General features: G+C 32.4%; 6 protein-coding genes across 19 annotated transcripts; 2 read left to right on the top strand and 4 right to left on the bottom strand.

Moving 5' to 3' along the window:
- Nucleotides 1-25798: 25798 nt before the first annotated feature.
- On the bottom strand, nt 25799-26938 carry LOC146997681 (THAP domain-containing protein 1-like). Its single transcript, XM_085814270.1, has 2 exons — nt 26695-26938; nt 25799-26074 (listed from the first exon to the last, which is right to left on the bottom strand). The coding sequence occupies exons 1-2, from the start codon at nt 26763-26765 to the stop codon at nt 25858-25860; spliced, it is 288 nt and encodes a 95-aa protein (XP_085670396.1). The 5' UTR covers nt 26766-26938; the 3' UTR covers nt 25799-25857.
- A 65685-nt stretch (nt 26939-92623) lies between these two features.
- Nucleotides 92624-290600, top strand: LOC118198248 (filamin-A-like). 6 transcript variants are annotated; one of them, XM_085815434.1, is made up of 16 exons: nt 92624-92807; nt 187207-187347; nt 188082-188213; nt 189914-190087; nt 196854-197012; nt 198461-198664; nt 200242-200394; nt 204441-204569; nt 207187-207453; nt 210321-210458; nt 212215-212463; nt 214971-215141; nt 223135-223350; nt 224223-224420; nt 224739-224911; nt 290340-290600. In XM_085815434.1, exons 1-16 carry the CDS (start codon nt 92753-92755, stop codon nt 290349-290351), a joined length of 2571 nt encoding a protein of 856 aa, XP_085671560.1. In that variant the 5' UTR covers nt 92624-92752; the 3' UTR covers nt 290352-290600. The 6 variants fall into 6 exon arrangements, with proteins under 6 accessions (XP_085671560.1, XP_035225768.1, XP_035225771.1 ...); XM_085815435.1 differs by lacking the exons at nt 92624-92807; nt 290340-290600 and adding exons at nt 126775-126902; nt 180270-180425 and having other exon boundaries at nt 224739-226611; XM_035369877.2 differs by lacking the exon at nt 290340-290600 and having other exon boundaries at nt 92625-92807; nt 224739-226611.
- Nucleotides 290601-298086: 7486 nt separating this feature from the next.
- On the bottom strand, nt 298087-363215 carry LOC118179560 (uncharacterized). 8 transcript variants are annotated; one of them, XM_085815439.1, is made up of 5 exons: nt 362881-363215; nt 331886-332018; nt 330036-330137; nt 320001-320308; nt 298087-311015 (listed from the first exon to the last, which is right to left on the bottom strand). In XM_085815439.1, exons 4-5 carry the CDS (start codon nt 320008-320010, stop codon nt 309847-309849), a joined length of 1179 nt encoding a protein of 392 aa, XP_085671565.1. In that variant the 5' UTR covers nt 320011-320308; nt 330036-330137; nt 331886-332018; nt 362881-363215; the 3' UTR covers nt 298087-309846. The 8 variants fall into 8 exon arrangements, with proteins under 8 accessions (XP_085671565.1, XP_085671566.1, XP_085671564.1 ...); XM_085815440.1 differs by lacking the exon at nt 331886-332018; XM_085815438.1 differs by lacking the exon at nt 320001-320308.
- Nucleotides 363216-420003: 56788 nt separating this feature from the next.
- On the top strand, nt 420004-477033 carry LOC118190268 (lateral eye opsin-like). The gene is made up of 4 exons (XM_085815444.1): nt 420004-420162; nt 448009-448580; nt 471957-472218; nt 476647-477033. Exons 1-4 carry the CDS (start codon nt 420154-420156, stop codon nt 476938-476940), a joined length of 1137 nt encoding a protein of 378 aa, XP_085671570.1. The 5' UTR covers nt 420004-420153; the 3' UTR covers nt 476941-477033.
- On the bottom strand, nt 465122-466329 carry LOC146997682 (uncharacterized). Its single transcript, XM_085814271.1, has one exon. It carries the CDS (start codon nt 466210-466212, stop codon nt 465289-465291), a length of 924 nt encoding a protein of 307 aa, XP_085670397.1. The 5' UTR covers nt 466213-466329; the 3' UTR covers nt 465122-465288.
- Nucleotides 477034-488346: 11313 nt separating the features above from the next.
- On the bottom strand, nt 488347-536325 carry P58IPK (dnaJ homolog subfamily C member P58IPK). 2 transcript variants are annotated; one of them, XM_085815445.1, is made up of 11 exons: nt 535815-536306; nt 532370-532480; nt 521403-521527; nt 521230-521304; nt 520320-520463; nt 519416-519597; nt 515660-515885; nt 515054-515174; nt 514634-514766; nt 502357-502502; nt 488347-496864 (listed from the first exon to the last, which is right to left on the bottom strand). In XM_085815445.1, exons 1-11 carry the CDS (start codon nt 535879-535881, stop codon nt 496731-496733), a joined length of 1464 nt encoding a protein of 487 aa, XP_085671571.1. In that variant the 5' UTR covers nt 535882-536306; the 3' UTR covers nt 488347-496730. The 2 variants fall into 2 exon arrangements, with proteins under 2 accessions (XP_085671571.1, XP_035216854.1); XM_035360963.2 differs by lacking the exons at nt 488347-496864; nt 502357-502502 and adding an exon at nt 511457-514471 and having other exon boundaries at nt 535815-536325.
- Between the last annotated feature and the right edge of the window lie 505 nt (nt 536326-536830).

A 536830-nucleotide genomic window follows, 5' to 3' on the forward strand; every position in this document is an offset into this window, starting at 1 on the left:
CAACCCGGGGATTCCATGAAATCGCTCGCAGCATATGGGGATTCCCCGAAATATTATGCAGCGATAGGTTTCAAATACATATCCGAAAGAGTGTACTTGTATTTCTTGTTTGGTGCGGTATTGTACAGACATATTTTGAAGGGGTAAATGTGGAAGATATTGAAGAAATAATTCAAGAAGCAGCGGCTAGTCTTTCTAATGATGAGCTCAAGGAATTAACTGAACAAGAAGAAAACAAAAATGTTGACAGCAGTGATTCAGAAGAAGAGCAAAAAGAACTTTCGATGGCGTTTGTAAAAAGGAGTTTGTCTATCATAACTGAAATAATGGATCAATTCATTTAAAATGATCCGAATTTTGACAGGAGCTCAAAAGTAAGGCGTGGTGTTAGAGATGTTCTATCCGTTTATGAAGAACTTTTAAGAGAACAACGCAAAAGAAAAAGACAAACAACATTAGATGCTTTTGTCACAAAAAGGCAGAACACGGAAAACGCGGAAGGCTAACTAAATATGACTGACTTAGAAATTTATTTGTTTTTTTTAAGAATATTCGTTTTGTTATTTATATTTTGTTTTTATTTTTGCAAGAAATAATAATGTGGTATTAATTTGGGCTTTAAGAAATAAATGTTTGGTTTTATTTTTATTAAAAAAACATACTTTTTAAATTTAATACCTAGCCATCTTCCCCTAACCCCAATATTTACATGTAAAGAAAGATAGCCTCGTTTAGTGCTGTTTCGCATTACGCTCTACTTTGGGGTCTTACTGTATTGAATGTCCCGTTATTTTATTAATTTATTTTTTTTTTTTATTGACTCTTTCTTCAAAGTATTCGAATACTTATATGAGTTCATTTTGAAAACATTTTGAATATCTTTTTTTAACCAAAAACGCTTAGACTAATTTTTTTTTTTTTTTTCAAAATAATGAACAATAGTCATGTGAAAGAAAAGTCATTCTACTGATTATTATTAACTGATATTTGGCAATAAAATCAAAGAATGCAAGTGTTACAAAATTAATTTCATAGGTTTTATAATTTCATGAGTTAAAACTGATATTTTAAATTTAAAAATACAAAAACATGAATATTTGTCTTATTCAAAACATGTTTGTAAGTGCAAGTATATATGTTTAAATGGCTGGCAGTTACATAAGGCATAAGAACTTTTAAAGACATACGATATGTTAGACTTCATATCTTAAAATAATTTACATTAATGTCATAGTAGAAAGACAATTTGACTGCACTATATGTGATTTCTTTATGGTAATTAAAGAAAATTACACCACATGTGCTCTTTCCCACCTTTCCACCTTATTTTACAAATAAATTGAGCAGAACGTAATTTTTTTGGCAATATGAAACCTTCGGCTCTATCTAGTAATGCTGAAGTGGCACTTGTAGTAGTTCATTCAGGAGAAGGAAAATCTCGTAGAAGATTGAAGGGGGAAAATTGATCGCAATCAGGCATACTGGTGGTCCTGGTACGTACAATGAGACAACAGTTCAGTGATTCTTAACACAAGTTGATTTTTATGTTATAATGTAACCTGCTTGTAAACAAGATTTTGCTGGAGCACAAAATAAATATAACAGCACAGAAGGGCTATTAAGTCCCAGAAGTATGTTTTTCATTCAATCTTAGCCATTTGGTTAGGTGAACGGATCAACAGATTATCATGGAGAGAGAGGAGGCTTTCAGAAGAACCGAGGAATGGTGTTTAAATCATACTATAGAATTACGTCCATCTAATCTTATGCTTATGCAAAAACTAGAGGAAGAATATTACTCACTTAGAGATGTTTCCAATCAGTCCGAGGAATAATTAGCTTATCTTAATGATCTCAAAAATCAAATTGCAGCACTAAGCCAGTACGTTATTGAACTCAAACTGAGGATGAACCCACTAATTACTCCCAGCTACCATGGAAACTAATAAATCTACCGAATTTACTAACGCTAAAATTAAGTGTAAGAATAATGGATAAAGAAGGTTTTACTACACCTCGCATAACACATAAACGCACTCTTTCAAACGCAGAGGTTAATGAGCCAGCACAGAAAAACAAATTCCAGGAATTAAATCTCGAAGACAATATGGATTCTACTAACGAGCAGGGTGATTTTATCCCCCTCCCACTGTCCTAGCCGACTTTGCAGGCGACTGGGACAAATTAAAAGATGCTATTGAAGAAAAATTACAAATCAAAAAATTCCGCGGAAATTTATCCGGTGGAACTCTTACCATCAGAGTTTATGACTCTGAACATTACAGAATGCTCACTGATTTTTTAGATAAACTTGAACTTCCCTACCATACTTTTAAAATGAACATCGAGAAACTGCCAAAGACTGCTGATATTGAACGTATCAAATCTGAAATAAAAGAAATGGAAATACCCATCCAAAAAAAAAACGTTAAATCACTCATGTTATTGAGGGGAAAATTATCCATTTACCTGTATACTTAGCTGAATGCACCCGCAATAAAGAAGGTAAAGCTATATATGACATAAAGAAATTAAGAGGACTCGACGTGTTCGTGGAAACCTTACAAATCTCGCCCTGGCCCCATGCAATGCCATAAGTGCCAGCGGTACAGGCATACACAGGATCGCCGCAAATACAAAGCATGCTGTTTAAAATGTGCAAAACCTCACGAGACCTATACTTGCTCCCAAACAAAAAATGATAAAGATAAACCTCCAGTCTGTGCCCTCTGCGGAGCAGATCACATTTCTTCTTTTAAAGGTTGCCCTGAGCACCCATTTAATATACAGAAACAGATTGAAGAAATTAAAGCCAAAATAGAAGCGACAAAGAATCTATTCCATTACGACAAAAACGAATTCCAGGCGCTCAATCCGAAGGAGATCCCTAAACGTAGTCCTGCCTGGCAACAATCATCCAGAGATGAAAATCAACCGAAAGGATCAAACATGACATTGATGTCATGTTAGTCAATGAAACACATCTTCGAGCTTGTGACAGATTCAGAATTCATGGCTATCAGAGAGGATAGACCCCACAACAGAGGAGGCGAAAATGTTATCATAATTAAAAGCCATAATAAAGCCTAAAATTATCAAAAAACGTAAAGCCAAGGCTTTGATAATATCTCAAATGAAGGGCTACAAGCACTGCCTAAGAGATGTATAGTACTTATCACCAATATTTTCAACGCATGCATTCGTCACTGCTATTTTCCCTCTCAGTGGAAGCATTCAATAATTATTAACATCTTGAAACCTGGAAAAGACCTTAAATATGCCAAAAATGATAGACCCATCAGCCTGGTACCGGCTCTCTGCAAAGTTTTTGAACGTGTCATCAGTACAAGACTTACCAAATTGGCATTGATAGGAACCAATTTGGTTTCCGAAAAGGACACTGTACTACTCATCAGATACTCCACCTGGTAGAATTTATTGCCCAAGAATTTAGAAAAAAGAATGGTGTAGCAGCATGCTTTCTCGATTTTGAGAAGGCATTTGACCGAATCTGGCATGCTTGGCTTACTCCACAAATTGTCAAATTTCCTTCTGCCTAATAGCTTCATTAAACTTACTTACTCTTATCTCTACTGTCGCACGTTTCAAGTAAAGATGTGGAGAAATTCTCTCATCAAGAAAGAGATTTTCCGAGGCGTCCCTCAAGGGTCTGTTTTAGGACCGAAATATTTTAATATTTGTATAAATGACATGCCTGTCCCACTACACTCAAGTATTTATAAATATGCGGACAATACAGTTATCTTAACCAGCTCTAGAAATCCACAAAATGGTCTTGACAAACTCCAAATGCAAGCTAATCTAATCAACAAATACTGTGAAATTTGGAAAATTAAACTTAACGCAGATAAATGTTGGGTTGTTTTATATTGCAGATACAGAAAAAATTTTCCAGTTAATTCCAATATTAAAATAGATAATTCACCTGTTCCAGTAGCAAGCTCATATAAATACCTAGGAGTGTACGTCGACAAAGCTTTAAATTTCAAAGACCATATCCAGTATACCATCAATAAAGCTAATGCAGCATTTATGTCTCTTTACTCCCTGCTTGGAAGGAAATCTAAATTAAATCTGAATACTAAGAGAAATCTTTATATCACCCTCATCAGACCAATTCTACTCTATGCAGTTCCTGCATGGGCAACTGCCGGATAAACTGAACGCTAGAAAAGAAACGTCTTACCTAATAAGATTCTCCGTAGCATAACAAATGCCCCTTGGTTTGTGCGGAACGCACAAATCCATAAGAATTTAAATATTCTCCCGATTCATGATCAAATACTAACTACAGCACACAACTTCTTTCAGAAAAACTCACAATACCTAGCCATTAAAGAACCCACAGATAAAAGACCGCGAACTATACATCATAATGCATTATGGTGGTAGTGTACAGTGTATATCTTTTATTTCTACTTATTTTACGTATCTTATTACTCTTTATTACTCAAGATCAGTTTACGTTATGCACAAAGCTTATGGACTTTGATTGCAACTTATATTTCTTACTTATTATTTTCATTTAACAAAGAATTTATTTAGTACTGTGTAGTGTTTTAAAGCAAAGACTTTGCTTTCAGTGAAAATTTTAGTTCGCGGTCTTATGACTCCTTCACTCGCTATTGGCCACCTCGCATCACGTGGTGTTTAAGAAATTAATTTTCTAACATGATTATTTAATTTTACTGTACCCAAATTGTGTTTCTGAAGAATAAGGACATTATTAAATCTTCAAATTCACCATTTTTTTGGAACTCTACAGACTTATTTGGGCTACAATGAACCTCTGGTTGAGGCGATACCCCCATTTTAATGGATAATAAAGAGCGAAGTAATGATATATTTCATTGGGGACTTGCATGCCATGGCAGCGGTATTATAAATATAACAAACTTGCTAATACTTCACGGACATAATTGATGTTTTCTAAAATCAAAGTTTTTTAGAGTACTTGAAAAGAATCTTTATTTAACATGTGGGTGTGTAATCTTTATTTACCACAGTGCCACAGCAAAATCTGGTAAAATAGTCTGTAGGATCATTTTTTTTTAAAATTCTAGTGGTTTCGTGTCTCCTTTATCCTAAAAATCAGTTCAGTACCTGTTGCGCCTGCGCGCGCATTTCATTAACATCGGCACATGCGTCTTGAGCTCTTGGAGTTTGTGACATGAGATTGTGAGCTAGTGAGATATAATACAGTCCATTGTTCCTGAGTTTATTGAATTATAGTGTAGTGCCTGTGCAAAACAGTACCTAATCTGAATATATTTTTATGAATATTTAATAAATAGATAAACAAATAACAGGTTTTAAACAATAAATTTATTACATTTCAGTTCATTGTAAATTAACACAAGAGTTCTATGTCTCAATAGGAAAAATTTGTAAAATTAGACAAATGCTGTATTACAATACAAATAATAAAACATAATACATAATCAAAAATAAATAACTTAGTGAATGTGTAAACATCTTAAAAAATATCGCTAGTCTTGTATTCTTTCAATAAACAACACAATCCCATTTAATTATAACTTCTTTGTTTTACTTCATAAATAATAATTACTTATTGCAGCAAAATCTGTATTAAAATCAGATAATAATCTATGAAAAAAAGCTTCCAGAAGCCGAAACCAAGAATACGAACAACTTTCTGAATGTAGAAATAATTTTAACCATATAAATTGATCCATTTGTGAAGCACCGATGACTCGCACAGCTTTAAACAATACAAAATTTGAGTCACACTCGATGAGCATGGCTCCGAAAAGTAAGGCCGCTATGAATCATCGATGATGTACATGGCAGTCAATGTGTTAAAGTGCATGTAAAAACTCAATTACTAAAATAAAATAATTTTTTAGCTAATCGTGCATAGTTTAATATCTGTACAGCTTAAAAAGAACTGTGTAAACTGTTTTATTTGACTTATGAATAATTTAGTGGGCAGTTTTTTTATTACGCACATCGGTGCTACATAAACTGCCATACAAAATCAGCTAGAATAAGCTAATGTTTGGTCTTCATGACAGCTGGACGTGCTAGTCATGAGAACAGGCAAAGGCCAAATGCGATAATTCTTTATATCATGACCTGCATTCTCAAATATAATTTTTTAAAACTGTTTTCGATAATTCGAATAATGTTATATACCAAGTTCGCAATGCCAAAAATGAAAAAGTGGCAAGCATATTAAAAAAATGTATTTAAATTATAGCGATTTAAAAATATGGTTAACTGATAAATTATTTAAAATTATAAAAAGTATTTAACCATATTTTTTAAATTTATAAAAAGTATTGTCAGTCTGTTATTGAACAGTTACATTATTTATTATATTTGTGAGACGAAAATGCATAGTTTCTAGAGATTCTTAGATTCAATAACGGTAACTGTTAAAAGTTAGCTTTAAAAAAAAAAATGTAGATATTGTCTTTAAATATGATTAAAAAAATGGCATAACATTTGCATCATATTCAAATATCACACGAAATAATTTTAAAGAAGTTTCCCTTTATTTAATTAACAGGGCATAACAAGGATCACCTCAAAAACAGGTAAGACCCTGAATACTGTTAATTTTTAAAAAAGTTGAAATAACTTAATTTTTTAGAACTATCCTGAAACTGAAAGCGAAACTAACGATATATTATTTCAGTTAGGTGTTGCGTTGTTTAGAATAAAGACATAAATATATGAGAACTTCATTAATGTTTCTTAAACTTTTTATTTACACAGGAGTTCATCTGTCAAATTTATTGTAAATCACTTAAAATTGTTGTATATGAATTATTTTAAAATTACGCTATTGAATATACATTTATAACAGAGAAAGGAATGTGACATTCCAAGTCATTTTATGTCTCATGATTATCAATAAAGCTCTAAATAAACATTGGTAAAATAAATTAACATCTCTCTAAGATCTAATATGAGGTATGGTTTTTTCTACAGCCAGACAGTTCGTGTATCGTGACGGCATACTAGACAGGACGCAGATGAAGAGCCCCTATGGCAATCGGTCTCATTCCTGCAACAAGACAGTTTTCAACTCCAGGATGGTTCTTGGAGGGGGGGAAATTGCCCTCTTAAGAGCGTCCCAGACATGCTTTATATGGATATATTATTTCAGTTAGGTGTTGCGTTGTTTAGCCAGATGGCAAATATCCTCACTTTCCAGGTTACTGTTGACCAGCTGAGCCCTATGTGGACGAGCTTTGTCATCCATTAACAGGAACACTGGACCAACTGCGCTCCTGAAACATACGATCTAAGATTGCCTCTCTATACCTCATAGAAATCAGAAAGCCTTTGTCAAACACATGAAGGGGGTGTGGGGCCGTTTAGCATAATACCTACCCATCTATTACACCTCCACCACCGTAATGATCCTTTCCCATGATGAGGGGAGGGATGGTATCGTGTTCCAGGCTCTTTCCAGATGCAGACACAATAAGAATCAGTGGCCAGGCATATCTCGGCTCATGTAAAAAGCACGCACTGAAGTCTGTGTATTGAAGTGAGCAGAACGCAAATAGCAGGTCTTTTGGCATACAGCCCTATCTCATGAAGCCTTCAGACAACTGTAAACCGTGAAACTCGGATTTCAGCGGCAGCATATAGCTCAGGTGAGAGTTGTGAATCTGTAGCAGTTCTGTGTCGCAGCGCTGAAAGAGGCAAATAGTGAGCTTCAATCGTCGTTGTGGATTTTGGTCGGCTTTGGACCTTGGTTGTGGATCTTGGTTGAACTTTTCAAAGTCCTGAAACTGTTTCCATAAATTGCTGACGACACTGGGTGTCACATTGAGCTCTTTAACTACCTCCGCTTCTGATTGATCTGGCGACAATCTACCGTTAATCGCCGAGCGTGGCTTTGAAACAGGCATGTAACTAACTGGTTTTTACCCGAATCTGGGAGAACTCTTCTAGGCCATTGGCTTTATACATACACACCGTAATCGGTGGAACTCTATAACAAATTACTGTGGCTACCATTGCATTTAACTCTTTGATTCCATCGCAGAAGTGGACGCTAGTCCGAACTGGTGATAAAAAATTTTCCAACATGTAGATAGGTGATTTACTGTAAAATGGTGCCAACTAGTGGTTATAACTAGTGGTAGAACACATGAAATGGAGGGATGAAAAAATCCTCGAAGTCTCTGATATACACAGCAAAGGGGCAATGAAATAAGAATACAAATGAAGTGTAATATAATTTAGATATTAAAAAAGGAGATATCAAATATACACCAATATATACAGGTGCAATCACAATGCAGATTAATATCCAGTATTGTAATGAATTGTTGAAAACCCCTCATGCGCTGACATTCTTTTCATGATCATAGCTCCGCAGATACGCACATGTATGATTACGTATTCGACTCTGAATATTTGCATAATTCTTTCGCGGCATAATTAGTACCTTAGATTCAAAACTTTTCTTAAAAATAAACATAATTTGCAAATTCTCTTAATTTTGCCCACGAGTGACTTAATGAAAAGTTCATTGAATTAAATTCAGTAATTTTTTTTAATTCCTTGTGCTATAGTCATTAAGTTTGTCAATTAAGGATGGAAAAATATCATTTCAAACAATTAATAGTAATCAAAGTGTGATATAATTCATGAAATTTTTCATTAAATCAGGATATTGTCAAGTCGAGGTTATTTTTACTTAATCATATTTTAGGAAAATGCTGAAACTTTAGTGTATGTTTGCAAACTGCCCAGGTCTTCTATGCATGCAAATAAAAATATTGTTTTTCTTTTTTTATTTTAATATAAGATAAATTTTCCCGATTTCATACACTTCAGATCAAATTAATAAAATAAATTGTTAATTCAAAGTTGAAAACAGCATTCAAAGTCTGGAGCTTAATGAAATGACAATTATCTTTCAGTATTGTCAGTGTATGGTGTCTAAAACACATGACTAGTCACCTGGTGAAGTACAGGTAACATAATTTTTAGAATTCAGGAAGTTACTTGATGGCAAAATCTTGAAGATATATAGATTACATTGGGAAGCCAGTCAGAACGTTCTCTTCCTTTTTTAAACCTCTTGCTACTGAACAAGGACAAAAATTCTTATGCATATATGACATGTTCTTGTATTGCCTTCTTTATAGAACTTAATAAATTTTAAAACAAATTGCAGTTATATTCCTTTGAAGAATTCTATCTCTTAATTATTATAAAAATCAAAATTAAAGAAAGATATAAAAAAGGATGCTCATTATTTTTGAAGTTTTAATGTGAAAGATAAAATAAATATTACACTACACTGAATTATAACTTCTGAAAACTGGCAATTACAGTCAAAAGTCGTTAATTCGGACACCCATAATCCGGACCTCAAAGCTAAAAACTTTCTGCGCATGCGTCGCGTTCACGCATGCGCGTTTAATGTATAAAGGACGGTATAAGCTAAAATTATCTAATTATCTATTTCAGTTAATGTTGCAGATTGTGTTGTTCTTTAATCTTCGAATTGGATCCGGCTTATGATTTTTTGCAGACTGTTAGAGCAATTTTATAAAAGTAAGCTTGAACTTCCGATTATGTCAAATAGAATTTCCGATATATATTTACTAATATGTAAAGGATCTACAAAGCGAAAGTATGTTTCGAAGAAAGTGAAATTGCTGCGAAAAATGGATAAAGACATATCCTTTGATTATCTAATCATTCCGAAATATGTTTATCAATTTCACGCTGCTCTGCGGGGGAAGGGAAACGACACGGCGCGCAATGAATTGGAAGTTGATCTGTCAGCACTATCCTTATCTTCAGAGCAGATGTTTTTATTTTATTTGGCTTATAAATCTTTACTAAATACAGTATTTCATCTCGATGTACTCGGTCTTTGATATGATTTAAATCAAGTTCCTAGTCATTATAATTCGCTTCCGATAGTGAAGAAAGTGACTCAGAGGTTATTGAAAACGAAAAAATTTCGATTGACAAATTAGTCGGTATTCTTGACATAGCAATTGTAGGACTTGAACAGCGGAACTTTGTAACTAAACAAGAAATTATGTCTGTTTAATAGAATTAAAGAGAAAGTATTATCATATGAAACGAAGCAAATTAAACAACTTACATTGAAAGAAATATTTAATAAAATAAACAAATAAATATTTGGCTTTTTCTTTTTTTAAATTTTGATACCCTTTAGATCATAATTGCTCTTTATTTCATAAATTACGGTTTCATATTTTTAATTTTATAATTTCTGCATGCCATCTTACAAGTTTAAACTGATGATCTATAATCCGGAAAAATCAATAACCCGGAATCGCCGAAGTCCCGACGAGTCCGGATTAACGATTTTTGACTGTATTATGCAGCAAGGATGATAAATACTTCAATAGAATAACAAAATATAGCCCAATGAAGATTCAAGAAAAAGATTAAGAAATGCTCATGTTTTTTATTACATTGCTCCTTAAGCTAAAAAAAATTTAGAACCACCGCAAGTGATTTGTTTTCTCATAAGCTCAAGATTTGATTATCTCTGAAAACAATCATCTTGCAGAGGTAAAATGGCAGTATCGAATAAAAATTCTAGTGAATCTAAAGTAAAATGAAATAAGTTTTGTACACACACTGCAGTTAAAAAAAAAAAGTTGTGGTTGGATAAAAATGCACTTGGTTACATATGCGGCATTAAACTGACATTTCAAGTTTAATAATTAAACACAAAAACAAATTTAGATGGAAAAATCAGAATTTTATGCATGCACACACACACACACAGGGGGGAGGGTAAAGATGAAACTTATTTGTTTATTTTTATTAACAACAATTTATCCTTGCACTGTAATACATAAGAATTATAACTATCTCTGCCATATTCACTAAATGGAAAAAATGAATAAAAGTTTATATTAGGATATTTGAATACAGCAAAGAATATGACCTAAGGAAAAATGGCTCACATTTACGTTACACACAGGAAAAACCATACAGCCAGTACTTTCACCTATGATCAAACTTCCAGCATTCAGCAGTCTTAGCTACTCAGCTATGTGTGGGACTAAGTCAATAATCAGAATTAATATTTAGATATTCTATGACTTGAACCTAAGTATAATATATAGTGTTTATTAAAATGTTTTAGGTAAATCTAATATAAAAAAAAAAAAACTTAAATGTTTCATTTACTGATATTTTATGTATGAAATATATGTCTTCTAGAAAAATTTTAATTGCTTAGATAAGGAGAAGTCTTTTGAGTAAAAAAAATCGGTATGTTGGGGTTCTCCATCCACACATTAATAGTTCAAAGCACATTGAAATCATTAGAAATGGGCTAGCCGTAAAGGTGGTTTTGTGGTTTTTCTGGATCCTAAATAGAATACCAGCCATAAAGGTAATTTTTATCTTTAGATAGTTAAGTCATTGTGTGCTTTTTCATAATCATTAAATGCTATGTTACAGAAATTTAGGTCAGTTATCTAATTTGTGATTATATTGCTCAAATGTGTAAAGCTTAGATAAAATTTTGATGTAAGCACAATATCAAGATACCACACTATCTTGAACTTTTAATTATATCAGTGTTTGGAAGTCTTAAGGTATTTAATTTTTAAATGTGTGAGTAGTATACTAATACATATCCATGTCATAATACATTTTAAGCTAATAATGAAATGCAAGATCATCACAAAGAAATTGGATTATTTTTATAATTTAACTCAGAAACATTAAATCATTATTTAGCATTTTAATGTACATTTTTGAATAAGAAACTTGATTATACACAGATCTAATGCTTTTTTAGAATGAATTATAAATAATTAAGGACATCAGCATCTCCTCAGCTGGAAATGTAACCAAAATTAACGAAACCACAGCACTAACAATTCTGTTATTAAATCAGCTATTAAATAACAAATATAATTACTAATTTTTCAATAATTTAAAGTGATTATAAAAATATTTCACATTATAATATAAATGTTTCTCCCTACAAAATGATAAAAGCATTAAAATTACTGACTAGCTTTTGAACAATTAAGTACTATGTGACGTCATTAGATTATTTTGAAGCAGGAGGTGTGAAAAATATGCAATGTTCTCACAGGAACCCTGGAACTCTCGAATATGTATCAAGTCTGTTTTCAGTTACACCATGAAGACATGTGGAAGGGCAGGAGAAAATACTTTTTAACTATCTTACAAGTAAATGATCAACAAACATTTTGAAAGGAACAGAATACATCTACAAAGACAAACTATCAGCACAAACTGATAATATTTGATTTGATCTTCATTACTAAAATAACCTTAAAATACAAGTTCTAGTAACCCAGTACTAACATTAAATCATTATTTACCATCTTAAATGTACATTTTTTAAAAAGAAAATTAACTATATAGAGATCTAATGCTTCCTTAGAATGAATTATAAATAGCTAAGGATGTCAGCATTTTCTCGCCTAGCACAGGAACCCATAAATTCAAGAAATCAGTGTTACCTACTCTGCTATTAAATCAGTTGCAGGTTAAAGTTTTAATCTTTAATTTGCACAGATTTAATCAATATATATACTAATTTTTCAATAACTGGAATAAAATCTTTAAATCTGTTTAATTTTATGGAGTCAATAAACAGTTTATTTTTGTATTTCTTATATCAAGTGCCCAGAAAATATCCAGTATGATCATTATGTACTGATAAGTATCAACTGATAAGTTAATATAGTATAGTTTCTATACTATATTAACTTATCAGTTGTATTTTGCTGTTTAACTTGAAGCGAAAAATTAAAATCAATGATACTTAGCTTTTAGTTGCCTTTCATTTTTTAATTAATCTCAAATCAAACATAGCTCAGTTTGCTTTATAAATGAAACTAGCTATTCAACAGAAAATTCTTCAGCAAAGCATGTGAGTGCTATTTGTCAAAAGGGAGGAGTGCTTTTGTGGAGGACTTTCTAGAGGAAACTGGTTGGTATCCAAGTTACACATTGGAAATTTGCAAAAATGCTCATGTAGCCAACCCTTTCGATTGGAATCCAACTCAGGTCAAACTATTAGTATTCAGTAACTTTACTGCTTGGCCACTGATGGGATCCAAATCAAACATATGTTTAATTATTAAAATGAGCTTTTGAACAGAAAATTCTAAAAGAAACGATAATTACTTATCCAAAACAAAAGTAACATAAATTTATCCAAACCATTTTAATTTGCTAATTAAAGGATATTTAAACAGTTTATTTATAATTTGAAACCATGCAATATGATTTCTTAATTTTTTACAAGGTTTAACCATATACAACATGATACACCATTTACTTATTATTAACTAATTGTATGAGGTGCATAGAAATTTGATGAAAATCTCAATTATAAAGTATAATTTACATATCACAATGACAAGTTTACATAAGTAAGTTGAATCAAGGATATTTTGTTGTTGCATATCTGTTACAATATAAAAACAGGTTCAAATTAAATTAAGATAAATTAAAATTATTAAACATTTATTATTATACTTGTTTTGTGTTATAAAGACCTGCTGAAATCGGTGTAGAGTAATAGCTATTCTGATCATTCACAATTTACGAATTTTATTTGAGAAAAGATAACGTAAGTTCAAAATTATAAAAGAACAATCTAACTATGAGATGATAGAAAATAAAATTAGGACTAATATTTTGAAACTACATTTGTTCAAAGATTAATAAACCATGCTTCATATCCAAAGACATTTGATGATCCTGATAAAAACTTAATTCAGGAAATACTGAAAAATTATTTCAGTGATAAGAATTATTGTTATAGTATTAAGTGATTAAAAAATATTTCAGAGTATACTGTAAATGCTTCTCCTTATAAAATAGCGTTTAATACGTTAAAGCATTAAAATTAGTGATTAGCTTATGGAAAATTTCTGTCTGCATACGAACAACAAAGAACAAAGAAAATGCGCGAAGATCCCAAAATCACGACAAATTGGCGACATTTCAGTTGCTCTTCATTACTATGACAAACATAAAGTTCTTCTTCTAGTAACCCGGAGACAAAACTCTTCATCTGAACGTCATGCGTGATTGACATTCATTATAACCAATGAGAGGGTGCCATTTAGTGGGAGGAGCGAGAAGAGGTCCGGTTAATAACGTGTCCCCACTCCGAATAGCCATAAAAATATTGGTGCACATTAATATTAAGTCTTTTAGTAGGGAGAGTTTTATGGTCGGAAAAGAGATATTCAAAATCTTCATGTAGAAACATCTTTTTACCATAGATATAGTAATACTATAGATCGCGCATCTCACAGCGAAACTTGATTCCAAGCGAGAGAGTTGGCAACAGCCATGAGAGTGGCAAAAAGAAACGTAAACACAAGGGCGAGTTGTTGGAGGTTTTAAATTGAACTATATGTCTCAGAATAATGAAAATTTTAATTATTGAAATACCGTCTTAAATCAATGGTGTCAGTACTTATTCTATTTGAAAATAACGCTTATTGATATCAGAATTACGTGAAATACAGCAGTTGTGATATTTGCCGTAATGTACCAGCTATGAACAGAATTCAGAAGAGATGCATTAATGTAATCAGTAAACAACGGATAGAATAAATTTCAGACATTTCTTAAATATCTTGTTTATTATAAGGAATATATTTGTAAGACTTAGTTTAAAATGTATTACTTAAGTATTGTGTATTACAGCAAACTTATATTTCAGACTTAGTGTTTTTTCGTGCTATATTGTCATACAAATGAAATCTGGAGATAAATATAATTTGAACTCATTAATATCACCTAATAATTAATGCAGAATAATAAAAATAGCTGATTTTAATTATACCCTAAAATGTTCCTAAGTAAACTACCAAAAATGTATTGTAAATAAATGTGATATTTATCCTATAGCTAGAGATATGATTTGCTTTTAATGCTATTATTTCCGGATATGTTATTTTATGCCTATTATTGTGAAATTTTTTCTGAATGATGTCATATAAAGATTTTTTTAATGAAAAATAGGTAAGTTATGAATTGCAGTTTCACAGTGGATCATTAATATAAATAAGCTTCTAGTTAGTTGAAAAAAATAGCATGTCAACAACAAAATAATTTTGAATATTTGCAGTCGCAAAAAAAAAAAGAAGAAGAAGAAGAAGAAAAAAAGAAAAATCTGAAATCTTTCAGATTTTATATTACTCCTAAAGTTTTTTTTTTAAACATTTTGTGTGTTACTTTATTTATTATTAAATATCATGTTCTTCGCACTTAAACCACATAAAATTAAATTCAAAAGCAATATCACAGAATATTTAAAAATAGCATATCTTAAGAATTTCCGACAGATAGTCTCGTAATGCGCTGGAGATAAAAATGTTTTTCTTTTGCTATAGTATTGCGGTTGCTCACTTTGAAATTGTTGAGTTTGTTCCAAAATTCAGGCTACCAGGAGGTTCGAGTTGAAGATTATGTTATTCAAAATTTGATGGGTCTAAGTACAATTGCTTTTTCACAGTGTGAGAAATATACATACATACATGCAAATTCTTCATTATTTTATTTTTTTTTAAATATAATACAGGGCGATAATATTAGGTGACAACAACAATTTAAAAAGGTGATAACCCATTTATAGTGAAACTGACGCAACATGCCATTTCAATATGCTTTTTCATACAGGTGACAAAAGTCCATGTGTATGATACAATATACACCACATCCATGTAAAATACCTCATACGGTACTTCGTATCCATGATATATAAGGCTAACCTAAATTACTATGGGCCCACTCGATTGAATTGCCATAAACAGGTTACTTCTTGTTTTTTATCATAGATGCTAGTGACTGTTTTACGTGAGACATTTCTTTCAAATATAAAAAATCAAGAGAAATTCATTTTAAAAATATTTTTTTATCAAAAGACTGAAAACTAACAAAATGCTGTGCTAAAAACACCACATATCTATACATGAACCTATTTGGATTTTTAGTGGTCGGGTGTGCTTAATGCATGATATAATTAAAGAAAATAAGAATAGACAATCTCCTATAACAAAAGAATATATTAAGTACTAAATTACAATTTAAATTACATTGAAGAGATCAACACAGAGCTCGGAACACAGTTCGTGCTAGCGTCGCGTACACTTGTCCGACGAGAAGTCTGAGTGAGTAAAGATGTCGCTTTGCTGCTCCGATTAAGAACTGGATTTTACACGTGGCGCCATCTCATGAATAGAAGTTGAAGTATCTGTCGGAACGCCACAGTACTCCCCCCCCCCAAGTACCATCGGTACGTTATAAGTACTTTGGGTTAAATTTAACCTTTCTTCCAGATCTGGTAGTTTTAGGTTGCTCTTTAACGGGATCTAAGCTTTCTTCCGGGAGTGATGTTGATGAGGAAGTTGTTGGATCTTGCATTAGAAATGCTGGTTTGAGACGATCGATTCCAATCACTGATTGTTTGCCATTGCAGATGATGGTGAAATGTTTCGGTGTTCCTTTGACAACTTTGAATGGACCATCATATGAAGGTGTTAAAGTTGGCTTAATTGCATCGTTGCGCACGAATACGTGCGAAGATGTCTCAAGCGCAGGATGTACAAAATAGCTTGGCTGGTTATACGAAGATGCTGGGGTTGGCGAGATATTGCTCATGGTCTCAGGTAAACGTTGAAGGAATGTTGGAGGGTCGATAACTGGAGTAGATTCTGGGTGAAAGAATTCACCTGGCAGACGGAGAGTCGCACCATATAACATTTCAGCACAAGTGCTACCAATGTCTTCTTTGAATGCTTAGCGAAGACCAAGCAAGACTAGGGGTAAGGCTTCTGTCCAGTGTGTGCTACTGTGGCACTTCAGACCTTGTTTGAGAGATCGGTGAAAGCGTTCCACCATCCCATTTCCAGATGGATGGTATGGTGTTGTGCGAATATGGCGAATGCCAAGAAGAGAGGTGAGGGATGCGAACAAGTGACATTGAAATTGTCGGCCTTGGTCAGTAGTGATGGTGGTAGGCATGCCAAATCTTGAAAGCCACTGGGAGATGAATGCTCGAGCTACAGTTTCAGCGGATATATTTTCAATAGGAATGGCTTCAGGCCATCTTGTGTACCGATCAATACAAGTGAGGAGGTAAGTGTAACCATTTGAAGGAGGCAATGGGCCAACCAAGTCTAAGTGTACATGATCAAAACGTCTTGCTGGAAGGTTAAATTGTTGAATGGGACTGTGAGTGTGACGGGATACTTTACACCGTTGACATCTAATACATGAACGAGTCCATTCTGTGATGTCTTGATTCATTGCTGGCCAGACAAATCTGTCTGCGATCAGCTTTTTGGTGGCACGGATTCCAGGATGTGCCAAATTGTGCAAGGCATTAAACACTTACGTCTAAAATTGACAGGAATATAGGGACGTATTCTATTGTTCTCTATGTCACAGTAAATTTTAAGCGTTGGATCAATGTGCAGCGGTTGTAACTGAAGGGAGGTTTGTGGATTTGAGATTAGGTTCTTGAGTTCATCATGCAATCGAGCTTTTGCAATTTCAGAGAAATCTGGGGTAGTGAGGTTGATATTGTTTACCCGAGACAAGGCATCAGCGACACAATTATCAGTACCAGAGACATATCTGATATCTGTACTAAACTGGGCGATGAAATCCAGATGTCGAAGCTGACGAGGAGAACATGAGTCAGAGTTTTTTCTAAAAGCGAAGGTTAATGGTCGATGATCGGTGAAAATGATGAAGTCGTGTCCTTCCAAGTTGTGCCGGAAGTATTTAACAGCACAGTACACAGCAAGTAGCTCTCTGTCATATGTGCTGTATTTCCTTTCTGCAGTAGTGTGTTTTCTGGGAAAGAATGCCATTGGGGAAAGTCCTTTAGTGGTATGGGCTTGAAGCACTGCTCCTATGGCCGTGTCAGATGCATCTACCATTATAGAGAGCTGATCACTAGGTGAGTGATAAGAAAGTGTGGCTGCATTTGCCAGATCGTGTTTGCATTGCACGAATGCTGCAGATGCAGATTCAGTCCAAGGGACAGCTCGTTGATCATTTTTTTTTTTTTTTTGCTATTCTTCAGAAACTCATGTAGGCAGGCTTGTGTTTTTGCGGCATTTGGCAGAAAGCGTCGGTAGAAATTTAACATTGCTAGAAAACGCTTCAGTTCAGAGATGGTTTTGGGCTGAGGTAGGTCGTTAATTGCTTTGACTCTTTCCGGTAAAGGTTTAACTCCGTTCTGGGTGATAAGACATCCAAGAAAGGAAACTGAGGGTTGACCAAGTACACATTTGGATGGATTTAGTTTTAATCCATGATCTTTAAGGCGATTGAAAATCTGACGCAGATGTTGAAAATGTTCTTCCGCATCTGTAGATGCAACCAGAATATCATCAAAATATGGAATGCAGAAATCGAGACCAGACAGTACTTGGTGTATGAAACGCTGAAATGTTTGGCCAGCATTGCGAAGGCCAAATGGCATATATAAGTACTCAAAGAGACCAAATGGTGTAGTCACTGCGGTCTTGGGCACATCTTCAGTATGCACTGGGATCTGATGATATGCTCTGGCAAGATCGAGGGTAGAAAATATGTTTGTTCCATGAAAAAGATGGGTACAGTCTTGGATATGTGGGACTGGATATCTGTCAGGGACTGTGATGGCATTAAGTCGACCATAATCTCCACAAGGCCGCCAGTCACCATTAGACTTTTTAACTATGTGAAGTGGACTGGCCCATGGACTTTTAGATGGGCGAATGGTTCCCTGTGCTAGCATGAATTCAAATTCTTTGCGAGCAGCTTTTAACATCTCTGGAGAAAGACGACGAGGCTTGGAAAATACAGGTGGGCCATGTGTTTCAATGTGATGATACACTTCTGGCTGATGAGTATGCTGCCCTGATTTGGATGGGTTTAAAATGTCAGGGAATTCTGCTAATAACCGATGAAACCGTGTGCTGCCCGATAAAACACTTATGTTGGTAGGTACGTTTGATATGTGAGAAGCTTGGCCCTGTGATGTCAGCTGAGTTGTAGCATCAATTAAGCAATTATTCTTGACATCCACTAGAAGGTGGAAATGTGTCAAGAAGTCGACACCAATAATTGCTTGAGTTACATCCGCAATAATAAAAGGCCAGTTGAAAGTCCGGCGCAAGTTTAAATCAAGTGTCAATAGTTTGGTGCCGTAGGTTGCAATTTGGGTACCATTGGCTGCATACAGTACAAGTTTATTAAGTTGGTGAGCATTTGTTTTAGTTCTCGGGAGCACTGATATGTCAGCGCCAGTATCTACTAGAAAACATAACTGAGTTGAACGATCAGCCAGTACTATTCTGTCGATGTGGCGGACATTCTGTTGGCCAGCAGAAGACCGCCCATTTAGTTTCCCGCTTGTACAAAAGTGCATGGAGGGGCACACTTGCGAGCTTGAGAGCCGAAATTCATATGATAAAAACATATGCCACTTGTGGGTTCTTTGTACTGCGTTCGAGTATTGTGACGAGATCGATTCCTGCTTCGAGCACGAAATTTATTACGTGGGCCCTGATTTGATCGATTATATCTCCGTGAAGCATGAAGAATTGTAGAGAGTTCAGATACTTTTTTGGTCAATTCAGCCACTTGTTGTTCGAGGGATGAACTGGAAGGTGCAGCATTAGCAGCACTGACATAAGCTGGAGTAACAAGTTCATTAATTTTGTCAGCCATTGCTGCTAAACGGGTTAGATCTTCATTGGAAGCAGCAAGAATTATTCGTATGTTATTAGGGAGACGCGAAAGCCATAGTGACTTCAACAAGTCGTCACTAAAATGGCTTCCTGCCAGATCACGCATTCGTGACAGCAAGTATGAAGGTCGCTGATCTCCAAGTTCAAGTCCTTGTAGTAAAGTACGTATTTTTGAAGATTCACTTTCCGAATAGATTTCAATGAGCCGCTGTTTCAGTTTGGAGTATTTATCACAATCAGGTGGTTTGAGAATTAAGTCATGCACTGAATTCAGAATATCAGACTCAATTGCTGCAACTACATGGTTGAATTTTGTAGAATTCTCACTAATGCGAGGGATAGAAAATTGTGCTTCGATCTGAGCGAACCACAATGAAGGATTATTTTTCCAGAAAGGCGGTGGCTTCACCGCAACGCGTGTGATTTGTGGCTCTGGTGGAATATCGTCGGGCATACTGATAGATTATTTTCACTTTAAATAATAAACACTTAACAGCACAAATATTGTAGCGTGAAGATAACTATTGATATTTTACCATGATAACAATAAATATTTTAACCATGCAGAAAAAATTTACGTAACGATACACACACAAATAAGACAGGGTCAGCAATTACACACACAAATAATATTTTACCGAAATGCATTTGAAAAGAAACCCTTATTTGAGAAAAAAAATGATGCGTTCATTTTGTATTGCGCACACACAAAATCACCACTTCACAATGAAAGGCACTTTCGAAGGAAAAATGAAATCACTCCTATAGCACATGGGAAAAAAAATTCACTACTTTCGAACACTGAGGGAAGAATTTTGCCGTAGCACGTTGCAGAAAAATTACTGATGTAGCACATTTAGCGAAAATCACTGTTGTAGCACATTTGTCACAAAAGTTGAATGATCAAAGAATTATTGCACGACGGCGAAGTTAGCGGAACGGAACAGATCACATTGATGATTTGCTGAAGCTCCTTGCGATGATATGCACGACTTTGAAAAAAGAAACACAAGCAATATATATCAATACTTCTAGAAATAATTGAAGTGGTACGTTGTAGCATACGTTTAATGTCCATATTCGTTGTTATTTTTAGTCAGTTCTTCAGAATGCCTTGGATGCACGTGGCTTAGGGTCGTTGAAAATCCATTCTCAGTAGCGTGCTCAGTCAAAAGGTCACCACTTTTAGTGGTCGGGTGTGCTTAATGCATGATATAATTAAAGGAAATAAGAATAGACAATCTCCTATAACAAAAGAATATATTAAGTACTAAATTACAATTTAAATTACATTGAAGAGATCAACACAGAGCTCGGAACACAGTTCGTGCTAGCGTCGCGTACACTTGTCCGACGAGAAGTCTGAGTGACTAAAGATATCGCTTTGCTGCTCCGATTAAGAACTGGATTTTACACGTGGCGCCATCTCATGAATAGAAGTTGAAGTATCTGTCGGAACGCCACAGATTCCTAAGGAAATTTATGTAGTGACATAAAATGGCACAATAACACCACCACACAGCAACACTCAAAGCCACCTGGATTTCTATGTAAGTTAATTTATGAGGTGATCTATTCACCAAGTTAATGACTATTTAATGCCTTTAAGAAGTTTTGGCTTAAAGAATTAACCGCCTTAAAATATAATGAATTTGTTTGCCAGATATAATCTCAAACTTTAAGCACATATTAGTTTAAATTTCTGTATGCTACATTTGTAGTATATGGTGAGTACTGAAAACACATATTCTTTCAAACTTTCTCTAAAACGACTGCTACAAATATGGTGGGATCATAACCAAATTACAACATAAAATAATATTGAAGCAAAATAAGTCATTTCTTTTATTTAGTCTGATAGACTTCTCAGCACAAAATATGAAAACTTAAAACACTTTTTAATCATAAATATGTAATAGACCATTTAATGGAACATTGCACAAATATTATTAATTTGTTCAAAATACACCTTTAATTAATTTAATTTACATGTTGAAAAAATGCTTTGTTCAAAAGATATTTTAAAGCCAAAATTAAAATTTTAATGTAGTTCTGACAGCATTTAAAAAAATATGATATATTAAAAAAAAATCATTAGCATGGAATGAATCTCAGCAAGTACCATATGTTATATAAAATTTTAGTACTTTTCCATTATACGGGTGCCACAAAAAATATAAGATACTTTGTATTATAACAGTATTAATGAATCTTAGATTCATTAACTGCCTTCTACTCATCTTTAGGTATCTTGCAGATTGTGAAATCCATTTTTTTTCTATAAAAATATGATTTAAGTCAAATAATGTTTATATAATCTATGTAATATAAATAATGTTAAAGTCATCTATCAAATTATGTTTTGCACAGTTCTAAAAATGGTTGCGTATCATAACGTGAATATTTGGCTGTTTCACTCGTAAAATCGAGATAGTTCATCCGATCACATTGTTGTCGTCTTCGGCATGTTATCACATATTTTAGCAATGTTTTTTTATTAGTACCCATATAACAGTAAAGTACCAAAGGAAGAAATATGTTCTGTATTTATTTAATAACAGGGAGGAGTAAAACATATATGCAACATTTAGAAATGCAAAGTCCTGCAAATCATTACAATGTTTATAGACACTAACTAGTAAGGCAATCATAGATAACATTTGTTCACACTTTAATATTAGCAATAACTTTTACATTCTAATTTTTCAAGCATTCAGCCAAAACAGATTTATTATTGGTGCCTTTAATACAAGGTCACGCAAAAATAAACTTGATTTAGCATCTTGATCTGTGACTTATTCCATGTTCTTTCTGCGGTCTCTGCCTCCAGCAGCTCATAAAGAAATTAACCTTTAAATTTAGCGAAATTAAAAGTTCAAAAAAGCTCTTTCCTTCCTGCAAAGAATTTTGAGGGACTAATTGCTATTGTTAAATCTGATTAACTGGAGTAATATGAAATGTTTACATACATACATAATTCATTTATTTTTAAACAGCACTAACTTGGTACATTTTTGACGAATATTTCTACCCTTTAATTTGATATTGGCAATTTTTGTGAGATGGTGGAAACGAATATTTAAAAATTCATTTACTATAGCTTTCGTAAGTGAAACAATATGATTTTCAGGAAATGAACTTTCTAACACATGGACTGAAAGAGTCTCAAAAAATGATTTACCTAAACTAAACTTTAACACTTTTAAACTTAATTTTGCTTTAATGTTACCAGATGGTAATTTTCCCTGATTCATGTTTAGTTCTTGTCTAATCAATTTCTCTACAAAATTGCAAATTGTCACCACATCTTGTGACGGCTTTATTAAACCACCTTTATCTTTATGTTGCAAAAAAGTGTCATTCCTCAAGCTCTCATTTTGAAGATAAAGAGCTTCTGAACAATCAGGACATTTAATCTTTTTTACAAGTTTTCTTACGATATAAACAATAATACTATTTGTATATTCAGAAAGTTGTGAGTAGCTATCAAGAAATTCATCGTCTGCACTGTCAAAATTCTCATCATCATCTACAAAATTATATAATCTCTCAGCTGTTATATTTTTAAATACTGTTTCAGTTACTGATGGTAAAACAGTTAGACAAGGTAAAAGCTTTGTATTGTCCTGAGATGTAACATTGGCAGACTTGCTTGATTTTATGTCATTCTGCACTAATAACTGTTTATATGCAGCACGAAACTGTACTGCAGATGGATTATTGTTCCAACCACCTCGTTGGCGAATACGGGAAAAAAACATCTCCAGGTGATCTTGGCTCATTTTGTAAGTAGCTATATATTTCAATTTATCACTTAAAACCAAGTCTTCAAAAATACCTTTTAAGCTTTTTGAGAGGCATAAAAATCCAATAACAGGAGTTTTACGTTGTGTTTCATATAAATACTTACCAGTTTTTAGGTCTTTCAGTTTAAGTAAATAATTTTCAGTCTTCTAATAAGGGTTCCCAAAAAGTCTGATTGGAGATTTTTAAAGCTGCTTTTGAGCCTTTTGATAATGGATTTTTTGAGTTACATATATCAAACAAATTATTTATTTTTAAGAGAAACTCTACAGTTGACTCACAACCTTGAAACTGCGGAAATTTTAAGAAATTGTTAACATACTCAAGTGCTTCTGCAACTGATCTACTAAATACCTGAGCGGCTAAAGAAACTTTTATTTTATTACTATAAAAATTCAAATGGGAACTATTCAATTTATTTCCTAAATGTAATCCTTCAGCATTCTGAAGAGAATTTAAATCCTGAATATACTTCCACTGAATTAAATTCCCATTTTCAGCCATTAACAAGCGTTCCGCAAAAACATTACGCATCAATTTTAGCATATGACATGCATCAGGTATCACATATACATTTTTAGAAGGATTAGCTGGATTAGCAAAATATGGTTTGATACTTAAAGCATTTTGTAATTTTGCGCCTAATAATTCAGCTGCTGAAAAGTTCGTAGATATGCCATCAAATGTTATGGATATTACATTCACATTAACATCATTCAGAATATGAATAGCTTGTCTAATCAAGTTTGCTTTTTCATCAGCATTTATGCTATCAATCAAAAAATAAGCAATTGGAATTGACCATGGTACATTGATACCCACAATAAAAAATACTAGAGCTTCTTTAGCTTCAATAAGCTGACTGTTACAGATATTTTTACCAAATGTGGCATACCCAAAAAATTCTTTACCATCCCAATCTACATGCTTTCTTATTGACATTTCATCAAATATAAGAGCTACATAAACTTCATAATTTATTTTATCAACTCTTTCTCTTATAGCAGATAGAGCTTCTTCAGTGAAACCAGGACATCCATTGATGACATTATACCATCTTCTAATTGTGGTAGGATGTGGTAGTGATGGCATCAAAGTGTGCCTACAATATTCATAGGCTTTTGGAGAATAAAAAAAGAGAGAGAGAGCAAAAGATTTTAATTCATTGCCAAACGACTTGGTCTTCTTTTTCAAAACCTGAAGACTAAGTTCACTGAAGTTTTGTTCTAGCAGTTCTGCAGTTTGACAATTAACTAAATTTTTCTCTTTTAAGTCTTCGATAACATTAATCAAATTATTAATCTTTTCAGCTTTCCTTGGTACTCGCAAATTACAAACTTTAATTCTTCAATTTCCTCATTCTTTTTATCTATTATATTCTCATATTTTCTTTTCAGCTTCCTTGGGCTCTCAGAAATAAAATATGAATGATCAGAAGTTTGATTACTGAAATGATTTTCTTCAGATGTACTTACTTCATGACTTAATTCTAAATTACGCTGTGTGGGTGGTTTTCTGGATGCTACCACCTAATAGAAATGAGGAAAATGCAAAATTATGCTTGAAAACATTGTAAAATATACATGCTATAACTGTTTGCCTTTAAAAAACTATATATAGATGACTCTAAACTATGGCAGCATTAGGAATGTTAGCATACCACACATCGCTGCAAATCCATATATACTTGCCTTTCCATAAATATTATTATTAACAGACTGCTGCTGAGCAGCTTACAATATTATAAATTACCTGCCATATTCATTATAAAAAATAAGTTAAATTTTTATTTAAGAGTACAAATATTTACTCATTAATAACAAAGCACTAAAAATATAATTACTTTATAACAACTAGTTAAATGAAATCAACACTGTTTCATGACAACTCAGTATTAAAAGATCCATTACAATTAGAATAAAAATGTCATATTCATGCAAAGAAATAAGCTAAATTTTTATTTAGGAGTATAAAGATGTATTCATTAATAACAAAACAATGATAATACAACTACTTTATAATAACCAGTCAAATGTAATCAACACTATTTCATGAAAACTCAGCATTAAATGAATCATTACAATTAACATAAAAATTTTAAGGCTAGGCAGAGGTGGCAAACTTCTGTAGGTAAGAGAGCCAATTTAAAATGCATGCTGGTTCTGTGAATTCAGTTACTGAAAATATTCATTTAAAAATCATAAATAATAAAAATGCACTGCAAAAACTATGTATCACATCTGCTATATACTTCTGTAGTACAATATAATCCCTGTTTAATGGAAAAAGGTCAAAAGTTTTCATGTACCTTTTTAAGATGCTCTGGAAAATCAAAAATGGTTGGAACTGCATTCTCTTTTAGGATTTTTCTGGACATGTGGTTTTCATAAAAACAATCAGGTGTGAAATGCTTGGAGCAAATAAAAGAATGCATGGTTGGCACAAAATCTTTCCTGTGTAATGACGAAACCCACTTATTTAATCTTTCCCTGTTAGAAAATGGAAACCTATAAAATAATAAGTAACTTTAAATATTATGAAAAAACACAATAAACTAAATAAAATACGATACTACTAATAACAAATACAATACAATTTGAATATAAAAATCCTACATTCAGCAGTATAATTTTTTTTAAACAAAAATTAACTAATGTTAACATTTTTGACCCAATGTTTCAGAAAACCATTTCTACTTCCTATATTTTAGATTTTGCAATAGATATATAAAATTTACTGAATAAGAAAACTTATGTCATTTCTAATATGTGAGTCATCTTATTTCATGTAGTATATATTAATAAATTTTCCCAATATATACTTAGAGCTTACTCACGATAATGAAACTTATATTATTTCTAAATATGAGAGTTACGTCTTTTCATACAATATATTTTAATAAGTAAAATGAATTCAGGCAAAATTTCAGCTCAAAAGTACAAAAATTTAAATAACTAGCACATAGTTTTTTTTTATTTATTAATTTTACCCGTCCATATCTACTTTAATACATTATTTACAATATTTAATACTTGATTAAGAATGAAGAAAATGGTTTAAAATTTCGCAAACAATTTTCATGTATTACAAAAATATTACAAATGGAAAATTTGTTCCTGATGCTTACTTATGAAAACTTATTCCATTTCCTTTCACAAATCGATTAGTACAATTATAAGCAACGCAAGACTTCGGCATGGCTAAACCTATGGAAATTTAAGGAAACGGAAAAAACAAAAAAAATTCACCATATCAAAGACAAAAATTAAAAACAAGGATGTCGAAAGGTAATGTTTACTACTATAGATAACTCATACAAGAACCATGCTTCTTGCCACTATCATGGCTGATGCCACAAACTTCATTTGGAATCAAAATTACATGTTTGAAAGAGTAGGCGTGCTCCATCTATTAGTATTACTATATCTATGCTTTTTACTCGACTTCTGATAAAGATCTGGTAGGGGGAGAAAGAGAATGGTGAAAGGAGTGTGGGAGGCGGATGAAAGAGAGTGAGGTCCGCACTATGGAGGTAGGAAAGGAAGGAGGAGCCAACCGGCGCTAGAAGTGAAGCACTGCTTTGAAGCTTGGGTGACCAGATGGGGTGTTCTTTGTTTACATTCAGAAGCTCGCTTGACAGGGTTCTGATAGTATTTCGACACACGACAGTTCCATAGGAATCGAAATAAGGACACTTTCGCATGAAAGAAACGTTCATAGTGTTGATGGATAATAGCAATTTGTATAGTTTAGTGACATTTACGCAAAAATCACATCTTGGCTACTTTTCGATAATTAACCACAGCGATTTTGATTATGAATTTGTTTTATAAAATTCTAAGCTGTTGAACTACAGAAATATAGATTTTAAGAAAAATCTTATGCTTAAAGAATGAAAAATACCTTATGGTACCTTTAAAATTGTATACGTCTTTCGATACCCTTTATAGAGTATTCGCTACTCTTATATTATTTTCCAAACGCCAAAATGTTTTAAATAAAACAAATTTTTTTCACATCCATATATTATTTAACATGTACCTTTTAAAATTTTTTAGAGGAGAGGCTTTACTGCTGCCCATTTTAAACTCATCGTTTTAATTTTATATATCTGAAAAATAATCACTTTGCGCTTACACGTTTTACTTATTTGGATTAATTAAAAATAAAATTACCATCAAATGCTGCAATCCTCGTCAAAATTAATAAATATACACACAGATATTCCAATAAGTTAGCTTTCCCTTGATTTGGAACCACACATTTGTGTACAATTATGTACAGTTTTACACAAATGTGTGGAACAGAAGAGGGATACATTTGCGAATTTGGCGGAAGTACCATGTGCGGTCAAGATGATGTGACAATGAGAATGTGCTACATCATCAAGATAGCGTATTAAGAATTTGAAAATAGGGTAATCGACGAAGGTGAAAACATTTGTATATCCTGCTAAGGTCCGATCATGAATGGTCCTCTTATTAATTCCAGATTGTTAAATGTTTCCCACGCAAGTCTTTTTTTCTCGGAAATTCGAGTTTTATGCTGGCTTCTTAACGTACGCAGGTCATTAAATTATTTATAAATGTATTTGAAATGAAGAATTTATTCACTTATAAACAACTCTGAAAGTACTGTGAAGAAATCTAATTATTAAATGTATCTAATTTATAATGATTATAAATGTTATCTAAATATATAATAACATTAATATTGAATTGTAAACATAAATTGAAATCCTGTTGACAAATACGTTATAAAACTATTTAAGCAAGAATTGTTCGTATTGGAAAGCAATCTGTTAAAAGGTATTGTAAGGCAAATGCTATGAGATGCGCACTTAAGAACGTAATAAAGAGCTGTGACGTTCCGACAGATACTTCAACTTCTATTCATGAGATGGCGCCACGTGTAAAATCCAGTTCTTAATCGGAGCAGCAAAACGACGTCATTACTCCCTCAGACTTCTCGTCAGACAACTGTACGCGACGGTAGCATGAACTGTGTTCCGAGCGTTGATCGAGAAACTCTGCTTTGATCTCTGCAATGTAATTTAAATTGTAATTTAGTATTTAATATATTCTTTTGTTATAGGAGATTGTCTACTCTTATTTTCTTTAATTATATCATGCATTAAGCACTCGACAACCAAAAGTGGTGACCTTTTGACTAAGCACGCTACTGACAATGGATTTTCAACGACACTAAGCCACGTGCATCCAAGGCATTCTGAAGAACTGACTAAAAATAACAACGAATATGGACATTAAACGTATGCTACAACGTACCCCTTCAATTATTTCTAGAAGTATTGATATATATTGCTTGTGTTTTTTTTTTCAAAGTCGTGCATATCATCGCAAGGAGCTTCAGCAAATCATCAATGTGATCTGTTCCGTTCCGCTGACTTCGCTAGTCGTGCAATAATTCTTCGATCATTCAACTTTTGTGACAAATGTGATACAATAGTGATTTTCGCTAAATGTGCTACATCAGTAATTTTTCTGCAACGTGCTACGGCAAAAATTCTTCCCTCAGTGTTCGAAAGTAGTGAATTTTTTTCCCATGTGCTACAGGAGTGATTTCCATTTTCCTTTGATAATGTGCCTCAGCAGTGTGAAGTGGTGATTTTGTGTGTGCGCAATACAAAATGAACGCATCATTTTTTCTCAAATAGGGGTTTCTTTTCAAATGCATTTCGGTAAAATATTATTTGTGTGTGTAATTGCTGACCCTGTATTATTTGTGTGTGTATCGTAACGTAAATTTTTTCTACATGGTTAAAATATTTATTGTTATCATGGCAAAATATCAATAGTGTATCCTCTTGCTACAATATTTGTGCTGTTAAGTGTTTATTAGTTAAAGTGAAAATTATCTATCAGTATGCCCGACGATATTCCACCAGAGCCACAAATCACACGCGTTGCGGTGAATCCACCGCCTTTCTGGAAAAATAATCCTTCATTGTGGTTCGCTCAGATCGAAGCACAATTTTCTATCCCTCGCATTAGTGAGAATTCTACAAAATTCAACCATGTAGTTGCAGCAATTGAGTCTGATATTCTGAATTCAGTGCATGACTTAATTCTCAAACCACCTGATTGTGATAAATACTCCAAACTGAAACAGCGGCTCATTGAAATCTATTCGGAAAGTGAATCTTCAAAAATACGTACTTTACTACAAGGACTTGAACTTGGAGATCAGCGACCTTCATACTTGCTGTCACGAATGCGTGATCTGGCAGGAAGCCATTTTAGTGACGACTTGTTGAAGTCACTATGGCTTTCGCGTCTCCCTAATAACATACAAATAATTCTTGCTGCTTCCAATGAAGATCTAACCCGTTTAGCAGCAATGGCTGACAAAATTAATGAACTTGTTACTCCAGCTTATGCCAGTGCTGCTAATGCTGCACCTTCCAGTTCATCCCTCGAACAACAAGTGGCTAAATTGACCAAAAAAGTATCTGAACTCTCTACAAGTCTTCATGCTTCACGGAGATACAATCGATCAAATCAGGGCCCACGTAATAAATTTCGTACCCGAAGCAGGAGTCGATCTCTTCACAATACTCGAACGCAGTACAAAGAACCCACAAGTGGCATATGTTTTTATCATATGAATTTTGGCGCTCAAGCTCGCAAGTGTGCCCCTCCATGCACTTTTGAACAAGCGGTAAACTAAATGGGCCGTCTTCTGCTGGCCAACAGAATGTCCGCCACATCGACAGAATAGTACTGGCTCATCGTTCAACTCAGTTATGTTTTCTAGTAGATACTGGAGCTGACATATCAGTGCTCCCGAGAACTAAAACAAATGCTCACCAACTTAATAAACTTGTACTGTATGCAGCCAATGGTACCCAAATTGCAACCTACGGCACCAAACTATTGACAGTTGATTTAAACTTGCGCGGGACTTTCAACTGGCCTTTTATTATTGCGGATGTAACTCAAGAAATTATTGGTGTCGACTTCTTGACACATTTCCACCTTCTAGTGGATGTCAAGAATAATTGCTTAATTGATGCTACAACTCAGCTGATATCACAGGGACAAGCTTCTCACATATCGAACGTGAACCAACATAAGTGTTGTATCGGGCAGCACACGGTTTCATCGCTTCGGTTTCATCGTGAAGAATTCCCTGACATTTTAAACCCATCCAAATCAGGGCAGCAGACTCATCAGCCAGAATTGTATCATCACATTGAAACACATGGCCCACCTGTATTTTCCAAGCCTCGTCGTCTTTCTCCAGAGATGCTCAAAGCTGCTCGCAAAGAATTTGAATTCATGCTAGCACAGAGAACCATTCGCCCATCTAAAAGTCCATGGGCCAGTCCACTTCACATGGTTAAAAAGTCTAATGGTGACTGGCGGCCTTGTGGAGATTACCGTCGACTTAATGCCGTTTCAGTCCCTGACAGATATCCAGTCCCACATATCCAAGACTTTACCCATCTTTTTCATGGAACAAACATAATTTCTACCCTCGATCTTGCCAGAGCATATCATCAGATCCCAGTGCATGCTGAAGATGTGTCCAAGACCGCAGTGACTACATCATTTGGTCTCTTTCAGTACTTATATATGCCATTTGGCCTTCGCAATGCTGCCCAAACATTTCAGCGTTTCATACACCAAATACTGTCTGGCCTCGATTTCTGCATCCCATATTTTGATGATATCCTGGTTGCATTTACAGATGCGGAAGAACATTTTCAACATCTGCGTCAGATTTTCACTCGCCTTAAAGATCATGGATTAAAACTAAATCCATCCAAATGTGTACTCGGTCAACCCTCAGTTTCCTTTCTTGGATGTCTTATCACCCAGAATGGAGTCAAACCTTTACCGGAAAGAGTCAAAGCAATTAACGACCTACCTCAGCCCAAAACCATCTCTGAACTGAAGCGTTTTCTAGCAATGTTAAATTTCTACCGACGCTTTCTGCCAAATGCCGCAAAAACACAAGCCTGCCTACATGAGTTTCTGAAGAATAGCAAAAAAAAAACGATCAACGAGCTGTCCCTTGGACTGAATCTGCATCTGCAGCATTCGTGCAATGCAAACACGATCTGGCAAATGCAGCGACACTTTCTTATCACTCACCTAGTGATCAGCTCTCTATAATGGTAGATGCATCTGACACAGCCATAGGAGCAGTGCTTCAAGCCCATACCACTAAAGGACTTTCCCCAATGGCATTCTTCTCCAGAAAACTTACTACTGCAGAAGGAAATACAACACATATGACAGGAAGCTACTTGCTGTGTACTGTGCTGTTAAATACTTCCGGCACAACTTGGAAGGACACGACTTCATCATTTTCACATATCATCGACCATTAACCTTCGCTTTTAGAAAAAACTCTGACTCATGTTCTCCTCGTCAGTTTCGACATCTGGATTTCATCGCCCAGTTTAGTACAGATATCAGATATGTCTCTGGTACTGATAATTGTGTCGCTGATGCCTTGTCTCGGGTAAACAATATGAACCTCACTACACCATATTTCTCTGAAATTGCAAAAGCTCAATTGCGTGATGAGGAACTCACGAACCTAATCTCAAATCCACAAACCTCCCTTCAGTTACAACCGCTGCACATTAATCCAACGCTTAAAATTTACTGTGACATAGAGAACAATAGAATACGCCCCTATATTCCTGTCAATTTTAGACGTGAAGTGTTTAATGCCTTGCACAATTTGGCACCAAAAATCCTGGAATCCGTGCCACCAAAAAGCTGATCGCAGACAGATTTGTCTGGCCAGCAATGAATTAAGACATCACAGAATGGACTCGTTCATGTATTAGATGTCAACGGTGTAAAGTATCCCGTCACACTCACAGCCCCATTCAACAATTTAACCTTCCAGCAAGACGCTCTGATCATGTGCACTTAGACTTGGTTGGCCCATTGCCTCCTTTAAATGGTTACACTTACCTCCTCACTTGTATTGATCGGTACACAAGATGGCCTGAAGCCATTTCTATTGAAAATATATCCGCTGAAACTGTAGCTCGAGCATTCATCTCCCAGTGGCTTTCAAGATTTGGCATGCCTACCACCATCACTACTGACCAAGGCCGACAATTTCAATGTCACTTGTTCGCATCCCTCACCCCCCTTCTTGGCATTCGCCATATTCGCACAACACCATACCATCCATCTGGAAATGGGATGGTGGAACGCTTTCACCGATCTCTCAAACAAGGTCTGAAGTGCCACAGTAGCACACACTGGACAGAAGCCTTACCTCTAGTCTTGCTTGGTCTTCGCACAGCATTCAAAGAAGACATTGGTAGCACTTGTGCTGAAATGTTATATGGTGCAACCCTCCGCCTGCCAGGTGAATTCTTTCACCCAGAATCTACTCCAGTTATCGACGTTGACATTCATTGACAGACAACATTCCTTCAACGTTGACAGACAACATTCCTTCAACGTTTACTTGAGACCATGAGCAATATCTCGCCAACCCCAGCATCTTCGCATAACCAGCCAAGCTATTTTGTACATCCTGCGCCTGAGACATCTTCGCACGTATTCGTGCGCAACGATGCAATTAAGCCAACTTTAACACCTTCATATGATGGTCCATTCAAAGTTGTCAAACGAACACCGAAACATTTCACCATCATCTGCAATGGCAAACAATCAGTGATTGGAATCGATCGTCTCAAACCAGCATTTCTAATGCAAGATCCAACAACTTCCTCATCAACATCACTCCCGGAAGAAAGCTTAAATCCCGTTAAAGAGCAACCTAAAACTACCAGATCTGGAAGAAAGGTTAAATTTAACCCAAAGTACTTATGGTACTTTGAGTAGTCGCTGATGCCTGATGTCAGTAGTGATGGTAACGTACCGATGGTACTTGGGGGGGGAGTACTGTGGCGTTCCGACAGATACTTCAACTTCTATTCATGAAATGGCGCCACGTGTAAAATCCAGTTCTTAATCGGAGCAGCAAAGCGACGTCATTACTCACTCAGACTTCTCGTCAGACAACTGTACGCGACGGTAGCATGAACTGTGTTCCGAGCTCTGCGTTGATCTCTGCAATGTAATTTAAATTGTAATTTAGTACTTAATATATTCTTTTGTTATAGGAGATTGTCTACTCTTATTTTCTTTAATTATATCATGCATTAAGCACTCGACCACCAAAGAGCTTTGGAATATGTATTGTTGAAATGAAGGGTAAAAAAAATCTAATAAGTATAATTAAAAGAATTATTCCCCTTACATTTTATAATAACTCAGTTACAAGTTTTAAATAATACTTTAAAAAAACTTATTTTATTCCCTTTCAGAAATGTTCAGAGGAAGTCAAGTACTATTTAAAGTATTTCACTAATTCCTAATAATTCTCTAATTTAAAATGAACCGAATAGAGCATTAATTATAAATTGACTTACATTTTTCGATTTAAAAGATGCCTCAGAAGACAAAAAATCATGTCATATTTAAGAAAGTATTTTAGAAGAAGCTCTATAAATAGAAAAGAAATAATACATAATTTTAATATTAATAATACAATAAACTTTGATCTTAATTTTTGTACCTTAACCGAATAAAATCGAATTATCTTAATTTTTGTACCTTAACGGAATAAAATCGAATTACCTTAATTTTTTTTTCTAATGTAATTAACGAAAACTTGTCAAAATATTTCATTCAAATTAAACCATTCTGAGAAAACTGTCCTGTGAAAAGTATAGCATTTAATTCCGTTCAGAATGAAATGTTGTTTAAAAATATGTTGTTTTCATATACTTAGGACTCTGAAGTGTTGTAGAAAAAGAAAATATATACATTTATATGTATATTTACGACGCAATTACAAAATATTTACATCCGAACGCGTCAAATCCCATTGAATTCAATGGTAATTGACCCAATGTTTTGGTCACCACGTAGGGATCGCTGGTGCTTCAGAGCAGGGTACGGGATAAACTTGTTTAGGGCGACTTCATCTTACTTCCTACCTCCATGGTCCGCATTAGCGGCGGCGAAAAAAGGGGGGGTGTCAAGTTCAGTGTCGTTATAAGATGTAGCCGCGGGTGGTAAAACCGCAGTCAGTTTTGCGTGAATGAGTCAATTAAGGTTGGGATTCTTATGTGGGGAGGATGTCACAAGGGTAACGATATTTTTCTCTGGGACGCGGGGAGTGTCTGAGAGTGCTAATAAGGCTATTACTGTGGGTTTGTACTGAATAAAAGAAATTTACCGATAATCGTTTAATATACTCTTGAATAAGTTCGATTCGAAGGTCTCTGTGAATATAGATGTTGGGAATATACCAAGGAGCATTGATAATTTCTCGTAGAATTTTATTTTGTAGAATTTGTAATTGTTTAATATTGGTTTTAGCTGCATGTCCCCAAATCGGTGCTGCATAAAGAAGAGTTGGGCGCAGTATAGAGCGATATAGAATTAATTTGTTTGTAGTAGATAAGTTGCTTTTTCTACCAAGAAGAGGTCGCATAGTAGCTGTGGTGATTTTAAATTTTTGTACTACGGAGCGAAAGTGGGTTCTGAAGGTAAGTTTTTGATCAAGTGTGACTCCAAGGTATTTGGTTTCATTAATCCAGTCTATTTCTTCGTCAAATATTTCAGGGGGTGGAGGATAGTATTCCATGTTTCCTTTACGGAAAATTATTGCCTTAGTTCTATCAGTGTTAATTTTAATCCTCCAAAGGGTAAGCCATTTTTCCAGTTTTATGAGATAGCTTTGGAGTTGGTTTCTTACGGCGATAACTGTGCAGGCTTTAGTAAGTATGGCGGTGTCATCGGCAAAGAGTGCAAGATGAACAGAAGGGTCTTTAGTGTATAAATATTAAAAAGGTACGGCGAAAGTGCCGAACCCTGTGGGACACCAGCATTGATTACTCTGGTGGTAGAGTAAGCAGTACCGATTTTGATTCTGAATGTTCTGTTGCTGAGAAAAGTGGCTATTAAGCGAATAAAATGATCTGGAAAATTGAGAGTGATTAGTTTGTAAATAAGGCCTCGATGCCATACCCTGTCAAAAGCTTTCGCGATATCGAGAAATATAGCACCGGTCGGAAGCTTGCAATTGTAGCCTTCAATGATAATGTTGATAACTCTAAGAAGTTGGTGGCAAGTGCTATGATGATTACGAAAACCGAATTGTTCTTCTGGGAGAAAATTCATGGAAGGGTGAATTTTTTGGATGTGGAAAAGTAGAAGTTTCTCAGTAACTTTAAACAGGTGGCTAAGTAAACTGATAGGGCGATAGTTCTGTGGGAGAGTTGGATTTTGTTGCGGTTTAGCAAAAACAATTATTATAGCTTGCTTCCATGAGTTAGGAAAAGAGCGAATTTGATAATGTTGTTGATTATCTTAGTTAGGCAGGTAAGAGCGTTGATCGGAAGATGCTTCAGTGCTTTGGTCGAGATGCCATCGTGCCCTGGGGCTTTCTTCGTTTGTAAGGCGCTGATGGTGTTGGCAACGATTCTTGGGGAAATCTTTTAGAAACCATGATACAACAAATCACAAAATTTCAGCAAGCTGAAACTCCCCTGGAAAAATTAAGAGCTGCATTCCAAGTATCAAGATACTCATAGAATTCCCCGAAAGCACGAACTAGTTTCATGAAGCCTTCACTTACCAGCGAAAATCAACGCAGATTTCTCAGCTCAGCGGTACGGAGAACAGTGTTGGTACGGGGCACGAAAGAAATTCTCGAAGCACTAGACCGCGGATTCTGTCCACGCTCGTGACTTTGACAAGTTCTACACTGCAAGGAGTTACTTTACTTTATTGAATGACTCTGCCATTATTGGACTTTCCGACTTGGAGTGCGGCCTTAAAATCTTAACACCTTTACTTTCTCTATTTTTTTAATGCTAATTTTTCTTATTTTTATTTACTGGTGGTTCCAATAGCAAGATTATGATCCAAGAAAAAGAAAGCAGAATGTCAGAAGCTCTACGACTACTAGTAAGAGCATATAATGAATTAAAGTTTCAATCAGCATTGCTTTCTTTTATTATGCATCTCGTGTAGGCCATCAGTAAAAATAGATGAGTAGTATGTACAAAATAAGACGGAAGTGTTAAGTCAAGCAGCCGCCATCAGTCGACGAAAAAGTGTGTTTCTGGTGAAAGATCCAAATCAATGAATTGAAGAGTCTAATATGAGTAAAAAAGCGTTAAGCATGGCGAATGTCAGATGCAGGGCTGATCCTAACAGATGTGCAGCGCGTACACCGTACGCAGGTGGTCAAAACTAAGGGCGGCCCTAGACCGTCTATAGTTCTATCAATCAAGCAAAGATTTTTTACGGATTTCTCAAAATTAAACTTTTAATAAGTCAAATAATTTAATGCTGAATTTAAAATAGTTATTGAAAATTCAAAATAAATCTGGATTTCCTGGTAGCGTAACATAGTTTAAGAAAAATAGAATGTTATTGCCAAATGTGTTGGTCCATTGTCCATTAATGTCTACTCTTTCCATGCATTCTCCATTTGAAAGCAAAATTCGTGGTAGAGCCGGCAATACCACAATAGAAAAGTTTTTTTTTTTTTTGCTTATCAGCGGCAATGGCGGCACACTGTGGATCGATGCTTAACAAAGGCGTCTCCTCAAAAATGATTTTTCGGAAAGTCTCTTTAAGAAAATATGTAATATGGTGTAACATATTTTGGAGTATTTAACAAAATAATCGATGATCTTCTTAGTAAAACATAAATTTTATTTTTACGGAGAGAGATAATTTGAATACAGTCTTTTAGTTACAAATTTTTCATACATCTACTAGCTGGCAAAACTTCAGAATTAACAATTTTAAACAACTTCTTACGTTGCTGAGCAACAGTTACATCATACAAATAATATCATCATACAAAATAATAATACATAATACATTTGTTAAATAATAAAATATTACAACCTCTTCCCCCTCCAGATAAACTTTAATTAAAATATTTTTCTTAAAACCACAGAATATCAATGCAATGCATAATTGAAATACTACATATAACGTAATAATATACAGTAAGAAAGAGAAGAAAGAACAAATATTTTTTTTATCTATACAGGGGGGGAAATTCTTTAATTAGGCCAGGCATTATGACTTAATGCGTCTACATTTTTATGGTTTTTGCCACTTCGATGGACGACCGTGTAATTGTATGGTTGTGATACTAGTTCCCCTCTCATAAATCGTGGATTTAGACTCACATTATTTTTGAGCCAAACTACGGGATTATGATCGGTCATGATGGGGAATTTAGCATGTCCGTCTAAATAACATTGCAGTTTCATTACAACGAATATTATGGCGGAGCATTCCTTTTCTGTCGTAGAGTACTTTTTTTCAGTTTCTCTAAATTTCTTACTGAGGTATAATACTGGATCTTCATTGTCTGGTTCATCTTTTTGAGCTAAAATGACACCCATACCAGATTTTGAAGCATCAGATTACAAAATAAAATCCTTATTTAAATCAGGTGCATGAAGTATAGGCATTTGAGACAGTTTTTCCTTTAGCTGTTCAAATGCTTTTGTGCACTCTTCTGTCCAATTTATTTTCCCTTTCTTTAAGTTTCCTTTCGATTTCGGTTAAAGGTGCTGCAATAGATGAGAACATGGGAATATAATGATTATAATATCTCGCTAATCCTAAAAATGCTCTGACTTGACTTTTTGTGGATGGCGCGGGAAAATCAAGAACAGCTTTGACTTCATTTGGCATTCTTATACCACGACCTACAATATGTCCTAAATATTTTACTCTATCTTGAGGAAATTTACATTTTATAGGTTTAATGGTCAAACCAGCGTCCTTTATTTTTGTCAAAACGGCTTTCAGGTGACTTAACGGTTTACATGCAACGATCTTTCACACAGCTACCGTTTAGATTACGGAGAAAGGGGGATATGAAGCAGTTTCGCCTTCAGGATGTGTTCAGATGCACATCGGGGTCTAGGGCCGTATCCTCCTAGCGTGCGACGAGATCTCAATACACATGGACCTTGTTTCTTATAAGGTCCATGTCGATACGAGAGTGACGTCACATATGTCGCGTTTTTCGTGCAGAGCGACAATTTGCAATCCTCGAGCACCGATCGAAACCATTTCGTGCGAAGTAGTGATCGTCTGGTTTTCAGCTGCTTATGTGCAACTACTTAAAAATCTTGCGATTGAAAAGTAATACTGTTGGATGAATGTTTAGCGATGTATCTTTTAAACTGAATACATCATCGTAATTCAATTCACAGAAGAGTGTTCCGAAGCAGACTGGATGCGTTTGCATTATCTGTTAAGCAGTTTATAAAGTTATTTAGAGGAGATAGACAGTTGTATTCTGTTCTGCACTAACAGCTAATGTCAGAAGATTCTTACCTTTTGCTGGATTGCGACCTGAGCTAAGAGTAAGTTACTTATTTGAATTGTCGGAATTTTAAGCTAAAATTGTAAATAACTTAATCAATTATTTATGTTTATATATTCTGTAATTTATTATATATCTGTAATTTATGTTTATATATTCTACATGTGTCGTAATTTCTATTTTTCTGATCAATTTCAGTTGCAGAAACATTTTTTATGAATTCGTCTATACTTTTCGAATAATTTTCTTCTTGATATTTTTTATGTATCACCTGAAACATTCGAAAAATTTAATTGGAATTAAGTTCCCAATTGTATAATAGTAAACAGAGAAGAATATATTCGTTAAAATTTTCTCTGGTTTTCATAATAAATTACATCCTTGGTGCAAAACATTCTCATTTGTGTTTTGTTATCAAAAATCAGAATCTGAAAAAGATAACTAGTTGAATTCATTTGCAGTATTATTTAGAAATGAATTACAATGTTTTTTGGGATTTTTAGCTTTTGATATTATTCTTGAAGTCATCTGTTAATAGTATGTTGATATTTTATCTAATTATAGTGCTTAAAAATTCATGTGAAAAGGGATTGCAATTTTTTTACCTATTGATGTAAAATACCCTGTTTCTTCTTATGAAGGATATGTTGTTTTGAAATTGTTTGAAAATAGAGTATTCTTTTCTCCATTTTACGTACCGGCAACGAGTCGCGTCGCGACGCGGGTTCGTGTATATTACACTGGTTATCATAAATTAAGGAAAAATCACAAAAATAACGATACATCAAAAATAAGCCAAACCGTGCAAAATTTGAATATGTTGCCAAGTAAGAGTAGCTGAGTAAAACTCCAATATGCAAATTAGTGGCGCTGCGCTCGGAATACGTCATCTGCGAGGAGCATAAAAGTCCATGTTTGAGAGCAAGCCAACATATTTCACTGTAATAGTGACATCAGAAATCTGAGATAGTCAATTCGTAACAATGATCTCCAGGCATCATTTGCCTGCAGAACTACGATAGAAATCCATTGGGAGACTAGAGGTTGGACAAAATCAAACAGAAGTGGCCAGATGGCTAAATGTGAGTCCTTCTGTGGTTCATAGACTTTGGAGGAAATTTCAAATCACAGATTCGGCAGCTAGGAGGTTCAGCCAAGGACGGTCAACTGCTACGACGGAGCGCCGATGACCCATATTTGACATTATGTGCACTCAGGAATAGAACCGCTACTCCGACTCTTCTTAGATCCTCCCTTGCTGCAGCCACAGGAAGGTTGGTGTCAACGTCAACTGTGCGTAGAAGGCTTCACGAAGGTGGTCTGTATGCGAGGCGAACAACTATTTGCGTGCCGCTCAAGTCACGCCATAGCAGGGACCGTTTGCAGTGAGCACGACAACATGTCCACTGGACACCTGAGCAATGGAGAGCTATTCTCTTTATGGATGAGTCCAGATTTAGCCTCCAAAGCGATAGTAGGCGTTATTCGATTTGAAGAAAACCTGGAACCGGTTATCATCCATCAAATATCCATGAAGAATATTCATACGGTGGAGGCAGTGTCCCGTGTTTGGGGTGGTATCTGTCTGGGTGGACGCACAGACCTTCATGTCTTTCCTTGTGGAACCTTGAATGCTCAGGGTGACGACATCCTTGATTCTTATGTGTGCCCTTGTGCAGGGGCAATAGGTGATGCTTTCCTGTTACAAGAAGACAATGCAAGACCACACATGGCTCGCCTCGTATATGATTATTTTTAACAGGAAACAATTATGCGCATGGAGTGACCAGATCGATCCCCAGACTTGAATCCTATCGAGCACGTTTGGGATGCTTTAGGGAGACATCTAGCTGCTCTCAATCCGCCCCTTAGACCCTTGCCGCGCTTGCAACTGGTTTGCAAGAGCAATGGCTCTCGCTTCCTATGGAACTGATAGACCGCATAATTGAAAGCGTCACACATCGCTGAATGTGCTGTATTGTTTCTAGAGGCGATTATATTCCATATTGAAGGTACTTTTACTATAGAAAACTGACATCTTCGATTTGTTCATTTTATACATGTGCTAATTTCTATACTACCATAATTGCCTCGTAATTTCTTTTTATGTTATTTGATACCTTACTATGTATTGTATATTGTGGGTAAGTTTCATAAAATTCTACATGTAACTTTTTCAGTAATCGTGATTTTTGTGACTTTTCCTTAATTTGTGATAACCAGTGTATTATGCCATTTTAGAAGCTTCATGTGAAAATATTGTAAGTTTCTCACGTGATAGATTAATACAGTTTATAAAAACAATCAGTAGGTGTTACATTTTAAGCTCTTTCGGATCTTGATTTTTGACACCACAAATGAGAAGGTTATGTTAATATATTTTTATGAGTTTGTACTCATAACTGTTACATATAACTATAAAACTGTCTATTGAGAATTTTCTGAAGTAGGATTAGTTTTGAATAATAACTCAGCTTTCATAATGTTATAAAAATGTATCTTTCCTTAAATTTGAAATGAGATTTGTATAATGCTTATGTCTTTTATTTTCTTAGTAAACCAAAGGATTTTAATTAACACTCCTCAATTATTTTATATTTTTTATATTGTAGAATATTATTTCATATTAAGTAGATTATTATCATTTAGCTAATAAGTTTCAAAACACATTTAAAAGTTATCAAACATGTGTATTTCTAAAATCCTTATCAAACATATCATTATATTTGCTGTTATTGATAGCATATATTTCCTTTATTCTTGTTTAAGCCTTTAGATAAGATTCATATCTTGTTTAAGCCTTTATGTACAACAGTAATATTTTGCAGGTTTCTGATCGTAATATGAAGATCTTGGCAATAAATACAAAATGTTCTCGTTGTGTTCATGACACGTTCATATGGAGACAGAGTGCAGTTCATAACTTCTTGGCATTGCAGGGAGGGACAAACTATTGGCTTATAGGTATGCCCACAAAATTATATAATAAACTTATTTGAGGAAAGAAATAAGCACATTTTGTTAAACATATTTATATTCTTATAAATTAAATGAAGCACAAATAAGCATTTTTCAGGGACAGGGGAAAAAACTAAATGTCAGTTATCAATACTTCCTCAATTCTTGTAATACTGAAATAAGATTTTTCGGTACTCTTCTGTTATCGGAACCAGATTCAGAAATGAGTGTATATGTATATATATGTACATACGTTATGTACACATGCATGCATATATACATTCCTTAATCCAGCCCCGACAGCATATTTCACAAGTGCACATCTGTGTAGCCACCGAGGGAGTGGTTTCTAGGATGTACCAATGGGCATCCAGTAATATTTCTGTCATGTCACATGACCTTTCGCGTGTTTTAGGATTTAAACAAGATGGTTGAAAATATTCTGCCACGCAATTTTCTGTACAACATAATTAAAGCATCGTCGATTTCTTCTGAAACTTTTCATTGTGAAATTGGATCAAAATAAGCAATTGTGAAGATTTCACTACCTGGATGGTTGAAGGAATTTTAAATAAATACAAACAAATGCTGGATACTCCACAAAAATATCCATGTGAAATATTACTTAATAAGTGGTAAATACGATGAAGAAAGAAATATGTGATAACATCTGAGTCCAAATGATATCTTTATATAAGCTATGCATATGAGAAAAATATTTATACCAGTTATATCTATGTAAATAGAAGTCAGTAATTTTTATTGCAGTCTATATGAAAAAGATGTTATAATAACCAATGCAGAATTTTATTCAAAGTGAACTTTACTAGTTTGGATTCGTATGTATTTCGTGTGTTAAATTTCACATTTAATAACTGCTCACTCTTACATGTACTGTCTACACAAGAAATACTCATCAAACTGAACGAATTTATCTTATTCACAACGAATATATTCAATTTACTCACGTATTAACTTTTAATGTTAACAATGGATATAATCAGATCATACGCAATATTACTCTGAATCTTACACTTTAAAAAGCAAAAGAATGCATGCACTGAAATAAGAAACACTAGATTCATTATAACACTTCCCAGTCCTTCTCAGCAGAATTTAAAAAAAAAAAAATTATTCACTTGAATTCTCTTAATCCACAGGTGTTAGTAAATGCATAATATTCGAGGCTAATTGTAGCTTGAGTCATTTTCTCGATGTAAAGAGCGATAATATGCCGTGAACATCAATCCAAATATTAATGCGTGATAAAAATCGCGTAAGTGAAATGTCAGAGAGTAATTAAACTCATAAAACGAAAGCACTACGAGATTGTCTACTATTATTACGCGATACATTTATAACTGCGAAATAAATACAAATTAAAACGTAAACAACATACGCTCACAAGCTTGAAGATTTAGCGCTACAAGAGCAATAGAAGCTCATTGGTCCATTTTCGAAACCCCTCCCTCAGTGGCTACGCTGATGTGCACTTGTGAAATATTCGTCCCGACAACCGAGTACTAATTTTTCAGTCTATAGCAAGTTTTGATTAATTTTGTCTGCATTTAGAATATATTTGATATTATTATTATAATATTATTCTTTCAGATTACAGATGCATTATTTATATCTTGTTATAGAAATAATAAATAAATACAATTTTTTATGTGCTAGTATTTTTATACAGTATATTGTACTAAGTCTCAGATTATCAGTATCAACATGTGAGTGAATTATGTTAATAGTTAAAGTATGATTTCAATTTTAATTCTATAGTAGTACTTACCCATACCCTTTCTTTCAGTAAGTAGTAATTAAAATATTCGTGCAATGCGAAAGAAATAGATTACTAAATTTTGTTAAATATGAAATGTGCCTAATTTATATGCATTTAGATACACATGCAAGTCAAGAAATTGTGTGTTCTCAATAAATGCAGATAAAAGACAATTATTTTGTAGACTTCCATTACAGACTTCTATCTTCCATGTATCAAATTGTTGTACTTAAAAATTATGCATTTTTTCTTTCGGATTTATGAGTTAAAAATGATTTTGCAATGTAATGAGTGACAATTTTTTTTCTTCATGAAATCTGATATTAGATTTCCCCACCTGTACAAGGAATTTTTATTTCCATATATTTATTTTTTAGTATTTCAAGTGATAAAGGTTATCCATTGGAACTTTGGTATTTGACACCATACACAAATCCCTCTTCATATGTAGAAGAAAATTATAACCAAAAGCATGCAGTAGCAAGGAACTGTGTGAAAAGATACAGTGGTGTACATAAATCAAGGTTTCGTTACTACATCATCACAATTTTTTTCTTCATGAAATCTGATATTAGATTTTCCCACCTGTATAAGGAATTTTTATTTCCATATATTTATTTTTTAGTATTTCAAGTGATAAAGGTTATCCATTGGAACTTTGGTATTTGACACCATACATAAATCCCTCTTCATATGTAGAAGAAAATTATAACCAAAAGCATGCAGTAGCAAGGAACTGTGTGAAAAGATACAGTGGTGTACATAAATCAAGGTTTCGTTACCTACATCATTCGTTACCAACATCATCAGAGTGTTGACGTACAGCCCAGCACTGAGGCTTCTATAAAGGGGAGCTGACTCATAGTCCATTTTGTTGCCAATGAAGCACACTTGTTGCTATCCGCCATTGGATCAGTATTGTTATGTTGATATGTTTGTTGATTGATTCCGACCTAATTTTGAGAAACCTGGGTGGATGTGCTGTACCAAATTGTTATAATCATTCTAAAAATAACGTAAGGATATTTCGTTTTCCGAGAAATGAAGAAAGACTAAAAATAATATTTCTTTCTCTTATGTAGATTTTTGGTCTTGGAAAGACCCTTACTTAAATTCTCTGTTTTATTATTATTATTTTTAATTTAAATTTAATTTTTGGTACTTTTACAAAGTCTATATGCTAGTAGTGTATAGACTTTAATCCATAAAATCTTGTATATTTTGACTAATAGCAAAGCGCTGTTTATTTTATTTTATACATCGGCATTATCAATCCATTATCTATAATTTTTAATACACCTTAATGTGTTTCTTCAAGCGAACGTGTCAAGAAATTGGAACAGAGAATTGAGAGTAAAGATTTTGGCAAAGTTTTTTTCAATTAATTTATAAAAAGTGTTTCGCGTACAGTTTCAGTTGTCTGTTTCGGCGAAACGCGATATGGAGTTAGCTTGATTCGAAAATCATTAAAAATAATTTCCCCTGAAGAGCCATAATGAGATTCGAATTAGGCTAATCTACCATTTACCGCTTCTTTGTTTTTATATTTTTGCTTAAATCATTTGTCGCACTTTAATTCTAATGTTTAAAATATGCCTTACTTTGATTAGCATATTGCTTACAATTAGTATTGAATTTTATTTGTAAATATTCAAGTGTTTGTATAGTTTTTTTATCTTTATTACACATTTCATTGCACCTTATTTTACTTATGTTAATATTTTCACGGAACCACAGTATCTAAGCAACTTTTTAGCGTACAAACTAGGAATTTTCTTTTAACTATATATATAGTTAAAGGAAAATTATATATATATATATATATATAACTGTATTATAAATACATTATTAACATATGCAGTGAAAGAAATTCCAGTAAATATACCCTTTTTAAATCAATCCCACCAGCAGCCAAGCGGTAAAATCTCTGAACACTGGTAGTTCGTTCCGAGGTTCGAGTCCCGCGAAAGGGCTGGCTGTATGAGCGTTTTCGTGGTTTTCTCCATGTGTACGAGCTAATTTCCCTCAGAAAGTCCTTCACGAAAGCAACCCACACAGTAGGCGGATATCCCTCGAGGCTTTGCCGTAATCGTATAAAACTAAAACCAAACACTTTTTAAATCTTAAAAAATACACAAAATTGATATAATATCTAAAAGCGGACCACATAAGAAATCTGATCACTAATTATAAATCATGCATTAAAATATTTACAAGAATTTAATTTAACTGACAATTATACAGGAATTTAACTTGGAACATAGGAGATTCTGGTGCTACTTTGGTAGACGGTTGCACGGATTTTTGGCGATTTACATTGGCGCAACTGTTGGCGCGGTTTTTACAGTCAGCCATCTTGGAAAATGCTTTTTTTACGTATTTCACGCATAGTAAAGTATTCGAAACTTTAAAAAAAAATAAATATCGTTAAAAATAATGGATTAATTTTTTGTTGAAAACGTTCTTTTTTAAGATGGCTGGCAATTGTAAATAAATACATTTACTAAGAGTATAAAATGCTAAAGTAAGGTTAAATTATTACTTTCATATAATAGAATAAAAACACCGCTATAAAAACATTGCGCCAACATTTAATTGGATTAAAATATTACTTAAATTGAATATCGAACTAAAAACATCATACCACCGTTTAAAAGAATTAAAATTTTTCAATTACTTAAATTCAAATCCTTTAAAATAAGTTTTATAGGATATAATTATTTAACATTAAAACAGTGGCAATAAATATCTCAGGAATTTTTTAAAACAGTGTATTATTTTTTAATAAAAATTGAAATATACAATTATAATGTAAAAGAAAAATATGTACTGACATTTTTATTTAAGTATTTTACCTGTCGTATATTAATAAGTACCAGAAAAAAAAAGATCTTCACCTGTGATCCACATCTCTCGCACTTCATTAAAGAAGCAATTAGCGAGGTTTCCTCCAAAAGTATAAAATAAATTTCCTCTGATCCTTATAACAATAAATAAATGTTTGATTAGGAAAGTCAGGTTGGCTAAAATAAGGTCTCAAACGGCAATTTTTTTATTCCGATACCAATCATTCTTGGTAATTACTAATAACAACATACATCTTCAAGACGGACACATCCATTCGCTTTGAAATCTAAGGAATTCGAAGAGATGAATAATAAAATTTTAAAATGGTGCGGTAATGCACAAATATTCACTAACCAACCAGGGAGCTGATGACAGCTCGTTAATGCACAAATATTCTGTAATCAATCAGGGAGCTGATTACATCACGCATAGAATTAAAATTATTTAAATAATCATACATAACAACATCATTTTTTAAAAAAATTCAAAATTAAATTGTATTTTAATATTTAACAGCCATAAATAATGTTTAAAACATTAGATTAAATTTATAGATATTAAAACCAATTACTTTTAAATTAATATGACGTCATTCATTACATCATTCACAACATAAAATTCCATAAAATATCATAAACAATAAAATTTTTATTTCAAATAAAAATTTATTAAATTCATTAATTTTTCATTATTAAATTCAAGCAAAATTAAATTCATTTTTATTATTAAGAAGTTATAAATAATATTTAAAACACGAAATTTATGCATAATAAAACGCATTATTTTTAAAATAAAATGACAACAAAGTATCGGTTACCATAAATATTTTGTCCAGCAATGGGTTTACCATAAGTCGTATCGCTCGCCAGAAAAAAATCGCCAAAAATTCGCCAAAATCCGTGCAAACGTCTACCAAAGTAGCACCGAGATTCTAAACACCACTGGAAATTGGCACTCATACCGGTACAATTAAAACTAATAAAATAAATTTTGTATCTCAAAACCATTTAATATGAATGTTGAATTTAGAATGTGCATAATTTGAATATATACTGCATATTCTTCAATGCATTTGTTAATGTATTACATTTTTATACACTACAAATTAGAATAAAAGGAGAGGGAAATACATTATAATTTAAAACATAAAATCTCGAAATTTATAAATTACTCATCAAACCATGAAATTAAGTACATTAATACAGATATTAGTTTAAAAGTTAGAATTTTAAATTAAAAATATGCACTCCTCCTTTATATGTGAAATAGGAGAACGGCAAATATATTATTTTCACTAAGGAATTGCATTATATGATAGATCAATAGCCAAAAGCCTATATTATACAGATATGAAAACAAGCGAATTAATCTTTACTTTTAAGACAGGAGTTATTGCTGTGTTTGGTGTGGATGCTCCGGTAAACTATGGTCTTAATTTATTGATAAGTGTCCATGCTATAGGTATGGTAAGTCGAAATAATTCAATAGAGGTAGAATCGTCAGCATTAAAATGCGTTATTTCTATCCCGAAGCACTCTAGGTTTTCGCAAATCTTAAGAAAAAATTAAAATATCCATTACGTAAATTTCCAAAAACTATCCGTTACCTCCGCCGTCTTCAGTTTAGCTCTAAAACGACAGTCACAAAGTTAAACGGCAGCTGCTCAGCTAACGGAAAATTTTCCGACGCATCGATCTCTGTAATGATAGAGACGATGATACGAGACTCGCTGTTTGTCGAGTAGATCGCAAAAACTACTCTTTCTTCCATCTGGACGGTGTCCAGACTAGGGCCCATCGTCTTCCATCCTTTAACGCATAAGCCCCTGTGAGCAATGAAAGATGTCACAATCGCGAAGCAAGTAGGAGGATTTCTAATGTATGCTTGTATCTTTCTTGATATTGTTTATTATTGCTATATAACGCCATCGGAGTTTAACACTTTAATTAATGAAAATGCCCCTAAATAACTTAAAATGCAATTTATGTACAAAATCAAATGGTTAAAAGAAGAAAAGAAATCACGTATGCTGCTGAACGGTATTAAATAAATGTTTTGTGGCTGTCCAAATTTGAAATTCTCCTTTTTGAAAAAATGAATGAAACAACAAATTAATATACATTATAAATGTTTTAATATTGATTATAAATGTTTTAGAAAATATATCATAATTAATTCATATATTAAAATTGTTTTGAACGTGTTTTACAAAGATTTTAAATAAAAGCTTGTAATTTATGTTTATATCAATCAATTCAATAGCACTAGCTTTTATTATATATATATGGATACTAGAAAGCCCGGCGGTCATACGAAATGACCGCTGTTCTCGATATTATAATTTGTGATTAAAAGGATTTGTGCAAAGGTGTCTGCTAATTTAAACTGAATTACCCAGGGCAGGCGGCGAGGACGTCCCTTTGCTTACTGCCCCACAGGGTTTCCCCCTTCTATTTGCTTAATTGCTTAAAGTACAGTGCAATGAAGGAAACCACTGGAGGTACATTTCTTAAGAGCCGCCGCTAGCTCAATAAAGAAAGGTGATTTAAATAATGAAATGTTAATTCACATATCAAATATCTCTTTGTACACAACATTTCTTGTGTAGATCTTTCCATCATTTTTAAGCTCGCCTTGCAGAGGACCATCCATTATTTTTAATTTTACGTCCGTTCTTTCACGAACTCTTGAACAGGCAACATAAAGTTGACCTTGTCCAAATGCAGGCTCAGGTAAAATAATGCCAACACGTTTAAGCGTTTGGCGCTGAGACTTATTGATGGTCATAGCAAAGGCAAGTTTTACAGGAAACTGTCTACATCTCAATTGAAACGGCAACCCTGTGCTGTGGCAACTTCACCCCACTGGTTAGTACAGTTAAGCAACCATTAAAATATCGGCGGCAGAAGTAGAGCAATATAATAGTATAACATAAGTAGAGACATAAGTACAGCAATATAATAGTATAACATAAGTAGAGACATAAGTACAGCAATATAATAGTATAACATAAGTAGAGACATAAGTACAGCAATATAATAGTATAACATAAGTAGAGACATAAGCAATATAATAGTATAACATAAGTAGAGCAATATAACAGTATACAAGTAGTAAATACACTGGTGTGCAAAAATTAAGGACGAAGTCGAAAAATTAGCATATCAGCTGAACGAAGAGGCAGAGCGGACAGAAAGACCAATCAGGAGATTAAGTAAGGTGATGTACGGTAGCACATGCGCAGATATGCAGGTAGACGTAACGGGAAAGTGTCTGAGTAGTATAAAGCATGTTGTCGGTGTAAGATCAGTATTTCTGGCAAAGAGATTGCACTCCGTATAGCAGTTAAAATCACACCGAGTTGTTGCCTAAGCGAGAAATGGCGAATAATCAATCTGTTAGACGACATCTGGATGCTTTTACCCAAGGTCGAATCATTGGGAAGTTGGAGGAAGGCCGCAGTGTGACAAGTGTGGCTGCAAAGTTCGGAATTGCTCACAGCATCGTTTCGCGACTTTGGAGACAATTTCAAACTACAGGAACAGCTAGCCGGGGGGTTTAGTAGTGGTCGTCCACGAGGAACCACACCCGCAGATGACCGGTATATTGCCTTACAGGCCAGAAGAAACAGGCGGCAGACAGCGGGAGAAAACGCTAGACACACGACACAGGCGACTGGACGACCGATATCGCGTTTTACCGTGGCCAGAAGACAGCACGGTGGTGATCTGTTTCCACGACGCCCTGTACGGTGTGTACCTCTAACGCCTGCCCATCGGAGAAGGCGTTCTCTGTGGTGCCGGGAACACCGGAATTGGAGAGACAATGAATGGGGACGAGTACTCTTTACAGATGAGAGCAGATTCAGTCTGAGTAGCGATTCTCATCGCATACTCATCTGGAGAGAGCGGGGAACCCGCAATCATCCCTCGAACATCATTGAAAGGGACAGGTATGGAGGTGGCGGTGTTCTCGTTTGGGAAGGCATCATGCTTCGTAGTCGTACAGACCTTCACATCTTCGACGCAGGTTCAGTCAATGGGACCCGTTATTGTAACAAGATTCTTCTTCCATATGTGCGTCTTTTTAGAGGCGCTATGGGTCCGCAGTTCCTTTTCATGGACGACAATGCACCATGTCATCGCACAGTAGCTGCCGAACAGCTCTTAGAGAGTGAGGATATTGAACGTATGAATTGGCCGGCGCGATCTCCGGATCTCAATCCCATCGAGCATGTATGGGATTTTCTAGGCAGACGCTTTGCAGCTCGTACCTTACCACCAGTAACGATTCCGGAGCTTCGATTGGCGCTGCAAGACGAATGGGCAGCAATGCCTCAACAACTCATTGACACCCTCATTCTCAGCATGGGCAGACGCTGTGAAACCTGCCTAACAGTCAGGGAAGATCATATCCGCTATTAAAGACCGGATGTTTCTTGCTGGACACCCATCACAGGGATGTTTCGGCCTTCAGTCGCATTGCGCTCCATGCTACTTTTTCAATAAAGCTTCTTTTTATCCCTCTGATTTCTCTTTTATTAAGTGTTGCTTACATTACTCATGTCCTTACGTATTGGGGATCTTACGGTATTAAATGTGTTGATTTGGAAAGCTTTTGTACAAAGTTATATTGAAAAAACCGTCTCGTCCTTAATTTTTGCACACCAGTGTAAATGCGTAGTTCAGTGAAAAAGTAGTATACTATTAAATAAGTTGTGCAATGAAAAAGTAATACAGCATAAAGGTACATTTAGTAGACAGGTTTTAGTATCTTTCTTTTTTAGCTATCATGCAAAGACATGATCTTAGTACTAAGAGGCGTGAAGAAATAGCACACAGGAAAAGGGCTTAAATCGCTCTTTTAGTTGATTAAACTCGTTAACAAAAATGCACGCACTTCGCGCTCACAATAACACCGATTACTTGCGGTGGGAACTTAAGAATAATTTAACTATGACTTTAAATGGCAAAGATTAGTGCTGGACTACTTGAGACTAACAAGCTGACTCAACAACCTACCCGGGCGATAGACTTTAATAAGCGGGCGAAAAGCGTAGCGGAAACTAAAATTTAACAGCAGGAAGGACAAAATAGCAAGGTGAGTTATACTAACAAAATTGCGCTCTGTCTAACTTTCTCTTTTGCCCGGTTGAATATTCTTTTACATTTTAACCTTATTTGCATCCTGGCAAGAAAATATGAGGGCAATTGAGGAGTACAGAAAAGATAACAAAAATTAGACAACGAGAAAAACAAAAATTAGACCTATAAGGTATTTCTCCCACTTTCCTAGCACGCTGGGCCGGTATTCCAGAGGTCCGTGGTTCGATTCCCGGCGAAGGCGTTGTTAATTTTTCATCTCTCCGGCCTCCAAAAAAATTCTAATGACTCTACAAGTGGCGCCCGAACTAAAAGGGTTGTGGATGATGATTCTCTGCACCCAGGATTTGGCGACTAGGTCCCCTAAAACCCTAGTAGACCTTTAGAAAGGGGAATATATAAGGTATTTCTCCCACTTCCCTAGCGTGTCTTCGTGGTGTAACGGTAGCACGCTGGGCCGGTATTCCAGAGATCCGTGGTTCGATTCCCGGCGAAGGCGTTGTTAGTAGTTAGGATTTGAGTATCCCTGCACCCCGGAAGTGCCGTCGACCTTCAAAAGTACTTGGATGTAGTAGTAGGCGGTAATGTAGGCGAGACTGTTTGTCATATACCATGTTTTTCTAAAATAGTGCGTTTAATGTAGTGAGGGAAGAAAGAGGTTAAATGAAGGATAAGAGGCTTGTAAAAAAAAAAAAAAAAAAAAAAAAAAAGGGGAAATGATTTAATTAAAATTCACGAGTCGAATGTAATATGCGCATTTGAAAGGGTTGATTTCAGTTGAGTGGGCTGGAATAATATTCTGCATTGCTAAATTAGGAAGGAAATGGTCGCTTTTCCTTGAGAAAGGTTAGATCAAGGTTAAGATTTTGAGGGGGAGGTGAAAGTAGTATTTGATGAAATACGTGGTTTGAAAGCGTAAACATCCTGTAAGCGCACAAGGCGAGACTTGTGAAACTTTCACTTGATCATTACATTTCGAAGCGGTGAGGTTGGTGCTATCATCCTCCATAAGGATTACAATGGAAGCTCGTAATGGTGAGTGAAACGTAAGGTTTTTTTTTTTTTTTTTTTTTTTTTTGTGTGTGTGTGTGTGTTATTGTTCTTTTATTGTTAAATACTTTCTGCGATAAATGTTAAGCATAAAATTATAATTAAAATTAGTTTATTTTAGAACGCAAACGTAGATGTGTTGACACGTTGGGGGATGTGCAGCCGTCGGAAGATCTTATTTTAAACCTTGCTCCCGAGGAAGGCGAAACCTCCTGCAAAAAACTCAAAAAAATTAAAATATACATTGGAAAAAATGTTTCAATAGAAACTTGTGACTTCAAAAATGTCAATTATGTTTCATTTGTAAGGGTGTATCCCGAAACCGCCGCCACCCCCAAAAGTTTTAATATAAATATGAATTGTATTGATCGTATAATCGAAGCTTTGTGGGTGATTAAGAGTCACTGTATGTAAAATTAAAAAAAAAAAAAAAGATATCAAAATGCTAATTTTGCTGGAAAGCGGTAGTGGAAGTTAGTAAATTAATATGAATTTTATATAATATTGTAAACAAAAAAGTTCCATTATTTTTTTTTTTTTTCAAATGATGAATTTTATTCAGTTAGCGCAAGCCCACCGAGGCTATTTGCGCACTTTAAGAACAACATTCGATGCTTCTCAGAAAGATCCGTATGAGATATTCAGAACGGCACGCCCTGCCATATACAACATTTTAAATACTAGATCGAGTTTAAGACTCAGGATTTTAATATGTTTGAAAATATGTTTTGAGAAACTGGGGAAAGATGAAAAAGAAATTAATCAGTGTTTTTATTTTTGTTCTCATTGCGAAAGGATTTTATCCTCTAACCAAATCTACGAAAGCATTGACAGATGCTTTAAAAAGATTTTAAATTTGATAGATAATTTTGTGCGTAATGGAAGCGGGTGGAAAATAAAAAAGTTAGAGTACCTTGACTTACACGTTGGAAACTATCGGGAAAATCGCGGTGGTTGTAAAAACATCGCTTTACCGACGGGATTAAAAAATAGAAAAGCGTTGTTAAATATCAAATGTGGTGACGACAATTGTTTTTTATATTCTGTTGCCGCAAGTGTTTTTCCGAAATCCACTAGAAATCCTCAGAAGGCTTACTTGTATAAAAAGGATATATCTCGTTTTAAATTAGGATCCCTCAAATTTCCCTTAGCGTTAGGCGATGTAAAAATGTTTGAAAACTTGAACGATGTATCCATAAACGTGTATGGATATGAGGAAAATGAAATATTACCTTTGCAATTAAGTGAAAAGCGAAATGCGACAAAAACAGTAGATTTGCTATATTTTCAAAAACATTTCTTTTGTATTCGAAATTTTAATCGTCTATTACACGCAAACGAAAAACGAGTAAATTTTTTTTGTAAAACTTGTTTAAGTGGGTTTCAGAGAAGGGAAACGTTAGAGTATCACAAAACTCTTTGCAATGAAAACAAACCGCAGAAAGTTAGCATTCCTAAAAACACACTTCTTAAATTTACAAATTTAATGAAAATGCATTATCATCCTTTTTGTGTCTTTACCGATTTTGAATGCCTCACGCGCAAGATTCAAACTGCGTTTCCTTCTCCGCAACAGAGTCATACTACCCCAATTGAACAGCATATTCCTATTAGTTATACCCTAATAGTTACTGACGTGGAAGACAAGATTATTTTTCATGAATATTTTTGCGGAGAGAATGTAATGGAACATTTTTTCACAACGTTGAGCGAAATCAAATCTAAAATTTTGCAAAAGATGAAAGAGTGTTTACCGATGCAGGAGACGTCGGAAAAAAGTTACGATTCAAATATATGTCATATATGTTTGAATCCTTTCTTAGAAGGCGATGTTCGGGTCAGAGATCACTGCCACTGGAGTGATGGGCATGTGAGAGGTCTTGCACATCGCTCCTGTAATTTGAATTTTAAAGTGTCAAACTACATTCCGGTGGTAATTCATAATTTCAGGAATTATCATAGTCACCTGTTACTAAAACACATGCCGAAAATGTATGCAAATAAAGTTAACATTATTCCGGTGAATTTGGAAAAATTCACCATGTTTACACTAGATGAAATGAAATTTATTGATTCGTTTCAATTTTTAGATGCGTCTTTGGACACTTTGGTGTCGAATTTGAAAACGTCACAACACGAATTTAAATTGTTTAATGCATTTTTTGAGAAAAATCCCCAACGAGAATTGTTATTGCGGAAAGGCGTATTTCCTTACTCATATTTCGCGTCAACATCGGTGTTGGATGAAACTTCGCTTCCACCGCAGAGCGCGTTTAATAATGTATTACAAGGAGAAGCAGTTTCCGACGAAGATTATGCACATGCCACACACGTGTTTCATTCGTTTGGATGTAACACTTTTGCCGATTACTTAGAGTTATATCAAAATACAGATGTTATTTTGCTAGCCGAAGTATTTTTATCCTTCAGACGCACCGCTCTAAAATATTACCAGTTGGATCCTGTACATTTTATAACGGCTGCCGAATTAAGGTGGAATGCCGGACTGAAAGCGTCTAAAATTGAATTAGAGCTTCTAGGAGATGTGAATCAATACATTTGGTTTGAAAACCAAATGCGAGGAGGTATTTGTTTTCTGGGTAGACGTTATGCTCTTGCAAATAATCCTTATATCCCCGAGAGTTATAAACCCGATTTACCACACAGCTATATCTTAGCCTTAGACGCAAATAATCTATACGGGTGTGTAATGAGCCAGCACCTGCCATTGGGGGGTTTTTACTGGTTAAAGGAAAATGAGGTGGAGGCGTTTGATATTTTGTCTTGTGTTGAAGACGGTGATGTGGGGTATATTATCGAATCCGATCTGTTATATCCCTCCCATCTGCATGACCAACACAATGATTTACCGCTAGCACCGGAACATTTTGAACTCACTTTTGACATGCTATCGCCTTACGCCAAAACCCTGAGCAAAAAATTTCAGTTAGAGACGACACTTCCATGCAAAAAATTATTACCCAATTTTTTTAAAAAAAAACTACATCGCTCATTATTTAAATCTAAAGTTTTACGTAGAACAGGGTTTAATAATTAAAAAAATTCATAGAATTTTAGCTTTCAAACAACGAGCGTGGCTTAAAGAATACATTGCTTTCAATAATATGAAAAGACAAAATGCGTCTAGCGAATTTGAAAAATCTTTCTTTAAAAAGATGAATAACGCTTTCTATGGAAAAACCTGTCAAAATGTTAGGAAACGTATTCGCGTACAGGGCGTTTTTAGTGAGGAACAATGCCAAAAAAAATTAAACAGTCCTCTGCTGGAATATTTTGAAATAATTAATGAACATTTTTCAGTTTTCAAAATGAAAAATCCAAATTTGTGTCTAGATAAACCGATTTATATAGGTTTCAGCGTTTTAGAATTAGCGAAGTTGCACATGTATAAATTATTCTATTCGCATTTTAAACACTTTTACAAAGAAAAATGCGAGTTGTTATACACAGATACAGATTCTTTGTATCTCTATATAACAACTGAAGATGTATATAGTGATTTAAAAACGAATTTTTTAAATATTTTGGATTGCAATAATTTCGAACCCAATCATATAATGTTTAATGAAGAGAACCGTGGAAAACTGGGATTTCTAAAAAGTGAGACACTCACCCCCATATCGGAATTTGTGGGTTTGAAATGCAAAATGTACGCATTTCGTTTCGGTGATACTGTTAAAAAGACCGCGAAAGGAATCAAAAGGAGCGCGCTCAAAAACATTGGATTTGAAACGTATAAAAACGTTTTCGAAAATGCTTCCCTGATTAGGAATTCTCAATATTCAATCATTTCAAAAAAGCACGAACTGCAAACGATTTTTCAAAATAAAGCTAGCCTCTCGGGATATTATGACAAAAAATATTTGTTAGATGATGGAATTCAATCATTGTCTTATGGTCACTATAACACGCGTGAAGAAGACATGAATTAAAAAAAAATGATGGAACTTTTTTGTAACATTTTATTGTAGAGTGTGACATTGTATTTTTGCAACTTATATTTTTTTATGCTAATGATCGACAAAAAACAAAAATGTGTTTCCCTCCCATAGAATACCCAGAAGATATGGCTTTATTTCAACCAATTTCTTTGCAAGATATGTGTATTCAAACTATTTTATCTTCGATATTATGTATAGCTGAACTGTATAATGTAGAACTGAATATTCCTCGTATGATTTTAAGAGATATAATAGAGAAAGGTCGATTCTGGATTGATTTTGAAAGTAGTTTCTCCTTAGAGAACAGAGATGTATTTTGGGATGAAAGTTTAACTCTCTATGAAAGAATTCGATTTAATAAGTGGTTTTCTAAACAATTTATTGCCTGGTTTTTCTTTGATGCTGATGTTATATTTCTTTTACACCTAAAGATTGCGCATATCACATTTGTAAAACATGTAATTGTTCAAAATAATGAGTCTAATATTTATTTGAAAAGCTGCAACAAATGTTTAGAATTGTGGTTACGATGTCAAACAGACACTACCAGAACGAAATGTAAAATTTTCAGAAAATTCAATCATTTCTTATGTTATAATGAAAGGGATACCTTTTCTTATATGCGAAATGAAGATAACTGGTGTGAGATATGTAAGCAAAGTCCTCTGTATTTCATTTGCGACGAGAATTCATGTTGCATTTCTTTTGGAAACTTGATACACGAATGCCCCCGAATTAACCATGATCACTGTTATAATAATTGCTATGGAGGTTATGTAGAAAATTTTTCTTTTAACTGTCGAATATGAACAAAAATACTGATACATTATGGCAATATTCTGATTAATCATTTTTATTTTATAAACACCCCGAAATTTTTGTTGATATGTAATGATTCCATTTTTGTTTGTAACAATGTGAAATGTACTTTTTGTTTTATTTGATTACTTATTGTATTATCAATAAAACATCTCACATGGTGTAATGAAGATAATGGGTTAGTTTCTATATAAATTTACAACGAAAAATCGTTTTGATGTCTTTAAATGTTCATTTTAATTTCTGATACTTATATGCGAAATGAAGATAATTGGTGTGAGATATGTAAGCAAAGTTCTCTGTATTTCATTTGCGACAGGAATTTATGTTGCATTTCTTTTGTAAACTTGATACACGAATGTCTCGCGAATTAACCATGATGACTGTTATAATAATTGTTATGGAGGTTATGTAGAAAACTTTTCTTTTAACTGTCGAATATGAATAAAAATACTGACACATTAAGGCAATATTCTGATTAATCATTTTTATTTTATAAACACCCCCTCCATGTATGTTTCGACGAAAAAGAGGGGGGGAGGGAAAGAAATTTTTGTTGATATTTAATGATTCCATTTATGTTTGTAATAATGTGAAATGTACTTTTTGTTTCATTTGATTACTTATTGTATTATCAATATAACATCTCACATGGTGTAATGAAAATAATGGGTTAGTTCCCATATTGGATTTACATCGAAAAATCGTTTTGATTTTTTTTAAATGTTCATTTTAATTTTTGATACCTTTATATATTTTACAACAGTAATATGTTTTTTGTTTCATTTGATTTTTTCATTGTATCATGCATACAAGAATGATTATTTTGTATTAAGCTTCTGTAATCCTTTAGAAAAAAAATAAAAAAATGGACCTTATCCAAGAGGTCCGGTTTTAGTATCTTCTTGGAGGAATTTACATTTTATTAATTTCTTCAAGGCAGATGCTTTTACCGGAAAACAAAACAGTGGAATAGAAAAAGGCAGCTCATAAATAAGTGTAAAAATGTATTATTTATCTAAATATGATATTTTTTTTTTCAGAGACAAAAAAAAAAAAAAAAAAATTGCATTTGAAAGAAAAAAAATCCTTTTTATTGATCAAATTGTTTGTGTCACACACAAGTGCGATGTAATTTTCGCACAATAGCATCATCATTCAGAATAACAAAGTAAGCAATTTTAATTACATAGCTTTCATTTCTTATACATTCACTTTCATATTCAGTTTTTTTCGAAGAAACACAATCCAACATGCTATTATATAATTTACTACATGCCGAAAGAAGAGCTATTTGTTCATTTTGAATGTATAAGTAGCAATATCCATATTGTTGTTGTGGTTGATGGTCAGCTTTATGAATATGCTTGACCACGTCGGCATTCTTCAAAATTTTCAGGTAAAGAGCATTACGAATGCAGTCGCTTAGGTTTTTAAAGAAAAAATGATTAATTTTTTCAACGTGTACTTCTTCAACAGGACTGTTTTCGGAGTTTCCAGTGTGCAAATAGCCGTAACGTTCCATCGTCGACTTCTGAAGCGTTAGTGATGTTTTGCAGGAATAACACGCATATTTATCAAAGACACACAATTTTGTTTCTTGGCATGAAAAGCATGACAACAGCGGCGACGTTTGAATTTTTTTTAAAAAAATTCCCTAATAAAAATTTCATTTTTTTTCTTATCTTTCGTGCTGAGGTCCTTCAAAGAGTACCCTCTTACCATACAAAATAAAAAATAAAGAGCAAATTTTCCGCAGGATGTACTGGTATCATCTTGAAAGCATATTTTATTATAAAATGTTTTGTTAGCGTTGGTCATTAAAAAGTTTAAAATATTTTTGTTAGATGGAGCAAGACCATAACTGTCGAAGTAATATGCCGTGCTGTTTTTCTTAAAATATATCGAAATCCAGTGGCTCCCAGGTAAAGTATGCGGATCCGAATTCACTATAAATGAGGAGTAATGTCTCTTTCGTAAGGGTATGAAATCGGAAGGATATACACCTCCAAATTTTTTTTGATTCGACTGTCGCCACAGGCATATTGACACAGAGTTAAAGTATCCATTACCGCCTTTGTTCGAAATGAATATTTCTGTATATGCTTTTACACACTTCTTCGTACACTTGATGTTTTTTTGATGGGAAAATTTCAATAATTTTTTCGGCAAAAGCGAGAAAGAATGCAATGCGCAGGTTCGCTATTTTATTGGAAAACATCATATCGCCTATACTTCGAATTACCTCCTCGCCTGCACCCGCCTCCTTAGCTAGTTCGCTAATTTCATTTCCGTATATTTGCAAAACTTCGTCCATGATTTTTAATAATCTGTCGTGACTCCGCGTGACTTGTCTATTTCAATTATGTTCCTGTATTCAGCATAGACTATCAGGGTAACTGTTTCTGGCAAGGCCGCTGCAAATTTGATATCAATGGCTATGTTTTCGCTCTTATTTATGCTTACGTGGCTTTCATTAGATGCCATATCTGGAGTCAAATCAACGGCATATAATGTATACCCATCTTTGTATTCATCAAAGGAGATTTTGATGTTGGGGCTTGAATGATATCGATTTAAATCTGTAAAGATGCTTAAATAACTTCGCCCATAAAATGTTTTTTCGAAATTGGGCTGATAGGGTTTGGAAGGTATCATCTGTCCCCCATTTAATATGCATAGGTAGTTTAGGTTATAGTGATGAAATTTAAAAGGATTTCTGTTGATGCTTCCATTATAGGCGGCATTAGATACAAAACCTAGAATGAGATGTGTGGGTAGCTGACCAATAAAAGCGTTTGCTATAGTTGTCGATTGCAAACCGCTCGATATTGCAAAACTTTTTATGTCAATCCTACGAATGGGCATCTTAATAACTCCTTTTTCTAAAGCCTTTTCGTTTGCTATTAGGATGGAGGGAGCCACGCTGACTTTTCTCACGTATAGTTTTGCTAGCTGAATTCTAATTTTATAATTGTCGTTTGCCGACATCAAAGTGAAAATATCTTTATGCCTTTCCAGTTTAATGCGTACATTAACCCCGTTGACTAACAATTTCGGTTGAGTGGCCAAATCGAAGTGCAATGGTCCCACGAGGTCGAGGCTTTGGCTAAGCTTGCAACGATTTGCACGGGTTGTATAACCTTCGTTTTCGTCTCCCACAACATCATGCTTAGATGCAGTATCTTTTGCAAATAAGTCAGCACTCAGTAGATTATCTTGACCTGATTTGGAATAGAACAACAAACTTTCCAAATGGGCTCTATAAGAATAATTCACTTGTGACGAAACCTGTTTATCATTTAAAAATATTGAACAGTCGGAAAACAATGTGTTTAAAATATAATTAACAGGTGCCACCCCGTCGGCGTCGGTGAGATTGGTATCGTTTTTTTTTCGTTATTTTAAGTCGTGTGTGTAGTATCGTATGCGCCAAATCCAAATAATGTTCACCATTACCGCTAATGTAAAATTCTATGGGCGTCTTATCAGACAATGAAGATACGGGGTGGATTTCCACGAAGGAAGAGGAATCGATGCCCAGTTGTACGGCGACACCATTAAAGAGATCCAATTCGCTCTTAAGGCATATAACCCCCTGAGTTTCCATTACTATTAATCTTTATGTAAAAATATCTGCTTTTGTCTTACAACGCTTGCTCTTTGATTGACGATTTTTCCTCTTGCGCTTTCTTTTTATACCTTCTCCCCTCTGTAATTTTTCAAAAATATCACTTTTTATTTTATTAGAGGTCTCACGTAACCTGCTCCGAGCAGAGTCCTTAAATGACAATCCCGCTGCAACATCTGACAAGACGTTCTTTCCTGTTTGCATCAACTGTTTGCCCAAATAACGACCGGCTCTAAGTGCCAACGGCGTAATGTATCGGCGCAAATCTCCAAAAAACCCATAACCTCGTTGGTGAGGTATACCTTGAAAGTAAACACCACCGCCGCCACCAACTTGAGCACAATAATAGGATTCGCACTCTTTCTGATTTAAGTGCATTTATCTAAGGATGTTTTAAGAAAGTGAGAGGAAAGCTTGAAAAATCTTCAATTTATATAGTTTTCTTACGGCGAAAAGACAGGACTACAAATGTTTTTCCTCCCGTAAAGGTAATTTTTTTCCCGCTACTCGTTCTATTTCTATCGTTTCCACGTAGTGCTTTCGCAAAGGAAAATATATAGTTTTTTCATAATGCTTCACAATTTGATCATTTTTTTCATTCACGCAGGGAATAACCCTTAGCAGCGGAACATGCACATCTCCAACGTGATGTGATTCGATTAAATCGCCGTACACAAAAATTTCTGTAATGCCCCCGTCCAGTTCTAAAGGATAGTCGCTTATATATTTTCCGCTCTTGAAATGGGTGTTGACGAATCCCAGCATGTCTGCCAGCCCTTTCCCAAATGCCAGCTCCGATTCTGGAGGAACTTCTAAATACACTTTTGAATTCGCTAATTGTCTTAAATGTACGTGTTGAAATTCGCGAAATAAAGTTTCCGGTGATTTATATACGCCTGCGCTGACATGCAAATGTAAAGTTTCTTTTTCAGTCATAGTTACTTCGGGATATCCTTTAATTATAAGTTCCACAGCTTCCCCCTCCTCCACAGTTAGGGGCAAAAGCACAGGAAACTTTCGCGTTTGCGAAATTATAAGGTTTTCGCAGACGCCGAGTATCCTTAAAAGGGAGGATGCTCTTTCTTGAGTAATATGCAGCTCCGTGTTTTCTGACACCTTTATTTCTAGTTGGGACTTCGTCTGATCGTAGGTGAAAGTGACAAAATTTTCCAATTTAAGATCTTGGATATTTTTTGCTACGTCGCCTAAGAGACCCCTAGATACATCTGCTTTTATTAAGGTTAACGGAATCAAATGCAGTTTCGTGCTAGAAGGGCTCCTATTTATGATTGAAAATAACTGATCTTTATTTTCAGCTATTGATCTGAATCTCATCACTTGAGAGTTTTTAATAATAGTATCTTCATCTGGTAAGTAAAACATCTGTAACATTTTAGGAGCTTTTCTTTTAGAAATGTGTACTTCGAAACCATTTGCAAGAACCCAGCGAATACACCTCCCTTCATGTTCTAGAACGAATTTCACAGCGTCCTCTCTACCGAGAATGGTACTAATTTTATCATTCAGTTTTGATAAAAATTCCTCTAGAGAAACATCTGCGTTTACCGAAACTAAAACGCCATAATTAAATGATAAAGTACGGCGTGAAAATTTAATAGGAATGCTTTTCTCCACATTCCTAGTTATTACATAGTCATTGTTATACTCTCCCACATTATACCAATTTCGTGGAATAAAAATTTCAGTTAGACCTACTTCCCAAGAATCGTTCAATAACAGAGGAGAGGCGAGTTTTGTTCGATAAGATGATTGATTGTTTTGAGGGAAATACTGCATGCTCGCATTGCTGAGTAGAGTAACGTAGAATTCGTCTGTCATTTCATCCATGACGCTTTCACCCACGAATTAAACCGTCGATCAAAGCCTTTCCACTTGACGAAATATTCTTTCTTAGCACCGACATCTCTCGTTTGCAGAATTTTTTCCACTCTCCAGAAATCGTGAGAACTCTTTAATACTTTTTGTAACTCTTGTTCGTAAAACCTTCCTTTCAGAACTGTTCCTTTTAAATCTTTAAGCAGATATGTCGGAGGACTCGAAGGATATCTCTTATATATGACAAAAACCTCATCCGTCCAACTGGGCAAATAAACTTTGCGAAATGCTCGCCTTGTTTTAGAAATCCTCACCTGGTCATTTACCTCAAATTTGTATCTCGGTTTTATGCTATAGCCATACAGTTTTTCAAAAATTTCACTTTCTAGTTCCGGCTTCACGTCGGCAGGTGCATAACCAGTACTACGATGAATACTCAAATTATAGCTTTTCAAAACTGATTTCAAGACATGCACATACCTGTAGGAATTAGTGTAAGTAAATATTCGATAGAGTTTAGATTTTAGCGTTCGATTAAATCGCTCTACAACACTCGCCTTGTATTCGCTGTTAGAGGCATAATGATGTATTCCATGTCTTCTAAAATAGTCACGAACTTTTTTATTAAAAAATTCTTTTCCCTCATCTGTTTGTAAATTCACCACAAAATTTGTCTCCTTAAATAGCTTCTTAAATCCTTCGAGTACAGAATCTGCACTCTTCGATTTTAAAGGAATGGCATACCCGCGTTTAGAAAACACATCAATTGCTGTTAATAAATATTTTACACCATCGTTATATTTAGAGAGCTTAGACAAATCAATCAAATCGCATTGCATTAATTCTCCAATGCCGAAAGACAACACCTTCCGTCGTTTGAAATTAAAGCGAACTGGTTTATGTAACGTATAAGCATCCTGTTTCATTAACCATCGACGCGTCGTTTTTAACGGAAGTTGTGCGGCACGAGCCAATCTTACCACTCCGCCATACGAAGCGGGGTTTTCTACATCGTAATAAATATTTTCTAAAATTGCGTCGGCATCGTTTAAAGCTCCTCCCATTCCTCTTTATAAGGTGCTTGACTTTGGGATCTCCCTCTTCTTTCCCGCTGTACTTTATATCTCTGCTGTTTTCTTTTTGTTTGATGATCGAAGTCTTTCACATTTGACGGGGGCCATCGAAAGACATTTTCCTCGCCGCTCGAGGATTTATTTTCCGTGAGGGGGTAGTGCGATGAGGTATCTCTCATGCGAGACAACACATTCTGATTCCCTATCCATGAGCGCGGTATATTAATTTCTTCGATAGCCTTTAGAAATACATCGAAATGCCTTGGCTCTTGAGCATTTTTTATATTTCTCATTAGGTAATTAAAGAAATCCACCATACTGGATCCCTGAATCGTTTTACCGTCAAGAATCATTTCTCCGCGATTGTTCCATGAATAAAGCCTCGATTTTAATTTTTCGGCGACCAGAGGCACCAATCTAGAAAATTTCTGGGGTGTTGATAGAATAATATCCCTAATAACAGGATCTTTCACTTGCTGGAATCCCTTCTCTTCTTTAGTTTCTTTCGCTTCATTCGCAAGGCTCACACGTATAGGTTCTGGTGGTGCGTGCACTGTTCTGTGATACCGCGTGATTAGTTGCCCCAACAACTTTGCTTTCATGTCGTCGGGTAATTTTGCTCTTTCTAATAACGTGTCTATGTCATCTTCCAATCTCAATTCTGGCTTCTGAAGATGATAAGACGATACCAATTCTTCGGGTATGAGAGCCACTCTTTTGGCCATTGTAGCCCAAAATTGGGATTAAGAATTTTTTTTTACAGTCGTTTGCTAATAACTGGTCCTAAAATACCACCCAAGGCAGATATTATTGCCGGAGCAATCAATGGTTAAAAGCCTCCCGATTAGTTGACTAAATTTTTTTTTCTTTTGTATGCTTTCGTGTTTTTTAGATAGCAACCTTAAGAGATTCTTATATTTTTTCAGCTTACGTACATTAACGGGGATATTTCCATTCAAAATATTTAAACAAACTTCGCAGAGAGATAAAATTTGATCCTTATTTGCAGTCTGTAACAAAGCACGTTTCTGCGATGGGTGGGAATGAGCTAATATTCGCAAGAAATGATACTGCTTTTTCAAATTCTTCTTCGTCATTTCGGACGAAATAACCACAGTATTCCGTCTTTATCTGGAAACAGATTTTCGCGCATCCGATACTCCTCCGATGTTTGAGGGTGTAAGTCAATAACTAAATAACCAAAGGGTTTCGTTGTTGCTTTTATATAAGCATCCGTCAAAAAATGCCAGTTCTGAGGATATAACTGTCGTCCTAAGCAACTAACTTGGGAGACATCTCTTGCATTTTTAAACAAAATGATATAATGCGCATTAAGACTAATGTCGCGCATAACCTTTAAACGAGGGAATAAGTTTTGTAATATCACTATAACGCTGACTTCACAATGGTGTGAGGCGGCAGTAAAAAGATCGGCAATTTTCTCATTTAGTCGATGCATCAGGTCATCGACCACTATCAAATCCCCTTTTTCGTATCTATCCGGAAGACCTTGAATGAATTCAATGTCTGGTTCTTCCCAAAACCAAGGTGCGGAATACGAATAACACCATTTTACTTTTCTGATAGGGGCTTCATATATTCGATTTCGTATCATTTCGCGTACCAACGAAGTTTTACCTGATTGACTCGGGCCAATAACCAAACAGGAACTTGGATGTTTGAATTTTAACATCGCTGATAAATTCCTTTTTTTTTTTTTCTTTAACAAAAATATATTTACATTCATCCAACCGTTTCCGATATCCGAGGACTCAAATTTCTATACATTTTGTCTGCAAAAACTGCATAGTTTCATAAATTCCCCCTCATCATTTGTACGCCAATTATATCGGCTTTCAACATATCGATATCTTTCCAAAAATAACGTATATCATAAACTGTTTTATTCTCTTTTACACATACATGCAAAAACAATTTTCGACCAATATAAACCGATTCCTTACAAGTAGAATTTCTTAAATCCACTTTCCCTTCACCCCATTCACAATTCCTCATTAATTCTCCGAAAAATATTCCTACGACGACTATTGTTATTGCCAACAATAAAACAAAATTTATAATAAAAATACTCCATTTTGTTGCACTCATCTTGCATCTACTACTCTTAATTCTCACTTTCAACCCCCTTTTTATACTAAATATTTCCAAAAAGAAAAAGAAAAAAAAAAAAAAAAGAAAAAAGAAAAACGAAAATGCACAAGCGAACTCAAGACAACGAACCCAATGAATGACCTGACGTTTTATGGGTTACTGCTGGTCGTCTCCGACCCCCGCCGTCTAAAGAAGGTTAAAAAAACTACCAAAAAGAAAAGAAGAAGATACTACTTTTAAGAAAATCGAAGGCGTTTTATGAATGGTGTTGGTGGTGGGCATGCACTCACAATGTCGCTGCTGTCCATCTCCAACCCCATCCAAAGAACGTTCAAAAAACTACAAAAAAGGAAGAAGATACTATTTCTAACCAAGGAAAAATCGAATGCGTTTTATGAATGGTGTACGAGGGGGACAAGCATTCACAACGTCGCTGCTGTCCTTCACTTACACCATCCAAAAAAACGTTAAAAATACTACAAAAAAGCACTCACAGCTGGTGGCTATCAAACAAAAGAAACCTACCGAACGACAACCAACATGTTCCAAAAGTCAACAACCGAGAGGTCAGTCTCTAACTAAAGCAATCCCATTTTAGAAAAACATAGTATATGACAAACAGTCTCGCCTACATTACCGCCTACTACTACATCCAAGTACTTTTGAAGGTCGACGGTACTTCCGGGGTGCAGGGATACTCAAATCCTAATTACTGTTGTTAATTTTTCAACTCTCCGGCCTCCAAAAAAATCCTAATGACTCTACAGACCTTAGTTTGAATTTCGTTACAAAAATTAGACCTTAGTTTGAATTTGTTTATTCAAACTAAGGGTAACCTTACAATGTAATAGAGGGTTCTAACAGAGGAAAGCAGGTATACATCCTAACGTCCTCCTAGGGTTGGAAGCAAAACCTTCCTGGACAATGGGAGCACCATTCGAGGGTTTAGGCGAATAGGAATGCAATGAGTATGTTTAAGTTCAGGCTTCGCCGTAAATTGCGATTCGCATGATCATACTACATTCCGCTAAGTGTTCAGACTGCGCATGGAATGTGCTGCAGCTCCTAATTGCAGAAAATATGCTATTATGTTGATTAAATACGGGCAGCTCAGCGAGAGAATGTCTTATATGAGTTTCCAGATATCCAATTCCAGGGCTACAAACATTTCAGGAGCTCAGTAGCAAAACGAGAAGGGTATCGAAGCAACAGAAGAAACCCTAAGAGACCAGAATGGTATCTGGTTGACTGAGGCGCCGTAAGAACTCAAACCCCTATGTGAGCGGGTGTAGCCTAACATGAGTATCTGGAAAGAATAGTAACTTTTACAGGAACAGCAATAAGTAAGTTATAGGATATCTCTGAGCTATCAGATTACTTAACATCACTACTAGAGGAGTCTAGGTCACACACACGTGCCCTGCTGTGAAACCGTCATCCAGCTACGCGCACGAAGTTTAATTAAAACGAGACATAAGTTTAAAATAAAGAAATTTTTAAAGCAAACTTAAAAGCAATTCTTCATCTCAAATATAGGGAAAACTGCCTGTCTAGCTGCAATGCCTACGTTGAAGGCATTTTCAAGGAAAGTCATGTTGACGCCAGTTTTCCTGTTATGTTAAATAAGACAAAACCGTGAAATTTCATAGTATCAGTTACTTTATGATGAATTGAGTTCGGGACAAATTAATATGTTACTTTGTCTGATATGACGAGACTGCAAAAAGCGCAGCTATGTGTCACTCATAAGTTCACTAAATGCTTCCCATCCCGCCTGGTTTATATGTTAAAGCTACATTTAGCACTGAACTCTCTAAACAATGGCAGAACTATTGGAACATGGCAATTACAGGCAAAAGATTGCACAAGATGTTTCTAATGGTGGATCAGAACTTAATAGAGGTTCACCACAATTTACACAATACCTGACAGGACTTGAGCCATATATTTTCTCCTCGCATCGTTTTGGAATCAGAAATAATGACCTTTGCATCTGCGGTAGTGTCAGTGATGCTGATCACTGTTTGTTCGAGTGCACCTAAACCAAAAAATATATCATTTGAAAAGATCCTTCCAAGACCCAGGGACGAGCATAGGTCAGAAACACTAGGAAAAAAAAATGGCCTCCTCACTCGCATAAGACATTGTGCGACCATTGCTAACAGTATAGCTGAGAGCCTGGAATAATTTTTTGTTATTTGCTGCTATGTATATTTGAATTTTATTACTTATAGTTTTTTTTTTTTTTTTTTTTTTTTTTTTTTTTTTTTTGTATGGAGTTTTTATTATTTTGTGTTTTATATCCCTGTAATATTTACTGTAGATAATTTTAAGATTTCCACAGCTACCCAATAATGTATATCTTTGTTGTATGATTTATCTAAATATGCTTCTCATGCTAATGTTATAATACATTGTTCTATTACACTAATACTTTAATTTATAGCTAATTTAATGCCCTGTTTCTAAATGTATTCATATGAAAATGTTTATATAAATATTATCATGTCCACATTTCATCACTGTGTATTCCTACTACAATTTGTGTCTTTAAACAGTTATACAATTTTCATTTTTATAATAGTTTTACTCCATTTAAAATAGCATATTTGTGTGTGTGGATTAAGCACGTTTTTCTTTTTGTACATGCAAATAAAGTAATGCACAAAACTGTGTTGCCTGAACACATGCCTGATCTTCTTTACTGCTAGACCTCTTACCATTAATTGACAGGAAAGTTTCCATCTTTAGATTCACATATTCGGTTGGCATCCCAAGAAAATACATAGCGGTTATAACACATGCGTAAAGTTATTAAACAGTTTCGATAATAGGGTCTTTGTAAGAAAATATAACTAAACCCTGTGAATGGCTACTCCATTATCAGTGGAAAAGAAAAAGTGCGTTGAAAAACGAATTCTTACCATTAGTAATCATGACTAGGGATAATTTTAGGTCTTCCATAGAATAACTGAAATTTTTACCAGTTGAAGAATTTCGTACCAATACAGTAAAAAAAAGAAACACTCAAGCACAATATTATTTTATTGAACAGGTCAGACTGTATCCCCGTCGGTGGTCAGTGTACACTAATTGCCGGACTGAATTGCTGCGGCTTTAGAAACTGGTGCAATTACAATGATGAATACGTTCCAGCTGACGAGTACAATCCTTCAAGCTACATAAACAGGTGTCGGGAAGGCAGTATGACAGCATATGCTGAAGATATGTGGAATGAATATATCGGCTGAAGTTCTTGACTTAAAAAGAATTTTCATATTGCTTTTATTTTTGATTAAAATAATTTAATTTAGCGACATAGTTTATTTTTTAATTTCTGCTCTCAGTTTTTGATAATGTTTTGTCTTTAACAAACAGTATTTGTTGAAACGAACATATGAAATGTTTATACATAGACTGCAGATTTTTATTACAAGATTTTTACATCCCAGTAAAAACATTAAAATAAAGCAAAGTTAAAATAAGCATTAAATTAGTAAAATTGATAAGATGATTGAAAATATTTAAAGATAAAGATAATTGAATACTATCTACCACACGCCTGGACGGCGAGAACTAAGAAAAGACTTTTGCTAATTTGGCAGTATAATCAAATCACACTACGTCAGTTTGACGTTACTACTTATTTTCCATGTGCCTTCTTGGGAACAAATTCAAAAACACAGCTAGCAGTTCTTTTTTTTTTATATAAATGCCGGGATGGCTTACACATATCAATTATCAATATACAAATTTAATACAAATAACAGTAAAGCCTAAATAATAATTTTAAAATACTTTTTTACCACAAATCTCAAACATAATTTACGCCTACAATTTTTAGTATCAGTTATTTTACACAAAAACTTACACTATTTAAATATAATTCTGAAATGAAATACTTAAATTCTGTTCGATGTTATGCAAATTGTATTTCTTTCTTTGTATCGAGGAGCGGCGCAGACGCAAGTTTGTTAGGTTTTTAAAGCTCGCGTTTAGAGCTTTGAGGTTGCTGTGAATTACTGGAGTTTCAACTAAGCAGACGTTCTTCTGAGTTTACTTGGTAAGCCGCTACTGAAGTCTGAAGTTTGAATGTCGTCTTCGCCGTTCCTCAACTAACTTAATGTTTGAAAGCCAATAAAGAAGTTTCGGTCAACTTTATGACTCTGAGGTTTCTTGTGTTCTACACTGAGGTAATAATATCAAGTCAATTTACTGTCCGCTATTTTTAAACGACGGAAGGTACATGTTTTTGGTTCGTCGGCTACGGAGTTGCAGTGAAATTAGTGAGTCAGTGTATTTTTATATCTTTCTTATTAGATAATGGAATTTACAACCCTTAAGACTAAAAAACGTGTAGCTAAAGCTAAGTTGAATAAACTAAAGGAGAAAATTACAGTGACTTACGATTCTGCTGATGTTGATCAGTTAGAACTTTTTAAATCTAGATTAAATAATGTAATGACCGAACTTTCGGATATTTTAGTAACATATTTGTAGTGTGTGAAAAAAAAGATATTAATGTCTTTATAGAAGAGCAGCAGGTCATATAAGATACTGTTGATGAGCTAATTTTAATGCTAACCAGAGTTAAGAATGCTAAAGATATTAGTGTGGAAATTAAATCTTGTGAAATAGCGAGTATACGCTTACCTAGGCTAACTCTTCCTGTATTTAGTGGCAATGCTGAAGAATGGTTATCATTTTTAGATTTATTTAAAATGGAGATAGTGGATAATGACCGTTTATCAGGTGCACAAAACCTACAATATTTAAAGTGTTCTTTAGAGGGAGATGCTTTGCGGATTGTTCAAGCTTTAACTATTTGTGACTAGAATTTCGAAATAGCGTGGCATTTATTGTGTCAAAGATTTTCACATAAGAGAGAATTACTTTCATCGTTATTAAAGAAAATCTTGTATTTATCAAATTTACAAGCTGAAATTCCAAGTCAGTTATTAGCGTTAGTAGGCACTGTAAGAGAATGTGTATGATTGTTTGAAAATCTAGGATTCAAAGTGGAGCAGTTTTCGGATACTATTCTGATGTTAATAGTACAACTTAAATTAGATTCTTCGACGAGAGGATGGTGGGAAAGAACATTAAAGAGTGAGGAACTACCAACACTTAATGATCTGTTAGAGTTTTTGAAATCTCATGCCAGAACCTTGCAAGCAGGTAAAACGCAAGGTGTTAAAAAACACGTATCAAGAGAAAAATTAACTTCATTGGCTTCAAAGATTCGCGCGCAGTGTACGTATTGTAAAGCCGAGCATTCAGTTTTTAAATATAATAAGTTTTTAAATCTGAATGTTCAGGAACGTGTTAATTTTGTCAAGAAAAATAATGTTTGTTTTAATTGTTTGTTTTGAAATCATAAACCTTTTGAGTGTAGAAGTATGCATAAATGTAAAAAGTGCTTTAAAAATCATCACACACTACTAGGTTTCGAAAGAGTTCAAAATGAATCAAAAGCACGTAAAGGAGTTACAAGCAGTCCGAAAGAATTATCAATGATGGCTAAGCCATTTTTTCCCGAGCCAGAACCTCGTACTTAATCGGCTGGGTCAGGGGAGAATATCACAAGTTCTAATCCAGTAATTAAATCTTGTTTTTCAGACTTTAATTTTCAGCGTGAAGTTTTATTATGTACGGCTGTTATTAAAGTGTTAGATTCATCGGGTGAATACCAATTGTGTAGATCCCTCCCTGACTCTGGCAGTCAAGCAAGCCTGATTTCAGAAGATTGTGTATAGAGACTAGGGCTAGAAAGAAGAAATGCCAAAGATTTTATTTCATGTTTAGGGTCTTTGGATACGAAAACTAATGGAATTACGGAAATAAACTTCGTCCCGCATTTTCCGGCGAAAGTGTCATTTAAAACACCAGTATTTATCATCAATAGAATTATTGGAACCTTGCTGCATTTTTCATTAGATAAGAAGTGCATTGAGGAAGGAATATAATGATTTAATGTCAGCAGATCCAACATTTTACAAGAGTGGGCCTGTTGATATACTTTTAGGCGTAGATATTGATTTACCTCTTTTGAAGGGGGAAATAATTAAATGCGAAGAAGGTAAACCAGTAGCTTCTCGTTCTGAACTAGGATGGATTAATTCAGGTAGTGTGAATAATTCAACAGAAATTAATCCTACTATCTATATGAATAATATACAAGTGGAAACTGATCAGATGCTGTCTGACCTTTGGAAGTTGGATGCTGTACCTACATTTGAAATGCTTACCAAATCGGAGAGAGCATGTGAAGATTACTTTAAATCTACATTTAGGAGAGAGGAAAGTGGGGTGTATACTGTGAAATTACCGTTTCATTCTCCGCCTTTTCAGCTTGGAGATTCGAGACAATTAGCTATGCGTAGATTCCAATCTTTAGAAAATTCACTTTTAAATGAGGGAATACTTTGAGCTGAGACATATGGAGGGAGTGCCTGAGACAGAGATATTTATTGACTCTACGTATTACATGCCTCATCATGCCGTGTTAAAGCAATCAAGTACTACGACTTAACTGGGAGTTGTTTTCGATGCTTCAGCTAAAACGACATCGGGTCTTTCATTAAATGATATTTTGATGGTTGGACCAAGAGTTCAGCAAGAACTGTTTCCAATTCTTCTACGGTTCAGAACATACAAAATTGCAGTATGTGCCGATGCAGAGAAGATGTTCAGACAAATTCGTGTCCACCCAGAAGATACAAATTGGCAACGAATGCTTTGGAGGGATAGTCCTAGTGAGCCCTTGAGTACATGTAGATTAGTAACAGTTACATATGGGACTGCCTGTGCACTATATTTGTCTACAAGAGTAATGACACAACTTGCATTAGATGAACCCTTTAGAATCAAAAATTGCCCTTCATGATTTATATGTTGATGATTTGCTTTCAGGGGCACAAAGAGGAAGCGAATGTTCTAGTTCAGCAGTTAAATGAAATGATGGAAAGGGGTGGATTCCGCTTAAGGAAGTGGATTTCGAATATTTCAGCTATTTTAGAGAATATTACCGAGTGCTTACGAGAATCCAGTATTTCTCTGGAAATAACCAGTGACAAGAAAGTAAAGGTATTGGAAATTAATTGGAACACCTCTAGTGATACATTTAATTTTTCGGAATGCATAAGTGATAAAGAGTTTACCAAGAGGACTATTTTATCAGAGGTAGCCAAAATCTTTGATCCAATGGGATGGTTAGCGCCAACAATGATATACGTGAAAATAATATTACAAGAAATGTCGAGTTTACAGCTGGGTTGGGATGAAATCGTTGACAAGAGAATAAATAGAAAATGGAAGCTTTTCTACCGAGAACTGCCCTTGCGACGCTTCAGAAAAGGCTTATTGTGCAGTCATTTATATCAGAACAATCAGCCTTGATTCGTCAGTCAAGGCCAGCCTTCTGAGATCAAAAACCAGAGTAGCGCCTTTAAAAACCCAGTCTCTTCCGAGACTAGAGTTGTGTGCTGCGTTACTTTTAACCAACCTCTTACATGCAATATTATCATGCGCAGAATTACCTATTAGCAATATTTACGCATGGACCGACTCGCGGATTACATTGGCATGGGTTTCGTCCGAACCTCGCCGTTGGCTACCTTTTGTGGCAAACTGAGTTGCAAAGATCCAGGAAGTTGTTCCAGGTATTCAATGGAATTATGTTGCTGGGAAACAAAGTCCTGCAGACTGTGTGACCAGAGGTTTTATTCCATCAGAATTCTTATAATGTGAGTTATGGATGAAGGGACCGCAGTGGTTAAACGAATCCCTAATTCATGTACAGCAAGATTCAAGTGTAGAATTAGAAAATGAGGTTATGTTGAAGGAATTGAAAAAGAGTTTCAGTTCAAATGTTTCCAAATTTGAAGAGTCTAGTGTGTTTTCAAAGTTTTTCATCACGGTTAAAGTTATGTCGAGTGTTAGCGTGGTGTTTAGATTTAGAAACAATTGTAGTAAGTTACCTACAGAGCGTAAAGGGTTATTTACCTACTAAAGAATTTTTTGAAGTTACTTCTATGATTGTTAGGATTGTATAAAGAGCCGAGAGTAAATTACTGTCTTTAAGTCCTTTCTTGGATTCCGTAGGAATTATGCGTGTAGGCGGAAGGCTCAGAAACTCCACAGTTTCAAATAATCAGAAACATCCTATGACTTTACCTAAGAATCACAATATTACGCGTTTAATTATTAAGCATTATCACGACACGTACCTTCACTCAGGTACCCAGCTACTCACTTCTGTCATACGATATAGATTTTGGATTGTGAATGCTAGAGATATTATAAGAAAGTGTATAAACCAATGTGTTATCTGCTGTAGATTTAGAGCGCAAACTGCAACTCAGCTAATGGCAGATTTACCCGCTTCAAGAGTTACTCATGGTAGAGCTTTTTTTCGTGTAGGGATTGATTTAGCAGGGCCATTTAACGTCAAATATCGTTCTGGTAGAGGAGTTAAAATCTTTAAGTGTTACACATGTATATTTATTTGTTTTGCTACAAGAGCAATACATTTAGAATTAGTTGGAGATCTTTCAACAAAATCATTCCTTGCGACACTTAAGCGGTTTATAGCTCGTAGAGGCAAACCGTGTGAAATTCACAGCGATTGTGCAACGAACTTTATAGGAGCTAATAAAGAATTAAAGAAAGCATTTTCTACTGTTCAACGTGATGAACAGCTACAGGGTTATATTTCTTCAGAAAATATTAAATGGTTATTTAATACTCCCTCTGCCCCTCATTTTGGAACGCTTTGGGAAACGGGTATTAAGTCCATGAACCATCACTTAAAAAGATGTTTAAGAACACTTATTTTAACATACGAGGAAGTTTTGACATTAATAACCCAAATTGAATCCTGTCTTAATTCTAGGCCTTTGGTGCCGGCTTCAAGTGATTGTAGCGACTTGGAGGAACTAACGACTAACACCAGAACACTTTTTAACCGGAGCGGCTTTAAGCGCTATTCCAGAATCTAACCAAATTCAAGAAACCATAAGCTGCAGTGATCGTTGGAGGAACGTGCAAAGGTTATTTCAACATTTCTGGAAGTGATGGAGCAGTGAGTATTTATCTAGGTTGCAGCAGAAACCCAAGTGGTGCAAGTTGCAGCAAGATCTGAAGGTTGGTGATATGGTTCTTATTAAGAACGAAAATCTACCTCAGCTACGTTGGAAATTATGTAGAATTATTAAGATGCATCCTCGTCTTGATCAGAAAGTTCGAGTAGTGCGTTTACACACTTCCAATGGTGAAATAAAACGACCTATAACAAAGCTATGCGCTTTGCCATTTAATTCCTGATTTAGAAACTTTAATTTTTATTTTAAGGTTTATTCAGTTCAAGTTAAATTTATTGTTTGAACCCCCTTGGGACTTCAAGGCTGTGGGTATGTTCGATGTTATGCAAATTGTATTTCTTTCTTTGTATCGAGGAGCGGCGCAGACGCAAATTTGTTAGGTTTTTAAAGCTCGCGTTTAGAGCTTTGAGGTTGCTGTGAATTACTGGTGTTTCAACTAAGCAGACGTTCTTCTGAGTTTGCTTGGTAAGCCGCTACTGAAGTCTGAAGTTTGAATGTCGTCTTCGCCGTTCCTCAACCAACTTAATGTTTGAAAGCCAATAAAGAAGTTTCGGTCAACTTTATGACTCTGAGGTTTCTTGGGTTCTACACTGAGGTAATAATATCAAGTCAATTTACAGTCCACTATTTTTAAACAACGGAACGTACAAATTCAATAAAAAATTTTATGAAACCAAAAGTTAATGTTATCTTCAGAGATCAGCAATATCCTGTTTTGACAATTCTTTGCTCGGACACAAGTTATAGAAACACAGAAGATAACTTTTGAATGATCCGCTTCAAAATCTGGCTTTAGAACGGCATACTTCTGACATCCATTTCACTTTGAAATAAACAAACTCCAATTGGTACTAGCAAACTTGTTCTAAAAAATTCAGCAGCTTTCTGGGATCAGCACCATCGAAATTGATAATTGAACTCCTAATTTCCAGGATCTCGGTGGAACCTCCAATTTTATAAGACTAACGTATTTTGCAGTATTGAACAAAATAAAAGATGATCTTCTTAGTAAAACGTAAATTTTATATTTAGTTTACGGAGACAGATAATTCGAATACAGTCTTTTAGTTACAAATTTTTCATAGCTGGTAAAATTAAACAACTTCTTACGTTGCTGAGTAACGGTTACATCATACAAAAATGGCGTTGCCACTCCAATAACAAATGTAGTTATTTGTTAAATATTAAAATATAACCTTCTATAAGGTGGTTTTAAATTCAATATTCATTTGGGGAAATTAAAGTTTTCACTTTAATAATAGTCTTACAATTAAGAAAAACAAAATAGAGGGAAGAAGTAATTTTTGTGTCTATGGTTTTAACAACGCTTATAAACAATGCTCGTTTTCCTTTTTAGTGTAAGTGTTGTATTTCTATCAAAAGTAGTTTCTTGTAGTTTTATTTCGTAATCAAGGTTTTGGTATTTGATATTATCTGGTGTCTTGCAGCTTCTTTTGATTAAATCATTTTCAAGCCTGTTTGAAAACACTTCAGTATCCACATAGTATTATTATTGTTAGAAAAGTTTGCCAAAGTTCTAAATTTTATTTATGTTATAGGTACTTAACGGTACTTTACTACTATATTAAAAAGTTTGCGGGTTTTGTGCTTTTTTTAAAAGCTCTAAATGTAACAAGATGCCATATAATCAAATAGGCGAATCAAGAGATTCACAGCGTAGCACTAAACAGAAATAAAAGAAAACATATATTAAAAGTTAATTATGATCTATAGATGTCTACCTGCCCGCTTACATGTATACTCCACATCCTAGTTGAAGAGTAATTTCCTATCATCTATAATCCCCTTACAAGCTATTTAGCCCTTAGCGTGTCACCATGTTTACTATTTTTTCTACGTTAGCAGGATTTATCTGTCTGACAGTTTTTTATAACACCTCCTGTATGCATCACGTTTAAGACTGAACTGATGAAGCCATGTGGAATTGTCACCAAGTATTTGGCCTGATACATTGATTTATAAATTAAGTAATAAAATTGACTATTATTGTCTGTTTTGGTATACGGTCAGATCATTCTTTTATTTTATTCGTTACACTAAGAATTTCAGATATATATATTCATACAGCAGATTTAAATACATTTAAAAATAATTAAAAAAATTTGCATTTAGAAATTAGTTATAGATATACGGGAAATAATAAGGTGACCAGATTTCTAAGTTCGAAATTCGGGACGCTGTATATATAATGTTTTAAATAATTTTTTACAGATAACCAGATAAATTATTTTATTATTATTGTAATTGTGGTGGTATGTAGGTCAATACACACACACACACACACATATATATATATATATATATATATATATATATAAATCAAAATAAATAATTTTTTAATACGAATATATAATATTTTTAATAACATGTAAGGTTAAATCAAAACGCAGTATTCATTATTAAACAAAATAATAAATTTGTCCTTCTAAATTATTCTTATGAAGTAGATTATATTCCTCTGAAGCATCGAATATTTCTTAGAACATCTTTTTCTTTTTTGATCTTCTTTTTTGAAGTCCATGCAATTTTCATCAAAATTTATTTTGGTGATTAAAATATCCTTCAAAGTGTCCATTTTAAGCTATGTTTTATCTCTAGTCCCGAAACTTCATAATGATAAACACTCGCTCAGTTGCTGTATTAATGCCAGGAAGACAAAAGAAAAACTCCGGCAAATTTAAAACATTTGAATAAGGAATCATATGATTTAGTATCATTTTATTAATTAACAAAAAGGCTGTTTCAACTTGACTCCAAGAAAGAATTTCATTTAATGTGATCCAGCGTTTAAAATTTCCGTGAATGGATCTTGCTGTTATGACATGCCGTTTTCATCTCCTGAAATACTTTTACTTTCGTCCATTTCTCCAAATAAGTAAGAGCATTCTGATATGAAAACAACAGCTTCTCGAAATTCAGTAACTTCGTATTGTGAAACGCCTCCATTCTCTTCACGTTTTTCTAGCGTTTTCTTTAACATTTATTGGAACAAAGTTACTCTGTATCTTACTCAATACTGAAGTTTTCAGAGCATACGCCGAAGCAATTACATCAAATAAAGCCGCAGTTTGATTTTTAGTTCTTGTGATAATTGTATGAAAAGTTGAAGCTCGAGTGTTAACAAAATGTAGCCAAGCTTCTGCCACTGGACTTTCAAATAATTTTGAAATAAGCCTGGGACACATTTTTTGAGACTAAAAATAAGCCTCTAAAATCCAATCAACCAATGCTGAACATCTTTTTTGATCAAGATGTTGGTAAATGATGGTTCAAGATGATGATGATCAAGCTGAAGATGATGGTTCGGTAAAACCATCGAAACTAGTCCTGTGAAAATTTTGTAAATTAACGCTGATTTTTGTTGTTTGACTTCTGAATTAGTATCTTTTTTGATATTTGACCAAATAAATTTTGAAGAGAGTAATTTTACTGTTGATTTGATTCCAGGATGGGATAATCCGTGAAACTGATTAAATATTTCCATACGATAACTCTTGGGTATATAGGGTTCAACATTGCTGTGTTGAAGTATCACACCATATTTTTTTTTTTTTTTTTTTTTTTCAGATGGAAGGGAAAACTGTTTAAAAGCCAAATTTACAGATTTCTGCAGTACCTTAAATTCATCAACTCGCTCTTGTTTTTCGTCAATTTCGTCATAATTAATTAAAGCGATTTCTTCAATTCTGGATCTTGTATCCGTTACGACTTCTCTCCTGTAATGTACACTGCGCAAAAAAAAAGGACAGTTTTATATTTCCCGTTCTATTGAGCCGATTGACAAAATTCAAATTGCGTTTTCATGTCTCGAAAGCGCGACTTAGGATATATATTAGATTTATATATAGTACTATTCTAACATAGGTATTTTGACACAAAATCGGACTTTTTCTGACATAACATACCAATTGTTTTACATATTTCGATTCTACGACTCAAATTATGCCAGACTGCCAAGTTTTGTAAAAATCGTACGAGTAGTTTTAAAAAAATTAGCTCTTAAAATTTTAGCTCCTCAATGTTAATTGAATTTGGCATATATTTATTAATAACTCTTTTTTTACTAAACGTTTTTAATTTTTCCTTTCACAATTCGAAATTTAGGTTCATTCAAAAAAAAAAATCACCTTTTTTTGTGTTTTATTTTTTAAATTTCTATTTTTATAAATTTTTTGAAAACAATTTTGAATTATAGCCTATAAAATTTTTACCATCATCTTAAAGTAGGTGTAGTTCTTAGCATACCTGCAAAAAATTAGAGTTTTTTTATTCAAAATTTTCTAAGATATACAGGAAGTTACATATTTTTGCGTTTTGAAATTTAGCATTTTTTTGAGCGATAATAACGCCAAATGTGGTTTATCGATTTTTATTACAGTGAATTGCCACAGTTATTTTTAACCTTAAACTTCAAATACATTTTTAAGGAGAATTAATTATATGAAATCTTTTCCCTCAGTGATGCGTAACATTATTAATACTATACGAAAAGCTTTTTTTTTCAATTATAGATGATACTCAAATTTTTAACTTTTTTTTTAAAAATTTCTTTCTTTCTTTTGTTTTAAATATTTGTAAGAGTAAATTTTTACCTTCGCCGTGTTATTGTCTGCTACTTTACTGTGACTGCATTTAAATTGAATTGTCTAAAACTGAGAAAGTTCGTTTGATGTTTATTTTCACAATGGTTTTAAGCAAACAGGACATTGACAGTTTGGGTCATGTCCCAGCTTTAAAAATTATATAAGCATAAATTTTTACATTAATCCTCTTCGAAAGAATGTTTTAAGTAGCTAATTTTCTCTCGTATTATAGATTGTATAAAAAACATGATCTTTAATACATGATTTAAATTGTTTGTAGCCGATATAATAATCGAGTTACTCAGTGGTACAGAATAAACATTGCTGGAGTGTTTTATTTCTTTGTAATTTAGCAAAAAATCTTTTAATTAAAATATTTATACTTTGCACTTTGCTTTAAACTTTATTATAGTTAAAATGTTTAGAAAATGAAAAGCTGTTTTCAACTGAAACGCAGTTCATGTAATTGATATTAATTGATGAATATAAATATATAAAGAATGCAAAATTTATGGAAGTGTAACAAAATCTTAATTTTCTTGCTGTGAGCATTTAAAATAAATGTAGAAGGAAAGAAGAAAATTAAGGAGAAAAGTAAGCAAAAATTTGAAGGGGAATTTGGCTAGAAATACCAAGGTGTTTCGAAAAAGTTGGATGCTTTTGCATATACTTTCAGAATACTTCAAGGAATTTGGGTGCTCAAAGCGAAAACACTTGAAGGTGTATACCAGAAAATACCAAAAAGGAAATTAGGGGGAAAAAAGCAAAACGTTAAAGGGGAATCTACTTCAAGCAAGTTGGATGTTCAGTGAGGAAACACTTGGACGTATACACCAACAAAGAGCAGCAATTGAACTTGTGCTAACGGAAAAAACAAAAACGATATCATTGCAGATGAAAGTGAAGAGCGACTAGTTCTCGACTATACGTTTGCATAAATTTAAATTACGTTATAGAACATCATATCATCATAAACGGAGAATCCCATGGTTTCTTAGTCGAATTATTTGAATACTCAGGAATTTATCCAGTGATGTATGTGGATATCACCTAAAGACGTTTTCCCTCTTGATGAAACCAGTCTTTCCATTCATCTCATGCCTTCAAACTTGTGTGCTTTGCCATAATTAAATAATCCAATCCAATCCAATCCATGCCTTCAAAATGCCTAGTCTCTAAAGACTGATCAAGGCTGTGGTCAAATACTGGTAAAATGGATTGAATTGAATTATAAAGTTACGGCAAAGCAGGGCTATCTGCCTAAAAGGAGGGATGCCTTCGTGAAGAACTTTCTAAGGGAAACCAACTCGTATATACATTACACATGAGAAAAACTACGAAACTGCCCATGCAACTAGCCCGTTAGGGCTGGCATTCGAACCCTGGAGCGAACTACCATTGTTTAGTGACTTTACCGCTCTGCCATTTGTGGACCCTTTTGAAATGGAAGGAGATAACTTTATTTAAAATTATTGTCAGAAATACCAAGATGTTTCAAAAAGTTGGATGCTTTTTAATATACTTGCAGAATGCCTGAAGAAAAAAAGCAAGCCATTAAGAAGGAAAAAGAAAAACTTTTTTTTTCACAAAATTTAGTATTTTTTTAATTAAATTTTTTAAAATCTTATGATGTTTGATTCTTGCGATTTCAAAAATAAAATATTTGACTAAAATATGAATAACATTTTAAGAAACTAAATGTAGTATGATAAAATTGTGTAAAGCAATGAGCGCAATGTTAAAGCTATTTAAAGCAATATATGTTGTAAGTCATCCTAAGTTAAAATGTCGGTTATACATCTTTCTCCTTTATATATCTTTTCTGAACAGAACATTGAAAGGCGTGTTAACTGTGCTTTACTGTATTTTCTCTTTTAATATATTCAGTTTTCAGATGCACCGTAGTCTGGAACACAAAGTATTCTTCCGAAAAAACTGCAATTCAAATAAATAAAATAAAATCCTGGAAAATTTATATTAATTAATATATTTAAAATGCTCAGTTCGAATTAATAAGTAGAAAATTTTAAAACAATTATCTGAAGAGACAATGCGACACAAATAAAAAAAGTCTAAACATTTAAAATGAGACAACACGACGCAAACAAAAAAGTCTAAACTTTTAAAAATTACTTAAATTAATAACTATGACCAAAAAAATAAATTATAAAGAAAACTATTTGAAAAAAAAATAAACGATGCATCTTTTATTTAAACTACGCAGTTAGTTTTGGTTTATTAGATTACGGCAAAGCACTCGAGGGCTATCTGCCTTAAGGAAGGGATGCCTTCATGTAGGACTTTCTAAGGGAAGCTGGCTCGTATACACGTTACACATGGGGAAAACCACGAAAACACCCATGCAGCTGGCCCGTTCGCGGAATTCGAACCTAGGACCGAACTACCAGTGTTTAGCGACATTACCACTCGGCCGTTGGTGGGCTCAGTACGCAGTTCGAATAGGTAAATAGAAATTTTTAAAACAGTTATTTCGAAAGAAACCATGCAACTTAAATAATTAAAATGAAATTCTAAAAACAAAAAATTACTTAAAATAATAACAATTATAATTAAAAATATAATATAAGGAACATTATTTGAAAAAAAGGAACGATATTGACTTTTTTCCGCTCACATACGATGTAAAAATAGAAAGGAAAATAGGTTGCCATATATTAAGAAGTTCGCCAAGTGAACTATTCTTGGCACAAATTGAAAAAAAAAAGCTCCAACATAAATTTGTTAATTTCTCGGTAAATTGCGCACTAAATTTTACAAAATTTCATATTTAGGCATAATTTGAGTCGTAGAATCGAAATATGGGAAAAAAATTGGTATGTGATTTCAGAAAACGTCCGATTTCGTGTCAAAATAGCTATGTTAGAACAGAGCTATATATAAATCTAATATATATTCTAAGTCGCGCTTTCGAGACATGAAGAACGCAATTTGAATTTCGTCAATCGGCCCAGTAGAACGGGAAATACAGAAATGTGCTCCCTTTTTTTTTGTGCAGTGTACCTAATATCTGCTGTAAATTCCGAAATGTATTGGAGTTTCCTAATTTATCTTAGAGATGCTTTATCTATTTTAAAGGAAAATGTGTAGATTAAGGGTTTGTGGTCGGTATACATTATGAATTTTCGTCCTTCTAACAAATTTTTGAAATATTTTATGGAAAGATAAATTGCGAGAAATTCACGATCATATGTACTGTAATTTTGCTGTGTAACATTAAGTTTCTTGGAAACAAATTCGATTGGTTTCCAACTACCATTTTCAAATTGTTGTAAAACTGAACCAACTGCCGAATCCGAAGCATCTGTGCACAACGAAAAAGGTAAGTCAGGATAGGGGTGAGAGAGAAGAGCAACATTTGCTATAGCTTGTTTACATTCTTCAAATTTCTCAATGGCCTCATCCGTCCAAGTTATTGTCCGATTATCTCTTTTCTTTGCGCCTTTTAGGTAGTTGTGTAAAACAGCTTGAGTGCTAGCGGCTTTTTCAAAAAAAAAAAAAAAAAAAAAAAAAACGACGGTAGAAATTAATCATTCCGAGAAAGGTTCGCTTTGCACAAAACGAAAAGTACAATGATTAGGCGCTTGTTCTCGGATGTCCTTAACCACATTCACTGCAGTAGTTAGATATTGTTTCAAATGCTTTGATAAATTTTTCGATGCAAGTGTGTGGCGATGCATGCAGTGCGTTATTGTAACCTGCGGAGTTTCTCTCTTCATATATGAAATAAATCTAGAATTTTTACCGTACATTACTGAGGCAACATCAGTGAAAATTGAGCCTATAGTGCTCCACGGGTGTTTGGTGTTTTTTAAAAATACATTAATCTGATTTAAAACCTCATTGTCATTTGTCGTCGAATCAAGCGGTTCACACAATAGAAAAATTTTCTAATATTTATTTTTCTTTAAGGTTTCGTGAAAATACTAATAACTGATTGCAGTTATCAACATCGGTTGACTCGTCCAGTTGGATGCTTATTTTTTGAGCGCTGGTTTTGATATCTTCTGCTATTTTCAGTAAAATATCATCACTAAGATCTTCAATGTGCGATCGATTCACATCATTCGATAGCGGAATTTGTTGAATTATCTTTTGTGCTTCAGAACCGAAAATATTTTTTTTTTTTTTTTTTTTTTTTTTTTTGCTGTTTTAAGTGCACATGGTTTTACTAGTTCTTCAGGTAGTGTACGGCTCTTTTTTATCTTAGCACACAGATACGTTACTTGATAAGAAGCTTCTACCTAATGCTTTTCAACTGCTGCAATTGAATTAATACTCTACAGGGAATTACTATTTTAATTAATTTTTTAATAGTACCTCTGGCATCAAATCGTGCTTTCTTAGATTTTAAGATGTTAGGACTATGTCCTGCAGATTCAGCACCATGCTGATTATTGAATGAATTTGGCAGATTATAAGTTAGATGTTTTCATTTTCTGTAGTCATTTGGAGCTGACATTTTGAAGTGAAAATCGAAGTATCGCATTTGTTTGTAATTCGCATTTGTTTGAGTTTAACAGTGTTTCTTTTAACAGTAAATATGGCTCCCACGAAAAGAAATGAACACAGATGCGAAGCCATTCATTTTGCGAAAGAAAATGGAAATTACGCTACAGCAGGGATGGTTGGTGTTGGTGAAAGCTAGAACGGATGATGATTATTATTTATTTATGGATCAGAGTATCAATGATGGTGAAGATAAAACAGAATTCGATGACGTGTCTGAAGATATAACGGAAGATGAAGATGACGAACATTTCTTGTTATCCGATAAGGAAAATTTTTAAGTATACAAGCTATAATTTCTTTTAAGTAAACAGCCTTTGGGTACGTATAGAAATCTAATTTTTTTATCCTCATCCATTATACCCGGCGTATAAAGTGCACCAGTAAATTTCGATCTTTTTTTTTTTTTTTTTTTTTTTTTTTTTTTTGTGCATTGGAAGCGCGCGTTATAACCCCGGAAAATACGATATACAAAAGTTTTAATAGGTATAAGATTTCTATTTCAAATGATTGTAAACTAAGAAAACTTAAAAAAATATTAAGAGGTTTTATTTTGCGCATTGCATTACTTCAGTTTTTAAATTTTAGAAGAAAGTAGTATACCTTAATTTAAGCCATTCCTTTGTCGGTTTTAATAGAATGCTAAGTTAAAATATATTATTATAGACTTTCACAGATATGATTATACAGTTCTTAATAATATACAAAATCTAAAGATGACACATAAAAAAATACCTAAATTTATGTTGTTGTTACTGCATTATGGATTATTTTAAATTTCATAAAAATACTAATAAAATATTGCAGTTAAGGTAAGGGTTCAACAGAGCTAAATATTTGTAATAAATGCTGAAAACCAGGGAGACTGGAATTTTGCAATAATTAATCTCAAATTACACCAGAATTAATTTTAACTATTAAGATTAAAAAAAGAACTAACTCACATTTCTGATAGCAAATGATTTATAAAGATGTATCTTGGCGAAAGTATTCAAGTGATAAAATGTTATTAACTTATAAGTATCCTTGGATTCATACTGCAGAAATAAAATTCATAAAGGAAAGATAGTAAAAAATAATATAAAAGAAAACGTTAAATAGAGGCTTGAAATATTTAGACATTGTTTTCAGAGGTCAGTGCAGCAAAAGAAATCTTAGCATACAGCTAAAAATATAAATAGATTTTAATAATATCTTCAAAATTGTTTCAGTAATATAAATTCTTTTCAGGGAATACAAATGTGATATCTACAGTAGTTGTACCCAATGGCGTATTCCGTTTTTAGTAGTCAGTTCACTTACTCGAACTTAATTCTGAGTAAAGAGATTTCGCTCATGCTTTTTTCAAGTATTGATTCGAGTTGTTTTTTAAAGACATAATTTTAAGGCTTTGTAATAAGAATGAGATGATAGAAAGGGGTGCGATTTCGAAGAAAAAGTAATCACAGGTTCTTTAGATATGCATAAGCTCTCTGATGGCTGCTAGCAACCAAAGATGGAGGGCAGGTGAGAGCTGTTAAATGTTGTTATTCAGTAGATATTCTTGTGGCGTAAAATGTAATGGGAAAAGACGGCCTGAACTCAAAATAGAAAGCTGCCGCGATATTTACACAACGATACTGGAAATGTATTTATGAAATCTGGAAACAGGAAACCACTTTCATCTCATCTCAGAGGAGAGAAACCGCTCAAGGTCGTATGTTTATGTTACTTGAAAAAGGGTGCCCGTCTATGCTGACCTAGTTTCTTTATCAATGTTTTAATTTGTTGAGTTCGCAATGTATCATAGTAAAGACTCATAAAATATTTCTAAGGGGATACAAATGTTTTTATTTTAAAAGTTGTCTTTCAAGGAATTTAATTCGAAACTTGAAGATTTAAAAGAAGTTTGACACATAATATCAACACTACTTTTTTCCAAAGTCATACGATTTGAAAAGTTGCGTTAAGTTCTTCTTCACGACACATGTTTCATCAAGTCTTTGTGGAATGTAGGCTCAAAAAGAAAGCTTACGGAACGTATACTCTGAATGTATACATATGTACTTATTTATAATTATTTAAAGGTAACGTGCGAAACGAATGTTGCGCTGATACAGATGCTCTCCACCTTACGAGAGAGGTTACGTTTCGAACGACCGTTTATTTGTACTGAAGAAACATTAGATTATTTTGGAGAGGGAGACATGAAAAGTGAGCAATGCCCTCGCCGGGGCTCGAATATGCGCTGAGTGTGCTACCGCTACACCACAAAGGCATGTAGAAAGGAGGGAGAAAATACCTTATTATCGTGTCGTTATCCTGAATTTGTTCGTAAAATATTTCTAGATTCGCATATCTCTAGATAACAGCAATAAATATTATAAAAAAAAACAGTTTAAAATACTGAAACAAACGTATAATACCTTTAAAAATTTAAATACAATAATAATAAATAAAAATTAGAAATAAATAAAAGATTTACTTTTACGGTATATACTTCTTAACTCACGCTACGATGACTCATCAACAAGTAATGGGGACAAACACGATGAAGAAGCTGCATGAGAGGTGGAAGAAGTTGGCATGTTAGATGGGGCAGTAACACCGATATCTGAGGAGAGTTTATTATCGAAATAAGTGTCTAAACCCGTCTGAATGTTTTTTTCTTTCGTTGTAAATAAGACACTAACACTGTATGACACCATGGACACAAGATTTTATTTTAGCAAAAACTTCTCAGAATTTGAGTCTTTGTTTCCTAAGAAAATGTAACTCTTGGAAAAAGCTGGTGCCCTTAACTTAGTGCCGAATTTTTTTTTTTTTTTTTCGGGACAAACACTTCCTCCTTTTTCTCCTGCTCTCTATTGCTCTCCAATATGCCTGACGTCTTTGCTGGTCAGTTCTTCTCCATGTCAGTCTAATAGGTCTCCGAAATCTTCCTCCTGCAGGTTTATCTCACGTTGGGTAAATAATATCAACGAGAAGAAACACAAGAACTCACAAGGACTACTTCCTTTTCATCATCTTGAATAAAACTAGGTTAGCAATGAATAAGTTACGGCTACATATGTTTCCAAACGCTATTCATATTCACATCTATTACATCTTCCCATGCATTTTGTATGTACTGTACATAATTATAAATATTGTGTAGGTTTTCGAAAAGCGCCGTAAAATGGTTTCAAGTGATAAACTCAAGTTTTATCAACGTCTTTAAATGCTTGGGAGTATATACAACGTGGGTAATATATTTTTTTAAAATTTACAATCATATCCTGGGCCATTGGCTGTAAGATCGATGTTGAGTTAGATGGTAAAAATTCAGCTTAACTTTGGGAGACAGAAATCATCTATATATTGTGGATGTCCAGGTGCATTATCTGGGATCAGGAGAATCTTGGAAGGTATCATTTCCTTCTAATAGTAAAATTTTGCCTTTGGGATAACTGCTCCTTAAATATTGCCAGTATCATCCGAGCCTTCCCATTATTCATCCATATAACAGGAAGATAAGTTTTATTTATGATCTTCCGTACCCTAGGTTTAGCGACACGATAAGCGAATGAGGGCTTCAGTTAACAAATTCTACAGCAACATTCCCTCCCAGCAATAATGTCAGTCTATCCTTTGATACTTGATTTTATTTATATTGTTCATGTGTCTTTTAATTTCATAACCATTTTTTTATTATTTTTATGAATCCTATTTTTAACTATTTATAGAATTTTATCGTGAATACTCATAACTATATTATCAAAATTCGATAACTTCTGATTATGAGTGAGAGTTACAAAGTTCTTACTTTTATTATTTGTTTGATTTTTAATGAAATGATTTTTATGATTTATAATCACAATATTGTTACGTTCAAAGGGTTCTTGGATTTGGAGTGATTGACAAAGAATCAAAACACAATTCATTCGTCATTATTTCACAGAACAGTTCCAAAGAAGTAGTCGAAAAACTGCGATAAACATGCTGAAACAATCAGCAACACAGCCTTCAACTATCAGGCTATAACGATGAAGATAGTTTCACGGCAAAGCACTAAAGTACAGCTCCCGACTCTGTCGATCGTCCTCAAGCTAATCTCAAAGAACTGCTACTGAACTCAACACACTCAAGATACTCTTCACGATAAAAACTGCTACTCCGCGTGCAGGCAGGGTTTATATAACTTTTGACCTCCCTTCGAGAACATTCTGGGTCAAACAGGTAAGAATTTGTTTTAGAATGTTCGCGCTCCGTCTATGGCGTATTGCCAGTTTTGTCGCCAGAGGTCGCCAAATGAGCGATTTAGGGCCAAATCTGGTAAACCTAAACCCGTTGTACGGGGAAGCTATCTTACCGCAGCTAGGCATTTCGTAACAATATGTTTAAGGCATTAAAATCTTAATAATCTCGTAATAGTTTACTCCAAAATCTTCATTGCTACCACTCTTTGTCTACATTAGCTCATTATGCATTAAGTTAAATGAAATGAAATAGTAGTTGCTACAAGATAGCCCAAAATTGATCAAAACAAAGGATGTGGATGTATGAATTTGTGTTTAGTGTCATATAAGGGCATTTTTGAGCAAATTTTTCTTAGCTAATAAATTATAACGGGAATATTCTTATCTATTTTAAACACAGATTTGTTGCATGAAAAGTTTAGCAACTAATTGATGCTTGAAGATTCCCAATTGGAAACCGATTTTCAAACCTGAAGAATGAGCATTTCTACAGCAAGAACAATTAATAAATTTATGAAAAAATGAGTAATTAAAATAGATATAAATTAATGTTTTTAGAAATTATTTTTAAAACTTAGGTTATAACAGTAAATGCCACCAGTATATCTTGTAGCCAAAACAGGTGACATGGGAACAGACCCCGGATAGTCAAGAGAGGAAATTTACCAATGAAGCTGACAAAATTTGGAGCGAATTAGAAAAAAATTATTAACCAAGTTAGATTTTTCATTAATGATTGGTTTTTAATAATATATCATTTGATTCTGCGTAATTCCATATGTATTGTTTTACTTTGTAGAGTTTTCATTATTTTAAGTAACCAGTTACTTATAATTTCATATTTACTATCACTTCTCGTCACAAATATATTTAAGGGTGCCCCTTGGCGAAAATTGGCAATTTTTGGCTATTGGCCAGCAAGGCACAATTTCAAGATGGGTACTACGTAAATAACAAGTCAAAGAACTGCACAAACACGGTGTCCATGTACATATCGATCTATTTTCACTTAAAAAAAAAAATCAGAGAATTGCACAAACTCGGCATTGCGCACTCCCTTTGTCCATACACACATCGATCTATTTTGACTTAAAAAAATAGGAGAATAATGACGTCATATAATGTTAAAACAAAGTTACTCATCACCAAAATTGAACAAAATTTGTAGTTAATCGAATCTCAATAAACTGCTTTTTAAATCACACAATGAAATAACATAAAAAGGGAAATACACATTATCGCATATACGCAAAAAAAAAAAAAAAAAAAAATATCGACACTAATGTTTGGTCAAAAACTCAATTTTTTGTCACCTTTCAGTCAAAATTAAAATTTTTGTGGCTCTTGCTTCATATTTATTACAATTTGATGTTCCTTGTTTAAACACTGAATCTTATTTCATTTAATATCAGTCTTTGAACTTGGGAAGAAGGAGAGGAAGAAAATCCGTGTTTCTTGAATAAGACAGTTTTTTTCTGCAAAATATTTCACTCTCATCAATTCAGGCCAAGACTGGATTAGACTCGCCGTTTTATTCATTTAAATAATAGTATTAAATTTCGTGAGATTCTTTCCCATACTTTTTTAGTTACTAAGGGAAATCTATCAATATTCATTGCATATACTTATACATACCTAATGGCGACTTTGACAGAAAATAAATGAAGTAGATCCACAACAGAAGTTTGCCTAAGCTGAATATTTAACAAAAAGCAAGTTAAAAAAATCGTTTTTGCGCATTTTTGTCGAATACTTTCTAAAAACCTTATTAAAATATTAAGAAAAATTCTAACAAACTTATAGCAGAAAGAAATCTGAAGTTTAGTTTTTATTAAAACTAGGAAAAAATAACATATTGTAACTAATTGCGGCCAGATTCACAAATAACAGTTTTTAAAGCTTTTCTTGTTATTAGATGCAATGTAAAACGTCATTATGCAATAAAACATTTATAAACACTATGATACGACATTTATAAACACTCGTACATGAGATAATGAAAATTCATTTTAAGCTTTAAGGACAAGTCAGTAAAGCGCAGTCTATTTTAACAAATCATTCATTTAGTATTTGAAAGTTTTTAAACAAAAGTATACAAACCTCTGTAAATATATTATATAAGGTTACGTAAGATGGATGCAAATTTGAGAAAGATGTATTTATCGCAAAACATCCTACTTACATATGACTGTAATGTTTTCCAAATTATGCCATATACTATGTTTAAGTGACTAATAAAATTAAAAACATTTAAAAAATTACAATGGAATAATTTATAACAGTTTTTAAGCTAATAAATTTAAGAAAATGTGCTTTTAAAATTAGCTTTAAAAGAAGAACATGCTTTTATTAGAATCTTATTATCTTCTTATGTGATTAACTTCTTCATCGTCTGGTTCATGGAAAACGCACTAACCGCAGCAGTAGTTTGAGACCTGACAAAAGCTTTTGATCGAGTCTGGATTAAGAAGCTGATCATAAAGCTCTTTGATACCTTTAAATTTGTTGAGAAAGCACTTGCCTGAGTTTAAGACTTTCTGAGAGGTAGATTTTTCTTTGTCGTCTTTAATGAATCCTTTTCTAGAGACTAAAGACAAAGTAAGGGTCTGCCTTAAGGCTCTGCGATGAGTCCCATATTATATTATTATCATTATGTGTGGATTTGGAAGGGCTTGAGGCAACTTTAGAAAAGTATCATTGTATTAAAGTATCAGCATTTTTGTTGAGCACTTCATTAAAACTTCAATAAAAATTTAAACTAATGATAATATTTAAATATTACAAACAAACCATTTAAGCCCTGAAGATGAAGTAACAAACATTTTCTATCATAAGTGATTAATTAGTGATGCTCCTTTCGGATAAAAGAGGCTACATTCCTAGGGTAATTAGAATGTCAGCAGTCCCTTCAGTGTTGGTATGCACAATATATTACCTAATCCACACAGAAAATGGAAATCCAGTAGAAAGAGAAAATTAAGTTTTCCCGAAATAATAGGAACGATAACGGAAATAAAAATAATCACTTAGCTATACTTGGCATTTTTGTTAAATTCACAATTTCCGAAATTTTCATATTACACCAGAAATAATTTAAAGAATTATTTGCTTATGATATGTGTGTAGAAGTCAGGAGAGATCATATTTCATATTAAATTCCTAAGACTTAATTCTTTTTCTGAATCATTCCTTTTTTTCTTAACTCTCTTTGTCACACTTTATTATTATTTTTATTGTTTCATGCTACAATTTTATATCATATGAGGTGATCTTCAATTTTTTCTTTTGCATTTATGTGTCATCATGTTATGTATGATTCCACGAAAATTCATTAAATTATAAGTCATAGTCTCTGAGAAATCCGTGAATTTATGCATGTAAACATAATTTTGGACATGAGTGTAATTTAAAGAATTATTTGCTTATGACAATACTGACGAGATCCTTTTTGTCAAACTGTTAGCGAATTTGCTGAGGCCAACCGAACCGTAAGATAAACTGCATGTCTTCTTGACACGACTAAGAGATTCCTTCTATAACGCGTCGACAGAAAATAATGTTTCATTCAAGATAAGGATCTACAGAAGGATGTGTGCGTGTGTGTGTGCGTTGGAGAAGAGTTTACATTGAATGACGTACATAGTAAAAATGCTAGGGGGGGAACACTTAGTTTCAATTTTTGATGCTGCACGAACATGAAAGAAGAGGTTTCCAGTATTTACATATCAGGTGCCTCAGCACACTGTATCCACGAGAAAAATAAACTATCTAACATATATCAAAGTGGTGGGCTACGCTAAAGAGCATTTTAATGATCTTAATAAATTCGTCAACGCTTAAGTAGAAAACCTAAAAAACACTAATAAACGCGAACTGCAAAGAAAATTTTGACACCAACCCTCTGTTTCCCGGTCGGAACCAAAAACGTCTTTTAGCGTCAACCTCCTAATCCAGAAAACGGTTTTTTTTTAAAAAAAGTTCTTTAAAAGTGCGAAGCTCAGTTAAATAAATTAACTCTAATGACGTAAAAAGTCGAAGGTGGATTCTAAATCGCGAAATGGCGTGTGACCGCTGAGAAGGAGAAACCGGAGTCTTTCGCTTCTCGTTCGGGGATACTGTTGACGGCCTTTTGGCGAGACGGTGGCAGATAAGTTCCTTGTTTTAGTTTCATGCTGTGCAACTATTATGGCACTTCACTGCAATACTGAAAGCATCTTCGCTAGTGAACCTCTGGATTTCGGTAGGAAAAGTTATTTATTCATTCTTTCGCAAACCTCCGCAAATTACATCACAGTTTTTAAAAATACCTAGCAGCAATCAATCTAGAACAAAACTGTAGGTTTTTAATCTAAATTTGACATCTTGCAAAATTTTAAAAGAAAAGACAATTTTTTAGGCAGCTTAACAAAGTTATTTTGGAAACAAAGTAGAAACAAAGCAGAATTTGCAGAAAATGTTTTAATAGTTCGTAATTAACTTTGGCCAATATTCCACAATCTTTTGACACGACTGGTATTATTCGACATGAAACTAAAGAAGTTAATTAATAAACTTTTCGGATTGTTTCAAAATACCTTTTTTAAAAAAAATAAATGCTTTTAAATCCCTGCGAGCACTTGAAGGAATTAGTAAGAATTTTATATATATATATGTTCAGTATGAAGTACTTTCAGAAGCTCCATGTCAGATAAATTTTTTTATCTGTATTGATAATCTGTTAAGAATATTGTTGACAGTCTAAATTTAATAATTTAGATTGGTAACAATCTAAATTTAAAAAAAAACCTAATAATAGTACCTTTATATTTCCTCATTAATTTAGGCGTGCAAAAATTGACTGAAAGGAATTACAAATCATTTACAACTACCGGAGTAAAAATTGATAAAGGAATCGGTTATTTCTTAACTCTGATTTAATTTTTTATCAGTAATTACAAACATAAGAAATTTTTTTAATTGTAATTTTCCTGATGTATTTGGAAGTTTAATGACAGTTGCTGAAAATACTGTTTATTTTCCTAATTATTATTATTTTCATTATGTCAGTTCAATAATATTCCTGTTATGCATCCCAAATGACGCGTTCGTAGAAGTGAAATTTATATATTTTAAAAGAATCGTGATTTTAACTACCGTTTAAGTTAAGACACAATAACACGCCGAACAAATACTAATTCAGAAGTCAAACAACAACGCTGATTTTTGTTGTTTGACTTCTAAATTAGTACCGTTTAAGTATTTAGAGAGGAATAAATATTTTAATAATGCTAAAAAATTTAAAAATGTAAAGCGAAAATAATTCTTCACGGAAACTACATACCTGCGAGAAAGTATACTGAATTTCTTGAAAATGTTGATGCAGTAATAAACACAGTCCTGTTTATTTCTGTTATATGTTTTCTAACCTTCTAATTATCTTCTGAGACAGAAATGAATCCCAAACGGTAACTATAAACAAAAATATTTACTGCATCTTTTACCACTCATCCTGCAACAGCTAAGATATACAGCTAATCAACTTCTTACTTGAATGAATACTGTGAAATTTCTTAAGACAGCTTCTCTAAAATGGCCACCTTTGTAAGTGACCAATACTACATTTGTACTGATAGTTGTAATATTACAGTAAACTTCCAATTAATTGGGGTAATGCCGATGACAGCGTCCATTGTTAAAAGTCATGGTTAATCCAATAATACATATTAGACTTTACAATTAAAGCACAGGAAATGTCAGTTAAAAAAATAGGAAAAAGAAATAGCCTATATTATAATTAACAGGAATTACTATTAACATTTTACCTCATTTCTGAGCAGTTTAATTTTGAGAATAATTTTAGTTATTCAGATTTAATCATCATTCAAAGCAAGAACAATATACTTCAGAACACTGTTTTCTTTTATATTACGACTGGAGACAATGGAAGTCAGAAGCTGAACACTTAATTTACCTTTACATACTGCCGTGGATAAAAATCATTCCTAAATACTGTTACGTCTCACACCCTTTCTTCTCATTTAAAAATTTCTCTTAGAATGTTTGATTTGTTCTGATAGTTTGTGATAATAATTTTTACATCGTTAGCAGCAAACAGATTTGACACTTTTTTAATACAAGGGCCAATTAATTTGCAACCCGCTAATCGGCACCCTGTTTATCTTGAATGTACTGTAATTTCTTAGATGATCATTCTCTAACCTGAGGGAGATCAAATATTTATAAAAACGATCATTAAAATTTCCATTTGCGATAAATTATTCATTCATTTTGAAAAGGGTATATTTTCAAAAGTATTATGCGTACACATATGAAAAATGTATGAAAAGAACCACAAACTCAGCAAGTTTTTTTCACTATTTCAACAAGCTCCTCCGATAAGTGGAGGGTTGCTTCGTGGCTGAATGTCATCTTGATTCCTGCATGTTGACGCAAAAATCTAGTCGGTGGGCGTAATCCTCTGGTTTTAATTGTTGCAATAGCTACACATGGTATGGTTTGAAATGCAACCTTTGACGCAAAATCTTCCAAGCAGTTTTTTGTGGTATTTCGAACATCTGGTCAATTGACATCGTCTGGACGTGTGTCTTGTCACCAAAGTGGAACATACTGAATATTTGTAGAGAGTGTATAAACTTGGTGAGTTTGTGGTCCTTTTCATATATCTTTCATGTGTTTACGTGAAATACTTTTGAAAATACAGCCTTTTAAAAACGAATGAATCATTTATGCTACCTATTGTACACGAAAAATGGGGAAAATGGTAAAGATTTAAATTTCTAATTTTTACTGTAACAGCAGAATTCTTTTTATGGGGAACAATTGCTAATTAGCATGTATTCGTAATTAATTTTACAGTTTTACGTCGGGGGTAATTTATTATATACGACAGAGCAGGTATCTATGATACAATATTCTATCAAAGACTCATCACAATCTTTAATAAGGTTTTTTTACTACTAATTTTATCCTTTCCTGTTTTATTGGTCCTACACAAACAATATTAGTGCTTCAGCGTTTTCAAAAACAATGTAATTCTCAAATGAAAGAAACATATCAATGTAAAATTTAAAATTAGTCATGAAAAGTAATTTATTGGTTTCAAAATCTTCGCCAAACCTTAATTTGACAAAGATTTTGAAGGAACCTTTGTCAATTTTGAAGGCGATCAGACACAGGTGCCTCTTTTAGAAGAATAAAAAAAGACTCCCCCCCCCCAAATGTTTTTGTTCAAATGTTGTATAGTTTTCAACGTGACTTCTTCTCGTTAGAATCTTCCTAAATCTCTGTTGCATATTGCCGTTTTACTTTCAGAGTAATAGTCTCTTCTTCTAAGGCTCCTACTGACAATAGATTCTTATTATCAGATTTATCTATTAATATACACGTATATCATTTTTAAATAATATTAAGGTAAATTATACAGGTTATTGTTTGAGATAATTACTGTATGATAAAACTAGTATCTGATATTTATATTAGATAAACGTCCAAAGATATTTGATTGTTCCCAAAGCCTTATTAATTTTCCGATTTACAAAAAGTTTCCATTTTTCTTTGATATTAGCACTGTCACAGAAAAAATAGTAATTCAGTCCTTAATGCACTTTGCAAGTATATTTGTGTCTCTAAAAGTTTCCTCCATCTTCTTAGAATGCTTTTCTCTGAACATAAAGAAGAACAAGATTTCCTAGTAATGCTTTGAAAATTTCCCTTGCGTAGGGCCAAACTTTATTGAGACATATGATCGTAGTTTCACAATTCCCTAATTAAGAATATCCTCAGATCTTCTCATAATAGTAATCTCTCGCTGTTATATTATATTATAACAAGACTTAAGTACGCAATTCTCCAATCTTCGGTGCAAACGAACTTCATGGTGATTCATACTTTTGCAAGGTATTCAACAGATCTAGTCATGACGAAGAGCAATTCAATGACACATTATTTGTTTTCACATTTTTTAACGTTTCAGCAGAATCACTCAATTATAAATTTTTCTTGTGTTTTCAAATTCCTTTCAACTACAGAATTCAACAAATAAAGTTTTCAAAACTCATCAGGTTTATTACATACTTCTCAATCTGTTTTATAGCACCAGTTTCATTTCCTATACTTAAAATTTTTCTTTTCTTTGTCCTTCCTCCATGCTCTTGTAGTCTAAGATTACAACCGACTATTTTTTCACTTATTGGTATGCCAAGAAAAGTAGTGCTATTTAGATTTACCCGTGTCATTGTTAATAGTGGTCAGGGCAGCTGTGTTTTTCCTTAGGATTAGTTCTCTTCACTAATATTCCTTGAACTGTACTTAGTCTGTATTTATTATTGGTGCATGTAACAAAATAAAACATTTGTAGTTTTTATATATGGTATGTTTAACATACGTATGCTATGTTATGTTTAACATAATGTATGTTATGTTATGTTCAAAAAAGTGAACCGGACGGCCTTTCATTGAAACTGAATTTAGTAATGAGATTAATGGGATCGGATAGAATAGCAAAGTTACATAGGGAGTTCTTTACTGTGGAGTTTGCTTATCGAATTATATAAAGAATACATTAGTTCGGAAATCTTCATTAGGCCAACATTTCAAAACTTAAAGCGACAATTCAAAGAGATACTAACATTCTTCTGTCTTGCGTGGAGCATTTCTTTAAGACTGGATATGTTACGGTAAAAGTAATAAACTGGTGGTTATATGTAATAACCAGTAATTATGCATAATTACCACTAAATTTGGTAAATATGATAAATTTTTGAAAATTTATCAAAGTAACCGGTTTGTTTGCATAATTCCCAACTCGTAATGGTAAATGTGATAAATATCATGACTGATTGGTTCAGTAGAATAGAGTGCAGTTTTTTTTTTTTTTTTTTTTTTTTTTTTTTTTTTTTTTTGTGCTTTTTCTTGAGTAGTTACTACTCAGAAAGATATATTTTCGTTGGACACTATAGAATAGGAGATCAAGAATTACAATATTTTATATTTTACAATTAAAAAGTCAATAAATGCTTATATTAAGTCACATACATTTATTAAACCTGAACGAAATTTGAATAAGGGACTGACAGATGTTGTGAAATGAAAAAAATACAATTTACATGAACTTGTAAAAAACAGTTGCCCATAAAAAACAAACTGCATTTACATATGAAAGACAAACTAGGCCCATATTCTAGAGAAAAAGAAACTTTTTTTCAAATGACTTAAATGCTATTACTACAAATTACTAAATATTTTAAGTTTTGTCCCTTATAAACACATCGCTGATATCCCTGACTTCCAGAAAGAAATGTCTTTCTAAACGCATTCTCGAAGTGATATTGCTAGATCTGGAACATCGTCAAGCAAAATAAATTTTTCTTCACAATGATTTCTGGTATACAACTGTGAACATCTTCCTTGTTTCTTTCCCAACCGATAAAACTCTTCATTTTGAACTTCTAATATCACCGCTAATAAATTTCGGGGATCTCTTCTTGCTCGGTAAACGTCTAATATTCGTAGTTTCACTGTGTCACCAACTTTACCAGCAGGAAATTTAAGATTTGAAACCTTCAACATTTTCTTTGGTTGTAATTCTAAACCTTCTTTAGCACTCATTCTATATTTTCTTACTTGCTCTTGCCTGCGTAAAATATCTGTCTGGATTAGAGCGACTGCTGCTTCATTCTCTTTCTGAGTCTTAAAATTAACTTTAGATGGAGGGGCATTTTGAGAAAGATCGTTAGTGTCCGTATTAGAAACACTTTATATGTCGCTATTGGTGTTTTCGGAAGCATTATTAACTGTCTTGATTAATGCCTGAAGCTCTTCTTTAGTTCTAAGATATTCGATAGTGTCATTCGGAAAAGAAGACGCTTTCAAGCCACATTTTGCAGGCGTCCCAAACATTGCTTCATAAGAAGAACACTTGATGCTTTCCTGAAATGCTCTATTTTTCATATGTTGCACGAAACGTAACCACTTCGGACCATTTACTGGTGCGATTACTTTCCAACCAATAACTTAGCATATTTTCAATATCCTGGTTTGCATGTTCAACCGAACCTTGAGTCTGGCTGTGCCTAGGTTTTTCGTGCACAATTTTCAGATCCGGCTACATTGCACAAGCTTCTTCTACGATTTTGTTACTAAACTTCCGGCCATTGTCACTTTGCAGTACACTGGGGGTTCCAAATATAGTAAAAATATCAAATAAGTGATATGCAGCCTCTTCTGCACGTTTGCGTTTCAGGGCAGGCAACTGTACGAACTTCGTCAAGTGGTCTTAATTGACAAATATAAACTTAAAGTCATTATCTGGTTGCGACTGCATGTCAATTAGGTCCACTTGGCATCTTGAATTCATCTATTGAAAGAAAATTGGCCTAACAACAAGTCCTTTCTTAGGTAACTTTTTTTTTTTTTTGACAACTTCCACAAAAATGTAAGTAAATTATGACTTCATCGGTAGTAATGTTTTTGTACTTTTTTTTTTTTTGAAGTTCTTTTAACATCCTCTTTCTACCACCATGGCCTAGTGATAAGTGTTACCTCATGAATTATGGTAAAAAGTCAGGTTCAATGTTTCTTCTAACCTTCTTCGGAAACATACAATGACCTGACTAGGAACAGAGAGCTTACTAAAGCTATGTTCACTAATTGTAGTAAGTAGACAGGATACAGACGAAGGGTATACAAGACCCTTTATTTTTTTTTATATACAATGACTTCCGTACTTCGGAATACAATGACCCTCCACTCGGGGTCTAACGTAAAAGGTATAAAAATAAAACTAAACTCTAATTTAACTTTAGAATAAGATTGGCCTTATAATAACAGGAAGCGTATGTAGCACAGAGACTGTGAACACTACAATACGTTTAATTTATCAAGAGGATTAAAACCTCTGGCCTGGAAGGCAAATAGCAACTGCGTAACTTCTAAGGTAAGCGGCCTGCTTCGAACTCACTGCTTCCTCTCTCCTGCTTGGCAAAAAGGCCACACTTAAATACTTGGCGTTCGCCAGACAACTTTGCATGAACTCCTTCACGCTTATAATTCTGGCCGGAAGTAGAAAATAAGAAGTGATAGTAAAGATTTAAAATAAAATAAACGTTAGTAAAACTTAAGATCCTTACAAGTTCTTCAAAGTACACGTAAAATCTAACATCGGAGCTGTCTTTTCAACACTGCCTACTTTTATTACATCGTATCTTTTTAGTCTTTGATAATCTTCTTGTTTTTCCCCACTGCCTTTGTTTTTACTATTATTCCCTTTTTTTTAACAAATCATCATAAAGTTCGTTCGTCAGAAAATCACTGTTTGCTTTTTTAGTATCCATAATATTAACTAATTTGGAATTAAAACGCTCAAGCATACCAGACATTATTCAATATTTTATAAAATACGAGAGGGAAGCGAAAAAAAGTCTAGATGCAACGGAATGAGAACTACTACTGAAATCACGTGATTGTCACGTGTTGATAGAAGTTGCGTAATCTGAACGAATTTTCGTAAAGTTAGGGACTTTTATCACATTTACCATTACGAGATTTAGAGATGGTTATGCATAATTACCGGTTATTACATATAATCACCGGATTAATCACATTTACCCTAACAGATATATATGCTGCTGTTGTAACTTGGAGAAATTCATCAAATAAAGTAATTTGGGATAATACATTTTGTTTTCATCATCACTCCAAAGCAAGAAATCCGCCAAAGTTTCACATGTCAGTTTAGAAGGAGTTTTATGCCATTATCATTCTTTTATAACTTTAACATTTCTAATTGTAAAGCCTTTATGCTTTACTCACTTACACTTTAATTAAGTTAATTCAACTGTTTATTTCATGCACCATTTCGAACTCACTACAATTAGATCTTTTTTTTAGCGCAATCATATTTAAATACTCTGAACAGCGCTATGTGTTGGTACACTTGATAAATGAATACTTCATTACTATATATAACCTTACTGACGATATAGAGTAAGTTAATCGCCAGGTATGATTGCCAAATCTACGTATTGACTCGGACTGCTCGATTTTAAATTCACTTCCTTCAAGTTAAAATTTACTTAAATATAAATTTGCTCATATTTTATTTCAATTATTGCCGTGATTTATTATAAATATCTTTATATCGCAATATGTATAGTATGTGCAATCCTTTAATTGTATCGCCAAAGTTATCACAAGAAAAAAGAAGACCGATTAAAGAAATCAATATTATAACTCTTTTTAAATAAGGTAGATAGTAATAAATATATAGAATGAATTAGTTTAAGATATAAAACAAAATTAAAATTATTAAAAAAAATCTGAGCTTTCAGATTTTATATTACGCTCAAAGGGACTTTTAACGTTTTCTGTGTTAACTTTACTTATTAAATATCATATTCTTCGCACTTAAACCATAAAATTTAATTTAACAGCAGTATCACAAAATGTTTAAAAGAACATATCTTTAGAATTTCTGATATACAGTCTCGCGCTCTGGAGGAAAAAAAAATTTTTTTTTTCGTACAATTTGTCATTGCCCCCTTTGAAATCGTTGAGTTCTTTAATAAAAAAAATCATAAATGCTTTACAAAATATGAAACAGATACTAATTCAACAGATACTAATTCAAGTCAAACAACAAAAATCAGCGTTATATTTTCAAATTTTCACAGGACTATTTTTCATGGTTTTACCGAACCACCATCCTCAGCTGCAAAAGCGCAAATGGTAGTATTTGTTCGGCGTGTTATTGCGTCTTAATTATGAAACAAATAATAAAACAAATTCCAAATTTGGGCTTCCGGATGGCCATATTCGGGTGGATACGTACGTTATTCAAAATTTGAGGGCTCTAGGTAGGCTCTAATATTTGGTGGCAACAATTTAAAAAGTGAGTCTCCGTTTATAGTGAATCAACGCAAATTGCCAAAACGAAATTAATAGCCCTTCTGGGAAAATCACCCCTTTGGGCTAATAAAAAAAAAACAGTTAAAATCCAAAATTAGCAGTATAATACGTGTAGTAATTTTTGCTTTCTTATAAAGATCCTTCTTTTCTGTTTAATGTTTTCTAGAACAATTAGTGTCCCTAGATTGTAAGGATTTTAATTCTCACCCAAATTTCTGAATTCCGAAACAATTTTTTTGTGGTGTTTCATTCAATTGCATCTGTTATTTTTGTGAAACTCCGATTTCGCTTAGAATATTTATACCATCTTCTGTATGTAAACTAGCTCCGTTTGTGGATGCATTTAAATAAAGAGTATCCCAACAGTAATGCAAGGTATAATCCGAGCATCATTTTCACTCGCATTGGTCTGGCGATATTTGTAACTTTTAAGTCGGTAGTTGTAGGCACATTACGATTAAAAATCATAAAATGCTACAAAAGGTAATAAGGCGTTATTATTATAAAATGCATTATAAATATGGAGAGAATTATGTGGAAACAGTTCTCGAAGTGAATAATATTTTTGTTCAGAAGTAATGCGTCACATTAACAGGCTGGTCTCCCGAAATCATTTTTGCCATGGGTGAAAGTATTCACTAGTAAGACTATGGCGAAGATCTTCCCCATTATTTACAATAACTGGGCATTCCAAGAAGCAAAATACAGAGTATCTTCATGAAAGATTTTATCTTCAGTCTTGGAATATTTAAGAGATGTTTCAACTCCAGACAACATGTCATTTTTATCTTTGAGATTATGCCTGGTAGTTGAAATATCAAGGAGCGGACGTCATATTTTTGAGTAAAGTCGTATTAAGCGATGAGTTACATTTTCAACATAACGGTAGAATTAACAAAAGAAGTTGTAAGATTTGGAGCCCTTATAATCCTTGAGTAATTTAATTTGAAAGCGTGCAAAACAAAGCAATGTTTGTGCGGATTTAAAGCTGACAGTGAACTTGAACGAACTTTTTCAAGAACTAATTTCTAGCAAAGTCGCAGGGAACATGTGGGCTATCAGATTTGTCGAGTATTGTATTGCCCACTCGCATTGCAAAGCGCATATTTGAGATGAAATAAAATTTTAGATAAAAGAAACGTTTTATTAATAATTAGAACTTACATTTCGCTTAGGACCACTTTTGTATTTTTTGTTCCGAAATAGATATTTTTGTATATATTTTTCGAATTTTTCATCAATTTTCGTATTATTTTTTTACGAAAACGTTAGATCTATTTCGAAAAGGAATCCTTTCTCATATTCCATAGGACTTAATTCCATTTATAATCAATATCCGCCTGTTTTTATGAAAAAGTTACAGTTAACACGCCAATGGTTATGGACGTAAAATTCTGCGTAAAAGGATGGTTTTCTAATTGGTTACACACGAAACATTCTGCCAACTTCGGATTGGATGCATATTGGAAGAAAAGGAGTCAATGAACAAAGTGAGTGGACCAGTTTGGAATTAAATTAATAAAATACCATTTATTTATGGCAAAGTAGCGAACTTTAGGATTTCTGTGTCGAACCCTTGCCGCTTAATGACGTTTACAGTTTATTCTATAATCGGGTTTGACTAAAGGAATGGGTGTACAAACTTCCTTTATGCCGTTCCGAATTCATTTCTTCGCTTTTTAAGATTTCGTTGCTCAGATTCCGTTACTTTAAAAATATGTATAACATTACAGTTTCCACTCATCATTAATAGTATGACCTAATTAAATCTACTCTAATTATCAGATTTCATCCAAGAAATGGTACATGTGGGCTATCAGATGAAGAATTTGTATGACATGATTAATTTGTCGATCGGATTTTGGATAGTATAATTGCGTTTGCAAATTTTTGGAATTTTGTGAAGTGAGCTGAGAACCAGTATCATTTTATTAACACATCTAGCACTGTTCCGTTTAAGCAAAAAATTTAAATGAATTGGTATTGCTTAATCAGTAGGTTTCTTAACACATTCTGAAAATGAATAAACATGTGAGATATATATGTTTCCTCATAATATATACTTTGCCATGAGCGACAGACTCTGATTTTATTACTAGACATAAGAAATACTTATAGAGAGATTTTCTTAATTCTGGTTTATTTTAAGAATTTTGTTTTTATTTCTAATATCCAATTTTTTACTGACTAGCGTTCATATAACTTGCCGTACATATAGCTGAAAAGTTTATTTTTACTAAACTTCGTGTTCTTCATATGATTTATCCACAGTTGCTTTCCTGTATTTCTTAAATATTATTTCTCTCTTTTCCTAGCGTAAGCAATCATTTGCTACATTAACTTCACGACTTTTGTTAAAATACGGCTTTAATACAATCTAAACCCTTTTAGAATTTATATTCCAAGACTTTTTATTATATGACAAAAACTTTTGACATTTGCTGTTCCGAATTCTATCATTCTGTATATATAATTTTTTTCCCCAATGGCGAGCCTAAACCGCTCACAGAAGCGTCCACAGGTCAAAAGCGGTGGTCATTTTATCATGGAAGCACCTAATAGGTGGGCCACCTTTGCTTCTATGAGGGGAATCTCAAATACACCCATACCTTCTCCGCGATTCGTACCCAGGCCCTTTGGTATCGCAGCCGGCTATTCTACTCTAATCATTATACCGTCTGGGGGCCTCATTCTGTATACTGAAATAATAGATTCAGTTTGGTTTAAATTAACAAAATTCTAGTAATTTAAACTTTTCATTTAATTTCTGTTGTAACAACCCTAGATACAATGACATCTAGGACAAATACTGCAGCTAATATTTGGATCTTTACAGAACATATGTATTTTATGTTTATTTAAAGCGACACATATTTAGTAATAAATTCATTTAAATTCAAACTACGAATTTTTCATTTATTGTGGCTTTCAGCAAAGATCATCTGTGATCATGTTCCATTCCGAATTTCTATATTGATAAATATATTGATTTCTAAATTACTCATTGTGTAGGTCATTTATAGCTGATTTTTATATTGATGGATATAGGTAAATACTAATAAAAATGCGATTATGTCAACTCCTTTATTGCTCACTTATGCAGCAATGATAACTTTCTCATGAAATTTGGAAAAAACTAGCATCTGATGAATAACAAACGTAAAATTGCAATTAAAAAGATTTTAGTTAATTTAAATTAATTTCTTCTTTTGTGAGTCACTACCATCATTTGTTAATTACTAAAAGTTCAATTAATGTATGAAATATACTAGAAATTTAAAACATTATTTCAGTAATAATCCAAAAGGCTTGTATCTAGTCTCGTATTTTTAGGTAACATAATCCTCAGGTCTTAAGAAAACAGAAAAAGTCAGAAGAAAGGTGTAAAGGAACCTTTATTCAATCACATGTAGTTGAACAGATGGCCTCACTTGGGGCTTATATAAAGCTAGCACTTCTGGCTTAACTCAAAAAAGAAAATAAAAAATTACTCTAATTTTCTTCTGCATTAGTTTAAACAAAAAATTTTTTTTTCTACGTTTTGAAGTTCCGTAGTCATACGTAACATACTTTTACTTCGTTATATGAAATAAAATAAAGCGAAAAATTTCGGGTATCATATTTCATCGGAAATATCCATTTTGACCGTTCCCGAATCCATTTGGGCGATTCGGGGGTTTTGTGTGACGTCTGCACGTACGGACAGAATAACGGACTCTTTTTACTTCCATGTATAAAGTAAAGGAAATGTCGCAATCGCGAAAAATTTCGAATATTTCAACAAAAATATCCATTTTGACCGCTCTCAAATCCATCTGAGCGATGGTCTTGCGTGACATCTGTATGTACGGACAGAGTAAAAGTCTCCTTTCCCCAAAACGTATTAAAATGGATTTAAAAGGGATTCAGATGAGTTTTTTTCCTAACGTTTCTACGTACGTACATACACATGTATGTATGTTATGTAGCTCGCATAACTCAAAATATGAATAGCCTCAGAATTTTGAAATTTTGGTATGGGACTGCTATAACATGTAGTTGTGCATCTCCCTTTTTGGTTGCAGTCGGCGGATATAAAAAAGTATATACAATATATCTAAAAGTATATATATATATATATATATATATATATATGGCTTGGTGATCACAGTATTTTTTATTACTATATGTTGGGAAATTGGGCATTTTTTGCTTTAAAAGTGATTGAACTATGATGCTTCTGGTTAAGGTTTTTGCGTAGAAACTCTAATTTTAATTGTACATTTTTTTAACTGTTTTAACTGTATTTGGTGTTTTAAGTTTTTCTATGTTTTTCTACATATTTTTAATGAAGCTATTTTGAATTTTTATGTATTTTACCCTAAAATCTTAAGAGAATTGATATCTCTTCTCGACTGTGAAATACTGTCATTCATCCGGTTCTTAATAGCGAGAAACATAAAAGGTTCGGATCTTCATAGCCAGATATGTGAAGTATATGTAATAATGCAATGAGAAGCAGCAAAATGCAAAAATTTGTGATATTGTTCAAGGAACGTCATGAACTGACGGAGAAATAAAAATGACCATCAAGGCCGGCGCTAGGCATTTTGCCACCCAGTGCAATCATTGTAGTTCCTAAATTCATAACCCAGAGTCTCCTTAAATTTTAAAAATTTTGTCGCCTTTAATTTCTGCTCCCTATTGCGGAAGCACCGACTCAGGCGTCGGGCCTAGTGACCAAGAACAACTGGCTATCATCCCAGGAAGCAGAGTTCTTTGAGGACGATATGTAAAAACTCGTTTTTTATTAAGATAACGTACTACGAAATTATGTAAATTATGTAGAAAAATAGAGAATTCTATGTAAATTCAACAAATAACTTTTTTGACGAAAAATGTACTTATTTTGCTTTCAGTGCCAGATGACCTTGCTAAACAATTAACCTTGTATTGCTACATAATTTTTAATTATTTGCATTGCCAATCAATTTACCTTTCAGAAACCAGTCTAGAACAGACTTCTATGCATGCCTTAGTATCTTAAGAATTTAGAAATAACAATAGTGAAAGTTTTCAATTTCATCATTAAAGAAATTTTAGTTTGCCTACAAAGAAAATAGGGGATGATCAAAATAAACTAGGCACGCTGGACCAACAATGTGTGCAGGGTGTTCGCAACGTGTTAAAAAATAAGATGAATGATAATATCCAAGGAACAATATTTACAATGAAACCTAGAACCGCATTACACTCAAGTACATGTGCAGGTACAAGTGGGCGAGATACCAGAATTTCATCGCCATTCATCGCAGAAATATTTTTGCGGTGGTGGACAAAATATCGTCCACCGCACTAACTGCGCAACTCCATCCCAATTTCGAAAGAGATCACTGAACATCGTAAAAAATTTTTTTGATCATTGAAAGTTGCAGTGGAAACACAGAACCTGTGGGTCTCGTGGTAAAACACTGGTGTCTTCTAAAGTCAAGTCTCCAGTTGTCCAGAAATATTATTAAAAGATTTCCTACCTCCCTTCCTCTACCACCAAGCCCCTCGAGAGAACTTTTGGCTCCCAGCAATTTAAGTGCCCCCATAACGAACAGCCGCTTACAAACACCCCTGTCTTCTCCAGGATTCGAATCTAGTCTCCTCGGTACGGTTGTCAGAGTCGCTAATCGATCCCGCACCTATATGCGGAATCTCTCTATAAACACTCTGAACAAAATGCGGGATCGATCTCGCATTTTATTCAGAGAGTCAGAAAAGAGCAGCTTCGAAATACATCCAACAAGAAAAAGTCTTTTCTTTTCTGACGTCATTTCTCTCCTAAGGGGAAGTAGCGTATCTCTAATACCTCACCGTAAAGCTACAATATGCAAATTTTCTGTGAATAACAGCAGCATGAGCAGTTGCAGTTGTTGGACTCATCAAGGATCATCATCTGTGAGTATTCTTGAATTCAAGACAAATATAAAGAAATATTTTTTTTTCTTATCCCATAGTTCAAAATATCTCATGGGTCAAAAATGTGAATTTTTTTATTTTACATGTCTGCTTCTCACTATGTAAGTAATTACAATGCACTTTATTTTTGCCGAACCATTTTGTGAGCTTATTTATATGTATTCTAGAATTTTTTTGTTCACAAATAAAACTAAAAAAAGCATTTAAAGACGCATTCTCCATTTATTTTCAAAGAACACTTTATAAAAGATCTATGAAGCGATCACACCCTTTCTACAAGCATCAAAATCCTTTCAGCTACCCTAATGTCAAAGATTTAAAAGAAACCAGTGAAAGAAAAAAGTCGCAAACTCAGCAGAACCGAGTTGGAACGGGAAAGAATTTATCACTGTAGTTGCTGTTTTGCGGCTATAATAATCTTGAATAATCCCCAGAGAAAACTTCCGACTGAGCACCGTTCTAAGATACCTATTTTATATACATGACACGAAGGAAGAGCACTATCTTTTAGCGGTTCATAATTTTCTGTTTTAAGTTTAGGAACAGAACTCAGTTTCTGTTCGCACAGATAGATATCATCCAGTAAATTTATATTCCTTAAATGCGTAATTGTGCTATAAAGCGTCGATAAATAAATATCTTCTTTATCACAGCCCATTAAATAAAACATGTCATGTAATGGAATAAGTTCCATAACGAAAGAAAAAATTCAATCACTGTTTATCACTATAAACTCTAACGACTTTTGTTCTCTATTACATTTTGTTCCGTGCAATCTCATTTTGAAAAAAGTATGTATAATATATATATATATATATGTAGTCGCATTCCAGGTTCGAATACCGTAAAGGTATGCATATTTACTGCAAAGGTCTATCGAACAAACACCGTTTTGAATGTGGGGCGCTTAACAGAACTGCTGATCTCAAACTCCTTTTGTACAGTTGGTGATATGAGAAGATGGGGAACATCCTTATTCTATCGCCTAGGATATAAACAATAAAAGTTTGGATGGAGTTGGATGAAAGTTCTTATGACGTTTAGTTCTCGTGGCATTCGCGCCACCAGTGACGGAATCGTTAAGATGGAATATTAATATTTCGACTCGAATTTGAATTCAGGCAAACGGGCTTTGTTGTTTTCATGTTTTTCCCCGTGAATAACCCGAATGAGCTAATTTCTTTTAGAAATTCCTCCAAGAATGTACCTTTATTCTTGAGCAGACTCGAGAGCTTTGGCTTACTCAAATAACGTAACTAACATTTTGGCATTAATGATTTAATAATTTATGAACATTCAAGATATTTGGCATGATTTACATGAAAAGGCAATTTTTGTGTGCTAAGAAAAATCCTTTCTCTTAACATGAAATGATTTTTTTTAAATGTACTTTTACGGATTCTAATTTCCTTTTGCTTAATTTTTTCATTTTCTTTTGCTGATCTTTCTCTAGCATCAGTGTATTAGGAAAAATTCTAAAATACTTAATGTCATATATTGTAGCTTATTACAATCCATTTGAACCAAATTTGGGTTCAAATCAAAAAAATGTGAAATTATATTTTTAAAGAGAAAGGTAAACCTGATATACTCTCATCAGAGAACAATACAAAGTATTTTTTATTAAGTCATAGTGGAATGGAATTCTTCATTACTCAAAGAAAATTTCAATAAGGACCATGAATTTCCTCATCAAAAAATGATTGATGAATTCATTTTACGAAAATAAAAAATGTAAATTCTGTGACCTTTAGCTGAATATCAAAAGTGTAGGTTGTATAGTGCATGAATAAGAAAACAAGTAAAGAAACTGTTTCTCGTCTTAAATACCTTCAGGTTTTTAAACTTTAACACTGATTTTAAAGCACTGATTTTAAATAATGTTTAACATAATAGACATTTAACCTTTTGATTATGTTACTTAGTTGCAGAAAATTGGTGAAACTATCTGGCTATCTGATTTATAGCCTTCCTGTATTCAGTAAAGAATTCATTGAACATTAGGAATAGAAATTATAATTTCTAACATAGCAGGAAGAATATAAAATATTGTTGAAAAACAGATAAAGAACTATCTTAACAAATAAAGAAATTTCTCTATGAAGCTGCATATTACATTTACTTACATACTTATTTAGATTTCAGATAAAATTAATATAAATATTATAAAACATGTGTTGTATTTTAAGTGTCAAATATGAGAAGAATATGAAACAAATGACAAAATCTATTATTTTGGAATAACCGGGGCAGAAATTAGGAACCATATCACATTAGAAAGTCATATTTCAACAAATTAAAATATTATGAAGCTGCATAAAGGAAGTTTAATATAGCTGGAAAGCTCTATTTTTTGTAGGTAATAGAATTCAATATAAGAACAAAATAATATACGTAAAAAGACGTAGAAAATTTGAATTAAGTTACTTAGAGTTTGATGCTATGCATAAAATAAAAGAAAATCGAATTACACAAAAGACCACTCTTCCTCTACCTTAGAATAATATATGAAAAGTTATACACTTTTCTGGGAAAAATTATGAAAACAATTATAAGTTAGAGGAAATTAATGCAATGGAAGTTTAACGAGAAAATGCGGCCTTTTTTTGCAAGTGCAGTTATGATTATATTATGATAATATCTTAAATAAGATATGCAACCTTGGCCAAAATTATTAGGCAATAATAAAACATTCATTTATGATAGCATAAGACATGTAACACCCGTTCTATGTTCCAACTACTTGGCTAAGAAAATTACAATCTCAATAAGGTGCTACTTATGTTCTGTTAGGTGACTTATTACCACCAGAATATATAACCATTAAATAAATAGATACAGAGTTAATATTTTAAGTTTATTCTATCTCCCCACTTTATGATACTTGCACTACTTACAACTACCTCACCACTTAAATTAAAATATACAAATATAAAATTACCAATAGGCAAGGATCTGGTTTCATCACAAAGCTTCCTTTCACAATTGGACATAAATTCACCAGTTTCAATATAGTTTGACTGAAGACTACATGATTTCCTAGACCGTGACAGAAAGTGGCTCGAATTCTAGTGACGGTACAGTTGATTTTTCATGTTTCTCCCTTTGAAAAATTTAATAACATATTAGTAAGGTTATCTAATTGTTAATAACGTTAGGCATTTAAAGGCTGCTACAATAAAAAAAAGAAATACGATTTTGAATATGAAATAAAAAATTTATTAAAAATAGAAAAAAAAAAGAAAACGAATAAATACTTTCCTAGTTTTCCTTTTTTCTATTTTTAATAAAAGCTCTTTCAAATAAAAATGAGTTAAAATATAAGTATGAAATAAGAGTGAGCGTATAATAAACCATATTGAAAGAAAATAACTAATATCTTTAATATTGTGAGCATTTTTTACGAGAGGTTTGTTTATAAAATTTCAGTTCATATTATTGGGTAATTTTAAGGTTGGTAACTATTAGGTTAGAAATTTTACCAGTTGCGAAGTTTTATTTTCCTTTCATAGGCCTTATTTTTTCACGTACTGTTGTAATGTAGCAAAAATATAATTGTTCTCGTTGTTAATTACTAAGATGTTTAAATTAATAATAAGTTGATCGAAAATTTTAGCTTAAGACAGGTCTGAAAGAAAGATAAGATATGGAGTGTCATTTTCAGGTCCGTTGCAAATTTCTTACTGTCAAGGTTGTTTACTGCGTTTCGTCAACATAATCATCAAGAGAGTCTTCAACTATTACCGTGAGAGAAATATCAGGTAGAAAGTTGTTTTGCTTTCCTTTGCTGTTGAAGCTGCTTTTGCTGTTTGTTTCACTTGCGTGAAAGAAAAGGAAGACTTCAATTTTCCACACATGAAACGTAGGCGTGAGAGAAATTCATCAGTACTTGAAGCAGAAAACTTCAAAATTTTTCTCGGGGGAGATTCGATATCTTTTCTCAGGTGATTTCGCAAACTAGTGCTCTGTTTACATTGGTTCAGGGAGGCTTAATAAAAAAAAAAATATTGTCAAGTTTTTTTTTTTTTTTTTTTTTTTTTTTTTTTTTTTTTTTTTTGTGAATCAATAGTAAAAATTGGGTGCAATTGGAGGTTGCAAAGGAAGAGAGCGTCAAAATTTGTTCCTGTGGCTTTTTTTCTTATTTTATTACGATTTAAAAGGCAAAATACTGATCTGCAGGAAGAGGATAGTTCAATTAGTACATGTCGTTTTTGTCGGAATGTCATCAATTATTACGTTCTGCGATGTAGATGTTGTTAAACTTGTGCTATCTCCATTTAGGGGTACTGAAGAGCATAACTGGTAAAAGAGAAATTTATACGTAGAAGACTGTATAGTGCTACGCGGCTACTACTACTACTATAACCAGCTTTGATATAAATCGCCAACTGCAAGAATCAGATTAAAACTAATCTAGCACGTATTCACTAGAGTCTGTTCACTTTTATAATTTCTAAAACATAACACTTTACTAAGCATGAGGTATATTTTCACAAGCATATCATATCAAAGTGCATTCATTATCTTTACATTAAATATTACTAAAATTTCAGTTTTAGGTAGCAATGCTAACTGAAATTCGGATAACATTTTATTGGTAACGCAGATTTTCTTTTATTTTAACCATGCAATGGAGAAATCTGAGTACTAGTGTCTTTGTAGATACTTGAATTTGAAGTTTCTTATTGTTTTATTGAATTAGTTCTTTATGACTGTTTACAAGTTACTAAAAATATTTTTCTTACTAAAGTAAGAAGAAACTTCCGCATTAAAAATAATTACAATTCGTTTTATTTGAAATGGATCTCTACGATTTTCCATATTGCATTTTTATTCAGAATTCGCTTCAGTTCAAGGAAGCTTAGTTTATATCTATGTATCTATACTTACAAAATATATATATGGAAAATGAAATGAAGAGGAATATTTATTTAAACAGAAATATGTACAATTTTCTAATTGGTTTGCTACAAATTACTATAAGAATAAATTAAAAATTTATATTTAGCGGCATTTTATATAAATTTAATTTTATTATCCTATTATAAAACTAAGAAGTAAAACATAATTTACCACTATATAATAACTTAATTCAGATATTCAGCATGCCTGCTATCAAGATGAAACACGACTAATATTCACCCTAAAGGTCCTTCTGATAAACAACATTTCTGAAATGAGAATGTAAATTCCTTTTATATTTATTCATTTCATCGGTTATGTTTTTTTCGTACGAAGAACTATAGCAAAATGTTAAACAGCATTATGCACATTCCAGATCCTTTTTTTTTTTGTCAATTAGGTTGTTGGTTCATATGAAAAATGTGCTTAACAGATAACTAAGCTCACCTGAGAATTCTATTTAATTTTCCCTTAAGAAAAGAATACGTCATAAAGGGATGTCACAGTTTACAACGTCTTGTTGCCATATGGTAAATTTGCTATTTTTTCAGTTATTGCTATTGGTTCGGGAGAGAGTTGTACAAAGGTAAAAGATATAGAGATGCCTATGTATATTATCAATGAAATGCAGATGTTTAAAACAACTGTGCAATTATAATTCTAAATTAGATTCTGCTTTTACAAATACAGAGAAAAATTCTGAAGAGACCAGGAAATATCTTGAAAATAACGCTTATAGGACACATTTTTGATACCCAGCAAAACGAACCTAAATGTTTAAAAAATATATTTGCATTAGTTATATATCAGTTGATATTTTCTTATGCTTAAATTAGGATGATAAAAAATTAGAATTTAGCGATGTGTAAAATTATTGTAAAATAAATAAATAGCATAAAATTTTATTTGCTAGAGATAGATGTTTCGTTATTGAAAAATTGTTATTTTTATCACTTCCTGAAATCTAGCGAATTTAGAGAAATTTATGAAATTTGAATAAATAAAATAAAATTTACGAAACTTTAACTAAAATTTCACTGTTACACCTAGAGCTAGTGTGTGAACTAAGAAGAAAGTTCTATTTTTTAAATTGCAAGAGCAAGCGGGACTCAAGTCAGTTTATGAAATCGTATTCGAATGAGATAATATTTCAGAATGCGATGATGTCACTTAATTTGAGCTTTGCTTTCAGACTCCTCTTTAATATGCGTAAATTTTATACTAACTCGAGATCGTTTATGATTTTGTAATTTTAGAATTACCATTAACCATCTTAAATATACATTTTTCATAGCTTATGTAAAACAAAATTTCACTCATGTTAAACAATAAGAAGCTAGAAATTTAAAATATCTCTTTGAATAGAAAATAATTCAAATATTACACTTGTTATATTGCTGTACACATAAATTTTGGAATGGAAGAAAATAAATGAAACGTCAACCGTAACGCTTGAAAAATGAAGAAGTACAAGTTGCTTTTAAGTCACTCAAAAAGTTAAGATTAGCTTGAGACAAAAAGCGAACATTGGTTTTTTCTTTTATGCAGCTAAATATAAACAACTTTTACAGAATTTTGCCAAAAATTATCTTATCCAACTATGCGCTCATGTAAACAATAATTTTTTTCGCTCTGAAAACTACATGGATGAGTTCCAAATTAAGTTCTCAAGTGTCCTTGAAATTATTTTAGAAATGCAACTGGGATTAATTTATCACTAAAAATGCTCTTCTGTTAGGAAAACCAGTCATTGCAAAGTGAGAATGATGCTTAAACGCGTAATGAAAATCACTTTTCGCGCCTTGCTGATGCATAATACCACATCATTATAATTTAAAAAGAAAGCAAGGAAATCCGCAAATATTTTAGGTTTGTATAAAGTAATTGCTACTTTTTACGCCCTGACAACCTACTATATGCATTGGTAACGGAGGTAATGTTTTCGCTCCAAATATTCGAGTTTTTCAGGGAATAAGCACGAATTAGGGTTTTTACAGCACGTTTTTACAGTTTTCACAATGCTGTTTGTCTGTTTGTGCGTCTGTATATGTATGACAAATTTTGCGTCCACGATAACTCTTACATGAAACTTCCAAAATTTTTTAATTAAGCTTTCTACCATCTTGAAACGCAACTCTCTTCTAAGAGACGAAAATATTGTTGTAGCATCGTTGTAAAAAATTTGTTAAAATATTAGTAAAAATTCATCTATTATAAGGAAGTATTTATATTAAAAATTTAAACAATAATATGTAAGTATATTTAAGTAAGTAATCTAAAAAGCATATTTAAATAAGTAATCTAATAAGCATATTTAAAAGAGATATCAAACAATTAAAAATTTATTAACTTCAGAATTCGTTCTTAGGAATTTCTGCATTTAACCAATAAAAAATTAGAATAAATAAAGCATTTTATTTATTCTTATTTTGTTTTCAATTTCTACTGACATTAACATAAATCATCCTTTCTAAATAAAATAACTCATATTAAGTTGTTTGAGGTGATATCACGAATGCTGGTTAAATCTATTTTCAAAAATATTAGCATGCATTCTCTTCTCTTGGAAAAACTAATTATGATTTTCTTCTCCATTGAAAAATTACGCAATACTTCAGCTGCACTTGCTGCATCTTTTATCGATATATATATATATTTACATTTCTGTATGATAAACTGACAGTATGGGAATTTTAATGTTTTTACAATATGCCACACGAATACGAAGGCAAAGGCAATTTTACCTAAAAATTTCTCTTGTTCCTTTCCTTTTACGGCAGATAGCTCTCGAGTGCTTTCTCATGCGCTTTGTGTTCGGTGTCTCGAATCAAGCTATGGTTTATATCAGCGATGTACTAAACAGAAGATTTTATTAGTCACAAATGTGCAGACAAATATTTTAATTGCCACAAAAATATTATTAAAGGAGAAACAAATGAAATGGATATTTATTATTTTGCATAGGTAATGTAATGCATCTGTACACTAGATATATACAGGTAAACTTGGTCAAAACCTCAAGCCCCAAATTCAATTTTTGACCAATTTAGATTTTATTTTATGCTTGAATTTTTGTCTAACTTAACTTTTATTTGTCTAATTTAATTTTTATTAATTGTAACATAATCCTCAGTCCTAACAATCGTAACATAATTCTCAATTATCAGTCTTAACATACTATGGGAAATTTAAGAAAATTAGCATATTTTTTTCCAGTTTTGAGAAAACTTTTTCACATTCTTCATTTGCATCGGTGGAAGACGGACTACATTCCTCATAAGTACATTTTTTAATAGATGCTTTTTCATTGATAATTAGAATTCCTCGTCCACGAGAATTCTTTCTTAAAATTATTGAGAAAAAGTTTTCATATTTTTGAAATTTTACAATTTCTCAAGAAATGAAACATTATCCGAAAACTGTGCCATAAAATTAATAAAAATTAATTTCAGTATTTATTTTTAAATAAATAATAAAACTTGAATTCTGGGATAGCTATTTAAAATTTAATCAGATAACTATTCGACATTATTAACTGTGAAAGCAGAGCTGAAAATTTCAAAGATCTTAAAACTCATTGAGTGTAGATTAATAGAAAAAAAAATCTAACAAAAAAACATTTTTTAAGTAAGATAAACAAGCAACATCAATGATTAAGAATTGTTTGAGTGTTAATTGAGTATTTGCAAATACCTAAATTTGATTTATTATATTATATTCAAAAGCAAATTTCTTTTAGAAACCACCTAAATTTCTTTTAGAAACATTAATTTTAGTTTATGGGTGGTGGATTTCCAAAACGTCTTACCAGAACTCCGTTCTCTATTATTTCTGCATAAGGTTTAAACTCTACGATCTACGACTTACCGTATAAAGGTATGATGAAGCAGATTTTATAGTCGAGAGTTCAAAGAAACAGCTGTGTGATTCATCGAAACATATTATAAAGTATTTTTTCTCTCCTTCCAACATGTCATAACGGTAGCCCATTCGACGCGTATTCGAGAGATCCAGGTTCGAGTCTCGGCGACGGCATTGCACATTTATCACGTCTCCACCACTAAAAAAATTAATAAATCTACAGTGGCGCACGAGCTAAAAGGTGGTGGCGAATAATTCGTCACCACCAGGATTTGGCGATTGGGTCACATAATCCTTATTCGTCCTTTAAAAGAGAGAGTATATAAGATATTTTCTTCCTCCTACCAGCATGTCTTTGTGGTGTAATGATAGTACGCTCTGAGTGTATCCGAGTTCCGGCGAGGGCATTGCACGTTTTTCACGTCTCCAGCATCCTAAAAGAAACTTAATGACTCTATAACATGTGTTTTATGTTCTATTGATTTTAACCTCTTTCTTCTTGTTTTAATACTTATGCAAACGTTTGAGTACTTTCTTACATTAATTCTACAAAATATAGAATTAATAAATAGTTATAATTAAAATGGACAGAAAGAAAGCAAACACGAAAGAGCAAGTAATGATTAATCAAAATATAACTATCATTAGCATTAATATATTTTTCACAAATTGTTGCAAGGCCGCTCATGGCAATTTGGAAAAAATGGGGGAAAAAACTGAACGATCAGTGCGGAGTTCTATACTGTTTGCTCATCAAGTATGACAGCCGAAAAAATTGATCGATTACCTATAAATTTTTAACTTGTAGCGTTGCGCGCCTCCAACTTGCACGCAACCAAGAGGTGACTGTGAAAACTGGATAAAAGACAGAGTCTTGTTAAGGGTTTAAGTCTCTTTTTATTCAACGTAATAAATTACAAGTGCGTGCTCTTGACGCTCACAAACTGCGCCAACTCGGCGGTCAAATAAAAATAATAACCTGAAAAGAAACTAAAGACAAGACTCTAACTACGAGGCTCTCTAAAAGTAACTAACTCACCGCGTTTTACAATACCGCTGCTAATTCAGCAAACTTGAAGATCACTTGAACGATTAACACTACTTCCAGGCAAGCACACAGGCCGAAACGCGGGGTTCTTCAATTTCTGGCCAACTACCTCCGCGCTCGTGAAGTAAGAATATCACACCTCGAACTCGTTTCCTTTCTATTTAAATCAGAATACTTCCGCTGATAATTTGAATCCTTGCGCGTTCTACTAAAATTTACATACTCTGGCATTGGCAGTTCCAGGGAAAAAGTAAGGCTTGTCAGGAAAGGTAGTTTAAACTTAAAATAAATGTTAGTTAAAATAAATATAAACCCTACAAACTTAATGAATTTATTGTTGAAATCTGTGATTAATTAATAAATCTTTGAGGTATACGTTCAAATAAAATATAGGTATACGTTCAAATATTAAATTAACTTTGTTTAGATTTTGATTACACTTAATTAGATGTTATTATAACGGAGCAGGTGTATTTGGTTTACACGAACATACAATTAATTTTAATAATTAATATAATAATTAATGTAACCTAGTATAATTAATAAATACTAGATTCCCTTAATATTCATGAATAATTTGTGAAATTAAAAAATGCAAACTCATGAAATAGCCTAAACGTTAGGCATTTGTCCAAACATAATGAATTTTTTAAAACAACTGTTTTCTTCAAGACATAGAAGTGCTAACCATAAAAATGCTAATACTCGTGATAACGCTTAAGCGTATTTGTAGAGAACTTAAGTTATTTTCTCGAAATCAAAGATAATATCAATAGACTTTAATCCTATTTTGTATGCTAAAATTTTTAATTGTAGAATTAAGCTATTCTTTTTATAAAGGATGATTTTAAATTGTTTTTATAAATTAAGAGGGTTGATAATACCCATACAGACGAGCAATAATTACCATAGAACATAGGGTCGCATTCCACTTTGAGAGGCAGAAATGAGGAAAGTAGAAACGCATCGAGGAAGAACAAGGAGACTATCTCCTAAGGAGTATCTAGAATTAACCGTTTACAAATTTGCATTGTGAAGAAGCAGCATTTTGCTCTTAATTGGTACCGGAGAGAGCCAATCAGAGCAAACGGTGTCCTTGAAAACGGCACAACACGATCGCTTCAAGTATTACCTTAAGTCAGGGGTTCTCAACCGGTGGTACGCAAGAGAAAAATAGATGGTACGCAAAGAAGCAAAGTATTTTTAACAATTAAATTCGAAAATTAAAACCCCAACATCTTGATTGATTTTTTTCCTTAGCACTCGTAAATGTATGCGATCTGAGCTTTGTTCAAGAGTGGTGGTGGTAGTCATACTTTTTAGTGGTGGTACTAAAGGTTTTCACTTTTTGTTTAGCTGGCACGCGTTAGTCAAAAGGTTGAGAACCGCTGCCTTAAGTAAAATCGCCCGAAACGTTTCGTGAATGCTATGGCGGAGTACACGTTAGAGGAATTGGCAGATATTCACCTCACATGATGCAAAAGAAAATGGACGTGAAGCACGAAGTTTGTACCAATAGTGGTTTCCACTCTTCGGATTCCAAGTCATCCGACCTTTTCCAGTGTTGATCGAAGAATGCGAGAAACCAGTTCTTTTGCCATCTCAAAAAGCAATGCAGGATGTTCGCGAAATGTACGAACGTCAAAAATGGAAGAGAGAGTTGTCGGCATTTTAAGCACTTTCTGTGACTTTTTCACTAAGCAATAAATCTGACTGCGCAGCTTTTGGTCTCGTTCATTCGCTTTCCCAACACTGTTGCAAGTTCAGTATGAAATTCTAATAATCCTCTTTTCTGCCTCTCAGAGTGGAATGCGACCCTATGGTCTATGGTAATTATTGCTCGTCTGGTTGGGTACTATCACGCCTTTTAATTTAGGCCCACCAGCGGCCGAGCGGTAAAGTCGCTGAACACTGGTAGTTCGGTCCGAGGTTCGAATCCCGCGAACGGGCTGGCTGCATGGGTGTTTTCGTGGTTTTCCCCATGTGTAACGTGTATACGAGCCAGTTTCCCTTAGAAAGTCCTCCACGAAGGCATCCCTCCCCTTAGGCAGATAGCCATAATGTGCTTTGCCGTAATTAAATACACCACCACCACAACACCACACCTTTTAATTTGTAAAAATAATTTACAATCACCCTGTAGAATACACGAACTTGCTTTTGCATATATCTTTTACGAATCCTTTATTAAGTAATTAAAATTGTTACATTTATTAAAGTAGATAAAACAAAAGATCGCAAACTCATTGTATAGATGACCATATGATCTTACAATTATTTAAATTATATTACTAATATTTTTCATTTTGAAGCTTGCATTTTCTTCTCTGTCTTGTGAATGTTTTTAATTTCTTATGTATATCTTTTACCATGTTTATAGCCTGCTATATTATAAATATCTGATTATGCCAGGTACAATTTGAAACAGATCTACTACATATTTTATAGATTTAAATAATGTAATTATATAAGGTATTTTCTCACTCTTTTACGTATGCTTTCGTGATGTAATTAGAAGCATACTCGACGCGTATCGGAGAGGTCCGAGTTCCGTGATCCGTTTCCGTGATTCCGTCCTACTTAAAAAAACGCTTTTCTAAAATGCGTGTATAAATAATGTATTAATGCTGCTATTCACTAGAGCAGTAGACGAGTGGTTCTCAACCATTTTTTGTCCCATGCACCACTTTTACCATTACTGAATTATCATCCCCAATCTCCACTCCTTTTTCAAACTCGAAAAATGCGCATACATTTATTTACATTTAGATTACGTTAGTTAGTACGTTTTATAAATTAAACAGGAAAAAGTACAGAAAATGTTGATAAATACTAAAACTTGAATAAAAGTGGTTTTTTATAGTCATAAACTAAAAGTAAGTAATTAACAAGTAAATAAAATGTTGACCGCATTCCCTCTTTGAAACTATAAAATTCCGCTTTATTTGAGAACCTCTGTAGAAAACCATTTTTAATCAAACGTAGCAGTTTCTGTTAGTATGGGAAGTATTTAAGAATGGAGCATTTTCGCAGACAAACTTAACTATGTCAGCAATGAAAAGACAACTTGACTTTTTATGAAACGACAGGTGACAGTTTTGAATGAAAGTAATCGACATTTATATTCGCATGCGGTTATTTGGACAGACGCCAACGAGATGATAGCTACTGAGTACTAAAGTCTTCCAACCTTCTTCATATCCCTGAAGAATTCCATTCATAGTTTTGCTTTGATCTTTATCCAAGAACTAATGCATCGCAGTTCTGCATATTTCACAGTTTCGCACAAGAATTGTGAAATTAGTATTTTTCATTTATTTCAATATAGTATTTTTAATTAAATACATACGGTGTTTTTGTTACATCAAGAAACTGAAAATTGAAAGTTTTCAAATGTTTTCTTATATTTTCATATTTGAGTCATATTCTGTATATAAAATGATTTTTAAGTATATAATACGATTTTAAAAGAAGATAAAAATTGTTAGTAATTATTTAGGAAGATTTATAATTTTATTAAGGTATTTAAATTTAATTCTTTAAATAATTTAAGAATTTTTAAAGAATTTAGTTTAGTCCTGTTTTAAGAATTAAGAGCTTGATTAAAATGTCAAAGAAAAACAAAATTCGGTGTTGACGCCCCCTTTTTTTCATCTAATGTCAAACGACTATTAAAATTTAACGAGAAATTGCTTTCACTCCGCATGCACAAAACGCTGATATAATATTCTTGGGTTAAAACTACAAGTAAGGAAAGTTATGTACAATAAAAGTGTTATATATAGCGAGAAGATTAATGTAACATTTTTTGAAAAAAACTGAGAAAGCTATGTCACATGCGATTACTCATATTTTACTACAAATAACATGACGTCTTAAAAATAACAATATTGCAATATTCAAACATTACTTATTAGTCCAAAGGGATTTGAATCCCGAAGGACTATTAGTTTCGTTTTGGCATTTTGCGTCGGACGGATATAAATGTCGGTTCACTTTTCAAACTGTTGCCATAAAATGTTAGAGTCCTGCATTATATTTGAAGAAATTAAATAATGAAAATCTGCGTAAATGTATGTATATTTCTCACATTGTCATAAAATAACGGTACATAGAGTCATCGAATTTTGAATAACGTAATCCTCCAACGAATATGAGCATGTGGAAGACCAAATTTGAAATTTGAAATTTGTTTTATGATCGATTTCCTATTTTTTAAAACTTTGACGAATTTTTGATTAACAAACTCAAGGATTTCAAAGCGAGCAATGGCAACGTTGTGCAGAAAAAACATTTTTATCTCCAGCGCGTGAGTCTCTGTATCGGAAATTCTAAAGATATGCTCGTTTTAAAACTATTTTGCGATATTGCTGTTGCACTGGATCTTATGGTTTAAGTGCGAGGAACATGATATTTAATAAAGAAAGGTAACACACAAAATGTTAAAAAACGCCCCTTTGGACGTAATTTAAAATCTGAAACATTTCAGATTTTTTTTTATTTAAAATTTCGTGTGTGTTTAGATGACTGAATTAGATTTGATTTAACTTCCCTTCACAAAAGATCACATCTGTTATTTTAGAGTATAATTCACTTGTTTTTGAAGAGTTGCTTCAGCTACTCTTAGCGTAACTATTCTATTCAATTTAATGCAGCCATCCTATTTTATTCAATTATTCATGAACTTCGAAAGCTTGCTCTAGAAGCTGAGTTTCTATTTGTGCTACTGAGCTGTTCCCTTTATCTAAACTGAGAACGCTTAAAGAATTGTTATCTGTGCTTAGATAACCACGTGTTGACATAATAATAGCATTTCATTTTGAAGACAGTCATGTATATATATGGTTTAGTCAATGAAAATTGATGGAGATAACTAAAATATTCTTGTATGAAGATACAGAATAATCACACAATTCTTAATGTTATCAGCCTTGAGTGTTGCTGGCCATGAAAAGATTCGTGATACCTTAAAGCTAGAAGCAACCACGCGCTATAACACGATATGTAGGTTTTGGTTCGCTGCAAGTGGAATGAAAGAGCGTTTAATAATGTGCTGCTTAAAATGGTGTTTCAACTCCAAAAATTCTTCAATAAGTGAAAAACGGTATGGGGTTATATCCTCTTCATCAGCCAAACACGAAACGAAATCGATATTTACAGAATAATAATCACTATACATGAAGAAAATTGCGTTTCGCAAACATGTGCCTTTCAAAGTTGAGAAAAATCTATTGAAGAATAAAAGACCGACCAGTCGAATATTATAGTTGCATATGAACTCATGGAACACTGGATAAATGAATATTAAAATGAATTTTGTAGTTCAAATTCCATTTTCAGGCAGCAACTGTATCTGTCATTTGACTAGAGGCAGGCCATTGATACGGATCACACCAATACATTTTGCACATGACGTCGCACTATTGAGTTTTATTTATACTCAGTTCAAAATGTCAAGAATCTATTTCTCTCCTAAAACATTCGGCCATATTTTAAAATCAATAGCTATTCCATATCCTTAGCGAAGCCATCATTATTCTCGATTGAACAAAAAGTAGTCATATAATCGTATTTATTTTAATTTATACATAATCAACTAATTATTTCATAACAATTAATATCTTTCGTTAGATGCAAGACAGAAATCATAGATATACGCATCGCATTAAAATTAACCTTCTCGTATTTCTCATGTGAATATTAAAAATTAAAAATTCTGAGCTTGATGTTGTTAGTCATGAGAATTAGTCATGTGCTGTCATTATTTATAAATATTAGTCATGAGATTTTTTTAATCATGAGAATACATGAAACTAAATGATGCACAAGAAAATGACTTCGTATTAGAATAAAATCGAAAAATGTTTAATTCTTCTTTGCAGTGATTGCACGGATGATAGTACGGTGGTGTGGTGTGGTGTAGTGGTGTATTTAATTATGGCAAAGCACACTAGGGCTATCTGCCTAAGGGGAGGGATGCCTTCGTGGAGGACTTTCTAAGCGGATGATAGTACGAATTGCAAAGCTAATATGCGTTTCAATAAAATTGCAGTAAACATGAAATTTTAGCATATTATAATACTATATGTTACCCTTATTTCTTATTCTTATTTTATTAAAAATAATGAAGTTACCACCTCTACATAAATTGATTTCCTTAACAACATTTAGCTAAATTTCTACTTGTTAAGCTTTCCAAAAATGCTTTAATATTCTATCTCATTCATTAGCATTGTTATGTTAAACATTCTAAAGAAACTATAGTTTTATACCTCAAGCATTCTTTTATGTGAAATGATTTTTGAAGAGTTTTTAAATTATCCTTACCAATATCAAACGAAAAAATGAATGCTTCATAGTTTTATAATTTCAATCAAACATTAAAGTACAGCAATATGACCCTTAACAACTGTCTTTGTCCTTGTCAAATTGAAGTATAAAATAATAAATAATTATATGTTCTGGAAAACGTATGGAAATATATAGAAATGGTACTGTTTGATGTACCCAAACTTTATTTACGTTAAGTTTATCACTAGTTCGGTAGCCCATTTAGCTTTTTCAGTTGGCTTTTTTAAGTGTCTGGAACTAAAATCTTTGTACGCTCTATTTCTTCCACTCATTACCTACTAAGCTAGTTATAACAAAGGAGGTTATGTATATATGTGCATATTAATTTTAATTTTACTTAAATTATTTCTACTGTACTCATTCGAAACTGCTTACTCAATTCGATGAGGGGTGGGATCCTCGACCCAGGCACCCTAGTGTTACACCACTCGCGTACAAGCGCTGTCTTTTATATTTAAGGGAAACAAATTAACAAAAGTTGGCGAAAGAAATTTAATTCAAATTTGCTTCTATTTTAATTGCTTGGGGAAAATTTTAATCTTCAGCCTGCAATGTAACATATTTTCAAAATAACGAGATTTTAACTAAAAATATATTGTTATTAGGCTTAAAAAATTCCATTCACCTTTATTAGAATTATTAATTATTGTGATCAAAATGACTGTAACGAATCATAAATATCATACCATTGTTTCATTATGCCAATAAACTTGAACTGCTAGAAACCCTTGAACAGCTGAATGCTATTACGAAGTTTAAGTCTTAAATAAGACGTTACACAATAGGCACCTGTAACAACACATTTGTCAATCATTCTTCGGCTAAGTTCCAAGTTCTTGTTTCCTTAAACGTGCCTCACACAATCGCGTTTAAGAGCTACAAACTTCTCCTCATCACGAGTAGCTATTATGTCAGTCATTTTTCACCCCGTAATGCTATCAAGACAAGATGAAAGGGGTACTACATTGTATTTTTTTTTTCTTTTACTTTGCAGAACAAAACACGGCTCTGGAAGCTATTGTGATGAACACAATTATAAAGAGAAACTAAATTACAGGAAAACACAAGATAAAATAAATAATAATTTTTACTCGTCCTTTTAATATTTGTATAGACTTGCTATACTCAATACGAAGAAAAATATTTAAATTAGCTGACAACTAAAATTTTGTAAGAAAGCAAATGGTTTTAATTTCCTATTCCTCTCTCACACATGCAGTTTTCATACATAATTTAAAAAAGGTGAAATTCAAAATCACAAATGAAGACAAATAATTCAATTACAGAAACTTCGGAGGTATTTAAAAATGTTTTATTCGAACATAAAATATTAAGTTAATATTACCGATTTAAATAATTTATTCCATTCATGTGTTTTCGTTCTCGAAGTTTGCATAACTGTTTTATAATAATAAATTATTCTATTATTATTATTAAATTCTGATTATTAAACTTTTTATTTTATATATTATTTTCAAAACTTTCGTATAGTACTTTCGTAAAACAACAACAATAGTAATAATACTCTCCAGAAAGGTTTACCTAGTTTTCCATTGGTCGTTTTCATCTATTCTGCCATTCGTCAAATATTATACGTAAATTGATATTTTGTGTATTATACTTTATATGGAATCCCTTATAGTAGATATTTCATTTCATACATGTCCCCGTCTCTTACGTAGCTATATGAAGTGACTGCTTTTGAATTTTCTTGCAATCTAATTTTAACAGCATTCAATCAGCTTAGAAATATCTATCAAGAGAATCATAGCTGTAGCCATCTAGCTTTTGAATATTCTTATATAATACCGATGTATTATGTATAAGAGTAAAAATTTTGTAACGAAGTTTAGTAGATACATGATTTTTCTATATATATTTTTTATGTAATATAACAGTAGTTATATTCTTAATCTTTATAAATGAATGTATGAGAGATAAAATCTCTGAAAAAAATAATTTAAAGGATTGTAGATAATTAATTAAAATGTTAAGTTACATATATAAATACAAAGTATTGGCATAATATCAAATTTTAAAGTCAACTGAAGTACATTTTAAAGTCAATTGAAGCTTTTGGATGCGTAGATCACAACATTTATGACACTGATCTACATAATGTTTTCCTTTTTTATTGCTAGCTAATCTTTGTAGGAAGGTATGTTTTATATTGTACATTTCCATTTAAATTTGTGATGAAGTTTGTGCCACCTCATTTTCAGAAGAGATAACGGGTAAGCAGGAGAAAGAAGGTTAATCGTCACAAGCTTCTTCTTTACGGGCCATCACTCTAAATATATTAGTTTCAATAACACATCGAACTAAAATTTCTAGATCTGCAAATCAGTGCTGCGATTACTTGCTATCAAAATTGCTGACTATTGTTTCTTATTTAGTGATTATATTTTGTGAACAGAGTGCAATCGAGTCTCTGTGACATCAGCTCTCAGTATATGAATATAAATTACTACTTAGTTTTTAGATGTGTAAATTAAGCATTATATCAGTGAAATAAGAGAAAAGTTCTAAGGTGGTTAACTTCTTGAATCGCAATTCTAGAATTAAAAATACCCTGTGTAAACTGTTTGAAACAAAAGAGAAAGAAATATTTAAATTGTTAAAGTCACGTAAATTGCCCAATTTGACGCAAGACAACGAATTAATTTTCATGAAACTTATAAATATTTCCTTTTTTAGTAATTCGAAGTTTGTACTTCTCGATGTTTGTATTAAATCTCAAGAATATTACGAAATGCACTGAGAGTATTGAGAAATTTTTCGATTTTAAACTCATACAGATATCAAAAGAGATTAATTACTTTCGAAAATATTATTATGCGTATCACATATTCTTATTCTACGCTAACAAAATTTATCTCTGTTTTCATTTTACTTTCAAAGAGTGTAGTTTGCAGGCAAGTTAGCAACATTCTGTCCTAAAGGATGTCGTACGAACTTAATTCTCAAAATAAGTCAAGAATTTCGGAACCATTTGTTAATTTCACTTCAGTTAAGAAGACAGATAACGTATATTAGAACTTGTAAAGAAAGGGTTTGAAACTGTCAGACTCTTCTGGCTTCTTAGCATAGTCTTTCTGGCCCGATTTCCCTCCTTTTTGGGACGGAGGCAACGTCTCTCCCCCGTCTCTGCGTCCAATAAGAGGCATCCTTGCGGCTTTCGTGCACCCCCATCTCATCGCAGCAAGTATCAGTTGTCATAGGCACATTCCCTTGATCCCCTCCGGTTTGGCCATTTGCCGGAAGCTGTTCCGTACCATACGCCGCGGATTCAACTGGGAGAGACCCCTCCCTTACAAGACCGAGGTCAGTGAAAAATTCATTCTATAATCATTCCTCAATGGTCATTTCAGAGTAATCTCTAAGTAGTAGTAAGTATTGTGGATTATTCTTGCTCAAATTCAGGGGTAAGCAAATATATTATTTTTCTTCATTATGTTTCTCTAATTTTTAAATTAAAATTAATGCACATTTAACTTGATTTGGAAGAAAATTCCAGATTTAAATACACTGAGGAACAACACACTCATTTAAGTTAAATTATCATAATAAACCTTCACATTTACTATTATTATACAATCCATATTCAGGAGAGAAAGTTTTCTTAAGTTTTAAAAGTGTTTGCTTTAAAATATATGTATAATTTTCAACAATTTAAAAAATTTCCTTCGTATCTAATTGATACTTGCATTTATTGTAAAACAGTAGAAGAATTTTTCAATTGCCTGACAAAATCAAAAAGGATAATTTTTTAATTCATGTAAGGCACACAATTATTAAAAGACAATCGAGTCCATGGATTTCCTAACTGAATTAAATATAAATATATTTTTGTTAAATTTTAGAGTCTCGAAATTCAATTTGCATTATATTGTAACCAATATTATTTAAGCATTTCAAACAAAGTACATTTTTACCAGTTTTTTTCAATACTAAATTTTAGATTAAAGAAACATTTCTTTCTGTTTCATTTTCTCAGTCTCACATAATTAGAAAAGTTAACAATAACAATTTAAAAAACGTATTGTCATAGTTTAAATTAATTTTCTATTAGCTACAAGTCTTTTACCGGTATATTTATATACATACACATATTGACATTAACATTAAAAATGAAGGACAAGAGCTCTAAGAAAAATTCAACCTCCCAAATATATAAGAATAATTTTTTCGAGTACTGTTAAAGTTTAAATTAAAATGAATGACATTATAGGGATTTCTGGCATTTTTGATTATTCAAGACGAAAATTATTTGTAAAATGGGTTGAAACTTTTATTTTTGTGAATTAAGGAGCGATTTTCGAATAATTAAAAACATGAAATACTCAGGGGAAAAGTTGGTAGAAAAGGATACAAAAATAATCAGCGCTAGATTTTGTTTCTTAATATAAGAAGAAGTAATATTGAGTTAAAGAATGCAAATTCTTAGCTTTTACAAAAATGAATTAATTAGCTTTCGTGTTATTTATAAATTTACGACGATGTTAAATCAGTTAATGAAACAAAAAAGAATATTATAATAAATAAAACTAGCATAAAGCTCAACATCACCTAAATTTTGAATCAGCATTGAAACAGAAAAATAATATTTTGATTGGTGATTACAATTGCTAAATAAATAAGCTTTATTTTGTAAGTAAATGCAAGTCTTATGCAATGAAATGCGTAGATTTCGAAAAAAACTTAAAAACTGCAGTAATTGGTTAGATGGTATTTTTAAGAATTTGCGTTAGTCATAATTTAGAAAACGAATGATTCATTCTGACTCATTTCTTACGTCATACAACGTCTAGACTATGCTCAAACTTTCACATGTCCCTGATTCAGCCATTACCCCGTCCAATGAAACGATAAGAGCACTAATATTGTGTTGAGAAAGTATTCTGTTTTAAGATAAATTATAATCTTATTCTATTCCAAAGAAAATTAGGAAAAGATCAATAAAATTAGAGAAAATGCTTAATTAACTTGTTTGTTGCTTTCAATGGTTACTCTTTGGATACTAAAAACAAAATATGCATGTAGAAGAAAATTCAATTCCTCTGCCTTTCATTCTATGGAATTCTATATAATCTCTCTACAATTAGTTACGTCCACTTTAATTAGATATTTGAGAAAAAGATTAAGATGGCTGAAAGAAGACGAGTGAAAGTTCTTTGATACATGAATTAATTATAGCAGGATTATTTTACAGAATTAATTGGAGTAGGTCTTTGAGTGAATCATAACAAATACACTAAGAAATTAAGTGGAATTAAAATATAGTTCTTATACTATTTGAAGATTACAGATGAATCTCTCTCTCTCAGTATATATAGTATCATAATTCTACTACGGTATCATATTAAGGTTTCGTTGAGGAGACGTTTTTTCATATCACAATCAATTGTAATGCAAATAGATAAGCTTCGCATCATTGGTATCAACTGCACATGTAATAATATGTATGTGTTCTTGAATGACTCGATCGGAGTTATATTTATATATTGTGAAGCAAGTTCAAGAAAACAATTTTATTGTCTGAACTTCATGCTTGTTTATTTACAATTAAGAACGTGAAATTAAATAGGTTGAAAATAAACGCAGGAGCTATTTCTTAAAAGCTTAAAACAATTTGTCGATTCATTTAAAATCAAAGGAAAAAGAGAAAAGTGACATTAAAGGTAGTTCGTAGTAAAGCTTGAAAATCATATGAAAGCCCTTTTGTTCATTTTCGAGCTGTTTTGGTATTTTTCGCCAGATAGAACCGGCATAGCTTTGATATTATTTCTCATTTAAAAGTCCCACTTTTAACAGTTTAATTAATTTTAAAAATTCAATTTTTGCTTTTACGTACCTATGCTGTTCAACTTTATATGAGTATTTAGCTACCAGGACTCTCTGTTTCATATCATTACGAATATTATTGGTAGGATATTTGGGATTTTTTGAAAACATTATGTGACTAAGCTAGTAACAGAATTTAAGAAAAAGGAAATAAATGAGAGCAATTAACCGAAGTCTGGTAAATGAAGCAAATATATCAAAAAAGCGTCTGTTTCTAAATTTTTGCTTTTTAAAAAACTTAAAGATTTTAAGAATTAATTGAAATTAAAATTACGTATTACATACCGATACATTTATCAGCGTATTTTGCAAGAAACATAAGATTAAAATAAACACTATTTTGATAAACAGAATAATTATTAAAGCAATATTATACTTGTCGTTAGATTACATGATAAAAACAATTATGTTTCATGTTAAGACATAAAACAATTATGTTTTTATGTCTTAACATGAAATTTAAATTCCAGGTATGACAATTGCATAGCAAACGAAATTTGCAGCAAATGAACTTGAATGAACGTTTCAACAAATGGATTTAACAACTTACCTTTACTTTGCAGGAAATTGACTAAATATCTCGGTACTGAAAAATGGCCACACAAGTAATACTTTAATTTATAAGACAGAAACTACTTTTATGGCTTATTATTAAAATATCTAACTGAAATAAACAAGGGCTGGATTTCAGTGACATGCTGTAGTCTATGAATATTTCATAGATAAAAAGTCTCCATTGAAAATGAAATTAACGAAAGAAAATAACTGAAAAGGAAATTCCCGAAAGAACAGCTTTGTTGTGCTTTCTCATAATTCAATAGCAAAACAATAGGCGATAAAGCAATTTGCTGTCATGTATATTTTAAGGGAAACAAGAAAAAATTTGATTCTGAGTATGGTTGGTTGGTTAATGTGATTACGGCAAAACCTCAAGGGCTGTCTGCCTAAGGGAAGAGATCCCTTCGTGGAGGACCTTTCTAAGGAAAACTGGCTCGTATACACGTTACGCATGGGGAAAACCATGAAAACGCCCATGCAGCCAGTCCTATCGTGGCATTCGAACCTCGGCGGAACTACCAGTGTTTAGCGACTTAACTGCTCGGCCGCTGGTGGGCCCATTTTGATCATGAAAGCTAAGAAAAAACATGCATCTGCATAGAACTGCATATAATTAATAATAGAATAATGCATATATGTTTTTAAGAAATTATACCGAGACGGGATATTATGTTAGAAAAATTTCCTTCCTCATAATAAATAGTACTGTATCAAATTTTATAGTAAATCATATTTATGTATTACAACATAAGATTTTGATTAAGTTTAAGTACATAATATTATGTGTATAAAAGTTTCTTATTTATTTCATAGCATTAACATAACCTTAGTTTTATTAAGAATAGTAAAGCTAAGCATGTTAAACTGAAGAGATACATGGGCAGGCTTTCAAAAACTCAAAATTACTTAACAAGGATATAAAACATTCGAAAACAAACATAACTTAATATTTTATGTAAAAGGAAATTAAAAAGAATTGTAATGGATCTCAGAATTCAACCGCAGAGCTTACGTGCATTTAGTGAAATAATTTATGCACTTAAATTTTAAATTCTAAAATTAAAAACTCTTTTAAGTGCTAAAGTCTTCATATGGAGTTTGACATATCTTAGTGCAGCATATCTTAGTAATATAAAACAACATGAGATGCAGAACTGAAAGTTTTCAACAAAATGGAAAGTTTAAAATATACCTAAAATCTGTTTCATTACCTTAATGATAATGATTTTAGATATTTAGAAATTTTAGTTCTTTATGCACTTTTGAAAGCATTCTTATCATATCTAAATTTAATCTTTTTATACAATGATTTAGTTAATTTGTGGGTATTATTAATATATCATTGTAATGAGTACTCAGAAGGAAATCGGCAAGAGAAAAATTTGTATCTGATTTTACTTTTCTGAAACACAGTTGCCATAAACACTCTGCTTGCTATGATAATTTACAGGATTGCGCTGATTGCATACATTTAAATATCGAAATTGTCTAAGCAGTTTGAGTCAAAATATTCGTACTTTAAAATTTATAATAAAAATTATTTATTGTTTTCAACGTTTTTTATTAATTTGATTAAGTGTTAATTTTTTCGTTCTTTTTAAATGTTTTATATAGCGGGTATAGTTGTTAAACTTCATGAAATTAATTTAACAAACGAGTCCTACAATAAACTAGTTTTTTAAAACTATATTTTTAAAACATTTCAAAAAAATTTTAACGAGGCTTGTTAATGCCTAATTTTAAATTAAATAATGTAAGCAATTTTTTAAATTTTTTTCGAGAAATGCTGTGTAAAAAACTCGTCAGTAAAGGTTTTAAGAAGAAAATCATGTTCAAAGCACTTCATTTCTTCTGTAGCTCAGGACAGATTTAAAAGATAGAAATAAAACTGCTACAGTTGCGGCAGAAGTCAAATTTCAGCGCCGCAGAAAATGTCAAAGCCGTGTTGCTGTCTTACTTACATTTCCGGTATGACGCGTTAGAGGAAAGTGCTATTTCTGAACTGCAGAATTCTTGAGTGTTTCATCGTCAAGGATTATTTATGAAACAAAATTCGCCATTGGAAAAGCGCTCTAGATATATATATGGTTGCGGTTGATTCTTGCGCTTCTTTATTTATATTTTCCTTTTATTTTTATATTTATTTAATTGCTATCTGCTTTTTATTTAAAAGAGTACATTTACAATTAATAACCAACAAAATTATATATTTTAAGAAAGATTTTTGGCATCAAAGAAATAATCTTGTTAGCCAAAAGTTTGCTACTTTATTTTTAAGAAACTGTAAAGCTACGTTGCATATGTAATACATATTTCATTAAATTGAAAGCAAGTATAATTCTTTCAAATGAACACGAGATAGTAAGTTATGATTTGTGGTGAATAAGAGGAAAAAGCGACAACATGCTTAGGAGAGCGCATTCTTCTGCAGATGGAAATTACTATTGAACATTTGAAATAGGAATTTTCAGTGTTTTATAGCGAGCGTAATAAATCTTAAAACAGGAATTATGTCTCCTGCCTCTGTGTCCATGTATTTAAATAATATGCTACCTTGAGTTATGAAGGTTGAAAAATGTAAATCTGTGTAAGAATGCGAAAGAACTAAAGGACAATGTTTAAATAATTCGTTTTTTGAAATATTTGTTTTTAGTCTAATTTTCGACTGTGCAAAACTTTATCTAGAAGTGGCACCAATGGAAAAGAAATATGTGCAGAAGCAGATCAAAACTCATCTTGCCGTTCTCGAGAAAAATTAGTATGGATATAATAATATGACTAATTAATTAGAACCTGTGAAGACACAGAACCATTAGATGGAGAAAGCTGGGCTAAATTTAGAAGGAGAAGGGGGAACTTTTATGTGCTCAGAGATAATAGACGTGTCCGAAGTTCTATTATAAATGTATTTATTTTGTAAAAAATGCATGTATCAGAGACTTTCGTTTATGAAACTCTTAGATTGTAATTATTCGGTCTTTACTGAATTAATAACATTTACAAGTTTATCAAATTTATATAAATCCATTTTTGTAATTCGTTTACCAGCCTTGCAGTTTTAAGTGATGGGAAGGGCTAAAGGAATATTTTGGAAGAAATGGAGATAAATTATTTATTGAAACTGAGGAGTATGTCTTAAGATTCCAAAATTTTAAAACGGCTTAACCTTTATTAACCAGAACAAAACAATCAATGAAATTCACTTGATTAACATTAGCGCTTTTTTCCTGCTTCACAATCGCCCACCAGCGGCCGAGCGGTAAAGACGCTGAACACTGGTAGTTCGGTCTGAGGTTCGAATCCCGCGAACGGGCTGGCTGCATGGGCGTTTTCGTGGTTTTGCCCATGTGTAACGTGTATACGAGCCAGTTTCCCTTAGAAAGTCCTCCACGAAAGGCATCCCTCCCCTTAGGCAGATAGCCCTCGTGTGCTTTGCCATAACTGAATAATCCAATCCAATCCTGCTTCACAATCTTAAACGGATTACATTTCGTATCATATGTATTAAACTGATTTTTAAAAAATTATTTAAATTCTTAATAATTCTTCTTCCGTGCAAAGTAATGAAAGAGAAAGAATCATTTAGATACCAACAGAATTTTAACTGTTAATTAGTACTAGAAAAAATATTAAATCTAAAATCAAATATTAATACATTTCATACTATAGATTATTATTATACTACAGTCATATAACTAATGTTATTACGAAGAAGAAACGAAAGCCACAACTTAAGTTATTTCCTTTTATGTTGATAAAGAATTAATTAAGAAGGTAAATATATCATGTTCGCATTTCTTCAATAAAATAAATTTACTTAATGGTTTATTTATTCTTTGTTAAAATTCCCAATTATATTCCAATCTATTTTTTTCATTCCGTACAATCACGCTATTTGCAAATATGTTAAGATGAAGATCATCAGAGTTTTAATGAGCATATTGTAATTTTCCCCGAATTTGATTGAATTTAACGTTTTTAAAGTTTACTTAATGAGAAGGATCTGTAATTTAAGTCAACTGTGATGCACATGTGATATAAGACAACGGGGGGTAATAACTTCTTTAACTTCTGTGTGTATGTGCATTCTTAAAATAGATTTTCTGGGAAACTGCTAAGGCTTAAGAGCAGCAGCTTTAATAGCTGTTATGAATTTCTCCCTCGGTATCGCACTTGAAGTTGCAAATATTTATTTAAACTGATATTTGTAAGAACAATAATCTATAGAATTGCTCAACTGATACACAATTTGAGAATTAAGAGAAAACTTTGTTTTCTACTAGTTTTCTGTGAGTTATAACAGTATAAAATGATTCACATGAAAACCACTTTCAGCTTTTTTCTGTCAAATGGTTTTTCTGCATTCATTCCTAATTTATCTAGCTAATTTTAAAATTATGGTAACAGTTCGGTATTGGTTAAAATTTCCTGTTTTTTTGTCAGTGATTTGTTTTTAGTCTAGTAGGAAAAGGTATTTTTTTTGAGCTAATAGTTTATTCCAGTAAGAAGTAAATACACTCTTTTGCAAAAAAAAAAAAAAAAAAAAAAAAAAAAAAAATCGAAGCACCATGAAGGAAGTGGTTGTTTTTGATGAAATTGATTATGTGTATAGCTCATACACAGATAATAAAGCGATTAAATAATCAAGGTCATAGTACCTGTTCACGGTTTACAATCACCCGATTGTGTGTTCAAATTAGTAGTTGGTCGAACAGCCCCTGGCGGCAATGCATGCTTGAATTCGTCGAGGCAAGGAGTGATAAAGATTCCTAATGTCATCCTGCGACACATTCTGACAGGCATTCATCAGTTGTCGCTCCAGATCTGCGATATTTTGTGGTGCCCGAATCTGGTGGCCTACCATGCCCCAGATATGCTCGATTGGGAAAATATATGGAGACCTTGCTTGCCAAGGAAGAGTATCAACCGCACGGAGACAGTCCAGAAATAAGCCAGCGGTATGTGGCCTGGCATTATCTTGTTGGAAAATGGTCCCAGGATAATGTGCCATAAAGGGTAATGCAACCGGCCGCAGGATGGTAGCAACACGTCGTTGAGCTGTTAAAGATGTACGGAGGATGACTAAAGATGACTGGTTAACATAAGAAATAGCGTCCCACACCATCACACCAGGGATTATGGCTTTATGCCTTTGTAAAAGAACGGCTTCTTGGAACCACTGGCCCCGTCCTCTCCAGACACGAAGACGGTGGTCATCTGCTTCAAGAGTGAAGCGGGAAGGTGGCAGAAATACCTTATAACCTAAAAAGCAAAACAGTGAAGCAGACTTCTTAGCATAATAATGCATAAATGCTTCGGGCGCCGTATTGCCACACTGTCTAAATTAAGAACTGCTTCTCCAGTATTTTTGTTCGAACTACCCATGAACAAGATTTTGGGCGATTAACCCTAATCTTTTCAATAATTTCGAATAAAAGACAACTTCTAGCTCGAGAGCACTAAGGCATTTTAGTTCACTTATGTTTCAAAAGAAACTTTTAGTAATGCTTATATATATGTTGAAAAAATAATTTGAGATAGAAAATTTTGCAATTAAAAGACAATCACAAGCATTTAACTATTTTTTTATTCTAAGGATAACATAATTAAATAACTCATTAGACAAATACATTAAATTGTCAAAAGAGGCATGCGCTCTTCAGTTTTAAAAAGTGCAAAATTAATGCTAAATACTTTAAATCGAAACGTAAAAAAGACATTTAGTTTCTAAAACGTTTTTGAGAGTTTTCTCTCTTTTTTTTAAATTATAAAAACATTCTTATATCACAGCATTTTTGCTCCCTTTTATCAACGGCTATAAAAATGTACTTTTGCGTTTTATTGTTACACATAAAGCTATGCATTAGCAAATATTTTTACAAGTAATGGATTCAAAACCATTAATTAACTAATTTCACTCTAGAAAAATTAAATGTAAACATTTGCATCAGTTTTAGGAAAGAAAAGAGAAAATTTCCAAATTGAGGTTGTTTTAAAATCTAGACTTAAAATTTCTGTACATAATATACACACATGCGCACATGTGGGAGAGAAATGTGTCGATTTAAAATGTAAAATTAGGCCCAAATAAATGCTTTACAATGGCAAACATTTTAGATAAAATTTCAAACTCCATTTGAACTCTGTACCAATCTATACTTGTTTCCCTACTTAAATGTGAACACACACACACACACATGAGATAAAATGCATGTATAGGTACTAGGATTATTTGTCTTTAAAGGAACTTTAATTGATAGTGTATTTTCTCCCTCTTTTCTGCATGTCTTCGTGGTGTAACGGTTAGCTCACTTAGTGCATATTCGAGAGGTCCAGGTTCGAGAGGGCATTGCTCATTTTTCAGGTACCCAGCATTAAAGTAAATAAATAAAAACTTGGAGATTCAGCTGAAGATGTTTCTAAAGTCAAAAATCCGTAACAAATTAATCCGAACTATTTTTCTGCTCTCCTTGCTTTAAAACATCAGTAAAATAAATTTTTCTAGAAGTTGTATCGAATAAAAATTAAATATTGTTTCTCAAAATGAACCAAATGTAAATATTTGTATATAGATTGCATTAACATCAAAATAAAAGATCTGAAAGCTTTCAGATTTTATTATTACGCCCGAAGGTGCGTCTTTTTAACGTTTTGTGTGTTACCTTTATTTATTAAATTTCATGTTCTTCGCACTTAAACTATAAAATTCAGTTCAACAACAATATCACAAAATATTTAAAAGAGCATATCTATAGAATTTCTGATACACAGTCTCGCGAGGAGATAAAAATGTTTTTTTTTTTTTTTTTTTTTTTTTTTTTTTTTTTTTTTTTCTGTACAGTGTTGCCATTGCTCGCTTTGAAAACATTGAAATTGTTAATCAAAAATTCGTTAAAGTGTTACAAAATATGAAATCGATAATAAAACAAATTCCACAGTAGGGCTTCCAGATGCCGATATTCGGTGGAGGATTACGTTATTCAAAATTCGATGTCTCGAGGTACCGTTGTTTTATCACAATGCGAGAAACATACATACATTTATGCAGATTCTTCAGTATTTGATTTATTTAAATATAACACAGGGCAATAATATTTGTGGCAACAATTTGAAAAGTGAAACGGACATTAAAAAATTTTCGATGCAAAATGCCAAAGCGAAATTAATAGCCCTTCTGGGCTAGTGCTCTTTGGGCTAAAAAACTAATTATTCAACAGTATTTTTACCTATTTTAATGTGGGGAATTAAGTTTTAAATTTGATTTTTTAAATGATTTTACTTACTTATTAAGAATAGAAAAAGTCCTAATGAGATGCAATAACGAATAGTCAAAAATATAACTCTGAAATTCAGTTATATTTTGACTTTCAGCAAGCTGCATGATAGGATTTCTTGCAATCATTCCGAGTACCAGATTGCGTAAAATAGTATTTTTTAAGAAGAATCAAATTAATGCTAACAGAACTTACAAAACTTTGTTCATTTTTGTTTGAGATTTTAATAAATTTCATACTAAATCTACTATCTACATAAAATTGGTTTCTATCCCTTCAGGAGCTAATGTTTCTATACCACTTATGTTTGTGAGAAAAAGCGTAACCTGGATGTAATCTTTAATCGGTTTGTTATCTGAAATAAAATTACTTAAAAGAGATCAATTTTCATATAAATAAAGGTGAAATCAAAACGCTATGAGTCATTAAATTGCATTTTATTCTTTACAAAACCTCCAGATGATCCTAAAAAAATCTTCCTCCAACTAGAATGGCAAATTTCCAAATGAACGCTCTCTCCCACAGAATATGAAGGCCTGTTTTATTATCCTTTGTGATGAGGAGTAACACTTTATTTTCAAGAGAGTTGATGCATTATCACCGTTACTTGAGTTTCTGCACAAGCCAGATAGATCCCCTGTAGGGTCATTATAGCGTTCAGTACAAAAAGTAAACTGAGTTAAATTAAGAAACGAAAAGCTGCATTAGAACGAAGAAAAAGTTTGTTATGGCTAAGAGAGACGGTGTTTAACCTTAATTTTTAACCAGACATAAATGCTGAAGTAGTCTAACATATAGAGTTTCTCTTCCGTGTTGAGATAAAGGCATTTAACTGTTCGGTGCGTACGCGTATGCAGCGATTCTTAGCCTTTTGACTAACGCGTACCATCTAAACAAAAATTGAAAACCTTTAGTACCACCACTACAAAGTACTACTACCACCACCACTCTCGAACAAATCTCAAATCTCATACATTTACGAGTGTTAAAAAAAACTCAATCAGGATGTTTGGGTATTTAATTTTTTAATTAATATTTAAAAATACTTTGATTTTTTTGCGTACCAGCTATTTTTCTCTTGCCTACAACCGGTTGAGAACCCCTGGTATAGAGCTAAAATTACCATTACCTTAAAAAATCTAAAAACTAAACTACACTTTAGCATAAGTGTAATCTATATCATTTTCCCTGTAAATAAATTCAGTGACTTTTGGATTTCTTAATAATTTTATTCACATTCGGAAAGTACTCAAATGCATTTTTATTCTGAAGGTAATTTTGTTCTGTAGTTTTATTTCAAAATCTACTTATTTTACATTAAATACTGTCATTCACGTTCTTGCCTGATTATAAGAATTAGGGTTATTTTATAGTCTGTTGAGTTTAAGAATCAAAATTATGCATCTGAAGAAATTCCATAGCCTATTTACGAATTTTTTTTATTTACTCATAGAAGATTTATCACTTGATCCATAAATTCATTCTTGCTTATGTATATGCAAGAATGTATATACATATATATATTCCTTATGTATTGCTTATATATATGTCGTGATAGGTTTGAATCCCGTAAATATAGCTTATACGCACTGCACCCCAATATATTGTTTTGAACTATGTTTTACAGTATAGCATTTAAACTCTCCAAAATGCGTAATATGCTAATTCACGTGTTTTATTCGGTTTTTTCATAAAGTATCATTTGCATGAATAGATATTTCAATCTCCAGCAGTTTCATCAAATTATAAAAAGATTCCTTTCTTTATTAAACATAAAAAATTCTTCCACTCAAGTTTCAGAAACATAAATGTTTAACAACATTACGACATTTTTAACAGCATTAATGTTATACAAATATTGGTTTCCTATCGTCATTACTAAGAAAAGCAATATATTGGTCCGACTGTAACACTTTTTCCTGAAAACTAGTGTTAGAAATGCGAAATGTGTCACTAATGCCAAAATTAATACAAATTTACCAGCACATTTTACATGCGTTAGAGTATTAATTATTTTTAGAAATTATTAAATAAAATTATTTATATTCAGTGTAGTTATACAAATAGTGAATGAATATTGATCGATTAAAAATTTCTAGTTACTTAACAGGATGACGGATGACTCATGATGAAGTGTCATATTTATCTGATCCACCAAATCTGGATAACGTTAATAATAGTAAGTGATGAATTCAATACCGGTAAATGACAAAGTAAGAAGAGAGACGAGTAAATTAAAAATGTTTTCTTTTTTTCACTAATGTCGGTTGATTTATGTTTTTATCTCAACGCGCTAAAAGCTTGCAAGTTGATGAAAAACCATATTTCACTCTCCTTTTCATTTTCTAAATGTTGTATCATGGACATAATTTTAAAACTGAGCTTCGCCATTCAGAAACGAAAAGCTTCTTCCATTTATACTGGAAAAATACCGTTACTGAAAAAAAAAAAGGTTTTGAAAGAAGCTACTCTGTCTGTACGTTTTACACACCAAAACTATATATAAATATTCTTCATTAAAGTAATGATTAAAAGCTATACAGAGCCTTTCTCTCAAATTTAGACACAAGTCTTATATGAGGAATTTTTTAAAGGAATAAATAACAATTTATGCTTAGACAAGCAAGTAATTTCGCACATGAATAAAAGAAATTTTCGATTTGTGCGAGTACAGTCGGGTGATCGGCGTTTTCCAAACACTTAATAAAAGGTTTTAAACAAAGACTTCTAGTCTGATTATTATCCTGAAACTCATGCTGGAGCCATTATCGGCGTTTTATGATAAGAATTTAAGTAAAAATGAAAAATTGGTAAATGTTCACTATTTTATTATGTGTCAGAAGTATTGTCATACTTCAGAAGTCAACAGAAAATTATTAAGTTTTGAGGATAATTTTATATAGAGAAAATAATTTAACTTTACAATAGTTGATATTAAAATGTTCTCCAGTTTGTTTGAATATCAGATATTTTTAACATTCTCTTTCAAAACTATGATTTTTGTCACGATATTGTAATTTTACTATGTTTTATGCACTGAAATAAATTATACGTTTCGTTGTCTTTTTTGTTAACCAGACAATCAAATCTTCTACTTTTGCAATAGATGTAAATCTGTACAAAAATATAAAATATTTACTTTTTAGTGATGTAGATTTAAATCTAATGCAAAATTTTTGAATTATAAATAGCAATTTATAATTCAAAAAATGAAAATTGATTTTATGTATAAATACGTTACATAAGAAGTCATAATTCGTATACCTTATAAGCTGTTATGCAGTTAGTTATTATACGTGTCAAAAACGAATTTATTTCACCTACAGAAAGGCTCATACATTGTTCTACGTGAACCAAACGAAATCCATTTACCTATTCCTTCGGCTACCGTCTTTCAATATCCAGAAGGAGATACCTTAAAAGATCGTCATCATCAAAATGGAATAAAGATTCAGGTTCTTATAAGCTAATGAAATTTTTTAATCTCCACTAAGAGATAGTTATATGATAAATACCCAGACCACTAACTTCTATTTACTGATACTGTAACTGCTTCACATATACTTTCTAAATGCTTCTAAATATAAATTGGGAGATCTAAGCTTGGTTACTAATTTATTATATTTAGCAAATTCGGACGAATGTTGTGTAATTTTTTAGGAATGCCTTCCTGAAGAACACACGACGGAGAATTGATTATAATCTGATTGTACATAGGAACAAGAGTTACAATACAAACAGCCAGCTTGTTCGGTTGCTGGGAACCGAGAAAGGGCTGAACTGGCAGTCTGCAGTAGACTTTCTCATTCGGCCACTGTTGGGTTAAATAGACATTTCTAACTTCTCTGGTTGAAAGAAATTCATGTTTCTACAGCTATTAAATCAAAAATAGGCATAATATTAAATATTAAATATTTATAAAATTAAATTATATCATTTCCTCTTCCTGATTTATACTGGTACTTTTGGGTCCACTGGCTAGGAGATAAGTAACCCTTCTTTAAAACAAACCCAATAAAATGCAACAGCATTAAATTATCATAAGTGCCTAAAATTCTGGTACTAATAAAGTTACTGATTTTAAAGCATTATCTAATAAAAAATACTGTGTTGATCTATCAAAAACATAAGCACTATTATTTTATAAGGTATTTCTCCCACCTTCTTGGCGTGCCTTGGTGGTGTAGAGGTTCTGCACGCTGGGCCGATATTCCAGAGGTCCGTAGTTCTATTCCCGGCGAAGGCGATTGCTCATTTTTAATCTTGCCTGCCTCCAAAAAGTACCTAATGTCTCTACAGTGGCGCCCGAGCTAAAAAGGGTGTTGGATAATGATTCTCCACACCCAGGATTTGGCGATTGGGTTCCCTAAAAGGATCGCCCTTTAAAAGGGGGAATATATAAGGTATTTCTCCCACCTTCTTGGCGTGCCTTCGTGGTGTAGTGGCTCTGCACGCTAGGCCAGAGGTATTCCAGAGGTTTGTGGTTCGATTCGCGGCGAAGGCGTTTGCTATTTTTCATCTTTCTTGCTTCCAAAAATATACCTAATGTCTCTACAATTTAAAATAAATAAAGATTTATTGAGACTAATATGTTATATAAGTTAGGTTTTACAAGCTAATTAAAGTAATTTTAAAATGCGGAGAATATTACAACAATGACCATGCTTGTTGTAAGATATTTAACTTAATATAGCTAAACGAAACGCAATGGAGAAATTTATAACAACTTTTTGATCGAAAAGTGGAGGCTATTTGAATAGGCTTGAAATATTTGTTGGTTTCTGAGGATAGAGTTGCCAGAGTAGTAATTATTTTCTGACTCCGGGGCGGCAAAACAGATCATTAGTTCTTTGAACTTGCTCTCATCGGAGGGAATTACACAATATCGGCATTATTTACGAAAGCTGACTTTAATAATGAAGCATGTGGTGATGAACAAAAGATGCATTCGATAATAAGACAAATTTCAAATTTGGGTTTCCGGATGCCCATATTCGCAGTAGGATTACGTCATTCAAAATTCGATGGCTCTAGGTACTGTTGTTTTATAGCAATGCGAGAAACATACATGCATTTATGCAGATTCTTCATTATATAATTTCTTTAAATATAATACTGGGCGATAATATTTGGTGGCAACAGTTTGAAAAGTGAAACAGACATTCACAGTGATTCGACGCAGAATCGCAAAATGAAAATAAATGTCCCTTAGGGATAAAGCCTCTGTAGACTCTGTAGACTCTGTAGAAAAAAATAATAATAATAATAATATTTCAATGCGAATATCATATTCCGATTGAAATTCATCTCTGACAAACATTTGTAGGTGCGGTACTAATTACAAATAAAAATAGTACTTACTACTTCATAAAACTTAAATTAAGTAATAAGCTAACTACTAACTTTAAACAATTTAATAAGTACTGAATAAAAATTTATTAGGAAGTTAAGATAACCATAATAATATTTCTGACAACAAATTTTTGTTTGATTGTATAATAATATTTCTGCAATAATGTAAATGATACTAAACTGTCCGTAGCAAATTCTTCATTTTTTCTTGTTACATTTTCTAATCCCAGTTTCTTGCTAAAACTGTAAAGCTGTTTTCAGTGTACGTATTAAAAGTATGCACGTAAAACAAGTTACATTTTTAGATGGTTTTTACTTGCCGAAGGGGGGATCTAAAGAAAACAAGATATATTTTTATTTGGTTTTTGATATCAACAAACTCCTGAAGTAAGAAAATCTTATATTTATCCTTTCATGCTTAAATATAAAAGTAAATTGTAAGAGATAAAAATATAAAAGTAAGAGAAGAAAGATATATCGTATTTATTCTCTGTGCATAAAATGAAAAGGAGAAGAATTATAATACATTTATAAGTTTTTGGGCAAATGTTTAAAGAAGCAAAGTTATAGTAAGTAAACGGTGATTCCTACTTTAAATTTGTACTGCACTGCAATTATTTCAATAAGTCGAGCGTTTATAAAGTGTAAATAATAGTAAATAGCATGAGATGAATCTTTATGAAACTGAAATGGTTTTTATTTAGTGAATGAATTTTTATGATAGCGGGTGTAACAAAAGACTTTTAAAGTATCGTTAACCCATTTTTTTATTTAACAAGGAAAGCGTATAATCTAAGTCTTATTAGTTTTACCCAGATTCTGCTCAATTGCAGAAGACCTAAATGTGAGATAAATGATGTAAGTAATATCATATTATTCAAATTCTTCTGCTGTCAGCAAGCGTTCATAACTCAAGACTATTGCTGAAGCTGTGGGTGAGAAGTTTCCATTTCGAATTCAGCTGTCTCTGGAGTAGTTTTTAACTGTTATTATTGACGCTTCTAAAGTTATTTACTTTTGAGAGAGCACTTTTCAAAAAAGTACTTTTAAGAGAAACAGAAAAATAATAATAATAATAATAATAATAATATAAATAAACACAAGTAACAAAACCAACACAAAGCAGGTTTCCTCTTATTTTGAAATTTTCAACAAATTTATTTATTGTTAGTTTATCCCAAAGCATTTAAATATAAAGTACTGGCTTTGGTGCTTTATCACAAGTTAAACTTTTTTTACCATAACATGCTCTTTTTTATACTATTAACTTTTTTGTTTTTAAAAAAATTGATTTATGAAAGTTTTTACAAGGATTAACAAAACAAAATTACATATACTTCTTACAAAAAAAGCATAATTCATTTTTTGTTTTTGCTATAATATTTTCCAGCAAATTTAATTGCAGTAACTTGGCAAAAATTCTCATATATATGGTACTGGCACCGTATACTTTGAATAAACTGTATTTCATTACATGTGAACTCTTATTCATGATATGTAATTATGAAAAACAAAAACCTGCAACAGGAAAAAATTCTACTACGTTATATGTTGCAGGCAAGAAATCGAGCAGAATCTTATGAATCGTTCTTGCATTTGCTGAGAAGAAATATCCCAGGAAAGTTCAAATCACTCTAAATTCGAAAGAGTCCTATCCGACTCCAAAGGAGTGACATCCCACCTCCCTCTAATGCCAAAATGGCACCAACCTCGAAGGAGCGGCTTTTCGCTCTAGTAAAAAGCGGTCCCTTTTCACCCAAAAACAGGAGTGACACTTTCTTCGTTCGCTCGTCTTCGATAGCCAGATATCTCCCGATATTCGGGTGAAACCACACACATTACAAGGAGGTATAATAATAGTCTGCTCACTCCTTGATGGTGCAATTTTTATATAATTATTTTATAGGCAAACTGAAAATTGGTATTTGCTGTGTAAACTTTATAGCTGAGGTATTGTTTTAGATATCTGGTTAATATTATCTCTTAAAAAATATTTTACACTACTTTACAAAAACATTTATTGGTGATGAAGACGATTATGAATCAAAGTATACTATCACTGAAATAAAAAGCACAGTTTAAAGACAATCATATCTTCATTGTTTGGACATATAGTTTTTCTTTCCAAATCTAACGAAATATACATATCAAAAAATTACATCCATATTAAAATATTGGAAATTCGGTGTAGTTAACATTCTGAAATACTTAACACTATCACTTTCTCACAGTATTTCTGATGTGAAATTACTTTGAATACATAGAATATATTTTATTTTACAGAAACATGGCTTAATAGTGATTAATCACCATTTATTAAATGAACATGTTATATTTTGAATGTTAAATGATAAATACCATCTATCAGTCCTGTAGAAATTTATGTAAAAAACATTTCAAACTAAAATGACATCCAGAAAATCACAAGACCTAAAAAGAACAGGCTTGATGGCGGCTGAATCAGAACGGATGGCTTCCTGTTTCTGACTTCAGGATTTGTGTCAAGGCTGTAGGAGTTGGCGAAAAGCATAAAAATTTAAATAACATGAATGATATTTAGAGTTTTAGCCTCGATTTTTTCGTTATTTTTGAAAGGTACAAGCTTTCTGCTTCCACTTATATTTATTTTGTGGTCTTCTAGGATTATTCAGAATTTGGGCGAAATCGAAGGCAACGGCCATACGCACGCGCCTTTATTACTTAAAACATGTGATAATATAAAACAAATTAAACATTTTGACTTTAGTTTTAACTGTTATTATTTTTAACATAATTTCTTTGTCAAAATACAAAATAATTTGTGTTAAAATGTAATATAAAGTTCATAACATAAACTGCGTTTCAGTACCAGATAATAGTAGTTACATTTGCTGTTACATAATGCTAAAACATGTTTAGGCTCATTCTAGCAAAATATTAGAATAACTTTGAAAATCAGAAAGACTGTGTATTTTTTTTATTGTATGGGAAAAAGATTATGCAAGCCTTCGCTGATGAGCATTGTATCAACTTTACGTAATCCTTCTGTGATTTAGATACATCAAAAATAGTTGTAACTATTAAAATCAAACTAAAGCTAACACTAGTTAAATATCTCTCATTGTAAATTTTTACAGTAAATATTAGTTAAATCTACACATGACATACAAAAGAATCAGAAAATCCTCCACAAAGGCACCCATTCCCTCAGACAGATTAGCTTTCGTGTGCTTTTCCATAATCAAAAAAACAAATTAAACAAAATTTTATTAATTTCTGTTGGTATCGAATTTGGAAAAGCGAAATTTCTGCAGTGAATGGTTTGATTAATACACCTTTTGAGAAAGGGATGGAAAACATTTTTAAGAACAGATTTCGAATAGTAATCTTATGTGGCTATCTCTTTCTTAAATGCTTTCAAAAATATGTTACTTAAAAGACAAAAGATTTTGTGATAAGAAATAAATTACATTGCTATTCGTATGCGTAAATATTTTTCGTGATATAAAATAGTATAAATATTTCCATGTATCTGTGCGATATTTGATTTAATTGCTACTAACAATTAGCTTACGTTGGTTCTTTCTTGTCATGCATTCAATCAGGCTACATGTTTATGCAGATTTTAATGGCAACTCGGGTTTTTTAAAATGAGGAAGAACTCGTAATCATTATGATTGAGTAGAATTTTGCCAGCAATTAGTGTTGCTTGCCTAACCGCTGAAGTTTGATTTGGTTTCGATTCTAGGAGAACGAGCTGGCTGCATTTTGGCCTTCTACGTTTTCTCGAAGTATTACATGAATAGGAGCCAGTCTCACGTAAAATTCCTCCATGCAGACGGTTTTCTCTTTAAGCAAACAACTTTCATGTGGTTTGCCATTTTCGATAAAACCCAACCTGATCAGATAGATGAAAATGCCTGACATGGTCACGTTTAGTAGGTATTGAAAGTTAGTTGCGCTTTTTCTCTCGGAACTAGTTAGCACTGTAGATTTACGCAGAGTTACTTGAGTTGTACTGTAGAGTTCCAACAAAACGCTCTTCAAAGAAGTGAGTATTTGCTTTGTATTTTTAAGTCCCCATATGATGTAAGGAACAACGTATTCTGTTAATGTTTACCTTTTGAGTTGTTCTTAGGTCCACAGTAAGAATTAAGGAAAGGTAGAAATATTTTCTAACGGTGAGCAGTTAGATACAAGTAGTTAATTAAGTAGTTAGACGCCTTAAGTTGTTATACCCTTATTAGATTATATGAGTTTGTGAATATCTGTCTTGTATTTTCTATTACAAACCTATGTAAATGGTTTATCTTATTTTTAATGCGTAGATATTTACTTTGGGCTTCCAAATTTGTCTGCGTATATTGTTAATTTACAGGCATAACTTTCTTATTAACATCTGAAAGATTTTATCAGGTGTTACTCTTTTCATCTCTCTCAGATCATGTTTGTGCATAAAAGAATCCACTCGGAAATAAAATATCAGATTCCTGACAGAAACATATCCTCTACGCATTTCGTTTCCTTTTCCTTTTAATTTGATTTAAATGTTATGTTTAGTAATATTTTGATAATTCTTGAGTTGATAAAATTATTCCCTTCGAAAGACACATATATAAAGCAAGCCTTCGAACTTTTAAAAGTGAAATGAGGTTAAATGCGTTTACTGTTAATTCTATTTATTTGATAACAACAGTCGTATTATGGTTATTCAAAAATTATATACTTTATATACAGAATATTATATTCAAAAATTATATACAGAATATTATATTCTGAAAGTCGTTTGTTTCAGAAAAGCTCACTCTACAAAATTTGGAACCACTTATGCACATGAATGACAAGAATTGTTACTGTAAGAAACTCGACTTCAGTTTTCAAATTTTGCTTATAATAGGAAATCGTGAATAAGCATTTCTCATTAAAAAAAAATCCAAATTTTTTAATTGGTTCACACGTTTCAATCTGAAAATATGCTAATATACAAACACTTTTTTAATTCTTTTGAAAATTTTAGAATTTGAGGAATTGGTATGCAATCCTTTTATATTTTAGTTAAAATATTTTGCGTATGACATTTTGTAAATAGCCTCTGTAGAAATTTATATACGGTATCTCGAAATTGCTGATACTTTTGTCACTTTAGAAATATCTAAACTTTGATTTGGTTGATATACAGTTAATAAAAGAGATGTGTTGAATACAGAAGACTGAGAGTGCGATTTGGAGAAAATTCTGTATGATTTTAGCGCAAATTTTCACAATCGATATTTTCTAATTTAAATATATATTTTGGATCGATTTTCCTTCGATACTCTAGTATTTACTGTAGAAAGATAGCGACTTCCATTGACTGCGCTTAGTGTAATGTGTCAATAAAAACTATATTTTCTACACCTTGGGACGCACTACTAAGCAGACCTAGATACGCGACAGTTTAGGGTCAAAAGTAGAAATCTTCGAATGCCAGTTTACTAGAAATTTAAAGTTATTAAGTTTGATCGTTTTGCAATGATATGTTTTGCAGTCAATGAGATAATGTCTAGACTCTTGGTAGATGTTAAGCGATTTATCGCTAAGTCTAAAATAGCAACTGAAATTTAAAAAAGGGACTAAAAGGCCCTTTTATTTAAAACGAAAAAGAACAGAAGGCACTCCTTGTGCTTACAAGCTGAACCAGTACGGCGCTATAACTTAAAGGTACCCCTCATATAACTCTCGCCATAAGTGCGGACTCAATTTATAAGCTCAGCCAGCACTTATGGCGAGATAACTTAAAATAACATTAAGTTTAAATGCAAAGTTGAATTTAAATACGCTAGTAGCCAAATGCTACACAGATTGATTTAACACGAAGTTGGCTCACTTATCTAACCGTCGAGTTCTTCAACGCCATTATATCATTCCAAAATTTATATAATTGAAATGTAATCTTAAGTCATCTGTTCGCGTATTTATATTATGTATAAACTCAAATTGTCAATCCTTTATCACGCATAGGGATATAATTATAAGAAATATACATATTATAAGAAATATACATAAATATTTATCCAAAATAAGTACAAATTATGTCATCTTCATTTGGAAATTGCCAATTCTAATTTTGTTGCCTGTCGATCATAATCTTAGTCTAGAATCGAAACTGCTTGTCTGTAACAAAAAAGTCGTTCGTTCTTGTTTCAAATCTTCAAAAGCTTGATAATCTTCCTACTGTTAAAACAAATTTTATAGTTAAAATCTCTAACGTTAATCTTTAAGAGGAGCAGGTGAAAGTATTGAAATATAACTTCAACGTTTTATAAGCAGCATGTAAGCCTTCAGTTTCCCGAATCATTGCTCTTATCGGAAAGGTTTTAAATTCAGTAAGTTTACAGAAACCTGGAAAAATACCATCCGCCACATAACTACTCACAAGGTTTAATTTAATTGTAAAGTTATAATTGAACTGTACTTGAAATTTGAATCCTACAGGCCTATCAGACGACTAGCGAGTTATCGTTACGCCTGAAAATAGTGTGGCAGAGATTTCCGAAGGTTTAAACAATATTTTTATTAAACTAAAAACCGACACACTTATTAACAGAATTAACCAATATTAGATTCTTAAATTTAAACGATGATAGATGTAGTCAAAGATTAAACAGTCAATATAAATAAGCTATAAGCTAGCTCAACGAACTTTACCGCTGCGTAAGTTTAAAGCAATTATTTGCAAGAGAATGCAAAACCGAAATCATATCTTTCAAAAAAAGCTGACAGAATGTAACAGCGCGGCGCGAGTGCCAGAAAACTCTCACTCTGCCTAAGATTTAAAACTCTCAGCTTAAATACACTTAAAGCTAATTTGTATTCGGTGAGAAATACGAAAAGAAGAGGTTAAAGTTAAGATCAAAATCATAATAACTTGATAATTAACAAAAATCTTTACATAATAATAATTTGTTTGTTTAGAATCTTAATCAAAAGGAAGACACCTTACGTAGATCGTTACCATGGTAGTACACGTGCATTGATTGACTCACAATATCAGTATGTGCAGACACATTGTTCGACCCATAATGATCTATAAACCTGTGATCTCTCAGAAGTTAAATCTCTCAGTTATTAAACCTTCACTATTAAATTTTCTCATATGTCCACAATTCAATTTAAAAATCGCTCATTGAATTTGTTTGATATTGAATTTGCTCATTGATTTGCTCATTGAATTGATAACCGTATTGGGTTTTATACTCTGGACAAGAGCTTACAAAACTGGAATTTCTTTTTGTCCAATAGTTCCTAACTTAGAGACACCATGAGACCTTTTAACCAAATATTATTTTCTATATTAATATTACTTTCTAAAATATTTGCACTGTAATAAAGCCTTTTGAAATCGTTTGATAAGCTTAAAGATATTTCTACCCAAAGTTAAATTACAATGTCTTTGAATATTAAATTAATAGCTAGCGATCCATTTGAGGGAGTATTAAAATATTTTGAACCAGACTACACATTACCTGCACTGTCCATGTTATGAGAATTTTTAAAATGTTCCCCAAACTTTGCTTCGGATTTCCAGAGAACACTTTCTTTAGAGACTGCCTCGAGAGTCCAAAATCTTTTAATTGAATCCTCAGCATTTAACTCTAAATTACTTAACGATACGTAAGAGTTCGCATAAGAATTAAATAATGCTATTTAAGAAATGATCCGACCTAATTTCGAACGAACAGCTATTGGAAGTTTGCTTTCGTTTCATTGGTTCATCCAAAACAAGTGACATGAAAACATGGACGCCTAGAAGAATATTTATTGGAGTAGATTCATAAAATGTAGGATCCTCCAAAACTAGATCAAGTAAAGAGTTCACAGTACTTGATGGTAATGATACGTGAGGTAGGTTTCCGCAAATCTTGTCTATAACAAAAACAGAAGTTGTAAAAGAAGATTCTGAAACAAAATGGTATAAGAAAGTGATCTACTGTTCTCCATTCATTTCAGATAAGGCTGATCCTAGGCGAGATATCTGAAGCCTTGCTTTTTTCTCTCCAGACGAAGTTTTGAAAGACAGCTCTCAGTAATAAAGTTTGCCCATGAACGACAGTCCAATAATGCTCGACATTGTACGAAGTTACATTCTGTGTCACGAACTCTGATTACAGCAGTGCATAAGAAAACCTGTTTATTTATAGTTCCGCAATTCACAAATTTAGAGTTTATTTAATTTAAATTATTAGAAACATTATCTGGGATAGTATTTTCTGCCTTATTTCTAGGAGTAAACACATTTTCATGAACAGAAAATGTATTTTTGTTATTATTATTAGCAGGTAAAACAGCGTCTTGAGATTTCGTAAAATGCAATAATGAATGATGATTATTATGACATGTTTCACATCTACTCGTGCGTTTAGAAGTCCTAACATTATACACATTAGATAAACATCTAAAACATCTGCTTTACTTTCGTTCCGAAACTTGCTTGCATGTTTGCATTGCATCCTACGGCAGAAAATGCAGCAATTAAGTTTAATATGTCTAAGTAACTCTCGAAAGAGTGTAAATCGACTTTTCGTGTAAAGGATAGCTTTTATATTGTTAATAGATCTCTTATCGCTATTTGGGCTTTGAAGTTGTAATGAACAATCTCTGAACAAACCTTTAAAAGAATTGCACGCCAAAATATAAGCAATAGGTCTGAACGATAAGTGTAAGCCATAATTCAAGTTTAAGAAATGATAAAATAAAATACATAATTATATCATGAATTCTTACAGCAAAATGCGCTTAAAGTTAAAAAATAATTTTTTGATCTATCATAACATTCCTTGTTATAGTATATAACTAAAAATAAAATCGAGATATTAAAAACCATGGATTTTTAAATCAAAATTCTTAAAGAAAAATCTTAATTAATTGAGGGTAATCCTTCCCATTTTTCTAGAAAATAATTCTCAGAATCATTTGATTTACACTGTATATTCAACCGATTGTGGGGCCGTTTAAAATTAAATTTCCTTAGATAAGTGTTTAAACAGATTTAAGTGTTTTTACGAATCAAATTTAAAGTTTACGCCTGCATATTAATCTTGTTATGGCATAAATGATAGCGTTTTAAAATCTGCATTCCAAAATTTAGCATGACTTGCTATCATTAGAAATATTTGTAAATTAATTATCCAAATGTTTTGTTAATGATATCTCGGGGAATTTATATTGCATATGGGTTGACTATTTTTTAACTCACGCCCCCATAGCATAGAACATCCTCAGGATGTCCTATTTAAGTCGCAATATCCCGGGACATACTTAGGATGTCTTGAGTATGTTGATTCTCAGATGTCCTGAGGATATCATAATTTAACATCCTGAGGATGTCTTATTTAAGTCACTATGTCCCGGGATATGAGAGGATGTCCTGAAGATATTGATTCTCAGATATTCTGAGGACTTCACCAATTTCACATCCTGAGGATATTCATACTGCATTGTCCGGAGGACTTCACTTGCCAAACATTTTGAGGATATTTGTTCTCAAATTTACCAGTTTTAGTTTTTTGACATTTCACATCTGAAACATGCATATTATTTAATTTTCATATGTATTTTACTAAGTTGTTTCTAAATGCTGTACATTAAAAATATTGATATTGATGAATATTGATATGATCGATGATTTGTTCTTGTTATTTTGTTATTAATTTAGGGTCCGTGACACTTAGCTGACAACCACTTAGTCGACGGGACACTTAACCGACACCAGTTAGCCGACAGGACATTTAACCGACACGGACACTTAGTCGACAGGTCATTTAGCCGACATGGACAGTTAGCCGACAAGACATTTAGCCGACAAGGACACTTAGCCGACAGGACACTTAGCCGACACGGACAGTTAGCCGACAGGACATTTAGCCGACACGGACAGTTAGCCGACAGGACATTTATCCGACAAGAACACTTAGCCGACAGGACATTTAGCCGACACGGACAGTTAGACACACTTTTTACTGCATCCGACAAGACATTTGGCCGACACAGACAGTTAGCCGTCAAGACATTTAGCTACGGGACACTTACCTGTCAAGACGTTTAATCAACAGGTTACTAAGCCGACAGTGATGTTTAACACACACGTACCCAAAAATTATTTAAACTATCAATTACAAAATTTCTCGACTACTCCATAAGTTCAATATTTAAGTCATTTTTTTCACCTATTAGTAAAATTCATTTTTCGATTCTTAAAGATCTCATATGTGCTATTAATTATTGTGTTAATTTAGCATTGTTTGATATGTATCGTGCTGTTTGGTGTACATTGGCCAAATTGAAAAAGCGCTGAAATTTCTCGAAAATGAATAAAACAAAACCTTAAAGAATATTTTACTTCTAAATTAAGCATTATGCACTAGTTTAGGGCCATAAACATTAACCTAAGTAAGTATTTTAAGCGAGAGGCGTGGTCAATAAAATGTTACAGAATTTTTATCTCAAGAATGGTGGCATGAACTGCAAATTATAGAGGTCACAAATAACTTATACCTTTGCTTGTCTTAAAAATTCACTTTTTTAAATTGTTTTTAATAACAAAATAAAATATATTTGCTAAACTAACCCTCACCACCATATGTTTCCATAAAAAGTATAATTCAATAATAACAATAATTTTTATTGCATTATTCAGATTTCTCATGATAGGGAAAGGAAATTTCCTTAGTGGGAAGAGCCAAACGATTTTGTAAGGGAAAAAATGTAACATGATGTGATGTGTAAAATAGTAATGAAACGTAAAGGTATTAAAAATTTGAAAGCATTTGGAAGAGCGAGATTGGAAAATTAATATCATTAAGTAAACAAGAAAAATTATTAATGAAGTGTTCAAAAGAACTCAATTGATTAAATGAAGAAGCTTTATGGATAATTTTTGAAGATCTCACGTTAAAATATAATTAAGTGACCGCCGTACTTAGCTAGAAAATTCTTTTTTCCTTTCGAAATTTCATTCATATTCCCCGACGAGATATTTCAGCGCTTTATAAAGGGATGCCTTCGTGGAGGACTTTTTAAGGGAAACTGGCTCGTATACACGTTACACATGGGGAAAACCACGAAAACACCCATGCAGCCAGCCCGTTCGCGGGACTCGAACCGAACTACAGGTGTTCAGCGACGTTACCGCTCGGCCGCTGGTTGGCCCGTAAGAAAGAGTAGGGACGATCTGGCTTACTTTAACACGGAAACCGCTGGCGTTTGTATCACATAACTGTTTTTAATTATTAAATGTGATACGTTGTATAAGTAATGAGATTATGAAAGTCCCAATTTTTGAAAACAAGATTTAACATATCTCATAAAAGCACTTTTTACTGCATTTACTTTTTTCAAGCGTAATTCTTGCATAAATTTCTTTACTTTAGTAAAAAGGTAAAAATTCGAAACGCAAAACTTATGAACTTACTTTTGTATACAAATAAAGTAAAATTAAATAATACTGATAGCATATGATGCTTTGAAACAAATAAGGTAAAATTAAACAAGATCTGATAATTTTCTTTGATTTTAAAATTAGTTTTTAAAATTATTATAACATAACAAGACTATCATTTATTTGATTATATGATCGTTAATTATTAACAGTGCAAGATGATTATTTATTTTAGTAATTCATAAAATTCGGAGCATAAACTTTTTTGAGCGTAATGAGGGGGAAAAAAGGATAAACTCTGGAAGCACTCAGCAATATAATTTTATATATTAATTAAGGAGCGTTTTTGTAACGTTTTGCGTGTTACCTTTATTTATTAAACATCCTGTTCTTCGCAAGTAAACCACATAAAATTGAATTCAAGAACAATATACAAAATATTTGAAAATGACATATCTTTAGAATTTCCGCACTGGAGATTGTTATTTTCTGTACAGGGTTGCCATTGCTTGCTTTGAACTCGTTGAGTTTCCTAATAAAAACTTCGTTAAAGTTACAAAATATCAAATGGATTAAAACAAATTCGAAATTAGGCCGCCCATGTGCCCATGTTCGGGTGGAGGATTACGTTATTCAAAATTTTATGATTCTAAATTCTATTGTTTTTTTCACAGTGCGAGAGAAACATACACGCATTCATGCAGATTCTTCATTATTTAATTTCTTTACATTTAATACAGGGCGATAATATTTGGTGGCAACAGTTTGCAAAGTGAAACGGACATTTATAGTGAAACAAAGCAAAATGCCGTTTCGAAACTAATAGCTTTTCTGAGCTGCCGCCCCTTTGGGTTAATAAAATAAATTAGCAATAAATAAGAAAACTTATGCAGAACTAGACATAAATTAAAAAAATAATCACTATAAAATACTAGCACAATTAATTATTTCGGTTAAATACAATTTTTAACATTAGAATAAATGCATAAAAATTATTAAAGTGTTAAAAGTGTTAATCACTATGATGTATTATGAAATATTATTGAAATAAAACTTCTTTGTAGAATATTATGCTATAATATTCAGATATACTTTAAAAAAAGCAGTACAAATAAGAATTTTAAGCAAAAACTTTCAAAAATCCATTTTTTTTCGATTTTAGTATTTTTTACTTATTTACGCCAATAAAAAGCATAAAAATTGTAAGAGAAAATTGTTTGTTTGAATTTTTCTATTAGTTCAGATTTAAAATATTATTTTTTAAAATAAGGAGATACAAATTTTCTTACAGCATACTAAAATCTAAATATATCCAGATCTGAAAGCATGTAACAGCTTTATAATTATTTAGAACATTAATTACGCTTGATAAACATGCTAAATTTTTAAAAATCAATTTCAGTTTCAAAAATAAAAATATCTAAAAATTCTAATTTGTGAAATGAGGTGCTATCACCAGCTTTTTATTGAAAATTATACGCGCTGCAATAGCCAACTATTGTTAAGTTTCTGCAAGTCGTCCCTACTCCTCCAGATGTGCTCAAGGTGACAGCCGGCAATACGCCAAGGCAAGTGAGAAAACCCATTTGGGTTGGTCTATTTCTTATAAGGTCCATGGATATATATCAAACAATGCTAAATTAACACAATAATTAAAAGTATATATGAGATCTCTAAGAATCGAAAAATGAATTTTACTGATAGTGAAAAAATAACTTAAATATTGAACTTACGGAGAAGTCGAGAAATTTGTAATTGATAGTACGTTTGAACAATTATTGGGTACGTGCTAGCTGAAAGTTAGTGTCAGCTTTGTGTCCTATCGAATAAATGTGTTGATAGTTAAGTGTCCCGTAGTTAAATGTCTTGACGGCTAAATCTGCGTCAGCAAAATGTCCTGTCGGCTAACTGTCCGTGTCGGCTAAATGTCCTGTCGGCTAAGTGTCCTTTTCGGCTAAGTGTCTTGTCGGCTAAATGTCCGTGTCGGCTAAATGACCTGTCGGTTAAGTGTCCGTGTCGGCCAAATGTCCTGTCGGCTAAGTGTCCGTGTCGGTTAAATGTCCTGTCGGCTAAATGTCCTGTCGGCTAAGTGTCCTTGTCGGCTAAGTGTCCCTGTCGGCTAAATGTCCTGTCGGCTAAATGTCCATGTCGGCTATGTGTCCCTGTCGGCTAAATGTCTTGTCGGCTAACTGGTGTCGGTTAAGTGTCCCGTCGGCTAAGTGGCTGTTGGCTAAGTGTCCGCGACCGATTAATTTAACTGCTATTTTTCTGTAGTTTTTTAAAGATAATTTAGGCATGGGAAAGATTTTTTTCAATGGAATTACATTTTCTAGAATATTTTTTAATTCTAAATAAGATATATTTTTTTATAAAAAAATGTTTCAATTACATAATTAATTGTATATTTACTTGCAGATTACAAACGCTACTATGAATATAGCAAGTTTAGAAAAAAAAAAAGAAAAACTTTTTTTCCATCTCTAATTACAGGATGGAAAATGCCTTTCAATCGCTCATACTGTCGTTGATATTGAATTACAGTCGAGCAAAAATGGTTTCCCATAATCACTCTACATGTAGTGTGATTATGGGAAAACCATTTTCGTCACTGACATTTTTTTGTACGGTCTCGTATAAAGAGTGGAGTGCGTTCTTATTAAAACGTGTCACTTTGCCAAAAGTATCGCAGTGAGTTATTTGATTTATTTTTTAAACTGTATCTACGAAGCAAATAGGTTCAGTCTTCAAATATATATTTATTCAAGTAATCCTTCAGAAACTCCCTGCATAGAATATATTAATAATTATAATGACATCTCTTAATTCACTAATTTCATTTCTACATAAAACTACTGCACATAGGTTTCTGAAAAAAACTTTAAAATTTTGTCTATTCGCTGTTCAGATAATGAAAAGGTCTAAATTATTAACTGCATATGTCTATTTAGCGCGTAATAAAATATACAATTTCTTTTTCAGCTAAGGCTTGAGGGAAAAAACGATTCAGGAATTCATACCTTGCTGAAATACATTGCTATGCCTTAAGTTTTCGGAATTCAAGAAAATCTAATTATAACAGCAAATTCTGTAAAAATGTGTTCTGGTATAAAATTAGGTTGCATGCGTCAGTTTTGGACTGATATCAAAAATGTTTCTGAATTCCCATGGAAGAGTTCAGATTGTAAGATCTTTTTCTAAAAATGTTGCTTTTTATGAAGTAAATTTGATGGTTTATAATCAGATATTATTTAAGAGAAAATTTAGAGTGAAAGTGAGATACTTTCTAGTGAAAGGGTAAATCACATGTTAATAAGCATAAATACGATGTTATGCTTAAAAGCATAAATACAATGATATAAGCATAAATACCATGCTACGATTAAAAGCATAAATACGATTATATAAGCATAAATACGGTGCGGCTGAGAAACATACGATGCTATCTTTCTTAGCCGATTGACTGAACAGCATTATAAACAATTAACTGTTAATTCAACAGCAACAAAGAAAACTATTTTAAGCAGTGTTTCTGTTATTTTGGTCAGTCTGTAGATGGCTTCAAGAAAGAATAAATTCAAGATTAATTAGAAAAACTGGAAAAATGAAATTAAAGTTCGAAATTCATGGATTTAAAAGGATGAGAAATACCTTAAAAAACAAGAAGTGCAGCAAAACTCTTAACGGGAATTTTGCAGCTATTGATGGTTTCAGAGAAAAGGTAAGACACGTTTTGAAAGGTTTAACTCAAGAGTACATCTATACGTAAACCTTATCTGGATTGGAGAACATAATTAGAAAATACTCAGGGTGCTAGGTATGTAGATGTGGAAAGATTTGTATTATGTATTATTAATACAATAATACATTTATATGAATCTCAGAAACGACCATTCAGTATTTTTTTCAAAAGTTAAACGTGTAGTAAAAGATGGATATATTAGAATGTAATGAGTGTAAATGAGAATGGAATGGAGTCGGAAATAATATTAAAGCAAAATAATTTCTGCAGATATTCTGAGCTTTGAGATACTAAAGTATGTAAGTGAATGAAGGAAAATTTGTAGGACAACACAGCTGGGACTTAAGATGACTGGAAAGTCTTTTTTCCTAGAAAAATGGCTTATGCCGCTTCTCGAAATGCAATAACAATTTTTTCTCTAACGAGAAAAAAATTTTTATTGCATATCTTTTGAAATTTATGATTGTTTTAAAACATAGGAAATAAAGGGAACAATAAAATGTATCGGCATATTTGAGTGATTTTGCGAGAATATGCCTTACATTATACGACGCACAGCTCATGTGTGAATGTATCACCATATCATGAACATTTAGTTTAACTACACAAATTAATAACAAAGAAATTCATTCTAGTGTAATCCATCAGAAGATTATAAGTTTGTTCAGTCCATATATCTGATCAAGTTATGATCAAGGCGATCCTTTTCATAGTAAATTTAACAACTTGGACTTTTCTATGAGTTACATATTTTTCTTTTGTCTGCCTACTTATAAAAATAAACGTGTAACTTGCAAAACAACATGGGGTACAAATTGTGAAATTTTGCAACTTAGTTTTATGTTAGTCCGGAATGATAAGGTTCGTCTGCGTCGCTATATTGTAAGAAATGAATAGAACAGGCTAGAACAATGGTATTTAAAGTTATGGCAGTTCTACCCAATAAAAATGCAAATGACCCCAGTCAGAGTGTAGACACTTATAATCACTTAAAGCTTTTTAGGATTTTTATCCACCCTACTATTCGCGACCCATAGTTTGAATATCAATGATCTGGAATACGTGCCATTTTATTTCGCGAAATAATGAAATAATATACGAGTTATTGTTTGAAGGCGAAACAATTAAATAACTCCTTGTATTGCACAAATTCTATCATAATTTGGTTTACGAACACCCCTCTGAATTTTACTCTGAATTATGAATACACCTCTAAATTTTACAATTAGTACAAAGCAGTCGGAAGAAAAATAAACTATTATGTTGAGGGATTTCACTTCTCCAATAAACCTTAACCCCAAATTTTAACGATCTACGAGCGATAAGCTGGACATCACAACATTCATCTAATGCCATTGTATTAAAAATATTAGGACTTCGGAACAGCAAATGAGCCACAGTATCAGATGTTAGAGATTTCACTTCGAGTTTACAATACTGATAATAGTCAAATAGTCTTATAGTTTGGCATGCCTCTGAAGGTATAACTGATGCAGATGAATATTGATTCATCATTAAGTGCTTCTCATTATAATCTGTCAGTCAACTATCAGAAATTTTGCTCCATTCGTTTCTCCAGCCTTGCCTTCGAATGATAGTACCAAAGCTAGTTATGGTACATCGAAAAGAGCAGAAATGTTTAAGATCAGCGTTGCATGCAAATACAGGTTCGCATGAAATTAAACATATTAGACGATTATGCTGGCTTATGCACACTGTACATAAGTTTCAAATAAGTACGATCATATTTTAACATACTAATATGTTGACTACGGTATACCGCTCGTGCAACATTTTTAATTTCGTCAAGAATGTTACCTAGTGTAAACTGTTTTTGCAAATATAAGAATATGCTTAAACAAATTTTGTAAAATTTCAAAGGAGCAATAGAACATTAATACTCTTTTAAAATTTTAATAATGATTATGATAATATTTTCATATATAAAAAATCGTAGCAACGTAGTAAACCGCAGACTGTATTGGAACAATCTTTGAAATTAATTTTATCGAGTGTATGACAAATTGCCTTAAACTTTTCTATCATTAACAGGAAAATAAGATACTGTTTCATGGAAGCAACTGCATGGAAATTTAATTAACAACTAAAATGTTGTGTATTTAAATCCAGCATTTTACATTACGAAATAAGAATTAGGAATAAAATGAAATAGCTCTACACGTGCAATGCAAAAGTTTTAGCTCTTTTTAAAGTTGTTTAAAAAAAGAATAATGGTGAAACAAATTTTAACAATACTAGTATTTTAAGATTATCAATTTCGTTTTCAAATAACTTATAAAAGACATATATATTCGTTAAACTTTGTATAAGGATAAACCTGTACTTTATTGCTTGCCTAAAGTAAGTAATCATCTCTTTAACAATCCGTTTCATGTTATCTGAAAATTTACATCATTAAATATACTAACAATTAAATAACCTTTTATTCACCAGACAATCACAACTTTCGTGCCCACAAATGTTTTTTTAAAAACGAAAGTTAAGATTAATTTTTATTATTTAAAAAAGAATTACCAAACAGACAGATTCACATGCACCAACGAACAATTTAATACGGAAGTTAAAGAACTAATATGAAAATCTTTAAAGACCAATTAACCTCTAAATATGATTCTATATCCCAAAAACATTTCATCGAACTAACTTTCTTAAAAATTGAAACATAAACAAATAGCTATTATAATTATTAAACAAAAATGACAATGACGTTTCAAGAAGATAATGATATTAAAACAAAAGGAAATATCTATTTTACCATTTGATATCGATTTGGCAACCTATGAGACATTTATTCACAGTATATCATAATCTAGAAATTAACCATAGTATTCGCTTATTAAATAATATTATTTAGAACTGATAAATTTGTAGCAATTTAGCAGTAAATTAAAACACCGGTAAACTGAAAATCCCTATGCCGGATAATCTGTTTCTTCGACTTCATGGAAAGTAAATTATAATATAATTTGCTAAATCACAAAATCGACATTTCATTTTCCATGCGCTAAAACGACATAAAATCACAGAAGCACTTATTAAATACGAATAACGTGCAACCGATTGGCACTTAACCAAAAAACTTTTGGAACTCCTTCAGTAGGGGTGTCAAGCACGTTCTAAATGACTAAAATGTGGATGATTATTTAACTCAATTGTTATCTGATGTCTAATTTCTTAAATGTAATTTCTTCTTCTCTTGAATGAAATTTGGAAGTTTGTCTCAAAATTGGAATGGATATAAATGAATTTGGATATGAATTGATTTATACATACTGTTTGTTCAAAATTTTATTTTCAGCAGATGTATTAAATATTTTGTCATATCTGCGCTATCGCAGATCAAACGATAAGTAAAACAGTAGAAAAAAGCATATGTGTACACCACATGACTTACTTGTACGGAATATTTAATTATACGCATTTTTTGCTGCATTTCATTTAAACTTATTTACTCAAATTTCATTAGAGATATATTTCTTATTCAATTAATTGAGTTCTCACTTCGCGGCAAGGCAAAAATACATGAAACCCTCAAAATATCTTTATTAAAAATTGAAAAATATAAAACAACAAGTACAGTTAAAACAATTACAAAAAAAAATTTGCTATTAAAATTAGAGTTTCTACGCAAAAACAAGCAGTTCGACAAGCGGGCAAGAAGGCAGAATTTTGGGTGCACAAAACTGAAAGTTTACCTATGGTCCCATTCGGCAAAAAAATACTGAAGCTGCAGAAACTGACTTCATTCACTATTCTGCTAAGTTTCAAAAGTAAATAAATATGTCTGCTATGGAAAAAAATTAGGCTTAGCCGCACTTAGACAAATTTTAAATTGTTGATAATTCTACAACTATTGCATACAGATTAATTAAAGGCGTAAAAACCTTAACCGGAAGATAAACATAATTCAATCATTTTTAAAGCAAAAAATGCACAATTTACTAACATGTAAGAATAAAAATAACTGAGCTCACGGAGCCGAGTAACACAGTTGGTGTATATATATTTATATACTTATGGTGAGGCGGAATGGAACCAAAAAGGAAGATACACAATTACATGTTATGACAGTCTTATATACTATTTATATCCTCTGAAATTTTTGTGTTAATTATTCATATCACGAAATTGTCTTCACATGATTTGCCATAATCAAACAGAAGTTAATCATAGTAAAGAACAACTTACAACCAATTTAAAGCATCATAATTTTTTTTTCAGATTTATGTAATATTAAATTCAACATCATGCATTAAATATTTCAAGAGCAAGAAATAGTAAAAAGAAGAAAACAAAAAGTTTATAGTTTTATTTATTTTTTTTTTTACTATATATTCAGTTTTATTCTTGAGTTTACTTTGCAGACTATGTTTTGTTAATAATTGTAATGCTCTTTGAGAACGCAAAATAAAAGAGTTACAAAATGATTTTATAGCATCTTAAGCCGCATGTAATGCGGAAGTAGAAGTTAAATAAATTCGAAACCCGCATATAATAATGCTTTATGCTCTACAAATTTCATGTCATTCTCATAAACAATGAGATCGTGTAGCAATGAGTTCTTCTTCTGCGCACCATTCAAGGACATTTTGCGTAACTTTACTTTTCTCAAATTCAAATTAGCTCTCCTACTGAATTTCAATTTGTTCATGCAACTGAATGTTACAGCGAAATGGACAATGTTTTACTTTTATGAAATGCTTACATTGAGATTATGTTAAGATTAAGAAACAAAGTTACTGGGGAATTTTATGCGCAAAGGGTACTTATAACTGCAGAATCCGAAAAATCTTTCTAGGTTAGTTTTATCCAATGCCCCACCTGTACCGAATAATTAAGACTGTAAGAAATTTTATCTGCAAATCTATTTTAATCGCCTATAGATGGCGTAAATGCTTCATAATGCATGTTTTTGTTTTTGGATCTGGCAACGCTAGGTGTTGTGGAATCGAATAAATCTTGGTGACTAAAATTTAATGTGGACGTTCATTGCCTATTAATTATGGACTAGTTTGAATTTAGAATATTTCAACCCTGAATTACATGATCATTTAGTTTTATCATTTCATGGCGCCTAACATTTGCGCATGAACAGCTTTAGAGATTTGAGAATACTAGACTAGAAGAGAAACACGCTAATGTGACAATCAAAATCGTAAAAAACAACCTTATAATACCTACGCTAAATATAAGGTTGTTTTTTACGATTTTGATTTGAGAATACATTTTAAAAATAGAAGTTAACCCTAAATGACGCAATAATGCATCTATGTTGCTCGAAAATAATTCTTCGAAATTAACAGGAATGGATGATTTAGATAAACAAGCACATGCATTCAGAATGCTTACAATTGCTTTGTACTTGGCAAGTGAGTTAATAAATAAGGATTAAATTATTAAAGATTGTAAAAAGAAAATTAATTTTTTTTTTCTTTTGTTTGTTTGTTGTTTTTCTAGAGGCTTTCAATTTAACAGGATATCGTGAAATTGAAAGCCTCTAGAAAAACTGTGAAACAAGCTTTTTCTAAAATAATGAATATTTTAGAACTTCAAATTAAAAAAAAAAAACACTTATTGGATAAAAATATGGCACAACAAAATTCGTGTTTACTTTAAAACAATCTGAGTTAAAAGAAATTAATAACAAAATATTGTGTTGTAAAGGTGACGAGTGCAAAATTGAAAAGAAATGTTATACTGGTTAGATTATGATGAAAAAATAATTTCAGTATTTTTAGGGCTAAAAAAGAAACTTAATTTAAACTCTCAGATGGTAAACATAGAAACTCCATACGCTGGGGGATGACCATGCTGCTGCAGTTATCGAAAACAAAACTAACATTCGTTTACCTTATATTTCGATACCTAAGTGTTATGGTGATCCCAATTTATTTTTTGAATTTTATAATTCTTTTGAAAATGCTATTGGAAACAATAATGAGTAAACAAAGGTTAAGTCATTGAGAAATTTGAAAACGAATTGCATTTCACTATGTAGCTCGTTTGTTACGTAAATCACATCATGACAAGTGGAGTAATAATTTAGAAAATGCCAAATGACGTCTAGTAATTTTAGTTAATAAAATAAAAAAATTTTGAATGGCTTAGGGAGAATTATGATAGCACAATATATGATTAGTTCAAAAATGAAATAATTGAGGAGTGCAAAACAGAAGGTCTTGACAGTAACAAAATATATTACATGCCACATTCTCCAGTGGTAATAAAAAATGCGTCAGAAACTAAGGCCCATATCGTGTTTCACGCATCTTTTAAATGTAACAATAAGGTACCGTACCTCTAAAACATTGGTTGATGCCTGGTCCAAACTTGAATCTTTCCGTTTTTGGATGAAATATTGCATTTCAAACAACTCAAAGATGCATTTTCAGCCGGTATTCAAATAGTAGTACTATACTTCGAGTTATAATAATACTTCGAGTAGCTTTCGCCAACTCGGAATTTCAGAAACTGATAAAGATATTTTATGGTTTTTATAATTTGAATTATTTGAAATATTATAGAATTGTTTTGAAATATTATAGAACTATTTGAAATATTATAGAATTGTTTTGAAATATTATAGAACTATTTGAAATATTATAGAATTGTTTTGGAATATTATAGAACTATTTGAAATATTATAGAATTGTTTTGAAATATTATAGAACTATTTGAAATATTATAGAACTAATTGCGTTCCTTTATGTGTGTCATACAGCCCTTTCATTCTGACATGTACTATTAAAAAAACACGTAAAAATATAACGATAGAAAAACCAGATATTTTCGAGATGTTAAAAGGTGGGTGATGTTTTCTGTGGAGCAGATTCCATAGAAGAGGCTTAAGTTAAGTACTGTAGCCTATAGCGTACTGAAAGATACCGAAACGAATATGCGTCAGTTTGGTACAAATTCTGAAGAACTAAAGTGGGATGATAGTGGAATATTTGAGTGAGGAAATGAATAAAATAACTCCTTAAAAGTATTAGGATTTAAATTAATTAAAACCTCTTAGGAATTAATTAGGACTTAATCCTTAGAAATTATTAGAACTCTACTAGTATACAAGTACCAGTAGAGATGTAATTTCCTTGAAAGTAGAAAACTTGTGCGAAGCAGTAAATAATTGTAAAAGCATCTTCAAAAGAATTATATTGAGTAAGTAATAACTACTATTTTCGATCCAGTAGGTTTCTTGACACCATTTGTATTACGCACAAAATTGATGATGCAAAATTTTGGCGGTTAGGTTTAGAATTTGACGTACGATGTTCCAACTGAGTGTAAACAGTTGTGGTCCGAGTGGTGGGGGAAAAGTTAAAAAAATCTGAAATTTCTTGCGAATTTTTTTGCAGTAAATTTAACCAAAATAAAGGTACTTAATTGCATTTATTTTTTGATGCATTTATTAAAGAGTGACATATTTTAGATCGGCTGAGGATGGGAAGGTGGGGTTCGGTATGGCAAAATCTAGAATCGCAGTAATGAAACAAAGATTCACACAGCCACGGGTAGAACTTTTCTTAGAAGCATTAACATAACCAAGAATTGCTAAACATTTTAAGGAATTGTTTTCACTTCCTCAAAAAATATCTATTTATGGACTGAGAGTATGATAAAGATTCACTGAATCCTAGTGCTCCTGAACGTTAGAAAAAGTTTGTAAAAAATCGAGTATCAGGAATACAATGATTAACTTGCTTAAGTAACTGGAGACATTGTAGAGAAAAGTCCAATTCAGTGGACATTTTATTTAGAGGATGTTGAGCTGAATATTTGTTTTCTTCCAAAAATTATGGCGCTCTGGACTAGACTGGTTTTCTGAACCGATGAATGCTTGATCTAGAAAATTTGCTCCTATCCTGGAATTTTATGTTGTTGAATTAAAACAGAAAAAGTGCACAAATGATACTAGTGTACAGCCTCCAGTGCAGAAACTTCTAATTCTCTTTTGCATCTTGGAAAGTATAATAAATTAATCAGTTATTAGAGTGACTAAATGGATATTTAGCTATATTCACAATTTGAGAAATAAAACTGACAAAAAAAGAAGACCTTTGACTGCAAAAGAACTTTGCATTTGATAAAAAAGTTCAATATGAATATTTTCCTGACGAAATTAATAGTTTATAATTTTAACAGTTTACTTCCAAACTATTTACCATTTATGAACTGAATCCTTTTCTAAGTGAAGAAAAAGTTTTGTTAGGAGGAAGATTACAAACGTCATCTTCAAGTTCTTATGAACAGCACCCCATAATTATTCCTTCAGAAACTCAATATACAGAACGTTTGGTACGTGATGCACATAAGAATTCTTCATAAAGGTGTAGCTAAAATTCTCATGCTCCTTAGTAAAAAAATCAGATAATTAGATCCAGACAAAATATGAAACGTGTTATAAGAAATTGTGTTCTATGTCTGCGTTTACAACTCCAGGCCGATGCAAAAGTAATGGCACTATTACCTTCATCTAGAAATGAAAAAAACGAATAAATCCCTTTGATGTAATAGGATTGGACTATACAGGTCTCCTTTACATTAAAAATGAAGATCCGAATTATTATAGCCTATTATTCACCCTCTCAGTGACTTGAGGTATTCATTTTAAGCTAACGAAAGATCTCGCAACTAAATCTTTTCTTAAGAAAAAATAACATGCCGAATAAATATTAATTTATAAGTCAAACAACATAAATCAGCTTTGTATTTTCAAATTTTCACAGGACTACTTTTGATGATTTTACCGAACCAGCCTCCTCAACTGCCAAAGTGCAAATGAATTGGAATTAGGGTCGTTAAATAGAACAGAAAGGTTAACGACCCTAATTTCAATCTATCTTTAAGGAAATTATATTTTATTTTCTTGCTTCATCAATAGATGGCGCCAGTAGCTTAACTCTTTCCAGCCATTCTTATCTTATCTTATCACTATATCTTACCTCGTTTATTTGCCCTTTGGCAGCTGAAGTTAATGGTTTGGTAAAACCTGTGAAAAAGTCCTGTGAAAATTTGCAAATATAACGCTGATTTTGTTGTTTGACTTCTAAATTAATAAATCTTTCCTACTTCATTTTCGTCGATTTATTTCAAGAAGAGACTTGTGCTCTGTTATATGCTTACATATATGCTCGTAAATGAAAAGCAGCTGATACGGAATTCAGAAGGTATTAAATCATCCTGATGTAAAAAATTATTCTGCCACAAAGGGCATTTAGTTAAGTTACATCATTGAAAGAAACGTGTGGTGGGGTGAATTATATGAAAGACTCGTGCGGTCCTTCAAAGCAGTATTAATATTTCGGTCGAACATCAGTGCTACCCGAGGAATCCGAACTGTACTGACTAAAACTGAAGAAGTGTAAATCGTCGACATTTTACTTACATCCAAGTTCCAGTGAGCCACAAGTTCTGTCAACTGTTCATTTCCTTCTAGGACAGAAAATTTTCCTCCTGTCAAATACTCTAATAACATGTGGAGCACTAAGGAAATTTTCTTAAAAAGGTATTAATATCGCGAAAGACTGTTAAATAATTTTTGGAAAATCTTGTATGAGGATTATCCGCTTAATCTGAAATTTGCGAATTGTGTGAAAACCACCGTGAACAAGAGACCTTGAACATGAATGAACACTTACCGCGTAACATGTAGAGACTGGGAATTAAAACGTTTATTGCTAGAGATGAATAAATTCGCAGTTATGAAATAAAGATCACGCTTGTTTTATGAATTGCCTCAGACACCCCTGCCTCACAAAACGAATTTGAATAAGCTGCCGAAGATTAAAGGGAATTTTTTTTAAAAAAGCCAAAATAATATTATCCAGAACGAAGTTATAAGAAAATAGAGCATTTTGAATTAACCAGTAAGGAAAAAGCCGGGTGAGTTGTTGCCATAACACTGAAATTTGAGATAAATTAACGCTAGCTACATCTGGCATTTTAATCATTGAGATTTTTGACTCATGGAGCACCTTGTCTTGGAATAACTCCAAACAGACTGAATTATGTATACCTTAAGATGAAAGTTTAAAAACCTATAACTAAGCCATTATTAGCAAGATGGAAATCATGTTTCAAAAATTTACATGTTCGGAAGTTGTTATCGATATTTTCCGAACCCAAATATTCATCGATTGTTCGAATTGATTCAAATCATTCGGTACTTCTAATGTATCGTAATTTACGTTTTTAAGGATTACGTAAGCATATAATTAAACAAAATTTTTAAAAAATCTCTGAAAAATGTGGCTTCTGTAGTCTGTTTCTTGGATAATGTGTCAACAAATTCGTAAGTAAATGATTAAAAGCATATATCAATTTATTAAGTGAAGCTCTTATTGTGATATATTTGAATGGGAAAACAGAAAAATGTTCTTAAGAGGTCTAAGTGGTTTAGTTAATTAAGGCAGAAAATGTGTCCTAGAAAATAACTAAACCTTAAAGATGAGCATAAATGACACAGAAGTAGAGGTTTCAGCTGTAAAATATGAAAGAAACATAAACCCTTACGAAGAAACTTCCGCATCGTAACTTTCCGTATATAAGAGAAATGAGGCTGTTGCTATTTATGCCGCTTTGAAATTTTTCGTTCTAACGTTTTCAAGATAAACATTAGGAGAAACGTAAAGCAGAGGAGTGCGAAATTAAAAAGCGGGGGAGGAAAATAATAAAGAAGAAAAAAGAGATAAGACAGTAAAAAAGAGAGAACGAAAATTCCCCGTTCCCCATTTGTCATTTTGCTCTTCCTGTCTGATATATTTAAAGCTCAAGCATATGAAATGACGCCATTTACTTTCGAGTGCGAATGCTCTCATTTCTGTGCATTCTAAATAATCACCGCATGGCATTCATTTATGTTAAGTTGAAAGGTATTCTTCAAGTGACACAAACGTAAAGAGAGAAGATATTCATGGAAAAATGCTTGCAATGAAATTATGTTTGAATGACAGTGTATTTACATTTGTCTTAATATACTGTATATTTTAAGTTTCATGGGTCAAAATTTGATTACTATAAAATTTCATAAAACTCTACATCATAATTCGAATTCATGACTTAAATTATGCATAAATGGTTGTAACGTTCTTAATATAATTAATAATGATTGTTGTGAATTATTAAATTCCTGGAATTCTCACGTATGAAACAGAACACGAAATGCAAAATACAATTATTAAATTTCAGATTTCAAGGCAATATTTATTAACAGACAAGTATTCACCACAAATATAAAGAAAACTTGTAAAATAATGAAAAAGAAACTTAAATTTTCATGCTAATTCAAATTATTAGAAAAAACTAAAATTAATCTGATTGCAATAAACGCTTTAAATATTGGGTAGAAACAAATTCAAGATTTAATAACAGTTTTTGTTCTTATAGTCAAATATATAAAGTGACATTGTTATTCTTTATGTGGTAAATGTAATATGGAGAAAGGGTTATGATGTATTTCTTAGCATATAAGTGCACATTAACGAGCATGCTTTTTTATTTTTGAAATCATTTCGTCATTATTCAAAAATGAAATTTCGATATTTAAGAATCAGCTAATATTATTCTATAAAATCAAAGTTGAAATGAATATGCATCTTAATTTCAGTTTTTTAAATTCCCATCAAATTAATTACCGCATTATTTATTGTCTAGAAATTACAGCTTGAGAAGAAAGAGCATTGGGTAATTTCCCACTATTTGTATAAAATTATAATATAATGCGGGATTGTCATAAACCACTGAACGCATTTCAATTATGAATAGCGAATGATTTATACGGGATACATTATACAGGTGTTGCGTTGCAAAATTTTAATTCTGCTTATGTTACTTATTTAATCACTATTTAGGTATTTATATAATTGAAATTGTTGTAAAGAGATAGTGGATATTTATTATTTTAGCAGTTAAGATCTTTAGTTGTATTTAGTCTTTATTATATTTCTAACAAAGACAAGGAGCAGTTTTTTTTCGGAACATCTGGGCAGAAGCAGAGATCTTAGTGTTCCCCAACTGATTGTGAATAGCATTTACGATAACAGAGAGCTGTATAGTTGTATTTTTCCGCGCTGCAAGGGATTTTGTTTACTGGGTTGTAAAGGAAGATTTAATTGGCGTCTTTGCTTCGCTTTTCTATGTGAATGCTGGAATGTGAATGTTGAATAAATGGGTTCTTTCGAATAGAGGGGCGACTGTAATTTCTTATTTTAAAGGCAGCAGTAACTTTATCTCTTGTTCTTCTAGGTTTGTTAGCTGGGTTCAAATTTTTTTTTCTCACGAGTTTGGGGTGATTTACTGTCCAGCTCGCGTCTTTGTACTGCGGCTTTGTTTCTATTTGTTGAAGGGTGGAATGAAAAAGAAAGAAAATGTATTACTGTTGGTCAAACTTCATTTTATATGTAATTTTTCGGCCTATAAAATTTGGTGGGTGGAGAAACCCAGCTTTGTTTGAGTTTCTAAAGCTTTGCACATTTTAAAATTATTTTTCGATGTTGCTGTTGAATTGAATTTTATGGTTTAAGTGCAAAGAACATGATATTTAATAAATAAAGGTAACACACAAAACGTTAAAAAAACGCCCCTTTGGGCGTAATATAAAATCAGAAAGCTTTCAAATTTTTTAAATATTTTTTTTTTCTTTGCGGGACACGTGAAAAATGAGCAATGCCGAACGTTAACCTCTCGAATGCGCACCGCATGTGCTACCGTTGCACCACGAAGGCATACCAGAAGGAGAGAAACAATACCTTATAACCTTATATTTTCAAATAGCTCTTCGAGATGCTTATTGTTTTTTTTTCCCTGATTTTGTGTTTGATGCTGTAAAAAATACTATCACTCGAGGAATATACGTATTGCAAGCTTTGTGTACAGGCAATCCACTGGAAAAAGCGGAAGTCTACTTCTTGAATAATTAGTTCTTAACTTAGTAGGTGTACTGTAATTGCGGAGCTTAAAATTGTTTTCGATATGAATAAACTAAAATCTTCATATTGCGAAGAAATTGCAATTGTGTTTTAAACTTAGATTTTTGCATTTTAAAGTTATAAAACTTTGTTGAAACTATAATAGTACATTATTTGGTGCATGCGTCTATAATCTGAAGTTTTCAGATTGAAAATTCTGTTATTAAAATATTTTGATTTACTCTAAAAGACTAAACATTATTACGCCTGCTTGATTCGAAACTCTAGACGTATTCACCATCTTTTTCTTGTGAATTGCTTGAAGAACATACGTTTAAATTTTGAAATTTCTGATCACTATGCCATTTCTTTATTAAATTATATTATTAGAATATTAGAATTTCAAATAGGAGAACCATTTAAGGAACGTATCTGGTTGTCATGTAAAAAAAAATTCAGTTACTCATTATGCATTAACATACAAAAACTTTCTGAATGCATTTAGGTAACAAATTAAAATAACTATTTCAATGAGTTAAAGTATCAAGTTTGAACGCATCTGGTTGAAAGTAAGAGTGGAAACACCAACTGAAAGCTTGAATTTTATATAATGCATTATAGATTAATCTTTATGTATTAAAAAATAAAACCACAAATTTTCTTTGAAAAAACTACATTACATAACCAAAATTTGATTAAAAATATCGCTAAAATTTTTATTATTACTTTGGTTTAAATTTATTTCGCATAGTTTCTGGTGAACGATAGGCTCTTATAGAAGACAGTTAACATTCGAGAATGCTTATAGCTTCCACACGAGGAAATGGAAGGTTTTTCGTTATATAGAGCACCTTATTTAAATTAGTTGTTGATTCTTACAGTAACCGTATTCATAATGAAGCCTAAGTCCATTAGCCGTTTTGAAAGGAGTTCCATAACTTTCCTCAAATTTTGTACGGTTTTGTTGATGTACAACTAGAGCACCGTCATCTGTTATCTGTATGCATCTGATAGCTTCTTCAAAAGCAGATCTCCGTCGGCAGGTAATATCAAACATGCAGTGGGATTTACAAAAATAGGTAAGGGCCTCTAATGAGACCGTAGGTGCACACATGGCATTCTTTCAGCGTAAGTACTTTAAATACGTCAGATACAACCTGCCCTGTCTTTCTAACAAGTAGCGTGGATACAAAAGATTGTTGAAAATTTCAGGATAAAAATTTACAAGCTCGTATGCCTCAGAATGGTTAATGCATATATCTCAAGCCAAATACTTTGCGTCACTTGCCGTATTAACATAACCTACGAAATGATTCATTTTAAGATTTCAAGAAAATCGATAAATTTAATTTCTAAAAAGTGTATAAGAATAAAGGTTTGAGGAATTTATTGATTACTTTGAATATTCATTTCACAAGACTGGATCACAGAAATAGTTTTATGCTTAATTGTGTGAAGTTACATAATTATAGATACAATATTAAAATTTTCAACACTGAAACAAATGCAGTATCGTATAATTTTTATGATAATTTATAACAGCTATGCTTACTATATTCTAGCTCTTAATTCACAATTCGTAGATTCACAGAAGAATTTTACTTTTTAATTATTTTTTCAACGTATAATTTGAAAAACGCTAAGCTGATACTCCCTTGTATCCGTTGCTGTTAACATTTATAATTTAATACTTAGTACAATATAGATATATTGCAGTATATTTCTTTATAAAGGTATAATTGTTGCTATGAATTGCTAATTAAATGAGCAAAACAGGAAACTGAACTAGACAATGAAATGGAACTGAATATAATAGAACTGCTATGCGTGTATTACTATGCTATAAATCATCAAACTAAGGAATCGCTAATTTATCTTTCATTTAAGCAGGATTCGAAGAAAAATGACTTAAAAAATTAAATCCTAAATAATTTTTCTTTGAATAAAGGTTCTAAAAATAATTATGATATATGTTGTAGTTGAAAATATAAAATACTGTAAACACGCGAGTAAACTATATATTCTATAGTCTTGCTTCAGGACATAGCGTAACGAAAGGAAAAAGTAAAATTTCCCTCGTCTCAGATCAGTTGGGAAGAAGCAGTCAGTCTGATAGATGTCACCGCCTGTCTGTAAATATAAGAAACTGTATACTTTCATTAACTTTGCTTGCCAATCAAAGGCTTGATATCTAGACTATTCTGAGGGGAATAAAGTGTGCAATCCTTCATCTTGCCCAACATCCTTATTTCTCCATCAAGTGCCAGTTTTAATAGTTCATCTTCTCTTTCCTTTTTGTGGTTTGTTTTTCTAGACATTTCACTCTTTAGAGAATCCGTTAAGAAAACATTTTCTCCTCAACAGACATCCAGGCGATTTCTGAATTTTAATCAAGTTAGTCATATAAAGTATTTTATATACATGCGCTATCAATGAGTTTTAAAAAAGTAGCTTAGGAAAATTTCGAGAGTAAATAGACTCTGTGGTTTTTTCCATAAAGATTTCATTTCCTTCGTCTTATCTTTGATGTGGCATAGCAATCTTATTAAATTTTCGAATTTGATCATTTAAATGAAGTATATTCGTTATTACCACAGAATACATATCAATGGTAAATGCTAAATTTTAGGATCCTATAATTTCACAATAATTTTCTATCACATATAAAAAGAATTTAACTGATGTACATATAGCAGAAAGATTTTCCTTTCATGTGTGCTTCGCGTAAATAGATATTTTAGCTTTAGAGAATAGCATACGTAACAATATTATGAATTATTTCTTAGAAAATCCTTCAAGCGTCACTTTTCAATTTTCTTTATCTTTGTTCAAACTTAAAAGTTTTAAATTGTTTTCTTTGCTCTAAAAATAAAACAAAGAACCAGAGTTTATTTCATATTGTTTTAAATATTTATTTCATCGATTTTTTACTTACGTCATTTAACTCTGTAAAACTATTCTTTCTACACTTTTATAAAAACGTTTATGCAAATTAATCACTAATATATTTTTTCTACACTTTTAATATACATGTGATAATATAAATTTAAGTCACGTTGTCGTGAGCGAGATTCATAAATGTGTTATTTTAAAACTTTTTCATTTTTAACTAATAAGTTGTTATTTTAATCTTTTCTGTTTCTTTTAATTTTTGCAAGCATTTCATATTTTTGTTAATTTAAAGAATCAACAGTTTAATTTTGTGCATTAGAAAGTTCAAAGCTGGCAAAGTAATTCTCATTCTTATAATGTACGCTTATGACATAATATAGAGGTATGCTAATAATTATCACATTTACGTAAGATTAGATGCGCCTTATATATAAACTTGCAGTAAATTGCAATAGTTTCATTGTAGTCAAGAATAGTTTGATAGACCCTCTCTTACATATAATGCATTAAAAAAAATTTCAGTAAATTCAGCTACCTGTTTGAGATTTCCATCAGAAGGTATCAAGGAATCAACAAATTTTAATTAAAAAGCAATATACTATGCCACTGTTATGATTGTTCTGTGTAAAAGGAAACATTGTTAAACAAAAGTTTAACAATAAGTGAAAAGCTTAGTATTTGCAGGTATCCAAGCTTACTGGAAACGCTTGTGAGTACGTTGCAAATGCTTGTTTCTAAGTCAAAATAGGTGGTGTGGTGGTGGTGTATTTAATTATGGCAAAGCACGGTAGGGCTATCTGCCTAAGGGGAGGGATGCCTTTGTGGAGGACTTTCTAAGGGAAACTGGCTCGTATACACATTACACATGGGGAAAACCATGAAAACAACCATGCAGCCAGCCCGTTCGCGGGATTCGAACCTCGGACCGAACTACCAGTGTTCAGCGACTTTACCGCACGGCCGCTGTAAGTCAAAATAGGAAACATAGATTGAGGAAATCACATATATTCCACTATGGCCAAGGGGCAGATCTGTTGCAACTTTTCGCCTCGCTACTGGCAATGATTGCCTCTCCAAGCATCTATATCATATAAAAATACGTCCAAGTCCTCTTTGCCAACTGTGCAACATTCGTGAGGAAATGGACGCGAAACATTTGAATCACTGCCCTGCAATAGGTTCGGGATACTTGTGGTAGAAAATACTGGAGAGCTCAGCCCAAGATGAACGATTTTATAGAAGTTACTGTAGTTCTAGTTTATTACTTGTTTCTTCCGTTAGTATTTCTGACTGCAGTTGTCTTCTTGTCTGCCATTGGAAATAAAAAAGTCAAAAATAGTGTAAAACAAATTAGGGCAATATAAATGAAATGCGGGGAAGCTATTAAAAATGCTCGAACTTAAAGAAAGTTTTATATAATAAAGAATGTTGATTTAATTTGATTTAGTGCACAGTGCTCTTGACATATGATAGGTAGACTTGTGATTTTATTTATTTTCTATTTATCAAAAGCTATACTCTTTTAGTGTAAACTACATTTTGAATTTTTTTGGATTAAGAACACATGGCAGGATGTGTGAATACAGTAGTGAATGTATGCAGAAAAAAATCTCTGATTGACATACATAGATGGCTTTCGATTTCTAGAGAAAGAAACGAATGACACATCCAATCTTTGAATTCTTCCTGAAAACCTTTTTACATTTAAATTTCATATATCCTCACCTCTTTTCAGCAGGCATTTCAAGTTTCATCAAGAGAAAGGAAACTAATGTTTTTCTAACAATAAAATTTGAAGTCGAATATTCTTCAGGCTTGACTTAGTTGTATATGTCAGTGATGTCCACAAATATATTTTCTCACTTTCAGTGAAACATTTAGTGTGTTCCACAAGATAATCAACTTTTATTCTAAAATAAGTTTAATTATTTTGCTCTATTTTAGGTTAATATATATCTTCGAGAATATTTAGAGTACGCTAAATTAAGTTATGGGCTGTTGCGAATGCAATCACAGATTTTGAAAACGATTTAAAACCAAAGAGATTGAAAACATCTTTTGACCAAACCATTCTCCAACAAGCATCGATGAATTGTTACCAATATGTTCCAAGTCCATTTATACTACGTTTCTAAAAATCGTTGTTCCTTGAATAGATGGAATCCTCCAATACTAGATCAGTTGATGTACGGTTTGTAAAACATCTAAGATAAATATTCCAAGTATTAGGAAAAAAATGGTAATCTGTTGGGAAAATGTCAGGACAGAATGGAGAATGAAGCACAATCTCATAGCACAAATATTTTTCTTTCCTGCATGGTGGACATTGCGATGTGTGGTGGAGCGTTATCATGAAGACTCCATGTTTGTTCACAAATGCCGGTTGCTTAAAGAATAATTTTTCAGTGATTTGCCACATACATGTAGTCTATCAAGCTAGATTTATCGTTTCTCCTCTTGGAACGAGTGAATAGTGATCTTCCCAAGAAAAAAGGACACACTTCCAAACGGCGTACTTTATTTTCATCAGCGAGTTGATGCATCTATTCATTGAGCTTCCTTACGTTTCCAATTATAGTCAAGTGCTCTGAAAATCTTAAAAAGTGTACAATTAGTGCATGAGCGATTTCTAATACAGTTTGTCATAGAATAGTTCAACCAAATCCTTTAATTCATTCGAACCAATGGAGTAAGGAAAATGGCCACGGGTTTAGTTTTGCAACCAAAAACCACTTGAGCAAAAGGACGCGTGCATCTCTCATTAGTTCTCCACCAAATATTTTATTGATGTTTTTCACTAGAGCCGTTGCAAAATTTCAAAGTTATAGCAGCCTTAATTGACTGGTTTCCATTATTGACTTGATATCGGGAGCATTTCGTATTTAATGCTACTGCATCAAACCATGTATGACGGTGACAATATTACATAAAAGATTTATAGTATAAACGTTTATTTTCTTTTTATTTCAACGTTATAATAAAAAGGCACGTACTGCGTGCTCACAATAATACCAAAATTAAAATAATTGGTTATTCAAACTAAGGGAAATCCTACATTGTTACAAATATTTCACTTCTGAGTCTTTGTTATGAAATGAGCATAGCCATTTTTTGGAAAAAAGAAACTCTACGTCTATAATGTAAAAAAAAAAAAAAAAAAAAAATCTGAAATTTTTTAGATTTTAAATTACGTCCAAAGGGGCGTTTTTTAACGTTTTGTGTGTTACATTTATTTATTAAATATCATGTTCTTTGCACTTAAACCATAAAATTCAGTTCAAGAGCAATATCGCAAAATAATGTTAAATTAAGCATATCTTTAGAATTTCCGATATACACAGTCTCGCGAGCTGGAGATAAAAGTATTTTTTTTTATATATAACGTTGCCATTTCTCGCTTTTAAAGCATTGAGTTTGTAAATCAAAAATTCGTTAAAGTTTTACAAAATATAAAATCTATAATAAAACAAATTCCAAATTTGGGATTTCAGATGCCCATATTCGCAGTAGGATTTCGTCATTCAAAATTCGATGGCTCTATGTACCATTGTTTTATCACAATGCGAGAAATAGACAATCATTTATGCAGATTTTTCATTATTTAATTTCTTCAAATATAATGCAGGACTCTAACATTTTGTGGCAACAGTTTGAAAAGTGAACCGACGTTTATGAGTCCGACGCAAAATGCCAAAACGAAAGCAATAGTCCTTCGGGACTGAAATCCCTTTAGACTAAAAAAAAAAAAAAAAAAAAAAAAAAAAAGAAGAAGTAGATTTTTGGTTTAGATTAATTCATTAGTTTAAACGAACTATCAAGATCAGTTTCAGAATTCAGTATTCAAAGAAAAATAGACTTATCAGATATTTCAAATGTCAATTTTCTGCAAATGAAGTTTTCCAAAATAATTGCATTTTTCTTCCTCAGAAACAGAAACTTAATGTACGTTCTTGGAATGAATGCTGTTTTTTAAATTATAGGCCCCCCAGACGGGGAAGTGGTTAGTAACTCTGTCTGCCATACCGAAGGGTCCAGGTTCGAATTCCGGAGAAACCATCGATGTAATTTGTCCGTCCTCTCATAGGAGGCAACGGTGGTCCACCTATTAGGTGCCTCCATAATAAAAGTGACCACCGCTTTCGGCCTTAGTAATTAATGGCCAACGTCTTTTCACGGCTTGGGCCTGCCATTGGTAAAAACATCAATTATAGTTACAAGGATTGCAATTAGGTAATAAGAAATTTCAAATTGAAATTCCAGACTCCAGTTCCTTTCTATACAAAAATTGCTTTTATAATTTTCAGCAGAATATATTAGTGTGTACTATTAGTATATAATCTTTTTCTCTATCACGGAAAAGTCCTTTTGAACACACAGTAAACATAGCTTTTTTAGATTCGAATTATTTTTTGAAAGCCTTTATATTCTAAACAATATATCCAAATTAGCATGTACTAAGATATAATTTGTTACTTATAATACTTCAAGAGATAAATAAAAAGTAATTTTGCCCTCCGCTGAAAGTTATAATTAACTCGTGACAAATTAGATTTTAGATCCAAGAGCTGTTTGAATCTTTTCGTCCACTGCTGTGACAGCACTGCTTTTGTTTCTGCATATTTGTCACTTTTTTTTTTTTTTTTTTTTGGCTTCTTCAGAAGTATCATTGAGGAGTCTCAGTGTGATGAAACTCATGCCAGGCGTCATGGCAATACTTCTGAATTTCTCATCCTGAAGAAAGATTAATTGCGTGCTCGCGGTCTCGAGTCTGGATCATTCTCATTACCAGTTTTTCTTTTATGTTTAGCTAAAGGATGGATAACATTTGTTCCAAGATCCGGCATGGCATCAACACATGAAGTTTGATAAATCGCTATTAAATAATGCTTGTATTTATCTTTTAAATATGACTTTAAATGATAAGCTTAAAATTCCAAATGTTCTTACATTTTTTGTTCAAAAATAAAAAAAAGGGCGCCCTTCATGCTTTACAGATATTTGCAGTAACATATAAAGTATAACACCAAAAAGAATTATTTTGCCTCTTTAAGTTAACGAGTTTTCCTATAAAATGATAGAGATTTACTTGTTTGTTGAAAATTTGGGTCGTCCACTATAAAACAGCGTTTCACTTTTCAAATTGTTGCCATCAAATATTGGAGCCCTGCATTATATTTAAAGAAATTAAATAATGAAGAATCTGTATGAATGTATGTACTATATTTCTCGTATTGTGAAAAAACAACGGCACCTAGACATCTAATTTTGAATAACGTAGTCCTCCACTCGAATATGTGCACCTGAAAACCCAAATTTGGAATTTGTTTTACTATCTATTTCATACATAGTATAGAATCGAAACACGCTAAACGGAAACAAAGTGGAGAAGAAAATTAAGTGAGTTAAACTTTTTTCTGCTTTTCAGCTCTTGTTTCCATTTTTAGGCTGTTTAGGCCTGTTTCATAAGCCTAAAGGTGCATTATGACGCAATCATATTTTAAATGATTGAGTAAACTTTCCTTTCTTTATTCTTCCGAACCGTCAGCAAACATATGAGTGTTTCGTCATATGAATATATCCGAAAAAGGATGTTTCTGACTTGAAAATTTTAAAAGTATGTCCTAACTGCTTCAAAATCTTATCCCATTTAAGAAATGAGTCAACAACTTTTCTGTGTGAACATCGGGCCACTTATGGAAATTGCACCGTTCATTGTCATAATATATCTAAACCATGTTAAGACAGCTGTTTCTACTTAGAGTAAGTAAATCTCGTCCAGTTTGTGGACCGAATAAATTTTTCCGTCAGTTTATCAACAATCGGAACAATCAGTTAATCCTTCAATAAAGTCTTCAATAAATAATAGTTTACATTTTAGCCTTTTAATGAGTAACTTCGTAAGCCATAAAATACATTAACATTAACACCAAATTTAATGCGAAATCAGAAAGTTCACTCATTGTGTGATACGCGACGAATCTGAAGAATGCAAACGGCTTCTGCAAGTTTAAACCAGATTTTTCGAGATTAATCAATCACTTGCAATCTTTTTAATCATTTTTTCTGTCAGAATACGCGAAAGAGTGGACTATTATCAGAAATGTTCTTACAAGATGAAAAAAGGAAATTAACCTCGAATAATATCAGGAGGAATCAGTATCTCAAAAAAAATTTCAATTTAAAAATATATATGCGGCTTACAAGAAATCAAAAACCTATTTTCACAAGACTCACAGCTCAAAACCGCCAAGGGCCTACGTGTTTCATGATTCGTTCCTGATCTATTATATATTCTTTTATTGTAAAAGCCCGTTCTTAAAAATTCAGGAGGTTATTTCATAACCTTAATTGTTTTTATAACATAAATCTTGTTATAATATGAATGATACCAATGCTGATTTTATTTTTCAAGAAAAGAATGTTTGCTATTTTCAGCTCAGCTGATATCATTTTATGATATAAGTCACAATGGAAAAGCCAAGCATACGTTCAGTTACTTTTAATAAAATCAATCATAAATTCATAATTTATGTGCAGGACAGACGTTCCGAAATCCTACTTTCTCAAATGTTCTGTTTTCCAGGCGCATATGTCAGATCATAAAGGTCATTTTTATATTCTCAGTCTAAGAAAATGGCTTTAAAAAATAGTGGCAATGTTTTTATACGTTTGGATTATGTCCAAGTTAGTCTTCTTTTGCTTCTTTAGAAATGACACCAGGTGCCTGAGTTCTGCTGTCGATGTCTTTGCGAGCAAGCAAAAAGGCATCGAAAAACAATTTTGAAGCCTTGACAAAAGTAACTCTTTCTCGGATTTCCTAGATGGGACAATATCCAGATCTCTTTTGGCAGTCTAGCAGAGCAGGTGAAGTACTTTTAATATAACACAGTAGAAACTTTACGCCTGACAGAGTTTCTTGAAAGAAATCATTTGTAATTACGTAGCTATTTTGAAGATACGAGTATATTAAATATCCATTAATAAACAAACTGTCACCAACAACTTTAATCTGGCAATGGAATCTGCTATAAATATAACTTTTCAAGCAATACATAAAGACTTACCATCTTTAAAAAACATAAACCATGAAAACAAAAAATAGTCATCAAATGTGGATGTAATATGTGTTTTAAAACAAATAAATAAATATTTATTAAAATGACTTGTTTTTAAAATATATTTTATTAACTTGTTAAAATCTTAAATCATTGTATAATACACCTGAAAAATATTAGACATTATCTACGAAAAGTTTGGAAATAAGTTATTTAAAAATCTTTCACAAACTTTTAATACAACCCTTGAGAATAAAGTACGTACAAATTTAAGAAAAACGTATTGTTATGTTATTTTTCTCCCTTCACGTTCGTACGGGGTTCGTGAGGATTTGGAGTGAATAATGACAATAGTACTTGATGAAGTATCGAAACACACTTTATTGGCGGGTATTAATCAGGACAGCTCCAAAATCTCGTTTACAGTCGTCGAACTGTTATAAACACCCTGACACGATCAGCGACACAGCTTTCAGGTTATCAAGCTATGACGGTGAAGACAGCTTCACTGCAAAGCACCAGAGTACGCTTCCCGACTCTGCTCGGTCGTTCTCGGAACTCCACGTACTCTCGAGACTCTCCACGCTACAACTCACGATGTACTCGACGACACACAAAGCACAGCTCCCGACTCTTCGGTTCAATCGTTCCCGGAGCTCAACACACTCGATGCATTAATAGACTCCTTCGGTGCACTCGACGACCCACTCGGCACTCGCTGGCCGGCTGTCTACTCGATCGTTCTCCGCACGGACTAACTAGATGAGACACTCGCACTCTGGACGAGACAAACTCACTCGTCCTCTCGACGAGGCACTCTCTCGATACTAACTCACTCTCCGCGTACCAGCAGGGTTTATATAGCTTTTGGCTGGTGTTCGAGAACATTTTGGGCTAAACCGGTAAGAATTTGTTCCAGAAGGTTCTCCATCCGTCCATGGCATATCACCAATTTTGTCGCCAAATGTCTCAATGGACAATTTCTCGCCAAATGTGGCATTCCTGCCTTTCCTTGCCATTTTATGGCAACCCTAAACCTGCTTTGCGGGGAAGCTACCTTACCGCGCCTGTACATTTCGTAACAGTAATTCATGTAACGCAATGTGTCTCAGTTTAAAATTAAAATACCTTCGTTTTCTTGATACGTTTTATTCTCAGCGATAAAATTACACTGAGCAGCATAAAAATTAATTTATTAACTACATGTAGGCCAATTATTTCTCTTATTTTAAAAGCTGTATTTTTATACAGATAATACAGTTTACTATATTTCCATAATATTTACTTTAAAAATTAGCAAAGAAACGTTTAAAGTTCCCATTTTCTGTCTCTATATTTCTTATTTCTATCCTGCATTACTATCACACCTTATTCGAATATTTGTCGTCTCATAATCAAAACTCATTTTAAAATACAGCTCCACTTTTTTCCGTATATTTACAAATATTACCAATAGGAATATAATTTTTTTACTTTTTCTTAATTACTTTTTCTCCTTTTACTTTTTATTGATACATTAGTTTTAAGGATTTATGTTTACATTTTTCATACTAAAATTTGCTTATTATCATGAAGACTTTTATAACCGTTTATAACCGTTTTTATAATCGTTTTATTTATATATAATGAAAAAAAAAATACTTTATTTCTGAGCAAAAATATTTAAACTTAAATAATGCATAATTGCTTATTGTTTTGGTAATGCTTGCTAGAACTATTAAGAATTGCATACTATTACTGCTGCTTAAGGAGAAAAATGTTTTCATGGAATAGGAATTATTTATATCTAAAAAAAGGTATTTTTTAGCTTTCAAATATCTTGTTTCAACCGACAAAAATTTAAGCTTTTTTTAAAAAAATTAATATTTGTTCTAAGCTAAAGGACAAGTAAAGAGAGGTATGTTATTTAAAGCCAAGAAATAAAAAGTGCGCCGTCCAACCAGGATAATGGTTAGCGACGCTGACTGCCGTATCGAAGGGCCAGGGTTCGAATCCTTAAGAATTCATGGATGTTTGTTAATGTATAGTGTCTGTGTGGCATGCGGCATTCTAAATATGCAGAGAGCCGGAAGTCCTCTCAAGAGGTTGATAGTAGGTGAAGAAGCGTGGAAGATCCTGGGACCTGTTCCCCTAGGTTGCTCTCCTTCAGAATTGGAGGCGAGACTGTACAAGTCGTACTGTCACTTATATGGTGCTCAATGCTTTTGCCAACGACAGGCGCAATCTTTAGCCCTTGCCGCGGTGAACTTCGTGGGCTTGCTCTGGTATCAGAGAACTAATCTGATGTTACTGTCGATCGGGTGGGATAAGCCCCAAACAACAAAACAGAACAACAACAACAACAACAAATAAATAAATAAATAAAACGTGCAGAATTTGTGCTTTAAAACTATTCTGATCTTTGCAGGCATAGGAATTTTATTCAAAATCAGAAAAATTATTTTTATTCCCCTTTGATTTTGCTTTTCCTCATTTTTTGACTTGAAATAATAAGACCATTCCTGTTTGGAATCAGAATCCGAAAAACAGGCCTTTTAAAATAAGAGTAAGGAAAAAAAGTGAGTTTCATTAATAATAAATAAACGGAATTGACCTACGTGAAAAAACGTAACATAGAATCATTCGAAAGAAAATAACATTATCTGCTACTTAACGCAGTCCCCGCAAAGTAATGTAAAACGCTCGTTAAAACTTAATTAATTAAAAGTGTAAAGCTCCATAAATTTACTCTCAAAACTCGTTGAAGTATTCGAGATCGAAATTTTTGTCACAAATCATTGTTTCATTCCTATAATTAATTTAAGACTTTTTAGAGAGCATAGGGCAAATGCAAAAAAAAGCCTTCAGCTTTGACCAACGACGTGTTCCCTTCTAGAAATTAAAGAATAAATAGTTTTTTAGATAGTTTTTAGACCATAACTAATAAGACAAACAAGATGTGACTATATAAATTGTAGAGTCATTAGACGTGAAAAATGAGTAGTGCCTTACCAGGTATTCGAAATCCGGACCTCCCGAATACGCGCCGAATGTGATTCCAGTTACAGCATAAAGGCATGCGGAAGGATGGGAGTAAATATCTTGTAAAATACATAAAAATTTAACATACTGGATGGAAATAATACTATAATTAACTGCATCTTGTAGCGCTTATATTCTATACATTTCCGGGGGAAAATGTTAGGTACTTTGTTTAACAAGCATCACATGAGAGAGGAAAGATGATAAAAGCTTTTTTTAAAGTAACTGAACAAAAAAGAACTGTAATGCAGAATATGTCCCCACTTCTTGGCACGAATGCAAATTTCACATTTTCTTTTGATTAAATGCAAGCTTAATGATGTCCTTTTTCATATTTTTATGGCATAAAATTCCAAAGAGCTGTCCAATTCATTCACTGAACTATGTGAAATTCATGATGAAAGTTGATTACAGCCGTTTATCAGCCACTAAAAATTGAATCAACTACAACAGATTGCCCTTGCTAACAAAGACTTTATCTCGATATCTCAGAGCAATAAGAGATCGCCAGAGCATATGTGGATATCTGAAATGAGTTTGCCAAAAGCCTAGAGATACTCTTTCGTGAGACTAATATTTTGCTCCCTCTGCAAATGTTCCTCTCCAAATTTTGACGAGAGAAACGATAAACATTATCGAGTTCAACTATCGTGTGATATCACAGCTGAATTATCCTATGTAGTCGATATAAAGAATCCTGCTTTTCACATTTGAAGACTTTTCGCACTTGAAATGCCTGTCCATTTTTCTAAATTTACAAAATGATTCATACAAAAACTGGCGCTTTCGAAAGAAGCGCATATTAATATCTTTCTAAAGAATATCTCAGGTTTCCAGTTTATATTTTTAACTTTTCGATATATATTTTGGAACATTCCTGTCAAATCTTATACTAGGTTATTTAATTCAACTTGAGCTAATAGAAAAGGTTTAAAGAAAGAGATACCTGTAAAAACAAGATTAGCTTGCTGCTTGAATTTTGATAATTGTCTCACGTCACAATTAGATGCATAGGCAGATACTGCTCGAGTAAGTCCGTAATATCAGTTTTTTTTTTCGTTTAATCGAGTAAAACAAAATACACTAGGGATTTCTGCTTAAGAAGAGACATGCATTTAAGGAGAATTAGCTAAATTCCGTTGCGCATGTGAAACATCGTGAAAACTCAATGCAGCCAATTCATCACCAGGAATTTGAATCTAGTTCAAAATACCAATGTTATATTATCTTATCTACTTGATACTGGGCTTCTAAATTTTCTTCAAGTTTCTTTTAACACGGAAATAACAACAGTTCAATAAGTTGTCTTATAGCCCACACGCATCATGAGCCTAGATTAGTTCAGATTATCAGCTATTTCACGCAGCTCAAATATATATTTTTTACATACATGTTAGCTTTCTTTTTTCAAATTCTTTACTTTATTCACATTCCATAGACACATCTTTGTTCTTAAATAAATATCATATTTTAATCTGTATTTTCATTTGCAATCTGTATTTTTGTCTTGCATTTTGATCACTAAAATTTATCCATTTAAGTTATAATAAAACAATTTAATATATTAATATATCTTAAATTGATTAATTTATTAATAAATAGATAGATATATAAAATAATTCATGGTCTTAATTGAATTTCTGTTCCTTGGAGATGGTATATGGAAAAATGTTCTAATAATATATATATATATATAAATCTATATATGGATCAATCTGTTAAGAAAGACTTAATTATTTAAAATGCTGTTTCACATGCATTAGTTATCATTCAAATGTACCCCAAATTCCCCCTCCCACTCAAAAAAAACAATGTTTAAAATGTATTCTCTGGAATCTGTGGAAGATAGAAACATTCTGAGGTTTAAATTCTCTTAAAGTTATAATATTTAAGGAGACTACCATTAAATCAGATATATGTTGTATAGTTAAAGACGATATTCTTGTCTCTTTCATTTTCAAACCTAAACAACGAGACTTCATCCTATCACCTTGATGTTAAACAATTTGATACCTGACAATAAAGTTATTGAAAATAAACGGCATTTTCCAATGTCCATTTAAATTTTAGGCCAACTAAAATGCATTTAAGAGAACTTTAAAAGAAACCAGACGAGACATTCCTTCTTAGGAAGAGAAATACTAATGTATGATACGCAAAACACGTGATTTTCTTGGAATATATAAGCAAGCAAACAAAAAGAACAAAGGGATCGCAGTTTTGGAGACAAATTTTAGAAATATGCTCGGGCGAGTCTCCTGCAGCCTACTACCGTATATATATGTTTTAAGGACTAACAAAAACATTTATGTTTTTGGTTATTATGCTGTGTGTTTTAAATGATAGTACGTTTCGACATTTTTTATCACTGCGTCCTTTAAACTAAAGTAAATAAACCTATTTATTACCTTTATCCTGCTTTACTGTACATAAAAATTTGAGCTCTCACTTCAGTAATAATGAATATGGATTTTTTTTCGCAAAAATATTTTTACGAATTGTTTTTAACTTTCCTGCGCTTTTGGTGATCATGGAAATCATATTTTCATGTTAATGTCAGAATAATGATTACCCATCTTTGAAACACGTCCAGATTATATCCAAATTTTCTAAATTTCTTACTGTCATACTTTACAATTATTTGTGATAATTTACTGTATTGTTTAACGTATGATAGTCTTTTAAGTAATTAACTTTCATCATTATATGTTTACGCATTCAATTTCCTTTCCTTTCCTTAATTTAGAAATAGGAAGAAAATGCTAGTATTTTGCTTCCAAGATGAAGTTCTGTAAAGGCTTATTTACTTGAACTTAAAAAGTCTATAAGGTATTTTCCCTTCCTTTCCGCATGCTTTCATGTGTAACTGGAAGCCCACTCGACGAGTATTCGAGAGGTCCAGGGTTTGAGTCTCGGCGAGAGCAGTGCACATTTTTCATGTCCCCTGCTTTAAAAAAATAATAATGACTCTACAAGTGACACCAAAACTAAAAAAGGTGGTATAGATGGTAATTCGTGGCCACCGGGATTTGGCGACTGGGTCTCCTAATCGTCAGTCGCCCTTTAAAGGGGGTATATAAGGCATTTTCTCCTTCCTTCCAGCATGCCTTCGTCGTATAACTGGAAGCACACTCAACGCATATTCGAGAGACGAAGGGTTCGAGTTCCGGCGAGGGCACTGCACATTCTTCCCGTCAAAGGGGAAAAAACTTATTATCTCTACAAGTCAATTAAATTTTCTTTATTTATGCTATGCATACATTTCTTGTTAACCAAATTAAGGGAAATGATACATTTCAGGCTTCTGCTTTGTAAAATTAATTTTACGTTACTCAGTAACAAGATGAGTAAAACCCGTTTCGACATATTTTCTACAAGTATTACGTTAGGCTGCACGAAGAAAGAAAGAAGCTAATGGTAATGCATCGAAATATGAAAAATTACAAGAAACTTATATCCTGTTGTTCAAATGCATATTTCTATTTTGAAAACATGATGCACTAAAATTATACAATAATAAAAACACTGACTATATTTAACTAGTTAATGACTTGAATTTATTTTTTCAGGCGAGCTCAAGATGCCATCCGGGAAGTACGACAAGCCAGTAATAATTGACAATCATGATGGAACTGTCACATTTAAATATGATCCAAAAGAAGTAGGAACTCATGAATTGCATATCAAACATAACCTCGAACATGTACAAGGTAAGTATTTTCCCAAAATATGAACATAGAATTGGGAATTACAGGAGCATTTAGTTATCATTCTTCTTCGTCATAAAATATAGCATCTTATCGAAATTTTACGTACAAAAATATGGCTTTAAAAATATAACCGAATTTTAACTTTTACATATAATAAGAAAGAAAATTTACTAATCAAATAATTATGCGAATGGAATTTTTATCTCTAAGTTTAATTACATACAGATTTTTATAATAGGTGGCTGACTTGAATTGACTTGAGGTTTACCAAGTAAAGGTAATTAAAAAAAATATTGAACATTATTTAATATTTTGATCCAGTGTAAGAAAGCAGCAATACCAAAGTTTAAATGAGAGTTTGTATAACATTAACAGTGCTTTTTGCATGTCATTTCAATTTCAACTTGGATATGCTAAGCAAAGGCAGTCCTGCAGCAATAGTTATACTATATGTCGTGTAGTTAGCGATATACCTTAAAAATTATAATGCCAATGTTATAAATCATTGTAGCGTCATGCTTAGTGTTAAGTCATGCTGTAGTGAAAAAGTAAGAGACTAAAAAGAGAAGACGGCATCATTATAATAAATGCCATTGTAAATCCTCTTCTTTTCGTAGAATAAATAACCATTGAAGCTGCATTTTATTGTACTTACTTTAATATTAGAATAGTCAGATGATTGTTATTTTCGAAATTAAAAATCGAAATTTAAAAATAAATATCTTTTTGAACAGACAGCCCATTTAAATTCCATGTAGACAATGTTGGCAATGGCACACTCACAGCATATGGACCAGGTCTCGTACATGGAGTAGCAGGAGAGCCTTGCTCTGTAACGGTATCGAATAGCAAAAGTAATGCCATTGGTAAGTATTCAATAACATATTTGCTGCTTCGATTTTATCGTTTGTTGATTATATGTCTTTTATATAGCCAAAATGTCAGTTTTGTATTATGGAATTATAATACTTTTAAATTATTCCTTAAAATATGTAAAATGACGTACGAAATGTCATACCCTTTTTTTATTAGTGCATTTATCATTGAAATATCACAAAATGAATGCATAGTTGTTGTTTGAGCATAAAAAATAAGTTTAGAGCAAAATGTGTACAATTTATCCTCCACTTTGTTGCAAGAAGAAACTCTTGCAAGTAAATTTATTACAACACTCAGGCACACGTCTTCCAGAACTGCACGGCACAACTGTACAATAAGAGCCTTGAGTTGCTCTACATTTGCAAATACAACGTGATGTAACATTACAATTAGATTAATCATGTCGTGCAGGAAAACAAAAACATCATTTGCAGTGTGTGGGTGGCCTTCCTCTTTCATGAACCATTGGGCCTATAAAGACAGACCTGCTACCATTCTTGAGATGTGCAGACACTTGATGGGCGCCGTCAGTCCTTTTCTGATACAATAATAAAAGCCAGTGGCTTCTAGTTATTGACACAATCTGCGAATTAGTTCTTTATGAAATGCTCATCTTATACTAAAGTGAGCACAAAAACGTCTTTGTGTTGTCCCAAACTCATCGTTTCTTCTTCTATTCAACACTCATCTGTTCTTTATCCTCGATTTTCCAAATTACTGTTTCGTGAGATATTAAGAGACCGATTTTGACTGCTCCTGATATCTACCGGATATTTCTTGAATAAAAGCACCAGAATAAAAGTTTCTAACATTTAATACACAATGCTAAAATTTTTGTTAGGTGATTGAATAGTATGATATTTCGTGTCCCACATTTTAGTTCATTATGTTCGTGAAATAATGGCATTTTCATAAAAGCTGGAAAATTTGAACTTAAAGTTTTAATATTAATGCCACTGCAGCTAACGCTTTGTCATAGGTGCTGATATTTAATTTTAATTTTGCCATAACTTAATGAAATATCTAAAACTTAAACATCATTTCAAATACTTATACATATCATTTCCCTTAAAATATGTAGCGCAGTTTTGCATGAAGGAAGTTTAAAAAATCTATTCTTCCATATGATAATTTTGTGTTATATTTAAATAAAAACACTAAAATTTCTTATAATATTAATAAATATTCGCTTTGAAGCGAATCGGACTTAATATTTTATGTCACGAGAGAAAAAAAATAAATTCATATCATGGTTCATATGAACGAAAGTGGTAATTAAACTTATATTTGAAATCTATAGCATGAAGAAAAAGTAAAATAGCTTAACTGGTAAATAATTATTATTGAGAAATTTCTTTCATATCATTGGTATATTAGTAAAGATCACTTGATGAAAGCTTTGATACCTTTTTAGTAAAGGTACAATACTTCAAAGAATATTAGTAAAAACATATTTCTTTTTATTATATAAATCTAGTATAGTACATATTCAACTGTCAACATATATATAACTTTTGAGAAAAATTCTGCATTATAGTTACTATTAATAATACTTTCTATTATTAACTAAAAATTACAAATTGAACTCTAAAAATCTCATAAATATTATGGTGGAGTTACCTGCTACCTACATACCTGCTCCTGAATCTTGAAAAATAATCTAATGAAAAGTGTAAATTTATTTTAGGTAAAATTAGTGTATCAGTAGATGGGCCGTCAAAAGCTGAGGTAAACTGCCATGATAACAAGGATGGTACGATGAGCGTCACATACGTGCCTCCATCTCCTGGGGAATATAAAGTATCTATCAAAGCGGGAGATAAGCACATCAGGGGAAGTCCATTTACAACCAAAATCACAGGTAAGGAAAATAGTATAAGAAAAGGCTGTCATTTTATGTAAGAACTAAGACGAAATTTTTAGAAAAATGTTAATGAATGAATTGTAAAAACGTATCTTATAAACGTGTAACTTTTGTGAACAATATTTTATCAAAATTTACATACATGTAATAAAGAATATTTTCGGTGCCAGATGACGTAGATACATGATTACAGAAGCTGTAAAGACGTAGCAGCAATCGTGGTAGACAACAACCATTCATGAATATCTATATGAATCGGGCCAATCGGCGCGCTTTTTCTTTAACAATTAAGTTTGAGTTTTTCTTATATTTATAATAATATATTTGAGGTAATAAAGATAAACAATTACATATTAGCAGGCACAGAGAAGTAGAGAATAAATGAGTATATTCCAGTAAGGATATTAGCAAAATTGCAGTTCTGCTTTGCTTCTATCGGTTAATTAGACTTTTTGTAGAGTTTTCATATTATTATTGGCTGAAACATTATGTAAGTACATGCATCTTGGGCGTTATATAAGAATGATACGATAAGAACTCATTTTGAAATTTAAATAAACATCCATTTTGAAGGTATAACGGTCATTTGTGTTTTTTGCAGTTTGTGCAGATAATTATTTGCGATTATAAATATAGAAGTACAGACAACAGACAAGAAATATTTGAAATTATAAAATACTAGTATACCATGTGTTGTCTATTTACCAGGAGAACTACCATCGCTTCATAGCAGTCACAAATGACTGACGGTCTCGAAACTACAGAGAACAGTTACGATTCAAACGTTAAGGTTTCGTATTCAAGGAAACTTCTTACTGGACGTAAAACAGAGCCACGGCATTCAATTTGGCACCGAATTAGCCTGTTGAAAGTATGTCTGGAGAAAAATAATTCTGAACACCTCAAATGTACAACGTGCTATCTTAACATAACTAACTTGACAAAACAAGTCCAAGAACTAAGTGTTAAAACTTTTCAACCAAAAACAATCAAAAAGTAGAACAAAATCAAATGGTGGATTAAGGAACTTCGAGCTGCCAGGCAAACGATAAAAGAACTTCGAAGGCGCATGAAAACAGGAAAAAATGTAGAGAAGAGAAAACAAGCCTGGATAGACTATAACAGACAAAGATCTCTTTATCGAACAAAAATCATTGAGGCAAAAGTCATTTATCAACAACTAAGACAATCCTATACAATATAGCCAATATGGCCACATCAAAGGTTTTCAAGAACACAGTTCTACACCTCAAGAAATCTGCAAAGTCCTGACATATGATACAAATGATGCTTCCAGATTCAGAGATTTCCAATCTAGAACCTGACATGACCTTGCAATTCCAGCAACATCAGACGACGCGCCCTTCACTAATAAGGAATTAAGGACCACCTTCCAACATCTCCCCCAAGAAACGAACTTCAATACCAAGCGGTCTTGAGTACAGTATTATCAAGATAGTATTTCTCTTTTCATCTGGTTTTCTTCTTAGCATACTTTAACGAGCTTATGGCATTTTATCACTTTCTAAAAGCTTTAAAAATCGGATAAATTGTCGTTTTCGCTAAGGAAAATAAAAAATTAACAGTCATCTTCTCTTTACGAGCCATCTGTTTACTTTCTCTCGCTGTGAGAGACTTATGAGCGACTGTTCGTCAATGCATTAAAACACCGTGTAGAAAAAGCAAATTATCCAAGTCCATACTAGTTTAGATTTAGAGCAGGGAAATCCACCACCATGCTACAGCGGCTTCAAAGAGCAATACAGAGCAGAAACAACACTGAAAACAAAACTCCCTAGATTTAAATAGAACTCTCCAGATATAAAAGGAACTGCAGAAAACAGAAACACAAAACTCCCTAGATCTAAAAGGAGCCTTCGATTCCCTATCGTGGGTTGCTATCAAGCAGGCACCAAGGTATGTCCAATTAATCTACACAAGACCTTTTGCAATTACCTTGCAAGCAGAAAACCTCTCATCTCTACCATTAATGGCATCATAAGACAACCACAAGTCAGAAGCTGCCCAGAAGATTCATGTGCAGGCTCAGATCTCTAGAACTCCACATTAAACAACTGAGAAGTTACCCGTCGTATGCAAAACTAGTAGTATATGCAGATGACGCCACCTTTTTCATTAGTGGGATTACTCTAGATGACATTGAACAACGTGGTACAGAAGTGTGCTACAGCTTTGCAAATGTATGCCACAGTATTAAATTAACAGTCTCCGACACTAAATTCATAGCGCTGCTCATTCCTAAAAAGGGAAATAATTCAGTCAGGACGCCATGAGTTCTTATCAACGGGAAAAGCATAAATTTTTGCAATGAAATCAAATCCCTAGGACTTGATGGGATAAAGAACTTATCTCACATAGCATACTTTAAAAATTCAAGTCATTATAAACAAAAGAAGTCAACTGCAATGCACCACTTGGGGAAAGAACCCCCACCAAACGATTACTGTGCAATGTAGTAATTTAAATAAATGATTCCGTACGCCGCTGCCATCTGGGCTGTGCCAATGGGAGAACACAAAGTTAAATAGCTAATCTCAATACAATGGCCATTTTCCCTCATTATAACCAGAGCCTTCCGAACAGCATCCGCAGATGCACTTAAAATTTTAGCCGGCCTGTTTTCTCTCCACAACTGTGTTGAGCAAGACTCAGTAGTGACGAAGTTACTCCATCTGCAACAGGAAATTACTATAGTTCCACATTTGTACTGATACAGTTTGCCCTACAACTTACTGCAGCTTGCAACTATTCAGCAGACAGAATAAAAAGCGTCAGAGTCATACTGGCACAGCACACCGACTATGAGCCAACCTCAGCCATCTTCTCAGACGGTTTAAAATCTGATGCAGGTGTAGCTACCCTAGTCCACCTCACAAAATCTGTATAGACATATCACTGGAAAGGGCACCTCGCGGCAAAGACCTTAGCCTTGAAGCAAGTAGTCTGCTGTTCCAGTACACAGGATCTCCGAATTATACAAATAATCTCAGGCAGCCAATCTGCGCTACAAGCGATCCGCAATACTTCACATTCCTCTCAACCAGTAAGGTCCATACAACAATTACTTCGCAACAGCACGCATCTGAACATCACGCTCTATTTGAAGTAGTCAAGTGTTAAATTATAACATGTAAGAAATTAATGCATTCAGGAATTATTTTATTTGTATATTCAACGTAAACTATGGTACACAGATATTTTGTCTAGCCACGAATTAATGTATATAAGTATTAACAACCCTAGTCAAGTACTCATAAAATCAATGTATGTACGTTAATATATTCAAGTTCTCAAGTGTTTTTATTGGAAACAAGTATTCAAGTATATAACTATTATTCAAGTATATAAACAGCATTCATGTAACATAATCATGTATCTATTGTATCAATGCATTTATATACTCAGATAGCACAAGCTTCCAAATAATGAATGTAAATAGGTTTAATGCATTCAAGTGTCTTACTGTAATTTAGTGTAATTAAGCACTCAAGTACATAGCTAATATAACCATGTAGGTTAATCACGTATCCAATGTATTAAAAAGTTTAACTGATGGATAATATTTAATGTAGTATTGTAAGTATTTAATGTATTTAAGAATTAATGCAACGTGCACCCAGGAACATTACCATCATTCTAACAACTAATGTTTATTTATTCATGTAGCTAATATATTCATGTAATATCATCTAGGCTCCTGTTTTTTCGTGTAACTTCATAGAGAAGCAAATAAATTCTCGAGGCAAGTCTTCTGGAAATCGTGGGAGCTTCTGGTTCTCGATAGTGGAGGGGGGTCATATACCTGTTTAACCTTTGTTAGACACCAGCGTCCTCATCCTCCATCACCTGTCACCTGTCCTGCGCTGTTCTACAAAAACTAAAAGAAATCATCATTAATTCATAGGAGAAAGTCGATTATCTATGTCATTCGAAAGTCATTCCGATCGAAATGAACTTTGTTTCTGCACCTGACCCCAGAAAAAAAAGAGTTCCTGCAACTTTAAGTGGTAGAATTTACCTCCTGTCTACCTTCGCGCAGATGTTAACGTGGCAAGAGCTAGAAGCTCTCTTCAGTCGCAGCAGTACTGATGATTTCTGCACCACTCCTCATGTAAGAGCTTGCTCCTACTCGATCGTATCGGACGTAAACCTCCGTAGACATACGGTCTTGTATTCGTTTGGCCGAGAAGCGTATCACGTAAGAGGTCGCTCGAGAGCGGGTGAGACAATGCTAAAGAAGAGAGCGCGGTAAGGAGAGCCGTAACCTCAGAATACTAATACAATCAGAATAACGTTCTCCTCAAACGCTATGCGTAAGAGGGATCTAAGCTGATAAAAGCAGATGTAAAATTCATCCTCTCAGGGAAAAAGCCAAATTATCCCATGAGTGTTTGTCAAGGACTGTCTGTTCGTACTGACATCAATAAAATTCGTGAGAAAGTTCGTTTTACGGGTTTCTCTGTCAAAACGATTGCCTAGTCTTCGAGGAAAACTGGAGATGAAACAGTACTGCTTCTGGTACTTTCGCTGCGCGACACTGTACTGAACCGGGAAGACAAATTAACTAACTCAGAAAGCTTGCCGGTCAGACCATCAGCATCAAAAATCATTCGGAGAAATCTCCTACGGATGTGTTTCAGAAACCAGCATTTTGATCACTGCTAGTTCGAATGTTACAGTAACCCAATGTATTGCAAGTCAGGACAAGAACACATCACCTATACTTGCAAACTACCTAAGGAGAAAAACAACCAACATGTATCAGCTGCAAATCTGAACTTTTACCATTATACACACGTTACCCTTAGCACCCTAAATTTCGACGCTATTCTGCGTCGAAACATATGAGTTCCGCGTATTTGAAAAAAAGAATCTACACTTAACTACAGGAATATAATATAATGCGGGATCAATTGCAGTAGATAGAAAGCGTTAATTGCTGATTAATGAACACCTGTTAAAACTCAAGTATTTCACAGAACATTACTTTTGAAATGGCGCAGCTGAGAGCGATTTATTATAAGCCTGCTACTGGTTTTTGGATAGAAAGAAAAAGTAGCCAAATTAAAAAGAAAGCTTAAAAAATTGGAAAGGGGAAGAGCTGACACCTGGATTAATATCCTAGATTGCTTGTTATGATGATTTCAATTTATTTCAATGTTTTGTGCAATTTTCCTTTATTAGACTGCCATCCACTGTCAATAGACTGCTACTCTCTCTTATTTTCATAGCATTAGATTCTTATTTATAAAACATGTGGCAAATTTTCGAGTTTTTTTTTAGCATACTAAAAGTCATCATGTTTCCCCAGAAATAAAATACAGCATTTTCAATTTAGCTTGAGAGCAGTTTGCACATTTCATAAATACTACTTAAATTCTTTGGAATTTTTAATACTTTTCATCTATTAAATTAAATTTAACATTTTCAAATTTGCGCCGTAACAAAATTGCGCCGTTAGATATTCCACATATAGCCAGAGTCGCATTAGCACTTTCTGCTTTACATTATATCAAGTTACAAAGATTATTTATAAGCATGCTTTGCAGATTTTGCTAATTTTCATATCCAGAATATTTTCTTACAATATTAAACGCTGTCATCCTGCTCAGAGTTTGTTCTGAGAAATATGTTCTGTCATAAAAATAACAAGTCGGGTATACTAGTTATTTTATAACAACAGCAGTACCCATACATGTTTTTAATTTGGTTTTCTTTCATTCTTAAGTGTTCATAAAATACTTTATCAAGATTTATAAAACTTCCGAAATAAAGCAACCAGGCTGTTATTTTGTTTTTAAACATGACTACCACATTTGTTATCTTTAAAGTTAATGCAAGGTCTTTTAAAGTTTTCTGAAATTTATATTTATTTGAATCTTTTATAAAATTAACAGCTATTAAAATTAAGTATGAATCCAAACCTAGAAGTTAAATTTAGAATTAAAGATATTTATGCCAAGTTTTGCTCTTATTTTCTAGTCGAATTCATAAATAAACAAGCTTCCAAAGTTTCGTGTTAATGTTGCTAAAAAACAAAAATGGTACTTTTCCGTTATCTAACCTGCCACATGTTTTGGTGGGATTTTTACTTGTAAATACAAAGTTAAATGTCTTACATTAAACACACGTGCGCACACACAAAGAGTTTTGTTCCCAGATTGCGCTGTCATTGGCTCTTGTTGCGTGTGATGATGTGGAGCAAAAGGCCTAGCCTAGCGAACTCCGTAAATTAAACTTCCTTGATCTCTGATCTCTTTCATTGACTCTAAAAGCGTGGTAGGTTCATAGAGGGAAAGTACTAAAATAGTTGTTGTCTTTTAAAAATGTCATGCTACTCTAGAGTAGAAAAAAAGTGTACTTTCAAACATATTTTAAATGAAGAAATAAAAATAAATGAGTAGTTTGTCTTTCACTTTTTTAAAATATTTTCTATAAAATATCGAAATTTAGAATTAATCACGTTTCAAAGTTTATATGATGGGCGATATAATTATTTGATTGAAGAAATTTTCCCGGAAATGTTCAGCATTGTATCAATACAAAGTAATGCGTTAACTTGCAACAAATTATAGTATCGGTGAACTCGATTCCCAGCAACGGTATGGTTGAGTTTTTGTTTCTCACCTTCGAAAATTTGATAAGTTTTCAAAATATGCATTGTTAATGTTTAATGCATCACAACAAAAATCATATCAAGTAATAATTGCTGTATTTACTTACTAATAGTTGTGTTATTTAGCCGAAGGTCGCAAGCGCAGCCAAATCACCTTCGGTCATTCCAGTGAGGTATCATTGAACGTTCAAGAGAAGGAGGTGAAATGTCTCAATGCCAGCATCGTAGCACCATCAGGATTAGAAGAACCATGTTTCGTTAAAAAACGTCAAGATGGATCTTTAGGTAAAAATCTTTTCTTAATAATTTTTAAAATGTTGTAGAAAATAATAAAATATCACTATAATATCAAGGTCAAAAGTCATAAGATACATATTGCCATATTTAAAGAGTGAAATATTGTTTTCCAGTAAATTATGAGTTACCTTTCATTAAAATCAAGTAATTTAGTATCAAAATTCTCTTTAGTCTTTAGTACACAAAGTAACATTGATAAGGTACTATTATAACTTTTATGATTAATAACGTATCTTACGTATTCTTGCTTAAGAGAGCAAAGATGAAATTGTTTTATTCTGCCTATAAAACATTTTGCCATTTCTCTTTCATTAATGAATTTTAACAAAACATTATGTTGCTTTTTTGATATAAATTTATGTGTGGGGTTAAATTCGTTTAAATGATTTTACGGAGATTCATTACAGGCATTCAATGTACAATGTATTCTGTTCGAATTGCTGTCTTTTGAATAAATTAAGGAATATTTAAATAACTCCTTAAAACGGATTGCTTTTAATAAAAGAACCTACAATTAAAATGTTTTGTCAATTCTAAATAAAATCATAAATTATAGCATTTCTTATTATTAGGGAACATAAACATATACGAAACGTTCGAAGACTATAAGTGAAAAATTTCCACATAGACAGAGAAAATGGTGTAAAGGATCTTTGGTTCAAATAAATGTTAGCAGAAGACGCCACTCGTGCTTAAAAAATGTAACCTATAGTTGTGGCTTAAATAAAAGATAATGAATTTACTTAACTAAGTAAAAATAAGTTAGTCTAATGGCTACACAACTTAAAGTAACGTGCAAGTTGGCCCTGACCTTATGGTCGGAATGGCAAGCCTAATGGCGAGAATAACACAACGCCGCAGAATACTACTTTCAGGAGAATCGGAATCAGCATCGGGGCCTTCAGCAGGCAGAACACTCTCAGATTCTACTCTCTGAAAACTTCCTTTCTATCTCATTTGAATATCAAGCGAGCTAGAAATATACATTCTGTCAGGAAAATGGAAATGAGGAGGATAGAAAAGCGGTTTAACATAAAACAGCTGATTAAAGAACTAAGTCTTTAATGAATTGAAAGAAAGCTGAATAAATAAATAACAAGAAAAATATTCTATTATAGCTTTCACGGCGAAATTTACGGTTATATTATAAGCTCTAAATTATTAAAGAAACTTTTGACTACAGTAGGGGAACAAAAATGTATTTCTCGAGAAGGATATAAAGTTTTCTTCGATATAATACATTTCCGACATTAAATGAAATTTAAATGATTCAAATAAAATCTATTTATGCTTTTTTAGACAAACTTTTAACAAGATTAAAATTGCTATTTTAAATTTAAAAGGAAGTTTAATGCAAAATATGCCATTTTATAGGTAATTTATTACTATTATTTTTTAATTTAAGAATTAATAATTTTTATTTTTTATTTTTCTAGGTATATCATTTACACCAAGAGAAGAAGGCGAGCATCTAGTAAATGTAAAGAAATTAGGAAATCATCTACCTGGAAGCCCTTTTAAAATTAATGTACTGGTTAAAGATATCGGTAATGCTTCCAAGGTTAAAATAACTGGAAATGGCTTGAAGGAAGGAAAAACGCACACTGAGAATCAATTTGTTCTTCACACTTCAGATGCGGGTAAGTTTTGCATCATATTTAGATGCTAATTAATATTCGAGAATAGTTTCCCCCCTTGTTTTCTTATATTAAAACGTTCTGATATTCTCATTGATTTTCTGTCCAATAATTCCAGTTTGTTGCGTCTTTTAAAAATGCGATACGCACAAATAAAAGCACTTAATCCAAAAGTTCTATTCAATGATTCTTACGTAGAAGAGACACGCTGTAAATCAAAATATAAACTTTGATTTAAGAAAAAGCAAGAAAATAACAAATTAGTGTAGATTTTTATAAAAGTCTATCGATTTCCAGAGCGACTGATATAGGTCCCTCTATTTAAAGAGCATAGTAATTCTTCCTGCCTTAAAAAAAAAGGTCTGTACTAGTGACCTACGAAACTAATACAGCACTATAAGAAATCCGTGGCAATTTAATATTTTAGGGGGAAAGGGGGGAATTCAAATTTACATAGGTAATTAGGAAAATTTTTAAATATTCTTTCAATAATAAAAATTGTCTCATCTTTAAATAATGTAACAAAACAAGCATAATCTAACATGTACAAATATTAAAGACTTCAAGTATTATAATGCCTTTATAAAAGATAACCTAAACATCTTTTTCATTTATCTTTTTAAAAAAATTATTTAAATTTTTAATAAAGATGTTTGTACATTATTTCCCGAAATGAGAAATTCACATGAAATGTTTACTATATTTTCTTATAATACTACGGATGTCATAAAATTTAATTAATTAATCATTAACACTCAGTTTCCTTTTCTGTTAATATATTGAATACTTTTGAAATTATGGATTCGGTAAAACATTAATATAAATGTTTTAATATAACTGAAGATTAAGCGTAAAATACCTAAAAATTATGTTAAATTAAAATTAAAAAATATTATTATAACATTTTTAGCGAAATTCAAATACTCTATAAGATAAAAAGCGACGCACAAGTATGAGTTATCCGAATGGGATAGAACTCCGTATACCCATACCTTACGATAGAATATACGAATGATTAACTTTTGGCCGCCAGTGACAGACTATAGCTAAAGCTGCATAACATTGCAACAGAACATTCGGATGGTGGGTAAAACTGAAGATTTTTGCTCTTTTAGCTGTGTTTTATGAATAAAATGTTCAGTTTCTATGACAGTGTTAGCGTTTCGTTTTCAATACATGTGCATCACATCTACTAATTTTTGTCACATTCGCATTAATCATTCTTGATCCATTACTTTTTGTGTTATAGAGTATGTTTCATATCTTCACGTTGACTAAAAAAATCGCATCATTAATAAAAATAAATTTGCAGTTTTTTAACATTGGGTAAAAATTAAAATCTTCCATTGAAAACGTTTTAAATTAAATCATTAAATACGTCACTTGTATTTTTATGTCCACGGTTCCTTAGATGTAAAAAAAAAGCATTAAATATCACATAGACTTTAAATACTGTTCACCTTCCTTAAACAAAACTAGGTTCTTTACATTTTTCTGGTATTAGTTCATTTAAAAAGTACATATGCACTAATATTTTGTAAATGAGGTAATCAAGTGTTAATAAACAAATACTTTTATAGGTTTTGGTGGTATTAATTTTTCTGTGGAAGGCAGAAGTGCAGCGGAACTGAAATGCGAAGATAAAGGGGATGGGGTAATTGTATGTTCTTACAAGCCAACTGAACCTGGATATTATGTCATTAATTTAAAATTCGCTGATCATCATGTACCAGGTAAGTTGATGACACTTAATTTCACACTTATAATGAAAACCATTTTAATTTTAATGTTATGCTTACTTATAAGCCGTAAATGAAGTATGATTTTTAGCAGATTTGTTCTGCGCAAAAAGTATGTTCGTGAATTCTGAAAGCGCGATTATCTTGCCTTTAAAACATTAATTTAAATTGCTTAGTGATTAGCTGCTTTTTCATGATGAATCTATTCTTTCAGATATATGTTGTTTATTATACATTAATGTCAAAACTATTATACATTAATGTTCGAATTTAAAAAAATAATCTAGAAGATAATATTAGTCACTGCAATCGTTAACTGTAAATTCCTTCTTTATCGCAATAATAATCTCTGCATGTAATAAAAGAAAGTGTCTGTGTGTCTTTCATTCGCGCTGCGCGTAAGCTAATAGATCCACGGCTACGAAATTTGGTACATACGTGCATCTAGACAAGAGCCAGTGCACCTCAAAGCGAGTTTTTCGAAATTTGAATTAGAATTTTTTTATCTCATATTTTGTCACGAAATCGCGTCATTTTGAGACATAATGGGCTATAGGAAAGCAAGATTTTACTCTACACACTCCATTTTCACATCGTCATGAAACGTAGGCACTTAGCTATTTTACGAACATAAAATAAATTTCGTGTTTCAATAAATTGATTAAATACGAATTCATTTAACAAAGGGAGCTTAATACCTTTTCAATGGGATTTTTTCTAAAAAAGTTTATTTTTAAAAATGTACAGTTTATTTTTCTTTGATTTTTGGACACGTTAAAATTTTATCCTTGCGACTGCTTTTACAAAAAGAATTTTGGAAAAATGATAATATTTTGTATTTTGTATTTTTTTTTTAATTTTAAATGAAGCTTCCGAGTACACTTCTCACATCTCACATCTTTAAAAATGTGATTTTGGCAACAATTTTCCTGTCTTATTGTTGTTGATAGATTTTTGATGAAATTGCATCATTTTGAATAGTTTCATTCTCTTAGAAATATGGGTTTGGCAACAATGCTTCATCGTATTTCTTATGTCACTGTTTTTAAGAGACTGGCATATTTCATTGTCATTTTATATATTTATAATACATTTTTATTGATTTTTTTGATAAAGTTGTTCTGCAGAGTAAAATTCTGCGCGGAATTTTATGTTTCTTGAGTTGCTTTCATGTTATTTTTTGCTTATTTCGCTGTTTGTAAGATATTGAAAGGTTTTGCGTGATTTTTTGTCTTCTACGGAAAGTTGGTTAATTTTTTATTAGGATAATTAATATTTGTATTAAGGGATATAGCTTATTTCATTGTAATTTTTTTCTCTTGAAAATATAAGATAAAATATCATTAATTATACTTTGCTTTTCAGAATTTTTTGTTTTTTGTATCCTTTTATGTTATTTATTGCTCATTTCACTGTTTTTAAGATATTGAAAAGTTTTAAGTGATTTTTTTAGGAAACAAAGTTCTTAACCTCCTTTATACCATTTGAGTTCTTAAGATTTTGCATAGGGAAGTTGGTTAATTTACTTATTAGGATAATTAATATTTGTATTAAGGGATATTGCTTATTTCATTGTAATTTTGTTATACGTAATAACTTTTTTTATGAAGTTGTTCTGCAGAGTAAAATTCTATGCAGTTTTTAAATTTAACGTTTGGTGTTCCCTTCAGCCATTTTTCTAGTACATTTAAAAGCCAGACGAAGGCTGGCAGCGAAGCTGCTAGTAAGAAATAAAGGAAACAATAATTGAAATTATTTTTATCAGCAGTTAACCATCAACAATTTTGAGAATGCTGCTGATATTTCAAATTCGTGTTTCGATAGAATTCTGTTTTACTTACAGGATGTTTTTTAAGTTATAAATTTCGATTTTAATAGTGAAGTATCTAATGAACTTGCTTAAATATCATTTTAACTCCTCAAAGATTTCAAGATCATTTTCTCAAAACTCTTGCTTTTTCCGAAAATGATTTTGAAATAAAAGAGGCTTAGATGAATTATTTGTATTCGTATAACGCATACTATTTATTTTAAAACTACAACTTGGTTTTTGATCAAAACGCACACACACACACACACACACAAAAAAAAAAAAAAAAATAGATTTTAAAAGAAATTTGTTCTAAGCTTATTATAATTACCTCTAACACTGAGAAAATGATGACAGATTGTTATGAAAGGGAATGCATGTACTATATAAAGGAGCATTAACCCATTAGAACTCATAACTGCTTGATTGCCCCAAATCAATCATCTTCTGATCTCTTATGAATAGTAAAATAGATAAATGAGAACATATTCGTCCCGAACAACTGTCAAAATCACTCCTTTCAGCTTTCTAACCGCGCTGCATCATAAATCCTTTTCAAAATGTACAAAAGTGTGCTTCTATTATCTCCACCATTTCCAATTTAACAGCTTTCGAACAGCTGCTAAATACTATGTATTCTCCATAGATTGCAACGTAACTTTCAATTTAAGAAATTTGCATCGTTTTGTTTTCTCAAACTGAAAATCGTATCTCCTAACAGCTTAAAGTTGCTTTTTTATAATGTTAAAATCTTTATTTTAGAATGTTCTGATGAGAGTTTGAGAATTGTAATGGTTTCTCTATTACAAGTAACCGGAAAAAAACGATATAGCTTAAAACGTATTTTCGATATATGTCATCATGCTAATATTAAATACATTGCGTCATTCGAATTGCCTGTAATATATTCAGATTCAGCTTCACGATACGTATTACATTTTTTTCTCTTTGTCTTTTTTCATGTGCTTTTCTAATTTTAATCTTCAGTTCTTTGAGCTCACAAGGTTTCTCACAAATTCTTATTTATCTTATTTAGAAACTCCATTATTTAAGATTTGCTTTACTGACATACCCCTGAAGAAAGTTTTTCTGGCTTGTAATAAGAAATTCTGGTTTCCCACTTCTAAGCGACACTAATAACATTAACTTCTCCCTCCTTTCTCCAGATTCTAACTTAATTGTTCATAATTTGAAAACCCAACTTCTAACATATATATATATATATATTTTTTTTTTTTTTTTTTTTTTTTTTTTTGTTCAAGTAACATTTATAGTTAGGGCCTTAAAATTTCTATCTCCTAGAAAATTTTACTGAGAATTTTTAACATTTTAAAAGGTAAGGTTTATCGATAAAACAAAATGAGCTTTAAAGAATCGCCTTTAGGGAGAATGAAACTAATGTTCGAGAAAAATATATTATTAAATTAGCCATTGCTCAGAATTATTGGAATTATTACCACAAATTTATAATTTTCTTGCAAAATCGATTGAAAGTCAGCATTTACAAAATTGGATTAAGACTTTCCATAGCCATAAAAAAACCTTCGCTATTTGATTCCAGATTTTAATTTCCATCCTTTTACCCGTCGGTCTTCAAATGGTTTACTCTCAGATTAATTTATTTTTCACTCAGTAGACGGAGTTAGTTAATAAAATCATTTTCATTCTTTAAAGAGTATTTTCGCAGTTTGCGTTTATAATTTTTCTGCCAATTATTGAGTGTGTATGATTTAAACACGCAAAATTGATCCTACTCTATGCTATATGAACATTTTAAAACGGCCTGTGTCATTGATTGTTTTACAGTTGCAGCGTGAATCATTTGCTTTTGTTTTAAGCTATGTTTAAAAATTTCTCAATCTTATGTAAAAAAGCACAAATTCGTGAAATATTCTATCTCTAACATCGTTGGTCCTTTAGCTACATATAATTTATTTAGTTATTTTTATTTCATCTATTTAAATGTCAAAATTGTGTAGAATAGTCTAAACTGATCTGTGCCACTTTTCCAGAAAAATTAAATGTTTTACCAAATTAACGTGAATACTAAAATTAAAATTTGCCTAGAATGGTACCTCTTGTGGAACTGAGCGATACTGGCCAATGTTTTCAAAACATTGTTAAATTTCGTTTTCTAAATACTTGTCTCTGCGGCAAAAATTTGTATATTTATTATAGTAGTATTTCTTAAATGATCTACAAATAAATTGATTTCTAACTTTTCACATAGGCAGTCCATTCACTGTTAAAGTTACTGGTCCTGGGTCCAATATCATCAGAGAAACAATTAAAAAGAAAATAGAGCAAGTACCACCAGCCGATATAGGTCAAGAATGCAAACTTGTTTTCCGATTGCCAGGTAATAAGTTTTTTTAATTTTCTCTATTCTTTAATTATGTATATGGCATGAATACTAAACGCTGTATGTTATGAATGTATGTATTTTGTATATGGTAACAACGTATGTGTATGGTTAAAGGGAAGATTAATTTCATTTCATGAGCACAACAGGTTGGCAAAATTAAAAGGTCTCTAGGTAAATCTTACACGGCTAATTATGATTACAAATTCTACGAAATGAAGAGTATATATTAATGTGAAATAAATGAGTTTGAAAATGTTCCTGTCCTTCTTTTAATGCAGAACGTAATAATAAGTTTAACACACGTGATTGGGATCGAAATGTGCATTAACATTCACGAGTATAGTTACTAAGTAAGTTTATGAGTTAGTAAGTATTATGAAATACTAGTAATCTCACAATTCTCTAACGAATCGAATAATGCTTTAAATTAAAATGGCCATCCAATGTGCCTGTGCTCTGTCCAACGTTCAGCTTTTGTTTACAATAAATGCTTCATCTCTAATATTTGTTGATGTATTAAATTTCATGTTGACTCATCCAACTCTCGAAAAGAACTTAACATTTTTAGCTGCTCAGTGTTGATGTTAACTCGTAGAGGGTTCAGAGAAGTAAACTTTTTTGACTGCTCTCAATGATCTCTACTAAACTGTTTTTGATTAATTTCATTTTCATAAACATTATTTATAAATAAATGTCCACACTGATCAGCTGAGTGCGTCTGCAGTGGTTTAAAATCGAAATGTCAATTTATTTTTATTTTCTTATCCACATATGCCTATTTTTAAACATAATCTTTCTTCGTTTTAATGATTTTGTAATATTAGCTGGTGCCTAGGTTGTAGTCATTTTTAGTAGCTCAGAATAAGAACAAGAATAGTGGATATATTATTTTAAATTTTTCAAAAGATTTTTGTTTTGTTTTTCAAGTGTTTCTTTTTATTAAATAAAGAAAGTACGTTATTACTGTTTCTGAAATACCCCCAGCTGCAGCTACACGTCCATGCCTGCATATTTTTTTCTATTCGCCCTTCTTTCTGAATTATATTGACGAGGTTGCCGATGTCACTGTTAATGCTAAAATTAATAACTAAACTAACAATAAGTAATAACTAAAGTAAACAATAAATAAAACTCGTCACCTGGAAGTCAAGGATGCCTTATCTTCTAATCACCTGCCTGTTCTATTTACTTTCCACGACGTGTATTCGCCCAGTGCAACGCAGAAGAATTAACAAGGATGAAGTTCGAAGATCTTTTCTCTCATATTAATGCAACTACTACCCTTCATAATTTCGCAAATAATTAATATGCAATTACCTTACGCAATCATAAAATTCAAAACGCAGTTATTCAATCACTGATCTGTCGACATCTTATACCTCACTGCTTAATCATATTTTGAAAGCAATTAAAGAAACAAATAGCTTTCTCAAGCGCTGGAATGCTTCAAGAGAATCAGCTACTAAACACTGACTTAATGTTAAGTGACACGAAATTTCCTTTTCAATTACGGAATATCTTTCTGATCGCTGGAATAAATTATTAAACGTTATGGAATTATACTGTTTGGAAAGTATCCAGTTTTTCTCACTCTGATAAAATTAATTTCACCGGACCGATACTATATAATATTTGCTTGCCCAGTCAGAATCCCGAGGTTGCTAAAATTTTTGCGGAAGTACTTGGAAGTTTGTTTATTCTTAACATGAGTGTCAATAAAGAGGAACAATTTTGAGATTTTGTTCTCCACTCAAGCACTTCTTGCCAGAAATATCAACCAATATATTCTCCCAACTTCTTCAGTGGAAATATCTAACTTATCAAAAAATTGCATATTCGCCAGGCTACGATTTAATTTCCAGAAGAGCCCTAAAGGAATTCCTCTAAAACCTGCGTTCTATTGCTTACAAATACCTTTAACTCTTGTTTCCGCCTGCTTTATTTTCAACAGCAAGGGAAACATGCTATTATTCTATTTCTTAACCATCGTAAAGACCCAAAATGGCCTTTCCACAATCTATCCAAAAGCCTTTTGCCTTGTATTAACAAAGTATTTGAAAGAGTTACACAAAAAGGAACCACAAAAGATCTAGTAAAATATGACATTAGGGCACAGTGCTTGCCATCAAATTTTGAATCTCACTGAATTTATCGCAGCATCATTTTTCAAAAATGAGTCAGTTGCGGTATGCTTTCTTGGCTTTGAGAAGGTATTTGACCACGTTTGTCTCATTTACAAGCTTGCAAAATTTAATTTACCAACATATTTAATAAAGGTGATTCATAATTATTTAAAAGGTCGTATTGGCGATGCCCATTCCACTAAAAAATGTCATTGGGTTGGGTCAAATGGGTTAATAAATCATGTGAAAAACATGTGATGATTTAAGAAAAGAAAGCGTGAGTAAATTATTGAAACAGATGATTCTCTGAATCTCAAAGTAATTTCTAAATTTGGCAAAATGTTGGTATATGTAAGATAAATATATGCAGTTTATATATATACAATGTTATATGTAAGATGAATGAATATATACAATTTATATATATACAATATATACAATATTTAAACTATAAAATGCAACGCAATTGTTCATGTATCTGCTTTTAGGAACCAATGCTTTTGACATGGCTGCCAAGGTGACTAATCCCACTGGAGTGACGGATGATGCCATGATCATTGATATGGAAGATTGCCAGTATGGAGTCTTCTTTACCCCTAAAGAACCAGGAATACATACCATCAGCGTACGATGTAAAGATATTCACATCCCAGGTTCTCCTTTCCAATTTACTGTAGGAGGTATTCAGAGTTTTGGTGCCCACAAAATACATGCTGGAGGCCTTGGTTTGGAAAGAGGGGGCGCCAATGAGCCATGTAAGTATTTCGTTAAGCTCATCAAATGATTTCTTAGCTTGTGAAGAATTTATACTTCATTCTGTTAACATTTTTATTTGTGTAGTAATAATAAAAATAAAATGCAATATAATATTAAAATATTATGTAATAATGTAACAGTATAACACAATATAATGTAATAATAATACAATATAAAATTTATGTAATAATAATAAGCACTTGGGTGAATTGTATACAATAGAGTTAAAATTATATTAAAGAATAAGTGAACAGACTACAAACGTTTATAAGTTTGTAGAGACATTAGGTATTTTTTGAAAATAACAGGCAAGATGAAAAATGAGCAATCGCCTTCGCCAGGAATCGAACCACCGACCTCTGGAATACTGGCTCAGCGTGCAGAACCACTTACACCACGAAGGCACGCTAGGAAAGCGGGAGAAATACCTTATAAGTTATTTATTTGAAAAATGGAGGAACTGGATTTTCACAGTTTACTCTAATAATCAGGAGCACCATGATTAAGCCAATAGAAGTCTTTTAAACAGAAGTGTTGTCGATTATTAAACAAACAGCTAATGTAAATTAGATATTTTGTCATATAGTATTTATAACCTGTTTTAAAGTTTAAAACAATATATAATTCCTATCGAATTCTTCTTCAGTTTTCAACATTCGTTTAGAAATTACACTTTGTTTTCAGGCAAGACAGCAGGATTTGGTCTAGAAATTCAGAATTTTACTGTGATAAAATTTTTAGGGTATCTTGATGAGATGAAGGATCTTATAATCTAACCAGTAGAACTCAAGAATTTGTTGGAAATACTTTGACGTTTTTGATTTTTTCCAACTAAGCAGATCATATAACTATAATATAAATTTTAACCACGTTTAGTTTATAAGTAACTTTTCTTAACTGATATTCATCACAGAAACAGGTCACATGTCACTCAGAAGTGAAGAACACACATGTTAGTTTATAGTTAACCGACGGAAAGTAAATAAAGACTTCGTTTCTCATTCAGAATTAAAAAAATCATCTTATAGCATCATTGAATTAAAGCTCTTGAGACCATTTCTTTTTTATCCGCAGGTTAATTTATACTATTTTTAAAATACTAATCTTAGTCTGTTGCTATCAAAATTTAACCAACTGAATTCTATATGCTGAACGAGTATGGATTCTTTTAATGGACGATTTTTAATCATCTGAAGATTACAAAAAGTTTATGAATATATACACATTATCTTTTTGCACTTATCTGGGTATGTATACCTAAATAATAATAAGATATAATCGAAATAAAGTCTTGTATACCTTTGAAATTTCATTAAACGGAAGCTTAAGTTTCCATTCAGGTGATGCACATGATGATTAAAATTAAATTTAACATTTTAAAATTGTCTAAAATGAGAACCGTTCATTAAAAAATTGGAATTTAATCCGAATACTCTTAAAAAATAGAATTTTTTTGTCGAATGAATAAAAGGTATATTTAAGAAATTTTCCTTTAGAGAGATAATTGCTGCTTTATTACAGTAAAAAGCAACATAAATGTAACAAGCAATTATAAGTGAAATAAAAATTTTGAATATGCTCTCCTTAAATATTATGTAATATTCTTCAGATATCCCTGATGCCAAATTTTATATAAATGAGTGTACTGATTAAGATATAGTGAAAAAGCAACTAATTGTTATTCCATTGTCAAAATGACTGCAAAGAAGTTATTTTGGTTATTACGTTTTTATAATATGCGGTGGAGCATCATCTTGTATGAAAGTAGTGGAAGAAATCTAATATTGCTTTAGTGTTGGTATAATGCAGTTTTTCAAAAGAGAGCGTGACAGAAGTGACAGTATTATCAGGACCAGCTTCTTCAAAATCAAAAGAGCCAACAATGAATATTGCTCTAAATCTGCACTACAGAGTGTTTTTTGAAGAATGAAAAGTCAACTGACGTAAGCATCTTACTTGCATTTCTTTGCCCAGATTCTGTGAATTTTCTCGGTTAGCTTAGGTTATTCGAATATGGCAAAGCACACAAAGTACTCCTGAAAACGAAATTAAATTGTAAACACCTCTTACGCACTCTTTTCTGAAGACAACAACCTTTTACACATGAGTAATTTTGTAAGGGTAAGATTTCAAGATGTTTTAAAACATTTTGCCCCATACTTAACGTGGGCTAGTAACCAGTCAATGCTACATACAGTGGTAAATCTATGAATATAATTATCTTTCTGTAATATTAAATCTATTTTTCTATTACCTGATTATCGAATAGGAGGTTGCATCCGAAGATCTAGTCTTTTTAAATTTTAAAATCATTTTTACACTAGTCATTTATAGATACTGGAACAGGTTCTGTAATTTTCTAAACTTCCTAAGAGCTTTTAAATATGAAATCTCAGTCTATACTGATGAAACAATTGTTCAAAAAGAAAGCAATCTTTTAATAACAGTGTCACTGGGGTAGACCAATCCACATATTTTCCAAGTAATGAGCTGCATATTCCGGGCTTCTTTTTTATCATAAATGTTTGTGATGTGTCCATGATGAGTAACTTTTATTTCTAAATATAGACATTATGGACGCAGTTCTTTCCAAAGGAAATTACTTAACAATTCTCTTCTTGCACCAAAACACATTCCATTGCTTCATAAATATTCCTGAGAAATTTCCAACCATTCTGACCAGTGGTTCTTGTTTGAGATCATTCTGAAGTATGAATTTTAATTATAATCTCCCTGCATTTTAATATTACTAATTTTATTTTGAAAAATGCGACGGCTGGTGTTTTTCCCCTCTTAGCTTAGAAAACAAATGCCAGTTCAGCTAATTCTTCAATTATTGTTGTATGATAATGCATCTCTATTACAGGTGAATTTAATTTATACACGAGAGAAGCAGGTGCTGGAGTTTTACATATATCAGTCGAAGGGCCATCTCGTGCAGAAATCAACATACAAGAAATAAGTGCAGGAACTTTCTGTGTGACATATAAGGTTTCAGAGCCTGGTAAGCAATAATTAATTGACCTTTAACGTAGCATTCACTTTGAAATTCATTTGTAAAATGAAGCTTGAGACAATTTTGTCTTTGATGGCGATAAAGTAAGCCACTAGATTATTTTGCTTAGCAAAAGAAAAATTATCCATATAAAAATGGTTTCCTACTGAGTTTTGCAAATATCTCTTGTTTTAATTTAAGACATTAGAATGAAGCTATTATTTTAGTTATTAATTGTACTATTTTTCTAATGTACGGCTTATAAATATTTATATTTTAAAATAAAAAATCATTTTAATAATAATAATATAAGTTAAGAAAACTATATATTATATAAATAAAATATTTAAGTATTAAAGACATATAAACATAATAAGTATGGTTGCAGTTAAAATTTATAATAAATATCGCTAGGTAAATGTATTCCCTGCAATCATCACAGTTATATGATTGTCATCACTTATTTCTTAGAAATGTTTTATATGAGTTTTACCTAGTTGAATGATTTACACGCTATAGTTTTTTTAACTCTATAGATAAATCACAAATTTTTTTATTAACTTAGGTTTCTGATATCAAAGTATAAGAATTAACACTTTGACTGTCGGAGAACTAAGGCTAAACTCTCGAAAATCCAAAAAAGAAATTTAATATTTTCTAACATTATAACAATGATTTTCTTGTGCCTTTTATCAAAAAATTTTCAGAACTTACGTATTTTCCCGTCGACTGGGAATGTTGTTCTTATGGACTGCAAAATATTGGGGACACTCCCCAAACCATGCTCCAAAATTCGGCGGAAATTTAGAGAAACAGCATGTTCTCCATACAATTAAGTAGTATATAGGCAAAAATTACGGATATAATATATATAAAATTTAAATAAACAAAAGTTCAATATCTGAGATTATATAATAAACAAACTCATTTAAACTAGCGCCAGTCATTCCGGAAGCTAAACCTCAATAGCGTTTAAAATAGCATAAAATAATCAGCTTCTGTGTGAGTTCAGTGCCATTTAAATTCGCTTAAATACGCATCTAAATTGTGTAGCGGTGTTTTGTTACTGCACCGTTTTGTGGAGCCCGAAAGTCGTTCAGTATCTGAGCATGTGCATGATTATCAGAATCACCAAAATTACAATGGTGGTTAACTTTAAAAATGTTCAAATCCTGAACTCGTAATATGTTCCAAGAAACCGAAACCGTTTAGATGAAAAACGACTCTTTTCCGGCTTTCTTGTCCAGAATTAATCACAGTTACAAAATCCAAAACGCCCACCAGCGGCCGAGCGGTAAAATCGCTGAACACTGGTAGTTCGGTCCGAGGTTGGAATCCCGCGAACGGGCTGGCTGCATGGGCGTTTTCGTGGTTTTCCCCATGTGTAACGTGTATACGCGCCAGTTTCCCTTAGAAAGACCTCCCCGAAGTCATCCCTCCTCTTAGGCAGATAGCCCTAGTGTGCTTTGCCGTATTCTCAATACACCATACACCAAAACTCAAAGCGCAGTTCTTATGAGTGCGTTTCGAAGTCAGTTTTTATCAATTAGTATCTCTAAATCGCACTGTTTTGGCGAAAATTTCTGTGTATCCAAATAGGTAACGGGAAAATGTGTAAGTACACAATTTTCCTGATTGTGAGCACATTCTTATAGTTAGTGCAATCCTGCAAGATTTTAAATTAGCGTCTTTTATTATTTTTAATATTTTCATTATTTCGTAACATGTTCTGAAATGCATATCTTAAATTATGGCTTTTAAATAGGAGACTACAGAGTAGGTATCAAATTCAACGATGAGCCCATCCCAGACAGTCCATTTAAAGTATTCATCCTACCCGATGTAGGCGAAGCTAGGAAAATTGAATTGGGGCACATCCCAGATGCCGGACTGCAAGTAAACAAACCAATAGCATTCACAATTCAAATGAATGGAGCCAAAGGTTTGATCGATGGCAAAGTAATTTCACCCTCTGGAGGAGAAGACGACTGCTTCGTGTCACCAATTGATGAAGGTTCGTAAAGAAACAATTTTTCTGTCCAAAAACCAAATCTTCCTCCTCAGTTTAATTTAACAAATTTAACTTTCACTGTTTTAAATATGAAGAAAAGGTCATTTAAAATGTAAAGATTTTAATTTTTAAAAAAATGCATTTTGTATATCATTAAACTACTTCAAATTTACTGTGCTGACTTAATAATATTGAAGATTTTGATTTCATTTTATATTTATGTTTAACCAGTCTTTTAGATGTAGATCCGCAAACTTTATTTCTGGCTTAGTTATTTTCAATGCAAGAAACAAAATTTTGAAAAGAACTGGACAAGCAGTTTTCGAAACACACTGCCTGACAGAACAAATGTTACAGCATAAAGGAGTGATTAGAAAAAATAAAATTTTCTTCATAAATATAGAATCGAGATCTTAACAAATGGTTTTTAGTTTTCAAACATGTGTAACGGTAAGACATTTAAATATACAGGGGCATTATTGCTTCGATACTTTTGTGTTGTTCTGGTACTCTGCGAATATATTATTCGCTTTTTCCAGATACTTAGATTAGTCCTATTAAGGGCCTGACAGCATGAAAGTCCTAAAATTGATTTCTCCGCTGAGAAGAAAACTTAGTTGGAGACAAGAAACGAAGCAGTTTATCCCTACAATAAACGCTGGGCAGTCTAAGGTGAGTGAAAACTTATGAAGGAGGAGATTTTCGTCCTGCGGCAGGAATGATGTTCATTATGAGATATCTCATGGTGAATCAGCCATTGCAAATTAGCAAATTTCAATTAAATTGAAAAAAATACAATTAACATATTTAAAAATGGAAAAATAAGCTGAAATATATAAATGCTAAGAGCACTTGACAAACAAAGTAAGTTGTAAAATAAATGAAATAAAGAACTCAATTAAAGTTAAGTATGATTAGAATGATGCAACTCACAAATTCAAAATCCAATATACCAAGTGCTGCTGAATCACTAATTAAGATAGAAAAGTTCAAATTCCTTGCTATGAGTAGAATTTTGTGAGTCTGTATCTTCGGCCTTTTGATCTGGCATATACTCCAATGGAGTGAGGAAACGGAGCCTTGGTTGGAATCTATTTTCAGATTGGCTTTCAAACTGATATTACAGATGTTATTTTTTCTAGGACTCTTCGCGAGAAAACATATCGTTTTCCCTAGAATCTAAGAGGAAAAGCATTATTCCCATTAAGAGCGTAGCTTTCCTCATTTCTTTGAATCTGAAATATTTGTAAAACATCTACTTGGCGAACGCCATACTCGTTATCAAGTAAAGATAAATATATTCAAACCGGCTAGAAAAATTTCGACCAAGTTGGTGAGAAGGAAATTGTAAAGCACGTAACGCCGTTTTGTGGTACTCTAAATACTAAAATACGAGTACTTTATACCTAAATACGAGTACTTTATACGCGAGACATAAAATTAGAACCCTGAAAATGAAGAAAACGAGAAATGGCAATGCTGTGGCGCGAGAGAAAAAAAAAAACACCTTCACACTCAGAGTCTCAGCAGCCAGGGCATTAGTAAGATGGTAAGATTTTAGGTAATAACACTTTCCGGGACACTACCTTTTACATTTGGAATTTCGACAAAAAAAAAAAAAAAAAAAAAAAGGCAAGCAGTCTAATCAGGCCTGAAAGAGTACACAAGTAAAATTTTGTGAAGATAGCACTTATCGTTTTAATTCTGTGGCTGTGCCCGAACACTGAATGAGAAGAACTTCGAAAAGAGTGCTGAAACAAGCATTGCTGGGAAGCGCTTAAAAGAGTAAGAGATTATGCCTACGATTAAAAAACACTAGATTCTGAATACCGTAGCAGATTTAGCATTACCGAGGGTGTGCCACGGAGAGGTCCACTACTCTACACCCCCTATAAAACCTCTTCTTGGTTATAATTGGTATAAATGAAAAAAAAAAGTAACTTAGGTATATGATAGTTACGTTATTTACATTTCGGTATAAATGAAAAATCGGTATAAATGAAAAAAAAAGTAACTTAGGTATATGATAGTTACGTTATTTACATTTCATATTTACACTTTCGTCTATTTTTTCGTGGTGGTACTTTTCGAAGAAAGTGATACCACCTTTGAAAAAGCACAACCCAGCATTGCATGTTTTGCATATGTACCGGGATCCGTATCAGATTCACTATCTGAAGGCAATTCGCGTAGCACTTTCAGTGCTTCAGAAATTGTTAGCCCTCTCCGATCCATTTGGAAAATAATTAAAAATTCAAAGAACATAATCTAATATTATATCTACTATTAGAAATTATAAATTATAAAATAAAATTAAATAAACGTCTACAACTCAAAACTTATTAAACGTAGTGCTAACAAAACTCTGTAACCATAATTTTCGATTTGGGGTCAAGTTACAATTCTGATCATTGCCAGCAGCATTTGTACAAAACTAGTGACTGCGTTAAAATGCATCTCTATAGCATTAGCAATTAAAGTTACTATTCTTTTTCCTTTCTGTATTTCAGATTCTTGGGCGTTGCGTTTTATTCCAAAAGAAAACGGTATTCATCAAATACATCTGAGGCATAACGGAACTCATATTCCACAGAGCCCCTTCAGGATAGTCATTGGACATGATGATTCTGACCCCGCCGCTGTACAAGCTTCAGGAAATGGTCTCAAAGAATGCAAATCAGGTTATTTTTTTATCTATGTTTATAATTAAATAATAAATGAAAAGTGTTCTAAAATTTAACAGGAAAATGTAAATTTTTCTAACATATTTCATAAGACGAACAGTATTCCTGTTGGTAAAACTAACTGCTTCTATCATATTTTATAAAATATACTGATATTCAAAATTAACAAATTGCTACATCATAACTTGCATATAAGGAACTTCTAAAAATTGCAGCCGAATGTTGAAAACCAATGTATTGTGAGCACACTAAATGTTACACAGAACAATGATGTAAGTAGAAATTGAACTATCGTGGCTTTTCCTATAAATTTCAAATTTTAGGAAGTCAGGAGTGGAGAATGAATGAATAATGCTTACCAAAATAACCAAATCGACAGTCACGTCATTGTGAAACTTTTCCGCTCTGATAAAAAATATGGCACAGTTCTCTCAAGGTCATTTCACGTTTAACCCTTAATCTCTAAAAACATTCCTCTCTTTTTCTAAGCAAGGATCATCAAGTCCTACTTTCTTTTTAAATTAGAGTTTTTAGCACAGTGAATATTTACGTTGTATATTTAACACAGTTGAAATTTGGAAAACCTGTTGATTAGTGTTAGCAATTAATTATTTCCTTTATTAAAAACACATTCCGTCAAACATTAATTGTTAAATACTTGCTTTATTCAGAAACATTACCGTCAACATTACTGCTCAAAAAAACTTACAGTTCAAAATAATATCGTTCTGAAAGAAACTGTTGTTGCCAATCGGGAAAATACATTTTAAATAAAATTAATACGTTGCGTTTACATTCGGGCATCCTGACTTAGTTACGACCTCGGAACTTTAAGAACTTATATTTAAAAAATTAAATCTCTAATATTAATGTTTATAGTTCGAAAGTCTTTAGCTGTCATATAGATTCACCGTCGTTTTCTATTCTTTTTCCGTGTCCTAGTTTTAGTAATATGCGGCGTGTTGTTATCGTTATCCCCAGTAACACTAATGTCATCACCATCATCATCGTCTTCTTCTGATTCAGCTTGACACTGCCATGACTTTAATTGGCTCACATGAGCTGTCGTACTAAAGAAATGTCCTTTCACCTTCTCTTCTAATTGAGTCACTCTATAGGTATCACTTGGTAAAACTTCTGTAACTACTAAAGGTCCTCGATACTTTTGTTGTGTTTTGGTTGATTCTCCAGTTGATTTAGGTACTCTTCTCATAACTACTATTTCTCCTCGTTCGAATGTTAAAGAATTGCTTTTCTTCTTGTCATAATTTGCTTTCATTTTCATCTGCATATCTTCAATTCTCTTTCTAGCTTCATTCTGTAAGATTATTGGAGTCTCCCATTCATCTGCGTCTTCATCTGTAATCATCCTCATCAATCCGTCGTTAAATTTTGGTGAATAACCGTGAAGCATTTCGAAAGGAGTTTTATTTGTAGTCTTATTTACCATATTGTTTAGATTTCTTTCGCATTCCTTAATCTTTTTGTCCCAGTCTCTCTGATTCGGATTTTCCATACTCGTTTTAATCGTAGCCAAAATTGTTCGATTTGCTCTTTCCACCATTCCATTACCACTTGGATGCTGAGTTGAATTGAGTGTATGACTGATTCCATTATTTTGACAGTACTCTCAAAATTCCTTCGCTGTGAAACATGTTCCTCTATCGCTGATAATTTTTTCTGGTAACCCAAAATCATCTACAAAACTCTTCAATGCAACTAAAACATACTTGGTTGCAGTACTTTTCATAGGATATAAGCGTGTAAATCTCGTAAAATTATCAATTATTACAAATAATTCTGTATTTCCTCTTGAACTTTTTACGAATGGTCCTAAATGATCTATATGTATAATTGCAAAAGGTCTTCTACCAGGTCTAATTGGATGCAGTACTCCTTGTTTCTTACCAATAGGCATTTTATTTACTAGGCATTCGAAACACATCGAAATGTGACGCATAACATATCGTTTCATTCCTTTACACCAGTATGATTCCTTGATTTTGGCAACAGTTCTATCTGCTGAAAAATGTCCCAAAAGATCGTGAAATTTTACTACAATACCTTTTCTCATCGATTTAGGTATGACATATAACAATTTCTCCTTTTTCTGATCTTTCACTTTACGAAACAATCGATTATTATTCAAGACGTAATTTTCAGTTACATATTTCTCTGCATTCGTTCTATCATTTATCTTTTTCCTTAAAATGTCTATTAATTTGCGTAATTCTGGATCTGAATGCTGAATCATAAGAATTTGTTCATCTATCGTTAGCGTTAAACAAACTTCCAAGTTGTTTTCAATTATAGAGTCTAAAGTTTCTTCTGGCTGATCAACTGGCGATCGGCTCAATGCATCTATGTGACTCATTCTTTTGCCTTGCCTGTGCGTTATTTCAAGATTGTATCCCTGGATCAGATTACTCCACCTTGCTATCTGAGGATTTGAAGTTTTCTTCGCGTTTAAATAAACTAAAGCTTGGCAGTCTGTAATTACCGTAAATCGGATCGCAATTAAAAATTGTCGAAGTCGTGTCAAAGTCCAAATTATAGCCATTAATTCTAATTTGCTTGAATGATAATTCTTTTCTGTTTCTGTTGTTCCTTTACTTACACAACTAAATGCCACTTTCTATCTTCACCTTTTTGCAACAGCATTCCTGCCAGTCCTTTGTTGCTCGCGTCTGTGTGCACTTCAGTCTCTGCTTCGGGATTATATAATGCTAGTATTGGTTCATTAGTTAAATGATCCTTTAAAGTACTGAATGCTTCTTGCTGATCTTCGTTCCAACGAAATGTTTCATCCTTCCTCGTCAGTCTCGTTAGCGGCTCAGCTTTCTCTGCGTATTTCGATACAAACCTTCTAAAGAAACTTGTAAGACCTAAAAATTGTTTAACTTCATGTTCATTGGTTGGTTTAGGAAAGTTTAATATGGCTCGTACTTTTCTTGGTCCAGGTTGCATACCATTTGATTTTATTAGAAATCCCAAATACTCAACTTAATCTTTTCCAAATTCGCATTTTGTCAGTTTCAATGTCAGCATTGCTTCTCTCAATCTATCAAACACTTTCCTAAGTTTTTCTATCATTTCTTCCCGAGATTTAGCCGGAATTAATATGTCGTCCAAATAGCACAATACTTCTTTATTAAGCAATGGACCTAAAACTTGATCCATAAGCCTCTGAAATTCTGCAGGTGCATTAGCTAACCCAAAGATCATACGTTCAAATTGACCGGTATCATCTGGAGTGATGAAAGCTGTTTTCAGTTTCGCTTCTTCAGTTAAAGGAATCTGCAAATATCCATGAGCTAAGTCCAATGTAGTGAAAACTTTACACTCACTAAGACATTCAAGAAGATCATCTATCCTAGGGAGTGGAAATTTATCTTTAACAGTTTGCGAATTCAACTTTCTATAATCTATCACTAATCGTAATTCACCTGTTTTTTTTTTTTTTTTTTTTTTCTTTGCGAGTAAAACTGGACTAGCATACGGAGATCTTGGTTCAGTAACAATTCCATATTTCTTCCATTCATTTATTATCTTCTTTATAGAAGCACGCTCTTCGGCATTGGTTTTATACGACTTCATGCAAATAGGCTTACTCCCTTCAATTTCTTTAATATCCATTTTTGTTTGTACACCCTAATTCCTCCATATTTAATGCAAAACAATCTCGATACTCATTTATCAAATGTAAAACTTCCTGTTTTCTTTCTGGCGTAGTATTGTTATTAACTTTAATTTCTTCTAAAGTAATCGGTCTCCTAAACTTCTTAATTTCATTTATTATCAGTATTTCCTTTTGACTTGAATTTTCAGTTTTCTGATCTGAACTTGGTTCAACTAATTCTGCTACTTCCGCTCTACCGATACATTGATTCTCTTTCAAAATTAGTTTTCGATCGCTGTAGTTAGTGACTGGTATCACTGTTTCTCCCTGTATTACTTCCAATAATGAGCCTAACTCATCTTCCGATCCACTTATTAAAACATAACCGTTATTTATTTCATAGGTTTTAACTTTCACGAAATTAACGGTATTACTTTCGATTTGAGTTTCTTGGGAAGCCTTCAGTTTAATTCGCAGAGTGTTGCTATCATTTTGCAACTGTGAAAATGGGCAGTCATTAGCATAGCGTATGTGCAAGGTATTTCCTATCTTGGCGTATGCAATATGCGGTAAATCAATCCATGTTCGACCAACTAATAAGTCGCATGGTTGCGTTTCATCTCCTACAATTAGAACTGTAATGTCCTTTCTTTCCACATTATCAATCTCTAAGTTAACAGTTACTTTTCCCAATGTTCTAGCGGTTGGTTTATTCTGGTTCCTAAAGCCAAACAATTCCTCCACATCAGGTTTTATAATAAGATTCAGTCTCTTAGCCGCAGACTGTTTCAATAAACACGAACTAGAACCCGTATCTATGATTGCAGTAATTTCTTCTCCATTATTGATGCGAGCATACTTTAAATATACAGCTGGTGAAACACCTGAATTCTGGTTCACGGATAAATTATTTTTGACATTTGTCAAGTCTGGATTCTTAGACGTACACTTTTTTAAAGTATGACCCTTTTCATTTCATTTCCTGCAAATAATTTCTTTTTTAGGTTGAGGACAATCCGTCGTTATATGTCCATAATCGTTACAATTGAAGCATTTCGGCTCACCCTTTTCATTGCGGATGCCAGAATTATATTCCCTTTTCCTTTCGTCTGTTTTATAAAATTTATCTCTCAGATTGTATTTATTTTCAAACCTGTTTTTAAAACCCACTTTGAAATTACCATCTGTCTGCATGGAATCGTTAACATTTCTTTGTCTTGAATACTGATTATAGGATCCTTCATAAAATTTAGAACCAGATTTGGGCTTAGAATAATGCCTAAAAGTTTTATTTTCTACTTGAAGTACTTTTATCCCTGCCCGAATATTTTCATATTCATCTAGTTTTTCAGCCAACTCTTCAGGATTAATGAATTTAGACCAATCATCAATGAAATGGTCTCGGATAGCAGCGGGGACCCTCTTCTTTAATTGATCAGTAATAATAAGTTGTTTTAAAGAGTCAAAATCTGTTACATTTAATCCAGCAAGCCACTCTTCAAAATAATGTTTTAATTCAAACGTGAAGTCCTTCCACGTATTACGCAAAGTTTTAATATGATCAACGAACTTTTGCCGAAACTGTTCAGGGCTTAAATTTTCTCAGTAGCAGTTGCTTAACGTGCTTATAGTCGTTAGCTTTCTCTTCTGATTCACGGGCAATTAATTGAGTTATTTCATAAGGCAATAGACCCAACAGCTGAGAAACCCAGTTTTGTTCTTCTAACCCAATACGTCGTGCCTGTCTCTCAAATAAAACTAGATAAAAACTTATATCACCTTCATTCAAATCATACTTATGCATTAATTTACTCATATCACAAATATTACTTCTACTAACATTAGAAGGAACAGAATCATTTACATTACTACTTCTGATTTCCGCTTCTATTTTCAATTTTTCAAGTTCAAATGTTCTTTGTTTATCTTTTTCTTCCATTTCAAATGCTCTTTGCTTATCTTTTTCTATAATTTCCATTTCAAATGCTCTTTGCTTATCTTTTTCTTTTTCTAAAATTTCTAACTTTTCCCTGTCTAAACGATCATTTATAATTCTATCTAGCATTTGTTTAGTAAAGTCTTCGTTATAATTCTTACTATTCAAAAATCATATCTCTTAAGCCTACAATTTTAATATCAGAAGGGACATCTACATCAAGTTCCAAAGCAAGTTCTTTTAAATCACATTTTTTGCCTCTTGCCAAATAAGCCATCTTAGACTTCAATTTTCAAATACTAATACAATAATTATACTTAAGTTCTTTCCGTTTAATACTTAGACTTAACATAAACAGTTTATAAATTCACGTACCTTTCTACTTTCAGTTTTGGCGAGCTTCCGCATTCAGTTTAGGCTTAGCGTACGTTAAGGCAATACGTTGTTAAATCTAGATAATAATTCTAGTTTATCCCACTTCTGAAATGTTAGCAATTAATTATTTCCTTTATTAAAAACACATTCCGTCAAACATTAATTGTTAAATACTTGCTTTATTCAGAAACATTACCGTCAACATTACTGCTCAAAAAACTTACAGTTCAAAATATTATCGTTCTGAAAAAAACTGTTGTTGCCAATCGGGAAAATACATTTTAAATAAAATTAATACGTTGCGTTTACATTAGTTTATGCTATCAGTATCCTTGTTCTCCGGAGTGAGTGCCTTATTCTTAAACGACAGAGTATGAAAAAAATTACGTTTAATGCAGAGAAACAATTGACCATGCTGTTAAGGAATTTCATGCAAATGTAATTCGCCAGCCATATTTTCACATTTTTGCCAATCGTAGATATTTATTAAACTATTATTGAAAATATACTGTGGAAAAGATTCATAACAGATGGACACAACCAGAGCAATAGCTCCGCAAGCTCTATCCTTTGTCTACACATTTTCATAAAATAAATTTTATTATTTTCATTCCAGATTAGCTGTATCTAGAATGAAAAGACAGTGAATTGCCTCAGCTCATATTTATCAAGCTCACACATAGCTCATATTCGTACTTAACATTGCTGAGTTGCTCTTTTTAATTAGATGAAACAGCAACTTTAGACTAATACCAGTATCGCTTTTGCTAGTCTCGTGTCAGCCGAAATAGAATCAGATCATAGTAGTCAGATCTTCTTATTAATTATGTTGTCAAAAGAAGGATAATGCACACAATGCTGAGGGAAAATTAGGTTTATATGAATGATGAATGAAATGAAATGAAAATAAATGCAAGCTTCTTGTGTCCCCCCCCCAAAAAAAGTCGCGGTAGATTAAAAAAAAAATTCATGCATTCGTACCATCATCAAACGTAGGAAAAACAAGGCCCGAACCCGCGATACAAGTCCCCAGTAAAAGCTGCATTTTCCACTTGAGCGTGTTACCTCCGCGATAAGGTATCTTACGGATACGCATGCTTTTCACACTTCTCCTTCAGGAAACTGAAGAAGCATCTGGGCTATTCTGAAACTAGCGATAATATTTTCTGTAAATATTCTTTTAAAAATACCAACTCCATTACAACACCACTCCTGGTGACGCTTGAATCCAAAATCTATAACTCAAGAAGCCAACGTTTTATCCAGTAGGCAATAAGAGCAACCTTAAATTGATGTAGATATATTTTAAGAAAAATTCAAAATCTGGGATTTCGAAATCCATCATTATTATCTCGCAGCTATCTATTGCTTTAGATTATGCTGTAAAAATTATCAACCATATTTTTCATTTCTGGTTGATTATTAAGGTTTATTACTGCTAATAAAGTTGAGAATTTTCTTTTAAATAATTTATGAAGCTATTTAATCTATTAGCATATGCATTTTTCATTATTATATGAAATTTTTATTAAGATTTGACCCATTTGACCCTTTTTTTTTTTATCAAGAAGAATTTTTGTAAGGGCAATCATTTAAAAACCATGGTATAAACTGGACTTTTGAAACGAGATGCCTGAAACTGACGCGTCAAGCGTCAAAAAGTTAAAGTTAACTCAACTCACGCGGTCTCCGGCCATCCGGTAAATGCCGCCTCTGAACTCACTCCTGATAGGTTAACGTTTTACGCGCGAACGCGTGACTGCGTTGGTGTGAACGCAGCTTTACGTATGAAGCTACGATGTAATTCGACCTGTTTGGGACTGTTTAAGGATTGTCCCAGAGTTACTGTAGTTTAGCAAAAAGTTCTTTTCGTCGAATCGAATTCCATAACCCAACTATTGTCGCCTTCGTTCGAAAACTGAATAAGGAATGACTTTAAGAAATAGTTTTGAAATAAAGTCAGTTATCACTCTTCGAATTAGAAGTTGAATAAATAGACATATATTTCCTTCTATTTAAATATTTGCAATTCATTTCTGATTTTTAATTTTGTATTTTAGGAGTTAAAACAGACTTCTTAATAAACACCTGCAATGCTGGTACAGGTCAGCTAGCAGTGACTATTGAAGGACCATCCAAGGTATCCATGGACTGTACTGAAGTAGCTGATGGGTATAAAGTACGGTATACCCCTCTGGCACCCGGAGATTATTTTGTAACCATCAAGTACAATGGTTATCATATTGTAGGAAGTCCATTTAAAGTGCATTGTACAGGTACGTTGTGAAGTCAGGCACTTTGAGATAATTATCTAAATCGACTATATCCTAGTCTGCTAGATAACTATGTTTTTTTTTTTTTTTGCTAGAAAATCATTATTCATTTTTTTGTTTTCAAAAAGTTTTGCTTTCAAAATTGTTTCACAAAATTATTACTATATTAAGTTCTTTTTTCTCGCAAAGCTTCTCTCTAGAAAGATGAGGCAGGTAAAATTTAGCACTTTTTTTAATATGAAACAGAATTAACTATTATAGTATAAACAGGTGAACTTAACATTTGCTTCAGATAGTTAACATTAAAAATTATGAATGTTCAAAAATAATAAAATTTTTAATTCGGAAATAAATTTCTATTTAAATTAAATCAAATTTAACCTGAATCGCTGTATTTGTAAAATTACTGAACATAAATTATTCGACTTCGCATTTAAAAATAAAAAATAAATTATTTTCTCAGTTAACATTTTGGTATCTCAGTTAGCATTTGGTAACAAGAAACCATTGATAACTTCTAATTCAAAATTATTTTTATTTTTATCCAAAATTTCATATTAAAAGAGTAAAAAGTTGAAATAAGTTCTGGAATTAATCTTGTAAGCGTGTTCTAATTATTTCCTAACCGAAATTATCTGAACTGAGTAAAAATTTTCTTTTTTTTTAACAATTAAGCGATACATATGAATAATGTTTAAATTTTGTTTATTACATTTTATGCAAAAATTACTAATCTAATAATATGATCAAACAGTCATTTAAATTCTCAAGAAATCTGTTTTAAATTTCATTTTGCGAGATAAAAGGAAACATTCGTTTTAAATGCATAAATTTTAACAGTTTATGTTTAAAACTATTTTATTATTTTCACCTAGGTACCGCAGTTGCAGAGCCTGGGTCTCATGAAGTATCTTCTGTAATGGTAGAAACTGTGGCAAAACAATCGAAGCACAAAGGCGATCAACTTCCTAAGTTCAGATCAGACCCTTCAAAAATCACAAGCAAAGGACCTGGTCTCAAAAAAGCTATCACTCATAAAATGAATTCATTTCAAGTCAATTGCCAAGAAGCAGGTTTGTTATCAAATTTATAGTCATAAATTAGTTTAGCCTTCATTTAAAGCAATTTCAAGTTTCAGCTTTTAAAGTTAACTTGATAATTCCTGTGGAAAGTACTCCTTTCAATTTGCTAAAGGATAAAAGATATTAAATTCTAATAAATGAAGAATCTCATGACGCTAGAAAATTGCCTTTTGCTTAACAAAAAATATTAAAAAAATCTTGATTTTACTAAACTATTGTTATTTTAAATACTGTTAAGAACTATTCTTTGTTTCTTCAATAAAGTGAGTTGTTCTCATAATAATTTTGTTTTGTTTTCTACATTTATAGGAAATAATATCCTTTTTGTGTCATTATATGGACCCAAAGGCCCTTGCGATGAGATCCATGTGAAGCATGCTGGCCGTAACATCTACAATATTACCTATATGGTGAAAGACAGAGGAGAACATATTCTCATAGTAAAATATGGCAACGATCACATCCCTGGTAGCCCTTTCAAGGTCGATTGCACATAAATTCTGTTAAAAGAAAAGTATCTTACAGATCTTTATATATTACCTTCCCATCCATGCATCTTAAGACAGAGACTCTGTATACTACTCTGCTTTTTTCTTTCTTTTAAAGTTTGAAAAAAAAATTTTTTTTTTAATTTTTTGCGTTACTTCGGCTTTTTTTCAATCTAAACAGGAAAGGAAAATATGCTTTGTTTTTTGCTCACTTAACATATCATCAAGCGATCATTTATTTGCTCATCTAAAATACTGCTTTCTTTCTGACTTAGGATAGTTTGGATGGAAGGCATCCTTCTAAAGTTAATGTTAAGTGTTCTTAAAGTGAAACTCGATCATGTGTAAATGTATTCTTCTACAAATAACAGCTAAGCAAATCGGTACGGTCGAAAATATAAACAATATTTTGAGTACTTTAAGGGTTTCACAATTAAAATAATAGCTATTTTTAAGAACGTCCAAAATCTCTTCTTTTCTCATAATTTTAGATTAGTAAAAACGCGGATGAACTGTGGGGTTAATTTCTTATCAATTCTCTGAATGCTTCTTCTGATGCTCTCTTATTTCAGATATGGTTGCACTGAGTAATATATATTTTTTATCTACTAATCTCGTAGCCCAAATAAATTGTTGAACAGATTTCGACCATGCCTATTTAAAATAAACATAATTTTTCCCATTTTCGTAATTTAAACACTTTAATTCAAATAAAGTATTGTTGAAGTAAATTTATAATAATCATTAAGGAATATATTCCTTTTGAATAAACTAAATCAGTCTTTTTTCCCATTTTTGTCTTGTGATGAAATGTTCTAGCTGTTTTTTTAATAACTGACAAAATGTATGAATTCATGTCAATCATGTTATGGGTATCTCTTGTGTTAGGTGATAAGGTGACTTGTTGCACGTCCTAGAATTAATTTATCATAATTATGGAGAAATAAATATTTATACTTTTGAAAAATATAACCCGGAATAATATACAGAAAGTACGCTTTGATAAGCAAGCTATGTTTCTATGTGATGGCAAAAAAGCAATGCACTTCGTTCCTTTTATAATAATCGAAAAGAAATATTTTTTGTCGTTAAATATAATAGATCATGAAATTTAACAACTTTGAAAAAGTAATATTGCCTACCACTGTACCGATAAATTAAAGCATTTCCTTAGTAAATATTTTAAACTTGAGCAAACTATTGTAATCATTATTAAATTATCAAGTAAATGTTATTAATATAATGTTTAGATCTGATTTTGATTTTATATTGTTTTCTGTTTGCATATTTTATTGAGAAACTGTGTAAGTATAAAATGATGATATAACTTCATTGTTTCATCGCCAAAAGACGCAGATATCTCCAATTATTACCGTTTGATGAAAAAGGTTTCGCTGGAGACTATACTGCGAAAAAAGTAATTATTTTATTATACTCTGCCTAGCCAATGTTTAAAACCTCATTCACCTGAGTTATTAAATCAGCTACTGTTTTATGCAAACATTAATTTTGGAGACCTCGATCAAATTCTAGAGGAATAATTCTCGATTGACTTCTACATAAGTTTTTAAAATAATTAGCGACGAATTTTATCAGAAATAAGAAGCTCACATCATACCAAGAGATACCTGTGTCAAATAAAAACTGCAAATAAAAAGCAATTTTTTTTTTTTTTTTTTTTTTTTTTTTTTTTTGTTGAAAAATAACAAAAATAGTGAAATTTCACGTGTTTTGAAGCGAATATGATACAGGGCAAACATTTGAGCTATATTTAAATCTGGAAGAGATAAGATGCATGTAGAAGACAGTATTCTTTGTATTTCAGAATAAATGTTGTCAATTTTACTGTGCTTTGTTTTCTTTTGAATACTATGGCTAACTCACCTGCTTGTTTATACATCCACTGAAGTTTATGTGCGACACCTTTCCTACCAGAGAGATAACATTTTAAGTGTCATCAGTGTGGAATATATCTTCTTAACAATTTAGTGTAACAAAACCTGTATAAACATTATACTTCTTGCTTTTTATACTGCAAAATTCACATAAAATTTTATATTGTTTCTTTTAAAATTTAAGTCTTAAGTCAGGGATTTGATTTTAAAAGCCAAAAAAAAATATTTTAACGTTCAGAAATTAAATAGCACTTTTTATACATATTCATGATTTACAGTGGAAATATTATACATGACAGCATAAACAAATTGTATTTAAAATGGATGATTCCATGCAGTTCATCCTGTTTTTCTTAAGACTAATTATTGCAGCAATACAGAAAATTAAATTTTCAAAATTCAAATATTTTTATTATTATAGATCAACATTAAAAATCTTTATTATCAATGAAGATATCTGACAAATATGTAAATCAGAGTGACAGGCTTCTCTCATATTACAGCTAAGTCTAGTACAATTTTTTAGTCTAAAGCTGAAAGTATTGTAATGCTTTTCAGTGAACTTATGCAAGCAAGGAGAAACGTACATTTTATAAAGCTAGGTCTCAGTAATACATAATTAATCCTGAAAGTGTAATTATAGAAAAATTGTAATAAAGTAACAGGTTTCAACAATTACTTGATAAATCATTTTTCACATAAAATGTCTCTCTGTTTCTGTGTTCAGCTGTATTCGTTTTCTGACTAACATCATTCCCTTCCTTCTGTGTTGTTATTTGTGGCTTTTTCAGTGTATATGATAAAATATAAAGCAACCACAAAGTCACTTATTTTTAAATTAAAAGAAATACAATTTAAGATGTCCAAACATTCGTAGAAGTTAAATTCATATTGTCGCAGTTAAGATTTATACTATTACAGTATATTTAAGCCTCGGATTTTTATATTCTATGAGTTAGCATCGTAATAGGTAATAATTATAACTTAGCATCATAATAAGTAACATGTTTCGTCGGTTATTAATAATTTGATATTTTCAGAATAATAAATTTAAAAATGAGATTTCTACTACTTAAAATCAACAACAAATGAAGATAATTACAATATAAATTTGCAAGTAGTGATTCTGGAAGAAAGTTATGAAAAAAAGAGAAGAAAAACTGAAATACTTCCCTCACCTCAGTTGTACCTTTTATACTAAAATTAAGCGAATTATTTCCTAAAATGCTCGTGAATGTAAAATACCATGTTCTCATTGCGAAACTAATCAAAAGAATCAAGCCTGCTTTTTTATTTATCTAACTTTTAATTTACATGCTTTAGTATTCTATCGTGTCGTCATGTATTAAATTTGATCATAACTTACTCTGATCGAATTGGTCCAGTACAGTTATAGAAAATGAAATACCTAACAGTGAGCTCCATTTTAAAACAAATATCAATAAAGAAATAACTTTAAATATGTACTATGTTCAAGGTTACATTATTTGAATACAGCAAAGCAAATCAAGGCTATCTGCATAAGGGGAGGGATGCCTTCGTGGGTGACTTTCTAAAGGAAACTGGCCTGCATTCCCGTTACACCAACCACACAATCAGTTCGTTCGCCTAAGCTCGAATCAATGTTGAACTACTAGTATTCAGCAGTCTTAACTTCTCGGTCACTGGTGCAGGTAGAACGAAAACTTTATGCCCAGTAGATTACGGATGATTTTGGGCAATCCTGAAGAGATTCTATTGTAATAATTTCTTTTAAATCGTTCATTGATCTGCTTTATATAACTATTAGATATTCTATAATAATTACCATATGTTTATTTTTCAAACAAGGGGTTAAATAATTTTTCCATCTTTAAGTTTATTGCAATAGTAATATAGTGTTAAATTTTTGCCTTGTGAAGATAAAAAGACATCATCGTAGCCATGCCAGATTCATTACCTTATAGATATTTTAGCTTCAATTAGTTTTTGATCTATTCATTAGTCCGTTATAAATAAAATTCTGGAATAAATTGCTCAAATTTTTATTAAGTCATACTGAGAGATACGCCGACACTTATTTCATAATCGCAAACTAATTCACAAAACCTTTTCGAAATATTTCCTGCCAATGACGGACTGCTTTCCATAATCTTTAATATTCATTTTATTTCAAAATTTTGTAGTTGCCTAGAATTTTTGCATGAGATGTTCACACAAACACACAAAAGGAATAATTTTCCTTTCTAACACAGTTATTTGGGTACATCTATAAAATAGCCGTTCTGTAGGTTATTTAGTACACACATATTTAATGACTGTATTTATGACTATTGCAGGACTCAGCATCTGCGTTGCTACTTTTAGGCGCAAGCAGAAGGCTTTCCATTCTTTGTGATCTGAGTCTCGTTTCATGATCTTCCTATTTTTTGATTAAAGAGAATGTTGAGTCAAGAATTTCGCAAATTTTTAATGATAATATATTTCTGCAAAATGTTCTTACTTTTTCTTTTTGCTCTATCGAAATACTCCTGCACCAGTGCTCTTCAATAATCTGGCTTTTATATGATTCAGGTTGGCTACCGAGGGAAAAAAAATATCTTTAAGAATTCTAATGAAAAGAATTAAATACAGTATAAAAATACTTCAGCCATAAACAAGAGAGAAAGATCATGCTTAAATTCAAAGTTTAGTCAACATTATTCTTTAAAACTCTTTCAGATTTCTTTCATAAAATATATTAATACATTTTTGTGCATTTTATATTTTTCCCGTCAAAATTTATAATATATGATATATATGATAACTGATATATGATATATATAATATGGAGAATATGATAACTACATATTTCAACCTGCATATAAAAGTTTGCTTCTTAAGGTACAATGACATCATATTCATTGGATTATTTAAGTTGTTTATAATCAACTATTTTAGTTTGTCGCTTACTTATCTGAAGTAACAGTTACATATATCACACTGCATTCAGAAAAGTAAATAGTAAGTATTAAAAATGTTATAAATGCACAGTAAATGCATAAAATGTTTCAGATTTGATTAGACAAGCTTAACGATAAATAGCATTTTGAGTGAAGAAATTATTTTGTCGAAACAAATGACACTAAAATTCTTTTTTATTAAAAAATAAACTCAATTTTTTTAATTTGAAAGCAAAATTGAAACATTTTAATTATAAAATTCATTTTTCTAAAAAAATAAAAGAAATAATTACGGAATGTATTCATGAAAAAATGAAAACTTTTCGCTCAAAACATGTTTAATTTTTCGTCTTAAAATTTACTGACAACTAAATCCACTTATGCACAAATACAGTTAAACCTTTGGAAAATTTTAGGGTAATATATCCTGAGGTTCACTGAAATTAGGGTTAAATTCGGTCTTTGAAAAAACATTAAATTTTTTAACGCAGAGACTTAAATATTGCTTTGACTAGCAACAGTAGCATTTTCTCCATCAGGGTAAAAATTCTCGTCTCATCCTATAAGGACCAGTTCATGAAAACTAATTTTATAAAAATATCACCCAACCACAATTAAATAACATTTTTGCACGTTTTGCTACTCAATTCTAAATGTAAAATTGTAATTGACTTTTGTTAATGGAAATGTTTCTTTTATCAGTTGAAGCCAACCAGCGGTTGAAAGGTAAACGATTGAACACTGCTACTTCGGTATGGGGTTCGAATCCCAGCGAACGGGCTGGCTGCATGGTCGTTTTCGTGGTTTTCCCCATGTATAACATGTATACGAGCCAGGTTCCCTTAAAAAGTCCTCCACAAAGGCATCCCTTCTCTTAGGCGGATAAACCAAACCAAATCTTTACCAACTGTGCTGTTTAGCTCAGCCCATCTTGTTCATGATAATCTTATAACATTATCCGCATTCTAGATGTAGATTATAGTTTAACAATAGCATCTGTGTTTTAATGTAAAGCGAATAGCTGTGTTTCTTCATATACTGTGTGTCTTCCCTATGTTATCTTCAGTGGATACTTTTTGCTTTTGTGGCTTTTTATTTATAAAAAGCATTACCTCCTATGTTCTTAAGAATTATATTGTACCATCTAAAGTTTTCAAATTTTAAAAAAATGACGCTTTTCTAAACATAAGGGAGAGCACTCACTCCCTTTTAAGTTTAACTCACTTGTATAAGATATATGTCTGAAATTACTTTCTCAGTACCCCCTCCCCCAAATTTAGTGCATTTATCATATCGATTAGTTAGCGTATTATTACAGCCGCGGTTAAAAAAAAAAAAAAAAAAAAAAAGAGAGAGAGAGAGAGAGAGAGATGGGGAAGGGGGAGAAAACTTTTATTAGAGCTCTTGAACTATTCCTAAATCATTGCAATCTCCAAATACAAGTTTTAAAAAAAATCACTAAAGTGAATGTAATAAAAGTTAAAAAAATCTGCTGAATAGCAGGCTGAGAAGTCTGAGCCTTGTGAGCTGGAGTCATTAATTTGCATAATAAACAATTATTACAACGTCAGTCATTGTGTGGCATATACTTAATAGAGTGTTGCCTCTCATCATCCCGAAATAAAAGTTGCTGGGCATTTTCTAGGTACTTGGGCAGATTATAGACCAGAACTGGTGGAGTTGAAAAGATACCCTGTGCTTCTGGGCCTTGTTTCGTTTCTGGCTAATATTGTGGATACCAATTTTCATTTCTTGCCACTGACCGTTATTACTTAGATTATCGCAAAGTACATAAGGGCTGTCTGCCTGAGAGTAGATTGGAGAACTTTGTAAGAAAAACTGTCTGATATTTACCTTACATATTAAATGGACAACCACAAAAACTGTTATGCAGCCAATCATTTGCCAGGATTTGAAACCAGGTTCAACTACGAGTTTTCAGCAATTTTACCGCTGTACCGCTTTCAAGTTAATCATTAATAGTGACTAAATTACTTAATAGGAATTTATTACAGAGAGCAATCACAAAGAGCATTCTCCCGTGTTTTATCATTTCTGGCATCAGCATTCTGGAAACCCATCTTATGCAGACTTTCGATACCTCTAGCATTTTGTGAGATTTTTTTTTCCACTGATCCAATACTGATTCCTATTTCCAAAACGATCTGAGAAACTGTCGTTCGTCTATTTTTTAACATCACATTATTCTTCGATGTTACTATACATTTTTTCAGTGCTCACAACCATACTGTGAGTCTGTGATGATTTTCGAGTGACGCTGCGCCCTGTCTAAGTGTGCCAGGTCACCTTTTTTACAGTGATACAAAAAGGAACTATATCACCAAAGACTGCAACCATGCGATCATGAATATTGATACATATTATGCCTATTTTTGAGAGGAAATCAGTCACTGAGCAATATTTGAAATTTTCAATACCAAACAAGCAACGCTGGCTGATAGTATTTACAAGTCAGGATGCAATTATTTTGCTATGTTCCGTCATCCCACAAGTATTGCATCACAACTCCGCTTACAACTTCTTGAACGCTCCTCATAATTCAAATATAATCATTTTATCAATAAATTGCACAAAGTTTTTTTGGGCTTCAGGCCTTAACATTTACGTAATTAAAAATATTTAATGAAACAAAATTCTAAAAAGTAAAACAGTTAAAAGATTTTTAAATTTTCTTAGATTTTCCAAAGGGAAATAACCATTATTATTCTTTTTGTTAGACGTGTTCTATGACACGAAAATGTTCATGCATTACCATTGATAGAAAATTTTGTTATCGTTAAATTATTTGGCTACAAAAACGCTAACTGATAGAAATTAAAAATTGCGCCATTTTTGTGTTGAGGTATTCCCCTTCATTTATAAAATTCAAATTAAATCAAAAAATTTAATTTCATAAAATGAATAATTTAGCAATTTTAATTTTATAGAAAATAATCATTGTCATCCATGGCTCGATTCCCGTCAAAGGCCTTGCTCATTTTTCATCTTTCCTGCTTCAAAATTACCTAATGTCTCTACAGCGGCGCCCGAACTAAAAAGATGATGATTCTCCACACCCAGGATTTGGCGACTGGGTTCCCTAAAAACCCCAGTCGCCTTTTAAAAGGGGAAGTATATAAGGTATTTCTCCCGCCTTCTTGGCGTGCCTTCGTGGTGTGGTGATCTGCATGCTGGGCGAGGAGAGGTCTGTAGTTCGATTCCTGGCGAAAGCGTTGCTCATTTTTCATCTTGCCTGCTCAAAAAAAATACCTAATGTCTCTACACTGTATCATCTAAATACATATACAGAGAGTGTTTACGCATTTTTAAAATGATTTCGGGGTTGTTAAAAGTTTAAAATTAAAAAAAAAATTCTTTTTTTATGTTCGATCTGATAGCCTTTTTTCTAGACTTTAAGTCTGCATCGTAATTTTTTTATAGAATGATTTTTCATAAAATTTTCATTATTTTCCAGAGCCCATGAATTACGGTGGGTTTGCTCTTAGAAAGGGCTCTTTTCAGGAAACCAGAGGCACAATAGTCCATAAGTGAAACATCAGATGACTTTCAACAGGAACACGTTGAAAAGGTATATATGCAGTGCCTTTATTAGTCTTCTTTTTTTCAAGAAACGCAGTGGTACTTTTCGATGTGTGACTTGTTGGCTTGATGAAGTTTCAATCTTTGAAAGCACTTGGAATAAAGAAATGGCATTTCTTTTGAAATATTGGACACAAAACTTTCTCTTGATAGTACGTTGAATAGATTTTAACATTTGTTTCGCTTTTCTTATTTTTAACTTCCCATTGTAAGAGAATTCTGCGATAATCATGTACAGCTCACTAAAATTTTCTTTTCATTGATGGAACAAAGTTCGTACATTTTTTCTCTTCATTTTCGATAATAAATAGATCTGCTTTTTTATTTCAGTCAAGTAAGCCCATGCTTCATCAAGGGTTTCTATTTAAATAGTTTTTATATAGAGTTCTATACATTGTTCTACGTTGAGCCACATGCTTCTGCAAATGCTGGTGAACATTATGTATTATGGCGTTTTTAAATTGCAAACCATAGTTTTTTATATTATTGTTGCTATAGATGTATATAAAGACTTTCAATTGATTTCCTCGCGTCAGATTTTTTTTCTTGTTACTAACAATTTAATTTTAGAAACAGAAACAGTTTTTCAGTTATTCTTTTATACCTGTAGACGTCTTTACATGTAGAACTAATGATTGACTCTTTTTTTTTTCTTTTCCGATTAATAATGCTTCTTATATTTCACTTAGAAGCTTTAATACTATGCATTTTACAACGTTTTTGAATAGGAATTTTTCTCTTTGGAAAGCGCAAAAATATATCCTTCAGCTCACAACTTGTTTACATGCGACATTTTAAAATAAGAAAAAAATTGAAAGTAACAACGATTTTCTTATTTTAAATAATGAGCTGTTGAAAGAAATTTTATTTCCACACTTTTGCCTTTTTTTAATTCTTTATCTAAAATGTTCTAAAAATGTGTAAACACTCTCTGTCCATTGTAGATTGTAAAATGTCAGATCATAGTTTACCAAATTTATTTTTTCCTATTTTTAATTGCAAAATTAAGTAAACCCACACGAAAGAAATGAAAGAAAAAGAAAAAAAATGTATAACATTTGAAAAAATTCTGAAAACTAACTTTCACAATGATAAAAGCTAAAAATGTAAAGTACCATGAACTTAATCAAACGACCAAAAAAATCAGGTTTGTCCAAAATCAAATTTAAAACTGAATAAAAAATGAAAAAAAAAAAACAAAAGCTCAAAGAAGTAGACATGGAAAACGGCATGTTAATTTAAAACTTTATTGCATTTCTTTCATCTTTCATAACAACATATAAATATTTCGAATGTTATGTATATACTCCCACGTAAACATACTCACTCTCCGTTAATTTCTTTCAAGGCTAGAAATAAATTAGCTTTGTCTTATCCATGTTCATGTTTCACTCATTTTTCATTCTTATTCATTCATTCTTTCTTACTCATACTATATTTTCATTTTTCTTTATTCTATATTTTCATTCTTATTCATTCTATATTTTCACTCTTATTCATCCTTTGTTTTATTCTATTTGCCTTGTTAATTTTTGTCTTATGTTTGTCTACTCGGTGAGTTTTTGAAGATATTACTTCGAAATTTCTCACAAAATCTCACTGGTATTTAAATATGTTCGAGGGCATAGAATTTCGTTAATATTTAAATATAGTGATTTGAGCTGCTAAATGTGTGATAAGTAGCTAAATCCTGCACCCCCCTCCCGTCCAAAACAGTGAAAGAAAGAAATTATTCTCACAAGTGCTCAAAAGTTAAATTTTACTGAAAAAGAAAAAAAAATAATTTATCACGCAAACTTTCTAATGCTAGTAGCATAAAATTGTCAAGAATAATTGTGGTACATTTCAGAATTAATCAGTTTCTTGGTACTCTTTAGAACTCGTGAATTTCTTGGAGCACATAAGAATTGTGAAGAATTCCTTAGTACATTTTAGAATTGATTGTTTTATTGGAAGTGTAATATGTTCCCTGTAAACATATGCAACACTTGGACCCTTTGTTTATAAACCTTACCGTAGACGCCGAAAATTTGGCTGAACTCTTGCAACCCTTGACTACTGTGCGACACATAAAAAAGAGTTAAATATATTTTTTCCATTTAAACTACAATAGTGGATTCAAAATTAGGCAAGAAAGCAACCTTATAGATCTGCAAACATTTTGAATGACTTTCTATGAATTTCAAAGGTGCTCTGTCATAGTCCCTTTAATTCAGGGCTCACCAGTTGTCCAGAGGTAAAGTCGCTGAGCACTGACAATTTGACAGAATTCAAATCTTGACGAATGGGCCGGCTGCATGGACGTTTTTTGTGGTTTCTCTTATGCGCAATGTGGGTATGTAACAGTTTTTGTTACGCAGATAGCCCTAACTTGACAAAATTTTATCCAAAATCTACGCCAATCTAAAGCTACTTTTCTGCTAATTTTAAATTGTATTGCTAATTACTATTGCCGTGTTTCTCGTTCAATTCTATTACAGCAGACTTATTATATCATTACAGTTTAGCAGCATTTTTCTTGGCAGTTAAAATTGGCTTCAGCTTATGCATGCCATTAGTCAAATCATTAAAACCGCGAGCAGTAGTATTTCGTTCGGTGAATGAATTGGGTGCATTTGGTTTTTCGTCATTTTCCTTACGTGTAATTTGTCATATCTCATCGGTCTGACAATAATATCAGAATAAATCCGCAAATTGTTTTCGTACCAAGAAGCGCAGGATTATTTCTGTTGCTAGTATGCGCCTAAGGCACTTATTAGGTGACAGGTACAGGTATAAGTGAGTGGGACAAAGGAATTTCACCGCACGTGCAGGTATAGTACCACATGGGTGAGAGAAGGGCTTTGCCCACTTTGCCTTATTTGGAAGAAGAATTCCTCGAGATACGGATTCAAGGGTATTCCATCCCTCTTCCCTTACCACCAAACAACTCGACTTTCGGCTTGCCACACATTTTAAGTGCTCCCATACCGTAAAGACCTATACTGTGCAAACAAACCTGCACTTTGTATTTTGCGTATCGTTTTCTTAATCGTCATCGAATCAGGCCAACCCTTGAAAGAACTTTCCCAATCGGTTTTGTCCCTCTTTTGCGTTTGGAGTTCGGGGGCGAAGGACGGGATTTAGCCTGTTCCTTCACCTGCCACAGGTCCACTTTATTTTAACATATATATATATACTTTATTTTAATCTTCTCCGGAATCCGAAACCAGCACAGTGGTACGAGTCGTCTCAGTATCGTCAATTATACATCACAGGCACTTCTTCCCATCTGTTCAGTTACGGTATGGAACGAATTTTATCTATCATATTTTTCAATCTTTTTTTTTTTTTTTTTTTTTTTTTTTAAGGTGCTAACGTTCCCATTCTATTAGAAAACTCTTTTCCATCGATTATTATAATACTGCATCGATGCTATACTCGATACTTAAGAAAATACGATGCTTAAGAAAATTTCAAGCCTCTAGCAATATAGTGTGGAGTTTAGCATTTTTTACGTTTATCCATGAGAACTTTTAGATTTCGATATAGCACTCATTAGGTCAGTTTAATTAGTAATTTCCTGATATCCGAGCACAAATGAATTTTTAAATATACCACCAGCCTCACAGGCACCGATATGCTATGTTGTTCTTAAAAGAAACGTCTTGGAGTGTTCTAATACTTTAGCTATTTAAAAAAATTTACCTTATTTTACAATAATTCAAACAATTTTTAAAGTATAATGTATAAGCTAGAAATCATAACGAAACAACTATATTATATTATTAAATTTTTGTAGGATGCTGATTTAAAAATAATCCTCTCAAATACAGCCTGGAAACCAATCAGTTTTATGATACTAAACACACTGATTTTTTAAAAGTTGATATTAGATATCTACGAAAATTTCTGAAATAATTTCATGTACGCAATGTTTTGTAATCTTTGCATTCACTTGTGGATCCCACCAGTGACTGTGCGGTTAAAGACTGCTGTATGTTGTCCTGGATTCGAACCCAGATAGCTGCATTGTTGATTTTCGTGGTTTTTCCCATATGTAACGTGAATATGAGACATTTCCCTTAGAAAGTCTTCCACGAAGACATCCCCTAAACAAATAGTCCCGAGTGCTTTGTCATATTAAATAACCAAACCATTAAATTCTTTCACGACACAATAGTACATTTATTTCCAACTTTACAAGAAGAAAATTATTTGTTTTAAAACTGGACTCTTAACATACTAGAATTTAAAAAAAATTTAACCTTTTTGAGAAGATATCAGCCTTTTTAAGTATAAATTGAAAACAAATTCTATAGCGTTTTTTTTTATGAATTTAAAAGTCATTCACACTTAAAAAATACCTTAATAAAAAACTGCTTGTTTGCATGAATAAAAGTTTAAAATGTATGTGAGTAAAAATTAACTGAAGTGGCAGATATATTTACCAAACAAATACTATTGAACATACTCGTGTTAAACTTACATCAAGAAAGATTTTGTATACTTATGAATGAATTTTTGTCCCATAGAAATTAATTGGTAGCGTTCAAGTCTTTTTTTAGAAAAAAGAACTATGAAATTCGTCATGCAGATCAACCACATTCGTGATGAAGATGGCGTCTAACATTTAAACCATGGATACATATTATAAGGCCATAAAATTTGTGGAATGCAAAGACCATTGCATAATTTTGTCTCTGCATCCGCCAGGAAATTAGATGGTCAAAAGAGGCCTAACAACATGATGGAAATTCAAGTTGTTCTATCCTACTGAAAGACCAGCATTTGGTCTGTTACATAGAAGTTCACCAATCAATCAGGATTCTAATCCCAGAGAAGGCATGGATGTTCGTAAGCATAGTGTTTGTGCGGCGAGCGACATTCAAAATGTTTGGTGAGCCGAATATCCTGTCAAGAAGGGAAGACTCTCGGACCGCTTACTCCTCCAGGTATTCTCTCTCAAAATTGTGTTGGAAGCTTAACAGTCAGCTAGGTTCAGCAATTCCTGTATCACCTGTGGTACTACAAAGGTGTTGAGTTAGCTTCTACCCGTACCTGCTGTTTAGAAACTGTGGATATAGCCATATTTGCACCATTTCACTATATGTGGTTTCAGCCACAGATTTCTAAGCAACCATGTAAAATACATAAACATAATCCTTCCTTTGAACCATGCATTTTTTTACCTAATATTTAAAACTGCATGTTGCATTCTTCTGTCAATAGTAAAGCTACTCAGAAATAACTCATACAACTTTGACTCCTTCTGTATTATTTAGTAGACTAGAAATGATGATACATTGCTCTTAAACTTTCTGGAGAAGATATATTCAATGTGTAACACAATTCAGATTCATAAAAGTGTATGTGCACAATCTTTTGTAATATTTTAAAGCAATTAGAAACAAGAACTAAAAAATAAATACAATAATTCAGTTTTTAAACTTCAGATTACACTCTAACACCCACCTTCAGGGTCGTTTATTGTACTGCCTGAGATCTGTACTCTAACAGTCTCGGCTGTGGGGATATAAAATACAGGAACATAAAGTTCCTTTAGCCTATGGGAGTGGGGTAAAGTCCACAACCTCGATATTTCGGGGGCCTATAGAGAAGAGAGTTGTCGCGAGCTCTGTCTGAAAGGGAGCAAATCTGACTATTAGGTAACGGAAGACGGGAACAATACTACTTTGCTATCATTTTGCAAGTTAGTCTGTATCCTCAAGCTGCCCGCTGTGTTAGAATACGCTTCACACTGGTTTGGCAAGTAATGCGAAGAAGTAGTATTTGGGGTAAAGACAACGTGGTTTCGATGATCAGGCAATTTTTATCTTTACAAGTTCCAAGCACTTCGCGGTATGTTAGAGAAAATATTTTTAATCCGCCGCCCTGAGGTATGGAAGTCCGGTGTGTGCGGTGCTCATGGAAGCTTAATGACCTCTGAGCTTTGCAAATTCTCAACTCGGCCACAAACTTCGTGCTTCAGTGGATGAACCGCGTAGAATACTTGTCAAAGAGTTTGGAACACGTAATCATATGATTACACTCTAACGCCTCAAAGAGCTTATCATTAATTTTTTTTTAAATTTTCAGAAGTTAAAATCAAAAATAGAGAACTAAAAAGAAAATGAAGTCCTCAACTCCAGCCTTGGTACTCAAATTTATGTTTAAAAGCAATTTTGAGTTAAACAACCACTAGTTTAAAAATGAATTTCCCAGGAATTAAAAATATAGAATAAAAAATCTAATGTTTAAAATGGCCTGGTCAAAAAACCAAATGAGAGAAGAACAAATTCTATCATATCATTTCATTCTAAATTAAGGGACCCTGGGACAGACTCTGGGCAACATCAGAGGAACACTCTGGGCAATATAATTTTGTTTTTGATAATTTTTTCACAAGTATTGCTCTGCTTGATAAACTCGGTTCAATGGGTCATCAGGCAACAGGCACAGTTAGAAAAGGTCGTATTGATAAACCACCATTGGTATCGGATGTTGTCCTAAAGAAAATGGAAAGAGGCTCATTCGATTATCGAGTTGATGGCAAAGGCAATATTGTCTGTAGATGGCATGACAACAGTGTTGTGACTGTTGCATCATCTGGTGCTGGTGTAAATCCACTGTGTCTTGTAAATCGTTATTCACAAGAACAAAAAAAGAAAATCCAAGTTCAGCAGCCAAACATGATAAAAGTATATAACCAATTTATGGGAAGTGTGGATACAGCAGACGAAAACATTGACAAATATAGAGCATCAATTCGTGGAAAGAAATGGTATTCAAGTCCACTGTTGTTCTGTTTTGAATTGGCCTTACAAAATGCTTGGCAATTGCACAAAACTTATGATGCAAAACCAATGGAACTTTTAGAATTCCGTCGTCGTGTAGCATGCCATTATCTTGAGACTCATGGTCATCCTGCAGAACTGGCAGGAAAGGAAAACCCTCTCAGAAGCGAAACATTGATTCACGCTATGATGGCATAAATCATAGGATCGTAAAGCAAGGAAAGCAAACTCGCTGTGCTCAATGTCATAAAAATACCACTTTTCGATATGGAAAATGTAATGTGTCTTTACATGTTAAGTGTTCTTCCAATTACCATACCGAATAATGGGAATAACGACATTTTTAGAGGAAACCCACGATTTTATACATTGTAACATTATAGCAATGGTTTTGCCTAGTGTTCCATTTTTGGAACACCATATAACTTGTAAACTAATTTTTAAAAAAATTTCTTCTTCAAATCATTGTTTATTATATTTTTTTTACCTAACATATAGAAATGTCATGCAAAAATTCCGATTTTTTAACCTTCGGCATTTTAAAAGGCGGAAAGGGGAAAATTTTTTTTAAAAGGCGGAAAAGGGCCATGTTTTCATACCGAAGTGGACTGCCTGCATTTTTTTTTATGATTATTATTGATTCCTTTTTTTCACGTTCCTTTTTTTACTTGTGAACCGAGTCAATTAAGGTTGTAATTCTTATGTGGGTATGATGTCACAGGGTAACGATATTTTTCTCTGGGACGCGGGGAGTGTCTGAGCGTGCTAATAAGGCTATTACTGTGGGTTTGTACTGAATAAAAGAAGTTGACCGCTAATCGTTTAATATACTCTTGAATAAGTTCGATTTGAAGGTCTCTGTGAATGTAGCACTGATAATTTCTCGTAGAATTTTATTTTGCAGAATTTGTAATTGTTTAATATTGGTTTTAGCTGCATGCCCCCAGATCGCAGCTGCATAAAGGAGGGCTGGACGAAGTATGGAGCGATATAAAATTAATTTGTTTGTAGTAGATAAGTTGCTTTTTCTACCAAGAAGAGGTCGCATAGTAGCTGTGGTGATTTTAAATATTTGTACTGCGGAGCAGAAGTGGGTTCTGAAGGTAAGTTTTTGATCAAGTGTGACTCCAAGGTATTTGGTTTCATTAATCCAGTCTATTTCTTCGTCAAATATTTCAGGGGGTGGAGGATAGTATTTCATGTTTCCCTTAAGGAAAATTATTGCCTTGGTTTTATCAGTCTTAATTTTACTCCTCCAAAAGGTGAGCCATTTTTCCAGTTTTATGGGATAGTTTTGGAGTTGGTTTCTTACGGCGGTAACTGTGCAGGCTTTAGTAAGTTTGGCAGTGTCATCAGCAAAGAGTGCAAGATGAACAGAAGGGTCTTTAGGGATGTCTTGTGTATAAATATTAAAACGGTATGGTGAAAGTGCCAAAACCTGTGGGACACCAGCATTCATTACTCTGGTGGTAGAGTAAGCAGTACCGATTTTGATTCTGAATGTTCTGTTGCTGAGAAAAGAGGCTATTAAGCGAATAAAATGATCTGGGAAATTGAGAGTGATTAGTTTGTAAATAAGGCCTCGATGCCATACCCTGTCAAAAACTTTCGCCATATCGAGGAATGTAGCACCGGTCGGAAGCTTGCAGTTGTAGCCTTCAGTGATAATGTTGATAACTCTAAGAAGTTGGTGACAAGCGCTATGATGGTTATGAAAACCGAATTGTTCTTCTGGGAGAAAATTCATGGAAGGGTAAATTTTTTGGATGTGGAAAAGTAGGTATTTCTCGGTAACTTTAGACAAATAGCTAAGTAAACTGATAGGGCGATAGTTCTGTGGGAAGGTTGGATTTTGTTGCGGTTTAGCAAAAACAATTATTATAGCTTGCTTCCATGAGTTAGGAAAAATGAGCGAATTTGATAATATTGTTGATTATCTTCTTTAGGCAGATAAGAGCTTTGATCGGAAGATGTTGCCATCGTGCCCTGGGGCTTTCTTCGTTTGTAAGGAGCTGATGGTGTTGGCAACGATTGTTGGGGTAGTCAGGAAAGTGAAGTTGTACGGAGCAAGGGTATTAAGGAAGTTATTGACCACCAGGTTGACCCGTTGAATATGGTTATTGTCGTACGGAGTGGGATTAAGAGTGAATGTATCTTCCATATAGTCTTCAAAAGATTTAGCTTTATCTTCTTCTGTATATGAAATTCCACTAGGTCCATGGATAGGTGAGATAGGTTTATAAGGTTTCTTGAATTTGCGGGAAATGTCAAATAGGGAATTGTCCTCTATCGCTAGGTTATTTAGGAAATTGGTCCATTTTTGGTTTTTGAAGTTCTTGATTCTTCTATTAATTTCTTTTTGCATTCTGTTGTTCGCGTTTGAGTTGTGGATCACTGGTGGTTTGCCATCTTTTACGGATCCGGTTTTTCTCTTTAATACTGTTTCTTATATCGGCAGGCAGGGAGAGGAAAGGCTTGTTCACATAAAAAGCGTTGGTGGCTTCCTTTAAAGCAGAATTGATGCAGTTGGTTTTGAGACTTCGTGTTCTAAATCTTCTTTATTGTTGATGGAGGATGATATAATCAATAATGAGGATGGTTTCCTTGTATGGAGTTATTCAGAATTTCAGAGTATTTGATCCAATTTGTAACTCCTATACTACTCCTTAATTCTAATGCTTCTACCATTGTCGATCCACCTTCTTAATTCTTATACTTCTACCATTGTCCGAGGGGACTTCAACGCCAAACACCCCTGCTGGAACCGAGGACCTGCTAACAGAAAAGGAAATGACATATTTAAACTCATTCAATCAAATAATTATAACATTCATGCCCCAGACGAGCCCACCCATTACGGGTACAATAGCGCCACCACAACTGACTTCAAGTGAGGAGAGGTATTTATTAATGGGGGATTTCAAATACAATGGGGTTGTGGTCGGAAGAGAGGGCTGGAATTAAAGAGATGTTGCATCTGTTAGTAATGTTATTTGAGATGAAGAAATCAATTGTGGTGGCGCTATTGTACCCGTAATGGGTAGGCTCGTCTGGGGCATGAATGTTATAATTATTTGATTAAATGAGTTTAAATATGTCATTTCCTTTTTTGTTAGCAGGTCCTCGGTTCCAGCAGGGGTGTTTGGCGTTGAAGTCCCCTCCGACAATGGTAGAAGTATTAGAATTAAGGAGGTGAATCAATTCTTGTGCGCTGGGATTATTATTTGGTGGGATGTATATAATAGAAATTTTGAATTTTTTGTGTTCTATTGCAATTTCTATTGTGTTACTTTCGAAAGTGGTGCTGGGATTTGGAATCTGAGAGTGTTTTATGCTCCTCTTAACAAATGTGATGATGCCACCGCCTGTTCCTGTCTCACGATCTGTACGGAAGGTGTTATAATTAGCATAAAGTACTTTGAGTGCTGGTCTGAGGTGAGTCTCTTGTATGAGTATTACATCAGGTTCAATTTCAATAATGAGGTTGGATAATTCTTCTTTTTTATGGTAAAGACCGTTTGCGCTCCAAAAGAGGATTTTTATGGTGCACCTATTCTTGAATCTATTAGAATCAAAGATGATTTTCTATTTTTTCAATGATTTCGACTACTGCGATTACTTTATCAAGATGTTTTAATGTTTATGAGTCCTTGTATCACTATTGTCTAGATTGTTTTTAGCGAAGAGAAGTCAAAGAGGTCTGACAGGGAGAATTCTGCGGTGCTGGTAGTTTCTGCTGTTGGATTTTCGTTTTGAATGGATATTTGAGCGAGATTTTCGTTACTGTTTGATGTCAGCGGAGGAAAGTCTTGTCTTCTGTTAGTCCAGGGATTGATTGCTGGTGGAGGATTGGGTTGGAATTGAACTTGCTTGTTTTTGGTCTAGCTGGACAATTTGAGAAGTTGGCTGGGTGAGGACCTTCGCAGTGATAACATATGGCTGGCTGGTCGCGGCTATGGGTGCATTCTATAGGTTTATGATTGCCTACGCAACGGACGCATACCCAGTCTCTGGTGCAGAGCAGGGAAATGTGAAAAAATCTCTGGCATCTATAGCATTGTCGAGGGCCAGGTTTCTTGTGTAATGATTCTACTGATACGTTCATATAACCTATGCGTTTGATTTTGAATACATCCTTATTTTCTTCTGATTTGGGTATATGTACTAAGAAAAGCGGCATTGGTTTATTTTCTCTTCTGTTTCTTAATAGTGTAATAAAGTTAACCTTGAATCCTTTGTCAAGTAATTCTTCAGTGATGGTTTGGGAATCTGTGGTGATAGGTAAGCGTCTTATTATGACTTTTAAAACTTTATCTTCGGGCAATAAGTAGCTGTGGGCCTTAAGCTTTGTTTCTTCAATTATTTTGCTAATCAGTCGATGTGAGTCAGAGTCTGCAGGCTGTATTTCAAGGCGGCGTCCTTTTAAGGTACCAGTTATCTCTTTTTCGGTTTGCTTGTTTAAGTTTTTTAAGAATTCATCAGCTTTTGGTACGTCATCTACGACAATAATGGGCACTTTATCAATTATGTTTGTTTGGGGGCTGGAGTTTGGTTTTCTATTTGCGGGAATGGTGTCACTTTTGTTTGTTTGGTCTTTTGGGGTGGTAGGGAGCTGAGTGGCTAATTCATATTCGTTGTTCAAATGCATGTCGTCATTTGGTTGTCTAATTGTTTATATCGATTGCTGGTTTTGAGGGAAGGCTCCTCATCGGAGTCAGAATCCGTTTGTCTATGGCGCAATTTTCTTTTTCTTTGAAACCACTGGTGGATTGAAGTATGTCGCAGAAGATTTTAATCTCTTCAAACTGTTTAGCGAGCTTGTCGTTAGAGGTTTGTAATTCGTTTATTTTTGCATTGGCCATCTCGTTTTCCTGCATACGCAGTTGATTAATTGCTTTTCCAAGGAGAAAATTTAGTTCTTTTTGATCACTAACGGACATAATCACATTTGGGTCGTTACGGATATCTTGGATATCTTCCACCAAGGATCTGGTAGTTTCGCCGTCATTGGATAAAGTAATCATTGAGATGTCTCGTGTGATGATTTTCTGAGTTTGGAGGTGAATTTTCCATGTTTGTGTTATTATTAGTTACATTTGTGTTTGTTGTGTCATATTGATTAATCATGTGAGGCAAAAAGGTTGGAAAAAAGGCCTAACTAGAACCCGTACCCGAAGGTACCCTTATCAGCACGATGAATAAAGAGAATTAGAAGAAATAAAAAAATACGATCTGTTTTATCCAGCGAAGGATGCATCAGTGGAGGTAAGGCGACGCTTCTGCGAGGCAAAAGTCAAAGAAGAAAACAACCCAGAGTCCGTGAGGCGAGGTCGATAAACTCGGTTCAGTAGCGAGGTGGCAGCAATGCAAAGAAACGGAAAGCGAAGCGATAAGACGTCTATTTCGAACGCTGTCCCACCTCGGAATCTCAGAGAAAAGAAAAATTAAGTCTGGAATCAGCAATGTCCCTTTGCTGCCGGTTATTTGTTCTAAACTATGAATAAGGTTACGCACTTTCTGTCGACGATCCGGTATAAATAGCTGCAGCAGAAAGGAATGTTTTTTAACTGAAATTGATTTTAAAAAATTATATCTGAGTTAGTATTTTAAGTGCAGGAAAACTGGATATCCTTTAATTTTTTGTCCAACTTGACCTTACGAAAAGCACGTACAGTTCATTTATGATAGACTGCAAACTTTCAGAATAATCCGTTTTTGATTACTTACATAAATGCACGTTTTGACTGGGAGTATTCATATTGTTACGTTATTTTTTCCTTCTTTTACGTTCGTATGAACAGGGTTCGTGCAGATTTGGAGTGAATAACGATGAGACTACTTGATGAAGTATAAAAACACACTTTATTGGCCAATATTATTCAAAACAGCTCCGATAACACGTTTAACATAGTCGTCGAAGAACAGCAATAAACACACTGACACGATCAGCGACACAGCCTTCACACTATCAGGCTATAACGGTGGAGACAGCTTCACGGCAAAGCAGCAGAGTACAACTCCCGACTCTGCTCGGTCGTTCTCTGAACTCCACGTACTCTCGAGACTCTTCACGCTACAACTCGCGATGCACTCGACGATACACAAGAGTACAGCTTCCGACTCCTTGATTCAGTCGTTCTCGGATCTTAACACACTCTCTCGACGATGCACTAACAGACTCTTTCGGTGCACTCGACGACCAACTCGGCACTTGCTGACTGACTATCAACTTGATGGACTCTGTAACTCCGCACAGACTGACTGACTAACTACTCTCCGCGTACCAGCAGGATTTATATAGCTTTTGGCTTGTGTTCGAGAACATTCTGGGCTAAACCGGTAAGTATTCGTTCTAGAAGTTTCTCCATCCGTCCATGGTATATCGCCGGTCTTTGTTGCCAAATGTGGCAACCCTAAACCTGCTTTGCGGGGAAGCTATCTTACCGCACCTGGACATTTCGTAACAATATGTTTATGCTGAAAGTATTGATATGCCTCGTTCACCTAAAGTACCGAAAAAGCTAGAACGGGCCGTGATTTTTATAATCCTGTTTTGTTTTAAGCCCCCCCCACAAAATATATCTTTCAAGATTTCATTTTGAAATATGGTTAAGATCATTGCACTTGGAAAGTGGAATCACTTTTAAACGTTACAGTTCCTCAAGGCATTCTTTGCTTGACGGGTCCTAACTTTGGCAAAATAATGCCCTGCCTATATTCGCCGTCTGGTGGCAGATAACAATAATTAAATTTCATCTTCCTTCTAACGTTTCTAAACTCCACAGAGTCTTTTTCTCGTAAGTTTGTCTTAAGTTGTTTTTAGTGCTGTAGAAGTAACGAGAAATTGTGTACCCGTATGTATTCGTTACTCGGTGAACCAGTACTCGTTACTATCGTATCGTTACTCGCTATTTTCGGTAAAATCGATCGGTATTCGTATCCTGAGCCTATTTTATCGGTATACGGCCCTATGCGATAGGAAGTTTTGCGTCGTATTTTTGGATACAAACAATTCACCTCCTTTTGTGGTGTCTCAGAAATCAGAAGCGCCTACAGAAGGAAAATAGGAAAAAATAAAATAAATAATAAATAACGAAATAAAATAAATATTACAATAATAACATTAATTAGTAATTAAAATAATAAAAAATTACTTATTAAAATACTTAATAATTAAAATAATAAAAAATAGTGATTAAAATAATGAAAAATTAAAGTAACATAATAATTAGCAACTGAAATATAAAATACATATAAGTAAAATTTAACAAAAATGTAAAGACAAATAAAATTAAAATAATTCTTAAATTTATGATGAATAGTTAAATTATAAAGTAAAATACCAGACCTTGTCTTAATGCCTTAGTACCTTTTTGTCCTTTCTCATTTCATCCCAGCTCCAAAAAGTGTCATTTCGTTCGCTGCCTTCCCCCGCCAATTCCCTCTTTTCCGTTTTATCCGCTGTTTGAAAAATAGATGTTTACTTTACGATAAGACGAGCGTCTGTTTACTTCAATTAAAATAGTTTAGAAGAGATGACTGTTTCTACTTCGACTTAGCTTTTGATTTCTAATACTAATATTTATTACTTTATGCAGACGAATTATGCTGAGCAGAAGAATGAATTTCAGACGAGTTCAGAAGATGTTGTATCTGAATATAACAACATTTTTTGTTATATAGTAACCATTTTTTTAATTTCACACATTTCTAAAGCAACAGAACGAAGGTATCACTATTTTGGCACACACACACACACCAAAAACATGTATCATTAACATTAATGTTACATTCTATATTAAAAGTAATGGGTCCTCTTTAAATGCAACCATTCATGCTTTTTAGAGTATTTTTTATGTCGTGGACTTAAAAAGGTGATGTTCACAACCAATGTTTGTTTATGTTCTCAAAAATACACATCTATTAGAAAGTGACCTCTTAGAGATGTCGTAATTAGATGATTTGTTATAATTATTTTCTAATAGATAACGGAATTAATGTTATTTAATGTTAATAACTCGAAGAAGCAAGTTTAAATACGGTGCAACAAAAATACAGAAGTATTTTAAATGACGAAAATATTCATATTTTGTCAATGTCAAATTTTAAAAAGAATTAATTTTGGACAAATTATGAAATCTAACTTTTAATGTTGTCTTCTGATTCCTATATTTATAGCTGGCAAAGTTTTATACTCGTTATGAAAAAATAAAAATATAAGATGTTTGAGTCCCGTAGACAGAGATTGACCGGGAAATTTAATTTCAAAATTTGCAGTGTTTGATGCCATTTGTAACTTGCCTTCGTGTATCGCTTAATTAAGTTAGAATAATTAGAGGAAATAAGTTTAAATGAAGTGCAGCAAAAATAAGCATAATTTAAAAAGTTATGTGGTATCCATATCAAATTTCACTTTTCATAATGACAATAAAACTTTCCCAAATACAAATAAAGAAACTGGGTTGGTGTTGGTGTATTTAATTATGGCAAAGCACACTAGGGCTATCTACCTAAAGGGAGGGATGCCTTCGTGGAGGACTTTCTAAGGGAAACTGCCTCGTGTAACGTTACACACGGGGAAAACCACGCGAACACCCATGCAGCCAGCCAGTTCGCGGGATTCGAACCTCAGACCGAATTACCAGTGTTCAACGACGTTACCGCTCGGCCGCTGGTGGGCTGAAGAAACTGGGAGACCGCATTAAAGATTAGATTTCGTTATTTGTCCGTTATTCGTTATTTCGTTTGCTGCTGCTCCCCATTCCTTTCACCAGAACCACTAAAAACGAAAGGGTGAATTTCTAGTAAAGCATGTATATTAATGTTCATTATACATTTGTCACATTTTTGCTTTCTTTCAAAACAGCGATACTGTGGTTCTACTGCTTTAGAAATTAATAAAATGGGCCCTATGTTATAAAAACCTAATTATATTCAGACACACACCTTTTGCACATGTTTGAAATCCTGTATTCTAATCATAATGTCTACAGAAAATATTGAATCAATATTAGAAATCAAAAGCTAAGTGAGAATGAAGTAGTAAGAGTCATATCGTCTAATTTGTTTTAATTGAAGAAAACAGGTGCTTGCTTTATCGTAAAGTGAACACCTGTTTTTCAAAAAGCGAAGAGCCCACCAGCGCTCGAGCGGTAAAGTCGCTGAAGACTAATAGTTCGGTCCGGGGTTCAATTCCCGGCAAACGGCTGACTGCACGGGCGTTTTCGCGGTTTTCCCCATGTGTAACTTGCATATGAGCCAGTTTCCTTTAAAAAGTCCTCCACGAAGGCATCCCTTCCCTTAGGCAATAGCCCTAGTGTGCATTGCCGTAACCAAATAATCCAAAACCGAAAAAAAGGGAATTGGTTGGGGAAGGCAACGACGAAACGTCGTTTTAGAAGAATAGGCTACATAACCAAATTTCTATCTATACTCTGGTAAACAGTACATTATTTGCTCTTCAAGGGCCTAAATTTAGCTAATGCTTGGCTTATTTCTTAAATTGCAATTTCAGCCACAGCCCCGAAACCAGACGATGTCTGGTATTTTATTTCATTACTTAGTTGTTCATCATTAATTGAAGAATTAATTAAATTTTATTTGTTTTTACATTTTTATTGAATTATAATAATAATCATTTAATATTCTAGTTGTTAATTATTTTATTATTGCATTAGTTAATTATAATAATAATCATTTAATATTCTAGTTGTTAATTATTTTATTATTGCATTAGTTATTTTATTTATTTTTATTTTTATTTATTTATTTATTTATTCATCTTTCCTGATGGCCTTCCATAGAGATCCAGCACTTCTAATTTTAAAAATTAAGTCCTGACTACAACCAACGTTTGCGAAAATAAAAGCCAAGTAACTTAGTTAGTGGTAAATAAATAAAATAAAAACCAAAGCTTTTATTTTCGCCTTACTTGGGTTTTATTTTATATTTATATACATATGTGTGTACTTTACATTTAATTATAAGGATATATATATATGTGTGTGTACTATGTACTTTACATTTAATTATAATTTATTTAAAATATACATATTTAAGTTTTGTAGTATTACCGATTGCAATAAAAAGGGAGGTGCACATCTAGATGTTATAACGGGACCATATACAAAATTTCACCGTTCTAGAACTAATCGTTTTTGAGTTATGCGAAATGCATATATACATACTTACACATCACGAAAAAAATCCCTTTCAAGTATCAACTTAGAGTCATAATCATTAGTTATAAGTATCAGCTTAGAGTAAATGGGATTACATTTAACAATCCGTTTCCGGAAAAAAAAATTGTGTTTGTACGTACAGACGTCACCCAAAAAAATAATTCACATGGATTCTGTAATCGTGAAAAATGGATATTTCCGTTGAAATATGATACCCAAAAATTTTTCTCTATTACAATACTTACTTCCTTTTTATTTCGTACAAGGAAGTAAAGAACTTATATTAACCTACATATTCTTATATAAACAATACCTAAGTGCAGTATATTTCAAATCAATAAAATCTCCCAATGGCACGCTCAAGAAAAAAATCGATAATCATCTAAATTTTCAAATTACAAACATAATATGCACTATAAATCTAAATGTAAAAAGCAAATACAAAATAACGCTTCACGCTATCAAAATTGATCATTTTCTTAAATATCAACAACTAAACAATATTTCAACTAAAACACATAATGTAAACAAGAGTTTGCCCGATGAGTTAACCAAAAAAATTCGAAATCATCAATGAAAAATGTGGCACACGGGTATTGTTAGCAAATATATCATTCGTATTCGAACAGCAACCGCATTATTCGTATTCGCATAGAAACCGCATCATTTGTATTCGCATAGCAACCGCGTCATACGTATTCGAATAGCAACCGCATCATTCTTCAGGACTTAGAAGAGAAGGGCTAGCTCATAGAGCTTTTCCCCCTGAAGCAGAAAGTGAAAAGTGATGACGTAGCCATGATGACACTGAGCGCGCCAATATAATTCACAGCTTGGAAGTTAGCGTTTTTGAACCAGCGTTTAAAATGAGCTGTGTGTGAAAGATAGCTATAATTTGGAAGAGGCAATGTTACTGCTTTATGCATTTTAGACTGAACCATTAAAAAATTTAATAATGCTTGCTCAATTTTAAAATAATAGATAAAATGAGCTACTCTTTTAACATAAAGTTCCGTGCTTTTTATTTTATTTTTTTTTTATTTGCAGGTTTTTTTTTTATTTAATGCACGTTTATTTCTAATCATTTCTTTATTTTGCATGCTAACTGAGAGAATTTTTATACTGCTTCTAAGATAACTATAATAGTAGCTATTTAAATTTACTCAAAAACCAACTTTACATTGACATAGGTTTAAACATATATGACATATATGGTAACATTTCTGCTAACCTACGTTTGATTTTTTTGCCTAATTGTAAATTTTACATTGTTATAATTCTCTTCCGATTCAATATAATAGATATTTTTAAAATAATTTTGGAATATATACTTATATTTCAATTAAATAAATGTATATAAGATTGTTACCTTAATTTTGACAAAATAGCTTTATTCAGAGTACCTAAAACAGTTATTTAATTTTTCAAAAGTGTGAGTAAAGGAAGCAGGTCTTTTTATGCCAATTACTTTGATGTTTGATACTATTATATTTTATCTGGAATGCTAATCTAGCACAAAATCTAATCAATAATTAGTTACAAAGGATACAATAAGAATAACTTTAACAAGTACTTAACAGAATTAGTTTGTTAAATACTTGTTATTTTTGTTGGTACTATTTTGGTACTATTCATAATACCGAAGATTTTATCGATTAACTCATATAAGTCAGATGCTTTCTAATTTCCTGTGGGGTAGAGTATACATTTTGGGGTACTTTTTGAAAATAATGTTTTCTCTGGAGCGACTTTGTCTCTCGTTTCCCTTGACCATTCAGGATGATCTACATTTTCATTTGTGAGTTTTATTTCAAAATCATTAAAATTTGATTTATTATTGTCATCATCAATTTCGATTTATTATTGTCATTATAATTTACTTTCGGCACAGCATTCCATTTCAACAGTTTCTTTTTGTGGCTATCCAAACAAGCGATTTTTCATATCATCTTCATAAACACTGCATAGAAAATGTTCGCTGCAGATTTTTCCGCTCTTCACATTAATAGAATCTTCTCTTTGACATTTGTGTATCCATTCTTTCGTCAAAAGCAAACTCTCATTTGGATCCTTTGGTCCCATGAAATAAAATATCTCATCCTTTCATACTTCTGTAAGTGCTACGGCACGTTACTGCAGCGCAAAAAGCCATATTACGTAAACGATACTTTACAATATAAGAATTTAAAATAAAAACTGACTAAAATTACATATAGTATATAAATTATTTTAAATATATACATTATTAGAAAACAGATATATATATTATTAAAATTAATTTGGGATATGTAACCCCTAGAAAATCGTCTCGCAGTTCAATGAAACTACTGTTTTAAACGCGGGAAATCAGGACAGGTGGCATCACAGTGACGTCAGATTATTGCCTGTTACGTCCCCCATTAGACTCGCGTCGGCGAGGAGTCGAACAAAGAAATGAGCTAGCCCTTCTATTTATCCCTGATCATTCTTACTCGCGTCGTACGACAGATTCCTAACCTCATCGTAAGACAGATTTTTAACCGCATCGTACGACAGATGCGAGTAACGAAATGAATTTGTGAGTACCGAATCGGTACTTCGAGTCAACGGATGTACCCGTTACTCGGTAACGAACACATGCGGTTTGCTCCAGCTCTAGTAACGAATACATGCGGTTTGCTCCAGCTCTAGTAACGAATACATGCGGTTTGCTCCAGCTCTAGTTGCTTTTGATGTTTTACAGCTTTATACCTACAGCTTTTTACTAAAGCTGTTTCATTTCAAGATAGATATACAGCTTTGCTTTTTAAGCCAAGAACTGTCTAATATTTTTGCCCGGAAACCTGAAATGTATGGATTTTCCTAATTTTTCCGATTGTAATAGCGTAATTAAATGTAGGTAAAATATAAGTGTTTATGACGAATTGTTTTAGAGGATAATGTAAATGCCGTTATCAGAGAAAATTATTTAATGTATGTATAAACGTTTTACCAGTAATGTATTGAATCATTGCTTATTAGCAATTAGACTGCAATTGATTTTATGAAAGAAAAATGCAGCTGTCTATCGTAGTCTCACAGTACTCGGGTATAATAGCAGTTTTAATTTTGGCGTAATTTAACTGCGCAATAAACTATTTTGGAATAATTTTTTTATGAAAAAGAATTTGATAAAAATTCAAAACTGAATTTACCTACCTTTTTGGTTAAATACATAAATGTTTGTGTATTTATTTTTGAATGTAACTTTATGTAATAAGCAAAATCTGTGCGTGCAGAAATATCATATGCAAGGAAACATGTCGTGATATTTGTCAGAAACAGGCTAATGTAATTTCTTTATGCACAGTCAAGGAAAATAGAACTTATTTCACAGAATCGTCAATAGACACTCAATATATTGCTTCAAAAAATTATCTAATTATTTTTTGACTTTCATCTGAATTCTAATGTTTTGTATTTTGTTTGGTTGAATCTTTGTCAATGGCTGAATACTTAAAATCTAAATGCTTATATTTTAAATAGAGAGGCAAAGAGGTTGGCTGCACAGTTTGTTTTCGTGGTTTTCCTTGTGTGTAATGAGAGTAGAAGCCTCTTCCTCTTCGAAAATCCTCTACAGAGGCATCCTTTCCTTAGGCAGATAGATAGTTCATGTTTGTTTTGCCTGGTCTGATAAGAGTTAAGTACCGGTTAGTCAAACAGCCTGACCGGTACTTTACTCTTATCAGACCAGTATTCAGAAATGTGTATGTATGTTTGTGTATACTCATATATAAATGACATGCACACATTTCTGACCTGATAACAGAAACAATAACTGTTTGAAGTGCATCTGACCCAAGATCATTCACGAAAATTGCATCTTTTTATAGATGACACTGCAATCGTTCTAAGGTGTGATCATGTATCTGTTTTACATTAATATCTTTACGGAATTTATGCTAGAATTGAATTTACCTACCTTTTTGAAATTCTTGTAGCAGTAAATAACATGAAATTCAGGAGTGTCATGTTAGATGATTAAATTAGATGATCAGGGAGCAGCGCAATCTGCTATATTAATTGAAAATTAAATTATCTTTACTGATTCTAAGGCAATGTAGCAGACTGCTATATTGCCTTCTAATCAGTAAAGATAATTTTAGCCTAGCTTAATAGCGTCCGTTATACATTATTGGCTGGGTATTGCAAGATTGGCGACGAAAGCCAATTTGTTTCGCTAAATTTTGTCCTGCTCCTATTGCGTACTGAATTAAGCCTGAATTGTATTAGTTTAGTTATTTACTATACCTATGTTTATTTCTTGCACATGCTTCAACGTAATCCAAGTTCTGAATAAATAAACTCTCACATATACTTAAAGCTTTATCTAGGGTCGCCGCTCGATATTGCCTGGTGCAGTCTCTATGGGTCCTAAATTCTGCTACAAAGTGCGGTTGATCTTTACAATATGGTAACTGGTAATTTGGAGGCGATAAAGGTTACTACCTGGCACTTTGGTAATAATGTGAGCAGTACTCAGTTCCAATTACGCATTATTTTGTGTGAGGGAAATGAGAGATCATGGGATATGTCATGTGATATTAATGGACGAATTACGGTTCTTTAATCGGAAAAGGGGGGAAATCGGGAAAAAATCTGGAAATTTTGTATTTGGCTTTATTCTGTGTTGTGTGAAACAGTGTTCGTGAATTTTTGGATCCCATGGCCGTAACTAAAGTGAATTCGAAATGGGTATTTATGTATGTATTAATTTAATGTATGTGCTCATTTATATTTTAAGTAGTGTTTTTGAATTTAATTATATTTTAATTAAATGATAGTTATTTTGTGAATTTTATGTTTGTAGGAATTTGGTATATGTTTTAGTTGAAGTAAACGTGCATGGAAATAATTTAAATATCTGACACAAAGTATTTGTAATGGTTGCGGTATGAATTCGTTGGTGACGTGTATAATGTAATAGATGATTTAGAGGTAAAAGTTTTTGGATATTTTATTTATTTTATATGTGAAAATGTTCATATTTGGAAAGGGTAAATACTTTTTCGCGATCAGGTAATTTCATATATGTTCTTTTTACCGGGTTTAAAGATTGAGAAAATTGTCATGTATTTTCGTGAAATTTTTCTAATTTATGAGAAAAAAGCAGTGTACATGGATATAGTGAAGAGTGTGCGCAATGCCATTTTTGTGCAATTGTCGGATGTTAAGTAAAAATAAGTCGGCGTGTGCATGGTTTATGTGTATGTGTTATTTTGAAAAACGCGTAAGGAGTATGGTATTGTGCACTTTTTCCCAATTTTGCAATGAATATTTGTCATGATTAAGCAGTTTTGTTAGATAAAATTTCTAGCATAAGTGTAATTCGGCTAGTAGATTGTTGGAAGAAGTGTTCGGTAGATAAAAAGAAAAGAAACATGTCTTTACTTCGTGAAGACAAAATGGCGGCGGGAAAAAAAAATAGAGGGTTGCTGTAGGAGAGTTGGTCGCCAAATTTTCGCCAAAAAAATGCCAAGTTACCATGATGTAAAGATCAACCCATTTTTCTTCTAACATGCTGACACTTTTTAACCTACCATCAAGTAAAAAATAAGCAGTAATTCCTTCGTGATACCCTTTTTTCATATCTTTCAGTTATTTTTCTCCTTGGGAGATATAAACCATATTTAAGTTAACATCAGCTGAAAAGAAGTTATTTTTCCCCTTAAAAGCATGGAATTTTGCATACTGAGCGAAAATGTAAAAATGGACACCAAATGAAATTATTTATTGGGAATGCAATGTGAAAAACTGCAGAAGAGAAAAAGTCTTCATGCCAATTAATTTATTTCATGGCTGTAGAATTCCTTCTGTTATTCTTTTATTCTTTACATACTGTCAAACTGCTTCCATCAGTGCAACATATGATCAAATTTGGGTAAAAACATAGTACAGTACAAAGTTCGTAATCCGGACTTGTCGGGACTTCGGCAATTCCGGATTAGGGTTTTTTCCGTATTATAGATAATCAATTTAAATCTGGTAAGATGGCATGCAGAAATTATAAAATTAATGATATGAAACCTTAATTTATGAAATAAAAAGCAATTATGATCTAAAGGGTATCAAAATTTACAAAAAATAAAAAGCTTAATATTTATTTGTTTACCTTTTTAAACATTTCTTTCAATGTAAGTTGTTTAAGTTGCTTCATTTTTTGTGCTAATACTCTCTCTTTATTTCTATAAAAACAGAAATAATTTCTTGTACAGTTACAAAGTTCCACTGTTCAAGTCCTGTAATTGCTGTGTCGAGAATTCCGACTAACTTGACAATCGAAATTTTTTTTGTTTTCAATAACATCTCTGTCACTTTCTATCGGAAGCGCGCATGCGTAGCAGACTCGCGCATTAAACGCACATGCGTAAGTTTGTGGGTCCGGATTTGACGTGGTTTGATAAGTTTGTGGGTCTTTGAGGTCCGGATTATAGGTCATTCCGGATAATGGACGTCCAGATTACGGACTTTGTACTGTAATGGATTAGAATATTGTTGCTTTATATTGTAAACACTCAAAAGATAAAAAATGGTCCACTTGAAAAAAATTGACGGAATTCTTGAAAATGTATTCACCGAGCAAAAGGACAATATGGGTAGAATTTTGAAAAAACAATTTCATTTTAGAGGAATCTATGAGAAATAAATAATTATTTGCTTGTGCAAATACTGAACACAGGAACACAACACTCTAACAGAGATCATATATTATACATAAGGAAGTATAATTTATTGGGATTGCTGGCATACTTATCAGAGGAAAGAATTGATTGATTTTCAGAATTTTACAGTGTAGATCCAACATTTGGGCACTCACACACAGAAAATTCTGTAGTGCAGTAGAAATTAAACTTATATATGGATTTTTGCACTGTTTTGTATGCAAACACAAAAAAAAGTGGAACTGTTCTGTATCTCTCATTCTACTGGGCCAATATACAAAATTCAAATTGCATTTTTCATGTCTCGAAAGCGCGACTTAAGATATGTATTAGATTTATATATAGCATTGTTTTAATATAGGTATTTTGACACAAAATCAGACTTTTTCTGAAATGACATGCCAATTTTTTTCCATACCTCGATTCTGCGACTCCAATTATGCGCGTAATGCGTAATAATGTGCGCAATGCATGTGCATTTAATGTATAACAGATGGTATAAACTAGGCTAAAATTATCTTTACTGATTCTAAGGCATTTCAGTTAATTTTGGAGATTGCGCTGTTTCTTAATCTTGTAATTGGATCTGGCTTATTATTTTTTGCAGACTGTTAGAGCAATTTTATAAAAATTAAACTTGAACTTTCGATTATGTCAAAAAGAGTTTCCAATTCTGGAGCTGCCAAAGGATCTACAAAGCGAAAGCATGTTTCAATGTCCATCAAACAAAAAATGGTTTAGCTGTAAAAAATGGATAAAGGTATATTTGTCTCAAAATTATGTGAGTAGTATGACATTGGAAAGTCAACCGTATATGACATCAACGAAAAAAAAAAAAAAAGGAACTTTTTGAATTTTTTGTGGACTTCGACTCTCTATTTGCAATGAATAACAGAAAAAGGGTTCGTTATGCGAAAAGTGACGATCATGACAAAGTGATGATTGAATGGGTTGGACAGTGTCGCAGCGAAGGAATGCCATTGATGGGTCCAATGCTAATGGCTCAAGCCAAAATATTTCATGAAGAAATGAACTTAAACACTGAGTGCACATATTCGACAGGTTGGTTAACCAAATTTAAAAATCGCTATAGTATAAGACAATAAAAAATTTCAGGTGAAAAAGCTTCAGCTGATACTGAAGCTGCTGAACAATTTGCAGATGAATTCATTGAACTCATTACTAATGAACAAGTATCTCCAGAACAAATTTACAACGCTGATGAAACTGGTCTTTTCTGACAATATGTACTGCCGAATACCTTGGCAACCTCTACAGAAAAAGCTCCAACTAGTGTCAAAGATTCCAACGTGAAGCTAACAATTTTAGCGTGCACAAATGCTGCAGAAACGCACAATTGCAAACTTTTCATAATCAGCGACATTTGAATTCGGTTGGTTTACGTGATGATTAAAAAATAGTCCTGATTGTTGACAACTGTTTGGCGCACACTTTATTTAAAGTTTTAATAAAAGATAATACAGTCAAAAGTCATTAATCTGGACACCCATAATCCGGAATGATCTATAATCCGGACCTCAAAGCTACAAACTTTCTGTGCATGCGTGAATGCATAATGCGTTTACGCATGCGCGTAATATTTTTACACATGTGCATATGCGTGTGCGCATGCGCATAATTCGTTTACGGATGTGCGTTTTATGTATAACGGATGGTATAAGCTAAGCTAAAATTATCTATTTCTGTTAATGTTGCAGATTGCGTAGTTCCTTAATCTTCGAATTGGATCCGGCTTATTATTTTTTGCAGACTGTTAGAGCAATTTTATAAAAGTAAGCTTGAACTTTCGATTATGTCAAATAGAATTTCCGATGCTGGAGCTGCCAAAGGAGATCTACAAAGCGAAAGTATGTTTCGATGTCCATCAAACAAAAAGTGGAATTGCTGCAAAAAATGGATAAAGGCATATCCTTTGTTTCTCTAACCATTCAGAAATCTGTTTATCAATTTCATTCTACTCTGCGGGAGGGGGGGGAAGAACATCGTGGCGTGATGAATTGGAAGTTGATCTGTCAGCACTACTTCAAGGCAGATGTTTTTTATTTTATTTGGCTTATAATTCCTTACCAAATATAGTATTTTATCTTAATGTACTTCGTCTTTGATATGATTTAAATCAAATTCCTCGTCATTATAATTCGCTTTCGATAGTGAAGAAATTGACATGGTGGTTATTGAAAACGAAAAATTTTCGATTGACAAATTAGTCGGTATTCTCGACACAGCAATTATAGGACTTGAACAGCGGAACTTTGTAAATGAACAAGAAATTATGTCTGTTTATAGAATTAAAGAGAATGTATTATCACATAAAAAATGAAGCAACTTAAACAACTTACATTGAAAGAAATGTTTAATAAAGTAAACAAATAAATATTAAGCTTTTTTTTTTTTGTAAATTTTGAGACCCTTAAATCATAATTGTTCTTTATTTCATAAATTACGGTTTCATATTTTTAATTTTATAATTTCTGCATGCCATGTTACCAGATTTAAACTGAAGATCTATAATCTGGAATCGCCGAAGTCCTGACGAGTCCGGATTAAAGACTTTTGACTGTATATCCGTATTATTCTTCCCTCCAAATTGTACGTCTATCATTCAGCTTATCGATAAGCAAATAGTGCACATGCTGAAATGCAAATATAAAGTAGCATTTTAAAAATCTATGTTAAATTTCTTAAACAATGGCAATTAAAAATATAGACAATTACTATAAGACAATTAAAAATTTCATGTGAAAAAGGCTTCAGCTGATAATGAAGCTGCTGAATAATTTGCAGATGAGTTTATTGAACTCATTACTAGTGAATAATTATCTCCAGAACAAATTTACAACACTGATGAAACTGATCTTTTCTGGCAATATGTACCACGAAATACCTTGGCAACTTCTACAGAACTGGTGTCAAAGTTTCCAAAGCAAGACTAACAATTTTAGCGTGCGGAAATGCTGCAGGAATGCACAAGTGCAAACTTTTTGTAAACAGAAAACATGCACGACCTCGAGCATTTAAAGGAATAACGATTTTCCCCGTTATATATCGCCCAAATAAAAGAGCATGGATTACACAAGGGTTGATGAATGATTGGTTTGAAAATCATTTTATACCCAAGGCTTGACGACATTTGAATTCGGTTGGATTGCCTGATGACTCAAAAATAGTCTTGATTGTTGACAACTGTTCAGCGCATACTTCACTTAAAGTTTTAGTGAAAGAATATATCCGTATTATTCTTCCCTCCAAATTGTATGTCTATCATTCAGCCTATGGATATGGGAATAGTGCACACGCTGAAATGCAAATATAAAGTAGCATTTTTAAAATCTGTGTTAAATTTCTGGAACAATGGCAAAACTATTCAAGACTTTTTGAAATTTTTTAGCATAAAATCTGCTGTGTGGAGCATAGCACGATCGTGGGAGGATGTGTCTCCAGATATGTTAAAAAATGCTTGGCATAATTTATGGCCAGCTACCATATTTCATGCTGAGGACGATGAAGGTGATAGCTGCGAATTTGAAGGTTTTCGGACATCACAAACTAAAGGTGAAATTTTACAGTTATTGGATTTTGTAAAGAAATGTGGAGAAGCGGTAATAAATGAAGATGACATAACAGATGTTTTTCATTGTGACGACAATGCCCCAATCATCAATCAATTAACGGATGGTGAAATCTGTAGTATGGTTCTAGATCCAGAAAATACCGCTTCTGATAGTGATGAAAGTGACAGAGAGGTTATTGAAAATGAAAAAATTTCGATTGACAAGGTTAGTCGGTATTCTTGGCACAGCAATTACAGGACTTGAACAGTGGAACTTTGTAACTGAACAAGAAATTATATCTGTTTGTAGAATGAAAGAGAAAGTATTAGCACAAAAAATGAAGCAACTTAAACAACTTACATTGAAAGAAATGTCTAATAAAATAAACAAATAAATATTAAGCTCTTTTTTTTTTTTTTTTTTTTTTGTAAATTTTGATACCTTTTAGATCATAATAGCTCTTTATTTCATAAATTATGGTTTCATATTTTTAATTGTATAATTTCTGCATCTTACCAGATTTAAATTGATGATCTATAATTTGGAATCGCTGAAGTCCTGACGAGTCTGGATTACGGACTTTGTACTGTATCTCTTTTTTTATTACACTTACTTGATTTCTTCTTTCATAGTTTGAAATTTAGGCTCATTCCAAATAAAATTCATCCATTCTTTTATGATTTCTTTTTAAAATTTGTATTTTTAAATAATTTTTATAAATTTTTACAAAAAAAATTTGGAATATTAATCTAAAAAATTTTTACAATCATCTTAAAGTAGATGTATTTCAAAGCATACCTGGAAAAAATTAGAGTTTTATTCAAAATTTTTGAAGATATGCATTTGCACGTTTTGAAATTTCACATTGGAAACGTTTGAAATTGGCATTGTTGAAAGTGATAACAACACGTAAAAATACAAAATATCAAATTAATAAATCGAATTTACTTTGTACTTACGTTCAATCTGACTGCCAGGTAGATCTTCACAAATCCAATAATGTGAAGCTATTAGAACAAACTTTATTACAGTCTATAATATATACATCATTAATAATTTTGTTACAGTTCTGCATTTTGTTTTTATATGGGATCATTTTTTCCGTAATCAGTTCTCAACTTTTTTTTTTTTTTTTTTTTTTTTTTTGTCGTTTCAAAAACATCTGCATTGCTTGAGCGCTGTTAGTCAGCGCCCTCTGTCGATCAGCTTGTGGTTTCGTAACGATCTCCCCACCTTGAGTACGATGGAATTGTACTCAACATCACAGAACAAGTCTCTTTGGCTAATGTATTATTCGCCCACTGCTGGAAATAAGTGGTGGAGATTTCTCATCTGCTTTGAATCTTCTATCCAGAATAGACTGCAAAACTGTCATTTCATTTGCTTCTTCACCCATTTCTAAAGAATAAATATTCTGCACGGGTCTTACTATGTCACCATTCCTTGTTTCTACTTGAACAACATGAACATGTCCATCCTTCCCTGGATACAGCTTAATTATTATTCCTAGCTTCCAATCAATTCGTTTACTCTTTTCATTCCCAACCAAAACTATTTCTCCTAATTTTTTCACTTGTTCCTTGATTTTACCGGCTTTCTTAGAATTTTTAAGTTATCCTAAGTATTCAGCTCTGAATCTTTCTTAAATCTTCTCTAAGTTTTTGATGATACTGCCAATGCTTATTCAGCTCTGTTCCATTTATGTGATCAAATTCAATCGTAGAACCTTCTACATTGTCCCTTAAAAACATATTTGGATTTAAAGGCATTAAATCTTGAATGTCTTCCGATATGTATGTCAAAGGACGGGAATTGACGTCATTTTCAACTTCATGTAACACAGTAATTCTTCGTAATCTAGGCTTGCCCTGCCTAAAATACTCTTCAACATATCCTTTATAATTCTATCGGTCTTTCCCACCATACCGAAGTAGGAAGATTAAATTTCCATTTAATTTTTTTAATCATGGCTTTTCCCTCCACTTCCTTCCATTTAATTTTCTGGAAAAGGTTATTATAGTTCCCATAAAGTTAGTACCATTGTCTGAATGTATAATACTTGGTCTTTCTCTACGAGTTATGAATTTTCTCAGGCTTTGCATAAATGCTTCTGTGGATAGAGTAGTAACAATTTCAATGTGTATTGCCTGATAAGCAGCATATGTAAATATCACTATCCATGTCTTCTTCTGACCTCGAAGGTATAAAGGTCCAGCCAAATGGATACCCGTAATCTGGAAAACTGCAGAGTCTGTTACTCTCTCCTCTGGTAATGGTATGGTGTTTACGTCAAAATTGGTTACTTTAAATCCTCTACAGTGACCACAGATTTTTATTACATGACAAACTGTACGCCAGCATTTGACAATCCAAAATTGTTCTCTCAGAATTGCCATTAAGGCTTGAATACCTTCATGGGAATTTTCCTTGCATTTTTCCTTGATTAACAGGTTGGTAATAACATGGTTGGGAGGAAGAATTATCGGAAATCGAAAATTTCTACTGTCGTTTCTCTGAGAGATCTTTATCATAGTTTGTATCAGTCCTTTCTCATCCACAAAAAGTTGCAATGATACGATTATTTTGTCTTCATGAGATTCAAAACTTTCTTCTTGGATTAATTTTAAAAGAATACTTTCTGCTTCTTCATATTCTGCAAAAGTAATGTTACCGAAGATACGATCTTTAGGTAAATTTCTGGCATTTTTGCTGAATCGTTTTATCCAAGCTAGCATCCTTACTACCTTTTTATATGAAGAATATCTGTTTTAGAATAAACCCCTTGTATTTAAAACATTGGTAGCTGTTATGGCACATTTTCTTATCTCCGAATTTATGACAGATTCGTCAGGTTGCACTACTTCATAATAAGTGACAATCCTTAAGTTTTCCTTCAGCCATTCTGGCCCATACCACCACTGAGCCTTCACCAATTGTCGTACTGTACATCCTCTTGAAGCTATATCTGCTGGGTTCTGTGAACCTGGAATGTAATACCAATCATTTATGCTACTTAGTTTTCTAATTTCGTTTACTCTATTGGCCACGAATGTAGTCCAAACACCTTCTCGTTTAATCCAACAGAGAGCATTGCTGGAATCTGTCCAGTAAAAAGTTTGGTACAACTCTGATATACGCCCTAATTTCACCAAATGTGGCGATATATGTTCTGCACTGGTTTTTGGCACGATTGCATATTCTATGGCAACCCTGTTGACGTTGAAAAATCTTTCGCTGCAGCTCGTTGATTCGTGTCTGTGTCTGAGAAGATGGGAGGGGAAGATAAAATGGTAGTTGTTGAGTTGAAGTTCGGCAAAAGGAAATATCATTGTGGCCATCCTGTTGAGGGGTAGTGGGTATTTGGAGGTGTGGAAAGAGGGTCTGGGAGATTATTTTTAATGGCTGTGGATGATAGAAGTAGGGATTTGTGATTTTGGGGAGATTATTTTTAATGTCTGTGGATGATAGAAGTAGGGATTTGTGATTTTATTTATTTGTGAACCATAGTGTGAATTTTCTGGAGTGTGTCTGGCTGTCATGTAAATACGATAATGATTATGTGGCGGCATGTTAAAGGCAGTATGAAATTGGTATTTCTGCTGTTTGAAAAAGCATTAATTCATGGTAAGTGCATTTTATTTTATTCTTGTTCTTATTTTGAAGAATGTTATGTTCATTTGTTCTTTATTATGAATTTCTGTCACTATTGTTGTTTTTGAAACAGAATGCTGTGTACATGGTATTATTTGAAATTTATTTTTGTTATATTATTTTATTAAAGCAAGGTGTGCGTAGATCATGGATTCGTTCCTTGCCTAAATTGTGCAATTTGTAGATGTTTTTTTAAGTTTAAACAGGATGCTGTGTACATGGTGTTCTTTGAAATTTATTGTTATGTTAATTTAGTAAAGCGAGGTGTGCATAGTTCGTAGATTCGTTCGTTGCCTACATTGTGCCATTCGTAGATTTTTTTTAAGTTAAAACATGTCGTTGTGTACATGGATTCTTGTCAAATATTTTTGGTTAGAAACTTTACATTTTTGCTATCTAAAGTTTTCGTCTTTGTTTCGGATTTTTAGCTTAAATCGTGTGTTCAAAATGTAGTTTTTGCATGTGCGAAAACCGCGTTAAAGTTCAAAATGTAGACAACAAATTTAGGTAGTAATATGGCAGCGTGAGTTTGGCGACTTGAGGGCACATATCAGAGTTGTTGCAAAAGTTTTAATATCTATTAGATGTAAGTCTCTTCTTACCACTGCAGTCGAGCACCAATTAAGCAAGCTAATAATTCTAAACGAGGTATTGTTGTCACTCTCATTGGAGCTATTCTGGACTTAGCTTGCACTAATTGACAATGTACGCCTTCATTATTTTCTATTTTAATAAATGTGCATGTAGCATAGGCCATTTTGCTGGCATCACAGAATACGTGCAGACTCCATTTATCAGGTTCATAAATTTGAGAGCGTTTTGCAATCCACTGAGGAATTTTAATATCTTTCAATTCAAAAATTTGACTATGCCATAAATTAAACTTCTTCGAAATCTTCTCTGAAACTTCTTGATCTTGCAACAGTTTTAATCTGCAACATTCTTGTAATAATAATTTCGGCAGCAGTGTCAAAGGACAAGAGAATCCAATTGGGTCGAAAATCGCTTATGCTAAGGATAAAATTTTCCTTTTCGTTACTAATGGTACTTCTTGAGCAGAAAATTTTTTTGTGTCACAACTGAGGGTATCTTCCTTTACGTCCCATACAAGGCCCAATACAGAAATACAATTTGTTGTATTTTCGCTTGCCTTCAAAAAAGGTTCAGTTTCTGAGAATAATCCAGGATCGTCATTTTTTTCAGGTGTATTGTACTGCCAGTCCCGAAGCTCATTTAGCATCTGACATTATCCGTTTTGCCAAATGAATAAATTTTTCAACTTCCTCAAATCTGTCGAAACTGCTCACGCAATTATCGACGTAAAATGATTCTTTCAATTTCCTGGCCGTTTCTTGAGTTTCCTCCTCCACATTATCCAAGTGATATGCTATAGTAGAACCTAATAAAAAAGGACTTGAAGTTACTCCAAATGGTACTCTGCAATGTCTATAGATCACTAAGTTATTTGGATTGCCATCTTCATACCACTAGAACCTCAAATAATCTTGTGGATTCAAATTTATCTGCAAAAAGGCTTGACATATATTAGCTGTTACTCTATATCTTTTCAATCGAAATTGTAAAAGTATAGAAGGTATCAGTTCTAACAGATTGGGACCCTTTTCTAAGCAAGAATTGAGAGAAACAAAATTCTTTTCATGTGCTGAAGCATCGAATACTGGTCTGATTTTAGTAGTGGAAGAATGCTTTATTACTGGATGCTGCGGTAATTAGAGTTCGACTTGATCTTGCAATGGAACTTCTTCTATAATACCTTGTAGAATCCAGTCCTTAAAAACTTGATAATCATTCAAGTGACTGTTAGCAACAAGTTTATGAACAGTAGTCACAAGTCTTTTATTCAGAGAGTTCTCGACAATTAGAAATTGGCGGATGTGTCTCCAACCACGGCAGCAATACTATATATCTACCATCTTCATCTCGTTTTATGGTTTTGCGAAATTTATACAAAGTAGCCGCTTGCAAGTTTTGTTTTAGAAGGCTTTCTGGAGGATCGGTGATACCAATAGCTTCAAGCTTCCAAAGATCGGCAACTGCACTTTCATTAATGAACAAGGATAAAACAGAAACAGTATCTTCATGTGTATACATACACCTTTGGTAATTTTCCTATTACTGTCCGCCCTAAATAAGTTTCAATTGCAGTTAATCTGCATTTCAATTTCCTCGCTCTGCCAGTCATCAGCTTCCCAGCAATATCTGCTCAAATAAGAAGTTGTATTTTTGTAGGTTACAGTAGAGGATCTTCCTCCTTATTGTAATCACTCAGCCATATTCCTTGTCGTCTAAGCTCTTTCATCCACATTCCCTTTGTCACACTCTTTACAGGAGCACATATTTCCTTTTGGTCATTAACTTCAAAATTACATTTATAAGTACTTTCTATATTACTTATTATCATGCGATATTTTTTATGTTTCTGCACTAATTTTGTACCTCCAAAAAGACTATGTTTAATTTTTTCTTCACCCACTAGTTTATACCTCATATCTGATGCCAGTTCTTTCGTAATATATGATCTTTGAGACCCAGTGTCAACGAGGGCTCTAATAAGCTGTGGATTCTGATTTCCATGAATTCGGACCTTCAGAGTTTGCATCAGTACTTCAGGTATACTTGTCTGATTCGTCAGAGTATGCCCTGTAATTTCGGTCTTTTGATCCTTTTTGGTTTCCCTGCACTCACTTATGTTGGGACACATGAGCAAATAATGTTTGCTAAAGCACTTTGTATACTTAACAAATTTTCTACAATTTTTAGATAAATGACCTGGAGTTAAACAAGTAAAACACATACCTTTCTTTAACAAGATCTGTTTTCTTTGATCTAAAGACATACATCTAGCGAATTCACATTCTACACAGTCGTGGTTCTCAGCACAAAAAATAAAATTTCCCTTTTCTGTAGGTTTTGCTTTTGTCGATTCGCTGTTTAAAAGTCCCACAGCTGTCGGTACTTCATTCCTCCCTCCATGTTTATGTTTCGGAAATGCTTTCATTTGTGATCGACATTCTACATTAAACCCTTGTCTGACCATTGTTATTCTCTCTTCACCTTCAACTTCTTTTTTCAGAAATGTCATCAAAAGTTCTAGTTTGTTTGTTGAAATACCTTTGTCAGCTGAGGCTAAATTTCTTTTCCATATTCTCAGAATATGATCCGGTAAACAGGCTTCAACAAGAGGATACAACATAGTGGCATATTTCTCGGTTGTAACCTTTAAGCTTTCTAACGCAAGTAAATGTGTTTCTTTTTTATCATACAGTTTAAACATAGAAATTTTATTCGCAGAATTACTACTATTTTTCATCACTAAACAGAGTAGTTCCCTCACATAAACTTCAACCAAAAGATTGTCTCGGTTCATCTCTTCCAAACCTATCTTTCAAATATTCGATAGCTTTATTATAATTTTCAAAAGTAGGTGGAAAACTCCCTACAAGATCTCTAGCTTTAGATCCAGGTTCCGTACATTGTAGTAAATACTGATATTTATCTTCAGGGTCTATTTCCTGATCTTCATGAATTTTTCTAAACTGGCCCCAAAATCCCAACCATTCTTTTGCCTCGCCATTAAACTTTCTTAATTCAATTTTAGGAAGTTTAAATTTCCGTTTAACAGCTTCATTTTTATTTTTAGGTAAAATATTTTTTCTTTCACTAAAGTTCTGTTCGAGTCTAGTTACTTTCGTTTTAAAATGTATAAATTTATCATTGTATGATTTAGTGGTTTCGATTTCCTTTTAAAATTCTTCATTAGAACACTTGTATCTTTACTATTCAATAACTCTAACACCTGTTTATCCAAAGTATTTAGCTTTTGCTAATACATTTATCTTCAAGTTGAGCGAAAAGAACTGCAATCTTATCTAAATCTAATGTATGGACCTTTAAAAGTTCATCTAAATTATTCGCAGTCTTCGTAAAATTTGTTCTTAAACAACCTCTAAATTGTTTAAGTTTTTCCATAATTGAAATCAAAAGTAGTGAGTGTTATTACTGTCCATAAATCAATTTCTTATTAAATAATCCAAAGTTCAACAAATATTCATTATTGAATCAATCATTCAAATTTTAACAGTAATACTCTCTATTTAAAATAAAAACTCGAAAGTCTGCATTTCACTGTAATAAATTTTGAATTAAAGCTACACGGTGTGCTGTCTTGGGCGCCATTATGTTACGTTATGTAAAAATACAAAATATCAAATTTACTTTGTACTTACGTTCAATCTGACTGCCAGGTAGATCTTCACAAATCCAATAATGTGAAGCTATTAGAACAAACTTTTATTACAGTCTATTTACAATATATACATCATTAATAATTTAGTTACAGTTCTGCGTTTTGTTTTTACATGGGATCATTTTTTCCGTAATCAGTTCTCAACTGTTTATTTTTATCTCAAAAACATCTGCATTGCTCGAGCGCTGTTAATCAGCGCCAGCTCGTGGTTTCGTAACAGATGTATTTCAAAGCATATCTGCAAAAAATTACAGCGTTTTATTCAAAATTTTTGAAGATATGTATTCGCGCGTTTTGAAATTTTACATTGGAAACATTTGAAATTGGCATTGTTGAAAGTGATAACAACATCTAATGTGGTTTGCACACTTTTGTTAAACTTATACAATAAATAAGTCATTATTCATTATTTCCCTGCTCATTTACAATGAAAAAAAAGGAAAGGAAAATAGGTTGCTGTAAATTAAGAAGTTTGCCAAGTGAACTATTCTTGGTGCAAAGTGAAAAAATATGGCAAGATAAATTTTTTGAATTTCTCCGTAAATTTCGCACCAAATTTTACAAAATTTAATATGTACGCATAATTTGAGTCGTGGAATGGAAATATGGAAAAAAATTAGCATGTTATTCCAGAAAATGCCCGATTTTTTGTCAAATTACTTATATTAGAAGAATGCTATATATAAATCTCAAGTTGTGTTTTCGAGACATGAAAAACACAATTTGAATTTCGTCAAACAGGCCAGTAGAACGGAAGATATAGAACTGTCCCCCCTTTTTTTTTTTTGCACAGTGTACCACATAACATGAGCAGTAAATCATCATGCTACATTCATTTCCTCTCTGCTGCACTATTGCTTTCCATATAAAATCATATCATCCCTCCCACTGTTAAAATTTTCTTTCCCCCTCCTGAAATAGAAAGTCCTGTGTGTGATCTTTAAAAAAAATTATTTTAGAGAAACTTTTCATTCATTTTTGAATTTTTGCTAAATTTTCAAATGTTCAATTTTTCGTATATTTCAGGTGCATGATTTGAAAATTTCAACTTCTAAAACCATACCAGTTAGAAAGTTGAAACTTTTCACACATTATAAAACAGACTCATAATATTTTTTCAACAAGAATGAGATTTTTTATATATACAGTACAAAGTCCGTAATCCGAATGTCCATTGTCCGGAATTATCTATAATTCGGACCTCAAAGCCACAAACTTTTTTTGTATGCTTTACACATACGCGTAATGTATGCTTTACACGCAAGCGCGCATTGAAAGAAATGTTTAATAAAAGTAAACAAATAAATATGAAGCTTTTATTTTGGAAAATTTGATACCCTTTAGATCATAATTGCTCTTTATTTCATAAATTAGTTTCATATTTTTAATTGTATAATTTCTGCATGCTATCTTACCAGATTTAAATTGATGATCTATAATCTGGAATCGCCAAAGTCCCTACGAGTCCGGATTATGGACTTTGTACTATATATATGGTACAGTAAGAAATAGGGGCGGAAATTGGGTTCATTGCCATTGCTTTGAAATATAGTCCAAGGTTATGATGCCTACTTTTCTCCTCACCTTTATACAGTCAAAAGTCGTTAATTCAGACACCCATTATCCGGACTTCAAAGCTACAAACTTTCTGCGCATGCGTTGCGTTGACGCATGCGCATAGGCGTTTACGTGCACGCGTAAGACCTTTATGTCTGTGAATATGCTTGTGCGCATGCTCATGAAACGTTAACGCATGCGTGTTTAATGTATAACAGACGGTGTAAGCTAAGCTAAAATTATCTAATTCAGTTAATGTTGCAGATTGCGTTGTGCCTTAATCTTCGAATTGGATCCGGCTTATTATTTTTTGCAGACTGTTAGAGCAATTTTATAAAAGTAAGCTTAAACTTTCGATTATATCAAATAGAATTTCCGATATATATTTGTTAATATGTAAAGGATCTAAAGCGAAAGTATGTTTCGAAATCCGAAATCTGTTTATCAATTTCACGCTGCTCAGTGGGGGGAACGGCGCGGCGCGCAGTGAATTGGAAGTTGATCTGTCAGCACTATCCTTATCTTCAAGGCAGATGTTTTTATTTTATTTGGCTTATAATTCCTTACCAAATGTAGTATTTCATCTCGATGTACTCCGTCTTTGATATGATTTAAAACAAGTTCCTCGTTATTATAATTCGCTTCCGATAGTGAAGAAAGTAACAGAGGTAATTGAAAACAAAAAAATTTCGATTGACAAATTAGTCGGTATTCTCGACACAGCAATTATAGGACTTGAACAGCGGAACTTTGTAACTAAACAAGAAATTATGTCTGTTTAATAGAATTAAAGAGAAAGTATTATCACGTGAAATGAAGCAACTTAAACAACTTACATTGAAAGGAATGTTTAATAAAGTAAACAAATAAATATTAAGCTTTTTCTTTTTGTAAATTTTGATACCCTTTAGATCATAATTGTTCTTTATTTCATAAATTACGGTTTCATATTTTTAATTTTGTAATTTCTGCATGCCATCTTTACAGTCAAAAGTCGTTAATTCGGACTCGTCGGGACTTCGGTGATTCCAGATTATCGATCTTTCCGGATTATAGATCATCAGTTTAAATCTGGTAAGATGACATGCAGAAATTACAAAATTAAAAATATGAAATCGTAATTTATGAAATAAAGAACAATTATGATCTAAAGGGTATCAAAATTTACTAAAAGAAAAAGCTTAATATTTATTTGTTTACTTTATTAAACATTTCTTTCAATGTAAGTTGTTTAAGTTACTTCGTTTCATGTGATACTTTCTCTTTAATTCAATTAAACAGACATAATTTCTTGTGTAGTTACAAAGTTCCGCTGTTCAAGTCCTATAATTGGTGTGTCGAGAATACCGACTAATTTGCCAATCGAAATTTTTTCGTTTTCAATAACCTCTGTCACTTTCTTCACTATCCGAAGCGAATTGTAATGACAAGGAACTTGTTTTAAATCATATCAAAGATGGAGTACATCCAGATGAAATACTACATTTGGTAAGGAATTATAAGCCAAATAAAATAAAAACATCTGCCCTGAAGATAAGGATAGTGCTGACAGATCAACTTCTAATTCATTGCGCGCAGTGGCGTTCCCCCCGCCGAGCAGCGTGAAATTGATAAACAGATTTCGGGTTTTGAAACATACTTTCGCTTTAGATCCTTTACATATTAACAAATATATATCGGAAATTCTATTTGATATAATTGAAAGTTTAAGCTTACTTTTATAAAATTGCTCTAACAGTCTGCAAAAAATAATAAGCCGGATCCAATTCGAAGATTAAGGAACAACGCAATCTGCAACATTAACTGAATTAGATAATTTTAGCTTAGCTTACACCGTCCGTTATACATTAAACGCGCATGCGTAAAGGTCTTATGCGCGCACGTAAACGTGATGCTAAAGCAAAGTTTAAAGTTTAAAGAAATTAAACATTTAGCATTAGTAGCAATGAAAGCTCCCTGAGATATGTTGTGCAGACATGGAAGACAATAAAAGATTTTGAACTTAACCAATTTATTAACAATATAATAAAAAATAAAAACACATAAAATAAATGTCAACAATATTAGAGTATTAGGAAAAACACAACATAATCATCATTCATCAAATATTTTTACCTGTACTCCAAAACACTGGCATTCTATGCAAACAAAAACAAAAAAAATGAAGATGTCCTAAATAGTGACTATGCAGCCTAAAAATAAAGCTGGCTACCCATTCAATAAGTCCACAATCAATGGTCAAGAAAACACCTGAAAAATTTAAATGTGAAACCATTTAAAACCGGCCTAACTTCGTTTGCACAAGGAGTCGTCGCCGCTCACGTATTTTTAATTCTGCCCTCATTGAAGAAATATGGACGCTGCCCACAGCAGTCACTCACAGGATAGCCCCCGGAACCGAAGAACTTCAATCTGGAACCATCATCTCGCAAACTGGAATCAAGGCATCCTTTGGAAGGGGCTGGAAACCGCTCACTTACCAGCCGGGAAACCAGGAACTAGAAGGGTTGAGCCAGAGCGACGCGAGATACTTATAGCAGAAGTAGGAATGACGTCATCTCACGGCAACTAATCAGCTATCGGCACGAATCGGCTTTTCAGATGGCGTAAATCATGTTTCGTTTTTGCATCTCAATTAGGTTGAAACAGTCCGTTTTCAATGCAAACAGTGGCAGCAAGAAAAGAAGTAGAAGTAACTACTATATTACATTAAAATAAGGACTAAACTAAATAAACATTTCAAGGAGGAGAGATGATGCATTAAAAAGGTTTAAAAATAAGCTATATTTTCTATTAAATGCCCCCCACATCATCATCTCCGACCTGAAATAAAAACCGAATGCCAGTATCTTTACAAAATTCAAAACAAGAATAAATAAATATCACAATTTCATTCAGAAATTTTTAAGAAAATTTTTCTTTGGGAAAACCTTATCCCATTATTCAAAATTTTTACCGTAGCAAGAAAGTCCAACATGTTACAGAACAATACAAAGACATATATAATCACACGCTCAATACTTTTACCCAGGGCTCTGGTCACTCATACATCATTCTACACTATACAATTTTACATTTACCTAATATCCATCATATATGACTTATAACATATTTTCAAATAAACAAAACTCTTAATTTAAATACACACAAAAACAAATTTCATAGGAAAATTGTTCCACAAAATCTTATCAGATTATGCTTAGTCAGCAGTTTTGTCATGGGATCAGCCAGATTATCTTTACTTGGGACATATTTTAAATCAAAAATTTCCCTGTTCAATAGATCACGAATGAAAAATAGTTTCACATCTATATGTTTTGTCCTTGAGTTTTCAATGGGTGATTTTGTAAAACATATAGCAGCCATGTTATCAGCAAACAATATTGGCCTCGAAACATAGTTACTTGCAATTTTAAACTGAATGCATTCATCCAAAATGTTTTTAAACCAAACTAATTCTTTTGCTGATTCAGTCATGGAGATAAATTCAGCCTCCATAGTAGATAAACTCACTCCCCTTTCTTTAAATGTACGCCAAGATACAGGTGATTCTCCCAACAAAGCTATTTGTCCACCAATAGACACCATATCATCCCTGCTTGAAGCAAAATCCGAATCTGAATATATATTGAGCTTCAGTTTCTTGCATACCAGTTTGAGTTTGTGCTGTCTGGTATTGGAAACGTACCCTAACAGTTTAAGTAATCCTTCCCAGTGAAACTTACCAGGATTGCTTTGGAACTGAGAAAATATATTAACAGCATAAGCTATATCCGGACGAATACGATTGCAAAGAAACGAGAGACATCCCAAAACATTTCTATAAGGATAATTCATCATTTCAGTCATTTCTTCTTGTGTACTGGGACTTTGAGACTTTGAATATTTCACACCTTTAACTATTGAAAGGTAAGTAATTTGTATTTTAAAAGACTTAAATCGATCAACTATGTCTTCTATATATAATTGCTGATGAATTAAAACACTATTGTTCTCATATTCAAACTCCACACCCAGAAGCTTTCTTGTTTTACCTAAAATTTTCAAATCAAAATGTGAACTCAGGACTTTTAATATCCTTTTGGCCTGAACTTCACTTTTCCCAAACACAACTATATCATCAACATAAACTAACAGAATGACAAAATCTTTAAAACGATAGACACAATTACACCACCCAAACTTGATAAACCCTAGGTTACATAGTGTTCTATCCAACTCGTAGTACCATAATCGGCCACTCTGATGCAAACCATACAAGGCTCTATCTAAACGACACACAAAAGTTTCTTTATCTCGCTCCACAAAACCCTGAGGTTGGGACATGTAAATTTCCTCTGATAAAGGAGCGTAGAGATAGGCACTTTTCACATCACATTGTATATTTGCCCATCCAAGGTGTGCAACTAAAAGGGAGAAAAAGAGCCTTATTACTGAAAAGTTGACTACAGGAGAGTAGGTTTCATCATAGGTATCGTATTTAATTTGCCGATAACCCTGAGCCACTAAACGAGCTTTAAAACGAACAATGTTTCCAAATTCGTCCCGTTTAATGTTGAAAATCCACCTGCAACCTAGTGGAGTCTTGTCTTTAGGAAGTGGAACAAGATGCCATACCTTATGCTTTCGCATGTTGGCCATTTCCTCTTCCATTGCCTCTATCCATTTAAGCTTTTCTGCAGATTTCATTGCCTGGTTATAAGTGTTTGGAATTGAAACATCTAGTCAGCTATCTCTTGTATACGACGTTGAAGGAGTACCAGTTGGGTCGATTTCACCACTATAAGTATTGCTTCCCTTGAAATCAAACAAGGTAGGATCATACTGAATATTATGTTCAGTGCAATACCTTTCTACATCATTTGGTGATCGTAGTCTTTGATTAGACCCCCTCTCAAAATAATACACATCCGTACGAGTGCCGTCTGGCCTTGGAACAGGTTTACGAAGCCAAGTTACTTGTCTCAATGTAGATTGAGTATCAGTGCCAATTGTAAAAGAAGGTACATTGGTATCGGTTCTTTCCTCTATTTCAGGAAAATAGCCAACTGGAGTGTCAGTAGATTGGAACTCTACCCTTTCTTCAGATTCCAAATCAGGTAGGGTGCCCAGTGCAGCTCCACTGCCACTTTTCTGCATTCCAATCGACTCTTTAAAAGTAGCATTTAGGGTTTCTACTACCTTTTGCTCATTTTCCAACCAAATCTTGTACCCTTTTGTTCGTACGCTGTACCCAATCAATCGGCCCTTTGTTGCCTTTGGATCAAGTTTAGAATTTCTTTTAGCCTTTGGAATTCCTACATAGGCAATTGTTCCAAATGCCTTAAGATGACGTACTGATGGTTTCCGCTTAGTGTATAATTCAAATGGGGTCCTATCTTGGCCCTTATGACAGATTCTATTAAATGAATATGCAAAATGCATTACTGCATCTGACCAAAATTCGGAACTTATTCCACTATCGTGTAAGATTGCACGTACATTATTTAGAGCTGTCTGATTAAATCTCTCACAAACTCCATTCTGTTCTGGAGTGTAGACATCTGTAAATTCGTGCTTTACACCATTTTTATTACAATATGACCTGAATTGATCATTATCATATTCTCGCCCATTGTCAGTCCTAAAGTATTTCAACTTAAGGTTCAAGGATCTTTCCGCACGTGCTATATGCCTTTCAAATACTTCAAACACCTGACTTTTCTCCACAATGGGGTATACTACCACATAACGAGAATATTCGTCAATAAAGGAAACTAAATAACGTTCACCATTCCTACCTGGAATGTTAATAGGTCCCCATACATCAGAGAAAACCCTTTCAAGCTCTCTTTACTTGAATACCTTCTAAAGGTCTATAGGAGATTCGTCTTTGCTTATTGATTTGGCAATGTTTACAAAACAAATTAGGTGAGTGCTTTAACACAGGAAGACCTCGAACTGAATGTCTCTTACTAGTCTTGACAATAGTATCATAATTTATATGACCAAACCGACCATGCCATAATTCACTATTATTATGCTGAACTGTGGATGCCTCAAATTTTACAGATTTGCCCCCCTTTTTGATTATTTTCGGGAACACATGATAGTTACTTCCTATCAACTTAGCCTTGTACAAAGTTGAATTCTCATCATCAGTAACTTTAATTTGCCCATTTTTACCATAAAATCTTGCTCCATTGATATCCACCCTAGGCCCAGATATTAAATTTCGTCTCAGTTCAGGTGAATATAACACATCTTTAAGCAAAATAACCGTATCCCCAAATTTCATTTTAACAGTACCCTTCCCATGAATTGGAAAAGTTACTCCATCAATAGCTACTAGCATATTCTCATTTTTCACAGGAGAAAAAGTATCAAACAATTCACGATTTTTACAAAAATGATGAGATGCAGCCGTATCAAAGATCCAACTATCAACATTTTCTTCCAAATTGTTAACATTGGCTTGAGCTATAAAATGGGACTGTGCATGGGAATTATTTTTACTCTTACTCAACTTGGGTTTATTCTTACACTTAGAAGATGTTTTATTACTACTAGATACAGCTGAGGAAACAGAAGAAGCAGGTGAGGGTGATCTGGAAAAGTTACCTCTCATTCTACAGTATTTTTGAATATGACCTGGATGGCCACATTTATAACACTTGAGCCCTTTAATCTGCTTAAATTTGGGTTTACAGTGAGTACTTTGAACTTCTATAGTCTTATTGGAGTTTTCCCTATCTATCTCTCTTAAATTAAGACGCGTTTCCTCTGCTAGAATTTCAAGTTCAACATTTTTAAAAATGAACTTTTCATCTGGCCACCTCAAAATATTCTGAACTACTTGATCAAATTTATCTGGAAGGAACCTAAGAAACTGGAAACATATATATACGTTTCTTACAGCCTGATTAATATCAGCTAACTGTTCAGTTACACGTTTTAATCTAGAAGAAAAGAAACTAATACTTTCATTTGGCTTGATTTTGCAATTTAAGAACTCTGAAAACAAGGACATATGTCTTGACCGATAATCTGGCTGGAAATATTTGGCAAGCGTATTCCATGCCACTACCGGGTCATCAATTTCACATATCAAATTTCTATATTCAGGGCTTACATTCATATAAATTAACGATAATGCCAATCGACTTCTACTTTGATAGTCGGCAATAATTTCTTTTGTAATACCCTTAACATCATCTAAATCAGGACATTTTTCAATACCTTTGACCAAAAGCCATGCATTTTTTTCATTCAAGACAAACTTCATATCTTTGGACCATGTAAAATAATTACATGCATCAAGTTTAGCAATATTATGCATGACACTAACAGTAGCCATATTTGAATTTCAACAAAAACCGCCCCCCAATCTCTTAAGTCCTAAATTAACTTTAAACTTCAAAAGTCTGCACTAAAAATAACTAAGGAGCTGGTGGCCCATAACCAAAATGATGCTAAAGCAAAGTTTAAAGAAATTAAACATTTAGCAGTAGTAGCAATGAAAGCTCCCTGAGATATGTTGTGCAGACATTGAAGACAATAAAAGATTTTGAACTTAACCAATTTATTAACAATATAATAAAAAATAAAAACACATAAAATAAATGTCAACAATATTAGAGTATTAGGAAAAACACAACATAATCATCATTCATCAAATATTTTTACCTGTACTCCAAAACACTGGCATTCTATACAAACAAAAACAAAAAAAATGAAGATGTCCTAAATAGTGACTATGCCAACGACTTCATATAACAGGTAGACGGCTCACCCACAGAGAATTCGTCTGCTAGGGTGTCTCCAACATACACCACGTGACTAATGCTGTTGGCACTCTTGGGGAGTGATAGCTTAGGCTGTTCATCGCCAGTTTGGCCCGCTTTTGATATGGCAGGTAGTACTTTTTATTTCCGTCTGCTAGCAGTCAGCAGACAACGGCCTCGAATTAGGTTGTTCGATTTTTTACAAGTATATTTAGATATAACTTAACCCCTTTTTTCCTGAATATTTTATCTATATTTTTAATAACTGCTTTAAATTATTTGCACCATTGTTTAAGATGTTTATGTTAAATAATTTTAGGAAGAAAATCTAAAATAAATAATAAAAAATTGAGATGGAAACTTTAATTTTGAATAACGTTAAAAAATTAATTGCACTACTGTTATAATATTTGAGAAGGTAAAAAAAATCTCGTTTAGTTTAGTCATTGCATCCTAAAGAGAAAAAGAAAATCACATTGTATTATATGTATTTATGCCATTGATTGCCTTTCTTTTCTTCAGATTATATTACTGGAACAAAATAATGCAATCTTAATTACTGATTTCCACACTCATGTGTATGTCATGGGGTGGGATCAATACATCTTATTAACTATAAAAATTATTTTATATCCAATATGTATCAAACGGTAACAAACTTCAACTCAGTATTTATTATTAGGATCAAAACGATATTACAGTTAAAAATTCTCTCTCTCTCCTTTTTTTTTTTTTTAAATACTATTTAAAATATGGTAAGTTTTTCACATCGCATTTTTTTAATTACAATAAATTTCTAACAGCATCGTAGATGAGACAGAATTATAATCCAGATTATTTTTATTTTAATTGATTTTATAGAAAATAATGATAAAGCATTGAGCTTTATAAAAATCAGATTACTTTTATAAAGCTCAATGCTTTATCATTATTTTAGAAAATAATGATAAAGCATTGAGCTTTATAAAAGTACTGATTTTTAAAATAATGCTGTTTAACTGTTTATGTTCAATGTTGCATGAATCAAGATGCTTTTTTTTTTTTTTTTTAACAAAGTAAACATATCGCACAATCTTTTCTCAATAATTTAATGCTAATAATAGCGTTTTTCTTTTTTTTATCGCAGGCAGTAATTGTTTATGAAATCAAAACGCGTACGACTTGGCGAAAAAAGGTTAACGCCAATTGGCACAGCTTTCTATTTCAACGGAATACACGGAAAAAACATATAAAATTCAATTATTTGTAAAGGGTGATTCCAGTAAATAGTGTCACAGTATTTAATATATTTTGATGCTAATAATACATGCTGAAAATGTCATATACGGCGGCAACTTTCTTATACAGTATGGCTGAAACTTTCCAACCAATTCAACAGAGATAGTAAAATGACAAAAATACTGAAAATAAAATAATAAATCATGCAGTTTTAACTTACCTATGAAAGGTTACAAGTCCTCCTTTCACGAAACTTTCTTTACATCCGTAGGCGCTGCAGCGAATAACCATTTTTACTTAAATTTTATGTGACCAAGCAGAGCAGCAGTCTTTCGTCCCATAGAAAGCAATGTAAAGTATTTCCGGACTTTCGGAATTCGCGCAGCAGTCACATGACACTAATGTTGGAACCGGTTGAAGGTTGCAATACGCTCTCTACCAGTATATTATCTCGTTGGACTATGCAGCCTAAAAATAAAGCTGGCTACCCATTCAATAAGTCCACAATCAATGGTCAAGAAAACACCTGAAAAATTTAAATGTGAAACCACTTAAAACCGGCCTAACTTCGTTTGCACAAGGAGTCGTCGCCGCTCACGTATTTTTAATTCTGCCCTTATTGAAGAAATATGGACGCCGCCCACGGCAGTCACTCACAGGATAGCCCCCAGAACCGAAGAACTTCAATCTGGAACCATCATCTCGCAAACTGGAATCAAGGCATCCTTTCACCGGACTGCAGGCATCCTTTGGAAGGGGCTGGAAACCGCTCACTTACCAGCCGGGAAACCAGGAACTAGAAGGGTTGAGCCAGAACGACGCGAGATACTTATAGCAGAAGTAGGAATGACGTCATCTCACGGCAACTAATCAGCTATCGGCACGAATCGGCTTTTCAGATGGCGTAAATCATGTTTCGTTTTTGCATCTCAATTAGGTTGAAACAGTCCGTTTTCAATGCAAACAGTGGCAGCAAGAAAAGAAGTAGAAGTAACTACTATATTACATTAAAATTAGGACTAAACTAAATAAACATTTCAAGGAGGAGAGATGATGCATTAAAAAGGTTTAAAAATAAGCTATATTTTCCAACAAAACGCCTATGCGCATGCGCAGAAAGTTTGTAGCTTTGAGGTCCGGATTATAGATCATTCCGGATTATGGGTGTCCAAATTAACGACTTTTGACTGTACACTGCTAAAAAAAAAAAAAAAAAAATGGGACAGTCCTATATCTTCCGATCTACTGGGCCAATTGACAAAATTCAAATTGCGTTCTTCATGTCTCGAAAGCGCGACTTAGGATATATATTAGTTTTATATATAGCACTAATCTAACATAGGTATTTTGACACAAAATCGAACGTTTTCTGAAATAACATACCAATTTTTTTACATATTTCGATTCTACGACTCAAATTACGCGTAAATATGAAATTTTGTAAAATTTGGAGCGAAATTTACGGAGAAATTCACAAATTTATGTTGGCACCTTTTTTGTCAGTTTGCGCCAAGAATACTTCACTTGGCAAACTTCTTAATATATGGCAATCTAGTTTCCTTACCCGTGAGAGGAAAAAAACTCACCATTGTTCCTTTTTTCCAAATAATATTCTTTATATTATATTTTTAATTATAACTTATTATTTTAAGTAATTTTTTCTTTTTCGAATTTCATTTTAATTGTTTAAGTTGCATGGTTCTTTTTCGAATAACTGTTTTAAAATTTCTACTCACCTATTCGAACTGCGTAAATAAAGGTGCAGCATTTATTTTTTTCAAATAGTTTTCTTTATATATATTTTTTGTCATAGTTATTATTTTAGGTAATTTTTAAATTCTTAACTTTTATTTTAATTGTTTGTGTTGCATTGTCTCTTCAGATAATTGTTTTAAAATTTTCTATTTATTCCTTCGAACTGAGCATTTTAAATATATTTATTAATATCAATTTTCTACAATTTGATTTTATTTATTTGAACTGCGTTTCTTTCGGAAGAATACTTTGTAACCCAGACTACGATGAGTTTGAAAACTGCATACTATATTAAAAGAGAAAATACAGTAAAGCACAGTTTTACACGCCTTTCAATGTTCCGTTCAGAAAAGATATATATAAATAAGAGAGATGTATAACCGACATTTTAACTTAGGATGACTTGCATACACTGCTTTAAACAGTTTTATCATTGTGCCCATTGCTTTACACAATTTTATCCTATATTTGGTTCCTTAAAATGTTATTCATATTTTAGTCAAATATTTTATTTTTGAAATCGCAAGAATCAAACATCATAACATTGAAAAGTTTTAAATTAAAAAAAATACAAATACTAAATTTTACAAAAAAATTTATTTTTCTTCTGTTTTTCTTTAAGCATTCTGAAAGTATATTAAAAAGTATCCAACTTTTGAAACATTTTGGTATTTCTGACAATCATTTTAAATAAAGTTATCGCCTTCCATTTCATAAAGGCCCACAAACGGCCGAGCGGTAAAGATGCTGATCACTGGTAGTTCGGTCCGACGTTCGAATCCCGCGAACGGGCTGGTTGCATGGGTGTTTTTGTGGTTTTCCCGATGTGTAACGTGTATACGAGCCAGTTTCCCTTAGAATGTCCTCCACGAAGGCATCCCTCCCTTTAGGCAGATAGCACTCGTGTGCTTTGCCATAATTAAATAATCCAATCCAATCCTTAATTAAATATAATTGATTTGTAACTTCTACTAGAACTGACATTAAGGATTGAAGTGCAAATAAATAATATCGTGTGCAATCTTGATTAATATAAAATTAAAAATATTTGCATTCAGACAGAAAGTTTTTTGAAATATTTGCAATTACTTTATAAGAAGGATTTATTAATAACCGTAATAATTACTTATTATATTACTGATGATTAGGAATCAGTTCTTGACAATTACATTCTAAATTAGAATTTTAAGAATTATTAGAATTTTAAATTAGAATAATGAAAATACACTACGCACAAAAATACATTTTAGGATAAAAAATGAGTTGATTTTTTATGTTTTAAAACTTCTTGAATTCATTTAATAAACATCGTATCCTCGTCGTTAATTGAATTCAGAATGTTGGGTGTCGTTTATATAATTATTCTTACTTGTACACGAAATCTGCTGACTTATCCAGCGATAAAGTAGCTGCAGATCATTTCTACATAACTGTTGAACTTCCATTAATTCAGTCTCTAGAGGGTTGTATATTTATATCATAATTTGACTTTTATAAAAATGATTATTCTAAATCTTATGTTTCTATAAAAATATACTGTGCTTTAAAAATATGGATGATAGTACCAGCCGCTCTTTCAGCCACTTCAAAAGCATCAGTTTGTTTAGAAATAAATTGTGCAGTTAATGTCATAAAATTCAAATAAACATCAAACGAAAATTCTCAGTTTTAGACAATTCGATTTAAACGAAGTAAAGTAGCAGGCGATAAAACGCCGAAGGTAAAAATTTACTCTTATTTAAAAAAAAAAAAAAAAGATAGAGAGGAATTTAAAAAAATAGCTTTTCATATAGTATTAATAAATATTTATTACGCATCATTGAGGGAAAAAATGTCATATAATTAATTCTCCGTAAAATTTTACTTGAAATTTAAGGTTAAAAATAGCTGTGGCAATACAGTGTAACAAAAATCCATAGACCACATTTGGCATTATTATCGCTCAAAAAAAAAGATGCCAAATTTCAAAATGCGAAAATATGTAAATTTGTGTATATCTTAGAAAATTTTGAATAAAAAAAGTCTAACTTTTTGCAGATATGCTTAAAAATATACCTACTTTAAGATGATGTTAAAAATTTTATAGGTTATAATTCAAAATTGTTTTCGAAAAATTTATAAAAATTATTTAAAAATAGAAATTTAAAAAAATAAAACACAAAAAATGGGTAAATTTTATTTGGTATGAACCTAAATTTCGAAATGTGAGAGAAAAAATCAAAAAAATTTAATAAAAAAAGAGATATAAATAAATATTTGCCAAATTCAATTAACATTGAGGAGCTAAAATTTTGAGAGCTAATATTTCAAAAACTACTCGTACGATTTTTACAAAACTTGGTATTCTGGCATAATTTGAGTCGTAGAATCGAAATATGTAAAAAAATTGGTATGTTATTTCAGAAAAAAGTCCGATTTTGTGTCAAAATACCTATGTTAGAATATTGCTATATATAAATCTAATATATATCCTAAGTCGCGCTTTCGAGACATGAAGAACGCAATTTGAATTTCGTGAATCACCCCAGTAGAACGGGAGATATAGCACTGTCCCATTTTTTTTTTTTTTTTTTTTGAGCAGTGTACATAGATTTTTTATTTACAGTTCATTTCATTAACGTAAAAGAACAGAAGTTTAAAAATTTATTAGTGTTTAAAATTGTATGCAATGGAATCTTACATTTGCCAAAGATATTAAAGCAGTTCTCAGCCTCGATCACAACAAATTTTCCTACTTCCAAGAGCCAACATTCCTTCCAGCCTAAACTCTAAAATAGTACTCAACCTATTAGAGCCATGAAATGAAAAGGAATTGATTGATATCATTAAAGTGAAAGAGATCAGGACCCTTGAACAGTATTCAAAAGAGAACTTTTTACACGCTTATACAGGTGGTTCATCAGATAAGACAATTAGTAATGGAGGTTCTGGAGTTTCGCGTGCGAGCTTCTGGCAATAGCGAAGGCACTTGACATGTAGAAACAGAGTTGCCATGCTACCTGGAAAAGTCAGATAATTCGAAAATTGACAAAAAAAGTCAGGAAATTTAAATATTTTTGTCGAAATTGGGAAAAGTCGGGGAATTTCATACGCCAATCCCCAAAAAAGCAATCACTTTCCTGGTGAATTATGTAGCGCCTGAGCATCATTCGGACAGCTGGGATAGTGCCAATCAGATTGTCTTTTAGAAATACAAAGCAAGTTTCCAGCGTCTTTGGTTTCCAGTAACCTCAAGAATCCAGAGACGAGCGTGTGCAGTGCATGTTGACTGAAAAACAATTGCTTCCATTTTCGTGTTAAACAAAATCTTTTAAACTTTTTTCTTTTTTATAAATGCCTTATTTGTCATTTTGCAGTGAAGTTAAAGAAAAAAAAAATCTGTTATTTAGGCTAATTAGGTTAATATATCTATATTCATCAAAATACCATTGATTATTGTAATTCAGTTCTTAATCTTTAAGTAATTAACTTTAATGATATTATTTAATATGGATTCTTCCTTCTAAATTTATTTATTATTAGTTAATAATATTTTCAAATTTTTGGCAATTTTCTCTGCCATACTCTTGAAACTAATTCTAGCAGCATGCTGATATACCATCACGAAATTTAGTGCACATATTTTCTACTTATGTATGCTGCTAAGTACATAATAAAATACACGAATGTATTTAAAAATATCATTAAGTGGATTTCTTTCTTTCCTTTAGCTACAAAATATCTGCAAAAAAAGACATTTTTAAATCAGATTAGGCAGATTCTAATCTCTGTCCTCAGTAGACGAAACAACTCCTATTATAGTTATAATAGTAATGCTTTGGGGGTTATATATATGTAATGAAAACATAATTTAGAAGTACTGAAGTGAGAATACTGAGACGTAGAAACGCAGAAATACTAATGGTGTAGATACTTGATACTTAGAATGTAGAATTCATAATGACTAAGAAACTTGGCAGCCAAGGTTGTTTTAATTCCATTTTTATTTAACTTTACATTTATAGCAACAATTCACTTGTCACTCTAATTGTGCCTATTTTCAGAATATTTACATTTTTGAATACTATTGTGATAGGAAGAGAACACAGCGAAGTGAAATGGCATCCAAGCAAAAACGGGGAAACAAGTACACCTTTATCCAATGTGGCAACTCACCAAAGAAGGAAAGTTTTGGTTTATGTTAAAAAGGTTTCAGTTCTCAGAGTGTATTTTCACAATTAACTATGTCATCAGTGTTGTGCAAGCTTTGTGGCATAGATCAATGCAGAAATGTAATTATTATTTTTAAAATAAAGAGGAAATAAAAGTAAAAAACAATTAAAAGGCTATTAACTAATATATTTTTTTTATCTTACACACACATATATATATATATATATTCATTCAAGTCATCTAATTGGCAAATTTTTGTGCTTTCAAGTGGTACCATTATTAATTTGTGCTCAACACAGCCAACGCACACTACATGGATAAACTGGATAGAATTTTCTTTAAACATACCTGGAAAATTCAGGGAATTCCATTATCCTGTTTGAGTGGCAACCCCGTATAGATCCCTTCCTGTTTTTGAGCAAGCAAAAGGAATCACAGTCTTCTGTGACTCAAAGGCAGCTTTATAAGCAATCCTGGATGGAAACTCCCAAATTACCAACAGGATCTGCTTTCGCATAAATGAGCTTCAAAAGTTAAATAAGGTCTGCATTGCATTCCTCAGTGGTTGACAGCACATGTCAACATTACAGATAACGAACACAGATAAACTGGCAAAAAAAGGTTGAAATCTCAACAATAATAATAATATAAATGTCACCCTTTTAGATGCAAATGCTATGGCCAAATACAGACTGAGGGAACTTTCAATTCCAATAAAGCACCAGATTGACTTATAACTAAAACCATTGTCAGACTTGGACATGGCCATCACAGAGGATTGAAAATTGACAAAGAGTTTAGGAAAACGTACAGTAACTGTGATAACTGCCCAGACACAGAACTAACAACTGCACACATTTTTTATTGTATGACCATCCTTGCTGAATTGCTAAAAATTAGGGTCTTGTTTCAGAGACTGAACCTCAATGATGATAACATTTTGCAGATTGCCAGGGCTGTCATCTTTGCCCATGGCATTATTTGAACAGGCTTTATCATAGATATAACAACATGGAATCTTGCATGCAATTTTAATTTTTTCCATTTCATAACTTTATATATTTTTTCTCAGCATTCCATTTTAAAAGTTGATTTCCTTAAATTTTAATATGGCACAAATATTATATTCTTTTATGCAACTTTAAAATTCTAACTTCCAAAAATTATAAAATATTATAAAGATTTATATATATATAATATTTTAGATATAAAAATTATAAATATTTGAAATTTTCACAGGTTATAAAATCAATTCTTCACTCTCTTTTAAAACAAGAAATATTAATTATGAGACTTTCTAGAATTTTTTTTTAACTAGCTGCATCTTTAAGCTTTTATCAAACATCTTTGTGATGTTTGTCACTATAGTCAAAATGTTGCTGTCAGTTTTAAAATTATTTTCTAATGAGCTGTGAAGGCCTAATTTTGCACACGCACTCATTGTGACAGGCAATATGTGCATTGTAGTGAAATGATTTCTTCAAAATTTGATTTAGAGGTTTCTGAAATTTAATGTTAAATTGATTTTTTGCATTATCTTCATTTAATGAACAAACTAAAACTCTCATATTTTATTTCTTGCACCATCGAATATTGTGAAAAAAAACTTTTTAACGAATTTCACACAATTCATTTATAAAGTAATTTGCGACCTTTGGGCAAATTCAATGTTGTTTTAGACTATTTCACATTACAGAATGGCTGGAACAAAAGAGTGATTACTCATTGTCAAAAAGTGGATTTTTGATTTGAGTAATTTGATTGATAACATGTCAGAGACTAAAGAGGTAAAAATAAAAAATATTTAATTTTAAAAAAAAATCAGCTTTTATTTAAAATTGATAAAATAATGAACTAATAGGAGAAAAATAATTTATTATATACTTTAATGGGAACAATAGATTAAAAATTTCTCTACAGAATTCATGTACAATTTTATATCATAATTAATCATAGTGTAAGCATCTAAATATAGAAATCCATTAATCTAATTGCATTATCAAACTAAAAGCCATTATCTAGCCTTTATGAATTTGTATAGGTGCTTCACACTTTTATTATTTGTAATGTAAAATCATAGAAGGAATTTTTTTAATCTGTTGTTCTCATTAACCCATTTTAATCTATTGTTCCCGTAGCTCCTAAGCCACATGTTGCTCATGAATTACAGGTTAGGCATCCCTATGCTAGAGTGATCAAAAAGTAGAAAAAGAACAACATTTAATTAGTTTAGCTTTTAGTAATGTGAAATGCTTGTAATGACAGATGGTTGAAAAAAGGAAAGATAAAAAATAAGTGCTTTGCTAACAGTTCACACTTCAAATAGTCACCAAGTTTTTTCAATTCTATGGGGGGGGGGGAAACCTCTCTTCAGTTTTCTTATATTGAAAGTTAACTATTTGAATTTGGTGATTAAACGAACTTCATGTAATTAGTTTTTAAGTATTCTTTTGGTTCTAGTGTTCTATGATTTATCTTGCAAGGGGGGGGTAAGCCATTGGCAATATTAAAAAACTTCATGTACAGTTTGAGGAAGTTAATGTTTCTACCTTTTCATAAAGTAAGAAATAATGAAATGCAAAATGGTTGCTATTAAAATAATAACCGTACTACATCTGAAAATATAATTTTTATATAATATTTCATTTATTATTCTTGCAATTTTTATGATAGAATTAGTTTTATTAATTTATTTTGTTGTGCATGCATAGTTCATGCATTATTCATAATATATTCATGCATATTCAGGCTTTGTACTTTTAAATTATAAATCTTTCCTATTGTGGATTTGTTTTCTAAATTTCTCGAAAATTCCTTAAATATGAAATTTCTTATTTTAACATATCACTACTTTTGGTTTTGTGTATTTCTTTACCTATACCTGTATAGGTGATGAAACGTGAATTGGTGCTACTTTGGTAGCCGGTTGCACAGATTTCGGCAAGTAATACCACTTATGGTAAACCCATTGCTGGATAAGTTATTTATGGTATCCGATACTTTGTTGTCATTTTATTTTTAAAATAATGCATTTTATTATGCATAAATTCCGTTTTTTAAATATTATTTATGGCTTCTAAATATTAAAAACAATTTAATTTTGCATTTTTATTTGAAATAAAATTTTTATTGTTTATGAAATTTTATGTTGTGGATCATGTAATCAATGACGTCACCTTACTTTAAAAGTAATTAGTTTTAATATCTCTAAATTTAATCTAATGTTTTAAACATTATATATGGCTGTTAAATATTAAAATACAATTTAATTTTGCCTTTTTTTTTAAATGATTTATTATGAATGATTATTTAAATAATTTTAATTTTATGTGTGATGTAATCAGCTCCCTGATTGGTTACTGAATATTTGTGCATTACCATGCCATTTTAAAATTTTATTATTCATCTCTTCAAATTCCCCATATTTCAAAGCGAATGGATATGTCCGTTTCGAAGATGAATGTTGTTATTGGTAATTACCAAGAATTATTGGTATCGGAATAAAAAAATTGCCCTTTGAGACCTTATTTTGGGCAACCTGGCTTTTCTATTCAAAGATTTATTTATAAATTGTTACAAGGATCAGAGTAAATTTATTTTAAATTTTTGGAGGAAACCTCGCTAATTGCTTCTTCAATGAAGTGCGAGAGATGTGAATCACAGATGAAGATCTTTTTTTTTTTTTTTTTTTTTTATTCCTTTTTTTTTTTTTTTCCCCTGGTACTTACCTACTGGTACTGGTTTTTTCTGGTACTGGTATACGACAGGTAAAATTCTTAAAAAAAAAAGTAAGTACATATTTTTATTTTACTTTAGAATTGTATATTTCAATTTTTATTAAAAAATAATACACTGTTTTAAAAAATTCCTGAGATATTTATTGCCACTGTTTTAATGTTAAATAATTATATCCTATAAAACTTATTTTAAAGTATTTGAATTTAACTAATATTTTATTTCTTTTAATCATTGGTATGATGTTTTTAATTTGATATTCAATTTAAGTAATATTTTAATCCAATTAAATGTTGGCACAATGTTTTTATAGCGGTGTTTTTATTCTATTATATGAAAGCAATAATTTAACCTTAATTTAGCATTTTATACTCTCAGTAAATGTATTTATTTACATTTGCCAGCCATCTTAAAAAACAACGTTTTCAACAAAAAATTAATCCATTATTTTTAACGATATTTATTTTTTTAAAGTTTCGAATACTTTACTATGCATAAAATACGTAAAAACAGCTTTTTTCAAGATGGCTGACGACTATAAAAACTGCGTAAATGTAAATCGCCAAAAATCCGTACAACCGCCTACCAAAGTAGCACCCATGAATTGGGGAATTGTTAAGTAACCCAAGTATTATTGGGCCATCAAAGTGCCCTGAATATGAACTAGAGGTGACCTGAAATAGTACCCAGTTGAACCCCAAATCATGATGTGACACTGTGGGGCATTCCACAATTGCTGACAAATTGGACCTGATGTCACACTCGTATGCAGTGACTCATTGGAGAAACAGAAGTGTGACTCCTCTGAGAACACGACTCTGCCATTCCGTTGCCCACATCGCTTGGGCCCAGCACCATTGCAGGCATTGGCATCTATGATGTGGGGTCAGGTGGCAGTCTCCTTAAAGAATGCCACAAGTGCAGGGCACTAGCCATCAGTCAAAGGCAAATGGTTCTGGTTGATATGGGAACATCCAGGGTGCTGGACATGCTGCAGAATAAAGGTTGGAGTGGCTTTCTTGTGCACCACTGCTTGTCAGCGGATGCGTCAATTCACACATGGTGACATCACTCTGGTTGCATCAGCACTCACCACATTTCCTTGTTCCAACCATCGTCACCACAGCTGGTGCATTGTGAGCATGTCCAAGTGTGAGATATGCTGTATGGACCAGCCTGCTCTTCTCAGTCCAATCACCAATCACAAAATCGTCTTTCTGTTAGAATTGCCTCCGTTGACGATGTTCCTGGTATTCTCTCCTGTTACACACGTCCTGTAAGACGAGAAAAATTTTTCTGTGACGATTTCCCTAGCACTAAAACTGAACATTCTGCAGGTTCCTTCTTCAACATGCTCTGGAGAGCTGCGCATTTCACATCATTCGCATAACTTGGTGACGTGCATCTACCCTGAAATTTGAAGGCCACTCCTTTTTCGTATTGCATTTTCAATGTCGGGTAGTGTACATATACGTATATATTCAGAAATTAATAAAACAGCATGCTGAATTCCTTAGCTAATCTCATATATTTCTTTTATGATTACGATACCAAACTCTGAATGAAACTAATGCTTAAATTATATGTTAATATTTTCTTTGCTTTTAAAATAATGAAAAATGAACTAATATTTCAATATTACTTTTATTATTATTATTATCATTACTGTCTTATGATTATCTCGTGTTTTTATTTTCAGGTAAGGACTTGAAACTAATACATGTCAACTAGTGCAAAAATTACCCTGGGAGCAGCTGTGGGAATTGCAAGTTTAATGATTGCTTATGTACACTTGAAACAAGAATGGGAACGAGAAAAGCTTCATGAAGGTGTGCTAAAAGATATTGAAAGACAGAAAATATATAAAATTAAAAAAGAATATGAAGCCGAGTCAAATGATAAGAAAACAGATGTTTTGTAATTTAAATTTTAGTATTAAAATTATTTTGACAGGTGAAAATGTGCTATAAATATGCTAAAAATACCTTTCTGTACCACAAAAAAAAAAAAAAAAAAAAAAAAACTTAAATTTTGGAAAAATGGAGAGCAATTTCTCATTGTTGTGGAATGTTTAAGTATGAATAAAGATTTTGGGTAATAATTATTGGCTTAAATGCTTTATTTGCATTTTTAATACTGATTTAAAATTCATTTAATTTTGGTGTTCATCTTCAAAATCAAAATACAACAGTACATCAGTGCCTTTTCTTATGACTTTTTTAAGCCAGCGAATTTTATGGAACAGCATTCAAGACCGTTATTCATGTTGGAAATCATTTCATAATTTTCCTTTTAATAATTCCTAATGAGCTGGATTTCAAAAATATCCCCAACTATGACATGTACACTGCTCAAAAAAAAAAAAAAAAAAAGTTCTATATCTCCCGTTCTACTGGGCCGATTGACAAAATTCAAATTGCGTTCTTCATGCTCGAAAGCACGACTTAGGGATATATATTAGATTTATATATAGTACAATTCTAACAAAGGTATTTTGACACAAAATCGAACTTTTTCTGAAATAACATACCAATTTTTTTACATATTTCGATTCTACAGCTCAAATTACGCCTAAATATGAAATTTCGTAAAATTTGGAGCAAAATTTATGGATAAATTCACAAATTTATGTTGGCACTTTTTTTTCAGTTTACGCCAAGAATAGTTCACTTGGTGAACTTCTTAATATATGGCAATCTAGTTTCCTTTCCCGTAGAGGGGAAAAAGTCACCATCATTCCTTTTTTCCAAATATTCTTTATATTATATTTTTTATTATAACTTATTATTTTAAGTAATTTTTTCTTTTTCGAATTTATTTTAATTGTTTAAGTTGCATAGTTTCTTTCGGATAACTGTTTTAAAAATTTCTATTTACTCATTCGAACTGCGTAGTTTAAATTTGATTTTATTTATTTGAATTGCGTTTCTTTCGGAAGAATACTTTGTAACCCTGACTACGATGCATTTGAAAACTGCATATATTAAAAGAGAAAATACAGTAAAGCACAGTTACCATGCCTTTCAATGTTCCGTTCAGAAAAGAAATATATAAATAAGAGAGATGTATAACCGACATTTTAACTTAGGATGACTTGCATACACTGCTTTAAACAGTTTTATCATTGTGCCCATTGCTTTACACAATTTTACCCTACATTTGATTCCTTAATGTTATTCATATTTTACTCAAATATTTTATTATTTTTGAAATCGCAAGAATCAAATGTCATAAGATTAAAAAGTTTTTAATTAAAAAATGTACAAAAATACTAAATTTTACGCAAAAATTTATTTTTTCTTCAGGCATTCTACTTTATTCTTGCTCTTTTTCTTTAGGCATTACGCAAATATATTAAAAGGGATCCAACTTTTCGAAATATCTTGGTATTTCTGACAATCATTTTAAATAAAGTTATCGCCTTCCATTTCATAAAGGCCCAGAAACGGCCGAGCGGTAGAAAATCGTTGAACACTGGTAGTTTACACCGGGGTTCGAATCCCGGTAAATGGGCTGGTTGCATGGGTGTTTTCGTGGATTCTCTTATGTGTACCGTGTATGCCAGCTGGTTTCCCTTACAAAGTTCTTCACGAAGTATTTGGTCAGAGCCTTTATCAGTCTTTAGAGGCTAAACATTTTGAAGGTATGACATAAAAGGAAAGACTTGTTTCATCAAGAGGTTTTGGTTTATTTAGTTATGACAAAGCACAATAGAGCTATCTGCTTAAGGGGAGGGATGCCTTCATGGAAGACTTTCTGAGGGAAACTGGCTCGCATACAAGTTAGTTACACATGAGGAAAACCACAAAAACGTCATGCAGCCAGCCCGTTCGCGGGATTTGAACCTCGGACCGAACTACCAGTGTTCAGCGACTTTACCGCTCGGCCGCTGTTTCATCAGGAGGAAAAAAAAACATCTTTAGGTGACATCCACGTACATCACTGGATAGACTCCTGAATCTTCAAATAATTCGACTGAGAAAATCATGGGATTCTCCATTTATGATACGATATGATGTCCTATAACGTAATTTAAATTTATACAACCATATAGTCTAAAACCAGTCGCTCTTCACTTTAATCTGCAATGATATCGTTTTTGTCTTTTCTGTTAACACAAGCTAAACTGATGGTATTTGCTGGTGTACACGTCCAAGTGTTTTCTCTTTGAAAACCTAAATTTTTTGAAGTATCCTGAAAGTAGCTTCAAATGCATCCAACTTCTTGAAACATCTTGGTATGTCTGACAGCCAAATTTCCCTGCAAAATTTTGCTTACTTTCCTCCCTAATTTCCTTCTACAGTTATTTTCAGTGCTCACACAAGAAAATTAAGATTTTTTGATTGCTAGACTTCCATAAATTATGCATTCTTGTCAGTTTTTTAAAATATCAATTACATGAATTGCGTTTCAGCTGAAGACAGCTTTTCATTTTCTAGTCATTTTAACTATAAATAAAGTTTAAAGCGAAGCCCAAACGATAAATATTTTAATTAATTAAACCCGTGTAACAAAAGGTTAAGTTAGATTCCGACCCATATTTCGTTTAACAATATTGCATACAGCGCCATTTTCCCCCTAGTGGTGAGGTTTCGAACTTCCTTTTTTTCGTGTAAAATAAATTCCCATGACCTCCTTTACACGATTACCAAGTTTGATAACATTTGATCCAGTAGTTTTCCTTTTATGACCGTTTCAATGTGGAACTTTAATTATAACCACTCTGTATATTATTAAATTTTAATCTGAAGCTATGCGTTATATGTATACCATTCATAAATTTTTCGCTTTTATGGAAAAATAAAGAACCGAAGCAAATATACTTAGGAAAATGGACCAAAACTGAAAAAATTTCTCCTCGCTCCGAAAATCAAATATTGAAACTTCGATCTTGAATTTATTGGGTTATTGAAATATTTAATTTGTCTTTACTTCTAAGTCCTAGTTCCGACAAAAATTCTGAATTACTTAAGCTGAAGTAAAAGATTTAGTATATATTCACTGTATGTAAATAAAGTAATCAGAGTGCAATAAAAATAGATTACAGAATTTACACTGATGCAACTTTTTGTCTGACTGCACATGTAATGGAAGAGAAGGCTTGTAGAGATCTGTTTTTGACATGCCTCTAAAAGTACATGTCATACTCCTTTTGTCTCTTCAATGTCAAAAAACTTTCTTTTGAGAGGCAACTTTAGTTTTTGGGAAAGAAAAAATCACAAATTTGAAGACAAATTTGAAGAACATGCAGGATGATTGAGTACACATACTTATTGTAAAAAACTTAAAAGCGAGTGTTGCGTTCTTAAATTCATTTAATAAACATTGTATCCTCGTTGTTAATTGAATTCAGAATGTTGGGTGTCGTTTATATAATTATTCTTACTTGTACACGAAATCTGCTGACTTATCCAGCGATAAAGTAGCTGCAGATCATTTCTACATAACTGTTGAACTTCCATTAATTCAGTCTCTAGAGGGTTGTATATTTATATCATAATTTGACTTTTATAAAAATGATTATTCTAAATCTTATGTTTCTATAAAAGTATACTGTGCTTTAAGAATACGGGTGACAGTATCAGCCGCTCTTTCAGCCACTTCATAAGCAACAATTTGCTTAGAAATAAATTATGCAGTTAATGTCAAAATATTTTCATAAAATTCAAATAAACATCAAACGAAAATTCTCAGTTTTAGACAATACGATTTAAACAAAGTTAAAGTAAAGTAGCAGACGATAAAACGCCGAAGGTAAAAATTTACTCTTATTTTTTTTTTAAAGGAAGAAAAAGAGAAATTAAAAAAAAAAAAAAAGTTAAAAATATGAATATCTATAATTTAAAGAAATAGCTTTTCATATAGTATTAATAAATATTTATTACACATCATTGAGGGAAAAAATTTCATATAATTAATTCTCTGTAAAATTTTACTTGAAATTTAAGGTTAAAAATAGCTGTGGCAATTCACTGTAACAAAAATCCATAGACCACATTTGGCGTTATTATCGCTCAAAAAAAAGATGTCAACTTTCAAAATGCGAAAATATGTAAATTCGTGTATATCTTAGAAAATTTTAAATGCAAAAGTCTAATTTTTTGCAGATATGCGTAAAAATACACCTACTTTAAGATGATGGTAAAAATGTTATAGGTTATAATTCAAAATTTTTTTCGAAAAATTTATAAAAATTATTTAAAAATAGAAATTTAAAAAATAAAACACACAAAATGGGTAAATTTTATTTGGAATGAACCTAAATTTCAAAATGTGAAAGGAAAAATAATAAAAGTTTAATAAAAAAAAAAAAGAGATACTGATAAATATTTACCAAATTCAATTAACATTGAGGAGCTAAAATTTTGAAAGCTAATATTTTAAAAACTACTCTTACGATTTTTACAAAACTTGGTATTCTGGCATAATTTGAGTCGTAGAATTGAAATATGGAAAAATATTGATATGTTATTCCAGAAAAAGTCCTATTTTGTGTCAAAATACCTATGTTAGAATAGTGCTATATATAAATCTAATATATATATTAAGTCGCGCTTTCGAGACATGAAAAACGCAGTTTGAATTTTTTCAATCGGCCCAGTAGAACAGGAGATATAGCACTGTCCGATTATTATTTTTTTTTTTGAGCAGTGTACATACTTTAAATATTATGATTGCCGTTGAATTAGATCCAGAAAAATTCAAGCAGAAAATATTTATAACTAGCAGGCAAGCCTGCCAGATGAGAGGGCTGCATAGTTAAAGCCCCTGAAAAGCACATGTATGAAAACATCTCAATATGAAATAAATTAGCATTTTCTTTCCAAGCAAAAACAATTCATAAATATTTTTTTTAATTGTCGAACCAGGAAACAAGAACAATTGCCATTTAAGGTTAATATAACATCATTATTTAATGTAATATAACATTTTCTCAATATCAATAAGTGAATTAACACGGCATTAATACATCATGTTAGTTATACTATCCTGAAACAAAAAAGTTGCCAACAGTAGCTATTTATTTAAAATACTGACATTAATGAAATATTTTCAACATAGAATGATTGTCGCATGTAATCGCATACTTTTTTCAACGTCAGAATATGACCTTATATAATAATGTGTTTAAAGTTTGGCAATGCTATTTTTATTTCATATTTTGTAAAACTTGTAAATTTTGTACAAACGAAGTCTATGATTTGAAAGCAGATTTTATCTCAAACACACAAGACTGTTGCCACATGAAAAAGTGGCATTAATAGTAGAGAAGATTCCCAGTTAATTGTAAAATTAGGAGCATATAAAAGCATTTCTGAAATTAAGCTATTCTTAAGACCCCCTTTTAGAATTTCAAACATTTTTACAAGATTTTTAAAAAATTTATGCATTGTACTTTTTTTTTTCACTTGCTCTTTAAAATTTGAACAAAAAACTTAGATAACATATTAGTGAGGCAAAAATGCTATGTCACAGGAATAATATATTTAGATAAAATAGTTAAATTGCACTAATAAAACATAATGTGCTCTTTCTTAACAATAAAACGTCTTTGCTTTAAACCAGGTTTGTCTAACATGTGGTCTGTGGAACATAATCTGACCAACAGTTGAAAAAGACTATTACTCTAAATTTTACCAAATGACCAATTAACACATTTTCACCAGTATTGAACTAGTATTTGTAAAGTGCCTAAATGCAGAAATTCAAGCTTCATTCACTTATGCGAGAAAAAGTGTTACGATTTTTTCTTTTTAATATGTATCTTGCAGACTTGTGAAATTGCAAGGAAAGGCAATTTTGCTACATGAGCATAATCAAATATAAATGCAGAAATATAACTGTTTTAAAAGCATTTTATTGTGAATCAAGTTGCCCATATGACTATACTATTAACAAGACTGAAACAGGCAGCAAACTATGTAAAGTACTTCCAATTGATTGATAAACTCTATACTGAATTTTAATATTTTTTTCTGGACTGCATCATTTCTAGATTAATCCATATCATGACTTTTACACAACATCAACATGTTATGTAAATCAAACAGCCAATAATTTTAGAGCTTTATTAATTATTCTATCAAAATGTATTGAATCTGAAACTAAACCACTCATGATTTCATTCTGAACACATTTTGCTATTGCTTTTCGGCTTAACTAGACTGCTGCTTGCAAATATGGTGTACGTGCATACGTACAGATTTAAATATATGAAAGAATAAATATTATTTTCAGTCCTATTTGGAAATGATGTCACTGCTGTATGCGATGCAATGCAGATGAAATTAAGAACGATCCAAAGTGATATTGCAAAACAGCTTTCATAAAGGATGATAAATTAAAATTTTATTTATTCTCTGACAAATTATCTTCTGGAATTCTACACACAGACGCTTGACTATTTGTTTCAGAAAAAGCAGTGCAATGCCTACCATAAAGGAAAATAAAAGTTAAATTCTTAACAAAATCTATTTATCATATTATTTTAGAGCATTATTATCAGTGTCCATATGTATAACTCTACATCCTATTTTCTCTCTTTCTTTACATTGTGAAAAATACGTAATAAATTTGGAATGTCTTTTCTTCCCATTGTTTTTCTGTTATACTACTATACTGAACATTGGCAACTTGCATCTCGAAAGCTGCATACAGAATTACTATACTTTGCTGTAGCCTTTTACATAAAACAGTTGGACAACTCTGTAAATATTACTTTGATAAGTAGTTATGTCCCTACAATAATGATTTTTGCTCACAGAAATTTCATTTAAAAACTTTTTGTGTTGCTTTAATCCCCTGAACAGCAGTTTTTTTGGATCTCCTCACACAGATTTATTAGTTAAATGTTCATAATAACTTGTTTTCATAATATTCCATTCATTGATATCTAAATCACTACTGAAAATAATATTTATAACATTTTTAATAAGTTATCTCATGAATAATTATGTCACTCAGTTACCGAAGTAAACAATAATTGTTTGCAGCTGCGAATAGGCACAATATTATAGTGAGAGTAATCGTAATTATTACTGTTATGACTGATCCATACACCCTACTGATGCAGTAGAATTAATTATTCAATATGTCATACAATGAAAATTTTATGGTGAAAGAATGACTGACTTGAGAAGATACACTTACTTTTTAAGATTTATGTTCAATTTGGCTTTAAATATTAAAAAAGGGGGTTATTAATTTCATTTTGATATTAATGTTTAATATTCTAATATGATTTTTCCAGAGGTAATATGTTCATGTTCCAAATCTATAACATGTCATGTCCACTTTCTAAAATTTTTCTTAAGAAGAATATCATAAGCTTCCCAAAAGGAAATTATGCTTTATTAAGGTACTTAATTAAGGTACTTTATAAAATGTTAGAAAAATTTTTAAGATTGTAATGATTTTTTTTAATTTATTGACACAAACACAATGAGTTACATCAAAAACTATCACAAATATTTATTGTCATAAAAGGACTGAATAATTAAATAAAATCCTTTCAATCAAAAAGGTTTCTCTTCTGGAATTTGCAAAGTAAAAAACATAATGTCTGCAACTGCTGTGTGACAATTATACTTCACCCATAGCAACTGTATATAAAGCAAACTTATTTTACATTATTGCATAATAGAATATCATAATTCAGAACAGCCATTGACATTTAAGAATATGACTTATTTATGTACACTTGCACTTTTTTAAGAAGGCAAAACATTTCGTTGCATTTCTGTAAGAAAGTTTAACATGTTATACAGTTTTTTTACACCAGATTATAAAGGCAATTCGGTAGTAAATTATTCAGTGCTAATCTAAAATTAAAATAAAGGGTGATTCAAAACCAGTGCCTATTTCCAATAATTTTATTTCTGAAATTTATAAACACAGCCATTAACTGTACACAATGACCAACTGCCTTCATGCAAGACTTTTTAAAAGAAACTGGCTTGTTTTCAGATTACACATGAAGAAAACCTCATGCACCCAGCCCAACTGCCAAGATTTGAACAACTTAGATGGTGTTATCCATTTGGTACTGGGGGGGGCACTTAAAAATACATAAAAGGCAAACAGTCCAAGCTTTATATGACTTCCTTTTAGTTACATAAACAAAACAGGTGGTAATCGTATTTGCTCCAGTACAATGGCATGTTATGATTTTTACTCAAGAGAACTATGTATGAAGAAAAATTATAATCCTTTTTAAGATAATTGTGCACACACTGTGGGGGTGCTGAACATCTTAAAGAGGTTCAATTCAACGCTAGTGTTATGTTCTTGGAAATACTGATCACTTTTGTCACCGTAAGAGTTTATTGCGTTTTGAATACGTAGGCTAATGGATACAATAATGGTTAACACTTTGAGAGTTATTAAATGAGCTCAGCTTACATTCCAGTTGTGCTCCACAGTGGATGCAATGAACACAACTCGTATTGAGTTAACGACTAGCAGACATCACATCTATTTGGGAAGAAAGAATTGCTTAATTTTGCAGCCACCAAAGGGTTAATATGCTCTGATACATTTATGAAAATAAGACCAAAAGGGAAAGTCAAAATGATCATACCATAAGAAATAAATAATTTAAAACATTTTATCTCAAAAAGATCACAAGGTCTGCAAAACGTACTATTGCTTAATTTTATTATTAATCATTTTGAAATTATATGATATTCCACCTTGGAATCACGAGGTTTAATGTGTCAGACTTTGACAAATGAGAACAAGCACAGTAGATCTACTTTTTATAGTTATTTCTGCCTCTTTTGAAAATATATTATTCCAAAGAACATGATACACAAGCAATCAAGACTATAAGGTTGTGACACTGGCAGTTGTTAAGCAAGTTATCATAAAACAGCTTCACAGGTTGCTTGTGTATGCTCCGTAATGATTTTTTGCATGAGAATTAGCTTTTTGTACCACCATCCCCATTTAAACTTGGAATTATTCCATCAATAAATTTTACTTTGAATTCTTTCATAAAAGTGAACTAAAATATGGTGCTGGATGTTAAAATTAATTTCACTTATAAGAATCACGAGAATTGTCTTACCACCTACCCTCAGTAGTTAACAATACGTCTACAACAGCTACGGGAACAGATGAAAGGGAGCTAGTCCTTTCTGGCCTAAGGCAATGCAATGATATCCCTTTCTCTATGCAAAAACACAACTATAATAAAATGGCATGCCAGGTAAAATGATGTTCTTTTTAATATTAGGTATATATATGTCTGAAAGTGTTTAATGCATAAAAAATGTTACAGAAAAACCATTTATTAGCATTGAAGCATCCCTCTAATTCATTGAAGACACACCACTGCTCCATTATACTGTTTTATACTAGCATCAATGGTAGTTTTGAGACTATCCTATCAACAAAGACATCCAACAACAGTTCTGATACTAAGCTTGCAAACAATTTTAGCAAAGAACAGAACATTTAAAACATATCCTTTAAAGGAAAACTTCCCATGAGGTTTATATCTTAGGAAGTCACTTGTGAAAACAAATCATTGAGTTTGTCATGACTGATTCAATGCATCAGGCACACTCTCAAAAACATCTTGATGACATTTTAAAACTCTTGAGATTACATTTTTTCATTTGAAGTGTATCAAATTAATTCACAGTTAACAGATACAGAATTATTTATGATCATCTGAAAATGGATTAATCTGATTGAATCACCCTATTTAATGAAAAAATATTTCCTACATAATAATATGTGCAAATATTTCAACACAAAATTATATTAATGCCAAATTATACTTTATTCGAAATAATGTGAATAAAAGTAATTACTTGTGAGTATATGTTCATTGAATATGAACCTGAGAATAATATTTCATCATTTATCACCACACACATAACTAAAAAAGTAGCAAACTTTTACTTTTTAGGCAGTTAGTTGTCAATCTAGCAGTTAGAAGGAAAACTATGTAACATGGCCACTAATTAGAAATTTATGCTATATTTACTCACATTTTTCCCTTCTTCGTTTTCGCTTTGGCTTTTCTGATGAATGATTTAGAAATTTTTAATTTACTGGTGTAATTTTCTCCTTCATAAAAATTATCAGTTTTTGGAACTTCTCAGGTAGGTTTTCTTTGCACATGCATTTCAAAAGCCACCATTTACATCTCAGAGTCCTACCTAGGACCATTTTCTTTTCCTCCCATAAAAAAAAAAAAAAAAAAAAAGGAACTACAGCTTCAAGCAACAGCATATCACGAAATAAGCACCTAGGGAAAGTTAGTCCCTATCTCGTGGTACATAGAGCAGGTGGGAGAAACAAAGTGAACACAAAAAATAAGGACATTAAAAAAACTCAAAAATATACATGCAAGATGATATCTTTCCTTCCAGCAAATGCAACGGTAAAATACTATTCCACTGCCATTTTTCCTGAGCTCCATCTACAGCCATTAGTTGCAATAAGATATGGGTACTGAGAATACACTCTATGATTAACATAAAATTTATGCAACACAAAGTCCAAGATTCGTAATGATCTAAAATCCAGACCTCAAAGCCACCAACAATTTTTTTTAGCATTTCGGGGGTTATTTTTTACGCGTGCGCATTTGATTTAACCCTATAAGAAAATATATGGAGAAACCCGACTCTTAATTTCTCTTCAGCACTAAATAAAATACCTCATTATTGAAGAAACAATCATTTTAGCATAAATTTGTGTGACCAATAATTTGACTCCGTATCTGCTTGGCATACATCTCAAACTGAAATATTCTACATAGAAATATTGTTGATTTTACACCAACTAATATTTTATATCCTCGATGCCAACCTAGCGGATCTATTTAGCTTTCATCGCCGCATGGTTATCAGCAAGACAACGTGTGTAATGACTCATGCAGCGATGCCTAAATAATTTTTTATATTAGTAATTGAATAACAAAGAGTATGGTAAACTTTTCTGTTGACTTGGCGGTGATTGAAGATTTATGTTAAATGCGCTAAGAAATGTTGACAAGGAGAGATTTAACAAAAATTTCTTTCCATGTGCTATTAATAGATTTTGTTAATGATACTAATAGGCAAAAAGATTACATTTAGTACTCTTTGTACTAAAATCAATGGATTTGTTATTCACATAAACCCAGAACCAGCGCCAAAGCTTGTGTGGCCGCATTGAGTGGCGAAGTGGCGAAATTTAGAGAAGCACCCAGCAACAAAATTTTTAGAATTTAGAGAAAGCGCAGGGACCGAAAATTTAAGGACGGCAAAAATTTAGAACTTACGGGAGGCACTTGTTAGCAGAATTAAGACCTGCAGAGACAACATCAGGTGGTAAGATATCTAGCGCCCACTCTTGATAAGCCTTAAGTATATGAGAGAATTTATTTATTCAGAACTCAGATAAGCCTTAAGCATGTACAAGAAATATATGTAAGCATAATAAATAACTAAAATAATACAAATCAGGCTTATTTGTCTCAGTGTGCGATAAAAGCAAGACAATATTTAGCAAAACAACTTGTCTTTCATCTCCAATGTCATTATAGCTGATTACGAAACTGCTGAACTATTTGCAGCTGAATTTATTGAACTCACTAATAGTGAAAAGTTATCTCAACAAATTTACAGGGCTGATGAAACTGGTCTTTTCTGGTAATATGTACCATGAAATACCTTAGCAAACTGTATAGAAAAGGCTCCAACTGGTGCCAAAGATTCTAAGAACGAACAATTTCAGCATGTGCGAATGCTGCAGGAATGCACAAGTGTAAACTTTTCATAATCGGAAAAAATACACGACCTCGAGCATATAAATTAAAGATTTCCCCCGTTCTGTGAAAAGAGTATAATACAAGTATTAATGAAAGATTGGTTTGAAAATCATTTCATACCCGAGGTTTGACAACATTTAAATTCGGTTAGTTTACCTGCTGACACAAAAATTATCCTGACTGCAAACAACTCTACAGCTCATACTTCACTTAAAAGTTTTAATGAAAAATAATGTATTCGTATTATTCATTTCTCCAAACTGAGCGTCCAACATTCAGCCTATACATATCGGAATAGTGCGAGAGCTGAAATACAAACATAAAGTAGCATTTTTAATCCATGTTAAATTTCTTGAATAATGGTAAGACTATTCAAGAATTTTTTTAATATTTAGCATAAAATCTGCTGTGTGCAGCATTGCAAGATTGTCGGAGGATGTGAGGTGTATTGAGAATATAGCAAAGCACACTAGGGCTATCTGCCTAAGGGGAGGGATGCCTTCGTGGAGGACTTTCTAAGGGAAACTGGCTCGTATACACGTTACACATGCAGAAAACCACGAAAACGCCCATGCAGCCAGGCCATTCTACTAGTGTTCAGCGATTTTACCGCTTGGCCGCTGGTGGGCTGTGGGAGGATGTGTGTCTAGATACTTTAAAAAATGCTTGCCATAATTTATGGCCAAGCTACCATATATCATAGTGAGGATAATGAAGATGATACTCATGAATTTGAAGGTTTTCGTATACCACAAACCAAAGGTGAAATTTTCCAATCAATGGATTTTGTAAAGAAATGTCAAGAATCGGTAATAAATGAAGATGATGTGACAGAAGTTTTTCATAGTGATGACAAGGCCCCAATCACAAATCAATTAACGGATGGTGAAATTTGTAGCATGGTTCTAGATCTGGATAATACCACTACCAATATTGAGGAAAATGATAGAGAGGTTATTGAAAACGAAAACATTTCTATTCACAAGATAGTCGGAATTCTCGACACAGCTATTACAGACTTGAACAATGGAACTTTGTAAATGAGCAAGAAATTAGATGTATCTATACAATCAGAGATAAAGTATTAGCACAAAAAATGAAGCAACTGAAGAAAACTTGCATTGAAAGAAATGTTTAATTAAGTAAACAAATTAATATTAAGCTTTTTTTTGTAAATTCCGATACTTTTAGATCATAAATACTTCATTATTTCATAAATCATAACTTCATATTTTTAATGTTATAACTTCTACATGCCATCTTAGTAGATTTAAACTGATGATAAATAACGGGGAAAATCCCAAATCCGGGATCGCTGAAGTCCTGATGAGTCCAGATCTTGGACTTTGCACTGTATCTGATTTCCATGACCTAGCTGAAGTTCAGATGTGAAATTTTTGTCAAAATGCCAATATCGGTTCAACTAAACAGTACAATTTCTAATTATTTTTAGAGCATTAATACATGATGCTAATTGAAGTTAATTGTAAGCTTTAAAATGTGCCAAAAAGAATGCTATTAAACCCATGACAAGTTTATTTCATATAGTTTATATGAAATATGAACAGATATTGGAGGAAATGGAACAATTAATTAGAAAGGATAAAATGAATGGTTTTAACAGATGACTACTCAGAATATATCTATAGACTTTTTATGAAATATTAAAGAATGTATTACGATATACATAGATATATATATATATAGCAAGAGAGAATAATAATATAAAAATAGTAGTTAGAATAACTAACAAAAATATATGTCTACCTATACATATATTCATGCAAGTTCTTCCTTTCCCTCATTTCAAAACTATATATATTATGTTATTTCCCGCCTTTAGTTTTCAAGCAGTGATTATTAAAAATGATGAAATTATGCATATAAAAAATCCATTTTTAACCCGGGAGAAGTCGCGCAGGGCACAGAGTCCCCCCATGCATCAAAAATCAACAATCCTAACCGGAAATATTTCATTTTAATGAATCATCCTTTTAGTATCCTCCTGTTCGACACTCCCCTTAGAATGTGTATTGTTATTTTTGCTTGTTTTTCTTTTCTGCGAGAGAAGCAATCGTTTCTTGGAATCCATGAGGGAATGGGGTGACTGAGTCACCCCGTGCGACCATTACTGCTTCGAAATTTTTCATTAGTAGAAGTTTAGCTTCGTGCTCTCGAGTGTTGCCATTGTGGTTCTGTTGGGTTATTTGATAGATAATGGTTTACAAATGTAAATTTACCGAACATGAAAAAGAGATGGAACGTTTGAGAATTGTATTAGATGAAGTTGAGTCTTCTGAAGGAGAAATTGATCAAGATAGTAAAAATGAATCTGATAAAGAAATATACAGTTCTCACAACAGCGAAAGAGAATTTGAGCAGAATAATGAAGACGACGGAAATCCTGATTTAGTAAAAAGTATTTTTATTAGCAAAAATAAGAGTATTGTCGGAATGAAAAACCAAATCAAAAAGTGAAAAAGGTCTTCTCAAATTATAATAACTCATTTAGCAGGAGTAAAAGAAACTGCACGCAATATAAAGGAGCTTCTAGAAAGTTGAGAATTGTTTTTCAATGCTAAAATGATACAATCCATTGTAGAGTGTACAAATATTTATATTGGAAAAATATTACGACAAATGATGTGGAAATTAGAGCACATTTTGGGCTTTTACATCTGTACGGCTTGCATAAATCGTCACATAAAAATACGCAAGATTTGTGGGCTACTGAAAATTGAAACAGGCATTGCAATTTTATGGAACACAATGTCATATAAAAGATTTAAATTTCTTCTCGGGTGTCTACGGTTAGACAATGTGACCAATCGTGAAGCTCGGAAAAAATTGTACAAACTGGCGGCTGCGAGAGAATTTTTTACCGATTTCAATGAATATTGCCAAAAGATATACCTTATTGGTAAATATGTTACTATCAAAGAGAAATTTCGAGGGTGGTGTTCCTTTTGTCAATATATACCCAGCAACCCATCGAAGTATGGAATCAAAATATTTGCCTTGGTAGATTCAAGAACTTTCTGCAGCTATAACATGGAGATATATGCAAGACAACAGTCGGAAGGTCCCTTTAGATTTGAAAATTCTTCATTTGAAATTACAGAACGCCTGTGCACCCCTTTGTTTGGGCAGAAATGTAACAATGGATAATTGGTATACGAGTTATCCTCTAGCAAAAGAACTTTTGTCAAAGAAGTTAACTATTGTAGGAACCCTGAACAGAAACAAGGCTGAAATTCCCACCAAGTTCATCCAAACAAAAACTAGGAACGGTTATTTATCTATATTTGGGTTCTAAAAGAACGCGACAATAGTATCGTATGTGCCTAAAAAATCAAAATGTGTAGTTTTGTTATCTACAATGCATTGCGATGATGCCATTTATAAAAGTGATGATACGAAGAAACCAGAAATAATTTACTTTCATAATGCAACAAAAGGTGGTGTAGATAAAGTTGATGAAATGTTATCGTTATATTCGACATCTCGAAAAACCAACAGATGGCCGATGGTCGTCTTTTACTGTGTTGAACGTTACTGCAATAAATACCAGAGTTGCTTTATTCCCAACAAAGACCCCTCCCTTACAATATGGAAATAGTAGAAAATTATTAAAAAATTTGGCTATATCTCTTATACAGTGCCTTACATAGAGATTACGAAAAATATGTCAATGTTTCCTAAAGTGGTTCATGAAAGCATCGATAATGCGACTTCTAGTGTATCAAAAGAACGCCCATCAAAGAAACCAAAACTCGACAAAGGCCGACGTGCTATGTGTCCAAGATCCAAAGACAATAAAACTACAATTTTTTGCAAAATATGTGATAATTTTTCATGTAAAATTCATTCTTCCTATGTTTGCCAGAAGTGTATGTTAGCTTCTGACTCCTGATTAGGTATATACTTATTTTGAATGGATTTTTTTCTTAAATATTGAAATAAGTTTTATAAGTAAAGAAGTATAGTTTCTAAATGAAGTATTGCAATTATTGTTTATAATCAAATGATTTCTATAAAATATATAACACATTTTCCTAATGAAACTGATTGGGGTGACGCTGTCACCCCGTGTGATCTCCAACGTCAGTGTTGGGTGCGCGCCTTCCGCCGGGTTAAATAAACTTATAAAATTTTGTATCAGATTACAATATTCTCCTCCCATACATTTAAACTTTCAAGACCTAATTACAGATCAAATAATTTTTGGGGAACTTTTAAAATGAACTGAGTAGAATACTTATTCAGAACACATGTTCATAGGATTGCCAACTGACTGCTATTTATCGTATATTTAGAGGAAATTCAGATTTCACACCAAATTACATGCATTAATGGCTAACATATATAAATCATACGTTTGTAATTTGCAGTTTTTGTTATATCCTATTTCTCTCATGCAGACAAGTTCATACTGCAGTTTGTGGAAATCAAAGATATTTTCAAAGTTGTTACATTATAATAAGCTTAAATAATATGAAGTTTATATTCATTTATACAGGGTTATTACAAAAGAAGTATACAATAATTTATGATGAAAGAAATAAAGCACAAAGAAAGATATCACAAAATTATTAGAATATGTGCACGCAGGTACGTTTTTATTTCAGCATTCCACATGGTCCCTTCTTTTCAGAGCTGACCTTCACTGCAGGTTTTCTTGATATGGTAAGTCTTTGGTTGATGCTAGAACAGTGACTTCTGTTCTTCAATTAGACCCCCACACAAAACTTGCAAGTCAAAGTAAAGATTACCTTTGTGAAAAATTTTCTTAAAGATGGATAAAAAATGATGCCATTGATATAAGGCTAACATAACATAACCTTTTTTACTTTAATTTAGGGATACATGAAAGAAAATATGTTATCTTTCTATTCCTTCATCATTTAGATAAACTGTAACAAGAGTCATAGCCACTTTACACTATGACTCAAATGGCTTACATCCCATTTGGCAGAAACTGGACAACTAAGCAGGTATGTGCAAAGCCAGCGATAGGCACTTTTGCTGTCCTGTACAATCTTTTGTGGTCCTGCTGCCATGCACCCTTCCTAAATTCTAGAATTTTGCTAACTAGTGCCTAATTTCTAAAAATTTTGCTGCCTGTGCAACTGCACCGTCTTTACCGTCAGCCCTGGACATAAACCATGCGACTAAAAGAGTGTGCACACATGATATTTCTAATTACTGCAATAAGCTTACAGACTTTCTACAAAACTTGATAAAAGATAATAATGCACTTTTATAAATAATACTCTATTACTTTTACAATAACTCAGTATATTTAATCCAAATTTCTCATTTATAAGAAGGCTATAAGCTGCCATAATAAATTACTTGAGAATTATTACCTCAGAATAACAGCCATTATGAATTTAATACCTGATGTATAACTAATTTTCCTGCAACAGGAGAAATTTTAAATAATTATGCTCTTATGGAAAAAGTGATTAATACAACAATCCCTTAACATTAATTTATGCAATACTTCAACTACTGCATATAACAATTTACAGTTTTTAGAAAAATGAATTTACTTAATATCTGACAGTTGTAATTTAATTAAAGAAGTTCAACATACTACCTTATTCGCATGCTGACAATTAATATTACCAGAAAGTTTTAACACTGTTATTCTCAACTTCTTTATTTCACCTCCTTCTCATATTATGTCAGAATGCTATCCTCCAGGTCACTTCATAAATTTTATTATATGCAGAAATTTTATTTTAGTATGATATAAAGATTAGCATAAAATTGATGTTTTTTGTATTTAATGAATGCAATTAACCCTTTCCAGAGGGACATCCCATATATGCATTCCCTACGAACATCTTTCACTGGCAGGCAGCCCACCCACACATCATTGGAGAATGCGCTGACGTGTGATGCATATATGCATTTTAAGCTGACCCATTTTTTAAAGAACACTAGATGGTGTAGTATGTCCATTACTTTCAAAGATATCCCTTCAAATCCCCCCCCTTTTTTTTTTTTTTAAATCTTCCTACTATGTAAGGTCATTTTTGGTTACTATGCGGGGTTCTAGTATGCTTTGCCTTGCTTTTATTGCTTAATTTCATGTACTTTCTTGTTTATTTTGGAAAGCCTTGACATCAGTTTATTATGGTGACCAAGCATTATTTATCAGAAGGAGGATGTAAATCTATGGTAAAAAAGCCAACTAGTGACATGGATGAAAAGTGATTCATTTTCTTAAGAGTTAAAGTGCAATATTTCTAACAATTCTGATATGGACATTTTATCAGAGACTGAGTACCTGCCTTCCATTTCCCGTGAAAGATTTTGCTATTTCTTCTTGTAAATACTCTTTTTTGTATCTTCTTTATTAATTTTAAAGTTATTTCATGTATTTTGTCAATTAAAACTTTGGAATAATTTGAATAGTGCTTCTGGAAATTATTTTTCAAATAAAGCAAAATTTTTTAATATTTTCATGTAAACTAGAGAAAAAACATTATTTTAACATTATTAAATTATTAAATTATAATAATGACAATTTTAACATATATGATAGCTTAAGTTATAATTTAAAATACCAAAAATTATGATGTTAGGAATTAAAATTCCCCCCCCTCTAAAGTTAAGGCTTAGCAAAGCAAAACTCATCCTATGAGATGATTCCTTTCGATTCCCATCCATCCTGAGGAATGTCTTAAACAAAGGTGTACCATCACAAAAGGGTTAAAAATTTTTCTACCGGTGTCTTTTCATTAAACATCTAAATTTAAATCTTTCAGCCCTTGTGATATCATGTGATTTCAAACATACCTTAGTTATTCTTTGCACAGTTTTTGTTCTACAGTAATATGTGGTTGAACTATTTCCTCTGAGTGGCGGAAATTCTATACCAGAGAACTCTTTGATGTTCTTTAAAAAAATTTTAATATTTTGATTTCTAAAATAAGAATGTGCTTCCCCACCCACTTAATATTAATTAAAAGTCAGTTTTTATAGCAATTAATATTTGGAAGACTTTCCATATTTTTGTAAAAAACTTATTTTTAAAATGAAAAAAAATTATGTTCAATTTCCACACTTTATGAAAATGCATTTAAGATCAAATCTGAAAACCCAGCAGACACAACTGCTGACTTTGCATGCAGTTGCTTCTATTATAATCTCAGAATATTGATTAAAATCTTTTTACATTCATAGAAAAAATATTCACAAGCAAATAAACAAGAAAGCCTTACTACGTATTATGTAAAAATAATTCTGTTTTAACAAATTAACAATGGAAAAACTAGATAATTAAATTTTAAATATCTAATATTTAATTTACTTAAAAGCAGTTAATTTATTGCAGCTGCAATTACATACAGTTGTGGTATTATCAGCTAACTGTTAGCAGCAAATGAAGACAGCATGTTGTTCTTTGTTGATATCTAGATCTAAATTAGTATGTTAAATATAATGGAGTTTCTTCATTTGGATTAAATGTATCAATGTACATATTTTCTCTTTTATGCATTCTACGGACATGAGATCGTAGATTATCTCTACGAGCAGATCGATAACTACAGTGAGGACACAGATGAGGTTTTTCACCTGTGTGCATTCTACGATGCTGAATAATCTTTTTTAATTGGACACTAGAAAAATTGCATAGATCGCAAAGGAAATGTTCATCATTCCGATGTTTTTTCATGTGTTTTTGCATCTCACCTTCAGTAGCACGATCTTTACCACAAATCTTACAACTTAACTTGAGAGTGAAAGTTTCATTTCCTGAAACATGGACCTTCTGGTGTTTTTTCAGAGCTTTGTAAACAGTACAAGAATAAGGACACAATGAACACCTATATTCTTCAGCATTATGTCTATGGCGCTGAGGAAGAGCTTCAGGTTTATGCCGTCTTTTCCCACAAGGGTGCACACCATCAAGTAATACATGCTTTTCCATATGCTTATCTAGTTTATCTCTCCTCTGAGATGAGTATGTACATGAAGGGCAATTATAACGCTTATTAGTTACATATTTTTCTTTTGAACTAGTTTTCTTCGATTTATTTTTCTGAAATTTGGCATGCTGGCTTTTAATATGTTTTTTCAGAGATGCTCTATTTTTTAATACAATTCCACATTCACCACAGTCATAAGCAATACAAGGATCTTCTAAACCATACTGTGCTGTATCTATGATAAGTTTTGTATCTTCAAAACTAGTATCATCCATTTGATCAGAACATATATCTATTGAAGAGCCTATTACAAAATGATCTACATCTAACTGAGAATCTATATGATCATCAATCACTACTTCATTCTCTACATTAGAACCTACTACAACTTCTCCTCCTTCAATTATATCTTCCTGCTTTATCATTGTGTTAGGTACAAGTATTATTTCTGCATGTGGATCTTCATTACCAGTTTCAACATTTTGTTCCACTATTAATTCATTTGAAACTCCTACTGCATCGTGAAAAAATAATTGATTCACATGATTGGAATCAAGAACAACTTCTTCTATTTCCTGAGTTTTCATGGTTATATATCCAGAATGATCCACATGATTATCAGATATGATAAGTGAATGATCACTCATCATTTTTGAAGGATTACCTATAATGAGAAAAAATATATAGCATCATTTTTTTAAAGATTACAAAAGTTCTCAGATACAAACTCATGGAGGAAAAAATATTCAATAAGCCAACAAATTTACTGTCAATTGGCAAAACACTATTAATCCAAAGAAACCAAAACAGAAAAGGCTAATGATAAAAAGCCACATGATATAATTGCATTATTTACATACTTTAACTTTTTTTTCATATCAATTAAAATCAAATAATAGAAAAAAAGTTTGTATAATATATGATCTTTGTCTCTTCTTTGCAGTATTTATTATTTTTTTATTATTATTTTACATGCTTCATAAAAATATGAAGTTGGGGAGGGGGGTGACCTGAAATACCTTACACGAAAACTAATAATATGCAAGAATGTTGCTGAATAAAAGATTCTGCAATCTCCAATAATACAAAAACAATTTGTTTTTTCTGTTAAATCTTAATAATTAATTAAGCTAGATTCTTAGATGTAAACAACTCCCAATCTGATCTTTTCAAACAAACTGTGTGATTTTTTTGTATTTTAACATTATACAGTAAAAACAATATAAAGCAAAACATTAAAACATACATAAATCACAGAATTCATACGAAAATTCATGAAGTATGATATTGTATGTAACTGGCAGACTTTTAAACTACATTTCACTAATATTTTTAATACATTATTTTATTTGAAATAATTAAACTTCAATAGCAATGCAGAATCAAGCAACTGAATCTTGATCTACATATCTGTATGAGATGCCTTTAGACTTGGTATTTATTAAAATGTAACAAATAAATATAATAAAAATGAAACCAAATAGCTTTTATTTCATGTGCTACTTAAAAAACAATGAAACATTCACTTACATTGCTCATTATATTCACATTTCATGCACTATTTAAAATCTCTGAAATAGATTCAATCACACTGCTTATATTTTGTTTACTTATATAAGTAATTTATATATATAATGCAACTGAAAGGCCACATGAGGACATATATTCCTTTTCCAGCAAATAAAAAATTAAAAAAAAAAAAAAAAAAACCTATTAGCCTGAGAATTTCATGATACAGTCAGAAGTTGTTAATCCGGACTCGTCGGGGCTTCGGCGATTCCGGATTATCGATTTTTCCGGATTATAGATCATCAGTTTAAATCTGGTAAGATGGCATGCAGAAATTATAAAATTAAAAATATGAAACCGTAATTTATGAAATAAAGAAAACACTTATGATTTAAGGGTCTCAAAATTTACAAAAAAAAAAAAAAAAAACTTAATATTTATTTGTTTACTTTATTAAACATTTCTTTCAATGTAAGTTGTTTAAGTTGCTTCGTTTTTTATGTGATAATACATTCTCTTTAATTCTATAAACAGACATAATTTCTTGTTCATTTACAAAGTTCCGCTGTTCAAGTCCTATAATTGCTGTGTCGAGAATACCGACTAATTTGCCAATCGAAATTTTTTCGTTTTCAATAACCTCTGTCACTTTCTTCACTATCGGAAGCGAATTATAATGACGAGGAATTTGATTTAAACCATATCAAAGACGGAGTACATCGAGATGAAATACTACATCTAGTAAGGAATTATAAGCCAAATAAAATAAAAACATCTGCCCTGAAGATAAGGATAGTGCTGACAGATCAACTTCCAATTCATTGCGCGCCGCCGCGTTAAAGATAAACAAAGGATATGCCTTTATCCATTTTTTGCAGCAATTCCACTTTTTGTTTAATGGACATACTTTCGCTTTGTAGATCCTTTACATATTAGTAAATATATATCAGAAATTCTATTTGACATAATAGAAAGTTCAAGCTTACTTTTATAAAATTGCTCTAACAGTCTGCAAAAAATAATAAGCCGAATTCAATTCGAAGATTAAGGAACAACGCAATCTGCAACATCAACTGAATTAGATAATTTTAGCTTAGCTTATACCGTCCATTATACATTAAACGCACATTCGCAAACGTATTCTGCGCACGCGTACACACATATTCGCAGCCGTAAAGGTCTTACGCGCATGCGTCAAGAGGATGCACGCGCAGAAAGTTTGTAGCTTTGAGGTCCGGATTATGGGTGTCCGAATTAACGACTTTTGACTGTACATATAAACTTGCATGCTTTTTTTCAGTAACACATACAACACATGTGGCAGACAGATGCATAATGCACATGCATATTTCTGATACTGTATAACTGAAAAATGGATTTGCATCAAATTGTTTCTCAATATTTTTATTAATTCATATTGCATTTAAGCAGAAAGTATATTCAGAACTACATTTTGAACTTTTTGCATGACTGACCTTACATGCAGTATTAGTATTGTTCAACATGTAAAACTATTTATAGAGCACACTAGCAGTAAATATAATATGTTGAAATAAAGTAATTGTTTTTTGTTTTTCCACAAAAATATATCTTAACAACAGATGAACAAAATCTTACTGCATGACTGATAATGAATAAATACTGTTATAATTTTGAAGTCAAATTTAAGCCTTCTTGGGAAAAGTTTTGGAAACAATTTCTGTATCTCATATGAAATTACTACTCCAGAGAATTATCATTTTGGCAAAAGTTAATCATTAACTGAAAAGATTATGAAGAACTCTGTTAGTGAAGTCTTAGGTAGAATACTTAGTCACTGTGCGATGGAAAAAAATCGGGAATGAATTTTAAATAATTTTAAGAGCCCAAAATTGTAGGAACTGAGCAGCAACTATTCTAGCATGGATATAAGACATAGTACCCATACTGCAGTTATATATCTATATAAATTGATTAAAAAATTTGAATCAGATGAAAGTATTATTTTGTCTTTTATATGATCAGCAGTATATATCAGTAGTAGCCATAGCACGCTGCACAAAAATCACACTACTGAAAGTTACTGTTGCAAACCTTGAGGCATGAATAATAATTAAATAATAATTAAATAAGAATTTAATATTACATATGTCTGTGGTCCTATGCTTGCTGGGTTTTCAAACTGACCCTCTTTCCAATGACATGCGTCTAACAGGAATGGAAATTAAAATTTTAAGTGCTTATTGATTTCATAAACAAATCAAATGAAACTTGCAAAGAATCCTCTAAAGGGCATTTCATTGATAAATGGGAAATAGTCATAAAAATGTGATGCATGCGAAAATATTTGAATATTACAACGGCCAAGAATTGGCACTTTGGGGGGTGGGGATTCCACTTTGAAGAAACTTTCTCCAACAACTCATAACAGGAAACTTTGTCAAAGATACCCATTCCTCACAGATGCAAGGATAGACATATCTGAAATTTGCTTCCTATACAGGATGAAACATTCTGACCTGGCTCTGTATAGAGAAAGAAGTTTTCCGATACAGCCAAAAAGAAGTTAGGTCCCTGACTCCAACTTAGAGCTTCTTCAAATATTCAACTGCCACAAAATAGCAAGAGATGGTGAAAAGTAAAAAAGAGATAATAGATAATAATGTATTCATGCAATGGAATGGATGTTGCACTATTCACTAAAATAAGCAGTTCAAGAATCAATTAAAATCAGCAGGAAAAACAATTAGAAATGCAACTGTCAACATTAAATAGACGACATTACTAGTAGAGATATTACACTGGTTATAGTAAATGATTGCATATAGACAACAGATTTAATGATAGACAGAACAATTAACCAATGGACTTGCCCAGACTGCTATATTAAAATAGGGAAAAAATTATACACAAAATATGCAGGTGAAAATTCCTTAGAAATAAGCTCTAATATTTCTAAGGAGTTTTCACCAACAAATTGATAATAAAAAAATTGAATACCGATCAATGGCAAAAATATTCATGCTAATTCAGTACATTGTATAAAGGCTAAAATCAAAGACTCAGATAATGAATCACTCGCAGCTGAAGATTTGGAAGATAATTTATATCACTGGCAGAAATAAGAAAAGGAGAAACAAAAGTGCCATTCACAAATTTTTTAAATATGAAAAATTAACTACGAAGACAAATCAAAGCAATGGTACAACAGATGCTGGATAAGTAACTAGGAAATTAAATCAGGATATGAAAATGAAAAAAATTCCACAAAATAAGAGAGATTACAAATGATAATAATATTAATTCAGAGATAATATAATGATCTTAAGATTTACAGAAGGAATTAGAGATTGTTTTGCATTAAATATGAAAGAATTTAGCTGCACCAATGATGCATTTTATGAAAATCTGACTACAGTAAACTAATATAAATGAAGCATTAAAAAAAATAATGCAGAAGAATGTTCTGATATAAAGAGGATTGCAACTGAATGGATGAGACAAACATGTACATAAGACAAATGAGATCTCTGCATATCTAGTACAAAGAAGGAAGGACAGGAGACTTTTAATTGGTTGTAGACTACAGAAAACTAAATTCCTAGACAGTTTCCTCACCCATAAACAGATGATCGATTTGAAGGCTTGAATAGGTGCAAATTGTTGACTACATTGGATTTAATGCATTGATATTTTCAGATTCCTTTGGCTGAAAAGGCAAACTTGAAACAGCTTCCATTATTCTGAAAGACACAGCTCTATCTGAGAGGATGCTATTCAGACTAGAATAATGCCTGGCAGAATTCTGGAGTCTGATAAATCAAGTTTTAGACTTTTACTTACAACAGAAGTTCTATGTTAGTCAGATGATATATCAGCAAGATTGCACAGGGAAATGATGAATAAACTGAGGAAAGGTTTTGAACATCTGATAGAAACAAAACTTGCATTAAAATAAGCACATAAATTTGGGAAAACACGTATGAAAGCAGGCAAATCGACAACCTTTTATTTGGCGTAGATTTTGTAAAATCCTAATCAATTTTGAGGGCAAAACGGGTCCTCTTTCATCAGGAGCAAAAAATTCAGCAAAAGCGAGAAAGTGAATGTCGATCAAATTTATACCCTGCAGGCGACCAGTAGAAGAGACGATAGCGCCAACTGTCGGCAGAAATAGTAACGAAAAATAAAGGGTTAAGTTAGTAGAATTTTAAAGGCATTAGGCAAGACTAGAATGGAATTAAGATGTGTTAATTTCGTCTTTTCTGACGTAAGATTCATGTTCCTTTATGCGAAACTTTAATGCTCTTTTTGTTTGGACAACATAATTTAAGCCACACTGACACGATATGCTACAAATTCCCCAAGAGAGGCAAGAAAACAACTTGAAAATTAAACTTGTGTAAAATCCATGCAATTTTGGAACTGATAGAAAGATGAAATAGAAGCACAACAAGGTAATTCATGTTATTTCTAACCTCAGAATGTGTTCTTAGATGGCCCGATGAGAACTTTCGAACAGCTTTATCAATGGCTATAGGAGAAAATCCTCGGTCTAAGGCAACAGATCTTAAATAATTGAGTTCATTAGCAAGAAGAGATTCTGAGGAACAAAGACATTTGAAAAACTATCTCGAAATACTTTGAGAACTCGAAATACATAATAGTAAAAAGAAGCTATTTTTTGCTTAGCCGAGTGGATTTATCATGGGGAAGTAAACAAACAGAAAAGGGTTCACAGTAAACAGCTGTGATGAAATTAGATCCATTGCGGATTATAAAAATATCAAGGAATCCTCGAAATCTAGTTTCAAGACATTTTAGTGCACTTTCGACCATAAACAGCAAATTAACATCAAACAAAACCATAATCAAGTACAAGGGAAAAATATGCTTAAGTTTATCAATGACTTAGAAAGAATTTTTTTATTGTGTCAATATTGTTGGAAAGTAAAGCAGAAAATACAGAAACTAAATATTTGGCCAATGGGTACGATGCCGTTCCTAAATTGGAAACTATAGGCCGAAGAGGAATTCCAATTTTGTGAACTTTGGGGAGAGCATAAAATCTAGCACAGTTAGCAATAGGTGGAATGAGTGGTCTCTTAAGCTGAGTCGAAAGTATATGAGAAGATTTAACAGCTGTTTTAACTTTTGTGAGGTCAGAAGTTGAGGGATCTTTAGGGATCGAACAATATGGGCCTTGACTTATCAGTTTCGTTACCCCACTAATATATGTGTGTTTGTCCACCCTTATCAGCCTTTGAAATTAGAAACATTACAATGAATGTCACGTAAAGTTTTCTTTTCTTTTTGGTTGAGATTCGAAACAGATGAATTGTTGTTAAAATTCACATTATAAGTAATTAAGTGGCGAATTGTCTTTCTGTGTGTTTGAAATTTTAGAGAATTTATAAGCTTTTTCAACAGGGGCGATGATTTGAGGAATTGAAAGTTTTGATGACTTAGAAAAGTAAAAGTAGCCCTCGAAATTGGTTAGGATTTCACAAAATCTACGCCGAATACAAGGTGCCTGCTTTATTTTCCACGTCAGCATGTCTCTTTTGTGTCTAGATATGGAATAGTTGGCGTTTTTAATAAAGCTGAGTATTATGCAAGCTTCACTGGACTGAGGAAAATTTTTCTTAAATTCTTTTCTACATTATCTTAAAAAAAATAATGAGCTATATGTTCAGTGATCTCTATGGGTTAACAAATTTGTTTAAACAATTCATTGCAGGAAAAGTTGAACATCAGTACCTCCCTTCCACACACACATACAAAAAAGAAAGAGCTTTCAGATTTTACACGGGACGGGTGTTTTTTAATGTATTGTGCATTACCTTTTATTTATTAAATATCATGTTCTTCGCACTTAAACCATAAAATCCAGTTCAGCAGCAATATCGCAAAATAATTACAAATTTTGCTAGCATATCTTTAGAATTTCCGATACACAGTCTCGTACGCTGGAGATAAAAATGGTTTTTTTTTTCCCTCGTACAGTTTTGCCATTGCTCGCTTTTAGATTGTTGAGTTTGTTAATCAAAAATTTGTTTGTTAATCAAAAAAAGTTTTACAAAATATGAAATAGATAATGAAACAAATTCCAAGTTTGGGCTTCCAGATGCCCATACTCGGGAGGAAACGCACGTTATTCAAAAAAAAAGGCTTTACGTACCATTGTTTTATCATAATGCGCAAAACATACATACATTTGTGCAGATTCTTCATTATTTAATTTCTTTAAACATAATACAGGGCGATAATATTTGGTGGCAACAATTTGAAAAGTGAACTGACATTTATAATGAACCAATGCAAAATACCAAAACGTAATTAATAGTCCTGCTGGGCAAATTGCCCCTTTGGACTAAAAAGAAAAGAATTTTTAACTGGATTTTTTGGGGGATATTTAATTTATGGCAAAAGCACACAAAAGCTATCTGCCTAGAATTTTTAAATGAAGTTCAGCAACAAGTATATGATATGTTAAAAGAACGTCTAACCAGACAGCCTATACAGAAATATAAGAGCCTGTAGCAGAAATGAAAAAACATAAACATATGGATGTAAGCAGAAGAGAATTAATTATCAAGAATGTTATACCAAAAGGGATGCTAAAAAGTGACATTTAGCGTACTAATAAATAACAGGATGACAGCAAAATGAAATTATCACTAGAGCAATTTAGGAATTCTATGAAAATAATTTGGAATGTGATATGACTCAAACAATTCTTAATCAGAACCAAACTGATAGTTATGGCTTGCTAAGAATTAGACGAATGATGAACCATAATCTATACAGCAATGATGAATGGATGTTACAAAAAAAAATCTGATACTTTACAACTAGGGAAGAATATACTTTTTTCTTTCCAAATCATAAGAGGATACTGTCAATCAGGATAAATTCCACATTCTCTTATAAAAAGACAATGAACAAAAATATTCACATATTAAATTAATACTATAAGAAATTTTAAATTCTTAAATTAATGTTATGTAAAAACTATATAAATCTCATATAAATGTTACCGGCAATATATGAAAGACTGCTATTCTGTAGAATGTCTGGTATTTTTAGGTAAAGTATTAAATATGAGAATTATTACATACTGATACTTTTTTCCACATTTAATTTTTTTGGGGGGGGGGAAAGAGGGTCTTCCAGACATATTTTAGAATTCTTTTACCTTTCACAGCATTTTCAGCATACACGAAACAAAACAGTACATAAAATATCCAATTCATCATCTTTACTTGCATGGCCACAATACTGTAATTTCCGGAAGAAACGCCGCGGCGTTTACGTGTTTAAAACTTAAATTTTCTGCTGGTGCGGCGTTTCTACCCATGCGGCATTTAGGTGCACTAAAAATAAAATATTTCCTACGATGGTCATTGTACATAGTTTGGATGGCCTTGTCATTGTGCATAGACTGGTGCTATTCCCACACAAAAGACCACTCAGTTGCTTTTTGCGAACGTTATTTTGTTTACATTATTTCCTTTGAATGGACCTACATGCCTTATTCACCCTAAACGAGACCTCAGAACAATAACATTTTTCCCCCTTTCAAATCAACATTCTCATCAGTTTGAATAGTCTCTCTTCTCTGCTATTCGATGAATCTTCCAGGACACATCCTCTCCCCACCCCTGCCTTTTCTGCAATTTTTTTCAAAGGCGGACACGATTACCTGCCTCGCAATAACGAACTCTGACGTATTTTCCCTTCAGCATGAATGGATTTTTCTTGGCATTCTGCCAAATATAGATCCCATCAGTTTGGGTACAAGTACTTGTTGGATAGTTTTTAAGTAAGAAGGGAGCAGAAAATTTTTGAAAATGTCTCTAAACGGCACAGAAGCTATACATTTCTTACCTTTAATTTATTTTTGAGTTATGGTTTCATTTCATGCATTTTTCTTAACTGGTATGTCATATATCAGGACTTAGGTTGAGTTTTTGCATCTATACGCCCCACGACGATGTCACAAGCAATTTAATCTATTGCGGCGTTTCTGTGTAATTTTAATTTTTTTCCCGACATTTTTCTGGAGTGCGGCGCTTACGCTGATGCGGCCTTTCTTCCGGAAATTACGGTATTATGATTTTTTACGACATTTTGAGCATGCATGTGCACCACTGGTTACCTTTAAACATACACAATAGGTAGCAAGAATAGTAATCTCTGTGATAAGCATGTCACCATCAGGTTGGCTTAACCTTTTGGAAAAATGGCCATTACAATGGCCTTGGTAATCTATATTTGAAAGGTCAGAGATGTCCACTTTAGTGGTCATGTATCCCCCTTTTTCCAAGCTGAAAAAGTGGGGTGAACTGTCAAGTTTGATGTCCCTGGAGTCTTAATCACTTATCTCTTTCAAAGGTCTTATTGTTAAAGCATCCAGGTTTTTGCCAGGACTGAGAAGAGAAGAGCCAGTTCATACAGTTTTTTCCCCTGAAGCAGAAAGTGAGAAGTGATGATGTAGTCATGATGACACTAAGCATGGAGATGCAATTAACAGCTTAGAAATTAGCATTTTTGAACCAGCGTTTAAAATGAGATTTGTGTGAAAGATAGCTATAATTTGAAAGACACGATGTTACTGCTGTATGCGTGTTACACTGAACCATTAAAAAAATTAATAATACTTACTCAATTTTAAAATAATAGATAAAATGTGCTACTCTTTTAACTGAAAGTTCTGTGTATTTTTTTATTTTTGCAGGTTTTTTATTTAATGCACATTTATTTATAACCATTTCTTTATCTGCACGCATTCTAGCATATGAAAGAATTTTTATCCTGCTTCTAAGATAACTATAACAGCAGCTACTTAAATTTACTCAAAAAACAACTTTACATTGACAGTTTTAAACATATATGACATATATGGCAAAATTTCTGCTAATCTACGTTTGATTTTTTGCCTAATTGTAAATTTTACATTAGCATATTTCTTTTCCAATTCAATATAACAATATATATTTTTAAAATAATTTTGTAATTTATACTTACATCTATATTACAATTAAATAAATGTATGTAAGATTGCTACCTTAATTTTGACAAAACAGCTTTACTCACAGTACCTAAAAACAGTTATTAAATTTTTCAAAAGTGTGAGTAAAGGAGGCAGGTCTTTTTATGCCAACTACTTGTTACGATGTTTTATACTATTATATTTTATATAGAATGATAATCTAGCACAAAATCGAATCAATAATTAGTTACAAAGGATACAATAAGAATAACTTTAACAAGTACTTAACAAAATTAGTTTGTTAAGTACATGTTATTCTTGTTAGTACTATTTTGGTAATATTCATAATACTGAAGATATTATCGATTAACTCATAGAAGTCAGACGCTTTTTGATTTCCTTTTGCGGTAGTTCTTGAAAATAATGTTTTCGCTGCACCGACTTTTTGTCTCTCGTTTCCCTTGACCATTAAATAATTCGGTTTTAGTTTGTGACACATTTTGATTTCTTCTGAATCTCTATTTAAAATCTCTTTAATAATATCAAAATTTAAAACAGTTGTATCTTCTTAAACAAATTTATCTAAAACGTGGTTTCTCAGTAATTTCAGGCAGACCGCGAAATGAGACCTCTGATTAAAACAAACTGCACACTTTGAAAAGAACCGAGAACTTGGTCGAGTTTAGAGTCATAGCAGAGTTTTCAATCTACATGCATTTTGTCGAAACTGAGAATGCATTTTTTTCTACAGAATTCAAATATTCGTCTCTTTCCTTCTTTAGAGTAAGAACATTACTTTGAATTCTTGGACTAGCACACCATTTCTTTAATTTGCTAATGCTAGGTAAAAAGGAATTCCAATTTTTTTTCTTTTCAAAAATCATAGCTTTAAGATGACAGAGCTCTTATGACAATGCAACGTGAAATATCTTCACTAGTCCACCTGATTTTTTCCTTCTTTTTGAGCAATGCATTAATCTGCGTCTTTATGAAAATAGGCTTTAGACATTTTTCTAAATTCTCCGATTTGTGCTTCACCCCCCTGAAATTTCGCTATTTGAGATTTTAATTTCTGATACCAATTTCTTTCTAGATGCTGTCTACCTTCTTTGTCGCTGAACAAACATTCTAAAATTTTTCTTTTCTCTATTTTTCAATACTTTAACACAATTTCGAAGGATATTATTTTGTTCTTTAAATTATCAATGCATTCTTGTTTATCCTTAAACTTAGGCCAGTGAGTGAATATCTACATTTTAATTTGTTAGTTTTATTTCAAAATCATTAACATTTGATTTATTGTCATCATAATTTACTTTTGGCACAGCACAGCATTTCAAAAGTTTCTTTTTGAGGCTATCCAAACAAGCAATTTTTCATATCATCTTCATAAACACTGCATTGAAAATGTTCGCTGAAAATTTTTTCACTCTTCATATTAATAGAATATTGTCTGACATTTGTGTATCCATTTTTTCGTCAAAATCAAATTCTCATTTGAGTCCTTTGGTACCATGAAATAAAATATCTCATTATTTCTGTAAGTACTACGACACGTTACTACAGCGCAAAAAGCCATATTACATAAACAATACTTTGCAATATAGAATTTAAAATAAAAACTGACTAAAATTATATATAAATTACTTTAAATGTTTACATTATTAGAAAACAAATATATATGATTAAAATTAATTTGAGATATGCAACCTCTAGAAAATCGTCTCGCGGCTGAATGAAACTACAGTTTTAAACGTGGGAAATCAGAACAGGTGCATCACAGTCACGTCAGATTACTGCCGGTTAAGTCCCCCCATTAGGCTCGCGTCGGCGAGGAGTCGAACAAAGGGATAAACTATACTACAGGTCAACATAAGTTGAGAACACTGGATATACTAAAACGTGTATGCATCCGTTGAAGAATATACTTCTACCGTTTCAAGAAGTAATATTGTAAAAATTACGCTGTGAAATATGAATACTGCTGAACAAGGAAAAAGTAAGGGAAAAAATGTGTAAAACGATAGATTACTTTGCGTCCAGCTTTTTAATTAAAAATTTGCAAAATCATGTCAATCATTCAATGACCAGCAGGAAGACAGCCCCTTTTTTTTTTTGGCATTATTGGTGAAATTGCAAATTCCAGCAACCCTGAGTTCACCCGACTCTCAATGAGAAAATTAAAGCATTCATTCATTCACTGACCGGGAGGAGAAAAAAAGCAATTGTCATGGCGTCTGCATCATCTTCGACATATGTGTTTAATTTTTAGCCTCATAAAGCTGGAAAACCATTGCACAGTGCCGCTAAGATTATCATTATGAATGTTTTTGTCAAATTACGGAGCATTTTCCTAATAAATCCGAAAACGATATTGTTACATTTGCTGCTGATCTGACTGGCATTTCTGTAACAAGCATAAATCGCATGAAATTCGAATTGAAAGAAAATGGAGGATTTTCGACTCCAGGTAAGAAACGACCTCTGAAAGTCGGTATGCAAACCAGAATCAAACGATATGATGAATTAACTTTAGCAACAATACGAAGGAAAGTTCATGGTTTCTTTTTACAGAATGAAATTCCTACTGTGCAAAAAGTGCCTAAAGTTATAAATGATGAAGCTGATTTGTCAAATATGTCCATTCACACAGTAGGACGAACTATGAATGATTTAGGATTTGCGACAGAAAATGAAAGCGCCAGTCAATTTTGATTGAACATGACAATATTCAATGCTGGAGGTATACATATCTAAGAGATATAAAAAAATATCGTTCACTGGGTAGGACAATTTATTACATTGATGAAACTTGGGTAAATTTTGGGGCATTCTAAAACCAAAATTCGGGAGGATACAACAATAAAAAGTGCTAATAGAGTCTGTCTGAGCGGTCTTTCAACAGGTTTAACTCCTCCCTCAGGAAAAGGCTCACAGTGTATAGTTTGTTCACGCTGGTAATGAAAACAGATTTATTCCTGAAGCATGCGATATATTCGAAGCTAAGAAAAAGAAAGGAGATTACCATGGGGAAATGAATTCAGAACATTATGAAAACTGGTTTGAAAGAAAATTACTACCTAACTTGCTACCGAACAGTGTAACTGTGTTGTATAATGCATCTTATCACAGCGTTTTGTCTGAAAACATTCCTTCTTCAAGTACAAGGAAAGGCGACATTCAGCTCTAGTTGACAGAAAAAATATTCCTTGAGAAGCTGATATGTTAAAAGCAGAACTTTTAGTTCTTGTTTCTAAGTTTCGAAAACAATTTGAATTCCATCGTATAGATGTTGTAGCTGCTGAAGGCGGACATACTGTTTTGCGTTTACCACCATATCATTGCGAATTGAACCCAAATGAACTCATATGGAGTAGTGTGAAAGGGTATGTAGCATGTGAAAACAGATCTTTTAAAAAGGACTAAGTCCATAAATTGATTGTTGAAGGAATTGATTTGGTGACTCCTATGCAATGGGTTAAATGCATGAGGCATGTAATAGAATCTAACAAGAGAAAATGTGGAAATTAGATTGTCTGGTGGAGAACACCGTTGAGTGCGTGCAATTTAATATTGATGAGTCGGATAGCTCAGATTCTTCAAACGATAATCTTAGAGGGATTGAATACCTCAGTTAAAAAAAGGCCCTTTTCAGGGCCACAAATTAAAAATACAAAGGCCGTTTCCCATGCCACAAATTTAAAAAAAGGCAGAACTATAAAGAACATTATAAATACATTATAACATTATAAATATAATACATTATAACATTATAAATATAAGCATTAGAAAATATAATATGAAAGTGTCCCACCAGTAGCCGAATGTTTAAGATCGCTGAATACTGTTAGTTTGACATTGTTTGAACCCAAGCGAACGGGCTGGATTCATGGTCAGTTTTCGTCGTTTTTTCCAAGTATAACGTGAATACGAGCCCATTTCCTTTAGAAAGTTCTCCACAAATATACCCCTTAATCAGATAGCTCTTGTGTGCTTTACCATATTCAAATCACCTAACCTAACCAATACGGAAGTACTGATCAATTAAGTTAACTATGGTAGAAGGAATTTTCTAATGTTATATGTTTAACTGATTGGTACAAACTAATAGGTATAAGATCATTTACGTCTTAATTTTTATGTTCGTTTTACAATTTTAAAGTTTTTAATATTTTTCTAATATCTTGAAATTTTTAATGGTTAACTCTTTAGTCATTAGATTGTAATCTGAAGATCTCAGTTTCCAGTACTTTTATTTATTTTATTTTTGATTTTAAACAGTAATAAAAAAGATAGGATAAGATGTACTGTAGGAGAGTGATTGTCTGGACACGATTGGAAGAGTATGTGTCTTAGGAGACAATACCGGATATAATTTTTATTGATGTCTGTTACAAAATATAATCAGAGTTTTTAAATAATCGGAAATTAAAATCAAATTAACATTTTTAGAAAATAAAAATCAGCATTTTTCTCTGGTTCACGTTTAAAAATTAAAAGAAAATACTTCCTACCAGATTTTCTTAATTTATATATTTTACTTTTAACTAAGCGAACGGTCTTGGGGGGGGGGGTGAAATTTAACCCAAACTACAAGGAGTACATTGTTAACTCTTCCGTTTCAAGTTTTAAGTAATGATTCTTTAAATGACATCAAATTCATATGCATCATAGTTAAGATTATAGTGAAAATTTTCATATAAATTAAGAAACTAACGTGCCCTACATTTTACACTACAATGAACTAACAAATTCAACTGCAGCTTTATCACATAAAAAGATTGTTACTTAAATATACGCTGGATTTGGCAAGAAGTCGCCAAATGTGTAGCGAATTGGAGGAATTGAATTTCCGCGGGGGGTTTGGTGCGTATGGATAACTTGAAGAACAGGGTTAAAAGGTCGTTCTAGCCTTGTATGTGTTCTCAGTTTAGCTTGTCATGAAGTATAGCTCTTTCTATTTATCCCTGGTTTTCCTATCATTCCCTTTTCATTCTTGCAGCTTCAAAATTCAAAGATAACCTCACTTATCTTGTAAATTCCTCCCATTCTTTAAAAAACTATATACACAGCACAAATTTCTCGTTCTATACGAAACATTTTTTGCTATAAAAAAAATTACAATACGAAATATATACAAATAGAAGTAAACACTGCATATTTGAAATTGTCAGTTTTCGCTCTTAAGCATTACGTTTTCATGCAAATTTTCAATACTTATTTAGACTTCAAATTTTAATTTTTCTGCAATTTAAAAAGTTTTTAATGATTTATGCAGTGATGATTTTTTTAACTATTCCTTCCAAGGGGAAAATTTTAAAGAATTTGGACAATTTCAATAAAATATACAGGAAAACAAATTAACACTACAAGGAAATATGACAAAAATAATATGTGTGTTTACTGCAACATTTGTTGATGAAGCCATGAATGTTTGTAGATTAAGGAAATATGTTCATGAAATTTATGAAAAAAATTTTAGATGCATTAAAAAATTAAATGGAAACCTAATAAAATTTTAAAAAATAATAAAAATATCTATAAAATAACAGATATGGAGGAATTTTATAACATAACTTCAAAATATAATAGAAATAATTTTTGTTATCACTTTATAAAGGCATTTAATTTGGTAAGGCATTACATAAAACCTCCTTTCTTTTTAAAGAATGGTATGTATATGTGGAGAAATAGAATGATGTTTTCTATATATATAAAATCATATATGTACACATATGCATATACATTTCCCTTCTGTATCTCACTGAGTAGTCTGATCTGGAATCAGTTGCACCTTCAAATTTTCCCTTCATAAGGAAAACAGTTTAGACAATAATCCATATATTTCCCTTCCTTTTGTAAAGGAAAGCCTCTTTTTCTCTGTGTGAACTATAAGTTCATGTGTTTGGGCACCTGGATAAGAGACTCTATCCCAGTCTAGCAATTGGACCTGCTTCTGAATGTTGGCGATCATGGTGTTTGGGTTGCAGAGCAACAATATTAAGCATATGTTGAGGTATGGCAGATTATTATTATTATTATTATTATTATTATTTTGTAGAGAGTTCTGAGGTAAATAGCAATTTTAGAGAGTGATGATAGCAATTAAAATGTAGAAGCGGTGTTGAGAGATAATACTTCCAGAGAGTGATGAGCAGAGTAGCATGCAGGCAGCAGTGATGACGATCTGAGGCTGAATGAAGTTGGAGTGAGGAAAGCGTCGAGTGTGGCTATGAGGAGGAGGTTGATTGGAAGTGCGATGGTCATGTATGCTAGGGGGAAAAAGGGCTAAGGCTCTTTTCAGTCCATACAAATTTTCAGGGAAGGCCGAAAAGTAATGAGAGGGAGCGGGTTATTTTAAAATTAAGCCTGTTGGACTTAGAAAATTTAGGCAATTGTAAATCTAAATTCTTTTTCTTTTGAGAAGGTGCTTTAAGCATTAATTTAATAGATGCATAAGGACGAAAATAGTTAAGCAATTATACATACACAATTCAGTTAAATAAAAGATAATATTTTTATTATTTATTCTCCCCCCTCCATCTTTTTCAGGATGAGTCAAACTATGTAAAAGTGCCATTGTTGAAACAGCAAGGGACTTCTTAAAAGGGAGGAAGCATCAGGTATGAAAAAAACCCTCTTTTTAAGAATCTTATAGGAGTGAAATTCCCGACCTAAAAAGGTTACCATTCATGTACTTTTTCTTCTGCCAGTAGCACCTTTTATGCACTTGGATTTTCATTAGCGTAGATCTAAAAATTATGTTAAGTATAATGAAAAATGCGCTTTACATGTAAACAACACATTTCACGTAATTGCATGTTTTGGGTAAATCAAAGAAAAAGTTTTAAAATGTTTTAACAAAAAGCTTATTGTAAAGTCATTTCAAATGATAGAAATGTCAAACTGCATTTTTTTTATTTATTTACATGTATAAAAAATTACGAATTTCAGGAAATAACCAATTAAATCTGATTCTTTTGCCAAAGAATGAACAAAAGGCAATTCTAGTTATCATTATCAAATGCAGTTTCATCACTCTGTTCCTGACATTCAAATAATTGCATGGCACTAAAGACAAGGCCTTGCACTCTGAATAAAGTAATTTTTTGTTCAAACTTCTGAAAGTTATGGCTTAATTTTAATGACTATAAAGCTAAATGAATTTTTCATGCTGCAAATATTTCAAAGAATTTTTTAAACGAAGAACTGTCTGTTGCTTGGAAACAAAGCCACAAAAAAAAAAAAAAAAAAAAAAAATGGCAGGTCTATTGACTATTTTTAGGCAGACTCTGCCCTCTAGAAAGAATTTAAAGCTGCTAGAAATTATTGTTACAATGCAAAAATCAGATCTCAAAGGAAAATTATTTTTCGAGATTGATTTCTGATTATAACCCTTGGAATAGGAACATAATTAGGCAGATGAGTTTAAAGCTAGCCACCACTGGAAGTTTTGTATCGCAGTAAAACTGCGAGAAATATCTTTAGGCCAGAAAACAAGGATTTATATCTCGCTGATCTTATTACAAAAAGACTAACTGGTGCAAATATCAGAGACGAAATCTATAACAGTGGGTTTGCATAATCTTCAATGATCAAAAATCCAAGTTTAAAATCTAGTTCTAAATGCATCTGAATCTAGAGACATAAAATACACTTGCCAGCACAAAAAAAAAAAAAAAAAAAAAAGTCACCACCACAGCAGACTTGAGAGAATTAGAAGGTAAAATTATCAGAAATGTTATTCTCAAGTAAGAGTTCAACAGATCTGACACTATCAGGGAACAGAAGTGAAATCTAGTAACCCACATAATGCTTTAGAGATGCACCTATCCCCTCCCCGGAATAATAATGCAGCATAAAGTCTCTATAAGATTTTTTTAAAGGGCACTGCAACTAAATTTTATTTCAACATATTTATGTTCAAAAATTCTTAAATCCTTAAAATAATTTTTAACAGATCCTCATTACTTTGCTTTCCCCCCCCCAGATTTGTAATGTCCTCTAGCGAAAGCCAATGACTGACATTATGGCTGCTTAATAGATTTCTTGAAACCAAAAGCATCACATAAGTAATCTGGCCAGCAAACCTCTTGGTTTGAAAGAGAACTTATATTTTTTAAGAGTTGCTGTACTGCAAAAATTACATATTGGAGGTCTTGATGCCTTCAAGACTACATTTTCAGACAAATGAAGTTTACTTCCCAAATTCTAATAAATTAGTTTCTAAAAGCATGAAATCACATTAATACATTTTGGAGGAATCGAAGAAAAGATCCTATTAATACCAAAAGTCTGAATTTGTTTTGCCACTACTGTTTCCCTCTCCAACTTTTGTTGTCACAAATAATTATAAGTTATTGTAAGTTACACTCCATGTAATCGTCAATATACAATACTCCAGGTAAATTCCTTCTGTTTTATTCAACAGTTTCAAGGTACCTTTTTTTTAATGCAAAGTCAAGGATATCTGTGTGTATGCAAGCACACAGCAAGCACACAGAATTAAATTTTTAATAACATGCACATATAATTCTTTTAATTAACAAGTTAATAATCATATCCTGTAAAAAATAACAGATAAATTTTCAAATAACTTTTTCATTGATACGCCACTAAATAAACAAACACATTAACAACACATAAATCTATGATTAAGCTAACAAGCTAAAGATTACAAAGAACTCAACAATTTGTTTATCTAGATATCAAATTTTTATAAATATATGAGAATGTATTTCAAAATCAATAAAACTCTTGTTAACAACATGCCCCAAATAAAGAATAGTTACATATATATTTCAATTTTTTGAAATAGTAAGACGTACTGTTCTTTGCATGCAAGAGAGAGAACTATGAGGTGCACATTCATGCATCAAGCTTTGAATGAAAATTAAATATAGTTTATTATAAATGAAAACTTATATTTTGTAATTAAAAAATTGGATTAATAAATTATCATGCACAAAAAATGTTCATTAAAAATATATATAGAAAAATGCTTTAAGAGATGAAAAAAAATTCTCCCACAATTTTTTATGTAATTTGATAGAAAAGGATATATTTCCGAGCCAAAATACTACATGGTATTTAAATAATTTCAAAAAGCAATAACTTGTAATGTAAAATAAATAATGCCTAAATATGACTACAATTGTTTTCCAAGAAAAGCAATTGCCTGAATACAGAGTCAAAACTTACATGTGAAATCCTCCGGTGCCAAAATGTTCCAAGTCTCTCCTGTCATTGGGGAGGAGAATTGTTCTAAAACAGGGTTTTCCACGTGATGGTACATATGTACCCCTGTATCAGGGTGTTCAATTATTAAATAGGAACAAAAAATAAAAAAGTAAAATTAATCAATCTATGACAGACAACCATGCATAAACATATCAAAATAAGTTATGTATCAAAAAAGTATCAAGCAGCAAACATTCCTATTAAAACTTTACCTCTATAACACATTTGCATGCAAATTTCTAAACATACACATAGATAAACACACTAAGTAATAAAAAAGTTTAAAAAATAAAAATTCAAAGAAACTGGTGGTTTACATTAATCCAAATAATGAATTTAAAGTTAAAAAAATAATAAAATCACACATAAATCCTAGCGCCATGCATACAGAAGCATAAGTGTAACGCTTAAGTGAGAAAGTGAAAATCTCACTCCTGTTAGAAGCATAATATTTGAGTACCTATTATACATATATTCCAAAAATCCAAAATATATGAGAATTTCTAATAATGAAAGCAAATTTTTAACATAACATTACATTTGTATTTATCTTAAGCAATAAGAGAATGCAGTGACATCTTCCCATGACAGCCACTTATGGTTCCACACAATTTTAATCTTATATGGAAGTAGCTGAATTAGAGAACATGGCAATCAGAGATGGCAGATATTGGTTTTCATATTAGCATTTGCCAACTCAAAAGATATGAACATCAGGTTTAAAAAAATACTGAGGTGCAGTGTAAAATATCAAGTTAAAATTCTAAATCAATAGAACTAAAAACAATAGGATAATGATATAAAAGAATACTTTTTGATTAACTACACACCTGTCGAAAAATGACCAAAAAGTAATTTTGTGGCAATCCAAGTATGTGCATAGCATGCTCCTGTTTCAGCTGTTGTGCAATTGAATATTGCACACCAGCTTGATTAAAGAAAAGTCACAGAATTGTAATTCCCTGATGTTTCTTTAAACAAAAACAGATCGTTGTATACATAGGAAGAACAGCATTAAAAAATATATATATATATATTCCTCTGAAAAGGTGTTTCTTTACCCATTTTCTTGCTTTTTTTAACCTATTTTCTTATTTGATTAATTGGAATTTTTATTATGCCAACATTTTGAAAATGGCTGTTGCTTTAACAAAAAATTATTACCTACCATGTTTGCGATTTTTCAGTGAATATTAGAAATACCAATAAATAATTTTATTACTTAAAATATTTGAAATATAATTATTTGAATATTAGATATCTAATATTAGAATATTACAATCTAATATTCAAGTAGATACTTGATTTCTGTTATATTTAAAATCAGAATACACTGATTTCTGATACAACTTATAATCAGAAAGTACCAATAAAAATTTCAGAATATGTAAGTCAATTTTTTAGAATAGTAGAACCAAACAAAATTTTAAAATATAGGGTAAGCAGTTCCTGTGAAGGAAGAAAAAAAATTACATGTTTTTTCCTTTTTTGGCGGTGGGTAATTTTAAAAATACCTTCCAATCAAATCTGTTATTTGATTTTTTATCTGGGTTAATCACTTTCCTAAAACAATTTGAACTTTGTACAAAAATAAAATTTCTCAATATTTCCCAGATTACAATTTTTTTTCCCAATTTAAAGTTTCATTTCAAGTTTCTTTGCTTACTTCATTTAGCAGCTTTTAAGCTTTCATTCACATTTCATAAGTAGGTAAATCTTATATATATATATGTGTGTGTGATGATAAAATTTAGTTTGGCAGTTGGAAACTTTTGAAGAATCACAAAAATCACTTCATATTCCAAATATACCTTTATTACTTGTGGCACTTCACAATGGGGGAGACAACTTTGATGATGGCACACTACATTTTAAACAAAAGCAGCAAAGCAAGAGATGTCTTTCAGCCAGCAAGCACAAGCAGAAAAAGAGGTTGGGGTAGCACTGCAACAATATTTATAGTAAAATTTTTCGTTAATCTGATTGGCTGAAACTTATAGGCAATGCAGAAGTTTCAAGATGACATAATGCGGAATACATTTCCAGATAAGATGCAATTTAGAGGAAGTTATTACTAAAGACAAAGTACCCAAATTAAAAATGAGCAATTAAAGAGGCATTTTAAATTATAATTTTGATTTGCATTTTTTTTACCTTACATATATATATTTTAAAAAAGCGTCATTATACAATGAGTGTATATATATGTCTTAAATAAATTAAAATATGTCTAATATCTATATTTAATATTATGTATTTAAAATACATTTTTCTGCCAATTACTTTCACTTAATGCTCTGTATCTGGTTTAATGTCTAATCTGATACTAATATATAACTGTCATAATATATTTACAATTTCATTTCTTATCTGCTCAGCTACTTCTTCATTCATCACAACTCAAAAAATTAATATAATACATCTAAAACTATTCACATAACCCTACTTTTATACACACTATTTCATGCTTTTTTCATATTTTAAACTACATCTATTAAAAAAAAACTTTAATCAGTTCTTTAACATTTTCCACTAAAACAAAAAAATATTTCAGAATAGTGAAGATGTTGATTTTGAAGTTTAAACAATGAGATTTTTTCGAGACCCAAAAGCTGTAATTTACTAAAGCAGATAAATCATTACTTAATTTCAGATGGCATGTGAAATTTCCCAGAACTTTACTCATTTTTTATTTTGAAATTAAGTTTTTAATCTAGTCTATTAAAAACGCATGTGTCAGCTAAGACTTAACCAGCCTAACTATTCCCTTTCCAGCTCAGACTGATTGATATTTCAATTGCAAGTATTTATTTATTGTTAATTTATGATACAAGCTTAATATCCTTTTTTTCTCTAAAGCACTGAAATACTGCATCACTACATTACACTTTATACAGTACTATGCATACTGAAACTTTAGAATGTCAGTTCTTATGTTCATAATCACTATTAAAAAGGTTATTAAATGAGTCTATCGTAAATGACAACCACTGCAACAAGTCTGCAAATTTTCAATGAGGATTTCATTTTTAGGCAGATTTTTAAAAGCAATGTTGTTTCTCAGCTGAATTTGCACTTTAATAACAGCTGCCAAAAGTGGATTCTTCAAATTGATGTTCCTGTGTTCATAGATCCAGTTTTTAACTAAAAGAATTTTATCACTGATTAGCACTTTTACATTTAGCCAAGAAAATCTTTATCGTTTTGATACTTGAACATTAACTTTTGACAGGATATATGACAAGCTGTGGAAACAGGAAATGATATGGTTTTGAGCAAAGTATAAATGATTTAGATTATGCTATGTTGGATCATAAATTATGCCAGACAGTAAAGTAATAAAATTAATGATTCAGAAAATTATAATTAGACATTATTTCTGACCAAAAAAGTTTTGCTCTTGTATGAAAAATCAGAAATTTAACTCATCTACCCTGCCTTCCTTTGCCATTTTATGGCAAACCTAAACTAAAAGACGGAGTACATTGAGATGAAATACTACATTTAGTAAAGAATTATAAGCCGAATAAAATAAAAACATCTGCCCTGAAGATATGGATAGTGCTGATAGATCAACTTCCAGTTCATTGCACCCCGCGACGTCTCCCCCACACACACAGAACAGCGTGAAATTGATAAACAGATTTCGGAATGGTTAGATAAACAAAGCATATGCATTTTTCCATTTTTTGCAGCAATTCCACTTTTCGTTTGATGGACATCGAAACACGTTTCCCCAGATTTGTATACCATCAGATCCTTTGGCAGCTCTAGAATCGAAAACTCTTTTTGACATAATCGAAAGTTCAAGCTTACTTTTATAAAATTGCTCTAACAGTCTGCAAAAAATAATAAGCCGGATCCAATTAGAAGATTAAGGAACAATGCAATCTGCAACATTAACTGAAATAGATAATTTTAGCTTAGCTTATACCGTCATTATACGAGGGCTATCCAGAAAGTAGATTACGTTTTGGAATAAAAAAAATAAACAAAGTATAGGAAACAAATTTTATTATATACAGATGAAAGCCACACTCAAATACTACTTTTCTACATAGTCACCATACAAATTAAGGCATTTATCGTAGCGATGTACGAGCTTGGAAATTCCTTCGTCGAAAAATTCGGCCGCCTGCGCCTTCAACCACTTCGTTACCTCTTCTTGCCTTCCATCTTGCACAAAACTTGTGGTAACCAAGCTTTTCACTGATGATTTCGTGCAACAAACTTCGCGAAATTTGTGGAAAACTCAAAGAAAGTTCCGTTATTGTGAAATTTCGATTTTCACGGACTTTTGCATCGACTTTTTCGAGAAGTTCGGCGGTCACTATGCTGGGTCTCCCACTTCGATCTTCGTCGTGAACATTGGTTCGGCCATTTTGAAATCTTATGACCCACTGACGCACTCCACCTTCAGTGATAATGTTGTCCCCATACACTTCACGAAGCTGCCGATAGATTTCTATCGGTTTACAGTTTTTTGCAGTCAGAAACCTTATTACTGAGCGCACCTCGCAGCTCGTGGGATTTTCAATTAACGCAGACATTTCAAACCGTCACAGTATCTGAACGGAGCACAGCACGAACCTCTCACTAGCACGGCTAGATGCAGACTGAGCTGCGCAACGCTCTGACCCCAAGATGGCCGCGCTAGCCCCGCCCCTAGCGGACACAGACGGAAACGTAATCTACTTCCTGGATGGCCCTCATACATTAAGCGTGCACACGTAAAGGTATTATGCGCATGCGTAACTGCAATATGCGTTTACGCATGTGCAGAAAGTTCGTAGCTTTGAGGTCTGGATTATAGATCATTCCGAATTATGGACGTCCGGATTAAAGACTTTTGACTGTATTAGATTTATATATATCATTGTCCTAACATAAGTATTTTGACACAAAATCGGACTTTTTCTGAAATGACATGCCAATGTTTTTCATATTTCGATTCTACTACTCAAATTATACCTAAATATTAAATTTGGTGCGAAATTTACAGAGAAATTTAAAATTTTTTTTGGCCCATTTTTTTCAGTTTCCACCAAGGATAATTCACATGGTACAAACTTCTTAATTAATAGCAACCTATTTCTCTTTTTTCATTGTAGACGAGCCGGAACAAGTCACTGTTCCTACTTTCAAATAATTTTAACAAATTGAGTAAATCGCATTTGGCGTTATTATCGCTTATAACAAATGTGCCAAATTTCAAAATGTATCAACATGTAAATTCATGTATAACCTAGGAAATTTTAAATAAAAACTCACATTTTCTGCAGATATGTTTAGAAATACATCTGATTTAAGATGATGGTAAAATTTTTATAGGTTATGATTCAAAATTTTTTTCAGAAAATTTATAATTATTTAAAAACATAAATTTTAAAAATAAATCATAAAAAACGGCACATTTTATTTGGAATGAACCTAAATTTTTAAATGTGAAAAGTAGAATCAAATAAATTTAATAAAAAAGTGTTAATAAATGTATACAAGATTCCATATTAACATGGAGGAGCTAAAATTTTGAGAGCTAATTTTTTAAACTACTCTTTCAATTTTTACAAACACTTGGCAGTTTGGCATAATTTGAGTCACAGAATCGAAATATGGAAAAAATTTATATGCTATTTCAGAAAAAGTTAAATCTTGTGTCAAAATACCTATATTAGAACAATGCCTTAATATAAATCTAATACATTCTTAAGAGTTGCTTTCGAGACATGAAAAACGCAAGTTAAATTTCGTCGAATGGCCCAGTAGAACGGGAAATACAGAACTGTCTTCCCCCCCCCCTGCAATGCACGTCATGTTTAAAACAGCCACCTCAGTCAATAGCCAAAGTCAAAGATTACTCACCAAGCTTGGTAAATATAATCCCCAGATTTGTATACCATTAGAGATTTTAATTTCAGATTGTTTTGATCACAAGGCTACCTGCGAGATATCACAGATTCAATATTTCATTTCCCTCAAAAGTGTTTAGCATTTTAACTTATTATCAATTAGAAAAAAAGCAGTAATTTTTTGCAAGATTTATAATATGCCACATTTTTTATTTTCATGCTCATTTCTGATCATGTGACATCATTCCAACATTGATTATTTCCTTTTATTTGGCAACTTTTAACTCTCCATGGATTTCAAAATAAGTATTAGGTTCTTGTCATATTGTTCATTCTTCTGGTTCCTTCATTGTTATTTTTCTTCTAAAATATTAACCTAACCATATTTAACTTATCATCAAATGGAAATCAAATAGTGATTTTCTTCCAAGAGCATGGAATTTTGCGCACTGTGTTTAGATATACTTTGACATTAAAATAATATTGCACATATAATTCAAATAAAAAGGTAGTTTCTTTCCAAATTCTTTACTACCCCTCCTCCCCCAAAAAAAAGAAACCGTGATGAGTTTTTTTTAATTTATCAGTCAAAAAGTGATTTATTTTCAGTTTAAGTGTTAACAAGTGGCAGGAATTATTCTACAACTTGTCAGACTCTGAGTTCAACTTAAATGCATAAATATATGCCACTGCTGCTTTACATTATCTGTAAATCATTGCACTTGCTTACGTGAGCAAATATGAACCGATTCTCAAAAATAGTCTTTATAGAGAACTTTCTAGAATTTAAAAATCAAATGCATAGTTTTAGATATTAAAAAATGCAGTATATAGGACTGAGTAATGAAATACGCCGGGCTGTCCCATATATATACAAGATGTATGTCATATAACATACAAAATTCTCTAATCCAATAATACCCTTGGTACTAAGGAATGCAGATTATCAGATTTTCAGTACATAAAAATTACTGCAACATGCACATGGGAATGCATTATCTATATCAGGTGTTCTCAACCAGAGTGTATTTCATAATTTTAGAAAATGCGGTCAGCCTCTTATTTAGCTGTTAAGCATTTAGTTTTAGTTATGAATATAAAAAAAACTATTATTCCAGTTTTGGTATTCATCAGCATGTTCTATACTTCCTGTTGTTTCATTTATTTAACACCTTTAAAATATTCGGTCTACCGGAAAGTTATGTCCGTTTTATGACAACACTTTTCGACACGTAAGCACATGCTTATTTGCCGTATGTTCGGCTCTATTTTTTTCTCTTAATGTATACATACTGAAGTAGCAAGTTAACTAAAACAAAGTTGATTCATGTTAGTCTTAAGCATGAAGCGATTGTGTACCCATGGCCACTGATAAAGTACATTTACACCACTATATTTTATACGAATTTCAACAAGGAAGAAGTGCTAAAGAAGCATGTAGAAATTTATTTAAGTGTTTGGTGGAGGTACAGTTTCCGATAAGGCATGCAGAAGATGGTTCAAAAAATTTGAAACATGTGATTTCAAACTTTCTGATAAGCCATGTTCTGGTCGATCATCTTTGATCAGGGACGGTGTTGTTATGACCAGGATGGAGCAAGATCCAATATCGGAGTTCGCAGAAAGGCTTAATTCAGCTTAGCAAACCATTTCGAACCATATTCGGAAGATAGGATTGGTGTGAAAATATTCAAGATGGGTGCCAATTGAATTAAGTCGGAAGAATTTGGATGATCGAGTCGTCATATGCACATCTCTGCTTGCTCCGAACAAAATGAAGCCCTTCTTGAATCGGATGATAACTGGAAATGAAAAGTGGATCATCCATGGAAACATCGTAAGAGAAAGGGCATATTGTGAACCCAGAAAACCTAATTCTCCCATCTCTAAACCAAATTTGACGCTGAATAAGGAGAATGTTGTGTATATGGTGGGGCATTCAAGGACCAGTACATTATGAGCTTTTAAAACCAAACAAAAAGCTCAATTCGGAAAAGTACTCTCAGCAATTAGACAATTTAAAGACAACTGTCCAAGAAAAGAGGTCGGCGATTTTAAACAGGAAGCACATTGTACTACATCATGATCATGCCAGACCACATGCTGCTTTGGGGACTCGCTAAAAAAATTGCAGACCTAAGCTGGGAAATTCTGTCACATACACCATATTCCCCGGACTTAGCACCCTCTGACTATCACTTGTTTTTGTCCTTACAAAATTTTTTGAAAGGCAAAAAATTCAAAAACGAAGTAGATATCAAACAAGCACCAGCTCAATTTTTCAAAAATGTGATATACAAATTGCCCTCATGTTGGCAAGAAGTTATTAATAATAATGGCAATTATTTTAATAAAGTTTATTGATGGTTAGAAAAATTAGCATTTTGTTTTATTCCAAAAACAGACAGAACTTTCCAGTAGGCCGTATATAATCTCAATTTAAATAAATGTACATGTGTATTCTTTTAGTTTTGTAAAGGAGTAAGGATGATCTAGTGACGGTGAAAGGGGTATATGGGCAAAGCAAGTTAAACAAAATGAAAGGTAGTATAAACAAATATTCCTCAATGCTGGTTTAAATAAGCATTTTTTAATAGCAACCACACTGCTGGCTATTAAAACTGCAACACCATGAAGAAAAGCAAATACAAAAAAGATATTTATTGTATATAAATAGCATGGCATGAAGACAAAATGATTAAATTTGTAAGCAGTTCGGGGGTTTACAGGAGTGAGAAATTAGTAGAAACAGCTACCCCTCCTGGCAGCTAAAATGGGCCTTACCCAGTAAGGCAAGGAGTTGAACTGGGCTTGGATGACAGAAACGGGCATCTCAATCCATGCTGCTTCATGTATATACTACACTTCGACCATATTAATTGGAGAGGGGTGGCGAGCCAGTCTCTCGGCAACCCATGCAGCCAGGGCAGCGGTCGAATGCCCTGTGTATCGAGGAAGGTCAGAACACAGCTTGCAACATGCGGTCTTGCATTATCTTGTTGAAGACGGCAATTGGCAGCCTCGAAGCTAGGGCACAACAACTGGATGTAACATGTGAGAAACATACTGATCTGTGTTCAAATTACAGTCAATTCAAACTAGAGATGTGTGTGTCATGTGCCCAGTGACTGCCAAAGTCATCACACCAGGTGAAAAGCCCCTATGCCAACACTGAATGCAAGCAGGTGACATGCGAGAGTCGCCACAAGATATGGACACAAGGTCCATTTGGTTTTGTTCTAATAAGCGTGCTTGTCCCTAGAGGATTGGAGCTCTGCTGATGTATTAGTTCTAGAATTCCCACAGTTATCATCCCAGTAGTAAGATAAGTGCACCAGAGTCTTTGTCTCTCTCCATGCTGCCTTGTCAAGGGAAGTCGAAGTAATGGTTGCCGGGCCGATAGTCCACACTGCTGCAAATGTAGACACTCTGTACGAGTGGATACTGGGCGTGCTGCAAACATGCCCATTTCCTGACTAATGGTCCGTGATATAATTATTCAGGGCTGACCTCACAATATCTCTGTCCTCTCAGGCATTAGTCATGGGAGGGTGTTGAGATCCTGCATGCCATTCAGTATGACCCTCAGCAACCCACTGGTTCCATATTCACACGACTGCGTTTGGATGTCGACCAACACTATGGGCAATATCACGGAACGATAATCCACATTCTCGATAGGCAATGGTCCTGCCTCTATCGAATTCCGACACTTGCTGATAAGTATTTCTTCTTATTCAAGGCATAACACGATATTCTGATCAAACTCCGACCTTACAAAGCGCTTTCCGACATAGAAATCCACTACACAGCTTTTCTTTTATGCAGTGCTTCAGATGTTGTTTGTCCCTCGTGTCATCTAAATGCACTGAAATACTAATCATTTGCATATCCCAACCTCTTCTTCCTTTCATGTGATTTTGACTTTCGTCAGATCATCCCTTTCTGGTGTCATAATTTTAATAGCTAGCAGTGCTTAATAAGCAAACTCCTGATATCAACCACCTTCTTAAGACCACTATATCTCTGAAATTAGCTAGCAGTGCTTAATAAGCAAACTTCTAATATCAACCACCTTCTTAACCCTTTCGTGGGACGTGGAAAGGTTACTTCCCACCTACATGTTCCTGGGAAATACACCTGTGGGAAGCGCAAAACTCACTATAATATATTGACTTTGCTATTATAACGTTGGGAACTCTAATTCCCACTTCAGTATCGTCCTGCCATCTGTGTTCAATCGATTGAAAACAGAATTACCACATTTGTTTTGAAAGTTCGAACGCGTTGTGCGAGATCTGTTCCACTGAGACACCTGTTTTGATTTGTCATTTGCATTGCTATACGATTCTGCCACAAATGTAAGTAAAACATTGTTTTTATTATAATAACGTTTTCTTATTTTGTATATTTCTGGAGTAACTATCTAATATTGAATAATAAATAATGGGTAAAAAGTGAAAATGCTATTGCATCATGTATAAAAGCCACGTGCAATAGATACGTTGGAAAAATTAGAATATTTTTGAAAATACATTTGAAAATATCATTCAATTCTACTGAGGAAAAAAAAGGATTATTTTGACATGATTTTTACCGAGGAAATTTTACAGAATATTGTTGACGAAACAAACTCATATGCAAAGCAGCCTAAGAAAAGGAAGAGATTGGGTCATACCACAAAAGACTAATCCTGAACTGGAAAGAAATCACATCAGAAGAATTGAAAGCATGGGTAGGTATGCATATACTCATGGGTATACATCAATTGCCTGAACTGAAAAACTGCTGGAGCACAGACCCTATTCTCAATGTTCAATCAGTAGCAAGAATAATAGCAAGGAGGTTCAAAAAATAACTGAGACTTTACATGTAAACGACAACAGCACAAATTCATGTGGGCAATTTGCATATGATAAACTCCTAAAGTCAGGCACCCTCTCACAGCTCGATGATTCCATACCTTAAGTCTACGAACCTTCGTCAACATTATGAATAGATGAATGTATGATAGCTTTCAAAGGGAGAACTTCATTGAAGCAGTATATGCCAATGAAGCCTATAAAAAGAGGTTACAAGGTGTGTTGTTTAGCAGACTCTAAGACTGGATACATTCAAAAATTTGAAATTTATTGTGGATAAAAAACTTCTGATAATAAGGATAAAATATTGAGCTTAGGGGAAACAGTAATAACTAAACTAATGGAAGATGTGAAACAGACAGGTCATCTTATAGCCTATGATAACTATTTGACATCTTTTAGTCTTGCAAAAAAATTCTACTTATAAGTGGACTATTTTCTGTGGGGACTGTGAGGCCGCAAAGGAAGGCTAATAACAAACTACAAAGAGGGAAATCAGCGTTCCTAACTAAGGAAGGTGTTGCTGCAATAAAGTGGATGGACAAAAAGGCTGCTACATTGTTGACTACTGCACATAATTCAGCGATTATTACATCTGTAAATCGTACAAAAAAGGGTGTTACTAAAACAGAAGTACCTTTCCCTAAAGCTGTTGCCGTATATAACAATATCATGGTAGGGGTTGATTGCTTCGATCAAAGAAAAGAAAGGTACCAAATATGAAGAAGATCTGTAGAATGGTGGCATTGTATTTTTTATTTTCTTATTGATCTTGGCATCGTAAATAGTTTTATACTGTGGCAAGGAAACAAGAGAAACGGAAGTTTAGACCAGCTAACATTCTGTAAGACAGATATTCCTCGAAAAAATAAAGGCCTTTCTGCTAGCTTCCAAGCAAAAAGGTGTTCAGTTCCGGATGATGTACGCTTAGTCAGTGTGGGAAATCATATGCCAAAGATGGTTTCCATCTATAGACGATGTAAGAAATGTAGCACAAAGGCACAAGAAAAGAGGACCCGATATATGTGTGCAGTATCTGAAGTACACTTGTGCATTGCAACATGTTTCTCATCTTTTCACGGCAAATAATCGCCTTTAAATTGAATTTTCTCTATGACCATAAAAGGTCCCGTGGGAAGTATACTTCCCACCCCTAGAATTTAAATGTAAACAAAAAATTTGGCAAAATAAAATATATTTCCTTAAATGCTATTGTTTAATTGATAATAAAACATAAAAAAAACGGGAGAAATTCAAAAGAGAAATAAACAGCCCACGAAAGAGTTAAGACCACTATATCTCTGAAATTAATCAGTTTTTCTAATAATATAACATAGGCCAAAATAAAGCTAACAGAAACACGAAATTCAGATATAACTGAGCTAGCCCATTAACAATCAGGTCTTGATATCCAATATGGAGATCATGTAGTTCTTTTTGCTTACATTTCAGATGATATATATATATATATATATATTTTTTTTTTTTTTTTCCATAAAATGAGAGGTACATTCTGCTGTCTCATGGAAAAATTATACAGAAAACAAAACCATAACAAACTACAGGGGTGTTTGTGGGACCCCAAAAAATCCTCTGAAACTTTTACGGACTTACTACCAACATTTTGGAGTTTCGAGAAGGGGGGGGATCGAAATGAAAAATTACCATTATGAAGTATTTATAATAATGACCTAATTATAAAAGTTTAATGAATTACTTTTTTTTGCTAAATTAATAACCATAAATTTTTAAACATATAAACTACTACATTTTATGTAAATATTTTAAATTACCTGAATTAATTCTTTAAAACAAAATTATTTAATTTCTGCTGCTTTTTTTTATTTTCTGATGTTTGTGGGCTTGTCTTTTTTTTTGTGGTGAACTTCATAATTGCAGGAAGGTTGACTTTTATTTTCCTCATTTACAGTTGAAGAAATTTCCTCGAGAACTGCACATGCAGAGGTAGAAGCAGTTTGCATTTCTGCTAATGTAGAAGGTTTTTCAGAGACTTTTATCTTCATCTGAAATACATGTTTTTAAGTCCTCTTGATATGTTTTCCAACTTCTGTTCATACTCAGTAAGAGATCTTTGTGAATTGGATCAGTCATTGGATTTTTTGAGCCATATTTTTCACATGAGGTTTCTTTAGAAGCCAATTAATCATATTTAATAGTCTGCACTGCATCTAGGGAATCAATCTTAAGAGAGGTTCAATAGTCAGTGACAAGTGTATCCATTAAGTTGAATGCACTTTCCACTAATGGGCCATGGAAGCAGCTAAGGCAGGCTTTGACCAATTTAGCCAATGTAGGATACTTATAATCATTTGTGAAATCATCTTTTAAATTAAAAACTTTAGACCAATATTTATCAATTGTACACTTGACTTGATTTCCACTTTCATCAGATGTGTAGAGCATTTCTTTGGTGATATAAATATCACCCTGGTATAACCTTATTTCAGCTTCTACTTTTGACTTTTCATTATCACTAAAAATATGGGACATGAAAGATGATAATTTTTCAAAAGCTAATATTGTACTGGTTTTACCTCTTAGCTCTGCATCTAATGCTGTAAAACTAATTAGATATGAATTTTTAAGAGGTAATTTCTGTTTCATATGACGTGCTGTATTAGTATAAGCTTTCATCAGAGAAATTTGGAATTCTTTTGCTATTGGATGATTTTTTGATAATTTCTTCAGGAGAGTGGAACCTTCTGCACCAGTAAATATTTGCTAGGTAGATGGAATTCTGGATTTGTGACATCAACCTTTAATAAATCATTATAAGATGTGCACTCTATATTTTCTGGCTTCATAAAAAAAGAAAAAAATTTTGCCATCAATTTATAAATACTGGAATGTATTAAATGAAGCATTGGTTTTTTTGTTTCAAATAATTTAATATATGTGTTGAACTCTGGTAATACTGCTGAATATAATGCCATGTGCAATAAAGTTTTGTTTTGCATAACAAATAACCCATTTAGTATTCTTTTTTTCCGAGCTAAAGCATCCTTTGTGAGTTGTTGGGAATGCAAGCAAGAATACACCCCTTCAACAACTTTTTTCTGAGCTGCAGAAATATTTCTTTTATTGTATACAGTTTCAACATAAGAAAAATAATCCCCTTTATCAGTTTTATCCAAGTAGTGAAAATAAAATGCAATAAGAGCATCCCACAGATCTTTGATTCTTTCTAAAACACATAAAATATACACCCACCTATGGTCTGGTCTCTTCAAGGGCTTAAGTTTTTTAATGGCAAGGGATTCACAGATTTTGAAGAAATTTTCTTTTTTACTGCAGCTTTTCATATCAAAATAGATGTCATCAAACAAATCTTCTAAGTATCTATCAAAACATGAAGCAAATTTTTTTGCACAGTTATTAGCTGTGTGACATGTGTCACCATCAATATCTAATAAGTGGGGTGCTTTGTCTGATCGAAGTCTGGTTTCAACACCATTTTTTTTTCCACGCATGGTGTTACATAAGTCCATTAATACACTAATTAAGTTTGCCCATGGAATATTATTATCTTCAATAGTATTAACAACTGCTTTAAAAACAGCTTTTGAATTGCAAGATTCCATCTTTAGAGATGCAAAATGATGAACTACAACTTCATTTTGATTAGACTAGAAGAGAAACACGCTAATGTGACAATCAAAATTGTAAAAAACAACCTTATATTTAGCGTAGGTATAATGAAGCACTCAATCGATTTCGAGGGCAGCTAAAGGTCCCTCCTCATCAGGAGAAAGAAATACATAGAAAGAAGAAAATAGTAATCACAGAAACACGTGGTGCTTATCAGCACTGCACGTGGTTATAACTAGATTTTTAATCAGAGTTGCACTGGCCGCCTACTTTTACTGAGCCAGGCTGTCTGATCAAGCATAAAGAAATATTAGCGAAGTTAAAATAGGGAGCGAGGGGCAAATGCACATTACACTCAAAATCTGAACTTCAAATAATGGAAAGCAACCACTGAACGGATTTTTATACCCTCTGGTAGTACCAAGTGCGAGGAGGTAACGCCATCTATCGGCAAAAATAATTGAATTAAGACAGTAGAATTTTAAAGGCATTAGGAAGGACTGGATTGGACTTCAAATCATTAACTAAACTTTCTAAATCTTTGTGAATGTGAAAAGCCTCAAGAAAATCCAATTCGCCTATGGAAGAAGCCTTTTGGATGATTTTTGCAGACCCAAAATCAAAATTATGATTAAAAGTCCAGCTATGATACGCTATTGAAGACTTGTTAATTTCCCCTTTTTTGACATAAGATTCATGTTCCTTGATACGAAACTTCAACGCTTTTTTTGTTTGGCCAATATATCTTAAACCACACTGACATGATATACTATAAATTCCCCAAGAATTCAAGACAGAAACGCAATCTTTTAGAATCGAAGGGTGAATTTTATTAATAGGGGAGAAACCGACTTGAAAATTGAATTTCTGGAGAATCCGTGCAATTTTATAGCTAACAGAAGGATAAAATGGAAGCACGACAAGGTCATTGATATTATTTCTAACAATGGAATGTCTTCTTAGATGGGAATCTGAAAATTTTTTGACGGCTTTATCAATAATCACGGGAGAAAATCCACGGTCAATCGCAACTGCTCTCAAATAATTAAGTTCATTGGTAAGCAAAGATTCAGAGGAACAAACTTTTAGCGCGCGGAAAACATAATAGTAAAAAGAAGCCATTTTTTGCTTAACAGGGTGGCATGACTTGGCATGGGGTGGTAAACAAACTGCAAAGGGTTTACGGTACACAGTGGTGCTAAAATCGGTTTCATTGCGGATTATAAGAATATCGAGGAAGGGGAGGGAATTGTTGGATTCAATTTCAAGAGTGAATTGGATGGCTGGATCAATTGAATTCATAATAGATAGAATCTCGGATAAATCCTCTTTATAACCGTCAAAAAGTGCGAAAGTGTCGTCAACATACCGAATCCAAAGACGAAAAGATAATTTATCAAATAATTTCATCTCAAAATAGTGCATATAAATGTCAGCAAGTACCGGACTGAGAGGATTACCCATAGCCAATCCTTCAACTTGACGAAAATGTGCATTTTGGAAAACAAAGTGGGTTTGACTTAGAGAAACTTTAGTAAGCGAAACCAACTCATTAATTTCAGTATGTGTGAAGTGAAATTCCCGAAGCCTAGTTTCAAGACAATTTAGTGCTCCTTCGACCGGAACATTAGTAAACAATGATTTGACATCAAATGAAAACATAATGGAACGAAGTGGGGAAATATTTTTAAGTTTATCAATGACTTCAACAGAATTTTTTACAGTGTGAATATTGTTATCAAGTAGAGGAGAAAATCTGGAAACTAAATATTTGGCCAAAGGATATGAAGCAGTACCTATGTTGGAAACAATTGGTCGAAAAGGAATACCGGTTTTGTGGACTTTTGGAAGAGCATAAAGTCTAGCGCAATTAGTAATAGGCGGAATAAGTGATTTCTTCAACTGAGTTGGCAGAATGTGGGAAGATTTAATAGCACCTTTTACTTTCATGAGGTCCGAAGTTGAAGGATCTTTAGGGATCGAGCAGTATGGGCCTTCATTTATCAATTTAGAGACTCCAGTAATATATGTGTGTTTGTCCATAACAACGATCTGTCCGTCCTTATCAGCTTTAGAGATAATGATATTAGTATCAGAATGAATTTCACGTAAGATCTCATTTTCCTTTTTGCTAAGATTAGAACCCAAAGATTTATTGTTAAAATTAACGTTATGAGTAATTAGGTGGCGGATTGTATCCTTCTGCGTTTCCGAAATTTTGGAGAATTTAAAGGCTTTCTCTATAGGGGCGATGATTTGAGGAATTGAAGGTTTAGATGTCTTTGAAAAGTTGAAATTATATTTTAATACTTTTAACTGATCCTCCGAAAGATTCCTATTGGAGATATTAACGATGGAGTTAACGTTTACAGTGGGAAGATCAGCTAGATAATTGGGACTATCCGACTGATGTGCGAGTTTTTGGAATTTAGAAATGAGCACATTTTTATGCCGTTGACAAACGGTATCGGTTCTAGACCAGGATGTATGTTCAAATGAGGAAAAATTTTCCCCCTCGCTCCCTATTTTAACTTCGCTAATATTTCTTTATGCTTGATCAGACAGCCTGGCTCAGTAAAAGTAGGCGGCCAGTGCAACTCTGATTAAAAATCTAGTTATAACCACGTGCAGTGCTGATAAGCACCACGTGTTTCTGCGATTCCTATTTTCTTCTTTCTATGTATTTCTTTCTCCTGATGAGGAGGGACCTTTAGCTGCCCTCGAAATCGATTGAGTGCTTCATTATACCTACGCTAAATATAAGGTTGTTTTTTACGATTTTGATTCATTTTGATTGTTGTCATAAAACTGCACCAATATTGCCAGTATACTTTCTTGAGCATTGCTAGTACTTTCATCCAAATTTAGAGAAAATGGAGTCTCCTTTAAAGTTTTAATGATATTTTCCTTAATAGTTTTTGCGAGTCCATATTTCATCTTATAACATGCAGTAGTCCTGGACATTTCCAACGAGTTTAGTGTCATCTGATCGCGGCTTAACTGTTTGCAGAGTTCAATTAAATTGGGAGCTACATTGAAAGAAAGAGAATTCTCGGCGATAAAAGAAGTTATTAATACCTCTTGGCGTGCTTTTCTTGTCACTATATCCAATGGCCGAGCATCAATCTCCAGTAAGTCATCAGTATTTTTTGAATTAGCATAATTACTTAAAGTCATTGAATGTCTAATGAATGCACTTTGAGTATTTTATGTGCGTCACAGTTTTAGAATGATTTGTGAAAGCCTTGAATCCTTCCCCACCATACTTCAGCAGTGAGTTACAAAAAACACAATATGCTTGTACAGTAACATTTATTTTCTTGCACCATGTGCCGATGGTATCCCCATTACCATCTCTCCGTTCAATCCAATTCCACCTAAATGCATTCAGGACACCTTCTTCTAATTGTGTGTAATATCACTATTTATATCGAGAAATTTCATAGTGAAATTCTCTTGCGTACATAAATAAAAAAATATTTCAATAAACGAAAGGTTTACACGTGCATCAATAAATGAAACGAAAATTTTACACAGCGGAAAAAAAAAAAGTTGAGAAGCGATCAATGACAAATAGCTAATACGGCGAAAAATCCCCCTTCTCTACTTATTGGTGCCACGCCAGGAGAGATACGACCTTTGAACCCAGATCACGTGATCGCACATCTGGTCGAACGAAGTCTCTCCCTTTTTTTTATGCCGCGCCTACTTGCCGAAAAGAATCCAGAAGAGAATGTCCGAGAACCGGGAGGAATGAGTCATAACTCGCAATAAGGAATGAACAAAAAAGAAGTTTTTTCCCCCTTTTCACGCATTATCACTGCCTTTGGAGAAAGAAAGGAAAAGTTTCCACCACACACACTGACCTTGCGTTTTCTGCTTTCAAAGCAAACAAAATTACCCAGATCAAAATAAATAATTCATTATTATTCCTACTTCCTTTTGAACGACGATCCCCGGAATTTCCGGGTATGGAAGTTCTAAATCCCCGGAATTCGGGGGTTTTCTCGGAGCACAAACACCCCTGAAACTATGAATGGACTGAATATCAGTGTTCTTATCCTTTAAAATTAGCTCAAGATCTACTGTTTGCAGCTCTACTCTTATATACGCCCTAAGATTGCCAAATGTGGTGATATGTGTTCTGCGCTGGTTGTTAGGTGCGATTGCGTGTTGTGCAATGGTTTTGGGGACACCGTTGTTCGTATGGCAATCCTTTTGACATTGAAACTTACTCTTTCGCTGCAGTGGTTTTATTTGGTCGTTGGTTCGTGTTTTTAAATGGCCTATGTTGCAATGACAGACATGGTGGCAAGATTTCAGTCGCAACATAAAAAATTAGAAGATTTCTTCCCCAAATTCAAAAGATTTCTCCAAAATTCAGAAGAACGCGAAGAATTAATATCATGCTTTGATATTAAAAAAATAACAATTTATACAAATAGAAAAAAGAAAATTGTACTTACATTAGTAAATCTCAATTAAGTAGTAACAAAAAAATTCATTAGGAAACAAAACAAGAACTTAATGTTACACAAAAAAATTATTGCAATGAATTTAGAGTGCATTTTTTGGCTTTAGCCAAAAATTCTTTGGAAAATTTCCTGTCATAACAATTAGTTTCCTCATAACATTTAGCAATTAAAATGTTTTCTAGAGTTTTTGGTGAAATTGAAGAACGAAACTTTTTAAAGAACGAAACATAGTTTTGTTTTTCTTCACAACACTGAAGACTCTCTAGCTCTCAGCATTACTGTGTGGAATTACGAGAATAGCACATAAAACTCTTGCTAGTCTATCATATTTTGGTGTTCCATCATCTCTTTTTATTCTTTTTAAGGTACCAACGAGGACATCAAGTCTATCTTCTCCAGAACTGGCAAAGTCTTCAAACTGTGCAGCAGAAAATTGGTTCTGTAGTTCATCTAAAGCATCATTATGGCATTCATTTTCTTTAATTGTTAACAAAAATGGAAATTTATCAATAAAAAAACGAATCTTTTCAAAAGATGAATTTTCAAATTGTTTCAAATTTGCCACTTCAGCATTTAAAAGAACTTCATTTTGCAAAGGAAACTTCCTTACAATGTAATCACAGGCTGAGGAAAAGTACTTTCTAACACATTGAAAAAATTCTTTTTTCTCATGATCTTTCAAAGAATTTACGAGTTCCCTGGTTTGATTTCCAATTATAAGATCACTGTCATCCTTTTGATTTGCCAAACTATTATAGGCAACATGAATCAACACACTGTTTTTCACAACGGATGGTTTTACAAACTTAGTATAAAGTTCTTTCAAAAGATCATTAAGAATTTGGATAAGCAGGGTAGATTTTGGCGAAGCTGATTGTCGAAGGGTATTTACACTTTCAAAAATCTTAATGGTACTTAACACAAAACTACAATATGCTTTGTTCAAATCCGAAGAAAGAGGATACAAAATCCTTTCCTCCCGGCTAATAGAAGAGTGTTTCTTCTTCTCTTCAACTTCTTTAACAAAGTTGACCTTTGAGGAGTCTCCTAAGCATTTTCTTTTTAAAGGGTTTGATTCTGTGTGTTGGCTTTTCCCTTTTAAAGCATTTTGATTAGAAGCAAAGTTGGTTTTCGGAATCTTACATGCCGACAAATTTGATGGGATCTGTGGTTTCATTTTGGTCTCTTCGTGGAAATATTTTAGCAATGCATCCCACTGTTCAATAAACCTTCCTAGCACTCTGCCTAAGGATAACTATCTCGTGCATACATATTTCAGAATTTTTCTCGTTTCACCAGAGCACAGTTCTTGGAAATTCTTTAGGTTTTCTTTCCTTTTTACACTTTTTTCCAGATAGAAACACATCAATCAGAAGCTGGTCAATATTTAATGGTAAAGCAGCTGCAGCTTTTTCTGCTGCCAAATTAATTAAGTGGCATGGGCATCCAATAACAATTAATTCATTTTGTTCTTTTTCGAGGAAAGAGGCTACACCCTTTTTGTCACCCACCATGACATGAGCATTATCTGCACCAAATGAAATGCAGTTTGATATTGGGATGTTGTTTCAACTCATTAATTACCAAGGAGGCAATATTTTCCCCGGTAGCGTCTCCATTTAACAATGGAAGACGCAAAAGATGAGTTTTCATTTCATTAGAAACATCACAGAAATATGTGACAACGATGGAGTAAAGCTTCCAATCGCTGTCGTTGCTGCCATCGATTTACACTGAAAATGCTGAATTCTGGAGTGCAGCTATCGTTTTACTTTGTGCATCGCAAGCAATTTCGTTCACAATAGAAGATGTTTTCGTGCGAGCACAAGCATATTTCTGAGCAATCTTGGAGTCGGGAAACATCCGTCTGAAAAGTTGACCGGCGTGATCGGCAGCGCTTAGCGGCACATTGTGCTCGATGAGGAATGCAGTAAACAAACACTCTGCCAAAATGACATCGGCGTCCAAATTCGTAGCCGAATTTTAAAAAAAATCATCCACTTTCTTTGATGTTGTCAAAGCCGAAGCATTAACTTAAATCACAATGTCGCTTCTTCCACCGTGGCTTATTATGAAGTCACACACGCTCACGTTGCAAAATGCATAGTTATTTCCTTTGAAGGATTCTTTAATTGTTGGAAATTCTGCTTTGTAGGCAGGCCGAAAATATTGAGAATACGGTTTTTTTGTACTCATTTCGTAACAACGACGTATTAAGAAAATTCGTAGCATGTGCAAACAAAAAACAAAACAGAATGCGACAATCCACGCTCGCTGAGTAATTCTCTTGCTGCTGAAGCGAAGGCAAAAAAAATAATCTGGCGCCCACAAAGAAAAGAGTGGGAGAAACAAGTTCAGCGCATTGGATTGGCTGGTTAAGCGGCGAGTTGGGAGAAACCGCAGGTTACTGGATTCGAAGTAGTCGGTAGTTGGCGGTAAAACACAATGCAATTGGCGAAAATCGCTGAATTGGCGAAAAATTCTAAAATTTCGACAAAAATCACTACAAACACTTGAAAAAGGAAAAAAAATCGTAAAAAATGGATTACAATCGTAAAATCGTAAAGACAAACACATTTTCATAAAAATTACGAAAAATTCGTAAAAGTTGGCAGGTATGCAGTCGCGTATTTTAACTGTGTGCAAAGTAAAATCTAAAACCTAGAAGAATTTAGGAAAAGAAAGTTTTGAACATTTATTTGTGAATTATAGTATCAATTTTGTGGATAGCAAGTCTGGCTGTTATATAAATACCATAGAGAGTACGTGGTGGCATCTTAAAGCCACGTTTTACTGTCCGAAGAAGCATTCATTATGGTAAGTGCATTTTATTTTATTGTTTTTATTTTGTAAAATGTAATGTTCATTGTTTTTTTACCATGAATTTCTGTTGTTTTTTGAATTGTTTGTAATTTCTTTTAGTTTATTTTGTTGATATGCGCGCAATGACTAGATTGTGCAATTCGTAGGTGTTTTTTTTTAATTAAAACATATTGCTGTGTACATGGATTCTTGTCAAGTATTTTTGGTTAGAAACTTCATGTTTTTGCTATCTAAATTTTTTATTTTTGCTTTGGATTTTTAGCTTAAATTGTGTGTTCAAAACGTGGTTTTTGCATATGCGAAAACCATATTTTTGGAGATATTTTAGGCTTAAAGTTCAAAAATGTAGGCAAACAAATTTAGATAGTAATATGGCAGCGTGGAGTTTCTCGCCAAAAATATTTGGCAATAAATTTTGAATCATGGAATGTTTTGTAAGTGCTTTTGTGGTGTGTGTGTGTGTGTGGTTAGGAAATACATTGCTTGTTTCATTGTTTAGACGATAGAATGGCTGAATGTAGTAAGATTAATTTGAAGTTTCTGTATGATTTGGAACGAAAGGGGAAAAGTGCATTAATTGACTGGTGTGTACATGAAGATTTACTTAGTAGCCATTTTCGGGACAGTTCAGAATACATAGGATATTTTTTACTCTTATTTTTGTGAATTTATGTGGCAACACCGATATATGGATTTTAGTCCAGATAATTTTAGGAAGTTTTTGGGTGCTGTTAAGGAATTTTGTGTGCCACAGAGGTAAGTGGATATTTGCTTTGTATAATGCTTAAATTCATAACCCTTTTTTATGTTATTTTATTGTTTGGTTTAAAATGTAGTTTATTGAGATCATGTATTTTTTGTTTGCCTCTAATGTAGAACAAGGTGATCTTTTGACCTTTTCAAGTGAAAATACAACGTTGTATACATGGACAAACTCAAGGGAGTGCGCAAAGCCTAGTTTGTGCAATTCTCTGATTTTTTTTTTTTTTTTAAGTGAAAATAGGTCGATGTGTACATGAATAAAGGGAGATCGCAATGCCATTTTTGTAATATTCTTTTTTTTTTTTTTTTGAAGTGAAAATAGGTCGATGTGAACATGGATACCGAGTTTGTGCAATTGTTTGTCTTGTTATTTTGGCTTTGCGTAGCGGTGATTTTTTGCGCCAAAAATTAATAACGAGTTAAAGAATTGCACAAATCGGTATCCATGTACCGCCAAAAATTGCCAAGTTTCGCCAAGGGGTACCCTAAACTATACTTTTACCAAATCTTTAACACGCTAGCTCTCACTAAATTAAAACTAATTTAGATCTCCAATCTGAAAACACATAAATTTCACTACAAAATCTAGAGATAGCCTTAAACCCTTAACATTTCAAATACCACACAGATTTCTTCAAAACACCAGGGAAAGATACAATCTCACAATTAAGAAGTATACTCATCAAATCAAAATAAATTCAGTAAACAGATCGTGTAGTCACCAACACTTAAAACCGATTTTTTTTTCCTACTATCGCAATATAAATTTGTGTAGCGGCGAAGCCAAATTAACAAATGAGACTTGCAAAAATTTGGAATCCATGCACCACCAAAAATCGCCAAGGGATAACCTACAATATACTCTTACCCTATTTTTTTCCATACTTTAATTCTTTGACTCAAACCATGTCAAATTTTTGCAAAAATTGCACAAGTATTTTTTTTTTTTAATGGTTCTCAAAATTTTAGTTCCTCAATGATTGAATATTGTATATATTTATTCAAAGAGTCAAATACCGAAAATCCGCCGACCTGAAATCTGCGTTGCCTCTCAAAATATAAGCATTCAGTTTATAGGTTCCGGAAACCGCAACATCGAGTACGAAATATCGAAGAAAAAATACTTACCGAATAATGATGAGTCATTACGAAATACTAAATTATTAACATAAAAAAAAGTTTTCTCCCCCTAATCTCTGCATTGAGGTAAAAAAGCAGACGATTCACTCTTCATTCAAGTTCACGATTCACGTTGTATTTTCTAAACTTTGTTATTTCACAAGATTGTTTAGTGCTGCCTTTTTTTTATCCTGATATTTTGTGGATAAAATAAGAATATTTTAAATTTCAGCCCTTTTTAATACAATGACAGATAAGAAACGCACTCATGATTTTACTGCTTGCAACGTTCAAAAACGTAAACACGCTGCATTGACAGTAACGTAAAAAAGTGCAAATTCTGCAAAAGATGAAAGCAGGTGCTACTCCTCGATTTATAACAGAATGGTATGGAATTGCGACACAATTGTATATGATATACAGAAAGATAAAGAAAAGCTGTTGAAATTTTACAGCAACAGCGATTCTAACGGCGGAATTCAAAACCGGAAATCTCTGCATGAAGCGAAATCAGCAAACTTCAATGCTGTGTACATATAATACAATTAATAACATAGTCAATTTATATATGTAATAATAATTTAACTCATATAATAAATTATTGCAATAATGTATATAATAATTTAAATGTACCTAATATGCCTTATTTATTTTGCACTTTTAGTTCGAATATCTTTTCTGTCCTGAAATTTGCAAAATCCGTACAACCCCTGGTTCCTAGCTTTGGGGATTTCTGGACTTCTACTGTACATCTTTTTTACCAAATATACTTTATTCCTTCTTTCATATTTTAAAATCTAGATCCAATCCAAACAAAATTGGCAGATATTTTCTGATTTATTTTTAAAATTTGCATTTTTTAGTAATTTTGATACATTTAAATTATAATCTATAAAATTTGTACCATCACTTTAAAGTAGATACATTTCTAAACATATATGCAAAAAATTAAAAGTTTTTAATTTAAAATTTCTAAAGATAGATAGATATATATGGATTTATATACTTGCCCATTTTGAAATTTCGTATATTGATTATAACTGATAATAATGCCAAATGTGCTTTACAGACCTAAAAATAACAACTACGACTATTCTTGCTTTTCAAATGTTAATGATCGATTGTTATTATATGGAATTCTTAGAGTACAACCTTTCTGAAAATCACTGTTGCGTTTTGTGCATTAGCAGGGCAAAATAAATTAATCACTAATGAGTTTGCAAATGTATTCCTTTGTCACAAACTTTCCGATACGGATGCAGATAATCAGAAAGTACCTGAAGTTACATGATGCAAAGTAAATGTACATTTTCAAGAATATAAATATGAACAATTAGTTTGATCATGTAAATATGGCTGCTCACATTTATTTTCAGACACTTTTATTTTTTACATGTATCTTGTACTAATTATTGAAATAGATTCAATTTTCTTTTTTCTAATATAGTACTATTTCTACGTTTCAAGATTTCCTTGTTGCAAAATAAATGTGATCAAAATATTCCTAGTACTAAAATAATTTATTCAAAAAGCATTAATTAATATTTTGCATAATATGAATTCTAAAATTTTGCCAAGATATTTTTGCTAGATGATGTTTCTCATAATAATTTTTAGGGTACTATTCGGTTTCAAGGGCCGTAAAAAATCGCCAAACTATTGTTGATGCCAATGCTGCCAAAAATAATTGCGGCAACCCTAATAACTGTGGCAAGAAAGGAAGTATAATAGTAAATAACTATCTAAGATTGATGTTTTAATTTAGATGAAAGGTTAATTTCATATTATATAATACTTTTTTATTATAATTTATATGAAAAAGGCTAAACATGACTGAATGGAAGCATAAGAGTAAATAACTATTTCAAATCATTATTATAATTTATATAAAAATTGCTAAACATAACTGAATGGATGCCTGCATCGCTATTTCGCTACCGACTTATCGCTAAAGCATAATATTTCATCTTGTTGGTTGTTCAAATGTAATTTTCTATAATGAATGATGCCTTTTCTTTGAAAATATTCTCGGTAAAAGTGCAGAATCGCTCACGTATTTGCTTGCCGCTTTTTACAAGGGTAAAAACAATTGAATTTTTGTCAATTTTCTTTTATTTTTTAAGTGAAAATAGGTCGATATGTACATAGATAAAGTCAAGGGTGTGCGCAGTGACATTTTTGTGCAATTCTAGGATTTTTTTTTAAAGTGAAAATAGGTCGATGTGCACATGGATACCGAGTATCTGCAATTCTTAGAAACGCGTCAAGCAGTGAGTGATTCTGCACTTTACCCAAAATTCTATTGCCGACTTTTTGTCATGGGCAATTCCCAAATTGTTAAATCCATAGAATATCAAAAAAGGATTTAAAAATTAAACTAGTATGTCAATGACGTCTTAAGAAACATTAAACTATATAAACTTACGCAATCTGAAATTAACGTGAATGCTATATTTGGCATGCAGTTAAATGGGCGCATTTGCTAGATTTGGCGCTGTTGTGCATACATTTTCGCTGCAATTTTTTTACGGCCCTCAAAACCGAATAGTACCATTTTTAGTTTTAAATGAAAATGCAAATTACTGTCTGAAAATTATTTCTTGCAATAAAAGTTAACCCTGAATCTGCAAGAATCGTTAACCTCTTCATCGTCCGTAACGCATCTAGCTCGTTCAAGTGAAACTTCTGCAGGGTGGCCGTAACGTGCTTCAAGCATTCTTCTGCATTTTAAACATTTACTTGTTTAAGTTTTTATTTTTGTTTGTTCTAATATTTCCTAGAGGGCAGCACTGATCAGGCATTCTATTTCTAATTGAATTTGCCCCAGGTTTTATGAATATTCGTGCCATTTTACATAAGATACAAGACAGTGAGAGATAGCTTCAACGTCTACTCGGCAGAAAAAGAGAAAAAATGAGATTGTGAATTGGAAAGACAAGAAGGATATACGTTTGATGAGTACAGCCCATAGTAACTCGATGATTGATGTTGAAAGACGGAAAAGAACTGTAAATAAAACCAATAATTGTAAAAGATTATAACAACAGGTAAATGTTAGTTTAGCGTACCCTTTGGCGTAACTTGGTGATTTTTGTAAGTACATGGATACCGATTTTGTGCAATTCTTTGACTCGTTATTTTGGCTTGCAAAGCAGCGATTACACAAAGCCAAAATAACAAGACAAACAATTGCACAAACTCAGTATCCCTGTACACATCAACTTATTTTCACTTAAAAAAAAAACCTCGAATTGCACAAAAATGGCATTGAGCACTCCTTCGACTTTATCCATGTACACGTCAACCTATTTTCACTTTAAAAAAAAAAAAAAACGAATTCCACAAAAATGGCATTGCGCACTTTTTTAATTTTATCCATGTACACGTCGACCTATTTTCACTTAAAAAAAATCCCAGAATTGCACAAACTTGCATTGCGCACTCCCTTTACTTTGTCCATGTACACATCGATATATTTTCACTTAAAAAGTCACAGGAGCACCAAAGTCTACAACATAGCATACCTGCCAACCTCTAAAGATAAAAATTCAGAAGATTTCTCCCCCAAATTCAGAAGATTTCTCAAAAATTCAGAAGAACACGAAGAATTAATATCATGCTTTGATATTAAAAAAATAACAATTTATACAAATAGAAAAAAGAAAATTGTACTTGCATTAGTAAATCTCAATTAAGTAGTAACTAAAAAATTTATTAGGAAACATAAAACAAGAACTTAATGTTACACAAAAAAAAAAAATTATTGTAATGAATTTAGAGTGCATTTTTTGGCTTTAGCCAAAAATTCTTTGGAAAATTTCCTGTCATAACATTTAGCAATTAAAATGTTTTCTAGAGTTTTTGGTGAAATTGATGAACGAAACATAGTTTTGTTTTTCTTCACAACACTGAAGACTCTCTCGCACTCAGCATTACTGTGTGGAATTACAGCTGCAGCTTTTTCTGCTGCCAAATTAATTAAGTGGCATGGGCATCCAATAACAATTAATTCATTTTGTTCTTTTTTGAGGAAAGAAGCTACACCCTTTTTGTCACCCACCATGACATGAGCATTATCTGCACCAAATGAAATGCAGTTTGATATTGGGATGTTGTTTCAACTCATTAATTACCAAGGAGGCAATATTTTCCCCTGTAGCGTCTCCATTTAATCAGTTTTCATTTCATTAGAAACATCACAGAAATATGTGACAACGATGGGGTAAAGCTTCCAATCGCTGTCGTTGCTGCCATCGATTGACACCGAAAATGCTGAATTCTGGTGTGCAGCTATCGTTTTACTTTGTGCATCGCAAGCAATTTCGTTCACAATAGAAGATGTTTTCTTGCGAGCACAAGCATATATCTGAGCAATCTTGAAGTCGGGAAACATCCGTTTGAAAAGTTGACCGGCGTGATCGGCAGCGCTTAGCGGCACGTTGTGTTCGATGAGGAATGCAGTAAACAAACACTCTGCCAAAATGACATCGGCATCCGAATTCGTAGCCGAATTTGAAAAAAAAAATCATCCACTTTCTTTGACGTTGTCGAAGCCGAAGTATTAACTTAAATCACAATGTCGCTTCTTCCACCGTGACTTATTATGAAGTCACACACGCTCACGTAGCAAAATGCATAGTTATTTCCTTTGAAGGATTCTTTAATTGTTGGAAATTCGGCTTTGTAGGCAGGCCGAAAATATTGAGAATACGGTTTTTTTTAACTCATTTCGTAACAACGACATATTAAGAAAATTCGTAGCACGTGCAAACAAAAAACAAAACAGATTGCGACAATCCACGCTCGCTGAGTAATTCTCTTGCTGCTGAAGCGAAGGTGAAAAAAATAATCTGGCGCCCACAAAGAAAAGAGTGGTAGAAACAAGTTCAGCACATTGGATTGGCTGGTTAAGCGGCGAGTTGGGAGAAACTGCAGGTTACTGGATTCGAAGTAGTCGGTAGTTGGCGGTAAAACACAATGCAATTGGCGAAAAATTCTAAAATTTCGACAAAAATCACTAAAAACACTTGAAAAAGGAAAAAAAATCGTAAAAAATGGATTACGATCGTAAAATCGTAAAGACAAACGCATTTTCGTAAAAATTACGAAAAATTCGTAAAAGTTGGCAGGTATGCAACATAGGCAAACAAAAAATACATAATTTCAATAAAATACATTTTAAACCAAACAATAAAATAACATAAAAAAGGAAAAACATGTTATACATTTAAGCACTACCAAAAGCAAATATTCACTTACCATGATTTTCAAGTTCGCTTCGTACACCCAGAGCCATGTAAAAATCAAAATATCAATCATACTCAAATGACTTTTTTCAAACCAGGTACTCTTTCTGATCGAATGCTTCACATAGTGACTATCTGAGCCTTTCTTCCTACAAACCCACTCAAATCCAACTAAACAGTTTTAACACACACCACAAAAACGCTTACAAAACATTCCATGATTCAAAATTTCCAAGAAAAATGCACCCGATTATGTCACAATAGGGTTTCCATAACATTCAAATACTCAGGCTACCATAAATGAAACAACAACTTGGCGATAAATCAAACAACAACTTCGCCATAATACAAGGGGTACCTTAAAGTGTACTCTACCCTAACAACAAAATGGGAGGAGTGAACTGCCTGGATCAGATGTTATCAAATTATCCTGCTGTTAGAAATAAGCAGAGATGTTATTATTTCTCCATTATGCTTTATTTTCTTATAATTTCACTTTCTTATAATTGAGATTCATCCACTACGACAGTTATGTATGGAAAGTGATGATGTACAGAGAAAACAACATTACATGATACGAAAAACAGATGGCCACTGGGGGGAAATTTTCACGGACAGGAGGGGATGGTGAAAGGGTTAAGGCACATGGAATAGGATTGGCAGTCAGTAAGAAGGAATATTCTTTGCAAGGAAACAAGGAAAATACTCTTGGCATTTCCAAATCCCATAGTAAGCAAAGATGTAACATATTAGAATATTACATTTGCAGAGTTGAAATTTACTATGTCTGGGTTTGATGAACAAATTATTTGTGCCTTAAGCAGAATAAAAAAACTGAAAGCACAGGGGTACAATATAAGATTATTCTTTAATGAAAACGGGTTTTCATCGGCAGAGACCCTTTGGCAGCATTGCATTTTTACTCACCAAGCTTGATGAGCGAAGCCATAAACGTGATTTTTAGTGCATGTAAATTCAAGTTAGCAGACAAAACAATGTTTTAATAAGCATATGGCAGTAAAAATTCACAGATAATAAGCATGTAGATGTAAAACTAACCGGTTAAACGTGATATGCAAAAATAAATTTGTATTAAATTCAAGTTAGCACAGAAAAGAATACACTAAGCATAAGACAATATATAAGCATTTATAACGGAAATAAAAATTCATTTTAAAAATACAATTTAGTATTAATATACTGAAATTAACCGGTTAAACGTGATATATGAAAAAAATTCGTTTTAAATTCCAGTTAGCACAGAAAACAATATATTCCTTACACCAGAAGTGGTTTGCTAATTTTGGTGACCATGGGGATGCATCAAACTATTCTGTTATCTTAGATAATCAATATTTTTTATTTCGATTTAATCATCTATTTATGTCACACCTGCCATCCTCTGAAAAGTTATTGTTAGACAAGCATTAACAATATATTATCTTGTTAAAATTTTAAGCCATAAAAATTGATTTATTCTCATAATTTCAGATGACAATAACCAATAATAAAAATAAAAGAATTACTTATTATTTAAAATGCACATTTTTGTGGTCTATGAAAATAAATTATTTTAGGGGCTGAAAACCTCATGGTTCTGCATGCTTACAGCTGTTAATAATTAAGAACACAATTTTATACGTGAACAGCCATGTTACAAATTAGCATTCACCCCTCCCGCCATATTTACTTCCTTTCATCCTGAACCGAGAACCTGCATCTATCTACGTAATTATACGAAAATATGGCTGAAAATATTTCTATCTATTCATTGTTAAAAAATTCAGAAAAAAATAACAATAATAAGAGAATATTATAAATCTGCAAATGCGAACAATGACAGTGATAATTCAACAAAATGAACGCAAGAGGAATGGTTGCAATCTTCGAGTGAGGGAATAGGATGAATCTGCTGGGTTACCAGGTTTGAACTATTATCGCCAAAGTTGGCGATGTTTACATTTACCGGGTTCTCTGCAGAAGTGCTTCCATGAAAACATTACGAAATCTAAATGGAAACTTAGAATGCTAAACTGACAAAAGTTCTATTAGAATAATGAGGGAAAGTGCAGAATCGCCCACTGCTTGGCGCATTTTTAAGAATTGCACATACTCGTTATCCATGTACACATCGACCTATTTTCACTTAAAAAGTGAAAGAAAATTGACAAAAATCCAATTCTTCTTACTCTTGTAAAAAGCACCAAACAAACGGCAATGAAACAAGTGGGCGATTCTGCACTTTAGCCGAATAATGATTCTAAGCACGCATTCCTAAATGTTTGATTGTGGTTATTTACAATCATCTTGAAATTAGCAAAATTCATCCATATTCTCCAGAAGCACTAGGGAATTATCTGCCTAAGGGGGATGCCTTTGTAGTGAGTGGTCTTGCTAAGAGAAATTTGTTCATATCCACATCATTACACAAAGAGAAATCTACAAAAATGGCAATACAACCAGCCCTTTCGCCAAGAATATTAAATGAGTATTAACTTAGAAGTCAAACAACAAAAATCAGCGTTATATTTTCAAATTTTCACAGGACTAGTTTCAATGGTTTTACTGAAACATCAACCTCAGCTGCAAAAGTGCAAATATAAATGAGATCGAACTACCAGTAATCAGCAAATTTACCATTCAGCTGCTGGTATACTGCAAACGTGCATGGTGCAAGTTGCAGAAAAGGAAACATTTCTTTCAAATCTCTATAAAAACAACTGTGGAGGAATGGAACAAGATGAAACATTTCTACATGAAAAAATTTGTTGAATCTAAAGTTCAAGAAAAGTACAATATTAACTAAAGGATATCTAGTTGAATATTGAATATTTTGTTATTTTCATGTCTTTAATAAATATAAACTGTTTACAATGGTCAAATACTTCCATGGGTTCATTTCTAGAACTTTCTGGATCAATTAATGTTTTAAACAATAATATCTTAACATTTTTCAAAACAAGCAGGTTTTAAAAACGATGATACAGATTTATGAAAGAAAGTTATTTCAATAATGTAACTGATACTGGTGAATAAATTTGGTAAGCAGAAATGTCCAAAGACAAATGTGAGCCACTATAATATTTAGTAACTGATATCGGTGAATAAATTTGAAAAGCAGAAATGTCCAAAAAGAAATGAGAGCTACTATATATTACTGAAACATGAGACGGATTTTTTTAGTTCAACTTTTATTAAATACCTTGAACATGCAATTGTGATTATTAAAACTAATTTTTTTCAGAAATTTATAAATCAAAATATGAAAACTTTCCTAAAAAATAAATTACTCAAAAAAGTGTTAAATCATGCTTATTCTTTTCTTATTACAATTAATCTACGAAATATTAAGTGATCACAAACATAGCTTTCATGATTCGTTTTAAACTTGGATATTCCAGAATAAAAACACAAGAAATAAATACTTATATGATTGTACTCATATTTAATTGTTCATATACCCCAAAAAAATCTGGCCTTTGTGCTGCTATATATATTATTTACAACTTTTTACTAAAAGTAATAATTTATATGCGATGTAAAATAAACCAGAATCATGAAACGTATCGCATATCTAGTAACAACATTATGTCTGTAACAAAGCAAAAAGCATGTGCATCTGGACGAAACAAAAAAAAATCTTTTTTTTTAATTTATGTATTTCAGATCACTACTTTATGTACAATTTCTTTATTATCATAATCGTTTCATTGTTACTGTTTTTAACTTGAAATTAATTTCAAGGGTAAACGAATACGAAAATAAGCTGCATCACGAGATCCCATTATCTCCATTGCTACACGCTAAACATTAAAGGACAATGGCGTCAGCATATACAGATATAACAAAACGACTAGTAAACTAAAAATCACTTTTCTTAAAGAGATCTAACTTTTTTCATAAAACCCATTAAAAATAAGTGTAACTCCTTTATTAACGCTAAGCACAGTAACACGGCATACAAAATGTACACGTTTTGGTACGATGCACATATGAAATGCAAACTGATTTAGGCATAATTGTTAAGCCTACTCATATTCAGTAACAAAGTGCTAACTCACCTTTTGGATCCAACAGATTTATTCAAAAAAACTTCATAAATTTACACATATGATGAATATGAAAATTATTTACGAGTATAACAACGAAATTAAATTGATTCATCGAACGCAACTTTTGGAACAATCTAGTAATCTGCCATTGAGGCATGACGTCACAACGCGGGAAGCGGGAAATTTAATGGCTTCAAATATGTTTAGTAAAAATAAATGCAACCTTTTACTATCATTAAGATTTGATTGAATATAGCTACATGAATGTATCGGTAAACGTTATATTTACTAAAAATAAACATATATTTAGTATTTATGTTTTAGTTACAAATAAAGGAATTCATCACTTCACTTCGCTTTATGATTCTCCACAACATTGCCGTTCGAATTGATTAGTAAAAATATTTTTCTTAAATTCTCTTTACTTGTAAAAGTTGAGTAGTATTAAATTTTACCAAACATAACTGCCCTATAATCTGCACCTCGCCTAAATCGAATTTGTTTGCTCGAGATATATACTTCCATCAAGAGTCTCGATTAAATAGATGCGTTGGAAATTATTTCGACTAATATCTGTCAACTGATTTACGCTTTCGATGTTAAATTCATTCAGATGGACATAGTAATGAAGGCTTTTCTGGAAATGAATTTAAATGAACATGTAGATGATCTCCAACACTTCAGAAGAAACGGAGTGACGATGGCCAACATTTAATAACATCTTTAGAGGCTGGACGTAATTCTTCCGATCATTCCATTTTTATGAGATTATTTCTGTTTATGAAGCACATACTACTGCCCATTTTTGATGAAGCAACGTCGCATTTAGCTGGAATATATGCGTTAAAGAGAGTAGCAATTCTAAAAATGAAAGCTAAGGAATAACATGATTTTCAAAAGTCTTACTTTAGTAAACTTTTTGCTTTCTTCATTGTCAGATAAAGAATTGTATCATGTAATTTTCTGAAAATAATTTATTTCTGACATCCCCTATTCGGTGCCTAAAGTCAGTTCATATATATTTGATAAATTTATGGAATCATTCGTAGTACCGTAGATGTATTCGCTTTTAACTAAACTTTTATCTCTTTATTGTTTTGATCAGAGCTTAAATTGCGCTGGAGCACGGCTTCGGTACTTCTCAGTTTTCGAGATAAATTATAATTTCAGCCATAGTGGTAAACTACAATTTTAGCAGATACATTTTGTTTTAATATTAAACATGCTTTAAAAACCAATTCTAACTTCTGAATACAGGCCCGTCTTTCCCACGAACTTAAAGCCTTGCAGATAGGTTGAGACTTTTAAGGAAAGAAAAACTCGTCACTTAAATGCGAAAGGCTTAGTCTCCAGGATGTGCAATGAATTTATGGCAGAAGGCAAATTTTGTGTTCCTCAAAGTACTAAAAATAACAACTTGGTCGTGCACGTGCACGTTCCACGCTAGTGACTTCCAATTGCAGAACTCCTGTAGACTTTCTGAATGATATTACCAAACGGGAGGACCACTGCTGTCACCTTGTACAGAGAAGTCGTTTATTCTCACTTTGTTACCGAATCGTATTCAGGGAAAATTTCTGCTTGATGGCTAGAATTAACCCATTCACAAGCTGATCCTTCAGAACAAAATGTTTCGAAAACGGCTGTGTTTTTGTCTAACGACTCCTTCCAAAAAGGTCTGTTTCGCTTTCACAACACGCAGTTAAGATAGGCCACTGCTTAGCGCGGTATGTTCGCTTCTCCTCAGAGTGGTGGATAAGCCATAAAAGACCTCCCCGGTAATGAATAGCAGCAATTACTTGTTCCGTTAGTTTCAAATCCCAAAAACTTCCTGATGCATTTTAGCTTGCATTCTTGTAAATTCTCGATTATCCGACATGTTTTACATGTTTACTTTTTTCTTTATTTTATTTCCAAGTAGCACGGCAACGTCGTAACAACGTTGCAAACTGGTCGCGGAGGTCGTTGCAATATGTCGTCTTTAAGACGCCCAAATGTCCGCAAAACTCCACCGTTTTGCAACCGTTGCAAAGACGTGTTTATTATGTCTTTGCAGATAAGGTGTCGCGCCACTATCGAACTCCATGAGAGGTAAGTTTCTCTGTTACGGAATGGCAACGAGAGAGATTGTTGTTCAAAAGATGGATGATCGAACTGCATTGTAACGATCATTTTTGAGGATGTTGCGTACTGTAAAATGAACTTATTACACTGTGCTAAATAGTATTAAAATACTATATATTAAAAGATCTTTCATCTGATCTAAATTTTAACAAACCGCTCATTATTTTCTCTTAAACTCAGAATGTTCACGACATTTCTGGCGCCCCCGGGTGGGCGTGTTTGTTGGAAACATGTTGGATGAAAGAATAGATAGGATAAGTTGATTACCTTATACTTCCGTTTTCGAATTAAAAAGTTAAAGTAAATCAAAGTTATTGATTATTGTTTTACTGAAGTTTAAAATACTTTTCTTGCCTAATTTTTATCTGAATATTTTAAACTTTTATGACAAAATGGAAGTGATGAAAAGAAACAAAACTGCGCAACGTTCAGCTTTTACTAAAGCATATAAAAGACTAGATGAACTTTTAAATGATGATAATGTTGATTATGAAGAAGCAGAAATGTGTTTTTATTTGTTCAAGAAAAAGGCAGAAACATTAGAATTGACGCACAGTGCTTATTTAGATACTATAACTGATGATAAAGAATTCGAAACAGAATTTGAAATAACAGAGGACTATCGAGAGAAGGCTGTTATGATACAGTTAAAATCGGAACGATTTCTCGATAATATTAAGAGTAAATTAAACGAAATCCAAAATACATCGTCAGAGAGTAGTCAGAAATTAGTTACTGATGAAAATACATGTAAAACTTTGTGCCAACGCCTACCGGAAGTAGAACTTTATAAGTTCGCAGGTGATTTAAAAAATTGGCTTACGTTTTGGAATCAGTTTAAAAACATACATGAAAATAATAACTTAACGAATGCAGACAAATTCCATTATTTGATACAGTCAACAAAAATTAAATCAGAAGCTAGAGATATTGTAGAATCTTTTCCGGTAACGAACGAAAATTATCCTTTGGCTATAGAAAGCCTTACTGAGAGATATGGCCGTAAAGAACTTTTAATTGATTTTTATGTTCGAGAGTTAATAAAACTTGTTTTGGATAACGCAGCGGAAAAGAAGCAGGATTCTTTGAGTAGTTTGTATAACAAACTTTCAACACAACTTAGAGCCCTGAGCAGTCTTGGTGTAACGACTGATCAGTGTGGAACAATTTTATATCCTCTTGTGGAAAGTGCTATTCCTATTCACGTATTGCGATCGTTTGAAAGACAACGAAAAATTACTGAATCTGAACGAAACATTTCGAATCTTGATGCAATAATTGAATTTCTGAAAAGCGAAGTTCAGTCAGAAGAAAAAATAAAATTAAGCAGAGCGGATATTTTTTCTAAGTCTGATCGTAAGCACTTGAAAACTAGCCAAAATATTCCTTCCGCGTCGGATTTGATGAATCATGAAGCAATACCTTCTTGTTCGTTTTGTTTAAAAGATCATGAAACGCGTAATTGTAAAAAGGCGTTTTATATTCCGTTAGATGAAAAATGTCTGCGGTAAAAAAAAAAAGTTTATGCAGAATATGCTTGGTTAAAGGTCACCTCAGTAACCAGTGTCGATCAAGTGTTAAGTGTCAGATTTGTTCAAAAAGGCATTTGAAATTTTTTTGTCCTAGTCTTGAATGTAATAAGTCTAGTGAAATGCATAACCAGGAAAATGATGAGAAAAAAGAGAAAAGAATCGATTCTTTGCATTCGCTTGCTACGAATGAAGTTTTCCTTCAGATCCTAGTTGTGAACATAGAGGGTAAGAATAAAAGGCGTAAAGTTAGATTAATGATTGATACGGGTAGCTCAAAAAGTTATGGTTTAAAGTCTACTGCAGAAGAAATGGGTTTTGACTTGCAATGGGAGGAAGAATTTAGTCACTCTTTATTTGGTGGAAAGAAAACTGAAATTTATAAACATCAATGTTACAAGATTTATTTGAGTAGCCTTGATGGTAAATATTCGTGTAAATTAGATGCTGTAGACAATGATGTTATTTGTAATGATATTTCAAACATAAGATACGGTTCTTGGATTCGCGAATTAGGAAATAAGGGAATACGCTTAACCGATACCCAAGGGAATCCAGGCCCTATTGAAGTACTGTTAGGGGCAGACGTTGCAGGGAAGTTATTTACTGGCAAACGAGAAGAATTAAGAACAGGTTTAGTGGCTATAGAAACAAAATTGGGTTGGACTTTGATGGGTAAAGTACCTCAATCCGAACATCAGCACAATGTAAATATGACTATAGTTTCTATGTTATCTCAAGAAGACCTGCCTATTTCATCGTTGTGGGACTTAGAATTATTGGGTATCCGAGATCCTGTTGAACAAAAAACTAAAGAAGAGTCAAGAAGAGCTATTATGGTTCATTTCCAAGAAACAGTTCGTCAATTAGAAAATGGTAGATACGAGGTTGATATGCCTTGGAAGATTGAGCATGCAGTCTTACCTGACAATTATGACCTATCTTTGAAAAGACTCGAATCTACTACGAAGAAGTTGGAAAAAATCGGATATCGTGAAAGGTATCATGAAGTCTTTAATGAATGGCTGCAGGAAGGAGTGATTGAAGAAGTTCCCCAAAAGGAGTTGTCTTTACCCGTTGTTCATTACCTCCCACACCGTCCAGTCATTAAGGAAACGTCCTCACTATCTTCCATGAAAATTAGACCCGTTTTTGATGCTTCGGCAAAGCTTTCTAATCAGCCATCTCTAAATGATTGCTTAGAGACTGGAATTAATTTGATTGAAACTATTCCGTCTATTCTAGCAAGATTTCGCTTACATGAAATTGGTGTGATTTCAGACATCAGACGAGCTTTTTTACAGATATCTCTAAATGAAAGAGATCGAGATTTTTTACGATTTCTTTGGTATGATGATGATGGTAGAGTGAAGACATTTCGTCACACCCGTGTGGTATTTGGCATTACTTGTAGTCCATTTTTGCTGATGGCGGTTATTGACCATCATTTATCCAAAGAAACGTGGAAAGAAAAATATTCTGAAGAATTTCTTAAAAAATTACAAGATAGTTTTTATGTCGATAATTGCGTAACTAGTGTACAAAATAATGACGAACTAGAAATATTCATCGAATCTGCAACTAATGTAATGAAAGAAGGAATGTTTGATCTCAGAGGATGGGAAAGTTCTATCATTCCTGCATTTTCAGAAAGTAAAACATCACCAGTATTAGGACTGGTTTGGGACAAAGATTTAGATACCTTGGAAATAGACACCGAATTTTTGAAATTTGATGAAAGAGAAAAAGTAACTAAAAGGAAAATGCTTTCACTAGTTAGTCGAGTATTTGATCCCATAGGTTTCCTTGCACCTGTTATGATTCAGCCTAAGATTTTGCTGCAGGTCGCTTGGAAGAGCAAAGAATCATGGGATGATGAAGTGAATGATGAAATAAAGAAGAATTTTTTAAAATGGGGAAAACAACTGAAATACCTCAAAAATATAAAAATTCCAAGATGGTTAGGTGTGATGAAGGAATCCAATTTAAGTATCCATACTTTTGTCGATGCCAGCAAGACAGCTTATGCGGCATGCATTTTCTTAAGAAGTGAATCCAGTGTGGGTTCAGTGACTGTTCAATTACTTCAAGCCAAATCACGAATAACTCCAACGAAGACTATTACTATACCACGACTTGAACTAATGGCTGCTATCATAGGTGCTAGGCTGTTTAGTTCTGTGAAGCAAGCTCTAAAACTTCCCAACATCAAGACTTACTTTTGGACAGATTCTTCCACAGTTCTTGTGTGGATAACTCGTCGAGAACAGTGGTCGGTATTCGTTACAAACAGAATAAGTGAAATTAGAAAATTGACAGTTTCGGAAAATTGGTTCCATATTTCAACTGACCAGAATACAGCAGACATTTTGTCAAGAGGTTGTGGACCTAGGCAACTTCAGAAACGCAAGTGGTGGCAAGGGCCAGCCTGGTTGGAGAATCCGAAGGAGCAGTGGCCAAAGTCAGCTGTAAATATTAACGAAAAAGAAATAGAGATAGAGAAACGAAAGTCAGTCATCACTGCTAGTAACACAGAGCTAGAGTCAATTCCATTACAGTTAGCCAGAAGATTCTCTAGATTTTCAAAGATGATTAGGGTTGTGGCTTGGATACTGCGTTTTCACCCAAAGGCCAAGGACTTAAGAAAATGTAAGGAACTTCAAAATGAAGAATTGTTAAATGCACAAAGGACTATTTTCCGTGTAATACAAAAGGAATATTACTCTAATGAAGAAACACGAAAAAATTTGAAAGGTCTTCTAATATTTGAAGATGAAGAAGGAATTTTACGATTGAAGTCCAGATTGATAAATGAGGAAGAATCGAAAGATTTTATTTCTCCAATAATTCTACCATCGAAACACCTGGCAATGAGAAGATTTATAGCCCAAGAACATATTGCTAACAAGCATGCTGGGACATTAACTCTACTGACTATTTTACGGGAAAGATTTTGGATAGTGAAAGGGAAAAGAACTGTCCGGAGTGTTATCAAAGAATGCTTAACATGTAAAAGGCAAAAGGTAAAACATCTTGAGGTACCTTTTCCGCCTCTTCCAAAAGACCGAACAGAAGTAGCAGCAGTTTTTCAAGTATCAGGTGTAGATATAGCTGGACCTCTGTTGACTAAATGTAAACAAAAGGTGTGGATAGTACTTTTTACTTGCGCCGTATTTAGAGCTGTCCATCTTGAGCTAATACCTTCACTGAGTACCAATGACTTCATCCAAGCTATGCGTAGGTTTATATCCAGAAGAGGACGAATTTCTGTGATGTATTCAGACAATGGTACTAATTTTACAGGACTAAATAATGCTCTGAAACAATTAGATTGGACTACAATTGAAAGTGAATTTAGAGTCAACGAATTTCGTTGGAAGTTTAACCCACCCTCCTCTCCATGGTGGGGAGGCTTCTAGGAACGCTTGATTGGGATTTTGAAAGATCTTTTGAGAAAAAATCTTGGACGCTCCTGTTTGTCTTACGAGGAATTGCAGACTCTCGTCTGTGAATGCGAATCTATCATGAACAGCAGACCGTTAACTTACATATCCGAGGAACAAGATCTGAAGACCTTGACCCCCTCAATGTTTCTTCAGGACATTCCATTAAATGATGTTCCTGATTTGGATCAAATTGAAAAGACTAATATTGTTTTGAGATGGAGACATATTCAAAAGGTTCGTGAAAATCTAAAACGAAGGTTTAAAAGGGAGTATCTGGGTTTCCTTCGTTCTTCAGTTAACAAAAGAGAAGATAAAATAAATGTAGGTGACATAGTGTTAATTGGTACAGATGATAAAAAAAGGCTCCATTGGCTGCTAGGGAGAGTACTGGAACTCTTTCCAGGAAAAGATGGAATCATCAGACTTGTGAAACTACGAACTGAAAAGGGAAACATATTAAGACCAATCCAACGACTGTATCCTTTGGAATTGACTCCAAATTACGAGCAAGTCGTATCGGAACCTCAGAAGGTTCCGGAAGTGGTAGCTGAAAATCCTGAGCTTAATACTGACTCTAATGAAACTGTTCGCGTGTCTCGCTCAGGACGAAAAATAAAACCAGTTAAAAGACTGGATTTATAAACTTCTAAACAAACTTTTGAACTTTCTGTGTTTGAACTCTAAAATATTGATTTCTATTTGCATTCTAATATTTTGAAATATTTCTATTATTATTACGTACTTTATTATTATTTCAAAATTGTATGTATGTATTATCATTATATTACTGTTTTGAGTTTGTATCCCCAAACTCAAGGTGGGGAGAATGTCGCGCCACTATCGAACTCCATGAGAGGTAAGTTTCTCTGTTACGGAATGGCAATGAGAGAGATTGTTGTTCAAAAGATGGATGATCGAACTACGTTGTAACGATCATTTTTGAGGATGTTGCGTACTGTAAAATGAACTTATTACACTGTGCTAAATAGTATTAAAATACTATATATTAAAAGATCTTTCATCTGATCTAAATTTTAACAAACCGCTCATTATTTTCTCTTAAACTCAGAATGTTCACGACATAAGGTTTATGTTAAATAGACGTCGTTATTGCGTCTTTTTCACGTTATGTTTTTGTTTTGAAAGCATCGTATCACGACGTCTTAACGACACCTAAGTGTTCGCAGAAGTCAACATTTTTGCAACAGTTGTGAAAACGTCGTTATGAGGTCTTTGTGTTACATATGGATTTATGCAGAAAAATAAGCTTAATAATTAATGCAGTTTTCTTCTTTTTTAAAAATTTTGTATTCCTTGTATTTTTCTAAAGTTTAAATATTTTATTATTACCTGAAAACCAGAAGATAATACAATTTTTCCTCTTTAGAATAAATATGCATAATTAATAATAGCTTTAATTATTTTTAGTACCTTAAACTATATTTTGAAATAACTTAAATTCCAAGTTACGATTATTTAAGATTTCATCATTTTTTTCCTTAATCCTTTAGTATGTAAGTGAGAGTAATTATGAGAGTACGTTAAAGTAAGCTCTTCGTTAAATAGCACACGATGAAACTTTGTTTTATTATGAATTTCTCTATCATCACATGCACATAAAATGTAAGCAAAGCAAATAGAATATACTTAAATTTAATAAAGAATAAAACCTAATTTCCAACATTTATTTATTGAGATAATCTAATAGACATACATAATAGCAATATTTAAAAAAAAAAAAAAAAAACAACTCGAATTACACAGCGTTTGGGAGAATAGCTACCAAACGACAAGTAATGAAACCGGAATTTGCAATCAACAAAAAAATATTTTGTGTTTTTAATATTACACACTTAAATATCGCATAATTATAGATTACAATATTTCATAGTAATCCTAATGTTTTCTTAACACTATTTTTTCTATCATATGCGGAAAGTCTGAGCACCAACCTGTTCGTTTAATATGAGTGATATACGATATAGTACTTATGACGTTATAACCGAATCCGTGTATCCATATATTGCACCGCTGGATCACTGAAGATTGGAGAACACACCATGTAAGTTTAATCACCAGAAACATAAACACCAAAACAGAACACTATCTTAATGTATGGACTATTTTAGCACGTTGCATTGTAGAGTAGATATTCATAAACAAAACAAACAGAAATTCGGCATTACCACCATGATTTCTCCTCAATTCAAAATAAACTGCCATTATTATATTCTTTTCCATCGTTCTTTTGCTGTATCGAAGCTCTCAAGTATTTAATTCCGACGGTGAATTACAAAACCACGAAGAAAAAATTCTGAAAATAAGATGGAGTCTGAAATTATTGCGCCGTTAACTAACTCGTTTGAATTTTGCAGCTAGCCAAAGCTCGCAAGCCTGGACCTCAGATGTTCGTTTATATAATCACCTAGTAAATAATATGTACATGGAATGTCAATCTATCGAACAGTAGTTCAGTCTAAACTTTTCAGCGGTTTATACGATGGCATTAAACCTTCCGACGGTTCTTCTGATAATTTAATAAAATCTTTTTTAAATGGCATAGAAGAAGTCTTTGAACTGGATAGAATTACGAACAATGTTCACAAGATTATATTTACAAAAAAATTACAAAAAAAAAAAAAAAATATTTATCGGACTCGCTAAAACATTTCTAATGTCAATATCGCCAAATTCCAAATGTACCGTATACTAGGATTAAACCAAGCATTTTTAAATGCATGGAGATGGACAAAAACGTAACAAACAGTTCATCAGAACTTTTATAGGTAATGAATTTCATATTTTTGTTCACAGTTTCTCTAATTTTGATGTCAATATTTGTTAGTAATTTATCCAAGCCATTAATTTTGTCGTTTTCCATTAAAAGTGTTAATATTTCTTTCTCCTTTTCCATTAATTTTTCCGTTCTGCTTCTCCTAACCGTGATATCCTGACTGCTTCTCCTGACAGTGATGACGGTGAGTTTTTAGTCAGATATATATTGCACAGCCGTTAAATATGCATGGATATGCAACATTTATTTCTTTATCTTTTTTTTTATTTCAAAACTTATTTTCTGTTTATATCTTTTAACACTGGACGTTTCCTCGGAACTCTTAAAATCGCACCATTTATAACCGTGAATACATCTTCACGCACAATCATATCTTCGCGAAAATTGTACTTTTTGCTCTGTATGCGGTAGAAATGTTTCATATTATGTCAGCATATTAATTCAATTAAATTCGTCCTTACTTTAAAAATAATAAATAAAGTCATATTTCAGCAGTGAAATAAATGCTACATGTGATTTGCATTGATTTCGGAAATATGATTTTTAAAATGTATAAAATGCATAACTTAATAACATACTTTATAGATTAGTTTCATTTTTAAATATTTTGCTATAATATTTATAAAAAATATTTTAAGTATTCATTATTTTAACAAAATTTTAACAATAATTTAGCTCGTATTTTTAATACTAATTAAACTTCATAATCCAAGTATTTATATTAAATTTACATTTCATTAGATGAATCTACCTTAGATTAATATATTCATAATAAATAAAGTAATGAAACATTGAAAAATAAATCTTATGCGGACTTCAGATTCCTGAAAGGGTAAATTTAGTCTCTTTTCATTCTAAAAGTAATGCTGATGAACTATGAAAAAGATGCTAAAACGATCCCGTCTAAGAGCGGTCATATCATGACGTTTTAGCGACGTCGACAAATTGCCAAGATGCAACGGCAAATATTTTGCGTCTTCGCGACGTTGTAAAGACGTCGTAAAAGTTACCACGACCACTTTGCAACCTCTCGGACCAACGACGTTGCCGTGCTACTTGGATTTAGTTTTATTTCTGTATTTTTTATTTGGGAGACCATTTTATTTTGAGAAATTAAATTTTAACCGCTTTTTTTACAAGACCCAGTTTTCTTAAAATTATAAGTTCATATGTATTTGGAATAATAGTACGATATGCCTCAGGAATTTTTCAAAATTTGGTATACATATTTATATTTAGCTCTGAATTTTTTTTCGCAAATTGTTCGCTAATAGTCAAACTAATCCTCGTAAATGCCTGATCTTTTGATAATGGAACTGATCAAATAATAATTTTTCTAGCTTAAATTTTTCTGAATTTTAAAGCAATTTCTAGAATTTTGGTGGTTTTCCAAAAATATATCAATAATTTCAGCTACTGTGCATTTGCTAACAATATGGAATTTAAATTAATATTTGAGTTGATTTGAGGGCCTACATTTCTAAATCAAACGGAAATTTGGTGCAAGCTTATGCCAGACTAGAAAGAACTATTTATCTGTGTTCAAAGCCCGGATTTTCTTCCTTTTCCGCACTTTACAGATTAAATGTATAAAATAAACATGAAAATCCTTTTTAATTCTCACAGTTAAATGAATTATATCTGCTCGTATATGACTCAGTTTGAAATTATGGAACTCACAATTTATATTACGGCATTACAGTATCTCAAGGAACACTTGAAACTAGTACACTCAAATGACATAGAGTGTAAGAATGATTAGAGACAATTTAAACAAATTTCTGTTTGCAAATTTTCATTTAAAATTTTAGCTACTTTATGTTCCATACGGGGAAAAATAATCTCAAATTCGTTATACTTTCAGAGAGACGCGTTAGAAAAAAGAATTATTCATGAAACGGTAAGAATATTTTTTTAGGTAAGGTAACTCTTATCCAAGTCAATTTAAATAAATTTTCTATGCTTTGCGTTGTAAAGATAATAAGTATTTTTTTGGAAGCAAACAAAAGGAAAAATGAGCAAACGCCTTGGCAGGGAATCGAACCGCGGACCTCTGGAATACGCGCCCAGCGTGCAGACCACCACGCCACGAAGGCATGCCAAGGAGGCGGGAGAAATACCTTATAGCGTAATTGATTGCAACTCTGTAACATTTCATATCCAAGTTTTCAGATATGTATGACCTCAACTGAGAATGGGTGAGCAATGCGTTCTTAACAGCATTTATTCTTGAATCTTTTTATATACTGGCAAACTTTCTCACTTAAGCCGCCTAGACCAGGGGTTCCCAACCGATGGTACGCGTACCACTGGTGGTACGCAAAGAATCAAAGTATTTTTAACTATTAAATTCAAAAATTAAAACCCAGCATCCTGATTTTTTCTCTAACACTCGTAAATGTATATGATCTGAGCTTTGTTCAAGAGTAATGGTGGTAGTGGTACTTTGTAGTGATGGTACTAAAGTTTTTCAATTTTCGTTTAGATGGTACAGTAGTTAGGGAAGCCTACTGCGGTACGGGTGGGTCCGGATTCAAATCTCGGAGAAGGCATGTCTGTTTGTAAATGTATAGTGTGCGTCTTAATATGCAGCGAGCTGAAAGTCCTCTCGAGAGGTTAGTGGTAGGGGAAGAGGGGTGGGAGGCACTCGAATCCGTCTTCCAGTACTAACATCGCTTTTAAGCTATTGCAAGTTTAGAATTATCCATTCAATATACATTTTAATAGCAGCGAATTATCAAATTCCTCCTTGGGTGCTCTAGTAACAGTAATGGTTTCAACCGCCAATCAGAAGTTTGAGTCGCATGGAGTTTTATATTTCCTACTCCAAAAAACCTTAGATGTTTACAATGAACTCGAGCTAAAGCATGGTAGTCGATAATTCCCGTTAACTAAGTCACCTGGGTATCATGCCTTTCTCAATCGCCCTCAAACTGGAAGAAAATAAAAGGAATTATGATACTCCCCCATATGTGTTCTACTGGAATAAATGGAAGACTATCCATCTAACATTTGGGCGATCCAGTGGTTCGAATCACAGTGAGGGTATCGCTGAATTTTCACATTTTTTTGCGTCCGGTGGAGAGGGGACCTAATGTTTTTGCATGGTATCTTCTTGTTTATGCAGTTTTCAAAATTATTCCTATTCTCGCAAATTTTTAAATCTTACTTTTTCTGACATTGCTTTTTCATTACTGCATGATGACGGATAAAATAATATGCATATATCTGTCTACCTTCTTAAGCTTAGGAATTAGCAGGAGAAAGTAATGTTACATTTAAAATTTGCTTTTATACTGACCTTTTCTCTAATTTATTAACTAATTTTATTCTTTTCTCTTACTTTCTTAAATATTTTATTTTTATTCCATTTATTTATTTAGTTATTGCCTTGTAATCTAATAATTTTTCAAATACAGGTGACAGGTGACAGGTGACGGAGGACGGGGACGCCTGGTGTTTAACAGAGGTAAACAGGCATATGTCCCGCGCCCTCCCCTATCTACCGGGGGTTTATTGATATCTTAAAAGATTTATTACATTGCCATACAGGGGCAGATGAGAGATACATTGGCTATTTATATTGTATTACAGATTTTAGGTTTGCAAGGTATACGTTACATAACATACTGGTTACACATTTAAGAAAAAGGAAAAAAAAAAGAGAAAAAGAAAAAAAAATTATTAACATAACACATACATGACATGACACATAAATACTATTACTAAAGAAGGTACATGCGCTTATCAGAAGGAAGATACTGTATTTCCTTAGATGCAGAGGAGTACTTACATTCACTTAAGACCCTGAATTAGTGGGGTTGGCATAGGTCTTGCCCCAGGGCGGTTATCTGGCTGATTATTCTGCAGATGGTATTCACTGTGCCTTTGTTATTAACTATGAATCGTTTAAAGGCTATGTGGTTGTCTGCTGGCAAGTGGAGGTGATTATCCTCCGTGAGCGGGCATTCAAAGATGTAATGGTCTGGAGTTCCGAGCGATCCACAGACGCACAAGCCTGTATTAGAGATACCAAATCGCTCAAAATAGGTGGGAAAGGGCCCGTGCCCCGAGATGTAATTAGTGATGGGAGGTATGGAGTAGTGGCGCTCCATTTTCACTCTAGGCAGAAATAAATTGGTTCTGCGACCCGTATCACAGGTCTCCCATTCAGCTTGCCACTTCTGCAGACCTTTTTCCTTAAGAGTTCTCTTGAGATACGAGGGTGGCGCTGGAATAGTTACCATCTGTGCAGCTATGTTGCTTGCTGCCTCCTTTGCCAGTTGGTCAGCTGTCTCGTTACCCTCGTTGTTAACGTGTGCCTTAGTCCATATTAAATTTACAATTAGTTGAGGATGTGATTGTAGAATATTCTGGAGGTCCGCTACCAATGGGGAGGTGTGGTTATGGTTGACTAGGGCGAATAGCGTTGACATGCTATCTGTAAACAGCATTGCATCGGTGATCCCGCTGTCAATTGCATGCTGAATCGCAGTGGTAATGGCTATGACTTCAGCCTGGAATGTACTGTTTATTGGTTGAAGATGCCCCTTCCACTCGATTTCCTTGCATCCTCCGTGGTACAGGACGAAGGCACTACCTGTACCCTCGTCGAGCTTGGATCCATCTGTATAGTACTGCATTGGGTACCGCGGATCCTGTATTGTAATTTGCTCGCCACTTCTGCTGACGTGAATCCTTATATTTCTTCCCTTGTGCGCAGGGTGCGTCTCCAGGGTATTCCTTGGATGCTCATACTGAACTGGACTATAAGTGTTTCCGCAGAAGGTAGCTTCCTTCTTTAAATGGATAACAGTAGCGTAAGCAGCTTCAGTTTCTGCGCGTATGTGCAGTGGCATTAGACCAGATAATACCACTGCTGCACTAGTGGCCGTTGTTCTGTAGGCCTTACACAAGAGTAAGGCGTAAGGTCGTTGTATAATTCCCAGATGTTTGACTTTTCTACCACTCATCGGATTGGCCCATATTGCTGAAGCGTAAAGGGCTATTTTCTCTGAGACTGTGAGATAAAGAATTTTCTGTATGTGGGGATTTTGACCCCAGTTTCGCCCCTGAAATAGGCGGGCTTTTCTTGCTATTTCGGAAGTTCGCTGTTTAATACTTTGGAGGTGGGGATCCATGTTAATTTGTTGTCCCACAGAAGGCCAAGGTACTTCAAGGTGTTATTGATTTTAATGTTCCTCTGCATTAACTTGATGCATGGTTTGCGTCTCAGGTTGGCTCTTTGCTTCGGTATGATCAGGGCACAGGACTTTTCAGCAGATAGTTGAAGTTTAAGTTTGCCGCAGAGTTCTGCAAATAGTGCACAAGACTCGGTGCCATTCTTCTCAAGCTCGTCGCGGGTTCTTCCTTGTACTAACAATGCGGCATCGTCAGCGTAGGCGACGATGGACGTATGTCTTGGCCATGTGGCCTCCAGGATGGCGTTGAAAGTAATCGTCCAAAGAATCGGTCCCGCACACGAGCCTTGCGGACAGCCCCTTTCTTGGTGTTTAGTAGTAACTCCGTTGTTATGAGTTATTAGTAGACTTCTGTCCTGCAGGTAGTGGCAGAGGACGCTGTAGAGATTGATGGGGCATTGCGCTTTCCTGAGTGCCTGCTTGATTGCTGCCACCAGAGTGTATCAAAGGCACTCTGGAGGTCCAGCGAGATGAAGGCGGTGTGCAGGTTGCCTGATCTATTCCTTTGTATTTCCTCCAAGATAGCATGCAGAGCATGAGTGGTGGATTGTCCAACTCTAAAGCCGAATTGTCTATTACTGAGATAGCGGCTGCGATGAAGGTGAAATCTGAGTCTATTGGCTATTAACTTCTCATATATCTTCCCTAGGGAGGATAGAAGGCATATTGGCCTGAAGGAGCGCGGATTTTCTGCATCTTTATTCTTTTTTAAGAAGAGGATGACTTGTCCCTCTTTAAAGACGGAGGGAAAACTCGATGGTGCAAGAGCTGATTGAAGAATTTAGTAAAGAAGGATGGTCTTGCCTTGTAGGCTATTCTAAGGATGTTATAATCGATGCCATCGGGTCCCGGTGCCTTTTTGAGAGGGAGATGGCGGTAGATCTGTCTGATTTCTGAGTCACTGAAGGGCTCGTCGGCTGCAGTTGCTGGAGGTGTTGAGTATGCATGTATCTCCCTTTGCTCTGTTGTGTCCTGTGTTGGATCATCATTCGGGAACAGTGCGTCTAAGTAGGTGGCAGCTGTGGCTCCTGCGATGTCTGTTGTAAGAGAGGGGTGGGCGAAGATCTGTGATGGCTGGTAGATTTTATTAGTCGACAATTTATGGAGGATGCTGTATGGATTGTTATTCTGCGTGCAAAAAGTTCTCCAACTTGTTATCTTTGCTGCGAGGATGTTCTTTTTGTATGATGCCCTTTCCTTACGGAAAATTGAAAGGTAGTGCATTTTTGTGTCCTCGTCGGTTGCTGTTCTTATTCTGCGCCTTAGAGCACGACATTTCTGACGCTGTTGCCTGAGTTCTTTACTCCACCATGAAATGCTGTGCCGTTTCTTGGCAGCTCGCGTTGGAAGCAAATTTGAGCAGATGGTCTTAATATTATCCAGAAGATGTTCTGTAAATTCTTCCATCTCGTCTTTGCCGTTGTAGGCTTCTAGTGTCTCCTGTTCTGCTGTTAATAAAGTAGAGAAGGCTGCTGTCAGAGGACGGATTTTGGCTTTTGGTAACTTAAAGCGCTTTAAAATACAGATGTTGGTGTCACAGTTGATTGTGAAGGTTATGTAACGGTGATCCGAGCAGCTTAGTTCGTCGCTAACTTTCCAGTCCTGTGCTTGCGATAGAGCCGTTCCTGTTGCCAGGGTGACATCTGGCCAACCTTTGCAGTAAGTATTATCAAAGGTAGGGGGTGCGCCGCTGGTATTGACCAAATGTAGGTCGTTTGCTGTTAAGTAGTCCTCTAGCGCTTGTCCCTTGGGAGTGATATCTTGGTATCCCCAGTTTACATGATGCGCATTAAGATCACCCCCATAGACTTGTGGCGTTGAATGGCATTTAGATACCATTCAACGCCGGACGTACGTTGCGTTTGCTACGAAATTGTCGATGGAGTCTGTTGGGGAGGAGTACGCAGATATAAGAATCAGTTGTGCATTTTTGAGCACAATTAAAACGGCAACAAAGTCTCTGTCCTGTTTAATTAGCAGCGGATTCCAGGCTGAGTTACAACATATTAGACCCGCTCTTGGTGCTTGATCTTGATTCCTTGCTTTTGACTGGAAGAGCTGCCATGCTATAGGGAAACCTGCAATGCGTCCTTCCTGGCAGTACGGCTCCTGGATCATCAGGAAGTCTACAGAATGCTCCGTTGCATGTTGTATCGCCTGTGCTGTAGCAACTTCTGCTCTTTGCAGGTTTATTTGTGTGCAGCGGATTATCTGTGCTGTCGTAGGGTTATTTGATTCTGTGGGTATCTGTTGATTATTACTTGTTGCTATTAGTTGGTTGTTAGTACGCTGTGCTGCGTTGTTGCCGTTCAATATATCGTGCGTATGTCGGGCATGAGGCTGTGTATGCTGCATGCGCGGTATTGATTTTACCACGTGTTCTGAAATTAAAATCGGCTCAGTTGATGCAGGTTGGTCTGCTGGCTCTGCATTCCTTAACGCTGTGACTTCCTGAGCAGAAGGCGCAATGTTGCTGGAATTTACATTCACTTTGTAGGTGTGCGAATGCCTGACATCTATAGCACCGTCGCGTATTAAAATATTCTGAGATTCTGTAGACTCTCCATCCGAAGCTGATCTTTTTGAGTTGCGTAAGCTTGTCGTATGCCACAGGTTCGCATTGGATAATCCACTTTGTTCCATTTCGTCCTTCTTTTAGTCTGTACAGAACCTTTGCTGTGGACTTTGTAAGAGCAAATTCTGAAGCTAGAGTCCTTTCGACCTCCTCCTTCTGTACTTCTGGCGGTACAGCGTGAATTGCAACCCTATGATGCCTTTTTTCCGGGAGTTTCGTCTGTACAAGTTTTTGACCTTCTTCACTGCCCAATGTATTGGCTAGTTTAGAGAGGTCTTCTTTTGTGTGGCAATCTACTGCCAGTCCTCCTTTTTGGATTTTCCTTATTGCATTAACTCTAACTCCTAAGGTAGCAAGGGGGAATTTTTCACTCAAGGTGGCTTTTAGATCTTTGCCTGTTCCTTTGGTGTCTTGGGCCGGATAGATCAGCAGAGTATGCGTTCTGGGCGACGTATCCCTATGTGTAATATGAAATAGAAATGAAAGAAGGGTGTAAAAGACCCATTTATTCAAAACTAAAAAAAAGTAAGTTAAACAGAATGCAGACTAAGTGCTTACAACTCGGACAGTAGTCATGGCGAGAGCTCAAAATAAAATTTTAAATTTAAAACTAAATCTCCATTACCTAAAGACTACGCAGAGAAAATTAAACGCTGAATTTGACTCTTATGTGTAGTGTAACTTGTCACTTAATTTAATTAATTTTTTTAACTGCTTAGCTTTAAAATGGTTATTAAAAGTTTTGATTTGAGCTATAAATGATTTACTCAGTTTTGGTAATGATTAATTTTATTAACTTTTAAGGAGAAACTTAGATTTAATTTCTATTTGAAAATTTAATTTAACTTTAAGTTTGGTTTTCTTCTTTTGATTTAATTGCTGTTTGTTTGGTATGACCCTTAAGGTTTATTAATTTTAAATTTTGATTTTATGTTACACTGAATAGTGCTTAAACTCAATTATTTTGTTAATTTGTGTTTTAAATTTTCCCCTTTCTTCCTGTAAAATTATTGAATCTTTATTTTTTAGCTCAGGTGGTATCTTTTCCATGATTTGTAATTTAGTAAAACTTTTATGTAATTTGGTACTTAGAATTGTTCAAAAGTATTTTTTAAAACCTAAGCAGCATCTGAATTCCAGAATTTTTCTGGAGGGTGTCTGCCATGTATATGAAGGAGTGTTTTTTTGCTTCAAGGTGACTTTGTTTAGCTAAAAGATTTGAAATATATATTGTTTAGTAGAAATGGGATTTCGTGGAGAGGCTAGAAATTTGTATGCTTTTATTTTGCAACGCGTCCTCCGCTGGAGGCCAAATAAAGCGTGTGCCCCTGGTAATTGAGGGCTGGTGGCAAGGCTAATAAATGGAATGTGGTGTTTTCAAAAAAGCGTGGAAATTTGGACCTCCTAAGTGAGGAGAAGAGAGGATTATTGATCTTGTCTGGAGTCCTTGGAGTGAGGAGGATGAAGAAGGAGGGATTTTTTGCCAACTTCTGGTAGACTCTGTCAACGCTTCCCTAAGAGGCACCACTAATGCTGTTCGTAGTTGGCCACCCTCTTGGCTTTGCTGGATGGAAAAATTTGGAGTTCCTCACTGAGAAAATAAAATCGTCGCCGAGCAGAAGAACATTGGCGGAGCATTTGAGGCTGAGAAATGAGAAGAGAAGGCTCTATCCTTTACACGGTGAGGAATAAGGAAGGCACAAAATGACGATGGAAGCGACCATTGTAAAAAGACTGGACAAGAGAAACACGACATCCGAAGATCTACCAGAAGGAAATACAAAATTCATCTAATTTCGTATTAAGTACTTTTTTTTTTTTTTTTTTTTTTTTTTTTTTACAGATTTGGTCAACTGATATATCAATAGATGCCTTGAATGGGGTTTCAGGAAAATGTTCCACACCTCCGAACTAGTAAAACTTACATTAGTACCTATTTGGTAAGATCAAGATTTTAAGTAATTTAGATTTAAAATGGTGAATAGTTAAATGAATATTGAAGTTTCTTAATCGTTATTTGGTATAACCGGTTTCAGAATGAAAATTTATATTTGGCCACTTCATGCATTTCTGTTGTAGCATGTGATGACTAACATATGTAATTCCTAAAATATTATTTGATTGAAGAAGCGTATGCCCCATAAAATCTTCATCTTATTTAAATAATTCCGATGCCTTCCGGTTTTAAAATTTTACAGCGATGAATCACTACTTACTCTTGCAAGTAAAAATATAAGGTATTTCTCCCGCCTTCCTAGCGGGCCTTCGTGGTGTGATGGTTTGCACGACGGTATTCCAGAGGTCCGTAGTTCGATTCCCGGCGAATGCATTGCTAATTTTTCATCTCTCCGGCTTTTCCAATGTCTCTACAGTGCGAACTAAAAGGGTGTTTGAAGAGGATTCTCCACCCCCAGGATTTGGCGATTGGGTCCCCTTAAAACCCCTAAAAACCTTTAAAATACACTTTGATTTCTCAATAAATAAAGAAACGAATGATTTTACTTAACTGAAGAAGCCTGTTCATTTAGTTGTTTTAATCGCCCTTTAAAAGGGGGAACATATAAGGTATTTCTCCCGCCTTAATAGCGTGCCTTCGTGGTGTGGGGGGTCTGTACGCTGGGCCGGTATTCCAGAGCTCCGTGGTTCGATACCCGGAAAAGACGTTGCTAATTTTACATCCCTCAGGCCTTTCCAATTAACCTAATGTCTCTACCAAAATTTTGAAAATATGGTTTGACGAAATTTTCTTATTATTTTTGTCCCTGATGTCAACTGATTTTTATAGATTTCGCTAGATATTAATTGAATATCTAGTATTTTTCAGGGTTGCATGTAATATTTTTGTGTATGCAAAATTATCTTTGAAGGGACGCTCACTTTCATATATGTAAAAAAAATATATGTGATCTGCTTTCTATTACTAAATGAGTCGTGCCACCTTCAAAAGCTTGTAATCAAATTCTTTAAAATACACTTTGTTTTCTCAATAAATAAAGAAACGAATGATTTTACTTAACTGAACAAGGCTGTTCATTTAGTTGTTTTAGTTTACTCAAACCTATACACCTATACTGCACTATTTCCTCGGTTACAGCCTAAAAGATATTCTTTTATGCAACGCATGGTTGTTTATACATTATGGACACTTTTATTCTTTGGTTTACCTTAATATATATGTATGTATATGTACATATATGTGTATAAATACGGAAAGAAACATAATAAGAGGCTGAAATTAAATGCAAGTTTTTATACCCGTCCTGCGCTATAGCTGCAGAACTGAAGTGTAATATATATAAAGAATCTAAAGTAAATTGGAGTCAAAGCAAGGTTATTCCTCAACAATATCAATAACAGCAGTCGTGTATAAGAGTTTTAACACAATATCCAGACATATCAAAATAAATAAGAGTTCATAGTAGTTCAACTCTTAAAAATAAAAATGAAAATGCAAAATGGGAAAAAATGCAAGATAATAAAAATATAAAAATGAAAATTAATCTCCTTTTACTGAAAACCCAATTCAGAACTCATCAGAGGAAAATGAATTAAAGCTTCATAAAAGTCGATTAATATGTTTCGGAAACGTGTTTCGTTCACCTGGTTTATTTGAGATCAAAACCCAGAAAACGAATCTATTAAATTTTCATTTAAGGCACTAAAATTCATACATTTTTCCATTTCTTCAACTTTGAGCCTGTATTACTTTCGCGTTTCAAAATTTTACAGAAGACAGCATCTTTTAAAAGTTTCTTACGCCGCCATTTTGGAGTCGACGATCCTCCTCCTCGGGGGTAATAATTTTTATAGACCGCATCCAACATTTAACACCCACGCACACGAAGTTTAACAGGATACGACATTTTGAACACATGTTTAAATACTTAGTTCTGTACTTGGAAATTTTGAACCTTATTGCATTCTTTTTTCCAAAAACTACAAATTTTTGCATCTACAGAGCAACTTTGAGTTCTACAAAGAACACAGTTTTGTCGTCTAAGGAATTAAGTATATTTTTGTTTAGAAGGTCGTCCTAAGATTTCAGTAAGTTTTTTTTTTTTTTGTTTTTTGTTTTTTTTTTTTTGTTTTTTTTGTTTGTTTGTTTGTTTCCAATTGGTTTTCAGTTTTTAGCTAATAAAGCTCAGTTTCAATTTCATTATGTAAAGAACCTTTGTGAAAAGGTTTTCATTTTCTTGGCATTAAAAGTTTAGTTTGGCATAATTGGGGACCAGCCAATTTTTGGGCGTTGTTTAAATGACAATTTAGATAAAAATATATTTGTTTTACTCTATATATTTTTTTTGCTTTTGAATTTCGGATTTGCGTATAATGATTTTAGACCAGTTTCATTTTTTTAATGGTCTTTTACATAATGTAACTTTTTTTGTGTGTGTGAGTAGTCAATTTAGCACAATGCTATGTTTTATTCGTTTTACCAAGTGTTTCGAAAGCCTGTATGGAAAATTCTGGAGAACAAAACACGTTTTCTAAAAATATTTTTTTTTTTTTAATTTTTTAATTGAAAATTTTAAATCCTTGTGCACCACATAGTATTACACAAGGCTTACAGAGGTAAGTAGAAAAACAAACAAACACAACAACACAACACAACACAAAATAAAATAAACTTACAAATTCGCAGATGACACGTAAAAGATAAATTTACAGTAGAAAGAAAAAGCCGTTTTATGTAAGACAAATACGTGAAGAGGGGGAAGAAATGTAGTATTCACAGAGTTTAACCTAGAAATGAGTTCCTTTCGTCCTTCCTTGAGCTTTGAACAATAGAACAACAAATGTTCGACATTTTGCACTCCCCCGAAACTGCATGAACACAAGTGTGTACTAGATAATCTAAAACCCTTCAGAAATGAATTGAATTTACCATGTCCAGTTAGAAATTGAGTAACTTCAAAATTGCAGAAAAAGTGTTTATTATTCAGTCTGTGAGGAATGGAAGGAAAATATAGTTTAGTCAAAGAGGCAGTAGTAGAATTCCTGTATAGTTCATTCCACTTGAGTATTGTATCATCCCTACTTTTGTTCTTGTAAAATGACTTGGGAAGTATCATTGGAGTAATTACTTGAAGATGTGTAGCTTGTTTTGCTAAGCAATCAGCCCTTTCATTTCCTAGATTGCCAGTGTGGCCACGTACATGAGAAAAGATAACATCAACACCTTTATTATTAAGGTCTTTAAGAAGGGAACTGACAATTAATTTATTATATGAGAAGATATTCCTAAGAAAATACAAGGATGAAAGAGAATCAGTGCGAATAAGAAATTTAGCACTTAGCGAACAGTTGTTAGATATCCACTTAATTGACTCACTAATGCACAGTAATTCGGCTTGGAAAACGCTGCATTCATTGGGAATTCTAAAAAGTTTGTATTCCAGTTGAGAACCATGATGAAAAACGACATAAGCTAATCCAACTCGATTATTAATTTTACTGCCATCTGTATAACACACAACAGGGAAATTATCATCAACAGAATTGTCATAAATGAAACATATTAATCTACTTTTATGAAGTTTTAATTCATTTTCCCCTGAGGAGTTCTGAACTGTAGTTTCAGTAAAAGGAGATTAATTTTTATTTTTTTTATCTTATTTTTCTGATATGACTGGATGAATTCTCTAGATTTTAGAGTACTGTATAGTGCGTTTTTAGCATAACATTACACCGGTGTGATAGCACTGTCGGCAAGAATAAAGCAACGTCGAAGAAAGGAACGCTTATTTTAGAATAACAAATAGTAAAGTGGCCTTCAGCAGGTAGAACACCCTCTTTCTAAACAATCTCAAACCCTCACTTAAATACACGCGACCTAACTTGCATTCTGGCAGGAAAACGGAAAGAGGAAAGTTAAGTACAGATTCAGAACATAAAATAACTGGTCAATTAACATAAATAAACCCTGCAAATTTCTTACTATAATGACTATTAATAAGAACAAAAATTTAACTTGTTTTATAATTTACTGAACGTAAGCGTATTTTATTAGAATGAAGAACGGATGCTTTCTGAATTATATGCTTGAAATCGAAGGAAAAAAATAATAATGATTGTAATAGATAAAGAACTGAAGCTTACAATGAGAATTCGGCAAAACCGTAGGACATGACAGTTTCATTACAAATATACGAAGAAGCCGCCCAAATCCTGTACATGAATTCAGAACTAACATATTTTATGTGCTTTTGGATACTGTGCGTACTTTGAAAAATTGAAATCTTTACACAAAATTTCGTAATGATGATGTTCGTATTTTTGCCAGGAAGTCAAACTGAAAGCGTACTGAAAGATAGTATCTAAGAAAGCACTCACAGGGGCATCTTTGTCGACAACAAAGGTAAATTTAAAAGCTCGGTATCTTAGTAATAATTTAAATTTCCTAAACTAACGATTTAATTAAAAATACTTTTTATTTCACTTGATAAACGGAAAATGATTATTTTAAAACCAATTTTAATATTATAAATTAAATCATGCTTACTACAGTGTCAAAAGAAAAATTTGAAAAGCTACATGATTGGGAAATAATATATATATATATATATATATGTTGAACTAGACATTTAAAACAAATCCCACAAAAGTGAAAATAGCATATTGTTATTAAAATTTAATTTTATTTCTTGAGCCTTCAATCTCTTATAATACACAAAGAAGGTTAACATTAGAAATTTGTGAAAGACTCATTTTCTCCGTTCTCAAGCGGGAACCAGAACCTCTAGCGCTGGCCCTGATGGGAGGCCATATGTGAAATAAATTTCATTCATCTCTAATGACTCTTTCATATTGCAATATTGCATACAGGAGCGTATTTAATAAACGTCAACAACTGATAATCGGATGTAGAATCGAATATTTTTAAAGAGTCTTTGACAAGAGGAAAATGTATAAGTGATATTTTAAATATTGCAGTCGTTTCTAATCCTCTTGATTTGTAAAGATCTCTCAATTAGGTCCATAAATTCAGTGTATCCGATAGATAGTGAATGATTGCCGTTGGCTACGGTCTTTCGAACCTCGCTGATGAGTTCAAGACCTTTGTCTCAGTTTTGAAACTTTTTTGGGGGGGCCTTATTCAAAAGCCAGTTACTCCTCTTTCTCTCTGCCAGCCTCTCGAGGAGATTTAACAGTATTTTGAATACCCCCAAGCCGCGAAAACAGTGTATACTTTCAAACAGCTAAGCTTTGTCTAGGATTCGTAGTCGAAGGAAAGACTATGGCAGCTGGTTTCCCTATCACCATACCAACAGGACGGTACTTTAAAATTCTAGGGAACTGCCTTAACCTGGAAATTTCATTCAAAAGTAAACAAATTGAAAAGTAAACTTTCCGTACTGAACGCTTTCTGACCAACGTTTTCATACATTCGTAATCCTTATTATTCTTTAATTATATCATTTTACATAGAAAGGAAATAAAATACCAAATACAGCAAAACAAAGTTCATCTGTTATAAGCACTACAGAGTATTACAGGAATCACCCAGCTTGAATAGAGCAGGGCCATCAGAGAGTTTGTTGAGTCGGCGTCTAAGTCATAAGGCCACCAGAGAAAAAAAAAACAATTTCAGAAACTTAAAAGAAAAGAAAAGGCCCTGGTTGGGTGACGCATCTAAAAGAAAGGCTATAGAGGATGAGGGGCCTAAAAGAAAGAAAAAAAAGGAAAATGCCAAAGGTTCAAGGAAACGTTCTATGATCCCTGAAATATCGTGACCACCCGAGTAAGAAAGAGCGGCAGGGTAAAGGATAAGGAAAAGAAAAAAAAATCCCGGTGAAGAAGATGAACAGGGAGCTTGCACTGATGAGGTAATGACTGATCAGTTAAGGCCAAATCTAAGCTAAAAACGACCTTTGGAAGAGGAACGAATGCGATAGAAAGTAAAACAAAAACAGCAAGCAAAATGCATGGATGAACGGCAAACTGCATAGCAGGAAGAAACAGTTAGGAAAAGCGACCAACTTCACTTTAAAATTTCGGAAAGCAAAAGAAGTCGACGAGTATAAAGGACTGAAACGAGAAACGAAAGAGGCCAGGTGATGACCAGGATAACTACCATCCATCGACGAATCCCTGTGAATAGATTCATGACGTATTCCACATAAAGCGAATTTGTAGGAAAAGGACAGCAAAAGCAAAAAGTAAGTGAAAAATATACTTTTTTTTTATTTAAGTAGAAGTTTATTTTATACGTGTTATAATATGTGCCCGAGGTTGTTAATATACTTTTGTTTTACCTCAAGCGAAGATATCTAAGTCCAGTTACGAAACTTTTTTTTTGTTGATGTATTCATTTACTTTTAGGAATATTATGTTTGTGAGTTAATTACAGTTATGTTACGTATATTAAAAGACTGCAAGTAGTAGAAAGTTTCGGAATGATTTCAAGACAAATAATAGACATTGGTGTACCCGTTTATGCATTTTTTAGATAAAGCTGTCTATAATTTCTGTTTCTCATTCATCTCCTTTTAAGAATATTATGTTTGTGAGTTAATCACGATTATGTTACTTTGCAAGTAGTAGGAAACGGACAGTTCAGCAACAGGAGGAGGTGCGAGGTGCAAATTCAGAGGCGGTGCAAATTCAGATTGCGAAGGCGGATTGCGGATGAGCCAGCACCCGGAGGCGCAGTAGATAAGGAGTGTGTCAAGATTCTTCATTTAACTGATAAGATGACGTCACACTTTGATAAGAGATTATCTTTTATTGATTTTACGGAGGTTCTTTGTTAATAAATGTTTAGACTTTATATTTTCCTTTGTATTCCAGCTATTTTACTAAGTATATGATGGTTATTTTCTAGGTACCTTTAACGACGATTATTTTCGAATTTAATGATTAATTCAGAAGGCCTTAATTTTAGATGTAAATTTTTTTAAGACTTCCCTGTATACTCAGAATTTTACCTTATTTCCTAAATCTTCTGTTCATAATACCAGATTTACTTTCCGTAATCTTAATTACATTACCAGTTTTTAGCATTAAATTTATTCTACCCAGAATTCCTTTTAATCAATACTTTGAAATTATCTGTTATATTTTACAAGTGTAATTACTAAAACAAGCGTTTTTATGTGTTATTTTATTCAATCTTAGATGCAATTTGTAACTTTTTTTGCTCTTTTAAAAGTTAGCGATCTTCAACATATTCTGTATTTTAACTTATTTCATGCATTTTGATCATATAGATGACCTTTACTTTATTTTAGATGTTACATTTTTAGCTTGTTTTATACATTTTAACCTTCATATTTTCAAATATACTTTTAATTGTAGTTTAATTCCTATATTTTCTGACCATATATATTAGTTTTATTTCATTTTAGATGTAATTTTTAGCTTGTTTCGTACATTTTAAACCTTCGTAAATTTTTAAAGTACTCTAATTTTGAACTTGCTTATTACATTTTCCTACCATATACCTGACTTATTTAATTTCTAGATGTAAGTTTTAACCCCTTTTTCTATTTTTTATCATTTTTAATTTCCAACATACTAAGAATTTTAACTAATTTGTTACATTTTCACATGACTTTCATTTAATTTGTAACGACTTTCGTACGTTTTAACCTTCCTAATTTCAAACAGGCTTTTAATTTTATCTTAATTCCTCTATTTTCTTACCATGTATATGAGCTTTATTTAATTTTAACTTGTTTACATTTTATACCTTCGTAAATTTTACAGTACTCTAATTTTGAACTTGTTTATTACATTTTCCTACTATACGCATGAACTTTAGTTAATTTTAGATGTAATTTTTATACTTTTCTGGCACTGGTTTTCTTTCTAGTTTCCAACATACTTTAAATTTAAACTCGGTTTTATAATTTTTGTTTGTAATTACGCTTTTGATTTTACTATTTCAGCTAAGTTAACATGCTTAAATTTCTTAAACATAGAGATAGATTTCAATTAAGCATTTTATTTTACAGCCTTTAACTGTTCTTCATATCCCATTCGTTGAATAGCCCTTACTTAGTCAATATTTTATATTACTATTTTAATTTAGCAATTCTACAATTTATCATTCTGTAGTACGTTTACCATTACTTATCCTACTATTTTATTTCATTATTAACTTCATTCGCATTTTCAAACTTTAACATTTCCTACGTATTCTGGTATTTCCTTTTAATTCTTAATACCCTTTATATCTGAATACATGTTTTTGAACTCTTCAATGTTACCAGTGTTCAGTTTTCAATCTTGATTCTCATTAAGCTAGTTTGATAGATTCCGAATTTTTAGAATAAAATCTCAACTTTCATCCATAATTTTATAACCATATTCATTCTTTCATGTACGCATATTCATTCTTTCATGTACGCATTTCATATAACCATATTCATTCTTTCATGTACGCATACAAAATTCTTATTATTTTGAACGCTCAGTACCTTTTAATTCAGTAATTTGTACTAATTGAATACATTCTACGTCACTTTAAATGTCTCGACTATGCAAATTTTCACTTTATTACCTTTTTCCTACACTTACGGATATTTCTGCCTTCATGAACGGCTTTCATGTGAAATTGATAAAATTTGACGTTACATGTATAAAAGAAATTTCTAAGATAAACATTTCCACTATCGAATAAGAGATGAATGACAATCGATTTTACCCATATGTTACAATTTCATCTCTTGGAAGTTTGTTTTATTGATAGGAATTTATTTCTAACACATAAGATTAACACATTTTTTTAGCTTCCAACTTAATTCATTAGACAATTTCATACATACTCTATTTTTTAATTTCTTAGACTAAAATATTCTTTTCGCAAATGTCACTTTGCATTAATTTATTTACCAATTAATTTTCTTATGAACGAAATCTTGTGAAGTATTTTACACAACATATATCATTACCAATATACCTATACTTACAGAAGGAACCAAAGAGAGAAAGAGTAAGAGACATTTTACCCAAATCTCAACTATAAATTCGAATATTTTAACTTTCTTCATCACAAATACAGAAATTTCTTCGTATAATACTCATCATAGTAGTTAAATATACCTTACTAATACACATTTAATAAGGAATAACTCATTTTCAATAAAAAATTACAACCAAATAAGTGTTACGTTTTCTTATAATTTTACATATATGTTTGCATTACAGGAAATTTCTATGCATTTTTGAGAACTGTAATTTGCTAAATATTACCTTTTTCTGAGAGAAAAACTCCAAAGACCATCTAAATCATATAACATCTCCTGCAGTATTTCCAACGTATAGAACAACTATCTTAGAACTATTTTCTTAGTATTAACAACTAAATATGAAATAAGCATTTTTCACTGTAGAATATTTAAGGTATTTTCTTAGTATTAACAACTAAATATGAAATAAGCATTTTTCACTGTAGAATATTTAAGGTTTTATCCAAATGAGGATATAACCTTTACGGAATTCAAGTTATTTACCCAGAATTCCCAACAAATGTTTAGAAAATGTGCGATAGAAGGCAATTTATTTACCTAAAAATGAGTCTTAACAGATTCTTGTCCGCTCCAGATTTACTATCAGTGGGAAAACCTGAAGTTCACTTTATCTACTTTTGTTAGTATACACAGAAACGTCATGAATCATTCTGTAGTACAATTAGCACTTTACATACAATTACTGCTAAATAATTTTAATTAACTTTCAATTACGGTTTTTTTTTTAAAAAAGCATGTTTATGCGACATATTATTAAATTACTCCCAAGCGTTGTTGAGGAAAATGCAATTAAATATCCACATACACATTAAGAAAATCTTACTCATTAGGAACAGTAAAACTTTACCAATACTTAAATGAAATGTAAAACCTTGTAATGCATTAATATAAAACCTGAGTAACAAATCATTCACTGTAAGCAGTATACGGTTAAAAAGAGTTTTCTTATAATTTATCAACTTTTAAAAAGTAAGAGTAAGGTAATGAAACAACGTTTTTAGAAATTTTCCTTTATTTTCTAAATCTACCCTTTTGTAGTGACGAGAAAATTCAGTGACACTTCTATTTTATTTTTATGTAAGCATGCGCATTTCTCCTAACAGACGAAAATCCGAATATCTCAATTTTCCAAAGATTTAGCTTTAGACTTAACTTTCATTGGAAAAGGCAAATAATTTTACTTAAAAAACAGGATATCTTCTACTCAAGGAACTTGAAACTATCACGATCACATTCTATATGTAGCACTCAGTGATTTAGTTTCAAACCAAATTTTGATATTGTTTAATCATGCAAGCAACAATTTTCATCTTCGAGTTAAATTTTATACGACTGCAACAGATTTTTCAATGACTTCATGCTCACATTGTGTAAAAGACTTATAATTTTGACTGTTTTAATTTCTAATATTGAGATATACATTGATTAGTTTCAGAAAATGACATTTCAGAATCATATTTTACCACTGAAACTTTTGAATAACACTTTCTACCATAACGACAACCAGATAATACATTAGATTTATAAAACCAAATGCAATTTTTTTTCTAATTCCTCTTCTAGAAATACTAATAAATTCTGCTGTAGAAAGAAGATTCAATTCCTATTATAACTCTATATACTATTTGCAAAGAGAAAAGACATTCTAGATGATAACATATCACCCATATATTTTTAAAAATTTAGAACAATTTCAGTAAGGCAAATTATCTACAGAGTTTTCAAATAGGGATATATTTCTGAAAGAAACTGCCTAACATACCATTCATTTACTTCTAAATCAATTCATAAAATATTTGAATTTTCGATAAGGTTTAGTACATCTATACACTTATTTAATTCATGAAGTGATAGCCTGTTAAACTAGGATATGTACACTGCTCAAAAAAAAAAAAAAAAAAAAAAAAAGGACAGTCCTGTATCTCCCGATCTACTGAGCCGATTGACAAAATTCAAATTGCGTTCTTCATGTCTCGGAAGCGCAACTTAGGATATATATTAGATTTATATATAGCACTATTCTAACATAGGTATTTTGACACAAAATCGGACTTTTTCTGAAATAATACACCAATTTTTTTTCATATTTCGATTCTATGACTCAAATTACGCCTAATTATGAAATTTTGTAAAATTTGGAGCAAAATTTACGGAGAAATTCACAAATTTATGTTGGCACTTTTTTGTCAGTTTGCGCCAAGAATACTTCACTTGGCGAACTTTTTAATATATGGCAACCTAGTTTCCTTTCCCGTGAGAGGAAAAAAAGTCACCATCCTTCCTTTTTTCCAAATAATATTCTTTATATTCTATTTTTTATTATAACTTATTATTTTAAGTAATTTTTCTTTTTCGAATTTCATTTTAATTGATTAAGTTGCACGATTTTTTTTTTTTTTTTTTTTTTTTTTTTTTTTTTTTTTTTTTTCGAATAACTGTTTTAAAAATTTCTATTTACCTATTCGAACTGCGTAAATAAAGGTGCAGCGTTTATTTTTTTTCAAATAGTTTTCTTTATATATATTTTTCGTCATAGTTATTATTTTAGGTAATTTTCAAATTTTTATACTTTTATTTTAATTGTTTGTGTTGCATTCTCTCTTCAGATAATTGTTTTAAAATTTTCTATTTATTCCTTCGAACTGAGCATTTTAAATATATTTATTAATATCAATTTTTCAGAATTTGATTTTATTTATTTGAACTGCGTTTCTTTCGGAAGAATACTTTGTAACCCAGACTACGATGAGTTTGAAAACTGCATACTATATTAAAAGAGAAAATACAGTAAAGCACGGTTTTATACGCCTTTCAATGTTCCGTTCAGAAAAGATATATATAAATAAGAGAGATGTATAACCGACATTTTAACTTAGGATGATTTGCATACACTGCTTTAAACAGTTTTATCATTGTGCCCATTGCTTTACACAATTTTATCCTACATTTGGTTTCTTAAAATGTTATTCATATTTTAGTCAAATATTTTATTTTTGAAATCGCAAGAATCAAACATCATAACATTGAAAAGTTTTAAATTTAAAAAAAATACAAATACTAAATTTTACGAAAAAATTTATTTTTCTCTTTTTCTTTAAGCATTCTGAAAGTATATTAAAAAGTATCCAACTTTTCGAAACATTTTGGTATTTCTGACAATCATTTTAAATAAAGTTATCGCCTTCCATTTCATAAAGGCCCACAAACAGCCGAGCGGTAAAAACGCTGATCACTGGTAGTTCGGTTCGAGGTTCGAATCCCGGGCTGTTTGCATGGGTGTTTTCGTGGTTTTCCCGATGTGTAACGTGTATACGAGCCAGTTTCCCTTAGAAAGTCCTCCACGAAGGCATCCCTCGCTTTAGGCAGAAAGCCCTCGTGTGCTTAGCCATAATTAAATAATCCAATCCAATCCTTAATTAAATATAATTGATTAACTTCTACTAGAACTGACGTTAAGAATTGAAGTGCAAATAAATAATATCGTGTGCAATCTTGATTAATATAAAATTAAAAATATTTGCACAGAAAAATATTTGCATTCAGACAGAAAGTTTTTTGAAATATTTGCAATTACTTTATAAGAAGGATTTATTAATAACCGTAATAATTACTTATTATATTACTGATGATTAGAAATCAGTTCTTGACAATTACATTCTAAATTAGAATTTTAAGAATTATTAGAATTTTAAATTAGAATAATGAAAATAGGCTACGCACAAAAATACATTTTAGGATAAAAAATGAGTTGATTTTTTATGTTTTAAAACTTCTTGAATTCGTTTAATAAACATCGTATCCTCGTCGTTAATTGAATTCAGAATGTTGGGTGTCGTTTATATAATTATTCTTACTTGTCCACGAAATCTGCTGACTTATCCAGCGATTAAGTAGCTGCAGATCATTTCTACGTAACCGTTGAACTTCCATTAATTCAGTCTCTAGAGGGTTGTATATTTATATCATAATTTGACTTTTATAAAAATGATTATTCTAAATCTTATGTTTCTATAAAAATATACTGTGCTTTAAAAATATGGATGATAGTACCAGCCGCTCTTTCAGCCATTTCAAAAGCATCAGTTTGTTTAGAAATAAATTGTGCAGTTAATGTCATAAAATTCAAATAAACATCAAACGAAAATTCTCAGTTTTAGACAATTTGATTTAAACGAAGTAAAGTAGCAGACGATAAAACGCCGAAGGTAAAAATTTACTCTTATTAAAAAAAAAAAAAAAAAAAAAAAAAAAAGATAGAGAGAAATTAAAAAAAAATATTAAACAATTTATTTAAAAAAATAGCTTTTCATATAGTATTAATAAATATTTATTACGCATCATATGAGGGAAAAAATGTCATATATTCTCCGTAAATTTTTACTTGAAATTTAAGGTTAAAAATAGCTGTGGCAATACAGTGTAACAAAAATCCATAGACCACATTTGGCGTTATTATCGCTCAAAAAAAAGATGCCAAATTTCAAAATGCGAAAATATGTAAATTTGTGTATATCTTAGAAAATTTTGAATAAAAAAGTCTAATTTTTTGCAGTTATGCTTAAAAATATACCTACTTTAAGATGATGGTAAAAATTTTATAGGTTATAATTCAAAATTGTTTTCGAAAAATTTATAAAAATTATTTAAAAATAGAAATTTAAAAAATAAAACACAAAAAATGGGTAAATTTTATTTGGTATGAACCTAAATTTCGAAATGTGAGAGAAAAAAATCAAAAAAATTTAATAAAAAAAGTGATATAAATAAATATTTGCCAAATTCAATTAACATTGAGGAGCTAAAATTTTGAGAGCTAATATTTCAAAAACTACTCGTACGATTTTTACAAAACTTGGTATTCTGGCATAATTTGAGTCGTAGAATCGAAATATGTAAAAACATTGGTATGTTATTTCAGAAAAAGTCCGATTTTGTGTCAATATACCTATGTTAGAATAGTGCTATATATAAATCTAATATATATCCTAAGTCGCGCTTTCGAGACATGAAGAACACAATTTGAATTTCGTGAATCACCCCAGTAGAACGGGAGATATAGCACTGTCCCATTTTTTTTTTTTTTTTTTTTTTTTTTTTTTTTTTAGCAGTGTACATATTGTTGTTTAACAAGACCTTACTTCCCTAATCGGTTGCTTACCAGTTGAAGATAATAAAACTATCCCATCTTACCTTCGATGACTCATTTTCATAAAGTTGGATATAATGGCCATCGTCTTGGAAAACGTGATTCCACATTTCTAAAAACGTGAAATGTTCTTAATAGTACATGAAATATGCATAGAATTATATAAAATTTTGAACAGTTTAATGTATTCTTTAAGTAGATCCTTGAGTATTGTAGTCTATGTTCTGAATGTAATATAGATTATGCAGCTTTTCATCTAGTTTGCATTGTGTAACTATAGCATTATGTGAAATTTATGGATGGTAAGCTTCAAATATGGAACTTAAATTAGTTTTGTGCAGTAAAAAACGGTAAATAATATGGTTTTAAATTGTCATTAATTCGTTGTAATAGTTTGCGTATGAAAATTATAAAATTCTATTTTCGGAAAAAATACCAGAAATGTATCGAATCATATAATAAATCTGCTTGATAGTACATGAAATATGCATAGAATTATATAAAATTTTGAACAGTTTAATGTATTCTTTAAGTAGATCCTTGAGTATTGTAGTCTATGTTCTGAATGTAATATAGATTATGCAGCTTTTCATCTAGTTTGCATTGTGTAACTATAGCATTATGTGAAATTTATGGATGGTAAGCTTCAAATATGGAACTTAAATTAGTTTTGTGCAGTAAAAAACGGTAAATAATATGGTTTTAAATTGTCATTAATTCGTTGTAATAGTTTGCGTATGAAAATTATAAAATTCTATTTTCGGAAAAAATACCAGAAATGTATCGAATCATATAATAAATCTGCTTGGTCTCCAAGTTCGACTGAAGTAATATAACTTCGGATATAACTTTACATAAGAATGTCTAAAATGATCAATGGGAATTAAGATTTTTAAAATAGTTTTCTATTTTTGATACTGTTTCATTGCACTAAGTCTTCTAGCTCTTATGAGATATAATTGTTATTCACAAATTTTCATGAAAGATGAAAAATGCTTGATTTTTTCCATTAAATGTTTAGTGTCATTCAGTAATCATCTGCAATTAAATTCGTATGGCACTCTCTAATTAATGTGAAACGATATATATTCTTTGAAAAACATTGGGCTATACTCTTATAATCTACGAAATAGTGAAATGTTTGGTATGAAACGATAAAAATCTTGCATGGAGTTCGGTATATGGTCACTCTCATTATTGAAGATCTCTTCCTAAATTCTGAAATAGCGATGTTTTGACTCTTATTATTTTCAAAATTCAGTACTTCATGAATTAAATAACTGTATAGATGTACTAAACCTTATCGAAAATTCAAATATTTTATGAATTGATTTAGAAGTAAATGAGTGGTATGTTAGGCAGTTTCTTTCAGAAATATATCCCTATTTGAAAACTCTGTAGATAATTTGCCTTACTGAAATTGTTCTAAATTTTTAAAAATATATGGGTGATATGTTATCATCTAGAATGTCTTTTCTCTTTGCAAATAGTATATAGAGTTATAATAGGAATTGAATCTTCTTTCTACAGCAGAATTTATTAGTATTTCTAGAAGAGGAATTAGAAAAAAAATTGCATTTGGTTTTATAAATCTAATGTATTATCTGGTTGTCGTTATGGTAAGAAGTGTTATTCAAAAGTTTCAGTGGTAAAATATGATTCTGAAATGTCATTTTCTGAAACTAATCAATGTATATCTCAATATTAGAAATTAAAACAGTCAAAATTATAAGTCTTTTACACAATGTGAGCATGAAGTCATTGAAAAATCTGTTGCAGTCGTATAAAATTTAACTCGAAGATGAAAATTGTTGCTTGCATGATTAAACAATATCAAAATTTGGTTTGAAACTAAATCACTGAGTGCTACATATAGAATGTGATCGTGATAGTTCCAAGTTCTTTGAGTAGAAGATATCCTGTTTTTTAAGTAAAATTGTTTGCCTTTTCCAATGAAAGTTAAGTCTAAAGCTAAATCTTTGGAAAATTGAGATCTTCGAATTTTCGTCTGTTAGGAGAAATGCGCATGCTTACATAAAAATAAAATAGAAGTGTCACTGAATTTTCTCGTCACTACAAAAGGGTAGATTTAGAAAATAAAGGAAAATTTCTAAAAACGTTGGTTCATTACCTTACTCTTACTTTTTAAAAGTTGATAAATTATAAGAAAACTCTTTTTAACCGTATACTGCTTACAGTGAATGATTTGTTACTCAGGTTTTATATTAATGCATTACAAGGTTTTACATTTCATTTAAGTATTGGTAAAGTTTTACTGTTCCTAATGAGTAGGATTTTCTTAATGTGTATGTGGATATTTAATTGCATTTTCCTCAACAACGCTTGGGAGTAATTTAATAATATGTCGCATAAATATGCTTTTTTTAAAAAAAACCCTAATTGAAAGTTAATTAAAATTATTTAGCAGTAATTGTATGTAAAGTGCTAATTGTACTACAGAATGATTCATGACGTTTCTGTGTATACTAACAAAAGTAGATAAAGTGAACTTCAGGTTTTCCCACTGATAGTAAATCTGGAGCGGACAAGAATCTGTTAAGACTCATTTTTAGGTAAATAAATTGCCTTCTATCGCACATTTTCTAAACATTTGTTGGGAATTCTGGGTAAATAACTTCAATTCCGTAAAGGTTATATCCTCATTTGGATAAAACCTTAAATATTCTACAGTGAAAATGCTTATTTCATATTTAGTTGTTAATACTAAGAAAATACCTTAAATATTCTACAGTGAAAAATGCTTATTTCATATTTAGTTGTTAATACTAAGAAAATAGTTCTAAGATAGTTATTCTATACGTTGGAAATACTGCAGGAGATGTTATATGATTTAGATGGTCTTTGGAGTTTTTCTCTCAGAAAAAGGTAATATTTAGCAAATTACAGTTCTCAAAAATGCATAGAAATTTCCTCTTTGGTTCCTTCTGTAAGTATAGGTATATTGGTAATGATATATGTTGTGTAAAATACTTCACAAGATTTCGTTCATAAGAAAATTAATTGGTAAATAAATTAATGCAAAGTGACATTTGCGAAAAGAATATTTTAGTCTAAGAAATTAAAAAATAGAGTATGTATGAAATTGTCTAGTGAATTAAGTTGGAACTGGACTAAGCTAAAAAAATGTGTTAATCTTATGTGTTAGAAATAAATTCCTATCAATAAAACAAACTTCCAAGAGATGAAATTGTAACATATGGGTAAAATCGATTGTCATTCATCTCTTATTCGATAGTGGAAATGTTTATCTTAGAAATTTCTTTTATACATGTAACGTCAAATTTTATCAATTTCACATGAAAGCCGTTCATGAAGGCAGAAATATCCGTAAGTGTAGGAAAAAGGTAATAAAGTGAAAATTTGCATAGTCGAGACATTTAAAGTGACGTAGAATGTATTCAATTAGTACAAATTACTGAATTAAAAGGTACTGAGCGTTCAAAATAATAAGAATTTTGTATGCGTACATGAAAGAATGAATATGGTTATATGAAATGCGTACATGAAAGAATGAATATGCGTACATGAAAGAATGAATATGGTTATAAAATTATGGATGAAAGTTGAGATTTTATTCTAAAAATTCGGAATCTATCAAACTAGCTTAATGAGAATCAAGATTGAAAACTGAACACTGGTAACATTGAAGAGTTCAAAAACATGTATTCAGATATAAAGGGTATTAAGAATTAAAAGGAAATACCAGAATACGTAGGAAATGTTAAAGTTTGAAAATGCGAATGAAGTTAATAATGAAATAAAATAGTAGGATAAGTAATGGTAAACGTACTACAGAATGATAAATTGTAGAATTGCTAAATTAAAATAGTAATATAAAATATTGACTAAGTAAGGGCTATTCAACGAATGGGATATGAAGAACAGTTAAAGGCTGTAAAATAAAATGCTTAATTGAAATCTATCTCTATGTTTAAGAAATTTAAGCATGTTAACTTAGCTGAAATAGTAAAATCAAAAGCGTAATTACAAACAAAAATTATAAAACCGAGTTTAAATTTAAAGTATGTTGGAAACTAGAAAGAAAACCAGTGCCAGAAAAGTATAAAAATTACATCTAAAATTAACTAAAGTTCATGCGTATAGTAGGAAAATGTAATAAACAAGTTCAAAATTAGAGTACTGTAAAATTTACGAAGGTATAAAATGTAAACAAGTTAAAATTAAATAAAGTTCATATACATGGTAAGAAAATAGAGGAATTAAGATAAAATTAAAAGCCTGTTTGAAATTAGGAAGGTTAAAACGTACGAAAGTCGTTACAAATTAAATGAAAGTCATGTGAAAATGTAACAAATTAGTTAAAATTCTTAGTATGTTGGAAATTAAAAATGATAAAAAATAGAAAAAGGGGTTAAAACTTACATCTAGAAATTAAATAAGTCAGGTATATGGTAGGAAAATGTAATAAGCAAGTTCAAAATTAGAGTACTTTAAAAATTTACGAAGGTTTAAAATGTACGAAACAAGCTAAAAATTACATCTAAAATGAAATAAAACTAATATATATGGTCAGAAAATATAGGAATTAAACTACAATTAAAAGTATATTTGAAAATATGAAGGTTAAAATGTATAAAACAAGCTAAAAATGTAACATCTAAAATAAAGTAAAGGTCATCTATATGATCAAAATGCATGAAATAAGTTAAAATACAGAATATGTTGAAGATCGCTAACTTTTAAAAGAGCAAAAAAAGTTACAAATTGCATCTAAGATTGAATAAAATAACACATAAAAAACGCTTGTTTTAGTAATTAAACTTGTAAAATATAACAGATAATTTCAAAGTATTGATTAAAAGAAATTCTGGGTAGAATAAATTTAATGCTAAAAATGGGTAATGTAATTAAGATTACGGAAAGTAAACCTGGTATTATGAACAGAAGATTTAGGAAATAAGGTAAAATTCTGAGTATACAGGGAAGTCTTAAAAAAATTTACATCTAAAATTAAGGCCTTCTGAATTAATCATTAAATTCGAAAATAATCGTCGTTAAAGGTACCTAGAAAATAACCATCATATACTTAGTAAAATAGCTGGAATACAAAGGAAAATATAAAGTCTAAACATGGATTAACAAAGAACCTCCGTAAAATCAATAAAAGATAATCTCTTATCAAAGTGTGACGTCATCTTATCAGTTAAATGAAGAATCTTGACACACTCCTTATCTACTGCGCCTCCGGGTGCTGGCTCATCCACAATCCGCCTTCGCAATCTGAATTTGCACCGCCTCTGAATTTGCACCTCGCACCTCCTCCTGTTGCTGAACTGTCCGTTTCCTACTAATTTTGCATCAAAAGACTATAAGTACCAGATACTTTTGGCGTGAATTCAAAACAAATAATAGTCACTGGTGTACCCCTTTATGCATTGTTGTAAAGTTAAAACTGAGTAAAGATGCAGGTATATTGAATGAAGTTTCATATCTTGCATGCATGAATAAGGTATGGTAAGAACTAAAAATTGCAAACCAAAATGTGTTGTTGATATTCTGTATTGTAAATGAAAATTAAATGTGTGCTAACAGATTGTAAACGAATCTATTTTAACGGTTAGGTTTGACAATGCAGTTTAAAAGTTCATCCTCCAATAATTTCTTTTTCTCATTCATATGAAAGCTTTTATAATTTTGGAATATATATAATCAAACATTCTTTTTTCTCATTCATGTGAAAGCTTTTATAAGCTTGGAATATGTACAATTAAATATTCATCCCCAAGTGCAACCAGCTTCCTTGGCAAGTGCGTTAGTTCTATCATTGCCATAAAAATCCAACATGAGCTTATAAGGTAATTTCTCCCTCCGTAACGACGCCTTCGCTGTGTAACTGGAAGCATACTCGGCACGTATTCGAGAGTCTAAGATTTAAGTCCCGGTGAGGGAACTGCACATTTTTTCCTGTCTCCTGCCTAAGGAAAAAAATCCTAATGACTCTGTAGTGGCGTTCAAACAAAAGATGGCGGACGATAATTCGTCAACACCAGGATTTGGTGACTAAGTCCTCTAATCTCCAATCGCTCTTTAAAAGGGAAAGTACATAAGGTACTTTTTTCTACCTTTCCGCATGCCTTCGTGGTTTAATTGGAAGTGGTACTCGTCGAGGGTTCGAGTCCCGGGAAAAGCACTGCACATTTTTCATGTCCCCTGCTTCAAAAATAACCTAATGACTCTACAAACTTTAACTCAAAGCAATTTTAATTTATGTCTTTTGCTTAATTCCTTTTTGTTCAACTTTATAAAGTAATTTATTTCAATAGCTTGGGCAACATTTAGCCTATTGGTATTCTTCTTTGGGTAACAGCGTAATCTGACATATATGACAGAGTTATTTGTAGAGGAGTTAAGTGCCTTTCAGAAAAGCATAGACTGGGTTTCTTTACATTCGAAGTTTCGTTGTCCATATTATTATCGAAATATTCTATGATTACACCAAAATTTCTTGTTCATTTTAAGTGCTCCAGGATGAGTTTAACATTTTTCTTTCAAACAAATGAGTTATAATTTTCTTTTTCTTCTTGTCTCCAACCATATCTTACTTTCAATAAAGCGGGAGTGATTTCTATCTATTTTTTTTTCTTTTCCCTATCATTGTTCTCTAACTATCTTTCCGAAGTCCTACACTTATGTAGTCAGATTGTCAGCAATCAGTAAAAATATATTCTTTCTTGTTTTAGCCTGTTTGAAGAGTTTTGCGATAGTTACGATAATGGAAGCAAATGAGAAAAGGAGACAATTTCAAATGACAATATAATACCTCAAAAAAGGTTTATCATTAAAATTTTCAAAAACTTTAAAATTAAAAATGTAAAACTTTATATAAATTTAAACAAATGATTCTCTAAAAGTCACTAAACATATAATATTATAAACATCTGTTCTTAATTAGAACAAAACTTCAAAGATTCCTAAAATTATGTTCAATATGCTATAAATTAAATATATTTTAATTTATAACAATTAAATATATTATTAAAACACGTAAAATAAATATTTAAATTATTAAGAAGTGCATTTATTACTTTTAAACGAATTAGTTTATTATTGAAAAAACATATTAATTAAATCTGAGAGATAATTCAGGGAACATTTGCTTTGATGAGTATTAATGCTCTTCAGATCATCTAGACAAGAGGGCTCGCGGAAGATAAATTAAAAGTCTAATGATTTGCATAGTGGCAGCGATTGCCAAGGATTGCTCCTAAATTCTAGAAAAAGAAGTATTTTTATGAGTAACTACTATTTATTAGTGCACAGCATAACTTGGATCCCACTGTGTAATTAATTTTTACAGAACGTCAGGATATGCAAACAATCAGTTATTAAATACATTTTATATTTCACAATGAGATATAAGCAAGGCTGTTGAAGGATATGAGAAGAAAAAAGCAGGCAGAGCACTAACACTTTAAAATTTGCCAAGCAGATCTATTCCTACCTCCATAGTCCTGCAGTGCTATAGATCTATAGCAGCAGCATCCCCACAGGGACAAGACAGAAAGCATGAGGCTCAGCATACAACATTGCAGTTTCTAATTTCCTCTCACAGCGACTACCTGCCCATTTAACCGAGACAAACTAGGGAACCCGCTATGCCGTCTGAACTGCAGCGTACGTTCAAAGTCGAATTATTAGTTCATTAGCCAATGATTGCATCAATGTTACATCATTGATTAACTAAAAGGTGTAGTTGGAAGTTCAAACGCGTTAATAGTCGTCAAAGATTTGTGGTTCCTCTTAGGGTAAAAAAGTAATTGTGAATTATTCGATATCATAATCCCGAACAGAGTCCCCCACAGAGTCTCGCATAGAATAAATCCCGCACAGAGTTATCGTGATAGGAGTGAATGTTCATGCAGACAAGAACACTGAATAAAAATTAAATTAGATTTGAATAAGTTTAACATAAAATGTAGTACAAATAATACCGTCTACTTGATTATGTTTTTAACAATAAACTTATGATCATAATGATAATGATCATAAGTTATTGTTAACATAAGTTTATTGTTTAAGTTATGTAACATAAGTTTAAGTTTATTCATGATAAATTTATTGTGTTAATGATAATGATCATAACTTTAATTGTTGAAACATAGTCAAGTAGGCGGTATTATTTGTACTACATTTTTATCTTATTAAAATCTAATTTAATTTTCATTCAGCGGTCTTGTCTGCATGAACATTCACTCCTATCACGATAACTCTGTACGCGATTTATTTGCACCTAACTAGAATCCGCAGAGCTAGCTGTAAGGTTAAAACCTAATTATTTTGGAATCTAATAAATATAGGAGTCTTATGTTCATTAATTATTTTCATAAATTTTTTTTAATTTGAAATTTATTCGTTAATTGTTATTTTTAAAGTTCTTACATAATTCATGTTCCTAATTGTTCATGATCTGACGAAATGATTTAATTTCGCAGTAAGGGTAGCATTTCGTGTACACGATTTTGCAAATTTTTAAATTTATACTTTTCAATCTTTACACATCCTATACTTTATGCCCGCGTTCGCCAACCGGTGGTCCACGGACCACATGTGGACCACTGGTGGCCCGTGAAAAAGTTTTAATGTCCGCAGAAAAATTAGGACATAATTTATGCATTTTTATAGACATTTTTCAATCATTAATAACTTTCTTTAATTTCTTTTTATGATTTTCAGATTCAAATAAAATAGATAACAAACGCATAATGAGTGAGAAAAAGCAAGCGAATATTTTGCATTTCTTTAGTAAAACCAAAGATAGAATAACTAATGAAAATAGTGTTATTTCATTTAACAGAGAAGTGATCAATGAATCAAAGCATCCACATTTCTCGTCGCGATCAGACAGCATTAGAAAGAGCGTTCAGACTGAAGGAAAGAATCCCAAACTAGCAAGAAAATGTGATCCAGACTAATTGAAATTTGGATTTATTCCGAAACTCTGTAGTTAGCTGAATCCACGGCCTTTTGGTATTATCTGTTCTCAGAGTATATCTAATGAAACATTCAAAACTCGAAAGACACTTTGTTCCGTCTTTTTGGTAGATAGGTGGCGCTCTTGATGCGCGCCGATGAAAAATATCCCACTTGACGCTTGAACATGAAGAATGACGCATGTCATATTTATTTGATGCTTGATTATGTTTCATGGCCGCTATAAGCGGAAGTAATATAAGTTTATCGTTAATAAATGTTATTTCTATGTTCTGTGAAATCTTGAAATTTTGATTTGAAATTCTAATGCTCTCCCAACCTTGACTCCTGAAACGAAACGATCTTTGAATTTATGACTTATGAAGAGAGACACCATACACATTTTTTGGGGTCTGAAACCCGCGAAAAGGGGAATTACCTTTTGAAAGGTAAGACTTTTGATTCATTTGTTCTTAGTATCGATCTTTGAAAACGAAACATAATGGATGATTTAGCAAAAGAGAAAAAGAAACGTGCTATTGTACGTAGTAAAGTTACTACACTTCTAAATAAACTTGAGAAATTATTATCGGAAGAATTAAGTAAAGAACATCTAGAAGATTTAAATTCATCATATGAATTGTTAATTGAATACCATGAGAAACTTAAAACTCTTGACTCAAAGATCGATGCTCTCATAATTGATGAAAAAGAATATGATAACGAACTACTTGTATGTGAAGAGTATGATGAAAAAATTATAACGTTTAAAGCTAAGATTGTTAGTAAAGTAAAGAAAATTAACAGTAATGAAGTTGTTGAAAGAAGTATAATTACAACTAGTAATGGTAGTAGTAGTACTCTGAATGGTAATAATGTTGTTACAAGTAGTGCTTCAGTAAAGTTACCTAAATTAAATATTGAAACATTTGCTGGTGATCCCAGTAAATGGCTCGAATTCTTTAATTCGTATGATAATGCTATTCATTCTAATCCAAGTTTATCTAAAATAGATAAGTTTACATATTTGAAAAGTTTATTATCTGGTTCAGCATATAATTGTGTCTCTGGTTATGCTTTATCTGAATAAAATTATGACATATGCATTAAAAGTTTAGAAGAGAGGTTTGGTCGTAAAGATGTTATTATATCAAAATTCATGCAGATGTTGTTACAGTTAGAACCAGTTAAAAGTTCTTCAAATGTTTTTGAGTTAAGAAAGCTCTATGATCAGTTACAAATCTGCGTTAGAAATTTAAGTAGTTTAGATGTTACTAGCGGTTCATACGGACAGTTATTGAAACCAATAATTCTTAAATTGTTACCTGAAGATTTAGCTCTTGAATTCCATAGAAAAAGAACATCTAACCAAAATACAGAAGTAAGTGAATTAATAGAATTCTTTAAAATCGAAACTGAATGCCGAGAAGCAAGTATTTTGATTAATAGCTCAAAAGGTAATAAATACACAGGGGTTAATCCTAAACAAGGGTTAAAAAATTATAAAGTCAAATCACAAGCTTCTGCTTTTAACACATCGGTAAAAATGTTTTGCATATTCTGCAAATCAAACGAACATACATCTGCCGGATGTTTGAAATTTTCCGACGAACAAAAACGAAACAAACTGAAACATGAAGGTCGCTGTTACAAATGCTTTCTGAGATCACATTTGTCGTCGTTTTGTCGGTCAAAAATACAACCATGCGAAAATTGTAACGAGAAAAATCATAATAAACTTTTCTGCCGTTTGAAATCGAAAGAAATGGAAGATGTTAACTCCGCAGATACGCAAAATAAAACTTTAGTATCTACTTCCCACTGTAACACTCTAAAACCTGAAAATAGTGTGCTTTTACAGACATGTTCTCTCATTGCTCAAAGCAAAAATAAATCGAGAATCGTAAGATTATTAATTGATTCAGGTAGTGAACGAAACTTCATCACCCACAAGTTAGCGCGAGATTTAGAATTGCAAGTCATTAGAAAAGAATTTCTAACAATTTATTCGTTTGGAAATCAGCGCGGTAACTCGCAAGAATTTGATGTATATAGTCTGAAAATAAAAAATAAAAACGATGATCGCTGCCTTGTTGTAGAAGCTATAAGGATAGAATTAATATCATCAATAGAATTCCAGGTGCCATCAACATGTCAAAACATGAAAGAATTTATGACTAAAAACGGTTTGGAACTTTCGGATACAAGTCCCGTTAATGAGAACCTAAATATTCTGCTTGGCGCGGAGCATTTCTGGTATATACAAACAGGAAGTAATTCAATGATAAATGATGGTTTGTTTATAGTACCGACGATATTTGGATACACAGTGATGGGTAAAGTAAAAAATAATAATACTCGAATTAATGCGTTGTTTTTATCTGCCGTTGAAGGAAACACATTTGATTTACAGTCATTTTGGAAATTGGATTCGATAGGAATTGAAAATGAAAACAAAACATTTTCGGAAACTGATTTGGATACTATTAAGCATTTTAACGACAGTTTAAAATTTAATAACGGCAGGTACGAAACAAAACTCTTTTGGAAGGACAATAAATCACAACTCGCTGATAATTTTTTCGTTCCTAAACAACGATTTCTAGGACTAAAGCATAAATTAAAGGGAAATGATTTCCTATATAATGAATATGATAATATAATTAGAGAACAAGTTGAAAGGGGGATTGTTGAACAATGTAAGTTTGTTGAAAATGAACCTAACTGTTATTATATGCCTCATAGGCCCGTTATACGTGAAGGAAAAGTAACAAGAAGAATAAGAATAGTTTATGATGCCTCTTCTAAGTCTGAAGGAGCTAAATCGTTAAATGAATGTCTGATATCAGGCCCTAATTTAAATCCTAACTTGTTAGATATAATTTTAAAATTTCGCGTACATAAAGTTGCATTTTGTGCAGACATAGAGAAGGCTTTTCACCAAATTCAAATTGATAGTGAAGATAGAAATTTTTTAAGGTTCTTGTGGTTTGATCGTTCTTACGACAATAGTGACAATAATTTAGGCTTTAAGGTTTTCCGAATGTGCCGAGTGCCGTTTGGAATGACAACAAGTCCGTTTATTTTGTCCGCCACTATCAAACATCATATTAAGGGTTATGAAAAGAAATATAGCAAAGCTGTTGACATGTTAAATAAGTCCCTATATGTTGATGACCTTATCCATGGAGCAGACTCCGTTGAAGAAGTTTTCTCATTATCAACTGATGCAGTTAAAATTCTTCAAGACGCTGGTATGAACTTAAGAAAATTTGAATCAAATTCCGTATCTTTAAAAAATCATTGGCAAGATATTGGTTTAATTAATAAGGAAGATAAGTTGGATAAGAAAACGTTAAAGGTGCTGGGAATAATTTGGGATTTGGATGAGGACACATTGAAATTAGATGTACAAGAACTTTTACAACCAGTTGACTGGAAACACGTTACAAAGCGAAAGGTATTACAGATTGTGGCAAAAATTTATGACCCAGTTGGATTCATTGCATCCTTTGTTATCAGAATAAAATTCTTATTACAAGAGTTATGGGAATTGGGTATTGATTGGGAGGACACAATTTTGCCCAGTTATTTGAGTGAAAAATTTAAAACTTGGTACTTTGAAATTGAAGTTATTCTCAACTTGTGTATTCCTAGAAAATACATATTAAATGATGAATGTGTAAATTTCGATAAAATAGAGCTTTTTGTCTTTTGTAACGCCAGCCTCAAGGTATATGGAGCTGTTGCATATTTTCGTGATCCTGATTCTTGCTGTACGTCTTTTGTTCTTTCAAAGAGCCGTGTATCCCCACTTAAAAAATAAACCTTGCCTCGTTTAGAACTTATGGGAGCCATTATTGCCCCAAGAATAGTTAAATATTTAAGTAAATTATTTAATATCCAAGAAGATAATGTATTTTGTTTTAGTGACTCTAAAATTGTTCTTCACTGGATCAGGGGTACCGCTGATAAATGGAAACCCTTTGTTGCTAATCTTGTACGTGAAATACAAGATGTTGTATCACCTTCGCAATGGAAATACTGTAAGGGAAATGACAATCCGGCTGACATAGTTTCACGTGGATTAAGAGCTTCTGATCTAGTGGAAAATAAACTTTGGTTCAATGGACCAGTGTGGTTAAAAGAGAAAAATGTACCTTCATCATCTTTTGATCCTTTGATTGAGCCTATGGTAGAAGAGGTACAGGTAGAACAGCGTCAAACTACTGTATATTCTGTTATTGGCCAAGAGGTTGAATTTGAATTGATATCCAGGTTTTCATCCTGGAAAAAATTGAAACGCGTAACTGCATGGTGTTTAAGATTCTGCCACAATATTAAACCTACATCTTTAAAACTCAAGGGTTTTTTAACAGTTCAAGAATTGGATAAGGCGAGCAATTTGATTTTTAAAATCATGCAAAATTCCGAATTTAGAGAAGAAATTAGACTTTTGAAAGCAGGGAAGAAATTGAATCTCAGCAGTAAAATCCTGAAATTAAATCCTTTTCTTGATAGAGAAGAAATCCTTAGAGTCGGTGGTAGACTCTGTAACTCGAATCTTTCAGAAAACACAAAGTATCCAATCATTCTTCCCAAAAGTCACCAAGTTACTGAATTGATAGTCAAACACTTTCACGAAGTGAACCTTCACGGAGGAGCCACATTAACATTATCTGCTTTGCGACAGAAATATTGGATCGCTAATGGCCGAGAAATTGTAAGAAAACTAATTTGGAAATGTATAAAATGTTTTAAAAATCGAACAAGCACATCCAGTCAGATAATGGGCGACCTACCTGCTTCTCGCGTATTGCCGGATAGAACATTCTCGAATACAGGACTAGATTTTGCAGGCCCCTTTTTAATTAAAGCTAGGAAAGGAAGAGGAGGAACGAGATATAAATGTTACGTTTGCCTTTACATATGCTTCACCACAAAGGCCATTCACCTAGAAGTAGTCAGTGATCTAACAACTGAAGCATTCCTAGCATCTCTGAAAAGATTTGTGTCACGCAGAGGAAAACCCAAGAAAATCTTTTCCGATAGAGGAACCAACTTTGTTGGGGCTGATCGAGAATTAAGAAGATACAAAGCTACACTTTCCTCTGAAGAAGCATTTCAAAACTACCTGAGCGGTGAAAATATTCAATGGATCTTCAATCCTCCTGCTGCCCCTCACTTTGGAGGCCTTTGGGAGGATGGAGTGAAACAAATGAAGATTCACTTAAAGCGGACTATTGGGACCCAGGTTCTGACATACGAAGAATTTCACACCTTAATTACACAAATCGAGGCGTGTTTGAATTCCAGGCCAATAGTTTCCATCTCATCTGACCCTGAAGATTTTAATCCTTTAACACCTGGACATTTCCTAATTGGGAATACATTAACAGCAATTCCTGAACCTGTTCTTACAAATAATAAGCTAACCCCTGCTGAAAGATGGAAATTGACACAGCAAATTTTCCAGAGCTTTTGGAAACGTTGGTCTAGAGATTATCTTTCACAATTACAAGAGCGTACCAAATGGTTGAGGGATAAACCAAATTTAGCCCTCAATGACTTAGTCTTGATAAAGGACGAAAATTTGCCTCCATTAAAGTGGCGACTTGGACGAGTAATTGAACTATATCCTGGTGCTGATGGAAAAGTTCGTGTTGTGAAACTAAAAACTTTATTGGGCGAAATGAAGCGTCCTATACATAAACTTTCCTGCTTACTAATGAGTGAATTAGACTCTAAAAAAAACCATTAACTGTATATTCATAATTTGTGTCTTTACTGTTATTAATTCAATTATGTTTCAGATTCAGAGAATGGACCACAATTGTGGATTATGGTCATTATTTTGTTTTCCTTCTAGAGATTGTAAGTATGCTTTATTTGTAAAATTTTGTGCTAAATTTAATGTTGTTATTCAATTTAAATTTGTCATTATGCATTTTTATTTTATATGATATACTGTTGAACTTTTGGAAAACTTGTTTAAATCTAAAATTGAAGATCTTTATAATAATGTTGTAATGAACCAATGTTCATCGGGGCGGAGTATGTTCCGTCTTTTTGGTAGATAGGTGGCGCTCTTGATGCGCGCCGATGAAAAATATCCCACTTGACGCTTGAACATGAAAAATGACGCATGTCATATTTATTTGATGCTTGATTATGTTTCATGGCCGCTATAAGCGGAAGTAATATAAGTTTATCGTTAATAAATGTTATTTCTATGTTCTGTGAAATCTTGAAATTTTGATTTGAAATTCTAATGCTCTCCCAACCTTGACTCCTGAAAAGAAACGATCTTTGAATTTATGACTCATGAAGAGAGACACCATACACACACTTGAAATCAAAACATCCAGATTTAGTTAAGAAACTACTTGAATATTTTCCAAAAATATGTGAAAATATGAAAAAACAAGTAGATACTTTAAAAATATGGTTGCTTAAGATAAGTCCTTATCAAAGGATTTCTATCTGATACCAGTTCAAATACAGAAAAACAAAAGGCCATATACGATCTGAGAAGAATGATTCTAGCCTTGCGTATTGTAAGCCTGTGAAAAGGTTTTGGGAGAAAAAGCTGTACAGGAACTGAAAGTAGTTTTTAACCGAAAGTAATAAGTGCGCTAACATTGTGCAAACTTGAAGAAATGACTAAATATGACTGGACATTGCTCAGGAGTGTTGCAAAGATGAAAAATGTTAGTCACCCAGACTCTCTGTCTACGCACTGCATTACACATAATGAGCATCTTGTGGTGAAAAAAAATGTACCCAGAACTACGCCAAGTATTACCAGATGTTATTAAGATCACAAACGAAATTCAACTCAAAGTGCTTAATTCTCGACTATTTGAAACTCTTTGTGAAGAAAAAGGTTCCCAGTAAACTCACCTTTTTCTTCACACTGAGGTGAGATGGCTTTCGAAGGGCAAAATACTGACATGACTATGCGTCCTGCGCGAAGAAATCAAATTTTTTTTCAGCAGCGCAAAATAATCCGGAATTTCAAGAACTCTTGTCCTATGATTTGAGTGGATAGCCAAGCTTGCATACCTGGCAGATGGTTTTCCTCTGTTAACCGAACTAAACGTATGCAAGGACAACTTAAGCACGTTTTTATAGTACCAGTAAAATAGATGCTTTTCAAAAAATATCACTGTGGCAAACGCTGTAGAAGGAACTATACAAATGCTTATAAATTTTAATGAAAATATGGAGAGAACAATTTCAACCAGCAAGTGGTATCCATTATTCAACAGCACTTCCAGTCACTGACAGAATGGTTTGGTTTTGGTTACCTAAAGCTAGAAGATCCTAGGCATGGAAATATGTGGATAATAGAGATTCATTTTCTGATTATTATTATTATACAAATATATTTACCATATTTTTAAACTCATATTAGTATGGTCCGCCAAATACGAAATCATACATTCGTTTTGGGCCACATAACACAGACAGTTGCATTTGTGGCTTACCAGGTACATTAGACCGCTGCTTGTTTTAGTGTCAAATAACCAAAGATCTACATATTTGGACCTGCACAACAAACAATGCTCGTCAATTGCTTCAGCAGATTCTCAGGAATAAATCTCAGAAGCTTCGGACTCTAATGAACTATATTATTATAAACAGCGACAATCTCAAAGCAGTATAATTCTCATTTTTATTTATAATGTTTAACCTTTTAATGTTATTAACTTAAATAACAGTCACGAAAGTGTCTTATAATCTTAATGATAATAGATTTATTTACTTTTGTAATATTATTCTATTACTTTTTTTAAATAAAAGCCTCTAAAGGAGCAGAAAAAGGTGAAAGGCTTTCAGGCGGAACAGCTGCTCATTCTGTGGTTTCCTGTATATGTTCTATTTCAGAATGATAAAGGTAAAATTACTTTTGAATTTAACATGAATCATAAAAATATTTATTGCGCATTTATCAAAACTATTTTCAGTTGTCGAGTCTCACTCTTTTTGGTAACATAAACTAGATGAGAACACTGGAAGACGTAAGTAACTTCTGTCTTGGAAATTACAACAGAGACTTAGAGAGAATGTAAAACTCTCTTTTATTAAAATAAATAGATTAAAAGATGGCCCTGTTCATGCTTACAGAACCAGCCAGCATTTATGCTGTAACTCAAAAGTAAAGAGTTTAATTTAGCTATGCAAATCGTATGATAGCCCAAAGGCTACACAGAAATAATGCGCGCAAGTTGGCTCAGGCCTAATATGGGCGGGACAAGCATAATGGCAAGAATAACGGTAACGGCGCAGATAAACTCTTCTCAAGAGAGTAAACTATAAACGTGGCCTTCAGCAGGAAGAAAACGCTCTGATTATACAATCTAAAACCTTCCTTTAAATACTAAATTGTCTACTTCTTTTGAATACGCGCGAACTAGAGATTAGCATTCTTGCAAGAAAACGGAAAGCGAGAAAGGCAGTAAAGATAATTAATATAAAATAACTGGGTAATAAAACTAAACAAATCCTTATACAATATTTTCACGTGCCTTATGTACTTGTACAGTAAATAAAGGAAGAAAAATAGAATTTTCGTTTGTAACACCAAAAACTGCAGAAAATAATACCTTGTGAAAAAATAACGAAGAAATATAGTGTTTTTATATAAAAATTTCACACACACACATGAAAGTTATTACTATTTGCTATTCAACTTACGTATTTATCAACTATACATCTTATGCTTCCATATGAAGTAACATATAGTAGTTTTACATTAGTTTATTTATATTACTGGTGTAACAGCTTTACATATTATTAAAATCTTGTAGTTTAAATAATTTAATTAAATGAACATTAAGGTATTTGTGAATGGCAATATTTGAAACCAGACTCGAGTGCCACGTGCGACTCTCGCACGAAGAATGTAAATTATTTTTAAATGTTAGAATATGTTTTATCTTCTTGTTTGTATGTCGCCATTTTGGAGTGTTAAATAAAAGTTATTGCTGTGTTCCATCATTGGAGTAGCTTCATATCGCCAAAGGAGCATTACACTGGTAACTAATATGTTCATGCTATTATTTTATTAGTGCTTAAAAAAGAGAAAAAAATATATGAATGTATTGTCTTTCATCAAAATTATAAACAATTTAATTTTTATAATTAGAACTGGTTAGGACACTAGATTGGATTAGATTAGATTGTATTAGAGCAAAACACTCAAAGGCTATCTATTGATTTTATGGTATTCCCTATTCGAATTTGAATAAAATAATTTATCATATTTTACGCCCAAACTTGAGCAAATTTATTTCATATTTTATTGTGTAATTGCAAGAAGCGTAAACCAACTAATTCTTTCTGCATAGGTATTGTCAGATGCTACTCCATTTCACTTCGAAAACTAGATTCACACGAAACTAGTGTTTGATAAGTGTACCCTTCTTTAATTTAAATCATGATTTTCGTCTAAAGTTTTGTTAGGTATTTATAATGCTTTCTCTGATCACTTTATAATGCATTTTTATTATTTGTTTTATTATTTTATTCTATATTCCAACAATGTGTATCCTATTTACTACATGTTTGGCGCATTATCCTCTTAAGGTTATGCCCCACTAAATACACTATCATTCTGCCTATCTTAGCAACAAAAAAGGGAGTAAAATACTATAACAACGGTGCTTCTTGCCATTCTTTCTCTGTTCGTCTGACGATGCATCTCTAACCCAGCCGGGAAATATCCCTCTTCATCACAATACACTGAAGCATCAAACCTTCGTTTTTCACTTGTTTACGACTTTCCTAACAGTTTTGGTGACGCATTAAAATGTCTCGTACACCAAGCTGCATCGTTACTTGTTAAAAATTGCTGATTTTTGTGTTTCTGCATTAATTTTTATAAGCTATTTTCTCCCTTCTTTCCGCATGCCTTTGTGGCGTAACGGAAGCACACTCGGTGTGTATTCGAGATGTGCGGGTTTGAGTCCCGGCGAGGGCATTGCGCATTTTTTACGTCTCCAGCATCAAAATAATCTAATAACTCAACAGTGGCGCCCAAACTAAAAAGTGGTAGATAAATAATTCACCATCGTCAGGATTTGGTCATTGGGTTCCCTAATCCCCAGCCGCTCTTTAAATGGAGAAATAATTTAAGGTATTTTCTTCCTCCTTCCAGCGTTACTTCATGATGTAACCGGTAGCACACTCGATTCCATGTTCCAGTCCCAGAGAGGGCAATGTACATTTTTCTCTTTCGTGCTTTGGAAAACAAAAACAAAAAAAAACAAAAAAAAAACCCTTCATGACTCTACATGTTTTCATTTGTGCTTTGTAAGCTGATAGTCGGAAAAATTTTAGACTTCTCCTGTTTAAAATTAGAATGAATCAGATCCAAAAATTCATAGAATGCTTTCTCATTCTTATTTTTGTAGTATTTTCAAGTAACTATGAGAAATGTCGCCTGTTAGCTTACTAGCTGTATTTCAGCTGTTTTTAATCTTTCTTATGTGATAGAGGTTAGTTGTCTCTCTTACATAGCACATATTGTACATCATGGAAAACTGACTTCGAACCGGATCTTTGAAAAGAAAGGAATGCGACTATGCCCTCCATTTAGGCAGTGCTAATAGTGCAGAACCTGTGTGTGATTATGCTATAATTATCATTGACGATAATGCAATTAAAAAACCATCTAGTGGTACTTGTTAACTGTTAAAAGAAAAATGTTTTTGTAACTATGAAAGAGTTGTTTGGAACTTAGGTTTATTTGGTGCGGCAACGAGAAGAAACGAAAACCTCTCTGGATTGTATATGTTATGAAGTGCTTGCAAATGAGTCTATGAAACCCGCGAATTTGTAGTGGTACTTAGAGACGAAACACGCAAGTGCAAAAAGTAAACCTTTAGAATTTTTCTAACGATGTATTGAAGAACTGAATGAAGAAGTCACATTTCTTTTAATATAGATTCCGTAGCTAAACGTTCTTAGAAATTTCCTATATTGCAAGTCTTCAGATCGCGAAGAGCGGGAAACTCCATTTACAGAACTGAGATTTTAGTACTTTCAGTTACAAAAGATATAGTTTAAACAATACTAAAGAAAAATTATCAAAGAACATTGATTTAATGCCACGCTTAAACGATACCGGTGCACACGCCAAATTAATGGTATAGCTAATAATGTAGAATCTAAACTTATCAGGAGAGTAAAACAAATTCTATTCACCTCAAATAGACGAGGTGAAAGAGACGTTTTAAATAATAATTTGTATTCGTGGTGTAACCGGAAGGACGTCCGACCAGCATCAAGAGATCCGAAGTTCAAATCCCGGTGAGAGGGCTCTGCACAATTATCTCATTTCCTGTTTTAAAAAGTTCTAGTTGATTCTACAATGGCGTCGGAACTAAAAATTGATGTGTAATAATTCGTCACCTTTGGTTCCTTCCTAGCAGTTACCCTTTAAGTGGGGTAACTGCTAGGAAGTTAAATAATAATGTATTAAACCTTGCCCAGAAATATTATTATTTAACTTTATTCGGAAGTTAAATAATAATAATATTCATCTTATGCTCTCGAGACATCCTCGTGCATATTAATCTTCAGTTTCTTCTTCCTTTATGCGACCTTATTACAACGCCTCCCCTCATAAAAGAATTTTCCTTCCATAGTCTACATACTTTTCCATAGTCTAATTACTTTATTTGATAGCATTTGATTTGTTGAAAGTTACTTATTGCAATTATTGTTTATTTTATTATTGTAATGTAATGTTTTTATTGCATTTAGGCCTCAGTTGTAAGTTTGGCTTCCTGCCCAGGAATTGCACTGCCCGGAACGTGCAGTTCTTGGTTAGGAGGCAGTGTTACGGTTTTTGGTATTTATTTAGCTATTTTTATTAGAATATTTAATTAAAATTGTTTTATATTCCCGTGCAGTGCAGAACGAGACTTATCTGAAGAGAAAGCTACCCCGGAAAAATTAAAATACAGCAGCACGCACATTTAACATTTTAATAAATAGATATCTCATAATTGTATTTTTTTGCTATCCAGAAAAATCAAGAAAATACCAGAATATTCTCGTGCACGATTAAAAAGCTTATAAAAACTGGAGGAAAACATCTCAATTCAGTTGTTTACCGTAGCAAATCCGCGGTGAAATCGCATTAACTTTTTTTTTTTTTTTTTTTTTTTGGAATTGAGTTCTATTGAACTTTATAGTAGTTTAAAATATAACTACTGTGAGATATTGTGATATTGTACGAATATCTCTGAGGAAATTTAAGCATTTTGTATTTATTCGTGAGATAAGAATAAATTTCATTGAATTTTTATCAACTTGTGCATTCAATGCATATTTCTTTTCCTATTTCTCAGCATAAGAGAGGTCCACACATCTAACCGGAGAGTCTTGTTCATGGCAGTGAGATCAGGGCAAATTAACGCATCCAATATCTTTATTTTGCTTGCTTCAGACAGATTCCGAAGCACTGGGGAATAATAGCACGTTAGGTAATAAGGTGAGCACACTTCGTTTGAGTCCGCTTCTACAGTCTGTCTTAGAAGATTGTCTGAACAAAACTATGTTCAAACTTCGTGTGGTGTCTCTTCCAATAACATGTCGCCGGCATGAATGCTTTCAAACCATTGACGAATGGGAAATTTACTTGTTGTGTTAGATGTGGTCCAAAAGCTGTAGTAATACTATCTGCTGCCCAAGGCCGCCTTATCGGTACTATGATTAATGATGCTGACTGCTGTACCGACGGCTCCGTGTTCGAATCTCTGAGAAGGTTTAAATATTTGTAAGTATATAGGGCAGAGGTTTTTCACTCTGTTTTTGCACTATACATCCCTTTCACCATTGTTTCAATATCTTCCCTCTTCTCTCCTTCTCAAAACTCGAAAAATGCATATGCCTTCATTTAGATTTTGATTATTTTTAAGCGTTTTTATAAATTACACAACAAAATGAATGGAAAATATTGATAAATAACGAAATTTAAATAAAAGTGGTTTTTTATATTTATAAACTAAAATTAAATACTTGACAGCTAGATGAAAGCTGGCCGCATTTTCCCTTGAAGTTACGAAATTTCACCCAGATCAAATATCTTCCTTGGTTGAGAGCTACGTGCTAATGTGTCTCTGAGGTATGAGAACACTTAAAATAATGGCAAGTAGAATGTCCTCTCAAGTGGTTTGGTGGTAGGGGAAAGGAGGTGGAAGACCCTCATACAGTTTACATGGATGATCTCTATTAAAATTAAAGTAGATCCGCGCAGTTTATGCAGCGGGAATGCACCTATACGACCAACAGTGAAATTCATGTATTCGACTCACTTCATTTGCATGTGTCTGCTGCAGAACATGCAGAATGACATAGTTTGAACTCGAATAGAAAACTCGCCTTCATTTGCAGAGAATCAACCAAATGACCAAAGCTGCTTATCAAACATACGTATATCTGCCAAACATATAATACCATCTCTGATATATATCAATGGTTAGTTGTGTGCTCTCAGCTTTCCAAACTTTTTTTTAATTTCAAATGAAACGACTCAATGCATATCTTTTATTATAAACACTTAGATAAATTTACGTTTTCTAACAATTATAATACATTTTAATACTTGTCTCCGTCTGAATGATTTTGATAAAAACTTGTAGGAGATGTTAAGCTTTCAGCTAAATACTTTGATAAAAGATGAATCACATTATTCGTTTTAGCTTTAAAAATGAGAGACTTATTTTTGAAGCAGTTGCATAAATAAATAATTCTTCCAAATACTTGTTTATTGCTGTTCTCTTTACCATGTAAAAACAATGCTTTTGGTTTTTATCATTATAGCATGGATAATGTTATCTATGTTTCATTCAGAAAAGTTATTTGCTGAATTTTCACAGTATATTTGTATCGTAAAATAAGAATATTTTCCTTTGAAATCGCAAAAACTTAGGTTCAAAATTTTTTCATATGTTAAAAGCAGAAGCAGATGCTATCGAACTACATCAGACAATAATTAAAAGTCAAAATAGAATGTTGATACCAAATACGTTTTTTGAAGCGTTTTAGTTTCAAAAGAATTGTAGAGATTTCATCAAAATCGCTCTAAAAATAGCCCTCTGTATTGTTTTCAAACCATTTTTAACTCTAAGAGCGGTATCCGAAAACAGTTTTAACGGTACATGTAAATTATTTGAGGTCATGTGCTGATCTCATCGATTTTCAAGATTTGGTACAAAGAAATAAACAAAAAACAAATTCATAACAAGAAAGATGCATTGTTTCTAAGTTTTTATATTTTATCTTAATCCCTTCACGCTGTCATCTGCTCATCACTGAATCAGTAGAAAAGAAATTAATGGCAGCCAATCACAGAAAAGTTTCTTCTCAGTTCAGTTAGGGCCCACAGCATTCCTGAATGCAGTTTGAGAAGAAACTAGTAAGATCAAGTTAGGTAGTGATAAAGTTCTAAGAGAAAAACTCCTAAGATTTTATTAAGAATTTATGATTTATATAAAGTTATCCACTAAAAAGAACTAATTTTGTCATCATGGAAACGGTGAGTGCAAGATTTTCTTTAATAATTAAAATAAATATTAATTTAATTTTATAATAAATGAAATATTAATTCACTTTTAAAATTTAATACAGTTCTGTTTTAATACCTTTCAACAGATTTGTTTCACTTTTGGGCATTTTGATAATTCTTTTCACCATCAACTAATTTATATGTCTCTCTTACTTTCCCAAAGAAAATGTTAGGTATTCTATCAGTGAATGTTTTAATTCTCGAAAGAGTTAATAATTAATTTACTGCAACATAAAGTTCTAAATATTCTTCATCTAAATGTTCCCAGAAGTCATAAATAAACAATAATATTCGATGACAAGAAATTCAACTTTGCAATCCATATCCTGCAATCATTTTAATTAAAACTGAAGGTAAAAATTTTTTTAAAAATCTTAATTCGTACATTAGTGTGGCCAGTTTGATTGGTGTTTTAAATATCTTCCTATATTAATATTTTGGTTTAATATTATCTCTTAAATCATCAAAGAATGCAAATTCTTTATTTCACATCGACATGAGCACGCATGTATGCAAGTTATGTTATCTACAATACTCAGGGTAGCTTATGGCAGGGCCAATGGAAGTTAATTAGCATAAACAAAATCAAAACATACTAAAAGAGCTCTACTATTTTCTTATTGAAAATTCATCAGTACCTTAAATTTAAACAGTTTTCTAGCATCATAAACATTTTTTGGTAGCTAACTACTTCCGGATTCAAACACTTGTAGCGATAAAATAAATGTTAATAATGAAATATATCTCAATATTATTAAAAATATTAGTTTTATTTTGTTACATAAATATTGCTATTATTTAAATATTATTTATGTTTCTAATTATTATGTTTGCCTTGTTCCACGTAAATAAAACAAACAAGCCATGTTTGCTGCCATTATTAAAAAAATACTTGGATATTTTCAGAAGCAGTGCTATTGTACTTTGGAAACAAGAATGAAATTAAAAATGTTTGTTTTCATGTTACTTAAATGAACACAATTTTTACCAACATGAAATTCTGAATCGTTCTGAAGCTAGTACCACTTTCTCAAAAAATGAGAAACAAAAGTTCAGAAAAGGTTTCATTTTTATTAGTACTTGAAAAAAGGAGTATTTTTCCGGCTTGTGATAATAATATCTGTTGTAAATAAATATTGTTACCAATCCGACAATGTAGTAACATTTTTCGTTTATCTTCGGTATTATAAAAGTGGTCATTGGTGAAATAATGTCAATCACATAAAAAGTCATTTTATATGGACTTCTCAACAAGAGCTATTTTATTATGTTAAAATAATAAATCAAAATTTCTGGCTTTGTTTACGCGCGCCTAGAACAAAATTTAACAGTTATGAAGTGGTTTTGTACTAACATGCAGACTGCTAAACCTGATATTATTTTCTTTTACTTTGTTCAAAGAATAACATACATTTCAACTATTTTGATATTTCCTGTATTTACACTATGTTACATTCTAAAATGAAATCAAAAAAGAAAGGTGAGGGTTTTTAAAATTGAAATTTTTTTCTAGAGTTAATTCTATTTGTTAATAGAGATTAATGTTTATCAGCTGCAGCAGTAAATGTTGTTTCTCGAAACATTTTTATAGTTTTAGTGTTATGTATATGATGTGACTGTGTAGACTGACTTCTGCTGTAAAATCTTCTAAAATGTACTCGCAAATTTTAAGAAGCAAAACTAACTGAATCATATTAACACTCCTTTGTTTCTGATTAACTTCACAATATGTATAAATTTCACAAATGAAACATATTTATTCATAGAACTTAATTTTGTGTCATGGTTTTTATATCGAATACTTTATAAAGGCACTTTACAAATTTTACTATATTCCTAAAGAATTGTACGCGTATAGAAGTCTATTTAGGCTGTAAATTATGAACAGTGAACAATCTACCAATTGAATAATTCTGCAAATTCTTAATGGTAACATGTGGCAAGGTATTAGACTACAATCTAAATGTTTCAGATTTTAATTCGTAAATCTTATTATTGATATAGTATTAGAATTAATAAGTGTCTCTTAAATCAAATTAAAATATTATTTTATATTTTTAACATTGAGCTTACATCAACATCTTCTCTTTGATAATTAAGTAATGTCAATCAATGTTATAAGAATAAAGCAATATAAGTAAGAACTGTGATCTTAAAATTTGAAAATTTAGTTTTTTGGGAGAAACCGTAGATGAAACCAAAGGAAAGTTCCTTAATCGGTCTTAAATTCGAAGTGAAAGATAGCAATTCGTGGTACTACTTTGGTAGACGGTTGCACGGATTTTTGGCGATTTACATTGGCGCAACTGTTGGCGCTGTTTTTACAGTCGTCAGCCATCTTGAAAAATGCTGTTTTTACGTATTTCACGCATAGTAAAGTATTCGAAACTTAAAAAAAATAAATATCGTTAAAAATAATGGATTAATTTTTTGCTGAAAACGTTGCTTTTTTTTAAGATGGCTGGCAAATGTAAATAAATACATTTACTAAGAGTATAAAATGCTAAAGTAAGGTTAAATTATTGCTTTCATATAATAGAATAAAAACACCGCTATAAGAACATTGCGCCCACATTTAATTGCAATAAAATATTACTTAAATTGAATATTGAATTAAAAACATCATACCAACGTTTAAGAGAATTAAAATTTTTCAATTACTTATATTCAAATCCTTTAAAATAAGTTTTATAGAATATAATTATTTAACATTAAAACAAATAGTGGCAATAAATACGAGTATCTCAGGAATTTTCGAAAACAGTGTATAAAAATTGAAGTATACAATAATAAAGTAAAAGAAAAATATGTACTTAAATTTTTTTAAGTATTTTATCTTACGTATATTAATAAGTACCAGGGGAAAAAAAATCTTCATCTGTTATCCACATCTCTCGCACTTCAGTGAAGAAGCAATTAGCAAGGTTTCCTCCAAAAATTTTTAATAAATTTCCTCTGACCCTTGTAACAATAAATAAATCTTTGATTAGGAAATCCAGGTTGGCTAAAATAAGGTCTAAAAAGGCAATTTTTTTATTCCGATACCAATAATTCTTGGTAATTGCCAATAACAACATTCATCTTCGAAACTGACACATCCATTCGCTTTGAAATTTGAGGAATTCGAAGACATGAATAATAAAATTTTAAAATGGCGCGGTAATGCACAAATATTCAGTACCAATCAGGGAGCTGATTACATCACGCATAGAATTAAAATTAATTAAATAATCATTCATAAAAAATCATATTTAAAAATGCAAAATTAAATTGTATTTTAATATTTAACAGCCATAAATAATGTTTAATACATTAGATTAAATTTATAGATATTAAAACCAATTACTTTTAAAATAATGTGACGTCATTCATTACATCATTCACAACATAAATTCCATAAAATATCATAAACAATAAAATTTTTATTTAAAATAAAAATGAAAAATTAAATTCATTTTTATTATTTAGAAGTCATAAATAATATTTACAACACGGAATTTATGCATAATAAAAAGCATTATTTTTTAAATAAAATTACAACAAAGTATCGGTTACCATAAATAACTTGTCTATAAATGGGTTTACCATAAGTCGTATCGCTCGCCAAAAAACAAATCGCCAAAAAATCGCCAAAATCCGTGCAACCGTCTACCAAAGTAGCACCCAATTCGTCAATTGATCTCTGGAGCACAATTTGTTTTTGCTACGGAGCAATAAATGGCTTCATGTTTTACTTTCACTTACATTTAAGATAAGACAATGCAACAAGCACTGAGTTGCAATACAAGGTTCAAATTAAGAAACAGAAATGTACACTAAGCTTTAAAAATTTCGAGTCCCTGTGTTTGGATTTAAGCAACACTTGAGATTGGAATTATGCACATAGTACTTTTGCTGATATTTTTCCTTTAGCTCTGAAATTTAATTAAATTAATATTCTGAAATAATGTTAGAAGAAAATATGATTTTAAAAATTAATCTAATAATAATGTGCCTTTTATGTCAGTTCATATAGAATATTTATCTGTAATTAATTTTCAAATAAGGAAATTCATCACATTAATGCGTTACAGCAAAGCATAAGGAATTCTAACTTTATATGGTCAGTTTTATTTCTTTAGAGTTTAATTAATATTCTGCAAACTTGTAAGGATCTTAAGTTTTACTAACGTTTATTTTATTTTAAATCTTTACTATCACTTCTTATTTTCTACTTCCGGCCAGAATTAAAAGCTTTAACTTATTTATGCAAATTTGTCTTGCGAACGCCAAGTACTTAAGTTGTGGCTTTTTGCCAAGCAAGAGAGAGGAATAAGTGATTAGGAGCAGGCCGCTTGCCATAGCGTGTGTGTGATTATGGCAAAGCCTCGAGGGCTATCTGCCTAAGGGGAGGGATGCCTTCGTGGAGGACTTTCTAAGGGAAACTGGCTCGTATACACGTTACACATGGGGAAAACCACGAAAACGCCCATGCAGCCAGCCCGTTCGCGGGATTCGAACCTCGGACCGAACTACCAGTGTTCAGCGACTTTACCGCTCAGCCGCTGGTGGGCCCTCGCTTGCCATAGCAGTTTTACTCGGTTGCTGGTTGCCGTCAAGGCCAGAGGTTTAATCCTCTTGATAATTTTAAACGTGCTGTAGTGTTAGCAGTTCTCTGTACTACACACGGCTTTCTGTTAATATACGGCCAATCTTCAAGTAGGCACTTGTTTATTAATCCAAAGTTAGTTTAGTTAGAGTTTAGTTAATATTTTTATATTCTTACGTTCAGACCACAAGTGGTTGGTCTCTGTATTCCGAAGTCCGGAAATCATTGTAAAGAGAGAAAAATAAAGGGTTTCGTATACCCTTCCTGTGTGTTTCGTCTACTTCCCAAATTTATTGAACATAGCTTTAGTAAGCTCCCTGTTCCGAGTCAGGTCATTTAATGCTCCCAAAGCAAGTAAGGAGGAACACAGAACCTGATAATAACTGTCAAACTGAAAAGAAGTTTTATTTCCGGTTTCCGGAAGAAATTACACCCTTGCCAATTAACACAAGACATAAAATCTTTCGTCCTTTTTTCAAATTACAATAGTCCATTATTTAGCAATGCAACAAAGTGAATCAATAAAAACAATGTATCCCTTAGTAATACTTCGATATTTTCAATTGTAAGAGGGTTAATAATAGAATATTTTTATTGTTTAAGTTGAGGTTTCCATAAAATGATTTTATTGTTATTTGCAATAATAACTGCAAATTTCTTGCAGTTAAAAATTGGCATTAATGAAACAACATTAATAAACAATTTTGCCGTTAACGTAATTAATGAAAACATTAAATTCTAATAGTACGTTCAAAGTCATTATCAATGTCGCCGAAAAGAATTCCACATCATTTGAGTTATAATCAATATTATGTGACTGATTTCTAAATTTAAATGTCATTTTCTACAACATATTTATAATGCTTTAAACAATTCTTTTATTCGTGTTGCCATGCAGTTCCAATGAAATTATCCCGGTGAAAGTTGACTGCGTAAACAAAACAAAGTTTCAAGATTTCCCCCTTTCATAGCGAGGTAAAAAAGACTAAATATGAGAAAGTTCCTTCAAAATGTTTTCCTCCACGAAGACCTTTCTTGTTTTAGATATAGATTCTTCGCATGCTTTGCCTTAATGGATAAAATAAACAAATAGGGGTCTTTGCAGCTACAGTAATTTATTTATCTGTAATTCTCTACTCTACTCTATACTAATTAATATTATTACGAAAACAAAAAATTCGGATTAAAACATTTTCTTTCCTCATGAGCAGCTGTCATCTTTCGTATATATTGGCTGATAAATGAATCGATTACTATTTGATTAATCAGAATATTTAGATTATTTACCTATTATTTTGAATTGAATATTTATCAAACATGGGATACAGATGTTTTAGTGAATTTGCTGTATCAAAATGGAAGTAAACCGTTTATAATACATTGCTAGCATTTAACAGGGATCTAAAGATTAGCTTATAATTTTTGCTGTAAATTCTGGACTCAAAATTCATAACATAGGCGATATTCAAATTCTTATTTGCTGTTCATAATACTTGAACATTATTGTACCTTAATTTAATATCTCTTACCTCATATTTCAAACTTAAACATTTAGCAGCTAATTAGAGAACGAATTAATTGTCAGATGTCTAAATTAAAAACATCAAGTAGGAGTTCTTTCATTTTTCGAGACCGAAATGTGGTCTGAAAACACTGGTGACTCAATAGATAATAGTCAAGAAAAATCTGTCATGTTTTCAAAATCCTTTTCCTGATTTTAAATGATTATTTTCGTACCTAATAGATGAACAAAATTGAACAAAACAAACTTACAAGGTAATCATGGCTTTTGCGCCATCTGTCTTTGAGTTTCTTAAAAAAGTGAAGAAGCTTCAAGCTGATACTTTCCCTCTCGTTACTTTTCCGAATATTCACAAAATGACCTATTTAAATGTACTAAGCAATAATTTTATTATAAGCTAAAATGTCGTTCAGTAATTAAAGAACCACAAACAAATGCTCTACATATGATTCTAGAACATTTTTTAAAATTTTACCGAGTTAACATTCAGAAGAACTGAACTGTAAATTGATTTTCTTTGAAATTTATTTCTTATACATGATAATTATCAAATAAAAGAGACATTAAAACTCGAAGAAGACAATAAAAAAATCAAGCTGTTTTACCATTTATTATCACACTTACTACATTGGCCATGTTCATTGCGTATATGCCAAACTAGATTTGCTTAAATCCAGAAAAACGCAGGAGGGTGTTTATATGTCTAACAATCAAGATATGGAAATATATCTTCATCATAGGAAGATATGTTCATACATTTAATGAAAAAAAAAATAGTTGTTAAAATTGTGTAGTGAAACAAAATAAAAGCATGTAAATTATAACAAAATTTAGCAATGGATTATCTGGTAATTTCCCGGAATTTCAAATTTTATTTTCTGAGTTACCAGAAGATTAATTCTAGAAAAAACAAATATAAAACAATAAACGCAACACTAAGAAGGAGTGGTCAGAAATTTATGTAAATTTTAGAGTAGACGCACGTCACTGAGTTATGCGAATGATGTGAAATGCGCAGTTCTCCGACGCACGTGAAGTAAGATATAAGGGAAAGAACGTGCAGAATGGGAAATATTCTTGTCGTTATTTCTGCCAGAAAGTTGGTTTTTGTTCCGGAGGATACGTGTAATAGGAGAGAATGCCAGGCCGCCGTCAACGAAAGCACTTCCAGCAGATAGACAATTTTACGAGGGGTATGGTGATCGGACTGAGAAGGGCGGGTTGGTCCTTACGTCAAATCGCAGCTGACACCCACACGGTATCAGCGAGAACGGTGCATCGGCTATGGCGAACATGGTTGGAATAAGGAAATGTGGGAAGAAGGAGGGGTGCAGGTGCAGCACATGGACCTTGTAAGAGATAGACTAACCCAGTGGGCGGGGCGCGCGTCACCCACATGTCCGCAAGAAAGAGTAGGGACGATCTGGTTTACTTTAACATCGAAACCTATGGCGTTTGTATCACATAATTGTTTTTAATTATTAAATGTGATGCGTTGTATAAGTGATGAGGTTAAGTCACAGTTTTTTCAAATAATATTTAATATATCTCTTTAAAGCACTTTTTACTGCATTTTGCGCATTCTTTTCATGCGTAATTCTTGTATAAACATCTTTACTTTGGTAAAACAGTAAAAACTCTAAACACAAAATTTATGAACTTACTTTTGAGTGCAAATAAAGTAAAATTAAATAAGAATGATAGTACATGAAGCTTTGAAACAAATAAAGCAAAATTAAACAAGATCTGATATATATATTTTTTAATTTTACGAGAATTTTCAGGCAGTGGTTTTTAAAATTATTATAACATTACAAGACGATCATTTATTTGATCATATGATCATTAATCACTAACATCATAAGATGAAATTTTTATTTTAATAATTCATATAATTCGGAACATAAACTTTTCTCAGTGTAATGAAAATAAATAAATAAAATCTGGAAGCACTCAGATTTATGTTACGCTCAAAGGGACGTTTCTTAGTGCTTTGATTTACCTCTATTTATTGAATATGATGTTCTTATCACGTAAACCACACAAAATTCAATTCAACAGCAGTATAACAAAATATCTGAAAACAGCATATCTGTAGAATTTCTGTGCTGGAGATAAAAATGTTATTTGCCTTACAGTGTTACCATTGCTTGCTTTGAACGCGTTGAGTTTCTTAATAAAAAATTAGTTAAAGTTTTACAAAATATGAAATGGATTAAAACAAATTAGACATTTGGCTGTTCGGGTAGAGGATTACGTTATTCAAAATTTGATGGCTCTAGATACCGTCCTTTTTTCACAGCGCGAGAAACATACATGTATCCGTGCAGATTATTCATTATTAAATTTCATTAAATATAATACAAGACGATAATATTTGGCGGCAACAATTTGCCAAGGGAAACGGACGTTTATAATGAAACAGCGCAAAATGCCGTTTCGAAACTAATAGACTTTCTGGGCTCCTGCCCCTTTGGGCTAATAAATTAAATTCACAGTAAATAAAAAAATCTTATGCAGACTAGAATTAAATTTAAAAAAATAATCACTATAAAATGTTAGCACAATCAATTATTACAGTTTACAATTTTGACATTAGAATTAAATGTATAAAAATTATTAAGGTGTTTAAAGTGTTTATCACTACGATTGTATTGTGAAATATAGTTGAAATAAAACTCCTTTATGTATGCTATAATATTCACCTATAATCTTAGAAAAGCAGCACAACTTAGAATTTTAAGCAAAAATAATTCATTTTTAGGTATTTTAGTATTTTTTTACTTATTTACCCAATAAAAATTATAAAAGAAAGTTCTTTGTTTAAAATTTTCTATTAGTTCAGATTTAAAATATTATTTTCTCAAAGAAATAGTTACAAATTTCCTTACAGCATAGGAAAACCTAAAAAAACAGCCAGGCCTGAAAGCATGCAACAATAATCATTTGGAACGTTAATTATGCTTGATACATATGCTAAATTTTTAAAAATCAATCACAGTTTAAAAAATTAAAATATCTAAAAATTCTAATTTGTGAAATGAGGTGCTACAACCAACTTTTTCTTGACAATTATACACACTGCAATAGCCAACCATTGTAAGTTTCTGCAAGTCGTCCCTATTCCTCCGGATGTGGTCAAGATGACATCCGCGAATGCGCCAGAAGAGGGAGGAAAGCCATTTGGGTTGGTCTATTTCTTATAAGGTCCATGGTACAGCCAGAATGACGTCAGGACGCGTGCATCGACGCATCTGCCGACAAGCTGTGGCTGTTCCGCAAGTCACTTGGTCCGCGATTCTGCAGCATGTGCAAGATATCCTGGATGTTCCCGTGTCGACCAGAACCATTTTCCGTCGATTGGTTGAACGTAGCCTGCACTCACGGCGTCTGCCAACGTTTAGAATGGTGCCGGACTGGAGCGATGTGGATGACAGAATGGCGAAACTTCGTGTTCTCAGATGAGTCACGCTTCTGTTTATCCACTGACAGTCGCCGCATACGTGTGTGGCGTCGACGTGGAGACAAATCTAATCCGGCAGTAACTGTGGAACGCCCCACCGCGCGACAACATGGCATAATGGTTTGGGGCGCTTTTGCCTACGATTCCAGGTCACCTCTAGTTCGTATTCAGGGCACTATGACGGCCCAACGATACTTGGATAATGTACTGAGGCCGGTGGCAATCCCCTACCTTCGGGGGCTGCAGAAACGTAGCTAGGGTTTTCAGCGACCGGGGACAACTGCAGATTTTGCGCCCCTTTCCCTGTTCCAAGAACGAAAATATTTCATTCTACAATTTCGTAACATCAATTTGGAGCCCCCTGAATGCTGCGCCCGGGAACAGATGTCCCCCTTGCCCCACCCTAGCTACGCCACTGGGAGGCTGCCTAATGCAATTTTTCAGCAGGATAACGCCCGACCACACAGTGCTCGCATCTGCCAACCTGCTCTGCAAGGTATACAGATGCTTCCCTGGCCACCGTACTCTTCTGACTTGTCATCAATCAAAGAACATGTGTGGGATGTGATTGCACGCCGTTTGCAGACTCTGCCCCTGCCTCGTTCAGAAGATGAACTGTGGCAAATGGTTGAAAGGGAATGGAGAACCTTCCTCAGGACACCATCCGCACTCTTATTGACTCTATGCTTAGACGTGTTTCTTCGTGCATCGCTGTCCGTGGTGGTCCTACATCCTACTGAGCAGGTAAGTGGCAAGAGGAATGGGACAATAGCTTCACCGGTCGACGTACTTTCTACGATCTTTCATATGTGTCGACAGATCGCTGCTGTGGCAATGCCCATCTTTCTCGTTACATTTCGGGGCATGGACCTTTTCCTGAATTCTTCGCACGCTTTGGCATTAGTGATACCAATGTTTGCAGTTGTGGTGAACTCGGCTCTCCGGAGCACTATTTAGCCAATTGTTCCCTGACAGAAGGCCTACACATACGATTTCCTACGCAAAATCGTCAGGCATTTTGCAAACTCTTAGTTAAGCAAAGACACCTGATCCGCAAACTAAATTGCGTAATGGAGAAAGTCTCCAGCATTGGCCTTGACCTATGTCAAGTTTAATCTAAATGGTTTTTAGGAAATATATTAACCATGTACTATCTGCTTTTTGTAGCTAGACTGTTAATAACAAATGAAATATAAGTTTGACTGCATCATGTTAGTTTGTGTGTATCGAACTCCATCTATCACCTTTTCAGGTTTGTTAGAAATTTTTATTTTTATTTTTATTTATCTATTTATATACATATATATATATATATTTTAAATTCGTAATCGATTTTGTATTATTATTATTATTATTATTATTATTATTATTATTTTAAGCTATGCCTTTACATAGTTCTGCGTTGGTTTGTTTGTACTCTACTCTTCTATCGATAGTATGCTTTTCTTATTAAGTTGATTGTCTATAAGACAATCATTATCTTAATCATTGTATCATGCTTACAAGTATCTTCATTCAGTATAGTATTATCAGTAAATTATGTTGGTATGTTCTATTGTAATGTATAGTGAGCCTTTGTACTATAACAGAAATTGTAAATGTTTATTTGATGGCATCATGTTAATCTAATTACATTGAAATCTGTCTCATGTTGTAAGAATCTGTCTACTTTTTATTTAGTACACAATTTCAATATCATTGTTTCTTGTCTCATGTTAGCTAGTTTCATTCTTAAGTCAGCAAGTATAGCATTATCAGTAAATAATTCTAGTCGGTCTGCAAATATCGCATTCAGTCAGTAATATAGTTCTGTCGATACTATAGCTATTGTTGACAATATGGATAGTTTCAGTCAGCAAGTATAGCTTTTTCCGCAAATTCTTCTTTATTTGTATGCAACTTTCTGCCTTTGTATATGTTTTTGTTTAACTATTACATATTTGAGACTAGTATTCAGTTAGCAAGTATAGCATTATCCGCATACTATGTTACTAAGTTCTATTGTACAATATGTTAGGTCAGCTCTCTAACATACCAGAAACTGTAAATGTTAGTTTGGCATCATGTCAGTTAATTGCATTGTACTATCTATCGCTGTATGAATCTGTCAACTTTTTAATTAAAAAGTAAATATTATATATATTATATAGCATATAGCATTTGTATATGTTCTTGCTTACCTATCGAATTTTGAGCCAAGCATTTATACAGATTTCATGTTGGTTTGTTTGCACTGTACTTTATTTTCTACTGTTTTTACGCATTTTTCATTTATCTACTTGTTTATAAGAAAATAATTGTTGTATGCTTTTCTTTTTATATTATATTAGCATGCATTATCATCCAGTCAACAAATCTAGCATTATCAGTACACTATGTTACTAGTATGTTCTATTGTACTATATGTTCAACTGTATTATTTCTGTCAGCTCTTTACCATACCAGAAATTGTAAATGTTACTTTGATGGTATCATGTTAGTTATTTATTTTGAACTTATCTAATGTAGTAAGAATTTGTCACGTTAGCCTGCATCGGGCTCCCAACTATTTAGCCAGTTTGTATTGTACAATTTTTTACTGAATGTAAGAACCTTATCCTACTGAGCCGACTACATCCTACTGACTTGCAAAATCTGCGAATTTGAGCAATGTACATGAATTACATAAACAAAATATTTAACTTACAGACTTTGATCTATAGATTTTGTACTACATCTATAGAATATGGACTATAGACTTTGAACTGTGAATTCTGAATATAGACTTTGAACTATAGACTTTTGTTGAAACTACAAACTACTCTTCATCACTACTATTTCTTTTCGTCGCATATTATATTCAAAACTCCGCACATATTTTAAAGAGTTATGTCATATATTATGTTAAAAATTTTTGTATTACATTCAAAATTCTGTACGTTTATAATTATGCTATTTTATACATTATGCTTCAATTTTTTTTTTACCTTCTAAACTGTGTATTATTGCAAATTATGTATTCATTTCAAATTATGTATTCATTTCAATTATGCATCATTGCAAATTTTGTATTCATTTCAAATTATGTATCTGTTTGCTAATATCAATAAACGGCTGGGATCACGTAGTGGGGAATTGGCGCTAAACCAATTAACCAAATGGTAAAGGCGTGGTGCCCGTCTTCCCCGTTCCTAAATCCTAAATCCTACTGAGCTGACGCCGTTCTCGCTCTGTATTCTGACTATCATTCTGAAATATAGATCACTTATTGCTGCTTGCTATCTCTCTATTTTTTCCAAATTTCATCACTTTCTGACCACTCCTTCTTGGTGTTGCATTTTCAATGTCGAGCAGTGTATTATAGCAAATCACCAAAATTCGCTCGCAGTTCAAAGTATAAAGCAATCACCAGCTAGAAGCCCAATAGCTCTTCAGAGTTATTATTTTATGAGAAAAACGCTAGACTTATTTGCTAAAGGAAGATATAGCTTCCCAGAAGACTTTCTAAGGGAATTAATTCGCCTTACATTTACACATATAAAAACAAGAAAACTCCCATGCCGCTACCTCTGTCGTCTGGATTTAATTAAGAGTAGGACAAGCAGTGGTCTTATCCAATAACGCGCTTATGGTGATGCTCAGTAGCAAAACAGCTGCAAGAATTGCAAATCTGTTCTTATTTTTCATTTCGTTAACTTTCAAGATATCCACAAAATAACTTTTGCTTTAAATATAATAAGCAAAAGTTTTCGAAACTTCCCAACACGTAGGCGAAAATTTGCCAAATATCGCCAAATTTGTTGCAAAAATGTTCCTCAAGTTCTTGTAGGAAGGTTTGAAACCGTCTCCGTTTCTATTTGAGTATACTCACTATTCTAAATGATATAAATTCAAAATTAAATAAATCACCTAAATTGAATAAACGTAAAATGAACAAACACGCAAAAACACGAGATAAATAAATAAATAAATAAATGAAAAAATACACCACAATACAAAAATACAAGTTGATAAAATTACACAAATAAATATTTTGTTTAAATTCCCAATAAATAATATTAATTAACTTTTAAGTGTCTCGTATAATGCAAAGCATATTTGTTTAGATATGTCATAAATATTATTTTAAATATTCTTTTGAGCTTTTAAGTGCAGGTTACCATAATAATTTAATACTACTCATAATAATTTAATAAGGTTTTAATGTAATTAGGTATTACATTTTCCTAAAATCTTAGGAATATTATATGATACTTTCCTAAAATATTAGGAAAATGGGAAATCTGAAGAAGTGAATTATTTGCGCTGCTGAAGAATTTCATTGTTGTTCAGAAATAGAAAAGCTTTCGAATAGTATTAAAGAAAATTATTGTACTTTTAAACTTCCGTTAGCAAATGAAGAGATTTAGACTTGTGCAAACACGATTTGAAATCTAAGGTAAAGATACAATCTTTCTTTTATTTTAATTAATAATTTGAAAACCTATAATAAAACTTTTTGCAGAACATTTGAAAATAGAAACATAAAATAAACTCAGTTTATAAAAACATGCTTCTTAGTAATTAAAATCTTTGTATAATGTCTTTAATTTTTAATAATATTGTAATCTAACTGAGTACTATAATCTAACAAAAATAATTTAAAGTAACTTTAACATATCAAGTTGATCATTATTAACACCTGCAGAATTGCAACCAATAAACCAATGAAAGAAATTTTTAATTTATACGTAACTTAACACATAATCCTTTGACTATTTTTTAAAATGTAAAATAGAAACTACAGCTGATCGATTATTTCACTAAATATCTAAAAGTTTGGACTAAGAGTCTATATTTTTCGCCTTTTTACTACTTTTGTTATGTTACCACAATATTAATCATCCATATTGTCTGGCAGACAGTCATTTCTCACCGTTTCTACAAATCTTGAGATATATATGCATTCTTTCTTTAATAAACTGCAATTTCTAAGAATCTCGAAGCAAAATATTTTAATTCTTTTTTTTTTTTTTATTTTTTTTTTTAGTCCAAAGGGATTTGAATCCCGAAGGACTATTAGTTTCGTTTTGGCATTTTGCGTCGGACGGATATAAATGTCGGTTCACTTTTCAAACTGTTGCCATAAAATGTTAGAGTCCTGCATTATATTTGAAGAAATTAAATAATGAAAATCTGCGTAAATGTATGTATATTTCTCACATTGTCATAAAATAACGGTACATAGAGTCATCGAATTTTGAATAACGTAATCCTCCAACGAATATGAGCATGTGGAAGACCAAATTTGAAATTTGAAATTTGTTTTATGATCGATTTCCTATTTTTTAAAACTTTGACGAATTTTTGATTAACAAACTCAAGGATTTCAAAGCGAGCAATGGCAACGTTGTGCAGAAAAAACATTTTTATCTCCAGCGCGTGAGTCTCTGTATCGGAAATTCTAAAGATATGCTCGTTTTAAAACTATTTTGCGATATTGCTGTTGCACTGGATCTTATGGTTTAAGTGCGAGGAACATGATATTTAATAAAGAAAGGTAACACACAAAATGTTAAAAAACGCCCCTTTGGACGTAATTTAAAATCTGAAACATTTCAGATTTTTTTTTTTTTTCTTTTTTTTTCAAATTATAAACGCGTTTTCATACTGTTACTCCATCCACTGCTCGCCGAAAGAGCGCGCTCCTGCTATTCGTAAAAAGCTAAAAATAATTTATTTCTGCTTTTAAATGAATGAAGTTTTCTGTGATTGTGTTTCAGAGATGTGGCAACACGCGATTATTTTTATTGTAATTGTGTTCTGAAGATAGAAGTGTGTTGTGTTTCCAGTTTGTAAGTTGGATCAAAACTAAATGTTTATGATATTTATTGTGTAGAGTTTTGATTTCAAGCTCATTCCACAAAAACGTGAACATAACACATACAGATTGAAAATCTAAACTATTTAAAAACAATATATTTACGGTTCAATAATTTACATGTTTGTTTCGTGTTTTGATAACATTCTTCATTAATGTAATTCATATTTTCATTCCTAATTCATGTATGTATTGAACTCCCAATTTCTGTAAAGCTAACTTTTATAAACATTTGCGCCATTAATATGATTAAAATTATGTATTTCATGCAATGTATTACATCGGTGCATGTGTGTTTCACATCATGTTAGCCTATTCACTGTCTAACAATGAGTTTGGTTACTTTTCCTTAGCTAATGCGTATCTAATTCACCCGTTTATAAATTCCCACACAACTAATGCTGAAGTTTAGTTGTTATATTTTTCAATATTTTTGAAGTCCTAAACGAAATGAAAATATTTAAGCATAAAAAAATGAAATATTTTATTAAGGCAAAAGTTTTTAGGGATTTCATACACAATTCTAATTTTTTTTTTTTAGTCCAAAAAGGCAATTTGAAGAACTATTATTTTCGTTTTGGCATTTTGTGTTGGTTCACTATAAATGTCCGATTCACTTTTCAAATTGCTGCCACCAAATATTATCGCCCTGTATTATATTTAAAAAAATTAAATAATGAAGAATCTGCATAAATGTATGTATGTTTCTCGCATTGTGATAAAACAACACAGTACGTAGAGCCATCCAATTTTGAATAACGTACGTTTACACCCGAATATGGGCATTTGGAATTTGATTTGTTTTATTATCTATTTCATGTTTTGTAAAACTTTAAAGAATTTTTGATGAAAAAACTCAACGATTTAAAAGCAAACAATGGAAACACTCTACGGGGGAAAAAATTATCTCTAGCCTGCAGAACTGTGTATTGGTAATTCTAAAGATATGCTCATTTTAAAATTATTTTGCGATATTGCTGTTGAACTGAATTTTATGGTTTAAGTGCGAAGAACATGATATTTAATAAATAAAGGTAACACACAAAACGTTAAAAAAACGCCCCCTTGGGCGTAATTTAAAATCTAAATTATTATTATTATTACTTTTTTTTTTTTTATTATTATTATTTTTGTACAAAGCGTTGAAATACGGGTAGTGCTATTTGTGAAATTTGCAGGAAAGTAATAAAGAGTTATTTCTTTCTTGCGAATTAAATTATTTTGGTTTGCTCGGAAATTCTAAATCTTGTTGTATCGAAATTAACTTTTCCCAACATCATGAACTGTAGGAAGCTGAAAGTTTGTCACATATTAAGAAAAACATTCTTTCCATTGACCTATTTCCCTGAAACGGGGTATTATTCTGTTTGATTATTTGTTGTTGAGTCCATATTTCATGGAAGAATGATTGCCATATCCTCAAGGAGGTAGTATTATTCTGTTGTGTTTATAATGAATGCAAAAATATATCAAACTGCATAATTTAAAAATTTTTAGTTTGGAAATTAAAAATGAAATACCATGTTTCGAAAGTAATAAAATCGAGCTCTAGAATATTTAATTCTTGTAAAGCTGTTAAAAAATTATTATAACTTTTAATTTCCATTGTTGTTATAGTGTGCTCTTAGAAAATATAGAGCCTTATTTACTTTCGTTAAAATGAAAACGTAATACAGATATTTTGTAAGCAAAGATATATAAACGAAGAGCTCTACATGAGAACATTTTCAGAGTCGGTTCAGGTTACAAGTAAAAAAAGGAACATCTGGTTGAAAAATATATTTTCAATAGCAGAATTCGCCGGCCCTCAAAAAATGAAAAATTAACTTTAAAAATTAAATTTTTTAAATTACTTTTCATTCCTAATTTTTCCCTTTTTGCGTGTAGAGAATGATCTCCCAAATTCTTCATATTATGATCTTAAATACTTTAATTTAAATTTTGTTTATTTATTATCGCTTTTATTTGCTTTTTTAAAATCATCAACTGATCGTTTACTGGGAATTTTTATATTAATACTATTAAAAACAAGCATCTAACAATCATCTGTAAGCGTTTTAACCAACTGCTTCGATATTACAACTTTCTAAACATTGTCAGCATCCTCAAAGTGATCTAATGAGATTTAATCTAATTTTTGAAAACTGCTTTAAATTATAAACCAACTGTACTTCAAATATGTTTGATTGGATAGAAATACAGAAATTGTTAATAAAATATATTTGTAAATATTAACGGAAAAGTTTCCATCCAAAAGAAGACTGAGTGAATATATAGAAGATCCAAAAGAAGACTGAATGAATATGAGGAATCAGAAGAAATAATTTAACTTGAATAAAGAATGTAATGTTTTATCAAAGCAACTTAAATGATATAATTAAATCACTCAAACCATATTATGCAACAGAAAACAATATTCAATAATCTAGTTATTGTAGAAAATTATATATAAGCATTGAAATAAATTATGAGTAACTAATTAGTAAAACTGATATGTAACATGCATAAAGCTCTGACAGTTTCATTTTTATTTTTGAGCTCGAGCCATCAGCTTTTAGCTCCTTAAGATTTTTGCGCAAGCCATATAGTTTTCTAATACATTGATCTGCTATATACCCTGTAATCCAGTTAAAAGTTATCGTGAACTTATCCAAAAAGGTGTCTCTAGGTGTCTCTAATGACGCGATGTGGAAAAAGAAGCCCTTCAAAAACCAAAAGTAGGTTTCCTTAAGGCTTTCCGAGGAATTAAAGGCGATCAGGTACCAAAAGGATACTTAATTTTATCCGATAACTTTAGCATCCACAGCTGCTGATAAAAATCTGCAGTGACTGAGTAAGCAGCGCATAAGTTAATCCGTATTTTACGAAAAGCTAAACGCAGATTGTGTTTATTTTTTAAACCAAATAACTTGACATTCAGAATGGACCTGGATGACCATAACTTTTTCATTGTTATTTACGTGAATTTGAAAAGCGATTTTCTTAAAGATTTTCCACTTTCACCGAAAATATCAAATAAATATGCAAATTATGGATTTTTTTCTTGTTACTTTTTCCTTTTATTATAATTGTTCTTTTCTTATTACATTGCTTATTTTGTGTTCATGTTATGCTACGTTTTCGTTAGAATTTCTGTAAAAGTACACTGTAAAGTAATTTTATTCCAAAATATTAGCTAAAAGATTTAGCTTTGAATTGACCAAAATTCTGGGGTGTTGCTAGAATGCAATAAAAAGTCCTTTCCTGAAAATTACATAGTCGCTCTCCGTTTATTGTCAACGTAAATAATTTTTATTAATGTCGAAAGATCCCTTAAAACATAATAATAGTAAAAATACAGGCTACGCAATGAAGAAATGAAGAATATCTGCGTATGTATAAAAACATTGCCCAATTAAATAGTAATCTTAGTTTAAAATAACGGTTTTGAATACATTTCGAAAAACTTTTTAGTTTATGAATGGAATTTTCAATTTTAAAATCTCTACATATAATAAAAGAAAGAGTCTGTCTGTGTGTGTGTCTTTCGTTCGCGCTGCGAGTAAGCTAATAGACTCACAGCTACGAAATTTGGTACATAGGTGCATCTAGACAAGAGCCAGTGCACCTCGAAGCGATTTTTTCCAAATTAGAATTAGAATTTTTTTTATTTTATGCTTTGTGACGAAATCGCGTCATTTTGAGACATAATGGCAATAGGAAAGCGAGATTATACTCTACACACTCCATTTTCACATCGCCATGAAACGTAGGCACTTAGCTATTTTACGAACTTAAAATAAATTTCGTGTTTCAATAAATCGATTAAATACGAATTTATTTAACAAAGGGAGCTTAACACCTTTTCAACGGGATTTTTTCTAAAAATGTACTGTTTATTTTTCTTTGAATTTTGGACACGTTAAACTTTCATCCTTGCGACTGCTTTTACAAAAGGAATTTTGGGAAAATGATAATATTTTGTATTTTTAAAAAAATTTTTAAATGAAGCGTCCGAGTACACTTCTCACATCTTTAAAAATGTGATTTTGACAACAATTTTCCTGTCTTATTGTTGTTGATAGATTTTTGATGAAATTGCATCATTTTGAATAGTTTCATTCTCTTAGAAATATGGGTTTGGCAACAATGTTTCATCGTATTTCTTATGTCACTGTTTTTAAGAGACTGGCATATTTCATTGTCATTTTATATATTTATAATACATTTTTATTGATTTTTTTTTGATAAAGTTGTTCTGCAGAGTAAAATTCTGCGCGGAATTTTATGTTTCTTGAGTTGCTTTCATGTTATTTTTTGCTTATTTCACTGTTTGTAAGATATTGAAAAGTTTTGCATGATTTTTTTTCTTCAACGGAAAATTGGTTAATTTTTTTATTAGGATAATTAATATTTGTATTAAGGGATATAGCTTATTTCATTGTAATTTTTTTCTCTTGAAAATATAAGATAAAATATCATTAATTATACTTTGCTTTTCAGAATTTTTCGTTTTTTGCATTCTTTTATGTTATTTATTACTCATTTCACTGTTTTTAAGATATTGAAAAGTTTTGAGTGATTGTTTTTAGGAAACGAAGTTCTTAACCTCCTTTATACCATTTGAGTTCTTAAGATTTTGCAAAGGGTAATTTATTTATTAGGATAATTAATATTTGTATTAAGGGATATTGATTATTTCACTGTAATTTTGTTATACGTAATAACTTTTTTTATGAAGTTGTTCTGCATCGTAAAATTCTACGCAGTTTTTAAATTTAACGTCATCAGCCATTTTTCCGGTACATTTAAAAGCCAGACGAATAGTATTTAATATAATTTTGTTTGTTATTGCCAGTTTTTGTACTATTGCTTCATTTCTGATACTCATCCTACCCGAAAATGTAAATATTTATTCTTGAAAATGAAATACATAACCTGCGATTGTCTCGCAAATTTTAACCTTTATATATCTACTTTAATAAAATCAGCCTCGTAGTCATAGCGTTTCCATGCATTGAATATTATTTGAGTTTTATTAACTTTATCAGTTATTCAGAAAAAAGCTGCAAAATCAGCTGCAAAAAATAAGCGTTAAATAAAATGTTCTTAGTTTTCTTCACAAACAAACTTAACTCAAGGAGTTTAACAGAAAATTGTGTTCATGTTTTATGAAATGTTTAATATCAGTGGCACTACATACAATACTTCCAAAATGCGCCATGATATGATTTTGAAGCTGTCAGTATTACCCTACTATACTGACAATTAAACAAATTTTTTACTTCTTTGATTATATTTTACAGCGATAATGAAATTGGATCTGCTTAGAATTTGCCTCAAAACAAATATTTATCTCCATTCAAAACAGCGTTTACCTCATAATTAGAATAGAGTTTGTCTCATTAAAAGACATGTATTTGTTTATCTAATGGGCAATGTCAAAAGAAGTACACCATGTAGGTAGCTTTCCAAATTAATCTTCAAAATTTCAGAGTGCAAAATTCATTGTTAATTATTAATTTTTTTAATATTTAATCTTTCATAAACAACAGGTTAGAGATCATAGAATATGTAAAAAGATTATTAAAAATTGCATAGTTCTCAGAAATTAATGTTAGATAGAGCAGAACTACAAATAACAAATGTACTGCCAAAAGCAAAAAATTATCATCCTTTGCATGATCATTTTAAAGCCCCTTTATTTTTCTTCCATAAGAACGCCAAGAACGAGTGAGTAATAAAACTGATAGTCCCTAGTAGGAGAACACGTTAAGTATAATTTATGGAATACTTGATAAAATAAGTATAATGAATGTAAAAGTTCAAATGCTTACTGACTACATAAAATAATAAAATAATGGTTGTTAGCTTTGATGATGATTTTAAATACTTTTGGTGTCATAGTCTTTAAAAGTAAAGTGTATCGCCTATTCGCCTCCAAGAATCAAATTCTTGATGCAATTATTAATTTAAAATATGGCATAAAACCCATTAGAGCAGATTTTAAATATAGTACTATCGATTTCGTGGTTGACTATGTATAGATGTCCCTTCTTCAGGAACTAAAATAAAATTGCTTTCATAAATGGAAGAAGCGGCAACCATTTTACATGAAAACAGGGAAAGAAGCAAGCGAACATAAAAGTAATACCATGTATCGAGTAAATAATAACGAAACGTGATCATGTTAAGATATAAAGTTTTAAAAACCGTCGTGGTAAACCAAAATTACCAGGCATTTTCATTCACGTGATCTGGCGTTTCACCATATATAAGAGCTTTAATTTATTTTTCATGCAGTTTATCTAATGCGTAATAAGTCTCGTGTGGTCCATAAGATCATTGTCCGTCAAATTATAAGCGTAATTGCTTAACAGATTGAGAGATATAAAAACAGTAAACATATTTCTTAATTAATTGTTTCTCTACTTCATTTTTAAATATATCTAATTGATGTAATTTATTACTTATTTAAATTGTAGTATCAAACTGATAACTTTTTTGAACATTTGAAGCACTGTTATCATTAATAAAATATTTTTCTATAGCTCTATCTCTGGCACCCAATTTCCATATTATTTTACAGTTAGGTACTTCCGTAAAAAAGCTTTTGGTTTTTAAAACACTTGTTTACCTTTCTTTTACATCCCGTTCAATGATACAAGAATTCCTTGCAAACGGGCTGGCTGCAACTGAAAGTTTCAGTGGTTTTTACATGTGCAATCTGAATACAACCAAGTTTCCCTTAGAAATTCTTTCATGAAGGCTCCTCTTAAGCAGACAAACTTATTGCTTTTTGCCATAACCTGCACAATTCAAACATGCTAACATGGCTAATTTTAACTGAAATCTAGTACTCTTTCTATGCTGCAATTTTTATATTCTATTCTTCTTAACTGGCTTTATAAAATAGTGATGGCCAATTAAAATAGATAGACAAGCATGAGATAATTAAATTAACCATTTGAAGGCCGGTCGAAGTTTCTTATTAGTGATTTGAAACTCTATTCTATCACTGACGTTTCTCGAGCTTTGCTTGCTTACACTAGTGCTTTGTCAGCTGAGTCATCTAAGCGTATCAACCGCTCTAAACATTAATAGTTTATTACGGGTTCGTTTCTTAGATAATGGGCTGATTTGACTGCCTGAGGTTTCTATGCCTTCCTCCTACTAACATTAATACCAAACTGTTATCCATGAAGTGAAAGCATCCCTTTGGATCTGAAACAAACTTATTGTAGAATGCTGACAGGAAAACAATTTTGCGTAAAGTTGAAAAGAAAATGGCTTAAACTAGTTTATCATTCAATTAAAGCAGAATATGCGATTATGATTTTATCCAATCATACCAGTCGATTGCTAGGCATATCAGAAGTGCTCGCTGTTAGGTATGTTTCTCTTTTATATACGTGCTGGATTTTACACGAAAATGTAGACGTTAGAATATGACTAAAATGCATCTAATTTGCATCGCAATTGCTGATATTGCTTTCTTAACCTTCATAGCAAGAAAATACTTCTCTCACAAATATATGCATACTGCCATATATAAAGCATTATTAAATAACACCCCTTTCTTTTAAGAAGTAGGTACCGTTATTATGCACGCAACTTCCACTAATCATATCAACTTTTTCGTACCTTACTGAGAGTTCAATTACGCTGAATTTCTCGTAACTCTAATTGCCGTTCTTTCTAGATGACATTCCTCATTGCCCTAGGATGGAATCTTAAAAAGTTTTTTTTTTTTTTCTTTTCAAGAACAAAACATTTCAATACAATCTTTGCTGGGTTGAAAGTTTAAAAGGTATACTAAGCCAAATGGTGAACTATGACAACTTTAATAAAGGGCTCGCTCGCACTTTACCTTAAAACTTTTATCTTTAAAAATAATCTATCAAAATGTAATTGAATGTTTTACTTCCAACGAAATCAGGAAATGCGAATAATTGTGTTTACACAAAAAAAAAAAAAAAAAAAAAAAAAAAAACGCTTTAAAATTACATAAATAGAAAAACGTAAAGTATCGCAGAAATTACATAAAATAACCAGTAAATTTAACTATGCCGCACAACTTATACCAGAAGCTAACACGTGGCATTTCTTATTTTTTGTCAATTCATCTATGAGATTCATTGACCGAGTGATGAGTGTTCAAAAATGCTTTTAAATAATGTTTAGGATTACGTTACCTTCAAGATTTCTCATTGAAAGAAATTGCCATTAAATCTTAAATAAGTACCTTAGTCAAAGAAGATTTTGTTGTGGAAATACTTTGAGCTTTAAGGCTCACTCAGTTTTGCATTGCATTCACTTTTGGATCTAGCATCGGCTAATCAGCCACTGCTTTTATGTTTCATTCAGTTTGGGTTTGATAGCCTCAATTTAAATTTTAAAGTAATTTAGAAGTAATTTACTTATAGACAATTTGAATTTAACAAACATTCTCTATTCGTAAAAAGCAAATTAAAAGCAAATTTAAAGTTAATTTAAATTAAATTTAATGCAAACAAATAAAAGATTAATGTTCTTGCGAACTCATCTACAATATCATTTAAGTTCTGAGAGCATATGAAAATCAATTGCAAGTATCAAATTCATGAATAAATATAAAATTACAAAAATTATTTAATCCTAAAAAAGTCTATTTAGAAAAATGCTCAAGTGAATGATTGTTGAGCAGGCAGGAGACAGACTTATCTAGAGGAAGTTGCTTCCAAACCTAACTCTTCAATCATTCAATTCGTGTTTCGTCATCCATGTAGGCAAGAGTAAAAGTTAAAACCAAAAGCAATACCAAATGTGGTGAATTACTAAAACGAAATTTAAACAAGGGGGATTTTGAGAAATTAGCAATTAACAGACAAGAATTAAAATGAAAATTAAAAATAAGAGTAGAAAACCTATTTTTTTAGAAAACAAAAGTAGTTTAGAAACTCTTGCCCACAGAAACTTCCCCTACACGAATTATGCATATAAATTAAAAGAAACTAGACATTATATATATATATATTTAAAAGTGATACGCTATTTGTAGTGATTTGACGCAAAATCGCAAAACGAAAACAATACTCCTTCAGGGACAAAGCCCCCTTGGACTAAAAATCTGAAAGCTTTCAGATTTTAAATTACGTCCAAAGGGGCGTTTTTTTTTTAACGTTTTGTGTGTCACATTTATTTATTAAATATCATTTTCTTCGCACTTAAACCATAAAATTCAGTCCAACAGCAACATATTGCAAAATAATTTTAAAATGAGCATATTTTTAGAATTTCCGACACACAGTTCCGCGCGCTGGAGATAAAAAGGTTTTTTTCCCCCCGCAGAGTGTTGCCATTGCTCGCTTTTAAATCTTTGAGTTTGTTAATCAAAAATTCGTTAAAGTTTCACAAAATATGAAATAGATAATAAAACATATTCCAAATTTGGGCTTCCAGGTGCCCGTATTCGGGTAAAAACATACGTTATTCAAAACTGGATTGCTCTAGGTACCGTTGTTTTATCACAATGAGAGGAACATACATGCATTTATGCAGATTCTTCATTATTTAATTTCTTTAAATATAATATAGGGCAATAATACACTGAAGTACCACTGAATTAGGGATAGACATGGCTATGCAACATTTTTAGTGCTGCGCTCGCATTTATGATTACGTGAGGGCGTTATGTTAACTGCATGAGCTCAGTACTATGGTTGTTATTAATCAGTTGTTTCAATTGCTAATATGGGTAAAACTTGTGGTTCATACACCTTCGATCGCGGGCAGGTAGTAGACACTGGAATTCGGCACAATTTTGCGTGTTAGTATTAATAAAATCGCTGCATTGCACGAAACTCTAATTCTTTTCACATTAAAATGTTCGTTAATTTGACTTTATCTTCTGGTGAAAATTAATTATCTAATACGACTCTCTATACCTAACATTCTGTCTACAGAAATGTTCGTCTCCATTTCCATCATCGGTCTAAAGACAAAATTAACTATGTAATTTTGAGTTATTATTCTATAAAGAATCGTCTTTTTCGACTTGTTTATTATTAAAATTCATTTACACCTTGAAATAAGCTTGTAGAGTCCATTAGGCTGTTCGAAGCATGAAAAACGAAATATTAGCCGGAAGTCAAAATCTATATCTCTGACTGCTAACATGACCTGCTAGCAGTCAGACTTCCTAGCTGCTCGTATCGCAAAATATGCAATGCAGAAGGCAACACTTCCTTTTTTCTGTCCCACTTAAAAAGCGATTAAGAAGCAGCCGTCAGATCTAGGTGTAGATAAATTATCGTCCACCCTATTTTAATTGGGAGTCACTTGTAGTGGCCTTTTAGATATTCAGGAGCGAGAAACGAGAGAAAGCAAGCTGCGTTCTCACTCGTATTCGAACTCCGGGATTTCTGACTGCTAGCCGAACGTGCTACCACTTGCATCACAAGCGCAAGCAGACAGAAAAGCGAAAATTCCTTATAAACTCTGTCTTTGCTATCAGCTTCAACAAAGCTTATGAAACATGATTAAATTAAAAGGACATGAAATAATACATTTTCTTGCTACCTGCAGTATTAAGTAAGAATTTTGTTTCAAATAGTTCATACAAAAATGTCAAACCTAAAGTAAAAACAAACACTATAAGTGTTTAAAAGTTATTTGTTCTGAATTCCACTTTGAATCTTTTAATGTAAGAGGTTCAAATAAATTAAATTATTAATTTATTAGTATCTGTTTGCCGTAGATGATATCCACAACAGAGCACTGTACGTAAATATGAAAAAGGAAAGCCGTAATAAAGATCATGTGACTCAGAATTCAGTTATTTAAAAATTACTAATAATTATGGGCATCAACTCAAGACGGCGGACGTTTGAAAAATAAATGGAGATGATAGAGACTAATGAAGAAGCAAAAGCTTCTGTAAGCACGTGAACTTGTGATACACTAAAAGGAACCATAAATATTAAACCTACTTTTTCCACAGAAAAAGTAACTGGTAATACCATTTTTTTTTTAATTATTAGAACGGTTCCTTGGATTAGGAAAACTGTCATATTTTCTTTATGACGTCATCTTTCAAGCCATGAATTTTACGTTTGATTTTTCAAACCAAATAAGAATAATCCTAATTATTTGACAAAATAAATTTTAAGATCTAGAATATTCGAAAGCAGTAAATTTTAAAGATATGTTTAATTCTGTTAGTACTATGGAGAAGAAACACTTAATAGTTACGATTTCTGTTAAAACATGAGCTGAAAGAAATGGGAAGAAAAAGCAGTTGTCATTTAGAAGAGACAAAAACGGATTTAGCCTGAAAAATTGAAGTAAGATCAGCACCGCGGGGACCAGCACGCCTCCGGAAAGGGAAACCGTGTCGTAATTTTTAAGATAAGTTGGCTAGATTCTCATAGCATACAGGACCGAAGCTAACTTTTTACAACCCAATGCAATCTCCGTTGCTTTTAATTTTGTCCCTAAACTCTAAAATTTTACCACCCCTAAATTACCCGCCCGATACGATCGAGCTAGTTCCACCAGCTCTGGTTACATTGTCAGGACTGCTATCTCTTCGAATTGCCTTGGGAAACATCTAGAAATCCTGAATGGGAACAGGGAGCTTACTCAAGCTATGTGTTCATGTGTCCGTTTTCGTGTGTGCGTGGAATAGACAACACAAAGACGAAGGATTAACCTTTATTTCTCACAGCGTACAGGCGCTCGCGCACTTCGGGATAAAGAGACCAACACTTTTGGTCTAAAAGGTAAAATTAAGAAATAACTAACTTCACTAAATAAGAATTAAACTTAAATTCTGTACAGAGACTTTATAGTGATGATGATAGTGATGATTGGCCTTTTGACACTACGTATGTAGTGAACGAAATGCAAATACTACAATAAGCCTATTATATCAGCAGGAACTAAGTTCTGGCCTTAAAGGCAGACATGAACTGACTGAAAAGCACGCGCGTAGCAGGGTAGCAGGAAAGCTCTTCCCTCTTTAGGCTAAAAGCCACTTCTTAAAAACCTATATAGTTTGTAGACTCATTAACATAAAATTCCTATTCGCGCTTATTCTGGCCGGAAATGGAAAATAAGAGAGGATAGCAAAGTTTAAAATAAAATAAACTTTAGTAAAACTTAAAGTCCTTATAACATATGCTTATAAAAGTTACATCCACATATGCAGCTTATGTATGCGGGTGGACATGAAAGCTCACTGCTGTTTACTCGTTTGGTCATCGACCGAGTTCGGGATTAAATGATCTAATCTTTCCGCCGATAACCCTTGTTATATAGCGGAACGATATATAACTGCAATAATGAACAATTAGCGTATGTAAATATATATATATATATATATATGCTTTAGTTTTACTATTCTTTGCATTAAAATTATTCTAACATTTTATTTTCTTCCACAGGACTTACCTCGAGCTGAGAAATTCTATCTATATGATGCTTTCCTGGAACCTTACGAAAAAAATGCTTCCTTAATAGATCTTCTCCCAGAAAGTATGCTCCCACTGGTTCATGAGCACTGGTATAATTATCCACCTATCAAGAGCATGTGGCACTATATTCTAGGTGTCGTTATTATCATCTACGGTCTGGTTAGCCTACCAGGTAATGGAATGGTATTATATCTCATGGCTTCAGTGAAGAGTTTGAGAACACCTGCAAATCTAATTGTTATGAACCTAGCCTTTTCGGATTTCTGCATGATAGCGTTTATGATGCCTGTAATGGCACCCAACTGTTTTGGAGAAACGTGGATTTTAGGTCCACTCATGTGCGAAATTTATGGCATGGTTGGATCTTTGTTCGGTTGTGGTTCGATCTGGAGCATGGTTATGATCACATTGGATCGTTATAACGTTATTGTACGAGGGATGTCTGCACCACCTCTGACTCGACTTAGAGCCTTTGGTAATATTGTCTTCATATGGTTTTGGTCTATACTCTGGACAGCAGCGCCATTTTTAGGTTGGAGCAGGTAAGATAATTCATTAAATATTGATTCATTTAATTTTGTCAGAAATTTTCTTTCCTCCCTGATAAGTTTGCCTTGGTCCTTGACAGTTTCCCATTAAAACTTATTCTAACAAGTAGGGGTTTTGTCATTCTCCTTTTACTTTGAAAATTGCAAGAAAATTCTTCTGTTTGACTTTTAAGTTATTATTGTCTTTTCCTTACTGGATTTTAAAAATATATGGATGTCACAATAGAATGAATAATAGCTTTCCAATGAAATAGACATTTTTGCGGGAAGCCTTAGACCTTCCTTTTCTACAGCAGATATGACAAAACAATAATATCATTTCTCTTGGTATAAAAAAAGCTTCCCAGATTATCAAACCTACTAGAGTTATTCTTTATTGTGATGTCTCTCGTCTTGTGAATTTCATAAGACGTGCCTTTGGTGGTTTCAGGCTAGCAAAAAATACCTGACATTAAACTCCATAATAATTTTAGAAGAAAAATTATATAAAATTTACCTTAAGTTACACGAATTTCATTGAATGCGCCAAAAAAATTAAGTAACAATATATTCTTGAAAGTACAATCATAGGGCTTGCAAACAATGATTAATTTTAAAACAAATGTGTTAAAGATGTAGAGTCATTAGGTTATTTCGACGCAGGAGACATGAAAAATATATGCAAAGCCTTCGCCAGGACTCGAACCTCTCAAATACGCACCGAGCGTGCTGACTATTACACCACGAAGGCATGCTAAAAAGGCGGAAGAAATACCTTATATACTCCCCCTTTTAAAGGGCGAGTGGGGATTAGGGTACCCAATCGTTAAAATCCTGGTGGTGGAGAATCGTCATCCACCCCCTTTTTTTTTAGTTCGGGCGGTGAAAAAAATGAGCAGTGTTCTTGCCGGGACTCGAACCTCAGACCTCTCAAACATGCACCGAGCGTGCTGACCATTACACCACGAAAGCATGTTAAGAAGGCGGGAGAAATACATTATAAAGAGACATTTAAGAGAGCAGAAAGTAACTGCCATATCTAAAATTTCTTTAATGAACATAATTAAAATCACTCAATTTAAAAAAAAAAATTATGCATGTTATTTTCCACCGTTAGATGTAAAGAATACGGAAAAAGTAACACAGAAAGAAAATCACTGCCTCGAAACGTAAAAACCTATTCTTCCTAATCCCGACATTCAATTCCTCTAAATTTCTGTCTGATTTAAAAATCTGTTCTCTTCCTTTTATAAAATCCCAAGCTGCCGACGGTAAAAAATTAAGCTTTTTGTTATAAAAAATCCACCATTTTTTATGACTCATTATAGTTAAAATATCGAAGAGATTTTGAAAATCAAAATTTTACGATGATTAATTTAATCTTAACGAAGAGTTTTTGAGAAATGTTGAACATTAAATAGAAAAAAAAATGTGAATATAATATTGAAAAAATTCCTTTGTGACATTTTATTGTTCTCAAATACGCATGTATGAAAACTTTCAAGACAATCAGATTGATAAAAGGGAATCAAATATTTATTTCAAGATTCGATCCAAGCAGAGGAATTAAGTTAAATAAAGTTGTGTAACGTACGGTTGATTGTATTATAAATTCAAAAAGAATGATGTCAGTCAATATTAGCTGCTGAATACCTACAGATAATCCTGAAAAGAATAGTATATATGAAGCAAACATTTTGACGAAAATTGGTAGCATTTTAAAATTTGAAAATGTTACTAAAACAGGCCCTAATTACCATATACAGTTACATTCATGTTTTCAGCTGTCACTTTACATCAAATCTGCAGTTATTTTTTTTTTTATGCTTATGTACTTATATACGATTAGAATACGACTTTGCAGTTTTTTGTGCATTGTTAACATACCGACACAGTTTATAATATTACATCTGAAGCAAATAGCTTCATTGCTTTATCGAAACAGCTTCCTTATTGCTTCAATAAAGTTGTAAGAAAACCAATCATACTGTGTACACTTCTCTTAAATTAGTGACTGCTTATTAATTAATTGCATATGTTTATGTAAAAGCAAATAGTTACTGCAGTTGATTCTCATTTGGTATCCAAACTCCAGATTTGTATAATTCTCAAACCTGTGCCTTTATTTAGTTCGGTATTTATAACTATTGTAAAATTTATTACTGTTTTCATCCTTTCTTCATCGTATCTAATCAGCGTATCATTTACTTTATGAAACTCATATAATTTATCCAGCAGTGTGAAGCATTGTCTTATAATAAGATGATATTTAAAATTTCGCTATTTTCTGACGGCATTTTTCAAACCTTAAACTTCTTTAGTTTCATTTAGTTCATATTTACAAAAACAATGTGTATCTTCTTGCTAAAATTGTTGTAAAAATACGAACAAACGCTAAGAGCAGACAAATGAATTACTCACCTTAATTAACAAATAAAGTAAAAACAAATGAAACTCATAGACTAAAATGTAAGCAAATCAATATTCTGCATTTATCTATTCATTTCATAACTTACATATTCATCGCAAGAATTTGACATCTGAGGACACTTCTGAAAATCTGGAAAATCGTAGAACAGCCGTGCATCGCCAAATATCGTTATATTTCAAGTACACTGGTGAAATAAACTAAGAGAATTTTCATATTTGGATCTACGATCTCCAGAACTACTGGAGAGATTTTAATAAAATTTGGTGTGAACATACGTTGATATAATACAAACAAAATAAACATTCAACAGTTATAATAGATACACATATTCGTGTTTAACACTGATGGGAGTCTGAAGGTGTGAAACAGCGGTTGAAGAAGACACAAAAGAAATGGGTTAATAAGCAGTATGGTCCCCTCTTACAGCCATACAGGCCTCGCAGTGTGATGTCATACTGGAAATAAGACATTTATAAGTGCCTGTGGCAATTGGTCCCACACATCCAACAAAGCTGTTTTCAGTTCCTGGATGGTTCTCGGAGGGGGGTTGCGAGTTGCAATCGCCCTCCCCAGAGCGTTCCAAAATGCTCTTAAGGTTTGAGATCTGGAGACCTGGCTGACCAATTCATCCGGCGAATATCCTCACTCTCGAGAAATTCTTTGACCACAAGAGCTCTACGTGGCCTCGCGTTATCGTCCTGTAAGATGAACTCAGGGCCCACTGAACCCCGGAAAAGTCGAACACAGGACTTCAAGACCTCACTCCTATACCTCACATCAGTCACAGAGCCTCTGCCAAAGACGTGGAGAGGTGTGCGGCCATCCAAAATGATGCCTGCCCAGACCATTACACCGCCACAATTGTTAATTTCGCGGATAGTGGAGGGTAGGTAGCGGGTCCGTGGCTCTCTCCATATGAAAGTACGGCGAGAATCGATGTTTATGCTAAAACGGGACTCGTCGGTGAACAGAAGGGTCGCCCATTGCTCCCTACCACTATCACTATGCTGCCTGCACCATGCTAATCGGACTCTCCTGTCCGTAGACGTGAGCGGAACGCAAACAGACTGTCTTCTGGCAACAGATTGCCAAACAACTCTCTCTCATTCAGTCTTTTGGAAGCAGTCACTTTGTTACAGAGGCTCCTGTGGTTGCATACAGATCCCGAGAGAGCTGAAAAGCTGTAGCCCCTCTGTTACGCCTCGCTAAAATGGACAAGTAACGATCTTCTCTGGCCGTCGTGGCTCTTTGACGACCTTGCCCAGGTTTTCTCTCGATGGATCCAGTACCCTGGAACTGTTTCCATAGGTTAACACGACGCTGGGCGTTAAATTGAACTCTCTGCATATCTGGACTTGCGATTGGCCTGCATCTAACCTCCCCACAATTCACCACCTCATTCCATCATCTAAACGTTGGTGGTTACTCATGTTTACTGTTGCGATGTGAATTTAACCGATTGCTGCAAGATAACACCAAGAAATTCGCCGAGGTGTGCTAGCGAACGCAATTCATCTTACCCTTCACGCGCTTATAAAGCTTGCTTTTCTGCTGGCTCCGTCTACACACACATGTAAGCTTACGTATTTGCCGTACGAGATTTGCATTTTTATCTAGAAGCAGTGGTTTTTCCTTCAGTTCAGTTCTTTTCATGCAATTCGATAAAATATGAAAATTCTCTTAATTTATTTTACCAGTGTATTTTCCAGTGCTAGAATCCCACAGTGTATCAGTATTTGAGCTGTTGTCAGCAATCGATGTCAGTAAATCGAAACAAGTTATATGTTTGTACTTTAACATATGTTTGTTCTTGTTTGTAATTGTCGTTTAGCAGCTTCAAGAGGTTGGTTGAAATATTAAATTGGAACTTTGCATACACATTATGTACATGTTTCTAATGTCTTTTCGTTATGTGAGCGCATATTTTCCTTACGTGAATCGTACGTACTAGATTTTCCACGCTTATTTGTCGGAAGCGGAGGCTATAAAAAATTTAAAGGGGGTTTCACTGCCAAGGAAGTAGAAGACAGTACAAGTAAGAAATTTATCTGAAGCATAAAATAGAAGAGAAACTTAAAATCGGAAAGTTAGTTTCATGTCCATCTCTCAAATTAGAAGGCAGCCTTTAAATTAATCCAATTACATATCGATAATGAACTTGTCTTTATGATGAATAATTATCTTTTACCAAAACATTTTGTCGTCAAGCTAGGCAAGAAATTTTTGAGTGAAAGTTTCACTCAGGTTGATTCAATGCAGGGCCCAGGTTTGGATCCTGCGTTATACTTTCTGTACTCTCATGACTTTTTCAAATCAAGTTGTCACTACAGATTGTTATGAAACGATAACTAATAAAATATCAGTAAAAAACATATTTCAACTTCCTTCTGTTAGAATATATTCGCTTACGAAAATAAATTTAACATCAATTCTTTATTTGATTTTATGCAGCCATTATGGATTTGATGATTGAAGAATGAGAACGAAGAAACCTTTTAAATGCTTTTGTTGTCAAACAATTTATTGCATATTAAAGTGTAACCGTCCTTAATCAATCTCTTTGTTGCCAGTTTTACCATGTGTGGATTGCATGTTCTCTTAAATGAAATCTCATCAAAGACATTATTTTGGGAACATTTCAAAAATTGAGGAAGGAAAACAGGGATTTGTTTATTTAGTTAAGATCTAAACATTTTATGAATTCCCGAATTCAGTCACGAAATTTTCGGAATGCACTGCATACAGTGGTGGATTTATAAAGTTGGAGATCCACTTCGCCTGAATTCTTAAAGCAAACACTGCGTTCATTATTGTTAAAACTTCATTAATCTAAATATGAGAGGTTCATATATTAAGATGGCTCTCGCGATTAAGATTTTGCTTGACTAAAAATGTCTTTGAGTGCATAGATAAATTATTTAGTCCGTCATTAATTACGCTTCACCGACCCAAGCTTTGGTTAAGGATAGTAATATCTCTGAGCTTCGAGTGATAATAGGATTTCTTTGAATAATCACTGATGCTCTGTGCTTTACTAGAAACCGCTCATTACCTAGAGAGTTTAAAATTAGACCATTTGCGGATTACCGTAAGGACTTTAAAACAAAGTTTTATACAAAATTTTAACACTCAGCTGCAAAACTGCCACTTTTGGCTACTGCATGATGAAAGATTGCAGTCTCATGCCATTTGCGACCGTTTAATTATAATGTGTGATGATATTTCCTTCCCACATCTCTTTCTTATTCTTTAATATGTCCCGTCCATCTTTATTTCTAGTCATAATTAAGTGATATCATTTATCTTGAACAGGAATGCTTTTGAAAATGGTCAAGAGGCATCGGCTTTTTTCTTTGTCCTCAGCAGCAAACTCATTTTAAGCGAAACATGGTCATGATCTGAACCCTGCATTGCATGTCTTTTATGTAGGCACTAAGATGATAACATAAAAGAACTTTTGATAGTGCATGCAGATAATGCTCATCTTAATATTAAATGGGACTTAAAATTTATAATAAAAAATAAATAATTTTAATAATTCCAATAAAAAAATCTGAAAGGTATCATATTTTAAATTACGTCCAAAGCGGCGTTTTTTTTAACATTTTGTAGGTTACCTTTAGTTATTAAGTATTATGTTATTCGCACTTAAACCATAAAATTCAGTTCAACAGCAGTATCCCAAAATAATTTTAAAATGAGCATATCCTTTAGAATTTCGGATACACAGTCTCACGCGCTGGAGATAAAAATGTTTTATCTGTACAACGTTGGCATTGCTCGCTTTGAAATCCTTGAGTTTGTTAATCAAAAATTCATTAAAGTTTTACAAAATATGCAAACAATAGTAAAACTTCCAAATTAGGGCTACAAGATGCCCATATTCAGTGAAAGATTACGTTATTCAAAATCTGATGGCTCTAGGTACGGTTGTTTTATCACAATGCGCGAAACATACATACATTTATGCAGCTTCTTCATTATTTAATTTCTTTAAATATAATACAAGGCGATAATATTTGGTGGCAACAATTTGAAAAGTGAAACAATGCAAAAAATGAATCGACGCAAAATGCCATTAATAGTCCTTCTGGGCAAACTGCTCCTTTGGACTAATAAATAATACAATTTTTAAATCATCTCTTGTTTATTGTTGTTGGTCTCTTGATAATTTTTTAACTTTTCCTGGCAGAATTAATATCATCTTTTTGTTAAATTATTTTTATGCAATATACTGAATTTTGTGACACTTGCCTTGTTGATTTCTACTCATTTCATATATGCAGCTGAAAATAAGTTTTCACATTTATCTTTGAAATGTGCATGGTTATTTAGATGTGGAAATCAGTTTCATTTGCCAAATTTGTTTCTTATAATTTATTAATTGCATCAAGCTTTATTTCATAATGCTTTGGAATTGTTGATTGCACTTAATTTTCAAAAGATAACTACTTAAAATTATTATTGCATTAAATAATTGAAATTAATATTTTTTGAGAAAATAAAATTTTCTGACTTTTGTATTATAAAGCATTCAACTTTTAATATTTTGATTCATTAATTTTCTATCAAGCTCTTTTATTAAACACGCAAAATTCAAAATTAAAATCGAATCGTTTTCTTATATACTAATGACTCGTTGGTGAGCATCATAAAATATTAATGAAATTTGTTCTGAGATTCAAAAATTAGTTTTTTTTTTTTTTTTTTCTGATTAAGTATTTCCTTAGCTAGAATGGTAATTTGAAAGTAATATTTTTAACAGTTTTTAATGTTACTGAAATTATAAAATTAACAATATAATTGAAATATTATGAAAATATTATATCTTACATTTTATTTATAATTTCTAAAAAATAATGTTTCTCTAAGGCTAATGCTTTTAAAATTTAATTGCGATAAGTTTAAAAATCATTATAATAGTGTGAGCAAAGTTTTTAGTTTATGTAGTAAATGCTATTTTTATTAGAAAACAGTGAAAAACGCATGGAAGTCAGAGCTCCGATTCCTGTCTCTCGTACTTCTCAATTTTTGAGATAAATTGTTATGCTGAATGGAGTGCATCGGAGCAACAAATGAGAGGGCTTGTGTGTTAGTTAACTCAGCTATGTAACTGAATTACAACTTCAACAGAAAATTCTTTTCATTTCGAAAACTGAATTGTAATAGTAAGTAGGTCTTAAAAATCATTTCTCACTTGTGAAGGCATGCCTATCTTTCCCTGGTAAACAAACCCTTTGATGGAGATTCAGACTTAAAAGGAAAGAAAAGCCCTTAACCGCATGGCGCAAACTTATTTTTTAGGAAGGGCAATGAGTTTACGAGAACTCATAAATTTTTCGTTCTTGAAAAAGTTCTTGAAAGCACTAGAAGTGATCACCCTAGTCGTGCATGTCCAGTTTTCTGACGGAAAAAAGGACCTGCAGCTTTTTGGAATGATGTAACTAAATACAGGGAACGACAATTATCTCTTATACAGGACCTTACATCTGTTCGCAGCTCACAGATCAATTTTCGAATTTGGGAGATAGTATTCCCCACTGTCTTGTTGATAGCTAAAATTATTTCGACAGAGAACTGTACTCAGGAAAGCGCTAAATGATTTTCTCTTTATTTACATGCTTACACATTTCCGTCGAAAATTCTTTCCATATTCTCCCACTGTGTGTAGCATTCTCCCTATTCTCATGAGTGAGTTTTTACTGTTCCTTCTTTCCTGCATTGTTGTGCTGGAAAACGAATGGGCTTCGTTTCTATTATCCCTTAAAGTAGTTAATATCTCAAGGGCTAATATACAGTAAATTTAACGAGAAGCTAGACTCCGCGTCGTACCCTTCTGATGTTGGCCAATTATGTTTGACTTGAAAATGACGTCATTTATAGGCGAGTAATCGTGAATGGCTGACGATGTAAACGTGAATGTGTTCATATAGTTTTATAGTCTAATCTTATTTTCTTTTATAATCTCACGTTTTCCATACTATATTAGATTATTATGCCTTCTGAAAGTAACTCCTGGTGCTGCTTGTTTTTGTATTTTGGCGGTTGCCGAATCATTGATTATTTAATTCGAGTTTCAAAAATAATATTCCATTCCATTTACCGTTATTATACTGGGCCAGCCTGCGTGAATTCGCAGCCTTTTTGCCAGTTGTCTCAAAAATAATATTTTTACATGTCAACTTTTATATTAACATACATGAAATAATTTATAGGACATCACACCGTTTAAGCATCTGCGCTATATAAAAAAATATCTGTACAATTAGTTATTATTCCTTCAGCAATAGCTCTATCAGTTTATGAATGCAATTTATACAGAATCACTATCAAAATACAATAAAAAACAAAGATTTATTGCATAATGAAATTTTATAAGTGATTAATTCTGAACTACATTTCAGTGCCATATGAAGTTGCTGTTTTTGTTCTTGAGATAACATAAGGAACTATTTTGTATAAGGAAATAATTTAACTAATTTTAAAGCTATAGGAAAATATGCATTGTTTGTAATAAGGATGACGTTTTTGGAGCATTCTATGAATGAACAGCTTAATGAGCTTTTTCGTTAATAAAAAAAGGAAGTAGATGACTGTGAATGCATTTACAAGTATTCAACATTCTAGATAAAATTCTTCTATGAAATTAATAAAAAGTTGGATACACATTATTATTAATAAATTTTAAGTTTCTTTTTCTTTTCTTTTCTCACAAATCTGAATAAAGAATTAAAGTTTTGGGATGAAGCATTCGAAATTACCTACAACATTAAGCGCATGCACAAAATTTTTATTACCTTTAAAATATTCAACAAATAATATTTACAGCAAAAATTTTTTTTAAAAAAAAGTAAAATCTTAGTTATGATGTAATTGACAAAACATATTACATTAGTCAGATGTAATTTTCAAAAGTTTGATTATTTACAAATGTTTTCTTTAATCATAGCACACTTTCATTTAGCAAATAGATTTTCTGGATGAAATTAGCTCTTAAACATCTTAAAAGTTCTAAAGCCACTTGAAATAATCATTTGATCTCTCATAGTTTGTTCTAAATTATTAATATAGAAAGAAAGAAACTTACAGGAGCAGTTAACAGTAAAAGTAATGATCAGCTTGTATGATTAAATTTCTTTATCAAACAAAATAAAGTTCACTTATTAGTGATGTTTTTGTATTGAATTGTTATAATCATTTCCTTTGCGAATGACAGGCTGTCCTAATAAAATATCTGTGAACCTTTCAGTTTCATTTGCTGTAGGTTTGTTCAGTTTTCATTTTCTACAAATTTTTGTTGAGAAAAATATTTTTGTAGAATAATCTTTTTACTTGTAGATTCAAATTTAGTGCATATATATTTTTTGATTTATTGTGTTGTAATTTTCTGACAACTGTAATAATTTTTGAATGGCATTTAAATGTTGCATGATTTGCTGAAATATTTTGTCTGTTAATGTAGTCTGCAAATTTTTATTTTCATTGCACAATTTTTGGATTTCATTTACTAGTGATGGAAAAAAAAATTATAGTGGTTGATTTCTCAGAAGTGAAGTTTATGTGTGGTTTTTCTAAATTTTGTACTCCTTCTTTTCAGAAGTTAATGATTGCTCCAGAATAACTTGTTTCACTTCTATTGTACATTACTGCTGAAGGAATGTGTTTGCACAAATTATTTTGAATACTAAGGTCAATACATTCACAAGTATATGCTTGCATGCTACGACTACACTGTGTATACATTTTCAAACAGTGTTTGTTACAATCATGCTCTGAATTTTTTTTGACCTAATAGATTCTTCTTGATGAGTACTTTAAAATTTAAATATTCTGTCATCAATCTTCTCAGACTGTAAACATTTTGCATCTTTGTGTGGCCTTATAAGTATTTGAGATTTTTGTTGTAATTTTGCCTTTGTGCTTCTTTTTTTTTGTGTGTGCCAAGGCAGCATAATGACCTAATAGGCAATGAAAAACTGTTGAATATTGTGATCATATTGAAACTCAGCAGCAGGCTATCTTGAAAGGGAGGGAAGACAACAGGGTGCAAAATTTTAAGATGTAGTGATTGCTGCTGAACGTGCTTGTAATGTGTGATTGCTGCTGAAGGTGCCTGTAATGTGTAATTGCTACTGAGAGTGCCTGTAATGTAGTATATTAGGCATGAGTAACAGTGCTAATGGTACCCTAAACTATAACTATTAGTGATAGACTGATAGGATAAGTCATAATGCAAGGGTCATGATATCTGGTATTAAAATGTCACCAGACTAAGATAAGACCATCGTAATGGTAAGGCAAAAATGAGATTTGTCTGAAAAGAATGTTGTGCAATGCTGAAACTTCCCACATAAAGGAGCATTGGCAAAACATACAATTCCAGTAATTAAAACAACCTATAGTTCTTTCTTTTTTAGTCTTTCTGCATAGCATTACTGGAGTACGTGATATGCGTATACACTGCAATATTAATTATCTGCATATTCCATCAAATTCTATTCTAAGTCATCTAACAGGAAGATTTTAAGGTTATTGGATCCTTCATTCATGGTATTGCATTTTGAATACCAGCAGCGTAGAAAGTTAGAGAGGGAAACAGATGCGTATTATGACGGAAAAAACTTTAATATATTTTAAGGAGGGATTTTTGAAATAAACCGTGATAACTACAAAAAATGAATAACTATTACATTATATAGAATAAAAAAGATTAAAATCATTACCATTAATTAATCTTTAGAAAAGATTAAATTATTACCTCCTTACCAATTTTTTTTTTTCTTTTTGAGGTGATGGAATAAGAACATGACCTAAATTAAAATTGTGCTTGTAGTATGTGTTGTAGTACTGTATTGAAATTTTATTTTCATAAATTTTAATATTTATGCTAGCTGTACATGTCTATCTACACTTTGAGCTTTGTCCACACAAACGTTGAGCTTTTAGTTGCCATATTCTTTTCCCTTCAGATTTATAAAATCCACTTTGGCTACCTGTCATAGTTAGAGAAGAAGGGATTTTGAATTTTTCCCCCTCCCATGAGCTATTTAATACAAAGGATGTTTTGGTATTTCTTTCCTCATCATGTAACCATTCATAAAAAGCTCTATAAAAAATTAAAAGGAATTGATAATCCATTATCTAATAACAATATGTTAATTTCATAATATGTAATAAAAATATATTGCAATTTTGAATCAGCATCTTGTTAAATATATATAGTATTATGAAAACCAATTTTAACCTGTATATGTTAAAAAAGAATAGGAAGTGTATAGTTGTTTTTAACATAGTGGGTCATTTAAAAAAAATTCTCTCAATTTTAGTGGCTGAATTTAAAATTACTTCATACAAAAAGCACCAACAACTTATGTAATCACTATCATTCTCACATTTTCTCATCTGGAAATCAGCTTATAGGTGACTTAGAAGCCAAATATTGTTCAATATACTGTTTAACATATTTCAAAATATTTCACAGCTAAGAAATGTTAGAAATACTGAAATATTTTAAAGCAATGTTATTGTGTCTAAGATGTAAGGCAGATGAACTAGAGCATGCAAAACAAGTATCCTGATTTTTTGTTATATGTTTCAAGAGGCACATAGGTGGTAGTTATCACTCAACAGTAAGAACTTTTCTCTATTTATAAATCCAAGCAGCCACTGGTAGTTTGATCCAGTTCAAATCCCTGCAAAATTGCTAACTGCACAGTTGTTCATGTAATTTTCTAAATGTGTAATATGAATACAACCAGCTTCCCTTAAGAGGCCCCATGATTATATATCTGACCATTATCATTATCTGATCAATCCAAATTAATTCTGAAAAATGATTTTTGAATATTTCTGAGGTCAATATCTATATTGAACATTGTTTCTTTCAGACAACTAACTACCTACACAGAAGAAAAATTATCTGGGACCATGGGTGGTAATTTTCCAGATAGTTCATTGTATATGTATACTTTAAAGCTTTGCCAAAGACAGGGGTTATGTCATTAACACATTGCACATACAGCAAAATTACATTCCGCAAAGACCAACTTTTTATGGAAAAAAAGGGTTAGGTATATTTCAGATTAAGAAAGCATGAATACTTTACAAACCTTAATATTATTGTAATTAAAAGGCAAAGATGAAACAAATGGTAATTGAAATAATTTATATCACTGCTTAATAAGTAGGTGTATGATACAACTATTTTTTTAAATAGCTGCTGATTTTTGTTTGGGACAATACTTGATGCAACTTATTAAACATATTGTGGTAAGGAGTGCAGTTTTTGAATTCCTCTCAAAGTGTTTTTTTTTTCTTTCTTCACTTCGGTCAATCTGTATTCTGAAATCGGAAATTTCCTGTGTCTTTTTTAACAATTTGCTTGTACATAAAAGCATTTCATCTTCCCCTCTATTGCTGCTTTCACAGTTCAGCTGCTGTTCAGTTAATAACAAAGTAAGATCATTCAGTTCTTAATTTGTTATTTCAGAATTATCATTCTTGACTAATTTTTCTATTTCTCCTTTCACAAATGAATATTCCTTTTGCAGTTTGTATGATTTCCTTGGCTTCATTTTCACTCAATGGAAATCCTTTAAAATTGTTCATTGGCGAAAGTAGAAGCTAGAAACATTCATGGTTGATGAATTCACTTATTGCCATGGGCCTTCAATCATTTCTATGCAGTGTCTTATCTTGAATTCGCCCACCAGCAGCCGAGCGGTAAAGTCGCTGAACACTGGTAATTCGGTCCGAGGTTCAAATCCCGTGAACAGGCTGTCTGCATGGCTGTTTTCATGGTTTCCCATCTAGTGTAACGTGTATATGAGCGAGTTTCCCTTAGAAAACCCTCCACGAAGGCATCCCTCCCCTTAGGCATATAGCCCTCGAGGTTTTGTCATAATCACACACACACACTTATGTTGAATTCCTTCCAAAAATGCCATTAGTGTGCTTTCTTTCGTCTAGTACTTTATTTGCAAAGATGTAAACATGCTTGATGTAACACACATTGAATGTTGTTATAATTCCTTGATCCATTGTTTGGATTAAGGGAGTTTGGTGAAGAGACGAGAGGAGAACATTACAGTTCAGGTTTTGTTATTCTATGTAATATCTGACTTTATTAATGAATGAATTTTCAAACCAGTCATTAAAGAAAACTATTGCAAAGCTGCCAATATTTCACAACATGCTGCATGTAATTGGAATTATCACATTGGACAAATTAAATTGATACAATTAAGATAATACATATAAAAAAATTTGTGTTCTCAGTGTGTTTAATATAATAACAAGGAAATGGGAAGAATGCTTTGAAAGAAAACTTAAGTATTCATTTTTCTTTCATTAAAGATTATTTTGGAAATATGCTAAAGATTTTAAGATTACTTAAAACTCAGTTTTTAATTACAAATATGAAGGGGGGAAAGTTTGTTAGACAGTAAGTTCTTTAGTCCACTAACTTCACATTTGTAATACTAAAAGGAAAAATGCATGTATTATAAAAGGACCATTTTTCCAATTTCCAATAAATGGTTTATGAACATATCTATTCAGTTTGATTCTTTAAAATCCACAAAACATGTTATGTAAACTGAAAGGTAAATATACTGAAAAAAAAGTTAATGCAGATGACAAAAATCCAAGTATGATCAGCTTTAGGTATTCAAAATAAGTAAACTATCTAAAAGAAAGCAACATATATGAGATAAGAAAATTGTGGAGCAATGTAAAATGGTATGTACATTTTAGTGAATGAAAGCAAAAAAAGAATTAATACAATTAAATCTCCCTGCATCATGTCTAGCAGGGGAATTTAATGTATCGATACCAGTTTTTGGTGCTCTTCGGTTATTGGGACCAGATTCAGAAATGTATGTATGTATGCATGCATGTACAGATGTATGTGTGTGATATAAATTCATCACTCAATACATAAATTTTAATGACTGTATATATTGTATATAAAGTATGTATATTTATTAGTATATTTTTCACTGTATATTTTTCAGTTTCGGTGTCTTAGTTTTTAAAAATTGGGTACTCCTCTATAATTGGGATCAGATTCAGAAATGTATGTATGTGCATTTCTGAATCTGATCCCAATTATAGAGTATCCAATTTTTAAAAACTAAGACAATGAAATTGAAAAATATACAGTGTTATTAAAATTTAATGTATTGAGTGATGAATTTATACCATTAACGTAGTTTTCAAGAAGCCTAAATATGCAAGAGATGCAAAAAGACTAACTGGTACGTTAATGTTTCAATAATTTTGTAATCTGCAAGTGGAATGTTGGTTAAGTCTTTTGGTATAACAGATAATAAAAGATAAAGAGCAAGATTTATAACACTTCTCACATCGTTAAGATTCGAAAAAGTTTAACAACGATTAATTCAAGCATAGCAAAGAAGAAAATAGCATTTTTTCAGTAATTTTATTTTCGGTAAAAGCGCAGAATAGGCTGCATCAACAAAGTTCAGTATGAGGAGCTGCGTGACGTCATTAAATGGGTGGGACTAAGCTTATGACGTCACAATGTAGTCTCGCATTTACACTACGTGTACTTTCTATTTTCTCTTATAAATAACAATAATAAATTGTTTATTATTGTAAATTAATATCAAATTCTTTACTTTTAATTTACATTTATAACATTTAAGTTTAGGCGTTACTGATAATAAGTATAATAAATTGTTTATATTTAAAATTACCATGATACAGTGAGCGAATTCTACCAATTATTAAAACGATAAACAACGTCGCAGTGTCTAATAGTTGTAGAGCTTCAATATTAAATTATTATTTTTTTTTATTAATTTTTTTATTTATACAAATAAACTATTTTTTTAAAATTTAACTTCATATTGTGGAACATTTCAATTTTATCATTTTTACAAATTACCTTCTTGCTACGTAACGACATAATTCCTTACATACCAATAATTAGACAATTTTCATTATTTCTAAATATTTTAAACTTTACGTTAATAAAAAAAAAGAATATTTTTTATTGCATATGAACATCATTACACAGCTTTCATATCAGTTTCTAAAATTCCTAAATCACGCTATATTCTGTGTAGGCATGCTAGAATTCTACGCATTAATAAATAAAAAAATCTAATTTCTCAGAATGAAAGAAAATAATATAATAAAATAAATACTACAAACTTGGAACACTAAGCTATGCTTCACATACGCACACACACACATATTATTTGCAATTACGATACCAAACACTACGTATTAAAATGTACTTCAAAGTAGGTAAACGTTACTTCAAGGGTTAAAGTTTACAGTTTTGCTACTGTTGAGTCGATCGTCGGACTGACTATCCATATATATCGTAAATCGGAAAGCGTTATAAACATATCAAAAAACAAAAAAAAAAAATAAAAATACAATTTAAATGAAAAATTATGTCTTAAATATAATTCACAATTAAAACAACAATACAAATTTAAAATACACAAACGATATGTTAAACATTGCACATAAATAAAGTTACATTACTCCTCGATATCACGTACAACCTCGTTTTCCCTTTTACACAACGATCAGTATTCGCTCGAAAAACATTAAAGAATTCCACAAACTCGGTGTCCATGTGCTCATTTATCTATTTTCACTTAAAGAAAAATCAGAGAATTGCTCAAACTCGGCATTGCGCACCACATTGGCTTTGCCCATGTGCACATCGATCTATTTTCACTTAAAAAAAACATCCCAGAATTGCACAAACTCGGCATCGCGCACAAACTCGGCATTGCGCACCACATTGGCTTTTCCCATGTGCACATCGATCTATTTTCACTTACAAAAAATCCCAGAGTTGCACAAACTCTGCATTGCGCACCACATTGGCTTTGCCCATGTGCTCATCGATCTATTTTCACTTAAAAAAACATCCCAGAATTGCACAAACTCGGCATTGCGCGCCACATTGGCTTTGCCCATGTGCACATCGATCTATTTTCACTTAAAAAAACATCCCAGAATTGCACAAACTCGGCATTGCGCACCACATTGGCTTTGCCCATGTGAACATCGATCTATTTTACTTAAGAAAGTCAGACATCAAATAAATTCTCCATTGCTCATATACTCAGAAATTTGCTTTCACTTAAAGAAATCAGAGAAGTTTGCAAAAAATGTGTCCAGAAAAATGATACAAAAGAAAAATAAAGCTGCCAGAATAAAGCAACTACCTAACATCCAAACTGCCATATTAAGAAAAGCACCCAATATTTTACTTAAGTCAATAATAATAAATGAAACTTACCTTCAGTCCTCTCCTTTTGCAGAATATATGGCTGTGATCTCACTGAGAAGTATACGCATCAGTTGGCTGGCGTCGGATTTCTTGTGCTTCCTTCTCCAAATATATTCCGCAAGATAGGAATCAAACTGTCCTTTTGCCTTACTAGAGCCACGGAAACTTCTTTTGATTGCCGCCCAAGTTCCTTCAATACTATTGGTATGCGCACCTGTTTCTGGATCTTTAAAACTCAAGCTATGATTGACTTTCAGGTGCGCATACCCTTCGAACTCGAGACAGTCGTACGCTTTCCAACAATCGGATATAATAATCGATCCTGGTAGAACATTCTCTTTAATGATTTCTAGCAATGTTTCGGCACCTCTGTTTTCAACAACTCTAAAGACGCATTTATCTGTTCCTCTCTCAACCAAACCAAAAACCCATTTTCCTTCGACTCTTTTCCCTCTATGATACTTTTGCTTGCCAAACTTGCTTTCGTCGATTTCGACAATGACACCTTCCCCACCCAACTTAACATTCTCCTTCAAGCATAACTCCATGCATACTTCTCTACAAAAACTTTTCCAATCTGTCACCGTATTTTTAGCAATACGTAACTCCGTTCGTATAAAATCATTCCCGCACTTACCCAACCACATATAGGTAACTCGCAAAACATCACATATGCTCAATTTACTCTTCGCAAACCAGGAGTTCTTTCGACCAGATCTTGAAATTCGATGCCTACATTTGCCTCCAGTAACTCTGCACATCCACTCAAAACCGTCTATACGGTTTTTTCGCTCTACTAGTTTCATATTTGTTCCACAAATCGGGCACTTATACGATATTGCAATCAAACCTTTCTCCATACACCACTCAATAACACATTTTTTATCTCTTCGCTCCAACTGATAAAAGAAATCCAGATTCAAATACTCATCCATTCTGCAGTAAGCACCGAATTAAACACACTCATGAATAATCAAAACATTCTTTAAGCAAAAGAATTCTTTTCTGCATTTTCAGAAGTTACGGTTATAATTTTTAATTCATGCATTCAATATTTTCAATCGTTTGCTAATGATCGTTTTCAATCGTTTGGTATCTTAATAATACATTTGTGAGAGATAATTCGTTGCGTTAAATGCTAACAATACCACACAACACACAAAAGTAGATTTACAATTTAAAAAATCTCGCACAGAACATTATAAACCTACCATTTCAACTCAGTTAAAATATAATATAAGTTTTCTTTAAATACGAAGCTATAGCATACTTATAACTTGTTTTGAAGAAGAGGCGTAACCAATATTACGTCATAAAAAGGCGTGTCCAAGCATAAGAGAAGTAAACACAGCATCGACTGATGCAGCCTATTCTGCGATTTAGCCTTATTTTCCTTAAAATGAGAGAAAAAAATTAAAGTAATACTTCTACTGCGTATTCAAATAAATGTACGGTGGGGATTAACAAAAGTATACTCCGTAGTTGCACTCTATTTTTAAAACATTTTTCGCAGTACATGCAAAGGACACACTCTTCCGAAAACATGCCGTACGCATTCAATCACTTCCAAAACATAGAATTGTCAGACAGATAGTCAATAGTTAAACTGGACCAAAATGGACCATCGCGTAACGTAACAGAAGACCACGCCCACAATCTGATGTCATCGAGAAGTCTAATTTAATTGGCTAGCTACATGAGGGCACAGCGCGGAGTCTAGCTTCTCGTGTAAATTTAGGGCTTAAATTTAGCAGAGTACGGTTGAGATGTTTCTCAGTTTTTGAGTGAAATAGTAATTCCTGCCGGAGTCCCAAATAAGACAAAATTCGATATTTTATTTTATGACTTACCATTAATTTAATAATTCATTATTTTCCTTTATTTCTTTACATTTTGTTTTATTTAAATTTTAATTCTTAATTACTTTGTTATTTTAATTATTAGTCCAAAGGGGCTTTGTCGCTGAGGAATGAATCACTCTGAATGTCAGTTTCACTTTTCAAACTGTTGCCACCAAATATTAGTGCTTTGTATTATATTTGAAGAAATTAAAGAATGGAGAATCTGCATTAATATATGTATGTTTCTCGCAAACAACGGTACCTAGAGCTATCAAATTTTGAATGACATAATCCTACTGCGAATATGGGCATCTGTAAGCCCAAATTTGAAACTTGGAATTTGTTTTAATATCGATTTCATAGTTTGTAAAACTATGAAATCGATATTAAACGAATTATTAATTAATGATTAACGAATTAATTAAACGAATTATTAATTAATTATTAATTTACTATGAAACGATATTAAACGAATTTTTAATTAACAAACTCAAGGATTTCAAAGCCGACAATGGCAATGTTAAACAGAAAAAAAAAAACATTTTTATCTCCTGCGCGTGAGACTGTGTATCGGAAATTCTAAACATATGCTCAATTTAAAATTATTTTGCCATATTGCTCTTGAACTGAATTTTATGGTTCAAGGGCGAAGAACATGGTATTTAATAAATAAAGGTAACACAAATGTTAAAAAAACGCCCCTTTAGACGTAAACCTTTCACATAACCTGACTTAAATCTGGACGTAACCTGAAACCTTTCAGATTTGGACATAAACCTGAAACGTTTCAGATTTTTTTTTAATTTTGCATTGTAAAATCAATTATTAGTCCAAAGGGACTTTGTCCTTGAAGGGCTATTGTTTTCGTTTTGCTATTTTGCGTCCGAACCCTATAAACGGCATATTACTTTTCAAATCGTTGCACCAAATATTATCGCCATGTATTATATTTGAAGAAATTAAATAATGAAGAATCTGCATAAATGTATGTATGTTTCTCGCATTGTGATAAAAAAAAAGGTACCTAGAGCCATCAAATTTTGAATAACGTAATCTTTCACCGAAACTCAAGGATTTCAAAGCGGGCAATGGCAATGTTGTACAGAAAAAACATTTTTATCTCCAGCGCGTGAGACTGTGTATCGGAAATTCTAAAGATATGCACATTTAAAATTATTTTGCGACATTGCTGTTGAACTTAATTTTATGGTTTAAGTGAGAATAACATATTTAATAAATAAAGGTAACACACAAAACGTTAAAAAAACGCCCCTTTGCACGTAATTTAAAATCTGAAACGTTTCAGATTTTTTTTATTAGTTACTTTATTTCTTTGTTTTGTTCCTCTTTCTTAACGGCCTTCCATAGGGATCCGAAGCTTTTAATTTTAGAAATTAAACCCTGACAGAGTTACATGTAAAGAGTCTGACTTTTCCGATAAAAAGGAACGGGCCAAGAAAGTTTTTTAGCTAAAATGCTGAAACTAGTCCTACAACGAGGGTTGTCCGCATTCACTCTGTGTACTTCCATGGTCGAAACCACTGACCAATGTTAAGGAACTCGAGAACGCACAACGCTTTTCTCTGAGGTGCTGTCATTCTGGGCATAGTACCCGCCGCTTATTAAACTCACTGGTTAGTAAATTCAGTCGCTTATGGCTTTCGGATTTCCAGGAACCAAAACAAATACATGTTATCAATAGAAAAATCGCCTTTTATTAAATTCATAGCCACCACGTTTTAAACTCAGATTGGCGAAAGACTAATTCTTTAGTGCCAGAATATCTTATCCGTGTCCATCAAAGCATTTCTCCTATCCCCTGTCCCTGTACCTAAAAGTGTAGAAGTGGTGTTAGCACAGGAGGACTCGGACTCAAGGTCGAAACTGATTGATTATTACGAAATATTTTAAGGTTCGATTAATTGCTGATGATAAGGATTTACTTGAGGATTAAATGAAATATGAGGATATTGTCCCGCGCGTAAAATTTAAAGATGTTGGTTAGCCATGATATGAGGTTGCTGCTAAAAGTTCTTTAAACAGACATCAAAGCAGATAATTACATAAGCAAGGTGAAACAATTTTAAGCAAAATTTACAATATATTGATACAGAAGCAACAGAAAAAATATTTTTTAAAGTTACAACATTTATATGGTGCAGAAAACAAAATACAGAAACGTAACGCATTATTTATAAATTATTACTTGAGATGGCCATTGACCACTTCACATAGTTACGAGAATTGTACATCATAATTGTAGATAGGAATAATGTTGTTATTTGATTTCCTAATATTTAAATGGAAACTGTGTGCCAGGTGGGGAAAGTAGACACGAAATTGTGCTATGCCCAATTCGTGAAATACATTGTCCTTATAAACGATGGGCAGCAAACGATTTGTCTGAGGATGCAATTCTATACAGTCCGAAGTTACTTCTGCAAGCATATGCCCAAACAGGGCAGGCATAAGGGAGCATAGGAAGCATAGAATAGTTCTGTAAATGTTTAAATTGTAGTCTGGAAAGAAAATACCCTTCCAGGCAATTAAGAAAAAAAGTTTAGAAAAGTTTTCTGGACAATAGATTGTATGTGTGAGGACTATGCGAGATTTTTGTCGAGGACTACATCGAGATGGGTGACACGACTAATTCAGGGTAGGGAAGAATCATGTAGTTTTATATTTCAATCAGTCTTCCTTTTCCTTGTGAAGAGAACAACCTTAGATTTACCTACAGTGGTTTCCATTTTCTATCTAATTAGCCAGGTCTCAAGTGCCTGGATGTGGTTTTGTAACGCTTATAATGCTAGACAAAGAAAAGTATTTTGTGAGAGGGTAAAAAAAAAATTGAGAGGGTTCTTCAAAATCTTTGTGAGAGGGTTCTTCAAAATCGTGGTGTTGACTTATCTGAAATGACGTTCACATACAAATTGAAAAGGGTAGCTCCCAAAAATCGATAAACACGATGACGATATGAGACACAATTTTCAGAGTTCCTTGTCAGCAGTGGATTTCAGAGGGTCAGAATTTCCTTATTTTAAAGGTTAACAAAAGCAACCTTCTAGAGACTTTTCAAATGACTGTGGGTTCCTTCTCGAATACCAGCTGATAAGAGGTGGAAATGCAATTCTATAACCCACCTTTTAATGTTTCCACATTCAAAATCTTTTCTTTCGGATAGACACATTATATTCACACAGAGGTTTTCATGAAATGGCTTTAAGCTTTACCGTACATTAGTCTTAGAATGGAAAGGAAGTGGTAACTGTATAATGAAAAAGCATACGAAACATTGGTCATGCTTGTAATCATGGAAAGGCAGATCAACTAAACAGATAAAGGGTAATCTTTCTGCTGGCTAGAAACGTAAACTTTGAAATTTGAATAAATCATTGAAAGAATCCTTCTTTACAGTTTGCTGTGTATGTAACTTGTCGAAAGGCCAAGCGAAACGGCTTAAGCCTGAAAAATTGAGGTACTTGTGATCCCTGAAAGCACAAACTGTTAAAAGATTAATCTTCTTGATAACTGCAGCCAAAGATTATCTATATTTCTGAATTGGAAATTTTTCAAACAGCGTTTTGCAATTTACTTAAACAAGGAATTATAATTGAGGGAAAACTAACAAAAATGCAAAATGTATCAAGGAAGTCCAACAGATACGTAAACTCAAGAAGCGATAAAATATTTCTCAAAATAAGAATTTAACAGTCGGCTCCTTTCTCAGAGCGTACAGAAAAGCCTCCACTTGGGCTTGAACTCAAAAGTAATAAGAAATAAAACTTTGTTAACCTTGAAATAAGGAAATTCTGCCCCTCTGAAATCCACTGCGGACAAGGAACTCGGAAAATTGTGTCTCATATCGTCATCGTGTTTATCGCTTTTGGAAACTACCCTTTTCAATTTGTATGTGAACGTCATTTCAATGCTTAGCTAAAATGATATATCCGCAGCTATCAAAATTCTTAGTTGGCCCCTAAATATCTACTAGACTGGCGAAGTTATCAAGGGCCTGAAATACGGCCGAGCGTAGTAATAGTTTAGAGAGACTGAAGCCAAATGGCAAACGCGCTCTAGTCAGAATCTCTGGCTCTCTAAAACGAAGTTAGTGGAACTTCGACTTAATTTTTAGTTATTATTTAATAATAATTTTTAGTTATTATTTTAAGATTAATTAATGAGTTAATTGTGAGTTATAATTTTACTTGAAAAGTGTAAAACTGATATCACTGTTTGCAACACACAAATCGCTGTCTATTAAACTCAGCCGCTCAATAAACTCAAATAGGTGAAGTGATTTTAATAAGCGGTGGGTATTGTACATAAGAAGCACCTCAGTGCTGAGGGAGGGCGACGCATCGAGATCACGACAAAGCGCCCTTCTAGCAACTCAGCTTAAAAACCCATTTTCTCAAACAGTTAGTGACTTGAGTTACAGATTTTTTTCAATGATCAGTAGCCGCGAAAACACCTGAAGACTATGAAATAGATTAGTTCGCTTCTTTTAACGATCCTGTATTTGGCTTTATTAATAATAGTTTTTTGAAAATGTTCTTTTACTGGATGCTTCAGTTGTTTCCTTCATTATTATTTAAATATGTTTACGTTGCATATTTAAGTGACGTACTTTTAACAAAATGACGCAGAACGCTCTTTTTTGAAAAAGAGAAATTTATGCCATATTTATGCCTATAAATATACAGGGCCTTTCTGTGAAACTAGCGCAAGTGGCTAAATTGTGCCTAATTTTGAAAGCATATGTGAGGACTAGCTTACATTTTGTATATCAGATTTCCTAAAATTTTCGTGTTTCGTTAATGACATATTTTTTTTTTTAGGTATGTTCCTGAAGGCGCTATGACAGGATGCACTGTGGATTACTTAAGCACAGAGCCTAATCCCATGTCTTATCTTATTCTATACGCCCTTGCAGTGTATTTCGCACCTCTAACTATCATGATCTTTTGCTACAGTTCTATAGTGTATCAAGTAGCTTCACATGAGAAACAACTCAGAGACCAGGCTAAAAAAATGAACATTGCATCTTTACGAGCTAACACCGACAACCAGAAAAAAAGTGCTGAATTCAGACTAGCCAAGGTAAAGTCTGAAATTAATTTTAATTCTTAAAGGGTATAAAATCTAACATAAGTTCTAATACTATACTTCTATTTTAAAGCCGAAAATAAATCATAAATCAACTACATTATTATATTAGAAACATTTTTGCGTTGTTTTGCTGAGAAAAATTCTAACAAAGAATTCTTAACTCAGCATCAGTTTTGCATGAAAAACGTCCAACTCATTCATGCAGAATTCAACTTTGTAACTCTTAATTAATATTCATGATAAAAACAGTCGGGGAAAAAAACATCTATTCCTTCCATCAAAGGTTATTGGTTATACCAAACAGTCCACAATACAGATCGGCCAACGGAAAAGATGATTTGTAAAAACACTACATAAGATTATTTTCAAGTTCTTGAAAATTCTTAATATTCAAATATGAATATTTTTGGACTCTCAGTAGACCCCGTGTTACGTTTAACCTAAGGCCCAACAAATCATTCATTGCACCCAAGATACAAATAAAAAAATCGACATTCATTTCTCACCAACACCGATAAAGTGGTTGTATTATAAAAGCACACGCTAAGAAGGCTAATAAGTTTTCTCTCAAAAACATGATTTCTGCCATGATCTTCTAACAATACATCAACTATACAGAATGGCAGATTTCATTTCTGCTAGGTAGCAAAAGAATAGGCAATTTTTCCTACGTAGCAAAAGAAAGAGAGAAAAGGAACTCAAGAATTTGAACATATCTAGATAAAAGTAATTTTTATTAATTCACTTCCATGACTATTCGGCAGGTCATTACATTCATGTTAAAACTGCATCTTTCCAGTGGACGTTTTGCCTTATGAACGCATATTTCTATTGAAGTATAATGATCATTGTTCTAACTCACTTCTAAAGCCAAATTATTTAATATTTCTGTAAATGATATTCTTATTCAACAATTTTTTGGCATTTATAACAAACACGATTAGACTCATAAATATCATTCCTGATTTTTCACCTTGATTTGGTTTGTACTTGAACAAAATCGGTTTAAAATTTACCACTTTAGATTTCTATTTATTTTCTGATACTTATACTATGGTCTTTGGTGTATTTAATTATGGCAAAGCACACTAGGGCTATCTGCCTAAGAGGAGGGATGCCTTTGTGGAGGATTTCTAAGGGAAACTGGCTCGTATACATGTTACACATGGGGAAAACCACGAAAACGCCCATGCAGCCAGCCCGTTCGTGGGATTCGAACCTCGGACCGAACTACCAGTGTTCAGCGACTTTACCGCTCGACCGCTGGTGAGCCCCTTATACTATGGAAGAATGAATATAATTTGGTCAATAAATGAAATTATATAAATAATCCCAAAATACCGCCTTAATAATCAAGCACCGTATGTTTAATCATGTATGCTACATATTAATGCATACTACTTATTTAGTTCACTCACATTAGTTTTCGAGTTCAAATTTAATATAAACCTTTATTTACAACTAAATAAAAACTAAATATAAACCTTTATTTAGTTCACTCACATTAGTTTTCGAGTTCAAATTTTGTACACATACTATTGGTCCATGGTAATGCTATGTAATGATTTTTTTAATTTAATGTTTAAACGATTTTTAGTGCATATCTTCGCTTCACAACGAACTAAGGAAACCAGAATTTTATTGTTTGCAACGTCGAATACAGTGGGAAAAATCGATGAAAATTACATGAAAATTGTAACTTAATTTTTGAATTTTTGGCGAATTTTTGAAAAATGCTCAAATTGTTTAGACTATTTGGCGTTTTGAAATTTTTAAAATTTCAACATCTAAAAATGTATCGGATATAAAGTTTTAAAATTTTCAAACTATAAAAAAAACTTCACAGAAAAATTGCTTTTGAGTTTACCATCTTGGTTAATGAAGTTTTCCCATCTTATTGCCCTTAATGACGAACTGGCGATAATCGTTTTCTAATTGTAGCTTTAAGTATACTCATGTCCATAAATTAAGGATAATTCGGAGTCATGCGGAAATCGAATTCTAAAATAAATATATCACCTGTAAAATCACTAAACACATCTTCAAGAATCATATGCAAATTTCAGGAAGTAACCAGATGACACCGATGGTACGTCACAATGAGAGAGTGTAAGAGAGTGATATATAAGGAATACAGGCAAAGAAGTAAAATTGTTCGCAGGTGCTTTATAAGCATTTTAGTGCAATAACCGAATAGTTATGACACAAATGACGCATTTGGATGATTTTTTACGTGGTAGAATCATCGGCCGTCTGGAATGTGGGCGTACCCAATTGGAAGTATCAGACAAACTTGGAATTGCCCAGAGTGTCATCTCCAGCAGGCTTTGGCAACGATTCCAAGATGATGGTAATGTGAGTAGACGTTACAGCACAGGCCGCCCCAGAGTTACAACGTCGAATGAGGACTGATATTTGGCTGTTACTGTCAAAAGAAACAAACGGAGCACAGCCTCAGACCTGTCTCGTCAGCTCTCTTCAGCCACTAGTACGACAATTTCAAGGCAGACCGTGTACAGACGCTTAGGGCAAATTGGTCTATATGCTCGTAGACCTGTCAGATGCGTTCCACTTACTGCAACTCACTGTCGCCTGCGGTTAGCCTGGAGTAGAGAGCATGCATTGTGGACACCGCAACAGTGGGCTTGTGTGATGTTTTCCGACGAGTCCAGTTTAGCTTGCAGTCTGATTGTCACCGGACTTTCATATGGAGAGCTCCAGGTACCCGTTACCACCAAGAAAACATCATTGAACAACACCATTACGGTGGTGCAGGAGTGCTCGTTTGGGGTGGAATTATTCTGGTTTCCAGAACTGACCTGCATGTTCAAGTTGGAACCATGACAAGCCAAATCTATCGGGACGTCATTCTGGAACAACGTGTACGTTTGTTTCGGGACGCCATGGGCGCACAATTTGTGTTTATGGATGACAACGCCCGTCCTCACCGTGCAAACATCGTAAGCGAATGCCTTCAATCGGAGGATATCACCCGTATGGACTGGCCAGCATTCTCACGGGACTTGAATCCAGTAGAGCACGTGTGGGACATGCTTGGCCGACGAGTTGCAGCCTGTCAACATCCTCTTACATGTCTACCGAAATTTCGGAGGGCATTGCTTTTTGAGTGGTGTAATATGCCCCAAGATCAGATCGATAATTTGATACTCAGCATGCCTAGGCGTTGTACGGACTGTATTGCATCGTCTGGCAGACATACAATGTATTAACAATCATACCAACTATGTAATATTGGTTTTTTGTAATTTGCTCCAGGGAGAAAAAATCGCTAATTTTTTTAATAATATCAAACATATAGCATCTTTTTTTTTTTTTTTTTTTTTTTTTTGCTATTTACCTTTTGTTTAATAAATAAGCTTTACAAATAAGTCAAATTTGTTTTGCTTCTAACTCTTCCTTTGCCTGATTTTGCATTATCCTTAATTTATGGACACGAGTGTAAAATAATAAGTTATATTATTATTACATTCAATTTCCAAAACTGGATATTCAAAGCGATTTCTTCATTCTGTGAATATCGTTCAGTTATTTTTCTTTATTTCGTCATTTTCTTTGTTTTAATAATGACTAAAAATTTCATCATTGTTAATATGCAATTGAGACTAAAACAGACAATAAAATACAATTAAAAAAGTTCTTATAGAATAAGCTTTTATTTAAAATGGATATGATAATTAATGCACTAAAAGAAGAAAAATAATTTATGTAGTTTAATAGGAATAACAGATTAAATTTCTATTTAGACAATTCATCTACAATTTTATATCGCAAATAATAAAAGCGTGGGGTAGCTAAATAACACAATCTATTACTTTAATTGCATAATCACATGTATAAGCCATTATCACTGCAAATTTTCTATTAATTGCATTGCCAAATGTTTACACTATTACCCTTAATTTACCATGGGCGCCCCACGTTTTTATTATTCGCGATATAAAATTGCAGATGTATAAAGAACTATTTAAATTATTATTCCAATTAAACTACATGATATAGTATTTTCTCCTTTTAGTGCATTAATTATCATATTCATTTTTAGTAAACTTATTTTTAATTTCATTTTTTTACGTATTAATGTGTGAAAAATAGTAGCCACTGATGTCTTACATTAACGATGAACACAGACAAAATTAACATTGAAATTACGCACACCTGACATATGTCTACCAAAAACAGTTTTCCCATTTTTATGTGAATAGTCACCGGATTTTTTTGAGAACTCGAATAAAAAAATAATTTGACATGAGACCACAAACAACAATTTACTGATGACCATCTCCCTAATCTGCAACATAAATACGTTTCCCAAAGAATATCTCTAATTTGAGCGAATATAAATATTTATTATTTTTGCACTAAATTAAACTTAATTATTTAATTATTTGTTTTCTACAGGTTGCCCTTATGACGGTAATCTTATGGTTTATTGCATGGACTCCGTATTTGACCTTATCATTTGCTGGAATATTCTCAGACAGAAAATACGTAACACCCATGACATCAATGTGGGGAGCTGTGTTTGCAAAAGGCAGCGCCTGCTATAACCCCATCGTGTATGGTATCAGTCACCCGAAGTACAAAGCTGCTTTGCAATCACGATTCAAATGCTTCGGCGGTGGAAAATCTGAAGATCCTAAATCGGATGTTTCCACAGTTTCAAGCGAAATGGACAAAAGTATTCCAGAGTAATATAGCTGTATACTGTTGAAAGGATTCTATACTTGTATCAAAATATACACATATGTCTAAAGCTTTCGGAAATAAAGCAAACCTAATACTAAATTTGTACAGTTAGTTTTCAATCTATTTTCTGGAAAAGCAATATCTATACAAATACTCATTAAATATTTAAGGATGTTAAAGGACATGAGTTCGTAAATAAATAATAATCTTAAACAAGTTTCTTTCAGCTTTCCGAAGAGAAAACAAAACAAAGAAATATTCCATAGACCAAAAACGACAAAGAAACAAACATCAATATTTCCCACAGAAAAAAAGCTACTTAACTTTCTCTTATGCAAAATATTACCTCAAAAAATAACAAATAACACATAAAACTTCAAATAACATATTAAAAGAACAAATGCTGTGATAAAACAAATGCTGTGATAAACACAAAACCTACATAAATTCACAAAACTGCATAATACTATATGCAAGTCAAAAATATTGTATGACTAAATATCTCTTGAAATATTAATAACAGATCTATGGTTCAAATTTAACAAATGAATCAAATAAGTTACCACAATATTGAAATTTCATACACTTTCTACAATTAAAAATTTTGTCAAATAATATGTTATCTCTGCTCATTAAGAATTCTTTAATTAAAATAAAATTCCCTAAAACGGGAGTTGAGGTTAAAATATAACTGCGAGAATTATATGTCCTAATAACATTTTCTACAGGAAGAAAAGAAATTGTATACTGCCAGTTTAAAGGCCCTATTAAATTTCAATAATTTGGTATATGAAAAAATAGAACTGTAGTTTAAGTTTTGCTACATATATAGGAATCTGAACTCATGCTTCGAGTTTTTTTAACATTAAAAGTATCAAGAGAGAACAGGCACCCAGCAAAGTAAAACGTAAAATTAGGCATAGAAACAATTTTGTATTTAGCATATTTAAAATTACCACTTTCAAGGGTGAACAGGTGTAGATCTTTCTTCACCAGGAATAAGGAAATTTGCCAAATAAAAGATTGTTACTTTGCCTAGTTTTATGTTTAAGAGTATTTTTTTAAAATTTGCATTCGTTTGTGATCATTCAGCTTTGAAGGCGCTCAAATCAGATGTTGCAACAAGCACATGGTGAAAGCATTTAAAAACAATCAGCATACTTTCAGTTGTTCAAATAACTTAACCGAGTGGCATGCCATTTTGATTATGTTCAGGATTATCTTTATTTAAATAGTTTCTATTAGTTAAATTTTTATAACTACTTATTTTATTCCGGTTTCCATAAATTTCCATTCATTAAGATGATATTTACATTATAAAAGAAAGTATAATCTAATATATACCAAATGATAAAAAATCTCATGACTTTGCAGTCATGCCATTCAATGGTTAAGGAAGATTATGTTTAGTCTTCAAAGCAAAATGATTCAGGTGTTCCTACTAATGGCAGCGAATAACTAACATAGCCATTCACAGTTTTTATGAAGATCGCCAAATGCTAGTGCACAGACTGGCAGAGAAGTTACATTTCTCATTAATAGTATATTCACCATTCTGCATGATTGTCTATATGTGATGGTTACCAAGACCTAACTCTTAGGCAGAAGAAAGTTTGTGGGGAAACTTCAGGGGTATGTGTGTGGAGAACTTCCGAGTCTGGTAGCAGAATATGGGGCAAGCATACTTAAAATTCATCAACATTGCGCATAACTGTTGGCTATATCATTACAATCTTAAAAGAAAAAAAAAAAAAAAAAAAAAAAAAAAAAAGAAAAAAAGAAAAAATAAGCACTGGTTGGAAATCATCAAGTTCTCCTACCTTAAAAATAATTAAAGTTGGAAACAATAAACATAAAAAACAATTGAAGTCAGCCTGAAAAGAATAATTCTTTCTTTCTATGACTTCGCTTGAAATGATTTATCAAAATGCAGTGTTGAAAAGAAAGAAGTAGAGGGCGCTGCTTGGCAGTAGCGCAATGCATGTAAGTAGAAACGAAATGTCGTTTGATTAGGCAACATGATTTCTGTGAAGATAGTCCACCTAACAATAGGACAGTTGTAAATATGTAAATATAACGAATAATAAATAGCATTAGAAAAACTGAACCATCGGATGTTTTGTGTCCCTCTACGGGCCGCCATGGATAAATGCAGGTTCGTCACATGCAGTGCCTGAACATAACACTGTTACTGGCCAGTACTGTGTGAGAATTTTTAAGATCTAACCAAATATGCTTTATGAAAACAGCCTCAGTTGCATATATCTGATTGGTGCTTGTATCACAATAATAAATGCCATCATGTCTCCAGTTGTTCAGAATTTATCTTGAAAATGTCTGAATGTGTGCTGAATCCCAGACCTAGCTCCCTGAGACTATTTTTCTTTCTGTCATCAGAGGTTCAAAGACATCATTTCGTTTCATCAATGGCTGTTTTGAAGACATGTAAAAAATGAAATCAAGCACATACCAGAACTGACAAACACATTGGATCAAGCATATAGCAATCACTGGTGATTGTTTTGAAAAAGGATATAAAAATGGACTGTGCCTTATATACTTCAAGATTCACAAATTTCATTCTCACTTTTTTTTTTTTACTAGAATTTCTTTATCAACCAAACTAAAAGTTTAAATTTCACCCTACAGTAAAAAAGAAAAAAACAATTTTCACTGGCATATTATGACTGGTTTCAATTCTATTAAAACTATTCCCTGCTCCCCCCCCAAAAAAAACTTCTTCACTTGAATCAGATTTCTCTGAAGCTTTCCACATTCATGAAAGGCTAGCTACTATAATTACTGACCTAGCTTTGCCCAAAGCTTTCAAAATTGCAATATCTTGGTTTTAGTTTCCTTCTCATGCAATAACAAATGCCATAGTGTTTATTCATTAATGGCTTCTTTACTTGCTCATCTTTTTGTTTCACGACAGTTGCAAAACTTTCTCCTCCTGAATAAGAAATGTCAAAGGTAGATGCCATTAAAATCAATATCAATCTAAGCATATTTTTGGTCTAAATTTACATAATCATTATTATGTTATTAGACAGAATCTAGAATGTATAGGCCAGCATATGTTAAACACTCAGAATGTATATATAAAACCTCAAGTGATGAATATGATTTTTCATAAGTTTCAATTCAATTATGAGAGATATCAGAATAATTAGCCCTCACAAAGAAAACATTAAATGAGAAATCAAATGACCATGTTTAAAAGAAACATCTCCAAATTACTACAAATGAGTTAAGACAATTTTTAATTTTTTTTATATCTATAATTTCTTGCTAGTTAAAACTGTAATCCAATTTCAATTTTTTAATTGTTTGACAGAATTTTTCATATTAAAATACTTTCTCTAATAAAAAGTACCTGTTTAGCTTTATTACTGTCTTGTAGTTATTTCATGATTTTTGTCAATGAATTAGAAAGCTATCAACTAGACTGTAATACAGACAGGTTTCTAACAATTGTTAGGTTACATGAATTATGGCAAAGGGAACAAGGATAATCTGTCTAAGGCAGAGCTCGGCAACCTGTGGCTCGCGAGCACATGCTGCTTTTGGATGTAAAGCTGTGGCTCTTTAGTTCCATATGGAAATATTATTTATTTTATAAAAAAAAAAAAAAAAAAAAAAAAAAAAAAAAAAATTTAAAAATCGTTCTGAATTTTGAAATGCTGCAAATTGTAATTTTTGATTCTTCCGACTCAAAAGGTTGCCAGCCCCTGGTCTAAGGGAAGAGATGCTTTGTGAAGGACTTTTTAGGAGAAATTGGAATGCATGGGAAAACCTGCAAAAACTCCCATGGAGCCAGTCCGTTTATAGGAATCTATACCCAAAGCAAATTATAAATGTTCAGTCATCTCGCTGTGCAACTACTAATTAATTGCTTTTTATAGAAAATGGTTGATTTCTACATAATGCTTAAAGAAATATGTAGAAATGCCCATGCAGTCAGCTCATGACTTCTGCTCTGGAAACTGAACACTGCTCACAACTGCCAGTGTTCCAATACTTGGCCTATTTGTTAAAATTAAGTACTGATTTATTTCACAGCTAAAAACTTTCTACAGATGAATCAGAGTTCATTTTAAGGCATTTATAATTTCGAAAAATATATAAAATTAAAACATTAAACATACTTCTACAATTAATTACATCAACCTGGCTTCAAAGTGTAAAAGTCATTTTCCTAATTTTTTGAAATGGACAATTTATGTAGCATGCAATATTCTTAGGATATATATGCTCCTCTACAGTGTCTTAATAAAAGGGTAGAGGTATAAACTTGACCTTTTCTTTTTAAATAACATTAGATACTCATAGACTCCAACCTTCAGCAAACCTTGTCAGTAGTCAACGCGCGAACGACATTTTTACAACTTTGAAAATGTGCGCGTAGTGTATGTTGTAATTAACCATTCATTAACTTTAAATTAATAATTAATTGTAATCAATTTTATTACATTTAAAATCCATATACATATAAAACTGAATAATTAAAAATATACCTTGTAAATTATATGCACATTTAATTAGAAATTTTCTTTTAACTCCTCAAGCATTCACTAATAAAAAGTACTTCAAATCACTACTAATCATAGAAAAAATCAGAAGCTATAAATCATATCTTTATTCTGGATATGATTTCTACAGGGAAATAAAATTTAAATAACCAAGAATGATACATATAAGTATTAAACAAAATACGCATAATTTATGAATGCAAAGATTTATATGTAGCATGCTTAGCAAGCTTAAGTTCTGATTTTGAGAATGTTTTTTTATAACACAGTTCTTCATTTGCCTGCATATTTATTTTTTCAATCAAAACTGCTTCAAGAGTTTTAAGACCTAAATTTGGTCGAAATTCCGTCTGATTTTTTTTAACAATAGAAAAAATTCTTTCGCAAGCTGCATTTGAATGAGGTATTATTAAGACAGCAAGCATTACAGAAGGCAATACTTTGTATTTAATACACCCATTCATATTTTTTAATTTGGCAATTTCTCCCCATGCTATATCAATACGCAAATCTACAATTTCTTTCAAATCATCTACTTGATACATGGAAAATTCAATTTCTACTTGATTAAGACATTTTTCATCAATAATGGATGGAAAAGTATTCATCAAGTAAAGAACAGATGAAAATGAGACTTCAGTTCTCAAGTTGATGTCAGCAACTTCAGCATGTTTTAGAAATGGATCACTCAGTGGAAATTTATCAATTATATATGAACATGCAGTTACAAAAAAAGCTCGCACAGAATTGAAAAATGATTTCACTTCACTTTCATTCAACTTGGCATTTTTTAAATATAGTCTTGTTTCCGCACCAATCACTAAATTTTCATTTTCTTTTTGTTTACTATACTTCTGAAATGGAATAGACGTTAGAGTAACATCTTCATTTTCTTTAGAAATTACTGATGGTTTTACGAATCTAACAAATAAATTCATTAAAAGTTCAAAAAGTTCTCTTCTCAATTTATGTATATAAGGAGCTTGTTGTTGCAAATTAATATTTACTGTTATAAACAAAGGCAAAGTATTTTTCAAAAATAACAAGTACAATTTGGTGGTCGGTGACTGTAAAATTTTTTTAACGTTTTGCAATCTCTTTCCTTCATTCTCACTGTTATCTGGTTTATCTCCAAAAAAATTTATCACAGCATCCCACTGTTCCAAAATCCTTGTTATAGATTCTAAAAGAGACAACCATCTCGTACTGCAATATTTCAAAATTTTATGAGATTTTGCATTCTGTCCCAAAATTTGTTGAGCAACTTTGAAGCTATGCTTCCGTTTCGAACTTTTCTCCAAGTAAAAATATATATCTATTATCAACATTTCAATTTCTGAGCCAATTAATTTTTCAGTAGCTTTTTTTGCAGCTATATGCAAGAGGTGGCACGGACAACCTCGGGTGATTATACTTGGTTGATGCATTTTGATAAATGATGCTACACCTTTAAACTTTCCAATCATATTACTAGCATTATCTGAAGAAAATGATAAGCAATTTTTCCATTCTAAACCTTTGTTTTTAAAGTTTTCATTTATACAATTAAAAATACCTTCTCCTGTATTATTCGTGCATTCTAAAATAGAAATCAATGAAGTAATTATCACTCCCTTTTCTTTACTGTAGTATGTTATAACCAATGGGTACAGTTTGTTATCATTGTTATCATTACTTCCATCAGTACTTAGAGAAAATGATGAACTGCACACTGATTTTATAATATCAGCAACAGTATTTTCTGCAAGCGTTTTCACAATAGCAGCAGTTTTGGTATGACCGCAGCTAAATGTTTTTGCTATGGCAGAATCCGGAAACATTGCTTTGAAAAGCTCTTTGGAATGATCCGAAACAGAAAGCGGTAGATTATGTTCAATTAAAAAACGAACAAAATAGCATTCGGCTTTTATAGGATCTGTTTCATCATCTTTTATTAAGAAATTTGTTATTTCTTTAGATTTTACGGTGCCAAGTTCTATATGCTTTTGAGAAAATACATGCCGTTTACAGTCATCTTTTCCGCCATGAGCAACTGAGAAGTTTTTGTTGCATACACTGCAGTGTGCGTGATTCACAGAAATTTCGGACGCTTTAATGCATGGAAATTCTGAAGAATATGAATCTTTAAACTTCTGCTTTGATAATTTTGGCTTCTTCGTTTGAGGCAGCATTATGATTAAAAATCTTTCACCTGATTCACAGTTCACAAGACACACGCTAAGCTCTCGCCGTAAACTACACAATGCAGCCGAATGCAGCCTAAACACGCATCAGCGAGGAACCTGGGAGACAGACAATTGGGTGGAACTATTGATAAGTCGTTAACGGTTGGAGTTACTGATCTACGATTGGCTAATTCTTCAAAACTAGGAACGCACTCAACACGTGATATATGATAACACGAGTATTCAGCCAATCATCGGATGAATTAGTTGGTTCCGTTTTGCGTACTGGTTCTCCTGCTCTTGTTTCTGTAAAATCCGTAGTTTTTTCCATACTTTTCGTAGCTCGTAGTTTTTCATGAATTTCCGCAGAAACTACGGAGAATTCGTAGTAAGTGGAGTCTATGGATACTTATTTAAATAAGAGAAAATGGGTAGCAAATACATTCATGCAGAAGTCAAATTTGGATAAATGCAGTGAAAAATTTAATAACTACAAATCCTTCAATTTCTCAGGAAATTTGCATATTTGATTCCCGATTTCTTGTACATTATCAAAAGGCTACCAAATAATAAAATATCTAAGCTCTCAGATTTGCAATATGTTATTTACATAAGAAACTGGAAACAGGAGTTTTTTATATTGTCTAAAAATGTCAAAATAATACTTACATTTATTTCATAACACTGCTTTTCATACTGTGTTATTTTGAAGAGGAAAAACACATAAAAGAAATTAATATAATGGCAACTATGAGGTCATGGCTAAAATGACTATTCTTTCTTCACACCACGTCACTATCTACTTTCCAGGAATATCGATACTAATTGAATGTACGATTTTAACTTTACAAATACCCATGGTAAAACAAATATTAAACAAAATATGTTTTGAACATATATAATTTATCTTCTGCTTATTATAGGTTAGTTTATGATATGAAAAATTCAAGGAATTAAAAATTTAATTGAGAGATACGTATTTTTAATCTACAAATATGGGAATAACTTAAATATCAGACAATCTTTCCAAATAGGAATGCCTGGTATCTTTATTCTAAATTTATGATACTGCAATGTATTCTTAAAAGTGGCAAAAGAAAAAGTTTTAAAATTTTCTGGTATTTCATAACAGTTAAAATATTTTTACATAAACAGTCAATTTCCTTCAAATGATATTTAAAATCTTCACTAATTTAAAATCTCTCTTAACATTTTGCAATTTGTTAACAGTCAACTACCTATTAACAGAAAACAAATTAGCTGGGCCTTGTCTAAAAGAATGCTTAAGTTTATTCATTGGGAAAGTATAGGAAAATTACAGCAACGAACCACCAAAATAAAGCAAAATTCTACCAGTTATGTAAAGAGAGGAAACTGCACAAGATAATTGCAATGATGTCACAATATTTAGGAATCTTTTTCATCAACAACAACATGTAATTTAACTGCCCATAATCTGGAATATATATACATTTTCTTAAATCATTCATTAGAAACAGGGTTCGTACACATTTCTGCACAGGGAAATTAAGTACTTTTAAGGACCATTAATGAAAAAAATTAAGGACCTGTGAGCAAATGGAAACTGAATAAATTCAATTGAAGATATTATCTATGCCTGAATTTCACTTTTGTAATACCATCCTAAAAATAAAATAGATCCCTAAGTAGTACGCATTATTACTAAACATGAATTAATTAACATAATTGTAAGTTTAAGAATAAAATAAACTATGCAATTTATGAAGTAGCATTAAATATTTTACACTTATGATAGTTGGTCATATTTGAACGTTTATATCGATTTCCTTCTCTATTAAGCATCTTTTCTAACAATTAGAGATTTGTCTCAATATGCAAACCAATGCTCTCACTAGTTTCTGCGTGCTTCATCTCCTAAATGCAAACCAATGCTCTCACTAGTTTCTGTGTGCTTCATCTCCTAACTTATGAACCTCTCCATAATGTACCTTGAGGGTTTAATTGATCTGGTAAAAGTTAAATAGTTCAAAACCCCCGACAGAATTATCGCTATGTCTGAAATTAACTACAATATCAGACAAAGGTTTAAATAAGCCTCTTATTTAAAAGAACTTAGAACATAAAGGTATGTTCTGATGTTAACAAAATCAATTACAGCTCTCGGTGATGTCATTAAACAAGAACAGTCAAATTCAAACTAATAATGTGGACTAGTGGTCAAAGATTATACAATTTAATTGTAATTTAATCTGGCTCAATAATTCTATCATATGAGGAAATAGAAATGGGAAATTATAGTAAAGGTTGAAATCAAACAATTGAGTAATTTACATAATAACTGCACATATCTTTGAAGAATAATTTCCTTTATGTACTCAGTTTCTTTCTTCAACATGTTTCCTTTTCATTTTAGAATTTTTGGATTTCATTAAGGATGTCTGTTATTCTAAAAACACTAAATGCATTTAGAAAGTACAGAAAAAGTGGCTAATTTTATTTCTTTAGTAATATGAACATTCAGAAGCAATATGAAATATATATAGTAAAGGACGGTTACAAAGCTGATGTGGCAGAATTTCTAGAATTTAGTGACACACCGAACAACAAAATTTAGAAATGGCAAAACTTTTAGAATTTAAAGCAAGCATTGGAAGCAGAATTTAGAAAGGCAGTAGACAGCAGAATATAGGATCCACAGAGATTGCATCAGGTGGGAAAATGCATATTGCCAGCTATGTGTATGATGCATTAAGAAATATTAGATGAATCTTTCAAACTGTAAGTTTTCAATTTCTTTATTAATAAAAAAATCCTTTTCTATAATGCTTGCCCATGTGATAACATCAGAAGCATTTTTGATATTTTCCATGCTTTTGTCTAGTGAAAAGTAGAGAAAATAAAGAGAAGATAAACATGTTAAGATTCTAGTATCAGAAGTAATATATTCAAATGTTATGTTTTCATTGTTCTTCCAGATGTTCTCCCAAAATTAAGAAATTCATTGCAAACTTTCTGTAAAATACATCCACTACGTGTTGATACCATGGAGACATTTTTCATTTTGTCACATATTTCTCGAATCTTCTAAAATAGTGAGTCTATAAATCTTGCCTTCAAATCCTTCTAAACTTTCCAAGCTGCAATGTCTAAAATCCTAAAGAAAAACTATCCCTACCATTTCTGTAACAGAAAAAATGCGAGAAATATTTTGGAAAAAAGTACGAGGGAAAAAGCATAAAATTAATTTTATAGAGAAAAGTGATGCACATTCTGAGAATTTTGAGTATTCTGAGACAATTACATGGGAAAACTCTTACTGTGAAAAAATTAAAAACAAGACATTTTAAATTAATTACATAGCTAATTTTGCTTTTGCCAAAAGCTGTTTCGTAAATTATGCTTTATAGCATTATACCTTGTTTATTTTTCAGATTTAAAACATTGTATAAGTTGGCAAAATAAAACTTTATAATATGACAGCGAAAAATAAAATTGTTTTATTTTAATGTTATTTTTTAAATATAATTTCAATATACTACCCTTATTTTAATAAAATTTTTCAATGCTACGATGTTTTAAAAAAAATCGTCGAAAAATTTTCAGATTTTGGAATTAAAAAGTTTCTATAGAAACTAATCTTGAAATCGCCAAAATGTTGAAAAGTCACCAAATATAGAACCGTTTAATAAAAGAATTCACATCCCCAAAAGCAAAAAGTTGTTTAAGAGCTCTTTACTAGAAAAAATGAATTTCAAAATGCTTATGTTTCTTTTCTTGCTTAGAAACTTGAATATCCCATCATTTATATTAGAAATAGAAACAAATTATAACTCATGAACTCATTCAAGAGATAATCATATATACGGCAGTGAATCGCCAAAAATATTCCTCAAAATGCTAATTCACACTCAAAATGACATTCGTAAAAACAGACAGAAATTTCAGATGATTAAGGACCTTCTGTTGATTTTGACCAAAATTAAGGACTTTTAAGGACCAAAAATCGATTCCAAAAATTCTAAGGACTTTTAAGGACTCTTAAGAACTGTACAAACCTTGTAGAAATAAACTGTCAAATCAAAAAAGTAATTTAAGCACACAACTATTAAACATTCATTTCTCGCTGACTTTCATCAAAACTACAACAAAATTATAAACAAAAACACTGATTTTTATGTAAAGGTTTCTTTTATTTTTTTTTTCTTTAACTTTTTATGTAAAGGTTTTCATTTATTTTTTTCATGCTAATGTATATAATTAAATTAACTTATTCTCCAAATTAAATGGCTTAAAAATACAAGGAAATTGTTAATATATTTTTGTTGATTATAATATGGATTATTCCTCTTTCTAGTGCTTTACTTAATTCCCCATGAATTAACCGCAAATTTGGATTAACTAGAGACATCATCCATCATAATATCCTGGTCAAATTTACATCTTTAATGATTTTACTATAATCTATAGCACATCTTTAATGATCTCAAAGTTATAATTATTTTAAATACTTTTATATACTTTAATTTTTATCTTATAATAAGTTTAAAAACACAAAATAATAATATTATTCCAAATGTGACTCTTTTTAATGTGTCTATAGTAACATTTAAAACTTTTTAATATTCATTTGAATATATATCACACCTTGCAGTTAGATGGGCATTGAATTCAGTCATATTAAAAATTATGAAAAAGATCTAAAAATAAAAGATTACATAAAGAGAATAATACAATTTAACAACATCAACAAAGAAAAGTTTATTTCTCAATGCAATAAATAGAAATTTTTACACTGTTGCACTTGAAAAAATGTTTGTGCGAAAAGTTCCTACTTTATAAAAATTTATTATTCTTCAGGATCAAAGCCATCCATACTCAATTCACCAGAGTCATGATCATAAAAGACAAAATCATCAAAAAATTCATTAGTATCATCATGATCAGTATTTGAAAATTTGCAATCACATTCTTCATGTTCAGCTATGAATAGAGAAGAGATGATACATATTAATGGCTTTTCTAAAATTCTAATTGATCACTTTTCTGAAGTCCATTTAAGCTATTCAAATATATTTGGCCTCAAACCAGATGCAAGTTTCTTGTACAGTCAAAAGTCTTTAATCCGGAAGTCCATAATGCGGAATGATCTATAATCCAGACCTCAAAGCTACAAACTTTCTGCGCATGCGCATAATATGTTTACGCATGGGCGTTTAATGTATAACGGACGGTATAAGGTAAGCTAAAATTATCTAATTATCTATTTCAGTTAATGGTGCAGATTACATTGTTCCTTAATCTTCTAATTGGATCCTGCTTATTACTTTTTGCAGACTGTTAGAGCAATTTTATAAAAGTAGGTTTGAACTTTCGATTATGTCAAAAAGAATTCCAATTCTGGAGCTGCCAAAGGATCTACAAAGCGAAAGCATGTTTCGAAGTCCATCAAACAAAAAGTGGAATTGCTGCAAAAAATGGATAAATGCATATCCTTTGTTTCTCTAACCATTCCAAAATTTGTTTATCAATTTCACGCTGCTCTGCGGTTGGGGGGGGACGTCACGGAACACAATGAACTGGAAGTTAATCTGTCAGCACTATTCTTATCTTCAGGGCAAATGTTTTTATTTTATTCAGCTTTTAATTCCTCACTAAATGTAGTATTTCATCTCAATGTACTCCGTCTTTGATATGATTTAAATCAAATTCCTTGTCATTATAAATATCATGAATACACATCAAGTAGTTGTCTGGTTGCAATTTTTTAATTTCAACTATGCGTAATGTATGCTTTACGCATGCGCACGTTAAAAGAAATGTTTAATAAAGTAAACAAATAAATATTAAGCTTTTTTTTTTTTTGTAAATTTTGATACCCTTTAGATCATAATTGCTCTTTATTTCATAAATTACAGTTTCATATTTTTAATTTTATAATTTCTGCATGCCATCTTACCAGATTTAAACTGATGATCTATAATCCGGAATCGCCAAAGTCCCGACGAGTCCGAATTAATGACTTTTGACTGTATTAAAAAAATACATAAAAATTTCTGCTAAATAACATACTTTTAGATAATAATTAAAATTTCTAAACAAGTTAATGCAACTACAGAATAGAAACATGAAATAAATACATAATTTTTCAGAATATAAACAAGTTTTCATAGCATTTTTAAACAATAAATTAAGAAAACGTATTGAAGCTTCATATTTAGTTTATTTTTCAAAAAGCTGAATTCATACATTTCATTATGCACTACCCTCCAATGAAATAATCTCAATAATAAAGAATTTTAGATCTAAATATATGTGCAGAATATCAATACCTAATGCACCCCAATGATTTGTCTAGTAGGATTAAAAATACACATAATTCTATTTGAACTTAAAAAACATTTAGTGCAAGGCTTATAAAAATTATGGGTACTCTTCTGTTATCAGAAGCCATTAAAAAAAATGTACGTATGCATGCCTACATTTCTGAATCCAGTCCTGATAACAAATGATATAAAATTATGATATAGTGCTAATATAATTGAAATGTTAATTGAATAATTGATAGCAATTATCAGAAAGACAAAAAAATGGGTTAAAAAGCTGATCAAAATACATGAAATTAAATAGGGTATTCCCAACTTCTGAAAAGTTACGATACATGGGCATGTACAGGATACTATCACATTCAGTTCAAAGATGAACACATTTGCCTCCTTTAATTCTACCACCTGAACTGATTATGATTATTAGATACTTGCATATGTTATCAGTTAGCATCCCAACTCTCCGGCTCACTTTCAGATCTGGAGTTAGAATAAGCATTTTGTTATTTCCAGAAATAAATGAAGTTTTAAATGAAACTATGCACATGTGCATGTTCATAAGACAAGAATAGTCTAAATATTTAAAAGCATTATGAGATCAACATTTAAAACAAACATACTTTGCAAGATGAAAAAATTTGCTTTCGTGGTAATAATTTCATTATGATGCACTGTATTTAATTTGTGTATTCTTTACAATGTTTCCATATTCAAGTACCATGATTAAGGACATAGATTAGGCTTCATCATGTGCCAAAGCAATAGAAATGTTGCCAAAACTCGCAGCTATGTACTGCACGATCTTCCTGAATGTATTTTGAAATACCTCTGCAATACAGAACTGTTGCCACAGATGCATTAACACATCTAGCCTGCATGTAATGCAATACATTAATATTTAACACTTGATGACCTTTTATCATGAAAATAACATAAGTGCTCAAAATATAGCTACAAAGAATTTCAGATTTTTCTCAATCCATAACATGATTGCAATGTTCATACAACTTCTTTAGATTTAACATGTTTAATAATTAAATAGTTTCTTCAGTACTAACTGTTACTTCACGTGGATCTAGTGGTGATCCTCAGCTGTTACTGGTGTTTGAATAATTCTTTCATGAGTGATTCAAAAGAAGGTAGCATATAAAGTTTAAATAAAGATCTAAGAAAATATATCGTACATATAAGTGTTGATTGCTCACAGCAAGTCTATGGATCAAATTCCTATACACAAATGGTAGGTTATTTATGCAAGTAATGAAAGGGGTACTGCAGAGTGAACATGAAGTCTGTGCTCTTGATTGCCTGCAATGCACTTTCCAAATTTAAATGTGCAGTAACTTTTCACCTCCTCTTTGCACGACATACTAGGGCCAATCACTAAATTTTGTGGTTTTAAGTGCAATTAGATTAAGTACTGCCCAAGAAAATACAAGAAGTAGAAAGGAATCTTTTCAAATGTATGTTATTGATGGATTTGGGAGATTAAGATATCAATCACTTAAATTGTTCATGTTAAGGTTTTCAAAGATAACAAAACAATAGTTCCCAACTCTGGTCTGCTCACAGAACAAAATAATCAATAATGCATCAACGTTCTCAGAAATAACGGTTGGTTTCAGAGACATAATCTGAAGCATAATTGCCCCAGTGAGAGGTTTCACTATATCAGTATTTATGTATCAATGCAATCACCTTCGAGGAGTTGCCGTTTTCAAAATTTGGCAAACTCTGAGAACTACATACATAATTTCTCAGTTTTAACAAGCACCATCACCATCCACATATGTCTTCTTTTTGTTGAATTTCAAGCTCCAATGGTGTTTATAAACAGGCACATTATCATAGTTTTATCTTAAATTCAATTTTTAAATATGGGATTAAGCTGAAATGAAAGAATTTGTGGTAAATTTCTAAAAAACATACTATTTTATCACAAAATTTCTAAAAAGAACAAAACTTTAAATCTAATTTGAAAGTGATTATTATGAAATTTTCACCAGAACAAAAACTCACTTGTTTGATTGACTAATTTTTCAAGAAAAATACCAAATTAAAATGTAAAATGCTTATATAATAATATGTATACCCTTTTTAATATTATTATAAGCTATCATTCCTTTGGTTCCATAAAAAATCACCAAGATTGTCATGATAATACATAAGTACCACAATACCTTCATAAATAAAAACAGACAAAATTACATAAATTTCAAATAATTGAGAACAATTCTTTCTCAATGTAACAGGTTTCAGCTTAAATTCACGTATAAAAACTGAGCAATAAAACTACATAAATTTCAAGTAACTAAAAAAAATTCTTAAAAAAAATATTTCACATTACACTGATGCATGATGAAAACAGGAAAAAAATTACCACAATAAAACTGAATAATGCCAATGTATAAAAAGATAAGAACTAAAGCAAATATACTGTTTGTGTTAGAACATAAGGTACACTGTAATGAACAAAGCAAAGGTATGTGTGATAACAGCTTGCATGTATAACAGACAAAAATTTATTAATAATATCAGTACAAGTTCACACACAAATACACATACAAGATAATGTAGAAAATAATTAAATCTAACTTTTATCTATACAGATTTGAAGAAACACAGAACTGAAAATGATCAGACAAAAACTACAAGCTTTTTAAGCATTTTCCTTTAGCACCAACAAATATATCTGAACTCTAATGAGGGAAAGGGAAAAAATCCACAAAAGGAAAGAACAGAAAACAATAAAACATACATCCTTAAGTTTGAACTTGGTTTTAAAACTGGAGGTATGCACACTTTGGAAAGTAATATTTGGATGACAGAATATATAAAAGTATTGAACTAGCTTTTTAAAAAACTAAACAGTATTGTTCCAAAGCTGCAGTAATTAATATTCTTATTCATAACATAAATTCTGTTAGTTCTCTTAATAAAAATACCTTTAATGAACTTGAGTTGTAACATCTAAAATATATAAAATTCAATGTTTGGAAAACAATATTTTCACCTCTTCAGAATGACAGCTCATAAAAATGCACGAAAAAATTCAATGACCGCGACACTAATATGAACAATCAGTGTCTGAAGTTAATAAAAATTTAAGAGCAATTACGGCCTGAATAACAAAAATAACAAGCAGGGTTTTTTTCGGGGAGGGGGGGTATGTCTATGACAGTTTTCATATGATTTTATTTATATTTTTAAAGTTTCTAATAAATAAAAATGTATCCGTTAAATACCACAAATGGCATGGAATTGGCAAGTAAGGGCTAATTTCGGTTTGCATAATGAGATAGCATTATGTTCATTTTGCTGTTTTTCTGCTAATCTTTATTTATTTATTTATTTATTTTTCTTTTGAAATTTGGTAGCTGACACTTGTATGTTGCTAAAGAAACAAATTCTGCGTATTTTTTGCTTAAAACTATTAATTTACGCTCAATTTTAACATGGGGTGCAAAGGTAAACATTCTGACATATTTTACTTTTTTTTATTTTTATAAAGGCAAAAAAATAGCTCAGGCTCACAAAGAGATATGTGAAGTTATGGTGTCGACTGCTTAACAGAATGCGTCAGAATTCGTTTAAAAATTTTTGTTCTGAATATTTTTCAGTTGAAGATGACAAACCAATTTTCTGAAATTGATGATCACAAAATTAAAGCCACAATTAAATCAAATTGTGATGTAACTGTGCAAGAGACTGCAAAATGATTAAATGTGTCATGCATATATAAGATGTCTTGGACTCATTCAGAAGCTCGCTATTCGAATTCTGCATTAATTTAAAGAAATTCACTTAACAGAAAGAATCAACATTTGTAATACACATTTTAAACGTAATGCAAGTGACCCTATTTTGAAACGAACTATCACTGGTGATGAAAAACAGATCATTTACAATAACATTAATCAAAAAAAGTCAAAGTCCAAGCAAGATGAACAAGATGAATCAGCACAAATCATATCGAAAGCTAAATTGCATTAGAAAAAGATTATGTTGTCAACCTGCTGGGATTATAAAAATATTGTGCATTTTAAGCTGCTTCCAAGAAACCAAATGATCAACTCAGATACTTACAGCTAAGAATGTATGAAATTGGAGGAAAGAATCAAAGAGAGGCCAAAATTGCCAAAGGAATTGTGTTCCACCATGACAATGTAAGGTCACACATATTTTTAGCAATACAGATGAAATTACTGGAGCTTGGTTGGGAAGTAATGTTGCATCTCCCATATAACCCTGACCTCGCACCATGGGATAATACTTTCTTTCAAAGTTTGCAAAAGTTCTTAAATGATAAAAATTTCAGTAACAATAACCTAAAATCGCACTTGGTTGAGTTTTTTTGCTGATGAAAAGCAGAAGTTCTATGAGTGTAGCATCATGAAGTTAAAAGAAAGTTGGAAAAAGGTCATCGAACAAAAGAAGATATTTGACCAATTAAGAGTCCATTTTTTTGTTATGAAAAAATTTAGTTTTATTTCACACAAAAAAAATGAAGTTACTTTCTTGCCAACCATATATACTAAACAAGGAAAAATATTCCTATAATTAGTCATGAGAATGGAATTAGTCTGGTTTTTACTGATATCTATAAATAAGCAAGAAGCAATGACAGTTTTAGTTAGTGACAGTTAATCTAAAACAATATGAAAAAGATTCTTTTCGACTCCCATCTGACCCAAGGGAACATCTTATACAAATGTGCACCCTCTTGAAAGGGTTAATATACAAATTATGTTACTGAAAGGTATTAGTCACTAAAGAAAAACTTTTTTAAAAAATTAAAGAATATATTTGCAGTTCTGAGGTTATTTAATATTAAATCTTTTAACTACATTAATCACATTTAGCAATTTCATTATATTGCTGAATGTGATTAATGTAAATTTCTAATCAAGTAAAGATACTCGAGTTGCAGATGTAGATTTTAATTTAATTATAATTATTCTTGGCTTTATGCTTATTTATAAACAAGAACAGATGAACAGATCAAAAGTAATTAGACTTTCATAATTAAGAATCATTTTAGAAATTTATATACATTAATTAAAAGGCAAAAATGACATTATAATTTAAACTGATACTTAATTACCATTACTGGTAAGAAAGCTTTTTAAGATAACTTTAAGCAGAAAGATTTGATATTGCCATAAAGGCTCAAATTCTAAAAATGCAAAGAAACTTCTCTTTCTATGATATGTCTTACATCGTTGTTAATTTTAGCAGCATTACTTAACATTCAAAATGATTTTTAACACTTGTTAATAAATTTCAGCAAATATGACATAGAAATATTTAAAACAGAAATATGCAAATAGAAAAATTACAATTTGATCCTAACATAAATAAGAGGTCAGAAGTTTTTCTGAGTATTCAGTATTAGAGACATTTTTTACATTGCATCCCCCCTATAACTGCTGTTTTTAAACTGAATACAAAAAATACATATCCATTCTATTACTGCGACATGTGTGACTAGTTACTTCTCAATTCAAAACGATTCTAAATGCAAGCTGACATTATATTAGAAAAGGCAACATGCTATTACTTTTGATTCGGCTTTTCCAGAAGGAAAAAACAAATTGATAAAACCTTAAACAGGCAAAGTATGAAACTGCATTAAATTGTGTCTTGAAGATCTTTTTCAATGCTGTCTACCTACAAAGGGATATCTTCACAGAATATTTAAGAAATCCTTCTACTGAATATAAGTAGTCAGTAAATAACTAATTCCCATTTTGTACTTCTGTAGCATCACTTATTCAATAATGAAATCTAAAAACTACAGTTTTAACATAATATAATGGAAGGTTATAAGTTAATTCAATAAAATGTTTCCTAATTTATTATTTCATTTTCAGAAAAGAAAATTAAAAAAAAAAGAAAATTCAGACATGAAAAAAGAAGAAAATTGTTTTATATTTGATCTTTTACACAAACACATAAAAAAAAAAAAAAAAAAAAAAAAAAAAAAAAAAAAAAATTATTTTTCTACAAGATTTAAACAATATATTATTCAATTTTCTTTTTCATAATTCTTAACATTTTTCTTACAGCGTTTTTTACATATCATACTTTCACAATTTACATATGAAATGTTATATATTTAGTAAAAGTTACTCAGAATGCTGCTCATTCAATAAGACATAATGTAAAAAAAATCAAATTTAAAATAAAAATCTTTCATCTAATTAATAGGTACATAATGCCAAATGCAATAATTTCATGTTATGAAATATGATTTAATCCTCAATTTCTTAATAAAATTTAAAAATACCAATACATGAATTTATATAAAAATAATTATATTAAATGAAACAGACTTGAGTATAAATCTACCAGAATTTTCTCCCCTTTTCCCAGTGGAGTTAGAAAAGAAATATAAAAAATAAATGAATTCACCAAACTTTCTGATACAGATACAACACTATATATAATTACCAAGCAGTAATGATTTTGAATTTTAATGATAAACAATTAAGAAATATTTAACTAATTTTACAATAAACATATGTCACTTGCGAGCATCACAGCGTGCTACATAATCCAGAAGTCTTAATTGACTAGAAAATTTTGTAAAATAAGTACCACCTTTTCTAAGGAACAGATGAATTATTTGGAAGCTTTAGAGGACTTCTTAAGTTAACAATTATATTTTTCACTGCTTTTCTTTTAAGGTTTTTGAAAGCCTTAAGATATTTATCATATGTTATAACAGAAGTTTCTTTTCCTATAGGCACTTATAATGGCTTCAAAAATATTTATAATATATCACAAATGAATCAACTGAAATGAAACTTGAATGTGAATGGACTACCCCTCTCAAAGGGATTGAAGCCTTGCTTGAATGGATTGAATCCTTGCTGGCTTTCAGGGTCCAAAGGATCTTCACCATTGTCAAATTTTTGCCGTTTTTCTAAAACAGAACGGAACAAAATTATCCATAAATTCAATTCATAACCACAAATCTTACATTAGAAAAGGTGAAGAGAAAAAATATGTGTGGCTAGATGCTTTCAGCAGATCATTGTTGAACCTTGTTTAACTTTCCCTTTATTATGTTTTGGTGGCCATTTTTATCTTCAAAATTCTCTTTTCGAGTCTCGCATTGTTTGGTCTCACCATGTGGCTCTTTGAATTACTTTCCACTGAAGAAGTTTTGATGGCATATTACCAGCAATGTGGAGTTGTCCCAAGTAATCGAAATGTTCAAATCTTCATGATATGAATCTATATATCACCCATTAAAGTTTCCACCTGAACTAAACACTGACAAGAACAATGCCCCTTTTGTCCCTTTCATAATTAAATTTAATTCTCTCATTGTCTTATTATTAATTATTATGTGCTATATATTATCTGTTCTTACAATTTTATGATATCTCAGTCAGATAAAGAAAAGTACTTTATTTTTATATTCTTATTTATTATTAAAATTTTGATTAATCTTATGCTCAAGTTTCAAAATGTATATACAACTTTAAAGTTGAATTTTATTCTCTACCTTTTAATTCTTCCATTCTCATTTCTATACAGTTCATACTGTCCCAAGTTTCCTGCCTTCATTTATTTGATTCATTAGAGAATCGGGGCCATTCTAGTTAACACATAAAATTTAGCTTCACTCTTTCTCACAGTTATCTAGTGAAAAAGTATCATGGACATGCAGCAAAAGTTTCTTTTGAGAATAAATAAATGAAAGTAATCAGATCAAATCTTATTCCACAAATTCTAATTTTAAAACTGGAAAATAAAGAACTACCTTAGATTATTACTCCATAAGAGATAGAAGTCAGAAAAGGAGGTAGAAACCAGGAATAACATTTGACTGTCAATCCAATCAGTTAAATTAAAAGTTAATTCATCCAATTTTAAAGCATAAAATGGAGATCAGTTATTATTTCAAATATCTGAGCTACCAGATGAGAGAAAACTATATATTAGTTTATGCACTAACCATACTTAAAATACATTAATTTAGTTTATTAACTGTTACTTTTGAATTTTAAACAGACAAGCTGCACGGAAATTTTGTGCTCATTGCTTTTAATTATGGATTATCAATTTTGCCATTAATGAATTCTCATCAGGATCAAATTTTGCTCTTTTTTCAGATACTGTTGTAACAATAAATAACATAGGAATTTATTTTAGATGTGCTCAAAAAGTTATAAAAACTACCTTCTCTTTTCAGGTAAGACACGTATCAGATCAAACATATCAACAACACTTTAAGTAGAATTACTAACTTTAAAATATTTAGCTCTGTGAAACTCTGAAGTATTCAGCTTATATCTTACGTACATTCAACAAAACAAACAAACAAACCAAAAAAAAAAAAAAAAACTGAAAGTTTCAGATTTTAAATTATGTCCAAAAGGGCATTTTTTTAACGTTTGTGTGTTTTCTTTATTTATAAAATATCATGTTCAACATACTCAAACTACAAAATTCAGTTCAACAGCAATATAGCAAATTAATTTTAATATGAGCATATCTTCAGAATTTCTGATAGAGTCTCGTGTGCTGGAGATAAAAATGTTCTCTCTCTTTTTTTTTTTTTTTGTACTGTGTTGCCGTTTCTCGATTTGAAATAGTCTAGTTTTTTAATCAAAAATTCTTTGGAATGTTACAAAATCTGAAATCGATAATAAAACAAATTTCAAATTCAAATTAGGGCTTCCACATGCCCATATTCTATGGAAGATTACGTTATTCAAATTTTGATGGCTCTAGGTACCGTAGTTTTGTCACAATGAGAGAAACATACATACATTCATGCAGATTCTTCATTATTGAATTTCTTTAAATATAATACAAGGCGATAATATTTGGTGCGAACAATTTGAAAAGTGATGCGCCGTTTATACGAGGGCCATCCAGGAAGTAGATTACGTTTCCGTCTGTGTCTGCTAGGGGCGGGGCTAGCGCGGCCATCTTGGGGTCAGAGCGTTGCGCAGCTCAGTCTGCATCTAGCCGTGCTAGTGAGAGGTTCGTGCTGTGCTCCGTTCAGATACTGTGACGGTTTGAAATGTCTGCGTTAATTGAAAATCCCGCGAGCTGCGAGGTGCGCTCAGTAATAAGGTTTCTGACTGCAAAAAACTGTAAACCGATAGAAATCTATCGGCAGCTTCGTGAAGTGTATGGAGACAACATTATCACTGAAGGTGGAGTGCGTCAGTGGGTCATAAGATTTCAAAATGGCCGAACCAATGTTCACGACGAAGATCGAAGTGGGAGACCCAGCATAGTGACCGCCGAACTTCTCAAAAAAGTCGATGCTAAAGTCCGTGAAAATCGAAATTTCACAATAACGGAACTTTCTTTGAGTTTTCCACAAATTTCGCGAAGTTTGTTGCACGAAATCATCAGCGAAAAGCTTGGTTACCACAAGTTTTGTGCAAGATGGATTCCAAAAATCTTGACAGAGGACCACAAAAATCAGCGAATGGCTGCAGCGTCGAACTTTTTGGACGCTTACCATAAGGATGGTGACTCTTTACTCGATCGCATCGTTACTGGTGACGAAACATGGGTGAAACATGTGAACTGTGAAACGAAATTGCAATCAATGCAGTGGGGACACACAAGTTCTCCCCAAAAACCCAAGAAATGCATGCAAACAATGTCGACAAGGAAGATGATGGCGACTGTTTTTTGGGACAGAAAAGGTGTAATTTTGGTGGACTTCCTGGAAAGAGGCACTACAATAAACTCTCAAAGGTATTGCCAAACTCTCCAAAAACTCAGAAGAGCAATTCAAAACAAGCGCAGAGGAATGTTGAGCTCTAAGATCTTGTTGATTCACGACAACGCCCGGCCCCACACGGCAAATGTCACTCGTAAAGTTCTTGAATCTTTTAAGTGGGAGTTGTTTCCTCATCCGCCGTACAGTCCCGACCTGGCACCGAGCGACTTCCACCTATTCCCAGCAATGAAGAAGTGGCTGGCTATGCAGCATTTTGATGACGACGCACAGCTGCAAGAAGAGGTAACGAAGTGGTTGAAGGCGCAGGCGGCCGAATTTTTCGACAAAGGAATTTCCAAGCTCGTACATCGCTACGATAAATGCCTTAATTTGTATGGTGACTATGTAGAAAAGTAGTATTTGAGTGTGGCTTTCATCTGTATATAATAAAATTTGTTTCCTATACTTTGTTTATTTTTTTATTCCAAAACGTAATCTACTTTCTGGATAGCCCTCGTAGTTTTCAACGCAAAATGCCAAAACGAAATTAATAGTCCTTCAGGGCAAATTGCCCCTTTGGACTAAAAAAAAAGGACAACTCTATATCTCTTGTTCTACTGGGCCAATTGACAAAATTCAAATTGCATTCTTCATGTTTCAAAAGCATGACTTAAGATATATATTAGATTTATATATAGCACTATTCTAACATAGGTATTTTGACACAAAATCGGACTTTTTCAGAAATAACATACCAATTGTTTTACATATTTCGATTCTACGACTCAAATTATGCCAAACTGCCAAGTTTTGTAAAAATCGTACGAGTAGTTTTTAAAAAATTAGCTTTCAAAATTTTAGCTCCTCAATGTTAATTGAATTTGGCATATATTTATTAACATCTTTTTTTTCATTAAACGTTTTTGATTTTTCCCTTTACATTTCGAAATTTAGGTTCATTCCAAAAAAATTCACTAATTTTTTGTTTTTTATTTTTTAAATTTCTATTTTTAAATAATTTTTATAAATTTTTTAAAAACATTTTTGAAATATAACCTATAAAAATTTTACCATCATCTTAAAGTAGGTGTTTTTTTAAGCATATCTGCAAAAAATTAGTTTTTTATTCAAAATTTTCTAATATATACACGAATTTTCATATTTTTGTGTTTTGAAATTTGGAATCTTTTTTTGAGCGATAATAACGCCAAATGTGACATACATATATATATATATATATATGAGACATATATAGGCAATAGTTTCTTTGCTCTGTCGTATAATTCCGCACTTTACACACAATTTCTGGTTTTTGATCCATGAAACACTATTACTCTGAACTCATCTTTTCCATAGCATCTTCTTGTTTTCTCCAGTATCGAATCAAAGTTGGCTCAATACCAAATTGGCATATTAATTCAACACCTTACTGAAAGGTTTGATGACATTAAAGTTTTTAATGAATTTTAAAACTTTTCACTTAAATTCTGTTATACAGCTATGATTATTTTCTTTCCCCTTGGTTCCGAAAATTCATATTGCACTGTACTCGCAGAACATACATATCAAAAGACACTATTTCTTACTACTAAATGAAGAATTGAATTTCTCACAAAATATGATATTTCCAGCTCAGTTATAAAGCCACAACAACATCTCGTGAGTCTTTATCGCAGTTACCAAGAGGTACATTCCAAGGAAGGAAAAGGAAGATGAACAAAAGACCCGAATTTCAAAAGATCAAACAGATCAACAGTAGGTAAGGCTACAAAGATGGTAGTTTTGTAGTTTAAAGTTGCAGAATGAGAAGGCTGGAATAAAAGCTTATGTTTTAAAATGCTACATAATGAACTTGTTATAATTTAAAACTCAAACATTTCAAAAAATAAGACTAATAATTTTCAAAATAAGAATTTATATAAGGACAAATAATAACCACAAATGATTCAATTTCAGATCATTTGTAGCATACAGTTATTTACAAACAGTTTAGAGATAAACAATAATTGATTACAAATTTGCATTTCAAATTCTCTGTATGTAAGGATCTTAAGTTTTACTAATGTTTATTTTATTTTAAAACTTTACTATACTATCTTATTTTCCACTAATGGCCAGAATTAAATGCTTTAAGTTGTTTATGCAAATTGCACTTGCCAATGCCCAAGTATTTAAGTTGTGGCTTTTTGCCAAGAGTTAGAGAGAGGGGGGAAGTGAGCCGCCTTGCCACTGCATTCTTACGAGTTTTCAATCAGTTGCTGCTTGCCTTTAAGGCCAGAGGTTTAGTCCTCTTGATATTTAAAACGTATTGTAGTTTTAGCAGTTTGTGTACTACCTATATAACCTTTTTAAGAGGCCAGTCTTCATGTTAGACATTTGTAAACTAATTCAAAGTTAGCTTTTAGTTAGAATTTTAGTTAGTAATTTTATATTTTTTACATTCAGACCACAAGTAGTTGGTCTCTGTATCTCGAAGTATGGGAGCACCTGTAAATTAATACAGAATAAAAGGTTCAGTACACCCTTCCTTCTTGTGTCGTCTATTCCATACATACTCGAACATAGCTTTAGTAAGCTTCCTGTTTCTATTCAGGACATAGCATGTTTCCAAAGCAAGTAAAAAGACATACAAGTTCTGACATGTATACCATAATAAAGTCTAGGCATATTTAATAAATTTTTTAACGTTAATTTAGGGGAAAAAAAAAAGAGAAAATTACCTGGATCGGTCAAAACTTCTTTTGCTGCTGCAATATCAATAAATTTCTTTTCAGCTTTAGCTTTTTCATCACCTTGGAAATTATCAGGATGCCATTTCTGGGCAAGTTTACGGTATGCTTTTAAAATTTCTCTCTTTCCAGCAGTTCTAAATTAAATAAATTCATATGTATCATATACACTATAAAAACAAGGAGAAGAAACAAGTATTTACAGGAACAGGCAGGCAATTTTATTATAGAAAACCACTCCATAGATGCTACATGCCTATAAAGGGATACCTTCACAGAAAACTTTCTAAGATCTCAAATGGAAAACCAGTGAAGTATCTAAGAAGCCAGATCTTAAAGATGAATGCAGGACATTATAAGCATTGTTCAGTGTTAGTACTAGTATTCAGTAATAGTTCACAAAGTTACGGAAGAGAAACACATTTAAGAAAAAGAGGAAATATTTGTTCCTTCTTCAGTTCAAAAAGATAAATTTTTACATGTTTAAATTTGAAGCAAAACCTTTACTTATATTACAGCTCATTAATATCTTCAAAAAGAATCTTATAAAATGCAACAATAATAATTCAACATGCAAGAAATATATATATGTGAGTGTTAATGGGAGTGGAATTTAACAGCATGCCATATACCATCAGTTGCCAAATCAGTACAGAAATGCATTAATGCACAATACAATCTTTCACTACGATACTGCCAGCTTGTGAAAACTCCCCAAGATTGCAGGCAACATTGAACTAGTAATTCTTATTATGTTAAATATATAAATAATGTACACTGCTCAAAAAAAAAAAATGGGACAGTCCTATATCTCCCGATCTACTGGGCCGATTGACAAAATTCAAATTGCGTTCTTCATGTCTCGAAAGCGCGGCTTAGGATATATATTAGATTTATATATAGCACTATTCTAACATAGGTATTTTGACACAAAATCGGACTTTTTCTGAAATAACATACCAATTTTTTTACATATTTCGATTCTACGACTCAAATTACGCCTAAATATGAAATTTTGTAAAATTTGGAGCGAAATTTACGGAGAAATTCACAAATTTATGTTGGCACTTTTTTGTCAGTTTGCGCCAAGACATGCAAGAAATATATATATGTGAGTGTTAATGGGAGTGGAATTTAACAGCATGCCATATACCATCAGTTGCCAAATCAGTACAGAAATGCATTAATGCACAATACAATCTTTCACTACGATACTGCCAGCTTGTGAAAACTCCCCAAGATTGCAGGCAACATTGAACTAGTAATTCTTATTATGTTAAATATATAAATAATGTACACTGCTCAAAAAAAAAAATGGGACAGTCCTATATCTCCCGATCTACTGGGCCGATTGACAAAATTCAAATTGCGTTCTTCATGTCTCGAAAGCGCGACTTAGGATATATATTAGATTTATATATAGCACTATTCTAACATAGGTATTTTGACACAAAATCGGACTTTTTCTGAAATAACATACCAATTTTTTTACATATTTCGATTCTACGACTCAAATTACGCCTAAATATGAAATTTTGTAAAATTTGGAGCGAAATTTATGGAGATATTCACAAATTTATGTTGGCACTTTTTTGTCAGTTTGCGCCAAGAATAGTTCACTTGGCGAACTTCTTAATATATGGCAACCTAGTTTCCTTTCCCATTAGCGGGAAAAAAGTCACCATCGTTCCTTTTTTCCAAATAATATTCTTTATATTATATTTTTAATTATAACTTATTATTTTAAGTAATTTTTTCTTTTTCGAATTTCATTTTAATTGTTTAAGTTGCATGGTTCTTTTTCGAATAACTGTTTTAAAAATTTCTACTTACCTATTCGAACTGCGTAAATAAAGGTGCAGCATTTATTTTTTTCAAATAGTTTTCTTTATATATATTTTTTGTCATAGTTATTATTTTAGGTAATTTTTAAATTCTTAACTTTTATTTTAATTGTGTTGCATTGTCTCTTCAGATAATTGTTTTAAAATTTTCTATTTATTCCTTCGAATTGAGCATTTTAAATATATTTATTAATATAAATTTTCTAGAATTTGATTTTATTTATTTGAATTGCGTTTCTTTCGGAGGATTACTTTGTAACCCAGACTACGATGCGTTTGAAAACTGCATATATTAAAAGAGAAAATACAGTAAAGCACAGTTAACACGCCTTTCAATGTTCCGTTCAGAAAAGATATATATAAATAAGAGAGACATTTAACTTAGGATTGCGACATTTTAACTTAGGATGACTTGCATACACTGCTTTAAACAGTTTTATCATTGTGCCCATTGCTTTACACAGTTTTATCCTACATTTGGCTTCTTAAATGTTATTCATATTTTAATCAAATATTTTATTTTTGAAATCGTAAAAATCAAATATCATAAGATTAAAAAGTTTTAAATTTAAAAAAAATACAAATACTAAATTTTACCGTAAAATGTATTTTTTCTTCTCTTTTTCTTCAGGCATTCTACTTTATTCTTGCTCTTTTTCTTTAGGCATTCCGGAAGTATATTAAAAAGCATCCAAATTTTCGAAATATCTTGATATTTCTGACAATCATTTTAAATAAAGTTATCGCCTTCCATTTCATAAAGGCCCACAAACAGCCGAGCGGTAAAGTCGCTGAACACTGATAGTTCACTCCGGGGTTCGAATCCCGGTAAACAGGCTGGTTGCATGGGCGTTTTCGTGGATTTTCTCATGTGTACCGTGTATGCCAGCTGATTTCCCTTAGAAAGTTCTTCACAAAGGCATCCTTTCTGTTAGGCAGATAGCCCTGCTTTGACGTAACTTAATAATTCAATTCAATCCATTTCATCAATATTTGGTCAGAGCCTTTATCAGTCTTTAGAGGCTAAACATTTTGAAGGTATGAGATGAAAGGAAAGACTGGTTTCATCAAGAGGTTTTGGTTTATTTAATTATGACAAAGCACACTAGGGCTATCTGCCTAAGGGGAGGGATGCCTTCGTGGAGGACTTTCTAAGGGGAACTGGCTGGCATACACGTTACACATGGGGAAAACCACGAAAATGCCCAAGCAGCCAGCCCGTTCGCGGGATTCGGACCTCGGACAGAACTACCAGCGTTCAGTGACTTTATCGCTCGGCCGCTGTTTCATCAGGAGGAAAAAAAAAACATCTTTAGGTGACATCCACATACATCACTGGATAAACTCCTGAATCATCAAATAATTCGAATGAGAAAATCATGGGATTCTCCATTTATGATACGATATGATGTTCTATAACGTAATTTAAATTTATACAACCATATAGTCTAAACCATATTGTCTTTTCTGTTAACCACAAGCCCAATTGATGGTATTTGGTGTACACGTCCAAGTGTTTTTTCTTTGAACACCTAAATTCATTGAAGTATCCTGAAAGTATCTTCAAAAGCGTCCAACTTTTTGAAACACCTTGGTATGTCTGACAGCCAAATTTCCCTGCAAATTTTTGCTTACTTTTCTCCCTAATTTTCTTCTTCAGTTATTTTCAGTGCACACACAAGAAAATTAAGATTTTTCGATTGCTAGACTTCCATAAATTTTGCTTTCTTGTCAATTTTTTAAAATATCAATTGCATGAATTGCGTTTCAGCTGAAGACAGCTTTTCATTTTCTAGTCATTTTAACTATAAATAAAAAAAAAAAAAAAAAAAAAAAAAAGCGAAGTCCAAAGGATAAATATTTTAATTAAAAGATTTTTGCTAAATGACAAAGAAATAAAACAGTCCAGCAGGGTTAATTCTGTACCACTGAGTGACCCGATTCTTATATCGGCTGAAACAATCTAAATCATATTAAAGATCATGTTTTTTTATACAATCTATAACGCGAGAGAAAAAATAGCTTCTTAAAACATTCTTTCTAAGAGGATTACTATAAAAGATTATATTTATATATATATATTTTTAAAGCTGGGACTTGAACCAAACTGTCAAATTTTTAAAGTTTAATTTACATGGTGGTTTTAATTAAAGTTCAAATCTGAAATGGTCATAAAAGGAAAACTACCGTACCAAATGTTATCAAACTTGGGAATCGTGTAAAGGAGGTTATGGGAATTTATTTTCAGCCAGAAAAAAATAGTTAAAAAAACTCATCACCAGGGGGAAAATGACGCTGTATACAAGATTCTTAAATGAAATAAGACACGAAAACATCTGCTTAAAATGTTTTAATATTTTCCGAAACGTGTTACAAAGCATGTTCAATGTAGCGTCTAGCATTTTCCGAAAGCAAGTTAAATCCTGTTACTGCATTCTCAACAGCAGTTCTTAGCATATCGGGAGGAATGTTACGGACATGTCAGTGTTTAACATTTTTCATTTCTGCCAAATTGTTTAGATTATCACCATAAACAGTGCTTTTGAGAAAACCCCATAGCTAAAAGTCACAGAGGTTGAGGTCTGGTGGGAAGAGGGGAAGTATTGGCGTATAAGACGTTCATTCGTGAAATGTTGCCTAAGTAACTGTGCCACACACGTGAGGTGCGGCCCAGCCGTGCATAAAAATCGTAGTATCTAAAATGCCACGTTACTGCAGTTCGTGTATCACAAAACATTTTAACATTGACTCTAAGTGAGCTGCAATCATAGTGGTCCAGCTGTCGACTGTTCTTCAGAGAAAAATGGTTCAGTTATAAAACTAGCTGTCATTCCACACCAAACGGTGTGGAATGACTGCTATGCAATCGAATGTAGTAGGAGAATGCAATGGAACTAGATAGATAACATGAGGAATTTTTTTACCTCAAATCGATTAAAAGCGTTTTGAATCAGTATCTTCATGTTTTAGGGCCGAATTCAGGCTTAAAAAATTACAAATTAGCGATCGGTAAGAAAACGATTTCCAGATTGTACGCACTTGTGCGAGTGATTTGCGATCTCACATTTTCTAATCGCTGATTCGTGGTTTTCACGGACGAATTTCTCACTTACATGGATGGCGCACTCGACGTTTATCGAATTTAACGCCTTTAAATGGTAATTTTCTTACTTCAAAATTTCTTAAGGGTATGCAACATATTAAACCCGTGTAACAAAAGGTTAAGTTAGATTCCGACCCATATTTCGTTTAAAAATATTGCATACAGTGCCATTTTCTCCCTGGTGGTGAGGTTTGGAACTTCCCTTTTTTCGCGGAAAATAAATTCCTATGATCTCCTTTACACGATTACCAGGTTTGATAACATTTGATCCAGTAGTTTTTGTTTTATGACCGTTTCAATGTGGAACTTTAATTATAAACACCCTGTATATTATTAAATTTTAATTGAAGCTATGCGTTATATGTGTACCATGCGTAAGATTTCCGCTTTTATAGAAAAAATAAAGAATCGAAGCAAATATACTTAGGATAATGGAACAAAACTGAAAAAAATTCCCCTACCTCCGAAAATAAAATATTGAAACTTCGACCTTGAATTTATTGGATTATCGAAATATTCAATATGACCTATCTTCTAAGTCCTAGTTCCGACAACAATTTCATCAAAAATTCCGAATTACTTAAGCTGATGTAAAAGATTTAGCATATATTCACTGTATGTTAGTAAAGTAATCAGAGTGTAATAAAAATAGATTATAGAATTTACGCTGATGCAACCTTTTGTCTGACTGCACAACATGTAATGGAAGAGAAGGCTTGTAGAGATCTGTTTTTGACATGCCTCTAAAAGTAGATGTCATACTCCTTTTGTCTCTTCAATATCAAAAAACTTTCCTTTGAGAGGCAACTTTAGTTTTTGGGAAAGAAAAAATATCACAAGAAGACAAATTTGAAAAACGTGCAGGACGATTGAGTACACATACTTATTTTCGGAACACAAGCGGTTCTCCGACTGGTTATTGAATAATGAAAAGATGCATTATCATGCAATACAAAACATTTGGAATACGTTGTCTGACTGAAAACGTAAGATTAAAAGTCATCTGCTTAATTCACAACCATTTACAAGTCAACTACTGGGGCAATTGCAGAATCGTTTTGATCCTGAGCTTCTAAGACAAACCTTATATCACTGGATTTAAACACTTCTTTAATCTTCCGAGAATGTTCCTTCTTTAGCTCATATTCCAAGAATATTAAGTGAATACAATTATTGCAAAAGAAAATGAATATTCATTTGCACTACGGCTTGGTTGTTCTGCTTTTTGTGTCTAAGTATACAACAATATTTTAAATATTTACAAATAAAATATTAAATTGGAGATTTAATTGGAACCTCACCAGTTGCCAGCATTTGAAGATTGTTAAATACTAATTGTTTGTTGCGAATTCTAACCCAGAGTTTTGCATGGTTAGTTTTCGTAGTTTTCTAGGTTCTCTTTACAAAGGTTCTCTATGAAAGCATCTTAACCAAATAGCTCCCATATTCTTTCTATGTTCAAATAACCAACTAACCTAGTTTAAGCGCGATTTCCAAATGAAGTTACTAGCAAAACCCGAATACTCATTAAAAATCATGTAGCTTGCCAGTCGGGAGTAACATGAAAGATACGGCGCCAATAATTGAATTGCTGTTAAGGTACACTGTTTCTAAATTTAGATGGTCATTCCTTAATTAAATAGCCCACCAGCGGCCGAGGGGTAAAGACGCTGAGCACTGGTAGTTCGGTCGGAAGTTCGAATCCCGCGAACGGGCTGGCTGCATGGGCGTTTTAGTGGTTTTCCCCCTGTGTAACGTGTATACGAGCCAGTTTACCTAAGAAAGTCCTCCACGAAGGCATCCTCCCTTTAGGCAGATAGCCCTCGTGTGCTTTGCCATAATTAAATAATCCAATCCAATCCTTAATTAAATATAATTGATTTGTAACTTCTACTAGAGCTGACGGTAAAAATTGAAGTGCAAATAAATAATATCGTGTGCAATCTTGATTAATATAAATTAAAAATTTTGCATAGAAAAATATTTGCATTCAGACAGAAAGTTTTTTGAAATATTTGCAATTACTTTATAAGAAGGATTTATTAATAACCGTAATAATTACTTATTATATTACTGATGATTAGGATTCAGTTCTTGACAATTACATTCTAAATTAGAATTTTAAGGATATAATGAAAATAAGCTACGCACAAAAATACATTTTTACAGATTAAATTGACATTAAATACAAAAATACAGAATGTTGGGTGTCGTTTATATAATTATTCTAGCTTGTCCACAGAATCTGCTGACTTATCCAGCCATTAAGTAGCTGCAGATCATTTCTACATAACCATTGAACTTCCATTAATTCAGTCTCTACAGGGTTGTATGTTTATATCATAATTTGACTTTTTAAAAATGATTATTCTAAATCTTATATTTCTATTAAAATATACTATGCTTTAAAAATATGGATGATAGTGTCTGCCGCTCTTTCGGCCATTTCAAAAGCAACAGTTTGTTTAGAAATAAATTATGCAGTTAATGTCATAAAATATTTTCATTAAATTCAAATAAACATTAAACGAAAATTCTCAGTTTTAGACAATTCGATTTAAACGAAGTAAAGTAGCAGACGATAAAACGCCGAAGGTAAAAATTTACTCTTAGAAAAACGTACTCTTATTTTTTTAAAAAAAGGAAGAAAGAGAGAAATTTTAAAAAATTGTTAAAAATTTGAATAATATCATCTATAATTTAAAAAATAGATTTTCATATAGTATTAATAAATATTTATTACGCCTTATTGTGGGAAAAAATTTCATATAATTAATTCTCCGTAAAATTTTACTTGAAATTTAAGGTTAAAAATAGCTGTGGCAATACAGTGTAACAAAAATCCATAGACCACATTTGGCATTATTATCGCTCAAAAAAAAAGATGCCAAATTTCAAAACGCGAAAATATGTAAATTCGTGTATATCTTAGAAAATTTTGAATAAAAAAGTCTAATTTTTTGCAGATATGCTTAAAAATACACCCACTTTATGATGATGGTAAAAATTTTATAGGTTATAATTCAAAATTTTTTTCGAAAAATTTATAAAAATTATTTAAAAATAGAAATTTAAAAAATAAAACACAAAAAATGGGTAAATTTTATTTGGAATGAACCTAAATTTCGAAATGTGAGAGAAAAAATAAAAAAGTTTAGTAAAAAAAGAGATATTAATAAATATTTGCCAAATTCAATTAACATTGAGGAGCTAAAATTTTGAGAGCTAATATTTTAAAAACTACTCGTACGATTTTTACAAAACTTGGTATTCTGGCATAATGTGAGCCGTAGAATCGAAATATGGAAAAAAATTGGTATGTTATTTCAGAAAAAGTCCGATTTTGTGTTAAAATACCTATGTTAGAATAGTGCTATATATAAATTTAATATATATCCTAAGTCACGCTTTCGAGACATGAAAAACGCAGTTTGAATTTTGTCAATCGGCCCAGTAGAACGGGAGATATAGCACTGTCCCATTTTTTTTTTTTTTTTTTGAGCAGTGTACATATTCATCTCTTGATCAAAGGAACTTTTGTTTAGAAGAAATTCAAAATTATCATTACAACAATCAGCAAACACAATTCTAATATTAAACAGTACTCTTTTTCCTTCCATATTATTATTTCTAGAAGATGTTCTTGGCAAACAAGATTTGTGCATGCACAAATCTTAGGCATCAAATCATCCATGAATTTGAGATGGGAATTTGTAGCTGACTCAGCAAAATTATAGACTTAGCACCAATTCATATTTGCTTCACTGTGATTCAGTTCCTGTATTAGGTTGGCATAAAGTTTAACATTTAGAAGGGAATGGTTTGGTGTGACCTTTGCAGGTAATTTGTGATGGTCCATCCTTGTTAGTAAGACAAATCCACTTAAAATTCAGGGAAGCTAATTATCTGAACACATTGAGGAAAGGGAAAAATTTTCAGAACCTGGCATTAAAAGGTTAGAGGGGAATACATGAGTAAATACGGTATAATTTTCTTTGGTACAACAGTGCTCTAAAAAATTCTATGCTTTCTCTTTTGTAAACTTGAAATTGCCAAATGCCTTTAAATCTTAATGTAATTTTTACATTAAAAAAATAATTTTAAAGGCATTCAAATTCAGCAGACATTTATTATTTATTTTCAGTATAATGCTACAGTTTATACATGAGAAATTTTAATTCTACACTTAAAGATTAACACATGATCATAAAAATAAATTCTCAATACTTTATAAATATTTAAGGTATTTATATGCATACTTTATAAATATTTAAGGAATTTATATGCAATTTTTCATATAAATGCAATTTACATATGCAATTTTGAAAAAAATTTTGATACATATTTTAAAAGTATTTATATACATGCATTTAACTTCAAACCTGATAAATAATTTTAACAATACATTTCTTTGTAATGTAAGTTTTAGACAACTTAACAGATAGGAAGTTAGTGGAGACAGTCCACTTATCCAAAGTATTCAGGGGTAAGTTTTAGACAACTTAACAGACATGGAAGTTGGTGGAGACAGCCCACTTATCCAAAGTATTCAGGGTAATGCATGAGCACTAACACAGGATTAAAAAAGGACAATGTCTATGTTTATGCAAGTATTGTTTGCTTCATTTTATTGCTGCAAACAGCATAAACTTCTTTTGTTTTTCTTCCTTTAGTTTTGAACTTTATGTGTGGCAACAAGATAATTGATTGATAGAATTGTGTTTGTGACAGCCATGTAGAATGGCTCGCTTATTTTGTATCAATTATTTCGCATCGCTGACATCTTATTTATAATTAGTGTAATGAAATAAAAGTGAAGGAATACAGTCCATGTGTTAAATGATTATTGTTTATGAAACATATTAAGTAAAGATCAGTTTATGTAATGTGGTATGATGTAATAAACTCCACCTTCCTTACGTACTGTCAGGTTGATTTTTTTTAATCTAAACCTAATGGTATTCATAGACATAAAATAAATTAGCAGAATGTTTCCTAATAAACAAATAGACAAATTTTGCATAAATTTTTAACACTTTATTACATTTTAAATATTTTTTATTGTTCACAGAAATCCATACTCAAACATGGCAGTCAATTAATTAAAAATGTGTAGGCCCAAAAGCACTGTTAAAGATAATGGTAATACGAGGTAGAGAGAGACAATATCATCAGATTACATCTGCATGCCCAATCAAAAATGGAATGAAGATGAGCGAATACATATTATCAACTCTCAAGACCTATGATCAGAGACATACAAATGTACCTTTTCACAATCATTCAAGACCTTTTGATGTAACTAATACTTGGGCTTGAGATAAGCAACAACAAACATAAACTAATTAAACTACTTTTAAATTCATTTTAAAATAAATGTTATTTTTATTTACAAAAATACAATACATAATCTCATTTATGCCTTAAGTAAGTTCAAAGAGAAACTGCTCAAAACAGATTATTCACAAGATCTCACCATGCAACTAGTACTGCTATTCAGAATAATCAACAACATATAACTTTTTGAGTTAACTGCCTTAAACTAATTCGCTTGTCAATCGCTAAGTTGGTTACTTACAGCTATTAAAATAAAATTTTGTATAATCTTTCATATTGCATTTGCAACTGATTTATCTTAAAAAAAAAAAAAAACTTTCATTCTCCAACATGCAGCACACAAAAATACGAAAGTATATTTATGTCAGAATAGCCAAAAAAGAGAACTTTTTTTTTTTAAATATGAAGTTATGAATAATGACTAATGTCTTTAATTCATGGTGTGCATGGTTTGGACCCTAGTGGTTAAACTGATGGTTGTGGCTTTCAAGTCACAACAAACCATATGAAAATAGTAACAAAATTATAGTTTAATGTAAACAAAAGATTATTGATCTATAAAATAACAGTTTTTTTAACCTTAACACAGACAAAAAAATATTTCCACAAGGTGAGTCATAGCCTCTAGCTGCATATAATTCATAAAAGCTCTTGCTTGGATTATCTTATGTTAAGGGTTCTTTTCCGTTAAAGCCTTACCATTTAACCTCCCCTTTTTTGGCATATATTTACAGTGCCAAGTATTCCTAGTTTGACGTAGCTTATTTCCTCACAAGAACTGTATTATAATCACCACTCCCTCTACTGCATTTTTCATATAATTATAGCTATCTTTTTTCACTGTGATGAACTTAACAATTTAGAATTTTGAAGTATTTCACAATAAATCATTAGCATCATATATTTTTTTTTAATCTACACACTAGGTGTCATACCCAATCTGTTGAGTGCTTGTCAGGTACTATAAAATAGTGCAATAAATGCCAAAGACATAATATATATCCATGTTTAACTTCTTACTTAATGGAGCTGGCATGGCATTGCATGCATTCTAAAGGAGAAAATGTTTTGCTATCTTAGATGACATTTTTAATTGCATGCCTTTAAGATTGCATGCAATCTTAAGATTTTTTATAAGGCAATGTTTATTGAATTTTATTTTTGTATATTTTGATTAGTCATTTAAGAATAAGAATTAAAATAAAAATTAGAAGAGGTATCTAATATCAAGCCAAGTATACGAGTAACAAAATCAGCCAAAATGCACAAATATTACACTGAAAAGAGCTGATAGTTAGCTAAGAAGAATTACTATGGAGATGTTACATAAGATATGCATAACAACTTGTGATAAATGATTATCAACATCAACATAATGATATAATAATAAGTGACTTCACAGTGGTACTAGAATACAATTTAAAAGAATACAATTTAAAATTATTAAACACAATACAGAATTATTAAACACATTCACAGAATACAATTTAAAATTATTAAACAGTCCGCACTCTCTTCCAAGAAAGTTTTAAACAATTTTTCAATTTCCAAGTACCATATTATTAAGAATTACACAAGTTTGAGACATATTTCCTAATCTGTGTTGGAAAATGTTACACGAATCCATAATCTGAACCATGTATGTATTTTACAAAGATTCTGTTTTCATGCAAAGATATTTTAATTTCTCATTTTTTAAATTAAAAAATTTATAAACAATTAACTGGACTGTCAATTTAAAATTAATTTATCTGCTGTATTTTCTTTCAGAAATGTGTGCTGAGAAGAAACCATACTGAACTTAAAACACTATCTTGTTTACCTTAAAACATGGAAAAGAGAGAAAGGTTTTATTATTTAATCTATTTTACATAATGTTTTGTTAAAAATTTCCAAATTCCGATAAAATATAACATATCACACTTAAAAATCAGAAATACCATAAATTAAAGCTTAGCTAAACAAAAGCACTGAGATTATTTACCTTTTAACACCCAAAATGGCATAATAATTCCTCTTTTTTGATTGTTTTTCAAGTTTTTGTGCACGATGTAAGCCATCATGAGCTCTTTGCGAACGATCATTTAAATTTGTTGCCTTCTGAAAATCGTGAATAGCTTAAAAAAAAAAAAAAAAGAAAAGAAAAGAAATTCTTAATTTGAAAGTTAACATTTTTTGGCACTCTTCCATTATGCACCTGGCAGGCATTTTGGTACCTGTGAAAAAAGGGGGAGACATAACAACAGTTACAGCTGGGAACCAAACGATTTGTCAATTCGCACACGTACAGAAATGAATGGCATGTGCATAGTGGAAAAGTACCCTTTCTGTTAATACACACACAAAAGAAAAAGGAATGTAGATTACATATTGCAATAAACATTCAAAAAAGTAAAACACATACCATCAGCATAATTTTCGTCTGCAAGATAAGCATCTCCTCTTTCACATAATATATCTACATCATCAGGTTTTATTTTTAGAGCAGAAGTACAAGCACTGATTGCTTCACTTGTTCTGCCAGCCTAGAAATTTTTATTAACAATTCAATCATATAATTTACCTATATAATTATTAATAGGATTTCTTAATCTATTCCCATTATTAATATACAGGTTTTCAACTATAAGAAAAATAAGTAATTGGTATTTTATCAGATTAGTTTGAAGTGTGTGTTCCAAATGGCCAAGGTAGTCATGTCAATATGCAAGTGCCAAATTATATTTCAAAGATGTTAAACTTTCACCAAACATAAACATATGACAAGTACCTTTTAATCTGTTGTACTATTCTGGTATCAGTTTAAAACTTAATGTTTAAGATATTCACTCATTAAATTATAAATTTAAAAATTACTGAAAAATGTATGAAAGACCAAATATACCAAAAGAAAAGTTCAAAAAGCATCATTTAACATCATTTAAAATACCTAATAAAAGTTAACAGAAATAAATGTATAATTAAATATTTCAGAATTCAATTGACTACTCAACATAAACAGATAACTTACTTTGTTTTCACATATGCACAGCTTAGCTCTTAACAGATACATCATATAAGGTACTTTAGTTTCAAGAGGAATGGCTTTCTCAGCACGTGCTGCACAGTCCACATAGTTGCCTTCATTGACAAAATCTTGAATTGCTTTTAAATGAGCAGCTATTTTTTTTACATATTTGTAATGCTTAAAACATCCTTTATGATCAGGATCAAATCTCAAGCATTCTCTAATTGCACTGTGAATAATAAAATATCACATATTAAAAGTTTAAAAAAAGCATCTTTTACATATTTCTTAATGAAAACAATATTTTTTTTCTAATTAATTAAGAACACAAAATACAGAACACAGTTTGAGATCTAGATTCATCGGGACTATGGAACATCAGATTAAGTCTAGTAAAATTACATGCAGAAATTAAAATATGAAATAGTGATTTTGATTTATAAGCATCATAGAATCAAAATTTCTTCCAATGTAAGCTGTTCAATTTGCTTTGTTTTTTCATATTAATACATTGTCTTTATTTCTACAGATAGACATAATTTCTTGTTCAGTTACAAATTCCATTGTTCAAGTCTTTAAAATTGCTGCGTTAAGAATTCCCAATTAATTGTCAATTGACATTTTTTTTCCTTCTCAACATCCTCTCTATAATGTTTTATTGGTATATTTCCTGTATTCAAGAACCATACTAAAGATTTCACCATCTATTACTTGACTGATGTTTGGGGCATTGTCATCATAACGAAAAACTTCTGTTATATGATCTTCCTTTATTATCACTTATCCATATTTCTTCAAAAATTTCATTACTTGGAAAATTTTACTTTTTTGTGTGTATGATATATAAACACCTTCAAATTTGCAGCAATCATCATAAAAGCTTAGCTAGCATCTGCTACACACTATGGCGATGTACTACAAGACTAATGGCTAAAAACTTTTTTTTGTTTGTTTCTATCACACACTAACAAAGTTAAGCCAGAATTATATTACTTACTTTTATACTTACCCGTTTCCCAAACATACTTGGGTACGTGACAGTGTTTAACACATGCTTAGCCAAGTCCCGACTAAATAAATTCCCACATAGTACTTAAGGCAGTGGTGCCCAACCCTGTGCTTGCGAGTACAAGTGTGCTCGCCAATCGTTTTGTATGTGCCCGCCAGCCCGATTAGGTACTATGAACAAAAAATATTTTAAAAATAACCATTCATTTATATTTCTTAATTGTTAAAATATGATAAGCATTTACAGTCATTAGAGATATCTTGCAAGATGTTATAAAATAACTCATTGCTGACTGATGAACTTGATAGCGAACATGGAATCTTACTGCTTCATTCCGATGTTAGATGGCTCAGCAGGGAAAAAGTACTTCAACAATTGGTACTATTCGGTTTTGAGGGCCGTAAAAAACCACCAAACTATTGTTGGTGCCAGTGCTGCCAAAAATAACTGCGGCAACCCAAACGCAAGAAAGGAAGTATAATGGTAAATAACTATCTAAGATTGATGTTTTAATTTAGATGAAAGGTTAATTTCATATAATACTTTTTTATTATTATAATTTATATAAAAAAGGCTAAACATGACTGAATGGAAGCATAAGAGCAAATAGATTATTATAATTTATATAAAAATCGCTAAACATAACTGAATGGATGCATGCATCTCTATTTCGCTACTGAGTTATCGCTAAAGCATAGTTTCATCTCGTTGGTTGTTCAAACGTAATTTTCTATAATGAATGATGCCTTTTCTTTGAAAAAATTCTCGGAAAAGTGCAGAATCGCCCACTTATTTGTTTGCCGCTTTTTACAAGGGTAAAAACAATTGAACTTTTGTCAGTTTTCTTTTACTTTTTTTTAAGTGAAAATAGGTTGATGTGTACGTGGATACCGAGTATGTCCAATTCTTAAAAACGCGCCAAGCAGTGGGTGATTCTGAACTTTACCCAAAATTCTATTGCACACTTTTCGTCATGGGCAATTCCCAAATTGTTAAATCCATAGGATATCAAAAAAGGATTTAAAAATTAAACTAGTATTTCCGTGGCGTCTTAAAAATATAGAACTATATAAACTTATGCAATCTGAAATCCGCGCGTACGCTAGATTTGGCGCGCTGTTCAACGGGCGCGTTTGCTAGATTTGGCGCTTTTGCGCATACATTTTTGCTGCAATTTTTTATGGTCCTCAAAACGGAATAGTACCCAACAATTTGTAGAACTTCTTTTGCCAATAAAGTAGTTTTGGGAATCCGGAAACGAAAGTTATAAAGAATTGGACGATAATAATTGGTTATCCGATTTGTATTTTCTCACGGATATAACAGCTAAACTGAACAAAGATCTCCAGGGAAAAGAAAGAAACCTTTTTCAATTGACTGGGACCATAACGGCTTTTCAGATAAAGTTAAATTTCTCAATAAATCAGATGAAAGACAAAAATTTCACCCATTTTCAGAATTTATCAAGCCATATTAATAACCATAGTTGATGTTTTGGAAATGTGTTAGCGATAGGCCAAAGGTTGAGCACCACTGACTTGAGGTTTATCCAAGGTTTGTGCTATACTGCCAAATGCCTCTCTAAATTTAAAAAAAAAAAAAAAAAAAAAAAAAATTGCTTCACAGTGCCTTCCATAAATTCTAAAGATTTTGCCATTCCTTAATTTTGCTGCTCAGTGCTTCTCTAAATCCTAAAAACTTTGCCTCTCCTATCCTACATTGTCACCTGATGCAGTCACACCAGCTCTGGCACTGGTACTGAGCCTATCTGAATAACAAATCAGTTAATCTCAATTCAGACAGCATTAAATGTAAACTTTTAGCTTATGAATATCATTTAGAAAATCCATTTTTTGCATATGGAAAGAAATTGTTGGTCAACACATCAAACACATGGCAGCAGAGCAAACTGAAGTCTGAAATCATCACCAAGTTACAACATTGCCAATCAGCATAAAAGGTTACCATGTTCTCTGGTATTAGTTACTAAAATTAAAAAAAAAAAAAAAAAAAAAAAAAAAAATAGACTTTCAATGTGTTGATAGTCATGTGATGATCACAGTAAAAAATAATTGTTTGCCAGACTAACGTTAGTGAAATTGACAATCTCTCCTCTCAACATGTTTTCTTATGAAAAATTATTAAATGGGCAAGCAAAAAACATTAAGCTACAGTTTTTAAAAGATTGGTGGTAATCCAGGATTATTCCAGATACCTGAACGTCCAAATTTTGGACTTTACACTGGATCTGAATATGTTACTTCATTAAGAAAATCCAAACACTGAACAAAGCAAGAAAATAACTCCTGTAGAACAATTAAAGATAACAGATGGAAACAAATCATTGGAATTTTTTAATAAAACTCAACCTCAGACTTAATTTGCTCTACAAATTTCAATGAAATTTAATGAACATTTTTCAAAAGCAATATGTTGTAATAGCAATTATTGAAAATATATTACAAAAATTAATTTGTATAATTTCATTCAATTGAATAATACTTATTTTTTCCAAGAAGGAAGAAAAAACATTACAAAATCACTGCACATTTACCTTTAAAATCTTAATACTAATCAATTCAAACTATCCATCCCTATTTTAAAATTTAGTTCATATATTTCAATTTCTAAAATATAAAAAGTTATACTAAGTGCCAAAACAATAGAGTATGAAAAGATACAAAGAAACCAATAAATCATAATACGATAAAAACGAACAAACAGATTATTAAAAAAAATCAAGAACATACTTTAAAGATTCTTCAGTCTCCCCTATTTCATAATAGAGTTCACTCAATTTTAAATATCGCAACTGGTTATCCATTTGGGATTTTAATATGGATCGGAGGTCACTAATAGCACTTATCAAATCCCCAACAGCTTCATAACACTGAGATCGCATTTCTCTCAGTTTAACATCCCAGGGAACTTCCTGAAATGGAACAATTAAATAATGAGAATAAAATATACTTCACAAATGTTTTTAAAACTTTTTTTAGTGAAGAAAATTTGAAAAACTATTCATACTATCATAATTCAGCATAGCAGTACTGCTATTTAAGTATCAAAATAAGAATATTTGATAATTTATAAAAAATTTTGTATACTGCATGATGAAAATGCAAGATTTCAAAAATATTTAATTCCTTAAGTTAAAACTTGAAAACATAAATTGAGTGAACTATACAAATACTCACTGCACAAAATCATTTATGCATTATACATATTTTTTTTAAAAAGTAATTAAATTGTTTTTAATTAGCAGTTATTTCAAGCAAAGCTCTTTCAGAAGCCTAAACATGAGAAGCTAAATTTAAAAACAATTTTTTAGATGACTCACATTTTTAAAATTCAAAAACGTATTTTATTGAAAAAAAAATCTAAGAAAATTTTAGTATGTTAACATTTTTAAAATAATCATTAACGATTTTAAAATTTGTTGGTAATATTTCCAGAATTATTTTTGTTAAAATATTCCCATAAAAATAAATGCAGTTAAATATTTCATTACAAATGCATTTGATACAATAGATCTCTACTTCCTTTAAAAGTATTTCTATCCATGGAAATTGGTTTATATTAAAGAAACTGTTTTTATTAACATAATTCTACACATGATTATAAATTTGAATTTCATTCTGAAATTATAAATACCTGAAGCAATCGAGTTAATACAGCTATGGCTTCATGAAAATTACGATCTGCTACCATTCCGTATGCCAACTGCACATCTCTCTTTATTGGATCGATCATATTATATCCATGATGTGCATCAGGATTCATTGGATCCACACGGAGCTAAATAAATTAAACATAAAAACACATTGGAATTTTGAAAAATACATTTAAAAAGTATGTGTTATTAAAAAAAGTAGTAGAAACATTTTGGAAAGTATATGAACAAGCTGTATTTAAAACAAGTGATAGTTCTGAAGTGAACAAAGGTATTACAAAACACTTTTAAAAAATAGGTTCTTTTCTAAGCATAGGCTATAATAAAATTATTACCACTGAATGAGTTCAATGAAAAGAAATTTTCACAATCATAAAATGCTTGGATAAAAAATGGCACTTTTCTGTTTAATGAGACCGGATTCAGAAATGTATGAATATGTGTATGTATGTGCCTATATGTGTGTATGTATACACATATACATTTCTACTTACATATACACATTTCTGAACCCGGTTTTGATAACAGAATAGTACCTAAAAACAGACCTTTGAAAAATGTAGAGACAGGATATCAAGTTAAAAACAAGAAATTTCAGTCAACATAGCATTTTAAAATGATATTCTCTATAGAAAAAGTAGTTCTTAATTATCCTGATAGGCAAAAATATATGAAAATTCACATAAAATTTATAAAGCCTTTAATTTAACATGTTTAGGCCAATAACAGTAACTATAGAAAAGAGATTTAAAAAATACTTCAGTTATACCTTAGCACTATCATGCAATCAATAACTCAATAAATCAAAATATAATGTGCAGTAACATAAGCAAGGCTTACGAAATCAAATTTTATTTAGATAAGATAAGCAGATAAAAATCCTTTACATACCACACTCTCATAATCAATATGTGCCTCATCTAACTTGCCTTGTTTTAAAAGTAAATTTCCTCTCTGAAGACGAGCCTAGTTTAAAAGAAGAATATTTTCAAAGAACTTATTTCTAGCTTCTCCTATAAGAAAACAGGTTTCACAGAAATTTAACAGTTATTAATTATACTCACAGCAGAAAAGTCTGGTTTCAAATCTATGACTTTTGTAAGGTCCTTCAGAGCAGATGCTATTTTTCCAATAGCAAGATATACGGTAGCACGAGAATAATAGGTGAAATAATTGTATGGATCAGCATCTAAAAAATTTCATCATAATTATTACATAATATATATGTAGTGGGGGAGTTGAATATGCTAAATAACAATTCCAACGTTTTTTCCACACCACAGAACATTTAATAAAGATAATCAGAAAAGGTACAAATTAGATTAAATACAAGTGCCGCTTGATCCAAACATAATTCTGTATAGCTTTTGCCAGTTCTTATCACATAACCGATTATTGCTTACTCGCACTTGCTGATGTATTATACGGTTCAATTTACCACCTTCGCGTGGAAAACTACAGTTCCTTATTCTACACCTTCACGTGTAGACAGACATCTCACCACCTTCGCGTGAGATAGCAGAAGAAAGTCTCTGTCATACTCCGCTTTCACCTCGCTGCTGGCGCATCGGTGAGGCCCTCTGGTGGTTGTGTCGCACTTCCAGATACTACAACTCATCCGTCCTGACACATTTTCATCCACAAAAACACGGATCAGCAACACTGGAACATCAGACAGCACCTGAAAATAAATTTAAAAAAAAACAAAAAAAAAAAAGGGAAAAAAAACAAAAAGAAAGAAGTGTGGAAGAACCACACATAGTCCTATATAGTAGAAGTCCATGGCTTTATGAGATCAGCTGCTGTAGTGGTACATCCAGGACCTTCATGGTGTCCCACTTTTTCCACCTGGTAACGATCTTTGCCTTTCCTCGCTGTTACACGATAAGGGCCGAAGAACTTTGGCCTTAACTTTAGTGCACCTCCATATTGCGTTCTTTGTATGGCAACTAGGTCGTTCACATTGTATACTTGTGCCTCTTTTCTCTTCTTGTTGTATGTTTTTCTATTCTCTTCCTGAATTTTTAGAATGTTTTTTCTTGCTTCCTCTCTCATATCTTCTCGATCTTTCATCATAATATTTCTTTCTTCTTCTTCAAGAATTTCCATAATCTTTAAGTCTTCTCGATTTCTCATTTTAACACCAATGAGAAGCTCAAATGGAGAACTCTTTGTGCTTCTGCTCTTAGTGCTGTTCAAGATCCTTTGTACATCTCCAACATATTTGTACCACTTGGTTGGATCATCTATGGCTAATTTGGATAAGACTGGAATCAGAGTGAGATGAATCCTTTCCACTTGTCCATTTCCTCTAGGAACGCCGGTAGTTGTGAATATGTGCTGGATCTTCTCTTGACTACAGTAATCTTCAAAGTCTTTAGAGGTAAACGCCGTACCTTTATCACTTATAATTCTCAAAGGATTACCGAAAGTTGATTGTTGCAGTTTCAGCTTCTGCAATGCCTCTTGAGCTGATGTAGACTTTACTGGATAGAGCCACACGAACTTTGTGACTGCATCAACCACGGTTAAGATGTGATTGTAGTTCTTATTTGTCGAAGGTAATGGTCCTATAAAATCGATATGAAAAGTGCTCAAAGGGATACTATCTTTTGGTATGGGATTCAGAAATCCTTCGCTCTTACCTCGTTTTCTGTCGCACAAAATACATTCTACACAATTTGAAATAACTTGCTCAATTCGTTTTCTAAGGTTAGAAATATAAAAGTCGGTTTTCAGCAGATCTTCTGTTTTAGATACTGCGAAATGTCCCTTCTTGTGGATACTACGTATGATTTCTAACTCTAATGCTTCGGGTACCACAAGTAGCTCACGATCTCTGTCAAACTTGTATAATACTCCATTTTTCACTAGAAAATCTTTCTTTAGTCCTTGCTCGACTAAGGATTTTAGCAACTGGAGACGCTCATCACTTCTTTGCGCAGCTGCAATTTCAGCTGTAATTTCTCCCTGAGAACAAGTAACCATCATGACCGCGTTTCTACTTAATGAATCCACATGTTTCATTTGTTGCCCAGATCTGTGAACAATTTCATAGTCAAATTCTTCTAGAAGTAACGCCCATCTCGCTACTTTAGGGTTAGATCTTTCTTATACATGGTCTTCTGGAAAGCATCGCAATCCGTAACTATCCTGACCTTAGATCCTAAAAGGTAATTCCTGAATTTCTTTAGAGCTTCTACTATAGCTAAAACTTCAAGCTCATAACTAGATAGCTTCTCTTGTTGGAAACTAGTTTTTTTACTCATGAAGTAAATGGGGTGTAACTGTCCATCATCTGACTTTTGTAGCAATACAGCGCCGAAACCATGACTGTTTGTGTCTGTATGCAATTCTAATGGTGCTCCTTGTTTAAAAATATGAAGAACCGGACTTGTGGATAAAAGTTCTTTCAATTTATTAAATGCATCTTTTTGCTCAGGCCCAAATTTGAATTCTGCTCCGTTACGAAGAAGATTACTTAATGGTTTCGCTATTTTTGAATAATTGGCAATAAATTTCATAAAATACCCAGTAAGGCCCAAGAAACTTTGAATCTGCTTAAGGTTTTTGGGTTCCGGGAAATTTTGAACAGCCCTGGTTTTTTCAGTAGAGGGGCGAATTGTACCATCCTCAATAACATACCTGAGAAATTCTATTTTTCTTTTAAAAAATTGGCATTTCTTAAAATTAATCTCCAAACCATATTCTTTGGCTACTTCTAAAACGCGTTTCAACTTTTCTAAACCTTTGTTCTCGTTTCATGCTGGAATAATAAAGTCGTCCATGTAAGTAACAACAGTGTCATCCCGAATTAAATCTCTAAACACATTATAAATAAATCTTTGAAACACACTAGGGGACGTGCACAAACCAAAAGGTGCTTTTAGAAATTCGTACAAGCCTGCATGAGTAATAAATGCCAAATATTTAGTGCAGTTTTCCTCAACTGGAACATGAAAAAAACCATTCTTTAAGTCTAACATCGAAAAAACCTTTGCTTCACCCAAACGATCTAAAACCTCTTCTACTTGTGCCATAGGAAAAGAATCCTTAACTATTTTTTTATTTAACTGCCTAAAGTCAACACAAATCCGTGTCTTGCCCAATTTTTTTCTACACAAAACAATTGGTGAAGCATATTCTGAACACGACGGCTTTATAATCCCATCCTGTAACCATTCATCTATTTGATTATCAACAATTTTTTGATCAGCAAAAGGAATTCTCCTCGAACGCTGAGAAACTGGAATATCATCTTTTAATATTACTTTCATTTTTAAGTTTGTACTGCGCGGTTTATACTCATTAATAAGATTGGAAACAGTATTGCATAATCCTTCATCTTTAATATGCCATAAATCTATTTTGCTGTCTCCCTCAATGGCTGCAGAAATAAAAGACAAAAAATTCCTTTCCGAAGAGACGGAATCATTTTCATATTGCGTAATCATCACCTGGTCACAACAGATCATTTTTAGACAGGAAGGGGAGAAAATACAGTCTGTTATCAATTCATCAACCATCGCTGCTTCTATCTCTTTTTGTTTTTTGCTTTCGCATAAAGAAAAAATAAACTTAGCCGTTTCCCCTTTAACCACGTGACCAAACGAACTTTTGAGTTCTATATATCCACTTGATAATTTATTCGGAAAAAGAGATTTCTTTACAACTATCAATTCACTTCCAGAATCTATTAAACATTTTACTTTCTTACCATCAATCAACAGTTCAATAAATTCTAACTTATTTCTAGCTGCATTATCCGATTCAATCTCTAACCCAGATACCTTTTTTGGAGACAAACTTTCCTCCTTTCCTAACCGTTTGGGACAATTTCTCGCAAAGTGAAATAATTCCCCTTTACTCCCACAAACATAGCAAATACGATCTGGTTTACTACCACCCTGATTTACAAACTTCCCTGAATCCTTGAAATTGCTCTGAGCTTTTCTAAGATTGTTTTTGGAAAAATTAAGCTTTTTATTTTCTGGAGTTTCAATTCGCATGTTACTGGTGTCAACTAAAGATTTACAGCTGGATGAATAAAATAAATCACATTCTCTTCCCAATTGATTAGGTGGGTACCAACTTTGACCCTCCCGAACACTAATATGTTCTTTTGTTTTAGAATCCAGAGTTTCATACAACTTATCAGATATAATAAGATCACACAATTTCTTAAAGTCATCTACCTCTCTTAACTTGCAATAATAATTGAAAGTTGCACTGAGTCGAGACGTGAACTGAACATGAGATTCAGATGAATGTCTCTGCGCATTTTTAAAATTGTTCAAACATTCACGCGGTGTTGGCTGAAATTCTTTCAAGATTAGAGTTTTTAATTTATCATAATCCGCGATTTCTTGTTCAGAAACATACGTTAGAACATTATCACATTTATCACCTAATATATTAATCAACACTTCTGATTTTAACTTCACTGGTACACTTTTAGTAGTAAAAGCTTTCTCAAGTGACTGAAAAAACAAATGCATAGCTTCCGGTTTCTGAGGTACAGCTATAGTTAGTGTTTTGACGCTTTTAATAATATCTTCAACACTAGTCCGCACATTTCCTCTATCACTCGATAACGATTGTGATTTTAAACTTTCTAATTCAATCTGCTTCTCAATTTGAGCTAATTTAAGACGTTCGATCTCTAACAGATAGTGTTCATTACTTGTTTTAGGCGTCCGATCCTCTGCGATCGACTTGACGACGCCACGAACAAATTCAACGTTCGTTTTGAAAAACATCCGAATTTTCGATAATTTTTCTAATGCCAGCTTTTTTAGCATTTTCTGGAACAGTCTGTCCAATTTGTTCCGCAATTACTATTAAATCACTTTTCTTCAAATTATTTAGGAAACTCATTTTAAAAACGAAACAAAAGTATCACTATCTTCAAGAAAGAAATAAAGCAAAGTTTTCACAGTACCTTCTCTGAAGTATCCAAATATCAAGTATCCAATATCAATTATACAAATATCGTGGTCAGACCTCCAGAATTTCTGTAGTGGGGGATTTGAAGATGCTAAATAACAATTCCAACGTTGTTTTCCACACCACAGGACATTTAATAAAGATAATCAGAAAAGGTTCAAATTAGATTAAACACAAGTGCCGCTTGATCCAAACATAATTCTGTATAGCTCTTGCCAGTTCTTATCACATAACCGATTATTGCTTACTCGCACTTGCTGATGTATTATACAGTTCAATTTACCACCTTCGCGTGGAAAACTACAGTTCCTTATTCTACACCTTCACGTGTAGACAGACATCTCACCACCTTCGCGTGGGATAGCAGAAGAAAGTCTCTGTCATACTCCTCTTTCACCTCGCTGCTGGCGCATCAGTGAGGCCCTCTGGTGTTTGTGTCGCACTTCCAGATACTACATATATTTAGAAAAATTTATGTGCCTGCACATAGTTTTTTTTTTTTTTTCATCTTACTGATAGCAAACAAAAAAAGTATTTTAGATGTTAAAGGAAATTGAAAACTACTGTAAGATATGCTAGAGAACTTTTTACTAAAAAGTATTCACAGTAGAAGATAGTTTACATTTGGAACGTGATTCCTATAGGCATTCATTCAACACGTTACGCGCAAAGTCTGTTTTGTAAATAGTTACATTCTATAGAATGATATTATGAAGCAGAAAATTAGCATTACTGAAGTCCGGAAAGAATTAGCGCTATCCCTTACAAGTTGTGAAAAAGAAGATATTCCATCGAACAGAAATGCAAGAATATCTAAAAAAACGACAGCATAAACTCCAAAGAAAACCGGGAAAAGCCTCTGAAGTACGGAAATATTGAAAATTATGTTATGATAAAAATGCAACTGAAGTTGGCAGAGTAATGGCCAGAAAAAAGACTAAGACAGTTGTCACAATTTGTAATAGCTGTAATGGAGAACCGTTTTTATGCTTACTGTGTTTCAACGAAATCCATTAGTCCTGTAATGAATCAAAATTAAGTAAATTTTAAATAATTTTTCTGTAATTCCATAAAACAAGTTAAATTGTATAGTTATATATCATGTTACATGCTGTCAGTCAGCAGCAGTCGACGCGGCCTAAACGGAAAGTCTAGTGTCAGCCACAGATGGCTGACGCTGCCTAAACGGAAAGTCTAGAGTCAGCCACAGATGACTGACACTGCCTAAACGGAAAGTTTAGTGTCAGCCACAGATGGCTCATGCGGTCTAAACGGAAAGTCTAGCGTCAGCCACTAATGGCTACGCGGCCTAAACGGAAAGTCTAGTGTCAGCCACAGATGGCTGACATGGCACTCAACGTGTTAAGAGTTAAATTTTGAGTTGAACGACTTTCCTGTCAAATTCTTAACTTCACTTACTACTTCTGGCCAGAACGTAAATTTAGAATCACATCTGAATACATAATGAGAAGGAGCAGTATTTAAAAGCGAAGTTCTTTGGTCTTAGCGAGAAAGTTAGCAGGTATTCTGTCTGCACGTGCCCGCCTTTTCAGGCTACTCTCTCGTAAGCTATTATTACGCTCAGCTCTATTTAGGCCCTTGATAGCTTCGCTGTCAATTAGCATTAAGGGACCATCTCGGTTAGAATCTTGATAGCTTTGGCTATATCTCTTTAGTTTAGTTCTTAGCCTCTTCAGTTCAAGCCCAAGTGTCGGCTTTTACTGTACACTCCAAGACGGAGTTCTGTTAAATCTTATCTGAATAAAGGATTATTTACCCTTCCATCTTCTTGTTTCTTGTCACACAAAAACTCAAGCAATTATTCGCTTATCAGTTCTTTCTACAGTAACTTAGAATTACACTAAGTAATTGAAGAATCTCACATCCTCTTTAAACAGTTGCATTTTCTAAGTCCTTGTCCCCCAACTAAAGAAAGTCTTTTTAATACTTCATGTACACTTATTTCTTCTGTACCAACTTCATCACTTAAAAAATTTTCTTTGCAAAAGATAAACTGGTTTCTTATGTAACTTATGTAGAGCAATTTTAATTTACCAAAATTAGTACCAAGAACATAAAACTCATGATCTTTAATATCTGTAATAACGGCTATTACTGATTTTGAATCCATTTTCGATCTATCAATATCAGGTACTTTTATTTTAACATTTTGTCTGAGAGTAGGTTTCGGAAAGTTTTTAGTAGACACAGTCTTCATCTTTTTTGCCGGCTTCTCAAGTTTTTTCTTAGCCATCTCTCAAAACACTTTCATGTTTTGAACTTTGTTTAAATTTGATAGACAGCTCTTTAAGGATACTTTTTTTACATAATCTATACATTCTACACAAATACATCTTTCAAAATACATTAAAACTCTTTAATATATTAAAATTTCCAGGATTCCTAATGATTTCTGCAGTCTCAGCATCAATAAATATTGAACTCATCCATCAGTCTGTGCAGATTACTTGCTCGTACCATGACAGAGTATGTATGATTTTGAACATGATACATGACTTATATGCAGTTTCTGAAATCTAAAATTTCTGGATTGAAAAGTAAAAAATCTGGAATTCCAGGTATATCTGGACCCACATTCCCCTGATTACTTTAGAATAAAAACAAAATGAAATAATTAACTTGCATTTCATGTATGGGTATGGTATGAAAAACAAGAGGTACTGTACAGATTTAAAAATTTAAGACTAGTATGTTAATTTGAATATTAAAATAAAACAGTATTCAACTTTATACAGGGGTCAAACTCCAGCCTACAGCAAAACCTGCCAGTAATCAATACGGAAATGAGATTTTTTACAACTCTGAAAATGCACATAACACAAATGAGATTTCCACAATTCTGAAAATATCCCTATATGAAGTCTCTATCACATATGTTTCCTCTACGCAGGACTGGATGTTGAAAGGAACATTTCTCAGAACCTGGACATTTCCACGAAACCTGTATAGCTAGGTTACCATTTTTACTTACTAAGAGACTTGAACGCCAAACAGTAATTGATTATTGCTTATATTGGGATCATGTGATCTTTCAGAACTAGAACTTTCGTCTGATTGATCTCTATCGAGGACAGAGCTGCAGACAAAACATTTTCGGCAAAGTTTCAAAATATCCTGCATAGCCAGGACATCGTTTTCGTAGCTAGGTGGGACTTCGCTTTCAGTGGAGCTGTTTTACTAGGAATCATCACGTTTAAACCAGTGCTACCAGAATCTCGTTTCTCAAAAAAGTCCCGTCTAGCAGACACCATTGCTAGATGTGATAACCTCTTTAGGCATACAATTTCAATTAATCATTAAACACAAGCCAATTACATTTAACTTAAAATTTAAAAAAAAAAAATAAAAAAACTGAATAGGTACTTTTCTGTTATCGGCCCGAATTTAGAAATGTATGTATATATGTATAGATGAATGGATGTGTTCATGCATGCATGTGTATATGTACGAGCATATGTATGTATGTGAATCTAGTCCCAATAACAGAAGAGTACCAAACTCAATTCTTGTAAATTATATGTATATTTAATTTTACATTTTCATTTTATTATTCAAGCAGATACATTGCTAAATCTACTAATATAGTAATTAAGCAAATGTTTTAAATCCTGAATAATTGTAGAAGAAATTCATAATTAGAAGAAAATTAGAATCCATACACCATATATCTTCCGAGGTTTTCTAGATGGAGATAAGAAATATAAATATACTAAACAAAAATACTTATAATTCATTTATAAATTATGAATGTAAAGATTTATAAGTAACATGCTTTGCAAGCTTAAGTTCTGAATTACATATCTTTTCCTACAACAGAGTTATTAATTTCCCTATATGTTTATTTTGCCAATGTGCATGGCTTAAAGAGCTTTCATACTTAAATTTGGATAAAATATTGTCCCCCCCCTTTTTTTTAATACATACAAACTTTTTACAAGTTACATTTAAATGAAGTACTTTTTTTGCTATGGTAGAATTCTAAACGGAAAGTCTAGCGTCAGCCACTAATGGCTACGCGGCCTAAACGGAAAGTCTAGTGTCAGCCACAGATGGCTGACATGGCACTCAACGTGTTAAGAGTTAAATTTTGAGTTGAACGTCTTTCCTGTCAAATTCTTAACTTCACTTACTACTTCCGGCCTACTAAAAGTATATAATGCGTTTAAAAACTGCTTCAATGGATCGAAACTTAAACTGGATAGTTGTGTTCAGTTAAAAAGCAAATTAGAGAGCATTTGAATTTTATAGCATCCGTTCCATCATTCTGTATTCATCCATCGAAAGAAATATGAAATTTTTTTTAACCTGTATGAATAAACTTCATATTTCTTTTGAGCACTAATTCCTTTATGCCTCTGAGAAAATATATGCTGTTTACAATCATCTTTAACACCATGTGCAACTGAAAACGTCTTTGTTGCTAGGGCAAAGTATATGATTTGCACAAACTTTAAAATCTTTACTGCATGGGAATCCAGAAGAATACGAGTCAAATTGTTGGCTTAATAATTTTAACCTCTTACTGAGGCAGCATAATTCAAGAAATTAAAAAACAACCAATTGAATCATGACTCAAAAGAAACATGTGCTACATTTTCTCACTATATATAACCAAATGCAGCATGCAGAGTTAAAAAAGCCTTTCACTGCAGGGTGTATAATTAAAAAGATAAGGGTTGGAATTTGCTAAACTGGGATTGATTACTTTTTAAAATCAGCATGACCATACACTTAACATGTGATACATGATGCTTCAAGCATTTCATTAATTATGAGAAGAATAAGTTGGTTCCATTTTGCATGCCATTTCCATCGCCTTCTTTCAGTAAAATCGGTACTTATGTATTATCCCGTTGCCCCCGACTCTCTTGCCAAGCACTGCAATTTAGTGCAGATCACAAATAAGCGCAAGGTAACAACTCAGCCATAACATATGCACTCTCATTTGATATAACCCCAACTAATTGTTAAAAGCCATCTTTTGTGTGTAGAATCTTCTTCAATGGTTCGACAACCGTGAGTGGGCCCTGGCCTTCTCCAGGCATCTCTCCTTTTGGCGACTATTTTCTAATTTTTAACCTTTAAAATATTAAGACCTTTTCCAACACAATCAATCCATTTGAGTGGGGGGTCTGCCCTGAAGTCTGTTTCCCACGGGCTTTGCCAGAAAGATTTTCTTGCAACAACGATCTTCGTTCATTCATTCTGGTCAGATGGCCAGTCCATTTAAGTCTCTGTAATTTGACTAATTTTACAATATCAGGTTGTTTGTAAATTATATTTTGCGTGTATATAAATTAACTATTATTACTGCTGTTTATTGTTATTGCTGTTTTTTGTTTCATTTTGAAAAATTAAAATAATTAAAATTTTGAACATGTTATTTTCAATATTATGAGATCCTACCATAAAAATGTGTATATGAGGTCCGATATGATATAAAAAGGGGCCCGATATAGTAAGCTGAATACCGCCAACAAATGGGAATTCACGAATAACTTGCAGAAAGTTTGTGGTCATAGCTTTTTAAATAGAGCTCAAAGTTTAATTGGTAAAATTGGAGAAACTAACAAGTTAGTAGAAATCTGCAAAAGCCCTTTTACGAAGTGCAAATACAAAGCGGATCAAATACCAATTGTTTATTAAATAAAGATGCATCAATTTTTTTAGAATTCCATAGGAACACCTGACAAAACTTTGATGGAATCTCTGCCAATTGTCACAATGCGAGGGTAGCCAACTTTCATGGTTGAGGGAATATGTATGTAAGGTAAAATCTATAGATTTCTCAGCATTCTCTGAGGTTTGCAGTTTTTCACAAATATCTGTAGAAATTATGAAAAATCTACAGTAGTTGGAGTCTATGATCCAATCTTTAGTGAATACCTATCATATTAGTCTTAAATTATTAAATTTATTTTTTTTAATTTAATGAAATCCCATGTAGTTTTCAAAGAGACACATGAAAAATGAATGAACAAAAGATTACAAACCAGTCTAAAGAAAGCCAGAGGAATTTTAATATGTGTAAAATCTAATAAAATCATTTTTATTAAAAACTTACCTACAGCTGCATGATAATGTGATAATGCATCATCATACATTCCTTGAGTTAGAAGTTCTCGACCTAACTGTAGATGCCTATCTATTTCTGGATTTGGAATCCATTGCTCACCTATTAAATTTAGTATCAATAAAACTGATATTCATTTTATACAAAATATTAAATATAACCTAATAAAAACATGAATGTAAACTTTGAAGATAAATTTTTACATTTATATGCAAGATATAATTCTAATTATACAACTTTAAGATTTCTTTTTAATTTCATTATTTTGTTTTTCTGTTCTAAAAATAGTAAAGTGCTTATCATGAATTCTGAAATGAATCATTTCAAATAACATAAATCCCTGTCATATGCTCCTTATATAATGCTAATTACACATACTTGCTTAACGGGGAAAAAAATTCTCACCCAATTAGAATTAAATTAAAACTAACTAAAATGAAAGTAAACCAGAGCATAATTTCATTATCCTTAATCGTAATCATAATCAATATCGCAATAATTTCTTGTCTGCCTTTCTTCTGCTATCATAACCAACAGCTCTCTTCTCTCTAACTGTATTTTGCTCAGCACACATGTTGAATTATGCTTGAATTAATTCATCACACATCTATCCTCTACAGCAACACTCCAAAATTTCTATTACAGTAAAAAATCTTTAATCCGGGACTTTGGCGATTCCGGATTATCGATTTTTCCGGATTATAGATCATCAGTTTAAATCTGGTACGATACCATGCAGAAATTATAAAATTAAAAATATGAAACTGTAATTTATGAAATAAAGAACAATTATGATCTAAAGGGTATCAAAATTTACAAAAAAAAAGCTTAATATTTATTTGTTTACTTTATTAAACATTTCTTTCAATGTAAGTTGTTTTGTTTTATGTGATAATACTTTCTCTTTAATTCTATAAACAGACATAATTTCTTGTTCAATTACAAAGTTCTGCTGTTCAAGTCCTATAATTGCTGCGTCGAGAATACCAACTAATTTGTCAATCGAAATTTTTTCGTTCTCAATAACCTCCGAGTCACTTTCTTCACTATCGGAAGCGAATTATAATGATGAGGAATTTGATTTAAATCATATCAACTACCGACTACACCGAGATGAAACACTACATTTAGTAAGGAATTATAAACCAAATAAAATAAAAACATCTGCCCTGAAAATAAGGATAGTACTTAACTTCAAATTCATTGCGCACCGCGACGTTTCATGGACACAGAGTTTGTGCAATTCTTTGACTTTTTATTTTGGTTTTGTGTAGCGGCCATCTTGAAATTATGTCTTCCTGGCGCCGATCTTGGCGTCAAGAAAGAATCGCCAAAAAACAAGGAGCACCCAGAATTATCTTTCTTTTTTTCTGGGACAGCATATGAAAGCAAAATTTGAAAATGGGTCATCTACACTATTAATAATTTTAAAAATTAAAATTTTTTCTATAAATGATCAATTGTTTAAATCGCCCACTGCTTAGCACGTTTCTCAAAATCGCAAACTTGAAAATAAATCAAAGAATTGCACAAACTCGTTATCCATGTACACATCGACCTGTTTTAAAAAAACATCAGAGAATTGCACAAACTTGGCATTGCACACTTCCTTTGTCCATGTACACATTGATACGCACCATATATGTGGGCGATTCTGCAACAACTTGAAAGTAACAAGTCGAAAAATTACACAAACTCGGTATCCATGTACACATCAAGCTATTTTCATTTAAAAAACATCCAAAAATTGCACAAACTTGGCATTCTGCACCATATAAGTGGGCGATTCTACACTTGAGCCAAATATTTAATACAATTAATTCTTTCTCATGCTTCGTTAGCTAGTATCATGAAACTGATACCAAATGGAAAAATTCATTCTAATGCAGTACCTGAATAATACATTGTAATTATGCCAGACTTTTTCATAATCATTAAACAGAAGAAATTACTTTTTTTAGTGTGATTAGATATCGAAAAAATTTCCTTTTTATCAAACTAATTAATCTTGTATTAAACTAATACGAAAACTGAAGCTATCTTACACAGAATTGAACATACTGATATGCAAGTATACATTTAAAACAGTAAATGTTAAAATTAAATAATTACTGTTTTAAATTTCACATTGGATATCAGCCAAGAGAATAATGAAATTATATTTTACACATATTAACCAATAACATATTAACATATACAGAACTGGCATTTAACACATACTAAAACGTCTCTTCATTTTAACAAAAAAGGTTTTAGCTTTTCCAGCGAGTGGGATAAACTCGAACTGCTAAAATGAAACAAAATACAGTACTACCTTATAATAGCAACCACCAAGACTGAATCGCTAATCAAACAAAATATCTGGACACATATTCTTAAATCTCGCTACATGTTACATCTCTGTAGATTAGCAATTAAATTTTGGAGGGCGCTGTAATAAGGCGGGACCCAAAATACTTAAACACAACTAAAGTGCCTAAAAGTTGCCTTTTCATCAATTTTTCATTAAAACATATATATTCCATGAAAGAAAAAATTTTTAAAAATAAGTTATGAATTGATCAAACATAATCATGTATAAAACTACTGCAAATCAGAAATAAATGGGGATAACCATTAGTAATCATGCCCAGATTACAGATTTCCAAATCAAAAGCATTTTTTTTTTTTATTTAGATACGAAAAAAAATTTCCTTTATTTAATACATATTAATATGACAAGAATGTATTTTTCTTAGCAATAATTTGAAAATGCCGTTTTCCTTACATACGTTACATTAACATTAAGTAAAAAAAAATAGTAATGACCTATTATTTTCCCTTTTTTACAGTATAGTATATCATATAGTTGATTAGTATACATAGATATAACACTATATAAACTACTCTGTGCCACAAGGACAAGTCTTTCATTTATCACATTAGCTACGATGATCCTCAATTTTAATAGTCTTGATCTCAAGGTCTTCAAACTCACATAGCTTTGAAAATATAGCTTTAGTTTACATGCGAAATAAATACATGTTTCAATAATGAAAAGATTTTGTTTTTTAATTTTCTGTTGCCTAAATTCTGGTTCTGCTACTGTATTCTTCTATTTGTATAATTATCTCTATATTTTGTTTGTATCTTATCATCTAAAGACAACTTTCAAAATTCAACAAATGAATTTTTTGCATTGGAAACTAAATAATAATAATGATGATGATAAGGTGCACCAATCAATGAATAAAAGCATACGGTTTACAATAACCCAGTAGAAAAATTTTAATGTCATGATCATCCAAAATCATCCTAAACCAAAAATATTTAAAACTGTGTTACTTAAAAAACACAAATAATACACTAAACATTTTTAGTTTTATGCATTAATATTAAAATTATACATTTTCATTTTACTTTTAACATATTTCACACAAAAATAAATCATACTTACATTTTACATTAGCAATGTCCTTTATAATATACAACAGTGAAATAAATACGTGCAAAGATAAATCCATAATTTACAACTAGACGATACAAATTAATATATCACACTTAATTCTATTTACATATATGTATACATATATACTCTTAAAACTGCACTAAAATATAGATAAACTTTTAATATGATTTACAAAATAATTTTCAAATGACACATAATACTTCATGGAATGAATCACTTATGAGGTAAAATCTGACATAAGTAGAGCACTATACAATTTCGAAAACAATCTAAATGTGTACATAATTTCAATTTCAATAGAGAAAACCGAGCGTGTGATCGTGTTATTGGACAATAGCCGCTATTGCCACTTCAAGTAAAGAAAGCAAAAAATTCCTCTTTGAAAGGTAATGCCAAACTCTTTTTACTCGACTTCTGATAAGGATAAGGTGGGAGTAAAAGGATAAGGATAAGGTGGGCTCCTATTTAGAGGAGTCTTAGGTGGGAGGAGAAAGAGTAGGGTAGAAGGAAGTGTGGGAGTTCAATTACGTGGCTCATAAGCTTAATCCCTTTATCCCCACATCATCAAAGATTATTAATTACCGAAAAGAGGGTTCCGCAAAGAGGTAAATTTAGCGTCGAAATGTTAAAAATAAACAAATGTTAAACTGCCTTCCACAGAGAAAAAAGGTGAAAACACTGAAGGACTTAATTTAATAATTTTGATATTGAAAAAGAGCCAGAATCAATTTTGCATCATGAATTTTGAAAAGATTCTATATTTTCTTGATCAATGGTCATGTGGTGTAACAACACGAGAAAGGAACCACTCGCGAAAGGTCATTCACGTCGCAATTGGCCGATCACGTGCGATTAGCAGCCGCGGCTTCGAAACCTATCACTCATCATCACTCATTCGGGCGCTAGGCTCCCGCCGGATACTAAATCCAAAATTAAGCGGCGCAACTACCTGCGAAAACTTTGGCAGAGAACACGTGATCCCAGTATCCGTGCTCAATTTCGCA

The sequence above is a fragment of the Stegodyphus dumicola genome, chromosome 4 (assembly GCF_044657685.1).
Source record: "Stegodyphus dumicola isolate Sdum_Otavi_A_Nest chromosome 4, ASM4465768v1".
Classification (NCBI taxonomy): Eukaryota; Metazoa; Arthropoda; class Arachnida; order Araneae; family Eresidae; genus Stegodyphus; species Stegodyphus dumicola.

Excerpts from the sequence above, each read along its gene's own strand:
- LOC146997682 (XM_085814271.1), bottom strand. The coding sequence starts at position 466,212 with ATGGATGAGTATTTGAATCTGGATTTCTTTTATCAGTTGGAGCGAAGA.
- LOC118179560 (XM_085815436.1), bottom strand. The coding sequence starts at position 358,869 with ATGGCTCTGGGTGTACGAAGCGAACTTGAAAATCATG. Across the intron at positions 330,138-358,832 it reads AAGCGAACTTGAAAATCATG|GGGTACATATGTACCATCAC; the intron begins GTAAGTGAATAT and ends ACCCTGATACAG. Across the intron at positions 311,016-330,035 it reads GGCACCGGAGGATTTCACAT|GTAATCCTTCAAAAATGATG; the intron begins GTAAGTTTTGAC and ends TTCTCATTATAG.
- LOC146997681 (XM_085814270.1), bottom strand. The coding sequence starts at position 26,765 with ATGCCGAAGTCTTGCGTTGCTTATAATTGTACTAATCGATTTGTGAAA. Across the intron at positions 26,075-26,694 it reads AATGGAATAAGTTTTCATAA|GTTTCCATTTTCTAACAGGG; the intron begins GTAAGCATCAGG and ends ATTATTTTATAG.
- LOC118190268 (XM_085815444.1), top strand. Across the intron at positions 448,581-471,956 it reads CCATTTTTAGGTTGGAGCAG|GTATGTTCCTGAAGGCGCTA; the intron begins GTAAGATAATTC and ends TTTTTTTTTTAG. Across the intron at positions 472,219-476,646 it reads CTGAATTCAGACTAGCCAAG|GTTGCCCTTATGACGGTAAT; the intron begins GTAAAGTCTGAA and ends TGTTTTCTACAG.
- P58IPK (XM_085815445.1), bottom strand. The coding sequence starts at position 535,881 with ATGGATTTATCTTTGCACGTATTTATTTCACTGTTGTATATTATAAAG. Across the intron at positions 521,528-532,369 it reads ACATTATCATGCAGCTGTAG|ATGCTGATCCATACAATTAT; the intron begins GTAAGTTTTTAA and ends GAAATTTTTTAG. Across the intron at positions 515,886-519,415 it reads GAGACTGAAGAATCTTTAAA|TGCAATTAGAGAATGCTTGA; the intron begins GTATGTTCTTGA and ends TATTATTCACAG.
- LOC118198248 (XM_035369877.2), top strand. The coding sequence starts at position 92,753 with ATGGCACTTCACTGCAATACTGAAAGCATCTTCGCTAGTGAACCTCTG. Across the intron at positions 200,395-204,440 it reads CGCTGATCATCATGTACCAG|GCAGTCCATTCACTGTTAAA; the intron begins GTAAGTTGATGA and ends CTTTTCACATAG. Across the intron at positions 215,142-223,134 it reads TCTCAAAGAATGCAAATCAG|GAGTTAAAACAGACTTCTTA; the intron begins GTTATTTTTTTA and ends TTTGTATTTTAG.